Source organism: Squalius cephalus (genome assembly GCF_949319135.1).
Source record: "Squalius cephalus genome assembly, chromosome: 6".
Classification (NCBI taxonomy): domain Eukaryota; kingdom Metazoa; phylum Chordata; class Actinopteri; order Cypriniformes; family Leuciscidae; genus Squalius; species Squalius cephalus.
Genome location: NC_137127.1, coordinates 41,830,548 through 42,253,047, shown reverse-complemented (window position 1 = coordinate 42,253,047; position 422,500 = coordinate 41,830,548). Strand labels below are relative to the sequence as shown.

Sequence of the window (422,500 nt, the reverse complement as noted above, 5' to 3'; positions counted from 1 at the left end):
ATTTGGATGGTAATTGTTTCTCGTGGAGTCATAAGGTATTTTCAATATTTATAGGGGCTATATAGTCGGTGATTTTATTGCAGTCTGAATCCAGAATGTCAATGTTTTTTCTCCCACCACCCACCCGCGTAAAAATCCCCGGCCGAATTACTGTTTTTTGACGAACATCAAGGTCCAATATCCATGGTACATGGGCATTTTTTGCCCCGATGAGTTTTTGTCTTATTGTATAATATTACATAATATAAAATAAATATATTACTCAAGTAAAAGCGCAGTTTTCCCCAAATATCAGCACAATTGCTAATGTGATATATATGTTATGCAACAATAAATGAGTTGACCAATAAGGTAAAATTGAGAGTTACGTTTTGTTTATCGTCATTTCGCCGATGAAAATTCCAAAATGAAACCACAGCAGAAACAATCTCTGAAACTGATAGTGGTGATTCGTTACTGAATAATCCGCGTTTTGAACGAATGGGTTCATTTAATGATTCATTGACTCCTCGTTTGCTTCGTCGTTGAATCAAACAGCTGTTTGAACAAATCGGTTGAATGAATGACTCGCTTATTAAGACAGTAGGCGTTTCTCAATGTCAAGGAAGGATCCTCGGAAGCCAGAATTTCGAGGATGCTACGTCATCGACATCCGTCAAAGGACTGTTCCAATGTCGAGGATCCTCGGAATTTCAACCAAGGACTGAGTCCTTCGTTCGAAAAATATCCCATATACAGGAAAGGATGCATATGTGTAGCCTTCGCGCTCTCAAATCACCCACAATCCTATGCGCGCAGCTTTGCTATCTTGTTAAAAATATGTAATATATAAAAAAATGTCGGACGTTAACGGAGTCGGAGCGTTAACGGGGCAATATGCTTTCAAATGTAAGTATATTTACGTTACCAAACATTTGTTTAAAAAAATAATTACATCCATTATGTTATGGGTCAAATTGACCCGCACTGTTTAAACACACTTGACAGTCAAAGAATCAATATGATTAAAAAGGAGTTTATTGATTTAAAAACGATTATATTGCCTGAGTGAACAGAACTGCGTCCATAGCAACGCTCTGTTTTTCATTTTCACTGACGTAATGACGCAATGACGTGCACTTGCTAGCCTGTTCCATTTACGTGTTCTCCGAATGCTAAAGAGTAGCCTCGCCTCTGAAGGAAGTGACTTGGAAGGACCAGTCCTGCCAAGGAAGTATCCTTGACATTGAGAAACACCTAGTGACTTGCCACCACCTACTGTTAGTTTTAGTTTCATAATTAAAGTACCCTTTAATTAAAAATTTGAAATCATTTTATATTTAAATATTAAATAAAATAACAATCATAGCATTTATGTAATTGTAAATGCAGTGTAAATGTATTAATATTCTTTTACAGATATCCACATGATAAACAATTAACATCTGAATAGGGCTTTAGAAAGCAAATGTTTTATTAATGCTTACTTTGTCCCTTTAGATAAAATGAGAGAAATAGCCATAAATGCACTTATGGAAGGGGAGGGGGTAAAAATGTTTTATCAATAAAATGTTCCCAAAATGAACCAAGAAATTATGTGGAGCAATTTTTATCATGATGTTCCATCAAAATCTGTGCTGTAGAGGGTGAATGTGTTAAATAGCCTGGACTATTTAGTGTGCAAAAATAATAATAATAAATAATAATAAAGAAAAACATTAATTAAATACATTGATTAATAACAATAAAAAAATATTTATTGCGGTAGAAGACTGTGGCGTGGCAATCAGATGAAAGGGGGCCCTTGGTGTTGCTATAGCCCCAGGGCCCAAAGTCCTCTTAATCCGGGCAAATCACTAACCATAAAATCTTTCAGATTAACTATAATTTGATACTGGTGAAGTCTCAACCCTTGTGAAAAAAAAACAACAGTTAACATACTGTTATAAAGAGTAGGTTACTTGTTACAGAAATAATATACTTTAAAATAATATACTTCAGGGCCAACTGAATGTTATGTTTATGTTGCAGTTATGTTTATTAACCAGAGCGCCAAAAGTTATGGACTGCAGCTTTAAGTATCTTTATATGTAATTTCATAATTACTTGTACATTATTGTCTTTGAAATATGGTTAACTAGTACTGTTGACTGCTGACAAGCATTTATGGTAAATTAAAATAAACAAGAATGTACTTTCTATTGAAACTTGTATGTCATGTATTTTAAATTGTATTTTGTTGCAATTTAGTACAATGTTAACTTTAATGTAATTTCAAATAACAAAACCATGACACAACAATAATGAAAACATAATGATTTAAAATGTACTTTAAAGTAAAACATTTAATTTGACATTAAAAAAAGTTGACTTAATTGGCTTTTTATTTCATTAGTATTATGTGCAGTTTCTTTTTATTTATTTATTTTTATATACTTTTATGATTTGAAGTGCACTACAAGTGTGCATTCAACACAATTAAGAATACTTATTTTTCACAAGGGAAATCCTACTTTCCCATGATGTTCATGCAATGACATCAAGAAGTGATGTCACTTCTATTTTTACATGGAGCTGAGCAGTTGGACCATTGTCTTAAATTATCAAAAAATAAACTTCTTTCCTGTTGCCTGCATATGTCATATGGGGTGATAAAACAAAAGAAAACAGTTCAAACAAACAGTTGAAATAAAAGCTGTCTGTTACATCTTTGCCTGGCACTAAATGCATGACAACAAGCCTTGTTGAGGCTCTGAAAAATGACAGATTTGGCAGCACAAATAACACATTTTTATGGATGAAATGCTTAGACAATTCATAGACAATTAAGACAATTGCTTAGACAATTTTCCATTCAAATGTGTATTTATGTATGTACATATGTATGTATGTATGAATGATAAAAAGTTATAGTAACGACATTCGTAATGTTACAGAATATTTCTACAGTATATCGCTGTTCACTTTCAAATATTCAAAGAATCCTGAAAAAAATTTTTTTTATCAGTTTTTAACAGCACTGTTTTCAACACTGATAACAATAAGACATGTTTCTTAAACACCTGATAAGCATATTAGAATGATTTCTGTTGGATCATCATGTTACACTGACGTAATGGCTGATCAAAAATTCAGCATTGACATCACAGGTATCATATTTTAAAATCAATCAAAATAGTATTTTTGATGCAGCCTTGGTGAGCATAAGATACTTCTTTAACAAACATTGAAAAGTCTTACTGACCCCACATTTTGGAATAGTATTTGTGTGTGTAATATTTGCATATTTGGCCAGTTAGAAATCTGACTAGCTTAATGTTTTTATATTCCAGTAACTTTGGCTGGTACAAAATGTTATTTTTTATTTTTATTTTTTTGGACCCTGCTTCCCTTGTACAGTGCATGAATGCATAAATAAATAATTTTCTTCATACAACAAATACCGTCGAGAATGGAGTTGCTTTGTACCTTAATTTTTTCTTGATCAAATCAATTGATCAAATCAAGCCAAACCAAACCATGACTCCACCCTGTGCCCTGTCCTACTTTATTTCCCAAGTCAAACTTCACATTAAATGATAGTACCCACTAGTGTCAGGAGATAAACTATCTGTCAAATTGAAGTTGACTTTCAACCAACAACCATTTCATCATCCCTCTGAGTGCATAAATAAAACTTATTGAGTGGGAAAAGAGACAGCAGAGACTTCCACCCTGTTATCCTGTGATCTGTCATCAGAACCCTTAAAGGTCCCTGTCATTCAAAGGCTCGATGAGAGCGGGGCCACTCCTCTTTCACCAGTCTGTTGACATCACTGCTCTGATGGGCCAATTAGAGGTGCAGTGTAGTGTGAGGTGACACCAAGGGGCTTAGTGTCTGCTGTTAACCTCCCAGCTACTCGAAAAGACAGAATCTCACGGTCAGAGAATGCCACTCAACCAGACTGACATAATGGCAGATGATGGAATGAGTGAGAAAAAACACTTCCAACCAGGGCTTAACATCAACAACCAGCAACCTGCAAAATTGATTTATATTGTAGTCTTCTCAAAAGGCATCAGAAATAATAAACTAGGACTGCGTTTTACTTCACTTCTATACATACACTCGCAAAGCTCAATTAGATTGGCTGGCATTAGGGCTGTCACGATATCAGATTTTTTTACTACAAGATTATCGTGGCCAAAAGAATTAACAATTACGATAATATACTTTTTTTTTATAACAGCATTTCCTGTTTCAGAACAGCAAAATAATGGCAACGTACGGGTGATGGGTGAAGAGGTTGGTGGTTTTGCCCCCTTTGGCGCTCACTGTTGGTTGGCAAGTCCTGCAAACCGAGCTGATTAACGAGTCATTTTTGAGGAATCCAAAAAACGTCCACACTGGAGAGCTAACTTTCTTGGAGTGCGAGTAGAGTGTCTCGTCTGTCATATCTGACGACATGCTTTTACGTGGCAGTAGCACTGTGACTGCAACCAGTTTTTTAGGTGCTGGTGCTGGATTTCTCCAATTATAGGCTAACCATCTGCAGAACCACAGAGCCATATGTCACAGCAGTCTGAGGACAGCAGAGCCAGGCCAGCAGTCTCAGACAGGAGCTTATAGCATCATTAAGGGTTTAGTGAATGGGTGGGGTTGGGTATTTGTTAACGTAGAGCTTATAGTTATAGTGAAGGGTAGGGTTAGTGGTTGGAGTGGCATAGGTGATCGTCAGCACCATGCATTCTAACGTCCGGTCTGACACTGCTGACCTGGCGCCGCTGTGTGGTTCTGCGGTTCTGCAGTCTAGATCTCGATTATTTACGTGTCATATAATCATATGTGTACTGTTCATTTTAAATATTACGGTTATCACCAAAACTTGTGTATTGCGACACCTCTAATTAACATGATAGGGATATTTATTTTTTTAAATATTGGGATTATCGTCAATACCGGTATATCGCGACAATACTAGATGGTATATGATCCAGCCAAGAAAATCATGTACTGCGCAGATTGTAGGACATAGCCTATGGTGGTGAAAATGTGAAGGGATCTATTTTGTGGTTGGGACAACCTATTTTAAATTCAAGGCTATAAAGGAACATTAAATGTTTGCTGGTGATATCACAGCATATCGACTAAATGGGCGAAGATGTCTGGTTCACTAAATTTTAAAGGGTTACAAATCTAGCTCAAGTTAATTTTAGCTTGCCATAGTCAACTTTAACCATATAAAACATAATTTCCCCAAAAAAAGACAAATTGAGGCCAGTGAAAAGCTAATTGGTTAGTAACTTTGGAAAACCACTAGCCACTGTGGCTGGTGAGCAAAAAAAGTTAATGACAAGCCCTGCTTCCAACTGTAAAACCACAAAGAGAAGCTCAGTAGAGAGATTCAAAGATCTGTATCTAAGCTTTCTCAGTTCTTCTCTGGTAATGTTACAGACTTGTGTGTAAAGTATAAAAGCAGGGCACTATGCAATTCTTAACATCCTCTTATTCCAATTTTGTCCCTGAAGTTCTGAAGTGAAGGACTTGCAATCTGTGCAGCATCAGTCGACCATGCTTGCATAAAAAAAAAAAAGAAAGTGGCGTCATGAGCAGAGCTGTCTGTTTCATTGCTTTCAATGGATGGAGTGTAAGAAATTATGTTCAGTATAAAAAAGATGGCTACTTCGAAGCTTTTAACTTTCACATTTGTGGCTACAACCATCATAGCACAAATTTCCAACACTGGGGAATGATTCAGCATTATTGCTCAGGCAATTTTTGTAAGCACTTTTCATGAATGGTGTTGAAATAGCTGTCCCATAACCTTTTTTTTTTTTTTTTTGTTTTTTTTTTTTTTTGCAAGAATAAAGTTACAGTGTGGTCTGTTCTGAGTAGAAAGGCTATTTTGTACGGTCCAACACCTGGCCTCTTTTTGAAAAATGGTTACTTGTAACAGCAGAATAAAAAAGAACATTTACTAATGTTCTTTTTAAACTGTTATTTCACACAGTGTGCTCAAATCATATTTAAAAAGGATAAGAAGACTAAGAATTATATATATATCATGTATCATATATATATAAACTATAAAAAAACTAATTCTCTCTTGGTAGAGAATCTGTCAGGGTTTTGGCAGTCAGCATTGGACTGGTGAACTGCTGCCCTTATAAAATAATAATGACTGTATTAACTAGTCATTGGCATTTAAAAACAGTTTTACTCATTTCCAAGTAGGTTTTTGCAACAACAAAAAAAGCCTAGGATAATGTTAGAAAAAGTAACAAAACTAGCATAGCTATAGCTAAAAAGATAGTCATTTTAAACATCAAATATGTATATCCAACTGTATTCAACAGGGCTGGAGTGGGGCCACTTTTCAGCCCGGGAGTTTCAGGCCCAAGACCGGCCCACTTTTTCCATGGTGGAATTCCAAATTAGCACTTTTTCCAAATTGGATAAATGAAGCAACAGTTAAGCTCTTATTATTGTGTAGTTTGTATTAATACCATGGTTCAACAAATAATGCAAAGGTTAAATAATAATTCACTTAGACTTTATAAGAAGCAATTGCGACTTTATTTCACACAATTCTGACTTTATATCTTGCAATTCTGACTTTATAACACGCAATTGCGACTTTATTTAACGGAATTCTGACTTTATATCTCGCAATTCTGACTTTATAACACGCAATTGCGACTTTATATCTCGCAATTCTGAGAAATAAAGTCGCAATTGTGAGATAAAAAGTCGCAATTATCTTTTAAAATGTTTTATTCTGTGGCGGAAACAAGCTTCCATACCTCCTGGCCTCTTCCTCCCATCCATCCTCCCTGACGCGTTACGGTAGGGACGGCCCAGCTATCGGTAGGCGCCGGCGGTGCTGCGGTAGCCACCTAAGAAAACGTTTTGGAAAAGACGGGCTATGGACCCAACCAATTCTATAGGAGGGGAGGGGAGAACTCCCTCACATGGTACAACCCATGCAGAGGCTGCGCGCTGCAGTGTCAGAATGCGGAACGTGTGTAGCCTAATGTAACTAACGTGACAAATGTAAAAAAAAAAAAAAAAATCCTCGACCGGCCCAAAAGTGAAGCAGCCCACCGAGAATTCTCCCGATTCTCCCGATTACCCACCCCGGGCCTGGTATTCAATAATTAATCAGACTTGTTATAATTGATGATTTATTATTCAATTGATTTTAGAAAGGAAAAAGTTTAATAGAGCAACATCACACAAGTAATTGTCAGGGTTGTGAGTAAGGGATGAAGCGAGGACTCAATTGCAGGGAAAATGGCTTTATTAATAAAATAAATAAAACAAAATCTACCCAGAGTGGGAAAACAAGACAGACTTGGCTTAACTTGACTTGACAGAACCACACAGCAGGGAAACACACAGTGTACAGACGACGAACCAGCACAGGACTGAAACACAAGTATAATAAATAGGGAGAGCAAACAAAGCTGGCAACGAGGGAGGACAGGTGAGGAAAATTAATCAATAATCAGGTAACAAGATGGGCGGGGCAAGACAAATTGACAGGAGAGCACATGGCACAAGGAAACACATGACAAAGCATGTGTTCACAGCAAACATGACAAAAACACAAGCACATGGCAAGTAGAACAAATCACAAGCCATGTGCTAACACAAAACGAGACATGAACATGCAGCCAATGAGAACACTCATAAGCCACGTGTTCGCACAAAACATGACAACATGAAAGCACACAGCTAGTGTAAAACACAAGCTGCGTGCTACACAGTACAAGACAAAACATGACATGAAAGCACATGAAACAAGGCACACAGACAAGACAAAACAGGAGTGTCAGGGCTCTGTCACAGACAGAAGTGACAGAACCCTGACAACTCTTTTTTTTTTTTCCTGTGTCCAATTAATGATATCAATCCTGAATGTGCAAGAATTAAATGGAACTTTAAACTGGAACGTCCCTCATGTCAACGTTGCGACTGGGAAACTCAGAGAGGCGCAACAACTCCAACTTCAGATTCCGATATGGTTGCTCAGCACATCAACCATAGTGAAACCATAGTGAAACCATAGTGAAACCATAGTGTTTTTTTGTCAAATCAAGTCAAGTCACCTTCATTTATATACCGCTTTATACACTACAGATTGCTTCAAAGCAGCTTTATAGTGATAACGGGATTCCATGATGTAAACAGAGTTTATTTCAGCTGTACGGCAACCCTAAAATAATATAGTGTCAGCTGAAGTCAGTTCAGTGTCGATTCAGTTCTGCTGTAAAGATCATCAATTAATAAATTTGTTAATTTCATCTATAAAGCAGTTCTGCAGAAAACAGTGTTGTCACTGTCCAGCTGGGTTAAATTTTCATCCGATAGGGTCAGTTCAGTCAGATTAATAATTGTTCAATATCTAGTGTCCCCAACTAAGCAAGCCAGAGGTGACAGAGGCAAGGAACCCAAACTCCATCAATACAATGTGTTTGTATTCCGAAAGAGCAAGCACAGCAATTTTTTGTCTGAACACGTCTATCTTAGTTGTATGACCTCTGAACTGGAACTTGGTGACCTCAGGTGTGACATCATTCCCAAATCCTCTCACATCCCCACATCCCTCTTCTGAGGTAAATGGAATGCAGCATTATTTGAGTAACAAGGAAGAAGCACTATTTTGTGATATTGCTTTTATACAACAGTTCAGTAGATCGGAAAAGATAGAATCACAGCTCTCAACCGTTTTTTGGGTGTGTAGATCAGTGGAAATTGCAATGCTTTCAAATGAAAAATAAAAGATCCGCTCTTGCTTGAGTCTTCTAAATATACTTTTTTAAAATTTGTATTATTATTATGGGACAAAGCAAGTATAGAGCAATCAAATGTTTTGGCAATCAGCCTTCTTCAGTGAATCATACCACAACTGTTTAATATTTAAAGAAGACAATATTTGACTAAAAGGAAAGCAAATTTGTTCACTCTAACATATAGATGGTAACAGTTTAAGGTCCAATTCTAACTATTAACTAGTTGCTTATTATCATGCATATTACTATTGTCTGTTTATTAGTACTTATAAAGCACATATTAATGCCTTATTCTGCATGACCATATTCAAAATCCCTTAATCTTACACAATACCTAAACTTAACAATTACCTTACTAACTATTAACAAGCAGTAATTAGGAGTTTACTGAGGCAAAAAGCATAGTTAATTGTTAATAGTGAGACTTGGACCCTAATCTAAAGTGTGACTAGATGTTCATATTGTTATTTTCATCTGATAACCAAGACCTCTTGAGTCTTCATACACGCACTGCTATCTCACATGAGCGATTGCATCTGCTTGAGATCCATGAGTGAAATACAGTGGAAATATGAGCATGATAAAGATGCACTATAAACATGCAAAAGTAACTCTGCATGCTTCTATAACAACTCCCCTCAACGTGACTGGCATTCTGGTGAGGTGAAAAGAGGATCTGAATCACTGTATAGATGCTATACACAGTACTGAGCTTCAACTTTTGCTTGTGTGTTAAATCAACCAGAGGCAAAGCTAAGCTAGTATCTTGAACTGCAGATGCTCTCAACCACCTCTAAATGAACTCCTCCATCTCGGGAATGTAAATGAGTTATCTTCATTGACTTATAAATTGCTTGGTTACATTTGAAGATCTTTCAGCACTATAAGCTATTTGATTACCACTCAAGTGTGAGGCCACAGTTCAAACTTATTTGCAATGATTTAAGAGCAGGTTTAAAAACAAGAAAAAAAGGCTTTGAAAGCAAATATTTATTTGAGGCTGGGCATATACTTGGATGCTCCATGATAACACAAGATTAGAAACAGTATTACTGAAGTCTGAATCAATAAAGATGAACAAATATCTCTTGGCAGTTGCAGGACTTGTCAAGTTGGCACCATATCCCTCTAACTTTACCTCCCCACTGTAGATTATCAACAGGAGTTCTTCCCGATAGACCAGATGTAGCATTTTCACACTCGATAGGCTGGATTAGACATAGCACAGACAAGAAGTGAAGGACCAATGGACCAGATGACAGGGTGTCAACACTACCCCCATCACCATTAAATAAGTCATTCACTTCATTATTTAAAGGTGTCATGACATGAGAAATCAAAATTTCCTTTTTTTTTGTATCATTAAAACATCCTGCAATTGTCATATCTTAAAGCATCCTCCTCAGTACAAATAAAAAAATATATCATTTATGAATCCAACCTCCAACAAATCCCTCGTTTGGATATTGTGGGATTTGATATGTTTGAAGGTTCTAGCCCTCAGTGTTTTCCTTTTCATAGTGTTTACCCTGACTAAGTCCTGTTTTTGCAAGTATGAAATGATTGTAACATCCTTTTCAAAGCTTCACTTCCCGCTCCAATAAGAGTGTCATATCATACAGGCCAGTTTTTATATTTGAAAAGGCCTAAGGATCTGCACAGGTACCTCCATTTTCTATTTTAAACAATGCTACTTAACAAAATGAGAAAATTGAAACATCCTCTCTCTCCTTGCCCTTACCCCAGCTGGTTGCCCTTGTCACAGATAGTGCCCTAGACAGCGATGTTTCGCCATGTCGATTCATGTGACACGCTCCCACATCCATTCTTTTTTTTTCCCTTTTTGCTGACATTTAGACAACGGGTCCGTTTTCTGCAGGCTCTAGCCACAGTGAGATACTGAAAAGCAAATTAGGCTGAATGAGCAGACATTGTCTCACCCGGCTGCTCTCAGCTCTGTACTGCTTATGTATTGTGTATTTATTGATTGTTAAAGAAACTGATTTCAACTTGTGGGTCAAAGACAGGTTGAGTGCAAAGCCCTAAAATGAGATTATGAAGACAAGAAGCTCTGGCTACCAATTTTAAATGTGCTTTACAGGACAAAATTAATCTAATATTATACTGTAATATTGGTATTGAATACAGGAGGATTCTTTTTTTGCATTTTATGCAGCTTGACTAACATGGCCACAATGAACTGTCACTATATTGAAACAAGCTGTGTGAATATTCTTGTAAATTTGATCCTAGTGGAACGACATGAGAGTGAGTAAATAATTGTTCTTTTTAGATTAACTATCCTTTTAAGGGTCTCGACGAGCTGAAACATGAGCATTTGTTCGGGACTCAAGTAAATCTGGTTAATGGCTGTTCTTTTGAGGTTTGTTAGATGAAGCACAGGATGAATCACTGATTGGATGAACTAATTGGAGTTGAAGCTTCCGGCACATTTTGACAGAATGGCATGAAGCTACTTGACTTTCAATTTACTTTGGTTTAATGAGATGTGTGTTCAGTCGGTGCATTCACTCTCAACTATTGAGAGTAACAACTTTACCTTTAGCTAGAGTTTAATGCTTTTCTTACAACCACAGTCTCACCTACAACTGGTGGGATTATAAAAAAACATACAGACCCAGCAAGGAACAATGTCCTTGAGATATTCACCTTCTCACTTCTTTTCTTAAGCTGTGGATATTTATATATTTGTGGATATGTGGATATTTGTAATGCCTGTGCTGAACAAGGCCACAGATTTCACCTCATAAGACTGGCAATTCATAAACTAACATGTTACCTTTTCTTTTTCTGATGGTGGAAAATTAAATTCTTATCAGTAGGAGGATTTTCACATTACCTCTTTGGCTCAATCTGCGATGAATTTAAAGTTCCCTTTCAGTCAGTCACAACGTTACGTTAGAATGGAGTTAACGAATTGGGATCTCGTCACTCTGAGAGAACACGGCTGGATGATTGGTTTCTGGGGGCGCAGTATGACGGGTAAATCGCCTTGCCCCGCCCCATCCCTTTCTTCCTGGAGGTGCGTAAAGAACTTTGGCAGTATGGAGGCAAATTTGTTCCAGTATGGAAGGCCGAAAGCACCAAAATCTGCTTACGTTTTTTTTTGGCTCCTTATTTTCAATTGATGAATTGATTAAAATCTGCTGTCATCTGTAGCTAAATGCATTTTACAGAGAACTGTATTAATTTGTCTTTAAGAACTTTTGGGGAACTTTTATTATGGGAAAAGTATAGCCTAATATAATGGGATAGTATAATAATGGAGACTATGAGCTTGGTGAACATTTTGTTTCTTTAGCAACCCCCCAAGCAACACATGAATTGGGATCTCGTCACTCTGAGAGAACACGGCTGGATGATTGGTTTCTGGGGGCGCAGTATGACGGGTAAATCGCCTTGCCCCGCCCCATCCCTTTCTTCCTGGAGGTGCGTAAAGAACTTTGGCAGTATGGAGGCAAATTTGTTCCAGTATGGAAGGCCGAAAGCACCAAAATCTGCTTACGTTTTTTTCTCTCTCACTACCATCGATGGTGGGGTGGTCAGGGGGTTGTGGCGACTCCCCAGGTGGACTGTGCTGTTGCTGTGCATGCCCACAAAGTGCTGCCATCTGGTGGGGTCATCCACAAATCCATCCAGCACCTGTGGGACAGCAGCATCTCTGGCCGCTGCAGCTGATGGCCACCCTGCAATTCCACGAGGCTAAAGCACTCATAATGCACAAGGGTAGTTCTGAGCTGGGGTTGCTGCAGGAACTGCGCACAGTGACTGACCGTGATGATAGTCACTGTGCAGGCCCTCGGCCAGACAATATCCACCCTGGTGGTCCAGAAGCGCCCCCCTGGCTAACCTTGCAGAGGTACGTGATGTCGTCAAAGTGCGCTTTCGCGATGCTCCCATTTCACAAGGTGGCCTTTTCGGCGACACTGTCGAGGACTGTGCCCAGCATTTCTTCGCACTCCAGAAGTGGTCTGAGGCAGTCAAGAACCTACCCTGGCATGCCAGAACCACTCGTGGGCTGCCACTCGCCAAGGGCATCGGTCCCCTGTGGAACCAGCTCTATCATGACATCAAGCCTCTCGCAGGAAGACGACGCTGCCTGAGACAGGCGACCCGGAGACGGAAGGAACTGCTCTTCCCCCGGAATCTTTTCAATTAAATTTCTGTTCCACTGCTGGCCTCACAGCTAGCAGAACCAAATTCAGTTTTCTCTATCTCTGTGTCCCAAGAGGGCTTGGATGGCAGTGTGCGATGCTATGCCTTGCCACTCTCATCCACCTCTCCTGTCACCAGCGGGCAGCGGGGTCCATTTCGAGAATGCCATGCCTTCTCACGCACCCCCTGCCCAACCGTGGAGCCAGGTAAGTGTTGCATTACACACTCAGACACCACTCCGGGATGCTGGGCCTTCCGGGTTGGGTTCCTGTGCTCCACCCTCACTGCCCCACTGTGGGTACATCTGTGGATCCTCTGACCTTGCTTGCATGGTCTCTGGAGGCCTGATTAACGCTTCCTCAGACCATCTCGCTGACTCATTTCGACCATCAGACTTGGCTATGTGATTCAGTTTGCCCAGTGCCCTCCCAAGTTCAGGGGCATTTAGTTCACCTTTGTGCTGGACAAGGATGCTTCTGTCCTGTTGGCAAAAATCACAGTGCTACTGGCGAAGGACATGATAGAGCCAGTCCCTCCATCTGATATTAAGTCAGGGTTCTGCAGCACCTACTTCATTATACCCAAGAAAAGCGGTGGGATACAGCCAATCTTGGACCTGCAAGTTTTGAATCGGGCCCTTCACAAGCTAATGTAGAAACGCATTTTTGAATGCATCCGTCCTCGAGATTGGTTTGCAGCAATCGACCTTCGGCCTATCCTTGTCACCTCACGTCTTTAGAAAGCTCGTGGAGGCGGCTCCTGTCCTCTTGGTCTGTTGGCTTGATACAAATTATAATAAATTATAATATATAATAAATATTTGTTTGATTTTTACTAAAAAGTAAACTTGAAAACACGGGCCATTATCAGTGATGACCAGGCCCGCACGAAATCGGCACCCGCAGACTCCCGCAGAAACCTCCACAGATTTCCGCCGATTGTAGTGCCCGTCATTGACAAGTAGGCTACAACCTGCGCACGCGTGATTATGAGGGGTAGTAGGCTGCGCTGATTGATGTTTACATTTTTTAATGAGAGAATGAATGTTTAATTCCACCGCTGAACGTGGTGGAATTAAGAAAACGTCACTTGTCTGCAAAAATCACGGCACAGGACAGAGCAAAACAATTTGCGAGCAATTTTTATGAGGATGGGAGAGTTATGTTTTGTAAAGCCTGTCAACACTCCGTTGATTACCTGAGGCGACAGACGACACTGGAGCATCTCAAATCCGCTCGCCACAAGAATAGAAAGGTGAGTGCTATTGGTAAGTTTTATTTAAAGTTCTATTTACTTTGTGTTGAAAAATAATGAAAAGTGTCATTATCCAATATACAACCTAAATTTATCATGATGAGAACAGTGCTGGGTGGTATATAATATATATTTGCTACTATTTGCTACCGCAATACCAGTAGTGGTTGTTCTGCGAGTCTCTGTAAATGAGCGCTGCAGATTTGTCTGTATACTACACGTTCATCCAGCACTTCATCGTCAGATACACTCAGAAACCCGTCAAAATAAAAGTTTGGCCTAACGTGAAGAAATGATCACAGAAATATACTACTATTGTACAATCGAACGTACTTTTCAATGTAATAATAATAACCATAGGCTAATAATAATATATTTATTTATTAAACATTTTTTAAGTAATATCAAACCATTTCACATTATTTTATTTAACCAGTAAACCTCTGTTGTGCAGCACTTTTATCAGTTTATTTGATTACAAACCTTTTGAAAATAAATTTGTATTTATGCAATGTTTTTTATAATATATGTACTCCTGACATAAAAATAAGCCAATATAAAGGCTTAGTAAAAAATAAAATAAAAATAAACTAACACCAGTTTCTTAAAAAATACCGTAATGCAGTTTGTCATCATATTGCTATAAACAACAATATATCTAATTGTGTGTGTGTATATATATGAACACACCCATGCTAAAGTTGACTAAAAAGAGGAATAAAAAATCATCTTTTGGAAATTCTTAATGCCTTAATTAAAAAAAAAAAAAAAAAAATTGTTAAACTCCAACCTTTAAGGACACCAATTTTCTTTGTGACTGAATAATGTATCGTAAATAAATAAATGTTCTTCCTTAAAATACAGAGTGCATAAATTAGGACACCCCTATGTTAAATTCCCATAGAGGCAGGCAGATTTTTATTTTTAAAGGCCAGTTACTTCATGGATCCAGGATACTATGCATCCTGATAAAGTTCCCTTAGCCTTTGGAATTAAAAAATAGCCCCACATCATCACATACCTAGAGATTGGCATGGCTTGGCAAGTGTGTGTATATATGGTCTTGACACACACATAATCTGTTTAACAATAAGTTAAATTCAGAATACTTATTTGGTTTGGCTCCTTATTTTCAATTGATGAATTGATTCAAATCTGCTGTCATCTGTAGCTAAATGCATTTTACAGAGAACTGTATTAATTTGTCTTTAAGAACTTTTGGGGAACTTTTATTATGGGAAAAGTATAGCCTAATATAATGGGATAGTATAATAATGGAGACTATGAGCTTGGTGAACATTTTGTTTCTTTAGCAACCCCCCAAGCAACATTCAGAACACAGACATTGGCCTCTTGTATGTCTAAGACTCCATCTACAGCTGAAAGAAAGGAGTTCATTTATGATTTCTTAATTGAAGCTGACATCCCTCTGGAAAAAAAACCCTCAATTTTCCTAATTTTTACGGAAGTACTGCAAACAGGGAGGGTCAATTCCAGCTCCATCTCACCTACGCTCTATGTAATTGCAGATGAAACAACAGATGCTTGTGGCCGTTGTTCTCTTGCTATTCTCCTCCAGCCAGTGGGCAAGCCACCTGTTGCAGCAGATCTTATTTTTTGGTATCTGGTTAATTTCAGCACCGTATTGCAGGCTGTCATCTCCTGTCTTAACTCCAACAACATTGATTTCAATGATGCATGGGCTTTTGTCACAGATTCTGCAAGTTATATGAAAAAAAGCATATAACACGATTCTCTATGGCCTCTTTCCCAATGCCGAACATGTCACCTGTCTTGCACATCTTCTGCAGTTAGTTTTGGCAGTGTTTCCAGACACATTTGAAGAACTGAACCGGATGTGTGGTTTGGTAAAGCATGTTTTCTGCCAGTCACCCCAGCGTCGTCTTGAAAAGCTGTACGGGATCTTAGAGTTCTGTTAGAGGAGAATGGAAAATGGAAAATCCAGGCCACCTTCATCGTTGAGCATAGCTCTGATATACTTGCCACCCTGGTCAAGCTTGAAGAAACCTCCAGACCCATGGCTGCCACCATCTTCAGTCAGCTAGAGGACCTCAGCATGCTATTTGAGTATGGGCGCACCGCAGAGGCTGAGGACTGGCGTCCCCGCACCAGAGAGCAGATGAAGGAGTCAGATGACGATGAGCGGTACACTTGTTCAGAGCTGTTTAAAGAAGCAATGGTACAATGTTCTACCAAGCTTCAGGCTGTGATGGAGAGACATCCTTGCACTGAACTATTGAAAGCCCTCCCAATCTTTGATCCAGCCAAGGTATCTGGGTTAAAACCTGATATTAAGAATTATGTCCAAGTTGTCCCTGCTTTGAGCAAGGTATCTGCAGAGGAGTGGCATCTCTACATCTGTATGGACAAGAGTGATGCAGGTGAGTGATGCAGATTGAATGCCAACACTTGCCCCACTGGCTGCACTGTACCTGCATCTCCCCACTACTTGTGGATGTGGAGAGACTTTTTTTTAGACCCACTATTCTACACTTCTAACAAAGCACAGACGCAGCCTAACCGAGGACAATGTTAAAATGATGCTGATTGCCAAATTCAACAGCCGAGACTCAAAATAAGCTCCAAACTCCACACACATTCAGTAGTTTTTCTGATGTCAAATGACTTTTTCTGATGCTAAATTAGTAGTAAAATCGTAAATTACTATTTTATTTAAATATATTTGTATGTATTTATTGAACTGTTCTGTAATTGATTGTCACACCAGTATTTATATATTTAAAAGTAATTTATAGCTATTAAAAGTAGTTCATTACTTTATTTACTTAGGTAGGTATTTATTTAGCTCTATTCTTGAATGATATGCAATTGTTTATTTAATGATTTGTGTACAATACAATGATAAAGTAATATTTTCTCTGTCGTTTAGTGGATGGACGATAAGAGAGATCTAGTTTTGCTTTAAAAAGTTGTTCTATTTGTATTTGTATTGTAAACCTTAAATACAAATTAAGAAGTGAATATTTTATATTTTATTTTGTAATGTTTTCAGTTCAAACACTCTAAGATCTGTTAAACGCATTTAAAACCATTCTTCCGCAGATTTTTCCAAAAATTCAGCACAGAAATCACAAAAAAAGTCTGCAGATTCCGTGTGGCCCTGGAGATGACTAAGACACTGAGGGCCCTATCTTGCACCCAGCGCAATTGACTTAGTACACCGACGCATGTATCATTCCTATTTTGCACCCGCGCAAAGCGCGTTTTTTCCTCCACAGAAGCACGTCGCTAAACTAGGGAATGAACTTGCGCTCCCTGGGCGGTTCAGCGCAAAAAAGGAGGTGTGTTCCAGCGCAAACGTTCCTTCATGCTATTTTGCAGGTTTAGAAAACAGTTGCGCCACTAACCAGGAAAAAATGGTTTAAAGTCAGTGGCGCGTTGCGCATGTTATTCATATGCTATTTTAAGGGCGTATGCTTGGCCATAATCAATGTAGCGTGTGCACAACGCGCATACACTTTGATTCTCTCATCTACACAGAAGCAGCAGTTTTCATTTTTGCAAATCATACATTATTACGATAGATAGATAGATAGATAGATAGACAATTTATTATAAAAGCATACATCTAGCTTACACAGTTACCCAAATTATCATACGCCTTTTTAACCGAATGGGTGGGTTTCTCCATCCCCAACGTCCCTGACGAGAGCGTTGCTCTCCTCGGCTGTGAACCGCTCCTCGCGTGCGTCTGGCAAATCCGCCGTTATAATAGGAATCCGCTTTAGAACAAGCGCGCCTGCTCTTAAAGGGAATGTGAGATGACGCTCTGATTGGTTTATTTCACGTTACGCCCAAACCACACCTATGAGTAATGAAGCGACTTCAGACCAACCCATTTTAGATTTGCGCCTGGCGCAAGAGTCATTTATCCCGCCGGGAAAATAGCAACAGCGCCAAGACCCGCCCACAAAGTTACTTGCGCTTTGCGCTTTGACACTTGCGTTTCAGATCGTTAAAATAGGGCCCTGAATGTGTACTAGATCAAATCTGCTACATTAAATGCTAGGCTAATTTTATGTTAGATAATATAACATCTGCTATTTCTCACAATAAAACATGGTATTTGTGCCTATAATGCTTTTAAATAAAAAGAGACACAAAAGTGTAGGCCTACATACTGTATATGTGGGAAGTGTCATGTGATTGATTTAGTAACTGGCACCGCATCTTTGACAGCAACAGGGGCTTTTGCACCGGAGGAACTTTTTCATAGTTAGTAGAACAAATGGCGGAAGTGGCCACTTTTTGGCGTGTTAGCACCGCAGGAACTGAGAACGAATTGAGTTCTAGGAACGCCTTTTGGGGGAACAAAATTAGCTCCTACTTAAGAGTAGGGTCTAACTCAGCACAATAGAAACTACCAGTGACATAAGCGTACACTGATTGGTCAAATGCATGCCACATGAAACAGCACCCGCCATTTTTAAAAAGCTGTGTAAATACACACCGTTTACTCCACGATGGAAAACAGGAAAATCATGATATCTCTAATGTGATAATAACTCTTATTTAATTTTTTAATTTTTAATGATTGTATTATTTCTTTATTCATTTGTTCCTGTACAGTTATTCATTAAACACGGAACAGTATTTTAAAGTGTTACAAAACATAAACATACAGAAAGCTAATGTTAAGGAATCTACCTGTCGCCTTTGTCTGTGGCGTTGTATTCTTTTCTCAGCCTCGATGATATGCAGGACTGCAATTTGTCGTAGGAGATTTAGTCTCTTAGCCCTACTCTACATTCCATCTCCGTTATCACAAATCCCACGACACACAACAAAAACACGGCACCGATCATGCCGTCCTCCATTCTCTAGTTGTTGATGTTGTTATATGCTGCTCTTAAATTATGTCAATGTGGGCCAGGTTATGTCATTTTAGAGTTACTTCTGGCGGTGTGAAATAACCATGGTTCGAATTACGTGGGAGCCAGTGGGAGCTGAGCTCCCATAGAGAGAGGATGAGCTCCCATGAAAGCAGTAAAATCATACACCTGTGGGGGTCTCTAAAAATCATCAGCACCATTATTTTAAAATACAAATAAAGCACCTTTTCCTTCAGACTACTGTAGCATGACTTGAAGATAGGACAAGATGCCAAACACATGGATCTCACGGGATCTCGGATCGTCATCACACTACATCCTTATGCTTAAATCAAGTGATCAAAGTGCTCGTTGCCGCTGCGATCAGTGGCGCGGATACTGTGTTTGTTTGTGGCTCGCGCACAGTCTTCACTCGGACGCGCGCTTCAATCCGTTGTGTAGACTCTCTATTCGTTCCAGTGAAATTACAAATCAAAATGCTCACAAACGTGTCTCTGCCTGATATACAACCAATGATAAACATAATCGGATTTGATAAAAAAAAAAAAAACCTAGGCTATTTGAGTACGGATTAGAACCCAGAACCTCTGACACGCTTGGCAAAAGTTCTACCACTGGACCACTTAAACACACCCTTAAATTTGTCGGATCTATTTATTTACTCACGTGAAAAAACTTACAACATATTAGACCTCATTAAACCAAATGTACTATTTAAATTGAATTGTGTTACCAACGCTTTTTTTTTTATTATTAAATTTGTATTATATTTACAAATTTTTATATTTTTATATTACATTATTAAGCTACGCCGCACCTGCTCATAGGCTACCTTTTTTTTATTTATTTTTTTTATTTTTTTAAAGAGACCCCCACAAAGATGAAATCATAATTCGAACCCTGGAAATAACATTTAGTTATCTGGGAACTGCCCTGTTGGGTAGTTCCTACAACTAACAACTACAACTACCCGGTGCGAAAGCACCTATGACTTCAACCCAAACAGGTGAAAAATCATTTAATCATTTTCCTCAGCTTGTGTGTCTTCATCGCAGACATGGCCGAATGTTTGAGTCAGTCCTTGGAGGTGGGCCTGATCTCAAAGGTGCTAAGTTGGTTGAAACCTTCACCCAAATCTGCATTCAGATCCTCCTTCCCTGCTCCTGTAGCTGGTCTGTGTCACTGGCTGCCTAATGTCCTGCTAAATTGTAATGACTTTGGAAGTATGATATAATGAGGGTTGTGCTCTGGATTACTAATTACCGCAATTAATGCTTATTAAAAGGTGTCAAGATGACAAGTGAGCTAAAGGTTCACTGAACTGCTAGAGAAAAGATTTCTGGACCCAGAGCTATATAAATATATATATATATATATATATATATATATATATATATATATATATATATATATATATATATATATATTCTTAAAGGGATAGTTCACTTTGAAATTAAATTTTGGTATGTTTTAGCTTACCTCAAGGGCATCCAAGATGTAGGTGTCTTTGTTTCCGCAGTAGTTTCAATTTTGATATTTTTAGGTCAAACCGTTCTTGTCTGTCAGTCATATAATGCAGGTCTATGGTCACTATCTGAAAGAGCATGCACAGAGAAGTCCAAATTAAACAATTCCCCATCGTAAGTTCACATTGATGGCCTAAGACACGAAACGAGCGGTTTGTGTGAGAAAACGAACAGTATTTATATCGTTTTTACCTCTACACACCCACGTCCAAGTGATCTGAGGGCGCGCGCACGCTTCCTGGTGTGTGACGTGTTTGCGCGTTCTGGCTTAGTCTGTGCAAGCGCCGGAAAGTGTACAAGAGGTAAAAACGATATAAAAACTGTTTGTTTTCTCACACAAACCGCTCATTTCGTATCTTAGGCCATCAATGTGTACTTACGATGGGGAATTGTTTAATTTTGACTTCTCTGTGCATGCTCTTTGAGACAGTGACCACAGACCTGCATTATATGACTGACAGACAAGAACGGTTTGACCTAAAAATATCAAAATTGAAACTACTGCGGAAACAAAGACACCTACATCTTGGATGCCCTTGAGGTAAGCTAAAACATACCAAAATTTAATTTCAAAGTGAACTATCCCTTTAACATCAGTCAGATGATCTGTTTGGATTCCAAAACTTTACCAATCCAAGTGTAAAAGGTCATGTGAAGGCCCCTAAATTTGCAATTTTGATATATCAGTCTTCAAATTTGGTTGTTACTCTGAGGCAGGAACTGGCTTTCTAAACAAGGAATAGTTCCCCCATGAATGAAAGTAAATGTTTAATCTTATCATATGATATATTTTTTAAAAAAATATATTTTTATGAAACGTTTTATTTGCCTTTTGTGAAGCTTCATATTCTGAATTGCCATTCACTCATTGTATTTAAAAGCATGTTTCATGGAAGAAAGCAAATAATATGGGGCTGGGAAGTCAAATTTCAGTTTGGGTGAACAAATTTTTCTACATTTTGTAGAAAAATGTAAATAGATTTTATGAATAATTCAACTTTTTACAATAACTCCAGTCAGTTGATAAATCTTAATCCTAGAGCATTTGTCACAGTTTCAGGCTTCTGTTGTAATATCAGCTTTGACAGACCTACATGTTTCATAATGTAGGCCATCTATCTAGAGTATTGAAGTGTTGGTGTCATTCTCAGCTAAGACATCTCCGTGTCTCTTGAAGTCTGGGATGTTGTTTTGTTGTTGTTCACGGTCAGGTCGTTCTTATCCTACCACACTGTCAAAACTGCCACCTGTTCTCTGCATGCAGTTTTATTGTTGTTGATTAGCCAAATTACTGTGGTGTCATTACCAATTTTGTTGATGTGATTGTTGCTGTGCCTTACAGAGCAGTCACCATAATAATGCCACAATCATAGTTCTAGTATGTGAGATCTTTCAAAGAGGACCTGAATCTTTTTTAAGAGAAGTTATCTTATTGACATTTTGGTAACACTTTATTATAACTGCACGCTATTAATTATTAGTTAAACATTAGTAAACAGTTAATTCATAATTTATAAAGCATTACTATACAGTATTAAGAACTTTATAAATACTTATAATACTTGATTTATAAGCATATCTATAATGTGGTTAATAATTGTATTTTCATACTTTATTAATGATCATTTATCCAGTTATTATAAACCAGTTATTTAGGAGTTGTCAGTGTTTCATAAGATCACTTAGAAAGTGTAAGTAAATGATTAATAAACTATTTAAATGTACATTCATGCATCTAATTATTCAGACATATAGTAGTAGTTACTTAGTGTGTTAATAAATGCTTTATTAACATGTATTTCTACTGTAATTCATGGTTTATTCAGGTAGTTATAAAGCATTTAGTAGTGGTCAGTTAACAAATTTTGTGAGCTATTTTCTTTCTTTATTTTTGCCTTGTGATTTACTATTTATGCCTTGTAAAGCATTTACAAAGGAGATTTAAAGACTCAGTTATCTTCTAAACAGAGAAAGGAAACAAACACAGCAGTGATACAGAACATCGAAATATTTAATATGTATGAATGTACATTTAAATAGTTTATTAATCATTTAGGATACTTAAACTTTCTGAGTGATTTTATGAATCACTGACAACTCCTAAATATCTGGTTTGTAAATGAAGCAATACTTCATTTAGAAATTATAAATTGATCATTAATAAAGTATAAAAATACAATTATTAAACACATTATAGATATGCTTATAAATAAAAAAAATAAAGCATTTATAGCTGTATTTATAAACTGCTTATTAATGTCTATTAATGCTTTATAAATGATGAGTTAACTATTTATTAATGTTTAGCTAATGATTAATAGCTTGCAGTTATTATAAAGTGTTACCGATTTTTTTTTTTTTTTTTTTGGGGGGGGGGGGGGGGGGGTAATCATTATTTAATATTTGCTGAAATTGTTATAAATACAACAGGGTCTTCATTACTGAGGCACCAACACTTTTCTTTTTATACCAAAACACTGAAAACAAAATAAAAAATAATGTTTATTGAATAATCAACACTCTGAGTTGTATATACACATTGAATTTGCACATTATATGCAGTTTTTTGTATCAACCTTTTAATTATATGTTTCTACTCCAATTCATTGTTGAAATAAAAACATTTAAACGGTTGCTGTAACTAAAAGAAAGACTTATTCAAGCATACATTAAAAAATGAAGACAACATGCAAGTTAAGTAAAACTTTTATGAATAGATATTTAGCAAAATGCTCCTCTTTATTTTGTTTTATTTTCAGTTGATTAACAAGCTGTGGACACATGGCTTCCCTGAGGTAAATGTGACAATTATGTTTAGTTAGTTTGTTTTCATGGACTTTTAGTTTGTATTCATCTGTTACCTGTTTCCTTGTTCAGTTTCCCGCCACTCATCAGTTTCCATGGACACTCATTAATTATCACATCTGTTTGTCTTCGTCTCATTATCACTGTGTATTTAAGTTCCTCTGTGTGCTCACTTCAGTTGTCCGGTATTGTTGGTGTACTGTGTGCTACACTCTGTCTAGTTGCTGTGTCTACACCTTGGAGTTTACTTTGAGTTTAAATAAAAGGACTTATACCTGATCTTCTCTGCCTTTTGTCTTCATCATCGGACTGACGGCGTTACAGAGCAATCACATTAGAGATGAGACATTTCAGTAAGTTGTTGCCTAATGTTTCTTTCGACATACCTTCTGATTTTCAAAATATATTGTTTTGTGTTCCACAGGAGAAAGAACGTCATACTTTTTTTATGTTGGGGTGAACTATTCATTTAAAGCAACAAAACTCCAAATTTGATTTCACGGGGGTCTTTATGAAAGTATATAGGGTTAGGTTACACTTTAATTTGCTAGTAATCTTTAGACATTCTACAAACTAAGTAACTGAAATGTCAACTAACTCTCATTAGAGTATTTGTAGACTATTATAGGGTTAGGGTTTGTGAAGAATAAGTTGACATGTACTTTCAATGTTACTTATAGTCAGTGAAATGTCTGTTGGGGGACTTTCAAAATCAGACAGTCTACTCTATTGACTGGAATTTGACATGTAGTTGCAAAGTCATTTATAGCTAATAAAATGGACTATCGAAATAAAGTGTCACCATGGGGTATACTTACCTAGACATGGCCGCAACCACAATTGACTCCACTGAGGGAAGCACATCCCCTCCAATATTTGGATTACTTGTGTTTTTCAATGGTTGATTATTACAGTCAGTTCACCCAATCCCGAACCTTCCAAAACAGAAAATGGTGAATAAATATTTTGGATCAGTATGCATGAAACACAACTCACAGCTGTCAGAAAGGGGCCATAATAGGACAGGCCATTTGGGACAGGAAACAATTTTGACTATGTGGGATTTAGCACTACCACCAAATGCCCAACCAGACAGAGAAAATATCTGGCAATACCTGCTGCTCTAGTGGACACAGGGGATAAAACAGCTTTGTGATGGATTTAATGGCACATCATAGTCACGGAGAAAATCATCCTGCCCTCACAATCAAATGAGAAGAATGCCTTGCGAGTTATAAAATCTGAATGATTTCTCTTGTCCAAAATATCTTTTAGACATGCTGTTGCAAGTAAATTGGCAACAGGTTATTAAGGCACAGTGTATTTATACGACTGATAAATATTCAGTCAAAAAATGTTTTCTTGCTGAACAAAACATTTCTCTATTGGGTGGACATTCTGGGCACCGGAGCAAAAAAACAAACAAAAAAAAAAATCTTTATACCAGACAGCTATAAGACATTATACAGTGTACACACAAAAAGTGGTTACATCATGCAGTTGTACATTTTACTTTAATATGCTATTTATATTTGATTTGCCCCTTGATGTGTAACATGTATGATCAGTTTCTGTGATCTTGTTTGTCTTAGTTCTCTAATTAATCTCTTTGGTTGTTAATTAGTTCTACCCACCTGTTCTGTTTCTACTATGATTACCTCTTGTGTTTATAAGCCCCGAGTTATCCTTAGTTCCTTGTCCTGTATCGTCTATGTTGTGTGGATGTGTTTCCATGATTCTTCTGAGTTTTCCTGAGTATGATATTAAAGACTTTCCTTTTGAACCATTCGTCTTAGTGCACTACTTATTACAGCCTCATGTGACAGAAAACAGGACTGAAAAATTTGATGATGGACATACCAGCAATGCTTCGCCTCGCTACCTGTGAGAATCAGCTGCTGGTGGAATATATGTGGTGGAGGTTTCAGCAGCGCGATGCCCTGTTCACCATCAGCAAGGCAGAGAGGGAGCCTGGACCTACGCCTGCCACCGACCGAGCATTAGATCCTGCCACCTGGGTTGCCATTGAGTCTAAGTGTGCTGTCCATTCCATCACAGAGCCAGGAGAGGACCACTGCCTTATAGATCTGTGGTCTGCAGATCCAGTTCCCTCCCGAGTCCCCACCTGGTCCCATCCGGCTGTCCGGAGGCTCCCGTCCCGTCCAGGGAGATCTTTCTCCTCCTGTGTTCCCACCCGACTTCCTGGTCTCATGTCCTTCACTGGTTCCGTCGGCTCCACTGGTGTCGTCCTTCTCCTCGGCTCTGCCTGAGCCGCTAACTCCGTACGGCTTCATCGGATTCACCTCAGGCGTCTCGATCACCAGCTTGGCACGATGATGAGGATTCCCTGGCTTCACCTCAAGCCTCCAGGCCCATGTCTCCACCTTGGCCAGTCAGTCCGTCGGCTTCGCCCCAACTCTGCACTCCCTCGACTCCACCGTGGTCTGTCAGCCCTAGGACTTCGTTGGGTTCCCTCGTCCTTCCAGCTCAGCCTCAGTCAGTCGTCGTTCTGAAACCGCCACTGACTTCTGGGTCTCCAGCTGCGCCTCTTCCCTCCACCCCTTCGGCTCCACCACTTCTCCTTCCCTCCGGCTTCCTCATTGTCCTCACTCCGTATGTCTTCGCCACGGTCTGCCGAGCAGCCGTCTCCTCCTCGGTCCTGCGAACCAGCAGCTTTACCTTGGGCTTCCGGCCCTTGGATGTCACCCTGGTTCGTTGACCTCTCTGCTCCACCGGATACACCATGCACCCTACTTCTGTCTCCATAGGTCAATCCCTGGGTTCCGCTCAGCCCTGAAGTCAAAGCTCCACCCTGGCTCCTCCCACTGTCGTATCCACCATGTGTCTGTTTCCACTGATCCTCCTGGTCCCTGTCCATCAGCTCCACGCCCACCACCAGAGCCCCGTCCCTCCCTCCGCAGATGGACTCTTTGCGGTGCGAGGGTACGCCTTCCAGGAGGGGGAGCTACTGTAACATGTATGCTCAGTTTGTGATTTCATTTGTTTTAGTTCTCTAAATAATCTCATTGGTTGTTAGGTAGTTCTACACACCTGTTCTGTGTCAACTCTGATTACCTCTTGTGTTTATAAGTCCCGAGTTATCCTTAGTTCCTTGTCCTGTATCGTCTATGTTGTTTGGTTGTGTTTCCATGATTCTTCTGAGTTTTCCTGAGTATGATATTAAAGACTGTTTCCGTTTGAACCATTCGTCTTCGTACACTACTTACTACAGCCTCATGTGTCATGATGTAATTTAGTGATATTAAATCATATTTTGGAAAAGAAACTCTGACTGTGCTCAGGATTTCTGCTGTTGTGTAATCTCGGTAACACTTTATAATAAGCATACAGCAATAAAAGCACTTACAAAACATTAACAAACTATTCGTTTATAGTAAATTCATGGTTAATATATTGTAGTCTCTACATAGTTAATGTATTAATAGGCTATAATAGGGAGTTCTTCATTCATTGTCACTGTAATTAACACAATTATTATTGTTTAATTAGCTAGTGGTAAAGGAATTGTTAATTTGGTTATTAGGAATAAATAGTTCTCACTTTAGATTAGGTTACGGAAAATGTGAAAATATAATTAAGTGTTTTAAACCAAACTTTACTAGACATTAATTGCATTCATATTCAGTTTTCCTTAAAATGTTTACAAATACATTAAGCAAACACACGCACGCACGCACGCACACACACACACACACACACAGAGGTAACACTTTATAATAAGTAATAAGTGTATTTACAAATGATTTGCAAACTATTTGTTTAGTTAATTAATAGTTTATAAACTGTAGTTAATACACTAATAGACTATATACAAACAGTGAGTTAATTCATTGTCACTGTAATTAACAAATTATTATTGTTTAATTAGCTCATATATAAAGAGTTAGATAATGCTTTGTTAACAACATATTAACCATAAATAGTTCTCACTTTAGATAATATCACAAATATCGGAAAATGTAATTAAGTGCTTTAAAACAACCTTATTCTGACAAAAATGTGCCGTTTTGCACATGTACATTGTACATAATATATCTTGCAGTTTAGTAAAATATACATATCATATATATTTCATAACAAGGACATTATTTAGATTTTGTGAGGTTTAATGTTCATCTGCATGATTTTTGTTTCACACATCTGGTACATAAAGTTAATTTTTACATCAAACATAATCCCCATGTAAAAAAGACAAAAAAGTCAAAATGCTTCACATATGGAATAATAACTAGCAGTGACACATACAATGATTGAGTTCATGTGTTCACGATGACTCAGACGATGATTTTCCTTTTACAAACATGAAGATATATTGTATACATCGCATGTATTAGAAAATATTAACAAAAAAAGCTACAGCTCACGTGTATAAAACAAACTCGGCAGGATTGCAAACATAGAAATTAAGTCAAATAATATCACAATTTCAAAAGAAAAGAAAAACAATTTCATATTATCTGAGGCAGTAGGACAACAAAGAAAAATCAACTAGTGGCAAATAATGCATGATCTTCAGTGTTGAAAATGTTAATATTAATAATACATGTGGCAGCAATAATGGAAAATATGTGACATGGGGACAGGGTTTTCTTTCCAGCAATGCGACCCAGGAACCACAGATGATTCTAATGCTACACTAGTACACACACAGAAATCAATGCCAGACATAAAGGTGTGCACAGTAGGTAGCTTCACATATTGTAACCTAGCCCATAAACCACTGCAAAAGATACATTTTTAAAACCAACCCCGAACAACTCTAAGGGTTTCTCTTTTATCACTTGTAACTTTCACATTGAGCACAAACATTGAGCACAATTTTTTTTTTTTTTTTCCAGCATATACATTAGACATGGCCTGACAACATGAGCGTCATTCTTGTCAGATGATCTCATTCCTTACAGAGGTCTGGCTGAGGTTGTAAAGAGGGCAGCAGTGATTTTCATCGGTTCTTCGTAGGATTCAGGACTGAATGTGACGCTAAATATGCTCTAGAAGGTAACGGCATATTGAGGATCGTTCTCTAAAAAAATACATCAACATATGCTTTTCTTTCAAAAATAGCTTAATAAGGATGAAAGTTGTGGATTGTCCCTGAAAAAGTTTTGTGTAGGTCAACCAGTGAAATGAAATGGTACATTTAGAGTAGTTTTAAACAAAAAGCATCCTGACTATTCAGAGATGATGAAAATGAAAGACGTGGACTGCATGTAATCGCATGCATTTTCAAGGACAACCTACACATATAAATACAGCAGCAACGGAAATAAAACGCTTTGTCTTTTCACAACGAGCCTTCAAAGAAACAAATTGATACATGAAGGTTACGATTTTCTGGATCGCTTGAAATGAGTGGCCTGATGAAAAGTATCCGTTTATCTCTAAATCTTTGATAATACCAAATGTAAACATTTGTGTGGAAGCAAATATAGAATGCTCTATTTCTTTGGTAACTACGAGCAAAATGAGATGAAAGTGTTTATGTCAGCAAAAATGAAGTTTTACTTGTGACGTTGTGTCAGATGATATCTCATGAGAGGAAGTGAAATAGAGCCCTTTCATTTTTTTTTTTTTTTTTTTGTTTAGAGAAGTGGGAACATTCACATTTCAGATTATAATAACTAAATATTGTTTTGATACTTGATACTATTCAGATATCTTCGAGAAAGACGGCACTGCCAATTTACCCATATAATGCTGTTGCAGCAGAATCACTGTAGGGATGTTGTGCCATGTCATAGTTTTGACAAAATGTCATGAGATAAATAAAATGTTATACTTTAACAGTCACTCAACTCAAGCATGTACAACAAGAAGCAAGCAAATATAATCTGATAAATGAAAGAGTTACAATTGATTAATCAAAACAACCAAAAAGAAACCAAAAAGGTGACACAAAGTTAAAGAAACAGTTCTATCATTATTCACGCAACCTCATGTCATGCATTATTTTATTTAAACCCGTATGCATTATTTTTTTTTTTTTAAGTGGAGCACAAAAAGAGACCTTTTAAATATTGTTCACGCAGCTCTTTTCTATGCTCTCTTAAAAACGAAGGTTCCGAAATCACAGCGATGCCATTAAAAGACACATTTTTACTTCCCTTAAAAACCTTTTAGTAATCAGCTCCTAAAAGAACATTTAAAAAATCTAAAGAACCTCTTGTGCAATGTTAAGGTTCCATGGAGGTTAAAGGTTCTTCATGGAACCTCATGTAACAAGCTCCAAAAATGACAAAAAAAACAACAACATAAAAGTACCATAAAACTGGTTCATATGACGTTCATAGTACCTCTATGGAGTTTGGAGAACTTTTAAATATTGTTCGCACAGCTCTTTTCCATACACGCTCCAAAATGAAAAAAAAAAAAAAAAAAAAAAAAAACCTTAACATTAACTCTTTCCCTGCCAGCAAAAAGAAAAAAATTGCCAGCCACCGCCAGCATTTTTTGGAATTTTCACAAAAATGTAATGTATATATGAACATGCAAAGAAAGAAAAGAGCATCTGCTTTAAAAAATAAATAAATAAATAAATCAATAAACCTAGCTTCATGCATTTTTTGTCTAGTTGTCTAGCTTCCTGCATTCTTTTCTATCAACACTTGGCTGTAATTTTTATAAAAATAAATAAAAAAAACACACTTTGAACAAAAAGCTGAGAAAAGACCACAACGTGCATAACCAATGCTTTTATCGGTTGTTTCTGCTCCTTTTCTTTTTTTTTTTTCTTCTCTGTTTTGATCTGGAGATTCTCTACTCTTTCAGAAAATGTGTACTAGTGCCCCCTACCTTAACAGTGAAAACACGAAAAGCCGGAAAATTACATCAATGGCGGGGAAAGAGTTAAAAAGAGTATACAACTCCATATGACGTTGATGGTACTTCTATGGAGTTTGTTGTCATTTTTGGAGCCTGACAGCCATGATTACTTTGAACTGTACTTTGAAAAATTCATCTTTTGGGTTCCACGAAAAAAAAAATCAGCATATACACTTTGAAATATGAGCGTGCATGAGTAATGAGAGAATTTTCGGGTGATTATTTCTTGAAATACTGTAAATGGACACTTGGCAGAATTGAAATAAAGGAAGGTAAGGTCTAAGAGAGGAAAAGCGAAGGCTGATACCCTGTGTTCAGGAGAAGTGAGGTGTGTTGTTGTGAGAGGAGGGAGGGTGTAGAGTTGTGGTGCGGTGTTTCTAAAATTACAGCACAAGACTAAGGGAACCTAACCACAGCCTCATAGTGAAACATGCAGTGCACAACACACACGGTTTACGGTCCACAAACTACTGACACTTTTATTCATTGTTCCGAGAGACCGCCCGCATCCTGATGTGGCCAGCGCAGGACAACAGTAAAGAGGAAGGAAGTGTTGTTCTCTCCAGGTGTGACTCGTAATAGCTATCCTGAATGGGAAGGGGAACGGAGCTGTCACAGGAGCGTCTCCCAGCTCGGAGGGTCATGGGTTTACACTGACTGCTCTTTGGGGAAGTTAAATGGGGGTCGGGGGGCAGGAGGGGCGGCATTGGGCTGGAAGGTGTACATGGGGGTGTTGGTAGGGTGCTGGGTGTAAGGGATCTGGGGAAGGAAGGTAACAGGGGGGTAGGAAGAAGGAGGCGGAGGTTCAACAAATTGTTCCTGGTTGCCCGGGGGATGGCAGCTCACATAGTCAGCTGGGTTCGGTAGCTCTTCGTTCCCAGAGTTCTGTGGAAACAAGCAAATTTAAGCAACCAGTGGAATATACACCGATATAACAACGGAAAGTTCCTTTCACATGATTCGCACTGAAGTTGTGTACAACACAAGGCAGATCCAACGCTATCTCACAACCAATTTGTACAAATTCGTACTAGTGAGTACGAGGTGGCTAATTCGTACAACCTCACTCGTACAAATTCGTACGATTTGTCTAAACACCAGTGATGGGTAGGTTTAGGGTTTAGGGGTTTTAGGGGTAGGTCATTTGTACGAATTCATATGAATTGGGCAACTCGTAAAATATGTACGATTTAGCAAAAATCGTACAAAGTCATACGAGTAGGGTCGTATGAATTTGTACGAATTAGCCACCTCGTAAAAATACATACAAATTGCTGTGAGATCGGGTTGGCAGATCACGTATACACACAAATTAACATTCTATGCAACTTAATACGTAGTAACATATCTGCAGCATGTTTCTTGTGGACATGACAATTGTGTTGAAGCCCTGATGTGAGTCATGTGAAAGAATGTTAAACGGTAATGAAACAATATCCAGCAATTTTTTTCCAAAACATGTATTCATACAGTATATATAAATAATACAATACACTCTAAAAATATAAATATATAAATGATGTATTTAAGATGAAACACAGTGAATATCTTAAAGATTTGAATGAAATCAAAGGGATATTTCACCCAATTGTTCACCCTCATGTCATTCCAAACCCATTAGACTTTCATTCATCTTCAATATATATATATATATATCTTTTTTTTTTTTTTATGAAATCTGAGAGATTTCTGCCCCTCCAATTGAAAGTTAGATTTAAGAAAAGTATTATCAATCTCTATGTATTTAAAATGATGTATGTCCGTTCATTTCGCAAAATTTGAAATACACACAGCTTTATAAATCCTTTCCTAAATCTCACCCTAAACCTACCCATAATTTATTTTAGTTAAACATCCAAAATTCAGTCTCAGAAACCACAGCAACATTTTCTGTAAAGCTTGCATTTTGAAAATACTTTGTAAAATGCAAAACCAATGAAATGGCTCAATTGGCGTGGTTCGTCCAAAAAGACTCACCTTCCAGAAAGTTCCTTCCATACAGTGTGAATGAACAGGAACCTTGGCTGTAAATGTCCAAATAATTTCCGTTACTAGTAATATATCCACTTCAAGCCTGCTGAGAACTTTTTCAAAAGGCTACTTACTGCAGAGCAAATGGGTGGAGTTTACGTCTAGCTCCCCCTCGCTAGATTTCCAGCGAGGAAGATTGAATGTAATTTGGGCCTAACGGGTGGAGCTAGACTATCCAACCACACCCTAACCCTACCCCTACCCACAAGTCTATCCCTCCACCCCGTTAGACGTCCAGAGAGGTGGAGCTTGACGTCATTTGACTCTGCAGTGAGCACAACTTGACTTTTTCAGTTTTTGCTCGATGGAACTGCCCATCTCAAATCCGATAAAAAGTTGCTCAGATCAGTATTCATATCCAATGGCAAGAGTGGCAAGTGGAACAGAAATCAGGCAAATATCTCCTGACTTCAACTAGAGGAGAAATAAAATCAAAAAGCTTTGTAGGCACAAGTGCGGGTGAGTAAAATTAAAATTTTCAGGATATGCTCTCATTTTCTTTCTTAAACTAAAATTTAGCAAGCAAAATCAAGAAGAATACTACAAATAATTCTACTTACTGTATTGATAAAAATAAATAAAATGAAATTTAAATGGATATTGCATATCAGATGCACGCAGAAAGTGTACGTTAAAGAGGATTTCTGCATATAAAGAGCACACCAAATGAAAACATGAACTCGTGCTATAGATACACAGTGCCAGGAGATCGGGTTGCTTATTCCACCAAATTTGATGAGGACATCCTAAAAGTAATCATATGATAAAAATCTTAATTTGTGTTTCGAAGATAAATGGAAGTCTCATGGGGTTGAAAGGACTTGAGAGTGTACATTTGATTACATAATTACAATTTTTTGGGGTGAACTAACTCTTTAAAAGCATTTCATCAGATTTGATAAATGATGTCCTGTGAACAAGAGTGCAAACCTCAGAAGCAAAATGCTGATCAAAAACATAAATATTTATACATTGAAAAGTCATCAAAAAAGCCGAAGAATTAGCTATAACTTCCACCTCTACCCTGCACGTTTAATATTATAAAGTATATTGTTTACAATATTACATTTTGAAGTCCAGTGTAGAGACAAACACGCAATAGTGTGACACAAACAGCTTATGTATATGTACAGTTAAATTGGGAAATAAAACCCAATGATCAGTGTGACAGGTACTCCAATCTAATACAACTCATCATGAAAGTAAAAATCCTGCAAAACCGTTGACAAAGGCCATTCTAAACTTAGCTTGCTGCAACAAGCCCGGAGTTACAAAAATGACAAGAATGAAAAACAGATTGGAATATGACATACTGTAAAGTGAAATGAAGTAATGAGAAAATGCAGTGTAGAAAGAGTCAGGCAGACAGAAAGAGAGGCCATATTTACACCTGGTGTTACAGTTAGTGAAATCATAATAGTCTGTATTTGCGTCATGTATGGTTCCCCTGACTACCTGAAAGTGGTATGAGTGACTGGATCACAAAAATGTTTTGAACCCTTTTTAAATCTGTATTTAGAACAGACCAATTGTGATTGGATTGCTTGAGAAGAATGTTAACACCAGGGTAAATGGGACCAAAGAGAAAGAGTACAAAAAAATGGGAATGGAAAGGTGACTTACGCTGAGTCCCCACGCATCTTTATGTCTATGACAATGATGATTCCCACTCTGTGAGCAGCAGTATTGTAACGGAAGGAGCAACAATTTCAAAATAAACACTAAACGTTCCTCAGGGCTCACCCCTGGGCCATTTTAATTTTCTGATAGTGAAGGACGCAAGCTAGACACATGAGGTTTAGATGACAGGTGGAACCAGAACTCAGAGTGAGAATGGAGAAGATGAATGTGTGAAAGAATCTGTTCACACATTCATCACATGAAGACATATCTATCAAAATGAAACGCAGCAGTGGCTATTTTTTGTGTATACTAATATTTACGATTTTGTAACATTTATCTCTGCACAAAGAGCTTGGAAATTATATAAAGAATAATTAAAGGAACTGAATCTTTAAATCTTTAAGGTGATATTTACTCATTCAAGATGTTCTCGATTGGATGTAACATGACTGAACATGGGCTAAGTTTTCTGAAGAACAGAAATTTATAGCTAATTTGTAGCATTATAGCTACTTCAGTTAGATGCACGAGGACTTCAAGTGATCTGGAACACAAAGACAGTTAAATATCTGCATGCTTTTTCAGCAGTAATAACTACCTCCAATGGCTTCATCATAAGATGCACCCAGCAGGAGAAAGCTGAACTTAAAGCAATAGTTAAAATGAACACTGTTCTTGCTTACTGACTCTTATGTTGTTCCAAACCCATATGAAATGCTTTCTTGCATTGAACACAAAATATATTTAACATAATATATTTTCTGCTATTTGTTCAAAAACTGAATGGGGACCAGGGACAGCTGGACATTGTGTTAGATATTTCCTTTTGTGTCCCACACACAAAAGCCTGCTTCCTCTGGTGGCATAGTTAACCTTGTAGCTATTAGACTAAAAAATATTTGCTTTCTGGCTATTATGAACATCTGTCTTGTTTTATTAGATCTGTAGATCAAGACAAAAATTACTGGAGGGAAAAGAGGAGACACTGGTTTAACCATGCACACGGAGCTTCAAAACGTGTTCTTGGGCATTTGTTTTTTTTTACCTGACAAATAGTATTTCATTATTAATCATTTTTTCAATCAGTCTTTATTCAACTGGTTGTCAAGGAAAAAGATGAAGAAAGTCAGATTAGTGCTAAACCACATTTAAACAATGTGTTCAGTGCGCTATTTCAGAAAGAGGTTTGCCTACTGATCATGACAGATGTTTCAATGCATATAATGCGAGGCACAGATGACCCTCGGATATATATTAAACAACATGAAAAGTAAGAACTTAAAAACAAAGTTTTCATTCATTGGAGATATTGATTTTCTTCATCTGATTAAAATAAGACAATAATCTGAGGAAAATAAATGTCATTAATATCAAATGTAATTAGAATAAATTAGGGAGAGTTGATTCATAGAAAAAAAAAAGAGGAATAAAACAAAATAATTGTATACCCACTTAGAGTACACAGATAAGAACTAAGGGGTTCATTTGCTGCTTTGGGGAAATTAAACAGAGAAAAAATGTTACACTGCGGAACGTCTCGGTTACGTATGTAACCCTCGTTCCCCGAAGGAGTGAACGGGGATGTAGTCGGACGTACCGTACTGATTGGGATCACGCTTAGGGAGCCTGTCATCTTCAAGTATTGATAAAACGAGCCAATGCACATTGGCGTGCAAGCTTTGCATCTCACGCTCCGCCCCATATAAATACGGAAGTGGATGCACACACCATTTTTTTTCCTCTGAGGAGCCGAGCCCGGAGTCAGCGGTGATCCAGCAATAGTGGTGACGGGACTACGTCTCCATTCCCTCTTTTTTTTAAATACGTAACCGAGACATTCCTTTTCAGTTTGGTCACGTTTGACGTAGTCGGACATACCGTACTGATTGGGATCCCCATTAAAACGGTACTAGTGCTAGCACCTTCCAGTGCCTAGACAAAAGCCTCCTGACCCCCCGCATTATTGAGGTGGAGATAGGAGAGGTAGAGCCCTGCACGGGCCAAAAACTCCAGCCCTAACCCGGCCCTGGCCCGTGGTGTTCAAGCCCTACCCGGCCCCAGCCCGACAACGGCTGCAATTTTTTCAGCCCGAACCCGACCCGACCCGAGACCAACATCAATATCACTTTAAGCTCTCTCTGACGCGCACTATTTGATGCACGTTCTCTGATGCGCGCAGTCTCTGCTACACGCGAACACACGCACGGCACATCACACGCTACTGAAAGGTAAACTTTTATTATTGGCCTGAAACATCAACAATCATGCCCACAAATATTGAACAGACTGTCCATTAGAGAGAAGCATAAGCATGCAGTAGAGAATATAGCGCAAAAAGTAAATAAACGGCCTACCTTTCTTTGCTTTTAAGTAACTGAAGAACAATGTTCAAAACAATGTTCAAAAATGAAGAACACTTCGCCAACTGGCTAATGTTAAATAAAATTTATGAAAAAAAGAAAATCCAACTTCTTCCTGATCCTCTGCATGGTCAACTGTCACCTGTTAATGCATGTGAGTGACGCGTGCGTATATGCGTATTGCGTTTGTGTTGCTTAGGCGATGTATAATATTTATAATATAATAAATATAACAATATTTCATACACATTATGTGACGTGTGCTCTGCACGTACATTATGGGCACAATGAAAGGAGAGAAAATAAGCCCGAGTCCGACCCGAGCCCGATCTGTAAAAAAAAAAAAAAGGCCCGAGCCCGGCCCGAATGGGCTTAGCTTGCAGACCTCTAAGGAGAGGGCTTAGGCCAGGGAAGTCACTGCTGTTCTGCAAGACCCACTCAGTCAGACTTGGACAACACTGGGAAAGCGTGCCATTTCCAAGGAAAGGAAGACGCAGCGAAAGCCACATCCTGCCCGAAGGGAGGTAACATGTGGAGGATACACATATGGACTGGGTGTTTTACCAGGCAGTACAACATATGGAATGTCACTGAGGTGGCTCCAGCCTATAACAAGTGGAAGACTCACCGGACAGCGACGGCAGAGCGGGTTCTGCCAAGGGTAAGACAAGGGCTCGCCGCAGGGAGCCGTACCGTGGAAGAATACACATATGAGATCGCCGTAGGGATCACAACATATGGACCCAGCCTAGCACAGTTTCCACCAGTGCATACGAGTGATAGGCCTGGCATCAGACACTCAGCCACGTCCGTTGCCGAAGGGTGTGGAGGAACAGGGTTCGGCTAAAGAGGAACTCTACTGGAGCAAGAATGGCGCACGTATCTGTTAAGCACTTCGAACAGGGCTTTAGCCCAATTTATACTTCTGCGTCGAACTCACGCCGTAGCTACGTCGTAGGCTGTGTGTAGTGTGCGTACCCTTCGGCGTACCCTGACGTGCACCTCTCCAAAAATGTAACAACGCGTCAACTCTATGCGGACGCAAGCACTGTGATTGGTCTGCTAGGACCGCTCCCTCGGGTTTCACATGCTCCCTCTGCATGTGTAATTGCGCGTCAACGCGGACAACGACGCAGAAGTATAAATGAAACCAACGCGTTGCCTACAGCGTATAGGCTCCGGTGTAGGTCCGACGCAGAAGTATAAATCAGCCTTTACAGTGTAACTGGCTTCTTTGTGAAGGAAGCACACGGGAAGCAACCGGCTCGACACGTATTATACATGTTGGTGTCGCCCAACCCACAGCTCTACAACATCTGTCAGTGAGGCACACTGTGTCACTGAGGCCTGGTTGGAGGCTGCTGTGGTGGCCTAGCAGGAGCGGAAGCGGCGGCAGGGGGACGCCCTCGGTGACAAGCAGGCGGAGGAACTTCCATCGGCGGCGGGGTGGAGGCTGCAGCGGGCCACCGAGGCAGGATGTGCTGGATGACCTCCGTCTGCACCTGTTGGGCGCAGTTCTCCACCGCATCGCCAAACAGCCCAACCTGGGAAATGGGGGAGTCCAGGAACCGAACCTTGTCCGCAACCCTCATATCGGCCAGGTTGAGCCAGCGATGGTGCTCCTGGACCACTAAGGCAGACATCGCCAGACCGATCGCGCACGTCACAACGCTCGTGCCCCGGAGGGGGAGGTCAGTTGCAGTGCGGAGCTCACCTATGAGCGCACGGTCAAGTCTACCATCGTGCATGTCCATGAGTGCCTTGGCCTGATGGACCTGTAGCAACACCATGGCATGCAAGGAGGAAGCGGCTTGCCCACAGGCTTTGCACACAGGGGAATGATCGCGGCAACACTGACAGGAATGGTGCAGCCTGTACCAGTGAAGCACTCACTTTCTTCGCCCTCAACCGACCGTCAGACAAACAAACACAAAAAGGAATGCTGTTAAAACAGCAGTTGAGAGCTCAGAAGGCTCGTGACCACCACTGCACTTGCGCTGTAGAAACACCAGCATCGGGAGAGACTTCCAGAAGAAGCACCAACACACTCGCTTGTTGAAAATATCAACACTCTTCAGAGACATCGGCGTGAAGACCGATCGGCTCCGAAGCGAAAGACAAATGGTGCGTGCACCCACTTCCGTATTTATACCCGCGCTTCGGGGTGGAGTGTGAGATGCAAAGTTCGCACGCCAATGTGCATTGGCTCGTTTTATCAATACTCGAAGATGACAGGCTCCCTAAACGTGATTCCAATCAGTACGGTATGTCCGACTACATCGTAGACATACGTAACTGAGACGATCCGCAGTGTCTTTTAGTAGCTAACATTTTTTCTCTGTTTAATTTCCCCAAAGCAGCAGTCGAACGTGACCAAACTGAAAGGGAACTAAACTTTAATTTAAAGTCTTGTTTTGAACTCTGATATTAGATGACTAGTATACATATGCACAAACACAAAAACAGCTGGTTCCTTTGGAGGAAAAACACTGTTTTATTAACAAGCGTACATAATAAAATGTCTACAGATGGAGGAGGTGAACCATTATGACAGCACCTTTCTCACAGACAGTGAGAGATTCGGAGAGACACTTCACTCCTGAATAAAATGCAGCACTAATCTAAATGAAAATCACTGGCCGAATAAGAAGCCCTCTTTTTCTTTCTTTTTTCCAATACCTTCAACAGTGAGGTAGGCGTGTAGGGGTCTCTCTGATAGTCCACCATGGGGAATTCGACCTAAATAGGCTTCTTTTATCTCCTTTGACAATGTAATGATTCCCCCATCGCAGCATTGCCCCGTTCCAGAACTTTGGAATTTGCCAAAGCAATTATTTCACTATCTTCAGAGAAGGAATTTGACCTTCTGGCCTGCCTAGTGGCTCTACATAAAGCCAGTTACAAAGCTGATTGAAAATGCTTTCAAATAATATGTACTGATTGAAATGGACCTATTTTTTGTACCTCATTTAAGAAAGGTGGAATCCAGAGTTTATCTGTCAGTCATTCTTGAGTGCTCCTTTGACCATGTAAAACATGCCTCTATTTTCCCTCTATCACTAATCTGAACAGAGGAATTATCTGCACGTTGGTGTATAGGATCCACAGAGACACCGTGCAGCCAATTAGAAAACATATTCAAGCCATAGCTTAATGTTTTATATCTTTTGGCTTACTCCAGGAGTAATTATTTCAGGAAAAGCCCTTCTGAAAAACAGGAGCTCATAATAAGAACTAAGGTCCTGGATATACACACCAAACCTTCTAAAGCTACATAAATGATGTGATCTGTTGTGATTATTATTGTGTGTGCGCGCGCACGCGCGTGTGTGTGTGTGTGTGTGTGTGTGTGTGTGTGTGTGTGTCTTGAATCAGGACTTTTTGTGCATTGTAATTTTAACCATGCATTCTTAATCATAATTCTAATAAATGCACACAGACGTGTACTGTATATACTATAAAATAAAATTTCTGATCAATTCTTAATCATCACATCATTGTCTCCTGTTCTTCCTCTGCCTCTCGGCTATTACAGTTGTTAACATGATGAAGTGCTGACTGATTGTAAATAACAGAAAAAAATCTGATTTTATTTTCTAGTTAATATAATAGTAGGATCAAAATATCTTTTTAAAATTTCTATGATATGAATTGCTTGTTTACTGACAGTAGGCCTATGACAATTGGAGAAGGACATGCTTAATTGTAATGTAAATGACACAATGAAAAAATAAATCTTAATGTTCCTAAAATACAGTAGGCTTCATTTTCTTTTGGCAAAATATTATTTATTTTGATTTAATTTTGATTTTGGTGTGAAATGTGACCCAGACATTTATTGGCAGATAACAGGAGGAAATTAAATCCTCAATCCGTATGAAAAATAATAGAGCCTTAACAATCACCACTAAAAGCGAGGGATATTTCTGGATATGATCAAAACTAATCTGTTTTGAAAAATGAACACAATGAAAATATGTTGATAAATGATTCCACTGAGGTCGAATCTCTTGTGACTTCTTGTGAAATCTTGTGAGAAATATTGTTTTGACATATGATAATAGAGGAGCTAAAGTAAAACTAGATCCAAATGGGTCGCCGTAGATCTTTACCGATAAAAACATGATTTTCTTATTAACTGAGGTTTGAGTGCATTACAAGCATTTCAGATCGTGTAGATACTGCACTGCATAGTATGACAGTCCAAATGCATGAGTTACATAACACAAATGTGTGGATCATTTTCTCTGCAAATTCCAAAAGAAACTTTTCAGAAATTTTTCACAGTACAATTTTACATTATACACCCACCATCTCACTGAATGTCAGTATAACACCAAAGTGGTTAACACCTGGGTGTTATCATTAGATATCGCTCATCTCAGTACATCTGTTCTTGGGCTCAATAACAAGGACACATCACCAGCCAGGATTACCCACACACATTTACCCATACTTCTCTCTCCGCTGCCAGGTTAATTACTGGTTATCTCATTCATAGACCCACACACTCTAATATGAAAGGTCACTACGGTGTGTGTTTAAAAAGGCAAAATCAACACTCAGACAAGTACCCTTACACAGGGAAGAGAGATAAGGTTGACAGATAATAAGCTTATCTACATTGAAGTATATTAAAATTAACTCTAAGGGCCCTATTTTAACTATCAAAGCGCATGTTCTATCTAAAGCACACAGCGCAAGCTCACTTAGGGCGTGTCCGAATCCACTTTTGCCAGTTTAACGACGGGAAAAATGGTCGGCCCGCCATGCGCATGGTCTAAAAGGGTTGCCCCTCTTCTCATAATGAGTAATGGGTGTGTTGTGGGATTTACGTGCGTTTAACCAATCAGAATCGTATCTCCCATTCCCTTTAAATGCCAGTTGCGCTCACGGCATGGCAGATTCGCTATTTACATAATTTGATAGTGGAAAGACCGAATGTGTCTCCAGAGCGCAAACGGAACTGCTAGTGCGCAAGGTAAAAGTGCGCAAGCAGATCATCTACGGACAAGCCGGATTCCACCACATCTTTATGTTCACAATAATAATCTTTTACATTGTAATCCTTTTATTTTAAATATTTGGCATGTTTGTGTGCTGCTGTGCGTCCCTGTGTGTTTAATAAGCAGAGTGTACGCACGTTGTGGACCCGCCTATAGGCGCACATTACTAACGCGCTCATTAAATAACCAAAAAAATATTGTGCACTCTATTTCTGTCGAAATAGCAACGCGCCAAAAATGCGCCAGAACACACCTTGTTTTTCCGACCAGCACATCCATTGGCGCACAAAGGGGCGCAAATGCATTTGCTATTTAAACAACGTGGCACAGGACGTGAAAATGATAACTAGCAAAAAAAACTTGCATCGTGCTTGGTGCTGCATTGCGCCAGGTGTAAGATAGGGCCCTAAGAGTTAAATAAGACTAAAGAGCAAAAGAAGTTAAGGAAGAATGATGACTGAATGAACATATAAAGGTGACAAGAAACTAGGGATGTCCCGATCAGGTTTTTTTGCCCTCGAGTCCGAGTCCGAGTCATTTGATTTTGAGTATCTGCCGATACCGAGTCCCGATCTGATACTTAATACATAAAAAAAAGAATAAAGAAGAGCGAAAAAACAAATCACGTGATCGGATCGGGACATCCCTACAAGAAACGAATGTATCATAAACACGCATATTAAACCTATTAGCTCTTTCCCCGCCAATCGCCATTGACAGAAATTTCCGGCTCTCCGTGTTTTAACTGTTATATGGTAGGGGGCGCTATGGCATATCTTTTGAAAGAGTAATGAATCTCCAGATCAAAACACGTACGAAAAAGCAGCAGAAACAAGCGATAGCATATGTAGGCAGATGCATATGTAAAATAACGCGATCATCAACATTAAACAGCATATAAATCAAAACTGCCCAATGTTACTGAATGAAATGTTGACCCAGGACGAGCTATAGGACTGTGCAATCTTTGTGGGTGCTGATGGACTCAATCTACTCCATCACTGTTTTGATCATCATTCTGAATCCGATCTTGATGTAGTCTTTGAGGAAAATGCATTATTTTTTTCCAGCTTTTTGCTCAAAATGTTGCTTTTTTTATGAAACACCCACATTCAAGTGTTGATAAAAAAAAAAAAAATGCATGAAGCTAGAATAAAACTATTTTGTTTAAAAGCTGAGGTTCTTTCTTTTGATATATTGCATGTTCAGATTTTCATTCAACAAAATATTCTGGAAACTTTCCTGAAAATGATCAAACATGCTGGTGGAGGCTGGCAACTTTTTTTTTTTTTTAAAGGCCAATATAGGCTAATATAGGGAAGTCATAGTAAAAGAAGGGCTCTTGAAATGTGCTGAGATTTATTAACATGCTTGGATTTTATGCTGTATTTTCTTCAATATCATGTGGAATATTCCTACTTGTTATCTTTGTCTTCCTTTCATAAAAGCTTTACTTTTCCCAGTACGCAAGCCCCTGAAATGCTCACGGCAAAGTTCTTGATCATTCTTCGCTTATGGTCAAAAGAAGTTTGAAATGGCTTAAAAAAAAAAAAATCTCCTTAGACTGCTGCGAGTGTCGTTTAGATATATGTGCTGTTATTTCCTCTAATAACAAAATAAACTCAACAAAGATGACAACAGTGAGAAAACACCAGTTAAAATGATACGTTTGCTGGGACTTGTCTTCTCTCTCTCTCTCTCTCTCTCTCTCTCTCTCTCTCTCTCTCTCTCTCTCTCTCTCTCTCTCTCTCTCTCTCTCTCTCTCTCTCTCTCTGGCTTTTCTTTCTTTTTAATCTTTAATCTTTTCGCACACACAAACAAGACAAACAAGATGATTGAGGCAAGATTTACAAAGAAAAAACAATGGACGAGTGTAAGTGTGAGGTCAGAACACAAAGAAATAAAGCTCAATGAACAATACTGCAAGATCTTTTGGAAGAAAGGTTGCCATCTGAGACTGTAAATCCTTTGAATCATCACAGCTTAGAGGGGATGAGAGATAAAAACATGTTTGGTCTCTAATGACAGATATTGGAATGTCAGTCATAAATCATTATGGTAATATGGGTCAAATGGCTAAAGCCACATTTGAGGCATAAGCTGAGGAGGTAATTATCATTTTTAAAGGCCACATTTGGGCTTGAATGGCATTACAAATGATATTGAATCTCATTAATGTTAATAAATACTAATGGAAAATAAAAACACTTGGAAATTGCAATTCAAAGCAAATGTAATTGCATCATTTAAGCAATTAGAGAAAATGCACCTCAGTCCAGACAAAGTAAAAGAGAAACTCCATGACTTTGTGATGTATTCAAGGAATCAGATTCCTATTAAAAGCACTCTAAGGGGGAAATTCACTGAACTGAGTCTGCTGATGGCATTGTTTCTTAGCAAACGCTCTCTGTGTTGTTTCAGCACTCAGTTCACTAAAATAATTATGCAAAAACCAGTGCAAACGTGCCCATAAAATTAGTCCTAAAAGCTATTTGCACGTCGCAATTATTTCAGGCCTGAGAGCAAATTTTTGGAGGATGCAGCAGATTAGTGTGCTCTGACCTGAACTACACAGCATTACTTAACCACTACGATCCAGGGTCACTCTTTAAAATGCTGTTCATCATGGATATATGCATGGGGAATGCTGTTCTCCATCATTCGATCTGCATTTAATAAATTCAGCCCGGGCTCATTAGAAAAGCGTACATGTGGCAACATTTTGGCAAAAAGCAAAAGACATTGCATATTTCACGGTTCACGACAGTTTCAAAGTGAAATGTCCAGTGAGTAGCGCTAAAAGCATGTTTAGTTTTTTTTTTTTTTTTTTCTGGAACTGATGAACGTGAATGTGGCAACGTTTTATTACGTTGGAGTTTGTACGTATCACCACAGTTCTGAGTTGAAATGTCTGGTGAGTGGCGCAAAAAGCTCAATGATCCATTTTAAAATAACGTACATCTACACTAAACCCTAAACCTACCAGATAGTGTTAACAAAAGCAAATGTGACATAAAAACGCAATCGTAACCATGCCATTTTAGCTTGTTTTGAGCTCTTTTATTGTGACTCGTCTTTCACAGGATTCGTACCCGAGCTCTCCGCATCATTAGTACTATTCTGTACCAGCTGAGCTATCGAGCAAGCTTGGTATGTCATGAAAACTCCAAAAAATATATTTGTTTATAAATCATAAACTATGATAAAAAGTGATTGTGAAAATTAATAAAAGTGCTTGTTGTTTTACTGCCTCTAGTGTTCATTTCTTTTAGAAACTGCTGTGATATGTACGTATTGCTACGTATTTTGCGTTTTGCCAAAATGTTGCCACAGGAACGTTTTTCCAATGAGAAATGTGTTAGATAAATTACTACTTCCATGTTGACTTATAAACATAATGATTTTGCCACCCCCTTTTTGCTTTAGGTAATAGTGCAAAAAATTGGTAGCACCTATGTACGTATTATGGAAATTATAATAACTAGATACTAACCATGAACCTACCTCTAAACTTAACCTTAACCAATGTACTTACCTTGTTGGCCACTACTTTCTTTGGTACACTGTAAACCCTAACGCTCAAAATAATTAATTGGTTTGAGCAGGACAAACTTAAATTAAACTAATTAGTTCAGTCAAATTAACTTTTATGAGTATTTAGCACTTTATTTTCTTTCAAGTTCACAGAACTGATATATTTTAAGTAAACTGAACTGTTTCATTGTTTTGAGTGTTATGCAATTATTTATTTTAATTTAGACGAACTTAAGTTTAACTGAAATGGCTAGGGTGTCTATTTCCCAGCATGTTTTGCCGATGGCACTCGAAAGGGAGAGTAAATGCTAAAATTAAGTGCAATATATATCAATATATATATATATATATATATTTTTTTTTTTATTTATATTTTGTGCAAGATTAATGTTAAGTGGGAGATTTAGTAGTGATTAATTTGTTATGCTAATTTAGAAGAATTTCTGTTAATGTTGGCTTTAGCATAGTTACCATCATGGTGACAAGTGGTAGCCTGGTTCTACCTAGTCTCAGCCTCAGATGTCACGCCCACGGAACGTTGGCTAAACGTCTGATGCATATGGTACACTTAACTGGAAACACTTCAGGAATGTCGAAGTCGTCATCTGATTGGTTGAATTTTATCGGATTTCTGGGGGGCGCGAGTGTCGCGTTTATTTTTGGTCCGCCGGGAAACAAAGCGCAGACGTGTGATTGCGGAAGAAAAACTGTTGTGTTTACATGAGTGACAATGAGCATTTATCATTCGTGTGCATGAGTCGATCAGCTAAACGTAGGATTCTCAAAAGTATGCGAGGTTCACGGCATAGACTCTTTAAGAGATGTCCAGGAGTTTTGTTTGAGGCACTTAGTGGAGACAAAAAGAGACATTTTAGCCTGTTTGCCGACGGGATTTGGGAAGAGTATTATTTTCCAAGCCTGGCCGACCCTTTGTCAGCATTTAGAAGGATTCCCAGCAGATCCAATTTTACTAGTTGTGTGTCCCCTCCTATCTATTATGGAAGATCAAGTGAAGTACCTAACTGAGAAGGGGATATCAGCCGCGTTTGCGCGCAAACATGAAACAACAGACGCTGACGCTTGTTTTCTTCTCCTTCTTTGATTTTCTATGCTGACTGACTTGTTGCACGCCGGTCTGTTGTTGTGGGGACATTTCCACGCCCCGAAATGTGACGCTGAATGAAACTAACTGTAATTGGTTGTTTGACATGTCGGTCAAACGGCCTTATGGGCGGGCCTTGGCCAAAGAAAGCTGCTATGAATTCCAGACCTTCAGCCGTCAGTCTGAAGGTCTGGCTACGCGAGACTAGGTTCTACCAGACTCTCGTACATTTCATTTGTACAGAGAGTCTGGCCTCTCTCCATTGAGAAACGTTTACTTCCTTGTAGGCGGGTTCTCTGTTAAAGTTCAAAACTATTGGATCTGCCCAGAGTCACTCAGGATCTGCCATAGCCAATCGCTAACGTGTGGTCGTGACGTATGTCATGCGCCGAAACCGGCCGGAAACATTTACAAATTCTAAATGTATATTTGACACTAAGGACAGTGATGTATTCAGTCAACTGTCGAAGCTGGGTCTAATCATTAACAATACGCCGCTGCGGTCGTTTCGGATCTGCCGCAAATGCTGTACAGTGATCACCAGGCGCTACTGCGCGATACGGAAACAACTTTTCTGCCTCCTTCACTTGGTCCTCCATTAGTGCAACAAGAGGGGAGACGACAACAACTATCGGCTTTGCATCCCTATCGTTCGCCTTAGCTAACTCATTCACCACTAGAACTGCCATGGCGGTCATTTTGACCGTTCTGAATTTTATATCTGCAATAACTTTGTTGAAAAAATAAATACAATCCTGCTGGTACCTGACTTTTCCTAAAAGTGTCTGTATTTTCATTTAAAATGTTTTTCATATAAATTACACATAAGGCAAAAAAACAAAAACAAATGAACATATTTACCTATTTCGGCCATAAACGGTCATATTGACCGCACTGAATTTCGCGGTATTATTATACCAATATACGCAACAATAAAATGTGGTAAAAAATACACTAAACATATTCAACAACAAATCATTTAAATGTAATGATATTCAGAACAGAACAAGAATGAAAAAATAACTAAATAATAACTAAAGCCAAAATGAAATACTTTATAAGCGAAAGTGAAAGTAAGCGGCGTTGGGCTCACGTAACTCTCTAATTAGAATCAAAATATTTCAACATTTGCAATGTATTTGGATGCTAAACTATTCTTTATCATAGGCTTTGAACTTCACTCACGTTCCAATATCTACGGAAAAAATCATCCTCTTCACACGCATAAAATGGTACGAATTGTAGCCTACTAGTACTGAGAAACAGAGCAGTGGAATTTTTATATGTTAGGTTGACTATTTTATTATTATATTTTATTATGGCTATAATGAACAGGCTGCAATGCTGGAATATGGTGTGTGTGTGTGTGTGTCTGCGGGCGCGATCAAACAGTGGAAACATGAAAACATAGGCTACTATTTTGTTCAGGGCATCTACGAATATTATTGATTTATAAATTATAATTAAACTTGTTTAAATGTACAGTTTGGTGTTGTTTTGTTTTTAAAAGACATCCTAATACAATAAATGCATTAATCTCTCAATTGGGGATTTATCATTAAAGATATAGAGTTTTGAATAGCGATCAAAATGACCGCTTGCGGCAGTTCTAGTAGTTATGGAATTCTGGCACTTCTAGTGCTAGCGGAGTGAGCTGGAAAATCAAACTTTTCCCGAACCCCGTGGGGAGGAGGGCCACAACATCATGGCCACCAACAAAACTTAGCAAACATTGTTCTTGCTCCGGCTTTAACTTCTGTATATTCTGCAGTTTTGCAACAACGGACCGAATAGCTTTTCTCACATCTTTCTCCGCTGTCATTACTCCAACTCAAACTGACGCACTACATCAACGTCATCGTTCTCAGCCACTCCCTCTGTTCGCTGATTGGTCCTACAAAAAATTGGTTTCTGGAAACCTAAGAATATACAGCAGTCCCAGAAGTAGTACTGAAGGAAAATGAAATTGAGCGGAAGTACGTAGGAGGGCGGAGCCAGGCTAGACAAGTGGTGCATGCAGCTTGATTTGAGAGCAAATAAAACCTTTATATTGCTGCACTCATACAGCAAGTGCTACTGTATAACATACATTAACATGTTTACAAATTAGTATGTTAGCAAACTAGATGTTAAAGCTAGCTAATAAAAGTGTTCACATTGGGGTTACATGAAAGTTTTAAGTTAAATGTATGAATTAGTGTACACAAACATTTCAAGTTAAGAACAATTCAAATGTATAAGTACAAAATACAAATCTGCCAGTTCTGCTTACTTCAACTTTGAATTTCTTAACTTAAAAAATTTGAGGCAACTGATTGCGTTACATTTTTTGAGTTTTGCCAACTTATTCGGGTTTACAGTGAAGTACACTATAAGTACATGTAAGTGCATTTACTGTAAAATAAAGTCCAACCCAAAAAATTGTGATTGCAGTATTATTCCATAATAAGCCTAATTTCATATAAAGAGAGCGTGTTTGTGCTGAATAAAGGACTGTGAAATCACTGTGAATTACTGTGAAATCACTTTATATATTCTAAATTGTTCTTGCTGTATTGATACTTCAATAAAAAGAAAAAGTTTTCAGAGCTTTCACTCAGCAAAAACAATTTTTATGGAGAAGTTCTTTGTGTCCTTGAACAGAAATAAATTATTATGACGCGTTTAGCATCAGTCCTCATATATGATCCTGACTTTTTCTTTACAGTGCAATATTAAATTGACTTTAATGCTTGGCTTAAAAATACAGTTTTCATAACATTGATGAAAAAGCTAGCGAAACGTAATATTATGATACAAATCATTTTGATCTGAAATCTTATCTTATGCTTGTAAGCCATTAGAGAAAAGTACTTTGGTGGGCCCATAACCCATTGATAGTATTTGATAATCTGTATTTACATGGTACTCAAAAGATACCAAAACTTTTTTGCCTGTGGAAGCACTTAAAATAGACTTCTATAATCCTGATTCACCCATCATTATGAAAAAAAAAAAATAATCCACAGTTTTCACTTCTCTCTTTTTGAAAACACTGTATACCTGCTGACGTTGATTTAACAATTCCATTTGTTGATTTTGCTCCTTTGCCTTCAAACTTTACATTATCCACTAAGAAAGGCTGTCAGCGTTTTGAAAATAAAAGGAAGTCGAGTTGTTTTTTTCATGTTTTACGATGTTCCTGCTCAGCAGTGTTTGCAGTGGTGGCCCTCTGAGAACTCCACGCTGTGATACTAATTGCTTGTTTTAACAGTGAGGCTGACTCATTCAGACTTTACCCCTGAGAACTGCTTTTTTCTTGCACTGTCTTCCTCTCGGCTGCTATTATCTAAGAAGAAGAAGACGAAGAGATGGGTTTCTGAAGCGATGGGAAATCTCCTGCACACTGGGACGGTAACAGGCACAAGTCAGACCCTCTTGTGTGTATATCTTATACAGTGGAGATAACGTTAAAATAACTCTCTGAAACCTACTGAGCAAGTAAAACGACAAAATGTTAATAAAAAGATAAAAGTACAAACACGACCATTTAAAAGTTTGGGGTCTGTAAAGTTTTCGATGTTTTGAAAGAAGTCTTTTCTGATCACAACTGCAGCACTTATTTGATCAAAAATACAGTAAAACAGTAATATTGAGATTAAGTAATATTATGTAATAATATTACTTAATAAAAATTTATCCTTCAGAAATCATTCTAATATGCTGCTTTTATTATCTGTTATTATTAATGCTAAAAAACAGTTTCTGCCACCTAATTTTTGTGGAACCAGTGATAATTGATTTTTTTTCTTCAGGATTGTGTGATGAATAAAACATTCAAATGAACAGCATTTATCTAAAATAGAAAATATATATATATATTTATTATAAATGTCTTTACAGTTACTTTTGATCAATTTAATGCAACATTGCTGAATAAAAAAAACATTTAAATTAAATTTGATTATATATATATTGAATTAAAAAAATTATATCGTACTGACCCATATCAAAACTGACTTTTGACAGTATAGTGATTTAAGACTGCATAATACTATATAATGTACATTAGAACATCTTTCTTAAAGCTGAAGTGTGTAATTTCTGCACCACTAAAAAACATAAATGCAAAAACAATGACTGTATTCAAAGAGATTTCCTGAATAATCTGCTTGTCTGCCATTGGTTGGCCAAACATCACACTCACTCCATTGGTTAAGACAAAGTTGCTGTGTTGGGATGATCACAAAATCATGAATTTTAAAGCATCAAAGAGTCACAGCTAACTGTCTCTAATATTAAACAGTGAAATTATAATTTTTTGACTGAAAAAAATGACCCATCAAAACACATCATCTTTGAGTAGGCTACCCCATCAAACTGACATTAGTGACATGTTATCGTGTCACTATCATGGTTGCTCATTTGTTCTAATTAGAATCTTTAGTATTTAATCACATCTAAGACAGCTTCTTAACATATGGCAATTTAAATTGCAATTAACCAAACGTCCACTCATATATCTCTTCCAAATCATCATTAAACATAGTCTTCCATACTTAAAGTTATTGAATAATATATAAACCATTTGCAGCAATGTAATCAATCTCAGCTGCAGCTGACGATTCCCCAGATGCATGATAATGCAGACTATACCAGACTTCTTGTTTTGGACACAAAAGTTCACTTTTAAAAACAAATATAAAGCCTTTTCTAAGCTTTCAGACAAGTTTGTACTAGTTATGCAGTTTTGATTTTAGCATTGTAGCATTGTGTTCAGCTTTTAAATGTATTTATTACTGGTTTACTGGATAATGATTGACTAATATGATTCATTATTTATAAATCAATACATAAATAACAAAAATGTATCTTGACTACATAGTTGAATAAATACTCACCGGACACTTTATTAAGTACACCTGTTCAACTGCTCATTAGCAGTTACCAGGTTACTGGTCATTTTAATTTTTTTTTATTTTTTTTTAATAATTATTGAACAATATCATAATATGTTGAAGGTCTACTTTAAACATTCTAGAAACTATAAGTAATCATTACCAGGTTGTAACTGATTACATGTAATCTGAATTACGTAATCAGATTCCAAAAATGAAGTACTTGTAATTAGATTATATTACGTTTTAAAATACTTGTAATCAGATTACAGTTACTTTATTGATTACATGATTGCATGTTATTCCCACAATGGCAGTAAATTATACATAATTCATTGATTCTAACTACTACTATTTTTTTTTTTTTTTTTTTTTCATCTTTTACATTTTCCCTTCTAAAAAAGCCTATACTGCTTATATACATTCAGAAGTTCTTCCAGGTTTGTGGAATTGCACACACAGACCAGCCACTGAAGACCCACACAGCTTTTGATCAATGGATTTACAGAAATCACTTAACCTTTAAGAAGTTTTTTCTCAACACTGCAGCATTGAATATCTAATAAGCTCCTGGCGAACACATTGATTATTATTATCATTTGAATTATCACTCAGTGAGTCATTTAACCACATATCAATGTCTTTGGAAGGCCTTTGTCTTTCAAGCACATTAAAATATACAAATTCACATCATTTCGTATTGTACATGCAATGCAGGGATTCTCCAACTTTTTCGTCAGCTAAACCTCTTTGACATAATAGATTTACTTGAAGGAACCCCAGAGATTTGAAGTTAAGAAGTTAGGTCAATAATAAAAGTAAAAAAAAAAAATAATAATAATAATAATAAAATTAAGTCCACGGGTTAATGGTGAAATGACATGCAGGTAAACAAATTAAATATTTTTTAAAACATTTTTTTTTGTAAGTGCTTGATTTTGAATGAAAATTATTATTATTTTTTAATTCCCAATTGAATAAAATGGTTTATTTTAATTCTAATTTAACATGTTTATGATTTAATTGCATAGCTTTTCATTAAACTCACAAGCCACTGCAGTTCCACCATAACCATAACATAATCAAACCCTGACATAATGCAATATTTAATGCACTTAATGTTGTTGATAAAGAATGGAATATATTTTCTATCTTTTTGTATTTTTATATCAATATGGTACAAGATTATCCAATTCAAATCAATGTGATAAACGAGTTAGGTTAAAAGTAATCTAAAAGTAATGAAAAATAGTCAGATTACATTACCTTAAATGTGTAATGTAATGGATTACATAACTAACTACAAATTGCCTTTTAATTTGGAATCAGTAACTGACTACAATTTGTGAGTAATCTACCCAGCACTTTAAGTAATTTTGCAACTACATGTCAACTACCAGTCATTAGAATTTTAGTAGACTGTCTAATATCTGCAAACACTTTATTCTGACGGTATCCCAACATACATTCTACTGACTATAAGTGTCTTTGCCACTGCATGTCAACTTATTCCACTTACCCAAACCCTCTACATAACCCTAACCTAACAGTACTAATATTCCAATGAGATTTGTTGACATGTTGTTTAGTTACTTATAGTTAGTAGAATGTCTAAACTGGACCATCGAAATAAAGTTTGATAAAAATGTCTATCCAATTAGAGGGCAGCCTTGGACAATATAAGAGTGGATAGATAGATAAAGGTAAAATGAAAACAACAGAAGAAAGTAAGCACAAACAAGAGACACAGAGGGAATTTAGTGCTCAGTGAGAGAGAGTGAGGGACAAACAGAGGAAAAGAAACATAGGAGTGCATCAGTCTGTGTACCTTGAGGCCAGAGTCATAGGGGGAAAGGCCTACAATGGCATGCGTTAGTGTGAGCTAGGCTGGATGGTTGCGTACTCGACAAGGTCCCCGCCAGTGTGCACAGAGCTTCGTGGGCTGGGAGAAGATGCCAAAGCTGCAGTGTCCAGTTCCGCATACTGGACATCACAATCCTTGTGACCAGAATTCTGGAGATAAGAGAGGTGGAGAGGATGTATGAGGAGTGGAGCTCAAAAAGAGACAGAGAAAGAGAGAGAGAACGTAGAGGAGAATGGAAAGAGAGAGCTGTCACTCCATTCTGAGAAAACACAGACTCCAGGTTAGTGAAATGAACTTCACTGAGGAGTCCAGCCATAATACCTTTTTTTTTTTTCTTTTAACTAAAACCTTTTACTAAAAATGCCATTTTAACTGAGGGTGAATCTCACAAAAAAAGCCTACTTTTGTATCATTAAGATTTATTTTGCATTATGTATGACACTTTTAATTAAGCACATGTTCTCCCCAGTTTGTCATTACCGTAACGTGAAGCATCAGGATGTTTTCTTTCTTTCTTTTTTTCTTTCTTTCTTTATTTATTTGAAAACATTATTTTCCCCACTATTCTTAATGGTGATTCTCATTAGATCTATATCTCATTACTGTATACTATGCGTGTATAGAGTCATTTTTACTCTCACAATAAAAAAATAAAAAAAGCAATATACTTTGTTTATTTTTGAGCACACTCAACAAATAATTACATATAAATAGTTACAAATACTTTACAATTTTAAATGCTACTTTATACCCCACTACATTAATGATAATGATTGTTTTTTGGGGTGTTTTTGTGGGTTATGAGAATGGGGGAGGGGAGTTGCTTAATTGTCATGAAAATATTCTATACAAATATAAATTCATATAATTATAATTGTTTGTATATAATTATATAATAATTAGTAATTCTATACGTTTTATATTCTCAAAATATACTAAAACATACTGATTTTTTATTTATTTTTTTCATGAGAAGGGGGGGGGGGGGTAGTCATTGTCATAAATATATTTTTTTCACATTATAGTACTTTTTAAGAATCACAATAATGATAATTGCATGGTTGAAACTATGAAATTCAATAATGAAAAAAAAAATAAAAACATCTTACTGGTTCTATAGAAGCACACTATTTTCATAATGAAAATATATATATATATATATTTTTTTTTTTTTTTTTTTTTTTTTTTTTTGAGTTAAATATGGCCAGGGCATGTTCTTGCCAGGTTTTATGAGATTCACCCCCACATTTATGGCTTGTGTGCTGATAGTGAGACCAACAACAGATGTATTTGTATGCACTTAATTGTGTGAGCAATATTTTAAGCTCTAACAATGTATATATATATATTGTCTCTGTAAATGACAGATTCTTTCATTGCTTCTGTGTTGGTATCACCATCTTGACTCTATGACTGCCTTCTGCCTCTACAGCTGTTAAATCATGTAGTTCAGGCAATATGACCAGACTCCTCCACTGAAGTGACATGGAAGAGCAGAGATGAGATGAATGGACAGACATTATGAAGCATGATAATGATAACACAGAAACCAGAAGTGGCGATGTTTTCATATAAAGAGACAGATGGTCTGGCGTGTAACCGATAAATCAATCAAGCTAGAACAAACAAACATGAGCCTGTGTTCAAAAGGGCCAAGGACTCAAACACAGCTCCTCAAGGTTGAACAAAAGACAATCAATGATGTGAATCTGTAAGATGACATACAGCGACCCAAATCGTATTTGAACAATGAATGCCATTGCAGCACATTTCAAAATATTACTTATTTAAAATAATGTAAATGTTCTATCAATGACATTCAAACATGCATCTTAAATGTCCACATACTGTACTCTTTGGGTCCACTGTATTAACACATATATAGCAAATGTAAGACAAAACAATTCTTAGACATGAGCAGGAGAGGACAGAAGGTAATAAAAAGATGTATTTCATACATCAATGACACATGGAGAACAATAATGACAAAGCACCACAATCAAAAATAATCAGCCGTTCATAAACTGCTTAAAATCTGATATAAAAGAAGACAAGCATAACATGAAAACAAAATAAACACACACACTAAATGACAAACTTAAACGCAATAGCGGGACCTAAAAACATTTGGATAAGATGAGATGGCAATGTTTTGAAATGATTCAGCCCATGAAATGTTTATGAGACAACTTGAATCTCATAAAAAGGTCATTATCTGCTTTGTTCTGGCCACAAATTGTTGAATTGTAATAAAAGAATTCACAATCTTCGAGTAATGCGGCGGGTTTCACCCGCAGGCCGCATTAATGTGACGGCTCTTCAGCCATTATCCAATCACTGCTGAGGAGCTAATGAACACTCCGGTGGAATTCTATAATCTCTCAGTGGTGGCACTTTATATTCATACTAGGAGCATAAACTGTCATCTTCCTTTATCATTACTTTCCCTTCGTTTTCTGGCGCAGCAGGATTTTCACTTCTGCTTTGACAGTTCCTATCCTCTTTATATCCCATAGTTCATGATACCATCTAGCAGATAATTGTTTTATTCACATTCAAATGACAAACTCCCCATCTGAGCGATGTTGCGGCGGAGGAAGGGGCTTGTAATCTTCAGTAATTCACTAGGTTTGTAAGCCGGTGTCATTGTATGCGAACAGATGCTGTAGATATTGGTTTTGATGTCTCGGTGATAGTAATGCAAAGGGATGTTGAGTGTAAGGTATCTCCTGTTGGCGGTGCTCTTTGTGAATAGGAGATGAGATGAGCTCTGCGGTATCTGTGTGGTGTGCCTTTGGTGCAGTGCTGTGAGATGGCGAGAGTGACTCCCTTGCCCTTTCTGCTTAAGATGACAAAGTGAACAGAGAGCCGAGTTGCCTCCACCCCTGCTTTTCCGTCCTTGGAGTTCAAGAGGCTTTAGGAAGACATGGGCTGCATCCCAATTCCAATCCCCAGTCACCCCCCCCAAAAAAAAAAAAATCAAGGGGAATTCTGAATGGCATTTTTGTTCTTTTAAAAAGGCAAAACTATTCAAACAAAAGTGAGCATCTGAATACCTTCATGAATTTCCTAGCAACAAGGCTGTTACGCCGTGTGTCCACCAAAGCATTTTTCAGCCAGCTGAAAACACCTGAGTTCTTCTGAAAATGCCAAGCTGCAGGTGCTTCTGTGGCATGTTTTTTTTTTTTACAGTAGAGACCAAGTGCCAGATTTACTAAACAGGAATAATGAGAGCTCAATTCCAAAAAAGCGCTGATGGGAGTGGAAAGTTCTGTGTGTGATGTACGGACGATGCGCACATTAAAGGCACACTATGTAATTTTTGGCCACTAGAGGGCGTAGCTTGATGACACCTTGATTTCGCGGAATCATGGGAGTTGTTGTTATCACCTCTACAGCCGGTGGAGAATACGACAGGACGCGAGCATAAATCATATTCATGGATGACTGGTGATATATTAAAGATTTATTAACGTTACGAAAGCCGTTGGAGCGGAAAGAGGCCGCTGGAGCGATTGCTAATGAGAGACGAGCTCGACACACAGCTCGAGAGCAGTGAAGCTTTTATTATGCCGGAGACGCTGCTTCCGCTTCTTCCGGTCATGCGGATGTGGAGTAATGCAGCACTGTTTTATCATATTAGATACATTTGAATGTGTTGAAAGTTGTTATAATGCTACTCTGTGCATTCGCTTGGCGGCTACTATACGAGACACTTGTTGCACGCTGCAGTGAGCTAGATCGATATTTGGTATGGTAAAACATGGCACTCGCGGTAAATCAAGAAAACGAGATTTAAACAAAAACTGTGTTGAGCTGTATAACAATTATTAGTCTTCTGTCGATGAATGTATCCAAACAGATGCTCAACTCTCCAATAAAACATATAATATATTAAAGCGTCTTTGGGGTTTCCATGGTTTCTACAAAATAAAACTGGAATAAAAACGGAAATCGAGGGTAATATGATGTCATTGATAGGCGACGCACGGACACGGTCCATGTCCTGGTTAAAACTGCTTATTTCTCTGGATTTAAACATTCTTAGAAACATTTGGGATAATGTAAGTACACAACCCAACAAAATATATAACATTGTTCCAGTGGTTTTTGGATTCAAAAATCGTACATAGTGTGCCTTTAAGGAACACAGACGGAGCTGGATCATTTCCATAATGACCAACGCAATCTACGAAAAGAGCAGTGCAAATTAGCGTCTGGTTTAAGACAAATAAACCAAATTGTGTTGCGGGATTCATTTAAATACTCTCCTCTCATAAATTTTGCATCTTAAAGGGAAACTCCTAAAATGCATATGCAAAACTAATTAGTCACTACGTGTCTTTAGTAAATCCTGACAGTTTTTTAACGCCAAAAGAGGGTTTGTGCTGGAGCAAGCTGTTAGCAAATCTGGCCCCAATCCTGTAATCTTGAACATCCCCCCGACCAACGTTTTTTTGTTTTGTTGTTTTTGATTTAATAATTATGAACCAAATCCACACTTCAGAAGATCTAACAGCTAGATTCACCAAAGTTTGCGATGTTCACGAAATTACTGATTAAAGAAAGACACTTTAAAACCTTTTCTCATATACGGTTGACATTATTTAAGTTCTTTCTAGTACTTTATCAGGCTTATTTTTAACAAAGACCATAAATTAATGAAGACGGAGAATGGAAGCTTGGCGTTGACAGAGCTGTCAAAACAAAAGCCTGCTTCTGATACTCATCATCCATACACACTAACTTTTTTTAAAAATGATTTAAGATAAAAAAAAAAAGTCCACTAGAATTAAATGACTAATTTAACTAAAAATAAATCAATAATAACACTGACATTTTTGCTTCTATTGTCTGACTTCAGCTCACTAAAGCTGCATATGATGTAGGGGATGACATCCATATCCATTGCAATACATATGCAAGTATAACTCATACCCTGTCAATGCTAAAACAGCCACAGTGGTTTTTAAATAGTTTTAAAAGATTAAGGAATGATGAATCATAATGTAATTAATGTTAACCGTATTTGTCAAAGGCATACTGACATATCATCTTACTACGCACTCAAAAGTATGCAGTTTCCCAAAAACCAGTGAAGTACATACTTTTAGTGAATAGTAGAAGTATGCGAATTAGAATTCAGCCCCAGTCACTGAAAATAACACAGGAAGTGTTACCTCAGCATCACTGTAAAGCCATTGGTGGCTAGTGAGGTGCGTGAAGTCTAAGAAATTTGATGTTGATTATTTGAGACCCCATCTGAAATGGCTTTTCAGCCACACACCAATCACTTCTGCAATGTTTCTGCCCTTTTCAACAATTGAAGTACATTCCAGTGAACACAATAGACATGCTGGGATATAATGTATTGTTCTTTCTCTGCATGTTGACAATGTATATTGATGTACTGCAGTATTACAAATAAAGATGTCATACATATATTGAATTAGATTATATCTCTGCTAGCATGAGCACTTTGAATCCTATAATATAGAAATTACGCCACTTTATGCTCTCATATAAATACTACTACTGTTGTGTAGTTGTTTAATTAGGGTTTTACAGCCCATATTACATATAGCACAACACATTTAGCAGATCTTTTCTTAGATATTGTCAGTACAGTCACACTGTTGTGAGTTAGCAGCACCGCAGGCTCCGCAGCAATAGTTCTCCGCTGTTCATTAGTACAATCATCTCCACAGTCCCTCAAGTATACACTCAACATCATTAGGACACACTGTAGCTGTATGATTTTAACAGGTAATTTACAACACCTCAACACTCTTGTTAGCATGTGAAAATTCACAACAATGGTTTCTTTTGACTTTAGATTCTTCTGAGAGATTTGAGAATCTACACATTGGGGAATGCCTTCAGCATGACGCATCTGAAGCCCGTATGGAACTAGTCCAATCTCGATTGGTGTTGCGTCATTAAGTCACTCATGACATCGCATGTGACAGCGATGCGAAAGCTATAAAAGGACGCTGGATCACAGTAGCATCAGCTTTCTGGTCTTCAGCAAGCGTTCTATGTGCTGTACTGTCTTATTTGGTGCTGTTTTGTCTGAAAGTCACAATATATCATCCCTCATCCCTCTATATATATACACATGGCAAATAAAGTAAAACAATTCAGGCAGTGTGCGTCCCCTTGCCTGCGCTATTTGAGCGAGGGTGACGCACACTCGCTTTGTGTTGTTTGTCTGGGAGTTGAGCATGTACGGGCAGCACTCGAGGGCGCTGTCTGTGCAAACTGTGATTTGGTCCCTCTCAGGACGCTCCACTCCCGCCTGGCCCTGTTCGATGAATCAGGCCAGGCTCGCATTCCCCATGCGTCGGGACCCGCGTCTGTCGAGGCAGCACGGCGTCTTCACTCATGGGGTTTGCAGATGGAGCTGGTGGATGATGTTGAGACGGCTTCGGCCCTTTCTCAGCAATCAGTAGCCAGCTCCATCGGTTCCGTTCAGAAGTCGGAAACCCGCTCTGCGGCTTCTTCCGCCCAGAACGAGGACCCGGTGCTCGAACTATCTGGCTCTGAGGAGTTAGATATTTTGGGCTTCGAGGCAGGAGAGACCTCGCCACCTCACTCTCCTGCCTTCGAGGAGCTGCTGGAGATTGTGACCAGGGCTGTGGCTAAATTAAATATTGAATGGCCATCTGAAAAGCAGGAAGTGACTTAAAAAAGTAAACTCGATGAGCGCTTCCTGCAAACCCGGTCGCAGCCTGCACTTTGGATCCTCCCTTTCTTCACACCGAGGTGTCGAGATCGTGGAGTAAACCGTTCTCTTCCTGATTATTGAGCCCCAATGTTCATTTATATTCATCGATTGTGGGCTCAAAGGAGAACGGTTATGGGGTGATGCCGCGGGTGGAATAAACTCTTGCGTCATATCTTTCATCCAATGCTGCGTCATCCCTGAGAGCTCCGGTGCTCCCCTCCAAGCCCTGCCGTACAACATCGGCCTTGGTGGGGAAGGCATATATGGCGGCAGGTCGGGCTGGTGCATACCTGCACACGATGGGGTTATTGCAGGCATATAGTGAAAAAAATATGATGTCCGCAACACTGCTCTTTGCTCCCATATTTAATAGAAAATGCAACATTTCGACCCTGCTGGGTCTTCTTCAGGCAAAATGAAGAAGGAGTTTTTGCCTGAAGAAGACCCAGCAGGGTTGAAACGTTGCATTTTCTATTAAATATGGGAGCAAAGAGCAGTGTTGCGGACATCACATTTTTTTCACTTTATTAGTTCCTTTTGTCCTGCACCTGCCAGAAGGTGGGATGTGCACACAATTACTTTTTTAATGTTATTGCAGGCATACCAGGCCGACCTCCTCAAAGAGGTAGGACGACAGTGGGGTGGTCGCCCTCAACGATATTACCGAACTTCGTTGAGTGGTTGACTTGTCTCTCCGTGCTACTAAAGAGATGGCCCGTGCCATTGGCTGCTCTATGGCAGCATTAGTAGCTACGGAGAGACACCTGTGGCTGAACCTGTCGGGCATCGGGGAGAAGGACAGGGCCTTCCTCCTTGATACCCTGCTCTTGCCTTCTGGCCTTTTCGGCCAGCCCCAAGCAGGGTCGGGTCATGGAACAAGAAGTTAAGTCCCTCTTTATTACGAAGTCATAGAGCAGGTTCCTCTTCAAGAAAGGGAATCGGGGTTCTCCCCGAGGTGGAACCCATTTCGCACGATCAAAGTAACACGCAAATGCCTTTGTACTTTGGTCATGTGGAAGAAACCATGGTTCCTGTCCCAAGGCCCTGTGTAGGGAGCACCGGGTCAGAGAAAAATAGTGACCACGGATGTGTCCCTCACAGGCTGGGGAGAGGTCATATGGAGGGCCGCTACACCAGGGGTTCATGGAAGGACCACCATCTCTCTTGGCACATCAATTGCCTGGAGATGTTGGTAGTATTTCTGGCTCTCAGACATTTCCTTCCGGACCTCAGAGGCCATCATGTTCTAGTACGAACAGACAATACGTTGGTGGTCTCATATATAAATCGGCAGGGGGGCCTGAGATCGTGCCCTTTATGCAGATTGGCACACCAGGTTCTTCTGTGGTCCCAGGACAAACTTTTCTCAATCAGGGCAATGTTTATTCCCAGGGACAAAAATGTGGGGGCAGACATCCTGTCGAGGATGGGACTCCTCGGCATTCTATGAGCTCCCATGGGACTGGACGCCATGGTGACGCCATCGCTCTGCTCCCAGGGGTTCTAGAGAGGGTCCGGCCTGAGTATGGTTTTCAGACATAATAGCTCTCCTAGCAGGCCCTCCGTGGAAAATTCCTATCAGGAAGGACCTTCTATCTCAGGCCGGGGGCACAATATATCACCCTCAGCCGGAGCTGTGGAAGCTGTGGATCTGGCCCCTGAGGGGGACCAACTCGTAAATGCTGGTCTCTCAACTGAGGTTGTTGAGACCATCTTAAACTCTAGAGCCCCCTCCACAAGGAAACTATATGCATTAAAATGGAATGCATTCACTTTATAGTGCAGAGAACATCAGTTGGACCCAGTGGCTTCAGTGCTGGAGTTCCTCCAGAGTCGCTTCTCTGACGGGCTCTCCCCGTCTATGCTTAAGGTCTATGTGGCAGCCATAGCTGGCTTCTACACGCCTCTAGGGGTGGGCACTTTTGGGAGACACCCACTTATAATACGTTTCCTTCGTGGAGCTAGGAGGATGAGGCCTGTCGTCCAGACCAGGGTCCCCACATGGGACCTGGCAGTGGTTCTCGAAGGGTTATCCCTGGCACCCATCGAACCTTTGGACGAGGTGTTCGAGAAGTATGTAAACCTGAAGGTAGCCTTCCTGCTAGCTATCACGTCCCTAAAAAAAGTCGGGACCTGCAGGTGCCATCTGTTGCTCCCTCTTGCCTCGAGTTCGCTCCTGGCAGAGTGAGAGCCATTCTCCACCCTAGACCCGGTTATGTGCCTACAAATGTAGCACAGTCTATAATCTTGCAGGCATTACATCCTCCACTGCATGTGTCGGCTGATCAAGCTGAGCTACATCTATTATGCCCGGTCCGAGTTCTGGAGGCCTACGTACACAGGTCCTCAGGCTGGAGGAAGTCAGACCAGCTGCTTGTGTGTTTTGGGTCACCTAAGAAGGGTTCCCCTGCTTCTAAACAAACTATCAGCAGATGGATAGTAGAGGCTATTTACTCAGCTTACGAGGCATGCAACTTGCTTTTGCCTCTCCTGATAAGAGCACACTCAACTACAGGAGTGACATCCTCTAAAGCCCTGTTAGTAGGGGTTTCCCTTCAAGAGGTCTGTGATGCCGCTGGTTGCGCCTCCCCATACACCTTCATAAAACATTACAGTCTGGATCTGCCCTCCACACCTGGTTCACAAGTTCTCTCGTCTTGAGTGTGCCAGATTGCTTCACACCAGGGCGTGTACTACTCAGTGCAGTGGGTATTTCGTAGGTAAGAAACCTGTTAAGAATAGTTTTTATCAATTATGAATTATTTCTAAACTGAAAACTTTTTTGGAGAATGTTATTCAAACTTTTATTACTTCACATCTAGACTATTGTAATTCCCTTGATTTTGGTCTTCTTCATTCATCCTTTCCATGCCTTCAGATGGTTCCAAATGCAGCTGAGAGGCTGTTGACAAGGGCAAAGAAATATGACGTCACCCCAATTTTAGTCTCTATCCATTGGCTTCCGGTCCACTTTAGGATCCAATTCAAGATTTTGATGTTTGTTTTTAAAGTTCTTAATGACCAAGCTCCATCTTGCCTTAAAGATCTTCTTATCCCCTATACATCTACCTTTAAGATACTCTGACATGGCATTATTTGATATCCCACGATCAGGCCAAAAAACCCTTGCTCATGGAATCAGCTGCCACTTAACATCTGCCTTTCACCTTCAATTTATCGTTTTTAAAACTAGGCTGAAGCCGCATCTTTACTCCCAGTTTTAAGTATTCTTTATATTGTTTTACGTATATTTGTATTTTTATTATAGCTTTTAGCGTAGGTTCTACCAGGCTCTACTGCCACCTCATTCATTCATGCTAATATGTCTGTATTATTATTTATTTCTGTTTTCTTGTGATCATGAAATATTTTTATAGTTATTCTGAGGAAGTAAGTTATATAGACTTTTTCTTAAGTTATATCAAGAAACAATAACACAGAAAAACAATAATACTGCATGGACTCTGTGGGCTTCTGTATGTTTGTATTAGTGTTACTGCAATTCTATTTGGTGCCTTTACAAATCACACATACTCAAAAAGTCTGAGTTTATTGCACATTGAGTTGAAAAAAGACTGGAAATCTTGGTTGTTTGTAAATTTTTCGCTTACATTCTACTGTAGGTGCCATCACACTGTGTTCTTTCTCTTTAGTAGCGACACATTTACAGCATGCTTTTTATTTCTATCAATAAAGAAATCCCAAACAACAAAAGCCACATCCTTCAAACACATTGCTAGTGCATTGCTGAGTTTAAAGAGAATGAGACTCACAATCATTCCACAGCCGTGTCATGCTGTCAACGCAAACCTGACAAATGTGACATTTTCACACACAATAAGCCCAACAAAACTGTAAAAGATGACAAACAAGCAGCCTGTATCAGGCAGGAGATTGTGGCTGTTGAAGAGATATGTGGCACAGAGTTCTAGAGAAGCAAATGCATCCAATATAACACAGCCTGCAAATGAGAGTATGGGGCTGAAAGACAATGCAATATGTAGACTGTACAATATGTCCACACAGGGTTGCTGGGTTACTAGTGTCTTAATTGCACTGCACTGTAGAGAACCATTATATGAGAAAGAATGAGGTGCGTAGTGACCTGAAGAGAGAAGACCTCAAAGCAAGGAGATTGTAGCACTATTGTTATTCAGCGGCATGAAGCAAGTATGTGGATCCATTGTGTAAATGCATTTCCAGACTGCACTGCTTCATGCCACTGCAGATAACTGTCTGAAACAAAGGTTCCAAAACCTAGTGAGCAACCTATATAGGCCAGTTTTGAGGCATCAGGTGAACTCTCAACACAAAGTTGGTTACAAAGGTTTTTGAAAGATATAGATTCATTTAGTCAAATTCTAATGTAGATCACATTGAGATGAGCAATATGACCAAAATCTTTTCTCAGTATGAGTAATCTTATGCTTGAGATCATGTTGTTATAATATCAGAATTGTAGATATTTCTCACGCGCTCATTAAATATGTCTGTGATTGGCTACAATCAGCAGTGCTTCAAAAACATGTTGTAAATATGACACTCTTCACCAAGTGCTTACACCAATACACACGGGAGTGTTTGAAAGCAAGCGTCTATCAGCGGACCAGTCATAATGGAAATAAAAAATTCACAATTTTTTTTTTTTTAAATCACAAATTCACAAATTGAAGTCAGTAATAAAATATATATATATATATAAAAACTAATTTGGCAGGGATGCAAAAAAACATAAACAGAATAAAACGAGCTTGAAAATTTTTCAGGTAGGTCTATCTATCAGAAATTGTATAGAAATCGAATAAAGTAATCAAATGTATACACAGCATAGTATTCACTATATGAATTAAATATACATCGTTTTTTATTAAAGCTATAAAATGTATGTTTCTCAGACATCACGTGAGTACCAAAACGAGTTCTATTTTGTGGTGTGTTGTTCAAGTGATTTAAAATCATTTAAACGTTTAAACTGGCAAGGCTTATAAAATATGTGCAAATGATAAACTTTTGTGACAGAGCAACACTGCAATTTCTTGTGAGCATAACTGCGGTAGACACGATAATCCAAAATCCCTACCTATTCACAAATTTCTACAGGTATATCACCCACCCCTAGTGTCTTGTGTTATTTGCAGAGAAGACAATCCCATAACGCATTGTAACAATGTCAAAAATGCATCCAAGGCGAAGGATGAAGTGAATGTCGATTATAAATTGTTCAGTACTGAAAAATAGTTCAGTCTAATTAAAAATGCACCATCTTTTTTTTTTTTTTTAAGCATTTTTGTTTATTTGAGTGTTGTACTGTTAGCTTAGCAACATGCTAATGCAGCACTCTATTGAAATCAATTGACCCTGCTAAAAAAAAAAAAAAAAACACACATCTTAAACCAGCCTAAGCTGGTTTGCTTGTCTTAGCTGGGTTTTCAAACCAGCTAAGACCAGTAAACTAACTATTTTCAGCAGGGTGTGTTCAGTCTTCTGTGAACTTTATGTGAGGAGCGCTTGCGTGTACAATGTAGGAAATGCTGTCTATGCAGATTGTTCCCATTCTGTCACTTGTTAGGTTTCATTTAAGCTAGGATGCTACCTTTGAAGGCAGCTGCCTACTATGTTTTGGAACAGAGCCAGGATGTGACTGCTCTGTTCCTGCAACGGATTCCCTTGCACATGTGAGAAACCCCAAATCTTCTGCGGGAGCCAGCTAAATTACAGACCCTTTTCCCAGCTGACACAATACAAGCCGGAAAATACGTCCCCTTGGATTCCTCTTTTAATCTAAACATCGTTCAGAAGGCAATTCATTGTGTGCAACATGCTTAAGAAGATGTGCTCCCTAACAGCCAGACACCAGAGGCCTGTTTTCAACCAAAGCAAGAGAAGGGACAAAACAGCAATGAGTTTAGCAGCGCTACTCACCGGCTTATCGGTGAACGCAGTGGACTCAGACTGCGCCATGTCATAGTATGGGGGCTGGAGAGGAATCTTCTGAATCTCATTCTCCTTGTCCAGATGAACAACCTTCAAAGGCAACAGAACCTGAGATGAAGATGCCATTCAGACTAGTGGTAGCCACCTAAGGAACTGTGTTAATCTATCTGCCTACATGTCCACTTATTCTGTTAAGAACCAAACAAAACTTCAACAGGCAGAAATTACGTAAAGCCTATTTGCATGCGACAAAATAGCACAAACTGCAAATGAGTTTCTGATTTTTATTTGTATTACTTGAATGAAAGGGAAATGTAATTGGGAAATTCAATTCTGATCAGATATGCCATTTTATCATCATTATTTTTAAACAAGAACATTAATATGTTGACAGTACAATTAAATGCTATATCCTGTAAAGTAATATAAGTATGTTTCTTGTATCACTCTGTGGTCTCTTTTTTTCTCACATAACAAAACTATTTTCAATTGTTCATGGCCATTTATTTATTTATTTGGTAAGTATTAATGTAAAGAATCTGAATTTGAACCATGTCAAGATTATTTTGTGATAATGGCTGGCTGTATATTATTCCTTACTTGATAAAAAGAAAATATGACTTATGATAGAACAGATTACAGAAAATAGAAATCGAAAACATAATGGATATCCTCCAGGACTTCTTTGTGGCTATTTTTATGTTTCTTGTACCTGGAGATCAATGGTTCTGGACATATAAGCCAAAAGTTTATTATATATATAAAAAAAATAAAAAAAATAAATAAAAAACGCTATGAAACGATGTCGGATCACAGTTCACAATTGTTTTACCCCCGGTGTGAAGTGGCCCATAGGGATTCATTACTTTGCTATAAAATGTTACCACACAAAAAATACACTTTTGGTGTGAATAGGCCAATTATATGAGTTGTACAGCAGAGTCACTGTGGATTCCAAGAACTTGTTAAAGCAGTGGTTCTCAACATGGGGGCGAGGACCCACTAGGTGCTCTCAGCAAACTTCTAAAGGGCCGCAGTTTGACGTAAATTGCTTCAAATGAATATTATTAGTATTATTATTAGTAGTAGCAGTATTAAACAATTAAAATAAATGAAATCACAATAAAATGCTCAAAAATACATAAAGGGATCACATTTTTCTTTTTAAACAATTGTTTAAAATAAATCAATAAATCTTATTGATCCTCTTCATAGTCATTTGAAGGCTAGAACTGCTAATGCCACGACTGAATTAAGCTCCATTTGGTCAAAGAGAATTAGTTCTACAGGCTATTAATGTTGTGTCTGTATGCCTGTGAATTCACAGAGCCATTTATATCAGCATTCTTTTTTATCTGAAACTGATGAGCTTCATTCAAAGTGTTGTTGGCCACCTGCTGATCTCTCATATCGCATGCAAGAGAAAAACATGGGAATAAAATGGCTCTGACAGAAAGTGTCTCAAACATGCACACAAACATGTTTTTCTGACTAAATGTAAGTTTTGAAAATATTTCACACCCAGAGTTTCTCTAGGGGTCCAGAGAGAGACTTGAGGATGCAAAAACATGAAAATGGGTTATGCAGTGTTATACAAGATGCGTAGGGGGGGCAAAAATAACGACGGGATCATCTTTCGCCCACGGCGCACGAGAACAGCCACTGAACAACTGCTGTAGATGCAACATACGCTCTCTTGCCTATGAAGACACACACAGCAGAGGAGGGCTTTCATTCCATCATGTTTAATGGGGGTGTGAAAAAAACTTCTTCCAACTAACTGCTCGACGGAAAAACAATGCCCAAACCCATCCAACGAGCTCAGCAAAGGCCACGGCTTCATTGTTTTCAGAGCAATTTTCATTAGACTTATACAGTGTGCTTGTCATGAAGCTCTTCCTTTGCTTGCCGCTTCACTGGCAGCAAGTGCAATGGTTTTAGAAGTTTGGAATGGGATAGTTTTTCAACCCTTAAGTACTAAATCGGAAAGTCTTTTCCAAACCTAAATAAAACGTCTGGAGATGCTTGAAATTGCAACTGTCTTCGAAAGAAAGGAGAGAGAACAATCAAGCGATAGCAGCAAACCTTTTCTTATTTCCTTACGAATCAAAGAGCGAGAGAAGACAACAACAACAAAACAAAACAAAAGACGAAGCCGCTTATATGTGCAGCCGGTGGTTGTTTGGCTCGGAGGGCTGTTTTAGTGGTTTGATGTGACTGAATTGAAATGCTTAAATGTGGGATAATCCTCCAGCAAAGATGGCCTTTGAGTAAAAATTCCCAACAATCACCGCCTGCCTATGTCACATTTCTGAGGGATATCTATTCACTGTAAAGAGGACTTTAGCTTTACGGAAGATTTCTGAGACAGTGGGGAAATTCAATTTATAGGAAGAATAAAAGGCTTTGCTGGCTCTTTGTTACAGCAGCCAACTATTTTGTTTCTTGTTATCTCTTCCCCGGGGCTGTGCTGAGAGGGACGGGGAGGGAGGAAAACGCCACAGAGGCTTTCGCACGTTCCCTCATTACCTAAAAGTAACACAGGGACGGTGTCAGTCAGGCTTTTAGTGGCCTTTCGTGTACATGCTGCTTATCGTATTGTTGCATGTACAGTATCCTCTAGGTCAGCTTTGGCTGCTTCTGTAACAGGTCTATCCCTCTGACCTAAATATAACAGTACACAAGACTTATTGCATAATTATTCTAGGTCATGTTTTCTAATAAAGCACTGTCACTTTCAAAGACCCCATCAAGTGGATTGACAAATGGAGTTTTCTTTTACCTGTGTTGAAGATTTCTGTTGAAACAGGAAGTTGTGGCAGGACATACTCTATATACATTGCTATGCATAAGTTTAGACACCCATGCTAAAGTTGACTAAAAAGAGGAATAAAAAATCATCTTTTGGAAATTGAACTTAATGGGCCCTATCTTGCACCCAGCGCAATTGACTTTGTACACCGATGCATGTATCATTCCTATTTTGCACCCGCGCAAAGCGCGCTTTTCCCTCCACAGAAGCACGTCGCTAAACTAGGGAATGGAGGCGTGTTCCGGCGCAAACGTTCCCTCATGCTATTTTGCAGGTTTAGAAAACAATTGCGCCACTAACCAGGAAAAAATAGTTTAAAGTCAGTGGTGCGTTGCGCATGTTATTCATATGCTATTTTAAGGGCGCATGCTTGGCCATAATCAATGTAGCGTGTGCACAACGCGCATACACTTTGATTCTCTCATCTACACAGAAGCAGCAGTTTTCATTTTTGCAAATCATACATTATTACGATAGATAGATAGATAGATAGATAGATAGATAGATAGATAGATAGATAGATAGATAGATAGATAGATAGATAGATAGATAGACAATTTATTATAAAAGCATACATCTAGCTTACACATTTACCCAAATTATCATACGCCTTTTTAACCGAAGTTAATTTGGGTGGGTTTCTCCATCCCCAACGTCCCTGACGAGAGCGTTGCTCTCCTCGGCTGTGAAGCGCTCCTGGCGCGCGCCTGGCAAATCCGCCGTTATAATAGGAATCCGCTTTAGAACAAAGCGCGCCTGCTCTTAAAGGGAATGTGAGATGACGCTCTGATTGGTTTATTTCACGTTACGCCCAAACCACACCTATGAGTAATGAAGCTACTTCAGACCAACCCCTTTTAGATTTGCGCCGGGCGCAAGAGTCATTTATCCCGCTGGGAAAATAGCAACAGCGCCAAGACCCGCCCACAAAGTTACTTGCGCTTTGCGCTTTGACACTTGCGTTTCAGATCGTTAAAATAGGGCCCCATGTCTTAATTAAAAAAAAATAGGAAAAATCCAACCTTTAAGGACACCAATTTTCTTTGTGAATGAATAATGTATCGTAAATAAATAAATGTTCTTCCTTAAAATACAGGGTGCATAAGTCTGGACACCCCTATGTTAAATTCCCATAGAGGCAGGCATATTTTTATTTTTATTTTTAAAGGCCAGTTACTTCTTTGATCCAGGATACTAGAGATTGGCATGGTTTTATTTCAGTTAGCCTAATAGCTGGTTTGATTTGCATTGAGAGATGATCTTATGGAAAGTACTCCATGCCAATCTCTAGGTATGGTGAAGGCTATGTGATGATGTGGGGCTATTTTATTCCAAAGGCCATTTATCAGGATGCATAGTATCCTGGATCCATGAAGTAACTGGCCTTTAAAAATCCTTGCGGCACTCCATAGTTTACTGGAGTTATTTTGTTTAGTTTACTCGATTTTGCTCCATTTAAAAAGACAAAATGGTAGCGGTCAGATAAGTATGATCTGAACCAGCTTAATGCTTGTCCTTGAACACCAGTATAATTTTGTAGTCGATCTAAGAGTATTGTGTGATCTATAGTATCGAACGCAGCACTAAGATCAAGTAAAACTAATATTGAGATACAGCCTTGGTCAGAAGCTAAAAGTAAATCATTTGTGATTTTAACGAGCGCAGTTTCAGTGCTATGATGCGGTCTGAATCCAGACTGAAACTTTTCATAGATGTCATTTTCTTGCAAGAAAGAGCCCAGTTGAGCGGACACAACTTTTTCTAATATTTTAGACATAAATGGAAGATTTGAAATGGGTCTATAATTTGCTAGGTTATTATGATCTAATTGTGGTTTCTTAATGAGTGGTTTTATTACTGCCAATTTAAATGTTCTTGGAACATGACCTAAAGATAAAGATGAGTTAATAATATTGAGGAGAGGCTCTTCCACTATAGGTAACACTTCTTTCAGTAGTTTAGTGGGTATAGGATCTAATAAACACGTTGTTGTTTTAGATGAAGTGATAAGTTTAATTTAACTCTTTTTGTTCTATAGTTGTAAAGCACTGTAATTGTTCTTGCGGGGTGATAATTGAGGCTGAATTATAAGGCGCGATTGAAGATTGAACGTTTACAATTGTGGTTCTGATGTTTTCTATTTTCTCAGTGAAGAAGTTCATGAAATCATTACTACTAAACTGTAACGGGATATTTTGTTCAGGTGACGCTTGTTTATTTGTTAGTCTAGCCACGGTGTTAAATAAAAACCTTGGATTGTTTTGTTTTCGCACTGGCGGGACAACTGTTCAGAGCATCATTCACGTTTGTTCAAGTTCATGTCCTCACAACATGCCCCCCCCAACGCTGATTGTTACTTGCATTCAGTGCTTGGCGAGTGTTAATTTTAGTATATAAGTAATAACCAATAAGCTTTAAGTTATAGCAATGGGCTATATATATATATATATATATATATATATATATATATATATATATATATATATCACAATATTACTGTTTTTTACAGTATTTTTAATCAAATAAATGCAGCTTTGGTGAGCAGAAGAGAATTCATTCAGAAAAAAAAAACTATCAATCGACCCTAAACTTTTTAACAGTATATTAAATTTATATTAAAAATAAAATATTTGTATTAATTGACAACACGTCAATATAATTGCTCATGCAAGTATGTAACTTGCAACTTGCAAAAAAATACAAAGCAATGATATGCATATTAATGGTGTCAGCAAATTGTGTAATAAAAATAATATATCATAAAAAAAAACTAAAAAAAAAACTAATATATAGATTTATAAGTCCATTGATCCAAACACTCTCAAACACAACAGCCATCATTTAAACCTGCTTCATGACAGGCCTCAAGGATCTGTTTTGAAAAACTGGGTCCACTTTGATTTCATTTTGACTTTAAAGCAGCCACTTGTATTTCTTTGAAGCATTTTTCAAGTTCAAGGGCACACACATGGTTCCATGAGATTTGTTGACGATGTGTGTACCATGTAATTGAAGCACACACCAGGGTGACAATAACAAGGAAAGAGGTTTAATAGTGGCTATGTATGCGCACTCAACTTTCTATAGAGGTCTGTTGTAAGCAGTTTCCTAGCAACACTAACTGTGAGAGCAACTGTCTTTTGTTTACACCAACTAAAAGGTCTTCCCTTCTCCGACACACCCTGCCATCTACTGCAGAAGACCTGATCTTATTGAAACGTACATGAAACAAACAGTTATGAGATCTGAGCAGGGCACCAGATAAAACTCACACTCACAGATTCACACAGGTCAGACATCCGACCCTGCATGACTCAAAGAAATCATTAACTCCTTCAACACTCAAAAAAGCACAACAAACACATAAACAAACTCAAACAAAGTTGTTTTCCATTTTTCTCCTTCTGCCAGAGATGGATATTTGTACAAAAGGAAAGAGGAAGGCAAGACACCTGCAGTTTATAAATGCAACTTGCCTGTGATCTCCTCCATCCTGTGTGCTTTCAGATCAGACGCTCTCACAGCCTGAACATGTTTACACGTCTTTTACAATTCTGCGCACCTGCGTGCACCTGCACGGATTCTGCGCACAGCTAGAGCCAAATGTCTCTGAAGACCTGGAGAGAAATTCAGTTTCCAAATGCGTTCGGAAAGGTTGTGAAGATTTTGTAGAACCATGGTAACCTTCAAAAGACACCATTGATTTAGGGAAGTTGATTTTTGCGCGGCTTCGTTCGAAATTAGCATTGTCCACCAAGGACGACATACCTCATTTCGAGTACATAGTCAAAGACAAATGCAAATGCACCTGCTGTTGTGTCATGGATGCTAATTACAGTATCGGACATCTGCACAGAACCTCACACGGACTGAGGAATGTCAACATTTGTAATCTCACAAATTAAAGTGGATCGGTGTGGAGCTTATTAACGTTGTTTAAGTAAAAATTAGCTTAGCTGCTTGATAAATGTCAAAATGACAATTGTAGTAGTGTAGATGCATTAGTAGCACTTTACAATAACCCAGCTAACAGGGAATTTGGTTAACGTTCATTCAAAGCTAACTGGTCATTAATCTCAAAACATTAACAGAGAAAAAGTAATACATTGTAGTTTATTACTTCTGTTACTGTTGAGAGAACATTCAAACGTAACATTTTCATAATGATTCCAGAATGATAAAATTAAATGTTCATATAACCAAGAGGAAGTTATTTTTATTAAAGATTACGAGGGCACGGAAGTTTTAGCGTTTGGTGAGCTAATAAAATATTGAAACTATATTTAATTTAATTATGTCATCCGAGTATTGCAGACTCGCTCTCTTGTTTCATACGCAGCTGCTGCCATTTTGCGACGATTGTTTTGTGGACTGTAATGGATTGTAAGATAACACAGGTACAATTTTAAAACAGTTTAATCTCAAATCAATTTCTCTTATCCCCATAATTATTTATGTGGCGAAACCGTGTAATAAGTGGGATGACTATACAGTATCCCTTAAATATCCGTCTAGTTTGAACTTGCCGCTTTGCGTTTAAAAACCTAATAAAATATTTCAACTCAAGTCAATATTTTGTGTCTAATTATTTGCTTATGTGGCAAGTAGCCGTGTAATAAGCAGGATGTAAACTCCTTAAGGGTGATGCAAGACCATCCTGATCCCCCTGTCGGGGTTTATTCTGCGATAACATTGGACATTATCCCTTACTGTAGATCAAGCTAAATAATGTACTTAATTAATGTTATCTACGGAGCCTTGTTGTAAAGTGTTACCGATTAGTTTATGCGGCATCAATTCTGACTTTTAAGACCACAAATGTGGAAAAGGGAAACAAAAGAAGAGTGGTATAAAAATTGTCATAGAATTTACCTGAAATAAAAGAAGCACAGGAAACTAGATAGAATTCATTACTTCAGACTGTGAAATGTTAAATAGCTGCCCTGGATTCCCTAATTACATCTTACGTAGCCTTTGGACTGTATACAGCATGAGATCATCTTGGCATAATTGTCATCATTCGTTCAAGTTCAACTAGCTGGATTCTACATGGCTTCACAATCATTTCAATATGCTCACTGCTGTTGCTGTGGTGCTTGTGCAACAAAATTCGAAACCTGATGTTTATGATACAATGAAACTTGATTTTTTTACCAGATTTTGCTTTTCAGTTTTGTTGAAGGTGATTAAATCAACAGTTTCTCAGCAGCTGTTGAAGAGATTAATATTTACAAACAAACTCTCTGCAGCTGTTTCTTGGGTGGAATTGGAAATGAGCTGTTTTCAATTAGCGCTCCATTAAAATTGAGCTAAAATGACCAAAAGTGATGCGTGGTGTAGAAACACTGCACACAAAAGATAGCAGTTTCTTTAGATTAGCATTAGCACTGCTTGATCATGGGAAACTTAAATTAGGACAAATCATGGATTGCAGGCACTATAAACCTCGAAAAGTTGAAACTTTATGATGATAAAAAATTTGAAAGTAGGTATTTCAGAGGCAGACTCAAGACATTACGGTGTGTTAAAAAGGAAGACACCCTACCTGGATCTCGTCAGGCGTCAGGCCTCCTTTCATGTCGCTGCTCTTTTTCTTGGGTGGCGGAGGGGCCGGCTTATGAGCAGGGGGGAGGTCGGTCCTGTTGAAAGAAAAAGAAAAAGAAAACGGACTGACACCCGGTACCATGAGAGAGCTTTCATGGGGCCGTGACTTAAGCCTTGTGTGAGCACACGTAATGAGGAGTTGTGCCCACGTCTGCCTCTCCCATCTGCCGGGGGTTTGATAGGCATCTCTTTACAATACCTTTGTTGTAGCCAGAACCATTTCAGCCATGCCCTTTCAATGGCTTCCACTAGCCATGGAGAGAGAGGTAATAAAACCAGATAATAATGGGCAAAATGGAGAGGAAAATGAGAGTGCTCGGACAAGGTTGGGTTTGAATTTTAGCCCACCAATGTTCCCATCAATCCCTTAAAGTGTCAGACAGACAGCAAACAGCACATGGGTCTTATCCATGATGTGAGGCACAGTATGGAAGGGTTGAACCAGACATTATTAAATTCAGAGCTAGCTGGGATACAACTGGGAACACTAAAAATATCATACCTGGCCTCATGAATTTGAGCACAATTTGCAGTTCACACTAGGTCACAAATAACTAGCATCAGATTCATTTAGCTTGTAAATAGTACTGCACTTAATTTGGTTGTTCCAAAACCTAACCAGTAGGTCGTTAGTTTGCCGCAAAACTGTAAAATCATGTACACTCACATTAAAAGGAAGACCAGTTGTATTAGCAGTCAAATAACAGATTTTTTTATTTTACAACATGGAGTGGGTCGCCTCTTGAGAGCCGCCATCTTGAAATCACTTGACCAGCCGAATACAACTCGATGTCGGTAATTCTGCTGTTACAGAACAATTTTGCTTTTGGAATAAATTAATAATGGATGATGCCGAACGGCACATTTATACAATGGCATGATAGAAAACGTCTTGGTTACGTATGGTAACCCACATTCCCTGAAAGAGGGAACGGAGACGTTCGTCGGAGGGATCCGACAGAAATGGGATCTTCGCAGAGAGACCAATCTACTTTGAGAGAAATTAAACAAGCCAATGCACATTGGCATGCGATAATTGCGCCAGCTGCTTCTATCACGCAGCGTGGGTATATAATGAGTAGCAGGTGCAATGCAACTTTGGTTTTCGCTGAGGAGCCGAGCCAGGGACCTGGTCGTCTGCAGCGATGGTACAACAACATGGCGACAGGACGAACGTCTCCATTCCCTCTTTCAGGGAACGTGGGTTACCATACGTAACCGAGACGTTCCCTTACATGTCGGTTACTCCAACGTTCGTCGGAGGGATCCGACAGAAATGGGATGCCTACCAACACGCCATGTTGTTGGCCCTTCCAGTGCCCTGCATAAGCCTCACTTCTCTCCCTTTACTAGGGGCAGTAGCTTATTCTACCAGATCTACCTGTGCGGCCCCGAAGCGCCTCCAAATCAGCTGGACCACCTGGGGATGGAGTCGCCACTCTCCTGGAAGCGTAAGCTGTCGTCAGAGCTCGTCGACTGCACGATTGAGCTCGCCAGGGATGTGAATGGCACGAAGCGACCTCAGACGCTTCTGACTCCATAGGAGGAGATGGCGGGCGAGTTGCCACATGCGACGGAAGCGCAGACCACCTTGTTGGTTGATATACGCAATGGTCGCAGTGCTGTCCGTACGGACCAGTACATGCTTGTCTCGAAGCGGCACCTTGAAGTGGCTGAGAGCAAGACGTACTGCTAGCAACTCGAAGCTATTGATATGCCAATGCAGCTGAGGCCCCGTCCACAGACCCGAAGCTGCATGCTCGTTGTATGTGGCCCCCCAGCCGGTGGCAGAGGCATCCGTGAAGACCACAGTATGACTGGACACTTGTTCTAGGGGAGCACCTGCCTGTAGAAACGAAGGGTCCGACCACGGGCTGAAGGTTTGGCGACAGTGCGGGGTAATGGAAACCCAGTACGTGCCGCTCTGCCACGCCCATCTCGGGACATGGCCGTGAAGCCAGTGTTGAAGTGGCCTCATATGAAGCAACCCGAGCAGCGTTACTGCGGCTGCGGTTGCCATGTGCCCCAGGAGCCTCTGAAAAAGTTTCAGTTTTCATTTTGAAGGGGAGCTTGTGCAGGGCCCGATTCAAAACTTGCAGGTCCAAGATTGGCCTTTCTTGGGTACAATGAAGCAGGGGCTGTAGAACCCCGACTTCATATCGGCTGGAGGGACCGGCTCGATTGCGTCCTTCGCCAGTAGGACTTCGATCTCTGCCCGTAAGACAGGAGCACCAGTGGCCATCACTGTGGTGAACCGAATGCCCCTGAACTTGGGAGGGCGCCGGGCGAACTGAATCGCATAGCCGAGTCTGATGGTGCAGATGAACCAGCGGGACAGTCTGGGGAGCGCTAGCCAGGCTCCGAGAGACCATACCAGCCGGACCAACGGATCCACAGACGTACCCGCGGAGGGGCAGCGAGCTGGAGGACAGGGATTCGACCCAAGAGGCACTGGGGCGGCTCAGAGTGGGGTCTGGGTGTGCGGTGCAACACTCAGCTTGCTCCACGGGTGGACAGAGGATGCATGGGAAGGCTTGACTGCGTTCCCGAACCGCATACTGCTGTCCTCTGGTGATTGCAGAAGGGGATGAGAGTGGCGAGGTTACGTAACGGCGCACACTGTCAACCTCGCCTTCTTGATAGGAGGAGACTGAGAGCGATGAGGCATAGCGTCAAACACTGTCAGCCTCCCCGCTCTGCCAAGAGGGGAACAAGAGCTGCGAGGCATAGTGTTGCAGACTGCCATTCTGGTCCTCTTGGGGAGAGGGGAACGAGAGCGACGAGGCATAGCGACGCGCGCTGTCGAACCCACCCTCGTGGAACCCAGAGATGTTAGAAACTGCTCTTTTATTGAAGGAGTGGGTACCACTGGCTGTGGGGCAAGCAAGAAAGAAAAACAAAGGATTCTCCACCCGGCCCTCCTCCGGGGAAGGGAGATGTGCGGACATGAACTCCCGAAAAGCAGTTTCTTCCATCTCTGGGTTGCCCGTCTCAGGGTCGCTTGTTCTTTCTCTTCCCAGCAGATTTAGCAGGAGCCTGGATGGGGTGGGCGGTCCTCTTGCTGCTGGCCCGCTGCTGCCTGGGTGGAGGCTGCTGATGAGGCTGAGCAGGGGCGGAGGCGGCAGCAGGAGGGTGCCCTCAGTGACAAGCAGACAAAGGAGCTGTGACAGACAGCTGGGTGGAGGCAGCAGCTGGCTGTCGGGGCAGGATGTGTTTGATGACCTCCATCTGCTTCTGGGCTGCCGAGAACTGTTGGGCAAAATTTTTGACAGCATCGCCAAAGAGGCCGACCTGGGAGAAAGGGGAGTTAAGGACACAGTTGCATCGCAACTGACCGCTCCATTGGTACCCCTCTTAGCTGCACCTCCGTAGCGATGGACATTTGGTCATCCGGCGGACCCCCGAAAGAAACGACTGGCACCGACCAGGACGGGCCAGCACGCTCTCTCGGAAGCTCCACGGTTTTTGGTGACACTGTCACTCTCAGATCACCAGTGCTGTTAGCCGAAATAGCTCTCAGCTGGTCGAGACAGCGATCATGACCGTCAACCGAAGACAAAAAGTCACCGCATCCAGAAACATACGGGCGGAATGACATCTTAAAAAAACGTTCTCTCAAACCCGTGTTGCTCTTTTAGAAAAATCTGCTTCTTTTAGTGCTGAACCGCACAGGGGGATGTCCGCGGCCAACAGCGGGAATGTAGTGCAGCCCGCTGAGGCATTCAAATCGAAACCAAAATCAACAGCTGATTGCACGCATAGCTGTGAAAACAGCTGTTAGATTCGGTGCAATGCGCCGTCTCACCAACACGAACAGAGAAGAGAATCTTCCAAGAGCGCTCGTCGAATTTCCTTGAAGAAGATTGAAGAGCAGAACCATTCAGAAGCTCCGAAGCGAAATGCAAAATTGCATTGCACCTTCTGCTCATTCTATACCCATGCTGCATGATAGAAGCAGCTGGCGCAATTATCGCATGCCAATGTGCATTGGCTCATTTAGTTTCTCTCGAAGTAGATTGGTCTCTCTGCGAAGATTCCATTTCTGTCGGATCCCTCCGACGATCGTTGGAGTGACCGACATGAAAGGGAACTGGAAACTTTCTCAGCATACAGCAGTCCAAATGAATGTTAGAATCAAAAAAGCCTTTACATTTGCAGATAGGAAGTAGTAGTGAAAAGCTATTTGTTATTGTTGGCGGTTGATGTTCAAATGTTCGGTTTTTGTTTTTTGTTTTTTTTAATAAAATATTTTGGATGTATTAGAATTAATACATCCAAATTAATTAATACATCCTGCACTTATTAATGGAAATATTCAGGGTACTGATTTTGTGCATCAACTAGTTCATACATTCAAAGAAAGAAAGAAAGAAAGAAAGAAAGAAAGAAAGAAAGAAAGAAAGAAAGAAAGACAGAGAGGGCAGGGATGAGATTAGGAATTAAAAGTCAGTAGGCCTATGCAGTTTCTTCATTCACTGTGACCTATCCCTGCACTGGATGGCCAATTTCACATGTATTTTGTGTATTTTCAAAATACAAAATACTGTATTTTTTTCACACAGTATTTTGTATTTGTATTTAAATACTTTTTTTTTTTTCACACAGTATTTTGTATTTTTATTTTAAATACATTTCCATGTATTTATGCCCATCTCTGCTCATAATCACAGACATAAAAAAATATGTACTTGCTCCAAAATACTTTTATTTTTTTCTGTTTTGTCCTCTTACAAACATTTTAATATAGGTTATTATTAATTAATTAATTAATAACTATTAATGTAGGGTTAGTTTACCAAAAATTCTGAATCACGTAATTTACTCAGACTCAAATTCAGAACACAAATTAAGATATTCTCAATGTTCTCTCATCATTTTTGTCCATCTATTGATAGTTTATAAAGACAGACCGACTGACAAAGTCAATAAATAAATACTAATACACAAACAAGAAAAATCAACACTTCTGTGAGTAAACACTAATCACAAATATAATACAGTGCACTGCGTAACACTTTATTTTGATGCACCCTTTTGAAAATTCTGTTGAAAATAAGTAACTTTGCAACGTCAACTAACTCTCATTAGAGTATTAGTAGACTGTCTGCTTAATATCTGATAACTCTTTATTGTGATGATTCTCCAACAGACATTCTACTGACTATAAGTAACTTTGCAACTACAGTACGTCAACTTATTCTAACGCTAACCCTACAAATCTACTAATACTCTTACACTCTGATGAGAGTTAGTAGACATGTAGGTGCAACGTTACTTCTAGTCAACAGAATGTGTTACAGGGACCATACAAAAAAAGTGCATGGTTCTAAATCCATTAGAATGGTGAATGGTTTTGTGCTGAAGTTCACCTTACTCACATAAAGCTGAAAATGTAAACACAGGTAATTATCAAAGTCACCAATAGATGTCAAAAGCCTTTCATGGAAAGGCATCTGTAAATATTCAGTCTATGTGTGGGGTCTTAGATACATATGTGCAATGCACAAATATTTAGTACATTTAGCCAAAATAGTAACTTCCTCAATGCAATGGTTGTACTGCAGAGAGATCCAATCACTCGCTGTCTGGCACTACTCATGACCTCTCTCATGACACTTCAACACACACGGGCCTTGGCACACACCTGATGTGCTTCTGGAGAGTTTGAATATTGAATTATTGAATTTTACTTCAAATAAGTCACAAGTTACTGAGTTTAGCAAAAAGTGAAGAACAGCATCTGCTGAGTCATAAACTGTCCAATTTTCTGCACTGTAATTTCATTCATAAAGCCTGAAAATTCTAATAAAAGCCAGTTCCCAGAAGAGAACTCAGACAAAACTCAAAAGCAGATGTCAAACTGCCACGCACACGTACACACAAGCTCGCGCATGTAAGCACACACGTACCCACACAAAATGTTATACGAATGTGGGTGCATACGCGATATGCACGCATACATACACAGACACTGCTCTAATACGTTTTTGGTTGCTGTTATTTGCATCGCTTGAAGGAGACCCAAATAATTCTCTCTGACAGGTGAGCTGTGCAGGAGTTGCCATCTAATTTCCAGAAAGAGGAAATCTCTTTCCTCAAGCATGTTAGCAGTCAGACATCATCCCACTCATTCTGACAAGATGTCTGTGTTGATAGATAATGAAGCACGGTGCGTGTGTGTGTGTGCGTGCGTGTGTGTGTGTGCATGTTTTTCTATCCCGATGGAGACTTCAAACTGAATAGGCACTGACTCATGGGGACTCGTGTCACTGTTGGGACCTAAATTGAGGCCCCCATGAGGAAACAAGCTTATAAATCATACAGAATGAGGTTTTTTCTTTTTTGGGGGGGAAAATGCAGAACGTTTTCTGTGATGGATAGGTTTGGGGTAGGGGTATGGGATAGAGTATAAGTTTGTACAGTGTAAAAATGTTATGTATATTTAAAGTCCCCATATAACATGGAAACCCAACATGAGTGTGTGTATGCGTGCGTGCGTGCGTGCGTGTGTGTGTCAAATAATAGATCAAGGGAAATACAGGCAACATAACTCTTCAAATTTTACACAAATACACTAAAACATGCACATTTCCACTGGCAAACACACCACCACATGTCGCTGTCGAGTTGCATGACCTTTCCACGAGGCCAAACGGGCTCTGTAAAGTCAGGGCAGCTTCTCTCCATTTCCTCTTTTATACACATCACTTCCACTTCACATCACCTTGTATCACACTAGAAAGCGGCATGGCATGGCACTGGCACACGAAGACCTATACAAACACTCACTGCAGATAAACACACACACATAAGGCAATCTCTGGAACATTTCCAAGACACATTTCACACCAAAATTATTATTATTATTTATTTTAAAATTTGCATATAGAAAAATCAAAAACGTTTGAGCCATTAAGATTTTTGCAATATAACATTATTATGCAAATTCCTCAATATTGTGTAAAACATATCACAGTGTCATTACTGTAGTAAAATGCAAACAAAGGATTTATGTATGTATGTATAATGTCCACTATTCTCAAACATTTTACATTACAGTTATGTGAATGGGTGAGGATGGGGTAAAAATTATATCTTCATGAGCCTAAAAACATGCCTTGATTTTCTTTAAACTGCACTTAATATTTTTCTTTTGATGTCGGGCTGAAAAAGACTTGACACATTCTTGACAGGTTTCTTGACATTCACACGGACAGAATCACACACACACACATCATGTTTAAAGCCTAATGGATAATATGTGGGCTGCCAATACAAAGGTTGTAGGTTTCACTTCAAAAAGGATGTGAGTCAGTAACTAAAGAGTTCCTGCGCTTACTGTGGCCTTAAGCAAACCATTCAATTCAGAGTCACTCTTAAATGACTGTGCCGCAAATGAGTGAGCAGTAATTTACTTAAAAGGGATTATATAATATATATAATAATATTATAAATTATTTAATATTTTTGGTTACACTTTATTTTAAGGTGCTGTAGTTACATTGTACTTACTCAGATAAGTACTGAGTAATATTAATTAACTGTGTACTTATAGAGTTACGGTTAGGATTAGGTTTAGGGTTTGTTACTTGTAATTATTAACAATTTACTGTTATCACCATAGTAAGTACATGTAGGAACGTGTAACTGTTGAAATGTTAAATTGGTTTCTTTCTGTTGCTGTGCCTTAAAAGGGTTAGTTCACCCAAAAATTAACATTCTGTCAGTAATTACTCACCTTCATGTTGTTCCAACCCCGTAAGACTTCGTTTGTCTTCGGAACACAAATTAAGATATGTTTGATGAAATCTGAGAGCTGAACTCCTTCAGAGGCTGCAAGGTAATTGCGCACAAAAAGTATTCTCGTCGCTTGATAAACTTAAGGTTGTCACTTGGACTATTTTAGCAATGTCTTTACTAACTTTTCTGGGCTGGCAGATATCAATTACCTAGCAGCCTATGAAGGAGTTCAGCTCTCAGATTTCATCAGAAATATCTTAATTTGTGTTCCGAAGATGAATGAAAGTCTTACGGGGTTGGAACAACATGAGGGTGAGTAATTACTGACAGAATTTTCATTTTTGTGTGTAAACCCTTTAAGACTTACATGTAAATAGAGTGCTGCAGCTACATACTATTACATACTACATTTTTGTTGGCCAAAACCCAAGTACGTGTCAGCATTTTATCACTTCCACTTCCATCCTCCCGAAGTCAATGGCTTTGAGGTTTTTTTTTTGACAACTTGGCTTCAAAATTCATAAAAGTTGTGTCCATTTGTGAAGAACAAAACATGTAAGACTCATAAACTTTTCACAGATCTTATTTTCTGCAATAATCTAAAAGCAAATGGAATAATCCTATTTTGGCCTTTGTCAAGTGAAAGGTGACGCTAACTTTCAGGTTGGCCTACAAAAAAAACGTCATTACTGCAGCACTCTACACCCTCTTCATATGTTAAATTAATGTGTCAATGTGTTGTACAAACTGTTAAAATCAGACGTAAATGATCAGAATCCTGATTAACAATAAAGATAGACCCTAAAATTGGGAACCTTCAGAACGGCAGAGCTAGGTGCTCTAGGTGCTTTAGGTAAAACTTTTGTTGTTGTTGTTGTTGTTGGTTTAAAAGCAGAGGCTCTGTTCTTTCTTTTGACATATTATATTTTCAGATATTTATACAACAAAATATTCTGGGGGCCATTGCATTTTTGTGAAAATGATCAAAAATGCTGGCAGTGGCTGGCAAATAGAAAAAATGCTGGCTGGAGGGGAAAGTTAATAGGCAGCATCAATGTGTAAATATTTGCAATCATGTGTTGATGCATTGATCCACAAAGATGTGCAATGAGTCGCTCAGTTTTATTGAATGGCCTTATTACACTAGAGAATATGTTTAGAATTTTATCTCAAAAGATCTTGTCATGACGTTTATGATTTAGGGCACTGTTTTGAAAGAAAATGCACTATGAGCCAAAAAAAAAAAAAAAAAAAAAAAATTTTATATATATATATAATTGGGTCATGAAATGTTCATTGCAATGGAAACCTGAATGCTTTCTCCAGGTATTATTTCCTTCTTACAGACACACTCATCCATACATAACATATGAAAATGAACAAATATCCAAAAAAGATAAATAGTTGAAGAAATGGAACACGTGCGTGCACACTTTTCACACAGACAACAATTACACAGGATAATGATGATGCATTATAATTATCATAAAAGCGTCCATCATTCTAGCAAATCACAAATCTGCATAAGCGTGCAAATGACTGAAGTTGTTCTAAGCTGCTCTAAATATCAGTAATGTAACCGCCGGTCTAAACACTGCTTTATGCTGTGGTGAAAGGATCAATGAATAGCTTTTAGAATGTGCAGTTTCTTTTACAATTACCCTGTGAGGTGCGATCACCTACCACCTCTTATTCACTCTCTGCCGTTCAACAAATGAACACTCTTTTATGTAGAGTTTGTACTGCATATAATTGTGTGCAATAAGTTGCAAGAAAATAGGATACATTTGTTTTTGTGGTATCACTATGGAAGTAAAATGATGACAACATTTATTTGAAACAATTTTTGTGTGTGTGTGTGTGAAACGTTTTAAATTGGAATATTCACAGCTTAATTATATGACCATGTTGAATTCCAGCAAGCCCTAAAAATACAATGCATTAAAATGCAAGCATGGTAATGCATTTTTTTTTTCTTTCAATTAGTGCAATTCAGCAAGCTTTTTTTGTTTCAAATATATTTGTCCTTAATTTGCTTCCATATATCCCATTCATCATCAGATTCTCTCACCCCTAAATTTCTAGTAAAACAAAAAAAAAAACAAAAAAAAAGAAATTGTAATTCCTAAGTCTATTGAAGAACAAGCTGATGTTCTGCAATAACATCACAACTGAAGATCAAAAAGGGCCTCATGTGTTTCTGACCTGCATCTATTTAAATTTCATACAGACTCACAGTGCAATTAGAGCAGACTGGGTCTTCCTGACCTGTGTCCTCAGAAGCCGTTCACATCTGGCCACAGCTGGAGACAGATGTACTGCAGTGAGACTGCATCCAATCAGCAGCTGCCTGCAGTCCTAACACTGACATGTTCATCTGTCCAGAAGATGTCAGTCTCTGGATTTTACCGGACTCAAATAAACATTCACCAATGCTATAACACAACTTGAAAGCCATGTAAAATAAGATATACCATAAGATCTTAAGATCTTATAAGACCATTAGATCGTCTGAACAGTTGCTCTTTAATTACTGGCGTGAGAGATTCTAAACAAATATTATTGGGATGAAGTATTTTTGTAGGCCAAAACCCGGAAACGAGTTAGCATTTTAGCACATCCGGTTCCAGCATCCTGAAGTAAATAGGTATTTTTAATGCGATTTTGGTTACATACATGAAATAAGGTCTGTGCTTAAAACAAGCTCAAAATAGTTTCACATTTTATTCTACGACAGAAAGAAATACACCAGTAATAATTATCACCCTCATGATTTTTTTAAAAGCTTCCACTTGTCTTTGGTTGCTAACAAGAGGCTAAATGAGACTGCAGACACTTTCAGCGACATTAAATGCCATCATCTGAACAGGTAAACACATCTACTTGCTAGTCTGCTTTTACAGCCGTATTGTGTTTATATTCGTGCTCTTGCAAACTATTCTTACTCAAATAAATAAATAAAATAAAGATAGAAAGAGTTGTTGGAAGCTTAATGGTGATGATGTTGAAGTCATGCTGGTGTGGTGTAGTTTGTTTATAGCCTATGCTTAGCTTTTTCTGGTGATTGTAATAATGCTTCAAAATGAATATAAGTTGTCTAAGAATTATAAACTTTTGTTAGTTGCAAAGCTTATTTTCTGCAGTAATCCAAAAGCCAAGTGAAAAAAAATGCTAACTTCCAGGGAGCATACAAACATTTGGAACATTCTCCATAAGCAGCAGCTCAATGCAGCACAGAAACAGTGCTTTAACATGAACTGAACAGAAGACTTGGTTTAATGTCTAATGCATATGGCACACATAATTGGAATCACTTCAGGAGTTTCAAAGTCATCATCTGATTGGTTAAATTCTACAGGATGTCTGGTCAATGTGTCTGACGCGTGCTCTAATGGTCTGCCTCAAAACAAAGCTGCCCTGACCCCAAACCCTCTCATGGAAGAAGAAAGCCTTTATGTTTACGACTGCGACAATGAGCGCTTATCGGGATCAGCTTAATGCTGTATTTTCAATGTGAAGCTCATGGCATAGACTCATAAAATACATCCAATTGTTTTACTTGGCGGTCTGTTGCTGTAGTGACATTGACGTTACATGTTCACACCCCTAAACATGACGTGGAACAAAACAAACTGTGATAGGTTGCTTTACATGTCAGTCAGACATCTTCTGATCAGTCGTTGCCAATGAAAGCTGCCATGGAGTCCAGACCTTTTGCCGTCAGTCTGAAGATCTGGCTCCACGATACTATGACATACCGAACATCATTACATTTTCAGCAACTCAAGTTGGTGTAGCATTACAAAACATCACTGTTTTTAATGTCACATAGGGAGTTCCCTATCTGTCAGTCAAGTTCAACATTTTTTCGAAGACTTCACGAGTTCACACTTACAAATAAGTCAGATAGAATAAATGCGTATTTGGCGTGCTGTCCGAGGAGAGGGCTCCGGGCTCGGTATTTGGCCCGAACCCAGAGTACTCCCCCCGTATTCCTGGCTGTGAAAGAACAAGCCAAGAGTGAGGAGTCGGGGTGGTGGAGGGATGCTGAAAACTGTCAAGGAAGTTAGGTGAGTTGACAGAGTGAATATATATATATATGCTTCCTCTCATGCTGATAGGGTAGACATGGTAATTGTTTGATGAGTTGATTGATTGATTGATTGCTTGATTATTTGAACGTGCTCCTCCCGAACTTTGTTAATAAAACATCATTAAAAAATCGGGTCTCACTTGAAAGCCCCAATCACCTCTGAGTTGTAGAAAACGGCCAATGGAAATGGTGAGTGGCGTTATAAGATGTATAAGATGGCAGCAAGCATCCACTCATTCAGATTTTTGCTTCGGAGCCGAGTGGTTGCGCACAGTGATCAATCTCTTCCAATCGCCTCACAAAGAGCATTCTCCTGATCTAAAAGAGCTTGTATGTGAGAGGAAGTCTCTCTTGATGGTGAAAGGCCGCATTCAGCGGTTTTGCGGATTCGCCATTCCCAAAAAAAAAAAGAGCATTAGCACAATAAAGTGCGGCGATTCCCCACTGGGTGCTTCTGAAGTCCCTCTCCTTTTGACTAGGAACGCTTCCCCAGATTTCCCTAACAGAGCAAGCACGGGCGGCGAGTGTCGTTTAAAGATGTCTTTCCGTCCATGTGTTTCTGGATATAGTCATTCATTTCCTGTCCTCATCTAAATCGTACGTCTCACATGTCTGGTGTTCGTGGATGGTTCATGCCAAGCGTGCCGCACAAGTGCTGAAAAGTGAAGCCAAAGCGTCTCGATCGCCCCCCGGTGGCTGGTCCCAGTATAGGTCATAAAGCCCGCCTTCCCAAGAAGTCTAATGGACGTGATGGAAACTAAACAATCAAATTAAACTTCAAATACATTTTTTTCAAAGATGTTTTCTGTCATTTTAGGTAGTTTTTATCATGCTGATTTAAAGGGGGGGTGAAATGCTATTTCATGCATACTGAGTTTTTTACACTGAGAGTTGGATTCCCATGCTAAACATGGACAAAGTTTCAAAAATTAAATTGTACGTTTGAAGGAGTATTTCTGTGCCAAAAATTGTCCTTCCGGTTTGTCACAAGTTTCGGAAAGTTTTTTTCGAGTATGGGTATGTGTGATGTCAGATGTAACGGAATTTCCTTATATGGGTCCTAAGGGCACTTCTGCCGGAAAACCGCGGGCGCGCGCGCACTCGTAGACCAGAGCAAGAGAGCGAAAGCAGTACGCCATCAAAGCGCCATGCTCGGCTTTTGGGAAGCCAATGTCACCAAAGAAGTGTGTTTTTGGTTGCCAGGGCAAGACAACCCTGCACAGATTCCCAAAGAACCCAGCATTAAGGCACCAGTGGATGGAGTTTGTTTTTCCTGAGCATAAACGGAGTTGTGTAGACTGTTTGTTCCCTGCATTTCGACGATGATTGTTTTATAAACAAAGCCCAGATCGACGGATTTGCAGATCGTCTAATGCTTAAGGATCGAGCAGTCACAATGATAAAGGTTCGGTGAGTAAAACTGCTTCTATTGTCTCTGTGTGTTGTCACTAGCTCGGCGCGTTAGCACAGCCTTAGCTTCGCCCACAGGGCCCGCCTCCAGCCGCTCGGTTTTTTCCGGAAAGACTCGGTACAGCCTATCTTTCTATTATAAATATAATAAAACTAAAGACTTTTTGGAGATATGAAGGATGCAATACTACTCTATAGGTACTCAAGATTAACAGGAGATTGAGTGAAAATGAGCATTTCACCCCCCCTTTAAGTTTAAGTGTTCATTTTTTTAAATGAGTTTGGTCTTAGTTGTTTGATGCAATAAAAACGGGAATGTGACGTCATGATTGACAGCTGTGATTGACAGCATCTCTAAATGAAGTAGTCACTGAGGAACCGACAGACTTTTTTGGGGGATTTTCGGGAGGAGATTGGAGCTTCAACTTTAATTTCTACATGTCCATAACTTTATTTCACGCAGTAAATTTTGTATTAACCGTTTCTGTGGAAGTGAGGGCGGGATCTTGATATCGCGGCCTTACTTCCTGCTCACTGCTGCGCAGAAGCAGGTCCCAAATCTGCACAAGATGACAGCACCATATTAGGAATTTGGCGGCTTCACTTTTCACCAATGGAAGAGAGTGAAGGGGCATCGTCCATCTTTTTTTACAGTCTATGGTCCATGCTCTCACTGTGAGAGCATGACCATGTCAGCATTGCGGTCGCGAATCCGGTCTGCTGTTACCCAGTCCGGTCTCTGACACGGAGCACTTCCGCCGGGCCAGTCCCTAGAGACTCCTCTAGCATGCTCTAGCTCATGCTCATGCTCTCCTCTAGCTCGCTGAAATGCCAGATGATGGCACGAGTCCTTCTCGTGGGAGATACAGCGTGTCATTCGGCGCTCTGGATGAGGATCAGTTGTTGATAGCTGCATTGGAGTGTGGGCTATTGTCCTCTGGAGAGGAAGATGAAGTTCGCCAATTCCATTGGTCGTTTTTCGACAACTCAGAGGCGATTGGGGCTCCCAAGTAAGATGTAGTTAACTACATTTTGTTAGTAACTTGTAGTAGAGCCAACTTTTTTTGCAAAAGAGTAGCTTGACTGTAGTCTAACTACATTACATTACGAGTAGCTTTAAGGTTCTCCCCAAAATGCATCTGGGAATGGGCCTATGAAGCCTTAATGGAATAGTTCACAACAAAGTCTTTATTCCATGGAACAGAGAATAAACTACTTTCTATGCATTTATAATGGGTAGGAAGAATTTTTTGTTATTATTGGATGACAAGATTTTACATAAATGGCAACTTAAATGTCACTCTATTTCTCACACTTGGAATATAGTGCATGGCGTATTTTATTTTACTAATTTATTTATTTTTTTTCATTTTGGAGCTTTCCCAGTCCTCATTCACTTTCATGATATTGAAAACACTAGCCACAATGTTCTTCAAAAATTATCCTTTTGTGTTTCACAAAAAAAAGTCATATAGAGGACAGATTTTTCATTTTTGAGACAATTTCAAATGCTGTCTATATAGGTAGCTCACTAGCTTTCAGAACAGCTAGAGAGTGTTTGTGTGTGTGAGAGAGATAGAGAAACAGATATCTGCTGAGGGATAAGCCTTGACAGACAGCGTCACTTCCAGATGCACCATTATCTTTCTTCAAAGGGACAGAATAATGAAAGGCAGCTAAATAATTCAGAAACTTTCTCCTTTCCAGCATCTCTTTTCGCAGAAAAGGATCACTCCCTCTTTGATCCCATTCTGAATTTCACACGCTCGCTCTATAGAGAAAATTGATCTAATTATTGATCCAATTAGACTTATGAGGTACACAGTGGTTTACCTTTTTTCCCTTATTAGGCATCAAGCAGAGACGCAGAATAGGGTTTTAATTCAAATGTGTACCAGGAATGAATCACAGAGCTGAAAAATTGATTTGGCAACTAAAATCCACCAGGAAAGAAAGGCCCCAGACACAGCAAGTGGAAAATGACTCATGTTTCTGCTCAGTGATATCAGGTCTGTTGCATTTCAACTGCATTGGCTTAAATGGCACACATTGTACACCATATTCTGTATAATTTTTTTGAAGACAATGATTCTTAATTATTCTTTAAATAAGAAGGAAAATAACTGGATTAAAGGGAAAATAGCTTTTAGCAAATTAGCTGATCACCTAGAAGGAAAATCATTATAGACTTTGACACTTAGATGTAATTAAACCATTTAGATTACATAAACAAACAAACACACACACACACAAAGCTATTTGAAAAACACTGCTGACTTTACACCACGACATTCATTAGGTGTAAACATGCCAAATTATTCCTTCTATCAACGTCTTTTAATTAAGTGCACAAATACACCACCTTCAAGACAGAGACTTCATGATATCACTTCCTTCGATTCTCTCTCTAAGGGTGCTACTGATTTCTTATCCGTGCATCCTCCTTTCCTTTCCTCGCGTCTCACCCTGTAGGATGCGAGTGGAGGCTGCAAGGAAAGAAAATGAGGACGGAGGAATCGAAGGAAAACTTTTTTGTATATTGGAATATTCTTGATCACTCGAGCGTCACTTCACTCATCAGCTGCGCTCAAAGGATCTGCCCTTTTGTTGTGGTTATTTAAGAAATGAATAAATAAAAGATAAAGATAAGGCAAGATGCCCTGTTGATACATGTGTGATATATGATTTATTTAAACTGCAAAGGTGAATCATAAATTAAAATCATTGTGACAGATGTGAAGGGGCAACACAGTCTCACCCCAAACGTCACATACTGACGCGTCTTGACCAAACGGCAATATACGACGAAAAGGGTACCCCTAAAACGTCCGTATGTGACTATTCGGGTTATGGGTAGGTTTAGGTATGCGTTAGGGTACCGCTAAGAGGCGCTGCTGGTGCGCTTATGTCTTCGTCTCATATGGACGTTTTAGGGGTACCCTTTTCGTCGTATATTGCCGTTTGGTCAAGACGCGTCAGTATGTGACGTTTTGGGGTGAGACCGGGCTGGAAGGGGGAGGAGAATTTGTACGTGTGTCAGGTTCCTCGACAAGGAAGACTTCCGCATAGGATACACCTGTGTATCCTCGCTTATGAGTCCTCTGGAAGCTTCCTCACTCCTCGTTCCTCATTTCCTCGCGGTGCAAATAACGAATTGAGATGTCATTCAAGATGGCTGAATTCAATGGGTTTCCGGGTCACAGGCTGGAGGACGGAGGAGCGAGGAAACGAGAAAGCATCAATTTGAGTATTGAGGAGCACCCTATATATATATCAGGTTGATTACATATGCTATCGCTTGTTCCTGCTTCTTCTTTTGATCAGGAGATTCAGTACTCTTTCAGAAGATGTGTCACAGCGCCCCCCACCAAATAACAGTGAAAACACTGAAGTCTGGAAATTTCTGTCAATGGCGGGGAAAGAGTTATAAGCCATTATGTAGAGAAATAAATCCTTCATATTTAGATGGGTTTTTTTGACAGCACGTCGATTTCCAATATCTGAGTAATTATTTACAGTAAGCCAATGTAAATCTCAGAGTAAACACATTCTTGGACACAGAGTGCATTATAATGCCAGACTGCATTAGAAACAAACTGATGATTTATGTCTAATGCAAATGTGAGTCCAGTTTACCATTAGGTAGGATTTAAAGTATTCTGACATGAATAGCCCTACAGGTTGACTGGTGCATCCATATACTTGAACCCGCAAGAACGATGATGAAGCCATTTTTGGCAGGAAACATAGAAGTGCAGGTCTGGCCACCTTCACGACCTGCCCTTCTTCTTGGTCTGTTGGCCACGAAAAGCTCAGGGCAGCTTAAGAGGGGAGATTTGACAGGGATAGAGAGAAAAACATAGCTAATCCCTGCTCTGAAAAGAGTAATCTATGAGAAAGGGTTAGGAAGAAGGGAGGAGAGACAGAGAAAGAAGGAAAATTACTTTCTGTGATCCTTTGACAAAGGAAGTGAGGCTATCAGTCGAGGGCGACTAAATCCGTAGAGAAGAAGAGAGGGTTTAAATATGATGTCTTTTTTTTGTTTGTTTGTTTGCCTTTATTCTTACAATCAGAGCTGCAGTTCAGCCTGTTGCTAAAGCCAAGTTTATGTTGTGTTTCTTCATGACTTCAGGTCCAAAAATCTCCGTGGGCCGGATGTGAAGTGAGGCCAGTCTCCGGCACCTCCATTGATCTCTGTTGATCACTATCTTATTTGGTAATTTAAATGCTAATGACACTTCAAATCATGCAACGGGGGGGAACACAATCTGATATAGAGTAGCCAATGATGTGGTGCTCTTTGTCTCAGATAGGATCCTCTGTGATTCAGAATTACTGTTAAAAGTAGTTTATATTTAAATTGCATATCTTATTATGATGTGTCTCCTTTATCAGACTAGATGATAACTAACTAACTAATCTATCTACAGTATGTGTCTGTCCAACGCTATCTCACGACCAGTTTGAGTGAACACGAGGTGGCAAATTCGTACGAATTCGTACAATTTGTCTAAACCCCAGTGATGAGTAGGTTTAGGGGTGGGGTCAGGGCTAGGTCATTCATACGAATTCATACGAAATGGGAAACTCGTTTAATATGTACGATTTACCAAAAATCGTACAAATTCGTACGAGTAAGGTCATATGAATTCGTACGAATTAGCCACCTTGTAAAACATGTATGAATTGTCGTGAGATCGGGTCTGTCTGTCTGTCTGTCTATATATATTGCCTATATAATTACAGGTCCTGTGAAATTTCTTCTATTGAACCCAAAGCCAATCCATATTGTTGTTTTGGGCTTATAATAAACCCTGTCATAGCCCTGTCACTGTAACATGTTTTCTGCTAGTGCCCGGAAGTTAAATTATTGCAGCAGAGCCTTTAATATCACTTCAGCTCTGGTTGTTGTAAGAAGTCAATACCACACACTGCTCTCTAAAATCAAATAGTGCCACATTATTATCGTACACAGGAACACATTTAGAATCAAGGAAATAGACTGCATCGATTATATACCTCTGTGTCAACATAAAATGAATTATTATCACAAACTCATTGCTAGGGATGAAAATGATGACTTATTGCATTGTGCCTTTATCTGTTTTCACAGACTGCCCATCCATTGAGAATTGAATCTCAGTGATTGACTCTTTGAACTGCCAGTAGTGCTTTTCATGATCAGCAACCAAACGTTGTGCCATTTAGGCCTCCATGAGGACTGAAAATTATGGGAATTGACTATTTCTTACACATGTCATGTTAAAGCTTTGACAGGCATTGAGTTCACACACTCTTATAGATGTGCCAGACTCTTAAAGATAGCCAGACTCTGTGTCAAGACTTTGATTTGTACTTCACCTTGATTCAAGACCACTCTATTAAACTTTAATCAGTGCATAAACATCACACTGAATGACACAATCCTCTCTATAGAATGAACTCTTAATTTTAAATGATCAAGAAACATAAGGAAGATCAAGATAAAGAGGCATTCCTCACTTAGAGGAGAAAACATTCTCTCTCAGCATGATTAAAAAAAAATCAAATAAACAATATATTATAATAGTTTTACTTTTAAGTTTTACTTTAATACAAAAAATATCAGTGTATAAATGTTAATTAAGATTTTTAATAATGATAATAATCTGTATTAGGTCATTACCAAACAGATCAGAATATTTGCATTTTATTCAAATAATTTAAAAGTTAATTGGCTGACAATTATCATGCTGTGTTGACTTCTTTTCCAAAAAAAAAAAAAAAAAAAGTGTCATGACCATTCATATCCTTACCATCACACCAAAATCTGCTGTACTTGCGATCGATGTTTTGAAACATCTTTTGAGCAAGTTTCATTTTTTTTAATATCTAATGAAGTTAAAAAAGGTTCCTAACAGAAGTACAAACATAGACAAGCACTGAAGCAACAGCTCTACCACTGAAACACCGGCAACAAGCAGATGAGGACTACTGTTCACCAGGGACACGTATTCTGAACATGCAGACAAATACATGCTTGCAAGGCAACACAAGGAGAGAAAAGAGACCAACGGAGGCAGGGAGACATGTTTTAGCATATTGAGCATAGTTTTCAGTGTGGGGTACTTTAATACTATAAAGTAGTTTTTGTTTTAGAAGTAAAACTAAACGAGAAATCTCTTGAGGAATGATTGTTAGACAAATAACTTTTTATCAAAAGAGTGCATGATGAAAGTGCACACTTCAAAAAGCTTAATTTTGTAGCTTGCACACATCATTTAGGCTTTTCTTCGTCTTTGGTTACTGCAAAGTCATCCAAAAACTACTGTGTTTGTGGTCTGGTCAAAACAGTAAAATCTTAAGTTGAACAAATATTAGTTGAAAGTATAAGGAATAACTTCATAGAAATGTTTTCTGAGACTTATCAACATTTATTATATTATATATAATTTTGTGCCTGGTGACTTTGATATAATTCCTTGATTTGTCTGATACAGACCAAAATCTACAACTCATCCCTTAACATCAACACCAGATTATATTTTGCAAATTAATTAAATCATTATGTCACCACACATAGATAGATAGATAGATAGATAGATAGATAGATAGATAGATAGATAGATAGATAGATAGATAGATAGATAGATAGATAGATAGATAGATAGATAGATAGATAGATAGATAGATAGATAGTTCATATTAGTTCACAGAACATTAACGAATGTTAACAAATACAACCTTTTTATTTTAATAATGTATTAGTAAATGTTGAAATTAATATTAACTAAGATTAATAAATGCTGAAGAAGTATTGTTCATTCTTAGTTCATGGTAGTTAACTAATGCTAACTAATGAACCTTATTGTAAAGAGTAAACCTTTTAAACTTTATCTCACCTAAAAAGTTAGAAATTTTACTTTGCAGACGCAAAATCTTTTTTTGTTTTGTTTTTGGCCTGAAATCCTTGGGTTTGTACGAAGAGTCTTTTGTCGATTTCTATTGTCGCTCCATGCAGAATGGCGATGCTCACGTACAGTAGTGATTTCATGGCAGCAGCTCATTTCTAATTGGTTCATCTGATGATCTTATGAATTGCCCCTTGTTACCACACTCCCCACTCTCCCCCACTGGTCTTTTGTGGAATTCATCACAATATTTCCTAATCATGCTCAAATGCTGCTCACACAGAGCTCAACGGACGCTGCTAGGCCATCATGCCACACAGAGACTCTATGAGGGGGAATTCGGAAAGGAGGTTGACTAGTAGGCCGTGGCCTTTACTTTCCTGGTGGGGGATTCAGGCTTCTCTGGGGCCTCAGTCCCAGGGGCCTCTGGCTTTGTCACACAGCTATCAGCCACTGCAATGCTAGGATCCAGAGAGAGAGAGAAAGAGTGGTTACTGAAGCAAAGCAGCAGACAAAGACAGCGATACAGGCAGAGAGAGAGAGATAGAGAGAGAAAGAAAGAGAGCCTCATTTGTTCCTAATTCATTCCTCTGAGACAAAATCAGTGTGCTTTATTTGTCTCTTTAGGCCTGTGGATTGATTGCGAGAGAGATGCCAGGTCTTCAGCAGACTACTCGATCTTAGGTGTCGTTTCACTGGGACGGCTGAAGCGGATTGGCTCTTGACACAGATAAAGGGTGCGACTGGGTGCGTGTTAGAGCTACAGCAGAGTGCTTCGTTTTGACACTTATTGCAGCTGCACGAGGTGATTTACATTTGCCGACAAACACAAGTGCTCCATTTACTGCCGGGTGGTAAATTCAGGATACTTGTGGGAAAACAAAAGCACTAAGTTAAATTATGATGATTTGAAAAAACCCTTATTTTTCCTTCATAAATAATGACAGTCATGGCAAACAAAAGAAATTACATTTAGGCAGGGAAAATAACACATCCTGAGTAAATCACAGAGGGACAGGAGAAGGAAGCAAACAAACAGCTAAGAGTCCTACATGTGCTGTTATCCCAACACGATCTCATGAAAGTGCGTATCTATACGACAAATTTTATTTCTCGTGCCATTTATACGGCAAAAAATGTTTTTTGCGTGCATATGCTACACACTGTAAACCCCTTGGGTAGGATTAGGGGTGTGGAGTGCTTGTGTATTACATGCCATAAAGTGCGTATCATATGCATGCGAAAATTGCGTATCATATGCACGCAAAAACTATTTTTGGGATATAAATGGCACGAGAAATAAAATTTGCGGTATAGACCCTTCATGAGATCGGGCTGGTTATCCAGGAGCAAATGGCTGATGAAACTAAGGCATCCATTTAGTTTAAAACGCATGAATATACCTCCCAGAGGACTACTATATACAAGTTCATAATTAATATGAATAATGCATAATGAATAATTCATTCTAAAGTGAAGATCATGGTAACCCACTAGTAATGACTCATATGTTACTACATCATTCTAAAGGAATTACTTATTATTTGTAACAGTATTCTAAAGTGAAAAGCATACTAACTCTAGTAATGACTGAAGTCAGTGTAATCTTTTGAGGTTTTTGTAAGGTTTTGGATAGTAATAACTCAAGTTTTACTACATACTTCTTAAGGGATTACTGGTCATTTGGATCAGTATCAGTGAAGATCATGGTAACCCACTAGTAATGACTCAAGTGTTACTAAACATGTCGGGAAGCAATTAATATCCAAAACCTTAAAAAAGCCTCAAAAGCTTACAATGACTTCCGTCATAACTACATGTCAACTAGCAGTCATTAGAGTATTAGTAGACTGTCTGCTTAATGTCTGATTACTCTTTATGAACATGACTATAAGTAACTTTGCAACTACGTCAACTTATTCTAACCCTAACCCTATAAGTCTACTAATACTCTACTTCTACTCCAATGAGAGTTAGGAGACATGTAGGTGCAACGTTACTTATAGTCAACAGAATGTGTTAAAGGGACCAAGTTTGTTTCTTTTCAAGGTTTATTATTTAAATGAGACCCCCCCCCCCTTTTTTTTTCCGCAGAACAGTAGAACCATATAATTTTTTTTTTAGTTTATGCCCTTCAAAATGCATTTTTATTGTATTTTATAAGTCAAGAAATGAATTGCATGTAATTTAATTCCAAGCGTCCTTGAATAACTGGATGGTTAGGATGCTTTGCACATTTGAACAGACCAGCGCTCTTCAGAGCATCTGATGCCTAGTTCTGCTTCCAAACCAAAATAATTCACAAAATGAAATGGCATGGATTTTGAGAGGGTCTCTCAAATGAGCATCATAATTTCATCACTGATGTAATTAAGAACTCAGGTGGATTCTGTGCCAGATTTCATGCACCCTCACACTGGTTTGCCAGGGCGATATTCCCATGAAGGACAGAAGCCAACACTCTCCTGCGAGGGATTAATTATCCTCTCAGAAGGACAGATTACCTCTAACTTTAATAATCACAAGTAAAATGGGGATAAACTGTAATATGGTGCTTTTGCTGATCCAAGTGACTCAGTATGGGTTAAAAATTAGTACCTACGATTCAATGTTTTTTTCTGAAGCATGACTTAAAAGGTTGCTAATGTGACCCACTCGGGAAGCAGTCAGGGTGTCCACGTCTCAATATGACAGAGAAGAAAGACATATGTCCACACATTAATCTTCAGTAGTTCATTTTTATTTTTTTCTAAGAAGAGTGGCCACATTGGATTTTGGCTGGCTAATTGAGCATTTTAGGAAGGGTCTCGAGGAATACTTAGCTGGGAATGGGTTGCAAGTCCTGTGCAATATGTTTCGGCAGTCTCGGCTTAAAGGAGAACTCCGGTCAATTTTAACATTGAGCTCATTTTTTTGTACATTTGGAGTGCTGTCAATACAGAGAACAACGACAAAAATCGGTGTTGCCTACACCGTGTTATCCTCTTTTTAAAATTTGCACCCTGTTGACTTCAATGGGGCAAGTTTTAAACCTGCTTTTAGCCTCTTAACATCCTTGATGTGTCATTACAAGTGCACAGGTCATGTGAGTGATTCCTTCGGAGTGAACGCGGGTCAATCTGACTGCAGTAGATGTGAAAGATATGAATAAAAATGATGTTTATTCAGCCAGCGCACATACCTGTATTTATATCCTGTTTACGGTCGAAGTCCATAGTAATCGATTGTCGAGTTCACGCGCATGATCATAGGTACTAAACCAATGCGCGTGAACTCGACAATCGATTACTATGGACTATGGTCGTTGTTCTCTGTATTGACAGCACTCCAAATTTACAAAAAAATGAGCTCAATGTTAAAATTGACCGGAGTTCTCCTTTAACAAATTAAAGTAGGAAAGACTGTCAGGACTGAGTTACCCTGGACCACATCAGGTCAAAAGTCAGTGCTATATGATGCACATATTGCTGGTTGATTCACCATCTGCTGTCAGTACTGCTTTAATAATATCATTTGAAATCTTACATACTGTAAGAATGTAAGATAATGCTAATCTGCCTAGATAAATTAATACATCTACGGATAAGATCGTTGACCATAAGCACTGAACAAAAAACATTATCTTGATCAGTATTTGATATTTTAATATTTTTTTAGCATAAACCTGTAAATAAATTTGTTTAGATTTGTTACGTTTAATTAAAAAAAAATAATAAAAATAATAATATAAAGTATTTTTATCTTATAAATATATATAGTTAAGTAAATATATCTTGTTTTGGATTTTTTTTTTTATTCTAAAATAAATAGAATAATTTTTTTATAAAATAAAAAGTATAAATATTTGTCTCCGTACTTATTCATGTAACTTTTCATATTTGTATGTATTTATTGCATTAATTGTATTAATCATTTAATTACAGACAAATATATATAATACAGACAAATATAATATTTTTACAGTAAATAAAATATTAATAAATGCAATATTATTAGATGCAATTTTGCAGATGTCCCATATGTTTTTGTCTCCTCAGCGCTCTACTCCAGATCACTTGAAGAGATACGACAATTTTTAATAACTTCTTCAGTTACGATGCTTTTGGGAAACAGCCTGTAATTCTAAGATGATCTGTAGTTTTTTTGGGGGGGAAACACGGCCCAGAATCGTAACTTATCATTACAATAACCTTCTCAACCACAGATACTGGTAATCATCAAGGCCAAAGTTTTCGGTCTTACCAAGTTCCCATGTAGCCTTGAGTTTTGTGAAGTGTGCGCTTAAAAACCACCGACTGTCAAGTGTTCTGTTTATCTGTCATGCTTTGGGATTTGACAGGTTCTGGTGCTAATCTGATGTACCTCCTGCAATCAGCCCTGATTGAAACACCTGTCTCTCAAACCAAGAAATGGACAAATCAGGTCTACATAGCAATCAGGAAGCCTCTTTAACAAATAGGTAACATGCTCTTAAGCAATCAAGTGCATCCACTAACAGCAAAATGAGAGACGCATTTATAAATGCTTCTTTCTTCAATATTTTAAGTGTGATGACCTCAAAGTATCAAAGGTATTTCTTTCATTATGGTACCCAGTAGCCCGGCAGGATGATATGCAGAGTAATAGGCCTACTTTCAGAGACAAATGCTGAAGTCTTAAATGTTCACTCCAGCTGGGTCACTGGCATTTCTGGAGTGTCAATCTTCTTAGCGACAATGACAGGCTCTGCATTACTGTTTCAACCTTCTCTTTATTCAACCCTCAAAAGCAGTCTGCATTAATAAAAGTTCATTACGGTTATCCACAAATTATTTCAAATGCATTTTCGCTGTGTTTTGTTAAATAGTAAATGTGATGTATGGATCCACAGATCAAACCTGTTGTAGGGTACTTGGTAATTTCCAAGTAGGTCTGACATCAAATATTAGCAATATTATTGCAAAATCTTTGCTGACGATATAAAATTTGGCTAAGGAATAAAAAAAAAAAAAGGTTTGTGACTGTTTGTTTTGTCTCACAATTCTGACCATTTTTCTCTCAATTGCAAGTTTATAGTACAATTCTGACTTTATTTCTAGCAATTGTGAGTTAATGAGGAAACAAGCTTCCATTATATCATGTTTATAGTAATAATGTTAAAAGTTTCACTCTTATTGTTCACTCAAATAATTGTTTGACTCATATCATATACTCATAAGTTTCACCCATATTGACAACCATATTTAAATACGATAATTGACAGTTATGATCATAACGGATGAACACAAAATATATATAAACATAAATATACACCTATATATATACACCTCACCTAAAGGATTATTAGGAACACCATACTAATACTGTGTTTGACCCCCTTTCGCCTTCAGAACTGCCTTAATTCTACGTGGCATTGATTCAACAAGGTGCTGAAAGCATTCTTTAGAAATGTTGGCCCATATTGATAGGATAGCATCTTGCAGTTTATGGAGATTTGTGGGATGCACATCCAGGGCACGAAGCTCCCGTTCCACCACATCCCAAAGATGCTCTATTGGGTTGAGATCTGGTGACTGTGGGGGCCATTTTAGTACAGTGAACTCATTGTCATGTTCAAGAAACCAATTTGAAATGATTCGAGCTTTGTGACATGGTGCATTATCCTGCTGGAAGTAGCCATCAGAGGATGGGTACATGGTGGTCATAAAGGGATGGACATGGTCAGAAACAATGCTCAGGTAGGCCGTGGCATTTAAACGATGCCCAATTGACACTAAGGGGCCTAAAGTGTGCCAAGAAAACATCCCCCACACCATTACACCACCACCACCAGCCTGCACAGTGGTAACAAGGCATGATGGATCCATGTTCTCATTCTGTTTACGCCAAATTCTGACTCTACCATCATGAATGTCTCAACAGAAATCGAGACTCATCAGACCAGGCAACATTTTTCCAGTCTTCAACTGTCCAATTTTGGTGAGCTCGTGCAAATTGTAGCCTCTTTTTCCTATTTGTAGTGGAGATGAGTGGTACCTGGTGGGGTCTTCTGCTGTTGTAGCCCATCCGCCTCAAGGTTGTGCATGTTGTGGCTTCACAAATGCTTTGCTGCATACCTCGGTTGTAACGAGTGGTTATTTCAGTCAAAGTTGCTCTTCTATCAGCTTGAATCAGTCCACCCATTCTCCTCTGACCTCTAGCATCAACAAGGCATTTTCGCCCACAGGACTGCCGCATACTGGATGTTTTTCCCTTTTCACACCATTCTTTGTAAACCCTAGAAATGGTTGTGCGTGAAAATCCCAGTAACTGAGCAGATTGTGAAATACTCAGACCGGCCCGTCTGGCACCAACAAACATGCCACGCTCAAAATTGCTTAAATCACCTTTCTTTCCCATTCTGACATTCAGTTTGGAGTTCAGGAGATTGTCTTGACCAGGACCCCACCCCTAAATGCATTGAAGCAACTGCCATGTGATTGGTTGATTAGATAATTGCATTAATGAGAAATTGAACAGGTGTTCCTAATAATCCTTTAGGTGAGTGTATATATTGTGTTTCAAAATAGATCTGTGCATCAAGTATTGGGATATTGCACTTGTTGTATAATTTTCTTTTTGCTGCCTAATAATTCTAATAATTGTGCTACCTTCAAGTGTTTTTTAAATGTTTCTTTTGTGTTTATTTAGTAAAAAGCAGTAAGAGGTCATGATAACTTGATTATCATTACTGCTGATTTTGCAGTAATCAATTTGAATGTTCCTTGTAACAATAGCTTTTCTATCCTGATCAGATCTTTTCCATTTTTCAAAAGCAAATACAAATGTGTGTGTGTGTGTGTGTGTGTGTGTGTGTGTGTGTGTGTGTAATGTCATAAAAATTTAGAGAAAAAAATTAAAAATTCCAAGTCAAAGCTGAAATATATACAAAAACATATGATTAGAAATTATTAGAAGTCCTGATGTACATTTTATTTTTTATTATAATTATTATATAATTGTATTATTATTATTATTATTATTATTATTATTATAAACCAGGACTGCAGCTCTATGTCAGTGGATTTAGATCAGCAGCAGGAACAGTTTGCATTTTGCTTTGTGATTTCACTGAAATCCCACAAATGAAATCCAACTTCTACTTGATGCTTCCCCTGTGTTACTGTATAGATTCCTGCAGCAGTGCAAGCTATTTTATTAAGTGGTGGGGACAAAATTGGCCATTGCAAAAAGTGCCCACAATCAATGTCACCTGTGAGGGAAGTACTTACAGATCGTTGTCTGTTTCTGTACGGGGCTTCTTTCCTCTCCTGTACACCATACATATTGTGACCACCACTCCTACAATCAGACCGCCAACCGCCACCACTCCCAAGACGCCAAATATACCGCCAGGAGGACCCTGAGGCATCGGCTTTTCTGCAGGAGAACAGAAAGAGAGAGAATTGTGAATTATCTCAATTAGTGCTTGATTCATCCCATCAGAAACAAACCATTTCAATCACAAATATAAGAGGATCCATGCTGACACAGCACCAGCTGACCACAGATAATGAAAACATCACGGTGTTTACACTGTAGCATGAAGAAAACGCAGGGTGGAATTCTCTGTTTACTTCTTTTACTCAAATACATAATTTACTAAACAATTAGACCTAAAATTGACAACATATTCCACAATGAAAGCAGCATACAAGACAATGAAGGCATGGTACTTGCCTTGGTAGGTTAGAACTTAAAGAAGATGATTAGAAGCACAACAATGAAAAGGAAGTATAGCGACAGAGATTTTCTTCCGTATTTTGACGTATATCCGAGTCTATTTGAAAGAGAAAAAAAAATAGGCAAGGACTTGATTCTATGCTATTTAAGATGTGAATGTTGCACTCAAAAATGTATTCTTCATAAAGTCATTAAACGACATCAGGGTGACAACTATTTCATGTTTAGGTGAACTATTCAACCGGTTATCCATACAAAGTAAAGCAGGCAGCAACATAACACTACAAAAAGAAACACCTTTCACAAACTTTTTCAGTTTTACGTGTGCAAGGCAAGATGAATGACACTTTAAAACATCATTGTCTCAAAGGTTGCGAGAGGCTATGTTCTCACAACCTTAGAGACTGAGAGCAAATATATGTGTGAATTTCAGTCAATGCTGTTGAGGTGTGAAGGTAAAAAGGTTTCTTCTGTAATCCTTGCATCAGAGCTGAAAGCAGCAGTTCCCTTTGTATTCAGCGGATAAAACACAAAAGCTATACTGCAGTGCGGTGATCCCCACAGGCTAGCCTCTAGCTAGATTGGACCATTAACTTTTTCCTAAGTAAATAAGGTTGTTATGAGAAAGCAGTCAACCAACCACACAAATATTGTATAAGATCTGCTAATAGAATCATGTTGTATATGAATTTTTATTTTTAGCATGTAGGCTCAGTAAAAGTGCATGAACTTACCTGCTCCCATTGATAGGACTGTACTTTTAGATCTTACTGTTTATGTAAAAATGCCAGCAAAAACAATCAAGACATAATGCATTCCAGCAAATGCACATTCTCTCATGTAACCCAACTGAGCAGCTGTTCGTGGGTGTTAAGCCACTGTTTTTTTTTTTTTTTTTTTTTTTGGCAGAATATTGGGGCAAATATGTTATGAAGACTGCGGCAGCTGTTTCTGACTTTATGATTGGCCTCTAGTTTGTGTCAAAAACAGTCAATGTTGGCAGCAAATGTCAACATTCTACTGTCAAGGGTATCACAAAAGCGGTGCAATGTGATTGATATCCAGCAGGGGGTGAGAGTGATCACAGTGGCACCATATGTGCTACAGTCAATCACGTCATAATTTGTCTACAGACTAGACTACCGATCCACATTATGTTCAGACGTGCAAAACTTAGATTTAATCACTAAATACAGGAGATGACAGAATTATTGTAGACAGGAACCAGGCCAAGAAATGTAATATAACTGAACACAATAAGCAAAAGAAAAGCTCATTGTGGCTGGGGTGATATATTTCTATCGCTCGTGTCATAAATAACTTTTAATTCTTGCTGTTTAATGGTATTCTGGCTTGTTTTGCAAGAATTTGTGTGCTTCCATGGCTTTCTGGGTGATTGTGCTGTCATATACTGCTGAGTGCTGAGTGTAATCGATTGGGTTGTTGGATTGATTTACATGCAAGTGCTTTTGCAGCCAGGAAAATTGTATTGCTCAGTGGTTGATCTTTCATAGTTCAAAAGACTTCATGGAGGCCTCAGGTACAATTCACTGAAATATCAGATTTGTCACTGTTTTTTAATTTTATTAAGAGAATGAACACTGAACAAAGGGAACTAAGGGCTTAAAGCCCCCCTGTAGTCAATAATGTAATCCCTTAAAACTCATCTTTGATCACCAAAAGGACATATTTTTACGTTTTTTTTCCTTGAAAACAATTTCTTCATGCCTTAAAATAGCTCGAATTTAACTCTACACCCTTCCCTAATTTAGTATACGCGGTTCTATATGGATATGCAAATTAGGCCCGCCTCCACTCACTCGCACCAGCTCAGAGATCCACTCGTTGACGTGATTGGTTACACCAGCGATTTCAAACCGTGTTTTTTAAACTGTCTTTGGTTCACACCCAAAATGCCGTTGTCGAGTTAATGAAATCACATAAAAAAAAAGTTATTCATTTTTATTTGAAAACGGTGTCGTGTGAACGGGAAATGGGAACAGGGAAAACCAAACTAAAACACAATGAAACTGAACAGAACTAAACATAACCCTAAGACACGCAGAAAGAGAGTATCGAGCAGGGGTTCTCAACTCTAGCCCTCTAGGTCCACTTTAGTTCCAACCTTGATCAAATTTACTTGCCTGTACCTTTCTAGTAAGCCTGAAGACCTTGATTAGCTTGTTCAAGTGTGTTTGATTAGGGTTGGAGCAAAACTCTGCAGGAAAGTCTCGGGAAGAATTTGATGAGAAACACTGGAGTTCGTAATGTAATCTCTGACTTTTGATTGTAGCATTTGGTATCTTGGCAAATCTGAGCAGAGTTTGAAGCATTATTGAGATCTCTTCTGAAACTCTAGAGTAGGGTTCCTCAAATCCGGTCCTGGAGGGCCACTGCCCTGCAGAGTTAAGTTCCAGCCCTAATCAAAAACACCAGAACAAGCTTGTCAAGGTCTTCAAACTTGCTAGAAAATTATAGATAGGTGAGTTAAATCATGGTTTGAGCTAAACTCTGCAGGACAGGGCTGAATTTGAGGGACCCTGCTGTAGAGGAGAAACATTTGGGATTACTGAGTTGTTTTTTGTTTTTTTAGATACTTGAGTTTGCATTTTCTTTTAATTCTCATTGCTGTCTAGAATAAACAATTGACAAGTTCTAACTTTATTGGTTTTAAATGTAAGACTGGTGTTAAAGTGAATTTCTCTTTGCAAGTCTAGCGACCAACTCTGGGGTTCAAGCCAAGAAAGACATTTGGATCTGATATTACGTGTCTAGAAAAAAGTTGTTATTCCCTTTCAACAAGTAATTGGCATGTCCCAAATATGTGATATGAAATATAGATATGATGTGATCTAATTATATGACTATCATTGTTGCTAAGAAAGGGTGGATCTGTCCTTGGATGAATCCGTGTTTTTCATTAAACTCTAATCCTCAATCACTGGCTGATCCAAGATCATGAACACAGATTTATAAAGTTTCACACTTGCCCAAAAAATGCATACTCGCTGATTCAATAGTACTAGAAAGGAAGGCAGAAAATAGAATAATGCATTCTCATGAATCTTTAACTAGTGAGTACTCCATCAAACATCAAGGCACAATGACTTCCAGAGATCCCGAATTGAATGGCAGAGCTGCATTAGGATTCCAACCTCAAACAGAATCTGCCAACCTCAATAATGCAAACCTGGGGCAGAATCAATGGCTGCTCCCCTAGTGCTGTGAGAATCTCTAAACACTTTCAAGACTCTTCTGTGTAAGACTCCTATCTATAACCCCCATGATGTCTTCATTATTATCTGACCATGACTGTCTCTCCTGACAGGACGAGGCATCTGTCCCAGGGGTGTTTTTCCCCCCCCAACAGCCTCTGATCGCTTGGCTGACTCTCTCTAGAACACAATGATGGACATTCGGAGCACCACTTCACATAACATCAAACAATGGCAGCACATGTCCCCAAACCCGCAAACCGCCCCACACCGGCGCACACTTTGTGCTTGACACTCAGCGCGGACAGTGTAAGCAATTACATGTCACTTTGGGAGGACTGCTTTTGGGGCCCGCGCTGACCTCAGACGCTGTGCTTCCTGCTGGCTACTTAAAAGTCATGTTGTCTGAAACATCCAATTGGAGGGAAAAATGCTTGCCACTTTCCGCAAATATGCCACACTTCAGTGTCCTTCAGATATTTTTAACAGCAATTTTTTTATTTTTTTATTTTTTGAGACATACTAATTCAACTTAAAGTTCAGCTGCTGCCTTAAATTTCTAAGTACAATCAAGTTGGCTGTAAGTGACTTAAACTCTTTTTTTTTCTTTTCTTTTGGGCCTAATTTGATCTTTTATAGCTTAAAAACATTACGCCGAAATTGGTTAAATTATTTTGATGAGTTAAAGTAATGGAATAAGTTGCTGCCATTTTGCGACGATTGTTTTGTACACTGTAATAGATAAGATAACAAACAGGTACGATTTTAAAACAATTTTCATCTCAAATCAATATCTCTCATCCCCATAATTATTTATATGGTGAAATACCATGTAATAAGTGGTATGACTGTACCATATCCCTTAAATATCAGTCTAGTTTGAACTTTCTTTTAGCAACTGCTTTGTCTGTGGAAGCTTTGCATTTAAAGAGCTAATAAAATATTTCGACTCAGATCAATATTTAATGTCTAATTGTTTACTTATGTGGCAAGTAGACGCATAATAAGCGGGATAATGTACATCCAGCCGATTGTTATCGCATAATAAACCCCTTCAGAGTGATGCAAGACCATGTTCACCCAGTCTGGGTTTATTCTGTGCATAAATATAACAACCAGCTGGATGTACATTTTCCCTTACGTATGTCCTCATGACTTATTAATGATCTCATATTTTACAGTGTAGATGTCTTAGACAAACTATTGCATTAACTTATTATGAAAAGAAAATAGTTTTAAACATATCAGCTGTCTTTATCCCCCCTTAAAATGACGATTATGGTCTGTCCTTCAGAAGTCTTGATGTTCTCAACAGAAACAACTAAAACCATAAAACACAGTCAAAATTGTAATTATATATCTGCTGAATGCTTGATTCTGATCGGTTGCAATTGGATGCCATTATTTATCAGGAAAACTTGGACCCTTTCATCAACATGATGGGAAAATACATTTTTTTATATAAATACTGTTTTTGACAAAGCTCAACCATTCAACTGAAGTTTTAGAGAAAAAAAAATATATATTTTTGTTCACTGGCCTTTTTTTGTGCGTGTGTGCTTGAGTTTTGCATTTTTGTTTCCTATTCAAAATGGCACTTGATTTACCCAATCTGCAGATCATTTTAAGGCAACATACTGAGAAAAAAAGGGCATAAAAGATACAGTAAGGAAAGAGAAAGGGCTTTTCTGCAACGAGTTTTATTCCTAAAACTGTAGTTGCCCTTTGGGCTTGCTTTCAGTTGCCTTAATGCAGCAGTTTGTGTTACATAACACAACACACACAATGAAGAAAAGATTCCAAATGCAGTTTTCCTGTTAAGGAACCTCAGTGGATACTGTGATTTTCTGACATTCTCTTTTAAAATAGAGTGGTGCATGGATGATGCCAAAACCCGCCACTGGTTCCCTCGAGAATGGGTTTTATAATGGGGTATTTAAATGTATTAGTAAAATAAGAGCTATGTCAAACATAAGTTGACAATACTTTTGTGTTTTGTTCTACAACGTAACCTGCACACACCTACACCCCAAACATTCTTATCAAGTTACTTATTATAAACATTTATAATATATCTTTTTTTCTTTCAAATAAACATAACAGCTTCAAAATTTGCGTTTTCAATATGCGTGTGAGTAATTTACATTTTATACGTTATTTTACTTATAATTTCAAAAAACCCATTTCAAAAACCCATAAGAACATCTGAGGGATCCAGGGGCAAATTAGTCTTCCAGGTTTTGACGTAACGACTGCAGCACTCTGACTCTATACTGGGAGTGTCTCACCAAGAAGCCAATCAGAACATTTAAAAGCAAAAGCTTTTGGGATGATCAAATGAATTCATGCTGGATTACCAATACAAAACAAAATAACATGCAAACAAACTAAAAATTATCTCTTGTTTTTATCTTAGCAAAGTATTATTCAATGAACAATGCAAACATCACTTTAATGTCACCAAATTATTTAATTTATATTAGATATCAATTAAAATATTATTATATACAGTAAGGTATTTAGACTTGTTAACATTAAACTTGTTTTAAAGGAACACTCCACCGTTTTTTTTTTAAATATGGCTTATTCACCTTCTTTCCTACATTTAGATAGGTGGGCAAATGCATTTTTGTCTCAGTGCATGCATTGTTTTAGCTAGCATGTCCTGAGTAAAAGTGATAAAAAAAAACAACCTAATTACTTCTTGTGGCCTGCATATTCACAACGAGTACAAATAGCGATGCAGATTAACACTAGGCAATTTCCTAGGCAGATATTGACTTGGGACTATATTAGGGGGAAGCACAGGCGAAGCACTGCTACTTGGGCGCAGAGATATGCTAGCTGGCAACAAAGGATTCCATTCATTAAGCTAAGCTAAGCTTGCGCCGACCCTGTCAAACTAAAACAATGCATGCACTGAGACAAAAATGCATTTGCCCACCTATCTAAATGTAGGAAAGAAGGCGAATAAGCCCTATTTAAAAAAACGGTGGAGTGTTCCTTTAAGAGTAAATTGCACTCAGTATTGTTAGTCATTAAGGAAATTACTTTTTGCAATTAAACACTACTTGCAAACTTTTCCACCTTTAATTCACAAAAAAAACTTTTCACTTTAAAGAGAGAGAAAAAGATAAAATCAAAAAGTCCAGTTGTGTAAAGAGTTGTATGGTCCTGAAAAAGCTGAAATTACTCTGTCATCCTGGCGAGAGATGGAGCAAGGCTTTGTTACGGCGATTCTTATTAATTACCTTGTTCAACACCTAGCTCTATGAGGGATGGAAAAATCGATCCAGTTCTCAAAATGTATAGCTAAGCATACAGAGGGAAATTCAATTAGCCCCTGCAGGATGGTGTTACAGTGGCAAAGCCATGCATGCTGGAAGATTCAATTAAACTTGGGAACGCATTGCTGGGAGAGGGAACGCAGGATATATTGAAACAACTTTTTCCATTAAACTGTAAGGTATGATCTTTTTGATCAATGCCTGAGGATCTGGATTATGGAACACCCGTGCTTCAGGTTTGAAGATGCGAGATATTAAAAAGATGATTTTTCTTTCTTATGGGATTTCTTGCCTCAGATAAGGCGGGACATCCCAAAAAAGAGTTAGTGATATGTTGCTCATATTCTATACTCAAAAATACATTAACAATGAAATTCATACATACAATGATGTCTTCTATGATGAGCAGGATGATTATGTGCAACCAAAGCATACTGCTCCCTAAACAACGTAATAATATTTCTGAATTATTTACTGACGTTTGTAAAAAAAAAGGAGATAAAAAGAATAATAAAATAATAATAATAATAATAAGCTTTGTATTTTGAAAAGTATATACATTGTTTTGAGAATAATGATAAGATGTGCACATTAATTTATTTTCTTTTCTTTTTATTAAGACAATATTTTAAAAGTTTTTCAGAAACAATCTTAACCAACTTGAATTCAAAGAGAACTAAAACTTAGAACTAATAATGTGTGTTTTAACCTGGAAATTTAAATGAAAATGTATTTTTTTATTTATCATGGACATTCTCTTATGTAATTGATCCAAGAAGGAAAAGTCACAAATTTAATATCTCCAATCTTGAGATTTTTTGCTGAGACTTCACTAATGGAAAGTCTTACGGTCCGTTTACACGACACTGTTTTCAACTTAAAAACGTAAAATTATGTATGCGTTTTGAGCGTTTAATCACAACAACAGCCTTTTAGGGTCTGAAAACGCAAACTTTTGAAAACGAAATTTAAAGTGCAAGTTTTTGAAAAAGATAGCGTTATCATGTAAACTACAAAAATGCTAATCTGTGAATACGGTGAAGTCATGTGCACGCATGTAACGTGTTCAGTCTACAGGTGTTTAATGTTTCTTTACAAAGTGACATCGCCAACTACTGGCCTGGTAGTATAATACAGCAATTTTAGTTGTATTTGCGGATCTGTGTGAATGACAAATGGATCGTTTTGACAATGGTGTCGTCTTTATGAGAAGGAAAAACGTTTCCGTTTTTAGTACATCGTTGTCGTGTAAACGTACCTTTAAAACAAAAGTTTTAACAAAAGATTGAAGACCATGAGATTTATAGGGCCTATGAACTGAAACTCCATGTCAGCAATCGTTTAAATTTTTAAAAGGAGAAACACAGTGGCTGCTTAAATAAAACACAGCTGAGAACTCCATCAAGTCTTCACATCAATGAAATCTCTGAGCGATAAAGCTTTCTTATGGGATGGCACGTCGGACTTAACTTTTCTAATCAGCACATAACCTGAATCTTTAGTGCCATCTAGAAAGAGATACATAAAGTTCACAGCAGCAGAAATGACACAGCAAACACTTTAAGGCCAAACCCCAGGGACTCAATATTATTCTTTGTTGTGATAGCATGCGGTATAAAGGGCATTGAATTATGTTGGAGTTAAATAATGGCCTATCAGTGCAACTGCATTACAGACAACAGGCTCTTTTCTGCTGTAAGAGCACCAGGCCTGCCCAGAGCTGTGATCAATAGGTTTGTAATGTGCTATAAACTTTCAAAAGCCGCTGGCAAGCAAGTGCAATGGTCTCCCACCCATCTCCAAAGCATGACAGCCTGTTTGTCGATCATAAACGAAGAATCACAGGGGCCGTTTTTTGACAGCCTTTCTGCTATGATTGCTCGGTTATGGGCGTTCGGTGAGCAAACTAATTGAAAATTCTATTTGTTTTGACATTTGTAGCCATGAGACAACAATAGAAAGTCCATTTGTGGTAACAACTGAGTTACCACAAGAGAGGATCTGATGAACTTTTATGGCACTACTGGAACACACTTCACAATTCTTCCACACTCTTAAAGTTCTATAAAACCTTTATGGTTTAATGTGAATAAATGTTCTATTGTGTATAGGGTCCTATAAAATATATAAAATTCTCTGTTCTCTTTTATCCATTTTAATATTTATGGATTCTGTTTGATGGTTTAAATAAATGTTAATAATCAAAAGGTATTTTTAATAAATTGAATTTATTTTAAAAATTGAATTTATTAAAATGTTTACAATAAAATGGCCTTTGAAAAGTGTTTTTTTTTTTTTTCAGGATTGTCTTGTTAGCAGAGGCTATTTACCCTAATTCTGTCCACCATTGTTTGATTGAGCCACACAAAATTACAAAAGAAATCCAGTTGGGTACTGGAGCAGTGGTGTGAAGAGTAAGGCGATTGACGTAAGCTTTTGATGCAACTGACCTGAGTTCGAATCCGCCTTTTTCTAAACTTTTCCCATCGCATATCAGCTTGGAGAATCATTTATTATAAATAGAATTAAGAAGATCTTTGAAAAGTGGACAAGTGCCTAACTAGTATTTAATAAAGGGAATAAAACGGGTAGGGTTAGGGGTAGGGCTTTAAGAACAGGGACAAAGACAAGGACAAGTAATGTCCCAATGATCCAGCATCTATTTATGATTTTAACAAATATAATCATATACACTGAATATGTTATTATACTGTTTTATAATATACTACAATACACTGAGGTGCAAATGGTATCTGGCACTATTTCACTTATAAATACTTGTTTTTTAGTTGTTTTTTATTTATTTGTGTTGTCTGTTTTAATTTTTATGGATTGTGTGTTATGATGTAATACAAATGTATTCTCAAAACAGTGGTAATCAAATTAATACATGGAACTTTTGAAATGTATTCAAATGAAATTTGAACAATTCCTTTAATTGTTTGGCAAACATAGTGAGTAATAAATTAAAACGGAAATTGTGTGATATTTGCACATGCTATTATTTTTGTTCTTATTACATTGAGTAGTATATTCTACAATGCTAACATATTTCTGTCATCATTTCTTCAAGTTTTTTATTGATTTTTTAATTATCAAACCTTTATTTTGGCGTTTGGTTGTAGTGAAGGCCTTTGAGTTTCTGTGTCTGACGATAGATAGTTTTATCAAATAAAATGGTGAAATGCTCATGTAAAGTGCTCTCTCAGAGCAGATCTGGAGGTAAAGTTTGTGTGTTCATCTCCTCATATAGTGAGACAGCAGATGCTAAAAACACCACAAGCATCATGCATGCATGAGTATGAGTAGCAGACCAAACTGTGCCGCTCATTCACTCTGACACGCAGACTTCATATATAAACTGCAGTCTTTTTGCAGGTTAATACTCACAGACACTAGTCCATAATGGCAATTTGATTAAGTGTACAGCCCTACTTTCAAATTACTCATCCAAATGTTGCCAAATTCTGTGAATAGCTACAGTAAATTACGTGATTTCATCCATGTATTCTACATCGCCCTAGGCTTTAACTATATTCCCAGTCTGTGCTTTCAAGACACATTTAAGCTATACCAAAAGATTAAAAAAAGAGCAAATATTAGAAACCCACCTAAGAACTTATGTACCCAGTATTTGTTTTCCTAATAATTGTATTTAAGAAAAAGAAAAGAAAAGAAATGCCACTTCTGACCGGTCTCAGAGGGTGAAAAATTGCCATTGATTTTCAATGAGAGCGGAGAGTTCACCCATATATAGACCTGTGTAGTCCCTGGCAGCAGAATGATGTCTCTGACCTTGATGATTAGTGATGCCGCCTCCTCCTGGGTGGTAGACACCTCCATCACATGTCAAACCCCTCGGAGCTGCTCCCTGGCCTCAGCTCCTTAACATTTCGTCATGGAAGGCACTTTGTAAGTTAACATTCATTCGTATATAGTTTTCATGGCTGAATTGTTACATGGATATATTAGTCCATGTGTGACTAAACTACCATAAAATGCTATGGTAATACCATGTTTGGACATGAGCTACAATGACAAATGTATTATTTGAAGTACCTAACATGGTATATGAATACACAATGTATATTTTTAAGATTCAAGTCTTTGTTATACGGAGTAAGGTCAATCCATCTCAAGTGGAGAGTGACTGATCTTTCTTTATGTCCTTCTTTCGAGTGTACATATATATATAATATGTACACAATTGTACTTGTGATGTGGAGAGGTTGGGTACGAACCCCGTGATAGGTGAGTCACGATAAAAGAATTTGAAGACAAGAGTTCAAAAACAATCTAAAATGCCGTGGTTGCAATTGCGTTTTTATATCACATTTGCTTTTGTTAACACTATCAGGTAGTTTTAGGGTTTAGTGTAGGTGTACGTCATTTTAAAATAGATAATTGAGCTTTTAGCGTCACTCACCGGACATTTCTACTCAGAACTGCGGTGATGCATACAAACTGCGCGAAACGTACGCAACGTATTTAGCATTTTGCAAAAATGTTGCCACAGCACAGGTACGTTTATCTAATGAGCCTGGGCTGACATATATATATATATATATATATATATATATATATATATATATATATATATATATATATATATATATATATATATATATATATATATATATACAGTATATATATATACACACAGTATATGTATGCTACCAAAAAAAAACTAACTATGAACAACAAAAATGCGGATACGAATAGTTTATTAAAAGATATTAAAAGATGAACATTTTTCTAATGGCACTTTCAAGTACAGCACACAGTGTGCCAGATATGAATGTGAGATCCAGCTTCTAGACACCACATGACCTATCAGTTTCTCACTCTGCAGATGTGAACTTGTGCTCTGTATCTTACGTCATGCTGAGAAGAATCAGATTGCGGCAGAGTTGGATCAAGGGAGAAACGCTGGTATATTAATGTATGATGGTCACAGCAGGCTCTTTCCCCTTCAGTGTGATACAGGCCCCAGCGCCGGTCACAGTTCTCCCAGGGTGGCGAAGGCTGGGCCAAGCAGATTTGCATTTGTTTATCATTTGAACTTTCTGCGTTATTAATTCTGCCATCATTCTCAATCCCACTTCACTGCAAGGAATCCGCCACTGGTTAGCAATGTGTTCCTGTTTGTGACCACTTCAAGTTGTGATTGATTATTGATGATATCATATGGTTTTGACATAAACAGTATTTCCTGTTTAGTATTATATCTGTGATTACGATCGTAACGAGATAATCATGGGCAACCACTTTTTCCGTTGGATCCTTAATTAATAACACATTACCCCTTTTTCAAAACCTAGTAAGCTAGCTTACTTGCAACTGCCTTCATAGTCAGCTATGTTCTAAGGCATCACCGTGTGTGTTCGTAAAAACTGTGTTTGTTTTAAAATCTTATGAGGTGGCAAGGTGAGCCTTTTACCCCACACACGGAGTAAAAGGCACAAAGTATTGATACAAATACTTTAGCTAAAATCATATGTTTTGCATAATGTCTAAGTTAAAGGGTTAGTTCACCCAAAAATGAAAATTCTGTCAGTAATTACTCACCCTCATGTTGTTCCAACCCCGTAAGACTTTTGTTCATCTTCGGAACACAAATGAAGATATTTCTGATGAAATCTGAGAGCTGGCTCACTCCTTCATAGGCTGCTAGGTAATTGATATCTGCCAGCCCAGAAAAGTTAGTAAAGACATCGTTAAAATAGTCCAAGTGACTACAGTGGCTCAACCTTAAGTTTATCAAGCAATGAGAATACTTTTTGTGCGCAAAAAACAAACAAAAATAACGACTTTATTCAACTATTCATTTTCTTCCATGTGGGTGTGTGTGTGAGTTCACGAGAGCGCCAGGATGCATGCGTGAGAACTGAGAAGATGACTCCAGCGCCAATGGGAAGCCTTCCCGCGCTACGTCATGACCCGCCGAAATGGGTGTGGCTTAAGCCTATAAATACCCATCACCCAGGTTGCACAATGATTTCAGTCGACTAGAAGCGAAACCATAATGCAGCACAAGCACGGCAGGTTACGCAACACTCGTTCCCTCTCTAGAGAGAACCGAGGTTACGTTAGTAACCGAGTGTCGTTCTCTTACGAGAGTACTCTCGTGTTGCGTAAGTTTAGCTTACGCTACGGGAACCCCATGTAAAACGCCGTGCGTGCGGAATTCCAACACTAATGTCCCAAGGGCAGTATACCCGGGGCTCATGTAAAGTGGAATAAACTCGAAGTGGCAGAACGGGGAGGGACGACTCGGTAATGTGAGATAGGTGCACGCACATATATACAGTTAAGGCAGTACATCAACCTTGAAACTGCATAAGCCCACAGGACGTTGCAGCATATCATCAGTCTAATCAAACTGAGTTGGGTAGACAATGTTAATATGGTAATCAGACTGAGAACAGCCTGGCCTGTAAGGCGGGCACTTCTAGGTTATAAAACCTTACAAATGTAGACAGTGAAGCCCAGCCTGCTGCCATACAAATGTCATGAAGTGAGACCCCACTTGTCCATGCCCACGACGAGGCCATGCCTCTAGTCGAGTGGGCTCTAACCCCCAAGGGACCAAAGAGACCGGCAGGAGAAACGGGAGCATGTAGAAAGGTGGCGCGGTCGGACTCAGACATGTCGGACAGCGTTAGCCACAGGTGACGCTCTGTGATGGTGAGGGAGGTCATGTTATGGCCAAAGGCCTGGGCGGCGGCATTTGTAGCTCTGAGAACCAAGTCCGTCGCGCTCCTCAAGTCCGTCACACACTCCTTCGTTGGTCCAGCCTCGTCCAGTGAACGGAGGAGGTTGGCCTGTTGAATCTGCAGAACAGCCATGGCGTGCAGTGCAGATGTGGCCTGACCGGCAGCAGCGTAGGCGCGGCCGATCAAGGCTGAAGTGGTCCGGCAGGCTTTAGTAGGTAGAGTTGACTTGGCCCGCCATCCAGCAGAGGGCGGACACAAGTGCGTTGCTACTGCTTCCTCCACCGGAGGAACAGAGAGATATCCCCTGTCTTTCGCGCCGTCGACCGCGGAGAGCATCGAAGAGACAGAGGACCTCATCCTGGCCGAGTACGGGGCTCCCCACGACCTGGAGAGCTCATCGTGCAGCTCGGGGAGGAAGGGAGCGGGCCTCGAAACCGGTGCAGAGCGGCGTCCTGGCAGAAAGCAGCCATCCAACCTGTTGGGCGCAGGCTCCTGGGGCATGGTCCAGTCAAGGCCGAGGTCCTCGATGGCCTTCGTGAGAAGGCGGAGAAGCTCAGCGTTGACGGAAGCCCTCACGCTGGACTCCTGTGTCGACAGGGCGGGGTCAGGGATAGAACCCAACCACTCCTCGCTCCCGGACGCAAGGAGAGAGCAGCTGTCGTCCTCCACGACATCCCGTTCCATCCCCTCGACCGCCGCGGGGTGCTGGCCGTCAAGGAAGGAGACGGGGGACTCTGAGAAGGAGGCTCGCGGGGACGCCGCCGGTGAGTTCTCCTTCACCAAAGGTTCTGGTGGCCTTTGTGAGCGGCGCTTCTTACGGCGTGGCCCAACAGAAGGCATGAGAGAAGCGGACTTGATGGCGAACAAAGCCTGTTGAGCCCGCAGGGTCGAGAGAGGCAATGACTCACATTCCTGGCAGCCGCCATTGGCGAGCGCGTGGTCCGTGTGTTCCTTCACCAGGCAGGAAGTGCACAGCACGTGGTGATCCCCGACGCTGAGGACGGCTCTAGACGAGCCGCAGAAGGTAGGAGGCATTTAGAAATTCCTGGCTCTTTTAGAGAGAAAATGTGTGTGTCGCAGCGGCGAACACACACGGAGCAGTAAAGGATATAAGCGCCGGATAGCGCAGCAGGTACGGCGAGTGAAGGCGGCGAATATCCAGCCGGCATCCTCAAACTCGAGCTCGTCCAGCTGAAAGTGCCTTTCGACGACGCAGCTTCTTCTCAGAGATCCAGCGAAGTGTAGTCACTCGCTGAAGGAGACGAAATCATTGTGCAACCTGGGCGATGGGTATTTATAGGCTTAGGCCACACCCATTTCGGCGGGTCATGACGTAGCGCGGGAAGGCTTCCCATTGGCGCTGGAGTCATGCCAAGACGCACTGATAGGTTGCAGCAGTTGCTGCAGAGCAGCCAATGGGCACGCGAGCTGCCTCGTGTCTGCCTGCTGCAGCAAATGCGTTTTACATGTTTAAAAATTAAGGATAATTTTTTGCGTCAGTATTCTTGAGAAAAGGAGTTTTCCCGTAGCGTAAGCTAAACTTACGCAACACGAGAGTACTCTCGTAAGAGAACTACATTTTTACATAAATCTATTTTTAAAAATCAATAAAAAGTAGATCAAATTACCACAGAATCAACTTTGCTTTGGTGTCCGTGATCGTGTCAAGGATCAGCCAAATTCTCAAGTGCACAAAGTGCAAAAGTGCTGAGATGAATTTATGTGCCATCTAGTGGTTTAAAAGAGAATAAAGTCAACTGCGCCTTTAGCCCCGTTGTACCTTATCTTTACACCTCTGCTAATCTGGATGTACTACATTCGTCACGTTGTCATTGTCATGTGACCTACCAGGATCAGTTGCGTCAATTCACTGCCATTCACAAATCCTCTCCTGTGGCCTCAAGGGATAGTAAAGTGTCCATAAGATGCACACTTCAGAATCTAATAGTAAGTCATCCGTGTTTTTTGCCTACTGCTTTATGAATACTAATTCGAACATAACTCTTTTTATATACTGTTTTTTTTGTCTACTATATAATAGACATGGATGCCGCCATGGCTTTGGAATGCTATTATTCTTCCTAGGACTGTGTCAGATCATGTTAAGTATAGGCGCTACATGCATGCAAGCATCTTGAATTATTAGGCACACTTCCTTGTCAGTACATCTCATGCAGAGCATGTACCTTTGGTGTGAGAATGAGAGGGGGAAGGCATTGAAATTGTTATGTGAAGAGTTCTGTCAACCTACATCTGGGTATTTTCCATCCTGGCCTTTTTACCCTTGTGCTAACATTTTTTAAAGGTTCAAAGTGGCAAGGCTCCACTGTAACATGTTAGTCACACATTCTAGTATGAGTCGCGCATTAAAATGAGAGGCCCAGAAATCAGCTTGGCCCACCTGGACCAGACCTCTTCCAACTGACTAACAGTCTGTCACCATGACTGGCATGCCAGTGGACTTAAATGGAAACCGGTTTGTTCATCTACTGAATGTTATTTTCTCACATGTTTTCATTTGTGTCCATGTACAGAAATCGAAATGTTAAAAATGTAATATTTAATGACTGTAAAATGTCATGTATGTGTGTGTATATATATATATATATATATATATATATATATATATATATATATATATATATATATATATATATATATATATATATATATATATATATGTGTGTGTGTGTGTGTGTGTGTATATATATATATATATATATGTATATATACACACACACACACACACACACACACACACACACATAGAGCATATGACATTTTATATATGTGACTTTTTAGTCTTTAAAGGATCCAGAAAAGCATTAGTTTGAAATATAAATCTATTTTAAACATTATAAATGCCCTTACTGTCACTTTTGATCAATTTAATGTATCCTTGCTGAATAAAAGTTATTTCTTAGTAACCCAAACTTATGAACCGTAGTGTATAAGTGACCGTAAAGACAATTCTAATGTTACAAAATATTTCTATTTCAAACATTACAAATAATCAAGCTTATCATAAATATTAAGTAGAAAACAAAACATTTTCAACATTGATAATAAAAACGATTATTGATAAATCAGCACCAAATCAGCATATAACAATGATTTCTGAATAATCATGTGACACTGAAGACTGGAGTAATGATGCTGAAAATTGAGCATTGACATCACAGGAATAACATACATTTTAAAATATATTAAAACGCATAAGAGACTTCTTTCAAACACATAAAAAAAAAAAGATCTTAATTATACCAAACTTTTGCCTGGTAGGGTATGTTGCATATTGTATTCTATCTTCACAATATTTGACACAAGAAGGCTCTATTCAATTGATGCACCATCAAATAGCAGGGTGCATCTACAAATGTGTAAAAACACACTTCCATCTGGATTAATGTGGTGCACATTAGACAAAACAGCTTTTTCTGAGCTTTTAATACTGAGCCATGCACATCGCCAACTGAAAATGCTCCAGCTGGCTCGAATTGTTTTCCAAAGGGTGAACCTGGTGTTCGTCTCCAATGCTTACCACAAGACACTAAACCAATGGCTTCTCCATACCTCGCTCCAGAGCTCCTGGGCACCTGGAGCGAACAGACTGAAAGTTTAGTAACTTAGTCATGCCATCATGGCAATGAAAAGAGAATATGTCTGCCAATGATAGCCACCTGTTCCTTCCAAAGACTACAGTGATGGGTATGTTATTACAACCTCACACTCCTGGTGCCAAGACACTGAGAACTCCATCAAAAACAGAACCGTCTCAAGAGAGGGAAAAAAAGCATGGGTGAGGAATCGTGTGGGCATGAAGAAGATCTGCAAGCAATTTATGCAGAGTAGCATTGCTCCTTTTTATTTCCCCTTGTTTTTTTCCCATGTGGGCCAAATACCACAGGCCCCAATAAAGAAACAGAAATGTGGTTTAATGAAGTTCATAAATCTGTGTTATTCGCTGCCAACTCCGAGCGCCACTTAAAGCGTCTGCAGATCCTTCCCTTCTCGTTCACCCCATGCTAAATCCACGCTCTCATTAAAGTTACACATTTTCAAGCCTGTCTCCTTCAGAACCACAAGGTCTTGATGTCATCCTGTTTTCCACTGCCGTTTCCCCACTAACTCTCCATGCAGTAAGACAGGCTGACTCGTCCTGGCCATCCTGCCCTTTCGGTCTCAGTTCCTAAGGCCTCCTGGGAGAGCGACTCTGATTGTTTTTGATAGTTGTTCTTCACTACTCTGCAGAGGGCAACACTTCATTAAGGACAAATTGCTAACACCTGGTATGTGTTTATTAAGACAAAACCAGCCACGTTATTGGCTTCTGAATCCTCTGGTACAAGGGGAGAAGCACCTGAGGCCATTCAGCCTCTTTGCGGCCCATAAACAAATAAATCGCAATAAAAGAACCACCCAGCTGCTATACCCTTGTTACGAGACGGTAGGGCTTCTAATAATGTCGGAAATTTTTCTTTTACAAGTTTGTTTTAATATGAAGGCATTTTGTTCCAGTAACACACTGTACAAAAGACGCACCATAGCAGTGTTTTTTTGTTTTTTTTTCCGACAGTGCTTCTGGGCTTTCTGTTCACAATGAGTAACACTTTTGTAATTAAATCCGTACTTTAAGCTTATGAACAACCCATTCCTTCCCACAAAACAGAGATGGATAAATAAATAACAGCTGCGTGACCACTATAATGCGGGCACACAATCAAAAATAGACCATTGTGTCCATTGTTTCCTGTCAGTCCAGTAAGGTCCAGCAGGAGATCTCTGTCTACAGGTAATCATCCCCCAAATAAAATAGATCATTAAAATACCACAAACTGGGCAACCCAAGGCTTTCCAGCAGGCTGGGTGCAACTAACTAGCTCAAAATGAGAGTTCCATTCAAGCCTTAGCATGATGTCCATGCAGGAGAGGAATAGCAAGAATGCTTGGACTCTTCCTAAAGCCGAGCGCACAGGAATTTGTTGTCCTTTACAATTGTTGCTTATCAGATTGTGCAATACTGCTGCCTGGTAAAGTCGTACCTACAAGTCAGGCATTCGTTATTATGACAAGTCACTCACTCAAGTTGGAAAAATAACATGCGCTCTTAGAAAAAAAGGTTCAATGGGGTTCCATATAGAACCCTTGGTTTCTTGAACCCTTCATGCCAAAAAGGATCTATATAAGAATAAATGACAAATTATTTCATGTTTAATGTGTTATTTAATGTTTTTCTTGATAAAGCATATTTACAAGTGTAAATATTATTTATAATTCATAAAATTTAATTGAATTAAAAAAAAATAATTAAAACAAAATTAATAAATTAAAACAAAATCCATAAAGTATCTTATAAAGGTTCTATATATGAAGCAACTGACATAACCATTGAAGGTTCTTTTCTTCTAAGAGTGTGGAAGAAGTCTAAACAAAACAAAATAATTATATTGTGTAACAACAAACCCAAAGAAATAATGGTTACACTTTATTTTAAGGTGTCTGAGTTACAGTGTAATTATACATTTGAGTATTGAGTAATAATAATGAACTACTTAATAAAGGGTTAAGGTTAGGATTGGGGTTTGATTTAGAGTTAATTGCATGTAATCATGCATAATTAATAGTTATTACTACAGTAACTACATGTAACGTGTAACTACGACACTGTAAAATAAAGTGTTACTGAAATAATTTATGATGTTATCTATATTATCCCTTTCAACATTGCAACTCGTGTATCATCTAGAATTCTGAGTTTTCCACTTGTACATACAACTTTGCTTGATCGTTTATGTACTTTGAACTCTTAATTATAGATATTTCTGACTCCACTTAAAGGGCATAGTAAGATCTTGGGTAAGACCCAAGGCTATTGACATGAAATTCAAATAGTATTGTCAAAAAGCCAAGCAAGCTTTTGCGATGATGTTGTTAATGTTTTGACTGCAAAAGAAAATTTCTGAAACTATCAAAACATGGCAAGATTCACCTCATGGCTGATTGATTGGCTGGCAATGAGAATGTGAAACTAAAGTCAAAACTGTGGCAACAATCGTATGCCGTATGCAATATGCACCCAGCTATGTGCATTAAGACTTGCATGTCTGTTCATGAGGATATAAGCAAACCCTTTTTGTCAGCACATCTGAATTATCACTCTGTCAGGCTGGCGATGGCTGGTTAGATGTCTCTCCTTTGACAGCTGAAATCACACATACATTTAGCTCTAATTAAACCACCAGAGAACACAAGGAACTGTCATGTATTCAGCTGGAATATATTGAAAGGCACTGCATAAAGATTATAATTTGAGCTTTGAGTTGATGGGGCAAATAATACTGTCAGGAGTTAATAAAGTATCGACAGACGTGCTACTCTTCATTGTCCATACAAGGTGTATTAAAGCAATGTTTTATTTATATTTTATTATTAAATCACAATTTATTGTTTTGACACTTTAATACGGGAAGTTTATTTTTGTTGTTGCTCAAAATACAGGACATCCTGGCAAATACAGTACAGCTGACAGCCATGTAATTAAGGAAAAAAAAAAATTGTCTTAGCAATGATATTGTGATATTGCTTATATAGCCTACAAAAGTGCAAACAAAATTAAGTTTATTGTGGTGTAACATGTTTTAGACCCAATATAGCCAGTTGCTTTGCTTGTTATTGCTTCTCCAACGAAAATATTTCAGAATAAAAAGTGAAGTAGCAGTGGTGTTTAGTTCCTGAATGTTTCAATGATTGAATCAATTAATGATGCAATTGCTCATTCGTAACGTTCTGGGCTGAGTCCATTTTTTGTATGCCTTTCCCTCGCTAACTTCCCTCCGCCCATCTCGTTCACTCAGATGTACGACATTGCTTATGTTGCATGAGTGCCCACTACTGGCAGAACCCTTGAAATGTGTTTAAATGTAATGATCTAAGCCAGGGATGTCCAAACTTGGTCCTGGAGTGTCACTGTCCAGTTCCAACTTGCCTCAACACACCTGCCTGGAAGTTTCTAGTATGCCTAGTAAGACCTTGATTAGCTGGGGTTGGAGCTGAACTCTGCAGGACAGTGTCCCTCCAAGAGCAGGGTTGGACACCCCTGCCCTAAAAAAATCGGTCTTGCCTCCTCCCGTCCAAATTTGACTCAATATGAATTACCTGCACACATGTGGTGAGGGTGTAGCTTTTGGTTTGTTTGAGTCATAAGGCATATGCATACAATATAAAGCACATTGGCAGCAAGTACAAGAACCATAAATGAATTCAGCCAATGAAATGCAGTGAACACAAGCTTACTCAAACTAAAAGGACGGTATTGAATTGTTAAACATGCTTTTATGCTCTGCACAAGTAAAATCATGTCATTATAAAGTGCTGTCATAGTAACACCATTCACAAAACCATGGGAAAATATTACAACATCATGGGATGTTCCAAGGTGAGACCCATTTCCTGTTCTTGAGAGGCTTTGATACGTCTCCTTAATACTTTCCTGGTCCAAGGTCAGTTGTTTTTTATACGACTGAGGAAAATTCAATTCATTCAGAACAGTTTGCTTTAGTATTACCTTGATGCAATGCCGTTTCCCTCACCGTGCCGGGCCGCATGTTTATTTTAGGGCATCTATAGTATCAGCTCAAAACAGGGAAACCAAATTTCTTAGGTATATTCTGATTCTCTCTCTCTCAAATACTTCTTCCTGCAAGCCAAGTGTCTCCACGCTAAGCATCAAGAGGTCAACGCTTTAATTTGTGACTCCAGTTAACAGCTTGCTGTACAAAGACCCAGGTGCCGTGTATATGTGCGGTGTGGGTTTTCAATGTCTCTATACGCTAGGTGAGGCATGCTTGCTTTCTTCACAGTGCGCATAGAGTAGTGGCACTCCTACTGCAAGCTCAAATAATCAGAACTCATTATATTATAATATTATGAGCTTACATAGAGGCAGCAGACTTTGTAAATGGTATTTCACTTATGTTTGCCCTCTACATTTCTACAAATCCTTTCCTGTAGTCTTTATTTGGTGTTTTCCACTATTTAACAGATCTCGCATACAGTACATACTTACAAAAGTATTAAATAGTATTACCATGTACATTTTTTAACTACCTCAGAGTGCCAGATTTATACCATGGCAATGGAATGTGACATAGGCTCTACCTACATTTTTGCAAAACCCCAAAATCGTACACAAAATGCATTGCCATTTTCAGTAAAATGTTCAGTAAAATTCAGCATTCCTTTTCACAACGATTATGATTACTGAGGCAGATTCATGATTAATAATGGCTTATTTTTGTGCAGTGTCTCACACAATACTATGTTATCACCTCAAAACACATTTATCACGATTTGCAAGCTAATACACTAATACCAGCCATATCTTTCACTTTATTTTGATGGTCCCTTTAACACATTCTGTTGACTATAAGTAACTTTGCACCTACATGTCTACTAACTTTCATTAGAGTGTAAGTAGAGTATTAGTAGACTGGTAGGGTTAGGGTTAGAATAAGTTGACATGTACTGTAGTTGCAAAGATACTTATATTCAGTAGAATGTGTGTTGGAGGATCATCACAATAAAGGCTTGGCAGATATTAAGTAGGCAGTCTACTAATAATGAGGGTTAGTTGACATGTTGCAAAGTTGCTTATAGTCAACAGAATGTTCAAAAGGGACCATCAAAATGAAGTGTTACCCTATGGCTTTTTTAGTGTATTGAATTTGCTTGGTAGCTCATCTGGTACAGTATTACACTTGCGAAGTGGAGCAGATATGAGTCCTGTGAAACACAAGTCATGATAAAAGAGGTCAAAGACTTGTAGAATCTAAAATGGCATGGTTGCTTCAGCAAATACATTTTTATCTCACGTTGGCTTTTGTTAACACTATTGGTTAGATTTAGTGTAGGGTCTAGTGTAGGTTTTAGGCTATTTTCAAACACAATAGAGCATTAACGTTTTAGTGCCACTCACTGGACATTTCATTTCCAAACTGCTGCGATACGTACAACAACCTTTGTAATAAAAAGGTGCCAGATTCACTTTCATCGGTTTTGTGTAAAACTGAACACGATTTTAGCGCCACTCTCTGGACATCACAAAACCTTTTCCAATGAGCCATGGTTGGGAGGTGAACATAATTTCCCTTTCGAGTGGGAACTCGCACTGCGTCCTCTAGAGGAAACTATGGGGAACACCTCTAGAGGACACAATCTTGTTCCCCTTCCCAGGGAACCATAGTTACATGCCTAACCTGAGACGTTCACCAAGTGCAAAATTAAAATCAACCAATCAGATTTGAGGGACAAGTTTACAGTTTATGTCAAGTTTAGGCTTACAACCAGGGTTAGGTGCTTCTACATCAGTATTATTCATCTATCATTTCCCTCTGACTTTTGGAATAATTTATGGGTAGGTTTAGGTTTAGGTTTAGGGGTAGGGAAATGGTTAGGACAACATTTTTGGACAGGAATGTTGTTCCAGGATCAACAAAATATGTCATGTCTTACTTGGCAAAATCACAGTGACCTTGGTGGGTAAAATACAGTAGCAATCATTCAGTAAATTGGGAAATATCCAGCAAAAATATGGTAGCTGGCTATCAGTGAGTCAAGATGGCACCATAAAATGGTCCATAAAAATACATTTCAAGACTTCTGAAGACATATGATAGCTTTGTGTTCGGAAAGGAACGTTGTTTTTTTTTTTTTTTTTGTTATATCAGAACCCTTTCAAAATCCCTTTGTGTTCCACAGCAAAACATTTTTTTAATAATGTTAATTATTTGTGGGGGTTGGAACAATATTGGTTGAGCAAATAATGGCAGAATGTTAATATATTGGTTGAGAAAATAATGACAGAACAAATTTTTTTTGGGTGAATATCCCATTTACGGTAAAGCTGGATTTTTTTGGAACATTGTAGATAGTTCAAGCATGGTCCTCCAGTCCAGCCAGATCCCCATCAGCTGGTAGTCCAGTTAATGACCATCTTGGACTGGCTTGATTTGGCAGGATTTTCCATAGTAGCCTACTTTTTGAAAATGGCAGTAAGCAGAAGACTGAAAAAAAAATTAAAAAAAAAATCTGCAAACCCATTTTTTCTATCAAAGTTAATAAAAATAAAAATATGCATGAGCAGATGCAACAGATATATTAAAGATGAAAAAATACATAAAGATGTCAACACAGGAAGTGCTTTTCAGCATATGTGGAAATATATAGCAAACTCACTCAGGTTAAGCAGGTACTCAAGTGGAAACACATTGCAATGTAGAATAAGTTCTTCAGTTTGGATTCTCTCATACAGTTTATGATGGAAATAGAATGATGTGTGGATCTTCTAGTTTCTACTTTCCCTAGTATTTTCATAAAGCACTAAAGAGATTGAGTGCAATTTTTTTACAGCTTTGCCAAACTTTGAGGCACATGACTTCCCCCTGTGTCTGAAGTGATATAGATGTCCTTAATCGTAAGGGAAGTGCAGACTGAGGTTTATGAAGCAATTTGTTCACAGGGTTCATATAACTGGCAAACCTCAGAGAATGCCTGCCATGAATTCTATTCATAGTAAGAGTGTGGGGTCTTTCATCCCTTCCAAAAACACAAGTGAGACAGATAACACACTCTTAGACGTCTCATTGATGGCGTGAAACACTAGCGCACCCTGGTTCTGTCTTTCTCTCGGCGCCCCTTCCCCCCGGCCTAAGAACACTACGGTTGATCCACACCTTCTGTTATTGTTAAGGAAACACTGGAGCGTGCTCTCCAATCTAGAATGCATTTCCCCTAGAGCCCTCCCTCTGTCCACAGCCAAAGATTGCAACCTGAGCTAATGTGTGGGGAGACTGTTGAAAAGTAGAGAAGAATGGATCTTAAAGCCAAGGCAGGAGAGCCAATGTGAGAAATAGTTTGGCTCTGTGGCAAGAAGAAAAACATAACATTATGAGCCGAAGGTTGGTGTGGAGTCCCAGGGAACACAAAAGACAAAAGAGCAATTGTGCACCACAGAACACATGGTCCAACAGAGTTAAGCAAATGTTCACAACAGCTGCAACACCATTAATGGGCACCAGCAATGCCATAATATGCATGTCATCCACATCTGTCGATTAAAGGGATAGTTCGCCAAAAAAAATAAAGTTCTGTCATCCTTCATTGATCATTGTGTTGTTGCAAACCCATTATGACTTTCTGTAATTTTCACTGGAAATCAACAACTTGGGAACCAATAGTGTTTGACATCATCACTTGTCATGAATATGGGTAAATTTGGGTTACGTGATGGGTTATGGGTTACATGATGTTATTGTTTTTGTCATGATGTATTCCTTAAAAAAAAAAAAATCTGTTAACTTATAGACCTTATGCACCAGAGAAACAGGCGTGCAGCCATCTTTAGAATTTTGTGATTTAACATCCGTTTCTGCGATAGCTCTGTATATTTCTTTAAATAGCTTTAAAATAAATTCAAGTGTATTGCATTGTCGATGTTATAGGTCACTTTTAAAATCATGTCATATTTTATAATTATATCCTGGCCATGGATGCATTAATCATTGCATCTGTCTTTCAAAGATGTCAGGTAAAAAGCAATTAAGCATCCTCTCATTCGCCCTGAGAGGAAAGCCCCCTAAAAAGGCCAGGTTAGACGATGTTGGCCCAGAGAAGGTGGCGAAAAGGGTAGGCCCATTAGAGGAGTAGACAGAGGAAGAGACAGTGCAGGTGGAAGGCAACAAGTCCAAAAAGGCAACAAACACTTACAATAAACAACACCAGTCATAATCTCTCTCTAACAACAACAAAAACACTAATGAAACACCCCCATTCCCACGACCCGTCCAACCCCCTGTCTTCAAAACTTGAGAGCCCTGGAATTGTTTTATCTTGACTCGTGTTTCATTGGACTCGTGCTCTTTGCACCACAAGTGTACAGTTGAGCTGCCGAGCAAGTTTACAACATCAGAAAAGTCCTATATATGGAGCTGGTTATGTGATGCAAATGTCAAAATGTATTAGTTTGCAAATCATGCATGATGGTAAAAGTGTTTGAGGTTACATGGTATTTTAGTTGTTTAAATATACATGTTTGTTGAAAATGGTATAAAAAGCATATGAAATCAACATGACTACAAAGAGGGTGAGAAAATGATGACAGCATTTCCATGTAAGGCTTTCATTTTAAAGTTGAACAGAATGACAAAAGTGCAAATTTCAGTAGGGGACATGGTAGTAGCATAGGATCATACAATCCCAGTGCTCAGGGAGTAAATACAATAGAGGAAGAAGAACAGCCCACACGAAGACAGGTAATAACCATCCAGGGCAAAAGATCAGCCTCGAGCGATTACATGTGATAGTGAGGGTAATAGACTATCAATTCCACCACATCCTTGATAAATTGACCAGGTGATTTGAGAGCAATCAGATACGTTCATGGTAGAGGGCCACACATTTCCTACCAGGACAGATGATGATTCACTCAGAAGTTAAAAATACCAACTTTTACCAGATAAATGAGTTAGCAAAGTCAAATACAAAGTGTATTTTACTTCTGGATGTCTACCTACTGTACATCCATTGTTTATAAGGTCTCCTGTTGGGAATTCTCTTCTCGCCTGATGCTTTTTGGGCAAGTGAAAAGAGGCAATTTAATGCACGTCCTAATTTCACTTCACAGCTTGCTGTCGGTGCACTGACTTTAAAGATGGGGAGGTGAAGAAGGTCATCCTCAAACAATGAGGAGGGGAATCTGCTGTCAGGCTAAAAGGGAGTCTAAGCTTAGATCTGCCTCTGGTCTCTTTAATAATGATGACAATCGCAATTATACACGCATACCATGTGTAGAACCAGGTGCCTAGACCACAGATTGTCCAATCCCTGTCCAGACACTGCCAAGACATATATGGAAATGTCAAAAATCTTGCCATGGAGGCTGCTCAGTTACAACACACACGCACACGCACGCATGCACGCAGACACACACACAAAATGCATGAACACTACAGTTGTATTCAGGGTACCCGTTCCTTTACTTTCCACAGTAATTTTAACTGTAGTACTTCTACAGTGTATTACAATTACAGTACTTGACAACTGTGTCCTATGACATCACATTGAACCTGGAAATGACTTGCTTTAAAGGAGTGGTTCAGGATTTTCGACATCGGACCTCATTTTCAAGTGAGCCTGGTTGTTATTCATCAGTGGAGACAGTTTTCAAAAAAATTCATCCAGTCCTTACTTTTGGATAGTTCGCCTATGCTAGGCTAGCGTGAGTCAACGGTGCATGCGTTAGCCTGCCATTAAAACAGTTTTACCCACTCCACAGCACACCAAAAGCAAATAAATTATAACGCCAGACTATCGATGTAAATGTCTATTGAGAGAATAATGTTAGAAATCAAAGTACTCTTGTATCTCAATTATCTGCGGCAGGTTGCGACACTTGCGTGATTGTTATGTGGACCGGCTCTCTCGGTTTCCTAGCTAACCAAAATATAACTCCGCCGCTGCTGTAGACTGCTTATAAATACAGGGAACAAATTATAACTAATGCAATGCGATGAAAGGGTAGTTTGATTTCTAACATTATTCTCTCAACAGACATTTACATCGATAGTCTGGCGTTATAATTTATTTGCTTTTGGTGTACTGTGGAGTGGGTAAAACTGTTTTAATGGCAGGCTAACGCGTGCACCGTTGACTCTCGCTAGCCTAGCATAGACGAACTATCCAAAAGTAAGGACTGGATGAATTTTTTTGAAAACTGTCTCCACTGATGAATAACAACCAGGCTCACTTGAAAATGAGGTCCGATGTCGAAAATCCTGAACCACCCCTTTAACGCCATTTTGCTGTAGAATCACAGTAATTGTCTGTATAACTGTTATTGTTGATTTAGTTTTTAGTTAGGCTACTTGTTCTGTAATATTCCTAATTTTTTATTTTTTATTTATTTTTTTATATTGTTTATTCTTATTTAGTCCATGTATATTCTATAATATTCTATAATATTAAATAAAAACACATTTAATTATATTTGTGAAATATATGAAAATCAGCTATTTACAAGATACTCCACAATATTTTTTTACATTGATATCACAGTAAAATTATGAATAAAGTATTTTATTTTATGTAATTACTGTTAAATCTGTAAATTCTGGCTTTTGTTTCACTGTGGCATCTGAAAACTCTCACTGCCAAGAGTCATCTTAATGCAGATGGAAATGCCCACAGAGAGGTCCGTCTGAAATAATGATCCTTACATAAACGCATAAGCCATTCAAATGTTCTCGTGTGAAAACTGAGGTGCCTGGGATATACAAGCATTTTTCATCAGTGCTTATGTTTTTATTATGGTACAGAAATATGGAAATCCCATTAATTACGGTTTAAAATAGACCAATAATTCCAGAGCTGGACCCAACATTAACAATAAGAGCTACTTTAAATGGCTAAAACACATGAGAAAAACACCCTTTCCAGGCGTTCATTTAAGTCTGCAAGAAAGCTATGACAAATCTTACAGGATGCCAGGCCTGCAATCATTCTTTAAACATAAAGTGCTGTGATCTGGCTCATGGCTTTGAGAGCTCAATGCAGACCAACATGAACACACACACACACACCTTACACAAATAAACAGAGAGAATGAACATGGGCAAATTACTGGCTTTCGTCCTGGAAGTAAGGATGTTTTTTTAGAAAACAATCGTTTTTATCGGGCATAGAAATCATGTAGGGAAACCTGAAAATGTATGACATTTTTCTTTTTTTCCTCAATAAAGAGACCACCGTGGAAGAATAATATACTTTCTCAGTACCTTTTATAGTGACAGCCGGACAATATATACATTATGTTTTGACATTTTACTATCAGATTCATTTTAGACATATAGGACCTAACGTTTAGGCTTCCGTGAAAGCTTCTTGAGTTGAATGAAGTTGAGTGAATTCACATCCTGATTTGTCAGCGTGGAATCTGCACTGTGCAAACAAATTCAGCTTTCCTACAGGAACCAGACAGACATACTTAAACTAATACACACACATGCAAAAAAAAAAAAAAAAAAAAAAAAAACACAGAGGAGTATACAATCACTCAAACACAAATACACATACACACACTTAGATGAATTCCTGATGAAATGCCTGGATGAAAATGCGACACTGGAATCCAATAGTGCGGTTTAGCCTTGTCTTCAGAGCTATGGCAAGGACGTCCAAACAAAATACCACTATGTGCACCTCACATTCTCCCTTTGTCTGTAAATGCTTAATGTGACCATGGAAACTCTCAGTGCATCCAACCTTTGAGAACTGATCATCATATATTTCGCTTTTAATATTTCATTTCTCAACGTGCTCTGATTTTCATATTAAAATAAATTGGTCCAGGTATAATAGTCAAAGTAAGGACATCAGCAATGATTCAAAGTTTCATTTTTCGGCACTTGAATTCGCAGACATGTAATTCATCTTGAAGGATTTTAATAAAGGAACAAGTGAGACGAGCTTTACTATTACTATTTCTCATAGTTAGCATAAGTCATTTGAACAAGCCCTAACCCTGAGTATCAAACTTTAACTTGTAAGTTTTTGTGAAATTTACTTGAATGATAACTTACATCATGCAGCTTGGTGAGGAAAGGTGGACTTCAATTTTTTTTATTAGTATGGAAGTTGTTTCCACCTCTATGGTGTTTTGCTCACAACATGTGGGGGGAAAAAAATATGTATGTGTGCAGTCTATGTCCACTACCAGTGGTCTACACAAAAACTCATACTCAGAATTAGGTACATATCTGTTTTCTTTATAAATCAATATTTTAAAACACATCTATTGCATTGGATGCAAAAGCATAATTTATAAGAGAGTATGTAAAACTATTTGGGAAAAAAAGTTCCACATTATTAAAAAAAATCCATATGGCCCCAGGGGGTTAATAAAGGCCTTCTAAAGTGAAGCGATGGGTTTTTGTAAGAAAAATATCCATATTTAAAACTTTATCAGCTATAATAACTAGCTTCCAGCAGACGGCTGCACACAGCGATTTGCGACAGAAGAGTAACCCCTGAACCGACGCATAAAGCAATGACGAACGCAGAATCGCAGAGAGCAAAACAAAACACCGGTCACGAATTAGAGTCTAAAAGTCTCAAAAGTCTAAAACGAGAAATCTTAAAGAGAAATCCGGCCTTTATTAACCCCCTGGAGCAGTATGGATTACTTTTATGATGGATGGGTGCGTTTGTTTTGGGCTTCAAAATCTCGGAAGAGCTTGGAAGAGCCAGGATATTTTTAAATATACCTCTGATTGTGTCCGTCTGAAAGAAGATAGTCATATACACCTAGGATGGCTTGAGGGTTAGTAAATCATGGGATAATTAACATTTTTGGGTGAACTATCCCTTTAAGATGTTTTTTTTGTCAGCAGAGCATTTTCTTCAGACAATTCAAAAGATGTAGTTGTTTGAATTTTTTTTCCCAAGTATCTCTACTTTTTTTTGATGGTAGTTCCTGAAGTAACCAGCTTTTGTTTTGCGTTCCGATTGTCGAGGCTCTCAAACATCAAGGGCCTCTAGCAGTCAGAATTCTGTCAGCCTGCAATGCAGCAAAAATAACAATTAATCCTTCAAACAATGTGATGTGTTGTTAAATTGAGGGTATGTGAAGTTTATTTCTGACAGACTGCTTTTTGCACTCTAACTGATTGCTGCTGCTGGATAATCTAGTGTGTAGGTGTGTGTATGTGTGTGTGTTTAATTAAAGTTACATGTGAACTGGGAGAAGTTGAATTCAGAGGAGGCAAGGTGAAAAATTGTCTCGTTTTCTTGTCTTCATTTTGAGGCTGCTTCTTATCTTCCTTTACTCTTGGCCACTGCTGAGGTTATCTCCCAAATTACTCACAGAACTCATTTATTTCTCAAATGAATCAGGCTCTTCAGAGATGGCCCCTGTCACCAGCCCTCCTCCCTTCCAACTGCACGATGGTGGCAGCTTTTCTACAAAGTTGCAAAGATTCACCAGAAGTATGATGAAGATCAAAACTCACATCACAATGTGCGCACACACAGGTTTAGTCACAAGCTCTAAACACAAGCAAACCGAGGTATTTTAAAATGCTAATCACACATTTATGCAGCAAAATGGCTGTCAATTTTGAAAGCACACAGTTCTCTTAAACCGTTTAGGGTCCACTTTAGACATTCTACTAAGTATAAGTTACTTTGCAACTACATGTCAACTAACTCTCGTTAGAGTATTGGTAGACTGTTAGGTTATGGTTAGGTGTTAGGGTTCGGGTAAGAATAAGTTGACTTGTAGTTGCCAAGTTACTTTTAGTCGGTAGTATATCTGTTGGGGGACCAACAAAATAAAGTGTTAGCAGATATTAAGCAGACAGTCTACACATACTCTAATGACAGTTAGTTGACATGTAGTTGCAAAGTTACTTATAGTTAGTAGAATGTCTAAAGTGGACTATCGAAATAAAGTGTTACCACGGTGTATATTATTTTTGATGACTGAGACTTTGATTCTACATAACAGGTTTCCATTAGTGTTTCCTGCAAGGAAAATCTAGCTTAAGTTAGCAGCTGTGTTTTGAAACATGGTAGCTAGTTTCTAGCAGTCTAAGCTAGTTATTAACTTGTCCAAGCTGACAACCTCAGAATACAGTGTTACAATATTCAGAATATTTTAAAAGGCCATCAGTGGAGAAGGAACATCTGCCACTTGGGGCTGATGAAGCCCTGCTAACCAAACATTAGCTGAATCCCAATTTGCATACTTATGCTCTATTCTATGCCATTTTGTAGTACAAATAGTGCGAGTGGTGTGTTGACACTGAAATTTCCAAAAAGAAAAAGTGCACTTTAAATACCCGGATGATGCACTTAATTAACCGAACAAATGAAGTGTGGAATGTTGGACACTTCATGCACTCAACTGTCACAGCTTTAACTGCGAAAAGGGGGTGGGTGGGGCGTATCATACTCTGAAGATGAATGACAAAATAACATCATAAAGTTCATTGTTGAGTACATAGTGTATAAGTACATAGTGTTTTAGCACATAGTGTACCTATATTGACTCCTTGTTTGAAGCTAATCAGCCAAATGCTAACACGTTGGTCCTGGTTTAGCAGTGCATGGTTACCAACCATCAGGAAACAGGTAAAAAATTGTTAATAAGAGCCGGTTAAAAATAGTCCATTAATTCTTGAGATAAGGGACAAAACAGGTTTTAGATATTCTAATTAGAAATGGATACATTTCTAGACAAAGGGCCCAGCTAATGAACCATATAAGGGAACAGGTTTTTGTGATTTTTTTTTTTTAACATTTATTCACTTCATAATTTGTCAGACACACTAAAAAAGCATGCTATTTTAATTTGATCCAACCAACAACTGTGTAAAGTCTTTAAATTATGTAATAATGGTGTTCAGTAAAGGAGATAAAAATACATATTACACAAAAATACAAGTTTTTAGGTAAATAAGACAATGTCATGTAGTTAAGTTGATGTTTTCATCTTTTTACACAATACATTTAAGAATTAATAAAACATTTATTTTGAAATGAACAAAAAACTTCATCTGTTAAATACTGACGGAGTTGACCAATTCTGATGGAGTTGACAAAGGCAATTTTTTTGACAAAGACAACAAATCAAGAAAAATAAATAATTTGTCTTTGACAAAACCTTAACGTGTAACTTTTTATGCAATTGACTTGAATGATTCATTTTATCATGCAGCTTGGTGAGGAAAGGTGTACTTTTATTTTTCTGATTAGTATGGAAGTTGTTTCTACCTCTACAGAATCTTGCACATGCATGACATGCGGGGGGAAAATATGTAAATCGTGGCCATGAATTAACTATAAGATATATTTAAACCTAATTAATGACGTAAACTTTATTTGTGCCTGAACTGCATGACTTAAGCAGTGGGCAGCTGGCGTCGGACATGTTCGGTCTCAATGAAGAAGTTCATTACATCAAATATACATGAAATTACATTAATTCCACATATGCAAAAAAATAATATCACTATATAAAGAATTTGTATAAGCACTTGTCAATTCCATAAGCTTACAAGTCAACTTTGTCAGACATAAAACCTGACGGAGTTGACATCTGTCACAGTTGATAAAAGTTTATATTTATTTTATATTTAAACCATGTGTTTAACACTGGAACATTTTTTCCTCTCAGTTGAAGCTGCTTTAATAAACATAACAAAAATGCCAAGATTTATCCCACAACTACAGACAGAAATGATCATACTAGGAAGATGGAGTTGACATGTTAAAGATGTGACCACAGAGACCTCATCATTGTTTAAAAAAAAAAAAAAAAAAACAAAAAAAAAAAAACATATAAGTATATATATATATATATATATATATGAGGACAGGTTAAATTACATGTATTTTCCCAGTATAGAGCATGTATTTAAAATAATACTTTATAAATAATTTCAAAAATATAAGCAATGAATGCCCTGAATAGCCTATACAGATTTCATTTAGGTGTACATTTTAGTTGTAAAATTGAAGTATTTTTATTTTGATGAATGTCTTCATTTTTAAGATAAAAATGGCTTTTGTATGTAGAGCTAATACATTTAATCTGTTTCTCAAAGCTAAATTGATTCAGAAAACTACTTTTATGGTTCTTTTTTTTTTTTTTTTTAGCTTCACAGATATTCTTTGCATGTATGGAAAATAACATCTTACCAGGCTTATTGGATAAACTTGCATGTGGCGGCATTTCTGCTAAATTATATTACGTTACTTCTTGCAATATTCCAACCAAGAGTACTTGTTGTAAAAACGTGCCTATAGCGGCATTTACACAAAATGATATTACATTGCTTCTTGCATGTTTCAAAGTGAAAAGTCCAGTGAGTGGCGTTAAAAGCGTGTTCAGTTTTATGTGAAACAGATGAACATGAACATTTTATTACTTTGGTTGTTGTACATTTTTCCAATGACCCTATGATGAAAATGTCTCCTTTTATGTTTCATGGAAGAAATAAGGTTATACAGGTTTTGGAATGACATAAAGGTAAGTAAATGATGGCAGAATTCTCACTTTTGGATGAACTATCCCTTTCATATTAAAACACAAGACAAAAAGTATATTAAATGAAACCCACTATCATTTTAACTGAAAGATGTAATTGTGGATATGAATCATATAGTTTACATCTAAGTCAGCATTATTGCAAAAGAGGACTATCTTTTTTCATTTTCCCTCCGAGGGGGTAAAGAGCATTGTTCTGCATATCTACAGGCATTCGGTATGTTTTCCTCAGAGAGGACAGATGAACCAAAACATCTTAAAATGAGAAACATTCACGGCAGGAGAAGTTTTATCAAACCCTCTGCAAATTAAACTTAGCCAAGGACCACTATTGGATTTTCTAGGGACAAATCTCTTGAGAGCGGTACTCCGGAAGAATTGAGAAGTTAGGCTTGCTTATGAAACACAAAGAAGGATTCTTAAACCTTTTTAGAAAAACTATGAAGGAAAACAATGACCACCGTATTATTTCAAGATCTTGTTCTGCCTGATGTGCCTGTATGTCAGGCCTGCTCGGACAGAACCTCGAAACTTGGCAGCATTTGTTTTCTTTTTGCTCCCTCTTTCACTCTCTCTTTCCTCATCCCCATCTGTTTTCAGTTTTCTCTGCATGTATGACAAACAGCGAAGAAATTCCAAACTCAAGTCTCTCTAACCCCAACTATCCCCTTCCCCAATCCCCCTCCCTCACTCTTTTCTTTGGCAGGGCGGCTTGTGTCTCACATTTAATCATGATCACTTTGCCAGCCTGCAGGGCTTATAACCAATTGTGAGAGAGGAGAGAAAAAAACCCAGGCTAGAGAAGGACAAGAGACTGAAATAGAGAATGAGAGGTGGGGGTTGGCATCTCTTTAGATTTGAAAGTCTAACCATGTAACCAGCGTAATGCTTGCTTGGCAGCTACAAGATATTTACTTTGTCACCACTGCAGATTTGGGGTGCAGCCAGATTTGAATGGCAGCCATTTTGGATGTCACAGTCACATCAGCTGGGGATGATGGGTGAATGGGGTGACCTGAGGTGAAGTGTGTTGGGGGCAATAGTACGGGATATGTTCTGGGAGGGTAAATTAATATAATCTGGCAAATTAATTACCCAAATGGGGTTTGTGCAACTAATAACCCTGCTGGATCCATCCATCCTACTGTAAGCTGGTGGATATGCTTTGGGAAATGGTAGCACGTGGTTCAAGCTGGTTATTAGCTGGTATCAGTGAGCTATTTTGTTTCCATTACCGCCTTAAACTGGTATGACTAAATGGTAGCTGGTTTGTTGCTAGCCAAAGACGTCCACCTATCCAACAGCGCAGTCCAACTATCATTTGCATTATCATCAGACTGAATGTACTTTCAAAAAAAAAAAAGAAAAAAAAAAGCCATATTTTCATTAAAATTTACTCGTAAATTTACAATAAAATACTGGCAGCTGTGGTTCCAGCCATTTACTGTACTTTTACGGTTTCAACACCATTATTCCATTTTACATCTGTGCTTTAATTTCATAGTAAAATACTGGCAGCAATGATTCCAGCTGTTTAGCGTAATTCAACGGTACCAATACCATTTTATGTTTTACAGCTGTACTATAATTCCACAGTAAAATACTTGCAGCAATGGTTATAGCTATAATTCTATAATATAAAAACATAATATGTAAATGTCATTTTTAAATAATGTGTGTGTGTGTGTGTGTGTGTGTGTGTGTGTGTGTGTTTATATATACAATTCTCCACTGATTTAATGTTTGAAAAATAAATAAATGCATTTAGATTGTCAAACTTTATACAGTTATCCAGTCCTTTTAACAAGACATTTGTTTTAGGAATAACAGGACAGTTTTTGAAGTTTGCCCCCAAAATATCAAATGTAATTTAGAAAATAAAAACATATTATCTCTGCATTTTGTTTTATTTTTATTTTGTATTTATCTATTTTGTTGTCTAAATTTAAAGATCCAGACAAAAAAGAGCACTAATTAATTAATCCTGAAGCCCTTTAGCACCTTAAGAGTTATATTACTCTAAGGGACAGGTGTTAATAAGCTCTATTTTGGAGTAGATAAGGAACAAAAATGTTTCTTTAAGGTTACTGCCCCAGAGACATCTTTTCACAATTTTTTTTTTTTTTTTTTTTTAACAGTGTAACCCAACACTAACCATTTGTCTGCAATGTGTGACGTTCTAGAATACATTTGTTTATCTTGACACATAAGCTTCAAAAAACAATAAAATAAATGTGTGCATTGGACTGGTTCCTTTGAATTTTCTGTCTGGCGCGTGTGCATCAGGCCTTTATATTTCAGTCACTCTCAAACTCCCACAATCATCAAAATCAAGAAATAAACATTGACATGACAGTAGACACTCAAGCTTTTGATCTTAATAGAGAAAAAAAAAAGCACACGTCATGTCACTCTCAGGCTTACAGACCCTCTTCTGTTGTCGACGGGGCTCTTGATGTTTGACGTGCTGTAGATTGTGGCAGATGCTGAATGTGAAATGAGGTACATTCTTTTAAAGGTCACGAGCACTGCTCAGAAGGTTGTTTACAGCCCTGAGTGATGAATGCATACTCTACACTGAGCTAGTTACCTGACGCCGAAGTGTAAATCCTCATTTCCATTTGGCGGTGTATGGATTTTAACTGTCCTATACCTCATTGTCATTATCATGTATGCGTGTGCTACAATAATTCCTCTTAAATGAGGCATGTCAATGAATGAATAAACACATTACTCATGTTTAGCTAAGATCTCAGCGTTTTTGTGTTTTTATAGCCACTGCACTATAGCTGAAATGTCATCCCTGACTCTGGCCCTGTGGTGCTGACAAAGCTGTTATAGACAGATGGAGTTGATAAAAGCAGACACCCAGTAGGCTCCATGTTCGCTGCCTGCCTGAAACCTTCCATTACACTGAAATTTCGCTAGCTAGAACAAGAAAGCCTGTTCCCATAATAAGGCAATGGGCAGCTTGTTCTAACTGAAAACGCAAGGTGAGCTAGAATGTTCTGCCTTCGAGGTACTTGGGTAGAATTCTGATTCTGTAGTAGTGCTGGAATCTAGAGTGTGCTGTAAAGGTACTTAAAGTACCAAGTGAGGATTGAGAGACGCCTTTGCCTGCCAATAATGAGATGGAAGCTGGTTGTCTTGTCTCTCATCGCTGAGGCTTTGATGATGTTGTGCGTAATTACTGAACTATAAAAATGGAGACACAAATCCTAATAAGGCTTGATGAAAGCACTCTCCTTCCGGCAACTGTCAAGAGTAAACATTATCAACCATTACCACCCCGATTATTATGCATCGGGGTGCTGCAAGTACAAGTTGAAAAAGATTCAACACATATTGAAATATACAAATATTTCTAGATTATTCTATCTATATTATTAGGTCATGTAGTTGATTGGTGAGGAACATGAAGCAGGGCAGCAACTCACTGTGTGTTGTAGCCTATAGAGTGCAGTTATATGCAGCTTAAATTCAAGATATTAGGGCAAAAATGCCCCTCTATGAGTTTCTGTCACTATATATTGTAGTTAAGCAATATCACACGAACAACGAGTGCAATATCACACGAGTGTTGTTTTTGTCCCAATTAGCACTACTGATTCAGTTAGGATAATATGGTTATATTTTAGACACAATATTGTCTGTTTTTAAAGCATTTAAAGCCACAGCAGAACTGTTGTGCATCTCCAAGCAACACACAGCAGTGTTTCTGAATGAATTTGCGTTTTGAAACGAATCGGGTGAACCAATGATTCACTGGCCCATTCATAATGAGAGCCATTTACGTAATTCTTGAATGAATCAACCATTCGAACAAATCAAATGAATGAATGACTCAATGACCTACTCATTAAGACATTTACCGCCACCTACTGGCAGTTTAGTTTCTTATTTTGAGTGTCTCAGGGTAATTAAAAAAAAAAAAAAAAAAAAAAAAAAATTAATCTACATCATTTACACAAATGATTGTGATCATTTACACACCCTTGTGGCCGTTGTAGCCTAAAAATGTAGTAAATTCTATGTTGAATCAAATCTAATATTTCTTTCTAAAGCTACTTTTTTGTCATTTCTATTTGATGACTTTAAATTATATATTGGGGGTAACTTCTCCGTCAAATTTGATGTGTGATTAATTAATCTCCACATCGTGTAATTAATTAGATAAAAGATTGTTTTATTAAAACTAATAAAAATGACTATAACATAACTTACAATGGAGTGGAGCGGGACTACCTATTTGTCCAAACAATGGATGGAGGAAAGGCAATGACATGTATTTCCTACTTCCTGAGAAAGTGCAGGAAAACTGAGCAGTTTCATTGTTGTGATGCAGATCTTAAAAACAAGAGCAGATGGTTCTGGGTTTAAAACCTCAAGTATTGTACAGCTGTTGTTCCCTTTAGGAGTACCTTGCAAATGTGCTGCTGTGAGCTCCAAAACGCACAGATAGGGGTCCAAGCTCTTCCATGAACAGATGTGGCTACGACAAACAATATTAGGAGTCCATGGCGGCATCTCCTTACTGCCGAAACCACATCAGATCTCTGTAGCTAATGACAACCAGCTGAGCGCTTAGAGTCACTGTTCTGGGATGAAAACAAAATATTATGCCCTCGGTCCCCAAGCACATTTTAATCATACAAGCCTCATTCTAAATACAATTAATCAAACTGCACACTTGCTACCTGCAAAAATAAACACCCGTCTCTGCATGGATCACTTGCTATTGCAGCCCATGCTGACAAACTCTTACTGTTTTTTCTCATTTTCAGCACAAAAAGTAATTAGACTCGGCTGTGTTCTTTGCCTTCTTGGGATCTTTAAGACGAAGCAGTTGGAAACATGTAAGTGAGTCCAAGGAGTCGTAAGCAATACATACCCGTTGTTTATCATCCATCAAATGCAAAGTAGCGCCCTCGGTCAGCATCTGACACTGTCAGCAAATTAAGACCTACACAGTGCCTCTCTTCTGATTTCTTTTCAAGCTTCACCAAACAGGGTGCGAAAGCTGTCACGTGTTCCCAAAACTCCAGGCTCCTCATCGATCAATGGCAGCTTCAAGCCAAGCGCCTCTATCTGCTTTCTCCTGCTCTGTGGTTGGTGGCACGTCACCAAAAGCCAACGTAAAGCTGTAATATTGGGCAGCAGTGCCGGTTCTGTTCTCCCCTAAAATAATGAAATAAATCTACTCCGCGATGGTAGAATAATTGGGAAGCCATAATTGGAAGCAGTTTCTTTAGCTTTATATGTTTAACGTCTGGGAATGAGAAAAGGCAGTGATAAAGATTATGGAGGAAAGTAACTTAATTAAAAGCAGCCCACTTTATGTGCACTTATTACAATTCTTCACACATATACAACGATTTGTTGCAAAGTGACCAAGTCATTCATTATAAATGAGAGTTAGAGATTTCAGATGGCATGAGCGTCAGCAACCTTTGGCAATGCGATGTGGGGATATTCAGAGATGCAACAAATTTAGGGAAAGATTGCATTTATCCAAATCAGCAATGAGAAGAAATGAAAAGGATGTTCACCCAAATAGGAAAATTCTGCCATCATTTTCTCACCCTCATGCCATTCTTCTGTGGAACAGATATTTCTTACTTTGTGTTCCACAGAGGAACAGACACAAAGTAATTTGTTTCACAAGGTAGGGTATCCATATTCAAAACGATTATATGGGTATTATTGATTTATGCAATTGCCTAGAGCGCTGAAGTGATGATGTATTTTTGTAGACCAACACGGAAGTTAGCATCACCCTTTTTTTCACTTCCTTTTGGATTGCTACAGAAAATAAGCTCTGTGACCAACAAGAGTTTAGTGAGTACATGAGGGTTACACCCTATCATAGTTACATTGTACTTACTCAAATAAGTACTGAGTAATATTAATTGACTACATGTACTTACTATAGAGTTATGGTTAGGGTAGTGGGGTTAGTTACTTGTAATTATGCATCATTTACTGTTATTACTTAAGTATGTACATGTAGTAATGTGTAAATACATCACCTTAAAATAAAGTGTTACCTACATGAGTTTACCTCTTTGGTGTGATGATCTTAAAAGGAATAGTTCTCTTCAAAATGAAAATTCTGTCATAATTTAATGACCTTCAAGCTGTTTCAAACCTGTATGAGTTTATTTCTTCTGCTGAACACAAAGGAATATATTTTGAAGAATGTCAGTAACCAGAGAGTTGATGTACCCCATTGACTTCCTAAGACATTCATACAGGTTTGAAACAACTTTAGGTGAGAATATTGTGAGCTTGTGTTAACCACAGACCTTATTTCAGGCATTTAACCAAAAACCCACTAAATTTGGGCCAATGGAATCGGAAGTCCTAAAATACTATCGCAACAAAAGCTTGCACATACTGAGTAAAACCAAAATGCATTCATCTGCATTCTTAGAGAGTATGATTCATGCATTGACAACCATTATATAAGTAATATACTTTCCCTTCGAGGCAGTTCATTTTTAGTAGCAATAAAAATGATTCCTCAAAAAATTATGACATTTAACCAGCAATATATGCCATTTTTAATCATTTAAATAAAAGTTATGGCCAGTTGTGCAGCCGACCAATAACATTAAGGCATGCAGCAGTATATGAACGCCCACTGTGACCAACAATACAGCCATTTGATGAACTCCATATCACTGGTGTATTTGGCGACTTGTATGGGGTATATCAAAATCTCCCCTAAAGCATCATTCTTTGATTACGCTAGAAAACTGTGATAAGAAATTGCCTGTTTAATAGGCTGATTATATGAGGTTGATATGAGCCATGATAAAATGTAACATTGCTCTAGGTGTATCTTGCCAATATTTTCATTGGCTCTGTAAGAACGTAGATTTTGAGTTGATGTAATCAACCACGGTGGAGAGAGTATCTTTTGCATCACGACATAATATGATTACAGACGTCTGGGTGCTTGTAATTTTGAATTCTTGGCACTCTGTGGTCTGAAAGTGATGTTTCTTCAATATTGTTTCTTAAAGCATTGCTTAAGGCTAATTCTGATTGTGAAACATACATTATATCCATCAGAGTTTCATTACTACACACACACACAATGAAATACATAATATGCATTATGTTTACTATCATTCACATCAACATATGTTAAGAAAGCCATTGGTTTGATCTTCCGCTCTACTGCACACAGACTCCCCTTGGCTTCCATCATAGTACAGAGATTACGTTGACCTCTCTGTATATCAAAGGTTCAGTATCTGTATTTTATCAATTTTAAGGAGCCTCCGTTGAATTCAATACAGAAAAGGTCTCTTTGTCTAGCACAATAGTAGGTCTGATTGATGGGACTCCTGAAAGAACTGCCAGAACAGAACAGGACCCTCTATTTCAATTCCCCGTAGAAGATGAGTTTTGTCAGTTGTCAAAATGGAGAGCAGGAGGAAAAGAGAGGCTGATTTAGTCTTCCTTTCAAACAGACAAGAGCCGCCATATACCTCAGATAATATATTACAGGCTAATGGTGCAAATCAGCACAATTGGATCAAAGATTGTTCGACGTCCATCGGACAGTTCTACCTGAAATCTTTCTTTAAAAGTGCTGTGGTTTTGATTGGATTCAGTCCTTTGAAAGAGCACATCATCAAAAGACCTGATAACAGTATTTTTTTCCATGTTATGTCCTTCATATAGCTCATCTGAAGATAGTTAATAGTTCTGTGAGGAATAAGTTAATTGTTCAGTTCAGTGACCGAGCTTCAAGACTGGACAATATTGATGATATTTGCCTTCAAATGTGAAGCGTATCAGTAGACTGGTTAGGGTTAGGGTTGAGGATAGTAGAACTATAAGTTACTGTTTGGGAACCATCAAAATAAAGTGTTAGAAAATATTAAGCAGACATGCAGTCTACTAATATTTTAATGACTGGTAGTTGACATGCAGTTGCATAGTTAAATCCAATATCAATTAATCCGTCAGATAGATTGATCGATCTATCTATCGATCTATCTATCGATCAATCTATCGATCTATCGATCTATCTATCTATCTATCTATCTATCTATCTATCTATCTATCTATCTATCTATCTATCAGTTTGTTATGGCATTTACTATTTATATTTAAAAAACTAAACACTTTGTAGCTATTTCAGATAATCCAGTCCCTAAACTATCATCTAGCGCTTGACATGTCAGTCAGTCCTGTTTAAGTGGCTGCAATGTGGACAAGACTTTATGCTAGAGGTCAAAAGTGTGGTGGCATGGGACTAGTAATACTCTTAGTGGAAAACAATTAGTATACATACAAATCCAGCTCTAAGCCTGCTAGCACACATGCATAGCATTAGCCCTTGATCTTAGTGCAAAGGTGTGTTAGGACATGCAGAGCTTAGTTTGAATGGAACAAGGAGGTCTAGAGTCTGTTTGCTGTGTTTAACATGGCATGTTAACACACATGCCTGTCCTCTGGCAGCGTGCCCCGCTCTGCCATCGCCTCCTACGGCTTGTGTTTATCGTAATAAAGAACAGCAGAGATGAAGCCAAAAATCTTTCTGCAGCAAGGAAAAATGCATTCAAATAGGTTTTTATCACCTCCGACTTCCAAAGTTTGACAGACATTATAGGTATTTCCTACAACAGTAATAAAAAAAAAAACATAAAACAGGCACATGAAATGAAGGGGAGGAAGGATAAAGAGATAATCAAAGCCAGTCAAAACAGAAATAAAGACAACAAAAGGCGTAACAAGATACACAGCGACCTTTGACCCCTTCTTCTATTGTTTAACTCACCTTTAAGTTAAAAGCCGAGCTCAACATTCCTTTAACAAGAGCGGCATTTGTCTTGTGTCACTTACAAATCCGAACATCACAGTCTGGAGACCGGATCTCCATTCACTGATGGACACTAACTATTGTACTCAGACATGCATGAAAATAGGTGGCTTTTAGCTAGCTCGGTTTATCCTTTAAAGCAGCTAAAAACAAATATATCCTTTTCCCTTTGTTGTCAGAGTTAAGAGCCACAACAGGTCAAAATCCTCATAAATCACCAGAAACAAATATTCTCCTGTTTAAGGTCTTTGGGTTTATCAAGGTCTAAGCTAAAAAGCCGCTATCTGTTTTGTTATTCTCTGCGCTCTCCCTCGCCCAGGGACTCCATTTAGAGGTTTCCTGACTGCTTTTATTTGTGCAGCGTAGCCTGGAAAAATACAACCCTGGAGGGATTCTGATCAGACCATGTCAACTTAATACAACTGTAATCCACAAAGAGGAAACGTATTCTCTGACTCGACACATAAGAGTTCCAGAAGAAAATCTGGAACGTGAATATTGCTCCATGCAGATGTTTCAAAGTCTGTCTAAACTATTGAACACATGTCTGCATGTCACATTGTCACATGTCACAAGTGCGATCGCCATACATAACTCTCATACAACTGTATTCATTTAACAGCGTAGTGGTCATTGAGGTTAAATAACACTGTATTATGTAATACTTTAGTTTAGGGTCCAATTCTCACAATTAACTAGTTGCTTATTAGCATGCATATTACTAGGATATTGGCTGTTTGTCCGTACGTACGTATAAAGCACATATTAATGCCTTATTCTGCATGACCATATTCTACATCCCAATACCTAAACTTAACAACTACCTTACTAACTATTAATAAGCAGTAATTAGGTCGTAGTTAGTAGTTAGTTAACAGTGAGAATTGGACCCTAATCTAAAGTGTAACCAATAGGATTTTTCATTTTCTGAAGAAAATGATGATGGTTGGTAGGACTGGGCGATATGGCCAAAAATGTATCAACATTGATTATGCATTTTATACCATTAATGACATAGAAAATGCCTTCCACATGTTTGTTAGACCTCAAGAATGAATGGAAACATAACTTGAATAAGCTACCATTTAATTTAGAGCTCTATATTATTTTTTATTTTTTTTATTATTTTTTTTTTATTATTTAATACAGATGTGTCATCAAAACTAATGTCTAATTAAATTAATCAATAAAATCACAACAAACAACATTATATTTTTATTTAATTGTCAAGTTAAGTGCTGCACAGCAGAACTAGATGGATGAAAAATATATTGGTTGTATGGTATTTGTTCAATTAAAAGGTATACTACTACTAATAATAATAATGATGATAATAATACTAACCTGATCATCTAGATGTAAGCTAAAAAATACTCAAAAGTTTATTATCGATATTGTGGATTTATTTATTTATTTATTAGTATACACATTATATTTGATGGTTATATGTAACTCTTATTCATAATTTAATTTTACAGAAATAACAAAAAATCATGTATTGTTAATTTTCACTTTAAACATAGTTTTAATACATTGCAATACATTACATAGGGCCTACTGTCTGACGGTTGAATATTCACATATGGGACTGGAAGAATTCACGTTTAAAAAAAAAAAATGCATTAGCCGTTGTTGTTGTTATTATTATTATGGGTCTCCCACTGGTCAGACAAAGTAGTTCTGGATTATCTCTGCCCCAAATTAACAACATATCAGAACGCTCTAACACAGAGAACAATGCTTAGAAAGCACCACAGTGAGCCACAGTGTTTCCACTCTTCACAAAGTCAAACTATGACTAAATTGAAGTTGTCTCTGGGCATTAAACAGACAGGAGAAACAATTTCCACTGACAATACATTTAATTAGCCTGCATACCGTGTACATGAGCTCTATGATAAACATTGTTTATATTTTGCTGTTCTACCACAGTTAATAATGCAGTATGTACTGAGCGTCCCTGAGCTCCCTGGGAACAAAGGGACCGGAGTCTGTCAGGGCTGAAGTTTGTTTGCATTTTGCAGGAATCAGCACAGAAGGGCAGCTTGGCAAATCCATGCTAGTAACTTAATCAGTATCGTGGGCTTGTTGACTCTGCAGGTGAAGTGGAGAGGTTAGACCCTGTCAGCAGTAACTTCACTCACTACATGCACCACCGTGCCTACCAATATCTGACTGATGTCAGGCAGGCCAGGAGCAACGGTAAACATGTATTGGTACAAAAAGAAAAAAATGGTTGTGGACAAAGATGTGTTTTTAAGGCAAATAGCCTCACCGTTTCCACAGGTTTGCATCATGGGTGCAATATACAAGAAAAAATATGATAGAGAACAATTCTACCATCTGACTCATGTCCAAACTGTGTTCCAGAATAATTTTCTGGACAATATAAATCTCCAGGCCATGTCTAAAATCCCATGACATACCTTCCTTCCTTCCTTTTACCGGTCCTGGAAAGGTAATACAGTACCTACTGTTCAAAGAGCCGTACGTAGCTGGACAGAATGTTCTAGTACCTTACTGTTACCTCCATTTGTGAACATATTGCAATTCACTACATTATAAATTATCACAGTAACGTTGCACGGCACTTGAACATATACAAACAAAGTCCAAAAATACAACAGAAAGACATCTGGAGCTCAGCTGTGAGAACCAAATCTCTCTCTCCATAGTTTCAAGGTGTAATGCGGGTAATGTTGAATGCTTGATCATTGAAAAGTGAGCTTTTTAAACACTTAAACATTGAACATTTAAACAAGGTTTCTGTGTGATCCAGAGGCATGCATAACAGATCAGCTGATCGCCAAACATAAATGTTTTAATGGATTTTGTGTAGAAACAAACAAAGGTAAAATCACTTTATGTTTTGGAAAAAGTCCATGTGTATCCTTGAGAGCTGGTTCTTACATTTAAAAGTTAAAACAGTAAAACAAGCAAATAATGTGTGAAATACGACAAACAAAAAAGTTTGAAACAGGTACAGTATATTTTATAGCACTAACAGATTGTTCGAATAAGCTGTGCATGAAATGTTTTGGCAAAGCTATATGGGTTTCTAAGAATGAGCTAAATGAGCTCAATTTTTTCATATTTTGCTTAAAATCTTGAACCTTAGAAACAGTGTGTAGCCTATTGAGCTTGGTTTACTGTATGTTTCCAGTCAAAATAATTGAATATATTAAGCAGTTTTTATGGACATCAGTTCCTGTTTGGAAATCCAAACGAAATGTCTTGCCAATGCATGTAGCATCATGAAAGGGCAATTTACGAGGTTGCTAGGGTAGTGAAACAAGAAGTGTACATAGTAAACTGTGAAAATAATGAAAGCAAACAAAGGACATAAAGTGTATGACTGTCTCCCAAATCTCATGCTATGCTTATTCCAACTCGAAATCTGTATATACCCACAAGATCAGACTTTTTTCCATCTGCTTTTGCACGTAGATAGAGCCAGTCAAAAAAGTTTGGTCTTTTAGAAAAGAAAGAGCAATGTTGGGGGACGTTATGTTAAGTAATGTGTTATAACACTGCTTTACTCCCTAAAAAATAACTAATTGCGTCACTTAGTTACTTTTTATAGAAAGTAACGTGTTAATTTACTTTTGTGTAATTTTTTCTCACCTGGGCTGGGCTTGCTTGCTTGTTTTTTTTAATAACAAAAATGTAAACCACTTTTAAAACAATAGTGAAATGAAAATGCAAATTCACGCATGTACATTAGAGGTCAAACAAACCTTTCAGCTGTGCTACCATTGTGGATCGCAGACTAGGACACAGAAGAAAGTTCATCACTCTTACCACAGCAATAATAATAATAAAAAAAGAAACACGAATGTGATGTTTATCTAAAGTCCTTTTTGCTTATTAAATTGGATCATTGCATGTTAGCAGCAAAGACATTGGTTAAAAAAGTGATATTAAATACATAAAGTACATTTGAGTGTTTAACTCTTTCCCCGCCAAAAGTTGCCAGTCACCGCCAGCGTTTTTGACCATTTTCACAAACTTTTAATGGCCCCCAGAATATTTTGTTGTATGAATATTTGAACATGCAATATATCAAAAGAAAGAACAGAGCCTCTGCTTTTAAAAAGGTCCATACCAAAAACGTTAGTGGGGATAAGCAGATGCGCTTTTGTTTACACGACAACGATATACTAAAAAGTTAAACGTTTTTTTACTTTGCGCTGTTCGCGTACAGATGACAACAATGTCAAAACTATCCCGTTCACACGGATTAACGCAAACGACTAAAAACGCTGTATTATGCACTGATGTCACTTTGTAAAGAAAAATTGTGTGCCTACATACTGAACACGTAATATGCATATGCGTAATAATTGTACGAATTCATTTGAATTAGCCACCAATTCGCCAAAATGTAAAACAGTTACAATTGCAATAAGAGTGTGTTGGGCTTTCAGTTTTATGGACAATAACAAAGAAATGAGCAGAATGTCTACATCCACAAGAGAAACAGGGTGTGTTTGAATCTTGTTTAAAGCTATCTTTTATTTTTATGCAATCGTTTTTTGTAACTTTAATAGTGCATAAATGTTTAAAACCAGCAATTAACCCGGCAACAGTTGAATGTGTATCTTGCATGCGTATTTAAGGTCTGGTACTATAAATCATACAGCACTGCCAGGCAGCTGCTTTTGACATAAATACTCAAAATATTGTGTTGAAGAGAGACTTCTTTTATGTTTGTTATTTATATTGTACAGTTTTGTTTCTGCTTGCTAAGTAAAAGGCATAGAAGTAAGAAAAACAAATACTACAGTCTCAAGAGTCTTAACACAAAGGCATACCGACATGTGAAGAACCAGAAAATGTCTCTCTCTCGCATACACACTTACTTAAACCTCTCAAAAACTGACACACTTTAGAGACTTCTTGTTTGAATCCCCAACCTACCCAGAATGCTCTAGCAGAACAGAGGTGTCAGCGGTTCCACAGAGTTTCTGGTTATTGAGTTCTTCTTTCTAAGCTGGCAACTTTTAACAGAATAGTTATGTCCATCTCTTAATGTGATGCTACTGAGCACTGATTGGATGGGCATGGTGGCTCAATTTCATTTCAAAGATGCCAACCAATTAATTCGAGACTTGATCCATTTGTTTGCTCAGCAGCTCATTTACAGAGCTGTAAGTGAGATGCAAATAAACACACAACTAAGAGGTGGTGATCTGATGATAACAATAATGATGGTGCACAAGGCAAACACATACTCAATTAAACCCTTTCAAATCTACATTTATACAAAATTGATAAGCTTCTATGTAAGCTACCAAAGAGATTAAATTGTTCAATTTGAGGGCATATCTCTACTCACAACAAAGCACATATTAAATAGATTTTAATATGTTTGCTTGAGCAAAATCATGCGTTTACTAGGGTTTAGGTTGTGGTTGCCATACAGTATGTGATTGCTAGGGTGTTGTAGACGGTTGCTGGGGCATTTATATGACGTTTCTAGGGTTTGTGATTTCTAGGGTGTATAGTGGGTGTTTAGAGCGTTTTGGGTGTTTGCCAGGATGCTGCTATGTGGTTGCTATAAGATGTAGCGGGTGGTTGTCGGATGATTGTGATGCAGATTCTACAGTTTTCCAGGTGAATGGAAGTGTAATTATATATGGTTGCTATGGTGGTGGGCAGGACGTTTCTACAGTATGTGATTGCTAGGGAATTTATATGCAGTGTTAGGGTGTTATGGGTGGTTGCCAGGGCATTGTCACACAGTTGTTAGGGTATTCCAGGTGGTTTACAAGTTGTTGCTATGTGGTTGCTATAGCATGTAGTGGGTGGTTGCTGGGTCATTATGATGCTGTTGCTACAGTTTTCCAGGTAAATGAAAGGGTAATTATATGTGGTTGCTAAGGTGTAGCTGGTTGTAGCCAGGACGTTTCTACAGTATGTGATTGCTAGGGTGTTGCAGATGGTTGCTAGGGCATTTAAATGCAGTGTTAGGGTGTAGTGGGTGGTTGCCAGGGTATTGCTGGAGTTCCTATGGTGTTGCAGGTGGTTGGCACGGTGTTGATATGCAGTTGCTAGGGTGTGGTGGGTTGCCAGAGCATTGTGATGCAATTTCCAGCACAATGCTATGCGATTGCAAGGGAGTAGTGGGTTGGTGCCAGAACATTGCTATGTGGTTGCAAGGGTGTTGTAGGTAGTTGTCAGGGTATTGCAATGTAGTTTCTAGAGTTTTGCTATGTGATTGCTAGGGTGTAGTGGGTGGTTGCCAGGGCATTTATCTGTCCGTTAGGGTGTAACGGGTGGTTGTGGTATTGATATACAGCTGTTAGGGCATTTTGGGTGGTTGTCAGGGTATTGGTGTGTGGTTGTGAGGGTGTAGCCAGTGGTTGTCAGAATGTTGATATAGGTTGTAGCAGGTGGTTTCCAGGTCATTACAATGCAGTTGCTAGGGTTTCGATGGGAAATAAAAGGGTATTCATGTGGTTCAAATGGTGTTGCAGGTGGTTGCCAGGAAATTGGCATGCAGTCGTTAGGGTATTGTGGGATTTTGATATGATTGCTTGGGCAAAACTTTCTGACCATGCCAAGGCATTGATATGCGGGTTCTAGGGTGTAGCGGGTGGTTGCCAGGGTATTGGTAAATAGTTGTTCGGGCATTTTGGGTGGTTTCAAGGATATTGGTATCTGGTTGCTATGGTGTAGCCAGTGGTTGCCAGGATACTGCGATGTGGTTGCTTTAAGTGGTAGCAGGTCGTTGCCGGGTCATTCTGATGCAGTATCTACAGTTTTGTGGGTGAAAGAAAGGGTATCTTTTATGTGATTACTCTGGAGTTGTGGGTGGTTGCCAGGGCAATGTCATGCAGTTGTTAGGGTATTGCAGGTGGTTTACAGGGCATTGGAATGTTGTTGCTAGGGTGTAGCCAGTGGTAGCTAGGATGCAACTATTTAGTTGCTAGGTTATTGCAGGTGGTGGCCAGGCCATTTATACGTCGTTGCTAGGGTGCTGTAGATGGTTACCAGGGCATTTATATGAAGTTTCTAGTGTGTTGTAGGTGGTTACCAGGGCATTGCTTCACATTTGAATCCTCTAGTTGCAAGTTAAAAAAACAAATCAGCAAGCAATTCACAATATGTATGATCACTGTTAAATGGTGACTTAAGGGGTTTGCTGAAATGCCTAACTCTAAGTATACAGTAATAGTGATGTTCACCATTACAGGCACTACTAGTAAAATATGTTCCTGACTCTACAGGAGAAAGCTGAAACGTATGCTCAGTTTTTGAGTAGGCAAGCTAATTCCTGTCTGTATTTATCAAGCTAGACCAAAGCTTTCCAATGAATGAAAATAACTGACATAAAACATGATATGGCCTGCTGATTAAATCAACTAAATATATGTTTATTGGTTTCATGGTGAGATGCATGTGCAAGCATGTTGCCTAACTATTTATGTACTAAGGATCTGAATACATATTCTAACAAAGCAGATATACTTATAGCAGATTGTTTTTGTGGATAAGTACTACACTGTAAATATTTTACAAAACAAAGAAGTACAGCATGTGCTATACCAATACTGTATGTCTGAAAATATGCTTTATGATTGACATTTAATTGGAAATCTCTGGGGAATACAACAAACTACTAAACCTGTCATGAAGAATGACTGTTCTGATGTGCTTGCAAAGGGCACTAGTTGTTCTCGTTTTACTTTGAATGTCCTGGTTTTGCACGCTGGTTCGCTTTCATGCTTTCAGCTCTATTCGCTTTCTCAGTTCATGAAGGATAAAATCATCTTCATATATATATTTTAAATCTGAGAGAGTAAAAAAAAAAAAAAAATGTTTCTACAGTATCTGTTTAGAATATATGAAAAAAAGAGACTTTTGTTGGAATATTTTGTAGACAATGTTGCTATAAAAAACCTTTCATGTTTGTGAGACTGTGAAGATTTTGTTTGACATTAACTTGTATGAAGACAAAGGACTACTTTTTGTCTTATGGTTGGAGAACAGTGTATTAATTGTAAATATTTGTTTTTAACTTTTTTTTACTGAAACACATTTCATTTTCATTTAAATCAGCATAAATTAAAATCATTACAACAAATACAAGAATTACTTCACAAATGAATTTTTCTTCACTTTTTATAATTATTATATTCTATTTATGTTTGTTTGTTTGTTTGCATTGTGGTAATGATAATCATGGTAAACATTTGGTAAAATAAAGTAGCACAATACAAATGTTTAGGCTGAATAATAGTTTCTTATTTTTTCCTCCTGAATTTGCAGAGAAATATAATGTCCTTGACAGGTTTCATGAGATTCATGCATTTCATTTAGTCACTTCTCCAGTTTCTTTCTTCCACTTGTTTGATAATACAAAACATGCCAGTCAATCAGTTAGTTTTAATGTGGGATCAAATTTGTGTGATTCACTTACAATCTTTAAACATCAGACTGTGTTAATCAACGGAAAGATAAAAATAACAGTCATTTAGGTGAATACTGTGTACTAAATACCGAATGTTTTTTGCAGCGGCATCGGTTATTCAGCAACAAAGTATTTAAGTAATCGGAATTATCAATTGCATATCTTTATAGCTTATGCAGCTTTTCTGGTTTCATTCATCTGTTTTAAGATAAAGTTATATTTGTTTAGAAACAAACTAAATACTGATAGTGGAGTTTTTACACCACTGTGATCTTAGTCATGTTAAGGGTGTTGCCTCAGCAAAGGCATTGTGGTTTTTAGATATTTGAAACTACATGCCCGAGTAATAAGCAAGTTTCATAACATTTTTTTTTTTTCCTACCTGGTACAGTATGGAAATATCTCAATTTGTCTCTACATGAAACATTGCACAGGGAGTTAATATTTCTGCATAATCCATGTAGGCTGAGAATCTGAGTGGACTGTGGATCAAATATGATTCTCTTCAGCTGCATGTTTAAAGTAAAAGTCTCTCTCTCTCTCTCTCTCTCTCTCTCTCTCTCTCTCTCTCTCTCTCTCTCTATATATATATATATATATATATATATATATATATATATTATGCGAGTTAGGTATGACAGCATGTGTACATGGAGAGATGACTATAAACTCACTTCACAGGAAGAAGCAAATAACGCAGAAAGCTATCAGAGAATGACCAGATTTACGGCTTCATAATGTAATTTGACTTCTTGTAATGAAACACTTCTTGGTTTTGCTGCCAAAAAAAAAAAAAAAAAAAAAGTCTGTAAGTGCAAACCTCTAAGCAGAAGCCAGATTAATGTGACTCTTCTTGTCTTAAGTTGAGAAGTGCCTCTGATGATAGTCTGACACAATGATTACAAATTAATAATTACAAAATTGTGTGATATTTGGCACCTTTCATAATAGGGTACTTTTTATCTTTCCCTTTACATTTTCATCAAATGTTCAGTGATGTGTCAACCTCATAATGGTGGAAATATTAAATGAGCTGTTTTTGATTTTGCTTTTATTTTATATGCAACTCTTATTTATCTTTTATTTATTTTTACAACTGCATATTTTAAACATGTCTAAATACAGTTTACGCACATATTTGCATGTGTGGGTAATAACCCTACGTTATGGAGACAAAACGTCCCCAAAAAGATGGCAATATCCGAAATCCTTGTCGGGACATTTTTTGGTCCCTATGAGGAAAACAGCTTATAAATCATACTAAGATGTGTTTTTTTAATTTTATTTTTTTATGTAAATAGACATAGACATTCACTTCTCGCGAGAATCAGCAAGATAATTTTCTTTCTTCTGCCGAAGATTTAGAAGAAGAATATGATGTACATAAATGTATTTACACAGCAAGATGTAAATATCTTGCTGTATCAGTGGAAATTAAATTTGTGAAATTTGTTTATAGTTGATAATATATATATATATATATATATATATATATATATATATATATATATATATATATATATATATATAATCATCGCTAAAAGCAAGACACTTTTGTATTTTAAAATATTTTACTATGTAATGACCTTTAATTTGGAGCAAGAGAAACTGGGGGAGTGGCTTAATTTAGTCAGAGATGTGTCACTTTGCTCACAGCTGATTGGACCAATTTCGGTTTGAAATCTCTTACCCAGAACATAGCCATGGAGCGTAAGTTACTATGACGATGAACACCGATAAAAGCCAACCCACTTTCATGTGCCTAAAACCCAGGGTTGGCACAAACTAAACTGACCATCCACCTAAACTGGCTTCATGGTATAGGAACCAGAATAGATAATAGAGTTCTAGATTTAACCTAAATGAACATGTCTCTCGATAGGGTCTTGTTAGGTGAGGGTTGTTGGTTTTAATATATTATTAGACAATATTATATATTTTTAATCATTTTGTCTTATAACTTTGTCTGATTTTTGTTTGATTATTTGTTTAGTGTTTTTTTCTTACAATGAGTTTGATCATTTTGTTTGATCATTTTGTCTTACAGCAACTTTGTCTGATTATTTGATCTTTTTTTTTTTCCTGGCAATGACTCTAGTCATTTTATCTGATCGTTTGATAATTCTGACTAAAAATAACTTTGTTTAATCATTTTGTTCAATAATTTCTGTCCTAAAATAGCTTTATTATTTGATTTGAACATGTCTGATCATTTGTTTGATTATTTTGTTTTACAATAACTTTGCCTGATCATTTTGTTCTTGCAACAACTTTGATGATTTTGTTTGATCATGTCAATAACTTTGTCTGATCATTTGATTATGTTTTTTTCTTACAATAACTTTGTCTAATCTTTTTATTTGATAATTTCTTTGATAACTTGTTCTAAAAATAACTTTGATAATTGTGTCTGACTGTACAGGTGCTGGTCATAAAATTAGAATATCATCAAAAAGTTGATTTATTTCAAGAATTCAACTTAACAGGTGAAACTAATATATTATATAGACTCATTACATGCAAAGTGAGATATTTCAAGCCTTTATTTGTTATAATTTTGATGATTATGGCTTACAGCTTATGAAACCCACGAAAACAAAATCCCAGAAAATTAGAATATTACATGAAATCACACAGTAATTACACAGTGATACCATGGTCATTGAACCAGGTTTTGGTTATTTTGGCAGTGTGGGCAGGTGCAAATCCTGCTGGAAAATGAAGGAAGCATGAAGTGCTCTGAAAATGTCCTGGTAGACGGCTGCGTTGACTCTGGATTTATTAAAGCACAGTGGACCAAAGTCCTCTTTTCTGATGAGAGCAAATTTTGCATCTCATTTGGAAATCAAGGTCCCAGAGTCTGGAGGAAGAATGGAGAGGCACACAATCCAAGATGCTTGAAGTGCAGTGTGAAGTTTCCACAGTCTGTGTTGGTTTGGGGAGCCATGTCATCGGCTGGTGTTGGTCCACTGTGCTGTCCACTCAACGCAGCCGTCTACCAGGACATTTCCAGAGCACTTCATGCTTCCTTCAGCAGACAAGCTTTATGGAGATGCTGACTTCATTTTCCAGCAGGATTTGCACCTGCCCACACTGCCAAAATAACCAAAACCTGGTTCAATGACCATGGTATCACTGTGTAATTACTGTGTGATTTCATGTAATATTCTAATTTTCTGGGATTTTGTTTTCGTGGGTTTCATAAGCTGTAAGCCATAATCATCAAAATTATAACAAATAAAGGCTTGAAATATCTCACTTTGCATGTAATGAGTCTATATAATATATTAGTTTCACCTGTTAAGTTGAATTCTTGAAATAAATCAACTTTTTGATGATATTCTAATTTTATGACCAGCACCTGTATGTTTTATTTGTTTGATAATGTAGTCTTACAATAACTGAAAAGTCTGTCATATCTTGAGTATCCTGACTCTGAATACATAAAATAAATAATTGTATTATTACATTGACTAAATGATAACTTTTATAAACGTATAACTTTATTGTTTGCTCTGGTGTATTCGTTTATCATTAATACATATATGTATGCGCCTGAAAACGGTCTTATCATAAACTGTCAGCTAAACAAACAGTATAGAGCACAGAGTACAGGATGTGTTCACTGTGTACATATTGTGAACCCGGTTAAACTGAAATCATAAAAGTAAAACACATGCATGCCATTTGGACAATCATGAAAATTCAAAAGCGCTCTAATTTGACCTGTCATTTATATACAAATATTATTATTACATTATTATATTTAATATCTGTATGCTGACTATGATGTGCAGTGAATAACAACTTAAATTTTGGTATGTTCCTCCCAAAAAAACAAACAAACAAACAAAAAAAAAAAAAAAACTTTGAAATGACATGAGGGTGGGTAAATATTTTCTGGATGACCTGTATCTCAAAAATAATATCAAATTCACAGTCTTATGACCCTGGCTTTGCCGTTCATGGGAGAGTTTTCATGTAGCCAAATTCTCTTTCCCTGCACTGCTGAGTGACAGCATGGACGCTCACTCTGGAGGGAATGAGGCTGATTCCGTATCATTTAGGCTTATCACGAGTGAATATGCTTTCAAAGGCCCGTGGGGCTACAAAGAGAGCTTTGAGGAGACGGACAGGGACAGCTGCTCTCCAGGAACCCTGGCAAGCAAGTCTGCACTCTCCTGTTCCCATCTGCGAATGCTCTTTCAGGGGTGGCTCAACTGATCAAGGGCTGAATTTAAAAGCACTGGATGATGGAAAAGTAATTGCCCTCGCTGTGAAAATAGACCATGCATGTTGTATCACTTATTCACAGTGAATAAAGATTTTTTTTATTTTATTTTTTCTGTGATTTCTATGTGAAAAAAGTGAATAATTTGCCTTGCTCAAAAGAACTATCGCTCTGCACAGTAGGGAGTCCTCATCCAGCTGTTGCTACTATTGGGTTTTGGAGCTTACAGCTGCATTTCTATTGAACACAGACAGTTTTTATATTTATATTATACATGAGACAGACGAAAGCTTTTAAAAGCTGTGTCAAATGCAAGAAGCCATTTGTGAAAGATAATGTGAGAAACTAATGTGAGACTAATTTAACTAATGCACACTCATCAGTATTGATACATATGGACAATATAACATATAATATTGTGAAAATCTAAAACAAAAACCTTGCTTGCGATGAACGGCCGATATTGCTGGACTGCCGCAGGTGACCACATTCAATACACACCCCTTTAGCGGCACTCCAACTTAATAATGGAAGACAATAATGGTGAGATTTCTCAAGAAATAATTCAATAATTCCGGCAGGGATTTTTAATCACAATCGTATTCGCAATAAACAAAGAATGGTTTATTCTGCTTATTATTATTAATAAATGTTACTGTTTATTTAAAATGTTTGTATTTTTAAAGGTACACTATGTAACTTTTGGCCCTCTTAAAAAACAAAACTGCATTTTCAGGTTTGGTTGTGCTTCGGTTCTGTATGATTGTGCGGATGAATATGGTTATCCTACTGCTCATAACACATTCACTAGTCTTAAGATATTCAACCAGTTTAGATGGAAAGGATCTCCAGCTGACTAGCTGAAGACATTACTGTAGACACGGTACTTCCATGAAAATAAATTCCAGCATAGCGCTACAACAACCATAATGAAATGACCCTTCACAACAGATAATGTTTTATAATGAACTGTTAGAGAGCTACATATGACCATTTATCTGTTCAATTAAAATACCTTACTCACCTGTTGAGTAATAAAAGCACCATCTTCGCTTTTACAACATTTCAAATCCCTCAGTTCTCGCCGTCTCCGAAAAGCCAAGCCAATGTAGATTCATGGTTTATTACAAGCTCTGTAGGGTTCTCTTTTTGCCAGCAGACTCTCCTCTGTTTGGTGTGTTTCAAACAGGTGATTCCTGGAAGTTGGAGATTTAGTTGCTTCATGTTAATCGTTCTCATACATTGTGATAACTAACCTATGCCACTCCAACACCATATACGTGTTAAAGTAGCAAGAGCAACTTTTCTCTATTTACTATGACGAGACACGCAAAAACATCCAGCTAGGTCTAAAATATAAACACTAATAGGCTTACCATAGCGAATCAGGGTAAGACAAAAACACATTTTGAAGAAGGATTGATGATGTTGATTCATTATGTAAAGAAAAAGTTACATAGTGTACCTCTAATCATGTTGTTTTTGATCCCTTATGTGGTCACTCTAACACACAGTCTCTCGTGGCTTATTGCATTATAATCAATATTTTCCATATGAGTGCATTATCACATGTACATGACAGTTATTATTTTTGCAGTTTTGGTACATAGTTTGTTACTTTTCACATGCCACTTTGTAATTAAGCAAACTAAACTAACCCTGATTCATAATCCCTATTGTTTCAGTATTCATTCTTTGTTTATTCTGTATAGTGCATATTGTTTACAGTGCTCACATTCTGTAAGTTACACAGCAGACGTATATTGACTGGAATGACAATAAACTTGGCTTGTTTTGACTTGTCTAAAAATACTGATGAGATCATGTTAGATGATGTTATGAATTAAGTTAACAGAAAAAAAAAATGTTTATATAAAAATTGTCTACACACACACACACACACACACACACACACACACACACATATATATATATATATATATATATATATATATATATATATATATATTAGGGCTGTCAAAAGATTAATCGCGATTAATCGCATCCAAAATAAAAGTTTGTTTTTAATAATATATGTGTTTACTGTGTAGAATTAAATTTGTATATATAAACACACACACATGCATGTATATATTTAAGAAAAATGTGTTATTTATATATAAAGAAAATTATATTTATATATAATATAAACTATATAAATATATATACAGTATATGTATGCAAATTTTTCTTAAATATATACATGCATGTGTGTGTATTTATATATACAAAATAATTATACACAGTACACACACATATATTATGTAAACACAAACTTTTATTTTGGATGCGATTAATCGCGATTAATCTTTTGACAGCCCTAATATATATATATATATATATATATATATATATATATATATATATATATATATAGACACACATTAAAATGAATTCAAATTACATTCAATACTATGACTATATAACGTGACAATAAAACACAGTTGCATAATTGTGAAGTGTTAAGAGAAGATAACAAATAAAAGCATCTTTGAACATTGAAATCATTTAATGTTTTAAAGCAAATACAGTTTACTTCACTGGGTCAACACATGTGAACAATATATATATTTTTTCGTATCATTACCGACCTCAGCAGACATACATTCACACGGCTGCATGAAGACAAGATCTTTCTTTATGTTTTTTTTTTTTTTTTATGTTTTGTTTGTTTGTTTGTTTTGTTGCAGTTATGTACAAAGTCATTGTAATGCATCAGCCCCACATCTCTATACACACCCCATTAACATATCAAAACCTATCTACCCAAGTCAATGTCAAAGTAGATTTATGGCAATAAGCTATACATCTCCAGCCGCCTGAGCGGTCTAATTTGTTTTCTAGTTCAGTTTGCAGTCAACGTCCAGACTTGAAACTCCACCATTTCAGTTCCCCCCTACATACAGTAAACCCAGCTATAGTTTCCAAGGTACATTATTTACAGTGGAATGTCAGGCTTTGAAGTGGGCAGTTAGAAAGACATGAGAATCTGGAATGAAAAATCTAAAATCTGTATATCTAAATAAAATGAGGAACGTAAAAAAGCAATATTTTGTCTGTAGAACAATATTTTAAAAAATGTTTTATTTCTTAGTACGCCCATGCTATTTTATGTTGCTAGAAGCCTCAACATCAACTTATACTCCAGATAGACTACTCTATTAAAAGAAAAGTAAACAACAAAGCAAAAATGCAGCTAATATGGGTCATGAAAATGAATTTTAGTCAATTGAAATCTCTTATTTTAGATTTAAAGCCAAAATAGCTATTTGGTGGATGGGTAACTTGTGCTTAGCTTTAGAAAAAAAAAAAAAGAAAAAGAAAAAAAGAACCCTTAACTTGACAAAACCCTGGGAGCATGTTGTCAATGAAAGAATGAAAGAGAAATGAAAGTGATATGAACATAACTACCTATAAAATTAACTACTAAATACATTTCTGGAAAGAAAAAAACTTGTGCTTTAGCTGAAGTGATGCCAGTCTCTTTAATGACGGCCATGATTACGCAGCAGGTTTCCAGTTGTGAGCTGGTTAACAAAGTGCTGACAGACCAGCGATGTGCTGCTTTTTGTATTTTGTCATGTCACATGAAGCAGAGACAATATTTCTATTTATGAGGGTTTAAAAAACCTGGTAAAAAATACAGCTTCTATAATACTTGAAGTCCAGGCGATGCGCTCTCCACCACGCTGGCCAACTTGTGTAGATTCATATCTTTATCGTGTCAATGTCGTAAAAAATATACAGTGAGGGCAGACAAGACACAATAACTCTAAAAAATAAAACAATATGTACAGGAATCAGATCTAAATAAAGACAAAACCTTACATCTCACACGTCATAGGCACTGCAATTTGTATAACGCTGCACATTGACCTTACTAAGCTAAAATACAAGGTTTGCTAAGCAACAAATGTACAGTTATTCATCATGTGGTCCGTTTTAGGTCAAATCAAGATGTGCATGGGTCGACCAATAAGGTTTTTATTCATATGTAGCTTAGATGTTAGCATATTTCGGCTTTCCTCGTGGTTTGGACCATAAAGAATCTGCGGCTGCAAGTTCTAGTTTGTTTATTATGTCTATTCTTTTGATAATGGCTTCATCCACCAAAAGGAGTGTGGTACTCTGAGCTTTACTGCAGAAAAGAAAAACCCCATCAGATTCTTTGCCGACCTGCTCATGGCCGATAATTCTTTAGTAAATGGCGTTCATCTGGAGTTTCCTCCATTTACAGGTCCTCCTGGATTGTCTATGATTACAGCGGTTCAGCATCCTAATCTCTCATCTTGTACAGAGTCCCGTTTAAGGCAGGCAAGAGAATTAAATATTTCATGGGCAAGCCATGATAAATTCCACTAACGCGTTTTTATCTGTTGGGTGATATGGATGCAGTTAGGGAGGATATTTGTCTCTAGGAAATACAATCCTTTAGTGGAAAACTGCCACTGAACACCAAATCCTGATTCAAAAAAGTGAGACAAAAGGCTGGACCAAACAAAGAGTGACTAAAAAAAGACACACATGCATTAAAAATGCTTGTACATTTTGCAGCCAAACAGGTATGTCAACGGCCATTTTATTTATTTAAATACATACTAATTTGTAGCCAACAGGTCTGCTCCCTATAGAGGATCAGGAAGGATTTGGAAAGGATTCCTGGCTTCGCCGCAGATCCTGTGGTTTCAAAGATCCAGCGGTACATAACAAGCCTGTCTGTGATGCCCAGTTGCTGCCATGTTTACCTCTGATTTCACTTTGGCTTGAGACTTTTCCGCAATTTCATTCCCATGACCCATGCCTTTACCGCTACCTGCTCTCGGAAAAAAAAAAAGTTCTTCCATCAAAAGGCTCTAAATGGTGGTTGACACAAAAATCCCCTGTGGAACTAAACATTACCGTTGAACCTGTTCATATTTACAAGATCTTGAATTGAACATTTTGACCACTCCACATCACCAACTCTATATAACAAACACCCTGTCTTTATAACAACACCACATTATACAGGATTATCCTTTTGCGTCTTAAGAGTTTCAGAGGAAATGGATTTTGGAAAGCACATCCGAGGTGGATCTATGGATGGAGACTGACTAAGACTGGCATGGAGATTGAGGGGCGGGTGGGTGGGTGGGTGGGTGTAGTATATATGTCTAGGCCCCGTTCTGCATGCTTGACTGCAGTGAGCATATGACTAACGCTGCAGATGTGTTCCTCAGCTCTCAGCATAGCCGGGTCTTAAAATAAATACTGTTTTTGGAGAGCAGTCAGAATCCACATGCTTTTTTTTCCCCCATTGGATTGTATGCTTTCAGGATATGCCACATTTTCGGATCTCGTTTGTTAGTTCTGGACCTACATTTACGGTCCTTTAAGATGTTCCTTTAAGAACTGCCCAATATGATGTTTCCATTAAACGCAATAGTGTTAATGTGACCTTTGCCCTTATAATGACATGTTTGGGCAAGAATAATTATTCTACTATTTAGTTCCACATTTTTAGGTAACCAGCATTCCATATAAAAAGCAAGACTATATAAAAATGAACAAAACTATTCATGTAAAAGCAACGGTAATATGCTAATGAGATTTAAAAAAGACAAACAAATAAAAAAGTAATCGTACATCCAGTGTAAGACTTTCACAACATGATAAGCAATATACCCCTTTCCAAAACAGTTACAGTCTCTTTTTATACATTTAATACATTTATAATAACAACAAAATGAGACAAAAAGGATAATACACTGTAATATTTTCAAGCGACCTGCCTGTCCAGCCTTAATGGATGTCGATTGGCATCGGTCAGTGAGAAAACTTCTTGTTGTTGTAGCAGGTTCATCTAAAAGCATGTGGATGTGCAATGGATGATGACGTGTTGATGCCGCAAGCTATTTTTCTACAGCTGTTTTTGATGGACTCTGATGGGGGCGGAGGTTACTGGGTCAGGGGTGGGATGTGCAGATAAGGATAAACACATTGAGGGAGGGTTCTAGTGATGGAGGTGGGTGTGGTCGGATGCAGGAGAGGGCAAAAGGTCGTTGATCTTTTTTCCTTGACGTTGCATGCCACTCTACACGTACCACTCTTTCTTTGAAATAACAGAGCCGTCGGTTTGGGAGACCATGTCGTCGGCGATCTCGGGCTCGGGGTCGTACTGGAAGGCGAGGGTCCGTTCGTCGTAATCACGACTTTCGCCTTCATCTACGGTGAAATAGGGTCTCTTCAAATCCTCAGAGTTGCCGTCGAAATCTCGATCGCCGCCCTCGAAACCGCCGGGCCCGCTAATTTGAGCAGGCTTCTTTTCATCGTCCGAGTCGTCGGGGTACTGCAGGTTCTTGGGCATCGGAGGATGGGCGGGCATGCCACCGGCCTTGCTGTATCCATTCCCGAACACGTGTTTTTTGGTGCTGTAGTCACCCTTAAAGGTGCGCTGGCGACGCCGCAGGAAGAAGACGAGCAGCGCGATGGCAGCCGCCAGCAGGGCCACCCCACCAACCGCACCGCCGATGGCAATGCCGGAACTATGCTGCTCCAATGGGATCTCACGGCCTTCGCTAGTCGGGAAGTTAGGGAATTCTGGGTAGGAAAACACAGATGGAAGGGGAGAGTGCGTCAGTGCTCAGGTGGGAAGGAAGTGCATTTGTGCAGGTGCTCATTTTTGATGAGGAAAGGAATAAAGGGGTAGGAGAAACAAAAGGGAAGACAGGAAGGAGCCCCCGCCCCATAACCACCAACCCACCCACTCCTACAAAACCAACCCATTAGGACGGCTTCACATAGAAAAGCAAGAGCTGAATGTTCACTCAAATCATGCATTTTATGGAAAGAACCCAAGAACAAACACCCAAACCATTTTGAATGAAACAATAACGAACACAAGTCTTGAATCTTCGGGCGCCTATACACTAGAGCAGGGGTTTCCATGTGGCATGCTTTTAAGACTAGTTTCTAATAACAAACCTACATTTCTTTTTGGTCATATGTTTTTGTTTATTGGTTGCACCACATGACTTTGGTTTCACTTACAAAAGTTGGAAGGTACGACTCAATTGGATTGGCTACATTTAAATAACTAATCTCCCAAGGTGTCAACAACTGAAGCATGGAAATGCACCTTGTGTATCACTATTAAGACTCTAAATGTACCCATAGGCATTACTATATTGACTGTAGGAAATCTTTGGCTTTCATTTCTTTGCATGAATTTGTAAAAGTAGAAATCATTATTGTGGCAGTTTAAATTGAAAATCATATCCTAACATGCCATAATAAAATTATACCCCAATATATAATTTCATGACAATAAATTTCCCATGCCCTTTCACATCTGTGCATTGACATCAAAGGTTTATTATTGAAAGCAATGGAGTTGCAAGTTTGTCAATATAGCAACCACTTGGGTTACATTTAACATAATTAATAATAGCACTTAAACCATAATTTGATGCCTTGGGAGTGAGAATGGATTGAATATTAATAGGTTATTTATGGACCCGCCACTCAAGTCTCATTGATGTTGCAGTAAAGGTTCAAATTTTCCTCAACTTTAGGTTGCTTTACTCTTGCAAAATCTTGTTGTTGTTTTTTTCCTCTATGTCCTTGCTACACACAATCTCTATTGAAATCAATGGATTTGAAGTACTCTCTGACATAGCGTAAACTCCAGTACATAGGCGTCCTTGATCATTTATGTTATTCACTGTGGCACTTTAATCTATCTGGAAGTAAAACTTGAGTTAAAAGTAACAATTAGCACCAATAACAATAGACTAGACAGCTCTTTAAATCTGACTGACTTCAATAATTATGATTCAACATAAGCAGAAGGTTGCTTGCATTTGAAGCTCTTGACCTAGCTGGCTAACATTTTTTTATAGCATACTTTGTTATTCTCTTAAACCATTCATGGCATACATGTATTTCCTTTTTACTAAATGATTTAAAGCTCGGATGAAAAGTCCTAATGCTGCAGGTTAAAGGCAAACCAAGCACTACTGCTTTCGAATGTTCATAGCGTCTTTTTAATCAGTGATGTGGTTTTTATAGTCATGCTAGAACATAAATCCCCTGCAAGGCTACTGTACATAGTTACAGCTGACATACTGGTTGTGGTTTTGTTTTCAAAGCACATAAAAGACATGCATCCAACAGAAAGCAAGTGACACAGCATGTAATAAGCCCATGCAAAAAGTCAGTAAGCCATTTCTTAAAAATACCCAAAGCACTGCGATTTGCAAACAGCAATTAGAGTTGGAGAAGAAATTCAAACACGCTCACACACATACACAAAACTGAGACGCACAACTTTTTCAGCATCGGATCATTCACAATTGCTGGATTAACAGCTTATACGCTTACATGCGGTTTCTGAAGACTTTTCTTTGTGCGGCACTCCTTGTAAACATAACCAGACAGCTCCAAATGTTACAACAGGTCAGTGCAAAAATCTACCAACACTCAAATATAACATAACATAACCAAACCAAACCAAACCGCTCCAAGTGTTACAACAGGTCAGTGCAAAAATCTACCAACACTCAAATATAACACGCAACACACCTGAAGGATTCAAACATCTCTTTGAATCTAGGTGCAATGTGACAAAACAAGAAGCTATGTATATATCTTCCATTCTAAGCTTATTGAAACTATCAGTACATTTTTTTTGGTCATTTCATTTCTATTTGTGTCACATGCAAAATCCCACTCCAAATCAGAATATTTGATTGGCAGTGATTGTCAATCTAACACAACAATGGGAGAAACTAAAACATCCAACAACATCTTGCATCAGCTTCACCAAACAACCTTCAAATTTCCTTCACAGGTTGTGTTAACACAACAGTTGTGCATAGTTAGCAGCAGAATACAACTTCTGACAACAACAAAACAGTAGAAGCTAGACAGTCTGCGTCATATTTTCAGTTTGAAGTCTATGCCATTTACATGTGCCATTAAAAAGGTCAGCGGCTGCATTGTGAAGGTTTCCGACTGCCTTATGCGACAGTGACTTATTGAATATAGGCAGTAATAAGGTGGTCAGGGTGAGCTGCATCTGACATATTCCAGCTCCTTAATGAGCTTCCATTCTAGACCTAGCAGAGCACCGTCTGGTACCCACCACACATGCGGTGATGGTCAGATATTTCTCATTGACACGCTCAGACAGCTTGTGAAGGATTACGGTCATAAAAGGCAAAAACCTCTAGGGGTTCAATCCATCTTGTGCTTTAATCTAAGAATATAAAGTTAAATGCTAATAGGGGAGAGGAAAAGGCATAGCACACTTTCAGAAGATACACAAAGTACGCAAGCTTTTCTAGCTACACAAGCTCAATTTCATGAATTGTTGCACTTTGAAATATGTGCAATTCATAACACATTGATAGTATGCTCATATTTGATGATAATGACACTATAGCTTTAGCATACATTTTCTACTTCTTTGGTAAGATCGTAAGCAAGTTAGTCAAATCAAGTCAGTAAACTGTTGACATGTTTATAGCAAGCTGTATAATGTCTGAAACCATAGTGGACGTTATCAAGTGCACTCATTCAATCCCACAATGCACCACAATTACAGCTAGCCAATACCCATAATGCACTGTGAGAGTCGCGCGAGAGTGAACAGAAGATGGCGCCCACAGCAGAATCATCCATCCGTTTTCCAAACTGCTGGTCCAATGTGGCTACAGTGTAATATCATACAGGTATGAATTCCTTTTTAATTGATTATTAAATAGTTTGATTAATGTTTATACATAGTTGCCAATTGCCATGACAGAGCGGCAGCCCTTCCGGCGCACTCCAAATTCGCTTACTCGCTTCCATTCACTCCTTTAAGTGAACTATATTAGTGGACAATTGTAGGGAATAGTGAATGAGGGTATAGGGGGCAATTTAGGACACAGCCACAGTCCTTTTTTAATTTATTTTTTTAGCTAACTATATCGCCCCGTAGACAGTGGAGGATTGTTACCACTGCAATATGTTCCTGGCCAAACAATGACTTTGCTACTTTTGTAATTCACTATTAGGACAGAAAATAAGAAGAAAGAGGGAAAAACACACACCCTTGCTGAAACAAACCCCTGGTATAAGCTGGTATAAACTGGTTTTGCTGATTTCCCATCCTGATCAATCTAGCGTTCACATCGTTTAACTAGTCTCCTAGCCAGGCCATGCCGGCAGCTTCCCCCAAACCCCTCTAAAACCAGCAAACAGACCAGTCTCTCCAGACTGGGAGACCAGTTAACCACCAAAGGCTGGTTTAAACTGTTATTTCAGCATTGTCTTCACGTATTTATTGCTGTGATTATTTTGTAACTTTTGTGTGTAGCGTAAATAGCTGCCTATCTTGGCCAGGACACTCCAGCAATTAAAAACAAAACAGTTTTAATCTCAAGGTTTCCTGGTTAAATAAAAGTCTAACAATATAATGGGCATACAAATTATTTCATTGCCTGCTTTAACTTTATTAAACCATTATTTTAAATTCTCAAACACCCCTCATTAATGTTAATGACAAATGCTAACGCTAACAGGCTGCTGTTTCTAATAGTGTGGGGTCAAGGGAACAATTTGACTTCTGAAGTCTTTCTCTCGAATTTAATTACTGTGACACTCCACGGCTAAAACCATTCAACCACAGGAACCCATTTATGTATACTCTACCTCTCTCTCTGTCTCCATTTCTCCTTCCTCTGCTCTTTCTATGCAAGGTTTAGTCAGAGAGTGTCCACACTGTGGTTTGGCCGCTGTTGGTGCGACCACTCTCTCAGCTATCAGCTCTCAAGTATTAATCTGGCCTTTAATGGGATTAGATGAACTGGGGGCTTCATTATACAGAGAGAGAGAGAAATCCACAGGACTGGAAGAGTTGAAAGGACCAGTCTTCTTTCTCTAATTTCGTTCCTCTTTCCTTCAGTGCACCTTTCTGTCAGTCTCTCCTCAGCTCTCTCTCCATCACTCTAATTGGTAAACTCGTTTTGTGCCCCTCATTTTTTTCCCGCTGAAGGCGTGTGTTTATACTGCAACTGTATTTATGCCACACCATAACTAGCTCCAACCCAGACAGAAGCATTAAATCTGCAAAATGACCCCCATGAAAACTTATAGCAGATTATTTCAAACTGGAGGCCCCTTATAAAGCCTATAAACATTTGCCACCCAAGAGTTATTTATTTATTTATTTATTTTGAAAACATTAAAAGCCTCATCCATGTAACAAAATCATATGGAAATGAATGGTACATAGTTTCATTTTTATTAGTTTATTATATATATATATATATATATATATATATATATATATATATATATATATATATATATATATATATTTTTTTTTTTTTTTTTTTTTATTATTATTATGCTGTAAGTCTGTATAGTTTTCATACATTTTTATTTCAGTTTTAGTTATTTTAGCATATTAGGTTAAATTAAATGAACATAAGAACAAGCTGACATAAAATAACATTACATTTTTTATATTTTGTTTTATTTCAGTTATCATTTATTATATTTCACAATTATGTAATGTTTTTAAAAATGTTTTCATATTCATTTTTGCATAGAAAATGAGAATTGTTCAAATTACCAAATACATTTTGAGACAAAGGTCTTGTTAATTATTTTTCAAAGTAAATTCAATTATTTATTAAAATAAACAGAATATGGTACAGACTTTGCATTTGCAAATATATACAAACATATATATATATATATATATATATATATATATATATATATATATATATATATATATATATATATATATATATATATATATATATAGATATATAGATAAAGTAGTGTGTAAGTACATATACATATAATTCTTCAATCATACAGTATGTGAGCAATGAAAACAGATTTCCCTTAAGGTCTGCTTTTAGCTCCTTTGTACCTTATAGATCCTTTAAATATCTTTCAAATGACTCCACCAGGCACACAAGAGCTCTCAGATAATCAAAGGTATGGAGAAGAGAGACTAAGTCCTTGGAAGACTTGATTTGCAAAGGGAATCAATGGCAGTATTTGCCTTAAAGACAAAGTACTGAGGCATGAAAAGAAAATATGATGCCACACTGCACTTCACAACTCTGATTCTCCATATCCATCCTTATCATCCTATCGCACTATCAAAAACACATCCTTGAAAACATATTTTATTTCAGCTGAACTATGGTAGCTCAATGCTAGCTCGGTTGATAGAGTTAGTACAGGGAACATCCTCAGAACTTGAGCTAACAAATTGAGCTAACATTCTGGCAAGGTTATCTTAAAGTTATTGCTGCGTTCACACCATGTCGTAATAACAGTAATTTCAAAATGTTCTAGTCTGAGCTGGTCAGGTGGTACAGCGGTCACATGGTACAAGTCGAAGCTCTCAGAACATTCAGAGTTTGCAAGTTGTAGTTCAATGAGGATGAGAATTCCTTTAACAAGTTAGAATCTCAGAATTATGGTAATTACGACATGGTGTGAACGCAACAAACGTTCTTCCAGTAGCATTAATAAAATGTTTGTTCAAAGTTATCTGGTCTTTAATAATGTTGGCACACAAACGTTATTTATACATGAAGAGTTTGGTTCCAAAATGCGATAAACGCCATTTTGAAAAAAATTGAGTTTCCGCAAAAATCAGTATTGTACAGGGTCGGTATTGAAAAGTCAATTTTAAATTTTACGTAAAATGTGATATCCGCTGTGTTATTCTGTCATGTTTTCTCCCTTTCTTTCCAAACCGTGACAAACGCCAGTCTCCTTTCTCTGCAGAATGCGATAAATCCGCTCAACCAATCACAGCGCACCATTCCACGCATTGTAAACAGTAACGGCGGCGCTCTGAATACACCCGGCATCCTAGTTTTTCCTATCTACTTTGTACTTTTTGATCAACAATCAAACAAAATCTTTTATAATTTTGACGGCATTGATGAACCTGTGGTGGTTTCTGCGGTAGGGAAGAAACGTAAGCCATCGAAATCTAATCATTTACGTGAGGAGATTAAGAACACGAGGCACGCGAGAGGAGGAAAAATGCCGGCTGTTGCTTGTTCTCACACGACAGCATCAAACTTCAGTCACGCTGACACGTTGACCCCAGGGGATCTTTTGAAAAACTTTCAGTTGTTTTACTCAAAGTCAACGAAAACCGAGCAGGACCAAGCCATTTTACAGATGATCGCCGTCAAAAAAGTTTTCCTAGCGATGGCTGATTGAATGTATTTTTAGTCCAGTGCCTGTAATAAGATATTGACCGAGTTCAGAGGCTGTCATATGTGGATCAACTTATTTTGTTGTGTATTTTCAACAGTTTCAATATGAAAAATAACTTTTATATTGATTCAATGGATTAATTGCATTTTGAAAAAAAAGTGTCATGGATTTATTGCATTTTGGGGAAAAAATGATCAGTTTTTATAATAAATCTTTGAAAATCAAAATCTGGATTTGAATTTGTTTTGTTATTATAACCTAAAGATGCTATGTGAAAGTTTGAAACAGAAAATAGTGGTTTTCATCTTGCCACATTCTTGGTAAAGAAAACACATTTTTACTCAAATGAATCAAAATAGATTTATCGCGTTTTGGAACCAAACTCTTCACATTGTTCATGGAGCATTTTTCTGAAACATTTTACAATGTTTTTAAACGTTACCACTTGGTTCGTAATGTTCAGAGAACACTCAAAAGAAGCGTTCCCACAATGTTCAGAAAAATTATAAAATGGAATGTTTCCTCAACGTTCGTATAACCATGTTTTTTTTAAAAGCCCAGAAAAGCGTACCTGTGGCAAATTTTGTGCAAAACACAAAATATGTTGCGTTGTCCACGTTTCAAGACGTTTTATCACGTAGGAGTTTGTCTGTATCACCGCAGTTCTGAACTGAAATGTCCGGTGAGTGACACTAAAAGCTCAATGCTCCATTTTTAAATAACGTAGACCAGGGGCCGGTTTCACAAAGATAGACTTTGACTATGGCTTAGATATAGTAGGTAGTCAGACTTCAGATAGACATCTAAATCAGACCGTTGCACAAAGCACTTAAGACTCTGACTATCTTAAGTAGGACTACACTGCAATGCATTCTGGGTAAAATAAGACACTTTTCAAAACAAAAAAACATGGCGGATCGAGTAAGCGCACTCAACCACTCAGTGCTGTTTACCCCAGCGGAAAATATGTGTTTGTTGGAGGAGTATAAATGACGGAGTATGTTTTTATGTTTCCACTGTTCGATCGCGCCCGTGCCTCTCTCTCTCTGACACACACACACACACACTTCAGCATTGCAATCTTGACATCGCAGCCTGTTATTATGCAGCATTCACACCAAACGCGAATAGAGCGTCAAATTCGCGTCTATCGCGTCTAGTTCGACGCTTTAACATTTTGAATCCATTCGCGCGTCCAAGGCGAATAGGATGCGCGTATAAAGCGAGCGTTTGAAGCGAAATAGACGGGCGTTCAGAGCTATGACTCCACTATGACTCTACTACCCCCAGTTGTGTGAGCGGTGTATTGCATTTCACGCATCGCCTCCGCTTGCGTCCACTGCTCAGACTATGAAAGGGAGCGCGTCGATCGTTGCTCGCGTTGACTATGTAACGGCCCTAACAGTTACAAGGACATTTTACTTGGGAATGTAATAACTGGAAGAAATGTTTAAATTATGAGCCATTTTCCCTTTTCTTTTGGCAGTTTGTAATGTAACTGATTGTTACTGCTGGTTGCCAAGGTAACAGAGTCTTAGACCTAAGTTAGCCTGGGGGTAAGGTGTCAAATTTTTTTGGTCTAAATTAAGTCAGTCTTTATTTTTGTGAAACAGTCTAACTTGCATTAGACTAGTCTATGAGCAAATTTTAGACTTGTCTAACACTATAGACTGGTCTAAAATAGCTTTGTGAAACCGGCCCCAGGGATGGGCAACTTCGGTCCTGGAGGGCCACTGTCCTACAGAGTTTAGCTTCAACCCTAATCAAACACACCTGAACAAGCTAATCAAGGTCCTCAGGATTACTAGAAAATTACAGGCAGGTGATTTTTTCAGGGTTGGAGCTAAACTCTGTAGGATAGTGGCCCTCCAGGACCGAAGTTGCCCATCCCTGCCCTAAACCTACCCGATAGTGTTAACAAAAGCAAATGTGACACAGAAATGCAACCACGGCATTTTAGCTCTTTTTCGAGCTCTCCACATCACAAGTACTCAATTCTGAGCTATCGAGCAAGCTTAGTACGTCAGTAAAACCGATTATATGGAGCTGGTTAAGTGATGAAAACTCCAAAATATATTCGTTTACAAATCATACACTATGCTAAAAAGTGTTTTGAGGTCATAACATAATTGTGCAATTAAAAGTGCTTGCTGTTTTACTGCCTCCAGTGTTAGCAAAAATGTTGCCGTAGGTACATTTTTCCAAAAAGCCTGCATTGTTTTTTAACATTTAAAAAACTGGACGTTTTGAACGTTCAGAAATATGAGAACGTTAGCAAACCATTCTTTGAACATACGGAGCTACCAAGCACTGAGCTAAAAACAAAAAACTGCTATGCTACGTAAGTGCCGTTCATTACCTCAGGAACTGCATCTTCATAGAAAAATCCACATACATTGTGTGTGGGCCTGTTGTTAATCACGCTGGAGTAATCATGTTACCACAACACTAATAATTCAGCAGTCTCTGGCTGCTTTTCTTCATCGGATGGCAGGGAAGCGGAGCGAGGTGACAGACACGTAACGTGTTTGCGTGAGAGGCGCTGGGGGATCTCAGACTTCAATGCCATGTCGCCAAAGGCTACACCTGCCAGAGGATAGATAAAACCTCACTCGCAGTGTGTCTCCAACTGCCCTGATACTATTAAAGCTGACAAAAGAAACCGCCTATTAACACGCCTCTGGGAATATGCAGATATTGGCGTAATCTTGAGTGGCGATGGACAACCTGAACCCTGGTGAGAATAACTGGTCGAAGAACCATGAAGAAACGTAATTCAATCAAAGCGCGTGGATTTATAATGCGTGACATCACAGTCTTCCTGTTTGGCTAATCATTAGCCGGCTTTAATATGCTGTAAAAATGTTTTTATTCATCTGTAGCAAGTGTTTACATTTATTTACATTCATTTTCTTCCATACCAGCATGTGAATGTGTGCAGTCTGTTGTGACAATTACTTGCAAACGAACACCGTCCAACATATGTTCTCTGAGAACCATGGAAGTAACATGGAAATGAAAGTAAATAAATAAACACTGAGCTTGCAACAGACACTTGAACAGACGCTTGACAGCTACTTTATAATGAACAGGTATTCACAGAAAACCATCTATAAATACACAGAATAAAAATGAAATAAATAAATATAAATAAAAGTCTCAGTCAGACAGGGATCAGGAGGCTGCCGTCAATGTCATAAATCTAAATGAGCTGATGAGCTGCTCTACTCGTCTCATGTGAGATTGACGACACTTCTGAATTTAGCTCTTCCTAGATAGTGTCGGATATGTGTGTGAAGAAAACAGCATCGTGCGAATGTGCGGCTGTTTATGTTGTAATATGCGTATGAGAGAAAGACTCAGGGGGAGTTCAGGGGTATGAAATACTGTTGCTGTTTACTAACTAGGGGATATTTTCTCACTCGCACACTCCCAGTTATTATGCTTTCAACCATAATGTAAGTGTGATTATACAAATATTTTTTAATTATCAACCATCCAGAACACCATAGCAACTATGCAACAATCAGAACACTTTAGAAACCACATATCTGTCAATGAGTTTTCACAGATAACTCCACTTATAGTTTATAGAGAAAATTGTGACTGAAACATTCTCTTAATTATCACAATTTGGGTATCTTTATCTTTAGTCAGGACCATCCCAAGCATGGGGCGGGGCCCAGTGTGTAGTAGCAGAATAATATTTAATTATATATATATATATATATTTTTTTTTTTTACATTTTTTTTTTATTATTATTTTTTTTTATTAATATATATATATATATATATATATATATATATATATATATATATATATATATATATATATATTTTTTTTTTTTTATTAATTAATTAAATAAACTATATTAATTATTATTTTTAATGGATTAATGCATTGCTTTTTTTTTTTTTTTTATGCATTACTATATAAAATCTGCATAAATCTTTTTAAATAACTAAATAAAGCCTGTTTCTAGGTGATTCTTGGTTACGGGTTTGCTGCTGTTTTATGTGTATGAGCGTGTCTATACAAGCAGCATCACAGTGAGGGAGGCCATTCACATTCCTAACCTCTATCACCATCATGCTCTAATGCAGAAAACTGTCCAACAGAGTCAGGGAGACTAGATGAAAGTCAATATAAAGATAGGGAAATCGAGCAGCGAGGGATGTGAGCAGAATATAGTGAATGGGCCAAAAAAAAGAGGGAGAATAGGAAAAAGAGAGTGACATAAAAAGAGAGTTAGGGAGGGCCGGTAATGGAGGAGGATGTGTTTACTCAGTAATTCAACTGAGAGACCGTCAGAGAGCAAGCGAGAGAGAGAGAGAGAGAGAGAGAGAAATTGCTTGTTACTCTCCTGACTGGATTTGCCCACGGTTGTGAAGTCATGGAAATGTAATGCTGCCACAAAGGATAAATCCTCATCAGAGAGCTAAACTCAACAAGCAAACTTTCTCTCCAGAACGCCACACAAAAGGCTCCTTCTCTCTCACTTTTCCTCCATCCGCTTATAGCATGCCATCATTCCTTTCCTTTCTTCCACACAAGGCTTTGCGCTTTAATCAAATATGGGCTAATATTCCAGGTTCGAAGTTAAGCTCATCTCGATTGACAATATTTGCGGTATGCAGCTAATTACCACAGAACATAATTTAGACTTGTCCCTCAGTTTGTAAAAACGCTCTGACAATTAAGTACTTGCTGATTTTTTTATTTATTTTTTAAATTCTGTCATTATTTAATCACCCTCAATGATTAAAAAAATTTTTTTTTGAGTACCACCCGTTTTTTGTATTTTGTTCTGTGGAACTCCAAAGGAGAAACTTCCACAAAGAAAGTCATAGTGTTATATTAGTCACACTAAAATACTATTTTAGCTTTTAATGATACTATGACTTACTTTTCATTTTTATACTTTCCGGTTTCATTTTAATTAGAAAAATATTTAGTAATGTGGTTGTGTGTTTTTTAAATATATCAAAGTTTCATTGTATATATTAAAGTTTTTATACATTTGTATTTCAGTTTTAGTTTTATCTTAAACCATCAAGACTAAAAGAAAATAGTAAATGTTGGTTTGGTAACTACCAAATACGAAAAAGTTTCTAAAATAAAAATAAATGTTAACTAAAATAAAATAAAATAAATATTCAATTAAATTAAATATTTATTTTATTTTAGTTAACATTTATTTTTATTGTAGAAACTTTTTCGTTTTAGTTAACCATCAGCACTGAGTCATTCCGGTTTGAAATGACACGAGGGTAAGTGAAAGATGACAGATTTTTCATTTTTAGGTGAACTAACTGTCAGTTCTAAAAATTTCAACCTTTGAACGTGAGCCTGCACTGAGAGTGATAACATGACGGAAATCTGTTGACATCGAGAGACGGTGACACATTTTATGCTCTGACCTGAACTCATGCTGGCATCCGCAGCTCATGAGAGATTTTAGACATAAGCGCTGGTCTAATCTCATTTAGTTGCGGCATCCTCGTATCAAATGATTTCTCTTCCTGATAGATAATCAGAATGACTGAGCATCATGACGGCACACGCTTGCAGAACACGATAAAGGCGAGGCTTGCCGTTTCTAAGCTATGCATGAGATCCTGACCCAAACAAGACTGAAATTAATAATCATTATAGCAGATGAGCTGTGCTGTTTGTCGAAGGTAAACATGCCCTCTTCATCTGGCTGTCAGGAGCAGCTGGCGTCAGAAGAGAGGAGAGAAGGACGAAAGATTATGTGAGGAGAGCATCACTATTGGTATCACTTAGGGTTAGAGATCAGAACAAACCGCAAACTTAAACATATATAGTGTTAAGCAATTTGTCCGACATAGGCTACAAAGATTATTGAAATGTGTTACTATTGTGTCAGTCTACTTCAAAATGTCCTTTTAAATTCAATGTGGTACTTGCCATCTTTGTAATTATTCGTGAAAGGTACTAGCCATTTCTAAGTAAAACATTTTTAATGTAAATCAACACCAATTTTTTTCAGTACGCATTAAATCATTTCTGACTCTAAAATCAACCATACATTAAAAAGTGCAGTAGTAACATACATTTCTTCATTCATTTTCTTTCGAATGCATCATTATTTTTAAAAAAAAAAAAAAAAAAAAAAAAAAAATTTTTTTAATTACTGAATTAATTATGAATTCATACATTTTTTTGGAGAGTGGCATTGCTGTGTTATAAGTTAAAATGATCTGATATTTTAAGAGACATATTAACCAAGACATCTCTGTCAAAAAATAAATACGGCACTTTCCTAACCAAGTTATATGCTTATTGCATATTTAAAATATAGTACATTGTGTGCAGTACATACTGCACAATAAACAGTATGCTAGATTCCCCTGTGTTGTTTTTGGGTCTGTTTTTTGTTTCTGGATAATTTTGGTATGCTCTGTCTAATGAGTGACTCACTGCTGAGGCTCTGACCCAGGGTTACAGTCTGACCCACTTACACACCCTCCCAGGACTGATGCTCACAACAGTAACCGACAGCGTGATGACAGGAGGAGGGGAAGGGAAGACGACAGAGAAAACTCTGCACTGGCTGTGTGTCCTGCAGTGTGAATACTCCATCACAGGCAGCACACCTCCTCCCACAGAGAGCAGAAAATGGCCTCCGTGGAAGGAGGGGACTAAGGGGAGTCATAAATCGCAGATATGCGTCGTGGATGTCTTCAGTCGTGCTGCTCCCATCGGGAACATGCACATCTGCCTGTGACGGAGCAGAGACGGGAGGAGGAGGAAACCTTGTTTGAAATGAATGGGAGAAATCTTAAACAAATAATAAAAAAAAATGTGTAGAATTTACTTAGAAACAAGTTTCACTCAGAAATCGCCAGTACATTTCTCAAATAATTGCAAAGAAATGGCAAATTACATTAAATTCAACTTTAATATAAATAAATATATATATATAAAAGTGCAATATGGTTGCTTTTGAAAGGAAGTTTTGCCATGTTGAAAAACACAACATTGTTGTTCATCAGCTTTTGCTATTGATGCTGGATGCTTTTTAACTAGCTTAACCAGCAGGTCTTTGTGGTAAACCAGGTATGGGGAACACATTCACTATTAACTACAACTTTTGCCTCAATAAACTCCTAATTACTGCTTATTAATAGTTAGTAAGGTAGTTTTTAAGTTTAGGTATTTGGTAGGATTAAGGGATGTAGAATGTGGTCATGCAGAATAATATGTGCTTTATATGTACTAAAAAACAGCCAACATCCTAGTAATATGCATCCTAATAAGCAACAAGATAATAGTGAGAATTGAACCCTAAAATAAAGTGTTACCACCAGTTTAATTAGGAAGATTTCAGAATCAGAGCCTTGTGAGAAATTGTGCAACAGTGCTTCAAAGTTCGAGTTTTTTTCATGACCCTCTTTCTCCTCTCCTAACACTTTTTGTCTCTCCTCAAACCAAAGCTGCCAAAATAATGGCAAAATGCCTGACAATTTAACTTTAAAAAGGGGGAAACAGCTTCATTCTAGCTCAATTCCCCTAGCCCCATGTTAATGCATTATGCAGATAATGCTGTATTATGTGATTTTGGCTCATGATATGGAAACAATTGTTTGGAGATTTTTTTTTTTTCACCCAAAAGAAATAGTGCTGTTGCTGAACTGTCCAAAAGAATAATAAAAAAAAAAAAAGGAAAATGTGACTACCAGGGTCTCTTGATTCATGTTTCATGTTTTGTCAGAGCTCAAGTATATATATTTTTTAAATGTAAATATTAGGACTGTTAATAGACTATTAATGCCATCATATTTTTTGTAGTTAATATTTCACAGTTTTGAATTTGCTGAAATTTGACTATATATAAACATAATATAATAAATTATATATTTGCATGTATATATGAATATATTGAGCGGGATGTTCTTTTCTTAACTAGCTTAACTAGCAAGTCTGTATGGTAAACCAGGTTAATTAGGAAGATTGCTATCATATTGCGCTCCATGTTGGAGTCCCAGCTCGAGGTTTTTTAATGATCCCGTTCCCTTTTCTACTCTCTTAATGCTTTCTGTCTCCCCTCAAACTGTCCTGATTCAGAAGCAAAATTCTGCTTGTTAAAAAGGCTGTCATTTCCTCTAAAGAAGTACAATTTATTATGACTTTTTTCTGACTTAAATATATCATTGAATTGTAAGCTTAGCATACAGTTTTGAAGATCTCCGACTTTGATCATTTAAGAAAAGATGAGTTACTTGAAGTACTGGAAGGCCTATTACTTGCATAGAAAACAGCCGGTGAGTTGATTGCCTTTAAAGATCCCATGAACAAAAATAAAAATAATGACAAAATGTTTTACTTTTAGCCATGTGCATTAGCTTTAAGGTCATTTATATGCTTGTACTGGTAAAAGTTAGACAAATTTAAAATGTTCAGTCTTTCTATTCTGGGGGAAAAAATGTTGAATCATGTTGCAGATTTTGCACAAGCAAATGTTCTCCATCAGCGTGAAAATGTCCCTCCCTCTAATTCCACCCATTACCAGCTAACAAATCATAGTTCATACCGTAACTAAAGCCTATTGGCTATATATATATATCCACAGAAACTTCCTGTTTCAATCAGAAATATGTCAACAAAGGACAGAAAAGTATGGAAGACTTTTTATCTCAATTGCGAGTTTACATCTTGCATAATTCAGAATTGCGAGATATAAACTCATAATTGCGTGTTATAAACTCACAATTGCGAGAAATAAACTCGCAATTCTGTCTTTTTTTCTCGCAATTGCAAGTTTATATCTCGCAATTCTGAATTTATAACATGCAATTGTGAGTTTATGACATCTTTTCTCAGAATTGTGAGATATAAACTTGCAATTGCGAGTTATAAAGTCCAATTCTAAGGAAAAAAAAGACTGACTTTTTTCCTCAGAATTCTGACTTTATAACACTTAATTGCGACTTTATATCATGCAATTCTAAATTTATATATCCCAATTGCGTGTTATAAAGTCAGAATTGCAAGATATAAACATGCAATTCTGAGTAAAAAGGTCAGAATTGCGAGTTTATTTCTCACAGTTTTAAGTTGTTAGTATATCTCCCAATTCTGTCTTTATAACTCGCAATTGCGACTTTATATCGCAATGTATATCACATATCGAGATGTAAACTCGCAATTGTGCGAAAAAAAAAGTCAGAATTGTGGGTGAATTATCTGTGGCGGAAACAAGCTTCCATAGAAAAGTGCTTTTATCGAACAACTTCAAATGGATTGGGTGTAGCTGTTTCTCTCTCCTAAAAAAAGTCTCTCGCACACCCAGTTGAGAAAGAGGTCGAAAAAAAAATATGGAGAGGACGATGTGCACAAGCTAATATCTTATTTAGATAATGAGGCAGAAGCTTAGTGGGAGCTGAAAGTGGAAGTCACTTCCCGTAGAGAGCAGAACAGGCCTGACTTCACACTCCATCAGTCCAGCACACTCAAAACTCGCCCAGGTGCTCGCCCGCCGAGGCTCGTGGGACGTGCCAGCGCTTGCCCACGGCTGGGCGGCACAGACCCCCCGACGCGCAGTTTGGAGCTTGCTCTTCAGTTGCCTTGACAGCCATGTTGTCCTTGTGGTGAGAGTTTAATGATACACAAAATCCACATGTACGTCCTGCGGAGGGATGAATTATGCAACAGGCAGCGTGTGGGAGCTCACAGTGTCATATCAGTCCGATTGAGACCGATTCCGCAATGACAAGCAAGACAAACAAATTTCACATCGCTGGAGGGATGTCACACCAATCAAGACATTTAAAATGCCTCATCAGGTTGATACTCGGAGAGAAGAAGGGGATGAAAGAGAGGGATAAGACGGAATGAGAAAACAGCGGAAGTGAGAAGGAATGAGGCTAATTTCAGGTTGAGTAAACGCAAGTCGACGTGAGATAAAAACTGATCCTGTTTGCTCTCTTAATACACATTTCTGGTCTTATATAACTGATCAGTGTACGATTTTCCACATATTATGTTTCAAAATATAACTTACTCCACCTCTGAAATGACCTTCCTTTTTGTCAATACGTTCTCTTATTTTTTAATTATTAGCCCCTCTTTTTCAGCAACCTGTAATATGGAAATCACTCCGCCCCGCCCTACATTTTATTTCATTCAATATCTTATTTTCCTCGTAAATATGATTAGATGCATCACAGAAGCAAAACAAGTTGTGTATTTGTAGTGCATTTCTGTATTTGGTTGCGTTGTGAGAATTTGCAGCACATGTGTTGTCAAACTGATGATGATGTTTTCTTAATTTTCTATCTACATGTGTTTTCTGGAGTTTTTGTTTCTATTTGCATGTGTAAATATCTCAGTAATATCTTACAATTATATCACACAATTCAAATCACACCAAGGACGATGACTATAATGATACCAATACAGATACATCTCTTAAAATCATTGTAAATATAAAAGAATAGCAGAGTCCACGCCACAACTAACGATAATGGCACAGATAACTGATATAGTTGGAATCATTTTCAGAATGATTTATTTTTTTCAGCTGATGAACAGCCAATCAGAATCCATCCTGTTTTAAGAGCTTGAGCATTTAAAACAACAGACGACAAAACTGCAGTGTGTGATTGGAATAAACAATATTGTCCGCTGGTGTGGACGCTAATTTACATATTATAGTTACCGATCTTGTTGTGAACTGCCATAAAGTAACAATTGTGAGATATAAAGTTGAAATTATGAGCAATAAAGTCACTTTTTTGAGAAGTAGTCCCATTAGTGAGATAAAATTGCAATTAGGAGAAATTGAATTGCAATTATGGGAAATAAAGTTGAAAATATAAGAAATAAAGCTGAACTTATGAGATAGATTATGAGAAATAAAGTAACAATTGTGAGATAAGTGGAAATTATGACAATCGCAATTATGAAAACTAGTCTCATTAGTAAAATAAAAGTGCAATTAGGAGATATATAATTGCAATTATGAGGAATAAAAGTTAAAATTATACAAAATAACGTTGAAATTATTAGAAATAAAATGGAAATTATTGGTTTCATTGGTGATAAAGTTGCAATTAATGATAAAGACATAATTACTTTTGTATTTAATTTATTTTTACTCTGAGGAAAAAATGTACATTCATTAAAGGGATATTTCACCTCTGGAAAGATGAATGTGTATTTAAAATAGGTCATTTATGTAGAAGAAATGTGAAATTATTTTTGAATTTGGAGCCCTCTAGACTAAGAAAAGCCAGAAAATGTATTTTTGGCTTATGTGGATGAAAGACAACAACTCCCAGAATGCACTTGCTTCGCTGCGCTAGGAGGCCACTCCCAAGCCACGCCTACCGGTTAGAGAGCAGTTGTAAACAACAAAGCTAAGCTACTAGTCTCCATGAGTCAGCCCAGGTTTTTGAGATCGCACAAAATGTCCGGGATTCGGCTTTTGCGTTCTACAGTCGCCATTCATTATGTTTACTGTGGCGAGCAGGACGAGGCTGACGGCCGCGGGAGAACGGCGCGAGGCCGGTGGCGTCATTACTGAGACGCACCGGTCTCGTATCTCTCACGGAGGAGCGGGTATTTTCTTAGCAATGTTAAAACGCACATCAACCGATCACTTGTTTAGCGTTCATGTAAACTACATTCAGATTCACCAATCGGAATGAATTCAGTTAGATTGAAACAAAAGGTGTGCATGTAAACAATGAATGGCGACCGCAGAAAGCAAAAGCCGAATCCCAGACATTTTGGACGATCTCGACGGCCGGACATGTCCGGGAAAAAGAGGATGTATGGTAACTCCTACTACTCAGCTGTCTCCACAGAACAAGAGCCTGCTAGCTTAGCTTCCAAATAAAAGACGGCTGACACTGTGTACATTCTGTGAGTGAGATCCCAAACTCTATGGGCGGGTTGAAAACATGCGGGACAGCTCCTACTACTGCCTGTAGTCTTTAGCCTCTGGCCAAAAAATCCTCCGATGACGCAAAATGACGATTATTGCGTCATCGGAGGATTTTTTTCCAGACAAAAAATACATAAATCTCTCGTCTCAGGGGGATATGAGGGTGGAAAGCACGGTAACTCGAAAATACTACAGGTTTTCTACTGATACAAAGCTTAATGCTAAATCCTGAAGTATCCCTTTAAGAACATCCATCCTGTCTTCAAGATGACTGAATGACAGCCGACGTGTGTGATGGTCCATTTCTCCCTCTGTCCTCCTCAGAGGCCATAAGAACAGCAGGAATCATAATTGTCGTATGTGTGACCAGCTCTACACTCACTGGGATTTGTATAATTGGAGTTTTGTATGGCGAATCAGCCCTTTGCTCCGAATCGTGGCGTGAACGAATTTCAAATGAAGCCTGTGTGATGTGAGCGGAGGCTATCAATATATTAAAAGCCCTGACGTTTTCATGCAAATGAAACGCTCCTCCAATGACTTCTTATCAATTCATATCCCGAGCTATCTCTCGCCTTCTCTTTGTGTCGTGTTTCACTTTCTTTCTTTCTTTTTTTGTGCCGTTTTGCTGTCTGCCGCTCTCTTCCTCTTCATCCTTCACATTTTGCTCTCTTGTCAAGCCTGGGAGGACAGAATATGTGACAAGAGCAAAAGAATAGGAGGGCTTGACTCAACCACTTATATAAAAGCCAGTAAACACCCCTGTCCCGTCATCCGTACATTCACTCTCCCGCCTCAAGGGCTCGTTTACGTTTACATTTTATTAAATCGTCTCAAACGAATCCCAATATCGGGTCCACTCAGGCGTTACTTCCCGCAACAAGTATTCCTTTATTTATTTATACTTTCGTTGGTGTGGCTATGTTTTATTCATCTCATTTTCACCTTGTGGTAGGCATTTTTAACCTTCCCTCTGCTTTTATTCCCCTACCCTTCAGATTTTTCCTCTCATTTTGAACTTAATTTTCTCACCGTGGTGTGAGGGATTGCTTGCTCAGGCGAGCGTGAACAGTTGTCAGCGGCATGTAGCGGCGTTAAGCTAAGCGGTCTTGGCTCTCTAAACGAAGGGGAGCGAAGTCACCTATGCCACATTAACCCATGTTGAGCAGCACTGCTTCAAACCGGTGACATCATGGGCCTTCCTGATCAGGCCGAGAGTGTCAGTAACTCACCTTAAAGGTGCAGCCAAATGAAAATGCTCATAATTTACTCACCCTCATGTCATTCTATTCTATGATTTTCCAGATGTAGAAAATGCGGATGGAATCACAGAATCCTGTCATAAAAAATGGATTTTACAGTATAACGTGGAATGCCACAAAAACAATGTGGTTCCATCTACACATACTGTTGTGTTGTCATGATCTGCGGTCTTAATATATGACGATACTCCACATGAACTTCATCTCAAGAGTAACTTCCAGCATTTCACCATTTAATTTAATAAAACTATCATCGACATAAACTCAAAGGACTTCATGACAACTTTTGTGACATATTACCATTGTACATTAGTACGTACTTATCAAAGCAATTATAGTAATTATACTATTTTTAATAATAAATTTGTATTAAATCAAAAATACAACAGATGCAAAAAAAAAAATGCAATATATGATATAGGGCTATAATAAAAAATAAAAAAAATACATTATTTAATTGTTGAAGTTTTATGAATTCAACTTATTAGTAGGGCTGTCAAAAGATTAATCGCGATTAATCGTATCCAAAATAAAAGTTTGTGTTTAAATAATATATGTGTGTGTACTCTGTATAATACACACACATGCTTGTATATATTTAAGAAAAATGTGTAATTTATATATAAAAAAAAAATTTATATATAATATAAATTATATATAAATATATACAGTATATGTATGCAAATATTTCTTAAATATATACATGCATGTGTGTGTATTTATATATACAAAATAATTATACAGAGTACACACACATATATTATGTAAACACAAACTTTTATTTTGGATGCGATTAATCGCGATTAATCTTTTGACAGCCCTACTTATTAGACATGCTTTTTGCTTACTACATTAAACAAACTAATAAAACTGAATCCATAAACATGAAAATGAAATGGATTTCAGAGATTCCTATTTTTTTTTTTTTTATTAATCTTTTAATATACTGTTTTTAATTATATACATTCCATTATGAACTGCTTTCCAATTACAAAAACACATTTTTTATTACTTAATTTAAGCATTAAAATGTGACAGGAATATCTGCCACTGTATATTATTTTTTTCACAACACTTTTCATTTATTTTGACCTTCGATTTCAAATTCTGTAGCGCTGCATTCTGTGCCCTCATTATGGATTTTGACCTTTTTGCAATTCTCCGAATAACTCAGTGATTCAAGTTCTGCTGGCATCACATCTGATGTAAGTACGTAAATAAGTCAGTAAATAAATAAACAAACAAAGTCTGATGATGGACAGCTCGGCCACTGCTGCAGCAGCATCACATATTATCCAGATCAGTAAATGAAGATATCCTATGCTAATAATGCTAACTCAAATGTTGTTTAGAAACTAAACTCCTGCAAATAGAGACGAATCTGTTAATAAGAGAAAAGATGGGGTCAAAACAGTCATGATACTGTTTATTGAGTAGGGAGAGATCAGCAAAAGATAGAGAGGGAAAGACAGAAAGAGAAGAGAGAAAGGGAAAGACAGGAAGAGAAGAGATAAAGGAGATGGAAAGAACCACGCGCTTGCCCTCTTCTCTTTCTCAGGCGCGATAATGAGATAATTACGGGACCATCTTACACCACTCATTCTTATTCACTGTTCACATAAAGATGAGACCAGCAGTCTTTAACACTTCCCACACAAAAACTCAACACACAGTTTGAAAAGACATAAATCTCTGTATTCATATCTTTAATTACAGATCCCCACAGTTCCTCTGATGAAGGAATCTCTCGAAGGCTAACCGCTTCCTCAAAAACCCTAGACCTCGAGCAATTTCATAAGACAAACCTGCATGAAATTCAGACATGTCAAAGGAAAATTCAAAAATAGATCATGCATTCAAGCCTGCTCTTAAAAAATCAAAATCAAAATGATATAGTAATTAACAGATTGAGCTGTAAAGTTTGTGCTTCGCGTCAACCATTTCTCAGAGGACAGGATCACAGATTAGACAATTTATAGACGGTAGGAATATTCAGGTAAGTTTTTGTAAATATAAAGATCAAAGCAAGTTGTCGCCAGTATCATTTGTTAATTATGAATTAATCTGTCTGTTAAAACAAAGGTTTGGTATTTTGTTATGTTACCTTTTACATCTGCTGTTTCATTATTCATTATTTTGTTGATATTCAAGTTTACGTTGGTTCAACTTTGCATTTGTAGTGTAAACAAACCAGCTTGTTGTAATCGTTTTCGAATGCGTAATCGAATGTGTGCTCACTCTGCGATTTCACTTTTGAATTTGCTTACATTCAGCAGGGAGGGGTGTGTGTGTGTGTGTGTGTGTGTGTGTGTGTGTGTGTGTGTGTGTGTGTGTGTGTGTGTGTGTTGGTTGTGGAGGGTGGGGGTTGTACATACAGTAACTCGTTTGGAGCTCGCAAATGCCCTTCCTTGGCACCGGCCCTGAACAGGCTATTTAATGGCCTGCGATCAACATGTGTTCAATGAACTGTATCTTGTTTTTCCTGACCAATAATGCTGGAAATGCAAAAAAATAAAAAAAATAAAAAATAAATACTGAGAAACATTCAGTAGAGTAAAAAGTGTAATACTAACTTATCCTAACTGCAGTATTGCTAGCCTGCTAGCATGACTCTTCTCTTACGTTCATGTGTTTACATTGTAATTTACATTCCACTGCTGGTCAGTCACAGAATACAAGAACAATGAAAGATCCATTTCTTTTGTTTTTACCCTAGTTGTGACATTAGAGACACCACTAGCACAGTTAAATGGCCTGCAAATGAACCTGGCGTTAAATTGTTTAACACTCCTCATGCATTCAACTTCAGCTATAAAGCGTTCACTCCTCTTATCTTCAAATCTCCAGAGAGAACGAGAGGGAGAGATAGTTAGCAAGAGAGATAAGATGAAAGATTCAGTTCTGAAGAGCTTTGCCAAAGCACTACTGTTAATCTACAGCGCATGAGACAAGCGATCAAACTACTTGACAAATTACGGCTCCTCAGAGCTTTTTTAAAAGGGGAACGTCCGCTGAAGCAGATTTTTAATCAAGATGCACTAGGGTGGGTCAGGGTACTTGAGATTCAACCCTTTATATCTAGAGGAATCGTCTGTATACGCTGTACCCTGTATACGACGCCGGTTTGTAGATTTCCATCCAATTGTGTGCAGAATAACCACGTTTGACGAGGTGAATTTCAATGGAGCCAGATGTTTATTACTCCATGTCTGAGCACCGAATGCGGTGGTTCCATGCATGCAGAGCACGGGTCATATGGAATGCATTAGTGGCCACAGGGTTTGGGTAAATTTCCACCAGTACGAAAGACAGCTAAAGCATAGTCGCTTGATTTTTTTTTTGTTTTTTTGGAGGACACATCATTTCACATTCTGTCCTGCTGAATGTTAAGTATAATCCAGTCAGAAGCAGAGCAAAAAATCTGCCCGACCTCAGCAAGGCCTGTCCATAGCTGTTCGGGAGAAGAGAGATTGCGTTTGAAGTTTATGAAGCATCAGCACACGCTTTAACCGAGCCTTCCAGTGCTAATGCCAATTCAATCCAGCAGAGAGAGAGAGAGAGAGAGAGAGAGAGAGAGAGAGAGAGAGAGAGAGAGAGAGAGAGAAAGGGAGTATTAGAAAGCACTCTTCATTTTAACACAGTTTTAGTCTTCAATTGTATCTTTTCTTGAACAGAAATATTGAGTGTAGTCAATATTTTGTCATGTTGAATTTATACCTTTTAGTTCATTTCACTGACATGGTATATCATTACAGTCAAAAACCAAAATTTTTAGTTGAATTTAATGTGCAAAAATGGTGGGAATGTGTAAGCCACTGAGACTTCTCCAGTGGATAATTTTTCATTCAAATTTGCATCAATTTCCCTGGAAGTTAAGATTTTTGTCACGGTTTCCACAAATATTAAAGCTACACTGTGTAATTTTTTAAGTTGATTCTTAGCAAAAAACACTTAGTTCTTTCAAAAATATATGTGCTCATTAATGTATATTTACTTCTTTCAAGTAATAAAGTATTCTCGTAAGTTTATAATCTGCCATTGAAAGTACATACGGGTGAGGGGTTCGAATGCCGGTCGCCATGTTGCCCCTCCATCTTGAAACTACATTAGCCAAAGAGGGACATACCTGTAAATTCAAGCTTCGCCTTTCGCGCTTTACACTCAGTGACACAGAGACGATTGCGAGGGGGAGATTACTCGCGATTTGAAAGATTACTGATGGAGGATCACGCCTATTTTCGAGGACATGTAGCAGAGTCGCCAAGGAAGCGAAAGAGAGAATTAAACGTCAACGCGACAGGCAAATCAGCAAGACCAAAGTCAATACTGGGGTAACTTTTCCCAGATGGAAAGAGCTCATGAGGAGCAAAGATTTTAAAACGGACGCCGAAGTTGCCTGCTTTCTTCTCGACAGGTAATCCAGCCTATTTGTGTAAAAAAGTTTTATAGTTGCTTGTCTAACCATAGCGTGGTTGTGCATAACGCCAGAACGACCTCTAGAATAACTTGCGTTACTTTTCCTCACGTCAATGGTGAAAAAGTATTGTTTACCTTGTAACATAAATCTGTGCTGCGACGGATCACAGGTGATGAATAGTTTTAAAGGCGCAATTGGACGAAGTCGAACTGGAAGCCATGTTAATCTTGGAATAATACGGCCACCGTAGGAGTTAAAACGCCCTCGAAATTGAAAGGAACAGAAACTAATATTCACTGGGTAGTCATATACAATTTCACCGCTAGATGGGGGAAATTATCACACAGTGTAGCTTTAAGCAGCAAAAAGAGTTTTCAACATTGATAAATGATAATAATAAGATCCATTATTAAAATCAGCGCACCAAATCATCATATTAGAATGATTTTGAAGTCTGGAGTAATGGCTGCTGAAAATTCAGCTTTCATCACAAGAATAATTAACATTTAAAAATAATGTAATAATATAATAATATTTCACAATATTAATGCTGTTACTGTATTTTCCATCAAATAAATGCAGCTTTAGTGAGCAGAAAAGACTTCTTTCAACAATATCAAACAATCTTGATTATTCCAAAGGTTTGGCTGGAAGTAGTAGATATTGTTTATAAAAACTTGTTTATTTTATGTCATTGATATGAAATATTAAAGAATCATTTGAATTATATCTATCTACATTTTTCTTTGTTTAAAACTCATGTTATTGTCATCATGATGCGTCTTTCATCGCATCTTAATTTTTGCAGAAACAGAAAAGGCGACAACACTTTTTTGACAGCGATTTTGCTGACGGGATTAACACTGGTAGAAAGAAATAAAAAAACGTGTTGGTCACAAGCGAGAGAAGCAGACAGAAAGAATGAGAAAGAGAGAGCAGCTGTTGAAGAGTTGAGATCTCCACAGCTTCTTCTTCATCACAATGTTATCATCACTTCCACACTTCCGCTGTTGCAAGCTCCTGCAAACGCGTGCCAGCCTTGCCACGTTCTCCGCACACAAAACCCTCCCTCTCCCAGGTGCAAGCAGGCGAACAATGGACAGCCGCTTATGCGGTTCACAAGAAGCTAGGGCAGAGACATGTTGCTCGGAGTAAGCTGCGTCCCTCTGGCACAGACGCCACAGTTGCCATTACTGTGGGAGCCGGTCACGTGGAGGCTTCGGTTCTCACGCGGACCCTTTTAGGGGCGATGTGTGTGGAGCAGAATGAGCACAGAACACTGGTTTTACAGTGTTTGAGTGCGCTGCTTTTGCCAGAGGTATCATTTCCACTCCTACCATGAGAATGAGGCTTTAATAGTCCATATGTGCTCTTCCGTGGAGAGGTTTCCCTCTAGCCATGATAAGGACAGATGGGAAAGCCTTATTAGCATCTCGTTTTTGGCCACGCAGGCGGCGGTACAAAACTACAGGGACCGCAAAGCTGTGTCAGTGAATATTTACAGACAGTCAATAAGGTTCTGCATTGAATCTGGACCGAATGTGATTAGATTATGCAATTGCACTTTACGGTAAGACACCCCAGGTGAATAAGGTAAAACGGAAACTAATAGATCTCACCATACTTCCCCAGTTGATTAATTACATTAAGAATCCCCCCCCAAAAAAATTATGAAACGCTATGTTAAATATGCAAATGAGACATTATTTAATAAAATATTCAATCTGCACACATTTCCAGAACAGAAAAAGCCAGGTTATTATTATTATTATTATTATTCATTTTGGTCGAGAGTCAAAGATTTTTACAGATGGGATTTTGGGTTTCTCTTTTTTATCACTCCATAAATCAGAAAATACTGTCAAAAACCAGAAAATAAATCACCATGTTTAGGTTTTGTTTGTTCAGGCAAATGATATATAAACAAACTAATTTTGAGAAAACAGCCTCTAAAAATATGTATTTGAAATCTATATACACAAATAAATAAACACTTAAAAGTGTATTTAAAATGTCTTCTTTTAACTAGTCTGAAACAAAACGTTGTGTAAAGTCAAGACCAGAGCATTAAAACTTCCCTTAAAGTTAACATGAGCCATTTGCGACCCATTTTACTTCTGCAACCAGATGCATTTTTGAGTCAAGATACTCATCCATAAAAATAAGTAGAGTGGGACTTGATTTTATCCATCGGGCATTGATTGGAGTAGCCGTTACACACCAGAATGGAACCAGATGGTTGTAGGGTTAAACAGTAAGAGCAATTTGATATGTCAGCCAAAAAGTAAAGTCGTTTCCGAGGCAGAGCAAGTTAATGCACTTAAAAAAAATGGTTACAAACATTTTTGGAGAGATGAATCATCACAATAAGACCAGAAATGTGCATTCCGAAAGTAAATAGGTCCATTTTGATTTCATGTTGACTTTAAAACAAATGATTCTGCTGCAAGCTCACAGCGACTACAGTTCTCAATGTGTTGTGCGTAGGCCGAATATCTCAGTCATGGTTATTAATGAAATACTCACAGGAATGTGAATGAGATTAATATGGAGTCATAAAGGGAGAACAGCTGCTGCCATGGAAGTTGTGACTACAAATAAAACTATAATGAACTCATAAAAAAGGCATGATGGAATTGAAAGATTTAACACTGCAGAAAAGCATGGCATGTAGAATATTTAAAGCTGCAGTGGGTCATTTCTGCTCCACTGGTGGCACCAGACAAAAACTACAAAACTAATGACTATTTCCCAGAAATTTCTCTCATTGTTCGGCTCCCCACAAAAAAAAACAAAAAAAAACAAAAAACAAAATCAACCTAGAAATCAAAACGGACCTATTTACTTTCGCAAAGCACATTCCTGGTCTTATTGTGATGTCTTGCTACTTGCTACTCAAAAATGAAAAATAACACATGTATTGGATACATCACACTAACAATCTTTCTTCATAAGTATCATTTTGATCCGTCAATATCTGTGAGGTCTACTACAAACAGATAGGGAGAGAGACAGAGGTTCAACGACCTCTGGATGGAATGATCCATCAAAGGATAGACATTGCCGTAGAGGAGGGATCTATCATCAAATGGGCACATGCAATACGGAAACAATCCCCAGGCATTGCCAAACAGAGGTCGGAAAGAACAAATAAGGCTTTCAGTGCATGTTCTGCTAGTGACCTTTGGCGAGCGAGAAGGAGAGAAGAGGAGACGTGCAACTTTATGAGAATTGCGTTTTCTGAACCCATAGGAAAAGTGTTTCACAAATGAGCTTTTTTACTTTTGCTCAAGTTTCCTGCTTCTGATATTTGTTTCCTAAGAAAATGACTCCAGTAATCTCACACGCATGTGTCTTTTCAGTTTCAGAAGAGATCTCAGCAATGTCTCAAACTATTCTCAGATATTCCATGCTACAAAATACGAGATGTCAATATAAATTCAATCACCAAACTCAAAGACCAAATTTTCTTAGATATACTGTCAACATTCATTTTATACCTCTATTTTATTAATCCTGAATCAAAGACTTAGTTGAGTATGATATTTCATAAATCAGGCTTTTATGGCTCATATAGTATGATATATGGGAGAATATGGAGCTCAAACTCGAGGAGGAAAAATCACCTCGGTTTTATTCAGAGGACTAAACAGAGCAAAAATATGCTGATATTTATATGGTCAAAAAGTAAGATGAAATTCTGATAGCTCGACATGTAAATCAATGCTATCTTTATAACAGTTTAGCAGACTACTTACATAAAATGCATATAACTATCATAAATATGTCTATCTTTATATAACAATCGTATTAAGATGATATTTAAATGCTGAGTTTTATGATCTCAACTCTGCATTTTGTTTTCCGGGATTTTACTCGCTAAAAAGTTATCATTCAGATGACAGAAGGCATGTACAGTAGTAGATTTCAGGTTTTTCAGGAAACGTTTTGATCATGTTGATCATGTTTTTTTGGCCTTAATATCAAACATGATCAATGACAGTAGGCTTTTAGGGTTAATGTATGTCAACAATTGTCTCAATTCATTTGAGACAAAGTTGAGACTTAAGTGGAATATAACAGATAACTCAAAGAAAACTCCTAAGCTATAAAAAGACCAATCACAGCAAAGCACCAAAGTTCCGTCAACTCACATCGTGACCTACTGCTGAACCCTCACCAGTCGCTGCATTGCAATTTTGAAAACGATCAGCAGAATCTCTTCCAAAGCAGAGGTGCTCTATACATCAGCGGCAGACATTTCCTGCCTGCAGAATATTTTCCTTCACCACTCCTCATTCAATATCAGCCATTCAGACTTCAGAGCGTATCATCAAAACCTGTCACGGAACGAGATGACATCACCGCATCCCCAACACATCACCAGAAATGCCAGCTGAGACGTCGCGGGACGAGGAAGGTCTGAAAGCATACACTCAAGCACACCCACGCACACAAATAAATGCGACGACAGAGAAAAGCAGAGCCGTTGACTCCGGCATGCAAAGCAATGCATGTTAGAAGCTCTCTATTGAAGCAAAGAAAGAGGCGTACAAGCTATTATCAGAACAAAACTGCAGATGCCTACGCTCTCTTCAAATATTGGACCAATTTTGAGGTTCTGCTTGGCAATCTAGAGCACCATCACCTCCTTTCATTATCGTCTTTTGTTCTTAATGTATTGCAAAGCCTGCAGAGTGAACTACAGGTGTTTGATATGACAATTAGAATGAAGGCAGAGGAACGGCTCCAGTTTTGCTCTGTTTTCATTTGTAGTTCTTGTTTTCACCCAAGAAAAAGGCGGAGAAGACGGAGAATATGTGGGAGACAAAAGTAGCTTGGAGAAATGTGAGTTTGTTGCAAAGTGCCTGTGATCAATACTAAAGAGGCAACAAAACTGTGATGTTATTTTGGGGAGAAAATGACAGGCCGCTTTATTCTTTATCTCGGCATCTGTCTCTGTGTGTGTGAGAGTGAATATTGTGGGTGCTAGCAGCCTGATGTATGATGTGACTGTGAGAAATTAAAGAAAAGGAAATGAGAGCATTTTCTTCCTCTTCGCTGTCAGGTTGTACCAATAGACCAACAGGTAGGAGGCCACAGGAGCAGCACAGTGCAAATATATACATGTATATATATATATATATATATATATAGCTGGCTTTATATTTTAGGAATGGGGTCCCTTTCAAGATGATCATCGGGGCTCCGAAAATCCCTTAGCTTAGTGTTCAAATACTTTTTGTGGTCACCGTATCTGTGTGTTTGATGAAGAATGTTCAATGAGTTTGTGTAATAAAGGATTCTATTATTTTCATTGCCTCATGTTGACATGCTGTAGGGCCTACATGAAATGTTCACTTCCAACAAAACTCAAATTTCTGGAGCTACAATCACCTGGGCCCATGGTTAAAGCTCTCCCAGCCCCAACACATTCACGCACACACACAGAATCTCGGATAAGCATCCACAACTTACCCGTCACGTTGACCTCTACCAATCCAGAGCGTGTGCCGATGCTATTGGTGGCGTCACAGACATACGTTCCTCCGAGCTCGTAGGTCACCGGGCCTTTGAAGAACAGGGTGTTGTTCTTGATCTCAATATTATTGGGAAGTGATCCATTCAACCTGAGAAAAACAAACAGATGATATGTTTTTAGTTCACCTGTATGGAAAAAAAAAAGTTTGATGGGAGACAATATCAACTCACGTTGGGCAAGGTTGGGAATTCTGACAATATCAGTAGATCAGCCGTCATTACGAGGACAGATTCAATCTGCTTTGTTGTAACAAACCAAACATACCAGGCATACTTCAAGAAATACACATCTCAAACCGGCAGACATGAAGGATGGTACTAAAAAACGACTGAACGGGCCCTTACAGGCCTGAATGCTGCCCCAGGACAGAGGGTGTGATTTGAAATGGAGAAAACAAACACAGACAAAAAGCGGAGATGTCATATGTGGGAAAAAAAAAGAAAAAAAGTGTTATTTTGCTGACACTCTTTCAGTTCTGGCCTGCTGCACCTGAAGATGGATCCCAAGAGACTAAGACAAACCGATCAAAAAATGTGGAGTCTGACTCTTGGTGGCTACCCTGAGACTTTAACTGTAGTGTCTTACCTGATTGTGGCCTAATTCTGAATTCTTCAAGGTTCAGCTGCCCAGTGGGTCTAAACATGCCCCGTGCTTCCTCTAAAGCTAGACAGAGGTCACAATCTTTGGCGTGCTGGTGGCAGATGCTTCTTATCAGAGATCAGTATAAGGATGCCTCCCCAGGCACCAGACACCTTCAGATCATCTTGTTCCCACTTAACAAGTTCCTTCCTTCCATCTCAATGACACCCAATCTACCAAATCTTTCAGGGTCTGGACAACTGGTGGTGTCCTTTATAAGGACCTTTCAACTAGGAACCTTCACAGCAAACGTTGGTCCGACGGCAACGTCGTGTCCCTGGTCAAAAATAGTCGCGGTGGGACGGCATAAATCGGTAAAAAATATGTAATATGTATGACATTGACATTACCAAATATATAAGTTCTGGACAAAAAATAAATAAGTAATAACTTTTCATATTTGCAGATCAATTACAATACAGAAATTCAAACGTTCCTCACCAAAAGAACCGAAACAGCAGTAATGTAATAGTAATTTAGTATAATGATAGTATACTAGTGGGATAAATTGTTAAAGGGGGGGTGAATTGCTGTTTCATGCATACTGAGTTTTTTACACTGGTAAAGAGTTGGATTCCCATGCTAAACATGGACAAAGTTTCAAAAGTTAAGTTGTACGTTTGAAGGAGTATTTTTGTTCCAAAAATACTCCTTCCGGTTTGTCACAAGTTTCGGAAAGTTTTTTTCGAGTATGGCTCTGTCTTACGTAAGATAGAGCGGAATTTCCTTATATGGGTCCTAAGGGCACTTCTCCGCGGCCGCGCGCGCACTCGCAGACCAGAGAGAGAAGAGAGCGAAAGCAGTACGTTACCTCAAAGCGCTATGCTCGGCTTTTAGGAAAGTCAATGTCACCAAAGAAGTGGGTTTTTGGTTGGCAGGGCAAGACAACCCTGCACAGATTCCCAAAGAACCCAGCGTTAAGGGAATAGTGGATGGAGTTTGTTTTTTCGAAGCATCAACGGAGGTTGTGCACGACTCTTTGTTCCCTGCATTTCGACGATGATTGTTTTATAAACAAAGCCCAGATCGTTTGCAGATCGTCTAATGCTTAAGGATCGAGCAGTCACGGTGAGTAAACTACTTCAAATGTCTCTCTGTGTTGTTGTTAGATCAGTTAGCACAGCTATAGCACACCGCCCACACGGCCCGCCCCCAGCCGCTCGGTTTTTTCCGGAAAGACTCGGTACGGCCAATCTTTCACCTCTAAATATAATAAAACTAAAGACGTTTTGGAGATATGAAGGATACAATACTACTCTATAGGTACTCAAGATTAACAGGAGATTGAGTGAAAATGAGCATTTCACCCCCCCTTTAATTGTGATTATTAGAACACAAACTAGAACATTTGTGTCTTTTATTGTATTGCTGCTGTTGGTTTCAAAACAGCAATAAACCAGTTACAGTGATTTTACCATGGTTAAGTTGTGTTGTCAGGCTTGACGCAAAGCAGAGCAATGACTACTAAATGTTTAATTACAAAACATACAACCTTCAACAACACACACACACACACCACCGCCTCGTTCCTCAGACAATTTCACGCAAAACCTAACTTGGGTTTGGGTTGTATTGTTTTTCAAATGCTTTTATTCTTGAAGCAGAAGTCGTCTGCCTCCTTTCTAAACTGTTGCTATAATATTCATAACCTGGTTCAGGACAAGGCCTGTGAGACAGCTTTCAGCTCCAAAAATGCAGAAGGTATAATGTGTTTCTCTAAATGCTGACTGCTGCAAAGCAATCTGATAAGATCCTGCAGACGGAAGACGGGAGGGGAGATAGATAAGGAAATTTGTCACAATGAGCTGTCTGAAGATAAACTCTGAGCGTGAGTGTTTATGACTGTTCTGCTCGCTTTATGATATATTTATGGTAAGAATCTCTCGGGCATGTTTTGATAGCTGGGAAATTAACGCAAGTCTGAAATTGAAAGTGTGTGCGATAGGGAGACTGCTTATGAGTACTTGCATCATAATTCAATGTGAAATCTGAAATTTAGTTAAGCTATATTTCGTATAGCCGTGCTTAGCCAGACTTTTGAATATCGGCATAAAGTCTGGCCCAAATGGTTGCTTATTTTAGCCAAGAATCACCTAGGACAGGAAATCCTTGGACAAAAAAAAGAATCCTTGGACAGGAAAAGACTAAAATCTAAAGCAACCAATCACAGTTTTAAGGCAAGGTTGTCTGAAATTGTTGCATATTAGTTGTGTCAATCAACTTAGAGCTTGCCAGACCAAGAAAGCACATTCCATTTTTGTACAAAAATGCATCGAGTGGTTGCCAAACAGATTGTGACTCCTTTAAGGCTGAGACTTTATTTCTTAAAGTCTGTGTGAAGCAGAAGTTGAGACTGACTTTTCTTCAGTACTGTAACGTATATCTAGATGAAACTGAACATTGAATGAGATCAAATAGACGGAGAGGATTGATTTTAGCGTACCTCCTCGTCATCTCTAGTTCACAGCAGACTGGCTGACGGTTAAGTAGAAGAATCAGAGATAGAAATACATTTGACTAAAGATTATGTGATTAACTTGAGCGGATTGATTGTTCAAAACAAGATTTGCAATGTGCGCTCAAAGAGCAAATAGGTTTCAATTCATTTAAAGGCACACTATGCAAGATTTGTACCTTAATATAACAGCTTCGAAAACATTTCGATGGTAAACGAACTTGTAGTAGGGCGAATCATCCCGATAGTAAAGTATTTACGACAGTAACGTTAAATACAAGTACTCCACAGCGACTCTAGGGGTCGCTGTTTGAGAAAAACAGAAACTGCATAGTGTGCCTTTAATTCAGACTTTAATGCTTAAGTGTCTTTTTTTCTCTGTGTTAAAATACTTTTTTGTAACCTTGTATGCAGAGACTATTTGTGACCCTGGATCACAAAACCAATCACAAGTAGAACAAGTATATTTGTGGCAAAAGCCAAAATTATTGATTTTTCTTTTATGCTAAAAAATCATTAGGATATCAAGTAAAGATCATGTTCCATGAAGATATTTTGTAAATTTCCGACCATAAATATATAAAACATTTATTTTTGTGAGTGAATGCAGCACAATCGCAAATATAAATGGAAAACATTGAAGGCGATTTTCTCAATGTTTCGATTTTTTTGCACCCTCAGATTCCAGATATTCAAATAGTTGTCTCTTGGCCAAATACTGTCCTATCCTAACCATACATCAATGGAAAGCTTATTTATTCAGCTTTCAGATGATGTATAAATCGCAATTTCAGAAAATTGACCCATGTGAATGGTTTTGTGGTCCAGGGTCACATTTGTGGACTGACTGAAAATAATCCGACCAGCCTGACATAGCAACAGCAGCTCAACCAATAGCATGGTTATCAAGCATTATTAGATTCTAGGAGTGTTTAGGAAAGTGATTTTTTAAAAATTCCATCTGGTGGTGCAGAAATTACACACATCACACAGACCTGAATGTTCCTCCCAATGTTTTTCTCTGTTCACTTTCAGAACGGCATGTGTGTAATATTTATGCATAACGTAAAATATTCAGCGTTTATACAACGTAACAGACTTCCGCACATTTGTAATTGAACTACTAGTGCTTGTGTGTGTTCCTCCGTAGATTGAAATGTTCTGCAACAGCGCGGTGATGACCTCCAGTATAGCGCCCAGGGGACCCTTCAGAACACATTTGGTGTCCGCTCTGCACTGCTGCTGTGGCCGTCCCCTCTTATATGTCACGCGGGCGCCCGCGTCTCAACCCATCACTGTCTTCTCCTCCGCCTCGCTCTGTAATCACACCATTCTCTTCTATCTTACCTTTTTCTCCCATTGTTTATCTTCTCGCTTTTATATCAACACCCACCGTTTGAATGAGACAAATATTCTTGCTCTTTTTAGTGCTGTTTGCTAATTACGCAGAAGCTTTTATCTGCTTTTATAAACGAGTTGAGTCATCGAGTGTTAGACTGCATGTTTGTGTTCACAATATATTGATTCACATGAATGAAACGCACACAATGACACTACTTTGATTTGGACCAGCAATAAGCAACCACATCAGAAAAATTCATTCAGAGCATTTTAGCAATGGCATAGCAACCAACAACAAAACCCTACACCGTGGCGACAACTTCTGCACTGACAAGGACCAAACTTTGTCCCCCCAAATGTTGAACTTCCTTCCCATTCCCATTGTCTCGGACCTCATCAAACTCCCTGTTTTTTCTCCTCATTTCATCCCTTCCTTTTCTTCTCTTTTATGATACTTCCAGTCTCAGTATACCAATTACTAATAAAAATGCCTCAAGAAGACCTTAGCGCCATCCGTGAGTCCCTCTTCACAGAGTTGGCTGCTGTATATGTGTCCTTTGATACCCTGAATAGCCCAGAATGCTCAGCGCTTTCCTCTCTCTCTCTCTTGTCCTCTCTCATTAAAACTCACCCGGTCCACACAGGCAGTGCACCCTGGGCATTGCCAGCTATTAATCCACCACAGCTGAAGTCCGGTGACATGTTTTCCTTTCCCAGCTTTCACTGCCTAATTACAGAACAAATTGCCACATTTATCTCTCAGTTTTTGCTGCATAATTCCTCCATTTTTAACTGTAACACATGACTAGGTCGTCCAATGTTTTCCAACGTTGTTGGTGGTGTTCGGTATTGTTCGCATTTACACGTGCATTCATTGGAATCAGCTGGGGGAATTTTGTCGTGCTAATTGGCATATAAGTGTGGCGCATACGGCTACGGCGTGGCACTGAATGAAAATGCTGCACTAGGGAGTTCAACCAGAAGGTTATATTGGTCATTTAACAAAGTTGACCTGACCCAGGGGCGCAGGAACAATCTGGAACAACACATTAGAAGCCTTATCAGCTTGTCTCATGAATATTAATTTACGAGATCTAACTAGTGATAGGCTGATAGGTCAGGCCAATTAATCGCCATCAGCTTGCCGAATCCACTTGGCCAAAGTATGTAAGTTCTACAATCTGCCAACAGCCTTTGGATAACTAACAATGCTCTACAATTTTCTAAAAGTCGTCTGCTTCAGAGATAAAAATGTGCTGTTTCTTAAGTATTTTGATGCACTGAATTCAATTATGACAATTAAAACAACTGGGTGGCAAGCAGGGCAGGTGGCGCGAGTGCTAATTAGTGTAACCTTTTGGCCACACCAGTCTCGAGTCTCACACCGTGTCCTAACCAGATGCGATGCGATAAGATTCCAGCGACAAATAAATAGTCTGTCCACACCAGACGCGACGCGACTATGGGACGCGATACAAATCTCAGCCAATCAGAAGAGCGTGTGGGCGGGCTCTCTCGGCAAGCTCCCGGCACTCGCAACGAAATGGATAAGTACAGTGCATAATCAAATTCATGAATATCACACCATTTTAACATTATTAAAAATACATACTGAGTTACTGAAACAATCGTTGTCATAGAATACACTTGTCTGTTGATCTGAGGTGAGATGCTTTCAGTACGGCTATAAAAAAACACACAAAATGATATTCAAACTCACACAGATGCTTTTAACATTACATAAAGCACATGCAAGACGAGAGAGGACCAGGCCTGGACTATTTATGTTGTGTTTTATTATGTTTATATGTGACAGTCGTCCATGAGGGACTATTATGTTAATTATTTTTTGATTAAAACTTTACGTTGATCGTTGGCCGGTTCCCACCTCCTTCTTCCCTGAGTTTTTAAACTTCGTTACAAACTGTTTGGCTACTGTTTACAAAAAAATTCAGTTTACGTCTACTGTATGTGTATTGTGTAGATAGTACCTGTCCTGTTTGTATAACACTTTAAAAAATAGCAAACAGGTTATATCAATCAAATTTATTATGAAACAAAAGGCACAAAAACTAATATGTGCACAGTTTAGTCTTATTCAGTGTCTACTTGGCGCTTCTTGGCTTGTCTCTTGTATTAATAAATGGAGCAACTCTTGCCACTGTCCAGCAATAGTCTGCAAGCATTGGCTCTGTTTGAAGTTATCTGCACTGCTCACACAATTACGAGGCATCTCTGCTCCCTTCGGCTAAACAGAAATGTGTCCATTTGCAAAATCAATCACTGACAAATAAGAGAGCACGACACTGTATGACAGGGGTGCAAAATTCAGTTCCTGGAGGGCCACAGCCCTGAAGAGTTTAGCTTCAACCCTAATCAAATAGGGGAAAGCGTGGCACAACCTAACGCTTTTTGACTTTCTCAGTTTGTGTAAACCTACTTAGGGTTCAGAGTACCTGCATTCATTTCACATGTCTAGTTAATACAGTGTATACTTTTTTCTTGATATACCCCGAAAGAATGGAAGTGAAATAGGTAGGGCACATTGTAACATGACAATATGACAGCTTAAAATGTTATCTGATTTAATCAAAAAATGATCTAAGACAAACTAAAATATTTGTCAATAAATACATTTATTAAGTTTTTCATATAAAATAATGGAATTTTTGTTTATATAACTAAAAATTAGGGCTGTCAAACGATTAATCGCGATTAATCGCATCCAAAATAAACGTTTGTTTTTACATAATATATGTGTGTGTACGGTGTATAATTATTTTCTATATATAAATACACACACATGCATGTATATATTTAAGAAATATTTGCATGTATATACTGTGTATATATTATATATCATTTATATTATATATAAATATTTTATATATAAATAACACATTTTTCTTAAATATATATGCATGTGTGTGTATTTATATATAGAAAATAATTATACTCCATACACACACATATATTATGTAAACACAAACTTTTATTTTGGATGCGATTAATCGCGATTAATCGTTTGACAGCCCTACTAAAAATAAAATATTTTTTGAGTTTGACAACAAACAGCAAATCACAGCTATACAGTATAGTTCAAAACAAAATAATAATTAATAATTTCTGAACATTGACTCTCAGTCTTTATTCACCTTTTTCTAACGGTTTCTAGAACTCATAAAAGTATAGAATAGAATAGCATAGTTCTAATAGGGGCATGTTGTAACGCAGTGTTACAACATACCCCACCAGTGCAACTGTGAGTTAAACCCTGCTAGTGTCTTCTGCTTATTAGATCAGCATTAAAGAACTATATCTGTTAAATAACAGATATAAGATAAAAAATACTATCAGATTTGTCTCATTTTAAATAAACACAAAAACAGAGATGAAAAATGAACACAAGAAATGTAGTTTTGCAATGGTTAAATAAATGTTCAGTGATATCTTCCAAAGATTTCTGAATTTGTACGCATTTTTTTCTTTATATACTGTTGATATGGTAACTAATAATTACACTAAGTTTCATCAAGCTGGCATGTGTTGAAGTATTTAAAACAAGTGTGATATTACTAGCTCTGCGTTAGGTTGTGCCTCGCTCACCCCTACACCTGATCCAGCTCATCAAGTCCTTCAGGCTTATTTGAAAACTACAGGTATGTGTGTTGGAGCAGGGTTGGAACTACTAAACTATACCTCATATTAATGTATAATGATTAATAAAAGTTTAAATGATTGAGCAATGTTTGCTACAGCCTTGACCTCAGACAAACACCAGCATTGTCCACAGAAAGGTTATCAAAACAGAGCTGAGACTGTGCAGTCATCATATTCATTTGGTAGGCAAAGCAATGACGCCATCTTTTGCCAACATAGTTTGCATCCAAACCCGTAGCACCAGAAACTCGACAACAATCACCATCACAAGACTCATAATGACAAACAAGACTCAATCTTCCTGTATATCTCTTTCGTTGTTCTTTCAAACCAGTATATTGGTAAGGTAAACATACCTAAGTACAAAGGGTAGCTTATTTTCTCATGTTTGATCTTGTTTGAAGGGTTATCAATGGCTCCGTGAGTTCTGAATAGAGCCATTGTAAATGTCTTTACTTATCATGATCGAGTGCTAACCCCCAATGAATGAAGTCGTAGTTTACTGAAGGAAATTATTCTGTTATCACTCATAACACATCTAAGCTGTCGTGTAGTATTACAGTAAACTGAATACTTCAGAGGAGCGCTCTTCAAACATCAGTCGTCATTTATTTAGTTTAATGATGCCGATATACACAACCAGTCAAACATTTGGACACACTGATCGTCATGATCTAAAAAAAAGGCTTATGAGTAAATGCTTGACATTAGGTTTGAACACAAATATAAATTATGCACTTCTATAAAAAATATAATTTTGTTTATTTTTTAAAGGGATGGATTAGAAGTGAAGGAAAATCACGCATGTCAACACTTATTACAGCTAAAAAGTCAAATAAAATAATTTATTTGTTTGTGTTATTTAATAATTGAACAATTAATTTACAGTAAAACTCTGTAAAAAAGCAGTAATAAAACATGAGTAGGTGTGTGCACACTTAGCATAAATTAATGACTGTAATGTGTATTTGAAAAAAGATTAAATGCATAAAAAGAAAGGTTTCAAATCGAGTAACTTTTTTTATTCCTCACTATGCTTTTCACTCAATAAACATTACTCATTCATCCCAATTGTATTATTTAGCTGAGACAACAAAATGATTCTTCGATTAGTAGATAACTCACAGTTTCCACTGGTAGACGGTGACGGGTGGGTTGGCGTCTGCGTTGCACGTGAGCTGCACGTTTGGACGATTCAGGAACCAGTTCCCGTCAAAGCCCTCGATTTTAACCTCCGGCTCATCTGCAAAAAAAGCAAAAGAGCGTCTTCAGGCAGGGGCTCAGGTGGCTGTTCTGGGTCACATGACTTGACGATGGGTGCATGTCATAATACTGATTAATGATCTGGGCTCATAGCTGAAAGGTCAAGAGTTTATTTCTTAAGCGATTGGGAGGAGAGCCAACACATGAAGGGTTACTGAGACTACAACCACCACTGTGCCCTTTAGCTACCCACTTAGCCGCAAGCTACTCCAGGGCAACTATTCCAGAAATTGGCCTAATTGGATAAGAACCTCAGCTAAATGCCAAATTTCAATTCATTACCGCACAATTTTTGTTCTATTAATGACGGTATTCAAATGCACTGCATACTTGATGGTACCGGTCAGTGATTTCTATGTCTCTTCAGATTTATTCTTAATTGCTTTTATGAGCATGTATAAGGCTGAGGAAATTCAATTTGGAAATGTTATACCAAAGGGTAACTAGATTAACAAAACACTCCAAGTAAATCAAGAATCAGGATGAGTGATTCTCTGTGAACTTACCGTCACTCTAAACATGGCCTTTCACACAGGCGCACCACAATAACAAGAAATATACTCTATAGCATAGTGTGGGAGAACGGGTGGCTTTCCTCTATCAGTGGGCTTTATGGGGGCTGGAATACTGTTCTAAACTGCCCTAAACAAAAGCTGATAACAAAGCGGCTGAGACAGGCCAGTGACACATCTCTTCCTGCTCCAAACCTCCTCCGCAGAACTTGCGCAACAGTACAGAAGAAATACTTAACCTATCTTACATTTTTAGACATTCTTTGACATTCCAGTGGGGTTTTATATAATTGTGTCATTAATTGGATTAAAATATTGTATAACATACATTTATGTCAATTTGTGATGTACAATATGTGATGTATAATGTATGTAAAACCAGTCAAAAGGTTGTAATTAATAAGACTTTTTTTTACAGCAGTTAAATTTTTTTTTCTTGAGGATTCTTTGATAGTTAAAAAGTTCAAAAGACCAGCATTTAATTCAAATAAAAATCTGTACCTGACTTAACTGTCTTTACTGTCACTTTTGATCAAATTAATGAGGCTTTGCTGAATAAAAGTTTAAAATAATCTGTTTTTTCCACCAATCTTTTGAATGCTTTTCATGTATCACTGTTTCCAATAAAAATATTAAGCAGCAGAAACTTTTTCAACATTGATAATAAATATGTGTAGAGCGACAAATCAGAATATTATAATGATTTCTGAAGGATCATGTGACACTGAAGACTGGAGTAATGATGCTGAAAATTCAGCTTTGCCATCACAGGAATAAAATTAATTTGTAAAATTTATTAAAATAGTAATAAAATTGTAATAATATTTCACAATATTACTTGGTCATAAATAAATAAATGCAGCCTTGGTGAGGATAAGAGACTTTTTTTAAAAAACATGAAAAAATAGAAATGATTCCAAACTACAGTATGTGTGTATCACTGTAAATATATCAATGATGCATCATTTCTGCTGGAGTTTGAAAGATATGAAGAAAAACATTGTTCTTACACTGAACGTTGAGTATGACGCTGTCGGTAAAGCGTTCTGCGCGGTAAGTGACGATGCATGTCAGCTTTTGTCGGTGGGTTTCGCGGCTGGGCAACACGATGTAGTTGCTGCGCACGGTCACAGTGCCATTCGGATTACGCGTTTCCTGAAACGTGGCCTCTCCCTTCAGAGCGGTGTCCCATTTGATGACGCTGGGAGGCTTGCCGTTAGCCGACATGCAGGTGGCCACGGGCATCTTGCGTTTCGGAGTCCTTGCCACGATGGTGGGTGAAGTCAAGGTCATCTTGGTCACTGGCCGTGCTGGAGAAAAGAAGTAAACAGTAAATAAAACAGGGAAAGGAACATTGTAGAAGATACTAAAATACTGTGTGAACAGGAGCAACAAAGGTACCCTTGAGAGTTGAGAAAAAAAAAAAAAAAAGAATCCACTCCCTTTAACACTAATCTTGCTGTTCTGAAAAGTCGTTTTCTTCACGTCAGTACGAATCAAGCAGTTCACTAATTTCTTTTTCCCCCTACCCCGTGTTCAAAGCAAAAGCATCAGTCAAGCACTCAAACAGATGTAGAAACCACTCATTTTCCACGGTGCCCAAAGTCATCCAATCTCGATCCTTTATGAGCTGCCAATTAGCAATTAAAGAAGCCTGCATCAAAAGGGAAGATGTGTGTTTATGTGAGTGCGTGTCAAAGAGTGCTGATAGTGGGTCTGAGGTTTGTGGCGAGGGTTGATATGACATGAAGAGGCTCTTTGAAAAGCACTGAGCTGGTTATCTCCATTCAGGTTGCTCGCTCTTACTGCAATGCCAGCATTCTCAGAGGACGCATGTGAACGTGATACAAAATGGGCTTGGGAGTTAACAAGCCACATCAGTGAAAAAAAGAAAAAGAAAAAAAAACACCCTGTACTTGAGCCAAGCAGCTCCCTTTGCTGGTTTAATGGAAAACATATCAACACTTCATTTCTAATTAGATCTGCAATCAGTGGGAGCATAACCCACCTCTCTAACAAAATACTCATCTCTTGCACTCCAACACACACACATACATCAGCATGTTGTTTTTTTTCTAACCTGTGCTGCTTCCTAAAGCCTCCTCCAGACTGTGATATTTCTGCAATCCTATAAGATCATTCCAAATCACACTGTGCAACACGGATCTACAAACTTGGGAACGACGTGTAGATGACACCCATTGAATCCTAGGCTACGACGCAAGTTAGTGTAAACATCATCAGCATGCGCTAGTGGTAAACAAACAGAGCAAGATGAATCGCACTTTAGCAACTATGTGTGCTGAAAAAAAAAGAGGTGGAAGCAAAAGAGGAGGATATGGATACGGTCATGGCGAAGGAAAAGAGGTTAACTTAGCATGCCAATTTTGCGAATGGAGCTTGAGGTAATTAGTTTTAAGTTTTAGTGTCATGTCCCGTTGATCAATGCGCAATTTCATGTTGTATTTGTATTGGCTAGTCAGTTGACGAAGGTCGTAACAGCAAAGGTTAATTTCGTGAACGAAAACTGAAACTACGACTAAAACTGTTGGTCAAAAAAACATTTTCGTAAACTGAAGTAAAATAGAAAATTCAACAGCAATGAAAAACTAAAACAGAAACAAAACTAACAACACTTACTGAAAAACTAACTGAAATAAAATAATACGTAGCAAAAATAAATATTCGTAAAAATTTTTTTAAAAATAGCATGCTAGCCCACAAATAGACGTACATTTGTCAGAGTAGAAGTAAACTAAATGTCTGGTCTGAATAGAACACATGGATATGAGTATAATTAGTATATGATATTAAAATATACAATAGACAAAAAGCATAAATGGATCAATAAAAGAATAATATGTGAAAGGATTAATCATAGAAATAACCATAAAATAATACTTTTTTTTTTCCAAGATTTCATCTTTAATGTGAATAATTTTTACTTTTATACTTTTAGTTTACATTTGTTTGGTTCTTTGTTCAATTTCAAACAATTATTTTATATTTATTATTAAGAGGTTTCCACGAAAGTTAACTGTAAACGGCAAACATTAAACTTTGCTGAAATTAAATGTCTTTAACTGGTAAACATTCTGTTAACTCTGCTAAACTATGATAATTAAAACTGAAACTAAATTTAAAGGAAATTTTAAAATGATATTAATTTAAAAACTAATTTAAAAATGCAAAACTATATAAAAATACTTACAAAACCTGCAGAATTCAGGGTGGGCTTCTATAGAAATTGTATGTATGACTAATTTTATACAACTTGAAACAAGGCTGCAGCCGCTAGCGACAGTTGGTAGTGTTCCACTTGAGGCCAGGTGAGTGAGGTTTACACGCACAGCTCTTACTGGCCTATGTCTGTTACACAAGCTCAAAAAGGCACCATAAAAGTAGCCCCGTTGTGCACTATATTCAAAATCCTCAGAAGTCATATGATATATGAATCGATATTATCTATAGCTGGGATTCCAATTTTTTTATTTTTTTTTGTCAGCCAAACCCCTTTGACCTAAAATATTTACTTGAAATACCTGAGATTTCAAGTTAACATTTTAAAAATTTAACAACAGATTTGCATGTTCAAGCTTAATGGCATTTTATTTGCAGGTAAACAAATAAAATATTTAAATACTTATTACTACTTACTTATTTCCCCGGTTTCACAGACAAGGTTTAGTCCCAAACTAAAATACATGTTTGAGACGTTTTAGCTGAAAGCAACTGACACTGACATTTCGAACCAGCAACCTTTGGGTTACCAGACGGACTCGCTAACCATTAGCCCACGACTGCCCCAAAAAGCTACTTAAATGCCCTAATTGAACTAAGGCTTAATCCTGGCTTAATCTAAGCCCTGTCTGTGAAACCAGACCATTAGCTTTTCATCAACTCACAAACCCCAGGGGTTTGCAAACACTAGTTTGGGAAACCCTGTTCTTCTGTATGGCTTCAGAAGATTTAGAGTCATATGAACTCTTTTTATGGTGCTTCTGGTCTTTCATAGGGATGCAACGGTACACGGTAAAATCCCGGGCCGTTCGGTCAGCCCTGCACGGTACAATCTACCCTCGTGTCCCGCGGGACTTCGGTTTTGCCATTGAGTTCGCGCTGATCCTTTTAGTTTTTACTTTAGGCACCGTTCACATATCGCGCCTAAAAACGCGTAGAAAAAGCTAGGCGCGCCGCGTTCTCCTTTTTCCAAAGCGCTAGGGCGGTTGCGCTCCGGAGGCGTCTGTCGTTGCTAAAGCAACCGCGCTCTGGGGTGCGTTTCCCGAAAGCATCGTTGGCCAACTATGGTCGCAAGTTCCGTCGTTACCAATAGAGTTCAATGGACATTGCGATGAACTTGCGACCATAGTTGGCTAACGATGCTTTCGGGAAACGCACCCCTGGTTGGTTCTTGTCACGTGACCTATGGTGCGCTTGCGGCATTCTGAAAAGGTGAGAATTTTCTCCACTGCTGGGGACATCGTTAGTGCCAACTGGTCTCGCCTTGCACCAGACAGTGTTGATATAGACTCATCTTTTTGCACAATAATCTCTCAATAGTGGATGAGTAAATAACATTGCACTTTGTATCCTGAATGCAGTGTTTTTTTTATTATATTATTTTGCTCTGCTTTTTTTATTCAAAGCACAAGCTAATTTATGTTTGTTAAAGGTAAAAGTGCACTTTTTCTTTCACATTGATCACTTCATATACCAGTTATCAAGGTTTGGAATTGGGATCCACTTGAATATTTTGAAGTGTGTTTGTTTACATTTTGTATTTCATATAAGTGATAGTTGAAGAGGTTGTATTACTTAGTGTTGTTCAGTACAGACTAGAGTGTTAATTTATTCCATACATTGATGTTCTTCCTACTGTGACATTCTGTTTATGCTCATAAGAAAAATAAAACATATTTTTGGGATGAAATAGCAGTCTCTTTCTGCACAAAACATGTACCGAAACCGAACCGAGACCGTGGCCCAAAAACCGAGGTACGGACCGTACCGTGGGCTATCTGTACCGTTGCACCCCTAGTCTTTCAACTCACACATTCTGCATAACATATGATTCTGTGTTTTGAGGAAAATGAAAACAATACAAGGTTGGATTCCTTTAATTAAATGATAGCCTATCTTTACCTGTGTGTGCAGCTATTCGCGAAAACACGTATGAATATATTACATCTGCAGGTCGACTAAAACAGCAGAGTTGGACGCACTGATCAATACATTTCAAGTGTATGGAAGGTTCGAGCCAAGCACATTACACACAAGACCTGAATCAGTCAAGGACAAAGATAATTTTTTCTCAAGGGCTTATAGGGTTATGAATAAAATATTGCTGAAACGACATCTATTTACACCATACTACCTGCAATCCTCATGACAACAACTTGTCAGGGCTGAGACTGAGTGCTAAAAATATTCAAGAAAATGACACCTATTTCTTGCCTGTCCATCCTTGGTGTTATATGTGTTAAAGAACTTGCTACTCAGTGCAAAACCTTCCTCTTCAGCTGTAAAGTAAACTTGTTCTTACTTACAGTTGATTAACTACAATAATTCATTCAATTGGATGAATCATTTCAAGTGACTGAATTATAAGTTCTTACATGAAACTCATTCATGAAACATGAGCATAATGAATTTGTGTTAACAGTTTGTAATATTCTTTTGTAAAATGTCACTTTTGATGCCAAAAAAAAAAAAAAAAAAAAACTTACATTCAATTTCCATAGAAAACCACACTGAATTATGCAGTTTATGTATGACTAATCTTATACAACTTGTAGCATTCAATACCAAAAGTGTTTACAAACAACTGACATTTTTACAAAAAAAAAAAAAAAAAAAAAAATTAAATTTGAATTTTAGTATAAATTGTTCACAAAACAATTACAGAGTAAACGGTCACATTTAATGTGAATTTGCTCATGTTTTGGAACCATTCGTAAAATCATTGAGTAAAAAAAAAAAAAAATTTCAATGTGGATTTCTCTGTAAATCATATGTACCGTTATTTGCATACAAATTGCAGCATTGTATATAAAAAAATGGTTATGCACAATTTACTCTGAGTTGTAAACTTTTCGCAAAACATTCTTAAGGAAATTTCAAACAAATTTCAGTCACATTCAATGAGATTTTTTTGTGTAAATTCATAAAACCATTCTAGTGTAAATGTTTGCATTCATTGCAAATTTTTGTGTAAATCTTTCTTGAAAACAAATTCTTACATAAATTGTAGCATTCAATGTGTAAACTGTGCGTATAACTATTCTTACACATATTTTAGCAATTAATATAAATGTTTTTGAACAAATTACACACAAAAAAATGTCTGCTTGTTATTTGTGAATGAGGCCCATTGTCACATGAATGATTTTATGAATGACAGAAATTTGTTCTGCTCATGTTTCAAGAATGAGGCCCATTGATCATCTGTTTGTGAATGAGCTCTTTTCACAGAACAGAACTATATATATGTATGGTCTCAACTGCCAGTGTGGTGGTCTTACCAAAGACGGTGAGGTTGACCATATTCTCCCTGTTGCCTGCGGGGAATGTGGTGTACTCGCAGATGTAGGCTGCTTCATCAGAGAGCCGTAGGCTGGTGAACACAATGGTGGTATCCTCAAGAGAAGAAGGGGTCCTCTGGCGCACTGCAGGGTGCTTGAAGCTCACACGGTCTTTGAAAGGGGGCAGCACAGATACTCCCAAGGCTGGGTTGGCGGTGGCCACGTTTTGTTTGCTGCCATTTATCAGCTTTTGCCAGGTGACCTGAGAGATCTTCACTGGTGGCTTGCCGTTGATGAAGAGACATCGCAGCTCGACTGAATCACCCACAAATCCAGACTTGCTGGGGTCCGTCTGCACCGACTGCCCGTTCCCCGCTGCAGAAAGACAGGAAATAGGACATTACAAACAAGTCAACCAATCAGAGCCGAGAACGTTGATTGATTCATTCACTATACTCACTATGTGGCATAATTTAAGTTCAAAGTCAAAATGAATGTAGGAAATATTTTATGATCAAATAAGTTGTATTGGGGAAAGAGTCATATTTTCTCTATAAACATTATTAGCTGATCCTAATAAATTGATGGTTAATTAAATTCATAAAATACCAAATAGGTGTGTACATCCAAAAGAGGGGGGGGGGGGGGGGAATAAGCAGAAAAAAAAAAAAAGAAAGGATGTTTGTACACTGAACTTGAACTTAAACGGGTGGTTGATTATGATTTGACTTTTCTAACTTTAGTTAGTGTGTAATGTTGCTGTTTGAGCATAAACAACATCTGCAAAGTTACAACGCTCAAAGTTCAAAGCAAAGGGAGATATTTGCTTTTAAAGAAATTGCCTTTTAAGGACTACAACAAACAGCTGGTTGGGACTACACAACATTTCTCCCGGGTTAGTGACATCACTAACCCTAAAATTAACATAAAACCCCGCCCCCGGAACACGATTTATACATTGTCAAGACAGAATATGCTAATCAATGACTAGAGGATAACTACACATAAGCTACATTAATTCATCAGAAATGTTGTCTACATGTTTTCACTTCTTCTTGAGTCTCTCCATCTTTCTGACTCCGGTTTGAACATAAAAGGCTAAAAGTTTTAAAATGTTCAGGTAATCGAAGCTGCTAAGGACAAGAGTTCTTGAAGCTCCGCCCTCTGTGCGGAGAGCAGCAGCTCATTTGCATTTAAAGGGACAGACACAAAACGAGACGTTTTTGCTCACCCTCAAAAAGTGACAACTTTAACATGCTATATAAAAATATCTGTGGGGTATTTTGAGCTAAAACTTCACATACACACTCTGGGGACATCAGAGATTTATTTTACATCTTGTGAAAAGGGCATTATACCACCCCTTTATGCTCAGACAAACCAGATTGTATGCCTGATGAAGGCCTGACTGGTCGGAACGTTGCACTCTTTGCACTCTTCTACTTTTTTAAAAATATGTTTTTATAAACTATCTTGAAATTAAACGTATACTTAATAAATTAAAACACAGCAGACTAATAATGTATTATTTATTTAAATTATAGTTAAAACATGGACTACAAGCACATGGTATCTGGTCTTCTATATGTGTTTTTTGTATTCACGATTAATTGATAAATTGACTATTAATTTGAACAACAATCGACTATGCATCGTGAAAATTGACAACCCTAGCTGAAGTAACAACTCCTCATTGACTCGACTCTGGCTTTCACGCTACATGAGTGTGTCCAAATAGCTAGCATGCCCATTCAACAAGAGTACTTCAAACACTGCCTTCGTCGACAAACAGAACTAATTACAAGCATAGCAGCGGTGTTTACAGGCAGCATTAGGTCTTCAAGAGCTCCGGATGTAGACTTTCCCTGCATTTGTAATGATAGTAGATCCCCCCCCCCCCCCCCCCCCCCGGTCCTGACTGCCAACCCTCCCACACCACTCCATCCTAATTATTTCTCATTGGTAAACATCTCGGTGACAGCCTCAAGCACCTATTAATGGAAACAATGTGGGATCCAGTCTGAGTGAGCCCACAATGATGGCACTTGAATTAAGCTACAATAAACCAGGCAGGCAATTAGTAGTAAACGAATGGGTTTTCTATTTTTTCCAGAAATGGCTTTCAGGAGTTTGAAGGTATCTGTCACGTAGAGGATGCAACCATTGCCCCTAGTTAAAACAATAGTGGTTTTGTCTCTCTAGATAACCCAAAATGCAGCATGCCCCATTTCAAATGTCTTGTTTTGGCAGGCCCCTTGTCTTTTGTCTCCCTGGTGACCTTCTCTTACCCCCTCCAGCTGAGAATGATGTGTCAACACTCAAACCCCTCCTTCTTTCCCTTCCTTTTTGTCTCGCTTTCATGCACGTGGCATTACTCATACTTTTGTTTAACTACCCCCTTTACCTCACCCCCTGCTTTTCATTCATATTTTTCTTTGTCTTCACTTCCTTAACACCTGACCAGATAACCGGCTCTTCTTACATTTCCAGTCTGTTATGCTTCCTCAGAAGGGCCATGCATCCATGAACACTTTCAGTTCCTGTTTAGCTCTACAGAGGCCATTCATAACAGAAGCTTTCCTGGCCCGTTAATAACTCTGAGGCAAACGTGTCTCTGGAGGGTCCATGACTTCTGTTGTCTTTAACAAACCTGTCATAAAAGACCAAGAGTAGATATATTTCTCCTCGCCGTCAGGTGCTGTTTTGTCCTGTTGGCCTCGCTTCCTGCACAAACATATACTAAACCACATAGCTTCACCTCCCTCTTTCCCTTCTCCCTCTCTCTTATTTATGACTGGCAAAAGAGGTAATTACCTCCTACAGAGAGACCTTAGCAAAGAGGAAGTAACTCTGAACTTCTGTGCTTAATCACGCCACCATAAAAGTTGGGAATACTGCAGGAGGGGGAAAAGTACAGGTTATTTGACCAAATGGGTGTCATTGTGTCCCTAATATAAATATGTATAAAAAAGACAGTCTCATTTCAAGAATGTAACTTTCAATGACGATTTAAAGCCTACTTTAGTATTTCATCTTATGTTTTGTTGCTTGGCAGCCTAAAATGTCAAACCTGTTACCATAGGTTTGTATAGTAAACAAGTGCTCATTAAAAAGTGCATGTTTGTAGTTATATCAGTATTAAATTTTCTAAGAAGAATGTTGGTCTCATGACCTTGAGCACTTGTAATATCAAATTAAAATGAAAAATGATCAACCCTGTGACCTTTCTGATTATTCCTACACTGAAATTAGAACTTAAAAAGTATCAATTTAGATTGATTTACACTTAAACACATTGTTTGTTTGATAGATAGATTCATTTATTTATTTTTATCATATAAAGTGCATTTTAAAAATCATGTTTTCAAACTGTAAAAGGAGCCAGTTTCATGGAATGGCCAATATGACAGTAAACGGCAATATAAATTACTGATCAGGGATCAGCTTCATACTGATAAGGGTATTCCTTAGCCATTTTAAGAAAAGTTGAAAAACTGGTTTGAGCACAGGCCCGTTGGTAACATCCATCATGAATGTTTAACAAGTATGGACAAGTGTTCAAATGCTAAGTTCAAGACTTAAAAGGTATTTGAAAGCTAATCTGGGAAAAGTTAAACTTGAGATGGAATTTATAGTACAAAACTAAAATGGATCTCATGGCCAGCGGGGTTGAAACTAGACACACATTTAAACAGAAAGAGAGAGAAGCAGGCAAAATGTGCACTGTTCATTCAGTGTACAGAAGTATGTATTTTGTGTGTGTGTCTATGTGTTTGTAAGCTGAGAATTGGAAAAGACATTTCAAGGTCGCCACAGCACACACACTTAAAAGAAAGATACGATTTTTGAGAATCCATAGTACTGACCTCAAATAGAAAAAAAAATCTTATTTCTGATGTAGACTCCTCTTTCTCATGAAGTGTTAGACTTGGTATAATTTCAGGTTTGTGTTTAACAAGAACATGAAAGTATTTGTATTTATTTTTTGGCCATGACTGTCAACACCCATCATCTGCATATGGATTAAACTAGATATTTATGATATTTACGCCCATGCAAAAGTTACCATCACAATAATGTTATTGGTGGTTATTTACTGGTCCAAGTCAAAGGATTACCCCTAATCCTAAGTATGACCATCATTGTGATCCTAGCCTTAGCAAACACCACTTATAAAGAAGGGGATCCAGCTGGTGATGTGTCAGTTTTTTAACCGATGCACACCAAACCCTTCATTTCTCATTTACTCAGGCCTGTAGGATGAGATATTTTTGACCAGAGTGTATAGACCCATCAGTAGGCACTGTGAAACGACAGATTGATTGACTAATCGAGTTTGACAGAAAGACGGCTGGCAACCTCTGCACAGCTACCTTGGGGAGCACCTGTGTCCTTGTACCCCTTGGTTTGACCCTGTTTCCGCCTGCATTTGCTACTGTGACAGGGTCGAAACAGAGGAAATGCCTTGTGAAGTAACAATATGACTTAAAGCTTGCCAACAAAAACCGAGGCAGATCTAGGTGGGGAGAAATATAGGCCTAGTTAACTTAAGCTACATAAAGACATTGCTATAGAGGAATAGTAGAAGCAGCAGGGAGACTATATCCTGCTAACTCTCTTCTCTGAGTCATCCATTTAGACCACCACAAATAAATATCAGCCTTCCCTTTGGGGGAGTTGTGAGAGGGGGTAATTTTACGGCTCCAGAACCTAAATCCACACAATGAGAATCCAAAAGCCTTCGGGCCCCTGACCCCATTTCCACCTCCTCTTCCTCCACCTCAGGGCTGAAGGGGTCTTCCAAAGAAAGTAGGAGATAAAGAATAATTATAGCCTGCACAGTGGAGTTGAACAATGGAGGGCAATCAGAGAGAAAACTTGAGAATATAAGCACTTCTGTAAACAATAAAAGACGTTAAGTTGCTACGAAACAGAAGCAAGGGCAAACAGACTGCAAGAGAAAGTTGGAGTTGGCACAATGGTGCCCTCGAAAGCACAACAAAAAAAAAGTTGGGTAAGATGATCACTTGCAGACATCTGAGTAACGATGAAAGTGAATTAACACACCACAGAGCAAATCCTTAGGTCTTAAAGTATCATCAAGTAGTCCTGACAAACACACCCAAGGGCGGTGTTTCAGACAACATTGACTCTACTTCCATTTCCAGGTCTCTTAGCTGGACTACATGCAGAATTTCATAATGTGGAGGGGAGTAATCACATGGAAATAACTTCAAGACATATGAAGTCAGAAGAGGCTAAAGCCTTCCCCATTTCTCAAGGTGCGTTAAACAATCTCAGTTAATCACGTTGCGGCAATGTACGTTTCATCCACCCATAATGCCATTGAGAAAGGGCATTAAACAAGTCCAACATATTTGCGATTATTCCCTCAAAACTGGCACTTCAAGAACATAATCTGGCAAGACTGTGAGCATGTAGGTGGAAGTCAAGGATGGATGTAGTTTTCCTACCGGAGGGTCCACTCCTAGGCTGCGTTAGATTTTCTAGTCTAAACACTGACCAGGGACCTCCAGGAAAATGAAATGCATAAAATAAATGTAGTGTACACTAAACCCTAATATGTCCTGAGCAAATCCCTAAAGTTTTGCTTGCGAATTAGTGCAAACCACCACAGGCGACGGTCACACCTCAGATGAAATATTCTCTGAACCATCAAAGCATCAATAAGTAGCTTGCTGAACTTTAAATTTACCTACCTAGGTTTAAAAAGAAAGAAAAATCACTGGCAGTTGGTCAAACAACCTCAAGGCATTTTTTTTTTTATACAAATCATTAAACTGTAAATAATAATAATAATAATAATAATCAAACTGTAAAATGGATTTTTTATAACATTATTAAACTTCCAATGGATCTAATAGATCTTGGACATTTATTTTAGTGCAGAGGTTCTCAACCGGAGGATTGGGGCCCCCAAAGGGTTCACCAAACTTCCAGAGGGGCCGCAGGATGACTTTTAAAGTATTACAAATTGAAACATGATTATTAATACATTAAAATATCAAACTCTAATCTAAATTGAAATGTTAAAAAACAGTTACAGCAGAAATATCGTAGCCTATGTGGGTAGAGGGGGGCCTTTGAATATTGTGCTGGACAACGGGGGAACCTCTCACGATGGAATCACAGAATCTTCCTTATTCAATAACACACGTGGACCATGTGGCTGGGGTGGGGGTGGAACTAGGACTGCAACTAGGACTCCTGCATCAGTGCAGAGGCAAACTCCAAACAGAGCTACCATTCTCTGGGATGGCAGCCTGACCGGATCCGCATCTCTCCCTGGGCACGAGGCACAACACTGGACCTGCTTCAGGACTCTGAAAAAAATGATGGCATTCAGCCCATCTCATTAAGAAAACCGCAGAAAGGCTTGTTTAGAGAGTCTACAAAATACGCCCCATTGTGTGTGGGTAATCTAATAGCAATCTAGGTCCTTCAGTGAGGAAAAAAGAAGAGCTCAGCTTCGGTGAGGAGACTAATATGTTTATGTGCAAGAGAGTGATGATACAGTGCCTGCCAGCACATCCCGCTCACGCTGTGGGCGCATTACAACGCTGTATCAAGTTAGCAGCTAAAAACAGAGAAGAGACTGTGATGGTGGAGTTCAAGAGTAACTCTTAAGTCAATGAGGAGAATATAATGAATCCCACAGCTGGCTGTGCATTTACAATTCGTTCTAGCGTGTTTGTTTGTGCATGTTTCTGCAGACATTCTGAAATGTTGAGTGCTGTTTCTATATAGCCTACATGCCTTTTTGATTCCTGTTTTTCCAGCTTCCTTCACCCACTGTGTCAACCTTAGCTAATATTTACCTTCAGCAGAAACCTGCTGCAACAGATGGTCAGCATTTCGACATTCACTCGCGCTTTGCTCTCGCACCTTTCTCCAGTAACGCACACAACTTTACACACAATTCCCCTGAATATCCCTTTTTCTGATAGACCATCTACCATCTGCTTGACTGAGGCTGTTTATTTACCTGAACCAATGCACTACACAGGAAGTGATTCTGCATATTATCTTTGTCAAGCAGTTTGGTACACATTATCAACACCCTAAAGCCCCAGTGGAGCCCTTTGCAGTGGACCAGTGGTAATTCGAAAAGTCCAGTTGGAGCTTTTCTGGAAAGTTCTCTTTCAAACTCCCGAAAAGAACTCCAAACAAACTTTGTTTTGTCTGATTTTGTTTGAAATGACGTCACACCAGTTCGTTCTTTGATTTCGCTTGAAATATATAAGGGCCTAAGGGTACTGATCCCAAAAGCATCAAGGCCCCTCAACAAAAGCAGTTTAAAGAGGAAACATGCCTTTTGTTAAAAAAATGGATGGGAAATATTGCAACACTCAAACAAGAAAGTTTCAACTAGGCATGCACAGAAGCCAATTATTGTCATGTTATGGCCGATAACCGATACAATGCAGATTCTACATTATATTATATTTTGTCTAAACAAATAAAAATAAATAAATTAAACATTAAATCAACCATCTTAAAAGCTCCATGTTAATTTATGTAAACACAAGATGCCAGGTTTTGTAGCTTAATTTGAGCTAAAGAATATTACATTTTGGTCAAATTTTAGTGGTGATGTGCCATATGTTTCTTACTAAGCGTAGGCTCAGCAAACATCTTTTTGAGATTTTGGCCTTTCCTCATTCAAGCAGATAGGAGCTGTGCTTGCATAACTTGAAAATAACTGGCTGAGGGCATTATCAAGATGGCCGCCAAGTCGAATGACTTTCTTTAAAAGGACATTGCCCTCATCTAAAGAAAGGCACTGATTATACAACCATATGCTGCTTTCTTCCGTATTTGAATATGGATCCAACCCCACATGGCACTAGTCCAATGTGATGTAGGAAGGAGCGTACAGGCCCACGCTGCTTCCCCCCGAGAGTGGTTTGAAGGCGTTGTGAAAATGTCAAGGGGATGTATCAGCATACCTGTGTTCTGCTCTCTTTCTTCTCCATCACTCTTTTTTACACACTGATTCATCTTTCGCAGCTTGGCTTGCCAGCTCTTCCACTACATTTTTATATCCACAATCCAGCAGCAAGGATCAGAGCCGATCCTGACCTCCCTGAGGCCCTAAGCAAAATTCTGTTAAGGGGCCCTCCTACCTGACCCAGGAGCCGTGTAAACCATTTGCCATTGCCACACAGTCACACCTGACACCCCAGTGCTCCCACTACAATTCTCCCTCCTTTAACTAGTACTAAGAAAAATGTAATTCCTGATTTCAGAAATAGACATTGTTACTAGAAAAAGTACATTCTTAATATCAATAATTCACATTCTAAATAGTACAAATTTAATTGATATCAAAAATGAATGTGTGAATGAATAAAAGCTCGAATGGCTTGCCATAGCATGTCACTGTGTTTTAAATGATAAAAGCAATACTTGATACATGATGGTTATTATTTACTGAGGGATGTGCATCCATATTGACCAGTATGTCCAGCCAATCAACATTTTAAATGCAATATAGCCTATAAATCAATAGTCAATGTCAATATATTGCTTTCCATCTTGATTTATTGCAGAGTTGTAACTAAACTGACTTGAAGACTGGATAATCATTGTCTTGTTTTAAAAGTAGCTTATGTGTGCCTATAATGAGGAGTGCCATCACACCCATAGTGTACAGGTCCCCACAGATGTTTTGCTGGAAAGTGCGCGTTTCATTTCGTGCACACGCATATGAACGCATGTTAACGCGCAATGTGATTATCTTTTCCGAGCTGCAGTTTACAAACAAACACCGTTGCCCTTTGTCATGTATCAAACATAATAAATAGTTGTATTTCACTCTCACTTTTTTTTTCTTTTTTTTTTTGTCAGGCACATCAACTTAACTTTACTGTTCTTTACTGACATCAAACTTGGAGAGGAGAAGTCTACCTGATTGCTGTACCCGCAATTCACTCTCAAGGTGTTTTTTCTTTTTTTTTTTTTTCTTTTCGTGACCAGAGGAATAGTTCCGCTTAATTTTCTCATCGATGTTGTAAACTTTGATTGACGCGCTTTGACATGAGGAGGAGGCAGGGCCTTGAGTAATTTGCGGGGCAAGAGTAATCTTTCAAAAACATCTTGATGATTACAAACTTTTGACCATTAGATAATAAATAATATATTTTGTTTTGTCTCTCTATAGGCTCAAAAGAGGTCAACAGCAACTACTAAGTAAACAGGCCGATACCCGATTTGGAGACAAGGTCGTGCTCACTGACGTTTTCTCTCCGTCTCTCTTGCAACATAAACAAGGACACTGTCATGGTTTCGGTTGGGCTGAAGAAAAACAAAAAGAACAAACACAATATCTGTCCGTACTTGCCCTAACAGCTGATGACATCATCCTGATACGAGATACCAGGCCACCTGTCAGAGTCAGAGGAAGTTAGGGTCGACAAAACTTACGTGGTTAATAATTACAAAGGCCAACAAAATGACTACACAGAAACTGTCCTGCTTATTTGGAAAAGAGAGACAGAAACTAGACACAAAGATAAGGAAAAAAGGCTCAGCTGGCACAATTACATAAATGCATGCATAAATGCATAAGAGAGTTTTACACTGAACGATATTCAGCTAAATTATTTATGTCCCCATTCAGTAAAAAGCTTTTTCTGTGGTACACACGAAAGAGTGACAGCTTCCTTTACTTATGCTCTGTTTGGAGTATGTATATGTTTTTGCCAGTGGATTTGAATATGCTGATGTTTGCGCAATGATAGGTTTGTGGACAAAAGGACGACAGCAGGCTACCTTCTATGTAACTATGTAAACATCTATAAAATGACTTTAACAAACTGAGATCTTTTCACGAACCACAGTCTCCTGTGGATATCAACATTAAAGTGACCAGCGTTTCCCAGCGGGTGATTTACAACCAACGTAACCAAACAACATGACCACTGCAAGTACAAGCCCGTGAGTCATTGCAAATGCGAAGTAGTTTAGACATAATGAACAAAACATAATTAATATTTTATTGCACAGATTGCCAGATAAATACGCCCACAAGCGTTAAATGATCAGTGATGGCAATTTTTCAATAATGCAGTGATATTCTCCAGCATAAAATCAATAACAGCTGTTAGATGTCTTCATGTGAAAAATATCTAATCAATAAATAATGTGGCCATGGCCATTACTATTGGGCCATAAGTAATGTATTACACCTGAGACAGCCTTTGTCTGGGGGTTACTGTTGTGGGTGGTTCTAAAGAAGGTTGGAGTCAAATTAAAGTGAATCCAACCATAGAGAGTAAGACAAAGGGAAAATAAGCAGTGTATACCATTTAGCTAAATCAATTGCAGAGTACTGAATTATTATGTTATAATCAACCTTAAAGGGTTAGTTCACCAAAAATGAAAATTGCCACCATTTAGTCACTCTCATGTCAAAGAATAACCAAACTCTTATGTGTTTGTAATGACCTGTGTGTTTAAACCTCACTCCCCTGGCCTCAAGAGGCACGTCTTTAGTGTCTTAGTTAGTGCGCATGCAACCCACACCGAGGCAACCCCGGTTCGAATCCCGCTAGGAGCAGGTCGAGTAGGACCGGTTACAGAAGCATTGCTCTAAAATATATTTTCTCTAGTATAAAATAATAATAATTGCAGTATTTCACCAAACCCACTCAACATGACTAAAACCCATAACTGAAGCATATGACAGAGTAAAGCGTCATGCAACAGCGTGCAGTTCCAACACAAACACACAGACTCAATAAAATCATGTCTGATGCAACATCATGTCTGTCTCTGATGTGTATATTGAGTGTGGGTTTGGTTGTGTTTTGTGTCCACTGCTGAGCAGATGGTCCCAGTGCACCTTGGGCTACATTGTCTACTCTGCACATCCAGCAGAAAAAGTATTTCAAGTTCAGCCAAAAGCGACACTGGGGAATATGCTAAGACGGCCGTGCATGGCAAATCCTCTCCCTGTCCATCATCATCAATGGGCAAAATTTCAGTCTGGAAAAGTTCAAATCCAAAGTATTCACAAGGAAAATCGGATTGGAGGTAAGTATAATTATTAAATGGATTACATGGATGAGCGATTCAAATGCTATGCATGAACTAGCATGACGCAAGATTCCAGGCTGGGTATGTATGTAAAAAATAAAATAAAAAATACTTGAAAATATCATCTATTTGCATTTATTAATTTGTGGTACTAAACACAACGTAACATGATGATAATAATAATAATAATAGGTGACAATGTCTCGGGTATTACAGGATGACATATTGGTGCATGTATATTTTACACCTTGTAACAAATATTTCATTAAGTAAATGAAAGAAAGAAAGTAGCATGTAACCCATACTCAGAATTTGTCCTCTGCCTTTAACCCATCCAACCCACACCCGGAGCAGTGGGCAGCCATTATGCTGTGGCGCCCGGGGAGTGATTAGAGGTTCGGTGCCTTGCTCAAGGGCACTTCAGTCATTTCCTGCCGGTACTGGAATCAAACCAGCAAACTTTGGGTAACCAGTCAGACTCGCTAACCATTAGGCCACGACTGCCAATAGAACACTTTTTTTTCCAGTGCACAGATCATGTTTTTTTGGACATGACACCATGGTAATAATATGTTTTCTGGACATATATCACTAAAAAGTACCATGTTATTATTTGAAGTACCTTGTAAATAGCATCATACATGGATTTGATAAAAGACCTGTAACTTAGACTCAAATAATAGCTAGCCCTTTTAGCCCCTTATATGTTTTTTTTTGAGAATAATGGTCAACAGAAATTCACCTTTGTGTACTAAACACATTTTATCTTTAAATGTATATCATGTATATAGGATTTATATTCTGTAGATACTGGTACTGGAATTTGGGCACTTGTCATTAAGGCTACATGATGACTTAACCTGTGATTAGCTTTCCAAACTCCAAAGGTTTCTGTGACTAACAGTAGCACAGCCCCCTAATGGGAGGGCAAATATAAAAACAAAAAGAGAACAGAAAATCAATATTTGATGTGAGGTGCTTCTGAAATCCTCAAGCCCCCTCCTGTGTCTCTCTGATGAAAGAGTTTTATGAAGATTTCTTAGAGGGAAGTCATGTTGAGAGATTCATCTATTTTTAATGATTTGTAGAAAAAAATATGAGATGTCCATCGGACATAAAAGAGCATGGTTGATTATCAGGGTTTAAAAAGGCCAGTATTGTGGAAACACTACAGCTGGGCCGGTGGGCAGCTTTGGTCTCTCCCCCTCATTCGACAGAGCAGATTGATCCATTAACATGTCCAGTTGGGAATTCACGCTCCAACTGGAGGGGGTAGTGAAAGAGTCTGGACCACTCACAATTAACACATACATTTAGTATGCGACCGGCCAGTGCCATCATCTGTTATCTGGCGCTAGATAAGATCACAGAGATTTAGAACTTGAAGAACATTAGGAATAATTTATCCAAAGCTACAACTATGAGGTAAAGATGACTTAGAAATAAAAATGGCAAAACCATGATGGTTTCATATTGGATTTCCAATATTATTGATTTTTAAATGAGGTTTTAGGGCGCTTGGACTCATTACAAATGGGTTTTTCACTTTTTTTTCTCTCAGTCAAGACAACATACTTAACACTAGCAAAGTTGTTAGCAATCATTAACACTTTTGCAGGCACTCATAATTTACATGAATGTTTGGCATGGTGCAAATATTACGATTCCGGTTTTTTTTTTTTTTTTTTAAGTTTGCTCTAATTAAATGAATATCATTTGTGTAATAACATTATGTTTAAAATAGCGTTCATTCGCATGATATGAAGATTTCAGTCATATCAGTAGCCTAATAAAAGTTATTTTATTCTACAAGAAGTGGGTGCCGCTATGTTGATCATATGATTGGCCAATAATTTATCTTTCTAAAAAAAACAAAAAACAAAACTGTTTCTTTTAAATGATGCTGCCTCCACACCAATAGGTGTCAGTGTACGTCCAAGACAACTGTCATATCGGCCAGTGCAACATAGAAAATACTTTCAACTAAAGCACTTTTAACTAAAAAAGCAAAGAAGGGCAGAAAAGTAAAGAGGGTGATGTATAAACTGTTCAGTGTTTCTGAGCAGAGCTCCTAGAGTATGGGGCTGTACTATTTCCGTGACCAAGACCGCAATGGATCTTTCCAATGGCTCTTTGGGAGCGTTCCATTCTCCACACACAGCCCATGGAATGCTCACCACATCTCTAGTCTCCAGTGCATGTGCTGCCCAGCTGGGTAGAGGGACGTCAAGTCCCCCTCCTCCAACACTTCACCACACACCACAATTCAGAGCTTTTTCCCATATCCACACACACACACACACACACACACACACACACACACACACACACACACACACACACACACACACGCACTTCAATGCATAGCGGGTCCAAAACACACCATGTCTAGGTCCAAAATCCAGTTTTCACTTTCTCTACAATAGTTCTATAAACCTTCAATGTGACTTTTGTTCTAATCACGGAAATTTTCCAGAATTCTGTCAGATTATCTCAGCAAGTCTGGAGGTTGTTATTCCAGGTCTCACATCAAAGAGCAGAGGAAACCCAATCCAAATGACACATCATCTATCATAATCCATGTCCTTCCGTCAATAACCTTCTCCGCCAAAAAAACCCAGCAGTCTGTGGTGCGATAGATGGAAAGTGGTATTCCGATGACATTTTTCTTCATTTAAAAACTCACCAAATAGATTTACAGTCATCAAGCGAATGAGAGCTATTGTAGCATTTAAGCAAAAACAAGAACATTTCGTAAAAAAAAAAAACAGACCAAGAGATTTCTCAGAAGTGAAGTGCAGAAGCGGGGCGCTGATTGCACATTTGAAGAGTTAAACATTGAGGCACTTTTGGCTTTCAATTAAATGAAAAGTATCTGGCTATGAGATGAAGACGAGAACCACAAAACCACAGGTTGAGGAGAGGGAGAACGTATGAAAAAGTCGAGGGGTGGAATGAGTTACAGAGTTCCCCACAAGACCTCAGAAGTCCAATGCTGTATATTGACATGAAGACCATGAGATGGAGGAACTCGCCAGTGGAGCCTTATACAAAGAAGGTTAGCATATGTGTTTTAGCATATAGCACAAGTCATTGTGGTTGAGGAAAGGGGAAAAAAGCAAGGCTAGCTCCTCATACTTCACTGTAAATGCAGGCCTGAGGTAATTGCCCTGAGTTGTCTGAAATCAACAGGGTGGGTGGGCTCACAAAGGAGGGTCTCAGCTGAAAAAAAAAAAAGGAAATGGACTTGTGGGATTACGCAGTGAGTCTGAAAATCAAAGCATTCTGAGGAGTAGATTCTTTTCGTTTCCACAAAACAACTAGATTACACCAGAACGACATTAAGATGAATCAGACAGCATGCTTTATTTGAAGTTCGGCTTTAGGATGCATGGATGTCAGTGGGTTAAGATAAAGGGTGTAAGATGATTAAAAAGATAGAACAAAGGCTACGAATAATTGTGGAGTTCAAGACATTTTCAATGTAAATGCATTGACAGCACTTTTAACGGTTCTCTTCATTAATGGCCATCAAAGGTACACTATAATTACCTGCTTTTTCAAAGATGTGCAGCAGTTAAACTCCATAACGTGTCAGTCCGCACGAAACATTCAAACATCCCCAAAGGTCTACTGAGCCATTCTTACAAGGTGAGACAATCCCCTGTGAAAAGCATCTGCTTTTCGCCTGAAACTCTTTGATAAAGAAAGAATGGGGTAAATATATGAATAAGTCTAGCTGACATATCACAATACTGTATTACTATTGATCAGAGACCCTGAAGCGAGCAAGAAAAGAGACTCAAAGGGAGATTCAACAACTCAATTAGCTTGGATTGAAATTACTGTCACTCACTGAACCTTAAAAGTGGAGGAGCACCGCTCGAAATAACTTAAAATCGGGCACAGTCTTGGCAAATCTGCAGCTTAAGGAAGCAACACAAACTTGCTAGCAGCAAAGGATTACGCTCATCATCATTTCCTCTCATATAACAAACCATATTATGGTGGAAAGGACTCACATGCCCCAGAAGCTTCCACAAGGGCAGCAAGCCATTGAATTTGTGTAGCTCTTTTTAAACACCAAAAAGTTTTGCAAATAATAGCAATTCATTTTTAACCACTGCCAACACTCGGCACCCACCTGGAAAATGCAACAGCAGCCTGTTTATGCCAGTGCAATCAACACACATTTGCAATTCAGAGGGGAGAACATGGAAAATTAATTATTTTTGTCAATCAGTTTTTGATTGAGCTGTAAAATTTGGAATATTGTGGCCATGCAGGTTACATTTAATCAAGAGTTCACCCTAAAATTTGAAATTTACTCGCACTGTTCCAAACCTGTATGTTTTGAACAATGTTGGTTCCAAAACAATATACAACCCATTTGACTTCCATAGTATGGACAACAAGACAAAATATCATCTTTTGTGTTCCATGTAAGAAATAAAGTCATACAGATTTTTTTTTTTTTTTACTTTATCCGAGTGAATAAATGTTCTACTTAATACTAAAAATCCTTATATGTAACATAAAGTGCAATTTATGAAAAATGCTCAATGCATGTATATCCACACATTAACATAGCATACACATCATCATTGCATTGCCAGTTTTTAGTGTCTCGTTTTTTTTTTAAAGGGGAAAACATGTCGAGTTAAAATTGATTTCAGATTAAATTTTTTTTTTTTTTAAAGTGAAGATCTCGCCATTCTGTCTAGGTGTTTTTGAATGAGCGAGCTCTATCCCTTAAGAAACACATTTGGAGGACATAACCCAAAATTAGCATAATTATACACAGTTACTACTACAAGACCGACTAGTCGGTTTGATGTTAAGAGAGCCCACCGAGTAAATTTTGAATACATAGTTTTGTATCATTAATGTATAGTTTTTACCCTTACAAAGGTTCATCCTTGGAAAAACCCATTCTCCTGTTTTACCATTTTGTCAAAGTGCCAACCCTATGCATAGCCACTCCTTTCCCCTCGCTCGATCCCTCCACCACTGTCATGCTTTGAAAGGATTGACAGTCTCTCAGACAGAGCTGATTAAAAGCTTTAAGGTCAGAGAAGTGGGACAGCTATTGAGTGAACACCTGTCTGGCCATACACACACCGCCAACCCAATGCATTGCTACGTGTGATCTTCATCACAGCATGATCAAAGACTCCAAATAAAACAGCCCTGCCGCCCCTAACACTACACACACACACACACACACACACACACACACACACACACAGTCATGGGTGACTGCCCTACCTGTCTTGGCCAAAACACCATCATTAAATGCCAAACAAGTTCATCTTTTTAAAGGTTCTGGAAGCGCTAACCCTCATCCTATTTCTAAAACCCAAGCCTCAACTGACATGTCAGAAAACACGATGGCTGCAAACCCAAAAGTGGAAAATTATTCCCAGATGGAGAATCTTTCAGATTGTGACTCTTGATCGGTGTTAATATTAATGAATTATATACTTTAATAAAAAAAAGTGCATACTTGTTGCAGAGAGGTTTTCTATAAAAACAATGTAAATGAAGGATGAGCATGCTCAGTTTGAGAAAGCATTTGGCAGTTGAAAAACATCCACTTCCTGGCACAAGATTCCTCTGCAGTCAGCCAAACCTTAAGCTGTCCTGAAGTGCACTTTTAAAACAATTCTAAGATGTACGACTGTTTGTGACTAGTTTGAATAGAGCAGCACTGTATTTTTCTGGATGTGCTATCTCTACGAAGAAACATGCAGTTGCTCAGCCGTTCAAGACAAACACCGCTACCAGAATTGAACAAGATACAACTTGTCTGTCATGTTTTTGTTCATAGTAGTTGAGCAAAACTTTATTTGCCTTGAAGCCATTTCTGACATCAGTAGCTAACATTTGAGCACACACATATACTGCATATGGATGTGTGACATGACATCGCAAGCGCTGACAGCAGTGTCCTGAACTTAACATGCTATATTTTTTTTTCTGTAGCTCAAGCAGTACAGCTTGGCACTAACAATGCCAGGATCATGGGTTTGAGTCCCAGGGAATGCATGAAATGATTGCATACCTTAAATGCAAATGTAAGTTGCATTGGATACAAGTTTTTCCGTAATTTCCAAATTCATATTCATATTTTTATATGTGGTACACACTGCCGAAATGCAATGGAAATGCATGTGCCACAAGTTATATCAATGTGACAGTCTGATTACTATTACCACAGCAGCAAATGTTATAATCAACAAACTGCAAAAGTGTTAACTGAACCCATGGCCCTCAATATTTATTACAGATGACTGCACTTTAGCCCAAGTGCATTAGGTTTGCAATTGCAAATGTGTTGGTGGGATGTGTATGTCTATGAAAAGCAAAAGGTTTTAAAAGTACTTAATGACTGTTTTCTGCTTTCTAAGGTTATGCTAAATAATTACTGCTCATTATTTTTAGGCTTTCTTTCCAATATGTTACAGGCATTAGTTTTCTTGGCACAAATGTTCTTTCATACTGTCTAACACTGCTTTTTAATCCACAGTTCAATTTTCATTTGGAGATAAAAAATGCAAGCCCGAATTATTAATACATGTTGTGACTATACTTTTACATTTACTGAAGAAAATGTGAGTTATGTTTGACCTAGCAAAATTGCATTCTGTGTGGAACCCCAAAGTTTCTATAATATTGTAGTCTCGAGATAAGTCTTCACTGTAAGTTTGTGATTTTTTCCCCCACCCTTTTCACTTGTCAAAAAAGTAAGTCTGATCACTCAAAAAGCAATAGTGCAGATCTCTTCAGCAAGGATCAAGTTTCAGGTATCATTCACGCAGCACAAACATGCTGAAGTTCAATACTTGGTGTTACGGTTATTTTCAATTTTCTAGCCTTAAGTATGAGCAATTGTGATAGTGATGCTTGCCTTAGCAATATATTTCAAAAAGAAACTCCCAAGCATCCTACTTTAACCTCCCCAGAACCTGCCTGCAAACTCATTTTCTTCCTTCAAAGCCATGTGCCTTCATCTTACTTTGAAAACGTAATACTCCTCTGCACAATTAAAATGGTGTAGTGTGACCTCAACGACATTCTCAGAACTGATATGCAGTTTGTGGATCCTCTATCAGGCCTGGCGTACTTCGTTTTACTGCCAGGCGCAGGAGTATCTCCAGTTTTGCAAGTTCAGAAATCCTCTCCCATCCAGCGCAGTGGCTTAACCTGTCTAGCCTGATACGACTCATGAAAAAACACAGAGAACCGTTGATTGCTTGACCTTGCTTTAGTTTCCCACAATGATGAAAGCAAGCATTTGAAAGATAAAAAGGCACTCAATGTTCAGTTGCAAAATACGGTGTACAGAAATGTGGGTCACATTAAATGTCAGATTCCAAAAGATTGAAAAATAAAGAGCAAGTGCACTTTTAATATATTTATTAACATCAAAAGACAGGCTAATTCTAGGACAATAACTTTTTAATTTCAGAAGTATTTATTAATTATGACATTCACAATTTTCTCATTAGCATTCCAATGTTAACCAATAAAAATGTTTTATTTCCTAAAGAAAAAAAAAAAGAAAAGATTTTTATACATTGAGTGCACTAGAAATATAGATGACCTTAAAGTAACAAACAAACAAATAAAAAAAGATTCCATTATGTCTTAAAAAACAAGAAAAAAATTAAAGAAAGTAAAACTTGAAGAAAGTAAACCTTGAAAGAAAGAACATTTTATGCATATATTATATTTATTTATGTATTCTATAAATCCACAGTTATGAACTATTGTCTGCAACCAGACAGCAGGGCGCATGTTTCACTTTTACCCTACCTGATGTTTTGCTTTAATATTTATTTATTGACCTGTTTGACACCTCTGTGGGAAATCATTCTCAAGAAGGTGAGACCTTCTTCTTGATGTTTGTTTATTCTCTAACACGCACTGGTCCACACAGCTAGGGGTTCTAATGATTTTGCACCTCAACACGTTCATTTTATAAGAGTGTTTGCATTAAACATTGCTGTCCACTTTCATTTTATGGAAAAGAGCAGCTCAAACACTTTACAAAACATCTCTTTTTGTACCTCAATGAAGAAATACATATGGGTAATTTAGGAATATCCCGAGAGAGAGTAAATAATGACAGATTTTTTTCATATTTTTCATTTTTCATTTTAATGGCGCACCCACAAAAAAACAACAAAAAAAAACATGTTTTTCTGATACGGCTGTTGTTATTATAATCAAGTCAGGCAAAGGCTGTTCAGTTGGCTCCTTTAGCACCATGTTGCTATGACACTGTGTATATCAGATTAAGATGACATGTCTATGGACCCTCTTCTGAACGCATTTGCATGGGAAACAAGTTTATGAATGTAATGAACTGCTTCTAGCGCCACTGCAGCTGTTAATGCAGGCAAAAAATCATCCTAGTTTCGCAAGCCAAAAACATCTTCAAAAACAGGCAAGGGTAAACCCATCCTCACACAATCCCTCTCTTTCAAGCGTGGTCATTAGAACGTTTCATATTCAACAAATCTGACATTTGGTTTTCTGTACATCATATTATCTACAGCCGCAAGGTATGTGTTTGTACTTGGTGGAGTGTAAATGTAAGAATGCTTGTTTTAGTTTTGAATGGATTCAACTCTTGGGCATGAGACGAGTGATAGTGCACAGACGAGTGATCTGTTCCCAAAAACTGTAACCTTTGTTTAGTCGTGTTTATTATAGCACGATATGGCATAAATGTTCACACGAACTTGACGGGTGAGAGGCTGAATTTATCTCTTTGTGTTTATTTTATGAAGCCCTTTACAAGGTCTACACCCTCAGTGTAGCTTCAATAAAATAAAATGTAAGCAGTTGGCAGATTTTTTTATCCAAAACGACTTGAATTTAAGGTATGCCTTTTATAAACACACGCATTGCCTCGGAATCGAACCCATGACCTTGTCATTACTAGCACCAATCTCTACTTCAAAACTTAGGAGGGCCACAGCCCTGCAGAGTTTAGCTTCAACCCTAATGAAACACACCTGATCCAGCTCATCAAGTCCTTCAGGATTACTTGAAAACTACAGATGTGTGTGTTGGAGCAGGTTTGGAACTAAACTCTGCAGGACTGTGGCCCTCCAGGAGCTAAGTTTGGCACCACTGCTGTATTCATTCTACAACAAATTCTACCCAGAAATCTTCCAAATGTAAACATACTGCAAAGACTCAAGTCTACAATGATAATTAAGACTTGTTTTCTTATGTATCCATAATTCATGCATTTAGTTCGACAATGATCAAAGGTAACTATTTACGCCGCTGTGGGGAAACTTGTATCGAGTTCCAGTTAATAACCTGGTTGTAATCCCAAAGAAGCAGAAACTCTTTCAGTTATCAACGAAATTATTAATTTTCATATTTAGCAAAAGCGTCCACACAAATTACTTGATTTGTTATTGTAATACTATGGCTTTAAAGATTAAATATGCAGGCAACACAACAAAAACAGCACTGATGAATATGTATGAGCGCTTCCAAGCCGTGCACCCGATTCGCTCAGACGAAATCAAGTGAACCTTATAGTGACCTACTTAAAAGAATGCCAGATGACAAGGCCATCTCATGCTTTTTCATCTTGCAGTCTAGTGAGGCAGAAAGCCCCACGCTGCACCGTATTTTAAACAGGCCTCCTTATCAACGCGGTGTGGGCAGTCCTCGGGCAGCACAGGGTTTGGTTGATTAGCCCTGTGAAGGGCAGACCGACTCTACCCTCCCACACTGGACTGTACCGCTGCCACCGCTTCTGTTGTTAATGGTGTGTCCCACCCATACAGCATGAGACTTGAACGGTCCAACTCTTCTGCTTCCCACCATGTGGCTTGCAGCACTCCGCTTGGCCAGTGGACTGTGACAAGTCCGGGGCTCTAAGGTTGTTTGTGCCACAGCCCAGCCAAGTCTACAAGGCAAAGGTGACACTTAAACCTGCCACCCAGCCCGACCAGATGGCAGCTGTTTCTTTAATCAACAAAGGTGTCTATAGATGACACTTGGCATATGCACCTGAGAAAAACCTGTTATGCATTCAGACGTAACGCAATGCAGGTGTGCCAGGAAGTCAGTGTGAGTAAAGTCAAAGCGAAGCATCACGACAAGCAGAAACATGAATTTTCTATGACGCCCAAAGGCTCACAAATGGCGGCCCGCTCTGATCGTACACTTTTCATTAATTGTCTCACAAATGATGCAAACGTTTCTCAAGAAGTGGGTGCAGCAGTTAAACCGCAGGGAGGCTGGCCACTGCAAAATCTCATGAGGTAGCGGTGACATGGCTTTATCCCACAATGACTGAGTGAGTCAAGACACACTCATCTGTTGAATAGTGCTGATGAATTTCTCTGCTGAAGCAGTTTGTGTCAGTTCGAGCAATCATTTATCAGCGTATGACTCAAAGACCCAATCCCACAATCTCTGAGCCATCGAGGGAAATGAGACCCACAAAGGTCTTGCTCCTCAACAGGGTCACTCAATACCCACTGAAAACGGTGGATCAATGAACTCACTGTACATTTTTTTACAGGCAGCGGGAATCCTCAGAGGAGTTCATGGTGACCACTGCGCTGGGGTCTACATCAGTCAAGACAAAAGGAAAAACTAAAAAAAAAAAAAACACCTACTTAAGACGCTCCGTTCAATATGAACAATGATTCAGCAATAGATTCTTACCACTGCATAATGGTTGGGAAATAACTGGTGAATAATGTAAAAATGTGGTTACTCTTAGTGTCCACAACCCAAACCACCAGAAGGCTAACAGGATCAGAGAAAAGGTCAAGAGATTGTAGGGTCATTTGCAATTTATATTGTTCTTCTCCATTCACTTTTAAAGTCAACTTGGAATTAAAACAACCCCTTTTTACTTATGGATTAGAATTTTGCTCTGTTCAGGTATTAAACTTCATTTGTTCACAACGCAATGGATACAATCATGTCCCACTTCTACATTTTTGTCTTGCTGATTCCTATTTTCCTCAGAAAACAAAAATCCGGAAGTAAAATGGGTTGTGCGTCATTTTAATGTTGACTTGTTGATAATACTGTTGATAATACTCATGGCCTGAAATTGCATGTTTTATACATAGATTTGGAGACAAAAACAATCTGCAGCATGACGTTGTGTGTTATTCTGATATCAGAATGACCTTTCAATGAAACAGTGGACACAAATGCAAGGTTGAGCGGTTTTGCTCTATTTTGTTCAAAGAGCATTGCCTTCTGATCTCTTTCTGAGATGTTTTAATGCCAGTTGACTCACCAAAGGCCAGCGAACATCTGCATTAATATGAACATAAGGTCTGAAAGCCTGTATTTGAGGATGCTTTTTACACTCCCTCACTGTCTGACAAAACTCTCACTCGATGACCTTCAAGTTGCGGTCTCTCAAGCTGAGGAGAAAAGAAATAGAGGGAGAAAAAGAGAGGAAGGAGCTCAACATGCTACAAAAAAAAAAAAACATACATGGATATCCCTAAATGGCAATTTCATATGCTGAAAGGGTTAAAAAATATGTAGATAAATACTGCCATGTATTGCTATGTTTTGTAATGTGCTGCATATAAATGACAACGACTCAAAACAATGTGGGTCCTTGAATATTTTTGACTAGATTTTTACTTCTTGCATTAAACATTTTGAATCTTCTTGATAATAGTGCCTGTTTGGTTTAAACAGTTTGTGTGATTTAAAACATTTTAACAAATACTTTGAGATATATCAAATATCTTCAAGAGGCTTAAAAGTACTTGTCTGAAAAAGATATATAGCTCAGCCCTAGCGTCTAACAGAATGACAGATGACCAAGGAGTAAAGAGTAGACATTTTAAAAAAGAAACGCATGAAATTAGAAAAAAAAAAAAAAAAAACTCACTTACATATCACAAAAACTGAATGGTCTGCAAATACCATTGGATAATAATCACTATATGGGAAAAGAAGATCACTTGCATTCAGTTGCATTTGACTTGACTTGCATAAATAAGCTGCAGTAATATAACACCATTACAGACACTTTGTCTGTGCGAAAACAAAACTGCTTCAAAAACTAAACCACACTCCAGCGTCCACTGGGGTTTGGTAGACTGGAGTATCATATTGTGCAAATGTGGCTCTCTGAAAATTGATCCATGAAAAAAACAAAGCCTGATCTTAGCTATCCTCACCCATTTCAAGCATGCATAAAAATTATAAGCACACTGTGCTCACGTGTGCATTTATATGTGTGTGGCCCCATGATGCCTGGTTTTGTGCACGATTCCTTATGTGTGTGTCACATGACATGCTGCCTTTGCGTACGCAATATTGACTTGACAGCAGAGGAATACGAAGAAAGAGAGAGAGAAAGAAACTGCACAACCCCGTCAAAAAGAGAAGAGGATGTGCTGAGCTTGTTATGCCAAATGGCGTAATGGGAGAGACTGGAGCGTGCAGAGCATCAAATTTTCATCCGAGCAGCAGCGTGCAGTTTAGAAGAGCTTTATGGATGCAAAACAGCAGAAAAATATCCTCAAGGAAAGGCACTATTTTTAGATCATGATGGGCACTGTCTAGAATAATTTAATTAGTTTAATTAGGAACTACAGTGCGTGACCGTGCCAATGTGTTTTTTCACTTTTTGTTCTCAGGTTTGATTCCGCAATCGCTCCTTCCGCCCTGACGTTTAAAGTTAAATTAGCCATTCATTTGAGACATTCACACAATGACAGCACACCGGCTCCAATTGAGTTCAATTTTATGTTTTCCATAAAATAAAGGCTGAAAATGGAGCCTCATTCATTGCTGCAATTCAATAACCCTCAGTCCTTCCTTTCCATAACATGGGGGCAAATCCAGGCATCCATAATCCTACTGTTCACATTCAATAGGCCTACCTGACATCAAGAAACAAGCTGGGACAGGAAAAAGAAATAAAAATGTCAACCAGCTTCCCAGCAGAAGGGAAATATAACCCAAAATGCAATCGCACAAGCAGGGGTCAGCTTCTAAAGAGGAGAGCCATGGGAATCAACAACATACCTCTGCACAACCACCAGAGAAAGGTCTTTTTAGGCATGGAATGGACAAGTTAGAAATGTCCAACTCTTCAGAGTTCAGAGTTAGAAATGCTCTGAAATGGCTTGTTATTTCTCTCCCATGCCTATTAACGTCCGTTGTGCAGTAAAACAACAAATCAGACAGGATTGTAATTACAGGGTGTCGAGTGTCCATCTATATTGGGAACAAATATACTTCCCAAGCCTGTCGTGCTAATATATGCACCCCGTTACCAGAGACACCTGCATCCAGACTCTGCGTTCCAGTCACCCAGATGCAAGCGCCAGATGTATCCCAAGCCGAACCAGCTTGCTGGGGAAAAGAGATGGTTAAAAAGGAGGTGCAAATAGCTGGGAGAATCACAACATGATTATAAAAAAACAGCACAGCAGACACAATGAGAAAACCTGCTAAGACGTCCCTAAAGAGCCATGGATATAGACGGGAGCGCTTAGAGGAATCTAACAGGGATTTGACTGCCCAATGCATTTTGTTCATAATGAATGCACTTCCCATCGCTCGAAGTAAATGGAACGATTCGCTGAGGACTTGTAGACACAGGATGCAGTAATATTAATGGGCCTACACTGAGAAGACAGGCGTGCTTTTTCAATCGCTGGATTCAGGGACCTTGTCAAATTTTGTAGGAGTTTGGCAAGGGGAAGGTCTGGACAGAAAACAGGCAGGTGGGGGATACAATTGAATGGATTGCCAGCTACTCTCAGACCTGAGGACGAGGAAACAACGAGGGAAAATTATGAAGAGTAGGAAGAGTGTAAGAGGAAACCACACTCTACTGCCCTCAGGGGTGAGGTTAACTGTAGAGTAAGATGACAATACAGTCAACAAGTTTCGAAATGTGCTTCTCTTGCAAGGAACAGACGCATATATAAGACACAAATCCAGTCTTGCAAAATTCGCCCACGCCAGCAAAATCTCACCTGTGGACCAGTTAAACCGCTTCCTCGACTTTAACGTCCTCAGCAGGAGACAACTGTAACGACGCAACCTAACGGATGCTGTGTGTTGAAAGATCTCTCTTTTTTCCCACACTCACTCACTCTTAGGAAGATGGGAGTGGCTGTTTTGCCACAGAGTTGGTCTTGTAGTTGTCCTCCCTGTAATTGTCTACACATTGGCGAGACCGCAACATTGCCAATATGAGAAGGTTACAAACCCAGCGAAACCAAGGCCAGAAAAAAAGACCTCTCTGATTCACATTAAGTGTGTCACTCATGCTCTGTGGCCGATAGCTGTCCTCTATATTAAGATATTGTGTATTTTGGGCAAGAGAATGCAGCTAACCTAAGGGGACAAATCACTGCATCAAGGACATTCACAACTGAGGACAGAGGCAAGTGTGATGTCCTGGGTGTGTTTGATACAGATCTTTGCAAATATACTGTTGCAATATGTTACAGCGTGGTGTCAGATGACATACAAAGGTACTGTGATATATACTATGGTATGGGCTGGACATAATGACAGTATTTACTTTGTGATAGTAGAAAACTGTATTACACAAAATTGTGGTCATACCAACCCTAACTACAATACTGAATGATTAATATGTTCATATACTATGACCTTTAATTGGTATTTAAGGTACTTTAAAACTTACTATGGTATTCAAGGTACTTCAATGGTACTAAAAACAAAAACACATGATGTACAATGATACAATCATGATTCCAGGTTTTTAGACATGATGATACCATTTTTTGGGACATTCACCATGATGATTCAACGTTTTTTCGAACATGTACCATAATGATAATGTTTTTATGGTAAAACCATGTTTATCAGAAATGTATGATGCTTATTAAAAATTTGCCATGTACCAATTTTCTGTAAAATGTACCATGTGCAATGGTGATTCTGTGTTTTTTGGATGTACCTTGGTGATATCATGTCCAAAACCTGGCATTACCATAGTACTTTCTTGTACTTTTTATAAGTGGTGAGAGCTTACTGTTGAGTGAGAAGTGAGCTTACAAATAATGCTTCAAGGAAAAAACGGTGCATTTCCTCTTCCCTCATTTTATTTCCATTCCTTTCCATGCTTGTTATTATCCTTTGCACACACCAGTGTTGTAGCTGTTGGCCGCAGGCCAGTTAAATGCAGGGTGCCTCTGTCAAAATGCATCTCTATCTCAGAACCCGGTTTGCACTCCGCTGATCAGGAAACGGAGCTGAGGTCTCAACGATTCCCACAGAATATAAACAATCGCGCATGAATCACAGCCTCTAAAGACTACAGGATGAGTACGTGACTGTCAACGCACAATAGCTTGATTTAGGCTGCACGACTGGAAATATGGGTGTTTTTGATTCGTTTTGGAACTATAGCCGTAGAGGTGTTTCAATTAGGCTGAAGTTGCAAGAACAGACTTGTTCCTCCTGTCACAATATATTTATTTTTCTCAAATGAAGCAAAGAGTGATCACACAATAATTGCCTGTTGTGATCATTTAATCTCTCCAATGACATTTACTCAAAACAGAACTTGAGAGGGTAAGGCAGAACATGCAACCTGAGCGCACTCCAAGTTCCTCCAATAAGAACAGAACCTGAACTTCGTTTATATTCAGACAACTACCATGTTCATGAGCAAACAGTACATTGTGTAGCTATTTTAATATAATTTTCTCTTGATTCAGCCTTTCCTTCATAAAAATAATCATCAGGGAGTTGTATTGACATTAAATATGGAAAAACGGGACAACGGGGTGTGCTGATGGGATCTTGTGTTAACCGTAATCACTCATCGGAATCCCTGTGTGAAAAGACAGAGCAATGACACTTATCGTTGATTGTTCTCCCTCAGAAGCTGAGTTTTAAGAACTACATGCCTGGATCCATCATTCCCAATTAGGCAGTTTTACAGTGAGGCCACACATAAATGCAAATTAACCATTTTCTTATTATCAGCCACTCTGTAAATCACTCCAAAATTACCGCCCTTGACAATTTGCTGGATCCAAACAGCAAAGGTGGGATGGTGATTTTTTAAAACACAGCCCTTTATGTCGAGCCAAGCTTGGGTTATATAAAAGCAATTGCGTAAGATCCTTTTTTCTGCCATTAGTTGCAATAGCCTTCATGGTTAATTTCACTGCAGTTCAGTAACCTCCATTATTTTAAAAAGGGGCCTCTTTTGTGCCTTAAACCCTGCGACAACGTTCGTAATAGACCCTTTGTGCAGTGTCTTTGTGGACAAATGAATGTTCAAAGTCATTGTGTCCCATCAAGCACAGATGAGTCCACATCTAAAGCAGAATTACAAGCATGCACAAAAAAGACATTTACAAAGTAGGGATGTCACGATACCAAATTCCAGTAGTCGGTACCGATACCATTAACATTGTACGAATCTCTGTACTAATTTCGGTACCACAGCTAAATCTGTTGAAAATATTTTTCTATTTTATTTAAAAAAAATATTAAATTCAATTCAATGACTTTATTATTTATGATGGTAATCATAATACATATACGCATTGAAAGCTACATGCTGTTTAAACGTAAATATTGCTTATAAAAAAATCAATAAGTGAAAAATAAGCAACCTTCTATGCACACATTATTATTAGTAGTAGTAGTAATAGCATTTTTAATACATGGAGACGCTGCTAAATCTACTGTACAGTAGCCTAATATAATTATTTCTGTCAATTTCTTCAAGTTAAACCGAACTTTTATTTTGACTGGTTGCCGTGAAGACCTTTGAGTTTCTGTGTCTGTCTGATATGATAGTTTTTCTCAAATGAAACAGTAAAATACTCATGAAGTGACTCTCAGAGCGGCTCTGGAGATTAATTTCATCATGTCATCATATTGTGAGGCAGCAGAGACTAAAAACAGCGCGAGTGTCACTCGTGCTTCAGTGTGTGTGAGGTAAATGAAACCGCACGTCTGCGCCATTCATTCACACAGAGACCAGCAGAACATGCAGGGTTAATATTTAAATAGTCTTTTTGCAGTTTGATATACACAGACACTATATATATCGTGGTATATATCGGCTACAGTGCTCCTAGTAAAAAAGTTAGTCTGGAGCCCAGCGCTTAGATAAACACGAAAGCGACTGAAAGCAGCTGCCTATTAGGTGGGTACCGAATATACCCGGTACTCGGTACTACCGGTACTACAGAAATGCTGGTATCGTCACACTTTAAAAATTTCAGTACCTACTTGGTACCGAAGTACCGGTACTTTTGACAACACTATTACAAAGCATCATCCATATATATATATATATATATATATATATATATATATATATATATATATATATATACATATTACATCATAATAATATTTCATTGTCTGCTCTCTCATTACTTTGTGTTTACAACAACTTTGCATACGTTTTCATTACATTTACGCAAATGTGTATTGTGATCTGAACAGATACAGGCCCAACTGTTTAGATAAAAATTAGGGCTGTCAAACGATTAATCGCGATTAATCGCATCCAAAATAAAAGTTTGTTTTTACATAATATATGTGTGTGTACGGTGTATAATTATTTTCTATATATAAATACACACACATGCATGTATATATTTAAGAAATATTTGCATGTATATACTGTATATATATATTTATATTATATATAATTTATATTATATATAAATATTTTATATATAAATAACACATTTTTCTTAAATATATATGCATGTGTGTGTATTTATATACAGAAAATAATTATACTCCATACACACACATATATTATGTAAACACAAACTTTTATTTTGGATGCGATTAATCGCGATTAATCGTTTGACAGCCCTAATAAAAATGTTATGCCTTACTCGCTTGAAAAATAAATGTGAAAACATATATGATTGAAAACTGATAGCAAATAAAATAAGAACAGTAAATATTACCAGTCAAACCGATTATCATTTCACGAGTTCACAATTACATACAATTAGAGGACGTAAAGTTTAATACGTATTTGGCGTTCTGTCCGGGGGGGAGGGCTCCAGAAGCACTAGAAGTGTGGAGAAGGGGTGGTGGAGGGGTGCTGAACTTATTTATTGATATAGAATAATAATAATAATAATAATAATAATAATAGATATTGTGAGGGTATTGCAAATATATTGTGAGGGTAAACAGTACTGATGAACAAACACAACCCTTTTGATCCCCAAAGTAATACAGGCAGAAACCCATACATTCATAAATCGCAATTATGAAAAGAAAAGTGGGGCCGGGGTGAGGTCACACGTTCCGTTTGCTCCAATGAGGATCTCATCAGCATTGTAACCCACTCTCTGGGAAAACACATCAACGGCATCTCTCTGCCGTCAACCCAAATTAGAGTTTAATGACCACAGTGTTGCCCATTCACTATTGTTTCCCCCCACAGAGCCATCCCCTACCCGCAACCATCTGTAGCACCTTCATAATGTTTATCATCCTTCTCTAAACAGCCCATTTTCCCATAATCACCCTCTCTCGATTATACAACCCCTCGTGATTGCCCCCATTCTCGCATATTTTTTCGCCCTCCACTGATATGGCATTGTTTCTCGGCTTGGACCTCCGTGCACCAGAAGCCTTTGCGATTGGTCTTGGCCTTATTCACACACTGGGCTCACCCTTGCTTTGGTGGGCCGGGCGTCCGTGTGGCATTATAGCCTGGCATTCTTCAACTAATTGCCCTGAGCTGGATTTCCCAACAAGCCTTGCACCCAATCAGCAGGCACATCCAGCAGCGCTGATTGCATGCCCGGGGGAGGCTGGATGCGGCTCTCGACTGGGAATCAGAAACCATGGAGAAGAGACGGAAACATGGGATAGGCGGACGGACCGTAGGGTTTGTTTGTTGTCATTCACAAGAGGACAGCCAGCAGCAGTTGAAGGGGAAGAGGATGAGATGAGATGGAGGTTAGGCTACAGAGCCAATTATTTTCACCTCTTTGGTTGGCCTCTGCTAGCAAACATGTAATCTTAAATGCTCTTACTGATCCCAGGGCAACTCATGGAAAGAAAGAGCAAGAGACCTAATAGATGAGATCAGATAGAAAGCGCTTATGCAAGAGAGTCTTTTCCAGCCGCTTACCTGTCCTCCATAATGCCACCTCTACACTCACTTCCTCTAGCACCCTATTAAAGTGCACATACATTACTCAGCTTCTAAACCGGCCACTGACTTAACATGCTGTAGGTGAAATAAGGAGTGGGATATGAAGATGTTAGAGAGGTATTATCCGTGTTTCTGTCTTTGTCCGTATTTTTCTCTCTCTATTGCTGTCTTGAATTCCTGCTTTGCTTGTCAGGGGTTCTCACAACTTTTCATCAATTACTTTCCATGACTTTCTATGTGCATGTTATTCATGTATTAGTATTTTGTATAAGAACAGAGATTGTTAAATTGCAAATCAATGGAATATTTTACAACAAGACAACAAAATAATACCATGGTACTTGATATATACAACGACATTAAATTATCGTCATATTCACATACAATAGTATTTACATACAACTTCAAAGAATACCATGGTATTACATTGATACAAAACCATGAAACATGACATTAAAAAAGTATAATCACGCACGTGTATTACAGTACGTGTTTTACAGTATACAAATTTTAACTGAATAAATTGTAAGTTAACTAACATTAGGGTGGTTTTGTGTGACACGTTCTGTTATTTAGTTAATGTCTATTGCATTATTTATACACAAGTATTTTGGAAGGACAGACGGATGGATGGACAGATGGATAGATACTTTGAAAAATATACTTTGTGGTTTACAAAAGGACTGAGAGCAGAACAGAGTGAAGAAAAGAAGTGTGTGTTCGATCAACAAGCTGCTGCAGGTAAGTCAGAAGTCAGGACAGAATGTATCAGTGTGTGTGCTGGGAGGTGTTTATGTGTCCCAGTCATCCCAGGTGAACTCAAGAGGGAGTCTGACTGTGATGGACCGAGATAGCGTGTGCTAAGGTGATAAAAACCGCCAGGAATCATAAGACAGCTGTGCTCTTGTGTTGGTGTGTGTGTGTGTGTGTGTGTGTGCTCTCTGTAGTCAGGGAGGAAAATCATTTCTGCAGTAGTAGACCAACGCTGTGTTCCTGCTTAGACCTTGAGCAACTTCTTAACAATCACACTCCATTAAGAAAGGCCAACCTCTAAGCAAGTTTGATGTCCTTTTATGATAGTGCAGTGCATAAAATAGAAAGGCTACATGGATAAGACATGACGCAGACCAGTCAGCTTCACTTTATGGAGCCAGGAAGAGGGGTCTTTGAAGTCGGCCCTCTTGTTGAGGACCTGAGATAGAAAAATAGAGCCTTACTACTTTTATGAATTCTGGAATATGGCTTCTAAACAGGACTTAAGATACATCCACTTGCCTGAGCTAATGCACTATACTGCAGAAGAATAAAAAAAGAGCATTACATTCTATGAAATATAAGTGGTTTGCTCTTTCATTTACTGTGGAAATTCTATCGATAGGTCTGACTCCATTATTATCCACGTTGTTTGAGTGCCCACAACATCCTGAGAGCAAATTACCTTGATCTATGAAAGCACATACAGTATGAGAGAGAGAGAGAGTTTGAGAAATAAAGATAACATGAGAATGTGAAACAAAGTTTGAAGGAGAATTCTCACCACCTTCCTTTCCCAGCAGCCCCTGTTGAGTTTTTCCTTACTTGTGATCTCAAACTCTTTACTGGCGTATAATGAAGAAATGAGCTGAGCGACATCAAGTCATGCTCATTTGTTTGCTCTCCTTGGTGTCTTGAATCACAGAAGTCCAGGTTCCCTAGTGACTGTCTCACCCACGCGCCATGCCGGCCTTCCTTTCCCATGGTGCTTGTACATTGTGTGGTAGCTTGTCTTTGTTCAAACACTCAGCACCACTCCTTTAAAGTGCTAATGCAAACCAAACGTTCGCAGGGAGCAGCAAAAGTCATTAGCTTCCATGCTGAATAGAGTCATGTGCTGTGGAATTAAGGTTAAAAGGTTTTCTCATGTAAATGAGTAGACAATGCCCCAGAGAGGTGTTTAAACCCCAGCTGTAAAACCCTAATTCCCCAAACACATTAGCATTTGCTCCATAGCGACACAAGGCTAAACTTAGAAACCTTGAAAATAAAAGATACACCCTTATTAATACAGGCTGTTTGACAAAGAACTGAGACTAAGCTTTCTATTCCCACGTTGTGACCGATTAATGACAAATTGGTGAAATTAGACAGACTGACAAGAATATGAAAAATAAACTGTGGATAGCTAACTAGCTAGCATTTTTCTTTGCTAGTCAACATAGACACAATAATTGTATAGACACCCCTAATTAAGGCTTGAACCAAACAAAGGAAGTCAAAACAAAAGGTTTGAAGGGGTCTTGAAAAGCACATATTCAACGTTTTAAATCGACATAATTCATAAGGACGGTTTAAAATAATATTTCAGTAACAAGTTCAAAGTTGGATTATAAGGTGTATTTTACCTGCCACTAAATAAACGCTTGTGAACAGAATATATGTGATGTTAACCATAGTACCAGTACATTCCTCAAAGGCAAAACATAAGTACTGTGATTATCACTTTATTGTAGATTTACACATTTTCAAAAACTTTCCTGTCTTGCTTAAAAATACAGCTGCTGTTTGGTTGACTCTGCTAGGGGCCAAAAGAGAATTTAGGTAGTGTGAAATGTTCCTTTTTTGTCTTGTTTTATTGCTAAAAATACTTGTTTTCCAATTTATAAGGTAAAATAAAACATTGACATTGTGGCCTGTAGTTCCTGCCTGTTAGCGTTGAGGTTATTTATATGCTAGTGTACTTCTTAATGTAGATACAGTTAACCTCCAGTAGACATACATTTAATGTTTACAATTTATAGTTCTCACTCAGTGGCGCATCCAATTTGTCCAATCAAATGCTCTCTAGAATGAGAATGTACCACTTGCCTTTGACTAGCAATAGCAAGTTGCTAATCATATTTATCCCTTCGATATTTCATTCTTCAACTTCATGTTTCAGTTGGAAAATACTTGAATGCTGGAAAGAAAACTGCGCTAGTCAAGACATTTCATGGGGACATTAAAAAGCATAAAATTGTGTAAGCAGCACCTGTGAAGCTAAAAGCATGCATGTGGAAGACCACAAGTCCCAGAGCTAAAAATGGCAGTTTTATTGGAGCATTAAATTGTTTTGTTCTGGAAAATGAGAACTGCAACCTGAAAAAAAGCCCAAAATTTCAAAGTGAGCAAAGTAAACCAGACTCATATGTTTAAATCCTATTTTTTCATGCAGTCTAAGAGGAACATTTTTCTAGGCATAATAATAGAAGGATAAAAGGCACAAAAAGAAAGTACAAAATGAGAAATATGCTTATTTTCCTGAATCTAAGCCTTTCCCTCTAATATAAGTTCTCCAAGCTAGTAAAAAGACATAAACACCAGAGCAGCCATTTTGGCACACACTTTCATATTACCAAACCAAAAAAGATGCCAGAATAAACAAAGCAAGACAAATGAACCAAGAGACCTTTTCCAAGACATTAGCTATTTCGGATGGTATCTGTCGCAATGCTCATTTAAAGAGCGAACATTTAAAATCCTGACATTACCACTGCGGTGTTAACTTTAACTAGCACGCTTGCCTGAATGTTTGATGAACACAGAAGATCCTTTGTTGTGTTACTCCCTTTTTCATGTCCTAACCTTAACCACTGGCTTACTGTCATATCCAACGGCATGAGTCAGCAAGCGCTAAAACAAAATGTCCACCCCCACTTCCTCTCACCCTATCCATAGTGGAGGGTGCTTGTGTTCAGTAGATGGAAACGCTGTCAGGCCCTGTGAGTCTTCCAGCCCTGCTGCGTCACACTCACTTAACATCTGCGGCTCCCTATCGGGCTGAAAATCTCTCTTGAACGTGCCACAGCACACGCAGCTCCCAAACACGGACGAGATGCCATACGAAGACGTCCTATATGATAGATTGCGCCATGCACGTGAGGCTGTGTTGGCTTGCACAAACGAAAGCGCTGTGATTGATCGGATTCTATATACAGTATGTACCATCCATGCATGCAGAATAAAAACGTTGCAGAGCGAAGGAATTCTGGGTGGTGCACTGAGAGCTATAGCTTATACTGCCTTATTAAGACTTATTAAGAAACCATAACGTTTGGTGTAATCGCAGATTCATATGTAGACCACGTAGTGTAGTTATGCAATTAGTCATACGCAAATACACCAAATAATCTTGATTATGGAAATTAAATCATGTAATGACACGTATAAATTACGTGAGTGTACATTCAATGAATTACGACCCACATGAACACTGATCAGGCCTGACTTTAAGTAGACCTCTTTACAAGTGTTTCCTGTCTACTAATTCTAAACATGTTTGGTAAAAGATATATCACTAAATGGTTGTGCCACTTTTCTGAACAGTATTTCAGTGCAGACATTGCATCTGAATCTAGTTTAACCAAGCTGGTATATTCATAACTGCCATTATTTCCAGAGTAAATGTTGTTCATTATAGACTATGCCTTATTCACAAAAACAGTGATATTTTCAAGGTGCAATTCACTTGCACTATTAGCATCTGCTTTTCGCTATAAATGTAATTTTGTTGAAAAGACACATTTCATGGAGATCATAGCATCAGTATTTCATTAAATCAAGGACAAAAACAATATACTGGCATACATCTAAACATCCAAAAATGCTCAAAACTGAATGCACTTTCACCATTTTAAAGCAACAGAATTCAGATGGTGTTTTTTTCGGTAATTCATTTAGTGAATCAGGTACAAGATTCACACAAAATCATCCTAAATTAGAAATTATTTTGCAGTATTAAAAGTTACGTTTTCAAAAAGGAATGTTTTGGGTTGCCTTAAGAACCTCTAAAAAAAAACTTCTCTAAAAATCCAATTACAAATAACCTTTTGTCCACTATAAACTAAGGTACATTTTGTGCAATGTTAATGTTTCATGGATGTTAAAGTTTCTTAATGGAACCATAAATGCCAAATAAATAACAGTTGGATAGTTTAATTCTTGGAAATTTATTATGAACTTATTATTATTGTTATTTTTAATGGAAAATAAAGATAGGCTTTGACATGTATACTAGCATACTCATGGGGTTGCCTTGTGTAATACAGATTCTGAGCGTTAATATTGCTTTAAAAAAAAATTAAGAAAGAAAGAAAGTTCCCTTTGAGTCGTTGCATCTCGTCTTGTGGAACTTCATGTTGAGCTTTAGCACCCATGGGGCACGTGTGAGGTACAGCGGAGAGTGACATGTCAGCCCCAAGGTTTCTGAGATGAATGGCACCATGCCATTCTGACCGAAACAGAGCCTGAAGCAGCTCAGCATCACTATCATCATCACCATCGTTGTCACTTCAAAAACAACATCCTTCTCAAAAAGGCCCCTACCATGGATCGCAATGGCCTTCCACATGCATTATAGACAGCAGGGTTCACCCACATGAGGTGGAAGATTACAGCAATAGATGGAAAGTAATGAACTATGACTGCTCCGCTCGGCTGAGCTGTCGGATTAGAGGTACGATGAGAATCATTTGCAGGGTATTGCCGTAATGGCAGCACAGTGTGAAACGCATTCCATTTTATATGTATATATATTTAAAAAAAATGCTGCATTGCAGCACACAAGACTGATTGATGTATTTATTTGTTTTTAATGCATTTACTTACACAGTAATATACAATTCATCATTGTAAATTTAATTTTTGCTTTCGTTATATGAAGTAAAGGGAAAAAAAAAAGAGTGACAACACTCTGATCTCAGAAACTCTCGGATGGGGTTTGAGCAAAGTTGCATCTCAAGTGCAACTTTGACCTTGGCAAAATACATCATGTAATATCTTATCACATATATGCCACCAAATACAGTCCATTCCTTTCCCTGATGCTGGAAGCAGCGGCGATGAAATGAAAACACTATCTCCAGAGATGCTGCATCATTTTAATTCGTTCCCACTGACTCACGGCTTCGCAAATAGAAGGAGAACTCAATTTAGAGAAGAATCCCATAAAATATATATATATTTTGAGAGCTCTTCAAAAAGCATTGAGGAGGTTGAATCTGCGAAAGGCTCTCATTTAATAACCTTGACCGCAAAAAAAAAAGCATTCATACGGTGTTGTGGAGAACAAACAACAATTCAAATACAATTCTGACAAAAATAAGTCAAGATTTGAAAGCTCCTTTGTTTAGTTCACTTCTAGAAATGAAGTGAGAAAGTGTAAAATGCCCCCTACTTGCCAAGTGGTCTTCCACACACCTCCCAGTGCTGAGAAAGGACCCTAGAGTGGAAGGGATGTCCTCACATTTTTGACCCAGTGGCTGGCTTTTACTTGATCAAGTCGACCGACAAGGGCTGGTTCAGTTAATGCAACACTCAGGGGCTGTGAACCAACTGGAAATCTTACTGAAGAGGAGGTGAAGTCAAGAAAATGTAATCACCGTATGGTCAAGACATTTGAGGATGACTGGAACCACCTTTGACCAAATGTAGGTGATCGTACTCAAACGAAGGGGTCATCACTGGCTTGTCTAAACACATGGACAGCAGCTTGCAGTGGGGTGCAAAACCCATTAAACGTTGTATTGACTTAGGAGCAATGTGCTTTTGTCATTACCACTGCTCGTGTGCTCTGCTTGCTCTACTCTTGCTGCTTCTTGCCATATTGAAGCACCCTGAGTGCAGCACTAGGTGCGAGAAAAAAATAAAACACGAGGGTTTGGGCAATGAAGTATAGTAATGAATTGTGACAGTTCATTCCCAGGGATGAAAATATTAAACTTTTCCTTTTTTAATGCAGTCTCTCGCTCTCAATCTCGCCCTCCATTTTTTCCCCATCCTCTCCTCTCCCCCCATGGCTCAGAGCAGGGATGGGTACATCTCCGTATAGGATATTCAAGCAAATCAATCAATTAGCTGTATGTGCTGAGTTCAGTCTGAGCATGGCAGCTGGGGGGAGTGGCCTGAATCCAAGGCAGCGAGGGGTTGGGTGATGTGCAGCGACCGTGCTTCTTTCGAGCACTTACTCGTGCGCACAATGGGGTCAACACGTGACCCCCTACAGCACGCAGAGCATCCCTTCTGCGACGCTCGGGGGCCGGGCACACAGCACCATCTGAGTTTGCTCTACGCCATTCAGTATTCTGACGCACCGAGCTGCAACTGAGGACAAAGCGCAGCCTGAGTAGCTAAATATACATCATGTGCTGTCATACTCTGGAGATCTGAGCAGAAACAAACCAAGGCAGGGTAAACCGGATCGGCTGGCATTGCAGAGGACTCGTTTATGTGAAATACAGGAGCGTGGGAACGATAACTTGTTAGAATTCAGTCCAACGGATAGACGAATGCCCTCTGCAATGATTAAAGCATAAAATGACACAGATTTGTAGCTGTGAAATCATGTTGCATTTCATTACTAAGTGGTTGGCAAGTGAAAAGAAAGAGCAGCAAGAGCGATCTTTCAACTTCACCTTCAGTGGAAGCATTTCCCTGTGTCCTATGCAACCTTTCACCCACTCACGGTTTAATCAGAGGCCCTCTTTCCCAGGAACCTTGAATCAGTTGCATGTAATCAGGCTTTGCAAGTTGCCGTGGCACTGATAAACGGCCAGGGGACTCTCGCTGCACCATTTCCCTATAAATATAAACCGTAAATCCACTTTTTCATGTCAGGTGTGGAAGACAAAATGGCAATTGCAGACACCTGTAATAAATACATCTACTAAATAAAGCAATAAGTCAAGAGATGGCAGCCAGCACTGGAAGCACAGCATCTCAGCAGACAAGTGAAATGACCAGACTTTTGTCAAAGCGAATCCAAAAGAGGACATTAAATACCAAGATTATGTCTCAATGAGAATATCTACATGAGAAGATATATGTCTAAAGCGTCATACAGCAGCATTATGGATTTAGACCAAAATGGCTTTGATCCTGATTTGTCATGTTTATGCAGAGTTACGATTCTCAAATCCAGTATCTGAATAGGCCTTTCAGTAGTTATTATCTCCAATTTGCAAACACAAAGAGAATAAGAGGTAACAAAAGCGTTTGAGGCAGTATCGTACCCCAAACAGAGCTTGAAATGCCTTTAATTCAAATATAAAGTAGCATTTAATGACAGTTTATCTGTTTTCCTCACAGCTGGGCCGGCTTTTCATTGCAAAAGGGAATTGCTATCTGTTGGAAAAAGCCGACTCCTACTCTGGAAAAGGATGGCAAAACCCTCTTTGCAATGGTAGATAAACAGTGCAGCTGGGATATACTCAGTGTGGCTTTTCTCACTCTCTCTTTCCACTCGATTATTTATGCAGCATTACTTGATAAACTCAGCTAAGAAAAGGGGTGGGTGGTACATCTTACATCATGGCATTATCATACATAATAAGCAATTTTACATTGTGGTAAAGGTATACTTTACCACAATGTAAAATTGCTTATTGCTTATCACAATACAATTCAAGTGATATAATAATTGTAAAAACAACCTCACTGCCATGTGACTGAATGTGGAAATGAAAAGCCACTGATAACATTTTATTCCACCAGCTGTAAGGTCACACAGTGAGTAGTCCTTCACAGAAAGACTTCAACATTTCATTTGTCTGCTTTTGAATTCACTATTTAATAAGAGCTTCTAACATCAAATTTGAAATGTTTCTGTATGTCTGCAGCCATCCTGATGAATATAGAAGTTGTAACAGACACTCACAAAGATAAATGCCAAACGTTGTATTATATTGACGCTGCACTGAAAGCAAACCCAATAAGGCTCTTCATTTAGGTGACAAAAAAGCCCCAAGGGACAGTTTAAACTCCTGTGATGTATAGTGTAATTGCAGCTCTGCAATTCCTCATGATTTTTAACACCTCTAATGCTTCCTTTAGTTTGCACATTTGCATATCCAAAGAACAGCAACATGCTTGTGGCAGCAAATAATGCTGTATTATTCTCCTGTACATATCAAGTTCTCAGTTTATAATGACTGTGCACGTTCACGTCACAGTGGGGGCGATGATCTGTCATTTATCCAGAAATCTGGCAAACACAGTGTTTTTGTCAAGAAAACACTCTATCATAAAGAGCTGACCATGTATCCTGGTATCCACCGCTGATATCTGATTAATCTGTGTGGTAAGTGTGGGCTGTCAGGGCTGGCGTGGGGCTTCTTGAATGATGGATTTTCCAGTCTGGATGCGTGAAAAGCAGTTGTGGATGTCAAGACTCCCCTGACACACATTCAGTGCTGATCAATCTCCCATTCTGCCGCCCTGGGCCTGCCCCCGCCCATCAGCATCAATCCAGCACAAGTAAATACAGTGAGTGGCTTAATGCATCTCCATTCTGTTCCCATAGGACCTCACAGGCCAGAGAAAGAGAGAGAAAGAGGCAGTTCTCATACATAACAAAATCTGAAAGATCTCACAGTGGACAGGTACACTAGATTTATTTTATGAAGGTTATCTACAGGCTTCCCACATTTTATGAGTGGAAACAACCATGGATGGAAGTGACAGATAATCATATCAGCCAGAATAATTACTCGGCCAATATTTGGCCATTGTGAGATTAATGGCATCATACAACGACCAATCCCCTCAGCCAATTAATTTTTATTTTTGTATATATATATATATATATATATATATATATATATATATATATATATATATATATATATATATATATATATATATATATATATATATATTGGATATGTACGTTTAAAAAGGAACCAAAAATCACAAAAGAGATCTTATTGGAGTGTCTCAAACTGTGCTCTATCTACAATTAAACAAAGAGACATTTATTGCTCAGAAAATGCAGTTTCATGGAAAAAGAATGAAGACAGATGAAATAGTACTTAACTATAAGAATATAGAATGAATAAATTAATCTGGAGAGGTCATATTGAAATCTCTGACTTGCACACTTAGGTACCTTGGCAAATCTAAGCAGTTTGAAACATTGTTCATATTGTAGAGACAAAAGTATTTTGCTCAGGAGGAACAATTATCTAATTTAAGAAACAATTTATATATTAAAGAAATCGCATTTATGATTTTTCTTTCCTATTGGAAAACATTTATCTGTAAAAAAAAATAAAAAATAAAAAAATAATAACTCATGACAAAATATGTTTTCCATTACAGTAATTCATCAAAATAAGTTAAGCAATTCTCAGTTCTAAATTGAAATTACTCGAAATTAAATGAAAAGCCAAGCTGATTATATTTAAATTTAAGGCAGTGAATATGAACTCAAATATTTCTAATCACATTCTTCCAAGATCAAATGATCTGAGCTGACATTTGCAGTAGTTTTATAATGCTATATAACGTTCCTGAGGAATTTTAGGAGAAACCTCTGAAACAAAATTGATACTTAAATAAACACTTAACTGAGAACTGCATAAAGTATCTTGAACTATGACAAAGTAAACATTGAGCAATATTTTTTTTCCCTGAGATGTTCCTCTTATGCGGTTAAGGAGAATGTATTAAACAAATCACAGCCCTTGTACACCCACACTTGCTCACTCATCTAGTCACACAGACACACATACACGTATCAAATCAGCATCACACAACCGCAGAGTCAGCAAATACTCCAGAGTATCACATAAATTACAGCAATGTTTCAACATGGCCCCAAATCAACATGCAATCAAGACCTGGGCAATGGGCCGGCGGTCGCAATTCTCTCAATCTCTGCTTCATCTCTGAAATCATTACACATAGTCGGCTCAGCGAAATACTGCTAAAATGGTGTAGAACAAGAAGTTTAATTCCAATGAGTTTTAAAAATGCAAACAAAAATGTGCACACACATAAACTAAAACTTTAAGTGACAAAGACAAAAAGGACAGACTTGAAGCCGTGGAGAGGTGCAGTGTTAATTACGATCCACAGTAACCGTGGTGACACCAGCTTGGAAGGGCTACGTGCACTTCTCTCTCCGCTGTGTCTAGACACTGGCTTGATTAATCCCAGAGAGAGAACTTTAATCCTGATCCCTGCACGTATGGCCCACCAGAGCCCTCCCCACCGATACCCTTTGGTGAAAACATCTGGATTTGCCGTGTTACGCAGGTGGAATAAAAACATAATGAACACAACTGGTTCTGAAAATTAAAGGACTCAATTAAAAACTATATATAACTATAGAGGTATAATGTACATGGAATAAATGTATGTATGTATATAATATATGTATATACATACATACACACACACGCAATCTAAATTGATTTACTGAGTTACAGAAGAATGAAACTAGCACAGCTAAGTTGATAATTCTACAGTTTTTGCACTTTTTACAGAAGTTCCAATATAATCATGAGAACAAGCAGAATGTTCCCTTATTCTTTACAACAATGCGTGAATCAATTCGGCATATCTGTTCTTCGACAACATATTATCAGAGGCCTCTGTGGATATTCACATTAAAAAAGTGCCACAGAGACACTCCCCCTCACCAGGATCAAATATATTTACCTTCCTGAAACTGACAAAACTGTCTTGTTTCCTCTGACAGACTCTGTTCGTATCTGCTCTCTTAGTGAACAACTAGAGCGAAGGGTTATATGGTGCCAAACAATCTTTGGCTGATATACGTTGACTGACGTTAAAAACAGGGGGCTTTGACAGGCCCTGTAGGTAGTAGGAAGGAAGAATTAGGAAGGTTATATAAACCAATAGTATATACATAGCAATTGTGAACATACAACGACTGATCTGTCATAAAAAAGGAAGAAATGCTCTAGAAGATTGGCCGGTAGTTGTAAGTCCACATACAAAGTGAACAATCAATAAGGAGATATATTGTCAATTATATAGCTATATAGCTATACCAACTCCCAGACTACAGGAAGAAAGGAGACATGGAGTTTAACTAAATGCCATAAAAATAGAACACACACACACACACACACATACTGATTCATTCGCAACTCAAATCCATCATCTAAAGCTCAGTATTTCATTTCATGCATCCAAGATTCCGCAAGGAAGGCGTGCTTCCAGGAAGACAGCCATCATTAATTGCAGGGGATTCGCATGAACATGAGCCATGTGCACAACCGAGCACACACAATTGTTGAGCCTGCAAATGGCATAGATCAAAATGCAGCTGAAAGCGAGAAAAGCAAGCAACGGGATAGTCACTGGAGAATGTTCAGAATGGTTGAAGATTTCACGGCAGCAGGGAACATGGGGCTAATACTTTCCTGCTGCTCGGTACATCACCGTGCAGGTGTGGTGACTTGCAGGGAAAACTAAACTGCGGGAGACTATTAACTGAGAGTGTTGTATTTAACACCTTCCTCCAGTGATGCGTGTCATTGAGAGGCAATTAAAGAAAAAAACGCAATACAAAAACTCACAGGCCACTTCGTACAAGGAACCGACTTAATCCACACACACCAATATCATGCCATCTCATTAAACCTCAACCAAAACTACAAACAAACAAACGATATCTGTGACCCTTAATAAGCACATCATATGGTTGAGAAATCACTGCTTTTCAATCGGGATTGTCCATGAAATGAAGAATTATTCATGCTGTGGTTGGTAAAAGTATAACCTGCCTCGGTGATGCTGACAAATATATTTCTCTGTGTGGTCGGTCAGCCTCACGTCTTCCATTATATAGGAATTACATCTTTTGCAATGACTGTGGTTAAGAAAAGTAGACCCTGGTGTCTGAACCCTGTGGTAAAAGGTCTTGGGCAAGAATGATAAATATGTTTAGTTCTGCAATAATAATACAATTACAATAGTAGAACAATATGACAGCAGCTTCTCCTACGATTTCTTAATACTTTTTAAAACAGTTTTTAACCTTAATGAATGCAGATAATGTTTTAGCATCTGATAAATTAAATTATGCAAACTGCTATTTACATCTCTAATAATTCTTGTAAAACAGGTTTAGCCTCATCACACATTATCTTGATATTTCTCATTCTTTCACCACAAAAAGCCCAGCAAAAAAGCAGACACTGGAAAACATTAAAAAACATTAAAAAAAAATAGTATCTTGGGGAGCAAGTAACTAAATGTGTTGCTACTAACTTAACTACAATACTACGTATTGCAGTGACCGAGGCTGTGTTTATTAATGCGGATACTAATGTGCTAATGGCTAACAGCAGGATAGAATGGGTATGTACGTCTGTTGGCCAATCCCATGCTGGAATCCCAGGCATGGCACTGTCATGGCACAGTTATAATGCCCCGATGACTTCCGCATACTCCACACCCCTGACCCCTATTTCCCTGTTGGTCAGTGCCGTCACAAATCCGAAAAGCCTCCCAGCATCTCCATGGTGACTGGCCCTGGCTGAACAGATGGCCTCAGTGTGCTGAGCAGCAATTAAAGAGGAGAGAGAGAGAGAGAGAGAGAGAGAGAGAGAGAGAGAGAGAGAGAGAGAGAGAGAGAGAGAGAGAGAGAGAGAGAGAGAGATGGAGAGAGATGGAGAAAGTGGGTCAGGATCAAGGGGAGTGTGTCCGACTGTACTCTGCTACACGTTCACAGTATAAACACATACACATGCACTCTTACGTACTGATAAACAGACTGACGTGTAATGTCTGTGCACACATATACTCATGCATCACTGCATCCCTCAATCCCTGAGCCCTCCCTTCCCTTAACAAAAACAAATGCCCGATCCATCCGCCTCACATCACAGAGGCACATCCCACTGCGCATGGCTTAAAACCTTTGGATCCAACTGGAGAAAAGCACTGAGAACTCATTCCCCCCAAAAATAGAGAGGATCTATCAATAATGTCCAAAGTCAGGAGTCCTAGTCAAGAATACGCTACCAAATCCCAGCCAATTGGCTTAACCCTTTCCAATTCTTTCCTACCTCCTACATCTTAACTCCACTTGATTACTTCCCCAAGAGCAGCATCCTGACACATTTTTTTCATTACTTCACAAACAGTGGGGACATAATCTACTCCTTAACACCATGGGCCTATATCAAGAATGCGTCCATGTCCCATGTTTCCCAGTTGGGTTCCACCAGAACCTTCTCATATATACATATATCAAATACAGGCTCAACTCAAGAAAAACAATAATACACCAGTTTAATGACAATATTATTTTATTAATCCATAAATGGCATATTGTCATTTAAACATGTGACATAGTCATAGTTTAGTGTTTGTTGAGGGAGCTTTGGGGTCCATACAACCCAGAGAATAAACAAAGGGAAAGACAGAAAAAAGTAGTGAAAGAGAAAAAGATTAATGACAGTGGAATAAAAGGAACGAACATATTTTTTCTTTAAACAGTTCATCTAGCCAGAAGTCCCTAGCTGGTCAGGAACATGGCTTCGGCCAGGAAGACATCTAAGAGTGAACTGCAGTCAACTCTGGACAGGGGAGTCATTAAGAGGTATAACACTCCCCTAGAACCCCTAGTACATCCTCAACAGATCAGGCATTTAAATCATCCCTCCCCCAATCCATTTTCCATGAATTAACAAAGGAAACGTTTAGCTTTAAGCCATTTTACAGTACACCTCAGAACTTGCCAGCATGTATGGGTAACATCCAAGACCTTGGTGTGTTTCTTGCAGTAACAGGAACAGTACAGGGCACTGTATGGAGTTCCTTTTTTGTTTTATTTTCATCGTGAGATTTGAATTGCCCCTTCCTGAGTGCTAGGCTCTTAGCAGAAAAAACAGAACAAATAACAGTCCGGTCCATCAACTGTGGGTAGACAAACAGCAGCAGTGAGAGAGCAAATTAATTGTTTGTATCTGGAAAGTGGTGAACAGTGGCAGCACCAATGCTCTTCATGGCAGGGGAAACTTTGTATCTAGCTCTTCATAACCTCCACAGAGCCTGATGGGAGTAGAAGCCACACTTCAGTAGGCATCACAGGGTGCTTCATTGTCTCTGGCTATGTGCATGTTGTTGGGAGGTGGATTATTTAGCTTGTATGAGTAAATGCCCCTCCTTCTCCATAGTCAGATATAACTCTTGGCACTGACTGAAGCACAACAAGGCTCACAACACTTGGCTCCCTACGTTAACTGGCTCCACATATTTTTGTGGCTCCCATACTGGCTGATGCCACAGCTAAACCAACCACACTACGCCTCAAAAAACGAGCCAGAGATTATCCTCCCATTCAGCTCTCCTGGCACAGAGGCACTCAGAAGGTGCGAAGGGAGGGGTAAGGGTGGATCCACTGTGAGAATGAGGTGAAAGGGTTCTGAAGGAGGGAGGGTATTGTGTCTTTGGCTTATCCTCAGGGAAAGGAACCATACCTGCCTGCTCTAGGATAGTCAATCCTCCACCTGTTTAGAAATTATTATAGGAGTTTCTGTCGTCACAAATTCTGAGTTTGTTTCACAATTTTTACACAATGTTGCCTGCACCTGGAATCAGTCAGTGGACAATCTTCACAGAGCAAAGGAGTTAAGTGCCTTGTTCATGGGCACAAATGTGATGGCGCATGGTTTTCTTGTGAGGAGACTGATCCAGCAACCTTCTGGGTTACCAGCTATGGCTACAGCCTTGACAACTACATACTTGTAACCAGATTTACCAGACATAGCCCACCACTGATGCATGTAAACGTGCCAGCATATTACACTGCACATTTAACCCACACGCATTCATGATGTCGATTACAAATTTTCTAAATGAACTCTAGCTTTAAGATGAATGCACCTTACTTTTACTTTGGGCATTTAGCTACATCACACATACACCTTGCAATAAAATGATCTACAAGATCAGATTTCATGGCTTTTAATGTCAATGCACACTGCTGTCTGAGACACCAGGGGACATGCACTATTATTGTGAGAGAAAGGAACCACACCCTGTCGCAGGTGGCACTCAGGTGATTTAATCACAGGTGAGCTGGCAGGTTTTATAATGCACTCGGGGACAAAGATCCCCCCTGGGCCAGGATTAAGAACTGCCTAGGGCAGGTCAGGGTTAAATTATTGTGTTGGGGCAAAGATTTGTGCTGTGGAACATGTCTGCAGTCTATTCCAAGACTGTGGCTATAATAATGCCTGAACAGAATATTCTTCCCTTCACTTTTTTTTTTTTTTTGTTCTCATCTCTCACTCTTCATTCTCACCCTCTGTCTTTCACTTCTCTACCACAGGTGAGGGTGATATTTACAAGCTTATCTATCTCTCTGTTCTTTCTCTGTTTAAGTTATGTTTCAAAATCTAATTAGCTACCTACGTATGCAGCATTTTGAGGCATCAAACATGTATCATAATACCAAAAAGTATTGATAGTTCTTTGTAAATACTTGTTATTTTAGCCAATAATGTATGTTATTTATTGGAATTCACATTAGACTAGCTTTTAGCTTTGCAACATGCTAATGGAAAATTCTATCCAAATCAACTGAGTGAATCTGATCTCCCTTGCATAAAGAGCAATAACTGTATGATATAAAAAGTAAATTACCAAACAAGTACCTCATCACCTTTCACTTCCATTGGGAAGTTACCTTAGAAGGAAGCAAAGTTCGTTTAGTTTTTTTGTTCGTTTAGTTTTTTTACAGAGCTACAATGGCACCTGTACTAAACCCCACACTTACACAATAGGGTGAAATGTGATGTGAACCCACTACCCACAGACACATGAAACACAAAGTGCTAGGATGGTGACGGATGTGTGGGTGCATTTGGGCCGAATTTTTCCCTCTTTAAATGAAGAAGTGACATGGAGCTGTGCAGCCATGCCTGAAACTGGCGAATCAATATCAGACTACATTAGTTACTCTGGCATCAGAGCCTGCCAGGCCAGCACAGGATCAATGCCAAAACAGCAAGCCATCTCTTGATTTATCTTCCACTCTGCAACTCTGTCTATTTCTCTACCTGTCCAGCCAATCAGAACAATTTAAGCATGAATGGAAAGTTTACTTCATCTAGAGCAAGTAATGCAAAAAGACAGCCTTTCAATAAACAAGGATCTGGATCTTTGGTCATAGTGAATATAGAAAAGAAAATTATCTCGCCTTCAAATTCTATATCTCAATCAGCAGCTAGTTTGTGATTTCAGAGCTGCTGGAGATAGTTGAGAAGGTATTGATCTTAGGTATGTCAATCCAAGTGCTCGCTTGAGTGAGTGTAGAGTCTTAGCAGGATGCGGTGTGAGCGGATGCACACTGTCAAGCAGGATACCTAACCTGTTTTTTTTTTTCTCTTTCTTCTAAAGAAGACCAATTCCCCCTCCCTTACCTACTACAACTATAGTGTTGCTTTGAAGCATGGCCTGCACTCCTAACAAGTCCGCAGTAGGGCTGAAACAATAAGACATTATCGGCAACATCGACAATAAAAAAAATGTCGACAAATATTTTTGTTTTCGAATAGTCCTTTAATCTGATATGACCTATTTGAAGGGCCTGCAATAATGCGGTTTGACCAGTGGGGTTCTGTATCCAATACTGTAATGCAGCCGTCCCGGAACCAATCCAACAGAAGAAGACACAGCGCGTCGGAGTGCAAATGAAGCCGAACCCCATGACTTGACTTGAAAAAAATGCTGTCGTATGCAGGGCCACCAACTCCCACTCATTCAAACTCATGCAATTGACACTGTTCTCAAGCATCCATTTTCTCATGCAGTGAAAGACACAACGCAGAGCAAAGAGGACAGAGACAAAACAACGACAGATAAAGCAGAGCAGGTTACTTTTGATATATAACAAAGTCTCAGCTTTTAAATTCTGTCAATTTTACTACAGAATTCAAACAATACATGTGGTTTAAGTGCTCTTTAATGTGGCATGTTGTAGCGCCTCAGGTCAAGCGGCATGTGAACGATCATCTCTTTTCTTTTTTTTCTACTATTACAGCACGAAATAAACATGAATGAAGTTAATTCAATGAATATCAAAACAGCATTTTGAAAGATACAGTACAACTTACTGAAATAAATCATCTCTAATGTAATCACTTAATCAGAGTTTCAACACCAGAAAGACGTCAATAAATCAGCTTGCAAACAATGTCACTAAACCTTACTTTTACCTCAGGAAAGCCATTCAATGACCATAAACTTAGTAGTTAGATAAAAAAAAGAACCCTGGAAAGAAGCATTTTTCAAAAAAAAAACATGCACAATATTACATATTCATAGATTTACTCTTATTAAAAAGTTATTGTTACAATTCCCAAACTTAGTAAATGCACACTACCACTCATTGTAACAGTTGGGCTAATGATGACTTCTGAGGTGAAAAGAACCTGAAGGAGATTGTTCTATTCAGTTGGCTCGATATTCAATAAAAATACATTTTCAAAAGCTGAAGTGATTTCCTTGTTTTATTTATTAGTTAAAATGGGTAAAAACTCAATGTTTTACCTAATTGCAAAATTTGGATAACCGATCAAAGCCCACTGTCAGATTAAAGGTGAACTAAGTAACTATTTACCTTAACCGAACAGCTTCGGAGTCATTGGAATAGTTATATGACTTTTTTCGGGTTGAATGGTGGTCGTCGCGCAGCCCCCAAGCGCCTGTGAGCCGAAAAATCACACTTGCAACTTTGGGCCGGCGGGCCGCCGGACTCAGCGTCAAAAAGTATCGCGTGATATCAGGTCTCGCGATGTAACGAATTGCTTTACGGCACTGCACATATACACAATAGGGATGGCTCACAGATGAAGTTATTAGAGGCCAGACAGACTCACGGAGGCGATTGGCATCTCACAACTTGCACTTTATTCCACAATCGAACTCGTGTAACTATCTGTCGCCCGTTCTACCGTCCACAGCTTTACTTGATAAACAAAAGTAGGATAAGAACGAGCATCAAACTGAAATAACCCGCATACACGGGGTGTTCAAGGTGCACATACAATACAGACTGCCGACAGCAGCTCTTAAAGGGGCCACACCTTATTTCCACTAATTACAGCTTCCATCCTACTGAACAGGTACCGGTATAGAGGGCGGAAGGGATCAGACCGTGAGTGCAGAGACGGCTCTGCGCGAGTGGTATTTACGACAGTAACATTAAATACAAGTACTCCACAGCGACTCTAGGGGTCTGCCCCAAGAGTTATGTGTGTCTGCCTATCAGTGCAATTCATAACTTGAAACGAGTTAGTTTCAATACGTGCAATTGCGACTTGAATATACAACTTTAGATCTGCTTAGCAACCGCAGTCCTTGCCTTTTCTTTACCCAAACTTATATTTCCAGATAACACACACACAAACATACACACTCACACATTCTTCCAAAACAGAATCTGTAGATTTGGTGTCCCCTTAGAGACAGAAAAGGCAGGAAAACATCAGCCATATTCACAGAATTCCTTCTCTCTATTCCCCTGACTGATGCTTTTGCACAGGCCAGTAATCGCCAGTGCATGTCTCTTTTAATGGAGGCACATCAGCCCAGCTGCCTGTAGTAAATTGACTTGTTCAGTCTGAGGGGCCGGTGTGTGTGCGTACATGTGTGAGAATCTGATATATTTTATTTCAGAGGCATACACAGGATTTTAACGGAAGCCCTGGAATTATCCAATCGCTCAATCCCAGATCAGTGCTCTGACTAACCGCCCCACTTCTCTAGCGTGACACCATTACCCCTGCTGGATGCCTCTCGGCAGAGCCCTCACTGGTTTATCTCAAATAGAGCCTGTGAAGTGGAAGACTTGATAAAGACTCAACATAAACCATCATATAGGCTTTTGATTGACAGCTATAATGCTCTCCTAGACTAGAAATGTATTTATTATAGGAAAGCACTGATACAATACTATAATTATGAATAAGATATTATAATAATACTTAATCATTTGGAGTACATTATGATTTATGTATTTCATTTATGTAAGCATCAATCTACAATATCATGTTTCAATACAATTAAAACATTATAAGCCATTTTATAAAATGGATTACTGTTTAGTCCTTTTGAAACCTGGCATTGAAAGTGTATAATGTTTGAAAGTGATATAAAGCAGGATATTGTCTGCTTCCAATTGTGGCCTAATCAGACAGATGATATTTAAAAACCACATACTCTGTTTCAGTATGTGCTATAGGCATATTTAACAAAATAATGTAAAATTTGGTGCTATTTAAGTTAACATGAATTTTCAATAATATGTGACCAAATGTTTGCTCTTCATGCTAGCAGCATGACTAAATACTTTAAGACATGAAAGAAAATGTTTTCTGAGAATATGATATTTTTGTATCCAGAAGTTAACAATAGTGGATGCAGTAGCCTAGATTAGTCATTTATTAGCCATGGGCGGCCTGACACCCCATACTGTCAAAGCTTGGGAAGTCCATGAGTTTGAGCAAAGTTCAGACGTTCATGCAGAGAGAGATATGACAGCGACAGACATAACAGAGAGAGAAATGGAGGGATTATTAACACTGACCTCTGAAAGGATTTAATTTAAATGACGAATCCTAATGAGCTGATCCATGGATGACACAACCGGTATCGTGAACTATTCAGAACTGAATTGAGAATGTATTGATAATTCAAGATTAATTCCTGAATTTGAAATTACTTGAATTGAGGAAGCAAACAAGGATGCTAAATTGAAAATCTGATTAAAATCTGGAAATAATCAAAAAGTTTCAGATAAAAAAATAATTAGAATTTTTTTTTTTTTACTAAAAAATAAACATATTTAAGATTTTGCATGTTACGATAGTAATATGATTTGATATAAAAAGTATTAAAAAAAAAGATGAATTTTCACTAGTGGTCTCCTATATTATACATATCAGGGAATAAGTAGGCATAATTAGTCAGAATTAACTCATGAATACTGGACTAATAAAATTCCTCCATTGTGTGACTGTTAAAATTGTAATTCATTTTTCTGTCATTCTAATTCATCATCCTGTGGCCTATTCAATTCAAATTCCTACACACAATTTGAACGGGAGCCAATTCTTGAAATTCTGCATGAAAAAGCAGAGAAAACAAGAGAAGCCAAGCGAGGGAGGAGGGGAAAACACTGCAGTAATACAGCTGAAGTATCTGTTCAGTGAGTGGAAAACCAAGGGTGGGAGGATGGGTGGGCTTAACTATTTAATCTCTAAATCGAGATGAGAATCGCTAAATCAGATTAATACCAAATCAGAACAACACAAGCAAGATCGGCTCCCATTTATTGATTTCCTTTTTCTTTAGTCGGCTGATTCAGGCATTTGATTCGAAACAGAACAGGATTTTCAGGGGTCTGAAGCAGAAAATTGCACCTGTGCTTTACAGATAAAACAAGAACTCCATTTGGACGGATGGGAGGGAGAGGTTCGTGTGATCAGGGACCTGGAAAACAAGTGTGTGTACCCGCGCCGCATGCATACGCACAGAGACAGTGGCAGGTGCACACAGACAAATACCTTCTGCACTGAGACATCATACACCCTCATCCTAAGGATGCTGAGGCTAAACATTCCCAGCGCAGTCACTTTCAGGTCAACCTGATGCTAAAAACCCACTCCCATTAACACACTTCACGCAGGCCTACCTAAAGACCCTCCATAAACAAAGAGAAAGAGAAGGAGGGAAAGCTTGCGTGTGTACGCATGTGTGTGTTAATTTAGCACTTACTCTGTTTTTAGTGTTATTTGTGCAGTCAGCTGTGCAGTGGAGAAACACTCCGTGCTTGTCACATCAACTCCATTATTTAGATCAGGAGCTCTCACTCATGTTTAATTCACCAGCGAGAGGCTACGCCGCATCCAGACAGAGCCGCACAGCACCACCTAAATGTGCACTACAGACTCAGCCAAAAAACACAGTGGTGGAAGTCCTGCGAATGTGACATATTAAGCATTTGCATTACAAAAGGAAAACACTTTATCCATCACAAAGAAACTTAGGGAGAATCCAGTGTAGACAAAAAGACAGTGTTGTGTATTTGCAAATGCAAAACATGCAAATCACATACTAATGCACGAAGCATGCAGATATCAATTCCCCTTCTTGCAGGCCGGTTGTGAGCGGAGAATGCTGCAGTCTAAGGCTGGGCGGTATGACGATATATAGGCTATCATTACCACGGTATTGAGGTAAGTAAATATCACGGTATGTCAATATAGCACTATTGACACTTCAGAGTGATGAAATGCATGAATGAAAATATAAAGAGCAGGGCGTGCTTGATGTTAAAGTGCCTCTATTGTGCATTTTTGAAAATGACCTTTCATGTAGTGTGTAACATAGCTCTAAGTGAATGAAAACATCCTGCAAAGTTTTAAATTTGAAAGTGCACCGTATATAAAGTTATTGACTTTTAAAAAGTAAGAGTCGACTCTGAATCAATGAAATGAATAGTTTTTCAAACGAGTCATAATCCGTTTCGTTGTGACATCGAGACGGAACATTAGCGTATTGCGCACACCAGGGGAAACTTGAACCTCAAACCGGCAGCTGATTCCTGTGGATACTGGTCTGGATAGCATCATGTCGAGAAGACGCTGTGCTCTACAATGTGAAGGTAAAGCCAGTTTTTTTTCACTGCTCAAGGACGAGCATGTGAAGAACCAGTGGTTAAAATTCATCTTTACCACGATACCACAGCAGTATAATCCTAAACTTTTGCTGTGTTCCCTTTATTTTACTGACGACTTCTTCTCAAATCTCGGAGTTCAATGCAGGATTCGCAAACCGCTTAATCTTGAAAGATGGTGTTCAAAATACTTAGTTTTCAGTATAATATTGTGTAGATCTCCTTCTAACTGGTTAACTCACATTATTACTGTCTTACTGAAATACTTCTCCTGATCAGTTGTGGGCCACTATTGCCTATAACTGTGTCTATTAATGCAGATCGTCTGTCGTTCTCACTACTTTGAGTAAAGATTAAGCATGGAGCAAGATTTGTTTTACCAACGTTTATGTTACAGTCATTCACGCTAGAGCTCGGCTAATGTATGCACTGCTATTGATACAGTTTCCACATGTTCACCGCAATAAATTAGAAAAATACTTGGTAAATAAATAAGTAAATTAATCGGTTTGTTGATGGAATTACAGTTGCAACATCCCATAATGTCCCTCAAACTGAGTAGTGTACCACTGAGAAACGTCCTGCTAGAGTTGTTCTTGCGATGGAGGTCCGGGTTGAATGAATAGTTCTTCCAATGTTTCATCATCGGACTCGTGCTCGCATTGATATGGTAAAATCAACATCATCGGACTCGTGCTCGCATTGATATGGTAAAATCAACGTCATTGTTCGTTACTGTGTTTAGTTTACGGTGTAGGAAGCCTCAGGACAAGATCTGACGTTCTTATGGCAATGGACATGTAGACCAATCACAAGACTGAGCTGTCTGGCCAATCAGAGCAGAGTAGCTCGCGGAAAGGAGGGATTTAGAGAGATTGATTCATCTGACGAGTCGTTTGAGAATCATTGAAAACGTGGTGATGTGCAAATGTATATTATGAGAAAATTAAACAGTTTTTTGACCTTTGATGCATATAAACCATTGTAGAAGACTCCAAAACAACATTAGGAAACTTTAAAATAGCATAATAGTGGCCTCAAATATTATGAACAGTCTAAGAATGTTCCACGTATGGTTGAAAATACCATCATTGGCCTAGAAAGATAACACTCTGGGAGTCAAGACTATAAAGAGGAAGGATGCCCTCCCTTCACTGTCACACTCTGCAGCCACTCTGTGTGACTGTATGACTGCTGGCCTTTTCTTGCAAGAAAATAAACCTCATCAAAGACAATTGGAAATCTTTGTCTCTTATTCAGTGATATAATTTTGTTTGCCATCACAGTCTCAAAGGTAAACAGTAGGGTGTAAACCAGATGTACTGTATATCAGTATAATGGATCCATGCATTTGGTCTTAAAGTGACAGCAGCCTAATATATCTGCTGCTCTGTGTCATTAATGTGAAAATAACATACAGTGAATACTATGCAATATTTGATTTTTACATTTGATTTAAATTTTTGTACAAATTTCTAACTGTTAAATAAACCTATTGTACCTGAAAAACATAATTAATTAATATTTTAGTTATATTGTATTTGTCCTATTGTTTGTAATTTATTTTCTTATTTTTAACAACATAAATGAAATAAAATAACCATATAGTGATCGTTATCTTAAAATCAAATCTCATATCATGAAATAAGACTTATCATACCGCCCTCTCCTACTGCAGACTACCATAATCTGGTGTAATTTATTGCAACGGTATGAAAACGCTCAATTTGAGTCTTTTGATAGTGGATAAATGTTATAACTTCATAAAACTTCCTAAATATTCTTGAGAAGCAGCAATGAATAATTTAGAATAGATATTTGCAATCACACAATGTTATCTTTAATGTGAATGGTTGTTGTCTTGCTGACAGAATTTTTTGTTATTTTTAATAAACAAGCTCAAATGTGCCACTGCAGTAAGACAAAATACCCTTAAGATACAATCTATGAAAACAAGTCTTAATATCTTAAGCAGTGTTGCTTCAAGTAAATGCTTCATTAAAAAGATTAAAAAAGGTATACAGATGGGTATATGTTTACATAATGACAAATAGAAATGAAATGTTTCAGGCAATTATGTTTTTCTAATATACAAACCATACATTATATAATGAGCCTCATTTATACATGTTTTGTGGTAAAAATAATGACAATGACGCTTCACAAGCAAAGACGGTATTTGGTTAAACTGGATTATGGCTGGTTAGGGAATAAGATGCGGGTTTTTGTGATGAAAAAACAAAATAAAACTCTTGAATATGACAAACCCATATTAATAAGGTACAAAAATTAATTGCGCTTGCATCAAAATCCCCACTGTGCACAACATTGGAGTTTCAACCAGTGTCTCAAATGCCGCTTTAGCAGTCTGCAGGGGTTGCTAGCAGTGGTCCATGAGGTAAATTCACCATAGTAATATTATTTGGCTGTCACTCTCACTGTTCTTTCTTAGCTCGGGGCAGCTTTCCACACATCACCCCAGTACAAAATAGACCTCCAAGGGAATTGGATGGAGCTCTCATCTGCATGCTAATGTTTAACCATCCAACCCAAATGTCTGTATAATCACTTTCACAGCAGAACTCCATCCGGTGAGCATCCCCCGCCAAACGCTGTGCCATGTGTCACTGTCAGACAGTTACGACTATTTCTCTCTAAGGAGGACAGACAAACAGACTGAAAGACACGCAATAAAAAACTTCTCCTGGCCTACATGTGACCTCTTGGGGTTAAGCAGCACTTATTGAGGTTTGGCTGATGAGTTCTACAGGTTTTTCACCCATACAAGCTCCATGATCCTTTGGGAAACACCTGCTTCTGATCAACGTCCGCTTTTATGACCCTGCTTCATCTGGCTTTTGGTTTTCAAAAGATCCACTTCAAATAAGAATACACCCCTGTCTTCCAATTATGGCACATACAAAAAAGACATTCAACTGTTGACCATTGAGGTCAATTTCAGTGTGAACAAGCCAATTGTAAACAACTGAATCTAGCTAACAATCAAGAAAAGTGTATTTTTGGCCGAAGTATTTTACATTTTTATTCAATAAATATTCCAAAACCGAAAAGGAGAGCAACTACTCGAAGTAAATCCCTCCTGTAGTGGATACCAGAATGTCCACAGCAAGTCTTTCACACAGTAAGCACCAATAAGCAACAAGCCTCCTGGGTAAACAGAACCGAAGGTGCATGAAAGCAAAATTATTCATATTTTGCAGAATCAAGTTTGCATGGTACAGAGTTATTACTTGGATTACATTTCAGAGCTATAGACAAATTCACATTCAGAATAATTGCATTTCTGTGGTTGATGCTCATCCATCATTGGAAGTGTTCATTCCCCCCAAAATGTTTAATCCAACTAAGATGGGGATTTGGAGTTGAGAAAATCGCTTTAACCAGCCTGAAGGGCAATGATCTATATGAGTGAACATACCACAGAGACCTGTCCCAGCCTCCCGCATTCCCAGAATGCACAATACAGCGAAGACAATTAAAGAGCAATGAGAAAGGAAGTAAGGCAAGGGGGGCCTGGCTTATAGATAAAATTATCATGATTCCACAACAAGCAACTGTGCTTCCGGGTTCGTCAGACAAACAGCGTTTAGTGATCAATATAAGTGCTTAATTAGACTTAATAAATGCTAAGTTACTTTAAACATTCAAAATAAAATGCAAATATGCATTTTAAGAACTATGCATGTTTTTATTTTCATATTCTTTGCAAAGGCCCTAAATGTGATAGTGATGACCAGGGTCCATGAACAAAGTCATCATTTTGACAAATCCCGGCCCTGATCTATCAATAATGACAGAAATCTAGTTTATGAAAACAGGGTGAGCAACCTCACGCACAGCATTTCCAGCTCAATTTGAATGAGGCTCTAATTTAAAACAGCTCTTTTTCAATATACCTGAAGAACCTGAATGTGTGTCCATCGACACTTTTCAAACTCCCATAAAATCTCAACTTTGTGACCATGTCCTCATTATAATGACGGACTGGAGGCAAGTACCCATTAACGCAACTATAACACAGCCAACTAATGTGACGTATTTTGAGTGAAGTGTTTTTTGCGAGACATTTGTGCATTGAGCGGATTGAGTATGCTGCTGCTGTTTTGGCACAGTCCATTTCATCTTAAGCACCGCTTTGGATGGTTCATGTTAATAGCTTTCTACGCTGTTAATTTCAAGAATGACTGGGCAGACCCCATAGATCACTTCTGCTTGATGATGAGGGGTACACGATAACCTCTCCTGCTCTCTTACCTGTAAATCTCACCTTACTTTGTTTTACACTACAGTAATTAAAAGCTATATTTACCCAGATAGCAATAAAAATGGCTTGGTTCCAAAACCTAGTGAGCTGACTTGCTGTCTACATAGGAAGCTGATTTCTAAGGTGACATACTAAGACCACTCTACATAGTCAACATTTATGTGCGTCATAAATGTAGCAAAGTGCACAGGAGACTCAATTTACAATTGATTTCAACAGAGTTTGGCGTTAATATGTTGCTATTAACAAGAGATGCTCCGGTAGACCAGCCATAAATCGGAACCGGACGGTTGCTGATTGTGTGTTTAGTGCAAAAATCGCCCAGTTTTTCGTTTTATTTTGGCCAATCTCTATTCTGGACTTGACGGCATTTCTTTTTTTTTCAGTATAAAGCGTGTTTATAAGTGCAGCACTGCATTGTGAACAGCAGAAACCACATTTTTAAAGAGATGTTTCAATATTTAATGAATATTATGTGCCATGTTGAGTTTTTTTAACTGAGCTGGTCAAAATGCATTATGGGATTGCCTTCACAAAAAAAAAAAAAAAAAAAAAAAAGTAATGCTGCCTATTAGCTTTAAAAAAAAAACAACAGCAACATAATTACATTTTGGAACACCCTTCATGTTAGGAGCTCACCTATGATACCTTAGAATCGTGCCTATAAAGGTTTTGGAACAGAGCCAGTGTCTTTGCCAAGTCTGCAGCATTTGAATAGAGCAAACTGATGCATTTGATAACAAGATTTCAGTACAGGATTGTGAAAGAGAATGTTTAATACTGAACAAGGCCACTTTAAATGAAATACAAAAACACTTTGCATAAAGCATATTAAATCAAGTTCAGTGGGAGAAATAGCACAATCCTTCTTTGAAAAATAAAAAAATAAATAAAACAGAACACAAACTAACATCTTAACTCATTTAATATGCATGACTAAACTCCGGTTCAATGAATGTGCACACTGACAGATGAAATCAATAAACAGAAACTGGCTTTTTAATGCAACACATTGTTAAACACCGTTAAAAGTGTGAAACGGCATCAAAGCGTAACTGCAACTGCTAAAATCAGGTCCCTTCACCAAAGCGGTTTCAGTTCACGCTTATGTAATATACTCTGATGTGAATTGAAAATGGTTTAAAATGGTATGGGACTCATGTCAAGGCGAGTAACCTAATGCGAAAGTAATGAACACTTTATTTGGGAATAAAGCAGATTTTCAACACATTTGGAAATACAATTGAGGAGTGTTAACCATCTGTCTGACTTTACCCCAGTTTCTCATGGGTGGAGTGGAACAAGTGATGGTTTTACACCCACACACACTTGTTTGCCAGCTAAACCATCTATTGTGGGGGTCACTACAGCTTGTATATCACTTAGACCTTCAAAGAGGGCTGACATTAATAGGCTCACCTTTTGACCTCAAAGTGAATGACCAAATTCCTGTCATTGCACATAAAGAAAAGAGTAAAGCCATTTGACGTGAAAGGGAGCCAAGCTTTCGCAGCAAACAACGTATATTTCCCCCTCGCTGAACTCTTTTGAGCATTTGTAATCTTTCTAGCGCACATACGTGAAAGACCCTGGGCGATCTGATATTACTCATCGTAGCAATTTAGAGAGCGTTGGCAAAACTCACAAATTAAAAACGCCACTCAAACATGGCTTTCACAGTCAATGGGATAATCAAAACACGCAAGGGGGGGAATATCACAAGATGTTCTTCTTCTCTCTCTTGATTGAACCACTTCAAACACGATTCCTCCAGCCAGGAAAATAATCCTGATCTTTTACATGAACCACAGGATCATCTCTTCACAAATCAGGCAAGACTTTGTGATCAAAGAGCAGAACGCAGAGAATCAGCTGTCGTTCTCTGCGAAAAGGGGACTCATGGGTAACAAGGCCAACTGGGTATTTGTTCCATTCTGTGACATTCTGGTAAGTAAAATATTAAGCCGACCTAAAAATCAGAATTGACCCTATTCATTTTTCGCTCTATTCATAGTTTGTCTAATTGTGAACATTTCATCTGCAAAAAGTAGTAACATCTATATTTTACATATTTTATATACCGTAGCACTTTATTATGCAGTCCTGTTCCCCATGTACATAAGATGTACTTATTATACTCTAATTACAATAACTGGATAATAACTAGGTACTAACCTTGAACCTACTCCTAAACCTAAAATTAACCCCTGTAGTTACCTTATATTACCCAGTTCTTTTTTAGGCAAGTACGTACACACAAGTACACATACTGTAAAATAAAGTGCAACCCAAATTTCACTGATAAAGCACCTTTCGTATTGTACATGCAGTAGCTGAAAGTCCTTAAGAAACAGGTGAAAAAGCATTTTGGGCATTCAGCCATTTTCTACCCCAGATTAACTCGACTGATTCCGACACGTACACGCAAACCACTTTCCTAGGTAGGTCACCTTGAAACAGCCCTCTTAGTAAAATTGATGTTTGTGGTGGGCTCAAATAATTAAGGTACAGATTAGAGCTCCTCCATGAAATACTCCTTAAATCGAGCAAAACTATGATGAATGTTTTTTTTTTCTGAAGCTTTAAAAAGTTTTCCATTCCGTTAATGGAAAAAAAGTATTGCTAAAAAAGGTATCACAGGAGGAAATGACGATTTACGGGTCAGTGATGGTTTGCCAAACACTGGAGTTTAGGAGAAATTATCCATCTAGCATCTGTTTTACTCTATAGGGAGGGCTATAAGTCATGTAATCACTATCAAACAGCACAGCCCATTCCTTTACTCTTCTTTCATCCTTTGCATTGCTGAATGAATTTTAGCCACAAAGAAGAGTTATCCATCCGTTGTGTTTTTATATGAACAAGGAGAATTAACAGCACAGATACGTTGTATCACAGGCCAACATGTGTTGTTGAAATTCACTGTACACGCTTTATGACAGAATGCAGGAATTTTATGTGTTCCTTGAGGAAAACCATCCCGGTAAAATGGAAGAGCCAAAAATGAACATTCTGTCATCATTTACTCACATCATTTACTTTATGTATAAAATCATACAGGTTTGGAATTAGGGGTGTCGCAATATACCGGTATTGACGATAATCGTGATATTCAAAGCATGAAATATCGACATCGTGTTAATTTAGAGCAATACAATATACCGGTATTGGCGATATTGGCGTTTTCTAGACGCAGCGCTCGTCCGCGCCCGCGCAGCTAGAGTGAAACACTCTGTCCACACCCGAAAAAAGTAAGCTGAGCTCGCCAGTATTAACAACAGACTTCTTCGGCTTCAAAGAAAACAGCACCTTAGAGGTGGTCGCACACCGGACGAGAAGCGCAGCGCCACGTCTTTAAAATTCGAACACATTCTGTATGAGTGTACACACACCGGACGAGAAGCACAGCGCGGTTCTATTCGGCGTCTGTCCGCGTCGCCCAGCAACGGCAGTCAGGACCGTGTTCAAAATCCTGCCGCGACACAGAGCGCAGAAAAAAGTGTTCAGATCACAGACTCAGCAACTATTGTATTTAATTGTACAGTATAATTATGACATAGTACAGACATTATCTCAATTCCATAATGTCCTTAAACATAATGATATTGCTGGCCATAAACTGAGAAAGTGCGTGTCCGGTGTGCATGGGCGTGGTAGTGGGGGGAAAAGTGGACCTGACTACCCAGGGCCCCGTCTAGGGAGAGGGCCCTTTGAAATCCCATAATTTTTTTTTTTTTTTTTGTAGCCTAATTCGAATTAAATTAAATTTTTTCATTATGGCAGGCTTAGCTTATTTGATTGGTTTCTGAGGGTACAGTTGTCTCGTGTTCTCCTGTTCAAAAATAAATGTTTTTAATTTAAAACTTTCATCAGTATCATGGATCAAAATGTTAGCACACAAACGAACCCGATGTAGCCTAAGGTTTAAAGGTATTTGAGCACAAGTAGGCCAAATGCATCAATTCAGGTGGTGAATGAAAGAACCAGTCATTACTATAATCTGATTTGATTATAGATTTAAACACTGTCTTGTTTATATTCAAATAATAAAAAAAAAAAATTTCATTCAAAATTGAATTTTCATTTTGCTAACCCGCATCGTACAATGGCATGTGTAGGGGGCCCACTGACATTGAGAGAATACAGGGCCCAGAATTTGGTGCTACGCCCCTGCCGGTGTGCAATACCTCGAGTTGTCATAGACGCGACGCGGCTATTATTTTACTAGTCATCATGGAATGGGAAACGTGACATTAACTGTTAACAGGGGGTTTCTGTGTTCATATATTTAATAAAGGGTGATTATTAAAATTAAGAACCCCGTTTTCTTTACTCATCTTATTTTTGTATTTGTATTTGCACTTGATTTTTTTATTCAAATCTGCTATCTGCATGACTTTATTGGCGCCAGTGCAACAACAGGTTTAAGAGCTTTTCAGTTCTTCAAGAAACCTTCAGACAGTGTTTGGCTTCAGTTTGAAACCAGATAAACTTCACTTGTCTTCCTTCACAAAAATTTGCCATAGATTGAGTACGCAAGAAGTAAAAATGCATGTGCCTTGTGTTTATCAGTATCCTTATGTTTGTTGGGTAAAAAAGAAAAACTATATACCCCCCCCCCCCCATAGATTCTATAGATATCGCGATATATCGATATCGTGAATTCTTTTGGCCACAATAACCGTGGTGTGAAAAATCTAACATCGTGACAGCCCTATTTGGAATGACACTTTTTTCACTCTGATCATTCTGCGGAACACAAAAGAAAATATTTGTGAAGAATGTTGGTATCCAAACACGGTTGACCACTTACAATTTCACAAAAAGAAAGAAATTCATAAAAACCTGTGAGGTTAAGAAAGCATCAATCTATTGATTCATCTAGCCTAGCGTTGAGCCATTTCAGACATTATCAATAGATCAGAACACCCGAGAGATTCCTCAGGCCGCATTTCAACCAACAGGCTGCAAATTGCCCTATTAATAGATTAGCCTGACGGGTTCCAACTTGGCAAAAAAAGGGGACGTGAATCTCAGAGCAGATAACATTATAAATTACAACACTTTCAGCCCATGCTTTTCAATGGGAGAGCCTTGGGCGTCAAATAACAGCAAGCAGAACCGCATCCATATAATTCATTATGCTTCATTATTTTACTCAGCTTCACAGCACCGCTAATACTCAGCTGTACGTGTAGCTGCACGTGAAGTAACCGGCTCTGACATGAACATGTTCACGTAGATTTGATTTATGCTGAGTGATTGCTTTGCTTCAGAAAGAGAAACAATAACCAGATGTCTTCTAAGACCCCCCATTCCAGCTGTTAATTGCATGGCAAGTGTCTAGTAAACACAGAACAGAGGTGAACAAAGAGGGATGTGTTTGCTACGCCCGGGTTGTGTATATCATTAGATTTCCAAGGTGTCTTGTCAACAGAGCATGCTTGGGTTTGTTTTCTCAAGGATCTTGTCTGAACGGATCTTTGCGACTTTTCTATGCTCTCGTAACCTCTCCCACCATTTTTAGTATGTATTATGACTTTGAAGTCTTAAATTATAGGCTACCCTGGAAAAAAAATGAATAGTTCTATGCATATCATTACTGTCAAGAAAGTTAAATATTTTGCTCCATTAAGTTACCAGTCCTTGCTAATGGTGAGAAACGCAAGCCAATCAATTATTTAGTCATCCCTTACCCACAGGAACAAATGCTCAAAATGCTGACTCTTATTACAGTGTGCCACCATCGACAATTTTACTTCTAGTTCCTGCATCATCTTGCCACACGAGTCATTTGGTTTTATTACATCACATGACAAAAAAAAAAAAAAAAAAGTCTACGGGAAATGAATCTGAAAGCAGCCTTACAGGCACACAAACATTTGGTCACCGTGTGATTCCAAAAAGACTGTTCCGTTTCTGGAGTCACGCCAAAAGCAACATGTCAAAGCTATTTGAGCTAAGATATTTGCAACTGTAAAAGGTGCCATATATTACATGAAGCTTAGCGATAAAATCAACTCATTATGGTAAGATCTAGGCATTCTTTGAGTCTTGCAAAACTATTAGCGAAGCATTACATCACTACAAAGAGCAGCAGAATATTCTTGAACAATTTGTTTTTGAATGTTTTAATCAAGGATGCAGGGATGTCTTCATCACTTAAGAGTGGAAAAGCGAGATGATATAAGGAAGAATCACCCAATGAAAAGAGGTGCAAGGGTTATTATCACATAAGCCTTTCACTCAGTTGACCCTGAACAGCTGTTTTGACTGGCTTAGCTTCTTCTAGAAAGCCACTAGGGGCAGGCCGGAAAAGCGCTCTAGGACCAACCAATATATCAGACAGTTTGTTTACAACATTAAAGGTCAGCAGTGCAGTATTGATTGGAAAATATACACTCAAGAGCAGTTTATTAAAAGACACCTAATGCTGGGCCAATAGTAGTACTGTCAGAGTCTCTGGGGAATGCAAATGAATTGAATACTCTTGCTGATAAGGGAAAGGGATGCTTTTAAAGGGAAACTGTATGTTTGAATTAAAGGTTATTATGTAATTTCATGTGATCTATTCATTTTACAGGAAGGAAGTTCAGGTAAAGAGGATGAGCGAGGGAGGGCGGCTTCTATGATCTTCACAGAGGGGTCACACCCATATATCACTCACGGACAAAGCAAGTGTTTTAATCTGACAGCCAAAGGAAAGTTAACTAATTCCAACTCATACTTGACTAGAGCAAAAGCCGTTGCACCTTAGAACATTATGAAGCATATTAATTGCCAGAACTAATTCCAAAAATATTACAAAAAGTCATTGTTAATGTAAATGTGTGTGTGTGTGTGGGGGGGGGGGGGGGGTGGGGGGGGGGGGGTGTTAAATATCTTTGTTTGCAAATATAAATTCTATCACAACTACTCAATTTTGAAAAAGTTCAATTGAGATTGATGCTTTTTTTAAAGTGTACTTTATGGATCAATGATGACAAATAAGGATGCCTGAGAGGAAGTCAAAATTGTTTGACACAAATGATGATTTTACCCCCAGGAAAATATTAATAATATTAAAGAAATTTTACACCAAGAGGTGCGTATATTCATCATTAAATTGTAATGTGAATGATTCATCGCTATGGGTTAGGCTACTTGATCCGTCTCCATCCATGGCACTCAATTTGACATCTGGCGTCAAACGATATTGTCGAACAAGAACTACTAAATAAATTATCACTTGTATATGTAAACATGAATACCCTTTATCTCTTAAAATAATTTGAGAACTAACATCTTTTGTTCCCTTATATTACCTGCAGCTCTTCAATAACTCACAATTAACAAGCAGAACACATATTCTAGCGCAGCATCAATATCGCCATCTGCCTGTATCTCATGTTTTCATGCGTTCAGTTCGAGTCCGTTTATATTAATTATGGCAACACTGTATCATCAGAGAGGTTTAGTCTAACTTTAAACAGTTATGGACCGCATAGTATTTTAAAGATGCCGGATGGCGGTCTCACTAAATGACAATAGCGCATATTTGACTGACAAACATCCTGCAGTTGAGCTCATGGACTTACCTGGAGCGTTTAACGCGACCAACAGGACAATCCAAAAAGTCGCCAACATTGCCATCGCGCCTCACGCCAAATATCCGATCTGATATTGCGATCTGCAAAGAGCGATCCGTTGATTCATGCAACTTCAACACAATCCACTTCTGTCCACCCCTTCACTATACGACAGAAAGTCAACTGTTAGTAAAACTGCATTCAATGAAGAGTTTAGCACAGCCAGGAATCTAGATCACATCCAAAGCCCGTGTAAGATACTGATCGAATCTGATTCTGCAGATGAAAAGTCCGCTCGACGAGGCGGATAAGAAGCAGACAAGTTCAGGGATCCTGCATCCCAAGCGTTGAATCCAGTGCGGCTGCTCAACCCCCTCAAAACAAAAGCGCAATAACAGTGAACCCTGAATAACGGGGCGTTTAATGCATCCGTTCCGTTTGCTCCTCAATACAAGTATGTTTAACAAGATTCTGTACTTTGTTTTGCGCCGTAGTAACCAGAATATGTCCTATAAATCCCAACGGTCCCGGTCTGTTCCCTCAGTTTGGGAGTGTGAGGATTATCAGATTATTTTTGTTGGGTGCTGAAGATGTTTCAACGGACCTGAAATCCGTTCCGAACAATTTGTTTTCCCGAGAAAACGGACTGATTCTCCAGAATATGGAAACAATTCCGTGGTTTGGCGCACTTCAGGCACTGCTGCCACAACCTTAACTGTTCTAGTAGCTGATACAAGCGCGAGGAGAGATCCGAATCAAGGTGACGTCAGAAAAAGGCGTGGTTTCAACTGTAGTGTAGGAGGAGGATTTAGTTCATTGTTGCCATGTCCGCTTATATTAAGTGACTCTGTGCTTGTTCTTGCTTATGGCAATGGTGGTCTACAGTTTTTGTGGGTCTTATTTCAAGATTACAATCACATGTTTGGGGGTTTGCTAGTGTATAGAGATACCCATCTACTATTTAAGCCACACTCTACATAACATTAATCAGTTAGTTTGTTTTCCATGTTGTCCCATATTAAGGGTTGACAAACTGACAGCGACTTGCAGAGACAAAGCAATTTACTGCATCGGTTATTTGCAGTAAGACTTGGCGATTTCCAATAGCGCGAGCAAAGGGACCATGTTCGCCTTTTCACATTTTCTCAGAAGCGGAAGTTCTGAGTAATCTTAATTTTTACATTCCCAATTGATCCAATGACAAAAGATAAAATCCACAATAGCCTTTCTATGAGTTTCCAAAAGAGAAAAAATAAATAAATAATGAGAGCTTGATCACAGTGGTCAGAAGAGAGAAAGATTTGCCACTACTCCCCAAAAATGGTCAAAAATATAGATTTGTTGATAGAGTGAAGTATCTGAAACGCTTCCAATAGCCTACTCATTTTCCGCAAGATACACGATACATGATACCATCTGCGCTTTCTCATTGCTCTCTCATCTCTCCGACAGCAAGTTATGGACTGTTCTCCCCTCACTCATTCATTTCATTTGCTCCAGATGTATATGGTTGGTTACAGGACTTGAATTTTGATGTGAATGATTGCTCATAATTTTACTCATTCACACAGATTTTGTGCTCACACCCAAAGTGCGCGTGCATAAAGCTGCTTATTGCATTTAAACAGTCAAATACACACAAAATACTGTCAAAATGCTGGTTTTGTTGAATATTCATGTAAATACAGTCAGTTATGTTTTAAGTGAAATGTAACAGTATAATTGATCCGTCAGGTCTTAAAGTGACAGCAGCCTGATACAGGCTGGTTAGGCTACCTGCTTCCACATTATGAGATAATATTAAAAACATATATATGGCAGTTTTTACCCATGTTATCAATGTCAAAACTGTGGCCAGTGAAAATGTTAAGTGGCTACTTTGGAAAACCAGAAAAAAAAAAAAAAAAAAAAACATTAAATATGAGCAAATAAAAAGTTAATGTCAAGCCCTTTATATGTTAACCGTGGAAATTCGCCATCACAGTCTGTGAAAAAGATTCAACAAGTGATGCAACAAGTAGAGTAATTTATGTAAATAAGCAGCAATATGATGCACATATTGTGTTTTCTCAGACCAAGTTGACCGTTTTCCCGAGTAAGATCTGGCAACACTGATTTAGTCGCCATTGCGCAAAGTTAACTCTGAGGAGAGGATTAATTTCACAGAAACGATAAAACATATATGCTTAAAGAGATCTTCTACACGATAAACCGGAAGATGTCAACGTGACATTATCATATGTGAGATAAAAGGTTGTCGGGAACATCTTGTTTCACCGCCAAAATGACTATTGTGTGTCTACGGCCAGCTACTTTCATTAACAAGCCATCAGTCAAGACTTTGAGGGAATTTGCGGTCGTAACGCCGAGGTTTGCAGTCAGTGCTTTGCTTCACTCGATGCAGCCATTAATATATGACTTTATCATAATTTATTAACAGCTGTACCTGTTTCCATTTCATGAATTGATTTCAGGTAGGACAGTCTGTGTGTGACAGAATGTGAGGTGATTGAGTGGAAGCAGTAGAATACTTCCCTCTGCTGGTCACCTTCTTATGACTCGGTGAGTTCCTCCGGGTAAACCATGGGGAATTAGACAGCAGTGTGGAGTTTACCCTTACTGAAATCATGTCTTTACAGACCCTCTGCATCAATTTACTTCACGTGAGGGCAAATTACATTGAAATGTATCAGCAACAAGAAAACAAGCAACCTGGTTGAAAAAGACCCAAACAAATGCCTTTCCTAACCAAAAAACAAAACAATAACAACCATAAAGTCCTGTTGCATTCAGCTGTCTATCGATAATCAAAGTAAGAAAATAACTTAACCTTTAAAGGGGCATACTTATCTCAGTACTTTATTTATTTAATCATTTCCCAGCATTACTACTTAACAACTAGCCTATTTCATTCATCTTTATTTAAAATATATTAACATATACTGTACCTCAAGGTCAGTGGGCCTTCCCATAGCCAAGATATTTAGTCAATGCCAGAGTTTTTATATTAATAGTATTTGCATGGATCCTCTCTTCCAATATTTTCCCAGATTTTTTTACCCACTCACTCACTGTTCCTTTCGGTATCCCCCAAGATACAAAAATCATTGAAGTCTTTATTTTTTCTGATCTGATGTATTGTAGCATACACATTGATAAAACACTAAATTGGGACATTTAAATAGGGAGGTGCAGGGCAAGGCAGAAACATGTGAGGAAAAGAGAAACAAACTAAACAGATTAATATAACACAATATGTGGTTTGCACTGCAAGTGAGGAAATTTGACAGAAAGATTTACAATGTTAGTGTTATGGGGCCAAGATCCCCCCAAAAAGAGGACTTTACTCTGGAAGCACCCAGAGTCGCTTATAAAAAGCAGACACTGAATACTGAAATCTATCCAAACCCCAAAGGGGCTGGCAAATAAATGACCAAAATCTTGGTTGCCTTCAAGTTCCAAATAAAAAGAGAAAATAATCAAATGAAACACAGGTGCATTTTATTTGTAAAATAGTTTATATATTGGAACATCTAAAATCTATCCAAACCACGGGGCTGGCAAATAAATGACTAAAATTGTGGTTGCCTCCAAGTTCCAAGAGAAAATAAAATGCATCTGTTTCATTTGATTATTTGTAAAATATTTAATTTAATGGATCATCCAAAATCCATCTAAAACCACATAGGGGCTGGCAAATAAATGACCAAAATCGTGGTTGCCTCCAAGTTCCAAATAAAAAGAGAAAGTAATCAAATGAAACACAGGTGAATTCTATTTGTAAAATATTTAATTTGGATCATCCAAAAATCTGCATTATAATATGCATATATTTGTTAGTCAGAAATTATCAAAATAGACTCTAAATTATAAAGATAGTTCTGACTAGGGCTGTAATCTCCCATTCGATTAGTCGATTATTGGTTCTGGCTCGACCAAAATTCTGATTGGTTGATTTTTTGCCACGTTCATTTCATTAGTTTTGCCGCGTTCATTTCATCAGGTGGAAAGCACTAATTGGTAATGGGGGTGTTTTCAGAGCACCCGTTTCACAGGTAACAGTCTGTCTTCAGAACACCCCCCTTGTTTTCACTTCTTTTGGATTAGCCCAACCCACTGGAGAAGGGAGACAGATTGAAGAAAGTAGGCTACTAGAAGGTTTGCTGAATATTATTACTTGAGCTGGTTTGTTTAATAAATATTATTTTTTTATTAAAGTGGACGTGCCTTTTGTGTTTAAGAGTAAAAGCTTTATTTATTAATAGTCTATTTTTGTCTCGCCACGAAGCTGAGCTCCTATGTTCAGCCTCGCTCTGTGCGAGCTGCACAGAGCGGCTGAAATGATAGTGTCTGTCAGTTATTATAATACATATGACAAAAACAATTGTCTAAATTATGTTGCATGTTCCTCAAAAGTTCTTGTGATGATATCACTAGTTGACAACATAGTAGCCTACTATTTTCGGAAATCATAGGCTATGATATTGCGCAGGTGCACGTGATGCAACGCTGTCAGAGCCGACAGACTCGTGTGTCAGACTCATTTCAGTGCAAAATAATTAGATCAAAAACGATTTAATATACTGCAAATAGCCTACTAGTTTTTTTATGTTTATTTATAATTCATTTAGGCAGACAACAAGGCTACCAAGTAGGCCTACTGCGCACAGTGCGCAGCTAATTAATTTAACGTTTTTTTTTTTTTTTTTTCTAACGTCATTTTTAGTCGATTTTTAGTCGAAAATTTCAGGACTTCAGTCGACCAAGATTTTCTTTGGTTGATTACAGCCCTAGTTCTGACACTAAATTATGAGTGAATATTCCCTGCACATTTGAGGCTGTTGTAAAATAGCCAATATACACATGTGTGTTGAATTATAAATGAATATGGCAAGTGGTGACGCTTTAAACAACAAACTTTATTTTGTCCTTGTGTCTGACACCTTTCAATAACAAGTTCTCTGTCATCTTAGCCTGTTTGGGACACATCGAGCTCTGTATCTTTGCACTATTCATTGTTTCTTTGTCACTATCATGTGTAAATAATGTAAAGCAGTCTTGCACACTGATAGCTGCACAAATATATCTACAGCAGTATAAATGATGCAGCAAAATATCTACCGGCTGACACAAGTCTACCATCGCACAGTATCAATGCACCACCCTGCCCTACTGCCACATTGTCACAATAATCTAGAAATGAAAAAGTGCTAGTTATAGATGCAGTTTTCATGTGATGAATGGAAGCAAATTCTTTAAAAAAAATGCATAAAATATGGTGGCAATATTGAACTCACAAGATACAGTTTCCCATGCACCGTGGGTGGGAGTTTCTCTCAACAATTTACAAATTGGGATGACTGATTTTATTCATCAAAACATCATTCTGAAGTGTTGATGGAACAACACTGTTTAGTTTGTAGGATCTGGTGTTTGATTCATAGAGAAACATGTGGAGCCTCCAAAACATAGAAAGCTTGATCTTCATACTCTGTTCTCTATATAAATGGCCAGGGACAGAAAAAAAAGGAAAAAAGGGACATTCATCTGCACTGAATATGAGCCATACATTCCTTCCATTGCACCATTCTCTCACATTTAGAAATGACCTATAAAACCCACACATGACCTAAAAGTTTACCCATTGCATGAGAGTTCAACCCTTTACTGTTTGTTTCTACAATAAACAAACACTCCTTTCTCCTCCCATTTTCTCTGCCACAAATACAAATGTGAAAGTTTAGACACACAAAAACGTGCAGTTTGCCCATCCATTGTGGGGCTCCATGAGGTTGTATGTACATACATCTCTAATATCACACCCAGGGGAGACAAAAACAATCACAAATACACAATATTTATTACGGTTTGTTCCACCCCAATATCAACAAACACAGCTGAGCATCGAAAGATTTTCTGCAGCAGAATGGGATCATATGCACATTTGAGTCTCTTAAATGATTTAATGGTTACTGAACGGGCCACCTTGTCGATATCGTGTGTGTCAGAATTACAGAAGCTTTACACCCCGATGAACCTCATTTATAAGAATCAACACTAAGGACCATGCTATTGGATATTACTTAACTCATGACTGATTTAATGATTATGGAGTAAGGCTGCATCCAAATATGCATACTTCCACAATATATTGGCGAAAAAAAAGAATATCCGAATTCACATTATTCATAAAACAGGTAATAAGACAGTGTGTTCACCAAAGTGTTTTTTTTTTTTTTCCCCTAAGGTCAGCATTTAATTGTTTTCAGTGGGAGCACCAAATATAAAATCGGCAGCAGCGTGACGATGAGCTGAGCGTCTATTTCATGCTGAGCGCTTGTCTATTTTTTGGTTGCAGAGTTTAAATTTTTAAACTCTGGGTAAAATATAGATGCTGACTCACTTTTTACCCAGCCGTGCAATCACAGTAGAGGAGGGGCAGGACAAATATCACACTGACCAACCATCACTCATCATAATCTCATGAACCCACATAGACCGATGGGTCTCTTCATCCAATACAAGCGCCAGAAAAAGAACCTTACATTGTGTCAACATTTGTATATTCTGAGCTAGGCATTTTCAGAAGATTGCCTGCTGTTTTCAGTAAAAATGCTTTGGTGGACACACGGCCTAAGTCCTTGAATACTTAGTACTTCTGGTGAGATTCTGAAGTGCCATCAAATGAACACTTTATCCCATGAGGCCACAGACGAGAATTAGTGAATTGCCATGAACTGACACAACTGACGCTGTAGGTCATAACAATCCCAACATGGCAAATATAGTATGTCCAGATTACATTCATACTACACACATTCATGCTATACAGAACTTTTAAAACGGTCAAGGAAAAAAAATCTGGAGGAGGACTAGAACAATGAAAAACAATTCAAGATACATTTATTTTTAGAATGCAATGATAATGTTTCATCCAATAAGCAACCTAAAAGCACTGCGAGCATAATGTTGCAGACTTCGCACGCAGCACTTTGAATCATTTTGGTGTCCCAAGAGCAGAATGATGTATGATGTATCTGGACTGTGTCAGGATCTGAGCGATTTCCAGGAAGTTCGAGAATAAAAGAATGTGTTTCCACTTTGGATGTCACTGTTAAATTGATTTCTCAGGGACACAGCAACAGAGTTAGGATGTGTTTATCATTACCAACAATACTGTGTTGTAGACCTGTGGCTCAGTCAGCATTTGAAACCCAATGCATATACGGCTGAATTTGTAATTGACATTCAATACATGCAATATGATACTCAGGATAAGAGGTCCAAACAGACAAAACATGCCTGTCGTTGAGTAGAGCTGTTACATTCTTGTATCAACATCCCTCATATTTCAAATTAAACAACACTGCACTATTAATGACTGCACTTTTAAGAAAATTAACAAATAATGTTATATGTACCATTAAATGATATTTTAAAATCAGTATAACATGGCCATTTCCCACTTCTTTTTTTTTTTTTACCCACAGAATTAAATAAGCAGTTTCTGTCCCTTTAAGGCTTTTAAGACCAAAGCACACAGCCTATCCTTCAACAGACTTTGCATCTGCATCACATCATAACAGGTTCACAAGTGCAATGCGCTGCACAAACTGTCAATAAAATCTTCTTCTGCTACTTATGTTGTTTAGGAATAATAATGTATCTAACATACTTCATTATTTCACTGAAACAGTCCATGCCAAGTTGCTACAATATGGAAAGAATGTGCTGTATAAGTATCATGGATATGAACATGTGGAAGGTCATGTTTTAATTTTTCTCCTGTTAGAAAGCTGCAGAAGATCAGAATGAGCTTTTTTTCATGTTCATTTTTTCAACCATTTGCCTACCTCTTCATGTTTTATGATACCATCACCACTGCAATGTATTTTGTGCTTTGCAAAGGGTTTGTGCAAGAGAGCAGAATTGGATCACATTTAAAGGGTTAGTTCACCCAAAAATGAAAATAATGTCATTAATTGTTCACCCTCATGTCGTTCCAAAGACTTTCGTTCATCTTCGGAACAAAAACGAAGATCTTTTTAATGAAGTCTGAGAGCTTTCTGTGCCTCCATACTCAACTACCACTTTGACGCTTCAAAAAGTTCATATGAATTGACCGGTTTAGCCCAAATTTTCTGAAAAGACTTAATTGCTTTATATGATGAACAGATTTAATTTTGTCTTTTATTCACATATAAACATTGGTTAAATGAACATAAACAGAAGCTCATCCGAACCTGATTGTGAACAAACCTGATTGGTTCATACGGAAGCTCAAATGTGCTCCGTAACGCGAGAATAAACCTCATTGGTTCTCGCATGGCAAGCAAACATGCTTGAGCAATCTGTTTACCTCAACTAATGTGTGCGTTGATGAATGTGTATAAATGAATAAAAGCCTAAATTCAATCATAAAGCGAACGTGTCTCTTTAAAACATTTGGACTAAACCGCTGGATTAGTTTTACAATCTCTTTATGAACTTTTTGAAGTTGCGTAGCTGTAAATGGAGGGACAGAAAGCTCTCATATTTCATCAAAAGGATCTTCATTTGTGTTCTGAAGATGAACGAAAGTCTTACGGGTTTGGAACGACATGAGGGAGGGTAAGGGTCATTTTTGGGTGAACTATCCTTTTAAAGTCTGAAGACATCATGGAATATGAAAATATAAGTTCTCAAATTCCCAGATGTTACCAGTTTGAATCAATCTGATGGATCCGTCACTTATTTTCAGTTACCAATAGCCTATTGTTTATGCAATGAAATTGATAAGTAGGCCTACCAAATGCAATAATATGATAGGAAAGATGTTAACTAAAAGAGAACAAAATTTCCCCCCTTGTATTTAATGAAAATTATTTTGGTTAGTCTAAATTTTACATCTCTAGATGGGTAGAATTGGCATTCTCTTTGTTTTTCTACTGTCAGAATAATCAAATCTAACATTATGCATCAAGTGTTGCCATCAAAATCCTGAAGACTTCTGCATTTTTGATTCCTTCCCTCTGTGGAACAGCATTATTTTATGTTTTAACAAACAGCTGGCAAGACATGCATGTAGATGACATATTCAGTTGTTGTGCGTCTGATGATCACTGCAATTTTCTTCAACGATAACTAGTTTGATGTCAGTGGGCTCTTACTTCATTTTTTTTTAAAAGTAAAAACAGGCTTCTGAATAGAGATCACACTGAAGATGTAAACACATGCTGTCCATTGTACAATTCTCACTGGATCTCACTGAAGCTTACCCACATTAAGACAACAGTGTTAAGGAAACATGCCAACTGCTTATTAATTAAACTTTAATGTGTCTACAATTACACAGAAACCATATTCCGTGTTGGTCTGACTATTTAGCCATGACTGTAAGGCAAAGTCAGCGCCATCTGCCCGCTCAACCACCCACCATCTGGGATGTATTTACCTCAGCGTCCCTGATATCACTTTATTGAGTGTTTATCAGTGCTGCAGCTTCCCACCGTTGGGTCTCTGTTGGGGGGGGGGGGGGATGGGGGGGATGGGGGGGGGGGTTTGTCGGGTCAACACTTTGACAATCTCCTGGTGAGAAAACAGACAGCACATCAGACCTGGTTTGTCAGCTAATACAGATCCACTTACAGCAACTTATATTAAGTTGAAATTATAATAATATTTGACAAGTAACTACATTCAAAATAAATAAATATCCTTTCAACAAAGTTCCAGAAGGTGCTGAGACTGTTAGATCATCAATGTTCTTGTATTTGGCCTTATATCTGTCACCTATTATTTATGTATGTATGTATTTATTTATTTATTTATTTATTTATTTATTGTGGAAATTACAGTGGGCATTGTGACTTCAAGGTTTGTGCTATACCTACAAGAAATACAAATACCAGCACAATCTTATCTACTGTATTAGAGCACTACACAAACCAGTTAAAACAGTGCTGTAATAAAAGCAAAGGGTGCTTCAACCAAGTAGGGGTGTGCTCACTTACAGTGGGGAGAACAAGTATTACTTGTTATAGAACAAGCCAAGATCTCGCAATACATGGCCCCATCCATCCTCCCCTCAATACGGTGTAGTCGTCCTGTCCCCTTTGCAGAAAAGCATCCCCAAAGAATGGTGTTTCCACCTCCATGCTTCACAGTTGGGATGGTGTTCTTGGGGTTGTACTCATCCTTCTTCTTCCTCCAAACACGGCGAGTGGAGTTTAGGCCAAAAAGCTCTATTTTTGTCTCATCAGACCACATGACCTTCTCCCATTCCTCCTCTTGATCATCCAGATCAGGGATGGGCAACTTCGGTCCTGGAGGGCCAATTTCCTACAGACTTTAGCTCCAACCCTAATCAAACACACCTGAACAAGCTAATCAAGGTCCTCAGGATTACTAGAAAGTTACAGGCAGGTGATTTTTTCAGGGTTGGAGCTAAACTCTGTAGGACAGTGGCCCTCCAGGACCGAAGCTGCCCATCCCTGATCCAGATGGTCATTGGCAAACTTCAGACAGGCCTGGACATGCGCTGGCTTGAGCAGGGGGACCTTGCGTGCGCTGCAGGATTTTAATCCATGACGGCGTAGTGTGTTACTAATGGTTTTCTTTGAGACTGTGGTCCCAGCTCTCTTCAGGTCATTGAGCAGGTCCTGCTGTGTAGTTCTGGGCTGATCCCTCACCTTCCTCATGATCATTGATGCCCCACGAGGTGAGATCTTGCATGGTGCCCCAGGCCGAGGGAGATTGACCGTCATCTTGAACTTCTTCCATTTTCTAATAATTGCGCCAACAGTTGTTGCCTTCTCACCAAGCTGCTTGCCTATTGTCCTGTAGCCCATCCCAGCCTTGTGCAGGTCTACAATTTTATCCCTGATGTCCTTACACAGCTCTCTGGTCTTGGCCATTGTGGAGAGGTTGGAGTCTGTTTGATTGAGTGTGTGGACAGGTGTATTTTATACAGGTAACGAGTTCAAACAGATACAGTTAATACAGGTAATGAGTGGAGAACAGGAGGGCTTCTTAAAGAAAAACTAACAGGTCTGTGAGAGCCAGAATTCTTACTGGTTGGTAGGTGATCAAATACTTATGTCATGAATAAAATGCAAATTAATTACTTAAAAATCATACAATGTGATTTTCTGGATTTTTGTTTTAGATTCCGTCAATTACAGTTGAAGAGTACCTATGATAAAAATTACAGACTTCTACATGCTTTGTAAGTGGGAAAACCTGCAAAATCGGCAGTGTATCAAATACGTGTTCTCCCCACTGTATGCAGTTAGTTATTCCAATATGTTTTTTTTGTGTGTTTTTTTCTCTCTGAAATTATACTTTTTTCAGTGCAATGTGCAAAAGTTCTGATATGATTTATTTTTGTTAATTTTTTTACATCACAACTTAAGGTTAAACTAATCAAGAGCAGCATAAAAATAAAAATTAAACAAGTATATATTAAATGTAGGGCTGCACAATTAATCGCAATTTACATGGAATCGCACTTAAACCAGTTTGGCTTATCGTGATTATGATATCGCGAAGGCTGCGATTATTTATAATGCACAGCTTGTCATTGATGTACGGCTCTGTAAACGCTGCTCCATCTGAAAGCACTGTGAGTTTGAGTCACTTATAACATGCATTTGAAAAAGCAACCTGCGTCAAACACCTTTACAAACATGAGAACTTTTTTTCTTTTGAACCACCCATTTTCAAGATTTGATCCAATCCAATAGCTGAAATCCGATCAGATTACTTTTGAACAACTGGGCCCAGAATATGATAACTAACCATCAGATCAGAATTCACAATACTGTTTAAATGCAGCAAATTTAAATGATTTTGGGTGTTGTTAGCAAATTAGTTTCAGATTTGGACATTTCACAAATAATGAACGTTACAATATTTTTTAGTAAATATGCCCATGCTGTTCCTTTCAACATTGTGGCCATTTTACACTTATAACAGACGTGGGGAAATTATATATGGTCATGTGGATAGAGAGAAACTAATTTCTTTGCTTTTCTTTATTGTGAACTTGGTCAGTGTGCTCTGAGATTTGGAGACTGTCAAGAAAGCAGAGCACCATGACCCTTTTGTCATATAGTGCATAAAGCATTAGAGCCCTCTAGCACATGCTGGCTAAAGGGCATCCTGACCCAGCAGCGCGTACTTTACAAATCGTGCCCTTAAAATGAGACCCCAAATGTAAAAGGTGAGCTTAAAGGCCCGATATACTTAAGCAAAATCTGATATGACGTCATTTCGAACAAAATCAGGCCAAAACTAACTTCGTTTGGAGTTTGTTTTTCATGAAACTTTATATAGCTTTGCTACTGCTATGGTAAAGAGACATCCACTCTTGCACTGCGTTTTCAATCATTTTGGATGTGGAACAATAAAGGAAGGGGTGTGTTTGTTTGGGTTGGTTTCAAGTATCAACAGATGTCATTTCGAACAAAACCAGGCCTAAATGAAATTCGTTAGGAGTTTGTTTCTAAAAAAGCAAACTTTCCGCAAAAGTTCGCTCTGGCCAATAAACACCTTTGAACTACAATTGGTCTGTTGCGATTACATGTAACCCTGAGGCTCCCCTACTTTCACATGGAAAATTTCTCCGGTTAATTTCTTTTGTTCAGTCCGTCGAAGTCAGACGCAGGTAAAAACATGAACACTGGAGTGCTGCTTTATAGTAGAAACTGAACTTGGAATTCTAATTGAAAGTGACACTGACTATGTTTACAAGCTGTCAATATTCGGGTTATGGTCGGGTTAAGGTCACTGTTTGGGTTTCTGAAACATTCAGAATAACCCGTTTACATGCGTGAGCAGAGAGAGTTACTCCTGTATACATGGAATTTGTAATCAATTGGCAATATCCCGATGTAAACGGCGACGCACGGTTAGCGTCTGGACGTACGGACAACCTTAGGCTGATAGCGATCGCCTTTGTTTGCGCTTTCCTCCTCGCTCCAAAAGTGTGGTGCTGTGCTGCGTCTCACCATGTTTACCTCTACTTCTTGTTTACTTCCGGTATACTGCACGCGGGTTTCTGTATGCGCCGTCTCTACTCAAAAGACCAAGATTCCTTGCGAATAGAACATGCGCAGAACACAAATCAATGTTCCTTTTGATGGGGATATGCCGATACGCGTTTACATGACCAAATATTCGGGTTAGAAAAGGGGTACCCCAGGGATCATATCCGGGTTTTTAAAAACCGGGATATGAGCATATTCGGGTTTTTGCGGGTGTTTACATGGCCGTGCGCGACCAGGTTATTGCTAATATTCCGGTTTTGAACGGGTTATTGGCTGCATGTAAACGTAGTCACTGACACAGTTTTTTTTTCATGTTTATCACTATAAAGATGCTTGCTTTAATGCAATTTAGTGCTATATAAATAAACGTGTTTTGACTTGACTGCTGTACCGAATTGCAGAACTTGTGCAAACATATCCACATCACTATGATCAGATGCTTTCTTAACTCCTGTTTTCTCACCACTGTCATTTTTTGTTGTATGTTTATTTTGTTATTGAGTATAAAGCATGAAGCACATATCTACATATTCATCTAAACGCTGCACACACTGTTGGGATGTGGGATGTACTAAAGTGAAAAATATGTAATGTCCGCAACACTGCTTTTAACTCCCATATTTAATAAAAAAGTGCCGGGGGCTCGCCTCCCCGCCTCACCAGGTAAGTGAGGGAACGCTAAGAGTAGTGGTATTTCACCGGCGGCGCCCGTGGAACCGAGGGACACGGGGCATCCCACTTATTCTACACCCCTCATGTCTCTTCACAGTGCCAGACTAGTAGGATGTTGGATGTAGGATGTAACCATTGTCGGGATGTTCGCTAACAGTATACCGTTGCTCAGGTATTTGCACTTTACCCCAAACTTTGGGGTAAAGTGCTTTTAAGGTACTGAGGTACTTTTTTTTACCCCAAACTTTACTCTGAGCATATCGGGGTCTTTCATCCAGAGATCATGGTTCTTTACGGCCCCTGGACAGACGTCTTTGAATGCTCACCATGAAGGCATTCAAAGTGAACAATGGATGGCAGGCAGTAGACCACTACTGCATGGCAGTAGACCACTTCAAAGCTTATATCAAACTACCTATGTACACTCTTAAAATGTAAATACTGTATTTGAAAACAAAGCATGGCACATGTTTTCTGTTTGGTCTGGGTTTTATATTTTGTTCAGTTCAAAATTAGTGCCTATGATTAATTAATTTTGGCTTTGTTGTAAAGCCCAATCTGTCTCTGCAGCTTACAAATACTTTTACTTCCTGGAATGCCTGATTGAGAACCAAACACCCTTGTACAAGGCCAGCGGTTTTGCATGAAACCTGATTGCTTAGACATCTTTATTAGACTAGAATGGTCAAACCCCAGAATGACCAATTTAAAATCCAAACCTGACTTTACCCTTAGGCTGAACTTTCATTTCCTTATTTCAAAAGAATGCATTGTTAAAATTATGTGCATGTTCTATTGCCATTCATTGGCTTCTACTTAGATTTCATAATGTATTCATCAGCAGTGTGATCTATAACAATTATGTTATTTTAGAGATTGCGACAAATGCTGCACCTGAGAATAAGAGGATGGCATGCCAGATAACATCCCTGGAAACCTGTTTCCACCTTAGAGTAAAATAAATAAATAAAAAGGTAATTGTAACTGTCCTAATTGCAAATGTTTTTTTCTTTGTATTGAAACGTTAAATTGCACAATGTGACTAAGCTTTATCTCAAAAATACCTTTATTTTTTTTTACTCTGAGGATGTAATGGGCTTCCATATAGATACAAAGCTCAATGACCAGGAGAGATAGGCTTTTCCAGCATGCTCCCGCTAGTATTCCCAGGTATTCATACAATTTTAAGCTTTTATTACATGAGTAATGCCTGGTCACTGATTGGTCCCTGAGCAACCAATCACAGTGAAGATATGACCCATAACCCACAGCTCCACTATGTTCAGCATCTAGAGGTCTTCTAATGACACTATCTCCCATAAAATCACATTTTGGCAAAATATATCATTTTATCCCAGTCATCATTGAGAGGCTACCTAACTTATGCTAATACTGTACACAAACAGCATTACAGTTTTTAGATTTATTGCTCGAAAATGTATAACTTCCTCCTGACCTTGCTGGTCCATTAAAGCAGCACTATCAAAGATGAATAAACAGATAATCTGATGAGTATGACTGCAGAGGAGAGAGCTCTACCAGGAGCACCACATTACAGTAGTGCTGATAACGTGCATCGCGCGGGATTCAGTAATATTCAGATTAAGGAAGGCTGATGTGTTAATGCACGAAACGTCCCTGCGGAGACCTTGTTGTGTTAACACTAATCACAGTTGTTGATGTGGATGTTCACAGGAATAACTCACGCTGTTAGCATGAAAATGTACATATGTGATACAGTGTCTGCTGTATATTCATAATAGGGACATCATAGGGTTTCATTTAGCAACATTAGTGTAGAGAAAACAGCAATGAGAAAATAAGAAACATTTCCCTTTTTTGTATGAAAACTCCCATAGTCTTGCAAATCCCTATCTTCACCAGACATCCTCATCTGTACCTTACATTATTATAATAATGTAAATATATATATATATATATATATATATATATATATATATATATATATATATATTTTTTTTTTTTTTTTTTTGTAGTAGCCTTTATAAGAACATAAATTTCCTTTTGTCTTGTTCAGTACAAATATGTAAATATTCTTAAATTAATATTTACTTGACAATCATAATTACTGATAATAAATTTTGTTTGATGAAAAAAAAATATAAATAAAAGAAAGAAAAGAAATCACTTTATGATTAAAACAAGAATACAAAATGTCAATGCAGTCAGAGAAAACTATTTTATTTACCTTTAAATAAAGTTTATTTTTCTTACCCTATTGGCAGATTATTATTATTTTTTTTATTTTTTTAAGCATTAAACTTAATTTTGATGCAAAACAAGACTTAATATATATAGAAAAAAGACTTAAAATATATTTTGCTTCTGAAACTAATTTAATTATGTTTAAATATTTGTACTGGAAAACAAGACAAAATACTGAGGAAGAATTTTTTTTTTTCTTTTTTGTTGTTACTTGCGGTTTTTTTTCAATTAAGTGTGAAATTTAATAGCAATTTGTTTTGTGAAATAGTGATTTTTTAAGTAAATCCTACACTTTTTTTTTTTTTTCAATGTAGCCAGTAGAACTGGTTCGAAGCTCTGAGTAAATTAAACAATAGCTTTGTGAAAAAAATTATAAATAGGAGAGATTGCTCTTTATAGGAGAGACTGTACACCAAGTCAATAATACTAACCTACATACAACCAAAAGTTCAACAGTAACAACTGCTCATACAGTGTGTGGACAGCCAAACACATCTCTCCAGATCACCTCATCCTCTCTTTCTCACTTTAAGTGACTGTACAGTATAATTCAGTGTGCATCATTCAGTCCTAGCAGACCATCACTTCTGTCATTTTCCATTCTTTTCATACAGAAGATAGGACAAGCTATGTGTCGCTGGTCACCCGGTTAGCCACTTTACACATTCCTCGCAGTGAGTCCTTTGGAGCTTGAGCCTTAAAGATTTACAGATACGCCACACGCCCCGTTGTACCGCGGCCGTTCGCTTCAGCCCATAACAGTCCTTCAACTTCACAGACCTCTCCAAGTAAAAGCTTTCTAAGAGCAAGGGGAGGACAAGAAACCGAAAATTACCAAAAGAGCTCCATAGAGTTGAACTATGCAACAGTGCACTTTGTCCACACTGTTATCACAGACCATGTGTCGGTCATTGTGATGTTAGGAGAGGGTCCTGATGTGAAATGAAACACCCATCCTACACAAAGCTCAAGTGTCGCAAAAATACTCAGATGAGAATTTGCTCACAATGAACAATGTGAGATAATGCTACGTACATAAAATAGAACATAAATTTGTTCCACTTTCCATCTAGAGCTAAAGATATGTAATAGTAGGTTTGTTCTTCAATAAAGGCTTGTTAATTTAATCAATAAAATTACTGAAAAAAATCATCAACAATAATCTGAGACGTCTCAGAAACTGAGACGAAAAATGTGCATTGATACTTGAAATACAACAAATATAACCATTTCTGTTTTGGTAACACTTTAGTTTAGGTTCCAATTCTCTCTATTAACTAGTTTCTTATTAGCATGCATATATTAATATTGGCTGTTTGTTAGTACTTATAAAGCACATTTAATGCCTTATTCTGCAAGACCATATTCTACATCCCTTATACTGTTACGGTGTATGTAGGCAGGAAAACGAAGACTCCAAAGAACAATGTTCCAACACAAAGTTTACTTTTCATATAATCCCCAACAGGTAACAATCAGAACAGCTAGCAGGTAACACACACACTGAGTATAACGGTGACCGGACCAGGGGCCTATACCATGAAGCCGGTTTAGGTGGATGGCCACCCTTGTGAAGAAAAAAATAAAATAAAATAAGTATACTTGTAGCCAGACTAATTTGGTATACTTCAAGTGTGTTAATGATTAGTTAACTTGAAGTGTGCTATTTTGAAACAACTAATTTTGTACTAAGTATATTTTAGTTGTAATTAAATTGTATTAAAGCATAACTTAAGTATATTTAGTGTACTTTTGTGTGCTAAATTGGAACAACTTCAAGTATACTTAGTTTACTTAAAGTATATGCCAGAACTAATTAAATGCTTAGATTAGTGATATTGAAGTGTACTTTATTTGTGTTACAAGTACATTACAAATTCATTACGGGTGTTTTCGAAACATACAAGCAGTATACCATAAGTGTATGTGTGTGTGTGTGTGTGTATATACACGGATATCCGGTCCAAAAACCAGTCAGTATCTGGTGTGACCACCATTTGCCTCACACAGTGCAACATCTTGCAAGATCTTTGAGTTCAGCTCATGAAAAATGGGGGCAAAATAAAAGTATTGCATTTATAATTTTGTTCAGTGTATATTTGAGTAAAAAGTATATGCTCAGTAATACCTTTGGCTTATTCAAAATACTGCAAATTACACACTTTGTCTTCAATAACAAATGCACATTAATAAACAAATAATACTTAGCAATACTTTGTACAAATACTATTGTATACTATAATGTATTTTGAAAGTATACTTTCAATGCATTGTGACAATGATCACTTCCAGCACAAAGTTAAAATATACCTAAAATATATTTTTATAAAAAGTGTAAATACACTTTTAAAAATAAACTGACTTTTCAATTCAAGTATATTTTTAGAAAATATACTAAAGTACAATTAATTTAAAGGGTGTTAAAATTTGTATTGTGAAAATAGGGAAAAGCATGATGCTAATATATTTTTAATATATTAAAAAAAAAAAAATTGTTAGTATATTTGCAATGTACTATTGAAAAAGGGAATATACTTCAAATACAATAAAGTATACTTTTTTTTTCACCAGGGCAGGTATGTTTCAGTTTAGTTTGTGCCAACCCTGGGTTTTAGGCACCATGAAAGTGGTTTGGCTTTTTGGCTTCTATCGCCATAGTAACTTACACTCCACGGCTGACCTGGTCTGGGGCAGGTTATGTTCCAGGTAAGAGGTTGCAAACCGAACTTGGATCAATCAGTTGTGAGCAAAGTGACACATGTCTGATGCGATAAAGTCACTCCACCTGTTTCTACTCCAAATTAAAGGTCACTACATAGCAAATTATTTGTAAAGACAAAATCGTCTGGCTTTTAGTAATGCTTATTTAGAATAATAATTTTGTATGATTTAGATGTTTTTATGTAATTAGTATACCCTTATTCGATCACACATGTATTACGCAGAGCTTAAATGAATAAATATATAAAGGTAATAAATACGCTTTAGAATCAATAGATAAAGCTATAAAATGACAACATGTGAGCTTAAATGTTCAACTCTCTCTATATCTTTATCAACTGTATAAACTTACTTCACAACTTTTTCTTGCACTGATATAGCAATACTTTTTCTTTTAGTTGTCCTCTTTCATAGACAGCCATTTTCTTCTTGCAGTGTAAATTTGTTTAAATTCTTAATATTTTTCAATCTCGTAATATTCTGCAGAAGAGAGAATTGAATCGTGCTGCTTCTCTCGCGAGAAATGAATCGCAGTTTCACTCTTTCTCAGCATGTGATTGGCTGTTCGCTACTGATGTTACACCTAAACTCATAAACTCAGGATCAAAGTCTGAGTTGACAGAGAAAGTTGATGATCAGCATCATGGTACCAACAAAGCCTGGTTAGATTGGTTTGGGTTTCTGGAGGAGGACGAGGATGTGGCGAAGGGATGGTGGCAGGATGTGGAGAAGGGCTGGCAATGACAGGACGACCATGCAAAAGGATGGTGATGCAGGACGACGATGGTGATGGCAGGACGACGAGACCCAGATGTTAAAGGTGGAGGAAGTCCTTTGGTGCAGATCCAGATCTCCACAAAGCCGACAGTCCACGGCGGAGAGGAAGGCAGGAGGAGCCAAGATGTGGTCGGTGTGGCTGCCGACGTCTGGGGGGCGACCAACGGAGTGCCCCAGTTCTGAAGGTACAGACGGAGGGCCGCTGGAGGAGCTGAGCAACATTGCTGGAGCTGGAGACCCAGGCGATGTCACGGTGACGAGCATCGTAGGTGGAGCCAGAGTACCTGAGGACTGGGACGACTGAGGACAGAGACCATGCTAAAGGGAGGAAGGAGCCCGCTGCAGCCGTAAGGGGAGGAGGGATGGAGCTCAGCAGATGGCCTCAGCAGATTGTACGTCCGTGGTGTAGGTGGGGCAACGACTGACCAAGGGGGAGCCGGTGGGACGAGGGTACCCGGTGGAGCTGAAGGTGGGAGGAGCCAGGAAGGAGCCGACAGGTCGAGATGGAGCGAAGGGATCTGAGGCCGGGGCAGAGCCGCAGGATCCTCTAGTGCTAGCGCTGCTAATAGTTGCTCGACCTGTGGCTCGACGTCCCGGCAGGGCATCTCCAGAGACTGCACAGGGCTGCAAGCTTCTAGCAGTGGCAGGGCTGGAGGACTGGCTGATGGAGATGACATGAGAGAGTACAGGATGATGGTGAGTAGGGCACAGTCCACATAAATCAAATAAATGTGTAAATCACAGTCCATATTGCTCATAATGCTGTCTTTAAACAGCGATGAAGGTCCAACAGAAGAATTATTGTTGTCAGTGCTGTCTTTAAACTGTGAAGAAGCATTATGTACTGGGTGTGCTATGGTGGGAGTCAATCCTTCCTCACTGGTGTCTAGCAGACAGTCCTCGGTTCCCGTTCCCTCAGCCACTGATGTCACGGACTCACATCCCTGGTCAGACTCGCTCAGGAGCTCCACTTCCTGGGCAATGGTGAATCCTTTTGCCCTGGGCTCTGGCTTACACGTCGCGATGGGTCTTCTGAACCACCAACAGAATGGTGACACCTACCCAATACCTAAACTTAACAACTACCTTACTAACCATTATTAAGCAGTAATTAGGAGTTTACTGAGGCAAAAGTGGTAGTTAATAATTAGTTAATAGTGAGAATTGGACCCTAATCTAATAATAATAAATTAAAAATATTATATATCATATCATAAACAAAATAAGCCTTTCTTAAATCATTATTACCGATACATTTAAGCTGCAACTGAAGCCAGGTTTTGACTTTTGAGTTAGAACAATCATCTTCTATATACAGCTAGCTAGCTGAGATTCAGAGTTATCTTTGAAGTGTGTCTCTGCTGTTTCAAACATCAGGAGAAGAATATTAGAGGCCACAGAGTTAGTGTTCTTGGCATGAAATTGCGTGGAGCAAAATTGCTTCTGCAGTGAGCAAATAGATAGACTCTCAGTTCAATGACAGTTCAACAGACCTGGTGCAAATGGAGAGAGAAAGTGACCATGAGGGTGTTATATGCTTCCTAGCCGTGCCGAGTGGACAGTCTGGGCTCTATGATGGTCCCATGCGCTCCGTTCACAAACAGGCGAATTGAGTCACACAGATGTTAATTACTTGTGATGTGCTTCCAGCCAGTAGTCCGTCAAAGGAGTTTGTAAATAGATTTTTGTTTTCTTTTGTAAATCAGTGGTCACTGGTACAAAATAATTGACTGCCTGTTTCTTATTCTTTTTGCAATCCAGCGGGCCAATCAAGAAACTATTTAGTAACACAGTTTGAAATTGCCAGCAGGCAATACTTTGTACAACAGCTAAGTGAGAAATCGAGAGCTTTGATGGCAATGAAGTAAATTCATTACCTAACTGCACCAACACTGTCTCGATCACAGAGCTGAGTGTGTCAGAAGCCTGAGGTGTTAATTGTTTTCATCACAGGTTTTGATAGTGGTAATCTGTTTCAGTTCCAGCCCCGTTCCTGAGGACACTGCAGTGGTTTGAGAGAGTTGACATGATTTATGTGGCGCTCTTATCTTTCTGCTTTTGTTCCTCTATTAGGCAAGAGCCTCCAGCAGGGAAAGAGTATCTGTTAGAATACTGTGGGCATGTCACGTCACTGTCACCATTCTCTCCTGGACAACCCATCATTGATCTTTAGAGCCTTTGTAAGGTAAATGACTGATATCCTGTGCTGAAGAATTAACGGTGAAGTAATTGCGTGATCATGACTGAGGTTTGTAATTAATATCGATGCATGTCCTCTGCCAGCCTGGTCTCATGTTTCAGTCATACTTACATGCATGAAAAATTAGTGCGCAAAAATTTCTTAAAAAAAAAAAAAATAGCCTTACTCTTTCAATTTAAACAGTCTACAAAAAGAAGGGACCTTTTTCACAAAATAAATTCAATAAGGTCACAATTGGGAGATATTAAATCACAATTACAAGAAAATAAGATGTTATTACGATAAATAATGTCGAAACTGAGAGATGAAGTCAGTCACATAGCTAGATATATAGGCATATTGAGAAGTATTGTGAAGTCACAGTTATGAGCTATAAAGTCGCATTTTCAAGATATAAAAAATGACAATTAAATGAAACAAAGTCACAGCAAGGTGAACGTTATTTCGCCAAGTACAAAATGCAACATTTATATCAACCAATCAGATTTCAGGGACAAGTTTACAGTTTATGTCAAGTTTAGGTATACAACCAGGGTTGGGTGCTTCTAAAACAGTGTTATTCACCGATCATTTCCCTCTGATCTTAGGGAAAAGTTATTAGTCCCAAAAGTTTAGGGTAGGGTTAGGACTTAATTTTCAGACAGGAATATTGTTCCAGGATCAAAATATGTTGATCTAGGAACATGTCTTACTTTGCAAAATCACAGTGACCGTCACGGCAAATACAAGTTAAAAAGTTGAATAGAATGATAGAAAGGCGCAATTACGAGAAATAACCGCAATTACAAGAAACAAAGTCACACTGTGGGATATAAAGGGATAGTATGAGATATAAAATTCACAAATACAAGATATGAAGTTATAATTGTGAGATATAAAGTCACAATGTAAGATAGAAAGTAGTCCCATTCTAAGAACCGCTCCCCATTTGAGAAACAAAGTCGCAATATAAAGTTGCATTGCATAATATAAAGTTGCAATAATGAGAAATAACCACAATTGCAAGAAACAAAGTCACACTGCAAGATATAAAGGCACGAGATATAAAGTCACAATTACGAAAAGTATTGCAAATGCAAGATATAAAGTTAGAATTGTGAGATACATTGTTAGATACAAAATGGCATTCTGAGAAGTAGTCCCCATTTAAGAAACAAAGTAGCAATAGCAAGATTAAAAGTTTCACTGAGAGACATAAAATTGCAATTACAAGAAAGTTGCAATAGAAAGATAAAACCAGACTTTTGCTGTGTCCCAATTCAGAGGCTGCATCCTTGCACGAAGTGCACAAAGGTCGAACCGAGGGCCAGTGTTGCCAGGTCTGCACACCAAAACCCATTCAATTGCTAATCAAAAGAAGCAGAATTAGGTCCAAAACTAGCCCAAATGCGGGGGGTGGGGGAAATATAGCTAAAGTAAAGACAACAACCCGCAGACTATACGATTGTAGCAGTATGAGTTAACTCGTAATGAGCTGGCACTCTTTTGGCCAATCACTGCCACAGGCTCTCCCCATAAATACAGGTAGTAGTCCCTCTGATTGCCCTCTTTGCTCGCTGGTGACGGAAGTGCGTCATACTTGCGGGTCACTCACTCTGTGCGTTGTTCTGCTGTGCTACAGGTAAAGTAGCGGCTCTGCTGTCTCCGTTCTTGTTTCATTGTTATCAGCTGTCGTTATGTTTACTATGTATTGAATGCTCGTAGATCTCCGGTTGGCGGGCCAGTCCTTCACTCCGTCTTTTCAACGCATTCAAAAGCGGATGTTACTGAAAGCTGCCTGTACCCTTTGAGCTGCCTCCTCCTGGGTGATGCAAAACGCTGCTTGATCGGTATGTAGGATATATAGTGTAGGATTTATTTGTTTGATTTGGGGTTAATTCACTTTTTTAAAAATAAATAACAGGAACCGGGCTGGTTCAACGGGAGATTGACTTCAGCTGCAGAGCATTCATTCACTAGCTGCTGTTTTGCCTGGATGGCTGTTTGTTTAACGTGCATTTTGAACATTGTACCATCAACTTTAACGTTATCTGATTGCTGCACGTCCGTTTTGGAGTGTTGCTTGCTTAACGTGTATATTTTGAACATTGTATCAGCAACTTTACTCGATCGCGCTGCCTGCCCGTCCTGGACAGCTGTTTCCTCATGTGTGTTTTGAACGTTATGCACCAGCAACTCTAACGTTACTCGATCACTGCACAGCTGTCTGCCTAACGCAGATTTTGAACATTGTATCACCAACTCTACTTGATCGCTGCATGCCCGTCCTGGACAGCTGTTAATGTGTACGTTTTGAACATTTATTCCAGCAACTCTACTTGATCATTGCCCGCCCGTTCTGCCTTCACGGCCACTGGGCAATCACGGCCATACGGTCGAATGTGTGAGCCTCCAGTGTTACGTGGGCCAGTATTTTAAACTGTTTGAATGTAGCTAAAGGGGTTGGCTCTTTACAGTTATAATTTGGTTAAGAGGTTTATTTTTCTTTTCATTATTTTGTTTTCAATTTAGTTAAAAATTGCATTATGGTTTTTGTTTCTTTATTAGTGACTTTAGTTTCACATTAGATAAACTAATTCTGTTAATGCATTTATATTTTGTCTTATTACTGAATTTGTTTTCCTTGGCCAAGGTCTCATTGTACTTTAATCCATATTCATTATTTTGTTTTTCTTGGTTTATTGAGAAGTGTTTTAGAAGTTTTAGAATAAGTTTTATTTTTCTAGTGTTGAGTGAATCCCCTTTGATCGTGTGTGTTTGTGTTCGTTTCAGTTGCTGAGAGCCAAGGTGGTGGTGTTGGTGTCCGGGTGGTGGTGTCCCCTTCCTGCGTGCTGTGTTGTCTACCCCGTTTTCTTTGCTGTGTTCACTGTTGTGTTTTTCAGTGTTTGTGCGTGTTCACGTGGGTGACTTTTCCTGGGATTCCTTCCTGCTTTTGTGACTCCCTTCTCCTCCACTGGTAAGCCTCAGCAGCAAGTATGAATGTGTTTTAAATTGTTTTGTTTTTTTAAATTATTGAAATAAAGTTGTCCATTCTGTAGTGTCTGGACCAATCGGACACACACAAATTATTAATTTATTTAATGAATAATCCAGCAAACTCACTGTGAAACTTTCACCAAAAACTAACATCCCAAATGAAGCTAACACACTGGCAGGACGATGTTTTGTTACAGGGAACACAGAGTTTTTACGATCGAAAGGAATGTGGCCGCATGTGCAAGAGAGAGACAATGGGAAGAAACAATCTTCCATGCAGACTTCGCTGCATTAATCAGAGACGAACTGAGCTAGAAATGAACGTGCATCCCAGAAACTGTGTGAATGAGTGTGAATGAATGTTTTGTGTCCTATTATGTATACACCATGGTATGTATTTTATTATACAACCAACGGTCAATGTAACCTTACCTGTTTTATGTCTCCTATCTAATTAATCCTCATTTGATGACTCACGCTTTGATGTACATCACCTTCTCTTAGAATGCAGTGTGGATTTGTTATATCTATCTGAGTATTAATTAACAGAAAAGAGGTAAGGCAGATTAGAGATAGCGTCATAAATCTTCACCACAGAGGAAACTCCTGCCAGACAGTCCACCCTTCTCATTGGTACAGCAAACCCAGAGAGGGGTGGCCATTCTCAGGCTTTATTAGAGACGGACCACAGTGACCGCCCTCTCTTCTCAGCGCTTCTCATCCGACAACAACGCAGTTTCTGCTGTTACTGGGGGAGGGGGGACCCCTTCCCCCCCCACTGGGGCCCAGCTCCCTGGGCCCAACAGGCCTAAGCAATGCCTGCCATGCTTTCATACTTCCAAAAGGGAGTCAGACTTTTCTTCAATCCAGAAAACAACTGCAACTTTACCATCACTGACGCAACAATCCACTCCTGGTCTTCTCGGCACTTGGGGACGCCGCGCCGTCCAGCGTGCCCTCAGCAGGCCAGGGCAGCAGGCTTCGACTCACAACAGCCATGTGCTCGAAGCCACCATGCTCTTCTTCAATGCCACAGACCCATCAACGAATTCAGTCTTCAACCACTTCAAGAATTGTCCAAGATTGCAACTGCCATGCAAGTATACTTTAATGAGGTGTTCTGAAGATAAGCTTATGGTTCTTTTCAATGTTAAATAGATCTTTTCCATATTTCTATTTCCTGCTTCCGGTTCCACATCACTCACCCCTTTACCTATGCATTTATGGATGTATGTACAGATCTGGCCTTTAAAAACGCGCGTTTTCTCCCGCGGCATTCGGCAATTCGTCTCGTAGAGTCTCGCAGAATTCTGCAAGTGCTTTCGGGGGGCGCTACTTACAAATTCCCTCAATGTGTTTCGCTTCACAGAATATCCACCAGGTGGCGCATAAAAAACAACTTTACGTTAGATTTTTTCTTTTACTTCATTACGTCACGATTGTGAGAAAACATCCACAATAAAATATAAATTATAAATAGTAATAGACACAAATATTTACAGTAGGCTACTGTATTATACAGACATTTGAAAATATTTGTAAATGCAAAAGGTTCATTAAGACAAGAAGGGGTATTGGACAACGTTTACGAATTTTTATATGCTTTGTCATTGCTGTGGTTTCCAGGAGATGAGTGCATGCAGAATATTTAACATTGCTTTTATTAAAACAGCAAAGTGACGTTCTTGCCAGTAGCGCATAACTTTTTTGTACAACTATTAAGATGATTGTGCATGCAATGCGCATTTATATAAGTGCAACAGAGAATTTAGTGTGAGCATAATACACGTGACTCTGCCTGTAAAAACCCAGCAGTATTTTTTATATATATACACAAAATCATCCTAACATAATGCAATTAAATAATGCGACTTACCCAGATTCTTAATTCGTGAAAATATTTCTTGTGTGATTGTTCTTGTGCAGATATTTCTTGTGAGGTAATGTTGCAGCTCAACGCGTAGCATTTATATTTTGGGCGCATCTGATTTGCCATTACATTATTAATAAATATTTTAATTGAACTGTCTTAATGCATTAAGCATAAAGATTTTTCCACGTTAGTCTCAGAATGTCCGGGGTTGGTTTGAGGTCTTGCCGACAGTTTGTAAATCTTCTAAATATTCATATTCACAAATTCCATACAAAGGGTGATCAACAGTTATGACTTCTAAAATAAAATAAAAATGACCAGATAAGAGGTATCTGATTGACAGTTTGACAGATGTTGTTTTAAAAAAATAATTACAACATTATGGGGAAGTGGTATTAAATATTCGGTAACACATAGCCTAATACAATTATTTTAAGTATGCATTTTGTTCAGTTTTGCTTTTACAAAATGTTCCCTGTTTTTTATATAATTAATTTAATCTGAGATGTGCGTTATATCGCTTTTTGATCATTATTTGTGTTGTCGAATTTTGACACAGTTTCATTACTTGTTCATAATAATTTGATTCATAATTATGTCGTTTTTTTCTAAAAGTAAAAGTAAAAAAACTAAAAGTTTTTCTAAAAGCAATATTCTAAAGAGATACAAAGACAGTGTACGTGTACCCACCAGATTTCGCCATGAGTCATTTTGTACCCACCACTTTTAACTTCCGTTGACCGTTTTCAGTGGTTATGAGGAGCAATATGAGAGAAAATTTTTGTAATCATTGTCTGACACAACAAAAAAAAATTATAATATTCATTTTATTTTAATTTTCGTGTTCGCATTTATGAGGGAAAAAACAACGTGTCAGTTTACGGTTATGGACGTGAGCGCTCTAAAAGCGGCAATAAAAGTCTGCTTTAAAACTTTCACAGAGACCTTAAACAGAACAGCTGCCTTTCTTTAAATCGAATTTCGTTTTGTATTAATTATGTCTTAATTTTAATCAATGTTTCGTGAACCAATTGCCTGGATTTAAGAAGTAAATATAGCAGACAATCACGACACCGGCGCCGGCGATATCTCATAAATGAACCGAAACTCAGCGTGTAATGCACATTCACATTTACAGTGTATTTAGACACATTTAGACGCATTCATAATCATTACTTTTACCGGTTCTTTGTGGCAAGCTTTATGCGTGCGGTCGTGCGCTTGAGTGCGGCTATATTATAGTAAATGCTCATTACTTAAAACAAAGCATAAGCCTCTTCCTGGCATGCAATGGAATCTACAATGTCAGTTGGTTATATCAACATATGTCAAATTAAGTTACGCGATATCAACAAATTAAGCTATAAACATTAATTTGAAATAACTTAAAGCGTATGTATAGTATATTTGCTTAAATAGCATTTAAACAAAGGAACTGCAAGGGATTAAAACCCCGCCCACACGCTGGTGAAAACTGGAAAAACCGGTTTTCTTTTGATTCCCTGAGAGGAGATCGATTAGCATTGGGGGTTGAATCGGCAGACCTGGGGGGTGGGTGGTTGTAATTTCTTGACTCTGTGCAATTGGTAGCAGCTAAAACAAGCAGCTAAAACAAAGACTGTGCAATTAATTACATTTTGGAAATAACTTTCTTCATGTCGTTTTATTTATACACTGTAAAACATTTTTTTTTTTTTTTTTTTGAATTTGTAAATATTAAATATGTTTTACAAACAATTGGTTTACAAACTCTTGGAGGTTTGTGGTTACCATCATTCAGAAGAGTGGTGCTTGTGTTTAGACTTGTGTTTTACGTGATTAAATCAGGAAGATTACATTGGTTTCTGTCCACACGGAGACGCATTTAAGACGATTTAATCAGGAAATGGAGGCACCGGCGCGATATAACTTGCATTGCTCGTGAACTGAGCTCGTCTCATAAATGAACCGAAACTCAGAAATGTATCTAGAAAGCTTGAAATGTCCACTTTTAAACAAAACAATTCAAAACGAAAAGAAACAGACAACTCTCTTTTGTAAGTGTGCATTTCTCTCTATAGGCACGTTCACAATATCTGCGAAGATGACGAGTCAGCATTGTCAACATCTTTGACTGACACATAAAACACTAGTTGATTAGTAAACAATTAAAATGTCTCCTTGCTATATTTGACACATGATTACTTTTGTCAGTTCTTTGTGGCAAGCTTTATGCATCCGTTAACTATCGAATATCGTGACTCATATTTTGTACCAGACCATTTATGGTTGTTCATATTGTTCAACAAAGTTCTTGATAAAAAAAGAAAAGAAAAAAAAAGAAGCTACTGTGCCTAATATTATTGTTGTATAGCGCGCAAGGTTTATGCGCATGCTTTAAGTCTTCTCCGTTTTTAGTGTATGTCTGTGGCAGAATTGCAGTGCCTGGTCTGGTATGTATACTAGGCTACATCGTTTTGAGTCGGTTTCAGTGGTTTAGTGTGTACGCAGATATTTCTTGAGACGACGCCATGTTTTTATGTTTTTATGCACTTTTACTCTTTTAGTTTTGTTGCAATTTCACCAAAAGCTTATAATTAGGAAATACACACAACACGCTAAACTTGTATTCTCTATATGTTAAAAATGTTGTAAAAAATACGTATTATTCTTATATAATAAGAATAACAATATGATACATTTATATTGCACTCGAAATGATTTAGATATGGAAAGAGGAATTCTTCTCAACTACCACCAATAAAGTTTTAAAATTCTTCTTTAGAAAATATTATATTTTGATGATTCTGCAAGTTCAGCAGACAGTGAGGTTCGGGTTTGTTCCGATCAGAGCTCGTGAGTGGAGAGCGCATTTCTGAATATTCCGCTCCGCTCGTTCATTCCGCTCAGGGTCCACGGCCTCGCTCAACACAGATGTCCTGTTGCCTGGTTCGAAAATATGTGGAATACGGGCTGCTTTCGACTAAAAGTTTTTTTTTTTTTGTAGTCGACTAGTATACTAGGCTAGTTGTTCATTTAAGTAATTCGTGGACAAATCGCCCCTTTATATTAATTTAATTAGCCTACTTATGGATCATGAGCGTTTACGTAATATAGCCGCACTCAAGCGCACGACCGCACGCATAAAGCTTGCCACAAAGAACCGGTAAAAGTAATGATTATGAATGCGTCTAAATGTGTCTAAATACACTGTAAATGTGAATGTGCATTACACGCTGAGTTTCGGTTCATTTATGAGATATCGCCCGGCGCCTCCAATGTCGTGATTGTCTGCTATATTTACTTCTTAAATCCAGGCAATTGGTTCACGAAACATTGATTAAAATTAAGATATAATTAATACAAAACGAAATTCAATTTAAAGAAAGGCAGCTGTTCTGTTTGAGGTCTCTGTGAAAGTTTTAAAGCAGACTTTTATTGCCGCTTTTAGAGCGCTCACGTCCATAACCGTAAACTGACACGTTGTTTTTTCCCTCATAAATGCGAACACGAAAATTAAAATAAAATGAATATTATATATTTTTTTGTTGTGTCAGACAATGATTACAAAATTTTTCTCTCATATTGCTCCTCATAACCACTGAAAACGGTCAACGGAAGTTAAAAGTGGTGGGTACAAAATGACTCATGACGAAATCTGGTGGGTACACGTACAATGTCTTTGTATCTCTTTAGAATATTGCTTTTAGAAAAAACTTTGTTTTTTTTACTTTTAGAAAAAAATGACATAATTATGAATCAAATTATTATGAACAAATAATGAAACTGTGTCAAAATTCGACAACACAAAGAATGATCAAAAAGCGATATAACGCACATCTCAGGTTAAATTAATTAAGCTCCTCATAACCACTGAAAACGGTAAAAAAAAAAATCGAACCAAAAGTCAAATTAATATGGACTGAAGTTAAAAGTGGTGGGTACAAAATGACTCATGACGAAATCTGGTGGGTGCGTACCCACCGTCCCCACCGAAATCGACGCCTATAAGGGAAACATGATAGTATAAAAAGTACTGTGTGTAATGCAGAAAAGCGCATTACAACCATGTTAAAACTATTTAAAACGTTAAGATGCAAAAATGAACTAAATGTAAAATTAGATAATGATATTGCGCAAATGATCTCGGTCTCTTTAAAGGTCTTCGCAAATTATTGTGTTATAAGACTCAGTTATCATAGCCTACATCACGTCTCTTCTACTGTAAGTACACAGGAAAAAAAAAATAAGACAAATGATGCGCGTTTGAGTCGGATTTTTATGAAGAATATGTGACTGTTTATGTAACTGGCAAAAGAAAACATTGTATTCGTCATACTTCATCAACTCAGTATGGCCACATGAAACACTACTGCCATCTACAGGTTTTAGTATTTCCTGCGTCCAACACCTAATCCCCCTTCTGCACGATCCCGCAGAATTTCGGAAGTGCTTGTGGCATTCTTTTCTCTGAGACGCGCATTTTTAAAGGCCACATCTGTATGTTTGTTTGTTTGTTTAGTTTAGTTATGTTTGTGATTTAGTTAATAAAACTTGTGCACAATTATGCATTTGGTTTCTGATCCTCTGTTTGCATACAAAGTCCCTTTTACGATCTTGATCCAATTACATGCTCTAATTGCTGTACACGATAAGGAATAATTATTGTTCAGTGACTCTGAAAGATACACTTTTCTTAGAATAAATGAATAATCGAAGAGTTTGTTGGAACTGATTAATTGATTGTAATATTAATTTGGCTTACCTCAAAGTTAATCTAATTAACTGACCCAAATATTAATAATTAATCATAATTGGTAATTATGGATTATTATTAATATTTCCCCTTTGAGCTAATATCATTACAATTCACAAAATTGAACCGTCTCTGGCTGAATTGTATGCGTACCTGTGTGTCCTTAAGTATCAGTAATATTGCAATTAGGGAATAAATAAAATCATTCTCTGGGTGAAAGTCCCAGGGTGGCGTAGTCTGTGTTTTTGGGGCAGGTTTCACCTAGACTATAACCTTCTCTGTGTCTGTCTGCTCTCGCGCCACCACACAAGCAACACACAGCAAAAGTGTTAAAGTAGCTCAATTCCAGACATAGCAACACTGAACCAAGTGTAGTTAAATGGCCTAGCAGCTGTGTGACAGCTGACAGCGGATGTTTGTGAGGGGATTTTAAAAAGAGAAATGGATGCACAGTTGAGTTTTATTTTTGTTTGCTTTTTATAAGTTTTTATCGGATTTTGATATACTTCAACACTGACGACGGGAGACCGGACCATAACCTGGTAAAATAAGGGGGGTAAACTGTGTAATGTCACTTTTATATCATTAGCAACTATTAGTTAACCTAGTTTATTTCTTATGTTAAACATAACTGTGACCATATATTTTCACATTTATACATTTAACTCTCTATTTAAGTCTAAATGTATAGTACTTTAGATTTTTATTAAACTTTCAGGCGGAAATATTGTACTTTTTTATGAAAAACTGACATTTTAGACACCATGGATATTATGTTTTGATTTAGATATGACATATGTTACATGTTACATATGTATGGGTAGTCGTTTACTGGTAGAGATGAGGATCATTGGGGAAAAGGAGACAAGAAGCAGGTAGAAGATCGCTGGAGAATCATAGGAGAAATGTTGGAGAGACATTGGGGTAAGTATTAAGGTGAGTAGTCCTTGTCATAGACCAGACAATTACTGAATGCAAAGTGTGCTCTTGATGGGTAGTGATTTGTGTCAGGTGAATGAGTGCAGGTGAGAACCAGGAGGGGTGCTGGGAAATGTAGTCTAGAGTGCACATGTGACAATTGCAAGATATATTGTCAAAATTACTTTGTATAGGTTTTAGGGGTGGTGAATGATGATGTGATTTTTTTTTTTTAAATAAACTCAAACCTGAAATGGTACATCTGTGTTAAGAACATTCGTGTGATCATCTCTGATGAATTACAAAGTGGAAATGTTGCCATTTTATAACTAGGCAGGTAAAGTTGTAGGACATTTTGTCCCATGTATCAAGCGTGAAATGATTTATCATTGAATGCGAATGGGAGGCAAGTATCTGAATTTCAATGAGCTCTTCTACATATCTTACAGCAGGGGTCTGTCTCAGAGCAGCAGCGTCACTGGGATCTAATGACACATTTCCTATATGCTTTACTCCATATTAACCCTTAAACGCATACCTCGGGTTTTTAGTGACCTGAGACGTCATTCACTACCCTCCTCCTCAGTCATTTTTTAAAGTTAGATTACAACCTTCTTAGTATTATCCAATCAATTCATAAACAATATAACAAGAAAAAAAATTATTCTGTTTTTTCATTATTATTTTTTGTAAAAAATTGTATAGGGTTGCTAAAGAATCGAGGCGTGTAACAGTGTAAATATATATATATTTTTTGTACAACAATAATTTAATCTTTTATGACTGAATAAGTGCAATTCACCTTTATTCCATAAAGTGGCGATGTCTGATACACAATGATGGAGTGACATTTCACTCATAGTTACTGCAGGCATAAAACAAAGGAATAGAAAGTATCATCAGCAAAACTTGAAATGGCTCAGCAATTTACAGCAGAGCAAGTCATCTTGTCACAATCATGCCAGACTCCACCCTCACTCAATCACAGCGCACTCCCTCTCCTGAGTACTGATCACACACCTGCACGTCATCAATCCAGCAATGACCTCCAGCACTTAAGCACCACTCTCACTCTCAGTCATTGTCCGGTATCGTTTGCATCAAGACACTAACGCTGTGCTTACCTCTAGGACTCCAGTGCTTTTTTTACCTGTTATCTCTCCAAGTCTTCCTCGTTGTTCCTCGTCTCCTGTGTGTGCTCCAGAGTCTTCTCCAGTCCTGTGTGTCTCCATCCGATCTCCATCTACTAGAAAACGAACTGAGTCATTCAAGTCTACATCATCTGGATATCTACTCACCCACTTACCTTTACCTGCACTGCCGATCACTCATCTGGTTGTTCTAAATAAACTCACATTACCTTTATCCGTGTGTCTGCCCCTTCTGTCTTGTAACAAATCTACACAATCAAATTAGTGTCACTGTCACTTGATGGTGGATATGGTGAAAAAAAGTTGTCAGTGATCAAATATTGATTTTGAAAATGTTGAAAATTATAGTTTTGAGTATTTTTGAGATTGTGAATATGAGACAGATTCTGAATGTACTGGGAAATGAGCTCTGACGATGACAGTGATAATGGTAAAAACATCTGCTCAAACTGAACCCTTCCAAGCTCCAAAAGGTAACAACATGCTTTATTGTATTCTTCTGTAATTGTTACTCTAATATCAGGATAGTTTTATATTATCGCGAAAGGTAGAGATCCATCTGTGTTAGATATAGACCTCAATATTAGTCGCTAAAGACTATGTAATAATGATTGTTATAACATTCATGCATTTAAGGGTTAATAAGCATTTCGTCCACCTCAGCATCCCAGATCAGATGTCCCAACAACGTCTGTTTCCACTGATAACAGCAATTCAGACATCAGATTGCATGAGAAGATGAACTATGACACTTGTTGGAGAATCCCAGTCAACAATTCCCCTGATTTTGTAGATCACCATCCTCCTACATGCAGAGTAAGCAAGTTTCTTAATCTTTTCTGGTGTTTGAGTGGCCCATGCCACTTGCTGTAGCTTTGAACAATGGCTTCTAGACACAGTGGAAGGTTATCAGTTCTCGACCCTGGCTTTAAAATCCGCCTTGTGTAGTTATTAAGCAATATATATTTCCTCCTTGCTCACAACAGCAGATTTTGAACACTAATGTGACAAGAAGGAAGCAAATCTATAAATAACAGCAGAGGCATCTGGTTTTGCAGATAAGACAGCCATTGCATGATATTGATTAAGGTCTGCCTCTCCTCAGCACTAACAGATCTGCTGATTTAACCACTACAGATGAGGAAATTCCACGATATCTTCTGGCATGTTCATGTATCATCCTCTTACCCAAGATGAATTCAACTGAACTATCCCACTTTCTGTATATGGATATTGTAAAGCCTAAGTTATCCAGTCTAAACATAAACCTTGATGTTTGGGTGCAAAGTTATGGCTCATTGGTCATAAAGGAATTGGTGTTTATGAACAAATCATTCTCATTCAATTGCATGTAATGACACTAAAGTGAACCTACTGAAAGAATATGCCCTACTACACTGAACGGGTGTTTTTCTCAAAGAGAGAAAGATGCAGATGACTGGAGGGGTGACATAATAATGTCTGATGGCCATATTGAGGTATAAGAAAGTTATTCAGACTCATAATTCATTTATGAAGGTGGTTATTGTCTGTTTCCATATCTTGAAAAAGGACCAGAAATGCCACTCAGAATATTGACAATGGTGCTTAAAGAGGTCATATGATGCTATTTCCAAAGATCATTATTTTTTGTGTATTGGTTGTAGTAGAATATGTTAAAATGCTTTAATGTTCAAAAATACATTATTTTTCTCACACTGTATCTCCTCTATGCCCAGTCTTTCTAAAACGCATCAATTTCTACAAAGTCCCTCCTTCCAAAAAGCGCAGTGTGCTCTGATTGGCCAGCTGAACCAGTGCGTTTTGTAGTTGGCCGAATAATGCCGTTTGTGTGGCATTATGCAAATACTTCCGATCGAGACATTTACCTGGATCTGCCTGCTCTTTTAAATAGAATAAATCTTTTTGAGGGAGACTTTGAGCTTTGTAACTTTGCAGATCTTATACATGCACAAACATCTTTAACACACTAAAGAGAAAGGAAAACATGAAAATGCATTATATGACCACTTTAAGAGATACTCTTGCATCAAAATCTGTTTTATATGATCAGTGAAGCCTTTAGGTTGTTTAATTTAATGGGTTCATAAGTTCATTCAGTCCTCTCACAAATGTACTGACCAATGACATTAGTTTTTATCGACTAGCAAATCAATGAAGAAATAGTTAGCCATTTTTATGTATTTTTAAAGTACAATTTTATTGCTATTAATAGCTAACATAAATATTAACTACATAAAAAGATATACAGATAAACAATTAAGAAACTGTTAATTAATAAATTGATTAATGATTCCTTCATACATGCTAAGCAGAGTTGATTAAAATGGAGGAAAACAAATCGAAACAGATTTGTTTGGAAGGATTAATTGGGCAATTTCAGAGACAGTCCCTGAAAATACAGCTAAACAGTAACCGGACCAGACTGATGGAGTCATCTTTGCTCAAGCCAGAGGACATGGTAAAAAGAAATACTAAAAAGAATAGTTGTGCTGTGACCGAGGTTAACTCACTTACTTTTTGTGCCAAAGGAGAATGAAATCTGTTCAGTTTTACTTGATATTTTAGGCAGTGCTCTTTCACCATGGGTTTAAAGGAAAAATCCTCAACCCCTGTTTTAACTTTGGTTCCCCGCTGATCTTGGGGAGCTGGCAAGGCAGCGGGTCGATATCCAGTGTTCTCAGGGTCAGGGCAGCACATAGTCCTCACAGGCTGCCAGAACAGATGACATTGTGATGCTCCTGTCTTCAAAAGGGAAAGAGCGAGAGTGAGAGTGAGACAGAAACAAGAAAATGGAAATCTTGGCTCTATCAAACAAGCTTTCAAAAGCTATTCCAGGCGAGAACATTGTCATTTTTGTAGCACAGGGCTCAATAAACACTGGCAGGTGCTTGCTGGCATGGGTGAAGAGTTAATCATAGCCAAACACTCGCCAGACGAACACTGTCATACAGACGACTCTGATTGAAATAGATTGCACTTGTGATTGTGGAAGGCCTTTCAACTGTTTATGTAAGTTTTACATTTGTCTGTATATGCATTCATTTTGAAAAAAATAAGTGTGTTAGTATGTGTGTGTGTGTGTGTGTGTGTGTGTGTGTGTGTGTGTGTGGGGGGGGTTATCAATCATATCTGCTACTTTCAGCTACGGAGCCCTATTCCCTTTGTATAGACAATATTTGTATGTAGACTGTATGATGAGAGCACATATTGAATCGTAGGCTATGACTCAAGTTAGTATAGAAGAAGAATAAAACATCAGCATGCACTAGTGGTGAACAAATAGAGAAGATGAATCACACTTTGGCAACTGTGGTTTTTATGTGTGCTGAAAAAAAGAGGAGGAAGTGGATGAGGAGAATATGGACGCGGTCATGACTAGGGAAAATAGGTTAACTTGGCATGCTAATTTTGCAATTGGAGCTTGAGGTAAGTAGTTTTAAGTTTTAGTGCCATGTCGTGTTGATCAATATGCCGTTTCATGTTGCATTTTTATTGGCTAGTCAGTAGACATGATCATGATTAATGTCTAACACTGTCAGAAAATGATCGCATGCTATCTTTGGTCCCAAGACCGTGACAAGCCGTCTTTGAACCTCTCTCACTGTCCGACGTAGGACCACTGTTTAAGAGCCACGACCACAGAAATCGCCACGATTGGTCATCTTTCGTTGGGAAAGCTCAAAATCGTATGAAAGTGAATTTAAATAAAGACCATTTTCGGTCCAAAATCCATATTTTGGCAGCTTCAACTTATGTGTGAAAGGTTAAACTGAAACAAATAATATACAGCAATGACCATTTGTTTTGGACAATGCTTCTTCTCCACATTTTTTTTAACAGTTCTTGGGGCCTACATTATGCGTGACCTTCCAAACGTGAACTCAGCCGTCTCGTGAACGTGCTTCTCAGAGCAGGACCATGGTGAGCATTTTTATTTAAAAAGTATCTTTTCTTTTTCCTGAAGTTAGAAAGGCCCCTTTGAAGCTGCCTAACATGAATTTTGGTCTACGTTGAGCAACGTTCACTTAGCCTGGTCCTACCAGACTCTCGTACATTTCATTTGTACAGAGAGTCTGGCCACTCTCCATTGACAAGCGTTAACTTCCTTGAAGGCGGGTACTGTTGAAGTTTAAAACTATTGGATCTGCCCAGAGCCACTCTGGATCTGCCATAACCAATCGCTAACGTTTGGTCGTGACGTAACCCTACAACACAAACTAGCGCACAACCTCAACGTCATCGTTCTCAGCCACTCCCTCTGTTCGCTGATTGGACCGGTAAAAATTTGGCCAGAGAAAACCCACGAATATACCGCAAACCCAGACAGAGTACTGAAGGAAAATTTAATTTGAGCCGAAGTATGTAGGAGGGCGGAGTCAGGCTAATGTTCACTTGCATTAGAATGAGGAATATCCTGGAATGTTTCCTTCCAAAACCTTAATTTTTCCTCAGCTGAGTGAGTAAATAATCAGAAAAAAATCAAATTTTTAGGTGAACACTTTCTTTAATTTAATGACTCTCCGGTATTTTCAGGTTTGCTGGACGTTTTGCGTTCTAATTTCTAAAGATAAAGGGACATATTATTTCTTGTGATTTGATTCATTTTATAACTTTTTTAGGCCTGGATGTGTCAATCAAGTCTGGACGTGCACATTCTTACCAGCGGCAGAGCAACATGTGTGATACTTCAAGACTCTAGCTGCATAAAACAGGCTTAACCTCAGAACCAGACCTCTAATCAGCCTAACATGCACATGGAGCAAAGACTGCGAACGGAGGCTCCGAAACACTGGTCCGATTATCAGACTTACATTTGGGAGAAAAGGAAAGAGGATGGTGATTTTTCTTAATCCGCTTAAAGGAAAAAGTAAAGCTCATTTTCCTTATCTCAACTCAGAAAGGCAGAGAATCGATACTATGCATATTTTATTCTTTTTATCTACTCTATTTTTCAACATTCATTCTAAATGTATTACATTTTGCACAAATTCAGTTCTTCCTTTTCACTGATTCCATATGCATTAGTGCACTATTTCAATATTGGGCCGTTCTCTGTTTCTCTATCCATATGCAGAAGAGCTTCCATTTAATTACACAGTTGGCTGGTAGTGGCGCGTGTCTTGGTGTCTTGATTCAGTATGATTCTATTACCAGTGGATTCTGGATTCATTCACTCTAAAGCTCAAAATGCACCATTGCTCCTGTTCTGCTGGTTAAAGAGACATAAAGGGAAGACCAGAAACAATGTCACATGGGCTACATCTCAACAACTATAAGGCTTTGAACCAAATGTGTAATGTATTGTATGATAATAAAAAATAAAAAATAACTTTAGGAATCCAAACTAAAACCAACTGAGAACCACTAGACCAGGGGTCGGCAAGTAACTTTGGCCGCGGACCAATATTTTTTTTAGCCAGTAGATGGCGGGCCAGCTACACGGAGTAGGCCTATACAAATTAAATACTCTTAATGAACTCTGTCTCACCTCCCATTTCAGTGTTGTGAATAATAAATTTGTAGCTTACAATATTTTGGCCAATCATGCCTCATTCGCTTACAGTACGACTTTTGAACTTTATTCCTTTATACTGTTTTTTTTTTTTTCAGCAACCGCTTAAAATACACTCTGTGTTCACCCACTTTATTTCCCGAACTGATGGGTCCGCAAAATTTAGATCTCGTTTCCAGAATCTCACATTCAAATCTCTCTAATGGAAAGAGAGAGATTCAGTAGCCTATAACAATTATAAATGCTATACAAAAATTGTGTTTGTGTCAATATAAATATCATTTTAACATTGTAGGCTACTGTCAGCAGAGAAAAAAAATGTCACAGAAATTTGAGTGATAGGCTTTATCCTATTTAATTTATGTTATTTATATTTAATTAATTTTTTCTAAGCAACATAAACGAAAACAATATTGCCCTACTGACAACGATAGCTGTTACAACGAACCGGCAAAATTAATGATTATGAATATGTTAAATATAGCAGGAGACATTTTAATTGTTTACTAATAAACCAGTATTTTTATGTCAGTGTCGGCTGGAAAGATGAAGTTGACGATGCTGACTCGCGATCTTCGCAGTAGTGAACGCGCCATGAGAGAAATGCACATTTCATACGGATTACATAAGCAGAGAACATTCAGTTTTCTTTCGTTTTGAATTGTTCTGTTTAAAAGTACACATTTCAAGCTTTATATATGTCTCAGGTCTGTGAGGCAAGTAGGCTACCTTATATGCTTAGTTTCAGTTCATTAATGAGACGAGCTCCAGGTTCACGCGCCGGCGCCTCCGTGTCGTGATTATCTATTTTCTAATATATTTACTTCTTATTTATTAGTCCAGCTCACATCCGTAACGGAGAACTATCCCGTCCGTAACATTCTCTTTTTTTCTGAAATAAATTTCTAAATAAATGCGATTTATAGGCCTAGTCCAGTGCGACTTAGGCTATATATGTTTTTTCTTCTTCATGGCGCATTTTTTGACTGATGCGACTTATAGTCCAGAAAATACGGTAAGTAAGTTATTTATTCTTTCTGTGCGGCCAAGTACCAAATGTCCCAAGGACCGGTACCGGTCCTGTGCTAAGGTGTTAAATTAAAATTCAAAATTAAAATTTGTCTAAACCCGTTATTCATTTTTTCTATTTTTGATCTGAGCGCACAATGAGAAAATCGGAAAACGAGTCGTTATTCGTTTTTTCTTTTTAGTTCAGGAAATAAATAATGGAAAAACAAGTCGTTTTTCATTTTTTTTATTTTTGGTTTTAATTTGAAAAAATGATTGAACGAATAATACACGGGGCCTATTTGTAAACCGTTATTGTAAAATAAAAATAGGCTGATTAAAAAAAAAAAAAAACAGACTTCCAAAATAATCCGGCGGGCCAGAAAATATCGCCTATTGCCGACCCCTGCACTAGACTATACTACGATAGTAGTTTTTTGCCAAAAGGTGTATAATCTTTAGTAAATACAGTATATGCATGTAATATTAGTAATGCTCAAATTATATCACAGAACATTTTACTTAAGTTCCATTTGTGACAACTTGCCCCACATACTTGATTAAATATATGCATCCCTTTGGTGTAAATCTTTAAAACCTCTCTCTGTGTCTGTACAGAAATTTATTTCCAACCCTTACTATAAAGAGTGACAACTTGCCCTGGTCTCCTCAGTTTTTTGAGTAAGACTAAATTCATCTGAGTGGAAGCAACTTATACGACTCACTGCATTCGAGTATCACAGGCCCTGTGGGCAGTGTTGGGTGTAACGCGTTACAAAGTAACGCGTTACTGTAATAATATTACTTTTTTCAAGTAACGAGTAAAGTAAGGGATTACAATTGCAAAAACAGTAATTAGATTACTGTTACTTCCCCGTAAGCAGGCTGCGTTACTGCGTTATACTGCGAGACTGTCTCGCGACGTGAGCCGTGACTCGTGAGTGACAATGACATGAGCACTATGGCAAGCGATCGCGTTCAAAAATCTTTAAACGAATCGCGTTAATTTTGAGGCGTCAACACGCACCGTTTGTCCGTGTTCAGACGTCATGTTTATTCATGAACGATGTCGTAATGGTAAACTGTATGCACGTGCAAACATCAGACGTTATATTTGTTCATGAGGGATAATGCATTGGTACGTTGTGAGTGATGTCAGTCTTATGTCATGATTTGTCATGCCTTTTCAAGTTGTTCGTTTAACGTTCTTTCCCAAGGTAGAAAAGTCAACAGCTCTTAGAATGGGTCTTTTATTTTAGCAAACTGCCAAAAAACCTTTTCAGACTGTGTGCAGCTGAACCAAGAAAAGTTTAAGATTGCATGGAGCTGATAAGCATGAATGGCAGAAGAAAAAGACTGCAATTAAAAAACAAAACAAGAGAAAATTATTTTAATGCAAGCAATAAAAAACTGCACACATCAGCTGTGGAATAAAAGAAAAGAAATGCATGATCAACTAGATTAAGGCATACTCCTCTCTGTCCACCACCCCCAAAGGTTTCACAAAGTTATTCTTGCCACTGTAACTTATGGCTTCCTAAAGACAGGTTTATGGGTAAATAAATGAATAATAATAAAAAATATATACCAGGGCTCAACATTTAAGCCTTTTCATTTGTCCTTCGGTCGGTCATTCACTTGTCCGAGTAAAAACATTTGTTAGAACAGGAAAAAAATGTGATTTTTTTTTATGTGTGTGTTGTAAATATAATTTATTCTGAATCAGTATTCTCATCAGTTCAGTCAGCTTTAACATATATAAATGTATATATTTATGATATTTTAACCTTTATAAAGGGCATTTTTCCCTAATCGTTTGCCTCATCTTTCATTTAAAATTCTTAAATTTGATCAATAAATTACAATAGAATAATAAGATGCTAAAGGGCTGTTACCAATCAAAGCATTTAATAATGTAATGAGATTATTTAAAATATTTTTTGAATATACAAATAAGAAATATTATTTATGCATAGAAATATTTATAAACCGCCAGTAGGAGGCGGCAGGCGACCATCTTAATGAGTGAATCATTGATGCAATGTGCATAAAGTTAAAATACCGAAACTAATAAAACAAATTTTAAAAAAGAATGTTTCATTTGATTCAATTTTAGATGATGGAATATGCAGAAAGAATAGAAGCAGAAAGGTCTATTGCTTTATAGCGTATTCATTTCGTGCATCATGTTTTTGAAAAGTAACTAGTAAAGTAACTAGTAAAGTAACTAATTACTTTTGAAAATAAGTAATCAGTAAAGTAACTGGATTACTTTCTTGGAGAAGTAATCAGTAATCAGTAACTAATTACTTTTTCCAAGTAACTTGACCAACACTGCCTGTGGGTTTATTAGGCAGATGTTAACATAAAAAGAGATGGGTCTTTCTATAAAGTCTAATTGATCCAATGAAAAATTAATTTACAGGGATTTCTGCAGATGGGTTTGAAACTGTCAATTTGTAAAGTAAGATGTGCAAGCAATCAAAGACATATCAGAAATATGTTAGATATAGATTGACTGCATTCACCCAGCTCATAACTCAACTTTAATGTCTTTAAGCAACATCAACACAAGTTTAACTGTGGTAGGGAAAAATAGCTTAAAGAGGAATTGTCTATGCTTTTTTATTGGTCCAAAGTCAGGTACATGAAACTGCTGAAAGTGTGTACAATGAGCTGTAGATCATGTTCTGATCACACTATTAGCGCCAATTTTTGGTATTTATTACTGTGTTGCACCAGGGTAATAGCAGCTCTTTTTACACTATTTATGTCCATCAATTTGTGATTGCAATTCCAATGACTATAAACAGGGTTTTAGGGGTTCAGTGACTCCTCCTAGCTGTTTCTTATGGTACAGACATTGCTTTTTTTTCAATCACATTATATTGACATGCAGAAATACAGAGCAGCCTTCTTGCTCTTAACAAGACCACACAAATGCAGTCTACAAGTCATGAGCTAATGCAAAACCTTCACGCTGCTACGCTTCCAGGTTGCAATTTAAAGTTCTGAATGACAACAGTCTGTTTTATGGCGTGTTCTCATTTGTCATTTGTATTTCAGGGTAGGAAAACATTATTTACATGGATTTCAGAGAATGGATATGCTGTTGCTAGTTTATTAAGTGAGCTGTACAAGTAGCTAACAGCATTGCGTGTTATACTGTATGCACAGCTATCACGCATACTCTAACCCAAACATCACCCTAAAGGTGTGTTTACAATGAGTATTTGCAGCAACAAAGCAACTTCAACATGGTGAGACATTCAGGCAGGTAAGGAGCAGGCTGGGAGACATGCAGGTTTAGGTTATAGAACACAAGGTAACTGGCATAAACAAATGACACCACAGAACAGGAGGAAGCATGATAAACCAGAGAACGTGCATTCAACGACTGACAGAGAACAAGTGAAACACAAGAGATATATATAAACAGGCAGAACAGCTTAACAAGATAACAAGGGGGCATAGATAATAAGAAACACCTGGGGAGACTAATCAACAAGAACTTGGAACATAAATCATGAACATGAAAAAACTACAAAGAACTACAAAACATGATGCAAGACAGGAAATAACATAAGAGTCCAGGAACATACAAGACGGGGGAACACAGACTGGGACCATAACAGCAACAAAGCCTATGCAATAATAATTTGAAGTCACATGAGGAAGATATTGTTGAAAATTTGACAAAGTTGACCAGAGTTCAACTTTATGCAAATAAGCAGAGGTGCAATGCGGCAACAACCGATGGGAACACAGAGAGACTTCTGCCTGCCACGTAACTGAATAAAGAGTAGGGGCACAATGGATCGTAGTTGATCCGTGATCCGTATGGACTAGGCCCCACAGTACGGCACACATGTGATTCGCGGAATAATTGCAAAGTTTAACCATCACAGAGTGAAAGTTTATCATTTGCATGCATTTTGTCTGGCCAATTTAAACATTCAAGGGATTTTAAACCATTCAAGCGCAAGAAGAGGCAAAACAGAATGCACACTGTTTTCCGTATTCACAGCTGCACAAATTGCGCATACCAAGAGAGACACTTTTCAGACGATTCGCGTGAACAACGAATTGATTATTCTTTTGCGTCTCCTTGCACTTGAACAGATAATTAAAATTGTCAAAATGCTGATTTCGGCAAGTATTCTAGTAAACACAGTTGGTTATGTCTTAAGTGAATGTAATAGTTAAGAAAGAAATTGGATGTGCATCAATATATTGGATCCATTTATTAGGTCTTAAAGTGACAGCAGCCTATAAATACCTGCTGCTGTCTGTGGCAATGTTAATCAAACAACAAAAGCTTTAACAAAGATTCATCTATATTTAATTTATAATATACAGTGAACACTATAGTGTTATTTTACTCTTTACTTTACATTTCTGTACCAGAATACTGCTGTTAGATCTTACTTTATTTGTAACTTTGTTATATTGTATTTATATATGCTTGTAATTAGTGTATTTGTTCTTATATTATTGCTGACTATTCACTTGTCTTGAATTATGTTTGAACTTCATTAGCTAGGCTAGAAGTTTTTGCTGTGGTATCAAAGTACTCAGAGTGTGCTTTAAGTAATAAATGGAAAGCAAAGTTACACTTGCTGATCCGAAAAATGATCCAATCCGTGACTCAAAATAAAAAGCGTAATATGATCTGAACCGTGAGTTTTGTTTGTTTAATTGTTTGGTTAATCATTTATTTATCAAACTTTTTGGTGAAATATTTTGCCTGAAAGTGTGCCATATTACTTAAAAATAAATGCCAATCACTTTATGGTGATATTTTTTTCATACATTTTAAACTTGAGTCCAAATACTTATGAACTTATGAAAGCCACAATAACTGATGAATTTGTTGCCCCTTGAACCATCTGTGTTTTAACAGGGAGATTATTACAGTTTTTCTCGATTGCTTAAACACTATAACCAGGCTTTAACATTTCAAAACCATAACGCCATTTATCAAAAAGCACACCCATTCCCTGTTTTGACACATGAGTCAGATTTGTTGAACTGTCACTGCAAAACTCTACACACAAATCCCTTCATTTCTCATTTCTTAGACCATGTTGTCATTTAGAAAGCACTAGCATTCAAAATTGTTCACTCAAGTCAGCACAGCTTCAGCTCAGTTAGCACACAATTACCCAAGTGGAAACACTAAGAGTCAAAATTGAACACACATCAATCAGAACCTTCAATAGATATATAAAAGGGTCCAGATCAGTTTATTGTGTTTTGGAACAATGGATCCAGAAAGACATGAAGGAAGAGGGATACGAATGAGGAGGAGGAAGGGCAAGGACAAGAAGACAAGCAGTCTCAGATGAAATTCAAGCCACTCTAGTTGCCCATGTCTTTGTCAATGGTATGACTATGAGGGAGGCTGGGCTACGAGTAAGGCCAAATTTGAGTCGCTTTACCATCGCCTTGAGAACCTTCAGGGAGGTGTGGTGGCAAACAAAATTCCATCACTGAATAAGAGACAAACATTTCCAATAGTCTTTGATGAGGTTTATTTTCTTGCAAGAAAAGGCCAGCAGTCATACAGTCAGACAGTGTGGCTGCAGAGTGTGACAGTGAAGGGAGGGCATCCTTTCTCCTTTATAGTCTTGACTCCCAGAATGTTATCTTTCTAGGTATTTCAACCATATGTGGAACATTCTTAGACGTGTCCATCATATTGTATCCTTGAATGGAGGCCCTCCTGTTACGTCCCAACACTCTTTACCATTCCAATACAATTCGAATTCCATATTAGAATATGGTTTGTGTGTGCTCTTTTACTGTCATATGTTGGTCACACACATCTTACTGTAAGTAAATATAAAAAAAAAAAAAATTAGAGGAGAGAGTAAAAAAAAAAAAAGAGTAAAACAGAAAAAAAAAATGTTTTTGTGTGTGTGTGTTTTCTGTGTATGAATAAAAATGTGCCAATGTATCCACTGGTTGTGTCTTTTGTGTTCATCATGTGAAAAGGTTTGTGAGGGGGGGAACCACAAGCAACATAACTTACCAGTTTTGGAAATGTTGTTTTGAATTTATTGCACCAGTGTCTTAGACTATGTTGTAGTGTGTATGATTTTGAGGGCTTGTGTGTCCTGTCTGAGGGCAAAGTTTGGTTTTTCAGCAAGAGTGAATGGTTTTGAGTGTAAAGCTTCATTTTGACCTGAAAATAGGATGTTTGAGGAATTGGGTGAGACATTATGGTCTATTTGTGTTTATAGTTTTGAGAATACGAGGCATAGTTTCAAGAAATGTGTTTAAGCAATCGAGAAAAACTGTAATATGCCAGTGGAGTAATTTCAAAAGAACAATCAAGTGTCTTTGGATATTCAGAGTCACAATGTTGTGGATAATAATAACTTTTTTTCCTGAGGGCATCTCTACCATTCTGTTGAGCATCAGTGAGGCAATGACAGTAATATGAATAGGAGATGAGCATTCATGTGATTCTGACATTTTGTGAGATGCACAGGCTTCATTAAAAATTGAAAATAGTGTTTTAGTGAGACTTTCATTAAATTCTCAGTTATCTGTTCTGTTTCTGACGTCATAAACAATTACTTTGTTTTGTAAGCCATAATGGCTTCACTTGAGCTGTGCCAGCTTGTGACTGTCTAATATTCCCCTTTAAAACACCATAAGAGAATAATTATGGATGGTGCAAAACAGAATATTTAATTAAAGAGCTGACAGACATTCAAATAATGTTGTGTTCCTTTTAACCTTACTGGCTGGAAACATTTTGAAATCACAGCTATTATTTTTCATCCCACTTCATGTGACACATTAATAGTCAAGGACAGCTGTGGTCTCAGTGAGTGAAGCCTCACTCATTAAACCAAATTGCAAAGTTAAAGGCCAGAATGACTTGAACCGGCTGATGCTTATTTGGTTTAATGTTGTTGATTTGGCCATTATATTGTTGTTGTGGTCAAGTTATTACTGGCTGTGTCATATTTAAATTCACTTTACCACAGTGACATGTTTTATGTAATCAAATGTAGGTTAATAGTTTGTGATTTCATTAATAGGTATTTGTAACTACAGATTTGCATGGATTCATGGTACTATGAATGCTATATGGGATCAAGTAAAACTAAATATTATATTATTAGAAAATAATATATTTTAAAATAATTGTTTTTAATGATGCAATCCAAATTCTAAGCCATGATTGGCTTAAAACATTATTTTGCCTCATTAAAACAATAATTAAAAAAATATGTATTAAAGTAATATAATATTTAACGGTTACACTTTGTGTCAATGTTACAGTGTAATTATATAGTTAAGTACTGTGTAATATTAAGCAACTACATGTACTTACTAAAGGGTTAGGGTAGGATTCGGATTTGAAGGACACTTTAAAAATAAAGTGTTACCGGATTTGGTTGAGGGTTAATTGCATGTAATTTTGCATAATTTACTGTTATTACTAAGTGCATGTAACATATGTAACAAAGACAATGTAAAATAAAGTGTTACCTATTTAACTGTATAATTAAATATTTCAAAAGTTACAAAATAAGTGCAAGCACAATATCAAATACATTTTTATATTTTCTCAAAGATAAAAAAATAAAAAATTTGAAGCAAGCACTATACTTAAAAGGAACAAAAGCTCTTTTGAAAAATGTAATCTTATATTGGCTGCTGCATGTTTTGTGGCATTACATAGTATTTAGCAAGGAACCTGAAAAAAAAAAAAAAAAAAAAAATCTTGGTAACACTTTATTTTTGATGGTCCGTTTTGAACGTGCTGTTGACTATAAGTAACTTTGCAACTATATGTCAACTAACTTTCATTGGAGTATACGTAGACTGTCTGCTTAATATCTGCAAACACTTTATTGTGATGGTCCTCCAACAGACACTCTACTGACTATAAGTAATTTTGCAACTACATGTCAACTTAATCTAACCCTAACCCTACCAGTCTATTAATACTTAACTAACACTCTAATAAGAGTTAGTAGACATGTAGGTGCAATGTTACTTATAGTCAACAGAATGTGTTAAAGGGACCATCAAAATAAAGTGAAACCAAAATCCTTTATTCATCAATAATCTATCCCTATAATAATAATATGTGTAAAAAGGAATTAAAATTTTACTGCCACTAGTGTTAATTTCAGACAGAAACTGCAGTTTTGAGCTTTGCAAAATAGAGGCCTATTTTTCCAATGCGCCTATGAAGCTAAACAGATATATTCATGCATACACGCATTAATAAATAATCAGCATGCCAGACATTTTATCTGCTCATGTCTACTCGTTCCTTTAATTGATGTGTTCCACTTACTGTCTGTCAAATGATTTCTTACCTGACAAGCAGATGTTTTGCTAAATGAGTTTTTTTCCAGCACTGTTTGAGTCATCTATACACCTCATTTACTGAAGGACAAGAGTGGATGCACAATTGATAGGCCATCAACTGACAGAGCACCTCTGGGAATTAGACAGCGATTTCCCAAATTCCCTCACACCTTGCCATTCATAGCGTCTGAGATGGAGAGCTAATTGATTCCTGACAGGCTTTCCTAACAACAGGTTTCTCTCTATTCAAATCCTTAAGTTTTTCTGCCTCTTCAGCATATGCCTTGATACACACTATCTGCTAAGATTTATCTGGACATTTACAGCCACTTATAGCTGTGGATTGCTAAAGTGTTTAGATGTGTTAGCACTTATATTAGATTAGTGCTATACCTGTAACTCTATACATGAGTGTTGTTATTGTTCAGATGCCTGATTTGTTAAAGCACCATTAACTACTTGCCAGCTGCCATAATTATATACACACATTGAACATCCATGACCCATGAAATGCATTTGAAATGCTTAACTGATGCACATAAATGCTAAAACAGCACAATAGTTTAAAACAGAAGTTGTTACTGAACTACCTTGGCAGAGGTGCTTGCTGCTTGATCTACCAGATAATGGATCCCTTTGCATAACCCAAACAACCACAACTCGAGTTTAGCTAATAAGCATGGATGTTTCAAACTTGATACATTTCTTTGTTTACATATGCAATATTTGTAATTTATGTTTCATAAGATGGTGAGATGCAGTTGAATAAAACCAGGGATTGAATGTATTATACATACAGTATATATTGACAGTTAAATCATTCATCAAAGTTTTTTATTGTCACCAATTTTCCACTCTGGACAACTTTCCATTTCAGACTCGGTCAGTATGGTCATATGCGACTTTGTACTGAAGAAAGACCAGAGAAGATTTCACACAAATGGACTATGAAATGACAGTCACATTCTGCAGGTCATTAAGACTTTAACAACATCTAGAACTGTCTGCTCTAGTAACACAATGACGTGTGATGATAAGCCCAAGTGCAATTTAAGATGAACAATGACAAAGTAAAATAGTTCAATTTTCCAAACACAATGGTGTGACTCACAAATGCAAAGACAAAACACCACAGAACATGACTTGAGTCGGTCTCAGCCTCAGGCGTTCCACAATCTGCCCGCAGTCCATTCACTGGCCATCTCACAGGTGTTATGCTTGGTTGCTTATTTGCCCAAGTCAAAGTCTCTGTAATATACTGGTCTCTAGATATGCCTCAAATCCATTCTTGTAAATCTATAAGATTTTTTTTTGTCCTATTATCACATTTGTCCTGTAAGTTTTAGTATCAAGCTTTTTTTATCATTATCATTTTATCCCCCACCCTATTCTATTGTTGTGGTATGAACAGGAAACTATTTACTAGAGGAGTCATTATGAAGTCATAATGTTCCTCATTTAAATAATCCCCGCCCACAGAATACACAAAAAAGGGATGAGGCCTGGTTGAGGTGCATTAGAGAAGACAGTGTTGTCGCTATGTCAAAGAGACACACAAGTTTTTTTCCCCACAACATTTCCAGAACTCATTTGTTTGACCTTCCTAAGGCTGGCGAACTTTGAGAGGTTATAGTTTATTTTAAACACTGTTCCTGAACATTAAAACCCAAACGATTGTCTGTGTGCTGCACATTTTATGGAGAACAGCTTGTTTTCTGTTGCTTTTGTAAGCTCTTAGGAAAATTAGCCATGCTTTTGTGATCGATTACTATTTGTATTACCTAGTAGTTTTCTGACAAATATCACGATTAAATGGTGGATAACACTGTATCTCTAATGTATAAGAAAATGACAAACATACCACTCTGAAAGGTCCTGTGAAATACGTGCTTGCAAAGTCTGTGCATGAAATCCATTCTGCACTCTCCTCTTGTTCATTAACATTGTCAGGGTCTGAATCGGGCTCAAATTGATTTGAAATTGACGCCATCTTTATTCATATTTACACTAGTTGTTGTACACATCGCAGTTATGGAGGCGTGGGACATTTCTCCGGACACACGGCAAGCACAACACACTGGGCCAGCTAACCAATCACAGCACATTTTGTATTTCGGAAGGAGGGGCTTCACCGAAGACTGGAGAGTGAGGTGCTGTAATAATCTAAAATATGTGAAAAATAATGTGCTTTTTTGGACAATCAAGCAAGAAAACATATTCTAGCACACCCCAAAAACTAAGTCAGGACTTCGTAAAATGGCATAATAGGACCACCTTTAAGTACACTCACCCCTAAACAACACAGAAAGTCAAACAAATTTCGGTTAGTTGGTCGTTATTAAAGTTGATAAAATAAATGTACTTTTTTTCGTCAGATATTGTCACACTCACTCAGTTGTATTTGTCCCTATCGCGTTTTCATGGACTTTTAGTTTGTTGTCATTCATCACATGTGCTTCTTTGTTTGATTTTCCCGCCACTCATCAGTAACCATGGACACTAATCATCACAGCTGTTCATCATTTAGGTTATCACCATTTGTATATTAGTTCCTCACCATCACTCAGTGACTGTCTGGTCTCATTTGCGTTAACCCTTGTCATCTGCCCGCTGGATGTTTATTAAACTTTGTATTTTAACTTATTCTGATCTTCTTCATGTGTTTGTATACAACCCTCACTGACAGATATATTACCACTAATATTTTTGACATTTATACAGACTAGTGTTTAAAAGTTTCAGTAATTTATTATTATTATTTAGCAAATATGCATTACATTGATTAGTGAAGACTTTAAAATGTTTAAAAAAAAATTCTGTTTCAAACAAATGATGTTCTTTTGAAAATTCTTTTCATAATAGAATCATACATACCAAAATGTATTATGGTTTCCAGAAAAATATTAAAGATTAACTCTCGCCAAAATTGAACCTAGGCTCTTTTTGTTAATCTACCCGAGTCAAACTTTCGTGTAATAGCATAATTAGAATGGAAACGCCACTTTTAAGATTGACCGTATTTTCGTTTTAGGTCAAAATGCCTTTTGAATGGGAGTGCATGGGGTACTTCTATGATAGCATCAAAATCGCTATTTTTATAAAAAACTAAGGAGGCTCGACACAACATGAAACTTTGCTCGAAGTATCACCAGGGGCTCTACACATGAACTTGAGCATTGACTACATTGTTTGTGTACACAAAGTTTACTAAAAAAGAAAGGTTTTGTCATTTAGCGTTTCCGGTGGCTGAAATGTTGTCAGTCAAAAGTAGTCGATCTCCGAATTATGAGTTTACATCTTGCAATTCTGACTTTATTTCACAGAATTGCAAGATAGAAAGTCAGAATAATTCTCGCAATTGTGAGTTTATGTCATGCAATTCTGACTATTTTTTAGCGCAATTGCGAGTTTATATCTCACGATTCTGACTTTATAACACACAGTTGGGACTTTATATCAATATTTCTGACTCATAAACTCGCAATTGTGAGAAAAAAGTCGCAATCACCTTTTTTATTTTTTTTCTGTCGCGGTAAAAAACTTCAATACATAATATTTCTTCTTGGCCATTATAAAATACAATGTAAACCAGACTTTATGCCACAAGTCAAAATCCTGTCTACACAATACTGACTTGGATTGGACAGGACAAAAACACCAAGGTGGTCAGGGCGAAATTACCCAAAAGTCAAGGACTTCAACATAAAAGACCAAAACTGAGAATCCTCAATTTTATTTAGTATGTTTTCAGTCATCCTCTACTTGTTTTCGCTTTGAAAACGATGAAGGAAGTGCCATTCTTTGCTCTTAATTCGATGCACATCTCCTCATATAGACCACACAGTGTTTCCTTCGTGACTCAAAGAGGAGGATAATGGGAGGGCACTCAGCCCACTGCTGACATCACAAATTGCTAGTTGTCTGCAACGCTGTTGTTTCTAATAGATCACAGCCATTTTTTTCTAACAGCTGCCTTCAACAGATGACAGTAAGGGTGCCCTACAAAGCTATCCATGCATAGACATGAATGTGATCTCAACCTTTCGCTTTGTAGTTCAAACAACCTTTTATCAAGGAGCTTGCAGAGCGCGAGAGCACGCAGAGACAGAGGCAGGTCTGACCTGTCAACTGAACGGAAGATTAGAGGCCAAGAAACGACACATGAGGACTTACAACATAAAGTTCAATGCAAAATGTCACACTGGTAAATTAACAATGGATGGTTTAATGTATTTAAATTTCACTCCATCTGTGATGTGTTGTTATTGATATTTATTTTGTTGTTTGCCTCTTTAAGGGAATTCCTAAAAATAATTGAAATGTGATTTCAATAACTAAAAAAGCAGAGATGTGTGGATAGGATTCATGTTTAGTCGCCAGTATCTCTTTAGGGTTACTTATCCAGTGCTCCTGTTGGTCTACAGGAAGTTAGCATGGCAAATATCTGCTATCTTTCTTTCCACACAGGAGCAACTGCAGTGATGCAGCATCGATCATTCTTCCCGTGACACACATCATTTCCTGGGTCTAGTTGTCATTACTCTGTGTCGTGGTCCGTGTCTCGGACTGCAGTCTATTTCCAGTATACCAAAGGTGACAATTACTTCAATTACTAGTTAGCAAGTAATCTCTAACATTACAGTGAATTTGCAAGAATTGCACGGCTCAGAACGCCTACTCTGCCATTGTTACAAGAAGCTTAATGTTCGAAATCCCAGTGGATTTCATCGCTCAGGAGACTTAATGGAGTTTCACTGAAGTGTAACGTCATCTCAGATGTTTCTCCTAAAATCCCTGGGGAGAAACACAATAAAAAACAGACAAATGACACAATTGTTGACCAAAAGTAAGACTACAGAGCTATACTGTACAATTAATGTAGATAGCAGCTCAGATTATTGGATCTTGGATATATATATATATATATATATATATATATATATATACAGATTTACTGTTCAGTTGTGGCCAAAGGTTTTGGCAATGACATACATTTTGTGTTTCGCAAAGTTTGCTGCTTTAGTATTTGTAGATAATTTGTTTCACATGTTTCTATGGTATATTGGAAAACAATGATAAGCATTTTTAAAATCTTTTATTGGCAAAAACATTCAATATGCAAAGAGTCAATATGCACAGTGTTGACCCTTCTTCATAACCTCTGCAATTCACTCTGGCATGCTGAATATCAGCTTCTGAGACAAATCCTGACTGATGGCGATCCATTCTTGACTTATTAGAAATTGTGGGCTTGTGCTTGTCCACTCGCCTTTTGAGCATTGACTACAGGTTCTTTATGGGATTAAACTTGCCTGGCCATGGATCCAAAATTTTAATGTAATGATCTCTGAGCCACTTCATTATCACTCTTGCTATGTGACATGGTGTTCCATCATGCTGGAAAATGCACAGATCATCACCAAATTGCTCCTTGGTCATTGAGAAGTTGCTCTTGCAGGACGTTTCGATACAATTCTTTATACTTTATTCATGAGCAGCTCTGCACTGGTGCTGGCACGATTCCGTAGCTGACTCTTCAAGAGGAGACGGTCACGGTGCTCTCATTCTTTTCAACAATTCCCTTGCATGTGAGGCCATTTTGCCTATTTTGGCCATAATTGCATCTAATGCAATTATTTAAAATGCGAAACACAAAATTTATGTCACTGCCAATACTTTTTTTTTGTATTGGCTTTTTGTTTGACTTTATTTTTTATTGACTTTTATTTGTATGGCTTGTGATTTCAGACTTTGGTAAATCTGAGTAGAGATTTGCTGGTGATTTATTGAGGAGAGGTCTTTTTTTCTTTCCAACAAAATGAATTATGTAAAACATTTTCATCATTTCAGGTCATTAAAATGGACAGCCTTGTGTTTGGACTGACAGGTCTTGGACTGGATCTCAGCCTCGAGAGGTGTAGTTTTGCTCTGGGTCTTGGAGGATGTGGTTTTCACTCTAATTCTCCTGTAATTTTTTTTATTATTATTTTAATTACAGTGTATTTCATTTATCACATTATCAAAGGAGTCACACACAATTAAATTAAGCAGTTTTTTTATATATATAATGGCAAACTCATAGACATGCTGTGGCCATCCTGTGACAAGAGAGTGAAATTTTGCCTCTGGCTCTATTGTGCTGCAATTCTCTGTTGTTCTACACTACCAAGGAGCAAACTCCATACACCAAAGAGTCTGGGGAATCACTTTGAAACTGCTGGCTTTGAGAAGTGATCACACTTTGCTATAGCTGACTGACACTGCCTTCAGACTGAGCATATGACACCCAGTCTTATAGGAGCAGAACTTGCTGACTTTCCAGTTCAGTTTGAATTTTATTTTAGGAGTTAACATAGGTAACATTGGTAACACTTTAGAATATTATTCCTTCATTAATTAATAACTACACAGGAACAAATGACTAACACACGATTAGCATTATAGTAACTACTATTAACTAACAAGAAACTCTGATTAACAAATGAGTAAGTAATAGCGTTCAGTTGAATGTGGTAGTTCACTATTAGCTAATCAGTAGCTACTATTTTTTCATTCCTCAGTGAATGCTACTGAGGACTAATACAGGTTCATAATTCATATCAATAATGATTATTAATATATAATATAAGGGAATGGTAACCCATTAGAATTGAATCAAGTGTTACTACATCCTTCTAAAGGAACTAATAATAATTTGGATCAGTATTCTAAAGTGAAAAGCTTGATAACTACCTAATATTGACTGAAGTTATTGTAAGCTTTTGAGGTTTTTATAAAGTTTCGGATAATGACTTGTGTTCCTACATCTTTCTAAATTAACTACTAATTATTTGGATCAGTATTTCTAAAGTGAAGTTCATGGGAACACACTAGTAATGACTAAAGTGTTAACAAATCCATCGGAAGGAATTACTATCCAAAATCTTACAAAATTCTCAAAAGCTTACATTGACTTTAGTCAATACTAGGTAGTTATCATGTTTTTCACTTCAGAATACTGATCCAAATAATTAGTAGTTCCCTTAGAAGGATGTAGTAACACCTGAGTCATTACTAGTGGGTTACCCTAACCGTTACCTTTTAAAATAAATGATGCATTATTCATGTTAATTATGAACCTGTACTATAGTAGTTCTCTGAGAGGTATGAAAAAAATAATAGTTACTGATTAGCTAATAGTGAACTACCACATTCAACTGAGTGCTATTACTTACTAATTTGTTAATTTGTTAGTTAATAGTAGTTACTAGAATGTTAATGGTGCGTTACTCATTTGTTCCTGTGTAGTTACTCATTAATGAAGGAACAGTATTTGAAAGTGTTGCCTAGGAGTTTAAAACTGTCTTCTATAATTAAACATTTAATGTATTTGTCAGGAATCAGTCAGGCTCATTCACATCCACAACACAAATATCACACTCACCTGAATACTAATCACCTGCACCTGTCATCAATCCCAGCAATCACTGAGCACTACAAAGGAACACACCACACCTCCAGTCCCTGTCGAACCTTCAACTAGGAAAGACCCACTAACCTGCTCTCTGTGCATTTCAGACTATTGTTCCCGAACTGTTCCAGTCTGTTTCCACAGTACACCCTTGTGATACTTACGTGTTTTCCTCGTCCTGAGATCCCACACTCTCCTTGGTGTCCAAGCTCTGCGTTCCTCGGATTGTGTTTCCTGCCACATTCAAGCCTGCCATTATCTGCAAGAGAAAAGATGGTCATTCATCAATGTTATTCTCACAGTACCAGTTTGTGCATCTGAATTTACCTGCTGACCAATGAAAGCTTCATTAAAAGTTATTCTGAATCCTTCTAACCTTGTTATCCGAGTGTATATCCTGACAGTATTCCTATGATGCTACTGTGGTTTTCATTACATGATGGCATTGTTGTGATAGTATATTTGTTTCACTAATATTCAGTGCATGTTCAAGACAGCTTGTATGTTGTGGTCCAGGCAAATTCATCCTCTCATGTGAGAGCCTGGTCTCATTTGTGGCTTTCCTCATACAGAGCAACTGAAGGCACACAGCAATACACTCTTATTTTCATTCAATACTGGATGATCCTCTGGACACACCTGCAGTTGTTTTTCTCCTCTCTGTGTGTTGTCTTTTCCTCGCCCTCTCTCTTTCCTGTTCTCCCTCATCTTCTACTTGAATATAAGCACTGAATTTTCTTGGGAACAGATGGGTCCCTGCCTCAGTCAGTACATCATGTCCAAATCATAGCAATCTGCCAAGGCAAACACGTGGAATAGATATGAAGTCATCCAAGAGCCTGAGGCGTTTCAAAGCAGTTTGCAAGAACGACGTTTCCGAGTATTCACTTACCATCGTACTTTCGGAAAAAGCACAAATCATTTGAATAGCACTGATTCTTTGAGTACAGTCTAGAAGTGTTTACAAACCAAGGAATTATTCCCGATTCATCTGTTAAAGGTTTAAGAGTGTCATTTTTGCGCCATTATTTGGGATGGCAAAAATAAAGATTGTTATCTGAAAATTCCCAGTGTGAATTCACCTACTTCATTTTAAAAGGCTTCAGATAACTCCAACCATTTAAGATACAGAGCAAGAGGGATGAATCAGTGTTCATCTAAGGGCAGCCCTTCGCCTGGGCGTGCAACATTAGCAAACGACATGTGTGCGATTCATTGCCTCTAAGGCACCTTGTCAAGTTTCGCATCATAGCACAAGGTCCGGAGCAGTGTGCCATATATGGAGGGATGCATTCGGGTCCAGTAGTGGATAACAGAAAAACTGTCGGAGTGATTTATTCAGATGCAAAAGAAAGAGAGAGGGAGGGAGCAAGAGAGAGAGAAACCTGCAGATTAGGGAGAAAAAAAAAAACCTGTCAGCTACACCTCCGGGTCGCATCAAGGCAGTGAGGTAGAAAGCGGCGAGACAGTTGTTTACAAATGCATCCGTTTGTTTGCTCTTCACCACAGATGGGAATTAAAAGGCAAATTAGGGCCGATGCGGTGACGGTAAGTGTAAGGATGCAGATGGAGAAGGAAGGATGCTTTCTGCAGGATGAGATGTCATCGGCGAATCAACAACAACTATCAATCAAGCAACATCAATTTAGCTACATTTAAGCATTTTTGTCTTGATTGTTGGGAATATAATGTAGAAAATGACCTGGAAAAGTATATAATGGCCAGTCAGAGATGCCAAGAAACCTGTGTACAGTCAGATGATCCCAGATCTTCTGAAATAACTGTGGCAATCAGGACAGCATTGGAAAACAAAGCAGTAATTATAAAATGGATAGTTCAGACCCTGAATTCTGATTGGATTATACATGATCAAAGCCATGGTAAAATGCTCACACACACACACACACACACACACACACACACACACACACACACACAGTGAAATGCACATCAGTTGATAAACAGCCTAAAGCAGGCTAATTAATTATCGCCTGGCAGAAGAATTTGTTCTGATTAATAACAATACACCAATATTATAATATTATTAATACAAACATAACATTCATTTAATGTAACTTTTCATTAACATTTAGAATGATTTTTAATAACATTTATTACTCAATATCACTACACTCTCAGAAAATAAAGTATATAATTGTACATTTAGGGGTACAATGGCTTGTCACTGGGGCTGTACCCTCAAGGGTACAATATTGTACCTTAACCTTTAAAAGAAACGGTACATTATGCACCTTTTAATGCTTTTTGACCCACAAAAAAGTACATATATGTACCTTGAGGTCCAATAATAAGCCCTATGGGGTACGTTAGTGTAGACTGTACCTTGGGGGACAGAAATGGACTCCTACTGTACCCCTATTTCTGACAGTGTATAGTAAAGTATCTGTACAGTAGAATATTAAAGGTGATAATTAGCCTACTTCAATTTCTAGTTAACATGTGATTTTTAACATTACAGTGAATTTGCAAAAATTTCATGGCTCAGAAAGCCTACTCTGTCATTGTAACAAGGAGCTCGGTGTTCGAAATCCCACTGCAGTTTATTACATTTTTTGGTTTCACTTTATTTTGATGGTCCCTTTAACACATTCTGTTGACGCTGAACCTACATGTCCTAGTAGTAGAATTAGTATTAGTAGACTGGTAGGGTTAGGGTTAGAAAAACTTTACATGTTGTTGCAAAGTTACTTATAGTCAGTAGAATGTCTGTTGGAGGATCATCACAATAAAGAGTTAGCAGATATTACGCAAACAGTCTACTAATACTCTGAGAGTTAGTTGACATGTAGTTACAAAGTTACTTAGTCAAGTCAAGTCAAGCCACCTTCATTTATATAGCGCTTTTAACAAAATAGATGGTGACCGTGAGAAAATAATATTAATCAGTAATCTGCCCCTGTAATAATAGTTTTGTATGTTCATTTCAGTTGGAATACAAGTTACAACACATTATAAATTTGAATTTAAAATTTACTTTGCAACTGTTAGAAAAGTATGTTCTATATGAACATGGTAGTATGAATGACATTCAGAAGCACTGCATCCGCCATGTTGTTACTGTCACGCGACCTACCGACATCAGTTGTGTCGCTTCAGTGCCTTTCACAAATTCGCCGTGGGCTCATGGGATAGTAAAGTTGTGATGCAGAGTCAGAGGCGTTCGGATCCATTTGCGGTATGTTTATTAAAGAGTAGTCAGACAGGCAGTAATCAGAAAACAGCGTAGACAATGTCGAAGGAAATCCAGAATCATAAACAATACCAGGCAGAGGTCAGGGCAGGCAGCAGACGAAGAAGAAACGAGAGTCGGTAAACAGTCAAGGGTCACAACACGGGAATCAATAACAGTATATAAACGCTTGGTAATGTTAGCCGGGGCAGAACAAGACTTCGCAATGTGTGAGAGTCAGAAGGCAGTTTATAAAGAGGGGAGAAGTGGGAACACCTGTGCAGGTGATTAGACCTACGGGGCTGATGGGAAATGAAGTTCAATACTCCGGTGATGGTGTTCTTTGATGAACGGAGAGAGCCACAGAGGTGTGATCTATGACAAAAGTGTCCATTGAATGCGCACTTCAGAATTTCGCCGGAAGTAGTAGGTCATCCGGGTACTTTTTGCCTACTGTTTTCGAATACTACGATACAGTTGGATTGACTTTAAAAAATTACTTCAATTGGTAACTCCTAAAGAAATTAAGTTTTCTCAACTTAAATTATCACGTTTTATCGTGAAAAAATTTGATAATTTAAGTTGAGAAAACTTCATTTCTTTAGGTGTTACCAATTGAAGTAATTTTTTTAAGTTGATCCAACTGTTAACTTTTTACAGTGTATGTATTTGGACATACTAATCTGTTGGTGTACTGTTTTTTGCATACTATATGGTAGGGTGGTATTAGATTTTAGATTTTAGCGTCTTGTGTAGACAAGGTGTATTTATTTCTTATTTATCTTAATTTATCTTTTAAAGATGTTTAACCATTTAACATTGCTGTCACAGATTGATGTTTCATCAACTATCCACATGGCCCTTTAGTTTATTTAGTGCATGAAAAATCTATGTAAACATACAACAAAAACTATTTGCAAAGGTTAAAACATCGTCAATATGCACAGCAATCTCAGAAAAAAAAGGACAGAAATATTTAAAACTACCACTAATATGAAAAGCACATTAAAATATTATTACATAAAAATAATAAATATAGTACTAACGTTAACTAAAAAAATAACTAAAGTTTTTAGACCTTAAAAACTAGGGGGATGTCATGATGCCACAAAACTAAATAACACGTATGCTGAATAAATGTGATGGAAAAGAAAAATCCTTGTATGTTAAGTTATGATCTGCTTATTCACAATAGCTGCAAAGTAAAGGCAAACTGCCAGTTATCACCTGTTGTTTGAAATTAAATTTTCAACATGAATGTGCAAGTGTTTGGAGTGTCCATATACTTTTGGCTACTTAATGCATTTCATATGCCACAGAACGAAGAAGAGGAGAGAGAGTCACACAACTGAAGCATATGCCAGACAATGGTTATTATGCTAATTTATGACTGCACAGGGAACATTACCCTCCAATACAGATAAAAAAAATAAAATATGACCAGAAAATGGGCCCAATTGTTTCTCCATAAAAGTGAAAATTTAGAAGGGTTCTTTTGTTAACACAGTGCGAAAAAGACTATCAACAGAACACTGCATAACATTGTGTATGTTTTCATTTTCAGTACTAGGATAATAGCTTCGTAAAGGTTGAATCTCTGATTATAGCACAAATATTGAAACAGGGTAAAACCGGTGGCATGTTATTTTCACGCAGGATGAAAAGAATAATAGTTTCCCAGGAGATTTGGCATCGCTGCCCAGTTATCACCTGCCTTTGAGCTGTTTATAGAAATGTTTTATAAGTCGGAAGACAGTTACTGAAGGTAGACAATAATTCACAGCAAAGCTCCTCACAGCAATATACACTCAAAAACTTCACACTCAGAGTGCAAGCATGATTTATTGAATTTGACATCGCATCTGCCGTTGTCGTGCGTATGTAATGGAAAATCAGTTGTCGTTAAGCAAGATTTGAAAATGTTCCTGTCTGTATAAGAGGAAATATTTAGGCTACAATGCAAAAGTATGAAGGGAAATATGAAAAAAATACTTTATCATAAGTGTTATCAATAAAGCTAATAATATGTAATTATATGTAATATATGTATTAATATATGAATGATATTCTGTGTTTACTGTGTTTCTATACTTGCCAATAACAACATAAAATATTATATATTTTATAATACCCTAACCCTTTTATAATACCCACCCTAACCCTATTGTATTATTATTATTATTATTATTTTTATTTTTTTATTTTTTTTAGACAAATGCTAGCTAGATAAGTTACTGCAGCCAAAACAACAGGAATGAAGCTCCCACTCCCCAGGAGCAGTAGTGTCAGCATGACTTACACTCTTCCAGAAATAGACTACTAATAAAAGGTGAGGATGTCAGCTTGACTTGAGTCAAAGAGAAAAAGAGACTTGGGAGATTTTACTTGCGTAAACCTGTGTTTTTGATCTGTAGGGGCAACGTAGGGCGCTTTTACACATTTATCTTTTTGAAATCTGCTTTGGGCCACTTTCAAACGTGGTTATACATCTCACCTGGTGCTCGTATTCAGTTCTCCTTTTAATTCAGAAATTTTTAACATTGCTTTTCAACGAAGCAAGATAGGCTAGATCTGGTCTGAGATCATTACTTGGTTAGTGAAAACAATGTGTCATGTAGGAAATAGGGTATAATTGGAAAATTGATCTAAAAGTTGATTGCGTATTGATCTGAAATTTATTAAAAATATTACATTTGTATAAAATGTGAATTTGAGTGGATTTGGTGTGAAGGAAGTACAAAGTAGTCCGATATTAATGGTCCCACTCACAATGGAGATTCGTTAGCCAGGGTGCAAACTACTGGGGAGCTAGGGGGAGCTTGGCTCCCCTTAATAAGACATGGGCTTCCCTGAAAACGTGATTTGTGAAATTTTGGGAGGTCTCAAAAAATATTGACAATGTGTTATTTTGACGTGCAATTTCAGTTTTGTGTAATGTGATCATCGTGGATTATTATGTGTAAAATAGCAAAAATATAATTCATTCATGCATGACGGCGATTTAAACCTAATTCACTTCAATAAAGATAACTATACATGCTATTCTTTTCATGAGCATTAAGCTATGGTGGTGCTGCGGTGCAGATTCGTTGAAAAAACATTGGAGGCCATTGATCTGCGCGCGAAGTCCTTGAAATCCATTCTGTGTTAAGGTAAGGCATGTTATTCCCAATTATGTGTTGTGGCTGGGTTGTTATAGGTCTGCATGACTCTTGATGTCTTAAGCCTAATTGAATGGATGAATTATGGTATTCTTCTGTAGCCTGACGAGTAATTTAACTGCTGTTCATGTGAACTCAAAGACAACCAATTTATAGACAATTTGTGGGTGGCTGTTTGACCTATCAATTCGTGTCGATAAGTATATAATAGGGTAAATCCTGTATAGTGATTTATCCTATAGTGCTTGCATAAAGCAAGTAGTGCATACACTTGTAGCTATTATCAGGGGTGCACATAACATTTTTGGTCTTGTTCTCAGGGGAGAACCTGGGGTTGTTGCTTGGTCCTCACATTTTCAAATGCATTTTTTCCTTAACCCACCTCACGGGAGGAACAAATTAGAGGGATGCATAATATATTGTTAAATATTGTTATCTGACTATACCTACATCCAAATTAAAAAAAAAAAATTAAAAAAAAAAATCGAGCACACTTTAAAATAGTCACATTTTTATCAGGCAGTAGGCTAATATGGCCTAGTCGAGTCTATGCAGACTGCTTGTTATTATCAGAGATGGCAACGCCGGCGAAGGAGGTAACTTTACGTGACAAACTCAAAAAAGGAGAATTAAAAACAAAGGCAATAGAAGGTCATCCATCCATTTTTCCACCAAAACGCTATAAATCCATCCTTTTTTTATATATATATATATTTTTAAATTGATGGTTTGTCTTTTTTTTTTAAAGTATTTTGTCATTTATGAGGAAAAAACAATCTTACGTGAGTGACAGTTCTCCATTACGGACGCGACCACTGAAAGCGCCGCGGCACTAAAAGACTTTCAAACATTCACAGAGACCTCAAACAGAAAGCACAAAGCCTTTCTTTAAAGCGAATTTCGTTTTGTATTAATTGTATCTTAATTTTAATCCATTAAAATTTTTCATTAACCAATTTCCAGGTTTTAATAAATAAAAAAAGTAAATAGGCTATCTTGATTGTTTAGGCTATTTTTTAATTATAGCCTAAGTGTAAAATATTAGGCTGTGTATACCGACATGGATCAATTATTAATATTAAATTTCATCTGTCTTTTGTAGGCATAGGCTAGCTGATGGCGCACCAACGAAAAATCCTAAATGATGTGCCAAAATGCGTTTTCTATTAGGCTACAATGAAAATATTGTACGGTCAGGTTTGCCGAAGTTCGTTTAATTTAGGCTATATTTATTTAAATTATTTATTTATTTTTGTCCATGTGCGCCGATCGGAGACGGAGTTCACTGCTGATATTCTGAGGTAAGAGAGTTTTCTAGTCTCGCGGCTGTCATCAGCAGCGCTTTGCATTGCCCAATCAGCGGATGGCGGGCGGGTGCGGTTTTGAAAATTGGTCAAAAACGTTGGTGCGGATGGATGGCGGACGGATGATGAGTTTTGCGATGCGGTTGCGGATGAAATAGACCATCCGCGCATCTCTAGTTCTGAGGCCTATCCAACACCACAGATTGCGCACCTATCTATCCCCAAATCTTAGGTACGCAAATGAGGGTTGCGGCAATTCATCTGGTACGCATTGTTTAATTGGGTAGCGCATGCGCACCTGCGCACCACTTATGTGCATCCCTGGCTATTATGTATCTTTGTAAGTCATTGTAAGTTGTTGTAAGGCACGCGCAAGTGCACAAACATCTTTCATATTTTAAAATGTTTGTGTGCTGCTGCGAGTTAGCCTGGTAATACCAAACTCTGCTACTTCGCTTTGCTTCGTAGACAGAGTCTGGAAGGGCATAATAGAAAAGCGTTTTCTTTCTCGCAGGGGGGGCGCTTGTCTGAATTTTAAAATCATTGGTTACCCGTAAGCCAATCACATAACGTTTGGTTATGGCGTGTGTTATGCGCATGCTCAGCCGCATCTAACTTCCACTGTAAACACATGTATGATGCAAAAACAAAACCATCGAACGAAATACCGGAGTGAACATGGCTGTGAACGACTTTTGCAGATTATGTGAAGTAAATCTACGCATCCACGGTACAATCAGCGTCTACGTCACGGCTCTCAGCCCGCCCTCTGTTCGTTGATTGGCCGGCTGTTTTCAGGCCGGAGGAAAACGGAAAGCTATTACGCTATCTCAGACTGAGTACAGAAGCGAAATGAAATTGAGCGGAAGTACGAAGTCTGACGTAGTCAGGCTAGCTGTGAGTGCCTGTGTGTGTAATAAACAAAGTGTACACACGTTGTGGACCCGCCTATAGGCGCACATTACTAATGCGCCATATTAATATTGCACCATTGCAGTCTATTTCAGTTGCCTCAAAATAGCAACGCGCCAACAATGCGCCTGAACACACCTCGTTTTCAGACCAGCACGCCTATGAGCACACAAATGGACGCAAACGCATTTGCTATTTAAACAATGTGGCGCAGGACATAAAAATGATAACTGCGTTAGGCTGAAACTAGCAAAAAACACTTGCGTCGTGCCTAGCGCCGCATTGCGGCAGGTATATGATAGGGCCCCAAGAGTCAATTTACTAAAGTCAGAATAAAGGCTTGTTCACACAGAATGTGTTTTGACTATTAAAAATGCAAGATGCAGGTCAGTGGAATGAAAAAAGTGCAAAGTCCAAAGATGCATTTTTTAAAAGTTGAACTTCTTGTAATGATGTTTTATTAACAAAGTTCGGGAGGAGCACGTTCAGATAATTAAACCTAATTAAACACTCGTGGAGCACATAAAACATTCTAATTACTACAAAACGTGCTGAAGTGGTTATTTTCAATAAGTATCTATTTAAATGGCTACTTTAAAATAGATTGCTATATTCAAGTATTTGCATATGTGAAAATGTGTGCTTTGTTACTGCCTTCATTATTATATCTAAAATTTTCCAAAAACCTGATTTCAATAAGCTTCGTCAGTTAACCTTAAATGCTGACATCACAGTTGTATGATTCAAAAAACAAAACACAGTGTTAACCTTCCATTATTGCAATACATTCTGATTTTTAGAATCAAAAGGTTGCTCAGATACCAGAGCAAATTTGTTCAAAAGGTTGGGATCAAAGTGGGTCATCCGATGACCTTTTTTAACAAAGCCATTCACAGAGGTTGGCTGATTGTTAGGATGGTCCCAAGGTTGTAATTTACTATCAATGTGCAGAAAAAAAAAAAGAAAAAAAGGTAGAGATCAACTGTGACCCTTAGTAAACTTTCGGTTGGTGTAATTCTCATAAGTTATGGAACCAAATCTCCAACCCATAAAATGGCCCAAATATTCACCACACCTAATCAAGCCTCATCCAACCAAGAAAAAAACAGAGAGGCGAATATCAGTCAAAATTTGATTATACTCAATTACTATGGTAATTTCATGCTGTGGAAAAAGAGAAAGGCAAGGATGTCGAAAGGTGACTATGGAAGAGGTGTTAAAGAGGTGTTATTCAAAACTCTGACCAATGAAAATGCAAGAATTTTCAGGACACCTGCTTAAAAATAAAAATTATTTTTCATTAAAGGTTCACCCAAAAATTCTGTCCTCAATTACTCACTAAACTGTTCCAAACCCATAAGACTTTGGTAAATCTTAAAAACACAAATCAAGATATATTTTAATGACACATGAGAGATTTCTGTCCATTTACTTTACAGGAAGTCCAGGTAAACAAAATGTAGAAGATTCAAAAAGGTCATAAAGCCATTGTAAAATGAATCCATATGAAACTAACCATTTATTCCAAGTCTTGTGAAGCAATACAATCTCTTTATATGTTGAATAGATTTAATTTAGGCTTTTATTCACATTTAAACTCAGAGCACATCACATATGGTAAACACGGAACCTCTGAGGTTACATTAAACATATCTTAATTTGTATTTTGAAGATTAACCAAAGTTTATTGGAACGAGATGAGGAATTTTCATTTTTGGGTTAACTACCCCTTTAAATGCTAAAGAAGTCAGATGTTGTGATCACATGTAATTCATTATTTTGATTCTCACTGGAACTCTCATCCTAAATAAGGTTGCAATCAATCATCAATTCATAAGTCATCAATGCCCATAGAAAATGAATACACTGTTATATTCATAATTCAACACAATGGCTCTTAATTGCTCTTTATACATTAAATGCATGCTGTTCATTCCCAGTTCACATTAAGATAACTTCCTGCACAGCTGGTCCTACAAGACAAAAGCAGAATAAGTGTTGAGGAAAGCCATTATTTTTCCATGGTTCTGGGAAAAAACAGCTGCATTAATTTGCCTCTAAATAGATATTATCAGTTCTAAAGAAAAGGACAGGACTGTGTTCATGGAAAGGTTACCAGGCTTGTGTGAGCATAAATGGGTTATTTATGTTATCCAGTACTTTTCTAATCTGTTTTGCAGTGGCTTTTTTTTTATAAACAGTAAATGTTCCTGTGTAATTTAAGGAAATATTTTGTGTATGTGTAGCAGCCTTTTCAGAAATATGACATGATCAAACTCAGACGCTTAAACGTTGTTAAATATAACTTGAGTATTAAATCAATAAGATGGAAATAAAGAGCTAAAGAACAAAGTCATTGCTTGAAATGTTTAGTCCACAGAAATTTTGATATTATCTTACTAATTTATGTGCTTTTATGAAATATGATGGAGTGAGGCAAACAAAAGGAGTGTTCACACATGGAAGGTTTGGTTAAATTAAAATGAACTTTTTTAGGTAAAAAGTTATTACTATTCAAGTCAAGTCACATTTATTATTATAGTGCGCTTTACAATACAGATTGTTTCAAAGTTTTACAGAGATAACAGGAAAATAATGCAACAAAGTTTGTTTCCAGAAGAAAATAGCGTCACAGTCCATCTTAATTAAGTTTTGTGATGTTTAATTTTTGTTGTAAAAAAGTTATTAATTTAGTTAATTTATATATATAGCCGCTCTGGAGAAAACTGTGATGTCATCGTCCAGCTCAGGTCAGTTCTCATGTAATAGTGTCTGTAGAACTTTCCAGCAGGTATATCTAGTGTTTATATACATGTATATATGAATATATATTACAAGAGATGGATGTTATTATTATGTTCTGAATTATTTGAGAAAATGTTTATGTACATTCCAAATGCAAGCATATTTATGTTATATTTCATGTTATAATCTTACTAGGTTACAGGTTTGTTGTATTATCATTCCTGGTCACCAGAATGTCTGTGTTTGCTTAATAAGTAAGTGCGCAGGCGCCTTCAGTTTAGGTTTCATTTTCATTTTAGTTGATGGTCAGGACTGGTACGCCTTGCCGGTGAGTGACTGTAAACTAACATTGCTAGTAATTTGGGTTGATATTTAATATCACTTGAGTGTGTAGTTTTATTAGTTAATTCTGGTGTTTGTGTTTTCATTGCAGGTTTACAACCTAACCTAACCTAATTTGACTAAGGTTAACTAACGTCACTGACAGGCTAGCGTAGCGATAGCATTCAAGCTACCTTGTGTGAGAGAGTATTGTGTATGTGTGCGCAATAAAAGCTCAAAAAGTGACACGAGTTGTATCCGCCGTACTTGTCCTGAAACCCTTCCAGTGGGGAGTTTATTGAGCTATAAAAGGTAGCTTAGTAAAGAACTGGACAGTGTCAATGCAGGCAGATCAATATTATTGTTGAAAATTAAATGAAATGTTAAATTTAATGTCCCCAACTAAGCAATCCAAAAGCCAATGGCAACAAAAGTGAAAAGGCGAAAAAGGTGACAGTGGCAAGGAACCAAAACTCCATCAGGTGGCAGAATGGAGAAAAAAAACCTTGGGAGAACCCAGGCTCAGTCAGGGGTCCAGTCCTCCTCTAGCCAATGAACGAACAGTGTATGATTATGATTCAAGCAGCATTATAGGTCAGAAGTCAGATTGGATTGGAACAATCAGAATATTATCCAGTTCCATCTGGTTGAAGATCGAAGTCACGCCGGTATGGAGACGGGTTTGTTGAGGATCAGTGCTGATGGCTGTCGTGTCGATGAGGCCTTCACAGGGGGAGTCTAGTTGACACAATCTCTGCTGACACTTCAGGGATGCGTTGTGGTCGTGTCTAGGTGTAGGTACACCATCTGATCTGGATACGGCCCGGATCCGGCTGACTACATCATGCATTGTGGTCGTGTCTAGGAGCAGGTCCTCCATCTGATCTTGATACGGCCTGGATCCGGCTGACTACATCATGCATTGTGGTCGTGTCTAGGAGCAGGTCCTCCATCTTATCTGGATACGGCCTGGATCCGGCTGACTACATCATGCATTGTGGTCGTGTCTAGGAGCAGGTCCTCCATCTGATCTGGATACGGCCCGGATCCGGCTGACTACATCATGCATTGTGGTCGTGTCTAGGAGCAGGTCCTCCATCTGATCTGGATACGGCCTGGATCCGGCTGACTACATCATGCATTGTGGTCGTGTCTAGGAGCAGGTCCTCCATCTGATCTGGATACGGCCTGGATCCGGCTGACTACATCATGCATTGTGGTCGTGTCTAGGAGCAGGTCCTCCATCTGATCTGGATACGGCCCGGATCCAGCTGACTACATCATGCATTGTGGTCGTGTTTAGGAGCAGGTCCTCCATCTGATCTGGATACGGCCCGGATCCGGCTGACTACATCATGCCTTGTGGTCGTGTCTAGGAGCAGGTCCTCCATCTGATCTGGATATGGCCCGGATCCGGCTGACTACATCATGCGTTGTGGTCGTGTCTAGGCGCAGATCCTCATGGCTCTGTTTTGTTTGTGTTGGCCATGTGCTCTCTAGTCCCACCCCCTTTTTTCAATTACCATGCCCCCTTGTTTAGTCCTTGGCTTGTTGAGTCCTCATTTGTCTCACCTGTTCTCACTGTTCTCATCTCCCTTTATAAACCCTGCATCTCAATGTTCATACTATCCATCCTAAACAGTATGTGCGATTAGAATAAGTGTGTCCCAAAGCATAGTATGTTAAAAAGAGGATGCCAGAAGTCCCCGGATGATCTACTATTTCCGGTGGATTTTCGAAGTGTGGATCCGTGCTCACTCTAAAGCAGGGTTCACCAATCTCGGTCCTGGAGGGCCGCTGTCCTGCAGAGTTTAGCTCCAACCCCAATTAAACACACCTGAACCAGCTAATCAAGGTCTCACTAGGCATACTAGAAACTTTCAAACAGGTGTGTTGGAGCTGGCTGGAGCTAAACTCTGCAGGACAGCGGCCCTCCAGGACCGAGATTGGTGAACCCTGCTCTAAAGGCTAATATTGTCCATAACCCATAAAGAGTAAAAAGTGTTAAAAAACTACAAAACATGATGGATATGTGCGATCGACGGTGAGCGGTTCAGATAAAGATTTGAATGACTAATCCAAGTTTAACCTGATAAAAAAAAAAAGTATTTAATGTTATCCGTGTTATATTCCATCTGCAATAACAATATGGGCTTTTATAAAGATGTGGTTATCCATTACCTTTTAAATGCATCATTAAGCATTAATATGAGGAGAGTCTCCGCATGAAAGACCCGCGACTGCAGATCAATGTGCTTCTGCATTTCTCTCTGATACGGTAGGAAATTTAATTCAATTCAATTAAATGTGGAGGATTTTAAGTGTGACAGGATGATTGACAGGTCAGTTTGCATGACATTTACATTTAGTCATTTAGCAGACGCTTTTGTCCAAAGCGACTTACAATTTAGGACTAAATTAAGCGAGTCATCGTGAAGAGGCAAAAACAACGCAAGAAGTGCTCAAAATACGAAGTTCAGGCATTGTTCGGAGTGATAAGGGAGGATTAAAGGAAAAGGAAAGAATTTTATTTTATTTTATTTTATTTTTTATTATGAGGTTAAGAGATGAGTTTTTAGTTGTCTTCAGTTGACATGATGCGTGTAAAGGCTGATTTATACTTCTGTGTCGGACCTACGCCGGAGCCTCTACGCTGTAGGCAACGCGTTGGTTTTCATTTATACTTCTGCGTCGTTGTCAGCGTTGACGCGCGCAGAGGGAGCATGTGAAACCCGAGGGAGCGGTCCTAGCAGACCAATCACAGCGCTTGCGTCCTCGTAGAGTTGACGCGTTGTTACGTTTTTGGAGAGGTGCACGTCAGGGTACGCCGAAGGGTATGCACGCTACACACAGCCTACGACGTAGCTACGGCGTAAGTTCGACGCAGAAGGATAAATTGGGCTTAACTAAGCGACAGAGAGCTACCATTAAAGACGCAATTGTATGACGTGATAGTATGTGTCCCAAAGCTTGTCTACTTTTTGCTACACACTCAAAAGTATCTATTTTTTCTTCACAAAAAGAGTACATACTTTTAGGGCGTAGTATAAGTAGGTGAACTGAGATGCAGCAAATGTGTTCTTTTCCTCTTGTTTTGCCAGATTGTTGTGCCACTTTGTGTCTATACTTGTGCTGCGTTAAAGTTGTTTGCTAATTAGTAGGTAGTAGTGATAGAAAGTTCGGATCATTTTACTTACTCTCTCATTCGATCTTGTTCATTAAAATGAACAAATCTTTTTCGAGTCATTTCGTTCATTTAACAGCCAAATTCCCTGAACACATCCACCTATGCAATCTTGATCATATTCTGAATTAAGAAATTATTACAATGCAGCCAAAAATAATTTACAGGGAACATAAATATTTACTTTACCTTCCGAGTCTTTGGTTCATTTGTCACATGACAGACGCAATTAACATTTATGAATGACTCATCACTAGTAAGTAGTAGTAGTAGTAGTAGTAGTAGTATGCTACAGTTGTGTCTTGATCTGCCTTCTGTTCCAGTTGCTATTGTTTTGTATTTTTCCCCTTAGTTTTCTCTGCTTATTCTAGAGTTACTTTAGTATTTAGTTTTTGCCCTTATTATCCATTGTAGTCTGCCTTCAACCATTATTATATTAGTTATTTCTCTTTATCCCTAACATTAGTTCTCCTCTCTTTATTAGCTCACTTATTTAGTTGTAGTTCCTTTGTCTCTGTCTAGTTGTGTCTTGTCTGTTTGTTGTGTCTTTTATTTGTTCTAGTCCTGTCCTGCAATCTGAGCTTCCCTGGCCGCTTACACTCACTGCCTAGCAGCAAGACCGGTGCAGTGCCTGAGATACCTGAGTGTATAGTCTTTTGTGCTTCGAGTTCATGCCTGGCCATCACTGCTCACCAGCCTATTGTCATCTTGGGCTAGTCTCAGCGGCTGCTCTCTCTGCTTGCCTGTTATTGTGCATTGTTCCTTGCCTACTGTTTGGACTGTTACCACCTCCTCGCTTACCATCTCTTTGTCTAGACTGCTGTCTTGTCAATAAACCTGCAAAACTCATTCTGCAGTTGAGTCCTCTTTCACAGATCCCAGACAGAAAAAGGTCCATTGTCAATATTAGCAACTTATGAAGTCCCTTTCAAAGCTTTCGCTGTGAATTTGCGTGACCAACTTCATCATGAGCCAAATCTGTGTAGCTGAACTTTTTCTCCTCACTCAAATCTCCAGATCGCATGGAATCCTTTTGAAATGACTGGATTTTGCTTGAGTTTTGCAGAGCAACAATAAATACAAGCGCTTAACAGGAATGACTCAAATGTGGGCCACTATAATGGCGTATTTGAAGGCTGAAGAGACTGTATATGGACTCTGTGTGGGGAGCTGAACAAACACGGGAAGGACTGTGTCCAACGAGTGCCACATCTAATCAGCCTCCATGAGTCCTTGACAGGGCGTTCATCTGGAAAAACAGAAAATTGAGTGGAGCCCTTTCTCTCTGGACGTCTCGCTCTTACTCCCCCCCTCTGTTGCAGAGCTAATGTAAGATATAAAATTTCACAAGTGGATTACATATGTGGATACAAATAATCTGATATTTAATTCATGTAGAATTTGCTTACACCAACATAAATACAACATCACTCCATACTGCAGAGTTTCTACATCTTTCAGCAAACTGCCAGTTTAAAATTCCAGTTTTTCAATAGAATCTTATTTGACTCATGGAATCCTATTGGATATGCGTAGTATTTTACAGATCCCTACTGGGGTTAAATGGGAATAATGAGTAATATTATTACTGGACATTTCAGAGAAATCCCATGTGGAGCTATATGTAGCTACATTAAAATCCTGAATGATTTTAATTAAATCCATTCTGATGTCATATCCAAAGGTATCTAACTCAAATCTAAGACTCTATTCCAAAACTTACGATCTACAGTACATAGGCAGCTGGCAGTATCTTAACTGAAATGGAGCCTCATACCCAGACAGCAACATGGATGGATGTAGCATCATGGATTCATCGTGTACCAGATGTGGGCCGGATCTGGGCTGACACTATGTTGCTGTCTGGTTACTGTTAGTTTCTGATTTATAACACGTTATGCAGACAGCAGCATAACAACAGCAAAATGCACAGGAGACTCATATCACAATTGATTTCAACAGAGGTTTCCATTGTTGCTAAGCTAACAACGTGATTCTCTAAAAATGCTGGCTTAGAATTTGGTATTTCTACATTTTAGAACAGTCTTCTTTACAGGACAGCGAATATGATGTGTTAAAATGCTACCTACGTTGGTGGCTCACTAGGTTCCGAAGTCTCTTATTTATAAGAAAATCTGGTAACACTTTGCAATAAGATCGTATTAGTTAACATTAATGCATCAACTAATGTTAACTGTGAAAGAGACAATAATTGTTACAGTATTTATTAATCTGTGTTTATATTCATTATTACCTCATGTTATCATGGTGGGTTGCAGGAAGGCAGACGAAGCAGAAGATAATTTCCAGTACAGGGCCCTATTTTAACAATCTGAAATACAAGTATCAAACGCGAAACGCAAGTAACTTTGTGGGCGGATCTCGGGCGCTGTTGCTATTATACCAGCGGATAAATGACTCTTGCGCCCCGACGCAAATCTAAAATGGGTTGTTCTGAAGTAGCTACATTACTCATAGGTGTGGTTTGGGCGTAACGTGAAATAAACCAATCAGAATGTCATCCCTTTAAGAGCAGGCGCACTTGTTCCATGGCGGATTGCTATTATAACGGCGGATTTGCCATGCGCACGCCAGGAGCGGTTCACAGCCGAGGAGACCGACGTTCTCGTCAGGGCCGTAAAAGACAGAGAAGTGACATTGTATGGGGATGGGAGAAACCCACCCAAATTAGTTTCGGTTAAACAGGCGTATAATAATTTTGGTAAATGTGTAAGCTAGATTTATGCCTATTTTTTCTCATCTTCATGGACACCACAATGATTTCCCTCGTGTGGAATATTTTTCCTTGTAATTACGTATGGTTTACAAAAATGGCAACTGCTGCGTCTATGTGTAGATGAGAGAATCAAAGTGTATGCACGTTGTGCACACGCTACATTATGGCCAAGCATGCGCCTTAAAATAGCATCTGAACGCGCCACTGAAAACGCGCCACTGACTTTAGACTAGGTTTTTCCTGGTCTGTGGCGGAATTGTTTTCTGGAATTGCAAAATAGCACCAGGGAACGTTTGCGCCGGAACCCGCCTCCTCTTTTCACTGAACCGCCCCCGGGAGCGCAAGTTCAGAATCTGTCATTTACTGACGTGCGTCTGTGGAGGGAAAAGTCCGCTGTGCGTCAGGTGCAAAATAGGAATGATACATGCGTCGGTGTACAAAGTCAATTGCGCTGGGTGCAATATAGGCCCCACAATGTTTTAATGATAATTCAGAAGACAGGTAAACAGACTGAGCAACACACACTTACACATAACGGTGATCAGACAGAGAATGGATGTGAGGGACCAACTTACAGTATATAGCAAACACAAATGAGGATGATTAATAGAACACAGCTGAACCAAATGAACTCATAATGACGGTGACCATGGTAACAAAGGAGTGGCGGGGAAACTGAACAAAGGAAAACATGTGACTAATGAAAACAAGCTAAACATAATAGTGACATGTTAACTCAGGTCCATTAAGTAATCTTAACAGACAAGTTTGAATTTAATAATGTATGTAAGTAAATGTTTTGCTGAACACAGATTAATACATGCCTAATAAAAGTATTTTTGTTTGTTCATCTTAACTAATGTAGTTAACTAAACTAATTATGCTCATTTACAGGTTTGTAATTTTGTTCAGTGGTTCTAAAATAGGTTTGCATGATTTAATTTTCAAAATATTTTTTTATTTATTTTTATATTTATATATTATTTACAATGTTGCAACACATGTTTTCACCCTCTGTCTGTACCGAAAGCAATCCTAAGTTGCTGTAAATACTACTGTAACTATGCAAACAACAGTCTCGGTTTTACTGTATCAGTTCAAACTGATCATTTCATTTCAAACACTTTATTTATCCCCAGGGAGCAATTTGCGAGGTTACGTAGAGTAACATAATACAAGAAAGCATCATTAACTAAAAACATACTGTGCACAATGTACATTTTAAATATAATCTTCTACAGGCAGATACCCCATAAAACTATCCAAAACAGACACCATATAAAATAACTAGTGAATAAATATCTATGTATATACCTGAATGCAATAAAAACATAAGTAAGAGGGGGGGAAGTCAGTTGGGAATGCTTGGGAATTTAAGAGCTTCACTACTTTAGGAGCAAAGTTTGCCTTCCTTCTTTGTGTCCTACAGCCTGGACAGCGAAGCCGTCACCCTGAGGGTAGCAACTCAAACACAGAACACAGGACATGTGAAGGGTCTTGTAAAATCCTGCCAGTCAACCTCAGCATTTGCTGTACGCCCATAGCTCTAACAGGAAGTCCAACAGTTTTGACAAGAAAAACAAGCTGATTTACCTGAACCACCTTTGTAAGCATGACTTGTGCAAGATGTTTCAGTGGTAATTTCTTATTTTATAGCCTACCTCTGTATGCTGTCATTTCTCGACATCACAGTAAAAATCATTTGTCCTTTACAGACTGACCTGCATCGAACGGCATGGTTCTAGAAGCAGTTGAATGGTGAGAAGCAGAAAATGGTGAGAACACAACAAAGCTTGAATGTACAGTATAAGTACACTGTAACAGGAGCACATTAAAATAAAGTGTAACTTTTAATAATAGTAATAATAATCTAAATTAACTGACTTTATGGGGCCCTATCATACACCTGGCACAATGCAGCGCCAAGCACGACGGAAGTGTTTTTTGCTACTTTCAGCCCGACACAGTTATCATTTTCACGTCCTGAATTGTTTTTTGTTATTTAAAGGGCGCATTAGTAATATGCGCCTATAGGTGGGTCCACAACACGCGTACACTCTGCTTATTAAACACACAGGGACGCACAAACATACCAAATATTAAAAATAAAAGGATTAGAAATGTAAAAGATTGTTATTGTGTACATAAAGATATGGTGGAATCCGGCTTGTCCTGTAGATGATCTGCTTGCGCGCTTTAACCTCGTGCACGAGCAGATCCGTTTCCTCTTTGGAGAAGCGTTCAGTGTTTCCGCTTGAAAATTCCGTCATGTAAATAGCAAATCCGCCATGGCGCGGGCGCAACTCAGGAATGGGAGATGAGACTCTGATTGGTTTATTGCACATTATGCCTAAAACACACCCATTACTCATTAAGAGAATAGGGACAATCCTTTTAGACCATGCACCGGGCGCGTCGACCATTTTTCGTTAAACTAGCAAAAGTGTATTCGGACACGCCCTAAGTGCACTTGCGCTGTGCGCTTTAGACCATGCGCTTAGATTGTTAAAATAGGGCCCATGGTCTTCAGGAAATGGACAAATGGACAAGTAATTTTAAAAACTGTGTAATCATTATGAATACATGGTGATTATGATATATAACAGCTTAGGTGTGTTCGAGCTGAACTAGGCTTCTACCGACAGATGAGATCTGATGGCACACGTGATCGTGACACAGCAGCGGCGCCCATTATAGTCGGACACACTTTCTAACCCAAATGCATTGTGTTTGTCAGGCACCGATCGGTCTGCGACTACTTTTGTTTGAGGGCGAGCAAAAGAAACCAGCAGGAAGACATTAAGAAAATGTGATACATAACTATGTCACAGAAAAAATGGCAGGACTACAAGATGATTGAGGCAGGTGTTTTCTGTTGGTAAGATTAACTCCCTTTTGCATTGAATTTGTGCTTCGTAATTTTGCATATTGTTTACATGCACAAACAGCTATATTACACACTAAAGCAAAAGGTAAAATATAATAAAAAATAAAATAATAAAAATATCATAGGTCCCCTTTAACAAATGGAACCTCATTGTAAATTGTTACTGGAATTCTATAAGACTGTTTGAATAAATGTCTTGCATCTCTTTAAGATTTATTGTATATACAGTAGATTCTATTTTTCTAATATTAACAAACAGTCATTTTGATACAGAAGACATTGATGCTAATCTAAACTGTAAATAAAATTACATGAATTATCATAACTCATCACATATAATGTTTGCTTGTTAGTCAAAATTGTTAACCTTCCTTTTGCTGTATTTCTATGGTTAGTTCATAAATAAAGCACATATTCGAATCATGCTGCAGTCACCATGTGTGCAGAGAGGTGTTTTGTGTAAAGAGAGTGGACAGTTTATTTTACATTATTTATTAACATTGTATCTTTTCACTGTCTTGTAATTGAGCCACTTTGCCGACCAATCACCTTGTACCGTGTACAAGATTTATCATTAGAGTTAGAAGCGCCGGCACAGTTATAAAAATGCAAATGAGTCACTCCTCTGGAGGAATTCAGCCTATATGCCTGCTACAGTGCTGACACATGGACACAATATTAGTTATGAGCTTACTGGAGTGATTCTGTTATGCCATATTGTTGTGACATATTGCTTTACAACTTTCTGCAAAGAATCTTTCCTGTTCATGGAGCATTCTGTTCATGTCTGATGAGGAGGTTATGTTTCGCAGGATGTGAAATTTAGAAAAGCACCACGGTTTGATAATATTTCACTATAGATCTCTCATTAGAGCCCATTGAAAAGGACAATGCTGTGTCAAGTTTTCTTTTAATCATTTAAAAATCTCATTATGTGATTTTGTGAACCACTTACTATGCTAACATGTTGAATGGTTGACCTAAAAGTCAAGTTTGAGAATGTATTAGTAAACCATATAATTACTGAGATAATAGCTTTTGGATGTGAATGCAAGCCATTATTTTCAAATACAAACACACACACACACACACACACACACACACACACACACTGCAACTGCTGAAATCGGACTTTTCAGCTATTCTTGAACAATCGGTAATTACGTCCCATTTATGTCAAGTCTGGACAAGAGAAAAAAAGAGTTATTGTTTAATGAAAACATTATTATCAAATCAGTGAAACACTTTCTAAAGCATAATTGTGCCTGTCAGTGCAGAATGTACTGCTAATGCCATTTGCCATTAAAGATCATTAAAGAATATCATTTTAAGTTATGGAACACCACTGAAATCAGCGCTATTGAGTAATACCTATAATGAAGACACTGTTGAAAAGAACATTCAGTGGTAAATTCATATGCTAATTGTAATATAATAATATAATATAATAAAAAAGACTTGATGTACAGTTAGCTGAGGTGTAGCAGCAGTTGGCAGATGTGAAGCTCGGTTGGAAATTCTTGAAATAGGAGAAAGGTAGACGTTTAAGTGGCTGCTTTTGCTGCTGGTTTCCCTAGTCAGCATGGGAGACTTTTAGTGCTGAATTAACAGTCCTGCTGAGATAAAGTGTTTTTTTTTTTTTTTTTCTGTCAGAGTGAAAGGTTTTTTGACTGAGCAGAGAAGTCAGGAGGTCACGGAACATTTCCTGCAGGCATGGGCAGTGTGACAAGTTTGAACTAATTCTAACTTCATTCTTTATGTTTTTTGAAGGAATTTTATTGAATTCATGAGATTGTCACTTACTATCCCAGTTGGGAGCCCCATTTTCTACTAAACATAACATTCATTCTCTGCTTGTGTGCTGCTGATTTCTGAAGAGCTGTTGCTAGAGCTGTTATGTATCAAATAATCACCATATATGCATAATGATTACACAATTTATAAAATGACTATGTCTATTTGGCCATTTCCAGTTCATTTAGATTATGGTAACACTTTATTTTGATGGTCCCTTTTGAATATTCTGTTGACTATAAGTAACTTTGCAACTACATGTCAACCAGCTCTCATTATAGTATTAGTAGACTGTCTGCTTAATATCTGATAACTCTTTATTGTGATGGTCCTCCAAGAGACATTCTGCTGACTTTAAGAAACTTACATGTCAACTTATTCTAACCCTGACCCTACCAGTCTATTAATACTCTACCAACACTATAATGAGAGTTAGTAGACATGTATGTGCAAAGTTATTTATAGTCAAACATAATGTGTTAAAGGGACCATCAAAATAAAGTGAAACCTAGATTATTACTATTATTAAAATTATGGGTTACATTTTATTTTAATGTGCCCCTGTTACAGTGTAATTATACATTTAAGTACTGAGTAATATTAATTGAGTACATCTACTTACTATAGGGATTAGGGTTTGGTTTAGGGTTAGTTGCATGTAATTATGCCTAATTTATAGTTATTACTATAATAAATAGTACATGTACCGTGTAACAAGGACACATTAAAATAAAGTGTTACCAAATTGTGCACGTAACCTTTAAACTAGATACACTACCATTCAAAAGTTTGGGGGTCATAAGAAAATAAAACTTTATTTATTTATGATTTATTTTTAATAATACTTTTATTCCGCGACTACATATTAAATTAACCAAAAATATGGTAAAGACTTTTACATTGTTACAAATAATAATAATAATAATAAAAATAAATAAATAATGCTGTTCTTTTGAACATTCTATTGATCAATTAATTCTTAAAAAAATGTAGCATGGTTTCCACAAAAATATTTAGCAGCACAAACGTTTTCAACTGTGATATAATAATAAGAAATGTTCCTTGAGCACCAAATTAGCATATTAGAATGATTTCTGAAGAATCATGTGGCTCTGGAGTAATCATGCTGAAAATTCAGCTTTGCCATCAAAGAAATAAATTACTTTTTAAAATATATTCAAATAGAAAGCAGGTAATAATATTTCACAATTACTGTTTTTACTGTATGTTTGATCAAATAAATGCAGCTTTGGTAAACAAATTAAACTTAATCCAAAAACATAAAAAAAAATATTACAGACTATGATTTTTTTATTATTATTATATATATATATATATATATATATATATATATATATATATATATATATATATATATATATATATATATAATTTTTTTTTTTTTTTTTTTTTTTTTTTTTTTTCATGAACCAGAGTCAGCTCCACTGATTCAAGGATTTGTTTGTTTCATAACTCAAATGTTCATGGAAGTTTGCCATGGTATTTGTCACATTAAAATTGGCATGTACACACACACACACACACACACACACACACACACACACACACACACACACACACACACACACACACACACACACACACATATATACAGTGCTATGCATAAGTTTAGACACCCATGCTAAAGTTGACTAAAAAGAGTAATAAAAAATCATCTTTTGGAAATTGAACTTAATTAAAAAAAATTGAAAAATCCAACCTTTAAGGACACCAATTTTCTTTGTGAATGAATAATGTGTCGTAAATAAATAAATGTTCTTCCTTAAAAGTGCATAAGTCTGGACACCCCTATGTTAAATTCCCATAGAGGCAGGCAGATTTTTATTTTTAAAGGCCAGTTACTTCATGGATCCAGGATACTATGCATCCTGATAAAGTTCCCTTGGCCTCTGGAATTAAAATAGCCCCACATCATCACATAGCCTTCACCATGCCTAGAGATTGGCATGGGGTACTTTCCATAAGATCATCTCTCAATGCAAATCAAACCAACTATTAGGCTAACTGAAATAAAACCATGCAAATCTCTAGGTATGGTGAAGGCTATGTGATGATGTGAGGCTATTTTAATTCCAAAGGGCAAGGGAACTTTATCAGGATGCATAGTATCCTGGATCCATGAAGTAACTGGCCTTTAAAAATAAAAATATGCCTGCCTCTATGGGAATTTAACATAGGGGTGTCCAGACTTATGCACCCTGTATTTTAAGGAAGAACATTTATTTATTTACGATACATTATTCATTCACAAAGAAAATTGGTGTCCTTAAAGGTTGGATTTTTCCTAATTTTGTTAATTAAGGCATTAAGTTCAATTTCCAAAGGATGATTTTTTATTCCTCTTTTTAGTCAACTTTAGCATGGGTGTCTAAACGTATGCATAGCACTGTATATATATATATATATATATATATATATATATATATATAGGTCAGCCCTAGCTACAGCATCACAATACATTACATGTGCTCATTCTTTGCTGTTCTACTCATGTCAGTCTTGGTCTTGTAATTTCCTCCCTTTTTGTGTGTCTCATCGTCTCCTCTCATCACATCTTGTCTCGTCTTGTCATCTGATCTAGTCTGGTCTTGTTTCCTTGCTTCTCCTTATCTTTATTAGTAGATGAGTATCCATGTTGCACCTAAAGCATAATGCAAATAGAATAAATAAAACTCTGTGCAACCTATTTAATCCACAATTCAAACTATACATTTGTCTTTCTTTTCTTTTCTTACCGTGGCCTTACCAGGCCTCGTGGGAATGCAGATCATAGTAAGATGGGTGACTTTAATAACACAGTTGGCCTGGATGTTAAGTATCTGCAAAACGTGTACTATTTTTAACCATTGCTGACTTAAAACCTAATAATAAATAACTTAAAAGGTTATTTATTTGTTTAAATGCTAGATATAAATTATGATATTTTCTATTTGGTTCATGCATTACTTTGTTGCAGTGATGCATCAGGTCATTTGTAAAGTGACAAGGCTAAAATGAGCGTGATTCCTCTTTGGGGCAGTTGACCCTGAGGACACATGCAGAAAGGAAGAGCTCGGTTTATTTTGCTGCTTTTAGATTTGTGAGATGATGAAAACAAGGTTACTTGTGTTCCCTCAATAAGCATTGTACACAAAGAAACAAATCATAATTTAACCAGGCAGGTTAACACTAAAGGAAATCTATACTCTGTGATTATATGGATTTCTTGCATTATGGGGTGAAAACATCTTTTCAGTATGACACTTCAAACTGCTCAAGAATGGTTTGTTATGATTTACATGTCAGGGATTTTATCCCCTAGCAAAAGGACGGGAGTATATATACGGGCAAATTCCAAATAGTGTTTCTGCACCCTTGAAGGGCATTTTGGGAAGGGGATGCCATTTGTAGGACAACTGAATCCCTTCGCGAAAGGCCCTTTCAAAAGTCTGTTGCTGAAGGGAACATGTGACGGTCACTTCAAGGAAGCAATTTAATAGTTTATGGTCACATGACCCAGGGTGACGAATCCTCGCGAATCATATTAAAGCTAGATATGGCAGGAGAGTTGGAGTTAACAGAATAATTTAAGTTGCTTTGTTTTGTTGTGATAAATTACACAGATTTTCGTCATGCATTTCATAATAAGTTTTAAAGAGTCTCACAGGTAAGAAATGTTTAATGCTTTATGTGTTTAATGCTTAACTTATAAAGTTAAGAATAGACTAGGAACACACATATCATAGGCTATTATAAGATATTCCTGTCATCGCTGCCTATCTTTGTCATGGTAAAATTTCATATGAAACCTATGAGGAAATTGCGTGGTCTTTCATTGCTCCCTTGCCATTTGCTCTCCAAACGGCTTCATTATTTACAGACACACAAGTCCCTGCTCCCTCCAAAGTCCCCACTTCAAGGGCTCTGGCCTTCGGAGTGAGTAGGGCATAGGGATGTTCACTTCCGATTGAAATTTTCCCTACATGGCAAACATAATGATACACATGTGATAATAATAAAATAACCAAGGAGACAAACTAGGACTTTGCAGCTGACTTGTTACCTCGCTGCCTTATCAGGCTAAGACTATGCAGGCAGCATTTGCACATGAAGGTACCTCATCAAACTGATTTTGGAAAGACTTCTGACCGGCAGCATAGCGGTTTAATGATCTACAACAAAACAGAGAGAGCTTTGGTGCTAACTAAGCAAATATTCGCTATTACTCGCTAGAAATGATGTTGAGTTGAAAACGTTGGTCAACAACTTTTATTTGCGTACAAATTGGTCACCAACCACAACTTTCAGATGCATCTTTATTTTTTAACTCAACTGTCAAAGAATGGATCTTACAGGATTGTGGGATATCAAAGTCAGCGAAGGACACATCTATACTGCCTTCACAAATCGTCATCTTTCGGAGCAGCCAATCAGTATTAAAGGAGACCAAAACTGAACAATTCAGGGAAACAGGAACTAAAGGAAATAAAACAGAATATCAAAACAAGAGTCCATAACACAGAATCCTTCCTGGCTCCTACCTGCACACACTCCATCATCACCTGCACCTGAAATCTATCCCCCTCATCAGCTCCACACCATAAAAGCCTGCACAATACTCTTCATAGTTGTCTGGCCTTGTTTTGAGTCACTTACCTGTTGACTCGAGATTCCTGATGTATTGTTGTTACCTGTCTCCATTGTTTCTCCATCGTCTTCCTATGGTTCCTCGGGCCACCAAAGTGCCCGGTGGGCCAATGTGCTTTTTGAGCCAATACATCTCATACTTATATAGAAAAGAAAAGAACCAATGGGAAGCTGATCTACATGTTTCATGAGCCGGTCTGTGAGAAAAAGAATATATATATTGACACTGGGCTGGTCCAATCACATCTTTAAAAACCTCCCCATCTGGGCTCTGAGTAGCGTGCAGTGTCAGTGTGTATCTGTAAAAATAGTCAGAGAGATAGAGAAGAAACGCAAGGAATGTGAAGAGAAATAGCATGAAAAAAAGAAACAGGCCCTTCAAGTGGCTGATGAGGATAGTGAGGAGGATAAGGAGAAAAATTAGTGAGTGCAGAGAACTGCGGTAAGCAGAACTAGGCTACTTTCAGATCACTTAGGCTGTGAGTGTAGGAACCCATTACCCAGTTACGCATTATTTCCACATCTGAATATTTGACGATTACGCATTTTACTAGAATTGTAATGAGACGCGTTTGTAAACCATGTTTTCTGCCAAAATAAAAGCTTGATGCAGTTTCCGTAAAAATAAAAGATCATGTGTTTATCTCTTTCAAGTAGCCTATAGAAATTAGTATAAAACTAATTATGAAAGTTTATTTTATTTTTCTGTGCATTTGTTTTACAATATATGGCTATTACTGTCATGGGATTAATATTATAACTATGATTATGTAGTAGTGTAATGTAGACAGACACTATATCACAACTAAAAGAGTTTTGAGTTTTTCTTTGTTTAATTTGCACACTGAATGTGGGTTGGAGCTCTTCATTTTGAACTCTCAAAGTGCACCAGATTGATGAATTTAACATTAAAAAGCACACAATTTTCTTACGGGGGAGCATGCCCCCCAAACCCCTGGGACAGAGGTCCACTCACCACAGATTTACCACAAATCGTGTGGGAAACACTGGTATTGCTAAGCCAATGCAGCTTATAGCTTGTTTTAGGATTCATCACTGTGGCGTATAGTTCAATTGTATTTTACAATTAGTAGTTATTTTCATCTGTTAACTCTTACTCATTCCTACTCGCTCATTACATGGCATTAGTGGTTTTAAGGAATAGGAGTTTGTATACATATTCAAGGGCTTGCAAAGATCGGTTGTGTTTATGATTATGTAGTGGGCCGGTCTGGGTCAAAATGCCAGGGCCGATTTTTTTTTTGTCCCAGTCCAACCCTGGTTCTATCCACAATCTCCACTCAATCTATCTGCAATTCAGAGACTGTTAGTATCTTTCCAATTTCACCTTCAAACTACAATCACCACCAATTCTCACCTGCATTACTTATTGCTCATCTGTGTTCAATAAAGAAACTTCTGTTGACTTTATCTCTGTCTTGAGTCTCTGTTCTGTAACAACGGAACATACACCTGCCTGTACGCTTTATCTTGTGAGCTTTGTTTTTCTTAAATGTTTTGCATAGTAAAATAAATCTTGGTAACACTTTATTTTGATAGTCCCTTTTGAACATTCTGTTGACTATGAGTAACTTTGCAACTACATGTCAACTAACTCTCATTAGAGTATTAGTGTACTGTCTGCTTAATATCTGATATCTCTTTATTGTGTGATGGTCCTCCAACAGACATTCTACTGACTATACGTAACTTTGCAAGTACATGTCAACTTAATCTAACCCTAACCCTACCAGTCTACTAATACTCTACTAATACTCTAATGAGAGTTAGTAGACATGTAGGTGCAATGTTACTTCTAGACAACAGAATGTGTTAAAGGGACCATCAGAATAAAGTGAAACCTAAATCATATCTGTAGTTTTCCATATCTTGAACTATTTGTAAAAAAAAAAAAAAAAAAAAAGAATAATAAAAATAAATAAATAATAATAATAATTATATATATATATATTTTTTTTTTTATTTTTTTTTATTTTTTTTAGCACACATTCAGTCTTATTCCAATATCTAATACCTTGAAAATGCAAATTTTGTCATATTCAGAATTAAATGAATCATGTAAATGATAGTATATTTTCAATTCAAAACAGCGAAATTTGATAAAACACTTGACTAGTTTGTATCATTTCCGTGTAGTGATTCCGACAGGTCAATTTAGCTCAAAAGGAATTATTAATTAAGTTATAGGGAATTCGAAAGAATCACTTATTACGGCCAAGCAAATGAATCGTCCTGCGTTCATTTGAACCGGCCGTAACTATCAGCTCTGCAGCGGATATAAATATCCAAACTATAGTGAAACACTATTTATTAGCAACGTAACTTAGATCAGCAGTTTAAGACATTAAATTCGTAAGCACATAACACAAGTAACACTTCTCTTTAAAATACAAACAAGACTTTATTGATTATTCTAACACATAAAACTAATATCTAACACAAACACACGCACACACATTCATACAAATTGCAGAAAGAAAGAGAGTGAGGAAAGAATGAGTTTTATGATGAAATCCCAAGTTTCTTTATGCACTTATAAGACATGACCTGAACGAACCATCAATCATTAATTTAACCCTTCTATCGTTTCTTAGGCGGGTTATTAAATCTATATCAATGCACCAGTTCAGCTTAAGAGTCTGGAGGCTACTTGCTTGTCTTTGAGTTCCTTTTGGGGATTCCCTTTGTCAGCATAAAAGGGGTTTCCCCGGTTCATTGGCTGGCATCTCCTCATGCTTGGATAGATGTTTGGGGCGGCCAATCACGTGGTGTGCTGGCGGATGGATTGAAAGTCTTTGAAGTTGGAAGCAGGCTTTGCAGTCGAATCGTGGACCGAAACTTTGCCACAAAACTTAACTTAGAACCGAGACTCACAACGGTGTAGAATTGAAAATAATATGAACAAATATATTTGCCCCCTCTTCCGACCACAATGACCATTTGGAGTTACAAAAGGCACAGAGGGGCTGATAGTGATCTAGTCCTGTAGGCCAAATGTTTGTACTTTGAGGGTCGATGAATTGTCACACCTTTAATACAGTGGTGGAAGTGTAATTATCTGATTGGTCAGTTTGAATGTCTCACATTTGGGTTTTAGTCACATGGTCAGGAAAGGATAAAACAAGATTGAAACTGTTGCTCTGGCTCTTGGATGCTCTGGCTCTCTTCTTCTCTGGGTCCCTTTCTTGGGGGCTCTCTTCTTATTCTTGGGGCTCTCTCCTTTTGCCTCCTCTTTTCTTTCTCTCTCTCTCTCTCTCTCTCTCTCTCTCTCTCTCTCTCTCTCTCTCTCTCTCTCTCTCTCTCTCTCTCTCTCTCAGGAAACATTTTTCATATATGCTGGGTACAATTAATAATATAAGTTATCATCATCTCATACATATATTTTGTAACTATTTTATGTGTAACCATAACCATAATTTGTCATTAAACCTTTTCAATTGCAACTAATGTGCTAACTAGTTTTGATTTGGTATTGACTTTGAAGTGCTACATATTGCAATACAATATCGTCACTATCTATTGCAACGCTCTCCCACAAATATTAAGCTATTGTAACTGCACTTATTTCCGTCGTTGGTATAAGTGGCAGTGGGTGGTATAGACAAGAAATGTGCAGTTTTCTACCATCTTGCCAATAATGTTTCTTTAGTCATTCGGCAGTTCTTGCAGCTTGAACCACTGCAGGAATCCACCCTTACAGATGGTGCCGAAACCCGGGATCCCTTGCAGTGTGTTTTCTGAAATTCACTTTGATCAGAATGAGGCAATTTTTTTCACAGTTGATTTTGTGAATGGATTAAAGCTGACCTTCTGACCATGGGATGGGTAAGTCTGTTTTCATTGTTTAATGGTATGATAGGAAATGTCTCCATTTGCATGAATTGAATGAAACAGAATTTAGAAGGTTTTGAATACCTTTAATAGTCCCATTACTGTATAATTTGTAAATATTGTGAATATTCAGATCTCCTCGGGGATGGAAGGGAAAAAATCTGATAATAGTGATGTATTGTTTGCTTTATGGAGAAAAAAAGTTGAACCTACCCTGTGTAAACTCAAGAAAGAGTACATTGGGATTAAATGTCCAGATGAGGAAATGCTCCAATGGTGGGACACAATTGGCAAACATCAAAAGAAATCAAAACATGGTGAAATAATTGAGGCTTTAAACTTCATAAGTTTTACACGGCTATGTGAGTTAACAACATGTCTATCTTCAAGTATAGATGCTAAATGTAAAGAAGTGCAATCTAAGAATGCAGAGGCACAAAAGTCTGAGGCAAAGATTCAAGATCTTCAAACACAGCTAGATAAATTACTAGCTGAGCAGTTAGCCCTGACTGAAAAGTGTACAAATTACAAGGAAATCATTGCAGATCTCAAGGCTAAGCTAAATGCTAAATTGTCTCCCAAAATGCTTAACAGCGATGGGACTAAGAAGCATGTTCACTTCTTAGAGGAGGTGACTTGCTCTAATGAATCTGAAACGTTTCAGAAAATGCATGTGCAACTGACCAAGAAAGTGTGCCTATTTCAGTTCTTAAGGTGATGCAACACCATAATAGCACAGAGTGACCAGAACGCATGATGTACAAGCATTAGAGAGTCGTGAAAACCCTCAAACTCCAGGAGAACGTAGCAAACATCCCTATGGTAAAGAAAGCAGGTTTTGCAGTTCCTGTCAGAAAATAGGCCATATAGAGGAAAAATGCTGGTCACTGGGTAGGGGCAGACCTCCACCTTATATTCAGAAAAATAGTAAACCACTTTCTAAAAGCAAAAATCAGCGATCTGCACGGACAGGTAAAACTCTTAGTGAGTTAACTGCTTTGTTCATGCAAGGCCTTCAGCTATTAACTTCACTTGCTAGTGGGTTAGCAGCCCAATAGCAACAAGTTTAATAGTTAAACATCCAAATTGCAATGATCCTGTTTGTATTTTCAAATTTGTACTTGTGCGTAACACATTGTGCTCATAGAACACACTTTATAGTTGTTTGTGCTACTACATGTGCACATAGGCTAATTAAGTTTATTCTTTAAGACACATGATTGCTTTACTGTAAGTGTTGTATGCAACACTTAGGTTAAAAGGTTGTAGATGATATGAATCTAGGCCATGTATCTTGTGTAAACTGGAATAATTGTTTTACTGGAATTGCATAGCAATTTTAAGTTGCACGTGTGACTATGTTGAATTTGTTTGTCTCCTTAGTGGGAAAACTCTGCTATTTTTCCATATAGCTGCAGTAAAACCACGTAAAGGAGCATATTGCCATGTGGCCACAATGTTAATCACAATTTGCATTAACCATGAAAATGCTTTCCTCACAACAGGATTCAGTAAATCTGTACTTTGTACTTTTCTCATGCTCTTTAACTGAAACAATGGTGTGGGAAGATTTTGAGCCAGATCACACCTCATAATCACATTCTCAGGCTGGCTCCCTGTTACAACAACAGGACCAAATTTGCATCACAATTGTAAAACCTTCTCACCTTTGTTTTGGGGCATGATGAATTTACACATAGCCACAGCTAAATGCAGCCACATAATTTGATCTTCACACAAAGTCAAATCTGCATCTATCTGATTCTGCGAGCACAAAATTAATACAATGTTATTTTAGTCTTTACATCTATACTGAATTATAACTGAATTGCATCCAGTAATTGTTTGTTTTGTTTTTCTTTGGATTTATTTGATCACTTAAGTAATCATTTGTCTCACCAAGTTAAATTTTAAAATGTATGTTAGTATTTCTCATTTTTACCCAAGTACAAATATGTGTATTCTCATTAATGCATTTGAAACATTTCTGAAACTTATTTGATTTCTGCTTATTTGTATTTTGTCCATTTTACTTGCAACAATGTTTTTGGACATTAATTCAATTGAATCTCTGTGTTTGGTTACACTGAATATTTTGCTGATACTCTTCATGAAATGGGGTTTTAAACCAGCTTTTGTTGTTTTGTTGAAATGCAATTTATTTAAATGTTTACAGAAACAGTGTAAGAGCGTGTAAGATCTTCTTTTATTCTCCCTTGACCATCTTTTTAAGTACATTAATTTGAGGGCTTTTTGCCAGAGACTAATTTTAATCTGACCATATCAATCCTCTGACCAATGACAAATGCCATGTGTCTGCTTTTGCTGTTTGTTGTGTTATATGCTCTTTTAAGATCACAGGATCCCTGCAACCAAAGTTCACATCCCGTGTCTCATCTCAGAAAGAGGAACCAGGGTTTGCTCCCAGATTCAGTGCCTGTTCTTGTGAAGGTGTGAAGTGTTCGATGGGTGATTTGCATATCTATGAACGGTGCAACACCATTTGATGGAGCCTCCTCAAGCAGGGCTGAAGGGAGAACAAAGACTGAACACTGACCAACTGCTATTGCAACAAGCCTGGATGAAAAGTCTGAAGATGCAACTACACACAACAGAAATCATGTCTTTATGGATTGTGTCACCTTTGGACTCCATGTGTTTGGCCAACGGTGCCAAGGGGGGAATTGTAGAATTGAAAATAATATGAACAAATATATTTGCTTGACTGTTTTTCTACCCTCTCTTCCGACCACAATGACCATTTGGAGTTACAAAAGGCACAGAGGGGCTGATAGTGATCTAGTCCTGTAGGCCAAATGTTTGTACTTTGGGGGTCGATGAATTGTCACACCTTTAATACAGTGGTGGAAGTGTAATTATCTGATTTGTCAGTTTGAATGTCTCACATTTGGGTTTTAGTCACATGGTCAGGAAAGGATAAAACCAGATTGAAACTGTTGCTCTGGCTCTTTGATGCTCTGGCTCTCTTCTTCTCTGGGTCCCTTTCTTGGGGGCTCTCTTCTTATTCTTGGGGCTCTCTCCTTTTGCCTCCTCTTTTTTTCTCTCTCTCTCTCTCTCTCTCTCTCTCTCTCTCTCTCTCTCTCTCAGGTAACATTTTTCATATATGCTGGGTACAATTAATAATATAAGTTATCATCATCTCATACATATATTTTGTAACTATTTTAAGTGTAACCATAACCATAATTTGTCATTAAACCTTTTCAATTGCAACTAATGTGATAACTAGTTTTGATTTGGTATTGACTTATTGACTACATATTGCAATACAATATCGTCACTATCTATTGCAACGCTCTCCCACAAATATTAAGCTATTGTAACTGCACTTATTTCCGTCATTGGTATAAGTGGCAGTGGGTGGTATAGACAAGAAATGTGCAGTTTTCTACCATCTTGCCAATAACGTTTATTTAGTCATTCGGCAGTTCTTGCAGCTTGAACCACTGCAGGAATTCCACCCTTACAACGGAAAAGAAAATAAAACTAAGAAAAGAAAGAAAATTGAGATGAGAGTTGTTAGATGGCTTGAATGAAGCTGTTTAACCCATGTTCTTCTGATCTTGATTTGGGTTTTTTCGTCTGCTCGTCTACATGGTTACTCGTCTGTCTGGTTACTCCGTCATGGCTTCTCCATGATCGTTTTGAATCTTCTCCCCAAAGCTTTGTTCGGGTCCTAAGATTTTAAACTCAAATGTTTGTCCAGCCTCCTGGATGAGTTCTGACCAATTAGACACTGTCTTTATTTGAGAGGTGGCATTTTCTTCACTTCTCATCGTAAATGATGCGTTATCTGTGATCTCCTTACTCTCCAGCTCTAGCAGAGAGTACAGAGGCCACAGTTTAGACATCATTCCTATTATAAGAATACAAAACATTTTACACAGATTTCAATCAAGCCATCTTCATAATTGTGAACATATGATCGCACTGATAGGAAACAAGACACACTTTCATTCAAACATCTAATAGTTATAACAATTACATGACTTATATGTGATCTAAGCATAATAGACACACATAGGTTGTAGACACAATATAGAATTATGTAGTTGAACGATGTTTGATTATAAGTCCATCAAGAATTTTTTGGGATGATTTTATGTATTTTTATAGGTAAAGTCTCAGTCTCTGTGGTTTTAAGAGATTTCAACCCTGGGGTCGTTCAGAGGTCCTTACGAAGAAGGAGGTCTGTTTTGTATATCTGTCGTGGGAATCAAGCAACCTCTGCTGTTATCTCGGTTGGGCCCTGAGCTTTGTCATCTCTGAACCAATCAGTCTTTTCCAAACTATCTAACATTGACAACGTTCTTCCTTTAGTTGCTTGCATGGCCATAAAGTTCTTAGCTGGGGTTTTTCGTTGGTTAGCGTAGACTGGCTGGAGCCTGGATTAAATGGCTCTGGATTGGTGATTTGGGGTCTGGAATGTTGAGTTCTGTGTGGAATTATGTTTGAGAAAATCACCTGGAAGATTAATTTGTGTTTGGTTCGCCCTCAAACCCTACATCCGTCAGTCGTTGAACATTTTTATCGTAAAACAATTCAAATATTAAATGTTTAGCTATTTACATCTTACCACACACTGTTTCACCATTGAAACTAAAGTGTTAGGTTGGAATTTGCACTCATGAACAGACTCGCCTTATGGGAGTTTTGCGCAAAAAAAAAAAAAAAAGTCCATATTCTGTACAACAGGTTGCATTGCTTCCGGTTAAGTTTTTTTTAATTTGTTCTTCATTAAATATAGAGCTGTTTTACTCAAGATATCTTCAAAGGAGCAAGGAAAGATTAGCATAATCAATGAAAATGAGACCTGTATATATTTGACTGTGTTATATTGTACAACAATTAAACGACTGTATGCTGCTAGCAAAGCACAAGTAGGATCAAACTTGTTACTGTCTCTGCATTAGCACAGTTATTGCTTATTGAAAAAAGCAACTTGCTTCATAATATTAGTACATATAGTTATTCACAACCTAACCGTCAGCTCTACTCTTCTGTGCACAATGGTAACGATCAAAACTTCAACATAACAGAAACTATTTTTTTTTAAATGTCAAACATAACTGAACATTATACATTAACAGATGTTTCCCTTCACATAAAACAAGACTTAATTTCAATATTTACTCTCCATTTCCAGCCATATGCAAAGCATGCTGGGAACTAACAATTGTGTCTCTAAATTAAATATGGTAATTTAACTAATTCTCTTAAAATAAAATAAAAATATCAGCTTAATTGGTTCCACAATCCAAGCCTCAAAACTGAAAAAAATGTTTCCTTAAAAAAAAAAAAAAATAGGAAAATTATTCTCTTGGTTTTATTAGTTACATTTTCTTAATATTTTATATACAACACATAGCCACAATGTTCTTAATAAAATATCCACACTTTTTATTTATTTATTTATTTTTGAAAATTACAAGAGCCAAGATTTATTTTGTACAGTGTACCAATAAAAAGAATTAGCTAGGCTAGCTGAGTTCCTTAAAAGTCATTGATATGGGGGATCAACTATTTGGCCATTTCTAAATATTGGTGGGAGGACTTGTCCCCTCTCAATGTTTAGTGTGGCCCTGTTTTCAGCCCTTGTCAGTAAATGTCCTATTAGCTATGGCCCAAAACAATTTTTTTTAAAAAAAGGCCAAGGGACAAACCTTTGAGTTTAAGTTCCGCCTCCACTGCACTGTGCCCTGAGTAAGAGAATTACCCTTCTAGCAGCAGTTCTCGTAAAAATGGAACACATTAATATTTAATAGATAGCCATATGCTTGTTTGAAATAATACCTGGCACACCATTCATCATTCCATTAACCACACACATCAGCCCGTAAATCCTGCACAGCTGGGTTACAAAGCCTTGCTGTTCTGAAATTACTTTTAAGATACTTGATTTAGTATTTTATGCATTGTTTCCTGCTGGGAATGTTTTTTTTTTTTCCTAGTGAGTGAGCAAGTGGCGACTGCAATGACATTGCAGGCTAAAAGCCCTTTAAAGGTTTATCACAGGTTACTGAGGAAGAAATCATCAGCGGTTAGCAAGAAGAGAGTGAGAAAAAAAAGGGGAAAAAAACATCCGGTATTCCAATCCTCACATGTGTTTGACTGAAGATAACTTTATGATGCTGCCGTTGGGGTTTAGAGCTTTTTCTGTGCGTGGGCGTTTGAACGGCGAGATAGCGTTTAAGACGAGTTAGGTGTATATTTGGTATGTGTCCATACCCTAGCATTTTTCATCTAGGAAAATCACTTTAGCACAAAGCAAGAGACAGGTTTGGGTACACAATGTCAAAAAATTAACCTGATGTTTTCTCCCTTCTTCTTACTTTCTCTGAGGGAAGGAAAGTAAAATTTCCATTTCACTCTGTCATTGTTATCAGGTAGCATGTCACAGTGTGCCCTCATCCCTGCCTAATCGTAAAGCTCTTGTGACAGGTTTCTGCAAAAGGATTTTTGTTTACTTATTTATTTCATATCACAGAAAGGAGACAGTGAGGGATAAAAATTCAGTTGTATCCTAATTCACTCTGGATTGGGGTTTTATCAAGCCAGAGTTTGTTTGTGTTTATCTCAGGAGTTTCTGGCGCACATTTTGCCCACCCACCCCTCAGGCTAACCACTCGCTGTGTGTTTACCTGCAATTTTCAATCAACGTGACAGAACAACAAAGCATTCTTTCATTTAATTTCAAATCATTATCTAAAAAAGACCCATTATCATGGAGGGTTATATACGCTTGCTTTAACTTAATTCTAGAATTACTGATAACAGATATAAAATATCTGTTTTGGTCATATTCGATTACTTTCTGATACATATAATTTGGTAATGTGTGTATGATTTTAAAATTGAAGCAATCAAAGCAATATATATATATATATATATATATATATATATATATATATATATATATATATATATATATATATATATATATATATTTATCATATATATATTAATGTCTAATATTTTTTTTTTTAAAGTACTGTGATGGATTTTTTAATTAATCAAGTTTAATTAATCAACTAGCATTTGTTTTTCTTGCAGGAACGACATTCATATGCTTTTAAATGTTTCCAAATTCTTTGGGGAACACTTGTGACTTTGAGTGTGTATGTGTGTGTGTATAAATAACAAATAGGGGAAGTGAAACTAGACAGATTACTAGTTCTCAAACCTTGTGATAAGTAATCACAAAAACAGAGTTTGCTTGTGCCAGTGACAGAAGAAAAAGGTTGTGGCTTTTGAACCAATTGAACCAATCATATTGAAGGTGACATGTTAGTCTTATTTGTTTTCTCGATTCTATAAAAACTGTTGTATCCGTATTTTCGGGTGGGATTCTCAATGGAATTTGTCTGAGATCCTCCGGCCTTGCTTCTTGGGAGAGATTCCCTGAGAACTGCTCGGAAAGATCTCCTGGCCATGATTAAAGCATTTAAAGGACATTTGCCAGTCTGTTTGTTGATTATTCCTGCGCAGGAAGCTAGTTTAAGAAGGAAGCTAGTTTAGGGAAGCAAGTTAGTTACAGTAAGAAACTCGGCCAGTTGTCGACTGAAGACGCAAGAGCTAGAGTATAAAGGTATTGGGTGTCGATTAGTAGACGCCCCAGTTTAAGGAATTGGGTGTCGATTTGTAGACGCCCCAGATAAAGGTATTGGTGTCGATTTGGAGACACCTCAGATAATAAGATCAATTGGGTGTCGATTTGTAGACGCCCCAGATAGTTAGGTTTAGGGAAAAATCTACAACAGTACTTAATGACATTATCCAATTTTCTGTCACCTAATCTAAAGTGAGAAACCAAATGAACAATTCCTTTACTACGAGCTAATTAAACGATAATAATATTTTTGTTAATTACAGTAACAATGAATGAAGAACTCACTATTTGTATATCGTATTAATATATTAACAATGTAGAGACTACAATATATTAACTATGAACAAAGTATAAACTGATAGATGGTTAATTATTTGTGAGTACTTCATTACTGTATACTTATTATAAAATGTTAACATCTAATTTACACAAGGAGTTGCATCACATTTCCAGTCAAATGGTAATTCATTTACATGTACTAGAACACCCAGTTGTAGCTAAACACGGCTTCAGTCGTTTAGATTCTGTCAGATTTACTGAACAGAAGGTTTGTGTGCCAGTTTAACTTGCATGAAGGCCAACAGACATCTTTTTTCCATCTTCAATATTTTATGTTGCTTCATAAATGTCTATTCAACACAAGATTGCAAAATCTTGTGTTGAATAGGTTTATAGTGTCAAAACTCTACTCTGTCAACTTTGTCACAGCGTGCATTATGAGTATGATGCTCTAACTTGGGGGAGGGGGAGGGGGGAGCAATCGAATTCGGGTTCAGAACAGGCAATCGAACCAAGTGTTTATCAACACTGATCTGAGAAATTTAGAATTTTTTTTAGTAAAAGTAAAAATACATTCCACAAAATATGTATCTAAAATGTATATTATAGGCCTTTTATTGGATTTTTGGCTAAATTTAAATAATAAAACACTGCAAATGTAACCCCTCTCACCCGGGTCCTTCACACCCCGCTCCGTGCGGGTCTCGAACCCGGGTCTCCGGCATGAGAGTCAGGCGGTCTAACAAGGAGGCTAAAGACTGCAGCCTCTAGCATCTGTCGCTAGAGCGTCTATTGAGATCAGAGGAGTGAGGTTTACTCGCACAGCAACTACTAGCTGGCCTCCGTTACACAAAATCATTCAGGAAAATAAAAAAATGGAACAGTTTGGCTTTTGTTTTGACCAACAGAAAGTTTCATTAATGACTTTAAAATCTTACTTTGGAGATAGCGTTCACAAAATTAACTTAAGACGTTTTAAAGTACATAGATGTTTGAAACCAACACACGTTTGTCTCAAAACTAGTTATAGGCCCAGTCTCCCCTATAACTTTGAATCAAAAAGAAAATAAGTGGTGTGATTCTTAGAACTGGACATACATTTCTCACATTTTGCAAAAATGAACATTAAGATTTTCCTCTGCTGCCCAGAGTCTGAAACTAGTCATGTGTCAAGCCACAAGAGAACAGCCAACGCAGCATTTCCTCCGCAGTCAGAGAAGATGGCTTCTCTCACTGAAGACACAGACATGAAATATAACCATGTTAGATTTTCAGAGGGACACAGGATCCTGATGCAGCTCTAATGGATTCTGTGCCCCTAGTTGCTCCTGGATTGTTTTATTCCAAGCGTGCAGACAGAAGGCAACAATCTTTAGGTGCACTTGTGATCCATCAGTGAGATGGACTGTGGAAATCTAACAACATAGATGTGGGGTGTTATTATCAGCTTGACAAAAGTACTGGGCTGACCATAAATCATCTACTAGAAATCTGCCCTACAGGGAGCCAGAGTTCCATCAAGATGTCACTGCTGTAGGAAATGTCTGCATCCTCGGATCTGCTATTTTCCTCCATTTCTTGTTTTTATTTAACACTTACTCATGCTCTGAAACTTCTGAACACTTTCCTTTGATTTAAAGTTCCACTTCCCAAAAGGGCCGTGAAGAATTCTGGACCCCCTGGCTAAATATTGCTTTGGGCCCCATAAAAAAAAAGATCATATCCTGTTTTATCACTTACTCTTTTCCACATTACAATGTTTGTAGAGTTTTAAAGAAGTTTGTTTTTCATGAAAAGCTTCTACCCTCTCTCTGACTCTTAGAATTATTATTATTATTATTGGTACTATCCCCTTAAGAAATAAATGCTCCAAAAAATTATCATATACTGTATTTTGTGACCGATAAACTTCATTCAATTATTTCACTGTATTGGGATTCAGCGGAGCTGTAGGTGCTACACACAGTCAAACTGTACTCTTACCGTTAGTTCCTCTAGAAATATTAAGTTCTCTCTTACTTCCTCTATATTACCGCACTGATACCAAGTCTTAAATGTAAATAATGACAGTCATTTGTTAATGTGTCAATGTTTTGGTGTTAGACATCCTAAGGATTTCAGAAAAAGCTTTTTCTACAACTTATAGTTTAAGTAGATGTTTTTTTGACCAGATAATAAGTTAAATTGTGAATGGTCTGAAAGTTGCACCATGATTTCAAGATATATCAAACTCTTTTATCTAAAAAAGATCAAGGAACTTAAGCCCTTTAAGCAAGCTCTCTTATTTGTTGTCATGTCTGTTCTTTAATTAGTTCCCTTATTTCTGTTCTTTAGTGTTATTTCTTTCCTCTGATTTATTGATCTAACTTCTTATGGCTTAGTTCCCTTAGCACTAAATTAGTTATATAATCCACCTTTCACGCAATTAACCACAGTCTTGCTTCCCTCATTAATTACTCAAACTATATGAAATTCCAACGCTATCTCACGACCAATTCGTACGAATTCGTACGAGTGATAAAAAAGTAGCTAATTCGTACGAATTCGTACGACCTCACTCGTACGAATTTGTACGATTTGTCTAAACCCACGTGATGGGTAGGTTTAGGGGCGGGGTCAGGGGTAGGTCATTCGTATGAATTCATACGAATTGGCAATTCGTAAAATATGTACGATTTAGCAAAAATCGTACGAATTCGTACGAGTGAGGTCGTCTGAATTCGTACGAATTAGCCACCTCGTATAATTCGTACGAATTGCCGTGAAATCAGACTGGAAATTCAAGTAGTCCATATATTCTCTGCATTACATTGGGCTATTTTAACCCAAATGCTGAGTTGAGACCATTGTGGGTTGATAATCACTCATAATAAACCCAACGGTGCTGCTTTGTGGATGAGAAAGAGAATATGTACATTGCGCAAGTTCCAACTACTCTAAGTGTTGATACCACTTCGCCTATCCGTTTGTGGCACTGACAGGAATATTTGAGGAAAATAGAAGTAATCTAACTGAAGTGGAGAGAGAGAACTTTGAAATGCCTGTAAGCGAGGAGTGTGTTCTTTTAAAATTGGAACGTTTTGTTTGTGTTTTCTCAAATATCACTCGTGTGGTAACTAATGACTGGTGAGCAGGAACTGAAAATTCCTCAATGACGTTTGAGAGGAGTAATTAAAAGCACGACACAGTTTATTTATTGTTTATTACAGGCTTTCAGTCTGTTTTTCTTGGTGGCACTCAAAGGTGGTGGAGTGGCCATAGTGGATGTATTTTTGTTGGCAGAAGAAAGAATAAACAAAATAACTAGTCAAATCTGATCTTAAATATAAGTTATTTATTCATAACTTATTCACATAAAATGTGTACAGTACATATTTTTTACTTGTGCTTATATTTTTTGTCCATTTATAGGTATTCTTGCTTACCAAAAAAAAAAAAAGATTAATATCATTATTGTGATTAATATAATAACTTTTTGATTAATATTTGCCTGTCTTGTTACTGTAGTGATTTAACCCAATGTTTAACCTAACATTTAACCCAACCTTGGGTTAATTTGGCGACCCAATGCTGGGTTGTCAAATTAACCCAAGTTGGGTTGTTTTTAACCCAGCCTTTTTTAAAGTGTACTATATTTCAAGTCTTCTGAATCCGCATGATAGCTTTGTGTGAAGATCAGACCAAAACAAAAATATTCCTCTTTTCTGCAGTTCCTCTTTCCTCAATTCACAACCAACTACAACACATGAGAACCAATGCCAATATGGCGCCAATGACACCAAACCAGCACACCAAAAGTGTCAGTGTCACTGATTGGACGAACGCCACATGCAATATGCTTACATAAAGGGCTCTAGCATTGTGAATCATCATATTATATATTGCAGAATTTGCCACCTGTACAATCAAATGGACATTTCGGACTATAAAGATAAAAATAAAATTTTTCTTCGGTCCAATTGTCGCATTTACTGTCGCCGTTTGACATTTTCCCCTCAAACTCTGAAACTACTGTTTATACAATGCGCTGTGTTTCCGTGACTGTCCAAAGCATGTGAATATGATGCACGACATTGGTTGTCGATTGCTACGCCGTCGTAACATTCCAACACCACATCGTTTTACACTGTACAAGTTTGGCACTCCAGAGCAGGGTACTAAATTACAAGTGTGAACCATTCCTTTAACTGAGGTTAAAATGGTGCTTAGAATGAGGATAACCCAGGGTTAAGCGTAGTGTGAAATGCCCTTTTTCTTCTAAATCTACAAGTTAGAAGCATAGCAAGTATTCAATTCACAGGAGTGATGAATAAAATAGTTTTGAAAAAGGCATTCACACCATGGTCATATTACACACACAAATGACAAAAGATCAGAGGGCTTCTATTCCCCTGGATATAACCAGGAGAATAAACCCATGGTGAAATGTTTGATCCTGGAGGCTTGCAGAGTAGCAGACGTGAAAGACACTGAGAAGCAAAGTAATAGAACGGAACGCTGAGCCCTGGAGCTTGCTGCAGGATATAGCAGAAGGAGAATTATTCAGCATTATTCAGAATCACCATGCTGCCAGACAAGTGTGACAGATAGAACTGGAGAAGAAATGAGAGAGAAAAATAACAGGGAAAGAGATCAGAGTCTCACTAATGCTGATTTCATGGGGGTTCATAAAGAATTCACATTCATAAAAGAGGATGCAAGTAACGGCGGTTCAAATATTTACGGGGGTAAATGACAGCAAATGTATTCTACACCAGCTATTTTTATTTTAAAGGAACAGTTCACTTAAAAAAAAGGAAAAAAGAAACTGACATCAAATTGTTGTTTTGATCCAGGTCTTGAGTACAATTATTGGCAGTGGTTAACAACAAGTAATAAATTTAGGTCTGGTTCTCACCCGGAACTGTCATATATCTTCAGAAGATTTGAAATATAATGCATGAGTTGTATGGACTACTTTTGCAGTAGCCTACTTCTATTGCGCATCTGCATTATTTTTTATATTGAAAGCTCCATTACCCATTCATTGTAATTGCATGTAAAAGAACAGGCATTAAAGCAAGAATGTCATATAGGTTTATAACAGAAAATGACATAATTTTAATTTTTGGGTGAATTATTCCATTAAAGGGGACATATCATGCTAAGTCCACTTTTTTTGCCCTTAAATGCATTTTGTTGTATATTTGGAGTGTTTAGAAGTACAGAAAAGTTGAAATTATTCTCTTCAGGCGCTTCGTTGATATCTTTATATTCTGTTTTGGTCATATTTTTCAACCTGTTCCGATTTTTCTGTTCTCTATGATGTTTTTTGAACTATTACGTCACAGTATTTGCAGCGGAACTGCCAAATAAGGACATTGACTTCCAGCCCAACACTTCGAGCAATCCGCCATTTTTATTTCTCGCTGCAATTTTGTAGTCCAAGCTAAAGGATGCAGAAGTTACAAGAGGGTAAGTTAAAATGTTCGGTTGTTGGATGTAGTAACCCACACGCTTCATTACACCGTCTAATGTAGATGAACTGCCGCGCTTGTGACAGGGCGCATGTTTAACTGAAAGAACGAGCAGAGATAGAGAGGCCCGGTCGCGCGCACGCTCTCTCTCTCTCTCTTCAGAGCCAGGCGAAAGTGTAAACAAGACTTCACCGTCTCCAAACTAGACGCTGTCTTGCTCTCTCTCCCCCGCACATATTAATCAAAATAAATCGACACGGTGGTAAAAGGTTGGAAGACCAAAGTTTCATGTGTAAATACAGTAACACACCATTGCGATACATCCATATGAAGACGTTGTTCTGCAGGTTCGTCTTCTTCATTTTCATCTCGCTCCGGCTCCGACTCTGGCTTGAACATGTAAGGCTGGCTGGACAAGTCTTCCGTTGTTGACATTTTGTTAATAACGTGTGAATAATAAGTTTCTGTGCCGCTAGATAATCGTATCTCTGCTATCAAACTACAAAAATGGCTGAACGGGGTGGAGTTGAACCGAGTGTCACCTCTACAACCTGGAGAGGGGGCGGGGCATGAAGTATTTAAAGAGACCGCACCAAAACGAGTTGCTCTCAGACGCACATCAGAAAAGGGGTAGAAAAGGGGCCTGTGGAGCTATAATAATGAGGAATTCAGACCCAAGCATTGCAGTTCCGCTTTATATAGACTACAAATGTATGATTTATATGTAAAAAGGAATGATTTAAAAGCATGACATGTCTCCTTTAACAGACATTCTTCACACAGAGAAAGAGAGACAGAAACTTGTTTTGCTGAGAGAGAGAGGAAGTGAGCCAAACTCCTTTCAGGTAAGACCATGTCTGTTCTGCTGGTTGGAAATGACTTGCAATGCCTAATGCACCATTCTCGTTACTCATCTTCTGAATTCAAGTGGAGCTCAATTGTACGATGAAATGATGCATTTTGTCCTTCAGAGTTGAAGGGACATGCTTCTGTTCCACTTGCAAGGAGGCTTATCTTTAATGGGCAGTTGGGCCTCAAATAGACCAAGAAAGGCCTGCATTACAAACTTGGGAAACCTTTTTTCCAGGACATCTATTGTGTATTGTATTTGTCTATTTCATTTTTTGGCAGGTCTGTAGCCATGTAATGTCAAGGCCCAGACACATTGCCCTTTACTAACATGCAACATAACTTACCAGTTTTGGAAAAGTTGTTTTGATTTTATTGGACCAGTGTGTAAGACTATGTTGTAGTGTGTGTGTTTGTGAGGGCTTGTGTGTGATGTCTGAGGGCAAAGTTTGATTTTTCAGCAAGAGTGAATGGTTTTGAATGTAGAGCTTCATTTTGACCTGGAAATAGGATGTTTGGGGAATTGGGTGAGACGTTATGGATTTATGTTTACTGTTTTGAGAATGCGAGGCATAGTTTCAAGAAATGTGTTTAAGCAATCGAGAAAAACTGTTATTGATAGTCTGCCCATAAAATAAAAAGTCGTATAATAAATAAAAGTAAATAAAAGTCGTTTGAAAAAGAAATCAGATTTGTTGATGTTTTACTGCCACTAGTGTTTAAGCTGGGAACTGAGGTGAATTTTACGTATAGGTACGAGTTTTAAAAAATCTAGGAAGAGGCATGTTTTTCCAGTGATCCTATGTTGCATTCTTCACTAAAAAATTTGAATTGCTATAATTTATGTCATTATTACAAACCCATATAACTTGGTTTCCATGTTTTTGGGGACTTCTTTTTTTTTTTTTTTTTTTTACTGCACAAACTGTAAATTATATCCCCTAACTTTAAAATGAAAACAACTGTTATTTTTAAATTGTAGTATTTCACAATATTACTGTTTTCACTGTATTTATCAATTAATTGCAGCCTTGGTGAGCAGAAGAGACTTAAAACATAAAAAAAAAAAATTGTAGTCTTCATCTCTGTGAAAGTGTCAAAAACAAATCACAATGTGTGGCACATTATCATTCATTTACTTTTTTATTTGTGTGTGTGTGTGTGTGTGTGTGCGCTTGTGCATGTGCGTTGGCTTAATGCAATCCAAATTTGACGTATCACATGGAGTTCTGGAGATACAATACAATTAAGGCATCTTACTGCATTTCATTTACTCTTCAGAACCTATCTTTACTTGCATTTGGTACTTGCTGTGTGTCATTCTTGGAACTTGAACTTGGAAGCTTAACCTAATAGAGGATGTTGAATCAAAATATATTGATGTCTTACATTACCTGCTATTTCTGTGAATTGCATAGATTTTTGGACAGTGGACAGGATTGCCCACTAGGTTTCCAAGGAAGCAGATGCAACATCTGATTAGTATTCCCGCTCAATGAGGCTTATATCTTCAATGCTTTGTAACAAAGACTGAAAAATCGATATTGGTAGTGACATGAAAGAGATGCAGTGGTTGACATAGTCAGCAAAAGCAGTTCACCAGAAAATGCTGCTCTGTACAATCTGCACAAAAGCGAAGGGAGGTAGTTCAAACTAAGAAAACAGGATGGCTTAGAGTTCACAATACTGCCATCACACAAATACTAGCAGTTTGAGCTCCTGGCTCCGGCATTCAGTTTTCACTACTCCTCCAAGACATAAATATTTTGTGAATATCTGTACACCTAATATCTGTAGACAGAATGACAGAGGTTCAGAGTTGAAACTCAATATGAGGCATGAGAAGCATGAGAACCATGAGCAATGCATAGGCCTTCCAAATACAAATCTTGGAATATTTGGAGAATCCAGCCCCTGGTCATTGTACGCTTTCATTTTATGGGAAACAACAGCATGTTTTATGGCTTTTATAGCAAGGAACATTTATAAATGAAATGTTCTAAACTGATCTGCCTTTGCCAAGTGTAGTAAAAGGTTAATATTAAACTATGTTTAAAATATTTCAGTAATCAGTGTATAATATATGTGCATATAAAACTGAGCTTCAGAAGAGTTGTTTTGATTATGGTGGATGTGTAATCAAGCGTTCCAGATTGAATTTTACTTTCATTTGAGTGACACACTTAAATCTAGTTTTTCTTTTTTTTTTATGTTTTTGCATTTCTATTTTTTTTGTTGCTTTTGTTTAAATGACATTGCTGACAGTTCAGCAGTACATTGGGCTAAAGCACAGCTATTTAAGAAGCTTTCTGCATTTTACACCCAAGCATAACACTGGTAGCTAAATGACAGCACAGCCCAACTGGTGGGTGATGACCAAATAAATACATTAAAAAGGTTGCAGATCTATTCTGATTGGGCCACAGCCAGCAGGATACAAAAATAAAAGGTCAGTATTAAAACACAACTGCATATGCCTTTTCCATACGCCCCATGACGCTTTGCACAAATTATGAGGAAATTCAGTTCAACTGCAAACCATTAGTGACTGCCAAAGAACCTGTTTAACTGTTTGTTTGATGAATGCAATAAGCATTTTCAAAAACTGTACAATGAGGTGACATTCTCCCCACCCGTTAACCATCGAACATCAAGTGTAACAAAGTGTCAACAAATACTTTTAGCAGAACACGAATAACCCCAACAGCTCAGATATGGATGTGTTCAATATCACTCTAGTAATACATGTATGTCTATATTATGTAACATACGTGTGTTTCGTTAATAAAAATGTTCATTAACTGGAATAAGCATGGATATTAAAAAGTGTTCTCTCATATTAAAGTTTTAAATGTGGATATTTTTCTTACAAAAACCCATCACTTTGCTTTGGAAGGCATTTATTAACCCACTTGAGTCGTCTGGATTACTTTTATGATGGATGGATGCGCTTTTTGGAGCTTCAAAAACACTGGCACTATTCAATGCCATTACAAAGCTGGGAAGAGCCAGGATATCTGTAATATAACTCCAATTTTGTTCAGCTGAAAGAAGAAAGTCATTTACACCTGAATGGCTTGAGGGTCAGTATATTATGGGATCATTTTCATTTTTGGGTGAGCTATTCCTTTAACAGAAAAAGAAAATGTATTTCCCTGCTTTAGAAACATTACAGTCAACACTTCCAATATGAAAAAGAACAGAATATATATATATATATTTTTTTAAAGTGCCCATGTGGAAACAAACCGGAGACGTGAGGATGTGGGGAGAAAAATTAGACGTTCTTAGTGCATTCCATTGAATTATTCATTGGATATGTCACTTATAAAATGGGAGCGCAGATGTTATGAACCCAGTATGGGTTATGTGGGTTGTTTGTTTTTCCTTTGTTTGGTTTGCAGGATGGAGTTAGGGTGAGCAATGTCATTGATGACTGAGGAGTTACACCTGTGTTGGAGCTGATGCCGGCAATTAAAGCAGTTCCCCTCAGCTGTGACGGGGCACGCTCTACCATCCTCGTGCCGTTTGCGTACCTGATTCAGTTGTTTGTTTTCGTCTCATTCCAATTTGATTATTATTCATTTAATAAATGTTATTCCTTTTAATCATTATCCAACGTGTTGTCTCCTTAGTCGCGGCTTGCGAGCCGGCCGTGACACAGACCACAAATGTGCAGTGTCTGTTGTCTTTTTCATACTGTTACAACAAAATACAAAGAAAATAATCAGGAGGAACAGAACACAGCTGACTGAAAAGAGCTCTTGCCAATAAATATTCTTGTGATAGCAATGTCTTATTAAAATACCAAGCATTCTATTATTTTCCTGACGGATACAAATAGAGAATGAATGGACATTTACAACTGACAGATAAGGATTATTTGAAGCACAACCTTATTATTTGAAATCATTTGTTTTAGTATTGTTTTTGTGCCAGTCATACTTTAAAATGCAGGCTTGTTTGGAAAATGGTGATATGCTTATCAACTTTAAAACAAAAAGTAACACTTTCCAACTTTTGTTGGGGTGAAGGACTGCGCTCATTCAAATCCCAAATATGCACAGAATGCATAAAAGGCATCATAAGTGTATTTACAATGGCAATCACAGAAATAATTGGGTTACACTTTATTTCAATAGTCCACATTAGATATCCTACTAACTAGAAGTAACTTTTTAACTACATGTCATCCAACTCTCATTAGTGTATTAGCAGACTGTTAGGTTTAGTAGAATATGTTGACATGTATTTGCAAAGTTACTTATAACCGGTAGAATGTCTGTTGGGGAGCATCAAAATATTGATTTAGTAGATATTAAGCAGACAGTCTACTAATACTCTAATGACTGGTTGACAGTTGCATAGTAGAAATGTCTAAAGTAGACTATATTTAAAGCAATTATAGTAACTCTTTATATAGTTTAACAGGAAATGATGAATTCAAATTTGATTATATTATAGTTAACATTCAGTCTCCAGGACATTCATTAAAATTGTGATAGGAAGCTATTTTTTATGTTATTCATGAAAGAGCATACATTATGAAACATCGCCTATGCTCAAACAACCACTCCGATGTTACATTTGATTTACACAGAACCAAAGCACCATTTGATGGGTCACTTACATGTTTGGGTAAACCTTTCTGCATTGCGTCTTTACACAGGATTTGGCTGAAAAGGAGTCTGTTCAGATCAGCTTTGACTCGACTTTTATTAGCTGTTTACCCATCACAGGTGATTGGCTCCAGTGAGACAGTCGCAGTGTGACAGTGCTGGATGATTCATTATGAGAGTACGGATGGTCGGACAGAAGCCAAGCAAGATACAGCCAGCTTCACTGCAGATTAAGCTCTGTCCAAACAGAGGAAACATTAGAAGAGCCTCCAGCTATTTATAGAGGGAAACAGAAATACAGAGGGTTGTATCACCATTTGCATGCCAATTCTCTCACAACTATAAAAAGACACTCTTTGTTCTTTTTATGCAATGTTCATTCACAAACAAAAACAACTTGAACTGCAATGCATTTCTTAGAACTGACAGGATAACATTTTTGATGTGACAACAAAGACTTTAAATCTGTGCAGTTGTTTACAGCAAAATATTGGCTTCAAGGTGGTCTTTTTGACAAATAACATGAATTCTCAGCATATTTGAGTACACAAGGCTGAATACTGCTTTGAGTGCGTTTGTGAAATAAAACCTTGAATGCTGAGATATTCTGCATATTCTGTAAAAGTGGTGAAAACTAGCCTTCACTACACAGCTGAAAAATTCAGATAGCATGCACTGGAAGTCCTGTTTAGCCTAATATGATTATATTGTAATAAACTGATTTGGGAAATTGAGATGCAGTCAAGCTGTGGGGGAAATGTGATAAACATTTGAGAAATGTCCTGTTAAAGGGGAATAATGAGATGATTAACGGCATTAATCACAGGACACTTTTTTTTTTTTTTAGTCCCAATAACAGAGCTGACCACATAAAAGACGTCCTGGGCTGCATGGAACTCGGGGGAATCCCCACCACCATTTTCAAGTGCATTCAACCTCATCAAGTGGATGAGGGAACAGACCCTCGATTTTGACCAAATTTGGCAGATCCATAGACCACAATGCAAAATGATTGTGACATCACAGCAGAACATGCTAATTTACCCCCACTCCACACAACTCTAGTGTATGATATTTGAACTATTTTGACATTTACAGCATAATACTTGTAGCTACCTTAAGATGACTATTATAATTTCTCATTTTTATTTGTGTAATTTTTTAATATTTTCTCCAACAGCCCAATAATATATACAGGTCTATACAACGTAAAATTCATAAGGAATGCAACTATAAATAATAAATCAACTCCATTGTGGATTCCAAGTGATCAAGTTGCTTAGGGTGTTCCATTTAAACACATCGCAAGGGTTCCGCCAGTAGTGGGCACTTGTGCAACGCAAGCAATGTCTTACATCCGAGTCATCCGAGACGGAGGAAAGTTAGCAAGGGTAGGGCATAAAAAAAAAGGACGATTTTTTTTTTTTTTACTGATTTACTTTATTTTCAATCAAATAAATGCAGGTTTGGTGAGCAGAAGAGACTTATTTCATAAACATTTAAAAATAAATAAATCTTAACTATTCCAAACTTTTTCCACGTAATGTAAATCACAAATATTAGATCAGCAAGCCAAGCAACTGCCATCATTATAAAAGAGAATGCTACCAGCTTTTTTAATCAGGTATTATAGACCTCATTGGCCAAATGCAGGTGTTTTGGTAACTGTGGCTGGTGACTTTTCATGGGATTTCACTGATAATTTGCTGAGATATTAAAAGAACAGTGATCATTTTCATCTGAAATGTATGACAAAGGCAGCACGTATTCAACTCTACCAGATTTTATATCACGTAACATTCACAGTCAAAGGGATTTAACAGGTTACAGCGTTGGGATTCCCATGGGAATGCGAGTCTCCCTGTTTGTCCTGAGGTCAAAATGGCCTTCTTTTGTTTAGTTGATATTTTAAGCCTCATTGTTGCTATGGCATTTCTCTATGCTGGTTTATTATACACAGATAAGACTATATCATAATGAAAGTGTTTTATGGCTTTCTATTGTTCACTTAATTGAAGTTTTTTTTTTTTTTTTTTTTTTAACAGTACGTCGTCATAATTCCTTGCCACTGTTTACACCTGGTACAATCATCCCCCTCAAGTGATGCGAGACAAATTGCCATTCACACTTTATAATGATATTACAGTTTGAATGGTTCTCGAGCACAGCTTAATCATTTATGGTGTGTTCGAGAACCATTCATTTAGATAACAAAACAGACACATTTCACCTGTTTTCACACGCATTAAAATTTTCTGCAAAACTACACAAAAATGCTCTCCACAGGTTTAAGCATGGTCTCATTCAGAAAAACACAAACACATAATTAACTCAAGCATCACAATGTGAACTCAAATAGTACATATTTATCCTTGATTAAACATTAAGTAGCAAAACTGATGATCAGAATCTCAGGATAATATAAATAGGAGCACAGTGATTGTGCTTTAGAAAATGCCTCCTAACACTGGAAAGAGAGGCGAAAGAATCATCTACAGGGTTTTTATATTACACATACAGTATAATTACAGTAAACCATAACAGTACTCTGGATGAGGGAAATTTCACTATTTTATGTACAGTGAACTGTAGCACATGGTGTACACCCTCAAACCTGTGATTGAAATGTATTATTTTTACCTGTACTGTATTTTTGCTGACTACCTAAGGGAGGTAGAGAAAGTATTTTGTCAGAAGACCAAGAAACTGCTGTAGTATTGTATACTGTTGTACATGTTTTATTTTACATCTGCATACTTGGAATACTTATAGGGCAATGGTTAATTGATGGGCCAGCATCGTTGTCTCGGTCTACATTTCAAGGTCACATGCATTAACAACCTCCGAATGTGATTTGAGTGGTTCAATTACTGCATGTTTTTGGACCTCTTTGCACCTGCATTAGGGCTGACTGACAAAGGTGAAATACAGGGCATAAACAAATGGTCTTTTCATAAGGCCAGATTTACTGAGCACATTTACATGCACATGGATTAATTAACATTATTATTGTAGTTGAGCCCATTGAAAAATGAAGTGTAGTTTAGTTAACTTTTAAGGGTAATTGCTATAGAAATATACTTTAAAGTGGCAACAGAATATAATGAATTATGAACACTCAATTGCATGTAAATTGCAATTAAATGAAAATGTTGTACGTTAAATGTAAATGAAAACAACAACAAAAAAAAACACTACTTAAAAAAACGCAATTACTAATTCGGACACAGCCGACCTTTGTAGTCTGATGCCCGAAACAATTCACATTAACTGGTTATTTTTAGTGAACCAAGAACTGTTGCGTAGCAGTTTAATGAATTATGCTTATAGATTTTTTTTTTTTTTAAGGATGCACCAATATGAAAATTGATCGATACCGATAACTTTATATTTGAAAGCCAATAACCAGTATATTGGCAGATAAATCTAAATATTTATATAATTTCTGAGAGCCTGATTACAAAAACAAAAGTCTCTTAAAAGTCATATCCTAAACAATTATAATGATGTTCTCATAATTTTATGTAGTCTATATGACAGACCTGTGTTGCACTTGACTGGATCTTCCTTTTTGAAGTGACTTCAATCATATTTCAAGCAATTCAAAACAATCAATGTGGACACTGCACTTCTGAAGTGTCTCAGCTAAAAAAAAAAAAACAAACACTCCCATAAAATCTTATCGGCCGATAACAATAACATTAAAAACGAACATATATCAGCCGATACGGTAGCCGATATATTGTGCATCCCTAATTATTTTGAGTACCAATTACAGTTGGTTGAATTAACAACTGTAATTCAATTCCCAACCAAATATCTATTTTCAGCCATTTTAGTGATTCATAATCAGTCAGAACAGTTGCTAGATTAATCAGACTCACTGAACGGCAAGCAATTAATTTTGTCTGACTGAAAATGTTATCATTTGGGCTAGTGAGCTTATCAAATTTCTGCTATTCACAGAAACAGAAAGAGTATAGCTTTTGCACTCAGTGGCATTTATACAAATTTATTTTTTTATTTTTATTTGTATATACTAATTAAAATATCACACATTACAAGCATGGCATAAAACAGATTAATTTAAAAAGTAACTTTATATAATATACTTACTGTACAAAAACAGAAATTACCAACATGTTTTCAGAGATTTAAATTATTATTTTTGCTAATTTAATCAACTAGTATTTCAACATTCAGGATTATCATTAGCAAACACAAAGTGATGCAGCAATGGAAGCCAGCAAACTGTTTAGATAAAGGTCACATATGCGGATTCATATTTGCAAACTGCTACTTACTGCTCTGAGACTTGGGCTGAAGATTCAAACACAGCTTTATTGAGTGTAATCCATAATCATAATCCATAAAACAGACATAAAGTCAAAATCACAGAGCAAAACATCCAGATAATAACAAAAGTCCAAGGCACAGGCAAACCGGGAAATCCAGAGAGACAGATAGACAGAAGATCAAGACCGTGACATGAAAACCAGCAGTAGCACTCAGAAATGCAGTGTAACACCAACAAGACATCACAACAAGTGTATGAAGATACTGAGTTTAAACAGGCAAATAAAACCAAGCTAATGACAAACAGGTGGAAGTAATAAGAACATGATGAGTTCAGGCAATGGGTTATGGGAAATGTAGTTAAAGGGGGGGTGAAATGCTCATTTTCACTCAATCTCCTGTTAATCTTGAGTACCTATTAGGGATGTCCCGATCAGGTTTTTTTGCCCTCGAGTCCGAGTCCGAGTCATTTGATTTTGAGTATCTACCGATACCGAGTCCCGATCCGATACTTCTATAATATATAAAAAAAGAATAAAGAAGAGCGAAAAACAGATCCAGGATGTTCCTTATTTTTTATTTAATTCACCTTATTTTAATATTCAACAACTCTGTTAACAAACAGAGCACTTCTGTGAGGTAGCTTGAACAATCAAGTAATAAATAACATAAATTCTTCACTTTTGGACTTAAAAAAAGTCTAATATATAAACAAATAGCACCTCAACTTAAAATACCCAGCAGGCATGTAAACAAATAAAAAAATAAAAGTGCCACAGTGTTTGCAAAGCCAGTAATGTGCTTTTAGGAACTGCACTCGCCGGTTTCACACTGCACGCGTTAGCAGAGCGTGCAGCGCGTATTTTTATTTCGGCGCCCATGTTAACAGATTAGTGCATTCACACCGCACGCAGAGGCGGAGCAGAGCAGAAGCAGCAGTGCCGCGATCGTTTCGGCGCCGAGTTTTTGCTGTGCCGTTTACGCTGAATTAAAGTGACAATACATTGATCATGGCCAAAATACGCCGCAGTTTTATCCAAAAAGACTAAGTACATTAATGATATCTATTGTGTTTTAAACAGTCGATCAAATGACCAACAGCAATTTAAAAAGAAAACAAATGTCCAAAAACAAACTTGTTGCCAGAACAATAAAAACAAAGATGAACCAAAAGTTATATAAATGAAATTATTAATAAAATAAGCTTCTTGACAAGTCTTTTCTCTTAAATGTATTTGAAAACGAAATAAAGCAATGCCAACTTATCCATTATAGAGTAGCCTACCCTGTCTGTACCAAGCCGCGGTTCAGCCGAGCGTGACAAACGCAGCCAGTGTGAAAGCAAAACGCGCGTCCTGCTCATGCTCACCATACGCACTGCTCCTGCGCTGCTTACGCGCGTGCAGTGTGAAACCGGCGTAACTCTGTGCCACCGCATAACTATAGATGTGTTAAAAAATAATGAGAATATATATACATATATATCCGAGTCCTGATCGGGAGGTAACGTCCGATTCCGATCGAGTCTGAAACCACGTGATCGGCCCGATTTCCGATCATGTGATCGGATCGGGACATCCCTAGTACCTATAGAGTAATATTGCATCCTTCATATCTCCAAAAAGTCTTTTGTTTTATTATATTAATCAAAGAAAGATAGGGTGTACCGAGTCTTTCCGGAAAAAACCGAGCGGCTGGGGGCGGGCCGTGTGGGCGAAGCTTAGCTGTGCTAACGCACCGAGCTAGTGACAACACACAGAGACATTATTTGTTCAACAGTTACTCACCGTCCGGTTCCAACGCACGACCGCGAACCTTTATCATTGCGACTGCTCGATCCTTAAGCATTAGACGATCTGGGCTTTGTTTATAAAACAATCATCGTCGAAATGCAGGGAACAAACAGCTACACAACTCCGTTTATGCTCAGGAAAACAAACTCCATCCACGGGTTCCTTAACGCTGGGTTCTTTGGGAATCTGTGCAGGGTTGTCTTGCCCTGGCAACCAAAAACACACTTATTTGGTGACATTGGCTTCCCAAAAGCCGGGCAGGGCGCTTTGATGGCGAACTGCTTTCACTCTCTTGCTCTGGTCTAAGAGTGCGCGCGCGGCCGCGATCTTACCGGAGAAGTGCCCTTAGGACCCATATAAGGAAATTCCGCCCTATCTTACGTAAGACAGAGCCATACTCGAAAAAAACTTTCCGAAACTTGTGACAAACCGGAAGGAGTATTTTTGGAACAAAAATACTCCTTCAAACGTACAACTTAGTTTTTGAAACTTTGTCCATGTTTAGCATGGGAATCCAACTCTTTACCAGTGTAAAAAACTCAGTATGCATGAAATAGCATTTCACCCCCCCTTTAATGAAACAGGAAAGGAGACGGAAGGTTATCATCGGCACTCCAGCTGGCAGGTGTTACAAACAATAAAAACAATGCAAATGTATATAACCTGAAGCACTTGCCATTGTCAATTGCTCTTATGTCCTTAAACTGGCAACCTGCATGAGTTTCAAGTCTGGGACAGAGGAGACGAGGGAAATATTTTGAATTCTGGACTGCTTGCTGTATTGCTCCTTTAATAAAGGCATTGACAGCTAAAAAAAAAGTTAAGCGAAACAGCTTGGAAATTATAATGCTTTCCTCTTGCTCTTTCCACCCAGAAGAGCTTTAAAATATTCTCTCTGAAGCCCCTGTAATTCAGATCGTATTGATTACTGGACTGTGACCACAGGCCTGCAGACAGCCCTTGATATTTGCGGAATTAGCAGTCGGTTATATGAAGCAATTTTATACTATAATGAATCCATAGAGAGTTTGATTCAAGTGAATAATGTTAAAGTTTGGCCAAACATGGGGAAAAAATCAATGCAGAGATTTTGAGTATTGAAAAGTAAAAGCAATTATTTTGTTACGTCTAAGGTGTACTTTCCTGTGTCAAAGTGTGATAAGATGTTTGTCGAGAACAATAGGAAACTTATTCAGGACGTTCCTTTTCATACAATTTCTGATTTAAGAGAAACTAAATAGAAAAGCAGGCAGGCTTTTATTGAAGATCTTCAAAAGCAAAGAGAATCAGTCAGTCAGTCAGTGTTAAATCTTAATTCAACATCTACCTGCGGGGAGAAAATGTGAAAATATTATGTGTCATTCAATATGGAATACAAGAAGAGCTGTGCTTCCATTCTACTCGTATTGTCAGGCTTTACACATATAGACTAATTTGATGAACTGTCACTGTTATCCCATTGTACCAGATTTACCAGCTCCATCCTTTCATTGCACGCTTACACCAAGCAGTGGTAATGATAATGGACAACTTAGACGGAAAGCACTGAAGATCCCAGCCACCCTTCTTTGTGAAGGTCACAATAGTTTCGATGGTTCATTCCAGACAGGCTTTGTAGCTTGAAAAGACCTCTCAGTTTATATGAATAATAAAAAGATATCTACGACCCTTCGTGTGCTGACAACATGCATCAGGGTTTGGTGTAACTAAAATGATGAGAGACAACATCGAGATGGCTTCCATTTCTGAAAACCCTGGAAATGTGAAAAGGGTTCATAGAAATTATATAAATAAATGAGACATTCTTATAGTAGATGTTGTAGATGGTGAAAAATTCTAGAATACATGAAGTTTAATGACAAAAAACATAACACTGATGTAAGATCCTGTTAAGATTGACAAAACTGCTCTAAGTCTCAGAGGGCAAAAAGTATTTGGCCGCGGCTTAATTATGATGCCCAGAGTTCGAGATGCCCTCAAGTGCTTTATTCCAAATTGGTTGGCCTGCCCTGACTTGCAAGCATTGGTTGGACCTGTTGCCCTCAGAATGCACTAAACCAGATACTTTGGACACTGACTATTGTTTGCTATGGATTATTTTCATTTTCTTTTCTTTATTTTTCATATTTTGCACGAGAAAAGTAACATCATGGCAACATGACAAGCCTGCTGACCATTATATACCAAAATGTATTGGTTAGTAAGTCATGATAATATCAAATTGAATCATGTTGATGTGAAAAGGGGAATAGATATGTATTTTAATGAAACAAAATACTAGCTATAGGGCCCCATCTCCATATTACTGTGATTGTTAATGTGATAATGCTTATATCTTGCTCGCAATCAGTCCGCAAACCCATCTGAATGGGTCAAACTGGTGGAAAGGCACTGACTAATTACAAAGTAAACAACTCAGACATCATCACTTTCAGTCACAACTGAATGAGAATGAACTTGAAATTACTTGAAAAGATCGCTTTGAGCTGTGACCAGCATTACACTTGCAGTGCTAAAAGGATTTATGAAGCAGTGGTCCAAAAAGAAACCCATTATTGATGATAAATTAGTAGTAATAATAACTTTGCCTCCTCATTTCTGAAGCCCACAGAATCAGCATACTGATGGCTGGTCAGACAGTTGTTGTGGATTTTGTTTTCAATTGCAGAATGGCGCCTGTGCTTATCTTTCTGAAGATTCATGGTGGATACTGATTGAGTGAATGATACATTCAATACTGAGTGTGGCAAATTGTCAAGAACATTAGATAAATATTGAATTTAAGAGATCACCTCCAACTCTGTACTTTTTTTTTTTTTCTGCCAATATGGTTTATTTATTCTGGACAGATTTCCAACATTACCCCTTTGGGCAAGGATAAAAGATAGGCCTGGAACCCCCATACTGAGATATGTTATAATATTAAAGTTCAAGTTTGACGCTTTTCTGTGATGTGCCGGAATTCCTAAACGGCTACATGCAACCATAAGTAAATTAGAATTCATTGCTCTTGTAATAAAGTGTGAAAGTGGCCACCCAACACAATCAAATCAGAACCGAAAAGATCACGACTTCAAAAGTGGGAAGTAGGAAATTTCCAATAACACATGAAGTTTGGTACAGATTGATATACACAATGTGTTTGGGTAGAATTATTGCTATATTTTCCACTAGTGTTGGTTAGTTTCTTGTCATGATAATCTTATTGCATTTATCACATTAGTATCCCTGACATGAGTTGTGTGCTGCATGGTCTGTATGGGTTGTTTACTTTTCTTTTATGTGCTCCTTTGTGTGTTTGTTGTAGCCTATGTGATGCATCCTTATTTTTGCTAACCTTGGTGTAGTATATTCGTGAAACCTTAATTATGATCAAATCTCCAGTAAGAGCTCATTCTTTCTAACAAGAAACCAAATCCCATTTCCAATGAACTCCGGGTAACTTAAATTGTTATTTTTATATTTATGACTGCCTTACTAAGGGTGGATTTCTCACACAAGCAAAGAGAACTACGTAACAGGCAGAAAGGTCTGTAAATTGATTGTTAATAATCTCATATATATACAGTATAGATATAATATAAAGTAATAATAATTTTAAAAGTTGCTTAAAATAATAAAATATATAAGAATACTATATATATATATATATATATATATATATAGTACATTATGGGAACATTTATCATTTTCATTTAGATTAACTTTGATGTACTAAAATAAAACTAAAATATGTAAACTTGTATGTTTGTATGTATGTTTGTAAACTTGTTTTAAAATAAAAGCTTGACTGCAGTTTCTGTCAAAAGCTCACGGGTTTATCTCTTGCGTATAGAAATTAGGACAAATCTAATTATGCATTTGTTTTACAATACATGGGTATAACTCTCATAGAAATAATACTATATTATTAGTAGTAGTATAAGTATTAGTATTATGTAGTGTAATGTAGACTGAGACACTATATCACAAACAAAAAGAGGTTTGAGTCCCCTTTAAAGTTCAGGTACAAGTCAATGCACTGACTTTGTTCAAGTTGCACACTGAATATGGGTTGGAGCTCTTAATTTTGTACTCTCAAAGTGCACCAGATTTATGAATTTAAAGGGGTGGTATAATGCCCCTTTTTACAATATGTAAAATAAGTCTCTGTTGTCCCCAGAGTGTGTATGTGAAGTTTTCGCTCAAAATACCCCACAGATAATTTTTTACAGCATGTTAAAATTGTCCCTTTTTTAGGTTCAGTAAAAATGTGTCGTTTCGTGTGTCCCTGTAAATGCAAATGAGCTGCTGCTCCCAGCACAGAGGGCGGAGCTTCAACAGCTTGTGTGTTAGCAGTTCCGATTACCTCACGCAGACAAGCACTAAAATGTCAGAAACTGTTCTGCCTTTTATGTTTAAACTGGAGTTGGACAATGATGGAGAGACTCAAGAAGAAGTGACAACATGTAGAATGCAACAGGACATTTCTGAATGGTTAGGTGATGAATGTATGTTGCTGATGTGGAGGCAACTATCTTCAAGTCTTTGATTAGCATATTATGTCATGATAATCTATAAAATCGCTTGTGTGGGAACTGTTGTAAGATGCCTACAGAGTGACATGCTGTTGCATTTGTGTTACGTACTGTATTGCAATAAATGTGTAAAGACGGATGCGACAGCTTGAGCAGCCTCAGAAATGTGTTCTACTACAACAACTCTTCCTCTTCTCAACATGGACTGCGTTTAGTCCCTACCAGCCATTTGTTATATTCCTTAAAAAAGATTTCTTTAAAAGCAAATATGTCCCTTTGCTTTGAACTTTGAGTGTTGTAACTTTGCAGACGTTGTTTATGCTCAAACAGCAACATTACACACTAACTAAAGTTAGAAAAGTGAAATCATAATCAACCACCCCTTTAACTTTAAAATGTACAATTTAAAATCCACTGAATTGGCTCTATCACTCTCTCTCCTCTCTCCACCTATAGCTGGTGTGTGGTGAGCGTATTGGCGCCGTTGTTCTGTGGCTGCCGTCGCATCATCCAAGTGGATGCTGCACACTGGTGGTGGTTGAGGAGAGACCCCTGATATGATTGTGAAGCGCTTTGGGTGTACAGTAGTACATATGAAAGCGCTATATAAATGCCTCATTCTATTCTATTCTATTCTACATTTTATTCTATTAATTTATATCAATTTTCTTCTTAAAAAACCAGCATGGGTCGCCCCGGGATACCAATCCTCCAACCTAGAGCGTTCAGGACACGGTGGAGGCCTCCACTCGAGCCCAATGTTTTCGGCGGCCCGGGAAAGCATATCAGTCAGCTCTGGGTCAGACTCAGGCAAAGCCACTCTCTCCGAAGGTGGCAACACAGCCGAGTCTTCATCCCCGGAGGACTCTAGCTCACCCTCTGGTGCAGCGATCGACATCCAGTCTTCCGGCAGAGCCATGAATGACATGCTTGGTCACCCATTAGAAGGACCAGCAATCACACTCGGAAGCTCTACAGCTTGCGGTGTGCTAGAGTCGTCGGGGGCCTACAGAGATTGGCTCGGCAGGTAATGCCCCACTGTGATCCTCAGGTAACCCTTGCTATTCACCAAAGTAGCCCTCTTCTGATTATCAGAACAGGAGCTAGATCAGGATATAGGCGAGGGGACTCCACCCATTTGAGTCTTGACCGCAATACTGAGATGGTCATCTTCCCGCAGTGGGTACATGACTCATCCACAAAAGTTTACTCAGCATGCTTGACGCCCAGACACGTGAGGCAACGATCAGCTGGCGCCAGGTAACGATCACATCCAGAAACACACAGGTGTAATGACATCTTTAAATAGACACAGTCACACCTGTTTGCTCTTTCAGACGTTCATGGTTTGTGGTGCAATTTAAAGGCAGCTGACTTACACAACATGCCGTTTCAGAGAGGTCAAATATCCAGCAAATAGAACGCAACCAAATGGGATGAAAGTTGTTAAAAGCATTGTACACCCAAAATATTCTGTCATCATTTACTCACCTCCAGAAACACACGGGTGTAATGACATCTTTAAAAAGACGCAGTGTCACACCTGTGTTTGGTCTTTAAGGGAAATTTAGCTATCTTATAGTACTGAAGCGCACAGGTGATAGCCGCAGCACAGCTAGCAGGGAATAGTGCAGTAGTGATGTTACATTTGACACTGAAGCTTCAAAGCGCGTATCGAGTATGCCTCACTTTCTTTCCAGTCACGTGAATGCTTCACTTTGCGTGTTGGAATGTTTGAACCCAGACCACTACTCTACAGGTTTTTGGAAGTTTAAGTCCATTTACTATTTTACTATATATATATATATATATATATATATATATATATATATATATATATATATATATATATATATATATATATATATATATATATACTGTAGATATATATATATATATGTGACCCTGGATCACAAAACCAGTCTTATGTTGCACGGGTATATTTGTGGCAATAGCCAACAAAACATTGTATGGGTCAAAATTATAGATTTTTCTTTTATGTCAAAAATCATTAGGATATTAAGTAAAGATCATGTTCCATGAAGATATTTTGTAAATTTCCCACCTTAAATATATAAAACATTTATTTTTGTGAATGGATGCAGCACTATCGCCAATAGAAATGAACAACTTTAAAGGCGATTTTCTCAATATTTCGATTTTTCTGCACCCTCAGATTCCAGATATTCAAATAGTTGTATCTCTGCCAAATATTGTCCTATCCTAACAAACCATACATCAATGGAGAGATTATGTATTCAGCTTTCAGATGATGTATAAATCTCAATTTAAAAAAAAAAATACACATAAACTGGTTTTGTGGTCCAGGGTCACAATATATATATAAGCCTATAGCCTATGTTACATGATCATATATTCTGACACATAAACAGCATAGAAACCATAAAATAAGTAGACCAACATTTACTTCATCAAGCAACTCATCAAGTATTTTCATAATTAGTATTAATATAATTGTTACTTTTATTTTATTGCCACACTTTAATATGATAATTATATTATCAGAAAACTAAACGTTTAGCGTTGTCAGGCTTTTATTTGTGCTTAATGGACAAAACAACGGCACTGCGCACTCATAAACATGGCTGCTATAAATTTGACCTGCCACAAGATGGCGCTGTTTTTTGGCGCACATTCAGGGGAAAGCCTCAGTGCTTCATGAGGCTTCATTTGCCCATCCCTATAGTGCAGCCTGCAGTGTGCAAAAAGCTTTTTTAGGGCTGTTATGAACAGCAGGAAATGCTCTTCGGAGATCACAACCACCGCTGCAGTGCAGTCACACCAACACTGGATAGCAGAGGCCTCTTCCCGAAGAGCACTCGCAGACACTTGTAGAATACTCTGTGACTGATAGAGCAGAACAGAAGAACCGCTGAATCCGAACCAAACCAAAGAGCTGAATGTGCGTTGCATCTGCTTCCGTATTTATACCCGCGCTGTGGGGCGGAGCGTGAGATGCAAATATCGCACAGCGATTTGCATTGGCTCATTTAGTTTACACTCGAAGGTGATTTGGCTCTTAGGCAAGATCCCAATTCATCAGTTCAGTTCTGACGTAACATCGAACATGATGTGAAAGGGAAGACTGAAAGGGAACAAACACCACACATCCAACGTAACTTCAATACGACACAAAAAATAGAGGATAACTAAGGGCATAAATACACAGGGAGACATAATGATTTACAGGTGAACATAATCAGTAATTAAGGGATTAATCAAGAAAAAACTGATCTGGAGACAAGAGGAAATAGGAATGAAGTGGCAACTAAACTAATCATAATCCTGACATGTGTCCATATTTTTTCTCCATTTATCTGTACTATTCGTAGTGTGTTTAGGTGATATTTCATATTTATATTATACGTTTTTATACTATATTGAATAGGAGCACATGTGAGAGTTCTTGTTCAGCCTGATGTTCAGCCTGTTCTGATTGTTTGTATTCAAATGTAATAAATCAAGTAATGTTCAAAATAATAAGAACATTAAATAAATCACAAGCATTAACATGTCAACTTTATTATGAATATGTTTTCAGAATAAATTAATTTAGATCTTTTTCTAAAATCATCCTGTGTGCAGTATTTTACATGCGTGTTCTATTTTATTTCCAAAAAGTTTCATACAATACCACTGCAGCAGTACTGAATCTCACACATTGCTTATGCATAGTTCAGAAATCCATAAAAATAAATAATTAAACCACTTTCTCAGATGAGATCTTTAACCTTCAGCCAATAATGAAACCTTATTGTTTGAAGGTTTTAAAATGTATTTGAGATAAACACCATGTATGTCAAAACATCCATGGTGTAGCATAAGCTCAGGTAAGGTGTCTGGAGTATTGAGAGCGTGTTTATGGAAAGGATACGCAGGCAGAGCTCTTTCAGCGGGAGGCGATACTCTTAATGAGTGTAGACAGTCTATACAAGGTTATCTCCCTGGAGAGCGAGAGTGTAAAATGGTTTTCTATCCCTGCAGATGAGTCCCTCGGTTTTCCGTTAGCTTCTCAGATGAGACTGTACGGTGTGTTTGTGGGTTCATATGTCGGATTCGGTGATGCCTTATTGGTTTCGGAGGACCTCATGTTTACGTTTGTGGTTTGTGGTCCAATTTAAAGGCAGCTGACTTACACAGCATGCCGTTTCAGAGAGGTCAAACATCCAGCAAATAGAACGCAACCAAATGTGATGAAACTTGTTAAAGGGATAGTTCACCCAAAAAGGAACATTCTTTCATCATTCACTCACCTTAATGTTGTTCCAAACCCATAAAACTTGTTTTAATCTTCAGAACACAAATAAATATATTTTTAATGAAATCTGAGCGATTTCTGTTCCTCCATTGACAGTCTATGCAGCTACTACTTTGACACTTCAAAAAGTTAATAAAGAGATCTTAAAACTAATCCAAATGTACAGAGAAGTTTAGTCCAAATTTTCTGAGAAAGAAGAGACACATTTGCTTTATATGATAAACAGACTGAATGTAGGCTTTTATTCACATTTAAACATTGCTAATTCGTAATATCTATATGTTTTTGGTGAGTCGCACCAAATGACATTTAGCAAATTTCTGGGAAATTTCTGTTTCATTTATTTATTTATTGATTTATTGTGCATGTTTTTGCATGTTGGTTACACTACAGTGCATATTGTTGATTTGGTGGAAAAAGGTTTAAAATATGATTAAGAAGTGAAGCAGTTTTGTAAATATTGATTTATTTTATTATTTTTGTCTTCATTATAACATTAGGACAACTGTATCAGCCTGATTGTCACACAGGGCCTGTTTTACACCTGGTATTAAGATGCGTTTTGGTCACAAGTGGATGACGCTCAATACATGTGTAAATGGAAACCAGAATGCTTTCATAGTGTAGGCACTCATGTGGTCAAATGTGCTCAAAACAGCCGCAAAAGACCGCCTACTCTCCGCCTGCTGACCTAATACGGAAACATTATGGGAAGCGCGCTAGCCAGACAGGATTTAAGTTTTGTCCAGTAGAGACCCAAGTTTGGTCTGAAGACAAAACATACCAAGCACAATGTTCTCTCAACATTCCTGATTTCTAACACTCAATCATTAGGTTAGGCGTGGTCTTGCGGCTACTAAAGCAGAAACTGAACTAAATGTTTTTTCGTTGTTTCCTTTCACGTTCATATGTAAATTGTGCGAGCTCATTTTGTCCAGAATGTAACGGGATTAGGTGATTGACAGCAGTGTTAGCCTATCAGCAAGTAGTATCTTCCATTTAAAGCCTGATTTGCTGTTACCTGGGATGCGTCACGTCCGATTTCCCCGTTTGTTTGCTCGTGTTGACGGTGGTTGTAGGTAAGCGTGCTATGTTTTAATAGGTGATAATTTTGGGAATGGTTGGTATGCATAATCTGAAATCGTTTGTATGTTAATCATAGTGCAGCTTTATGCTTTGGTGCTGGTGCCCTTTTCGTACTGCTTAGTGGATTTGATGACTGTTCGCCTCTCAGGTATGTTTATTGTTAAGTGCTCGTTGTATGGGGCTGGTATGGTTGTGTGGGCTTAACATTTCTTTTCATGACTAAATAGGCATGATTCCCTGTATCCCATTGTGTTATCGGTGGCTATGATTGTGACCAATCCGTGTCTATAAAGCGTGCTATTTGGCGTGATATCATGATGGTAAGTGTTTAAATATCACTATAATTGGGAGTGGGGATAGTATTATGATTGGTGACATCTTTTTTTGTGTTCGCTATAGGATTCTCCCTTTCGTTCTATGCTGTGATTGTTTGCTGCTGTCTTCACGCTGTTAAAGTGCTGCGGTCTATACAGCCGCGCCGACGCGATCATCACCATTTAAAAGGGACTGCTCGTTTGGCTCTTATCATGGCGTTTTAGTGCCCTGCTTCATATTTCTGGCTTGTGTGGGAGGACTATTTAGTTCCGTCCGCTTGTAGGGGAGCTAAGCTGCCCTCTGTTTCTTTTTCTTTGATTTAAACTTTGTTTATTTCTTTTGTGTGTTTTCTATTACTTATAATTCTGTGGAAGTACAGTTTGTTTGGTTGAATTGATTTGCTTTTCTTTTCTTTCATCTTTATTATGGTAAAACCGATTAACTGCTCATAGCTTGGGTTGCATGTTATCAACCATCTATTAGTGTAACTCTATTTGTGTGTGATCATCTACTGAATTCAAGTTGTTTTGTAGTAATCTCAGGTGACCAGCTATTTGATTCTTTTGTTTTTTTCTGCGTATGTCTGTTTGTCATTGACATTCATTGCTGTGAGGACTGGCTTCATTAGTGATGTCCACATTATCATTTATATGTTAATTTCTATAATACCTTATTCTTTTTTTATTTGTTTGTTGCAGGAGCTGGGGTCCCACGGTTGGATTGCTCTTCCTTGTGGTGGTGGTTCTTCTTTATCGTGTGCGGTGTACACTTTGAGTGCTTGATAGTGTGATTAGACTGCACGAGTGTGCGTGTGCGTGGACGTGTGCCTTGTAAAACCGAACTCCACATTGATTCCTGCTGTTGGGAGCCTCAGCCCTGCCGGTTTTATTTAGTTTTTGTTTTACATATACATTACTGCTACATACCAAGTTGGGTTGTATATGTTTTTTTCTTTTTGTTTTGTTTGAAGTGGGGCTTCAGTGTCTCTTGTTGCTTGTTTTAGTGTCCAACATTTTAAATCATTTTTGTATTAATAAACATTTGTATTTTTGTACATTACTCACGTCTCTCGTCTAATTCTATGAGGGAACCGAACCTGTGTGCTTTGCTCAATGTTTGAGTATTTTCCCTGGGGTTAACTCGTAGGGTGGCGTAGTCGGACTTTCTTATTAGTAAACAACTTGGGCTCGTGTCTCAAATTACACCGCCCCGCCACATTTCGGCGTATTGTCGGCAGGATCCCTCTTGTATAGTACAGAGACGTGGGTATTTTGTTTGTATCTTTGTTTTGTTTTTCTCTTTCTTTGTTTTCCGGTAGGAGCCAGACAGTAGCAGCCGCTCTTTGTGGTGGATCGACACAAGTCAATCTTATTCTGTATTTGTGGTAAGTGCTTGTGCAGTTACAGAAATGGAGGATGAATTGCGTGAGTTAAGAGATTTAGCAGCTCAGCTAAAAGCTGATAATGAAAGGCTTGGTATGCCTAACACCGAAATTTTGCTAAGAGATCAGTTTGTTGAATATGTTAATGATTGCGCTCTTCAACGTGAACTTAAGCAATTGGTGCGTCGCCAACCCACTGCCACCTTGTTTGACATTCGCAGTGAAGCTCTTCGTTGGGAAAGAGAAGGCATGCCTGGTGGGATGCGTGGTCGAAGTCAGTCTGTTCCATCTGCTTATGGCATTCAATATGGGGTGCAGGGAAATCAGCACAGTAATAGCAGTGGTTCAGCAATGTCAGAAATGAGTGAACTACAGGAAATGCTCAGAAAGCAGCAACAACAATTGAATCAGTTAACCCAAGGTATGGCTCAGCTGCAAAATCCCCAATCACATTCGCGACCATTTAAGGCTAATTTAATTTGCAGAAGGTGTCAGCAACCTGGCCATTTTGCCAGGGATTGCGATGGGGAGCGGATATCCGTTCCACCATCAGCCCGTTTGAATTCTGCTTTAATGAGAGGTGGACAGCCATCGTCCGTGCAGCCGTTGCAGGGCCGAGTTGCAGGGCCACAACTTGGTTGGGAAAAGGATAGGCTCCAAAAATGTATCTGGCTCTGATTTTATGTCACGCTTTATGTCTTCTTGCCCACAGCTCGTTGTATTGATGGGTGGGGTTCAGGTACCTTGCCTGGTGGACACCGGTTCCATGGTGTCCACCATTACTGAAAGTTGGTTTGTGGCTAATTTTGGGTTGTGGGGTCAGGAACAGCTTAGAGCATGTCATTGGTTACAGCTTCGAGCGGCCAACGGCCTTTCAATTCCTTATGTTGGTTATTTGGAATTAGACGTGGAGCTCTGTGGTCGACTCGTTTTAGGTTGCGGTGTGCTGGTGGTCCGAGATCCCCCTGGTGGTGTGTGTGCAGATGTCCCTGGGGTGTTGGGCATGAACATCCTGGGCCGCTGCTACCAGGAGCTCTTTGGCCAGCATGGCACATCTCTCTTCGACCTTCCAGTGGTGTCACAGGCCCCTCATTCTGTTTTTCAGGCTTTACAACATTGCCATCAGGTTGACGGTCAGTTGGTTTCGGATTGTGGGGGGCGAGTCAAAGTGTGGGGACGTCGGGCGTGTCGCATCTCGGGTGGCACTATGAAATTTGTTGCTGCAACCTGTTCGGTGACATATTTGAGCGTTACAGTATTGTTTGAACCACCAGCTTCTGGTCTACCGGCAGGTTTGTTGGCATCTCCTTCTCTTTTAAGGGTGGATGGTGGTACAGTCTATGCGCCCATAGTCAATGTTGGTACTGTAGATGTAGTGCTGTATGCTAGCACTGTCATTGGCACAGTGTATAAGGTTGATGTAATTAGTTTGCCCCCAGAGGTCACAGAAGTTAAGATGGTTTCCGCCAAGGTGAGTACACAGGTTGTGCAGGTTTCCCCCACTGTACAGGAACAGATAGCTATGCTAGATTTATCGGTACTGCCAGATGAAGAACAGGGTAAGGTCAGGGCATTACTGGAGAAGTATGTGTCTGTGTTCGTTATGAACGATGGGGATTTGGGATGTACTAATTTGATATCCCATGAGATCCCCTTGTTGGATGACACCCCTGTTAGGCAGCGGTTCCAGCGTATTCCTCCATCCGAGTATGAGGTGGTAAAGGCACATATCAATCAATTGTTGGAAACTCGGGTAATTAGAGAGAGCTGCAGCCCTTATGCTTCGCCTATTGTCTTGGTCAAAAAGAAGGATGGTAGTCTGCGCATGTGTGTGGACTACCGTCACTTAAATTCAAAGACTAGGAAGAATGCGTTCCCTCTACCACGTATTGAGGAGACTTTGGACTCGCTGGCCGGGGCCCGTTGGTTTTCTACCATGGACCTGGCCAGCGGGTACAATCAGGTACCTGTAGCTGAGGGGAACAAATCTAAAACAGCTTTTTGCACCCGTTTGGCCTATTTGAGTGGAACAGGATGCCATTTGGGTTGTGCAATGCCCCAAGCACCTTCAAAAGATTGATGGAGCGGTTGTTTGGTGATCAGCAGTGCCAGTCCCTTCTCTTATATCTTGATGATATTGTTGTCTTTTCCTCCTCGGTGGATCAACATCTTGCTCGGATGGAGGTTGTCCTGAGCCGCTTGCAGACTGAAGGATTGAAGGCCAAACTATCTAAGTGTGCCTTTTCAAAAAGGAAGTGCATTATTTGGGGCATGTCATCTCTTCAGAAGGAGTTTCTACTGATCCAGGGAAGGTAGAGGCAGTTGCACAATGGCCTTGTCCCACCAGTGTTACAGAGTTGCGCTCATTTTTGGGATTTGCTAGCTATTATCGACGGTTTGTGGAGGGATTTGCCAAGTTGGCTGCCCCTCTTCACAGGTTGGTGGCTCAGCTGGCAAGCCCAAAGCGCCCGAAGCGGTGTGTTCAAGAGTTTGCTGAAGCTTGGTCCTCGGAATGTCAGTGTGGCTTTGAGGGGTTGAAAGGTAAGTTAACCACAGCCCCAGTGCTCGCCTACGCTGACTTTTCACTACCTTTCATTTTAGAGGTAGATGCCAGTCATGGAGGCCTAGGAGCAGTCCTTTCACAGGAGCAACAAGGCAAGGTGCGCCCTATAGCTTATGGCAGTCGCAGTCTTATGCCCACTGAGCGCAATCCATCTAACTAAAGCTCAATGAAACTGGATTTTTTGGTGCTCAAGTGGGCCATGACAGAAAAGTTTAGAGAGTACTTGTTGGGCCAGAAGTGCGTGGTGTTTACTGATAACAACCCCCTAAGCTACCTGAGTTCTGCAAAATTGGGTGCCATGGAGCAGCGCTGGGCTGCCCAATTGGCATCATTTGATTTTGAGATCAAATATAGGTCAGGGAGAAGAAATCGCAATGCTGACGCCTTGTCTCGTCAAAACTTTTCGGGTACGGAAGAAGTGCACCAGTTGTGTTCAGGTATGGCCGTTGCAGAAAACTGCCCAAGGTGGATTGGTGACCTTGGTCAACCAGGTGACCTCATTTCCTTGTACTTCAAATAGTGACATGAGTGCTCAGCAGGTAGCAGACCCAGTCATAGGAGAGTTGTTGGCGTTTTGGAGGCGCAATTTGCCCCCGTCTCCTGAGGAGCGCAAGAAACTCTCCAGGTCAGCAATTATTCTGCTCCGGCAATGGGATCGCCTAGTGGAGACTGATGGAGTGCTCTACCGGCGTGTGTTCCGCTCAGACGGGGGAGAGGAAATCTTCCAGGTGTTATTGCCGGCAGTTATGAAACACTATGTCTTGACCCAGCTTCACCAACAGCATGGGCACCAGGGGGTAGAGCGTACATTCCAGCTAGTGCGCCAGCGATGCTACTGGCCTGGTATGTTGGCAGATATCGACCGCTGGTGTCATGAGTGTGAGCGGTGCCATTGCGCTAAAGGTGTCCCCACTGCCCCTGGTAGTTTTATGGGGCACTTGTTGGCTGCTCGGCAGAACGACATTGTGGCCTTGGATTTTACAGTGTTGGAGCCCTCGAGGTCTGGCCTTGAGAATGTGTTGGTCATGACCGATATTTTCACAAAATACACCTTGGCAGTACCCACTAGAGACCAACGGGCAGAGACTGTAGCTCAGGTTCTTGTAGTGGAGTGGTTTTGTAAATTCGGTGTGCCAGGGCGCATCCACTCTGACCAAGGTCGGAATTTTGAATCCGTCCTTATTCAACAGCTTTGTTGTCTGTATGGAGTCGAGAAGTCACGTACCACTCCATATCACCCGGCTGGAAACGGCCAGTGCGAGCGTTTTAACAGAACATTGCATGATCTTTTGCGCACTTTGCCGTCTTCCAAAAAGGGTGATTGGCCGTTTTGCCTCCCCCAGGTACTCTTTGCGTACAACACTACTCCTCATCAGGCAACCGGGGAATCTCCGTTTTTTTCTAATGTTTGGGCAGGAACCCAGACTTCCTGTTGATTTCTTACTGGGCAGAGTCCAAGAGCCATTGGCAGGCGGGGTTAATAGGTGGATTCTGGAGCAGCAGGATCGGTTGCAAGTTGCGTTTGAGGGTGCTCGTGAACGGTTGGGTGCTGCAGCCGATCGGCGAAAGGCCCGGCATGACCGGCAGGTGAAGAAAGCACCACTGAAGGAGGGTCAGCTGGTATACCTCCGCGATCATAGTGTGAGGGGTAGATCTAAAATCCAGGACCTGTGGAGCTCAGTGGTGTACCAGATCATGAGGGCACCTAAGGAAGGAGGGGTGATACCAGTGCTCCGCTTACAGATCTGGGAAAAGTAAAGCAGGTGCATCGATCTTTGCTGAAGGCTCAGATCTGTCAGGATCTGTCAATTGGGTTGCCTGATAGTCCGGTGACTGAATCTGTGCAGCCTTTGGAAGAGGGGTGTGACGAGGATTTGTTTGTCTTGGTGCCAGAGACACCACAAGTTAGAAGTAGGTCGAGGCCACAGGACATTGTTCCTTCTCTCCCTCAGACATCTGGTGACCTGCCAATTGTGGAGACCTGCAGGGTAACAGAGGGTACTGCAGTTGAGGTGGGTTTACCACCAGCGGTAGTGCCTTCTAGTTCATTAGAGGTAGGTGAGGTTATGGTGAGAAGGACTGGGAGGAGAACTGCAGGTCAGCACTCAAATAGGCACCATCTCCCTCGAGCAGTGGGTACGGGTTCAGTGTCCAGCATAGTGAGTAGTACAGTTGGTACCTTGTTTCGGCCTTGGAACTGAGTTCCTGGGTGGGATGTTGTTTGGTTCACCTTCGGGGCGACGTTGCAGATACTGGTGGTGGAATGTAACGGGATTAAGTGATTGACAGCAGTGTTAGCCTATCAGCAAGTAGTATCTTCCATTTAAAGCCTGATTTGCTGTTACCTGGGATGCGTCACTTCTGATTTCCCCGTTTGTTTGCTCGTGTTGATGGTGGTTGTAGGTAAGCGTGCTATGTTTTAATAGGTGATAATTTTGGGAATGGTTGGTATGCATAACCTGAAATCGTTTGTATGTTAATCATAGTGCAGCTTTATGCTTTGGTGCTGGTGCCCTTTTCGTACTGCTTAGTGGATTTGATGACTGTTCGCCTCTCAGGTATGTTTATTGTTAAGTGCTCGTTGTATGGGGCTGGTATGGTTGTGTGGGCTTAACATTTCTTTTCGCATACTAAATAGGCATGATTCCCTGTATCCCATTGTGTTATCGGTGGGTATGATTGTGACCAATCCGTGTCTATAAAGCGTGCTATTTGGCGTGATATCCTGATGGTAAGTGTTTAAATATAACTATAATTGGGAGTGGGGATAGTATTATGATTGGTGACATCTTTTTTTGTGTTCGCTATAGGATTCTCCCTTTCGTTCTATGCTGTGATTGTTTGCTGCTGTCTTCACGCTGTTAAAGTGCTGCGGTCTATACAGCCGCGCCGACGCGATCATCACCATTTAAAAGGGACTGCTCGTTTGGCTCTTATCGTGCCGTTTTAGTGCCCTGCTTCATATTTCTGGCTTGTGTGGGAGGACTATTTAGTTCCGTCCGCTTGTAGGGGAGCTAAGCTGCCCTCTGTTTCTTTTTCTTTGATTTAAACTTTGTTTATTTATTTTGTGTGTTTTCTATTACTTCTAATTCTGTGGAAGTACAGTTTGTTTGGTTGAATTGATTTGCTTTTCTTTTCTTTCATCTTTATTATGTTAAAACCGATTTACTGCTCATAGCTTGGGTTGCATGTTATCAACCACCTATTAGTGTAACTCTATTTGTGTGTGATCATCTACTGAATTCAAGTTGTTTTGTAGTAATATCAGGTGACCAGCTATTTGATTCTTTTGTTTTTTTCTGCTTATGTCTGTTTGTCATTGACATTCATTGCTGTGAGGACTGGCTTCATTAGTGATGTCTACATTATCATTTCTATGTTAATTTCTATAATACCTTATTCTTTTTTTTATTTGTTTATTGCAGGAGCTGGGGTCCCACGGTTGGATTGCTCTTCCTTGTGGTGGTGGTTCTTCTTTATCATGTGCGGTGTACACTTTGAGTGCTTGATAGTGTGATTAGACTGCACGGGTGTGCGTGTGCGTGGACGTGTGCCTTGTAAAACCGAACTCCACATTGATTCCTGCTGTTGGGAGCCTCAGCCCTGCCGGTTTTATTTAGTTTTTGTTTTACATATACATAACTGCTACATACCAAGTTGGGTTGTATATGTTTTTTTTTTGTTTTTTTTTTGTTTGAAGTGGGGTTTCAGTGTCTCTTGTTGCTTGTTTTAGTGTCCAACATTTTAAATCATTTTTGTATTAATAAACATTTGTATTTTTGTACATTACTCACGTCTCTCGTCTAATTCTATGAGGGAACCGAACCTGTGTGCTTTGCTCAATGTTTGAGTATTTTCCCTGGGGTTAACTCCTAGGGTGGCGTAGTCGGACTTTCTTATTAGTAAACAACTTGGGCTCGTGTCTCAAATTACACCGCCCCGCCACAATTAGATCAAAAGATCTGAAAAAGCCCATACATTTACCCATCTATAGACCCTCCCTTTGAAGAAATCAGGACTGAAGTGGTTGAAAGTGGACAAAATAGATGGATTAAAACGCCAGGTGAAATCAAGGATATGTTTATTTCATCTACCTGTCATCCGATCGACAAAAATGCATCTTAATTCCAGGTGTAAACAGGGCCATAGTAGTATAGATAAAGAGGATGAGTCTCAAACAGAGCTTTATTGAAGGAATCCACAGGAGAGATCCAAAACAGAAACGTAAGGCAAGAAAAGTAATTGAGCACTTAACTTGAACTAAAGTCTTTGTCTCTTCCAGGGACTCAGAACAGAAGACGATGAAGAAGCTCAGTCGAAGAAGGATCCGGGTTTTAGGAACTACAGGGAAGTAGAACAGTTAAGTCAATACACTCGTGAGATACTGACGAGACCAGACAACATGAAATGAGAGAGTAGTAATTAAATAGTGTCCTTGATTACATGTTGACAGGGAATTAGAACTCTGGTGACTGTGATCGGAGAGGAGGAGCTGAGGGATCTGGCGTGTTCGTGACACTGATATTGTTGTACTTTTTAATCCTGAGTCTACCCATTACAATTCAAGTCTCTGAAAAATCACAGTTTATTGAGAAACTTTTGCGGTGTAAACCACAAGCAAATCCTTGGAAATGCAAGAGAAAATTATACAAAGCATTTGATAAGAGACGCTCCCTTATCAAATCAAAAATCCATCCATCCCTGCAGCCAAGTTCCTGGTCACATTTGATGAATCATCTAATCCTCTTCAGCGAGCCTGCTTTGGGTACCGAGTTGGGTGAGATGCTTGCAGATATCTTCCCTTGCCAGCTTGCACATTCATCACTTCGTCCAGCCTCCTCAGCAGCCTGTCGATACGCTGCTCTGTTCGCCCAACGGACTTGCCACCTACAGGCCTGAACCTGGCCACGCTGATTTACAGTGTCTGCGTGGCGCCACTATCTGCCTGTGTTATGATCCGCTCCGCCATGCTCTGGTGGCCATGACACACTCAGTCTCGCTTGTAATTCTGTCTAAAACAGCACCTGTGAGGTTCTGCGTCTAAAACATTGGTCTTGACACCGCTGTGAAGGACCGATACTCAGACACACCGCAATCTCACACCGACAGAGGGAAAGCCAGAGCTGCGTATGAGTTTGATGAGGCAGAACAGACAGAAAAAAACATTGTAGATACGGCATAAAATACATTGTGATCTGATAGGACTTTTCCAATTACCTGCCACGGGTAGAAAAGCTTTGATTGAAGACGCTTGCTGGGTTTTCTCATCCCCGACACATCCGGACCTGATGAAATCAGGAGATTGCTTTGTTTTATTGATAACTGACCTTATCACCGTTCTCTGGACACACAATTTACATCAGTTGAAAGTATGAGAAATGGAAGTTTGCGTAGGATGTGTATTGGCAATGCCATGACAATATTTATTGCTTTAATATGGTAGGTTACAGAGCTATGTATCTTTGATTAAATCTATATGTCCGGTTTTCACTGCACACAACCTGTCGGTCACATCCCTGCTTTAGAAATGCCATGAAGGATTAGAATTCTGTTTGTATCAGTGGTTCTGTTGGGTCGCAACCAAAAACCCCAAAAATGTGTCATGGGTATTTGCAGATAGTGTCGTAAATGAGAAAGGGAAAGCTAAATGCAAACAATCAATGCAAACTATATAACTGTGCATACAGGATACCAAAATAAATAAACCCTCTAATAAACAGAAAATAATGCTCAGCTTTAAAGGAAAATAATTAACTTTTAAATGAATTTTAAAATAGCACATTTAAATAAATCTAGTTTAAACTAGTTTCTTAAGTATTTTGTTAGAATGTATTTGTGTAGCACTATACAATTATTGTGGAAGAATCTCATGAGAAATTAGATCATATTGAGATTAGTGTCTTGGCAAATCTCAGCACAGGGAAAAAGAGGGAAGTTTTTTTTTTTTCATTTTTTTTTTTCATTTGCTCTCCATTTAATCTCACTGCTGTCATGAATAAACAACTAAGATATTAAATGGTGCTTTTTCCACTGGGTGGTAAATAAAAATAATAACACACAAATTGCTGTCATTAGGCTGCTGATTTTGTTGTCTATTACCTTAGCTCTCAGTTCCCTAAGTAATAATTCATCTGGAATAGAATGCACAGACTTGCATAATTTAAAACAATTGATTCCTTTTCACAAAATTAAGAATATTTTTTTCGAGTCACAGACTCAGTAGATCTTAATTTTAACAAATGAACTGTAAGGTGATTTGCTTAGCACCGTTTAATTGGAGTTTTTAAATTAAATTGCCTCCCTTGAGACACACAGTTAAGACAAACATCTGAGACAAAGTTGAAGCTTAAATGAAGCATAACTGAGAATTATATTAGGTCTCCAGAGCTATGATAAAGCAAAACATTTATTTCTGGGTGTGGATATTTCTGGCACCTTTTTCTGTTTCTGGAAGTTAGTTTCTGGAGCCATCAAATGCATGTAAAATGCCTGTGGAGTGACTGACAGCAAGTTTCATATCATCCTTCTCACATCAAAAATAACTTTTACTCTGCACAGTAGGGCATTAATGGGTAAATTCTGAGCATAAGCGATTGAACATAAGCTAACACATTATTTTTAAAAGATAAATGTTCCTATTACAGCAATGAAATATTGAGACGCTTCCCGAAAACTTCACTTGGACAAAAATCATTTTAAATGTGATTCTTAACAAGATTGAAGACAGGGAATCTATCTTGTCTCCCTCTGATAAAGACATAATTGATGTGTGAGGGATTATGCTGATGCCAGGAAGGGAATTCATTTTGTGATGAATAAGGATTTTGGCTGTTATCTTTCCCGACTTATTTCACTTGTAACTAAAGCAGAGTGTTCTTGTCGTCATTATTTTCTCATTATTAGAAAGATGCAGTGAGCCTAAAAGTACGTTGTAAAACAAGATTTGTAGATCAACTAAATAATGAATCATATTATTGTACTTTTTTTTTGGTTTACTTACTATTCTGAAGTTCTGCTGGTTAAGTTAGACTGATTATTTGTGTATCCGATTGGAATCTGATCTAAAATTATTGCCTCTCCACATTGTGTATCGCAACTGTTCAGATCCGATTTGTGTCCATGCCGCTCTTTAGTTTTCCGGAGTATCTGCATTTGTTTCTAGGGCAATGATATTGCGTTCGTAGGTAGCCTATACTCAACTCAACTCAATGTTTATTTATAGGGATGCACCGATACCAGTATTCGGGTTTCGGTCCGATACTGTGCTCATGTACTCGTACTCGTACTAGTAAAATTACCCCGATACAACTGCACCCGATACCACTTTAAGGGGCCGTTTACATATCGTGTCTAAAAAGGCGTGGAAAGCGCGGCCGCACCGCTTTCTCCTTCTTTCCACATGTGCTTGTCATTGCTATGCAACTATGAACAGGTGCGCCTGGAAAAACTATTAGGAGCGCGCTTGCCGCGCCCTTCATTTGAAATAACGAATTTGCACGCGCAAAAAAAACGTGATATGTGAATGGCCCCTTATGGCAACGTGACATAAGCCTAACCTCTTGTCAGTTGAGCAGGTAGGCGGAGAAGGAGAATGTCAGCCAGAGACATTTTAAGATACGAGATGATGATAAAAGTAGAGCAGACTGCAAAGTATGCTCTGCTAAATTGTCTAGAGGAGGGGTGAGAAATAGCTCATTTAACACAAGCAATTTGATTAAACATCTAAAGAACCAGCATAACGTTGAGTTCAAAGAGTTTGCAAATGCTAGTAGCAACAGGAAACAGCAACAACCAACTTTGCAGCAAACACTGGAGAAGCGAGAGAAAATATCCAGAGACAACCCACAGGCAGTAAAAATAACAGAAGCTCTTACCCAGTTCATTGCTCTTGATGACCAGCCGTTGTCAGTTGTAGATAATAAAGGATCTTCGTGTTAGTGTACTTGAGCCGAAGGATGAGATTCCCAGCCGTCACCACATTACCGAAACGGTATTACCAAATCTGCATATGGCTTGGTGAAAAAGCACATCAGCAACCTGTTGTAGGACATTTCGGCCTTCAACTTCACCACTGATATTTGGACTAGCAGTATCAGCCCAATGTCTCTCATCAGTTTAACAGCGCAATGGATTGATAAGGATTTTACTCCCCAGAGAGTCGTTCTACAAGCAAAGCAGTTTAGAGCTTCTCACACTGGTCAAGCCATAGCAGGTGCGTTTGATGATATGCTTCAGACGTGGGGCATTCCGAAAAGTTATATTCATGTTGTGTTGTGGGACAACACCAAAAACATGATCAAGGCTATGAGTGATGCTGGACTCTCTAGCTTGCCGTGTGCCGTTCACACCCTCCTGTTTGTGTGAGAAGGTAAGCATTTTGTATTGTCCCGCCCAACTTAGATTACGGGAGGAGTTAGGATAACGGTAGCTTTCTCTTCTGCAGTTAAAGTTTTTAAGTCCATATTCTTGATTTATTTACTGTAATACAGACCTGCAAACTCTTGTTGCAATCGTGTTTATTACTGATGTTAGCTATAGATCGTGTATTGTTAGATAAAAGTCAGTAACGCATTCATGATTAATGTTGTGCCCTTTCACCAAAACATTGTATTGGAATAGTTTTGAATGTAGTTGTCGATGAGGTGACAGTGAGAGGGCGTTGTCACAGGTCCATGAGGAAAAATGAGGAGGCTCATCACCTTCAGGTTTTTCTGATTTCCATGTTCTGCTGCGGTTGCAGAGACTTTGCAGCATCCCACAAAGTTCCATTGTGGTTCAGTGTGTTTCTCAGCCTGATGTCAATGAGTGTGTGGTGCCAAACAGAAGAGGGTTGTTTGGGGACAATAAATGCTGAGAAATATTCAGTGTGATAAGTTAAAATAAAGTTGGTGTTCAAAGTTCATAGACGTGTTTTGATCCTTGAGTTTGTTCAATTACTCCAATGAAATTATTTTCATGTTTCTATTATCAGGTTACATTTCATTCTAAAGAGGTTCCTGTGGTACTGAAATACTTGTCATGTACCTGCTCTGCTGGGAAAGCACTGTGCAGCAACATTGTGGCATTATTGTTTCAAAGTGCTCACTGCTGTACCATGGGCTTCAAGACATTGCCAATGCCACTGTCATGCACCAGCTCACTGCAGACCTGGCACTGGCCTAGGACACATGTACGTTAACATTCATTACATTTAATGATGTTGGACTAGAATTTTGTAATGTTTTTTGTCAATTAATAATTTATCATCAATATATTACAGGGAATTGCTCCTGAGGCAACAAATGACATGGTAGTGTGTAAACCAGTACCAAAGACTAAGGATCATGCCCAAACTGGTGTGAAATGTACACTGTACAGAGCGTATGGTGGTAAGTCTGAATGAACACCTGTCCAAATATTTATAACAGAAATATAACAGAACAATCATTAGTATCTTTTCCCATTAAGCCTTCAGTTGATTAGCCTGACGCCGTCATACTCAGATTCTAGTCAGTATATGAGTCTGATACTGCTCCATTGGGCTGTGATTAAGGGGCGTGTTTCAACCGAACCAGGAAAGAAAATGCCTCTGCACTCAATTGGACTACAACCAATCAGAGCAACGGAGTAAGTGACGTATGTTCTTCATTCATCTTTCCGATCGACAAATGCCTTGATAGCAGTTCTCTGTTCCTCTTTTAAAATGAATGCGCTGTCGATATCTTCTATAACAGACGTGATGGCGGAATCTACACATGATGTTTCATAAACAAAGTTCGGGAGGAGCACGTTCAAATAATCAACCCTAACCCTAACCCTAACCCATCAACTTGTCATCAAATAATTACCATGTCTACCCTATCAGCATGAGAGGAAGCATATATGTATTCACTCTGTCAACTCACCTAACATTCCTTGACAGTTTTTAGCATCCCTCCACTCACTCTTGGCTTGTTCTTCCACAGCCTGGAATACGGGGGGAGTACTTTGGGTTCGGGCCGAATACCGAGCCCGGAGCCCTCTCCTCGGACAGCACAAATGCATTTATGCACCAATATGCATTTTTTCTACCTGACTTATTTGTAAGTGTGACCTCGTGAAATCTCAATTCTCCAGCAGCAGTCATCTTTGTTGTAAACAAATTCAACCCAAGCGCTCTTTGGCGATGGGGATGATTACGTTACTGTTGATCATCTGTCCATCATCGTATAAAGCCCGCCCTGACAATTTGATTGGTCAGAACAGCTCTGGTTCGAGCATAATTGCTCCACAACAGATCAAGTCCAGACCGAACTTCCCGACCTAAAAATGTTGTGGGCGGGGCTAAGTTCAGCTGGCATCCAGGCTATCAGTTGATATTATCTTCTGCAAATTATGAACATTTCTGAATATAAGGGTTCGGAGCAGCTCACAACATTTGCATGTGTTGGTGTCTGCTAAAACATGAAAGGTCAGGTGACCATAATATGCAAATTTAACTTGACATATCTCACTTTTTTGTCAGGGCCTCTTCCAGATCCTCACATCATTGCCAGTGGTGAGAACTGCAAGACAAATGCCCACAACCAGGCATTTGCAAATTGCTGCACAGGCTCGAGGCCCTTAATTTTGTGGACTCTAAATTTGGCCATGTGCCATTTGAGTCTTTGCTCTCTTACCAGTGCCCTCCTGAGATAAGAAGAGACATTATTAAACACCTTGGTGCCCCTGGATTTTCTCAGTTGCCTGTTGAAGGTTACAATTTTAAATTTCACATCAAATTTGAGCCCAACTACAAGCAACAATGCCACTTAGAGAGCCTTAAGGTGTCAAGGGAAATCTCTGCTGCTATTGAGGCAGAAACACAACTGCAGTCATAATGCCAGCTGTGGACCCAGGTATGCAAACCCTGACTTACAGCCAGCAGATTTGGTGAAATATGCCATGTCCATGGAGAGTCTACTGCCAAATCCTTAGCAGCTCGCATTCTGAGAAGAACTCCTCAGACAGCTGCTATGAAAAGAGGACTGGACCTGGAACCTGACATACTGAGGCAATATTCAGATTTTTGTGATGTCTCTGTGACGCAGTGTGGGGTCATCATCCACCCTGATGCACCTCACCTTGCAGCCAGCCCTGATGCTAAAGTCTTCAACCCCAGAGAAACACTGCCATTTGGGTTGGCAGAGGTAAAGAGCTGTGATGTTGAAGATTTTGCAGCAAATTAAACACCTGATCACAGTTTGAGGCCAGGCCTGCTTTAAGAAAAGCCACAAATATTATTATTTGGTTTAAGGCCAGCTGGCCTTAAGCGGACTTCAGTGATGTGATTTCATAACAGATACCCACACTGACTTCACAGTTGAAAGAATATTTAGGGATGAAGAGATCATCAACTCAATGCGACAGAAGCTGGATCATTTTTATCGCAACATCTACATGGATGTATTAATACGTTGAGGCAGAATTTTCAAATGTAAATAGTTCTATGTGCATCTGTGATGCATGCAATTCCTGCTGTAAATATTTTTTTTTTCAATTTACAACTTCAGTCAATGTTGCATTATATGTAAATATATATGGGCTTTATTGTCTGCAGTTGGTCCCTTTTTGCTTATGTTCCATGGTTGCAAGGAACTGCTTCCCAACCTTGTTTGTAGCTTTGAGCTGCTATGGAAGCTTTTTATTAGTTTCCTTCACCTCACTTATACGCTATTACCAAATGTGTAAATAAAAAATGGCACGTTTAAAAAAAAAATCTTGTTCTTTTAATCTTTAAGGTGTAAATGCATTTTACTCAGGATAAACTTTTTACAGAATGCTTCACAACATTGTTTATTTAATAACCATGCAAATATACTAACCCCTACTCTCACCCAATGAAGGAAACACTTCAGATGGGTTTGTCCCCTTTGATATCAAGAGGTCCCTGATAGTTTGAGATTAGGCAACAGATGACTCACAGCTAATTGACTGAACCTGCCATAGAAAGAGGAACAAGTCCATCCCAAATGTGGTACTTCTTCACCCTGCGTATCACCCTCTCAACTAAAATTCTCAGGCGGGCAATAGCCTGGGTTTTCTGGGTATCCTCTGTGCTGAGCTGATTCGATTTTTTCAGTGGAGGGATGATGAGAGTTGCCCCCATGTGTGACAGGATATTCTCAATTTGGAACCCCTTGTCAGCCATTACTCCATCTTCTGGTTGAAGTAACTGCAAGATCTGTGATCGCCGAGTTATTTATATATCGGAGATGGAGCCTGTGCACAATTGAGATACAAATGTGATAACCCCACATGGGGCAATGCCAATTAGACCTTTAAAGGTGGTGTGGTTTTTATAGTTGGAAAACATTTCCGACTGTAGTAAGAGAGAAGATGCTGTTTCACAACGGATCTCGGTGCAGTCTATTATCACTCTCACCTGAGGGCAGTAGAGCTTGAACTTGTCAGGCATTGTGGCCTGCACTTGCTCTCTCGTCATCCACAATGGTAGCGAGCCAAGAACCTGGTAAAGGTAGCTTGTCCATGTTAGGATGATGCGACTAACAGCAGACAAGCTGACCTCGAAGATGAATGACATGGTTTTCTCCTGAAGCCCAGCTGGAACACGAGGCAGAGAAACATGAACAGTTCATCAATGAGCGGAAGTTTTCGCTGTGTGCTAGGTGTCTCTTGTGCTGTTCGCTATGCCTTGGACCAGTACAAAAGCCTTGAAGTAGAAGGGTAAACTGACTCCCAAAACACAGTGAAGACCTCCTTTGAGCTGAACCTAGTGTAGTAACGAAAGCCCTCATCTGTGACACAGAACTTGAAAATCAAAGGCTGCTGCTGCTTAACTGTCAGCTGCTGGATTTCAAGTTCTAGTGACAAAACCTGAAGCTCCAACTCTTGAATTCTTCATGCAGCAGCATCCAGTTTACCTTAAAAGCAAGAAAAAGCTTACACCTTAATGTTTATCATTCAGTCATCTACTAGTTTTCACTTCGTCTTCATTATTGGATGTTATTTGTTAGTGAGCTTGACAGTAATTCTTGGCTTTATGAAATGAAGAGACTACAATAACTAAGATCACAATGTAATATCTGTTGTGTATCTAATACACAACAGATATCTAATACACTATAGTTACAAAATAATGTATTGCCACATAGAAAAACCTGTTACTCTGTTTTTGAATTACTAACCAGGATAAGGATGGTAGGCATAGTCATGATCTTTTGCTCATCCACCCGCAGGCAGTGCCTCCTCTGTGATGTCTCCTGGGACAGGCATCTCCTGAGATTCATCTAGGACTGCAGCCCTAAAATGCGTCCTTGCTCTCTGGTAAACTGGCTGTCGAGCTTGTGAGGCTTTTCCTAGAGATGTGAAATAGATACACATAAATGTAATTATGGATATTTAGTAATCATTTATCAGGACCCAAAAAGTATGTATAATACCACCACAAATTTAATTATAACAAATGGCAATTTTAATGGCTACAGGATGATTTATTATACTTTTTTATATGGACTTATAAGCTGTATAAAAAACTTTTTTTTTTCTTCGTGTATTTCATACAAGCATAATTGTATGTAAACTGTAAATAATGTAATAAATTATGATTTATTGTTATTTTAATGTACTACCAGGCTTAATATTGTCCTTTACCCCAGTCATTCCGGGGGAATCTAGACGGTGTAGCTCCTTTCTTAATCCTGGTTCATCCACTGGCTGATTTACATAGCCTATATCATTTGGGGTAAAGTGCTGACTACACACATAGGTGCTCCCACAGATGATTTTAAAACTCGGTCCCTCATGTCTTTTGATCGCCCTAACCCAATGGGCACGTATTTCAGCGTCTACTGGAAAATCGTGGAAATTTAAATAGGGAAATTGATGTTTGTTGTTTGAACAACAAGGAACACTACAATAGCATCTACAAGATGACTGTGCCATGCTTATTGGATGGGAAACTGTTGAAAAATAGACACAAGAAGAAATTAATGATAAATCACATCAGCATATGGAAATGGTTTGACATTTAGCTTTGATTAAGTTGAGCGATTTTACATTAATATAAAGATTTAACACTTGTTAGTAAACTTGTGGCAACACAGGCTGACCGCGATTTATCTTGTTGCTAGCTAGTCTACTTTCCCATCCACGACAGTTACACGTTAAAGGGGGGGTACAATGGTGTTTCATGTATTCAGAGTTGTTTACAGTGTTAAAGAGATGGATTCTCATGCTAAACATGGCCAAAGTTTAAAAAAAATATTTTGGACCAATAGCGGAGAATTTCTGTGCCGAAAATCTTACTTCCGAGTTGGTACAAGTTTCGGCTGTTTTTTTTTTCTATCGTGGATCTAATGACGTAGACGAGAGTGGAACTCCTTATATGAGCATTTCTCTCGGAAAAGCGCGCCCGCGCACACGTCAACCGAGACCGTGCACATCAACGCGCTTCAACAGGAAGTCATCGGCAGCGCTACATAGGTTATATAAACAAGGCCCAGTTCGACGCCGGATTTGCAGATCAAGGATAGAGCAGTCCCAACGATAAAGGTTCACGGTCGTGCGTTGGAACCGCAGGCGGTGAGTAAAACTGCTTCAAATGCCTGTGTGTTGTTAGCTATCGGCGCTCCGCCCACACGGCACACCTCCAGCCACTCGTTTTTTTCCGGAAAGACTCGGTACAGCCTATCTTTCTTTTATAAATATAATAAAACGAAAGACTTTTTGGAGATATGAAGGATGCAATACTGCTCTATAGGTACTCAAGATTAACATGAGATTGACTGAAACTGAGTGTTTCACCCCCCCTTTAAAGAATGCTATAAGTTACTGGAAATGATCATTAACGTTATCAAAATAATCTAAATATAAGAACCAATAACGTTACATAAGTTATTTTAAATTTTACCTTTCGTGTTGTCAGTTATCACCATATGTATTTTCCTAAAGTAACGTTACCCAGCGCGCGTAAGTTAAAATGGAAGTACGTATACACTGCTTTGCGGAAAAGCGTAAGTTTTCTGATGTCATTGTTAAAAGGGCCTATAGCACGTACTACATGGGACAATCTCTCATCGAGCAGAAGTGGGCTATGGGAATATTTGGGTCCAAATATTAGCTCCCCGACAATCTCACCGCTCACCAGTGGACACTTCTAGAAAACACTCTGTCTGTTCTTGCACCATTTGAGGAGTTAACACGAAAAATGAGCTCCTCTGATGCTTTGGCATCAGATTTGATTCCTGCCGTAACCGTGCTTCAGACTTTTGACCAAAGAAACAGAAGAGGACCATGGCATCAAAACAATGAAGGGAACCTTAGCTGCAGCCGTCAAGAGACAATTCACTGAAACACACACACAAAAAAAACACTCTACTGCATTGCAGCTGTACTCGATCCAAGGTAAAGTGTGTGTGTGTGTGTGTGTGTGTGTGTGTGTGTGTGTGTGTGTGTGTGTGTGTGTGTGTTTGCTGGGGATGGGAATCAAATGACAAAAGTCAAAGAGAAAAGTACACGGCTCTTGAATGAATAACTTTAATAAGCATTAATCTGTCAAATGAATTTATACAGTGAAAACTGAAGTGTTATTTATTTCACACATATATATATATATATATATATATATATATAGGCTACTTCATTAGATTTCTTTTGTAGGCCATATTAGCCCTACCTGAACAGTTCTAAATATAATTTAAAAATATAATTATCTGATTTAGGTATACAGATCGTTTTTTTCTCTAACATCAACACTGCTACAGAGGCCAAAGAGATGGTGATGCAGGAGCTGCAGAAGGTGTCTGGAGGAGAAGCAGTCCAGCAGGAGGATCTGGGGGAACCACCTACCAGAAAGCTACACAAGGCCCAGGCCAGCAGCACTCTGGACAGTGTGTTTGATGAGATAGCAGTTGCACAAGCATCAACATCACTGAGCAGTGCACCAGTGGTTGCTGCCATTCAGTATCAGTTAGAGACATATATACCTTGGAGAGACCACAAATTCTCGGGAAGACAAACCACTGCAGTACTGGGGGGTTAACAAAGTGCGGCTTCCCACTCTTGCCCAAATGTCACGCAGATACCTCTCGCTACCACGCAGTAGTGTTGAAAGTGAAAGGCTTTTTAGCTCAGTTCAGCTGAACAGCTCAGCTGTTTAGTCACACATTGTAGATTAAAACAGAAACAGGCTCATAGCTGATAATGCAGAGGAGCTTCTTTTCATCAAAAAGAACCTGACTTTCACTTTTCTGAAAAAGGCTTAGTCTTTAGTACTGTACTAACATGATAACACATCATTTCAGTCATTCTGCTTGTTCAGCTGTTCTTCAGTTACATTTATGTGGAATGGGCAGCAGTGCCATGTTTGTTTAGGAAAACACCAAGTTGAATGTTATAATATCAGCAACAGCATCAAGTTGTATATTTACTTTGTTACAGTCAGAAAGTAAAAAACATCTGATGAAAATAAAACATTGTTAGAAGAACTGTAATGGTATCAGTGGCGCAAAAAGTCGGTATGCGCTTAGGGGCGCAGCACCATGGGGCGCCAAAGCGATGGTATAAAAAAAAAGAAATCTATTTTTTTTTTTTTTGGTGGTATTTTCTATATGTAGCCGCTATTGTGCGTTTCTAAATCATTTCTGCATTTCCTCAATGTTATATAACATTTTAGAGGACTAACAGGCTAGAGTAGGCGCCCTCAGGGTGTGTGTGTGTGTGTGTGTGTGTGTGTGTGTGTTCATCTGAGCCTCATTGGTCTGTCACTGCTCGTCAATGTCAGAATATTTGAGATGACCAATCAAATCAAAGTAGGCGGGCTTTATGTTCACAAAAGCTGCTGAGCGCGAATTTTAGCAGAGCGACTCGACGCTTCAGTTTATGGTCAAGTGTGAGATAAGATGTAAGTAGCTAAACTAAACATTTCATATTTGACAGGTCATAAATGTTAAACGAATGACACAAATAATCTGGCAAACTAATAAACTTTTGTCTAATTTCGCCATTTTGAACTGAAAATAGGCCTATGTAACGTGACGCATGTAATGTAATAATTAGTTTACTGTCATTGTGAGGTGACAAGAAAAATTAACAGAGCCGTTTTCATCATTAGGCACAAGTAAATGTATGTTAATTGTTTCCAATGTGATCTTAGAACATCAGGGGGGAAAAATAGACGTATAATCTGCTAAAAAAAATAGGTTGCTAGCTGGCTTTTAAAAGTATAAGATAGGGCTGAAAAAGAAAAAAAACTCACTGTTTTCAATTACTCAAGTGCAAAACAACAAAACATCTGATATGTTAAACAGATCTGTGCATTAGTGTGAATGCAGCCTATAGATGGTATGCATGTGACATCACCGTCGTGACATAAAATGGAGTGACTGCAGTTATGCCAACTGAGTGGCAAAAAGATTGAGTGGCAACATTGGTTTTCAGCATGAACCCCGTGAAAAACACACAAAACACATCTAAAATGAGAAAGCCCTTTGAGATTGACTGTAAAAATAGATTTGACAAGAAACCTAAGGTATATTTTTACAGACTGCCAAAAGCTACAGAACAGAGAAGCAAATGGATTGCTGCAATTCAGAGAAAAAAACTGGACTCCAGGCACTTTAACATTGTGTGTCAATATGTTGAATTTTGAGGTAAAATCACACCCTATGTATTGTATGGTTATACTGTATTGACAACCCATCAATTAAATATATACCATCTTATATTCTGCATAATTTTATGTTTTTAAATAAACACTGACAAAAACTATAAAAGTTTTAGGGCTGGACGATATGACGATATAACATTGACATATTTGAGCACCCGGATTCAGACCTACCTATATTGTATTTATATAAAGCGTTCACAGGCAAATTTGCTTTATGTATTTCTCCGGTGTCGAAATCAGGCTTATATAGATGTCAGGAAACACGATTTCTGGCTGCATGTCAATATCCATGGATCACTGGATCTTTGGTAAGTTGTAAGGAACAGTATCGAGTACAATCTTTAGTTTAAATATTTGATAATCCTTTGTTTTACTCATGTTTTTGCAGTTTCCCTTATTAAATCCAGTCACGCAGCAGGCTCTTTTGCCACTCAGTCCGCCTGAGGGGGAGTGTTCCGGCGGGAAAGTGACATCAATGCCTGCTGCTGTCTATGATGTCATCAGTTATAATGAAACTACAATAATGCTGAGAAAAAAAAAATCCCTACCTGCCCTTGTCTGGAAAATGTTTTACTTATTGCTTTAACAGATATAAATCTGTTTATTGCTTGCTAATAATCCTTTATTATTATATTTGCTGGTATTGAATCTATATTTCGTTAGTTCATATTTCTTAACATACAGTTGTTTTGATGTATTATTAATATGTAATTATGGTAACACTTTATTTTACGGTGCCCTTGATACAGAGTAATTACTTAATTAGGTACTTAGTAATAGACGTTGTAATAACATGTAACAAAATGTACTTAACATGTAACTAAGTTATGGAACAGCCTGTACTTACAGATTGTAATTACACACATGTAATAGGCAGCTACTGTTACACATGTGTAACAAGCCGAGTTGGATAAGGTTTATAGATACACATGAAGTACACTTAAGTACACTCTAAAAAATGCTGGGTTATTTAATCTACCCAACCGCTGGGTTATGAAATTCTTTACCCATTATGGGTTATTTATATGGAAGTTGGGTATTTTTTTTAAAATGCTGGGTTATTTAATCTACCCAACCGCTGGGTTATGAAATTCTTTACCCATTATGGGTTATTTATATGGAAGTTGGGTATTTTTTTTAAAATGCTGGGTTATTTAATCTACCCAACCGCTGGGTTATGAAATTCTTTACCCATTATGGGTTATTTATATGGAAGTTGGGTTATTTTGTGCAACTCATATGTTGAGTCAAAATCCATCAACCCAACATTATATCGTTTGACCCAGCACGTGGGTTGTTTGTGCTTCGAACGTCATCATATCGTCACCAGAGTCCACACACCCACACCGAGCGCTCGTCACAGCAGAGAACCTGACTGATCATCCAGCGAGGCAAACAAATAATAAAAGGTATGTGTACACTACATGTCTAATTCACATTGTCTGTGTTGCGTTACCTATTAAATTACTATATATTGTCGATGTCGAGGCTAGTTGGTTGGTTTGGCTAACAACGTAGCTAACGTTAGCCATTTAGCCGTTATCAGCACGGGCCTGCTTTGGTCTGAATTACATTTTTGTAAGGTATTATACATTAAGCAAAAGTTTATTTTTATTTATGCGGAGATGTGGGACTTGAAAGTAAATCATTATGGGATTAGTGTAAGAATATAGTATTTTGTGGTGAGAAACCGGGACAATTTTGAAAACTGAAAGGAGGACTCTGTGCGCGCCTGCGCCCCCTCACATCTTCTGAGGATTTGGTGCGACGTGACGCGGTGTCTCCTGTTTCATCAATTTGTCCTGTTATTTTGCAGGTACTATTGTTACAACAACTTGATAATATGCACTGTAATGTAAATGTATATGTTCATACCGCAGATATTTCGGGTAACGTTAATGACGTTCGGGGTTGTGAATATGTTGAATATAGGTCTATGCAGACTGTCCGCCATTTTGTGAACGCTGTAACACACGAGGTTATTGTGAAATGCGTTTAATTCGATTCAAGACTCCAGTTACAAGGTTATAGTGTTGATTATGAGTTTACTTTTATTTGTGTTTGGTTTAAGTTATACATATAAAGATCGGATGCACTTATTTTGCAGAACTGTCTCTCTAACGTTACTTGGCCTTCTGCGCGGGGCCTGTAACATTAAGAAATATATAATATATTTCTGTGCCCTATGCAGTGAGCAGCCACAAATATTATTGTGCAGTGAAAACATAGACAATTTACATGTAACTTTATGCAATTTGTCATATGAATTGTAGAGAGGGAGGGCTGTTTTCTCTATATTTTGTATAACTTAAGTTGATGGCGCTCTTGCAAGGGCTCTCATACCAGGTAATTATTAAACGGAATAATTATTTGATGAAGCAAAACAATCATATTTCAGTGACTGACAACTTTGTTCTTTTTTACAGAATGTACCATATCAGACGAACATGCGTCACAGCTTAAATAATGGTTGAGAAACAATTCTCAGCCCCTCAGCCAGATAGAGACCTAACGTTACATGCAGAACACGGCAGTCTACAGGGCCAAGTGGATTAGGGACTACAATTGGACCATCGATCAGATCCTCGAAGAGTTCCCTCGCCTGATGACCAAAGGCATGGTAGGTATAGGGAAATATGATTTTGAATATGAGGATGCATTGTTTAAAACGTTTTATTAGTGTGCTACATTGAATTAATTTTAAAAATGTGTTTTCCATTTTATAGATTGCACAGAACTTTCTTGTCCTGCATTGGGATGCTGCATCAAAGTTGTTTGAAACATGGCTACCCATCTATGCTGAGAAGATCCTGTACCTGGCAAGACAGAGCTGACATTGCCCCTGAATGGATTAACACCAGGTAATATATTCGTAATATAATATATTAATATATTAGCATTCCTCTTTCCAACATTTTTAAAGTTTTTTGACCAAAAACTTTTCACATAATTTTGGGCAGAATAGTGACTTAGTGAATAGAGAATAGTGAGTGATATCATCATAGGAATAGTTAAATAAATCCGTCAGCCTCTTTATGCTAATTGGGTACAAAAAATGCCAAGTTTTCACAGCAGAGTCAACACAGCGGTACCGGTGTAACTAATAACATTAACCAGTCCCTCCAGAAAAACGCAGAGTTTTTTTGTGATTGTTGCAGGCAAAAATCCTTGATTATGTGGCACGTTTTCTTAAAAAATGCGATGGAATATGCAGGATATTTATGCGACGATATTGCGGGGATTGTGAAATCACAGGTATGCCATTCCACATTGTATTGACACCTATGTCTTACAGATGGTGTTGGGGAACTCGCCCTGAGGCAGCTGCCAGCCTTGCTTCCACCTACAACTTGGAGAGTTGGCCATGGCCGCGGTGCGAAAGTGGTTTGCCACACCATTCAGGAATGCAGCTTGGCCTTCATCGACCATAAGCCTGTAAGTCCTCAAGTACATCTAAAGGGGGAAACTTTATTCATTTTATCAACATATCTGAGCTCAAGACTGTGATGCACACATGCATATCCAGGTATTTTTTTACTATACTTTTGGGGACAGGCATCAAATATAGCCTGACAGTATTCGGAAAATGGCTGTTCTATAAGCTTAAGTTGGTCACTATGAAAGCATCCTGGGCTTCTAGAACACCTCAGCAGTGCCACAGGCTGGTAACCTCTGTACCACACCTCACTGATGCAGTAATTTGTTCTAAAACAGGCACCAACAAAGTATTGAGTGCAGAAATTAACATAATTATCAGAAAGTTGACACTGGGCAATTCCACGCAAAAATGTCACATCCATAACGCCAACTAAATACCATTGCATTGTGTTGGTGTTATGGATGTGACAGTTTTGCGTGGAATTGCCCCACTGTTGTATTTTAACCAATTTGGATCTGACTCTGAGGTTGACTCTAAAGAAGTCTTCTAAATCTACAAAGCATTTGCGGCCCATCTATCTGACCACCTAACCCCGCTGCCCATTGGCCAGACAGGATAGTCAGATAGGTGGGCCACATTCGTTTTCTGAGTTTATTGTAATGATATATCATTAATCAATTTATGGCTTTTTAGGTCAATTGAGGTCTGAATCGTTTTTTTTTAATTGTTTTCTGTAATGTGAGCTATATGCTCTAAGACTTAATCAAAAAATATTTTATGTGCAATGAGATGTAGACTATTACAGTTCAACTTTTTGAATTATAAATGCACCGAATCTTTTCCAAATTGTAAAGTTAACTAGACTTTATCATAAAACAATTTCTCTAGTGAGGACCAGGAAAATGGTCCTCACAATGTCTATATTTTAATTATACTATAGTAGTCGGTAGACATTTGGTCCTTACTCACTTGCACTCTCTAACTCTCGCTCTCTTGTATTCTTTCTTTTTTAGCCTGGAATAAACATGGTGGAGTACCTTCATGAGGCCAAGGCATGCAAATCTCCACTGCACCAGTTCCACTATATTTTTTATATGAACTGCACCAGTTCCACTATATTGTTGCAATTAATTAATGTTATAATAAAAAAGAATTCAGAGATTCCATTGTTGTTTTGTTTTTGTATTGTTTAAGTGTTTATTGCATAATATATGCATAAATCTAGCATGTATTCTGTTCTAAGTTTGTAGTTTAACAGTTTTATAGCTATGGGTAGTCTATTGCAATTTATTTTCATAAATTGTACTGTAATGTGTTAGAATTAATCTGGCATTTGGGTTAATTTTACCCAGAATTTGGGTACACTTTATAACAAGTATGTAGTTGAATCAACCCAGAATTGTAATTAATTTGACCCAGCATTTGGGTACACTATATAACTAATATGTAGTTAAATCAACCCATAATTGTAATTAAATTGACCCAACATTTGGGTACACTATTTAACCAAAGTATGTAGTTAAATCAACCCATAATTTTAATTAGTTTGACCCAGCATTTGGGTAGAATATTTAACTCATCTGCTGGGTTAAATATGACCGACCCATCTTGCTGGGTCAAATTAACTACTGCTGGGCTGGTGCAATAGTTAACCAGCGGCTGAGTTATAAAACAACCCAAGTTGAGTTATTTTTAACCCAGCATTTTTTACAGTGTACATTCTTGATACACTTTATTTTACGTAACTTATACCTGTGTAATATTATGTAATTACAATGTAATTAGGAAACTACTGCATGCATTTAAGCTGTGATCTAGTGAGTTAAATCAAACTAACGCAGAGATGGATAAGGTATGTATACACAAAGTACACTTAAGTACATTCTTGATACACTTTATTTTACGTAGCTTATACCTGTGTAATATTATGTAATTAGGAAACTACTGCATGCATTTAAGCTGTGAACTAGAGAGTAAAATCAAACTAAGGCAGAGATGGATAAGGTATGTATACACAAAGTACACTTAAGTACATTCTTGATACACTTTATTTTACGTAGCTTATACCTGTGTAATATTATGTAATTAGGAAACTACTGCATGCATTTAAGCTGTGAACTAGTAAGTTAAATCAAACTAACGCAGAGATGGATAAGGTATGTATACACAGTACACTTAAGTACATTCTTGATGCACTTTATTTCACGTAGCTTATACCTGTGTAATTGCAATGTAATTAAGAAGCTACTGCATGCATTTAAGCTGTGAACTAGTGAGTTAAATCAAAGTAAGGCAGAGATGGATAAGGTATGTATACACAAAGTACACTTAAGTACATTCTTGATACACTTTATTTTACGTAGCATATACCTGTGTAATATTTTGTAATTGCAATGTAATTAGGAAGCTAATGCATGTATTTAAGCTATGAACTAGTGGGTTAATTCAGATGGATAACATATGTAGAT

At 38.1% G+C, this 422,500-nt stretch overlaps 1 protein-coding gene and 2 long non-coding RNA genes across 9 annotated transcripts; 2 read left to right on the top strand and 1 right to left on the bottom strand.

Moving 5' to 3' along the window:
* Nucleotides 1-27,507: 27,507 nt before the first annotated feature.
* nectin1b (nectin cell adhesion molecule 1b) lies at nt 27,508-274,395 on the bottom strand. Of its 6 annotated transcripts, none has more exons than XM_079874415.1 (10): nt 273,650-274,395; nt 209,100-209,474; nt 203,589-203,888; nt 201,929-202,046; nt 192,645-192,796; nt 101,090-101,237; nt 73,648-73,741; nt 65,279-65,380; nt 52,594-52,778; nt 27,508-31,117 (listed from the first exon to the last, which is right to left on the bottom strand). In XM_079874415.1, exons 1-9 carry the CDS (start codon nt 273,702-273,704, stop codon nt 52,638-52,640), a joined length of 1,485 nt encoding a protein of 494 aa, XP_079730541.1. In that variant the 5' UTR covers nt 273,705-274,395; the 3' UTR covers nt 27,508-31,117; nt 52,594-52,637. The 6 variants fall into 6 exon arrangements, with proteins under 6 accessions (XP_079730541.1, XP_079730540.1, XP_079730538.1 ...); XM_079874414.1 differs by having other exon boundaries at nt 52,669-52,778; XM_079874412.1 differs by lacking the exon at nt 52,594-52,778.
* Nucleotides 259,937-272,840, top strand: LOC307160384. The gene is made up of 2 exons (XR_013821538.1): nt 259,937-261,881; nt 262,315-272,840. It is a non-coding gene; the product is annotated as an uncharacterized lncRNA (long non-coding RNA).
* Nucleotides 274,396-417,596: 143,201 nt separating the features above from the next.
* LOC307160505 lies at nt 417,597-421,511 on the top strand. Of its 2 annotated transcripts, XR_013821555.1 has the most exons (5): nt 418,875-419,273; nt 419,380-419,514; nt 419,949-420,088; nt 421,046-421,152; nt 421,385-421,511. It is a non-coding gene; the product is annotated as an uncharacterized lncRNA (long non-coding RNA). The 2 variants fall into 2 exon arrangements; XR_013821556.1 differs by lacking the exon at nt 421,385-421,511 and having other exon boundaries at nt 417,597-419,273; nt 421,046-421,196.
* The last annotated feature ends 989 nt before the right edge of the window (nt 421,512-422,500 follow it).

Excerpts from the sequence above, each read along its gene's own strand:
- nectin1b (XM_079874412.1), bottom strand. The coding sequence starts at position 273,704 with ATGGCAATGTTGGCGACTTTTTGGATTGTCCTGTTGGTCGCGTTAAAC. Across the intron at positions 192,797-201,928 it reads ACCGTCTACCAGTGGAAACT|GTTGAATGGATCACTTCCCA; the intron begins GTGAGTTATCTA and ends TGTTTTTCTCAG. Across the intron at positions 73,742-101,089 it reads ACAGAAACAGACAACGATCT|GACCGACCTCCCCCCTGCTC; the intron begins GTAAGTACTTCC and ends TTCTTTCAACAG.